The 537,564-nt window shown below is 36.1% G+C and overlaps 11 protein-coding genes, 1 long non-coding RNA gene and 1 pseudogene across 19 annotated transcripts; 7 read left to right on the plus strand and 6 right to left on the minus strand.

The window, feature by feature from the left end:
- Nucleotides 1–38,230: 38,230 nt before the first annotated feature.
- On the plus strand, nt 38,231–258,241 carry LOC306873881 (protein sidekick-1-like; the record flags this gene model as incomplete). Its single annotated transcript, XM_079423407.1, has 47 exons — nt 38,231–38,544; nt 39,332–40,175; nt 117,320–117,476; nt 119,509–119,615; nt 120,876–121,023; nt 133,156–133,289; nt 157,170–157,196; nt 170,083–170,194; nt 172,256–172,446; nt 175,142–175,225; nt 177,710–177,907; nt 179,622–179,738; nt 179,833–180,000; nt 181,118–181,220; nt 182,334–182,507; nt 185,731–185,867; nt 187,234–187,381; nt 196,116–196,256; nt 198,106–198,287; nt 200,308–200,423; nt 200,671–200,866; nt 205,579–205,677; nt 206,793–206,984; nt 207,608–207,729; nt 220,462–220,571; nt 221,087–221,237; nt 224,722–224,959; nt 227,322–227,437; nt 229,913–230,102; nt 232,128–232,226; nt 240,063–240,257; nt 240,528–240,729; nt 243,727–243,830; nt 244,424–244,494; nt 245,364–245,496; nt 246,274–246,330; nt 246,732–246,833; nt 248,847–248,962; nt 250,383–250,569; nt 251,332–251,469; nt 251,620–251,781; nt 253,690–253,815; nt 254,029–254,193; nt 255,469–255,606; nt 256,120–256,240; nt 256,444–256,573; nt 257,972–258,241. The coding sequence occupies exons 2-47, from the start codon at nt 39,683–39,685 to the stop codon at nt 258,239–258,241; spliced, it is 6,867 nt and encodes a 2,288-aa protein (XP_079279533.1). The 5' UTR covers nt 38,231–38,544; nt 39,332–39,682.
- LOC306873883 lies at nt 118,115–142,874 on the minus strand. Of its 3 annotated transcripts, XR_013784531.1 has the most exons (4): nt 142,716–142,874; nt 136,315–136,640; nt 124,625–125,963; nt 118,115–119,694 (listed from the first exon to the last, which is right to left on the minus strand). It is a non-coding gene; the product is annotated as an uncharacterized lncRNA (long non-coding RNA). The 3 variants fall into 3 exon arrangements; XR_013784532.1 differs by lacking the exon at nt 118,115–119,694 and having other exon boundaries at nt 123,243–125,963; nt 136,407–136,640; XR_013784533.1 differs by lacking the exon at nt 118,115–119,694 and having other exon boundaries at nt 123,249–125,963.
- On the minus strand, nt 160,622–164,949 carry LOC306873882 (uncharacterized protein). Of its 2 annotated transcripts, none has more exons than XM_079423408.1 (4): nt 163,990–164,946; nt 163,657–163,720; nt 163,006–163,183; nt 160,622–161,243 (listed from the first exon to the last, which is right to left on the minus strand). In XM_079423408.1, exons 1-4 carry the CDS (start codon nt 164,017–164,019, stop codon nt 161,126–161,128), a joined length of 390 nt encoding a protein of 129 aa, XP_079279534.1. In that variant the 5' UTR covers nt 164,020–164,946; the 3' UTR covers nt 160,622–161,125. The 2 variants fall into 2 exon arrangements, with proteins under 2 accessions (XP_079279534.1, XP_079279535.1); XM_079423409.1 differs by lacking the exon at nt 160,622–161,243 and having other exon boundaries at nt 162,067–163,183; nt 163,990–164,240; nt 164,622–164,949.
- A 4,098-nt stretch (nt 258,242–262,339) lies between the features above and the next one.
- On the minus strand, nt 262,340–265,366 carry LOC306874434 (uncharacterized protein). 2 transcript variants are annotated; one of them, XM_079424479.1, is made up of 8 exons: nt 265,102–265,366; nt 264,675–264,782; nt 264,562–264,588; nt 264,165–264,264; nt 263,919–264,033; nt 263,784–263,845; nt 263,148–263,222; nt 262,340–262,806 (listed from the first exon to the last, which is right to left on the minus strand). In XM_079424479.1, the coding sequence occupies exons 2-8, from the start codon at nt 264,764–264,766 to the stop codon at nt 262,675–262,677; spliced, it is 603 nt and encodes a 200-aa protein (XP_079280605.1). In that variant the 5' UTR covers nt 264,767–264,782; nt 265,102–265,366; the 3' UTR covers nt 262,340–262,674. The 2 variants fall into 2 exon arrangements, with proteins under 2 accessions (XP_079280605.1, XP_079280606.1); XM_079424480.1 differs by having other exon boundaries at nt 262,349–262,806; nt 264,675–264,811; nt 265,102–265,167.
- Nucleotides 265,367–265,407: 41 nt separating this feature from the next.
- LOC306873618 (uncharacterized protein) lies at nt 265,408–283,684 on the plus strand. Its single transcript, XM_079423037.1, has 26 exons — nt 265,408–265,491; nt 265,767–265,796; nt 266,454–266,493; nt 266,618–266,677; nt 266,769–266,854; nt 266,947–266,999; nt 267,152–267,173; nt 267,415–267,455; nt 267,677–267,723; nt 267,950–271,522; nt 271,675–271,783; nt 271,892–271,959; nt 272,686–272,784; nt 272,858–272,973; nt 273,124–273,214; nt 273,324–273,440; nt 273,960–274,047; nt 274,156–274,239; nt 274,341–274,380; nt 278,694–278,798; nt 281,847–281,947; nt 282,036–282,101; nt 282,214–282,323; nt 282,468–282,589; nt 282,839–282,964; nt 283,483–283,684. The coding sequence occupies exons 2-26, from the start codon at nt 265,777–265,779 to the stop codon at nt 283,577–283,579; spliced, it is 5,481 nt and encodes a 1,826-aa protein (XP_079279163.1). The 5' UTR covers nt 265,408–265,491; nt 265,767–265,776; the 3' UTR covers nt 283,580–283,684.
- A 17,818-nt stretch (nt 283,685–301,502) lies between these two features.
- LOC306874038 (dystrophin-like) lies at nt 301,503–412,867 on the plus strand. Of its 3 annotated transcripts, XM_079423751.1 has the most exons (78): nt 301,503–301,559; nt 302,490–302,582; nt 304,328–304,405; nt 304,852–304,944; nt 306,078–306,250; nt 306,572–306,690; nt 307,472–307,650; nt 308,027–308,161; nt 310,036–310,227; nt 314,104–314,285; nt 314,402–314,552; nt 314,626–314,745; nt 315,383–315,484; nt 315,733–315,840; nt 318,017–318,196; nt 318,422–318,594; nt 319,859–319,982; nt 320,249–320,336; nt 320,680–320,921; nt 327,421–327,601; nt 328,191–328,336; nt 330,219–330,431; nt 332,040–332,153; nt 332,750–332,905; nt 333,107–333,277; nt 334,625–334,807; nt 335,111–335,245; nt 336,551–336,703; nt 336,802–336,963; nt 337,198–337,308; nt 338,405–338,578; nt 338,838–338,993; nt 341,508–341,678; nt 342,599–342,778; nt 343,628–343,750; nt 345,919–346,089; nt 346,280–346,396; nt 346,691–346,825; nt 347,887–348,039; nt 348,267–348,437; nt 349,562–349,672; nt 349,868–350,013; nt 350,518–350,641; nt 351,149–351,324; nt 351,488–351,635; nt 351,810–351,941; nt 352,910–353,059; nt 353,938–354,018; nt 354,213–354,294; nt 354,426–354,592; nt 357,311–357,428; nt 357,881–358,092; nt 358,206–358,360; nt 358,696–358,885; nt 362,565–362,737; nt 364,140–364,296; nt 366,155–366,272; nt 366,358–366,626; nt 366,805–366,951; nt 368,033–368,111; nt 368,304–368,364; nt 378,239–378,300; nt 378,904–378,978; nt 379,429–379,630; nt 382,211–382,296; nt 383,104–383,261; nt 383,371–383,537; nt 385,863–385,974; nt 386,104–386,240; nt 397,116–397,154; nt 399,583–399,648; nt 400,035–400,100; nt 400,649–400,807; nt 401,825–402,068; nt 405,053–405,173; nt 410,069–410,161; nt 411,281–411,306; nt 411,864–412,529. In XM_079423751.1, exons 5-77 carry the CDS (start codon nt 306,090–306,092, stop codon nt 411,301–411,303), a joined length of 10,338 nt encoding a protein of 3,445 aa, XP_079279877.1. In that variant the 5' UTR covers nt 301,503–301,559; nt 302,490–302,582; nt 304,328–304,405; nt 304,852–304,944; nt 306,078–306,089; the 3' UTR covers nt 411,304–411,306; nt 411,864–412,529. The 3 variants fall into 3 exon arrangements, with proteins under 3 accessions (XP_079279877.1, XP_079279878.1, XP_079279879.1); XM_079423753.1 differs by lacking the exons at nt 301,503–301,559; nt 302,490–302,582; nt 304,328–304,405; ... (56 more) ...; nt 368,033–368,111; nt 368,304–368,364 and adding an exon at nt 374,615–374,866; XM_079423752.1 differs by lacking the exons at nt 301,503–301,559; nt 302,490–302,582; nt 304,328–304,405; ... (57 more) ...; nt 368,304–368,364; nt 411,281–411,306 and adding an exon at nt 374,612–374,866 and having other exon boundaries at nt 411,864–412,867.
- A 4,040-nt stretch (nt 412,868–416,907) lies between these two features.
- Nucleotides 416,908–422,059, plus strand: LOC306873375 (interleukin-10 receptor subunit beta-like). Its single transcript, XM_079422626.1, has 7 exons — nt 416,908–416,987; nt 418,400–418,517; nt 418,769–418,935; nt 419,042–419,196; nt 420,102–420,261; nt 420,681–420,802; nt 421,376–422,059. Exons 1-7 carry the CDS (start codon nt 416,918–416,920, stop codon nt 421,769–421,771), a joined length of 1,188 nt encoding a protein of 395 aa, XP_079278752.1. The 5' UTR covers nt 416,908–416,917; the 3' UTR covers nt 421,772–422,059.
- A 1,657-nt stretch (nt 422,060–423,716) lies between these two features.
- LOC306874330 (cilia- and flagella-associated protein 221-like) lies at nt 423,717–433,844 on the plus strand (annotated as a pseudogene). Its single transcript has 23 exons — nt 423,717–423,846; nt 423,979–424,079; nt 424,330–424,416; nt 424,684–424,777; nt 424,887–424,987; nt 425,567–425,670; nt 425,824–425,983; nt 426,180–426,300; nt 426,957–427,086; nt 427,842–427,944; nt 428,059–428,146; nt 428,231–428,314; nt 428,629–428,724; nt 428,914–429,004; nt 429,444–429,541; nt 430,490–430,597; nt 430,730–430,846; nt 431,740–431,890; nt 432,825–432,925; nt 433,034–433,129; nt 433,229–433,339; nt 433,459–433,506; nt 433,718–433,844. The product of its transcript is annotated as a cilia- and flagella-associated protein 221-like (transcript).
- A 1,813-nt stretch (nt 433,845–435,657) lies between these two features.
- On the minus strand, nt 435,658–442,164 carry LOC306873850 (cyclic nucleotide-gated channel alpha-3-like). The gene is made up of 9 exons (XM_079423353.1): nt 441,928–442,164; nt 440,356–440,517; nt 440,225–440,254; nt 439,977–440,135; nt 439,052–439,120; nt 438,801–438,968; nt 438,604–438,705; nt 438,176–438,282; nt 435,658–437,824 (listed from the first exon to the last, which is right to left on the minus strand). Exons 2-9 carry the CDS (start codon nt 440,445–440,447, stop codon nt 436,434–436,436), a joined length of 2,118 nt encoding a protein of 705 aa, XP_079279479.1. The 5' UTR covers nt 440,448–440,517; nt 441,928–442,164; the 3' UTR covers nt 435,658–436,433.
- A 15,613-nt stretch (nt 442,165–457,777) lies between these two features.
- On the minus strand, nt 457,778–465,549 carry LOC306873861 (sodium/potassium-transporting ATPase subunit beta-1-like). The gene is made up of 6 exons (XM_079423375.1): nt 465,126–465,549; nt 463,133–463,261; nt 461,080–461,235; nt 460,335–460,519; nt 459,352–459,435; nt 457,778–459,249 (listed from the first exon to the last, which is right to left on the minus strand). The coding sequence occupies exons 1-6, from the start codon at nt 465,217–465,219 to the stop codon at nt 458,983–458,985; spliced, it is 915 nt and encodes a 304-aa protein (XP_079279501.1). The 5' UTR covers nt 465,220–465,549; the 3' UTR covers nt 457,778–458,982.
- A 16,417-nt stretch (nt 465,550–481,966) lies between these two features.
- LOC306873870 (mitochondrial pyruvate carrier 2-like) lies at nt 481,967–486,994 on the minus strand. The gene is made up of 5 exons (XM_079423384.1): nt 486,780–486,994; nt 485,904–485,944; nt 485,072–485,156; nt 484,494–484,605; nt 481,967–482,638 (listed from the first exon to the last, which is right to left on the minus strand). The coding sequence occupies exons 1-5, from the start codon at nt 486,925–486,927 to the stop codon at nt 482,590–482,592; spliced, it is 435 nt and encodes a 144-aa protein (XP_079279510.1). The 5' UTR covers nt 486,928–486,994; the 3' UTR covers nt 481,967–482,589.
- Nucleotides 486,995–493,538: 6,544 nt separating this feature from the next.
- Nucleotides 493,539–496,116, plus strand: LOC306873865 (OX-2 membrane glycoprotein-like; the record flags this gene model as incomplete). Its single annotated transcript, XM_079423379.1, has 5 exons — nt 493,539–493,578; nt 493,691–494,032; nt 494,770–495,069; nt 495,226–495,324; nt 495,428–496,116. 5 exons carry the CDS (start codon nt 493,539–493,541, stop codon nt 495,460–495,462), a joined length of 816 nt encoding a protein of 271 aa, XP_079279505.1. The 3' UTR covers nt 495,463–496,116.
- Nucleotides 496,117–498,504: 2,388 nt separating this feature from the next.
- On the plus strand, nt 498,505–501,665 carry LOC306873860 (OX-2 membrane glycoprotein-like). Its single transcript, XM_079423374.1, has 5 exons — nt 498,505–498,743; nt 498,844–499,185; nt 499,970–500,269; nt 500,535–500,642; nt 500,770–501,665. Exons 1-5 carry the CDS (start codon nt 498,575–498,577, stop codon nt 500,832–500,834), a joined length of 984 nt encoding a protein of 327 aa, XP_079279500.1. The 5' UTR covers nt 498,505–498,574; the 3' UTR covers nt 500,835–501,665.
- Nucleotides 501,666–537,564: the final 35,899 nt, after the last annotated feature.

Below are 537,564 nucleotides of genomic sequence, written 5' to 3' on the forward strand. Positions count from 1 at the left end.
CTGCACTCTTGGTGTAATTTTGGTCGGCCAGCCACTCCTGGGAAGGTTCACCACTGTTCCATGTTTTCTCCATTTGTGGATAATGGCTCTCACTGTGGTTCGCTGGAGTCCCAAAGCTTTATAAATGGCTTTATAATCTTTTCCAGACTGATAGATCTCAATTACGTTCTTTCTCATTTGTTCCTGAATTTCTTTGGATCTCAACATTATGTGTAGCTTTTGAGGATCTTTTGGTCTACTTCACTTTGTCAGACAGGTCCTATTTAAGTGATTTCTTGGTTGCGAACAGGTGTGGCAGTAATCAGGCCTGAGTGTGGCTAGAGAAACTGAACTCAGGTGTGATAAACCACAGTTATGTTTTAACGGGGGTGGGGGGGTGGGGGGGGGGGGCAAACACTTTTTCACACAGGGCCATGTGGGTTTGGATTCTGTTTTCCCTTCATAAAAAAAACCCCTTCATTTAAAAACTGCATGCTGGGTTTACTTGTGTTATATATGATTAATATTTAAATTAGTTTGATGATCTGAAAAATTCAAGTGTGACAAACAAATATACTATATATATATAGTGCCCTCCATAAGTATTGGAACAGTAAAGACAAAATTGCTCTGTTGGCTGTGGAGTCAAGACATTTGCAAATATGATTAAAAGATGAATATGAGACAAAACTACAGAATGTCACATTTTATTATTAGCTGTTTCAACACATACATGTTTTACCAAATATAAAGAACAGCACTTTTAGAGTTCATCCCACTCATTGATGTGAGCATAAGTATTGGGACAGTTGAACATAAGGCAGATATACAAGATTAAAAGCTATTATTTAGTTGCAGATCCCTTGCGCACAATCACAGCAGTGAGTCTGTGACCCATAGACATCACCAGACTCTTGGTCTTTTCATCCTTTGAAATGCTTTTCTCAGCCTTTAATGCAGCCAGTTCCATTTGTTGCTTGTTTTCAGGAGTTTCTGCTTTTACTCTCCTCTTCAGCTGGTGAAATTCATGTTCAATCGGATTTAAATCTGGAGTTTGACTTGGGCAATTTAAGACTTTCCATTTCTTTGCCCTTATAAATTACTTGACTGAACTGGCAGGGTGTTTTGGGTCATTGTCCTGATGCAATATGAAGCACTTCCCAATGAATCTGGTGGCATTTTCTTGAATATTGGTAGGCAAGATGGTTTTGTACCCTTCCTAATTCATTCTGCTACTGCCATCATACATTAAGTCATCAGTAAAGTTGAGAGGGCCTGTTCCAGAGACAGCCATGCATGCCCATGCCATGACACCACCTCCACCATGCTTTACAGATGAGGCTGTATGCTTGGGATCATTGCAGTTCCCTTTTTTTCTCTTTTGCTAGAGATCTAACTGATTTCCTTTTTTCTTTTAGCATCCAAATTGCTTGCTTTTCTCTCAAAGTCAGCTCCCTCATCTTCATCCTGGTTTGTGTGTGTCATCATCGAATGCAAGATTCAGAATGCAGAAGTAATGGATATAACTGATACGACACATTCCCTGCTTTTAATATCTGAAGAATTAATGCAACAGGACACAGCTGATCACTTAGAAAGACCTGAGAGGCAACTGCTCCAATACTTATGCTCACATCAGATAAAGGGATGAAACTTGAAAAGTGCTGAACTTCTTAGCTGGTAAAACATCTATGTGTTGAATCACCCAATAATAAAATGTTACATTCTGTAAGTTTGTGTCATATTAATCTTTTAATCATATTTGTAAATGTCTCGACTCCACAGCCAACAAAGCAATTTTGTCTTTACTGCTCCAATACTTTTGGAGGGCACTGTATATATATATATATATATATATATATATATATATATATATATGCACTTGATTTGGTATACAATTATATATTCGGCTATGAAAATCAGCTAAGAATTTAACAAAATATATGAATCATGTCTTTGTGCCTGTTCTTCTAGTAATCAAGGCTTCAGACATCAGAAGGAAGTATTCAATTAAATGTGTTGATGCTGAAGCAAAGCAGGTACTATTTTTGAAAATAGCACCCTAAAATGATTAGCAAGTAATGATTTCATTCAGCAAATATGATGCAGGGCTGTGTTATTTATGTTTTGTCACGGCATTTGTAGGACTAAAGAAATACCTTGTGTGGCTGTTTATTTTTATTAAAGGGTTGGAACAACATGAGGTTTAGTTAATTATGACAAACATTTTGTTTTGGTTGAACTTTCCCTTTAATTAGTCTAAATGGCAATTTTTGCAAACACTCTCTGGTTTGGTATACAGTATGCATCAGAGGCTCAGTAAACGGACTGAGGGTGGTACATGGGCGTACCGTCTGAGGCTGAGATTATTGTTAACTACTCTGCTTCATCCCTTTAACTTCATTACAGCAAGAGATATCCAACCTTGAAAGGACATATTCTGAATGCTCAAAGTAAGACAATGCTTTTTGAATTTCAATACATTTGAAAGACAGACCATTTCTCAGCTTTCAGGATTGATTTGGTTGGACAGTAAAAGATCTCACCATATTACTTTTTATTAAGGTGGAAACGTACAGCAGAAGTGAAGTCATTGAGCTCTTCTTAAATGGAATCACTAAAAGCTTGACAGGGGCTTCTTGTCATCACTGGACGGGACATACATCTCGTCAAGGACTTTCATATAAGAAGTATGTCGTAATGTCCTGTTCGTCCTTCTTCTCTCACCTTCCCTTCACACATACCAACCCACGTAAACTCAATCACACACAAATATACAAGCACACACATTTAGACTTGAATTTTAATTTCTATCATATTCATTTCTATAATACAGTGCCCTCCACTAATATTGGCACCCTTGATACATATGAGCAACGGTGGTTGTGAAAATAAATCTGCATTGTTAATCCTTTTGATCTTTCACTCAAAAAATGAACAAAATTCTAACCTATCAGTGAAGTAAAACAATTGAAAGTGAGGAGAAAATCTCATGATGAAATAAATGATTTTCTCCAATGAATGTTGGCCACAATTATTGGCACCCCTAGAAATTCTTATGAGTAAAATATCTCCCAACCATACATTTTTTAGCCCACCAGCATGATATTGTCCAGCCATGACTTCCTGTTCCACAGGATTATAAATATGAGGAACACAAAGGCCAAATATATCTAAAACATTATAATCAAACATCACCTACATCACCACATGTTGTTCGGGAGGGTTTCAAGGAGAATTCTCCTCACTCATCCAAAAACAAACTCCCGCAAATTCACTTGTCAGACACGACTGGAACTTCAAATGGCACTGGCTTCTATGGTCAGATGAAACTGAAAACAAGCTTTTTGTCAGCAAACCCACCAGATGAGTTTAGTACAAACAGGGATAAAAAAGTACCCCATGTCCACGGTTAAATATACTGCTGGATCTTTAATGTTGTGGGCCTGTTTTTCTGCCAGAGGTCCTGAACATCTTGTATAGATGCATGGCATCATGGATTCTATCAAATACCAACAGATAAAAAATCAAAAACTGACTGCCTCTGTTAGAAATCTTATAATGGGCCGTGTTTGGATCTTCCACCAGGACAACAATCCACAACAAACATCAAAATAAACACAAAAATGGGTCACTGAGCACAAAGTAAATCTTTTGCCATGGCTGTCCCTGTCCTCTGACCTGAACCCAGAAAATCAGTGGGGTGAACCGAAGAGAAGAAGTATTAACATAGAGATGTGAATCTGGATCTGGAGAGATTCTGTATGAAGAAAATGGTCTTTGATCTCTTATCAAGTGTTCTCCACACTCTTCAGGCATTATAGGAGAAAACTCAGAGCTGTTACCTTGGGAAAAGGACGTTGCAATAATTGGGTGTCAATAATTGTGGCCAACATGAACTAGAGAAAGCATTTATTTCACAATGAGATTTCCCCCCAATTCAATTGTTTTACTTCAATGATAGGTTGGGATTTTGTGATTTTTTTGAATGAAAGATAAAAGGATAAACAATGCAGATTTATTTTCACAGCCGCCTTTGCTCATATTTACCAAGGGTGCCAATGTTAGTGGAGGGCACTGTATTAAACAGTTTTAAAGATGCTAATTATATTAGTGAACACAAAGGGTGAATTTCGACTAATTTCATTACTTTGGTCTGAGCAGAAGATGGTACTTTTACCCTGTGTTTGTAATTTCAAATATAAAAAAACTGTTAATTTATTAATGCATTTTATAGGGTTTTTTTATTTAAAAAAAAAATATATTTTTTGGGGGTATTTTAATTCAATAAATGTAATCAATTTATTAATTATATTTAAATTATTCTTATATTTATTTCTATCTATCAGCTTTATTTTTGTATCACTATACATTTATAATTTGTTGTGTTAGCTAATATTTTGAATTAGTTTATATTTTATAAAGTTTTTTTCTTGTTTCACTTTCATTTTTAATGTATAATTTATGTTATTGTGTGTACCTATATATATATATATATATATACACAGGTCCTTCTCAAAAACTTTCATATATTTTAGATTCATTACAACACAACTGAAGTAGTTCAAGCCTTTTATTGTTTTAATATTGATGATTTTGGCATACAGCTCATGAAAACCCAAAATTCCTATCTCAAAAAATTAGCATATTTCATCCGACCAATAAAAGAAAAGTGTTTTTAATACAAAAAAAGTCAACCTTCAAATAATTATGTTCAGTTATGCACTCAATACTTGGCCGGGAATCCTTTTGCAGAAATGACTGCTTCAATGCGGCGTGGCATGGAGGCAATCAGCCTGTGGCACTGCTGAGGTGTTATGGAGGCCCAGGATGCTTCGATAGCGGCCTTAAGCTCATCCAGAGTGTTGGGTCTTGCGTCTCTCAACTTTCTCTTCACAATATCCCACAGATTCTCTATGGGGTTCAGGTCAGGAGAGTTGGCAGGCCAATTGAGCACAGTAATACCATGGTCAGTAAACCATTTACCAGTGGTTTTGGCACTGTGAGCAGGTGCCAGGTCGTGCTGAAAAATGAAATCTTCATCTCCATAAAGCTTTTCAGCAGATGGAAGCATGAAGTGCTCAAATCTCCTGATAGCTAGCTGCATTGACCCTGCCCTTGATAAAACACAGTGGACCAACACCAGCATCACTGACTGTGGGTACTTGACACTGGACTTCAGGCATTTTGGCATTTCCCTCTCCCCAGTCTTCCTCCAGACTCTGGCACCTTGATTTCCGAATGACATGCAAAATTTGCTTTCATCCGAAAAAAGTACTTTGGACCACTGAGCAACAGTCCAGTGCTGCTTCTCTGTAGCCCAGGTCAGGCGCTTCTGCCGCTGTTTCTGGTTCAAAAGTGGCTTGACCTGGTGAATGCGGCACCTGTAGCCCATTTCCTGCACACGCCTGTACACGGTGGCTCTGGATGTTTCTACTCCAGACTCAGTCCACTGCTTCCGCAGGTCCCCCAAGGTCTGGAATCGGTCCTTCTCCACAATCTTCCTCAGGGTCCGGTCACCTCTTCTCGTTGTGCTGCGTTTTCTGCCACGTTTTTTCCTTCCCACAGACTTCCCACTGAGGTGCCTTGATACAGCACTCTGGGAACAGCCTATTCGTTCAGAAATTTCTTTCTGTGTCTTACCCTCTTGCTTGAGGGTGTCAATGATGGCCTTCTGGACAGCAGTCAGGTCGGCAGTCTTACCCATGATTGCAGTTTTGAGTAATGAACCAGGCTGGGAGTTTTTAAAAGCCTCAGGAATCTTTTGCAGGTGTTTAGAGTTAATTAGTTGATTCAGATGATTAGGTTAATAGCTCGTTTAGAGAACCTTTTCATGATATGCTACTTTTTTGAGATAGGAATTTTGGGTTTTCATGAGCTGTATGCCAAAATCATCAATATTAAAACAATAAAAGGCTTGAACTACTTCAGTTGTGTTGTAATGAATCTAAAATATATGAAAGTCTAATGTTTATCAGTACATTACAGAAAATAATGAACTTTATCACAATATGCTAATTTTTTGAGAAGGACCTATATATATATATAGTATATATTGTTTTTAATTTATTAATTTTTAATTGTTTCAGTACTTCAGGTCAAAATTAGAAATGTTGCTTTGGCAAACAGATAAAATAAAAGTCTAAGTTTATGTGTTTTAATATTTGTTTTATTTTAATTAATTTTATTTTAAATAACACAAATGTTTTTTTTTATTTAATGTTTCATTGATTTAATTATATATATTATATATATATATATATATGTGTGTGTGTGTGTGTATAGTAATATATTGTAATATTGTCAAGACACACTCTCTGGAGAAGGGAACGAGGAAACGAGGAACTTTTAATGAACAAACTCAGGAATCGCTGGAGACATAGAATTCACACTGAATGACGATAAGACAATCAGACTGGGCACAGGGCTTATAAATGGGGACTAAACTAGATAATTGACAACACAGGACTGGGCACTAATAAACTAATGATGACAGGAACAGGAAGAACACAAAATATGGGCATGAAAACACAGGGAGCATGTGGCAACACAAGACACAGGGAACCAAAGTCTGACAAGTATATTGTAATATTTGTAATTACACACACACACACACACACACGTATGGACTGGGACAAGATTTCAGGCCAGGAAATCTCACTCATCCAGGCCATCCCATAAACCCACAACAAAATTTGAAACCATGGACAACTATATTTTTTCTATGACCATCATCATTATCACATCAAAAGTTTAAATCTCTAGACTGAGGCTGTGCAAAATAATTCAGTGTTATCACTTGAACTTCCATTTTCCTTTTTAGTCTCTTCATTTTCCCTGACATCTCTCTGTCCCTTATGTGTGTTTAATTTTTTCACTCATTTTTTTCATCAACACATCTCCACAACCACATCATTATAATTTGTTTGCACGTAGTATACTTTTATTTTAGAAAAAAAAGAATTAGTATTACATTAGGACCATATGTTATTGTTTTATCTCACCTAAATGTCAAAATTGGTACAATAATAGCTACATCCTGAATATACCTTATATATGATATATAGAAAAAAATCTTAACACTGAACATGTTTTTGCATTGCATGGGTCATGTTTTGTCCTATAAGGAAAATTAATCATGGTATTATTAGGCCTATGGTAAAAGTAACCTTTTTTTTAGCAGACTTATTACCAATTGTATAACTAGAGTTTTACTACAAATACTACATAGTAGTTATGTCCTTTTGGTAATTTTGCAGTAATTAATTGACTGCTATTGCTAACATTTTCTAGCAGTCTAATGTTTAACTAAGTAAACAAACACAAAACTACAATAGTCTATTTACAGATGTAAATAAAAAAGTGTCAGCACTTGAAGTCCTGAACAGGACAGTTTTGCCCCTCTGCTCCACCTGGTCGCTTCTGGAGTCTCGCATCCTTCTGGCGGACGCGTGGATGCGCGGAGCGTGCTCGAGGCGAAGCGCGATGCCAGCCAAGACTAACCGATTCATGATTTATTATTTTAATTAGTTTTTTTATGATTATTATTGAATGGCAAATTCGGAAATAATCACTTTAGTACATTCGGCTGGCAACAAAAACAACAACAAAAAGGGCAGCAGGCCAATGGCTGCCAGGCCACCGGGAATTCTCCTGGTGCTCCCGATGGCCAGTCCCCCCCCAAATTCAACAATAAAATAAAACAAATTCGATAGAAAACGAACAAAAAAAAAGCTGCAATTAACAATTCAACAAAAGCATCACTAAACTACTGTAGTTTATGAGTACACCATTTGAGTGATTGCAAGTTGAAGTTGCAAAAAAAAAACAAAAAAAAAAATTAGCTCTCACATTTGTCAATTACAGTCTTTGGTGGGTTGAATATTTTTGATTGCAACTATTTATATTTCTCCCCTCTGCTCTGTAATTGGAAGTCATTATGTGTTTACACTCTTAGCACCCTCTTGTGAAGCCAGCAATTCCGAAAATCTGAAAATTAAGACTTTAGGAGCAATATAAGTTGCTCTCTCCAGGCCTTTGCTTCTGGAGACCATGTGCAAATCGAATACTTCCAAGATTCTCCATCTTAGACACCCAACAGTAGTCCCCAAGAGACAGTATATTCATGCACACTCAGAGCTGTGTAACATGAAATAGCAGGGGGAAAAAACTTTCCTTTTGATGATAAGAGGATGAGAAGTTAAAAAAAGAGACCATTTAATTGGAGAACCTCTCTTCTTCAGCATAATATGCCTTCTAAAACAAGAGCAATGTTTACCTGCAGGCTGTATATGTGCAGTATGTTATTGTATGTGTGTGTGCATGTGACATTTCTTTCATCTTTTACATCACAGTCCTCAGCATCATTTGTCATCAGCTTTTGTTTAGTTTTTATTGCACCTGAGGGATGAGTGGAAAAGAGATACTAGGAGAATCCACGGAGGGAGGGAGTGAGGGGAACCTTTGACATTTTGCTAATTCAACAACACAGAGGGGAAGTGTTTGAACATCATAGTCACTGCCTAGAGCAGAGTTAGTGGATAAGATACAAGTCGGCAGCACGGGAGGGAGGTAAAGTGGGATATAACGAGAGACAGGGACTGGGACATTGCGTGTGTGTGTGTGTGTGTGTGACAGCAAGAAAGACACGGTGGCGTGCAAGACTGTTAGGTTGGGAGTGGGGAGATTGTGTGGGATTCTTCACTGTGCAATGAAAAAACAACAAAAAACAAATGGATTAGGGTCAGTCAGAGACGTCTGGAACTGAACTCAACCTGTCACACATAGATTATTATTAACAATAATAATAGGTATCGCTAATCCCTCAGCATGAATTATACTGCTCATTGTTTTAGCCAGGAATTATAGCAGAGAGGATTATTTCATAGTATTGTCATGACCGTGAAAACAGTTTTAAGCAATGAAATTCATTAAACTGAAACTTCATTAGCCACGTGTTAGCAGAGGGCAGTCTTGAAGAATGGCATTTTCTGTGCTATCTGTAAGACTATGTCAAAAGAGTTCCTTGAGAAAAATGTACAAAAACCTTTTAATATATACACTAAAAGTCGATAAGATTTTTTTGAAAGATGTGTCATACTCAACAAGGGAGCATTTATTTGATCAAAATACATTAAAACAGTAATATTGTGAAATATTATTAATTAAAATAACTGGTTTCTATTTTAATATATTTTCATAATGGTAAAGCTGAATTATCAGCAATTATTACTCCAAGATTTAATGTCAAATGATCCTATAGAAATGTAAAAAAAAAACAAAAAACAATTATTATTTTTTTTCCATAGTATTCTTTGATGGATAGAGAGTAAAACACAACAACAAAAAACAGCATTCATTTGAATTAATTTTTATTTTATTGTAAGGCCTTTATTGTCTTTGTTTTCGTTTATATTATGGGCTTTTATTGACTTTTTATTATTTCTTTTATATTTTAATGTTTTTTAATATATATTTTATGAGCTTGTTGTTTAATTTTATTCTATTTAATTTTATAAAAATTTGTGTGTGCATATACATCTTAACTGCTGCAGTATGGTTCTGTTTACATCAGCATGTGGGTATTTCACAAATAAAATTTGGATTGAGTCCTATGGTGTGACATAGCAAAAATTTACAAAAAAAAACTTATACAAATAACATGAGAAAAATGTATCTTCATTCTCAAAGTTACAAATAGCATAAGAGAGGTTTATCTTCAGTGTTAGAGTTTTTATTTTATTTAAATGTTTTACATTTTTCAGTCACACCATAGGACACATTGATACGTCACCTACCCATATATAATGCACTACATAATGTGTGGATTCCTTTTTTCTTTTTGAATTTTCTACATAATCGCATAACATCTTTTTTAAGAATTAAAGAGTTCACCAAACTTAAACTGTGGTACTCCACAATAGACAACACTAGTGTGAGAACCAAGTTACTAAATACAATACATTTAGTCATTTACTGTTCTATTTTGAACAGTATATCTATGTTGTAGAATTTAAAGCTAGATTTGGGCCATCTGAAGGCGTTAAAAATTAAAAACTTATGTAATGTTGTAATGTTGTACGCAACTGTAATGTTGCGTAACCTTCTTGTATTAGCACCCTATATAGATATATACAGAGACTTTTGGATTCCTGACTTTTCACATTTTTTCGAATTTCCCATTCATTTCCTATGTCGGTCATTTTTGACCACGGAGAAGTCAAGTGTGACTATTTTTTTTTTTGACCCTTTAACATATCCGAATCATGTCCATGATTTTTTTTGTGTGTTCATATTGCTAATGTGACAGAAGTCACCAAGTGTCATCTCATTCTGATGAAGCTAAGATTTGTAAAATTTCAAAATATAAAATGTTTCGGTCAAAAATGACCTAAGAGGGACAGAGGGTTAAAGAGCACTGTGTAGTGTGCCTTAGGAGACTCCTGTCCTTTAGTAGTCCAGTTAATGTCATTGTTACATTAGCAGGATAGCAGTTGCGTTGTCCCAGTTTCGCCGAAAAGGTCCCCTTCAGTTCTAATATGAAATTGGGTTTGAGTTTAAAGCTCTGCAACAAATCATTTTACAGGCCGAAAGTGGTTTATTCAACATTAGCTGCGCAAGATTGCCTTTTGACTGCAGTTTTATGAAGTTGTGAAACTCACGCCACAATGAGGATTGATTGGATTGAAAACACTTAATGCTAATTAAGTACTGTAATCTTCCCGCCTGAGTTCTTATTCCCGTAGTCGGGTGATAGCGGCGTAATTACCTTTATTGTTAAATAGGTTGTATGGCGGAGAGATTTTCTAATGAAACCTGAAAATGAAATCATTTGTTTTAATACCACAGCCAGGACATCGTTCAAAAAGCTCATATGTGGCTCTAGGAAGTACAACTAACCAGACATTGCATTTGCATATTAATCAATTAAAGCCTAATATGTGCTTGTCCTTCAGCTTCTCCCCTACAACCCAGACCTGTTTCTGATATGAAGCCATCTTTTCATTTGAGCATCACCTAATTTCCTGATGAACAGCCGGTCGACGGGAAGGACGTGCTGCGGGACTATCGCATTACCCAGAGGACAATTGATTTATCAAACAGAATTACAATGGTTTATGTCGTGGCACGCACACTAATGATCTGAACTTAAGTTCATTCTCTTCTCCTTCAGAACAGATTGTTTGTGCGAGTGTGTCTGAGGGTGTGTGCTGATCTTTGGTTAGGAGACGGCTAGAATATGAACCTTCACAATATCAAATGTGAGTCCTTGATGAGCAGCTGTGGTTATCCCGCTGTGAAATATGCCCTCCAAAATTCCATTTGTAAGATGGTTTGTATATTTATAAGTCTGCGTTTTGTCTCGGAAGAAATAATTTCTCTAAAAATATATAATTGTGCCTTTAATTGACTTTTTATTGCATGGCTGTCTGGAATATAATCTGAAAAGCACTTTGGTCAGCCTGGTGGCTATTGTGAATGTGCTATACAAATAAAATTAACTTGAACTTGAACTTGAATACTCAAAACTGATTGGTCGATTTTGGTGTTGAGCTGTCAGATGTTTCTATCTGTCAGATCTATATCTGTCTGCCTGTCTATCTAAGGAAATTCTAAGAAGTGTTGGATGAGATTGAACTTTAGCCGATGGAAGAGGAACAAGAGGAGGACATTGGCGAACAAGCCCATAGAAGACAAATATTAGTATTGCATATAAATTATATCATTATTATTATCTTTGCAGATATATTTATCTGCAATAATAGGCCTATATATTATGTAAACCACACAGGACACACACACACACACACATATATATATATATATATATATATTTATACTACGGGGCCGAATCGCTTGAATCTGATTGGCTAGGTGTGCAATTATTTTCAGGGAAATGCACGGCAAACGTAGTTCCAGACAGGTCTTGACCGCATTACATGACCATATCACTTCGACAAATTATTTGAGTTATTTCAAAGGTCCTTAAAGTAAAAGAGCCAAAACCCACAACTACACTGGCCAAACAAATAAATATAGTAAACAAAAGGATAACAGTAACATAACTTAAACAACTACATGACTTCTCACAAGCGAGGTAACAACAACGGCGCTGTTCGTGAAGAAAATTAACAAAGTTTCACTATAACTAGAGACATTGCTGCGGAACACTATTGAGAGATGCACAGACTCAAAGAGGTAACGTTAATCTCTCTCTCTCTCTCTCTCTTTCTCTCTCTCTCTCTCTCTCATAACTTAGTTATTAACTGCATTTACTGCATTGGTCTGCTATCAACGGCTCAAGCCTCCGTTACGGTTTAAAATAACGTTTTGTAATTTGCAACAGAGGCGTTGGAAAGTAAGTTGCCTACACTTTAAAAAACGATCAGTTGACTTTGCTTAAAAAAAGTGAGCAAATGTTGCCTTAAAATTATTAAAATAAATGCGTGCATAATTAAAAGAAATACATGCATAAATGAAATGCATGCATAATTAAAAGAAAAAAAGTTAAGTGAACTTGACAATTCTAAGTTACATTAACACATAAAAAAATAGTTGTGGTCACTTTTTATATTAAGTTGGACTAACTTAAATTCATTAAAATTGTGTTTACTTAAAAGTGTGAATCTACTTACACTAACAAATTAATCTGAGTTCTGTCTACTTACTTAAATTGAGGAAACCTGTTGCCTTGAAAAAAATTAAGTAACCAAAACGTATTGTATTTGTGTAATTACAATTCACTTGAGACTGATTTGATGTAATCTTATTTTACTGAGTCAACTCACCCTCATTTATATATAGCACTTCATACAATAGATTGTGTCAATGCAGCTTTACATTGTTAAACAGGAAAATAGTGCCAATAATGCAAACAAAATTCAGTTCTGAAGCAGCTCTAAAAATAGGACAAAAGTAAACAGTCAATTCATTGATGATTCAGTGATGTTATCATCATCCAGCTCTCTTCAAATAGTGTCTCTGCAATCAAGTCGTTAATATTCCCAAAAATTAAATGTCCCCAAATAAGCAAGCCAAAGGTGACAGAAATGGAGAAAAATCCTTGGTAGAAACCAAGCTCAGTCGGGGGGCAAGTCCTCCTCTGGCTAAACGAACCAACATGGTGTTTTTCATTGTGGCTTTTTTGTGCCAATGTCCGTATAGTTGATGAGGCCTTTACTGGGGATTTGTTTTTGAAACAGGAAGCCATGGCTGGATAATTTCATGTTCATAATCACCCTGGAGTACACTTTTTTTTGAATATGAATGGGATATACTGCGATTTTACTCATAAGAATTTACTTATAAGAATTTCTAGGGGTGCCAATAATTGTGTCCAACGTGTATTTGAGAAAAACATTTCATAATGATATTTCCCCCCATTTTAAATTCTTATTATCCAATGAAAGGTTAGATTTGTGTATTTTTTAAAATAACAGATCAAAAGGATTAACAATGCAGATTAATTTTCACAGCCTTCTTTGATCATATTTACCAAGGGTGCCGATATTTTTGGCCATGACTGTATAACAAAATTCCCAATTAGCAAAAGTACGTCCAAAAGACATCTTTTCAACATCTTTGCCACACGTTGAAATGACCTCCCTTGAGGACGTAATTTTATAACATCTGAACATCTTCTATTGACGTCCACATGACTTCTTTAGGTTAAAATTTAGTTCAGATGTAGTCCTTGTGGATGTATTTTCAACATCTTAGGGATAATCGCAGTCTCATTTAGACATCATTTAGACTGCTTGACAAAACTCAGAGAGTGTGTTTGTATAAAAATCAAGAAAATAAAGAAACTTCACTTATACAGTGGATAGAAATGAACAAATAACAATTTAGTTTAGTTGGGTCCATCCATACAGAATACTTGTTACGGAAGTAGGACTCAAACAGAGATATTAGTGAATAACAGGTGTTTATTGGTAAACAGCAGAGCAGATGGATCAGGATATGGTGATTGACCAGTTTGAGTGCAAGGAGACGATAACTTGGAATCTTTGCCTTGACAGGAATTCTAGGAATTGGGAGCTGAACACACACCTCATGCAGGCGGAGTAGCAGACTTCTGGAACAGATCATTGGCGCAGACAGACTGGGGAACACCAGAGAACACACGCTGGAGAGAACACTGGAGGTAAGTTGCAGGCAATTCATAGAGATATCGTTAGCAGGCCACTTCGTATCAACGCTTAGCCATAAACGTGTATTATAAACATCTTGACATAAACAAGACCAGACACTTGACTGATGTGAGGTGTGAGCTTTTATGGAGCGTGTTGATGAGGATCTGATGACATGCAGGTGTGCTTGATTAAGTCTCAGGTGAAATCAGGTGCATGTGTGCGTTGTGATAGGTGGAGGACAGACAGATCCGTGACAATACTAAAGTCAAAAGTTTTTTAAAGTTTAAAGTTTTTTTTTTTTAAAGAAGTCTCTTCTGCTCACCAGATATGTTCTGCCGTTGGAGCTGAATTGGGGGAAACATTTCTAATTAATTTTCATTTCAACTACAATTAACCAATTACAATTCTGGTACATTCAAAGATGGTACATTCATTATAATAGAAAGTTCAAAAGAACAGCATTTTTCAAAATCTTTTGTAACATTAAAAATGTCTTTACGTTTACTTTTCATCAATTAAATGAACCCTTGCTGACAAAAGCATTAATGTCTTAAAGGGGTCATCGGATGCCCATTTTACACAAGCTGATATGATTCTTTAACATACTTTGGTTAAAATTTCTCAATGGTAGTGTAAAAAACACCTTCTTTACCCTGTCAAAATCTGTTTTCAGCACACTGATCTAATCCATGTTGCTTTAAATGCTAGTGAGCTCTGCTGACTCCGCCCCTCTCTGCTGTGGAGTGACGATCAGACCATAGATATGTGTAGATTCCCTATTTGACAGCTCCAGATACGTTGAGGCATCAGCCATCTCGCATTCACCATAATAATCAATGAATATTCAAAGATATACAAGCAGATAATTTGCTGTTGTAGACGCACACGCTCAAAGATTCGCAGACCGTTACAATAATGGCGGATGGCTTACGTATCACGGTCCATAGAAACAGTTGATAATGAGGCATATAGGTATATATACTGTATCTATGGAGCATAGTAAACTTCAGCCGCGAAACTGGCTAATGAGCACATTATTAAGAAAGGCGATTTGCAAAGATTCGTAAAAACCCTTATACTCCTTCTGTAGATAAAGCTGGATCACGAATGATTCGGGTGAACAGAGACGCATTTATGTAGATCGGCGAATTAATACGGCGATCTGCTTTTTACAGGGCTACTTGGCCAAATAGTCATGAAATATTGATTTGAGTTTAAATTATTTTATTATATAAAACAAAAAAGACAGCAAAGTGATATGACTTCCGGTATGTACACTCATCATACACAAATATCTGACTACACAATCTGATACACAAGTATTCCAGACATCTGTAATAAAATGTAGTTAAAACTCAATATTTTGCCATGTGTCATGTTGTCGGTGGGAATCCATTACAGTATCTAAACTTGCTGCTGCTTGGAAACTATATAGAATCACGTATGGGAATGAAGCTTAAAGATCGCCCTAAAATTGCTAATCCTTTGCTCTCCAATTCACGCGTTCCTTTTATGGTAAAACTGCAAGAAAGAAATCCCAAAGAGCAGGTGGGGAAGACAGATAGTAGAAGTGCTTTGATCTCGAGCAATTCTTAACACGTCTTTGAAAATGAATTCACCGCTTCTTCAATTATGAGAAGTGTTCCTTTCCCTGCAGATAAAACAACACAAGCCGTGCATCTGCACACTCACAAATGAGAGCAACAAGTCTTTTTCCTCCGCTACAGCACGCGAGGGAGCCACCGAGGAATCATTAGATTGAGCTAGAATAAGCAAATGGTGAGAATTTCACAAAACACACAAGTCTACAGTGAGACTCATTTGTTTCAGATTTACTAACAAGCTCCCAGACGGGGCTTATACTTGACTTGGTAACTACTTGTTTCTTTTATAACATCTTGTGGTAGGTTTTTCATGTTCAGAGGGAAAAATTCAGAGGAGTTCTGCTCTAGAGGAGAAAGGTGGGACACACACGCGTGTGTTTGGTAAAAAAAAGAAAGTGGTTCTGTCTGAAGAACCGAGGTTGGGTGGAATATAAATGAAGAAAGGGAATAAAAAAGAGAAACTTGGAGGCCTCTGTGAATATATGTACAAAAGAACCTCGAAAATACAAACTGTACAGAACAATGTGAGGAGGAAAAGCAGCAGCAGTACAAGCCTGTCATTAGCAGGAGTGCTGTGGAGAATCCAGTGCTCATTCAATATTACTGCTGTAAAATAATCCTTATATAAAGATATAAGAAATATTTTTTTAATGAATTCATGCTCTGTCAGAAGTGAACTGTAGCTAATTGCAATGCTAATGAAATAGCTGTAAGAATCATATGTGTCCTGTGTGGTTTACTATTAGTTTTGGGGTTGAATTATTCCCCTGCTCGTTTACAAAATCTAGTGAACTGCTCACCTAGAAGAGAGCAACAGTGCAGTTTTTTAATATGAATTTATTTTTAGTATAAAATAAGAATGAGAAGACTCTTGTAGTAGGAAACTCTAGTAATTTTCTAATTAGTTTCAGCTAAATGAAATGTGTAAGACCCCAGAGCATCATGTAGGCAGTTTGGTTAGAAATAAAAATGTACAAAGCTCTGAAAATATCGCAATAAGACTGATCTGAAGTGTCAAATGTATTATTTGACAAATTTCACAAAGAAATGTCCGGCCTGCGTAATGAATCATCCCAAAACCAAAAAGAAAAACTTCTTTATAATATTATACTTAAAAACAAAAAAAATTATAATATTATACAATTATAATATTTAATGTAATGTATTTAATATAGTTTATATTGCAAAAAGTGAGTTTTATTAAAATGCTAAAGATTCTGTAGATTATGGTCTTTTTGTGATGGCAATAGAAATAATAATTTAATATAAATATTTATTATACAATACAATAATAATTTGCCTCATTTTTAGAATTCTGTCTGTCATTATTCCAAAGTGTCTCATATTCAAACACATCAATACAGTCTGCTAGAATTATACACTTTAACTGATTGTTTAAGATTTCATCTTTTAAAATATGACCTTTGTTCTCTGTGATCACTGACTGACCTTGGAGAATGCCATGTCATGTTTTTTTTTTATTTTACTATTAATTTGTATTAATGGAATAGGTCACCCAAGTATGACAATGTGTTGAATATGTACTCATCTAAAGGTCATCCAACATGTAGAGATTTGGAGAAATTTAGCATTATATCACATGCTCACCAATGGATCCTCTGCCGTGAATGGGTGCCGTCAGAATGAGAGTCCAAAGAGCTGAGAAAAACATCACAATAATCCACACAACTCAGCTCAAAACTCAGACACAGTCTATCAATTAACATCTTGTGAAGTGAAAAGCTTTGTGTTTGTAAGAAACAAACCTATCATTAAAATAGAAAATGTTGTCGGTACTGATAGCCTTGATAGGTTTGTTTGTGCGCCGAAAGTTGTGCTCACAGCGACCCGAGTTTGATTCTTGTCTTGCCTTTGCTGACCCCACTCCCTTCTCTGTTCCTAATGCTTTCCTTTCATCTCTCTACTGTCCTGTACGTTAAAAGCCTGAAAATATCACTTAAAAAAAAAAAAAAAGGAAAATGTGAATTCTCTCTAAAATTGCTTTCTTCCGTGAAAGTCTGAATCAGGAGAGAAATATTCCCAGATAAAGCATTGTTTAGAAGCAAAAACAGTCCAAACAAATATGTTGGTGGATTCTGATATGAGAGGACAACAGGGGATTTTTATGAACTTGTATTTTGGCCAGAAGCAACACTTTAAAGATAAAAAGCCTTAATGGTAGATTTGTTTCTTACAGACATGCATAAGATGTTATTTAATGGTGTGGATTACCTGTAGATTATTGTGATGTTTTTATCAGCTGTTTGGACTCTCATTCTGACGGCACCCATTCACTGCAGAGGATCCATTGATGAGTAAATGATGTAATGCTAAATTTTTCCAAATCTGTTCCCCTAAAGAAACAAACTCCTCTACATCTTGAGTTAATTTCAGCAAATTTTAATTTTTGTGTGAACTATTCCTTTAATTTGTACATAACTATTAATCACTGCAAGCACTTATCTTATCCCCAAACATAAACAGCAAACTCAAACCTGTTTTTTCTCTCTTCTTTTCTTCTCAACATTTCTCTTTTGCTCTGGCTTGTGCACTAATGTAGCTCATAGCTGAAACTTGGCATTGTTTGCTCGTATGATAAATTACTTGCAATGTTCATCATTTGCAAGATGCTTTGAATATTCCTGTACGTTGCATTGGATAGAATAAAGGTGTATCTCTCCATCTCAGAATGAGTGAGTAGGAGCTTGTTCACCAGAGCGAAAGAGGGTGAGAGAGAAAAGAGAGTGGGTGTGCAAGAAAGAGAGAGCGAGAGAGAGGATGAGGGTGTGTGGCTGAGTGTTGCTGACATGATTAGTTCGCATTAGATTCGGAACAAACAGCTGCGACCTGCTTACCTGCAGCAGCCTGATCAACTCACTATTCACAGACACATTAGTCCAGAAATTTCAATACATCAAATGTTGCAAAATTAGTGAACACAGACGCTCATTCATGTCAGGGCACAAAATTGGATGTACTGTAATGCTCATATTAATCCATATTTATCCATATTCAGGCCCTGAATGAAAATGTATCATTTAATTCAGAGGGAACAAGCACATGCAAACTCTAGTTACTCAAGTACAGCGTCTGAAAATGGGTGATTCACATACTTGCATATTAAGAATTTGCATTTGAACATAATGACTCCAAACCTTTGGCATATTACTGAGGCAAAGCCATTTGAATGTTGTCGTTGTTTATGTACAACCATCATGCAAATTGTAGAGAGATTCTAAAGAATTTGATACCATTCTAAAGTTTGGGGTTGGTATAAATTTGTATAGTGTTTTTTAAAGAATTGTTTATATGTTCAGCATACACACACACACACACACATGTATTATATGTGTGTGTGTGTGTGTGTGTGTGTGTGTGTGTATATATATATAAAAGAAAATAACCTTATTGCTTACAAGAATGCCTTGTCTAGGTTATAATAACCAATGAAAATATTCATCCCACATGCATTAAATCAACTTATTTTATAAATTTAAATTGACTGAAGTTGTGACAAAATGCATTAGCTCATTTTAATTAACTAAATTAAACAAGCAGCAAAATTTAATTTTTGAGTGTATTTAAGCATAGCAAAAGTGGGATCATCATCGCAACACTGATCCTTAATATTAAATAAAACGTTTTAAAGAAAAAAACTGAATTTGACCAAGAAGAAACTGATAATAATTCAAAACACACCTCAGTGCCTCTTCCAAGGTGAAAAATAATTAATTTTCTTTTCTTATTATGATGGTTGTGAAGGTGCCGACATGAAGCTTGTATGTGTTCTGCATAAAGAGAGCACAGAACTGCAGGTCCACAAATTAGAACATTTGCATGATGTGACAGGAATGAGTAGTTTGACATTTTAAACTCCCTGTTGTTTTACAACAAGATTTTGCAAGAAATATTTTTGTTGTTTGGGTTTAGGGAACAGAATGATGAAGCATTTCATGAAAAATAATAATAAAAAATCGAGAATGGAGATAGAACTGTATACAGACCAGGGCTGTGTTGCCAGATCCCACAAGAAAAACAGGCAACCATGGTCTGACAAAAAAGGCCAACATAAGCAACAATAAACCTGAACTGGGCTCACGGATGGATTTTATTGGTTATGAATATAATTTTAATTTTTTTTACTTTGTTTGTTTATGTGTGAATTCCATGAACACTAACAACACTAATATTGATTTTCTCATCTAAATCAGGAGAGATTTATGTACAGATCAATCAGTGTTTACAAGCAAAAGTAGTTTTAAATCAATATGTAGGTGGATTTTGATGTGAGAGGATAACAGGGAATGGACCAAAGTTGTTTGGATTACTTGTGGATTATTTTTTGTTTTTATTCTTCTATTTGTAATGCTAAATTTCTACAAATCTGTTTCAATGAAAAAACTAATCTGGGATGGCCTGAGGGTGAGTAAATTTCAGCAAATTTTCATTTTGGGGCAAACTGTTCCTTTAATAATGACAACATAAAATGTGGCTTGAACAGCAGGTGGGGGGGGGATTTAGGATTTTGCAGACCAATCCATTGTATTTTGGAAATGAGCCCCACAAAAATGTAGCCTGGGGCAACTTTATAAACAAACAACACCAAAAATGCTTATAATATATGGACATGGCAACACTGGCCAGAGGGTTAAAGGGTATAAAGCTTTTGTTGGTCGATGGCAGTTGTTAACCTCGGGTCCTGACGCTTACTGTCAGTTTGACATGTTAATTCTGGAGCAGCTTAGACTGACTGAAACCAATTATTTATAAGAAATAAAGTTATGTGTTGTGCACACGAACACTCACACAGAGGAGACTTTTAGTTAAGCGCTACTCCAGCAAACTGCTACCCTTTCTGAACTCTTTTTCTTTATCAGAATTATTGCTCTTAAGGGTAGCCATGCTCTCATCCTCTTTCTCTCTCTCTCTCTGTCGACACACACCAGCACATTCTCGTCGAATTAACTGTCAGTGATTGAATTTTACACTGGAGGCAATTAGGTATATATAAATTAGTTTCTGAAAAGTGGTTAAATAGGTCGTTTCACAAAGAGAATATGAAGTATATAGAACATTTGTGCTGTAGTGAAATTTCATTTTAAACTTAATATCAAAATGCACCCTTTTTACTTTTATAATACACGGTTTTGGTCTTATGAATAATTCAGTACTGCACATCATTTAAAAAAAATAATGTTTACTGACATCACAGGCTTCGTGGAAAGGGGAAAAATAGCTAAATAATTATATTTAGCCATTGTTTTAGTCAACTGTTAAAATAATGCATCTTTACAAAAATCTTGCCAGTAATCTTACAGAGTAATTTAATACTAGATGCAATATGTAATATATAGATAATAATACAAAAATACATGAAAAAGTATGTTGCCATAAGGCTGATAAGAGTGTGATATTCTAGTGATAACAACTCCAACCACTTGAACATGCCGAGAGCAGTCTCATCTCGGCCAGATCTTCTGGAATTTTCCGCTGGCTCTGATGTCTCTATAGTGGTTAAACATGAGATATCATTTGTTGTGGGTAAATCTAACAGGCAGTCTTTGGTCTTATTAATCTATTATTTGTTCCAGAGCAAATAGTTTTAGCTAAGGGCAAAATTTCATCTCATTATTTTTTATGTAACATTAATGCTGTATATCAGAGTGCTGCCTTTGTACTTTTGACTGAATTTAGCAATTTTAATGATGGCTGTTGTTGTTTATTAAGTATTATTAATATTTAATATATAATATTTTACATAAATAATATTTGATATAAACTATTTATAGTATTTTGTAATGCTTCTTAGACAGATGTGTTCAATAAAAATCAACACGGAAAGAAATGAGGTGTGGACAGATATCATGTACTGTTAGAATGGGAAGAGACAGCACCAATTTGTAAAGATTAATAAAGAATACAATGGACTTAATAAACTTTATGATATAAACACTCTGACTACTTACAATGGGCACAGTCTGCATGAGAGTTAAGGAAAAGGCCAATGACAGCAGTAGGAGTAAAATTTGTATGAATTTGCTGATTTGATCAATTGTATGAATTATTACTATACTTCAACATGACACTTTGTTGAGGGTTCTTTGTGATGGGGCTGTGAGATATGTAAACCAAAGCTAAAGTAACATCAAATGCTGTGCAAATAGTCAAGGTGCTCAGACCAACACAGACGTACCATTGGAAGTGTTTTCCTTTGCAGCTTTTGGTCTTCTCCGTAAACGCACAGTATGGCCAAATTCAAATCCCATGACAGGCCTTCCTTTGGTCTTCCCTTTCAACTGAAACGAAAGAGAAATATTGAGACAGTGTGTTAAAAATGACCAAAGTGAACAAAATGTTTGAGAAGAAGGACTATAAGGAAAGATATGATCAACACATAATATAAGGATGTGTTCATTAAAGCAAATCAGTTATAACTAAAAGTGTTCAACAAAACCTGTGAAGGGTTGAACCTTTGAAGGACTTGTTCAGCCTCCTTGGCAGCTTCTTCAAGATCAGCATTTGGAGCTTCGAATTCAAGTTCCCTGTTAATTTCTGCAGCTTTCTGAAAGAACTGGTCAAAATTTGATTCTGAGTTATAAAAATATGCCATGAGGAATCACAGAAACAGAGAGAGCAAAATATGTGTAAATGAATTACGGATTACAGTTTGGAAAAATAGGAAAGGAAAAGCTAGATAGAGATAGTGAGAGAGAGAGAGAGAGAGAGAGAGAGAGAACCTTTACAAGAGATGGCTTCTTAAAACAGCTGCTGGAGTATGTGATCTGAATTAACTACAAGACAGAAAAAAATATTGAATTACAATTACTTCACAAAAACATATTAAAGGGGTAGAAAGCTTTGTGGTTACTGTGCTTTAAAAATAGTATACAGTAAAAACAGTTACCGTGGTAAAAACACGGTAAGTATTGTTGTTCCTGTGCTTTAATTACAAATACCACAGTAAAACTATGGTTACTGAGGTAAACTTATAGTAAGTATTGAGGTTATTTTGCTTTAACTACAAATACCACAGTAAAACTACGGTTACTGTGGTAAACCCATAGTCAATTTCGAGGTTATTGTGCTTTAACTACAAATACCACAGTAAAACTACGGTTGCTGAGGTAAACTCATAGTAAATATTGAAGTTATTGTGTTTTAACAACAAATACCACAGTAAAACTACGCTTACTGAGGTAAACTCATAGTAAATATTGAAGTTATTGTGCTTTAACGACAAATACCACAGTAAAACTATGATTACGGTGGGAGAAGCATGGCATATTTTGTGGTTACTGTGCATTGACTACACATGACATGGTCGAGTGACAGTTACTATGGTAAAAATATGGTAAATGTGTGAACTTTTTACACGATCCCTTTCCCACCATAGGCAAATTCTAAACTAATTCTAAACTTCATTCATAAACACGAAACAATGGAGTATTTTACGAGACAGTACCTGTATATGTGTCCTGAAGTCATAATCCATCTTTTAATGCGCTATTTCACTGGTCTTTGGTCCGTGTGCATTTGTTGGGGAAATGATCGCCTCTGCTGGTACTCCAGTGTTAACTTCACCTTCATACATGTGTGTGGTGATTAAGGATGTGGATCGATGATAACAGCCTTCTCAGCTTACCAGTAGGCTCAGCAGATCCCTTCTGGTCCATATCTGTGACCTGATAACCACTGATAACGGCCATTCAATCGACTGATATCATTCGAAGTGGGTGGACAATCTTGCCTGTCACTCACTCTGTGGCAGTGACAGGCAACTCACTCACAAAGTGGAAAGTTTCTCTGCAAACAGATTTTGTCAATTTTGTTTAATTGACAAATCAAGTTCTCAATATATTTTTGATGAAAATAACATAGAGAGAGACGTACAAGGGAAAACTATGCATACCATGTACAACTTGATGCAAGTGCAACCGGTGTCAAGCATAACTTATGCCTAAATAGCCTACAGTATTTTCATGTCACTGAGAATATTGGTGTGGACATCATGCATGATGTGCTAGAAGGAGTTGCACCTCTAGAGCTGAAATTGATGCTGCAGCATTTCATTTATGAGGAGAAATGTTTTTCTCTGGAACTATTCAATTAAAGAATAGTAGCGTTTGACTATGGCTATGAAAATCAAAAAAATAAACCTAGTGCAATTATCAATCTTAGGACATCTGAGAATGCTATTAAGCAGACTGCATCACAGATGTGGTGTTTACTACTAGTCTTGCCTTTTCTGTTGGGTGATTGACCCAAAGAGCCCACATTGGCATCATTTCCTGTTGTTGCGCGAAATATGTGACATAATTTTTGCACCTGTTGTGTCAAAAGGGCTCGCAGCTTATCTTAAACAACTAATATTAGATCACCATTCACAATTCAAGCTTCTTTATCCTGGTAGGAATCTAATTCCTAAACATCATTTTATGACGCATTATTCGAGTATTATGACTTTATTTGGACCTCTTTCCAAGTTGTGGTGTATGAGGTTTGAAGCAAAACATCACCCTCTTAAGCGACAGGCCCAAGTAGTATGCAACTTTCAAAATATTTAAAAAACGCTGGCTCATAAACATCAGACTCAGTAAATGTACCACTGGAAATTGAGCTCACCACTCAATTTTGAAATGACTGTGCCAAATGCTTTCCCAGTTGTGGTTTCATCTTTGTATAAAGGTGACAAATCGCTTGACAAACTTAAGACAGACTCTCATTTTGAGACTCTCACTTATACCAGTTCAGTTCATGTGGCTAATACTATCAGTTTTTTGGGGACAACATACCGGACAGGATGCGTTCTGACTTTACAAGCAGATGAAAGGGGAGAACCATTATTTGGTGAAGTTATACACATTATTCCCCAAAGTGAAAGAGAATGTGCACTTATGTTCCTGAGAGTTTTAAGAATTAAATATTTTGATGAACACCTTTTTTCCTTCAATGTCATCAGAACCAAAGATTTTGACATGTCAAAGCTGCCTGGTGACTTAATAGATTACAGACCTTTAAATATTGTATCATTTTGTGATCAGCAATATGTAACTCCAAGATACTAAATTTTGTTTTAAACATGTTGGTGGTTGAAACTGTGTTTTGACCAGATTTGACAATAAATTGTTTTGTAAACATGATCACCTAGGTGAATGCATAAACAGTAAGTGTGTAATGGTTATTTCTTTGAATACAGTTTTCAGGTTCATTAAAAGTACTTTTTTTCTGTATGAAAAAGAACATGTTGGTACACTTGAGAATACGTTTAGAAAATGTGGTACTTTATATGTTGGAAACTGTTTCATACATATTTGATGTTTTATTTGACTGCTTAACAGATATGAGTTTTATAATATTTGATGAATGGTTTTTATAATGTATGATGTGTTGAATGTGTTGAAATGCTTATTTCACAAGTTTAGAGTCAGTATACTGTAGTAAAAACATTTGAATGCATTAATTCCATGTTAAAAAGGAAAACAAATAAACAGTATGTGAGCAGTGTCTAATGGTTTCCTGTGAGATTTCATAATAAATGTACACAAATTGTTTACTGATTAATATTTTTCATAAATTTTATATTAAAATATATAAAAAATGTCTTAGTAACACACAGTTGTGTTAGATACATACAAAAAAGCACATCAATGTGTTTACTTAAGCTGCACATTTATGTGTTACATTTTATGACACGTTTTGTGTGTTGAATTTAACTCAACATGTGTTGTCCCTGAGCACACTCAGAACGTGTTAAAAATAATACATGTTGTGTTGTTTTCAACACATTTGTTTTAAGAGTGATAAAACCATCAGTGCCATTTATAACGGGGTCTATAGTTTATACTAAACCTTCGTTTAGTTAAATGTATGATACTTGCATTGCCTTTGGTCGTTGGACGAGTGTCCGGATGCAGTCTCGGGTTAAAGTTTTGATGGTTTGGTGGTGTTGGAGTTCTTCAAGTTCTTCCGGGTTTGAAGGGTGATGAACTCCAAAAGATATTATTTTGGCTCGGTGGTAATTGGGAGTTTCTTCCCAGGTAGAAAGGGAAAAAGAACTAAGAAGGAGATCTGCTGAGATCCGAGGATCCTTGGTTGAATGGAAAGTCAAGGCCGCAAGGCCTGGCACAAAAACTTAAGGGTCCAGAAGAGTTCTAGCTCTTTCTCATCCTCTTAGGATCTAACCAAACCGCAGACTGCAGGGGGTGTCACTGATGTGAGAACTTTATCTGCTTTTGACAGTTCTGGGGTGTCAAAGAGCCAATGGTGTCCTGAACTTTTGGAGGGAAAGTTTTACGACTCTTTGTCTCTGAACATGGTAATTTGCCTAGGTAATACGCCTTGGGTTAATGCACAAACTACTAAAGATTCTTAGGACACTAATATGTTGCATAGGTATCAACATGTATTATTCACTCTCAGTTAGATCATCCGAAGATGAATTGATAGAGACCAAACATGGTACAGTTAAAGTGATATTAAATAGTGATCTATCATAAGCATGCATAAAACAGTATGCAATACACAAAAACATATACAAGACAGTGTTTCCCCTGCCATTATCTTAGGAGGGCGGCCCGCCCTCCCAACGGCACCCCCTGCCCCCCTTCAAGGTCAAGTTCATTTTATTTCATTTTATTTTCTCTATAGAGCCAGATCACAACAGAAGTCATTTAAAGTTACGTTTCCAATAGAACAGGGGCCTGTTTCATAAAACAAGTTTACCAAATAAGCCAGGTTTATTTTAGTTAGTCTGATTTATTGTCAGTTGATTTGGTTCAAAATAAGTCAGACTAACTGAAATAAGCCTGGCTTATTTGGTAAACTTGTTTTATGAAACAGGCCCCAGGTCTATACCTTGTTCTTTTATTAAAACAAACTAAATAGCCTTACGCGATTTGTCTTATTTACACGACGGCATGTTATTTCATTTCGGCATGTGCTTTCTGAGTGAGCTCACTCCCACTAGTATTTGTAAATATTAAGCCGCAAAACGATTATTTAAATATGACTTCTGCCTGTCTCTGTGTTAATGTGTAGCGCAGACACGCGGTTTTGTTTGCTACTCATACAGAAGTGCGTGTGCGGCTTGCGGTGATATTAACATCTGATGCCTCACTAAATGAGAACATAATTACAGAACAACATCTCCAGAACTGCTCTGACAGTCACTTCATGAGCATTTGACCATTTAATTTGAGTAAAACTATCCTCATATCATATACACACAGAAATGTAAAGGTATTCACAGCAACCCGTCAAAATAAAAGGTCGGGTTTCAATTGTAGACATTGCTGCAGAAATGTATTCCTATTGTTCAGTAGAATGTACGTAATAGCCTACTAAAATGATTAAAATCACCATGGCCCGTCAGTCAACCAGCTCCGCCGAGCTCCCTTGTCCCTCCGGTTCCACCTTGGTCTGTTGTCCACCATCCACCACCACGGGACTCCACTCCTCCAGCTATGCCTCGTCCCTTCATCCCTCCGGCTCCACCTCTGTCCTCTGTCTCTCCGGCTCCACCGTGGACTTCCGGATCCCCGCCTTGGTCGCCGGCGCCATCTGCTCCGTCTTGGCCCCTCCAGATCCTTGGTTTCACCCTGGCTCTTCGGCTCTCCGTCTCGGGCTCCTCCACCACCTGCTCCACTGCTGACGGTTGGCCCCCTGGAGTTATCAGCCCTTCCTCCACCATGGCTCCTCACTCTGTTGGCTCCACCGTGGGCCGCCATCATGGCTGTGGCCTGGGTCCCGCCTGGCTCCCCCTGTCTCCATCCGGGCTCCTCCCGCCGTCCGATCCACCCTGGCTCCTCCCTCCGTCATCACCACCTTGGATTCTGTTGGTCGTCCTCCTTCCGGTCATCCAGCCACCTCCTGAACCTTCTCCAATCACCTTTTTCCATCCCACATCCACTCCTTTGTCCTACTCCTAAGTCCCCCTCCATCTCTCCCTTTGTTGTTCCTGCGGTGCGAGGTCATGCCTTCCGGGAGGGGGATGAGCTGTCACACCCATGGACGTTTTATTGTGTTTTCATTCCCCATGTGCTCTATTTGACCTAGTTTTCCCTCATGTTTTATTGTGTCATTATGTTCAGATGTGTCTCATCTATTATCTTCATTTACGTTCCCCATAAGTTGCATTCAGTTCAGTGTTTCTTCATCCAGTCTCGTCTGTATTACCCTGGTGTGCGAGTATTTTGCCTCGCTGATTTGGATTACCCTTAAATGTGGATTTTTAAAGACTGTTTATTGTTATCCTCTTTGTCTTCGTGCATTTTTCCTGCACCACACCGTGACACTATATAAAAGTTCTAAAATATATTTTACAATGACTTTACAATTGTACAATGACTTTACAATATACATTGTGAAACGTGGTCCTCGGTTGACATTGATGTTGAATTTTTTTTTTCATGTATTGCATAGCACTAACAATGCCAAGGTCATGGGTTCGATTTTCATGGAACTCATGAATAGATAAACTGTATACCTGGATTGCAGTGCTTTTTGATAAAATTGTCTACCAAATGCATAAATATAACTGGGTTTGTCTTTGAACATCTTGGATCAGATTCTTAAAATATCTGCAGAGTGTTCTATCCACCCTTTGTTTGAGCCTCCCAGAGGCCTTGCCCCAAGCAAATAAGCAAAGCGTAATAACATGACAGCCTACCTGTTAAGATTCTAAATGCATATTTCAGTGAGCGACGTTCATTTGAAAAAAAGAAAAAAAATCAGCGCAAGACTAATGCCCTAATCTCGCGGTTGCGATGTGCAGTGAGGGCGCTTTGCTGGGTCGAATCTACCCAGCGCTGTTCTTTGAGGCTTAGGGCTTTGCCGAATAAATTCAGACTAAATCAATTAAACATGAGCTTTTCTCTGTTATGTAAATGTATTATCAACAAAACCTCATTTGAATCTTACCACGCCTGATTCTTTCTGCCGCGTTCTCATTGCCACTCTCTCTTGCGTTCGGCAAGGGACGGTCTCTTTGATACATCTGTTTGAGACAGCGGGACGTTTCATTATTTATTGCTCAAATTTATTTCCCTCTGAGAGTGTGTGTGTGTTAGGGAGAGAACGCTAGACACCTGAGATGTATTGGTCACACTAGGAGCTGACGTGAACAGAGTTCATCTATTACGGGAGATGGAGTGAGACAGGATTACATTACCTAAGCACCTCTACTGTGGGGGATGAGAGGGTTTAAACAGGGCAAGTTAAGATACATGAGGCTATTCGCCACTGTGAAGTAAATGTGTACTTGTAGGTGTTTGTTAGTGAGGAGAACAAACAACAGATTTCATAGCCTTGGCAATTTTTCATTCACTTCAGGGGTTTTTAGGGTCCAGGTGTCTGTGCAGTTCAGTTAAACAATGGACATTGAATCACTGTACCACTTGGTGTGGAGCTGCGTCCAGGTGGTGTCAACTAGACATTTACAGGTACATCAAAAAAAAAAAATTAGAATCGTGAAAAAGTTCATTTTTTCTTGCAACTTATTTCAAAAAGTGAAACTTTCATATATTTTAGATTCATTACATGTAAAGTAAAACATTTCAAAAGTTTTTGTTTTAATTTTGATGATTAGAGCTACCAGCTCATGAAGGTCATAAATCGGTATCTCAAAATATTAGAACATTTACATTTGAGTTTCAGTTAATGACCATCCCTACAGTAAAAATTCTGTGTATCTCTTGTTCTTTGAAACCATAATAATGTGGAAGATTGCTGACTTGGCAATGATCCAGAAGACAATCATTGACGCCCTCCACAAAGAGGGTAAGTCACAGAGGGTCATTACTGAAAGGTGTGGCTGTTTACAGAGTGCTGCATTAAAGCATATTAAAGGCAAAGTTGACTGGAAGGAAGAATTTGGGTAGGAAAAGGTACACAAGCTACAGGGATGACCGCAAGCTTGAGAATACTGTCAAGCAAAGCTGATTCAAACACTTGGGAGAGTTTCACAAGGAGTGAACTGAAGCTGGAGTGCATCAAGAGTCACCACGCTCAGACGTCTTCAGGAAAAGGGCTACCAAGCCACTTCTGAACCAGAGACAACGTCAGAACCAGTCTTACCTGGGCTGTGGAGAAAAAGTACTGGACTGTTGCTCAGTGGTCCAAAGTCCTCTTTTCAGATGAAAGTAAATTTTGCATTTCGTTTAGAAATCAAGGTCCCAGAGTCTGGAGGAAGAGTGGAGAGGCACAGAGTCCATGTTGCCTGAAGTCCAGTGTGAAGTTTTCACAGTCAGTGATGATTTGGGCTGCCATATCATCTGCTGGTGTTGGTCCACTGTGTTTTCTGAAGTCCACAGTCAATGCATCCATCTACCAGGATATTTTAGAGCACTTCATGCTTCCTTCTGCTGACAAGCTTTATGGAGATGCTGATTTCATTTTCCAGCAGGACTTGGCACCTGCCCACACTGCCAAAGGTACCAAAAGCTGGTTCAATGACCATGGTGTTACTGTGCTTGATTGGCCAGCAAACTCGCCTGACCTGAACCCCATAGAGAATCTATGGGGTATTGTCAAGAGGAAGATGAGAGACACCAGACCCAACAATGCAGATGACCTGAAGGCTGTTATCAAAGCAACCTGGGCTTCCATTACACCTGAGCAGTGCCACAGGCTGATTGCCTCCATGCCATGCCGCATTGATGCAGTAATTCATGCAAAAGGAGGCCCAACCAAGTATTGAATGCATAGAAATGAACATACTTTTCAGAAGCCTGACATTTCTGTTTAAAATATCCTTTTTTATTGATCTTACACTGCCCTCCAAAAGTTTGGAAACGCCCTAGAAAAGTGGGGTTTTGGACAATATTGGCATGAATCCTTTTTCATTTGTGATACTTTAGCACTGATAAGGGACAACACGAACTACAAAAACATATTTTATTACATAAACAGTTTATACATAGAAAAAAAACTAAAATTTTCTATTCATCAAAATATCCACCATTAGCAGCTATTACAGCTCTGCATAATCTGGGCAACCGAGCTGTCAGTTTATTCAAACATTGACTTTGAATTAGCAATCAATTGTTGAAGCTACAGTATTAAGGTGTGCTGACCCATAAATCTTTTAAAAACCTGAGCCAAGTTTAAACCAGTAACCAGGCATCACAGATGGCAAAAGGGCATGTTTGACTTTGACATGTATATATTGCCATTATTATGTTTTATTGCTGGTCTTCAATGATAATTATCAAGTTACTTTAATGTATTTGCACCAAAAAATGATAAGGATGTATGCTGATATCGTCCAAAACCACACTTTGCTAGGGGTGTTTCCAAACTTTTGGAGGGCAGTGTATGTAATATTCTAATTTTCTGAGACACTGAATTTTAGGTTTTCATTATCTGTAAGCCATAATAATCAAAATTGCAGGAAATAAAGGCTTGAAATATTTCACTCTATGTGTAATGAATCTATATAATATATGGGTTTCACTTTCTGAAATGAGTGACAAAAAATATTGACCTTTTTCACGATATTCTATTTTTTTTTTTTTTATAGATGTATCTGTACTCAAGGTAATAGGAATGCAGCTTGCCTGTGAACAACTTGCCAACATAATGATACACTCTTTAAAATAGGGGTAATCACAGCGATGCCATAAATGAACCATTTTGGATTTCAGTGAACAGCTCTTAAAGGAACCTCTTGTTTTTTTTGGTGTGTCAAAATTGTAATAATCCGAAGAACCGTTTTCTACTATAAAGAATCTTTTGTGCATCCGAAAGGTTCCATGATTTTAAAGGTTCTTACGGTGGCAGGTGTTTTTTCATTTGCAGCACGTTAAGCTCTCTCGGCCACCGTATGTTCTTCATGGAAACACCAGTGTAAATAAACAACCTTTATTTTTAGTTGTGTTTAATTGTGTGAGTGGTTCCAGGCCCATGCCAACAGAACTTACCTGCAAATGCCTGCAAAATTCAATGCAATGCAATTACCTAACAGATGAAAATTGTAAGAAAAGTAAGCATTTGCTTAGAAAAGTAATGACAAGCTTCTCATCTACAAACCACATGATTTGAGGCATCATTCTTGTCTGTGGCACAGCAGTATCAGCTACGTGGCAATGTTTAATACTAGTGTGACTAAAGTTTGAAAAATAATAATAGGGCTTGTATTTTAATAGTGTTATTCATCAGGTAAACTGCTATTTTGCTGTATTTTGCAGGGATGCATTGATATGAAGATGTTGGCTAATACCAATAATATTTATGCTGATAATTGACTGATATTACATATCAATATATACAAAGAAATTAATACGTTTATTCACCAAAGACACATTAAATCGATCAGAAGTGACAGTAAAGACATTTATAATGTTACAAAAGATTTCTATTTCAAATAAATGCCGTTCTTTTGAACTTTCTATTAAAATCCTTTCTATTAAAAGATCGTGTGACTCTGAAGACTGGAGTAATGATGCTGAAAATTCATCTTTGTCATCACAGGAATAATATACATTTTATGTGTGTTATTAAAATAGAAAATGGTTGTTTAAATAATATTATAAAAATAATGTTTCACTATATTACTGTTTTCTGTATTTTGATCAAATAAATGCAGGTTTGACTAAGAGACGTATTTCAAAAACATTTTAAAAATCTTACTGAGCCCAAACTTTTGGACAGTATTATATTTCGAACACCTTTTATTCCTACATTGCCTTTGACTAATGTTTTAATGTTTTTATTTACCTTGAACTGTTATGTAATCACACACCCCATGCATACACTCTCATGCAATAATAATATATTTTTCAAAGCTAATTTACCCATTTTCTCATTTTATTCTCTCTTTGTGTCATTTCACTCTTTTCTCGTCCTCTTTGTGTTCATTTCAGGGTGTGTCTACAGTATTTAGTGATTTATAGTGAGGGAGCATGAACACTTCAGATAAGGTTTCAGGAAATGGCAGCTCACCTGATCTTACCCCAGCAATGAGTCTCTGGGTTTGGGTACAAACACACACTAACCTGTGGCCGTGAGTGTTGGAGCTTAAAATCCTGTGATTATGGATATCAACCGCATGGCTTTTCATATTACCCAAGGCTATCGTCTACTCATGCACACAAAACATATGCAGTGGTATGAAGCCAATCACATGAGAACACATAAACCCATGCAAATCTAGATTTTTACATTTACTAAAGAAGGTTGAGATAGCAGAGTTATTTTTAGCATGTTGCTATGTGGTTCCAGTTACAATGCATTTGACTGACACTTTTAACCATAAGCAACTTAAAGTCCATTCAAGTCCCTATTCAAGGTGCACCAGTAAGTTAAAACTAAGACTTTGTGTAACATAAATGAAAATAAAAGAAAGAAAGAAAGAAAGAAAGAAAGAAAGAAAGAAAGAAGTTACTTATGCCCGCAAAGGCTGTATTTATTTGATAAAAACAAAAAATATTAATATTTTGAAATATATTTATAATTTAAAATAATTATTTCTTTATTTTTATATTTTAAACTGCAATCGATTCTTGTGATGGAAAAACTGACTTTTCAGCATCATTACTTCAGTCTTCAGTGTCACATGATCCTTACCAATGTTGAAAACAATTGTGCTGCTTAATGTTTTTGGAAACCATGATACATTTTTCCCCAGGATCACTTGGTGAATAGAAAATTAACAAGAATAGCATTTATTTAAAAAAAATATTTTTTTTTTGTATCAACTTAAATGTATTTACAGTCATTTGTGAAAGAGTTCAAGAGTACATTGATTTTCTTTAATATAAAAAATTTAATGCAAATAAACACTCAAAAATTAAAAGTGAATCATTTTTGTTTGCTGTAATAGTATTTATTTAAGTGAAGTGAAGTGAAGTGACATACTGCCAAGTATGGTGACCCATACTCGGAATTCGTGCTCTGCATTTAACCCATCCAACGTGCACACACACAGCAGTGAACACACACACACACCGTGAATACACACCCAGAGCAGTGGGCAGCGGGGAATATTAAGAAACAATATTAATATGATGTGAATTTAAATAAATAATTATATTTATGTTTTTGTATATTTTTTTTAACAGAACGTATAATTTAAGGTATGATTCATGTTTGTACTGTAACACAAGTTAAATGTCAAAATTAAATTGTGCAATAGTAACACCGTTGCTTGTCTTAACACAGGTCCACGTACATAACACTAGCACTCTCAAACCTTCTCCATCCGTTAGTCCGACACACTATATCGGTGTTATCCTGAGGCTACAGACACCCCATAGGAAAGCTCACGGGAGGTAATGCATGGATATTATATACCTGTACCTCCTACAGACCTCTCTTATCTTCCCTCCTCCACCTATCCATCACTCTCTATTCTACTTTCAGTGTCTTCTCCCCCTGCAAGTGTCTTTTCTCTCACCCTCCTACTTTGGCTCTCCTCCATTTTGTCACTGACAGTCTGTCTGTGGCCTGTATCTCTACGGCCATCTCTCATTCTCCTGTTCTCTTTCAGGAGTTGCCCACTGTATTGGTTTGCTACACACATACACACACACCCTTTCCCTCCTTTCGTTTTCCTTTACTCCAGTGATAGAAATGGAAGAATGAGAACATCTCTCTTTTGCTAATGGCTGGTGGTGAAGGATCAGATTTCTCAGTTGTAATGCAATAAATGCTTTGCCTCCAGGCATGAGAAACACAGGCTGAGAATCAAACGTCCTGGATGTTTTTGCCCCCCTCTGAACTAATATTCACAGACATTGGTTGCTAATGGAACAACTGTGGAAAAATCTAGGTATACTAATACCATTAGGGCTTTTGAATTCAATATTTAATTTGTATGCTTGATATACATCATATTCCCTTTGGGAAAACGTGTTCTGCAGGGAAACATTTATGCATTTCAGGTCGTAAAAATTGCCCTATCGGGCCGGTAGGCTTTTACTTACATCAGAGCTTATCAGAATCAGTCGCTGAGTGTTTGACCTTATTCTAACCAGTTATCGATTTAGCCTGTTTAGTAAAGCATTTCCCATGAGTTCTCAGGTTTGATTGACAACATTGCTAAAAGATATGCAGGCATACCTCACACACACACAAACATGTGTTTACTCCATCTGTAAAACTCTTACTCTTCACAAGGCGATTAGATCCCTTGAAACGAAAAACTGGTCGGTGTCTCAAAGAGCATGTTGACTTAAGAATGTCTTGAATAGGGCATCTTCATGCACGCTCGTAAATATGATTGACAGAAGAATGAGAGTTCAAAGACAAGCAACTGAATACATTCCAGCTTGAGTTTCCTTAGATGTTATATTAGGTGGTGCTATTTGTAGACTAAGTATCTGTTTGTTGGTGGTCATGATTTTATCCAGTAGTGTGTGTTCCTTGAACAACAGCCTGTTTTTCTTGGATGAGCATTCATATCAAATGTAATAATCTATACTGTAAACCTTCATCAGATGAGCTAATATAAGGAATATTGCCTTACAAATGCAAAACACAGTAACTGGGAAAAGTGTTTTGATTGAATTTTGATTGCTTTGATGTCAGCTTTCACACTCCACTTTATCTGAATCTGAGCATAGCGGACATTTCTGTTAAACACAAAAGTGGAGAAAATTTGAGCACAAAACCATGAAAGTATCATAGAAATACTACATATGACTTGTGCATTATTTTCCAAGTCTTCTGAAGCCCTAAAATACCATTAATTAATTGTTAATTAGTTTTTGTTAGTTACATTGTTAATAATCATTAATTAAAATTTACATTTAGGAAATACATATTTTTTTTCTAATTATGTATTTTCCAATTTCTTTTTTTCCCCTATTGGCTATAAGAGAATTAGTAAATGAGTGTCAATTATGAATGAATAAACCATTCTTTTGAGTTAAATCCAGCTCACAAAATAAGTCTAATGGTGCTTGTTTGCTTAGCGTTCACACAGTGTAATTTTTAAGAGCTTAAAAGATAAAAAACAAAAGGCATAAGGATACAGTCACAACCCGATTGGACAGCTTTCATGACGTATTTATTGCAAACTTAATGAACATTCAAAACATTGTTGTGTACTTGGCTAAATGCACTCATTGTATATGCTGGTATTTTTTACCAGCTTATAACACATCAAATCAGCAAATGATCAAACAAATTTCAGAATTGCTCTATTGCACACACAGACAAAGATCTGCTGTAAGGAGATAGCAGTTCTGACACCTGTACTGAACTGTAGTGGGCGACATAACTCCTATGACGAGAAGATGACCAGATATGCTTGAGCAGCTCCTGCGTCAGCAGCACCACACGCATGCGTTATGGTTCTCTCCTGAACATGTGGCGACAGAAGAGAAGAAATTATTGAATGAAGTCTTATTTTTGTTTTCTTTTCACACAAAAAAGTAATCTTGTAGCTTTATAACATTATGGTTGAACCACTGATGTCACATGGGCTATTTTAACAATGTTCTTACTACCTTTCTGGGCCTTGAACATGTCAGTTGCATTGCTGTCTTATGCTGGGTCAGAAAGGATTTAATCAAAAATATCTTAATTTGTGTTCCAAAGATGAATGGATGTCTTATGGGTTTGGAATGACATAAGGGTGAGTAATTAATGACAGAATTTTCATTTTGGGTGAACTATCCCTTTAAATTACTTTCTGTAGTCTGTTCATCTTCTTGGCGTAGTTGGAAGTTGGAAGTTGGACTGACAAGAGGGTAACTAAATGATGGTAGTATTTTCAATTTTAGGTGAACTGTTCCTTTAACAGGTCGTGGTTGGTTAAACAAATTTTTTCTGGATTTAACAAGTACCTCTGACATGGAGTGAGTGAAAACCATTTACGTATTGGAAAAAACACATTAAGAGATGTGGCTTGAGGAACATTTAATTCAAGGCAGAGCAGAAGATTGGTATCTGTGTGTGTGCGCAAGCACCTGTGTCCTCATGTCAGTCCACTATTGCTGTCTGAGTAAGACAGGCTTTAAATGAATAGTGCCCTGGAATGGGGATCGACGTAATTGCAAATCAAATTGGTTTTGGAATTAGTTGTTCCAATTACATACTTAATAGAAACCAAGGAATGACCAGCACAGGCAGAGGCCAGAGTATTAACACATTTTGCCACTGAGAAATTAAGGAACTGCTCTCAGTGACAGGAGCAAGCGCAGCCCCCCGCACCTCCCTCCGGACCATGGTCAATTGCCATGGCCACCTGACTTTCATTAGCTTTTCAACAGAAGCTACTTCTGTACAGTTTATGGCCTTATGTTTGGTAGAGAATGATTTCAGAGAGCTGCTGTCCTTTGAAATTACACTGTGAACAGAAATGACAGTTTTTAGAAGCTAATAAACATCTTGATGTCTTTTTTGAGTGCTTAATGGAGTTGTGTTGACTAACATTGAACAAAATTGTAGTATTATTGATAAAAATGTAATAACTTCTCTGTGCACCCTAGTGGCTTTCCAGGTAAAAAATGTAATTGCAAATGCCATTAAACAACTCTGAATAATATTGTCAACCTGTCTTAAAGTAAATTTATTTGAAAAAATATCAATGCCACAATTCAAATATTAATTTCATCTAGTGTCGTCCTGTTATTACCATAAATGCAACCCTGAATAGACGGACATGATTTATAATCTAAGATAATATTAGATAGTTTTAATTATCTCTGTCTCATTTAAGGAAATCAAAACTTTCTTAAGAATCATTATGATGGCTCAATATTAACACATTAATCTTGACACTCTAACCTCTGATTTTTCATATTGATATTCATATTCACTTTTTAATTTACAGTTTACCAAGCATTTTTTCTGCAGGAATTAGAGAAAGTTCATCTATAAATGACAATTTTGTTCTTGTTAACTCCCCTAAATGTTGCTCCCAACCTAAAAATCAAAAAATGGAGTAGGCTATCACAAAACTGCTCCAAGCAACCCGTTTGCTATACCTAAAGCCATTTGATTGCTCTGTTTGAGGAACATGACTAAATTTAAATCATAGCTCTCAAATCAGCACATGCAAGTATTCTGTATCAACACCAGATGCCTCTTTCATATTTGAATGCAAGTACTTCAATAAATGACCATTTAAATATCAATATGTGCCCACGCAGAAGTGTAGCTTATTATTCAGAAGTCTTGGAATATAGTGCAAGTTACATGTATACGGGCATTTTTATGATCTGTCGAGACATTTTGAATAAATAAATAAAAATCCACAGGTGAAAGAAAATCATTCAGGTTTGGAACAACGTGTGTAAAATAAATACTTTTGTACCCTTTATAAAACTCCTCAGCAGTATTTATTACGTTATAATAAAAAACCTTCTAAACAGAGATCTGAAAACTTTTCATGTGTGACTTTCCAGCATAAAATGTTCTTGTCTGATTGGGGGCGCATGGCACCGTGTTTCAGAAGCCTCTCCTTCTCCTCGTGCTCTCCATGAAAAATAATACAGGCTGTAGCGTGCAGAAGAGGGAACCAATCAGCGCTCAGTAGGGCGGAGCGGGTGGGACGCTGTATTCAACTTCAGATTCAGCCCAGATTATTATTCCAGAGAAGAGAAACTCGAGCCGCTCATTTAAAGCCTTTTAAAGAAGTGGCGTCCGACTAAACTTTGATTTGCCTGACAGGAGCTTTGTTGCAAGTTTGTTTTAATCTTCGGTCCGGGCAGCAGGTGTTCGGTGACCGCCACAGAGCTTTAATGAATTCATTCAGCCAATCCACACTGAGAGAACATGGTGAGGACTTCATTTAACTTTACAAAGATCATATTTACATCGATTCACTGCAAACCCGAACTTTAAGGATTAACTGCTGGAACAGAGTTTAACCGTTGATGAAGGTGAGTGATGGTCTATGTTTACAATTAGGGTTTGAATTGAGAACCGGTTCTTATTCATAAATATTTTAAAATAAATACAAGCACAAAATAATTAACATAACGTTAATTCGCATTAACGGTTCTAGAACTTGTATTTGTCCGTTAGTATACCGCCATAAAATACTCTTGACAGTGTTGCTGTCTGTACCCCACTCCTGAAGCTACAACGCGACTCTAGTCCGACCTCGAACGAATGACTCTTAAGAGTCGGTTCTTTTTAGTGAATCAAAAACACAGAGCGCATCCAGCATCCGATTCCCAAAGGAGCGACTCTTAAGAGTCGGTTCTTTTTAGTGAATCAAAAACACAGAGCGCATCCAGCATCCGATTCCCAAAGGAGCGACTCTTAAGAGTCGGTTCTTTTTAGTGAATCAAAGACATGCAGTGTGGGCAAATGATTTTATGCCAGTTCTTAGTGAATCAAAACCCTTATGAATCATTCATGTAATGAATTAATTTGACTAATTTACTGATTTTCAAGTTATTATTTTCCACTTAAAGTAGCTAACTGGTTGTGCTGGTTGTGAAAAAAAAAAAAAAAACTGTGATAGCCTACAACATTTTAGGTTTATTTTGTTATTTAAGCTTGGAAGTATACCTAGGCTATTAGCCTATATACTTCCAAAAAAGAAATGTATTATATGTAGGCTATATCTGATTTGTTATCTCCTCAGAAAGTTTATGAATTAAGTCATATTACACCGTTAGTAATTTGCATATTAATGACGTCTGCTTTTTCTGTTCACAGGTGTTTTTTCGTTTACGAGGAATTTATATTCTCTAATAGGACATTCTTGGTTGTTTTTGCGTCTTGGTTAACCTGTTGGATACAAGAAGTATTATGTTTAACCTTACACTTAACTAAATTAATAAAGCATCATTTCCCGCGGATAAAGGCACATCTAATGAGCACCGATATGGATGGTAAGGGATTCTTCAAGAGTCGCTGAATGCCGTGAAAATGATCGGGTAGATAATCCGACTGCGAATACATCAAAACAGCGCGGCTTTACAGGAGATATTGACGCTCTAAACGGATGAATTAAATCCGCTACACTCAAACGTATTAATACTTAACTGGAATCAATACTGAAACATCATGAGCCGTCTCGGGACACAGAAGAGCGGATCGCGATTACGGAAGCGATGTTCGCGGAGCGTGCCGTTAATTTTGGAGCAGTGTATGGAGACTTGGTCCTTTCGGTTTGAAGGTCTAGTTTTTTTCAGTGCTGAATGCGCGGACGAGGGTGAGAGCTTCCCGAAAGCCGTGAGACATGAAAGTAAAGCGACCGGGAAAGTCGCGGACTCGGAGCTGAACTCTCCCGCGTGTGGGATGAATGAGAAGCGCCTCGTAAATGCGGCGAAGCGGAGCGCGCACTTTAGGCTTTTCTCACAAACCTCCACATCTGCCGAGGTTATAGCTCCCAGCTTTAGCGGGGGTCAGAGCCCACTTACCAAGGGCAAAGTTAAAGGGATTATTCACCGCCAAGAAAATACACAGAAGGTGATGGCCGGGAAAGCGAAGTGCGGGATGTGGGGTTGGATTTTTGCCCTTGTGTTCCTCTGGAATACCCACATGTTGCGCGCTCAAGGTAAGTTTAGAGTTGTTTATCATAAAACGAGTTTGTGAGACTTTTAATTTTATCCAGAGTTCAAAACAGAAATATTTTACCAAGTTCCAATTTTGTTAAAGTGGAATATAATGATTATGTTGCATGCATATAATGCATGTATAAAACTGTATTGTTGTAACATGATTTTTAAAGATGAGGTAAACCTTTAGTGCTCTTAAGGGTATCAGAGAACCCGAAATAGAAAAGAATAAGGGGCAGAGAGGAAAGGAGGAACATAAGCTAGACACAAGGGGACTGGGATGGATTGAAATGAAAAGAGAGACCTATAGAGAGAGAAGCAAAGGGGGGACAAGGATAGAGAGATGAACAGACAGAGTGAGGGACATGGAGAGAGAGGGGTGGGTGATCGTGCCTGTGTGTGTCTCAACAAAAGCGGTAAAGGTCATATGCTGTCAACATGCACATTTTCTCAGGTCACACACACGTCGTATTGACTGAGCGCCAAACTGACAAGTAGAGAGAGCAGGATGCATGCATTTACGAAGTGCATGCGTGTGAAAGAGAAAGGGTGTGAAGGAAAGGACGCTGACACACTCTGAGATTCAGAATTATGATTCAGAGCAGAATTCAGTTAAGCCTTGACTGGAATCGGCTTCATCAGGCTGTAGACTGCATACGGTGCCAGCTGGGTCGCTCTAGTACCCGGCAGGCTGTTTTTCAAATCAGTGTTACTGATTGAATTAGGATGTTTTAAAGCAGAGCACAGATTTTGCGTGCCACGCGTGGGAGCATCTCAGTCTTTAAAATGGCAGCAAGATTAAAAGATTCAAAAGTACGATTGTATTGCAAGCAACGTCTCACCGTGTTAAAAGCATTTGGCATGGAGATGCTGTGGGCTTTTCAGTGTTGGGGCTGTGAAATCCATCTCTCTTTGTTTTGGTGGTTGCATTAATGCAATCGCATGAATGCATTCGACTCAAAACAGTTTACAAGAACACCCACTCCTGTGACTTTTCTTTAGCATTGGTGGCTGGCACTTTTTCCCTCTCTCACTTTTTCTGCGTGCTTGCAGACTCAGCTTTCTCCCCGTGTTAATGTCAAGGTCTTGCTATGGCTTTGGATGTGGCCCAAACCCCAACCTTAAGGAGGTCAGAAGGTTATTGATCACATCCCGTCAGGCAAATGGCAGAAACGGAGTCATGCTGCTTTGTGAAGCATCTTACTAGTTTAATTTCATGCAGTGCAGCCATCAGTTTTCCCTAATCAAGTTTATTCTTTTTAAACCTGAAATCCCTCAAGGATTTGTGTCTCTCATCATTCAAAGCTTCACTTTTGAAGAAATTGAACATTTGTTATTCAAAAATTATATTTAGAAGCAGGCCACTTGCAAGAAAAAGTTAAAGTAAGCTCAACTTCTAAATCGCTGTCAAGGTCTGCTCATGGAAAGAATTAGGAGCCTATGAAGGTGGAAACCATTAATATATCTTACGTGAAATAATTTGGAGGTTAACATTTAGTTTTTTTTTTTTTATGAGCATTGCCTTGTTAAAATCTGTTGATCTGAGACCAGAATTTTGACAGTAATGGAAAACCTGGGAATGCTAAGAAATTTTAAAATGATTATACATTTCTTATTATTAAATATCACTGAAAATCTGAAGCATTTAATATGCAACAAAGTGCTCTTTTGCCCAGTAAATTATGCAGTAATCCCATGTATTGACTAATAGGAGACATACAGTGTTGGAAGTTCATTGGTCAGAAGTTGTGGGAAAACTATGAGACTCTTGCTCTTCCATGCAATGTTATTAGAGCCAGTTTCTTCCTATTATAAAGCTATTAATAATACAAGATACGTCATGGTATTTCCTTCCCTTTTCTCTCTAAAAAAGACCAATGTTAAATTCATAGTGAATGAAAAGTGCCGCTGTACATACAGCATGCATCAACAGGTGTCTTTGTGGATTTTCCTTTATTCCTAAACAGATTTTTAAAATACTTCAGTCCCAAAAGCTGAAACTTTTGAGAACTGTCATACACCGTCCCAAGTTGTTTGAGAGCTGCGCTCTCTGTATTTATGACTCTTGCCAGGCATGTCATTCGCTGAGTGGCTTTCTGTGTGTACGCTCTCAGTGCACGTCAGTGATGAATGTTTGCATTCAAACGCTCTGACATCTTGATGCGCCACCGAGGTCCCTCAGAGAATCAGATGAAGAAGAGAGTTGCGAGAGAGATGAGATAAGAGAAGAGATGTGGCCTGAAACAAGCAGAGAGGGTGCAGATGTTAAAGAGGAGTGGAGTGTGAAAAGGAGGAAGCAGTGCAGAAAGAAGAAAGAAGAAGGGATGTGATGGGATGGTAGATTTGGATGGGTAGATCTCTACGGAGGAGAGCACTGGCATCTCTTTACCATGCTCTTCCTTCACATCCATCATAAGAGACAGTTTTAGGGTCACTGGGATGTCTATCAAATCAAAAAGGAAAGAAAAGCCTGTGCGTTAGCTAAAGCAGAGGAAGAGATGGGGGAAAGTGGAGTGGAGGAGAACATAATGATGGAGGGAGGCAAAACGCAGAGAAACCGAGAGAGAGAGAGAGTATAGGCATGATAGAATGAAATCGAGATTGATGTGATTGCTTGTCTGTGTGTGCGCGTGTCCGTGCGCGAGCCCTGGCAGGGATGGTGCGGCATGAAAAAACTGCTCCTTGTGTCTGAAGCCTCTCTCTGTGCTGCTCTGGTCAGATGGGCTTTTGATCCCGGATGACAAACTCCTGCAGGGGCTGAATAAGAACTGCTCAGAATTACACCCAGTGCCACACTCCAGTACGTACTACACCCTTCCCACAATCCCCTGCCATGCTCCCACTGGCACACTCAAACACCATACTGCCTTCCAACTTTTAATGAAACACAGTTGCCATAAATATAAAACAAATCCTCTACGCTTGACTCTACGGCCAAGCTGGTTGTTTATCAAGTCAGAGTAAAGCAAGACTCATTAGTAGTGTTTATTAAAGAATACTATTATTATTATTCAAACAAACACATAGCTCATCCTGCACAGTTCGTGCTACAGATATGAGTGAAACCACAACAAGCTGGCGAATAACATTAACGATCAGACATTGTTGGCGCAAAATTCCCAAAGACTCAAGGTCATTGCATACTGAGTCCGAAATTTTTGCACGTTAAAAAATAAATACGACCTCACGTTGTGTCAATCACGTTTACATAGTGCCTCTTCTTCTTCGTCCATCATAAAAAATTCAGATCAGGTTCGATTTTTTGCGTTTTCGCATCCGTAGCATGCATTTTGATAGGAAAGGATGAGGAATACAAATAAATAGAAAAACGCACGCAACCAGCTGAAGGGCATTTTCTTAAGAAAGTGTAAAAATCTTTCTAGGTTGAGCTTTATAAAATGGCTCAGATGCTTAAATCGGAATTACATTCTAATTAAATATGTATTTTTCAATTCTTTAATTTGTTGTCCTGAACAGCGATAGCATTAGACTCTCTCTTGTCACCTTCACTGCAACATAAATTGCATTTAAAGACTTTCATTTATTTTTTGTTAAAAAAATAAATTTTTGGTACATCACTATTTTAGTGCAGCTTTAACCATATGTATAAATTTCAGCTTGTTCTGATTTTGTGCATTTTCTCATGCAATGGCCAAGTGAATGACTTTCCTTCCATGGGAGTCTTTTGGGGTTTTCTGTATTGGAAAGGGTATTTAAGAGTAAACTAAATGAGTGCATATGTTTTGGTTCTAATTTACATCTAGCCTGTCTTGGCCCTCTTCTCTGCATTATTCCTCTGCTCATTTACTTTCTTTTACCATGTGTTGCCCAACATTTCTCACACTGACACCCTTAAAGAATTTCGAAGCGGCTTGTGTGTGACTGCGTGTGTGTTTACGCATGAGTGCAACATTAGTATTAGACCCCAAAAGCCGTTGTGCCTTTATTGTTCGCTTGTATTGTCTGCCTGTAGACCCGTCCATCCCCCAGTCGTGACCCAGACTGTCATTAACCAAAGCCTTTGTGTCTCTTTTATTCTAAAGTGGCCAAATGAGTATAGACCTCTTAATTTCAGTAGTAAACGAAGTGATTTAATTGGCTTATTGCTAACCACATTTCATTATAGTAATTATCTTGAATGATTAGGAAAAAATAACTTTGATAGTTTGCCGACAGGTGGTCTATTATGAACAACAATATAGCTGCTTGTATTCACTGCGAAGAATTAAAAAGCTTTGAGGAAATGCTTGTCAATAAACACTTGGATTTAATTCGCTCTGCCTGTCTGAACACATCTGCCTTCCGCACTTAAGTATTATCAGGCGATCATTACATGCACAAGACATGCTCGACGTCCTGTCTTTCCACCCCCATTTTCTCTCTTCAACCGAAAGTTAGCACGTTTATCCGCATGACAGTAATGAATCTTATTTAGAATGAGATCAAAGCCAGACAACATGAGAACATTTTCACACAGAGCAATTTTGATTTGAATTTACATTTGAAACCCTTTCTTTAATTCCCTCATTGTTTCAGTCCTCCGCTCTGAAATCGGTTTCAGCTGTTTCTTTCTTTCTCAATTTCTTTCTTTCTTTTTCTCTTGTTTATGCCTGTAGCATTGACTTTGAGTCAAAGCACTGGCTTTTGGACGGAGGCCTTTCCATCTTTACTAATCAGCTTTCACACCAATAGATTTTTTTCTTCGGCATTCATAAATGATGAGATTAGCACATCTTTATTATTGAGTATTACATGTTCAAGTGTCTACTTTGCCTTTGAATTTGAGTGGTACCTCGGTAATGTGCACATAGTACCATTCATTGGCTTCTGGAAGCCCAGAATGCCACGTTTCATATTATGCAGGATTATATAAGTGCCATATTAACATCTTTTCAATTTCTGCTTGTCATTGAGCGAGTTTATCAGTTATGCAGGATTAGTCCGCGAGAACTACTGTAGTCTATTATGTGAATTGGAATTATTTCAGTGCCACGCACTACTTGAACTGGAAGCTCATTAATTAAAAATTAATTAAAAAGAAATTTAGGGCAAACTGACATGTCGCTTTACACAGTCAGCTAAAACGCTGATGAGCAAACAAAGTGTTTTATTGTCTCTTTTCTCAGAGTCAAGGCCTCTGATGATTGGGATAGGAGAGGCCTGTAAATATTTGCTCCAAATATGAATTGGAACTTATTTGACTATGATGAAATGTGACCAGTGCTCGTTTCTAAAAGATGAGTTTTGCTCGGGCTTTTTAAAGCCGAGGAACTATGACGCTATAACTAGCATCAATGTTTACTCACTTAATTGAAAGAGATGCATTATTTCACAGTTGCTCACAGATGAAAGTGTTTACAGTGCCGCCACACGACATGACCGACACAGCCAATAACAAAGTATCCAAAGATAAACACATCCTTTTATGATTAAAAAGAAGTCAGTGTGATTCTGATCAATATTTCAGTGGTTACAATTCTTGTTACAGCCGTCAGAGGTTTCAGCCACAGTGTGGACAGTAAACCATTTTTTTTTTTTTTTTTAGTAATTGGGCATGTGGAAGCCAGAGCCATGATCCATAACTTACTTCTTACTGCCTTCATAGGCTGCTGCCTTCAGTCAGCATCATGTCATGAAACCTCAAAAGTGACTGATTTAAAAAGCTCTACACTTACACAAATTGACTTGACATGATGGATTGAATTGATTTCATGAGAGTTTGACATTAGCAAGCTGCTAGGCTAACAGTATGATGCTTTAATGTGCCTAAAATTACACCGTACAGTATGCTCAAATAATGTGCAAAATAATCCATTTCATTTACATACTAGAAAACTAATGTATGGTTCAATAAATATACTATTTATTTAATAAGTTGGATTAAATTGATAATGTTATTACGTATTATGTTACAAAGGATTTCTGTTTCTGCTATTCAGAATATTGATATTCAAATGCTGTTCAAAATATAAATTAAATCTTAATCAACATGATTATATTCTGGGGTTGTCTTTTCTATGAAGGCATTTTAATAGTTTTGGAACAGACATCTGTTCTTCTGTTACATTTTGCTCAGTCACTGGTATTGTTGTGCCATGGTATCAGTTTCTTATAACATCTCCTGGTTATTACTTCAGGAATGGTTCTATGTACATACTGTAGCTGTCTTCTCTGTTTGTCCTTGTAACAGTTGTCAGGGGCAAGGCATTTCTGACCAAGAGATTCCATGCAGGGTTGGACCGAATGAAACAGACACAAACATCTCCACATACCAAATGCCAGGTCCTGCCAGGTTTGACGTTAGTGATGCCAAACGGCAAAGGTCAATGTGTTTCCCCTAACTGACTGTGGTGCACCAATTTTAATAAGAATATAATATTTGACAGTGGATGGCAAGATAAATAACGTGCATATCTGTTCCTTTAAAATATACAATTATTTAGCACTTTTACATTTTATGATGTTAAAGTCTGAAATAAAAAGTGGAACAAGTCACTGTATGCTTTCATTGTATAGAAAGGAGTAGTGTTAATGTGCTTTGGAAATTTGTGTTATATGATAGGACAGTGACATGTGGGTGAAAGTAGGGTGGTAGAAGTTTCAGTTTTGAATGAACCATTTCTTTGTTTGGAAAAAGTTTAGTTCTTTGAAAACTGCACTCATTTTTCTCCTTTCTTTCGTTTTAAGATTGGATTAGACAGACTGATGGTGGTTTTGGTGTATGAACTTGTTTTCATTCAGAGATTTTGTCTGGCCTACTGAACTCATCACTTGATTGTCCTAGAACTGAAAGCCAGCCTCTGTATCATGTGACGCTGGTGAGTATTTGTATTCAAGAATGAATTTAGTCATAGTTGTAAGCATTTATTGGGTACAAACAAACCATAAATATGTTATGAAGCCTATTAATGCTTTATTGCATGATGGTTGTAGAGGGCAGGAGAAGGATATTTAATTGTGTAATGGATCTCTACATTTCCAACAGAAAATTTGTACACAATCCATAGTTAGACTTGCTGCATTGTGTCCGTAAATACTTTTGTTTTTAGAAATAAATGGTCTAATTTGATTAAAATCAGCTGATTTAGCACATAGAAATGTGGATTTTTGTGTGCGTGTGAGGGAGAGAAAACTGTTACTGTTTAACTTACAGAAAACCATCTGGCGATCAAGAGTAGGAAGACAAGAACATTTGTGCATTCAACTGCCAAATGTTTTTGGAAATATCATAGTCTCATGATTGAGTTTTCTCCAAATATTAGTCCAAAGCAGAAGAATGTGTGACAAACATATTTTTCTACCAGTTTTTACATTTTAAGTAGCAAGACACAGATTTCCTCTCACCCCAAAACACACAAAAACACAAGCACACATTACACACATTAGGGATGCATTAGAGGCCTCGGTGGTTTAGAGAAAGCTTCGAAATGGAGGCTGTTTATCTTCATTTTGCTCCATTGAACATGCGCTACGGCCAACATTGCTAGCATGGGATTAAAAGCATTACAATAAACACCCCACCACTTCCACACTTCCCGTCTCTCATTGAAGTGAAATTTATATTTACATTAAGTCATTTAGCGGGCGCTTTCACCCAGAGAAATGCACTTACAACCCCAGAACAAACTATAGACAACCACTAGTTTGTCTGACAACAATAAATACTTTCCCCTCAATTATTATCTCCCTCAAGCAGTCAGAACTAAGAAAGTCACTCCTGAAAATCTGACTGCAGTATTTTAACATCTCTGCATGGTGGTCCACTGATAGTTATGTTCATTTAATGAAGAAATGAATGCAAACACGGTACTTACTGCTAGAGTTTAGACCAGTGTTCCTCAAATCTTTCCCTAGAGGTCCAATCTGCGGCAGAGTTTAGCTCCAACCCTGATCAAACTCACCTACCTGTGATTTTCTAATGATCTTGAAGACTCTGATTAGCATGCTCAGGTGTGTTTGATTAGGGTTAGAGCTAAACTCTGCAGGAGTGGGCCAGATTTGAGGATGCCTGGTTTAAACCATAGACTGTAAAAAAAAAAATGGACGTAGTGTCCGTGACGTCACCCGTAGGTTTCTAAAGAGCATTTTTGAAAAATTAGCTGTGTATAGACCAAAACCACTTTTTGTACCAGGCTGTAAACATTTTTTTTTCTGCTGTAAAGTTGGGCATTTTAACATGGGGAGTCTATGGGACTGATTCCCTTTTGGAGCCAGCTTCTAGCGGCCAGTCGATGAATTGCAGTTTAAGTCACTTCCTTGTTGGTTTCAAGACCGGGAGGTTGCCGCTTGGTTTAGACACAAATATAAGGTGTTAAAACAGTAGGCCGCCTCACTGCCTACTGCCTACGTAGGATAGGTCACTCAAGACTTACACAAGTTTAATTATACCGTTGTATAGTATATAGTTAAATTATATAGTTGATTATGTAATGTTGTAAAAATTTATATTGTATTTTGTTCTATTTAGTGGTGAATATAGCCTATAATTGATGCTGATATGGCATTAAAAAAAATACTAAAGAGAAAATACAAAAGACTGAGTTTAATAGAGTTTGGCATTAGCATTTTGCCTGGATGCCAGGTCTTCATGACAAAGAAAGCCCAATTAGCTAGCCTGAAAACCAGTTCAGAGCCAAAACATTTATTTGCTTATTTATTATTTATTCGTATCTTATTATTATTCTTTTTTTTCATTTGCAATGTAGGTCTGTTGTATAATGGGAATAGCAGCATTTAACATGTAAAGTTTAATTTCATAACCACTGAAACAAGCAAGTCAACATCATTGAAATATATATTCTAATTTTTACTTTTACTAATATCATTAAACTATATATTCTAATATTTACAAAGCAACAAACTGCAATACATTTCAGCAGAGAAATGTCAGATTTTAGGGGGTTGCTTGGGTGATATGAATGCATACAGAGTACATGCATTTATATTATCCAAGCAACCCCCTAAAGCCTATCCTGTCTTATCCTGTATTTTGTTACTATGAATAATAGACCTACATATGAAATAACAGTAGCATGGTATCATACAGTCATTTCACTGACATATTTCAACTACTGGCTTGTCTGTTTACATAGATATTACAATCTGTCTTGCCTGTTTTGACTAGCAAACACGCAATGTAATGGAATTTGGACATAAAAAGTCCACTTTTTTTAAATAACGTGAGTATACTTAAAGTTATTTATGGACACTCTAAATGAATTTGGCCATATTTTGGGAATTTTGGAAGAGCGCTTATGGTGCCTTCAGATGCTGTAGGTAGGCAGCTTTCTAGGTGTTGGAACAGATCCACAGTCTTGGTAAATTCCTGTCAAGGATGTTAGATCGTGTAGTTACAGCAAACTCTACAATCTGTAAGACAGTCACCTGGGTACAGCAATGAATGAAGCACTTGGGTGTGCTGTGTCAGGTTACATCTGTGTAAATGACACAAATAAAGAAAGACAGAAAATGAGGGGTGAGGAGGAGGGAGGGTGGTTCCTCTGTCTTGGTGAGCTCCAATTTGCTGGACTGAAATATTGTATTACACGTTTCATTGGATATGCTCATGCACACCTTTATGAAACAACATGTGGTGAGGATAGCATACGGTATAGCTTACAATCAGGCCTTGCTGTCCTGTGCAATACATTTCCATGATTATTAACATTAAAATGTGAAGATTTCCTATTGGTTAATTGGTTTCTGGAGAAGTAACTAATGAATCCCTATTCTCTTTGGGATTTCTTGCAGGATAGCTAGAATTTGAAAGAAGCATTTCAAGATGTCTTTTGTAAAAATCACAGATGTTTCCAGTCAACCTGCTATGTGCGTTTAAATAGCAAGATTAAGTATGAAGAAAGGGTTTTGCTAGGTACAACACAAAGTAGAACCAATAAATAACTCTTTCACCTAGTAATATGAAACATAACCATAATTATAGTTTGTATGAGACGCATTAAATGCCGTCGTGTGTGTATGTCTGTTATTTTAAACATCGCTCATTTAATCAAATCAACAAAGTACGGTAACTATCGTATTCATAACTATATAAAGCTACACAGTTTCAATCTGTCACCTTAGCAGCTTTGAGTTTTCACATAAAAGACTGACAGTGTTTTCATAGTGTTTATTTATTCTGTTTTATTTGAAAGTTTAGTGTGTACAGATTAATTTATTTTCCCTGGTTTGTTTACCTTTTCATCCGTTTTATCAAAACATTCATTTGGATCTGTTTGCTTAGCATTGATCAGCTTGTCATCTAACAGCTGAAGATCTAAATGGTTTGTTTGCAGTGAAAAAATGGTTTTGAAAATTGAGTCTCTACACAAGTTGCATCAGAACTTCTGATGTGGTCTATTTTGGCAACTTGATGTCATTTGTACATTTTCAGGAGCAAATGGGAGAGAGCTGTATGTTTTACAAATGACCTTGCAGCCAAAGATCAGCTGAGGGCAACGTGCTTTGGAGATAGTCAGTAAGAGAATGACTCCAAAGGCGATCAATCTCAGTTATCTTTCTCTTTAATAGCAGATTTTTCATAGATGTTTATGTTGGTTTGATTGAACACTGTGGCTGTCGTCTACGAGGAAGCTGGCCCACTTTTCGGCTAGCAGAAGTGAGAAAGTTCAAGCAGTAGAGCCACAAATCAACACAGTTACTCTATGGAGAATATAATCAGCAATGAGTCACACTTTATCCTAAGCACCAGGGCTGAACACAATACCGCTGTAAACAGTATGTCACTGGAATGGAAATGTAATATTATTTACTGTGTAGCGTAGACTTAAATCTAACAAACCTCCACCACATTAAAGGATTAGATAAAAAAAATCCCTGCTACACGAGTTTTGATGAATAAACTTTGAGAAGTAAACTTTGACTTCACTTGGCCTTGAGAAACACAAGCAGAGCGAAACCATTCTTACGTAAATTGTTGCGCTGAATTAAATATGACAGTTTACAGATGAATATTTCATGAATGAGGGCCGTTGTGTGTCATTTTTTCAGCAGTAAACTGCTTTTTCATAACCCAGTTTAATGTGTAACTATATGTAAGCCATTCTTAGGTGGATTTTTGTGTCTACTTTCAATATTGCTCTGTTTGACCGACATTAACTAGTGGCATGAGGACTATTTGTTCAAAAATAGAAGAAATTGATTAGAAAATCTGTTTACAAATGCTGACTTAAATTATTAAATTATTTCTTGCGTGAAAGTGTTTGTTTTAAATGGAATACATGAAAGTATTAGTTTTGAGAAAAGATTTTCAATTTGGTCTGTTCAACTCCAGAAATCTTAGAAATGTATGGACCGATTTTATGGTGCTTTTTGGAAACGCTTTTCTATGAAAAAATTAGCAGCTCAGACATTGTGGATACTCATATTGAACAGTAGCACATTATTGTGTAGGTTCAATACAAGCTTGCTTTTTTAGTAAACTATATGAGAAGGGATAAAGTGAAGTTGAGTGCTCTGTATGTGTGTTTGTGTGTGTCTGTCTGCTGGTGACTGATACTGGCATAATGGATGAAGCGTAGACCTTAATATGCACAATCAATGCTTAATTGGTATCCGCTGAAAACAAATTATTCCTCCGAAAATGAGTTTTCTGGGTTGGGTCGTTATAAAGTAATTAATTCAGCTGTTTAATCGCTTTGTATTGCTGTGAGTTTCGTTTTTAAATAATTTTTTTAGGACATTTACCGAATTCAATTTGTTCAAATTCTCAAACATTGATTGAGAGTGATAGAAAGTTGTTTTGGAGGGTTTTGTTATTTTTGTTTTTGCTAATCTTGGTTTGGATTCCCTTTGTCACTAGTTGGTTTAAAGCGGAAAATCGATCTTAAACAATGAACCGACTGACCTGCAGATAAACAATATTGCTTTTGCTATATGTTGTGAAACATTCTCTGTACAATAAATTGACTAAATTCAACCTCATTGAAATGTCCTTCAATAAAGACTTGTCCATTTAGAACAGCAAAATGTTGCTTGAATGAAAAGTGGTGGGTTGTTATGAAAGTAACAAATACCACATGCTGAGGCTCAAACTGTAGTCAAAACTAGTAATAATTCACAGTTTGGGTTTTTTTTGCCAATGTGACAGTGACATTAGAGAGAGTGCAATTTGGAAGTTGCTTTGGATAAAAGATACTTCTAATGAATACATGTAAATATATGTAGACAAATTCAAACTCGCATTGTGACTCAGTGGGCCCTATTTTAACTATCTAAGTGCATGCTCTAAAACGCAAGGCGCAGGTGCACTTAGGGCGTGTCCGAATCCACTTTTGCTAGTTTAACGACGGGAAAGACGGTCTGTGCGCCCGGCGCATCGTCTAAAAGGGTTGTCCCTATTCTCTTAATGAGTAATGGGTGTGTTTTGGGCATAACCTGCAATAAACCAATCAGTGTCTCATCTCCCATTCCCTTTATGAGCCAGTTGCGCTCGTGCCATGGCGGATTCGCTATTTACACTGCAAGCACAAAAGACTGAACGCGTCTCAGAGAGGAAACGGAGCTGCTCTTGAGTGAGCAAATAGGTAGCCAAATTCTGATACATTCAATGACTATCCATTGTGACATGAAGGCATTTTTATATTTATGTAGCTTACACAATAATCTTTTACATTGTAATCCTTTAATTTTTTAATATTGGTACACAAATTTTAATAATGTTTGTGTGCTGCTGCATGTCCCTGTGTGTGTAATAAGCAGAGTGTACGCACATGTGCACTTGCCTATAGGCGCATATTACTAACGCGCTCTTTAAATAAAAAAAGAATACTGCGCCATTGACTTTAGACCAGGTTTTAGTTGGTCAGTGGTGCAGTCCCTTTCAGTGGCCTCAAAATGCAACGCGCCAGCAATGCGCTTGAACACACCTCGTTTTCAGACCAGCACACCCGTGGGCGTACAAATGAGCACAAATGCATTTGCTATTTAAACAACATGGCGCAGGACGTGAAAATTATAACCACGTCAGGCTGAAACTAATAAAAAACACTTGTGTCGCTCCTGGCGCCGCATTGCAGCTGGTGTATGATAGGGAATAATGTGGTAGTGCTAACTGCTAGGCAATGACTCTTACTTCTGCTATTTCTCAAAATATTATGTTAGCATGGTATAGTATACTACCCTGGTAAAAAAAACAAAAAAAAAACTAACATAGCTGGTCACTAGCTAATGATGTGTTTTGGATGCTACAGCAACTGGATTTTAAATAGTTAATTGACCCCGAAAAAATTATTCAGAATTTACTTACTCTCATGTCTTGGCAAACGTTTAAGACTTTTGTTCATCTTGGATTAAGCCTCTCAATTCATGTACATTCTTAAAAATAAAAGTTCCAAATGTGGGTTTTCACAGTGATGTCATAGAAGAACCATTCTGGGTTCCAAAAAGAATGTTTCAGTTAACAGCTCTTAAAAGAACCATTTATTTTCTTACTATGAAGAACATTTTAGTCATCTAAAGAAACTTTTTTTTCTCTATAAAGAACCTTCATCCAATGAAAAGGTTCCATGGATTTTAAAGGTTCTTCATGGAATGCCAATAAAGAACCTTTATTTTAATAATGTAGATTATGTCTGCTAGGCCATATCTTTTTGTACTTTAATGCATGAAAGTTTTGATTTTCATAGACTTTCAATAGGTGGACTAAAAAGACCGGATTTTCATTTTTGGGTGAACTAGAACCCAAACCCTTTAACTAACTTAACCAGATCAATTCCCTTACTTAGAAATGTTCTTTTTGTTGGATAACCGCAATGATCAGCACCAAACCAGATGTAACCACCTTATACTAGCCTGGTCCAACATGGAAATTCTTGCTGGTATAAGTGTTTTTTTTTATATTTTTTTATTAGTAAGGTAGACAAGAAGAAAGCTCTTTAAATATGTTTAATGCGTATATTGTTGGCTCTTTCAAGAAATGATAGCTTGTAACAGCCTGTAAAATGGCTCATATGACAGCAAGCCTTCCTCATCAATGAACGCCCATATGATACATGGACAACTCTGGCGGGGGAAGCGCATATAGCCTGGAATTCAATCAACAATATGTTTAAATGTGTCATACAAAGAATTATGTAATGCACTTACGCTGTGAGAAATGCTATAAACATACAGCTATAAACTTTTCATTTTATTGAACAGGTTACATTTAAATTGAACAATTTGTGCCTCTGCCCATAAATAAATTGGTCACGTATTCAATATGCTGTTTTCTCTAGATTGCACTACAGATATCACCTTGTTCCTTAGTTGCTTCATGGCTTAATTGCTCAGATAACCGTTAGAAATAGGTCACCTTGATTGCAACTGACCTCCTAAAATTGAAGAAAACACACACAAACTTATTGCTCTCATTATAGTTTCAGACACCGTCTCTCAAAAGCCGTAAGCCTTTGAAATCAGTTGTTTAATTTGATTTATTGCTTAATTTATTGCTTAGTGTATTGCTTTAATAATACTGACTCAGTAAATTAATTAAATTAATAACTTGGGTAATATTCTCAAGGGTATAGGACACGGAATGAAAATAAAGACTATATATTTACAGTATATATACAATTTATGCGTAAAGTCATCATGAAAAAAAAATTGAGCCATGTTAATTTCTAAATGCATGTTTCTAGTTGTATTATGCATGATTCATCAGTGGATGTTTTGCCAAAAAAAGCTTCATAATATTTCAGCAAAATGTAATAACTTGTGCTGCCTCTGAAATGACTTTCCTTTTGGGGTTATTATTATTTTATTTTTTTGTTTGTTTTCACCTAGACTGTAAAAAAGGTTATTATGTAGTCAAAAATAAGCTATTTATGCATTATTTTGGGTAATTGTGGTAGTCTGTTTTTCGAGTTGAAGATCATGGTTTAAATAAAAATATTAAAGAAATATATTGCATTATGAAAGTCAAAGAGTTTCACACACAGTTTCATGTTTAATTCAGCATCCAAGTCTTCTCCATGTGATGCGCCAGACATTTAAATGTCAGTCTTGTCCAAACAGGTACTTTTGGAGTCTCTCTTTAATGTGTGGGAGCTCATGCATGTTTATTCATGTTTTTGAAATCTTGATGATGTCTCAGATGGCTATAATCAGTCCATTGGTTCCATTTCAAAGCATCTATTTATTGTGTGTGTAAAATGTAGAGAGAGAAAGAGAGACCCACTAGACCCAGCACCAGGTGTGAGTGCCTCTTTGTCTTATAGACAACCACACACTCGCCTATCCCTCCATCCGGCACATGTGAAGATAAACACACACATCATGCAATGTTGGTTGTTTTTCATTCTGTCTGTCTGTCTGTCTGTCTGCCTGCCTGCCTGTCTGCCTGCCTGTCTGCCTGTCTGCCTGCCTGTCTGCCTGTCTGCCTGCCTGTCTGTCTGCCTGTCTGCCTGCCTGTCTGTCTCTGCCTGCCTGCCTGTCTGCCTGCCTGTCTGCCTGCCTGTCTGTCTGCCTGTCTGCCTGCCTGTCTATCTATCTATCTATCTATCTATCTATCTATCTATCTATCTATCTATCTATCTATCTATCTATCTATCTATCTATCTATCTATCTATCTATCTATCTATCTATCTATTAGTGTTGTCACGATACTGGAATTTCTAACTTCGATACGATACCTTGAAAAATATCGATACTCGATACCATTTTCGATACCACGGAGAAAAAAACTGCCACAATATTAAGGGGGTAATTTTTTTAATTTAAAGATAAAATGTAACAAGTCGAGAACATGCGGTATATTTTACATGAACAAAAAATGTCTTGAGGTACTGCATTTGTTGATTTATTTATTAATCTTAGTTAAATGTTAATTGAAACTAATGTTTACTAATACATGTACTAATTAAAATCCAAAGTTCTATTTGTTGATATTCTCATTTGCTTCATAACCAAAATATTTCCAGATATAGGGCCCTATGAAATCCGTTTTATTTTTCCCCAAATTCCGTCTTATTTTTTTCTACATTCAATTTTTTCCATTTTAATTTTTCTGGATTCTGTTTTTTTCCGTTTGAATTTTTCTGGACTCTTTTTTTTTATGGTCAAATTAAATGCTATTAATCTAAAAGCATGTCTAATTCATTAAAACCATGAAAATTATACAATTTAACATTTATTAAAAGTGTAACAAAAATGACACGTTTAGGGCCGTATGAAATGTTATTTTTTTCTCACCTTATGTTTTATTGTTACCAAATTCTGTGTTTTAGCATGTCTATTAGGCTATTTGAATGCATACAAACAATTTTGATTTATTCTTACAGTAGCCTTATGAAATGTGTTTTCCCCCTCAGAAATTCTGTGTTGTGTATTTAAATTTTACTGGATATCAGATGAAGGCATAAAACAATTTTAATTCATTTATATTTGAATTAATGAAAATTAAACATTTACATTTTTGGCAAATGAAGGGGATTTACTATTAAAATTAAAATTAAACTATTAAAAATTAACAGCAGTAGTAAGTAGTAGTATTATGTACATTCTACTAAATAATAGTAATATAGCCTATTTCTGGCACACGGTCTTTAATAGGCTGTTAAACCGAACTTTTATTTTGACGGGTTGCCGTGAATACCTTTAAAGTTCTGTGTGTGTGTATGATATGGCGCTAGCTTTACTCAAATTAAATGGTAAAATGCTCGTAAAGTGCCTTTCAGATCAGTTCTGGAGATATTGTTGATGTATTTATGTCCTCATTGAGACGGCAGACGCTGAAATCACCGCGAGCGCCACATTAGTAAACACAACCGCACGTGCAGCACATTCACACAGAGACGCACAGAACATGCAGGATTCATATTTAAATCCACTTTTGCAGCTTAATATTTACAGATACTAGTCCATATCGCGATTTGATTTAAGTGTAATGACCTACTTTTGATTAATTCATCCAAACTTTGACAAATTCCGTGACATTCCGTGTTAAACTGTAAATTCCGTTTTTATGACTGGATTCCGTGCGCGTTCTCTGCATCGCGGAGATCATAGATCCCTACAGATAGCGCTCCTGCTGTGTTCTTTAACAACCAGAGCAGTCATCTTTCTATTCACTTCACTTTTGCTATTTAACCAGAGCGAAGGAGACGAGTGCGGTCACGTGTGGTGCTTGTCCACGCGCCTTTGGAGAGAAGTGAAAGTGACAGCTCGGCTAGTATCGGTGTATCGATACTTCGGGAAATTAATATTGGTACCGTTCAGATATTTCAGTATCGATATTTATCGAAATATCGATATTTTTGACAACACTACTATCTATCTATCTATCTATCTATCTATCTATCTATCTATCTATCTATCTATCTATCTATCTATCTATCGTTTGTTCGTTAACCACTGCTGTGTGACAGTCAGTGTTGGGGAGTAGTTAACTACAAGTAGCGACGCTACTAACTTAACTACATTTTTCAGTAGCTTGGCAGTAGCTCAGTTGCTTTTTAAACAGTGTAGCTTTTCCAGTAGCTAACTACTTTTTGCAGCAAGTAGCGGTGTAGCGCGAGCAAAAGCTACATTGCGTTTTGTCGAGCCTGCGCGAATCAGCGCGATGCAAGGATATTCTTCTTGTTTGATTACAAACTCATTTTTTGCCATTACCGCCACCTGTTGTTTAATCACGCATCTTGCGGCTAACAGGTCACTGACGTACAGAAGTGGGTTGACACACCCATATTATCCATGATGGAGCAAGACGTGGCGGCAGATTTGGAGGATGGAGAAACAACTAACGTTAATTACCCATGGCCTTATTTGTCCAAGTTCATGTCTCTCAAAGAAACGACAAGTAAAGGTTACACTTTTTGTAACAGTCTGAGATATTTGAGTGTTGTGTGTAATAAAACAATACTCTTTGAAATCATAATTGTATTGCATTGTTTTAAACACTAAATATTTTACTTAAAACATTCCTCAGACACTTATTCAGTTATTTATAATATACGTTGTTCAAAAAAATCAAAAGTAGTTTCAATGTAGCTAGCTACTTTTTGATAGTAACTTGTAGTGTAGCTAACTACTTTTCCAAAAGGGTAGCTTGACTGTAGTTTAACTACTTTAACTTACGAGTAGCTTGTAGCTTGTCAAACTACAGTTTCAGAGTAGCTTCCCCAACACTGGTGACAGTGTTATTTTAGAGAAATGACAAATTTACACATATAGTAATGTCATAAGTTGTAATATATGCATTTTTATTTTTGTACTATGGATTATTTTCTGATTCAGTTTTTTGAGGAGGCAATGCTCCTGATGTATACATACACTATGTTTGTTAAAAGTAACCTCTACGGTAAATACTGACTAAAAATCCAATGATTAGTCAATTTCCTGAAAAAAAAGATTAATTGAACTTGGATCACTTCACACACCTCACCGTCTCTTTCTTCATTAAATCAATTATTGTGGATCCATGGTTATAATTGCTGTGTCAAACCAGTGACATTTGATTGTGTGTTAATTAAACTTTTTGCCCTTACTTGCATAAAGAAACAACAGAGGCGCTAACAGCATTAGCATGCACCCACACAAGCACTCTATTTCAGTAATGTGTCAGATAGGAAATACCCATAACGCCACCAATGATTTTTTTTCTCCTTGCGTGCTATACTTTCACATGCCACTGAAATGTTTCATCTGTCTCTCATTAATTAACTTTTTTCTGTTTTTAGTTTATTTCTGTCAACCTGTCAGAATAAGACTTGAAAGCTAATGTAATGAAGGCTGTCAACCAAAGACAGCAAAACAGAAGCTTTTGTTTGAATTTGAAAGATTTAAGAAAATTCTTCTCAAATAAATTAGAGTACAAACAGATAAATGCCATCTGGTGCAAAATGCTCTTTTTGGCTTTAGAGCGAGGCATTTATTGGCACTCTGTCGACAAAATTCAGTTTAGGTCAGCAGTTAAATTAGATTGGCTCTTTAAATTAGCAGGAATATTGCTCTGTTCCAAAACCCAGTGAGGTTGCCTACCTAAACCACATTTTAAGGTAATGAGAAAGATACTTAATTTCTAGAATGCATTGTGATGATAGTGGACCGAGTTGAGCAAAATTTTGAATAAAATTACACATTAGTAAAGTACTGTAAAGAATCGCTAACATTTTAACTTGTTAGCTTAGCAACACATTAATAAGAGACTCTATTGGAATTAATTGCGAGTCTGTGTTCTTTACATAAGGACCACCATTATGTGTGAACTAGTGTCCCAAATCAGTTGTGTATGAGATTCCATGATGTTATGTAGACAGTATGCAAAAAGACTTCTGAGTAGAATTAAATACAGCTAGAATTTGATATCCTCCGAAAATATTATATTAAATAGATATTAGAAGCTTTGCACACCTGTGCTTTCATAAAACAAATTGTTTTGCTTTCTCACACTCTTCCTCCCCTTTTCTCTCTGTTTATGGCTTCATAGCCTAATATTTATGGCTGTTCAGTGTGTCATCACTCACACACACACACACACACACTTCCTATTAAGTCTTTCAAGCACCTGTTTATTCGTATTACCTCTAGTAATTAGCATATACTTGTATGCAGACCAATTTGTGAACAGCCTTATTATTCACAAATGCAATTAAATAAACATGTGTTGCTCTAATAATGATAATCAGAATTCATTTTCACCATGCTTCACCTCATGAATGAACAATATGCTCAAGCTGGGAGCACTCTTGATGATTTGTAGTGTTTGATGGTATATATATACACATATATACACGTGTATTCAATTTGGAACATGCATTCCATGATTATGCTTGAAATTAATTGGCAGCTGCATTATATGAGGAAGTGTAAGACTCATGTATCATATGCGATTAATTCATTAAGACTTCAGTCTAGAGTCCCAGTGTCCCAGCGCATGCATAAACTATTCTTTTCCTGTCCCTTCACTATGAGCAACAGAAGCAAGTTTCTTTAGACACAAAGAGAGCATTTTTGTTAAATGAGGCGTGCGACTGACTGATAATGGAATGTATGAATTGTATTTACTGGTATTCACTGGTGCACACGACACACGTACATGTCCAGTCAGCCATTTTATTTGCTTCATATGCCTTCTGTGTGGTATGAATAAAATCATTTTAAGTACAGTACCTGTATTTCTGCAGATATGAAGTGGAATCATGCCTATGGAGATATTTAATACCAGTACATTTTCGATCACATATTTGCTCTTGTATATGTGAGCATATAATGCCAATTTCATGCTTTTTATAGATTTTAAAATATAATCTTGTTAGTGTAAATCATTCTAAACGGTTTTGTTTTTTGGTAAACCTTTTTTGACTTTTGTGAAAACCCAAAAAATAAAATCACATATAGTCAAGTCGACTTACCTGATTTGACTTTTTGACTCTTTCCCCCGGTTTCACAGACAAGGTTTAAGCCTAGTCCTAGACTGAAATGTAACTCTAAGCTGTTTCAACTGAAAGAAACTTGCTCTGACTGGTCTTAAAATATATCAGTGCCTTTGTTTTGTCTTAAGATGCACCCCAGTAATGCTTTTTTCTAAGGCATGTTTATAAAAACTATTTAAATGCCCTAATTAAACTATGGCCTAATCCTGGCTTAGTCTAAACCCTGTCTATGAAACCGGGCCTTTGTTGCATAATAAGATGAAGACAAATTTATGGTTTGAAATTTGTTTTCTTTTTTTAGTTTTAATATCAAGTTTGACCATTCTTATCTAATATTATATGATAAAATATTGTCTGTCAGTTTTTCTTCTGCTGGCTTGGACTGAATATTTCCTGTGCTATCCATAAAGTCAAAATACTAATTTGTGATTGAGGGATTTGATGGTAGTTGTGGAACCAGGGACCTGCATGCAAAACATGACAGGGAGAGAAATTTTAAGCCAATTTCATACTTTTTATCGATTTTAAAAATCAGTCTTGTTAGTGTAAATCATTTTAAACAGTTTTGACAAATTGTGTGTAAACCTTTTTTAATTAGCAAAAAATAAATAAAACAAACCTATATATTCAAGTTGATTTTGACTTAAGAAGTTACAACATATTTTAAGTTACCCTGTTTGTTGGTACAAGAAAATATAATTTTCTTCTTTTAGTTATACTATTATGTATCAGTTTTCCTCCTCCTGGTTTGGATTGAATATTTCCAGTGTTATCCATCAACTTAGAAGTCTAATTTGTGATGGGCTTTGATGGTAGCTGTGGAACCAGGGCCCTGCATGCAAAGCCTGATGGGGAGAGAGGGAGGGGGATTCTTCCTGAGATGCTCCGTTTGTTTTTGAGAACTTCCAAACTAGGACATCTCTGTGCTTCTAGTTCAGCTCTCCAGAGAGCTTCCAGAGAATGTTAAACATGTCAATTTCACTCAATATTGAAAGTCAATGGTTTTCCTGAAGAATTCTGCATTCTCATTTTCTTTGGACTTGGTCTGGGGTTGATTATGTTAAGAGATGAAAATTTGTTTTGGTAAATGTACATTTAAATGACAAATATAGACTAAAGGGGGGTTCATTAAAGGCAATAGTTGCAAAGCTTCCTTTGATTTAAGAAGGAAAAAAAGAAAAAGTTTGTTAAATGAATTGTCATTTTTTGGCAATTTCGATAAAAAGTCTATGAACATAGTGCTGCCATCTGTTACTAAAACCTAAAAATTTTATCTCTTTGATCTTGCTGCTAATTAATTTGCTATCTGGAAATGCAGACAGGTGCTGTGAAAGTGGCCCAAAGGAGTCAGCTAGATTCATTTGAGATGTAGAATCCCTTGATATCAAAACTAGCCAATAAGCACCTTAGTAATGAGCATTTTTTCACCAGATGAACTTGGTGTGTAAGCCAAATATTATTTAAGTGAACTTGATAATTTGCCATGATTTGAAGCATGCAGTGTTATCAATACTCTTATTTTTGCTTTTAGAATGTGGTAACACATTACATGTGGGAATACTGCAGTGCAAAGGAAAAAGACCGTAACTTCGATTTTGGTCGAAAATTAGTTATTTATATTTTTGGGACATTCAAGACATAAGTAAATTATGCATAAGTATCTTGAGTCAATTTCGTTGTTTTTCCAAGAAAATAATGGGTCGTCTCAAGCGTAATTTTGAAAAGCCCCGAGGAAACCAAGTCAGAACACTGTATAAGACCAGTTACACTCTTTCACTTTGTTTGGAACGCTAAACTTGAGTTACGGCGTTCTGCCTTTGTTTATGAAGTTACGGTGCCGGCTTGGATTTATACAGTGTTCTGCCTTTTTTTTTTTTTTTTACTGTATGCCACATTTAAATTACGGTGTAGACAAACAAATTATACAGATCACGATCTACCAAACAGCTCCATTTAACAAAGCACTGTAAAGACTAGATACCTTTTTTCCTTTTTATAATGCAGATTATTCACCAGGCTGTCACTTCTAGTTGGACGTGTGTGGACTTGAATGCCGTAGCATGATCCATCATAAAATCAGTAGCCTACTAACAGTTCGCAATTAATTCCATATCCTACCTTTTCTTGTAACCCTATAAAATCAATCCATGGAGATGAATGTCGTCAGAGATGTTTAATCCACAAGCATTCTGAGCATTATTCCTGCATGCTGGCGTTCACATCAATCCACAATTTGTTCTTTTAGGTTAGGCTATTTCATTCAAGTCAATAAAAAAGAAATAGGACTATGCTATGTCTAGCATTGTTTTACGTTACTGAGCACAGCAAATAAATTGGTTGCAAAATGGTCAAATGTTTTACTTTTGCTTGTAATGGTAAAAAAAAAAGCATTAATACAGTCACATTACTATATGCTATAGCCAATTTGAGATAGCCCGTGATCAATACATTTTATACAGGTGTTAATGTAACGATTTTGTAAATGGTGATCAGCAACCAAATATTGATAATGTGGAAGTTACTGCCTTTTGCCTTGGTGTGACTTCTCACTTTTTGCAGACAATGCAAAGGCAGAGGACAGTAACTTCAAAATAGGGGTAAAAATCAAGTTTGAGCTCACAATTTTTTAATGTAGATAATTTTCATTACTAAAACATCTAATTGTCAAATTTCCAGTGTTCTACCTATAATTAATTTGGCTGGAAAAATAAAAAACTTTAAAGTCATTTTTCTCAGTTTCACACTCAAGCGAGTTAAGGTCTTTTGCCTTTTGTAGAGCAGAATAGTTCACTCAAAAATTACAGTTTGCAGAAAATGAACTCACCCAAAGGCCATTATTTTTCATGTGGCCATAATTGGAGAAATTTAGCATTGCAGCGCTTGTTAAATTGATTTTCTGCAGCGCTTGTTCCAATTGATTTTCTGCAGTGAATGGGTGCCGTCAGAATGAGGGTCCAAACAGCTGATAAAAACATCACGATAATCTACAAGTAATCCACACAATTTCAGTCCATCAGTTAACATCTTGTGAAAAGCTGTGTGTTTGTAAGAAACAAATTGAGATTGGATGATACAGACACAGAGTGTCAGTGCAATTCAATGTGGTTCTGGAATTCTAAAACGTGATCATTGCGAAAGGTAATTACACACCTCGCCTCAACAAGTTGCACAGGTCTCATTCGTGTTCCTAGCACAAACTGTGAAATTAATTATTCACAAATTTCAATCTGGCAAAATTCCATTCAAAATTTGACAGCTAATCCTAGAGTCACCAAGATCCGCTGTTTTACAGCTTATCCTCTGCTTGCCTTCCTGGTCTGTGCTTGTGTACTTGCGCACAAAACACATGCAAAAGCCACATAGCCTGCAGACTCGGTAAAGTAATTAGGCAAGTGCTTTGTTTACAGAGCATCTAATTGTAATCACAGTGTTTACAGTGTTCCACTAATTACAATAGCTTTAATTTGTTTATGCCACATCTCTGTCCTTCACCGTAAGAGCTCACTTGCAGTACATACAAGATGATTTTTGCTTGTCTTGTTTGGTTTGTTTTTACATGTTCAAATTTGTTGTGCATTCACGCTTGTGCACGTATTTGTGATTATAAGGTAGATTGAGGTTTACAGTGCTGCACTTCTGGATGTGATCCATTTATGTATGAATTACAAAGAAAAAAAAGAGAAAATGAATTGAGAGGTTGATTGTGCAACTTTTGGTAGAGGTACATACCAATATTAAAGCCTCAGCGTAAGCCTGAGATCCTCTTAAGAATCCGAGAATTTCACTAATGACCTCTTTCATCCCCAGCACACACACAAACAAAATAAGAGAGAGGGAACATCCATCAAGTTTAATTGCACTAACTTAAGCTTGTCGCATGTGCACTTTTAAGTATTTATAATGGAATAGAAAATATGATCAATGAACAAACAATTGTTAAATTTTGTGTGGGTGGTGTGACAGTAATCTTATATCCAGGTATTTCATATTATGGTTTGTCACTGGTCTGTGATGTTCAGTAACTTTGGTAATGCCCTTTTTAAAATTTAATTAAATTATTTACAAGTGAAAGGTAGTTTGATAATTTTATCTTATTAACTTGATGAAAAACCAAAAGAGAAGATCATTTATAACAAATGAACCATTAATTTGTCATTTGTGTTAAAACAGCTTCACATTACATAATATAAAATCTTAAAAAAATGTATTATAACTTTTTAAAGCTATACATTCTGTTTGGGTGAGACTGTTTTGATTCTGTTTGGATAAATACACACTCGTGACTACATCTGTTGATCCTTGGTTAAGTCATTGTTTGATCAGACAAGCAACAGAATGACCCATTTGAATGAATTGTTGATTATCAGTAAAATATGTTCAAACTGATAAACATGTCATTGTTCTTTCAGCATACAAGTCATATAAGTGATTGCAACTGTTAACATCAATGACATGAATGTGACATCAGTGTTTCATTAATATTCATGGCATGAATCAGTACATAAATGAATAAATATTGACAATATTAATTAAATGGTTTATTGATTGATTGATTGATTGATTTTATTTATTTACTTCATATATTTTAAACACACATATTCAAAGCAGCTGATTATGGTGGGATCGGTCAACCCCTAATAAACAAAATATTCCTAGTCTTCTTGACTGGTTTAGCACAATTCCTGCTCTGTATTTTTTCCCTTATGTATAGTGCTGTTGAAGTGTGGGAGGAGAAGGGCTTGATGTCTGACAAAAAAGAAAAAGGACTGAAAAAAAACATAAGAGGAGAAAACACATTATAACTGTAATAAAACCCACAGCAAGCATTTGTCTTGGGAATGATGCTTCCTGTAATCATCATCTGTTGGTGTAATACTTCTGCAGTCAGCACACAAACAACTGGGAGTGTGTGTTATCCAAATATGAGTCTTGAGAGAGAGAGAGAGAGTATGTTTGAGCAAGGTATGAAGGGATCTTTGGGTCGACATGCTTATTTGTTCTTTTGACATGATGCTCATTGAACAGATGTTCAAGTAGATTGAAACTGTTCTCCACCAGGTGGTTTTGTACAGTGGCTCAGTAGTGCACAACACAACAAAATCTCTACAACACAATAAAATTGGCACAACACAACAAAAACAAGCCACAACAAAACTGAAATGGTCATATGCTTGCACACAAATTGGGGCACATATATATATATATATACAGTATATATATACTGTATATATATATATATAACATAGATGCGTCAAGCTCATCTTTAGTAAATGTGGAACTTTGTCTTTTTAAGCGCTGTTAGAGTTGAATGAGCCAAGGGATTTAATGCAGGGTCTATTGATCTAACGAAATCTAAATTTTGATATCCAATGTATTTTTATGAACCCTTGAAGTTTCTATGAGGCAATACATTATATCTCAGCCCATTTCACGGTGCCGTGTATATAACGGAGTGTCTATTTACTCTAAGTGCAAATAGCCTTGCCTAAACTAAGTGCAAATGATGTCCGCCATGTACCAGCTATAGTGTCATAGGGAGTAAGCCACATAAAAGTAGCTTTTGACATGATCAACCTGAGTTTGAATCCATTTTTTGTTGAACTCGCTCTTCTCCCTTTTCCCATCTCATATCAGATCGTAAAGGCATTTACTTTCAATGAAGAAAATATTTGAAAAGTGGAAATAATGTACATAAGAGTTTAATAATGAAGTATATCGGGGTTAGGAGTAGGTGTTGGGAGGGCTTTTTTGTCCCAATAAGGTAGCATCCACTTAATAATTTTAATAAATATAATCATTTACACTCTACATTAATCTACAACAATACTCTGGTGCAAATAGTATCTGCCACTATTTGGCTACTAACTACTATTTAATGCAAATAAAATACTGCTATATGTAGTGTAAATAGAATATACGTTGCTATTTTCACTTAGTGTAATGAAAACATTGCTAAGAAAATAGAATGCTGTTAGTTAAACTCCATGCTATTGGTCTTACTGAAAATGCAGTTTTGTGGTTGAGTTCATACTTGCATAATATAAATCAGTGTGCTGTCTTAAATGGGAATAAATCTTGATTCAACAAAGAGGTGTGTCCCAAGGATCGATATTGGGACCACTGCTTTTTTTTCTATTTTTGTAAATAGTTTACCATTAATTAAAGTCTAACTTTATGCTGATGACACTGTCCTTTATGTATCAAAATCTGATTATTTACAAATTAATTTATCTCTTCAGTTGGATTTTAATATTTTGCAAGATTGGCTTTTGGATAATAAACTAGTGCTTAATAAAACTAGTCCTATATTATGATTTTTTGTTCTAGACAGAAAGTTAAATTCAAAACTACTCCTTTGCATAAACTTTACAGTATTAAATATCTTGAAGTATGGCTCGATTCTGCACTTTCTTTTAAATGATCTTGAAATAGTTTTTCATAAAGTATTCATAAATTGGGTTCTAAACATATATTTTTCTAAACATATATGTTGTGATGTTTATCAAACTGCTTCGAAATTAGAATCTTGCTCCACTTAATACAGTTTATAATAGACTTTGTAGATTTGTTTTGGGATGTTCTTTATTTATTTATTTTTTTTACTCATCACTGTATGATGTATTATACATTACAGGGGGCATCTTTGTAATCAAGATGACATATTCATTGCCTTCAATTTCTATTTAAATGTATTCACTTTAACTATCCATGTTACTTACAACAATATTTTGTACCTTTTTCTATAAATTACCAAGTTTGGCATGCCCAGATTTATTTATTTGTTCCTTGTGCAACAAAAAAGCAAAACAAAACAAACAAACAAACAAAAAAATGTGGATATTTATAGTTGTTTTGTTTGTATTCCATTGTGGAAATTTTGTATTTTGTTTGCAAATTTGTGTGTGTGGATGCAAGTTTATTTTTATAGACCCTTTTGAAAAATATGACAGTGACAGTGTTTGTTTTTGAAAATAAGTTTTATGCTCTTGTTGGTATATTAAATTAGTGTGAAAGAGAAACAAAAATATAGAATGGCTAGAGAGGCAAGAAATGGCTGAAAAACTATAAAAAAATATTACATTTATTTTTAAGCATATATTTGATATTGTAGTTGAACTGGTGGAACTTGGTGTAAGCGGCATTGAAGTCCTGGGGTTCAGGTCTCTCATACATTTAAAAAAAATTAAATCTGTCAAATACTTAATGTATGTAAATATATTTATATTTACATACATATATAAGAATTTAGTTCATTTTAATATTTGATTTATTTAATATTTAACTATAAAAAATAAGTTAAAAAAATAATTAATTTCCACAGTTTAATGCAGAAATCTCAGTTGGAATCCAAAAATCCCAAACCAACATGCACTTTAATTATTAATATGGCGAGTGAGCGAAGTTAATAAAATAATTGTTGCATGAAGGAGCCTCTGCCATGATCAATCCCTTTTCTTAGTACCCATAGCAAACTAAACTGGTTGATGCCAGGATTGTTAAAAATTGCTAGATGACTGCTTTTTAATTTTATGACTACAATCCACTTATGAGATTGATTTAAATTTGAATGATTAAAATGCATGCATTTTCTGTATTCATTACTTTTTTTGCCAAGAATTTTCATCTCAATGATCTCTGAAAATAAGAATTGACAGTGAATTGAATCAAGACTTGAGAACAGAAAGGAATAGGAACATTGGCACAGAATTGGTCTGACTGAGTTTAAATGGATAAAAATGGTATAATTTTACACAAAACACCTTAAATTTTAACACAACGGTGGAATAATTCATAATTATTATTGCATTTGTTCTAGGGGTGGCATGGTTTGCGGAAAAAAAACTAACCGCACAGTTCTCCCACACGGTTCGGCACGTGCTAGGCACATTGCCTGGCACATTAGTATGACATTGTAATTATATTTTGCATATTGTTCCTAAAAGAGCTCTTTGGACATGACTATGCTCACAGTATAACATAAGTTCTGGAACTTTTCTGCTTAACCTCAATGTTTCACCATGGATATTTTTAAGCCATTTCTGGACATATTGAGCGTATAGATTGGTATATTTGGCATTTGTTGCCCCTGTATCCTACAGTAATTGGTCGCCTCAGGCCACAGGATAAGGGCACAGTGGTATGGTTGAATTTTTGTGCTGTAATTGATTCATTTTATTATCATTTATTAAAAATTTTTGTCTGAGTTGAATTGTTTAGATTCCTGCTTGTACTTTTGCATAAAAGTGTGTCCGTTTCATGTTATTTTAGCATTTTTATTTGGATGGTTGATGATGTTCTCTTACATGGGAGAGAATTGCAACATGGAAAACTGTGGCAACTAACATTATTTGCCTTTTTTTATTTTTTACTGTTTACCCATTTCATGTTGGTTTCTGTCATTTTTGGCTCGGTCGAACTTCATAGTGAGTGTTCAATGTGTGTTTGTTAGGTAGGAACCTTTTACATGAATAGATCACCCCCAAATGAAGATGTTTTTGTCATTATGAAAGTCGCATTTTCTCCTCTGCATCATCACTTTATTCCATGAAACACAGAAGATGAATTTATAAAGAATATATTTTCTAAATATTATGAAAGTGAATGAGGCCTGATGCCTCATGACTTGTCCTCTGAATCCTTATGATAAATTTTGCATAATAAACAGACTGAAAGTCATTATTCAAAATATATTCATTGTAATTGCATAGAAAAGCCATCAGTATTGCCATCAATATTATTGATCAGCCATCAATTTTATTTAATGGACCTAAGCTAACATGAACCACTAATGAACAGTTGTAATATTAGTTAATATGTTAACTAATGGGACCTTATTATAAAATGTTAACTATTTTTCTAAATATTTGATATTATTCTTCAGCGAAGAAAGAAATTTGTATGCATTTGGAACAACATGAGGACAGAATTGTCATTTGTGAATGAACTATCGCTTTAAGACCTTCACAATCCAACTGAGGAGAGTCATTGATTCAGAGAAATAAAGGAGAGAGATAAAAAGAAAGTAAGAGAAGTGAAGAAGAGAGGCGTATTCTCAGCATCCAGCCTCCCACCACTTAACCTGAATGAGATATGGAAGAAGGAGCAAAGGAAAAAAGAGCGAGAGAGAGTATTGGCGTGATAGGAGAGAGACTTGTTATCAGTCTTCATTGAGATAAATGAGCCGCCTGTATGAGTTCGGCAGAGGGAGAGAGATAGAGCGTACGTGTGTGAGTTTTTGTTAGACACTATCAGTGTACTTAGGCTGCGGTTTACAAGCGAAGGAGAATGGACGGACACAGGGTTATCTTCAAGAGAGAGCAAGAAAGGAGTAGGACGTGAGCGTTGAGGGTAAACAGAGGGTGAACTGAGACAACAACTACAACAAGCTTTGGTCAGGCTTACAGTAATGCTCACAAATAAAAGTGTATTTGTGTGTGTGTGTGAGAGTGTGTTTGTGTCCTTTAGCAGTTGCAGCGCTCAAAAAGACATATTATGCTGATATAACTGACATCTAGTTACCACATGCTTAAGGGCCAGTTATTAAATCTTTAATATTACATTTTCTCACACATTGCAACAAAAATAAACATGAGAACAGATTTTTTTTAATTGTTTTACCCATTTCATAGTCATTATTGCAGTTATTTTTAATAAATATAATTTTTTAGTGCTTTTGTGAAGATCAAGCAGTAGGGCATGGTGGTAACACTGATACCCGGTGAGATTACCATGCTTTAATTAATAAAAGTTTCACCTTGAACACAGTGTACATTTCTTCGGATAAAAGCATCTGCCAAATGCATAAATGTAAACAAATAAAATGTAAAAATAGCTGAGAACCTGACGTAACAAAATACTTTTTTTTTTTGTGATGTCATGTACCATTAACCATGAAATTGTGTGTCAAATTGCCCAGCAAATATCATAATAGATTTACAGTATATCATAATATAAATCTGAATATACGCACATACCACAACACCCCAGATTGTCAAAACTTGCATGCAATTTCATGACCCTAAATGAGAAAGTCACAAAATAAAAAAAAATAACTAAGTATTTCTCAATTTAGAAACATAAAACAAGGACCATATTTTACAGTACAGTTTATCACATTGAAGTTCTCTTATAATGTTTCTCAAGGTTTCTTTTGCCAAAAAAGTAGATTATGACTATTTTCTACACTCTCTCTGACTGTTTTAGCTACTGTACTGTATCTTTGAACTACATGTAAATTACAGTTGTTATGATTGGCTAAGTTGTTTGCAAATTATATGATTCAAATGCTCATTGTTGTGTGATGTCAGTTCTGTTGTGATTTTGCTTATGCAACTTAGTTTCCATAAATGGTCTAGGGAGTACAGAAAATCCTGTTTTCCATTTTATGAACCTTTAAGTGCTCTGATTCAGAATTGTTGTAGAGAAAGTGGTGTGAGCGATAACTGTTTGCTCTTACTGGAAACCATTTCCTTTGAGTACGTACTACAATAATTTAAGCAGTAGATAGGTTAGCATATTTTACATATAATCTATCTAGTACGTGTGCTTATTTTGAGGCCTGTTATAAAGGCCAGTATGTTTTTTTAATTTTTTTACCATCATTATTTTACAATAATGGTATTCAATACAATTTTTACTTCTTGATTTATTTTCGATCTTTTAATTTTTTTTATTTTGTAGTGTTCTCAATGGTTCTCATTCTGTAATACAATTTTAAGTTCAAATCGGCATAAATGAAATGCAGTACAACACACACACACACACACACACACATACATAATGGTTCTAAAAATTGGCTTCATTTTATTTATAAAAATAGCATTTGAAATGTGAAAAGAAAAGAAAAAACTTTTCTTTTGTTTTTGTGGTTTAATATAACCTGAATGTATTCTTGATAGATTTTGGCAGATTATGCCTATTTTTTTCTTGATTTTAAGAATAAATAACTTTTAAATTTAGTACCTCTGTTGATATAATATGGTTTGTGAAATGGGAATTTAATAATAGGCTTCTGCTAATGTTTAAAAGAAGCTGTGGGTGACTTGCCAAGAAAAATGAAACTGGAAAAATGTTGCATAACAACCCTCTCTCGCTCATAGAAACTCATCAGTCTATTCAATGTTAGTGTCGACAGTTGCTGGTTTACAGGTGTCCACAGCTGTGGGGGAAATGGATCTCTGTTAATCAGGTTGGCATGAGTCCTGTGGTATCATATGCCTCTAATGTATGTGGGCGTGGATGTGGACGTGTCAAGTGTCAACAGTTGTCTGCTTGAGCTCCCACTGGAAGCATCTGGATGGGTATCATGTATCTGTCTGTGGTCAGCAAGCCACACAAACACTCTCACGGATTGACACACTGTGTGAATGCCCTCGCACACACCCTTCAGATAACTCAGTGTTTTCAGATTTACCCTGGGAGAAATGGGATACTTTCTATAACTTGATTTTAACATGAGCGGTAACAACTGGAGCAGGTGGCAGCTCTTTATGTGAGTATATATGTGTCAGGGGTGTTTTCCCATAGGAGGCAAGTGAGACAGGGCCTGCTTGAAGAACTCAGAGGAGAAGTTAATCATTAAAAAGTAGCCTTGTGTGATATTGCAAAAAAGCATCGCCGTTTACTAGCCTTTTATTGATATTTATACATTTGTATGATATATTATATGGGAATGTACAATTGTTTCAAGTTAATGTAGAAAAAATTATTTGAACAGTTCTCTGTTGCAAAGTTAAACATTTAAATTTTTTACAATTTAAAAATTTCTTTGTGTGTCATATCTGGAAGGAAAATAAATAAATAAATAACAAACAAATAAAAATTTGCCTGACAAAAATTAGGCCTATTTTAATGGTCATGAAGTTTTTTTTTTAATTGCAAGATTCCCATTACCATAAACACATTTTACTTTCGATTTTTTAAAATTAATTAATACATTTTTTGGCTGTAATTTTTTCAACAATACTCAATACTATAATACAATTTTTATTGATTTATTTGTCTGCTTGATGAATCCGGATGAAAAATTAATCAGTAAAAAGTAGCCCTGGGTAATTTAGCAAAAAAGTCCACCTATTTAATAGCCCTTTGTTGATATTTATGCATTTGGTCTGAAATTTTATTTTATTTTATTTTTTTCAGTCAGGGATTCATGTTTTCATTAAGTAGTTCATTTCATTTTATCAACTAGTTTTTATTAAAAATTAATAAAGTAATTAAAAATATTGAATGACATGAAATTAAACAAGTTTTACTAAAATGAACATAAAGCAGAATATTTAATCATTAATTTCTAATCACCACTCATATTCAATTACAAACACCCATACAATACATAGTACTAAACAGCCATTTATATCTACATCTTTATTATTATTATTGTCCTAACTATGGCAAATTTGCACAGTGGAGGCACCTGACGTTTTGTCTGTGTTTTTCCATTATGTTAAAAGGAAGAAGTGCCTCCATTGTGCTTTAGTTGTCCTGCCAATTGAATAATCCCCACCTATCATGTTCAGAACCACCCTAAAAATGTATCTGAATGAGTCAAATTGATGGAATAATTAAGAGTAAACAATCAACCACTTTTAGTCACATCAAAAACATTACAGTATTGCTTGCCTCTTGACAGTGTAAAGAAAATGGTGTTGCATATAACTATATATCATGTAAGGATCAAGTGAAACTGGGACATGAATTTACATCAAACTAAAAACAACCAATGAGAGTTTTCCACCGCACACCACCACTGTATGTGTAATCTCTATTGTCATGAAGCAGCACTTCTTAGATTCCTTTCTTTATTAAATTCCCAGTTCCTCTCCCACCAATTCCCAATTCATCCCCAACTCGGAACTAATCCTCTTTACTCCTAAACTTCTCATGGGCTGATTTTTCTCACACACACACTCACTCAGAATTCCTTAAACTGAAGTTAAGCTCTAGAAGCGGCCTGCTTTATCCACTGCCCACGTCTCCATTTCCACACTTATGTATGCTAATGAAAATGTATGCTAATGAATTCTGCTTTTTAAAATCAATTTGGCCAATCTGTTGTACTATGTATAGATATTTTTTTTCTCCAGAGTTATGCAGCACAGTTAAAATATCACTTTGGTCTCCATCCAGTTTTTATTAATCGAGTTTCAGGCTTTAAATTAGTGTAGGATATTTTACTCACTAAAGGCCAAACCTGAAATCGTTCTCCGTGATATGTTTTCCTGTGGTTTTGGTCTAAGTAAAAGTTGTCTTCATGGATTTATCCTGCATTCAGGTCATTTTGTATAACATGCTGACATCAAAACCCGTCATGGTATCTGCAAGGCCTGTATGGTGTGTGTGTGTGTGTGTGTTAAATGGTAGATTAGCAAAGACCCTTTTTGTTGGTTCTCCAAAAAGGAGCTTTCACATAAATCAAAGCAATTAAAGGATTATGTTGCTGAATAGAACCAGATTTTACATGAATTAAACAGTGCCAGGTTTTGTGCGTCATTTCTGCATATTTTTAATTTTCTTGAGTGCAATAGAGATATTTGTGGCTTCTGAATATTTTTACTTATGCATTTGATGTGATCGTACCCTCTGCGACTGCAATCTTAGCTTTTTAAAGTTATAAAAGACATGTATCACTACCCAAGGATTCATGTCTGTAAAGAAATCAGAAGACTTTAGTTAGTTGAGAAAAAACTACATCAGTTTAATAAAGTATAGCAAAGGGAAAAAAAGTCTTCTCTTTCCAGTTTCTTTCATGGCCATCTTGTAAACAGTTCAAGTAGCATGATGTCCATGATAGTACATAATAAATTAAAATTCCTGTTGTATCATATCCTGTTACTCGTATTCATGAAATGTAGTGTGCCAGTTTTTTTTACTCAAGTGGCTTGTTCAGTGTTATTTAAATGATCTAACAAGCTAGGCTGCTGATGTGTTCTAATCTCTTTTATTAGAGCAGTTCACTGAAAAATCTTCACCAATGCAAAGATTCATTTTCAAAAGCTGACCCTCTATATCAAGAGTGGCCAACAAGGTAATTAAAAAACATAAAATCTAATCTCCAAGTAAATTACTAGTGAGCTTGTGAAACAACTGACTGCATGAAACGAGTAACTGCATTAAAATATGTGCTGCTTTCAAGAACATTCATCCCATATTCTTTTTCTTTGTATTCAATAGCTCAATGAACCCAAAACATTATTTTAATCCAAGTACATTTATTTATAGAAATGATTTAATAATGCATTTACAATATTATTCATGAAATGATGGGTATGTCTGAGCTTTGCACATTTAGATTATGGAATATTTGTCAAATCCATACAGTATTTTATTTTTTTATAATTATTTTTGCCAAATTTGCCATTTTCATGTCATGAATCAATTGGATTCAAGTCTGGACTTTGCCTGAGTTATTCTAGGATACTAACCTGCCTGTAGTTCAGCATCATACATATTGAAACATGAGGTTTTCTTAAAAGGTCTGCTTTAAAGGAGGTGCTCTTACCTTAATGCTAGTTTCTGGTTATTTTCGCTTTCTTCAAATAACTTGTTGGTTATCATTATTCCAGCTATTTTAGATGTGCAACCTCACAAAATCATTAATATTTATTGTGCAATTGAAAACATGCATCTAATCATCACCATGTTAACACATTGAGTGTGATATGTCACAATGTCACACTCAATTTAGATTAAAACGGATGTTGACTAATGATCAGTTAAGTATTTTTAGTATAATTCTGAATGAAAAATTATGGAAAATATGCAGTTAAATATCAGTTTATTACACAGCACACTGAAGTACCTCTATAGCTGTCATTAATTATATTTTATTATATAGTAATATAATATTTATTTGGTAAGTAAACCCCTTCAGGGTGTTAAAATGCCCATTTGTTTCACGGTGGGATCCTTATCCCCCTTCCAGGGTTTGTTTTGAGACACAGACTGGCTGGCTGGTCAGGTATTTAAACCAGAATAAGAGTTAAACCATTGAGCATTAATATATTAAAAATTTGTTTCAAAAGTTTTGTCCAGCCATGTCATGGGTCATTTCTGGTACTAGGGGTGGGCAATATGACCAAAATCTTATATCACGATATGAGTAATTTTATTTCACGGTAACGATATATATAACAATAGTTTTGCTTTAAATAAGGTCTTTTATGATATCAACATTTTTGAAACATTATTCATTCTTGTTGCCAGTGTCAATATCTCACGCACACGCACACACACACCAAAATACTAGCATAAATTTAAACAATAAATACAAATCAATGTAATCAAATGTATAAAAACACTGCATATTATTCAAAGTGTAAATTAAATATGTTTCTTCATATTAAAGTTACAAAATTGATTTTCTCTCTTTTGCTGTTTGATTAACATGAATGACAGACAGCAGGAATATTAGAGTGCTGTCACTTTAAGAGCTTCTCGAATCCAAAATACTGTTACACCGTTTGTATTCTTTCTCAGCTGTTTAAGACCTATGAGGATAATTGTAAAGACGGGCATTTTGACACATACAAGTTTGTGTATTTAACCATTCAAGGCCTATAACAGTCTCTCAGACAGTGTGTGCATATAGCGAAATGAGTTCTCTTTCGCTGCTGATTGCATTTCAATGGCATAAAATCACTTGTTTTTAAACCGCAATGCTTAAAAATGCGTGCAAACAATACGTTTTTGTGACCACGTAGCACAGCAACGTCACATGAGCCTGTAACTGCGATAGAGATGATAGTCCAAAATCTCTACCGGTATATAGCCCACCCCTATTTGGCATAGTCACTAAAAAAAAAAGATTTCTTTGTGGAACAAGTCTGCCTAGACTTTTCACACTTTTCCTCCCACGCAGCACTCAAGGTACACACTTACAGGTCAGGATGTCTAGCTATATGCATGCAGTAAATGACCACAAAGTGCCAGTTATCTTTGGAAGGCTCTTCGCACTGTTGGTTTGTACTTTGATCATTGTCAATACAAGCCAGGATATGTATATTAATGTATGTCAAATCCATAATCCTTTATTCATTTGTTGAAAGAGATAACACATTGGCAGTGGCTCTAGATGTCCATTTTCTCTGACTTTTCCATTAGAGCAGAGAACTGGAAAGAATGCTGTATATTTGATCTTACACAGGAAATGCTACTGAGATGTTTTTGGACACAAGACCTCAGTGAGTATTCAGAGCTTTCAGAGGCTTTTAAATTAATCAACACAGTGAAAGCGTTTGAACATTTGACTTTTCAGGATTTCAGTGTGCGTTTTAATTTATTAAAAACTGAACTTGGATCTTATGCTAAATGATATTGCATTGCTGTCTGAAACTAAGTGATAATGAGTTGAAAGCAGTTAAATATAATCTTTTATTTGTCAGCTCTCTGTAATACTTAGAATACACCTAGTGTCCGTTTTGAAAATGTTATTCAAATATTGAAACAGAAAAGTGTTTGTGTGTTCTCCAAAGGCTTTTATTCTTTCAAAATCGATTGTACGTGTTCACTTGGATACAACTTGAATTTGAACTTTTTGACCAATGTTATGATCAATCAAACCTGTCTGCACCTAAACCTTTGTATGAAACTGACAAATCTAATGTGATTCGAGAGACCTACATGAATGGAAGCTAGTCTAGGATCTCAGTAGATGGTCACACATAGGCAGGAGATTATTCTTTTGGTTGCCTTGACCTTCACAGTAGCTAGATCACATTTATTGTAACAGATGTTTTGATGAGATCTGTGAGTCATGCATTTAAAAGACATTCTATTTGTGGAGAGCTATACTATAATATACTTCATCCTCTATGCCATATTGGGTTTGGCATTGTAGGTACTTCTGCACTGACTGTTTGTTCAGTAAATTACAGAGCCACATGAAATATGAAGGGATACTATATATAATAGACTCTCCATATTGTGGTTTAAATTAAAGATACGGAATGCATCCAGTCAAGAGTGTAGTTTTCTCTTGAATGGTTTTCAGTTTTTTCTTGTCAATATTAGGGATGGGAAGATAAAGGTAACGATGATGTGAGAAAGTCAGCGATAATATCATTGTGTTCCTATTGGTCAGTGTTAGAGGAGCTTAGCCTGACAGTTAGCCTGCCTTGGACCAGGTAAATTTCCCAGCATAAGTTGCCACAGTGACTGAGCTTGATCTGTGTTAAATTACCTTTTTGGACAATGAGTCAGACTAAGAGAAATAAGCCTTGATTATTTGGTAAAGTTGTTTTATGAAACAGGCATCGAGGCATTAGAAGTCAAAAGACACTTAAGTTATTTTATGATTTGCTGTCTGTCTGAACCAAAGAAATAAAAGCGGTCATATCTTTCATTGCATCGTATTGCATAAAATCGCATTGTGTTGAATTGAATCATATGGAATTGCATCGTAATAGGGGTGTATCGTATCGTATTGCATCGCATCGATAGCTGCTTCATATGTTTCTTTAATGTATTGTATCGCTGGCTATGCATCAGTTATGGGATGCTCATCCCTAGTCAATTCTGGTGTCAGATTAATAATATTAACAACATGATTGACAGCAGCAGGTCTAGGCTGCATTCACGGCAAAGCCTAATTGACAGATATAATATTTTGAGACATATCTGATTTTCTGTCCCACTTGTTTATAACCGCCTTAGACAAACATTAATATCTAGCAAAGATGGGAAGTTTGACCGACAAGTGCATTTGTCCATTCACACAAATACATATTTGAGCTTTCAACGGCAATAGCCTTTCATTCAAACAGCAGGTACTGTATAGAGTTGATACTTATTACTGTTTATATTTGTTTATTTATTTTTTCATTTATTATAAGAGACTTTCATGGTAATGATCCTGTTATGACAGCTTGGATGCAGACAGGGCATAAAATCACTATAATAATAATAAAAAAAAATGAATAAAAATGTTCTGGTTTTTATGTATTTTGTTCAGGTTGTGAAATATATCTTTATTAACACAGCAAAAGGCATCAATGATTTATTGACACACACTTAAATTGTTGGTCCAATCAAAAATAAAAATTCTGTCACCATTTGCTCCCCCTCATGTCATGCCAAGCCTGTATGCGTTACTTTCTTTTGTGGATAATTTACATTTTAATTTTTGCATTCAGCAGATGCTTTTATCCAAAAATGGGTGGGGGGGGGGGGGGGGGGGGGGTGGCTACTAAAAAATAATGGAATTTTATTTCACAAATCTCTGTAATAGAGTTATAATTATTCCTGTCTAGAATTTCGTGGGGGATTGTGTGTATATCACAGTTTTATTCATCCCCGCAGCTTTCAAGTTCATAATGAGGGAAATTCCTGCAAACATTTATTCACAGCTGAGAAAGTGTGTATAGGCTATGGATCCGTGCATTATGTCTTGTGAGAGCAGAGCTGTTCACATGTTGCGTCTTTTGCGTGCTCAGGTTCTTTATTTCAAATGTAGATGTGCCGCAAGCGCGGTCATTATAGAGGATTTTTCATATTATGCACATTATAGGTCAGCACAAACGTCTTTCATTGGCGCATGAGGAGGGGGATCCGACAAAATGAGGTGCCGGATCGGATTTCGGAGGTGCCGGATCCGGATCCGGCTTGTTCCGGCACAAATTAAACCCTGATCCAAACTGTTTGGTTACCAACATTCTTCTAGATATCTTCTTTTGTGTTCCACAGACGAAAGTCAGTCATACAAGTAAATGAGAACAGAATTTTCATTTTTGCATGAACTATGTCTTTAAATGCCAACCCTTTTGTAGAATGTACCTTTGACATCCCTGTCCAGAAATGGGTTAAATTTTGCTGGATGTTGTGGCAGTAAAAGTGTAAATGAATGAGTCCCACACAGACGCAGGCAAAGGCACTGTCTGACCCTGCCTCCACTTTCCACATTTAATGAAACTATTACTGCACTCAGGCACTGACTGGGTTGTCTTCAGCAGACTCCAATCCTCCCTTTTCCAAAATTAGGAAGAAAAAAGAACATTTCTCTATTCATGGTTCACAATCCAGAAATCCAGGAAAATTAGGTTATGGAACTGGATATGTGCCACGTGCTCAGTATAGTTTTTCCCTCTAGAAAAAGAAAGGGTGATGAGGGGGGGAAAGGGATCTGAAGGAAAAGTTGAGGGTAAATATATAGCAGAAAGACCAGCTGTGTTATGGCAGTAGTTTAACGTCAGTTGGATTAGCAGTTTTATTTTCCTGCAAGCTGAAGCGGAATGTAAAAGATGGAGGAAAATACAAAACTACTTGGAAAGGAGAAAGGGCAGCACGGTGTGACTGCTGCGAGAGATACTGGGAGAAACGGATAATTGGTGCGAGGTATAAGCCTGTCAGGTCCTATACCGGTATTCACAGTGTTTACGTCTCTCTCTGTCTCGCTCTCCCTCCCTTCACTCACGTTTTTTCCACATTAGAAGTGCTTGCTTGAATCAGGGGGACTCTCACTGTAATCATGATTTACCACAATCAGCGGCTTCATTTGTGGTGTGTATGTGTATGTGTTAATCATTCATCTGATTCATTTATCTTAAAATGGGAGTGAGGGGCAAGCTGAAGGAAAGGAAAAATATGGCAAAATAAGGGAAGAGACAAATCCTGGATTAGATCCTCTTCTCAGTTTACCGTTCAACAACTCATTCCATGTGCTGCAACTTCTTAAAGGGATAGTTCACCTAAAAATAAAAAATCATTTACCCACCCTCATGTTGTTCCAAACTCATTTGACTTTCTTTTATGCAAACTTTAAGCTTCAAAAATAACACTGAGGCACCATGAAAGTATGAAAAATGAATAACAGAATAAAATGTTCATTGGTTGGGTGAATCATTCCTTTAGGGCATTAATCCACCTCTGGCTCTGCACCCCTTTACCTAAATTCATTACTTCAGACTTATGTGCCCTCTAGAAGCTTGCGTTCTGCAAGTGAACGTTGCTTTATTGTTCATCACAAAGAGGCACAAAATCACTTTCACAGACTTTTAAATTAAATGTTCCCTCCTGGTGGAATGACCTGCACAACTCAGTCCGAGCAGCTGAGTCCTTAGCCATCTTCAAGAATTGGCTAAAAACACATCTCTTCCATCTTTATTTGACCCTCTAACTCTAGCACTCTCTATTCTAATTCTATTCTTAAAAAATAAATAGCTTTTCTAATCTTTTTGTATCCTATCTATTTGTTTTCTTTTTATTTATTATACAATTAACCAAAGCAAAAAAGGCCTCTAACACTAGCTTGCTCTATTCTTTTTTCTATTCTATCTGTTTTCTTTTTGTTTATTATATAATAATAATAAAACAAATCTTGCTATGTGTACTGCATTAAGATAACTGAGATGTGTTATAGCACTTGCATATCATTGCTCTTTTGTTGCTTTCATTGTCCCCATTTGTAAGTCGCTTTGGATAAAAGCGTCTGCTAAAATGAGTAACTGTAAATGTAGCTTGCCTATTATTAACATAACAGCTGTTTATTAATGCTTATAAAGCACATATTCTGCATGACCATATTCTACATCCCTAATCCCAAAACCTGAATTTAACAACTACCTTACTAATTAAAAATAAGCAGCGAGAATTGGACCTTAAAATGAAGTGTGACCAACATTTTTCACAATCTCTGACTGTGTTTTTTACTGTTTTTTTACTGTAACTTGTTATTTTATTGTACCTTGTTTACCTGACTTTATGATGGCTAACCATTTGAGAGTAAATCTACATAGGGCATAGAACTCTTTTATTTCAAACGAACAAGCATAATATTTGTATGTCCCTTTTAAAATACCTGTCTATAAATATTTCACATTTTAAGGTAAGTCTGTTTCTTGACTGAATTCTACATTCTTGTAATAAACATATGACGAAAATGGAAAATTCGTAATATAATTAAAACCTTTTTTTCCCCACCTTTTTTTTGCTCTGAAAAAGGGCAGTTTTATGAAACGCTTCAGAAACCTGTCATCTAAGCATGGACCATTTTACCACCAAATTGTCTGTTGAAAACATACTATATGTCGCAACATATGCTACTCATTTCTGTAAAAAAAAGTCTGTGAACCACTGTTAACTTCCAAATTATCCAGGGATTTACAGTGTTGATGAAAAACATATGTAGGTATATTTATACTTACAAATTGGGTTCTTGATTATGTGTCAAGAGACAAAAACATTAGCATGTACCCAGATAATCCATTTAGAATTGGATTGATGGCTCAATCTGACTGAAAAACCTACATGTAAACATCTCAGCTGATCCAATTTAGGTCGATTCCAACGAAATATCAATCGGCTTGAAATGGGTGGTGCAGACCTGAAATAATCAATAGGGGAAAAATAAACACAGCTAACTTGTGCACACGTGCAGTCTTTTTTGTTGCATAACAAATTAGTATAATACTCTCTAAATGGCAAGAAGCATGCATGAAAAATGCAACATTTACATTGTGTGTTTGTAATGATGGTGAGGAAATGATGGCAGAATGGCAGTTACAACAGTTAAAAAGTAGCATGGAAATACAAATTATCTTTTTGTGTTTTTATATAGCAATATGCTAATATTTGAAGATAATTGCTGAAGACTGGAGTTTAGAAGTTCTGTCAGTTCTGTCAGACATGACTATGATTAATATCATATTGCATGCATCTGTCAGATGTTCAGTTTTATCTAAGCAAATTTAATGACTGTTTATTTTTACACAGCAGTTGCTAACCTTTGAATGCATACAGGGAATGACAGCACAATCACAAGCTCCACAGGTGTGCATGTGTATGTGCTTACTCCAAACGTCGTAAAACACCATCTAAACTAACAAAGTCGACAGCTTGCATCCCAAGAGGGAATCACGTTGCATCTCACGGAGGAAAAACAAGTGGGAGCATGTTGTTTGGCGTGGCTTTGTGATATTTCTTTGTCTTTGTGTGTGTGGTTTGTGTGTCGCAGCTCATTCTATCAAAGCAGATGGAGAAAGGTTGGTATAATGGCTCCGGTGGGGTTTGTCCCCTGCTGATGACATTATCGCAGTGGCAGGTGTGATGACCTCATAGTGGGGGACCTGATCAGACTCAGGGCACAACTCTTTACCATCTGTCCATCATGGAATGAGACTTCCTGTGGACATGGGCTACATCACAATTTGTGTACTATTTATACTATGTAGTATGCAAGATTAGGATTAGTGCATCCAAAATCAGAGTGTAGTATTGAAAAGGTACTTATTATATAAAATTTTTCAAAATTGTTGATCCATTAAAGCTAAGTTTGCAGTAATATTACGTACAAGTCTGTGTGTTACAGAAAAGATGGAGTTTATGACATTTCTTATGCTATTTTTTTATTCGTTTTATTTAATGCAAATTTTTCATGCATTTGCTCAGGGCAAATCCCTATACCATTAGTCCATTGTGGAACTTCCTGTGGATATAGTTAGGCATAGTGTATAAAGTACAAGATTAAGTTTAGTGAATCCAAAATCATATTTTTTATAAAACAGCTTTGGCATATTGTTTTCTGATCTGAAATTATGTACCTGTGCATGCTAATATTGCAGTTATATTATCCACAACACCATGCAGTTTAAAGAGGTGAAGTTTAAGCCATTTCTCTTTTTTTGTGAGTTTAAAAGGCAATTTCAGGCCTGTAGATGTTTTTTGTTTTCCCGAAACAGGGACTTAAATTGTTACAGTGGTGAATTTTCTTCTTAGAATCAGTTCACTTTCATACTGCAACATTTCAGAGCATGGAATCAGACATGAGACAGCTTGGTTATTGGTCTGTTGGGTTGTATTGTTTTCTCCCCCTATCCAAACCACTCCAGAGCTCATTTAAAGTTAAATAGTAAGCATCTAGCTGAAGTTAGCAACTAGCTAAATTTATTAGCTTAATATAATTAGCCTATGGTGTTTTCACATCTGGCTTGTTTTCTCCCTTAGTTCAGTTTGTGTAGGCATGCACGAACACAGCAGCAGCAACAAAATGAACACTACAAATGAGCCAGGTGTAAAAATGTCTTCAACCATCTATAAATTAAGCTAATAAATTTAATTAGTTGCTTACAATTTCATGTAAAGACAAACAACAAACATTTTTGTACTTACAGTAAATTGTTCTTTAAATAATAAAGAAAATCTGTAATATGATCTGAACCATGAGTGGTGTGGTCTGTTGCACCCCTGCTCTCTTGACTTGTTATTTGAAGGAAATCACAATCACAGAGGTTTTTGATCATGCTAATTTGTCCGCAGTGACCTTAAGAGGAAGTCTCTTTTATTCGGGCTAGTTAAATTAATTTTGGGCTACCTAAATCTGAAGAATGCCTGTTCGAAGGGCTACCAGGGATTTCAAAATTTTGTGAGCCCTGAAAACAATTTTTTTAATTTGTTAGTATTTGTTAGCCTAGAAGTGATACATGAATTGTGCTTTCCCATCAGTGAAGCGTACAGCATATTAAAATTCCATTCGGAAGCTTTTGAGAAACCTTGAACTTCTCAAACCTCTTTTCTTTTGTTCCTCTCATCTCTAGGGGCACACCTATTTTGTGGATGCTGCTGTAGTATTAATTGCTAATTTAATGTGTACTGCATCAGTTACAGAAACTCATTACTACAGTTTAGATAGATAAGCTGAAAAGTATTGGAAAACTTTTTGAAGAGAAAGACAGGGGTCAAATTTAACAACTTGTCCCAGGGGGTCATTTCAGTGTGTTTGGCTAATTTGTGTGTTTGTTTTGTGTAGGAGGGTGGCAGAGCCAGCAGATCAATAGATAGACGGATACACAGAAAGAGAGAGAGGGAGAAACAAAGAAGGATAGAGACAGACTTCAACTTCATGGGTTTCGCCCAATTGGCAGTCTGTCTGTGCTCCATGAAGAACTCTTGAGGGAGGTTCACAGCACATTGACTTTGCATTCACAAAAGAGGCTTTTGCATACTGTATTGTGTTTCTTTTAAACTATTATGATGTTTTTTTATCTATCATACAGTCTCTTTGTCACAAAATAGAATAGGATAGATTAGAGATTTCATTCAAAAGGAGTACAGTACACTTTACTATGTCATGAAGCAATGGGAGAAGATATTTGTAAATAGTAGACAATGATGATTCGGATTGATGTCAGTGTAGGATGTAGTATGTCTGGATTGCATTCAAACTACACACTTTATTAGCGGTCAACATGTAATGCAGCACATTTTCTGACGGCATGTGATTTCAGATGTAGCTAGTAGCTCATTCAGAGTGTTAGCTTCTGTTATGAGCCATAACTGGTTTTGCATAAGGTAAGTGATGTATTATTGTATACAGGCCTATGATCACACAGACAGGATAAACGGACAGAAGCAGTGAAAATGTTTGATGCACAACTAATTGCATCTCATTGGCTCTCTTAAGCAAATCACTAATACTGCTGTCATTACAAAAAGGTAGTGTGGCAATACAGTGATGGTAGTTTAATATTTTATGTCTACTTCAGACAACCTGAATTGCACTTGTGATATATTATATATACACCATTGAATTACTATGGTAAGTTTCCTAAATAAAAATATGGAATGATTTGCAAAAATGGGTTCTGTTCATCAAAGTATCATGATAAAAATCACAATTTCCACAAAATATTAAGCAGCACAGCTGTTTTCAAGATTGATTTTTTTCTTAAATGTGCAGTATGTAATATTGACAGCTAGCAGTTAAAATGGGAACTGCATTACAAATTCAAAATATTTCTCAGACTCTATGCTAACGTAGGTTGCCAGATTGATAATGGAAGGCGATAAGCCTTATACTGTAAGTTGAGTTGATTTATCTACATTTTAACATGCCTCTGGTCATAGAGATTTTTACATGGATGCCGAGGCGTTTTAGGTCAGGTAGAATCTTTGATATCTGACCCAGTTTATTTGAAAGCTTCCATGACTGCAATACATGTGTTCCTCCAACTGGCAACCCGTCAAAATACTATTGACTAAATTTCCAGTGGGCAGAATCACACAGACCAAAACAAAAACAGCATTTTACTTCTGAGAAACAAAAATGTAAACTTGTGTTTATTAACATGCTAAATATAAGGTAAATATTGGCAAACATATAGTAGAATTTTTATGCTTTAGTACAGTCAGAAAAGCATATTAGAATGAATTCTGAAGGATTATATGACCCTAAAGACTGAAATTCAACTTTGCCATCACAGAAAAAAAAAAAAAAAAAACATTTTAAATTAATTCAGATAGAAAACTTATGAAAATATTTCACAGCATTGCTTTTTTGCTGTATTTCTGGTCAAATAAATGCAGCCTTTGTGAAAATAAGAGACTTTCAAAAACATTTAAACTTTTGAACATTAGTGCCCCTGTCCATAATGTATTGTATTATCATTCTGCATCTTGCAAAATATGCTGTGGTTGTAAGATTTACTACTTTTATGATGCTTTTGTGTCTTTTTGAAGTTTGAAGGCTTCAGGTCAAATTCATTGTAATGGAAAAGAGTATTAAGAATCAGTTTTCAGATTTTCTTCTTTTGATTTCAATGAAAGAAAGTCGTTGGAATGACTGTTGGATGAGTAAATGATGACAGAAGTTTCATTTTTGAATGAACTGTTCTTTTAAAGGTTGATGTAGTTCCATGTAAGTGCTCTCAAAGTGTTGTATTATTAAAGATGAACATTATATTAAGATGTATTATTGAGATGTTCTTTTCATAAACTATGGATGTCAATGTTAAGATGGCCAAGAGAAGATTGTGTAGGTCAGATGTTTTCAGTTTCTTTCAAGTGAATTGAATATGCACTGTCGAACAGTCTATTCTCATGCCATAATGTAGTTTTGAGTGCATGTGTTTATATTGTCTTTGGATAATGGAGCGTAAATGTGTTAATGAATTTGTAAAGTGTCACAATGCATGGCGGGTATGTGTATGAGTGAGCGATTTGGCAGTGTGACACGTTGAAGAGTGTGTGGGTGCGTGTTGTGCTGACTCGCAAAGTGTGTAACTGTGCTGTCTCAGGGCAGGGGAATTATGAGTGCAATTCTGATCGTCTGGAAGAGACATGAAATATTAATGGCACTGATGATTGACCGTCAGACATGACAGATGGCCAGTGACATGGCTGGTGTGTGTGTGTGTGTGTGTGTGTGTGTGTTTGTTTGTTTGTGTGCAGGCGGTGTGAGAGGAACAGGGCCTTTCCTCTGGTAGCTGAATACCTTGCCTTCCATTGCAGATCTCAAATCTGATTAATGTATATAAAGGGATGTCAAACCAATTTTGGGTCAAGAGCCAAAGTTATTTGTTAAATCTTGTGCTTGAAAATCTCATGTGTTTTGTTGCTATGAATGTCTAGTATCAACTTTATGCTGCTTAGTAAAATAAAAGCAAGCATTTGAAATTTACCAATTTCATTCACAGGCCTTGAATATATCATATACAGTAATTCTTGGACACTTTATATATATATATATATATATATATATACAGTATATACACACATTGATCTCCTGCTCAAAAAACATTTCTTCTCTCTAAAGTTGAAAACAGTTGTGCTGCTTAATATTATGACAATATTATGGATAATGAGGAAACATTTTTTAAGATTATTTAATGAATGTAAAGTTAAAAAAGAACAGCATTTATTTGTAATATAATTGTTTTGTAACAATGTCAAAGTCTTTACTCCACCTTTTGATTAGTGTGTCCTTGCTTAATAAAACTATTAATTTCTTTTAAAAAATTACTAATCCCAAACACTATTGTAAGTCATATGGGTTTGGAAACCACATGAAAATGAGAAAATTAAAAGTTGGGTGAATTCTTCCTTTAATAAACTTTGACTTGACAGTGACTTGGTTTCCAGCATGTTTAACTAGTTGGAAAGTGTATTTTGTCCGCAAAGAATAAGATTTCATTATTCACTCTGTCAAAATGTTTTCAATTTTCCTGAAGAATATTAAATATAATCTACTTGTGGCCCTTGATAAAATACTTGAATCAATAGAGAATCATAAGAATTATTAGCAGGCATGAATGCTTGATAAGAAATTTAAGCTGTCTCTGTTTTATAAAATATTACGTTTAATCAACCTCAGATGTATTGTCTAAGTCATTTCTCTTTTTCCATTCCTGATGTTTCTGTAGGGGTCAGCTAAAGTCATGTTTAATAAAGGATAGCAGAATAGATGTCAAACACACACACACACGCACACAGATAGCCCCCAGCTTTCAGGTGATGTTTTTGATTGAAATAATGTCTCTTTATCATCATGAGGCTGATCAATGCAAGGATCGATGTGAAGGACTAAGGCTATAGCATTTGTTCTGATAATTGCGTGTTGTGATTACGGCTGGAACGATTAGTCAGCTTGGTTGACAGTTAAAATCCATCATCCCTTCATGTTTATTTAGCATTCAAATAGCCATTTGCCTATATATTCTCCTTGATATGTGACATTCATATAAATTTACCTTAACGTCTTTATAATTTATCCCAATTGTAATTAAGTATTAGCCCAAATTTTGTATCTTAGCTACTTAACATCTCTAATGGAAGGGCAAGGCTTTTTTCTTTGTTGACGTATTTCCTATTGAAACAGGTTGCACAGCTGTAATGCAATATGTAGGGGCCAAGCACCAAAGGTGCGTAGGCACCTATTGTATCCGTTAGCGTTCTGTTTTTTTTTTCTTCCGCTTTGGCAGTCTATGGCAGCCCATAGAACCGATTGCGGGAAAGTTGTAAAATTTGGCACACTGATAGAAGACAGTCTCAACACTAAACACTCTAACTCAAACTTTCTAGTGCCACCACTTGTCCAAAGTTTCACTCATGTTTATGCTAATAACTTTTGAACCGTAAGCCACAAAATGAAAATTATTTTTCCCTCTGAATCCTTGTCTCAAGCCAAGTCGAATGAAGTACAAAAAATTCAAAGTTTTTCGCTATTTTCAATTGCTCGTAAAACCTACTTTTTCGAACTCGTCCTAGACGGTTCGTCCGATTTTCACCAAAATTGGCTCAGATCATCTTCAGACAATGCTGGCAAAAAGTGATGGAATTCAAGTTGATTTGCTTAGCAGTTTTCGAATAATGAGCGAACTAATTCTACGAAAAGCACGCAGAAATGGATGCGAGGCGATATCTCTGCAACGGTTTGGCGTATTGAGACCAAACTTGGTGTGTCTTATAACAAGCATGACCTGAGGCTACCTGCAGTGTTTCGGTGCAGTGCCACCTAGTGGTCAGGATATACGAAAAATTTATATTTTTGCTTATAACTTCTCAGTGGTTTGACCAAAAATCACGAAACTGGTCTCTTTAGATTCAGTGCATCATTCCCATATCAGCCATTTTGGGCGTTGGCCATTTTGAATTTTGTAGTAAAATGCTATATTTTACGAACGCATGGATGTATCGTTACAAACTTGGTATGGGTCATCAGCACGATGCCCTGAAGGAGTCTGAGAAGTTTAGAAACTTCTCAGACGCCACCTAGTGGTAAAATCAAAATTTCACATGCTTATAACTTTGAGTGGGGTTGACTTATTTTCACGAGAGTTACATTTTTAGACTCCTGAATCTGCCATATCTTAGAAACCGTTACTCCGATCGACACGAAACCACCGTAAGAAATTCGGAAACTTAGCATCCCGGTGATACATCAATGCCCAATTGCCAAAATTTTTATATTAATTGCCACAAAAATGCAAACAAAGTCAACAGTCAGTCATTTTTCATCTACTCCTATATAAATATGTCTGTAACGCTGTTGTGTTTACTCGTGTTATCTTTGATTAATATTTTAATTTGTTTGATGATCTGAAACATTAAAGTGTGACAAAGATGCAAAAAAATAAAAAATCAGGAAGGGGGCCAACACTTTTTGACACCACTGTAATCCATAATATCAAATAATTTTTCAATCAAATATTTCCAACTGTGTAGCTGAACTATGGCCAGAAAAAGATTAAATGTCTGTATTTGAACCACAGCCCATTAATTGATGTCTGCTAAGCGCTGGTTGAACTCGCCACAGAGTTTTGCACTGTTGTGTGTCAAGTGGGCCAATCAGACAGCCGTATTAAATTGATTGACAGGCCAGATTTGGCACCTGAGCCGCTAGTTGAGAGCTCTGTCGTATGTTATCCACAACCCTAGTTGCGATAAAACTCTATTGGTGCATGTATTCTTTTGGTTGTCCTTTTGTGTGCATGATGCATTACAAGTAAATGCTGTTGGGCTTGTAGATAAGACCTGCTTATCCGTACCTGTCTGCCTGCCTCTCTCTCTCTCACACACACACACACACACAAATGCTGGCTGTGTCCGAAAACCGAAGGCAGCTGCGGCTGCCTTTGTGCCACGCTGCTCAATCAGTCAATGACTTAACAGATAGCATTTTAGTATGAAGGTACCTCCAAAGAAAAGGTTTCAGACAGGCTTCCAAGGCAGCATCACATCTAATAAAGCAAATATTTAATGACTACAATACTTAGTCTTGGTAGAAATAGAATCATACATTTAAAAAATACAGATTTTTAAAACTAATTTGACTTTTTTTTTCAACTTCTCTATCAGATGCAATTTTAATTTTTTCTCCAATAACTGTCAAAACTCTGGATTATTGAATGTCAGCCTTCAGAAATTGTCCAGATGAAGTCATCTCAGATGACAAGATGTTACACAAACATTGCATGGTTCAACAATAGGGATGACCTTATGGCCTTAGGCCAGTGTGAGAAAGTCTTTGTGATCAGATCTCATGCCCCATCAGACCAGTTGTTGTTATCAGGACGACTTGCCATTGCTGATCATATAGCGGTACTTTAAATTGAAAGTATTATTTGGCTTTCTGTTGTTAATTGATCAACAAATACATTTTGGCTAATTCTACCAATTTAATTATCACAGCTTTCAGTTTTGAAAGCATTAGTTAAATTATATTATAGAATGGGTAAAAATTATAGTGCAAATATGTAAATGATGTAATGTTAAGTGCATTTTAAGTGGTATTTAATGCAAACAGTGCCTGTGTCTCAAATCCTCCCAGTTTGCCTTTGCAGCTAAGAATGCAATAAATAATAACAACAACAACTAATATAATATATTTAATTTTTTATGTAATTCATTGTAATTTATTAGGTTTTAATTTGCAGTAATAACTGGAAATTACCCCTGTAGCTCCATGACAGCTACAAATTCATTTATACACTTCTGCTAGAAAATGAAGGCGTATGATGATTTGTTTTTTTTAACATTTACATTAAAAAAAAAAAATAAATAAAAAAAATAAAAAAAAAAATATATATATATATATATATATATATATATATATAAATAATTTTTTCTGGATTTTGGTCACATTTCCATTACTTTTCTATCTTTCCATCACTGTGATGATCAAATAAAACATGTCTGCTCACATTAAGATAATGTTCTACATTGTATCAGCTAATCTGAGAAGACCTGTAGAGATGTGCATATCCATTGTGATAATGTTGTAAATTGAATAGACAAAAGCAACAGAGCAGTTTTTTAGAATAATTCAGTTTGGAGGCTTTAAGTTAATTCACATCAGACATTATCATTTATTAATAAAAATATGTCATGTTGTGATCAGAGCAAATAATCTGATCATTTTCTCCCGCATGTGCAAGTCTCATGCTGATTGATCCTGCATTTACCACACACACACTCATACACACACATGTTGGTTTTTGTGGTTTATGGGGACTCTCCATAGGCGTAATGGTTTTTATACTGAACAAACTGTGTGTGCTATTGCCCTACACCAACCCTACACCTAAACTTAGCCCTCACAGGAGACTTTGTGCATTTTCAAAAAAACACCATTTAGTATGTTTTTTAACCCTTTTGAATTACAGGGACATAGGCAGTGTCCTCATAAACCACCTTCATATTGTAATACCTCTGTCATACCCATGTCATTATACAAATTTGTCTCCTCATAAACCACACACACACACACACATAGTGCTCAGTCCCTGCTGTGTCAGTAGTCAGTAAGAGGCTCTGGAGCTAATTAAGGAGGCTCTGCTGGATCAGTGCAGCCTGGGAGCTCTCTGCTCATTTGCTAATGTCTGTCAGCATGTCTCTCAGACATGTAGGAAACAGTCTTCCTGCGGGGCTTGATTACTACTGTCTTGAACTGGATGTAACGGCAAAACAGCAGGCTGAATGTCAATTTGCTTTCTTCTATGAAGCAGAAGTGCAAAATGTGCTGTTGAGGTATGTACTTCACGACATAATAGTATGTGCCCACTGCCCTAATACTGCCGAAAAGGTTTCTGTAAAATGAAGTTTTTGCAGTTTATTTGTTATTCTGTTATTTTTAGTTGTACATCATGATGGTTCTTAATTTCTGTATACCTTTCAAAAGTTTGGAAAGGTAATTCATGTTTTTGAAAGAAGTTGCTTATGATCACCAAGGCTGCATTTATTTGATCAAAAATACAGTAAAAACAGTAATATTGTCAAATGTTATTACAATTTTAAACAATTGTTTTAATTTGAATATATTTTCAAAAGTTATTTATTCCTGTAACGCAAAGCTGAATTTTCTGCATCATTGCTTCAGTCTTCAGTCTCGCATAATCCTTCAGAAATCATTCTAATATGCAGATTTGGTGCTCAGGAAACATTATTATCATTGTTGGAAACAGTCTTTGCTACTTAATATTTTAGTAGAAACATGATACAGTACCATTCTTTTTTTGTTTTGTTTCATGATCAGCAAGTCAGCATATCAGAATGATTTCTGAAGGATCATGTGACACTGAAGACTGGAGTAATGATGCTGAAAATTCAGCTTTGCATCACAGGAATAAGTTTCCTTTTAAAATATTAAAATAAAATAAAAAAAAAATTTTTTTGTAATTGTAATAACATTTCACAGTGTTACTATTTTACTGTATTTTTGATAGAAAAAAATGCAGCCTTGTTGAACATTGAAATGAAGGAAAAACGTAATTTTTAGTATTTAAGTGGTAGAGTAATTACCGTAATCACTCCGTATCACCGAAAAAAGAAAAAAAAAGAAAAACCGGCTATGCATGAAAATTGGGTTTCAGACCTCCAGCACTGGGACAGGTTCTCTGACTTCACCAACCACACTTGATACAAAGAAACTAAGTGCCAGCACTGTCACATGAGACCAGACACATCTCTGATCTGAGCTCTTTCTACTGTCAGTCTCCAATGTGGATGGCATTTGACTAGGTTATGGAACGTAGTAGGACTGTTGGGATTAAATGCTTCAAAGATGATGAAATATCTCTTTGATAATAAAGAATGAAGCTCGGACAAAGGCTGTTGTCGAGTTCAAGTGGATTGAAGCTTTCGAGCGTCCAGCTCACACATCTAAGGGAAAATAATCAAAGATGTATGCGTTTGTTGCCATGAAAGCTGTCCGTAACAGTTCTCTGAATATTTGTGTCATAAGGGAATGTTCACCAAAAAATGAAAATTCTGTCAGTTCATATATTAAAACCATGTATGCATATATACATCTTAAAAATAAGACCAGGAATATGACTTAAGTGTAAGATGATAATTTTCATGTTGAATTCATATTGATGTTACAAAAAATAGTTAGTGATGTACCATACTAAACCATACTCGGCTCTGTTTCCTTCTGCTTTATGGATTCTGTCTAGCTGCAGTGTTCCTTTCGATTCCAAACAATCATTCTGTTTACACCAATCAATCAAATTCCACTGATGAAGGTTCAGAGGAAGATCCTCAGAGCAGAAGTACAGTTGAAATTAACATCTGAAGGAAGACAGTTGCACAGCAACAGCTGTTGAGTGCTCTGAATTTCAATGCCATTTAAAAAACCCATCAATTTTCTTTTTAACACAGCATCCAGGATGATGGTGATACTATATTGGTCGAGTTTTAGACCTTGAAGAGTTCAGATTCAAAGCATACAGGTGTTATTTTAGCATACAGATGTTATGTTTATTTTTGTTTGATAAGATTGCAGTAATTACACATTTCTGTTTGTTGGGGTTTTACAGAAATGCTCGTTGTTAAAAGTGGGTGTTCTAAGTGTATTTGTGTGTGTGTGAGAGAGATATTGTATGTGTGTGTTTAATTTAATGAACATAGGCAGTGTTTCAGCCCTGAGCTTGATTGATTAGTTTGGCTTGGCGTGTTTATTTCCTATTTCTAATCCGGCAGCTATTCATTAGGCATGTCAGTAAAACCTTTAAATAAAACTCTTTCCATCGCTCTCTCTCTTTCTCTCTCATTCTCTTCCTCCCTTCCCGTCTTTCTCCATATAGCTCCTCCCTTCTCTCACTCTTTAAAAATAAATAAATACATACAAATTTCAATAAAAATGGATATGGATAGAAATGTGGATAAAATATAACCTTTATGGTTTAAAAAATCATGCTGAACAATAATGACAATAATTTTTTTTTTTTTAAGTAATAACAGTAATATTATTAAGCCAATAAGCCAAATATTAAAAATAATAGTTGGAAAAACAATGGAAAATAATAATGCCAAAATAGTTTTAAAAATAGAAATATATCAATGAAAAACATAAATAAAATGGATATGAATGCAAATATATTTAAAAAAATATAACGTTAATTGTTAAACAAAATGACATGCTGAACAGTAATGATAAATTATTTTCTAATAAAAATTGCATTTAATTAGAACAATAATACAGTGGGAAAATTATTACATTTAATAATAATGGAAAATAAACAATGTACAGGTCCTTTTCAAAAAATTAGCGTATTGTGATAAAGTTCATTATTTTCTGTAATGTACTGATAAACATTAGACTTTTATTTTAGATTCATTACAACACAACTGAAGTAGTTCAAGCCTTTTATTGTTTTAATATTGATGATTTTGGCATACAGCTCATGAAAACCCAAAATTCCTATCTCAAAAAATTAGCATATTTCATCCGACCAATAAAAGAAAAGTGTTTAATACAAAAAAAAAGTCAACCTTCAAATAATTATGTTCAGTTATGCACTCAATACTTGGTCGGGAATCCTTTTGCAGAAATGACTGCTTCAATGCGGCGTGGCATGGAGGCAATCAGCCTGTGGCACTGCTGAGGTGTTATGGAGGCCCAGGATGCTTCGATAGCGGCCTTAAGCTCATCCAGAGTGTTGGGTCTTGCGTCTCTCAACTTTCTCTTCACAATATCCCACAGATTCTCTATGGGGTTCAGGTCAGGAGAGTTGGCAGGCCAATTGAGCACAGTAATACCATGGTAAGTAAACCATTTACCAGTGGTTTTGGCACTGTGAGCAGGTGCCAGGTCGTGCTGAAAAATGAAATCATCTCCATAAAGCTTTTCAGCAGATGGAAGCATGAAGTGCTCAAATCTCCTGATAGCTAGCTGCATTGACCCTGCCCTTGATAAAACACAGTGGACCAACACCAGCATCACTGACTGTGGGTACTTGACACTGGACTTCAGGCATTTTGGCATTTCCCTCTCCCCAGTCTTCCTCCAGACTCTGGCACCTTGATTTCCGAATGACATGCAAAATTTGCTTTCATCCGAAAAAAGTACTTTGGACCACTGAGCAACAGTCCAGTGCTGCTTCTCTGTAGCCCAGGTCAGGCGCTTCTGCCGCTGTTTCTGGTTCAAAAGTGGCTTGACCTGGGGAATGCGGCACCTGTAGCCCATTTCCTGCACACGCCTGTACACGGTGGCTCTGGATGTTTCTACTCCAGACTCAGTCCACTGCTTCCGCAGGTCCCCCAAGGTCTGGAATCGGTCCTTCTCCACAATCTTCCTCAGGGTCCGGTCACCTCTTCTCGTTGTGCTGCGTTTTCTGCCACACTTTTTCCTTCCCACAGACTTCCCACTGAGATGCCTTGATACAGCACTCTGGGAACAGCCTATTCGTTCAGAAATTTCTTTCTGTGTCTTACCCTCTTGCTTGAGGGTGTCAATGATGGCCTTCTGGACAGCAGTCAGGTCGGCAGTCTTACCCATGATTGTGGTTTTGAGTAATGAACCAGGCTGGGAGTTTTTAAAAGCCTCAGGAATCTTTTGCAGGTGTTTAGAGTTAATTAGTTGATTCAGATGATTAGGTTAATAGCTCGTTTAGAGAACCTTTTCATGATATGCTAATTTTTTGAGATAGGAATTTTGGGTTTTCATGAGCTGTATGCCAAAATCATCAATATTAAAACAATAAAAGGCTTGAACTACTTCAGTTGTGTTGTAATGAATCTAAAATATATGAAAGTCTAATGTTTATCAGTACATTACAGAAAATATTGAACTTTATCACAATATGCTAATTTTTTGAAAAGGACCTGTATACCTGACAAACGTTGTTGTTGTTGTGATCATAGACTGTTTGGATGTGATTACATGTAATAAACGGAGCTTTTGCAAGGTTCTGTGAAAACGTTTCAGCTTTTATCTTCCTTTTACACGCTGAAGAAGATATCACAGGTTCATCAAGTTCGTCAAAATTATCCATCCTCGATCACTTTTAGTCAGCTTTGATGAAACTCCTCTCAGCCAGCATGTCTTTTCAAAGTGAAAGTAGCCTTGTCACCTGACCTGAATACAGTGAATCCGGGAAAGTTTCTGAAATTTACTGGAAATTTTCCAACTTTTTGCAACTCTAATAGAAACACACACACATTTTTAAATATGATAAACACAATAATGTCTCATTGTGTGCAAGAAATTAATGTACATTTTTGACAGTGTTGTAAGTAACAGATGGTTACTGTATTTAATGCATAGAAGTAAGGCGGTACATATTTTGTTTGTGCATGAGTGTGTGTGTGTGTGTTTGACTGTGAGTGATGGTCTCTGATTCAGAAAGGCCCCAGATGTTCAGCTGTCCGGAGTCTGCCAGTCACCATCCAACTCTGACAGGACCCGACAGAGCTGTCATCCCTGAACGCCTGCCAGTCAAACCGATGCTCGATGCATTCCGGGGCGTATCTGTCACTATTTGTTTTGCCAAAGACTTGATGAGGAGCATGATAACTCTGAGTTTTACTTCTCAGTGAGGGCATGAGAATGTGTGTGTGTCTGTTTGAACTGTCTCTGTATACATATCTCGAGGCTTGTCACGGCTCTGCAGGTGCCCAGGCGTGTGATTGGACGGACTGTAAATGAGGCGGGATGACCTTGACCACAAATCCTACATATTTTTATCACCTCTCATCACATTCAGAGTGGACGGTAATAGCCACGCCGTATATCACATCCTATGAACAGCGTTTTATATGCCTCTTTTATGTGAGACTGCTTTGTTTAATAAGCAGTTTTATCATTTTCATTAAAAATGAATCATTAAAATAAATTTTCCCAAAATTGAAAATGGTAATTATGAACTTAATTATAAGTAAAATAAACTTACTTAATTAAATTATTTAAGTCACTTTTTTTTTTTTACAATACCATCAGTTTATAAAGAATAAAATCAAGTTCTGTCCTTTTTGCCTACTAGGCAATATGTCACTTTACAGAAGTAAAGTGTTATTAATATTATTACTTGTTTTTAAATTTATGTTGATTTTAAAAGAATAATTAAAAATCCTGTCAATTTCCAATTAATAAAATCAGGTTTAATCCGTTTTGTCTGTTTAAATGTTTCACTTGGAAAAATTTCACTTTACAGAAGTAAATAATGATTATAATTAATAATATTTATTCATTCTTTGTAAAATCAACATTAAAATAAGAGTATTCAACTCCAGTGAATCAGTACATTTCCAATGAATAAGAAGTTTATTATTATTGTTATTATTATTATAATATTTATATACAACTTAGTGTGAAAATTTCAAACAAGTAAAAAAAAATTCACTCAGGAATAATAACTTCAGAAGTAAAATTCAGTGATAAACCAGAATTGTATTGATATAATGCTGCTTGGATTTTGTTACACTCATATGAAAATGTCCAATATCCATTTGAATGAAATTAATTATTTTCCCCCACCCAGTCTAAAGTTAGTAAGTAGAAACCCAGCTATGAAACTTTTTGACTTTATAATATTTGGCTCTGCACTATTCATGGCTCTTTTTAATATGACGCTCCTAAGCTTCAGTAATACCTTCTGCTTTAACATATCAATATAGTTTCATCCCTGCCAGATTAGATTAAAATGCCCCAAGGAAACAAAATAAAACTTATTTCATGCATCTTGCACAACGCGGGGTCAATGGGGGAAATCTCTTTCACTTTCTTCCCCCGTCTCTTTCAACGTCTTTGTGTTTCTAAAGGCTACTTTCCGCTGCCTCACTTTAGTCCTATTTCATATGGGTGATACAGATTTGCTATTTCAAAGCAAAACATTTCATCATGCACTCGTTTCATGGTTGGGCAGTTTTTGGAAGCCAAAATTCATTCTCACCAAATCAGAACTCCCTCTGTTTTTGCCCATCAGTCATTCATGAGATGCCAAACGTGAGCATATAAACACATGCGCACACACACAGACGTTTGGGCATCTTAACACTCGACGTTACTGGCTGTGTTGACATATAAGCGTGATATAAGTGATAATGAGTCAGCTATGGACGGATGGGTGTGCATGTGTGTGGGGGATCGTAATAAGTTTAGAAATACAGAATAAAAATGAAAAGGCAGTCTATGATGGAGCACCTCATCATAAGCAAGCGAAACTGACAGGGATGCAGGAAGGGAGGTGAGAGAAAAAAAAATAGTGGTAGAAAAAAGGAGTGTTGATGAAATGATATTGGTTTACCTGTGTGTGTGTGTGTGTGTGTGTGTGTAGGGTGTGTTTGAGGTCTTATAAGAATGCCGCCTGTGTCTTGGAATACAAATGAACAGAACTGCAGGAAAAAAATGAACTGCAAATGAGAGAAATCTTTGGATAAGGTGAACCCATAACCCATCAGAGACTTTGAAATCTCTCTTGGTCTCTGTGCGAGGGGTTCACACCAAGGTTTTTATGCCAGAGGGAGCCTACGGAAGAGGAGAGCCGTATCCTTGTTGACCTTGGCTGAATGTTCTTCTGTTCACTTTGAAGTGTGCTGGTGCGCTTGGTTCAAGGAATCTAAAAACAGGAAAATAAAACGGCCTCATGCTTATTGGATTTTGTTTTTGTTGATATTTATTTTGGCTTTAATGCTAATTGCATGTCTGGGGTATGTACGACAATTTGTATATTTGCAATTGTTAAAGACATACAAATTTGTATATTTTTCTTATAATGCATTAATAGTATTTTTCAGTATTATAAATACCCATAAGTGGTATTCTACTTAAATTCTACTTACACTAAGTGAAAATATCTGTATTTAATAAATGATAGGCTATTTACACTAAGTGCAAACTAAATAGAATCTATTTACGCTATGTAAAAAGTGTAAGTGTAAATTCTGTTTAAATGGCAGATATTTGCACCTCATTATTGTTACATTATAAAACAGCAGTAATAATGTATTGAGTGTAAATTATAATATTTGTTAAAATGACTAAATGGATGCTGCCTTATATTGGGACAATAAAGCCTCCCCTACACCTAACCTACCTGTTAAACACTTAATTATTAAATACCTGCGAGGTTATAACCATGATATATTATTGTTGTTATTATTACAAATGATTGACAAAAAGTTATTATTAATAATAAAAATTTATAAATATTTACAAATATATTTTATTTAATACAATAATACTCAGCTTAAATAGGATTAAAAAAATATGTGTAACATCTGCTTGTTTGTGTGATGTAAGTGCAAAGAGAACTTTTTGCATTTGCTCAGTTCAATATTGTGTCTGCTGAAAGCAGTCTAGGTTTGCAGAGCGTGGCGAACGACTTAATTTGGAGACGAATGACATCACTTTTTTCGTAGATATGAGAGCATTATGAGATGTTTATAGCTTTTCAAGTCAAGCACACTTAAATCAATCAGAACAGCACACCAACAAGTTACAAAAAAGCAATTTTTGCCTAAGCAATGGTCTGTGTTGGAGCGTGAGACTAAAAGGAAACTGAAGCAGCATCAGTCAGGAGCGGGAATGTCTCCTGGGATGACATGACCTGTAACAGGCGTATCTACTACACATGTACACCAAGCACACAGATCCAGGATGACACCTACAGATGCATTAAGCAGTCAAAACTTACAGTATTTTCAGGTCTAGTATTTCAAATCTTTTGCTTAATGAAAACAGTTCATCATAATTTGTTGCAAAATTCATTGTATTCAGATGTTGGAGTTTGTGCTTATTAATGAATAATTACACTGCAAAAATCATTTTTCTTAATCGTTTTTTTTTTGTCTTTTCTTCCAATATAAAATTTAAACATCTTAAAACAACATCAATTAATTTATGAAGAAAAATATAGTAAGATAAGTCTTGATTTCAGAGAATATCTCTCACTTTTTAAAATGATACAGTACATATTAGCATAAAATTGCATAAAATATTATGACTTTTTTTCAGAGAAAACATCTAGAATATTTTTTCTTGTCCCATCTGGACATAGTTTCTTCCTGTTTTAAAGAAATAGTTCACCCAAAAAGTGACAATTTGGTGAAAATATGCTTCACCCTAAGGCCATCCAAGATGTAGATGAGTTTGTTTCTTCATCAGAACAGATTTGGAGAATTTTAACATTATATCACTTACTTACTAATGGATCCTCTGCAGTGAATGGGTGCCGTCAGAATGAGAGTTCAAACAGTTGATAAAAACATCACAATAATCCACAAGTATCCACATGACTCCAGTCCATGAGTTTAGGTTATTTTAAGTAATTGTGTATTTGTAAGAAACAAATCCATGAAGATATTTTAATAGTCCTCTATCCATAATATTGCTTTCACCAGTGAAAAAGTCATCTTGTCTGAATCAGGAGAGAAATATGTACAGATCAAGCACCATTTTCAAGCAAAGCCCAGTCCATAACCGTTCTAAACAAATATGTGTGTGGATTTTATTGGAAAAGGACATCATCTTAAGATGTTTTCCAAGTAGTGTGCGGAGAGAATGAACTTTTCTGTCTGACCAAAACAGCACTATGGTGGATAGGAATGTTTTTGTCTGTACTTGTGGGAAAGTGCTCTGCTTCCTGCAGTGCAGATATAATGGTACTTGTCGCATATGCAGGTACACACATACACCCTCATCCACAGCAGAGCCAATCTGGGGTGACAGGAAGTCATGCTTTGCCCAAAGTCCTCTAGGGGATGTTGTCAAATATTAAATTGTCTCCCTTTAATGAGGTCACGTACTGTGCTGTGTCCCGTGGGAGAGGCTCTGCGTTGGCACCCACATAGACACACACTAAATTGTAGTCTTTTTAAAATTGCTTTCTTTGACTTAATCCATGTCCCACCCATGAAGTTTATCTCTGAGGAATTCTCCCTGCTGTTTTTTTCTTTACATTTCCATCTAAAAACAAATAATATTAGATATGATGGAATTTTATTTTCCGAAGGTTTTCTTGTTTAGAAGAAGCAATCCGAGAAATTATGCAGGAGGAACTTTTACGTTTTAATAAAAATTGCATTTGTTGAAGAACTAGTTGGCCAGATTTGTGCATCTATGCAAGTAGTCATTTAAAGATGTAACTTGTTTTACCTGAGGAGGTTTAGAAAATTTGTTTCGCAAGCATACTTTGGGATTTCAGTAGCATCTGAATTAAACACATCTGTGCTTTTCTTGCACATCCTGGGTAAAAATTAGAGCAAATTACCTACTGTTTTTTCATCCAACTTGTCAGTCCCCTGAGAAATGAAATCCCATCCGGATAGGGATGTCTGTGATTGTGGATATTGTATTTTCACAAAGCTACTCCTCATTTGTTTTGACCTTTGTAGAATGTGCAACCAAATGTAATTTTCTCATTGCATGCAAAGTCCTGGTGCACATTTATTATGGATTTAGACTTTCCGTCCAAATCGGTACTTTAAAAAAATGACAGCTGTCCAATGTTAATAATTGCAAATCAGATGTTGTTTAGAAAACAAATCCCTTTTGAATAGTGTTTGAGCTTATCCAAGATCACGTTTCAGTATAGTTACTACAGGGACAATCCACCTGTGCCGCCTTGTAATACTTGCCTTCATAGGTCAAGAAAAGGATTAGTTGCAAAATATGTAATTTCCTGTAAACATGCTGAATGATGAGAATACAACTTAAACTTTTTCATGCTGTTTTCTCACAAAAGTGTCCATGTACTCACTCATTTCTGCAAGATATTTATATAACAGTCAGGACAAGACTCATTACTTCCCTAAAACAAACTTAAAATAACTGCAAATTTCATTTACTGGCTTAACAATTGGAAATGATTATTGAATTTGGGCTGGAGAGCTGGCAAGCTGTCAGAAAATTCAGGAAAAAAAACTCTTTGAGACTTTTTGTCTCTGTAATAATTAGCACTTCCCATGTCTCTTTCATCTCAGCTCTAATAATTCTGAGGGCTGTGGGATTGTTAGTACATTGGGGGAAAAAAGGCTCTTTTGACTGACTAGTGTTTTAAATACAGACTTTTTTGTCTTAGTGGACAAATAATTTTAGGCATAAAAGTAATCTGCTCACAGTAATTTTTTAAAAAGATTTTAGCTGTTTAATTTGTAATTGCAACCAAAGAGATATTACAACTTGCAAGCTTTCAAACAGAGCAAGCTTTCACTGCAAACAGTGGAAACATATGAGATAAAGGAGGGGAAATGTAATAAGTTAGAGGAGAAAGGGACTGGACATATAAAGGCTAGAAATCTCTGAACAGTCATGCATCTGACGCTCCATTCACATTAATACAATATTTCTGAAAACAAAAAGACACTTCTTTATAGTTAACTGAAAACTGAGGTTTTTGAAAACAGCTTACAAAGTGGCTTCCAACCTCTGAAAAATGTAAAAGTGTTGACATTTAATACATGTCTTTTATCCATCTTAGATACAAAATTCTGTCAAGGTTGTTTTTTCAGACTTTTTTCCATTTTGTTACACTTGCAGAGGTCTGTCTCTGGTTTAAAGTGGTTTGACTTTCATTGTTGATCTGATATATCTTGTGTTTTTACTTGAATGTTACTTTCAATGTTAAAAGGAGATCTTAATTCAAGATTTTTGTTTCCATACAGTCAGTGTTCCTGCCATACCAGATAACCTTATATTAAGTATGCTACCATTCAAAGGCTTTTGGGTCTGAAAAATGGTTTTGATACAAATCTCGTATGATCATCATCTCTTATAATGAAAAAATACACTAAAAACCATAATATCGTGAAATATTACTATTTGAAATGAGACTATTCTAGCATATTTAAAAATGTAATTTAATAATGTAATGGCAAAGTTGAATTTAGAAAGCAGAAATTATTCTATTATGCTCAATAAACATTTCTTATTATAATCAAAACAGTTGCTTAATATGTTAAAGCTGTTTAATATTTTTGTGAATATTCACGCACACACACAAAACCTTCCGCACCTGCTCTGTGCTTAATGTTCTTAATGTTCTTTTGTAGCAGCTGCATGCACTGTAACTGTATTTATTCAATCAAAATCTGGTATATATGGTTATTTATTACACAGGCGTCTGGAATACTTTGTTCTGATTGGTCAGTTGCAGAATTCAGTGATTTAATATTTCTAATCTTGAGTTCTTGAGAAAATCACAATCTTATAAAACCTTTTTGCAATTACAGTTTCATATCAAAGAATTACCTGCCATATGCTCCCTGTCTGTAGATTTCCTTCCGCGAGGTTTTGATCGTCAGGATAAATTTGGTGTGAATGCTTTTTGATCTAAACTGGTCTGAATAATGAATGAAAAGAGATCCATCTGTCCATCACGTCAAGACAAGACATTCACACCAAGGTTACCCTGGTAAATGTCTTGAAAGAATCAGTGAGAATCAAGTCTTTGACATGCTCTTAAGAAAAGGTTAAAAGAAAGAACTTGCTTGTGATCGGTGCCAAGGGAATATAAAACGGCTATACTCTTAATACTGCATGTCAAGAGATTTCTCTTTTGGAGAATGGTAACTCTTTTAGACGGGGCTCATCGCCCGTTTTACTTGAAAGAGTGTTTCTAGAGCGCGTCGAGACATTTCTGGGGTATGTTGTCCTTGTGAAACAGCAGGACTGTCAAGAAAACATTTCTGCTTTTGAGGGTATGTGTCTGTGTTTGCGAGGCTCTCTGATAACTTAATCTTATGTCGAGCCGTGTTTAAGCCTGTATTTGGATTTTGTTGAAGAAAAACTGCAGGAAAGAAATATCACAAATGCTGTCAATATCTCAGCTGTTTCTCTAAGACAACATTGGAGGAATTGGAGAGCAATGACTTTTTGCTCAAAATTCTGTATTTTTCAGCTAGTTTCCAAGGCAACATTTGTCATTTTCATTTAGTTTAACTTGATGTATTAAAATAACTAAAACTAAAACTGAAATGAAAATGACTAGAAACTATAAAAACACACCAGAAAATAACTGAAACCACAACTAAACAAAACATCAAATTTAAATTCAAAATATCATTAAAAATATTAATAAAAACCAAAATAGTATCTCAATGATGCTGAAATATACTATTTTTAATATACTTTTTAAAACTAATTAAAAAATTAATTAAAAGCTACTAGTGAATTTAGGCATGAAGTACAATATAAAAATTAATATTCTTTTTAGATTTTAGAGATAATTTAACAGTGTAATTAAGCTATTTTTTAAGAGAATATGAGTGTTGGATAATGGCAGTGGTATTAAGAGATAATGAAAATGCATACAAGCAGTTAAATACAATCGTCTCTCCTTTTTCAGAATAGATCTCAAACATGTCCTTAAATTTGCGAAGATACCAAAGTTTAAATACAATTCAGACATTTCAATATGAACGCTATGTAGTCATAAAATATTTTTCTGGGAATCTACAGTACAGACTGTATGAAACCCTTAGTGAGGCAAGTGACAGTGTGACAATAGAATGACGATCATCCCATTATACAGCCCGTGGTGTAGACATTTAGACATTTTAGGCATTTAGCTGCCTGCCTGTGTTTGTATGAGTGAGCGATTGTGTATGTCCTTTTCTTTCAGCTTTCTATTTATTTTTGTTTGCTCTCTCTCTTCACTCAGTGTTAGTTTAGTACTTCATTTTCAGAGCTGTCAGATTTTGCATGCTTTTGAACTTTAATTTGATTATAAGCAAACAAAAACATGCTGAATGCTTCACTAAGCCCCTTATCTGGCGGCAAACAGTAATTATTGTGCATTTGTTCTATTTGCCCTCTGAAGAATAACTAATTCTCTCAGCTGTACATGTCTACCTGAGCACAAATGGGTGATTGGATATTTAAAACAATTTCATCTGTTTCTATACTGCTTTTTATGTCTTTGTTCTTCGAACGAGCCAATACAAGCGTGTGACTAGCGAGGTGGGTTTTGCTTTGCTATGCATTTTGACTGTGTGGTTGTTTAAGAGCCGAAGTCCCTCCTTCGATGTAAACAGTTTCTAGTGATATATAACATTTTTGCTTTCAAATTTTTTCTAAAGGTGGAAAAGGTAGAAAATTAAGGGACACTTTGCGTTCCTCTAAACCACATGCCATTTGAGATTGAAGAAAACTGTTGGTGGCAGGTGACAATTGGCCACTTTGTAAACAAAAATGAAATCCTGCACAAGTCACATTGTGTGCCTGCAGCTATGCGTGTGTATAAAAAAGATATCCTAAATCCAAAATTGACTGAAATATGTGCTAAAATTGTGCTTTAACTGTGCTTTAATTTTAATTTAATATGGATTTTAAAACCATACTATACTATATTATCATACCATCAGTTTACTCTTTTCTCTTTAGTCAATTTATAACACTGGATGAGTAAGGTTTCTGTTTATTTTAGGTGCATTTTATATATTTTAATTAATTTTGAATCCAGTGAAAAATGTACATCAGTGAACTGCACAAAGAACCAACTGAAAGCAGATGAACTGTCTTTATGTTTCAGAATTTAAGCACACACACAATGGGCCTCATTTACGAAACAAACGTACGACAGAAAATTGGCCGTACGCACGTTTCAATGCAAAACTTGGAATTTATCAATATGGACACAAGCGGTGGCTACGATAAAATGTCACGTCTGGTCTCGTGTACGCAAGTTTTTGAGTCACCTGAACTTGCTCGCAGCATAGTAAATCTGGTGGAGGATTGTAGAATGACAGCATTTTGTTCATTTAGGTTATTTTCCTGACCGTCAACTGAAGCGCATTATAAGATTAGAATATCTTTTTATTTTAATTTTTTTTTTTAAATACAGGGCTTTAGCTTTATATGCACGAATAGCAGCGTAAACAACAGACCATGAGGATTCAATCGTCGCACCTGCAGCACTTCTGTGAACGGAGAAAACAGAAATGAATAAAAGTAATAAAATAAATAGGACCACACAAAACATATAATAGGCTATAATATAATTAACAGATAAACAAAAGGGAAAAAACTGTGCAACAAGTATAGGCTACGCTCATTTTGTCATAATGCATTTTATTTATATCTTTATTTGATTTTATTCATCAGATAGCCTTGGTGCCTCACGCACTCACAAACAACATTAGTTCTAGCGTTGCTTGACATTTCAGCTATTCATCATCAAACTAAAATGCAGTCAACCAAATATAAAAGTTGCACTGTTTATATTAAAAGGTCCGCTGTGAAATCAGGTGCTGCGCCCAAATAAATATTTCCACGCATGTGAAGGATTTTATGCAAATATTGGAACATGAGTGAAGGATAAAGACATGTTTAGGCTACATAAAAAATAATAGTTTAACAACCAAATAATACAAATACAGTTGGGCAAAAAAAGTATTTAGTCAGCCACCAATTGTGCAAGTTCTCCCACTTAAAAATGAGAGAGGCCTGTAATTTTCATCATAGGTACACTTCAACTATGAGAGACAGAATGGGGGGGAAAGAATTTAGGAAATCACATTGTCTGATTTTTAAAGAATTTATTTGCAAATTATGGTGGAAAATAAGTATTTGGTCAATAACAAAAGTTCATCTCAATACTTTGTTATATACCCTTTGCTGGCAATGACAGAGGTCAAACGTTTTCTGTAAGTCTTCACAAGGTTTTCACACACTGTTGCTGGTATTTTGGCCCATTCCTCCATGCAGATCTCCTCTAGAGCAGTGATGTTTTGGGGCTGTCGCTGGGCAACACGGACTTTCAACTCCCTCCAAAGATTTTCTATGGGGTTGAGATCTGGAGACTGGCTAGGCCACTCCAGGACCTTGAAATGCTTCTTACAAAGCCACTCCTTCGTTGCCCGGGCGGTGTGTTTGGGATCATTGTCATGCTGAAAGACCCAGCCACATCTGGCACTGCAGGATGTGAGTCCCTGGCAGCATAGTGTCTTACTGATGGTAGCCTTTGTTACTTTGGTCCCAGCTCTCTGCAGGTCATTCACTAGGTCCCCCCGTGTGGTTCTGGGATTTTTGCTCACCGTTCTTGTGATCATTTTGACCCCACGGGGTGAGATCTTGCGTGGAGCCCCAGATCAAGGGAGATTATCAGTGGTCTTGTATGTCTTCCATTTTCTAATAATTGCTCCCACAGTTGATTTCTTCACACCAAGCTGCTTGCCTATTGCAGATTCAGTCTTCCCAGCCTGGTGCAGGTCTACAATTTTGTTTCTGGTGTCCTTCGACAGCTCTTTGGTCTTGGCCATAGTGGAGTTTGGAGTGTGACTGTTTGAGGTTGTGGACAGGTGTCTTTTATACTGATAACGAGTTCAAACAGGTGCCATTAATACAGGTAACGAGTGGAGGACAGAGGAGCCTCTTAAAGAAGAAGTTACAGGTCTGTGAGAGACAGAAATCTTGCTTGTTTGTAGGTGACCAAATACTTATTTTGCAGAGGAATTTACCAATTAATTCATTAAAAATCCTACAATGTGATTTCCTGGATTCTTTCCCCCCATTCTGTCTCTCATAGTTGAAGTGTACCTATGATGAAAATTACAGGCCTCTCTCATCTTTTTAAGTGGGAGAACTTGCACAATTGGTGGCTGACTAAATACTTTTTTGCCCAACTGTATTGCAAAAAGGGAAACATTTGGATTCTTGTTGAATTAGAGAGGCTCTTGAGTGCAATGCTGTTTCAGCTTTGCTTGGCGTTTGTGTGCTGTTTATAGGCTAATAAATGCCAGCTTACAGCATGTTTTTATTTTTTATATTGTGTTTTAACATATAATTTTATAGCTACTTATTTTGTCATTCTTGTTCTGTAATATCATTAAATGTAAAGGATTTGTTGTGGACTGAAAGGAAATAGGCTAAATAATGTTTATGTTTGTAAAGATTTCCTTAAATTTGCCGGTATTCAATATACATAAAAAAAAATGTAATTCTTTGCAGTTACAAGGGTAACGGGTGTTTTTGGAACGAGATTACTTCCTCTTTTTGACCAGGTTTTGTTTCTCCTTGTCGTAAACTCTAGGGCCAGGTTTCTAAATCGGGGTGTTTTTAGGGGCGTGATATTCAAATGACGATTGTTTTCTGTTGCCACATTTAGCTCGTTTCTACGTTAGATTGATAAATGAGGCCTATTATGATGAACAGTGGGCCTATAACTAAAAGTGCGAAAAGCATGAAGGCGCAAAAAAGCTCAGTCTGTTCTTTTCCTTTCTTTTCTTTTGTAACATAACACCCAGTATTAGAGATACACATCTGTCTTCATAAATTAGTTTTCTATTGTAATATGTATAATAACATTTTTGGCACTGTCGCTTGAATGTGAAACTGATAAAATCTGATATACTGAAGCAATATCTCAGCTTCATGCTAAAATATGGACCAAACAGTATTATTGTAGACAGTTGGTAATATATTAATAAATTATTGGTATATATATATATTATAAAAATTTTAATCTAAAAATGCTTGTAGCATATGTAAGTTATACCACATGAAGGAAAAATACTCACTTAAAGGGGTCATCGGATGCCCATTTTGATGATGTGATTTTTTAGTGTCTTAATGAAAAGTCTTTTACATACTTTGGTTACAAATTTTCAATAGTAGTGTAAAAAACACCTTCTTTACCCTGTCAAAATCAGGTCTGTTTTCAGCACACTGATCTAGTCCATGTTTCTTTAAATGTTAGTGAGCTCTGCTGACTCCACCCCTCTATTCCTTGGAGTGACGGGCAGGCCATAGATATGTGTAGATCCCTATTTGACTGCTCCAGATACGTTGACGTGTCAGCCATCTCGCATTCACCATAATAATCAATGAATATTCAAAGATATACAAGCATATAACTTGCTGTTGTAGACGCACACAGTCAATGCGCTCAAAGATTTGCAGACCGTTCCAAAAATGGCGGATGGCTTACGTATCACGGTCCATAGAAACAGTCCATAATGAGGCATCTAGGTATATATATCTATGGAGCATACAAAATTTCAGCCGCAAAACTGGCTAACTGGCACATTATTAGGAAAGGCGATTTGCAAATATTCATAAAAAACCTTATACTCACTTCTTTTGTAGATAAAACTGGGTCACGAATGATTCGCGCAAACATAGATGCATTTATGTAGATCGGGATCGGCGTTAGTCCACTGCATCTTCTGCGGCTCAGATGTCGGGAGTAAATGACGACTGCTATATTCATTATTACATCCAACAACTAAACACTTCAATCGCTTAAACGGAGACATCTTCTCTTCCCCTGCACCGGAGGCGGACAGCTCTCAGCTCACTCAGGGCGGGTCTAAGGTAAGACGGCCTTGTCAATCAACTATCGTGGGAGGGGTCTGTACAGAACTACATCATTCTGACAGGAATCTCAGAACAGCCTGATTTGAGAAAGGGGATTTTAAAATAGGGATTTAAAAAACCACTGGGTGGATTTTTATCATTATAGGATGGATGTGTACACACACTTCCAACACACATTTATGTTCAAACAACTTGTAAAGTGAATTTTGCATCCGATGACCCCTTTAAAATATTATAAATACTTTTATTAAAAATAGATAATATATAATATATTAGAGAAAGATAATAATAATGATTAATTATTATTAATAGGCTAATAATTTCATACATTTAAAAATAATGTTTGATTTAAAAATATTGTTTTAAACATTTGTTTAAATTAGTTTATTAAATTATTAATTAATAAATAATATTAAGATTCTGAAAATGCAGCTTTTTGTTTAAAGTAGTTTATTCAGTTATTATTTTTAATACATTTAATTAAAAAATGCAATAAAACTAAAAAACTAAATTAAACTGCATTTTCCAACTCATGAATTTTAGTCTTTGGTCAAAAATTTTCATTTCGGTGCATCACTAGAATAAGTATTTATTTTGAATGTCAGACATTGTGTCTTTATTTGGCAAATAAAGCTTATATAAGCCCTGGAGTTTGCACAGTTCAGGTAACACAGACTGATGATTCTATCAATAATGTTTGTCCTTTCCATTTCACAGATCGTACTCTTCCTGCTTTAAGTTCTTTTGAGCGCGCTATAGTCCTTCACAGAGAGATTTCCTGGTCGCAAGGCACTTTTAAAAGGGTGTGTGTGTGCGCATATGTTGTTTCCTGTTCCCTTGAGAATCTTCTGCCTCCACTTTATGGAAATGTCACTGATCACCCTGTCTCTTCCGCTGCGTGAGTCTGTGTGATGTGTGTATGCGCGTACAAGTGTGTGTGGACAGCTTGTGCCGGAGTTCACCGAAATGTTTGTGTGTGTGTTTGATGTGTAAATGTCACTGATCACCCCATTTCTTCCACCTGATTACCCATGCTTGCTTCTACCTGTCTGTGCGCTCAGATCTTCTCTGTGGGTAACTCTATCCTGAGGCCAGAGTAAAAGACTGGTGCATTATGGGTGGGGGGCCACTTAACTCCCCAAAACTGTACGACTGTGCTGTGAGTGCATGCGGCTGTCACGCCGTCTCATTATACTGGAACCACAAAAAAGGTCAGATCACAGGGTGCTATGATCCTCTCATGGTGTATTTGGCACTAGAAGAAATACAGATTTGCCTCATTAAGTTCAACATCAAGCTCCTTTCCTGTGAGTTGAACACAGTAATCGTTCATCGGTTAAGGATTAAAGGTGTTAGCACCAAGTTTCAGTTCCAAACAATGATAGTTACTGGAGAGTTATTAGTTATCATTTAGTGCTGCTTTGTAGCTATTAATGTTATTCTTGCTCATCCGTCTTTGACAAATACGAGAGTTCACAATAAAAAAGGAAAATCTTTTAAAAATCTAACTTCTGTAAAGATTTGAATCTGCATCCTAATTTAACTATGTCTCATAAATAGGTATAATTATCTAGTGGTTGACCGATATTGTTTTTGTCTATATTTTTCATTTGATTTTATTTGTATATTTTCTGTTTTCATTTTAATTAAATTTGTTTATGTTTTGAATCTGCTGAAACATTGAAAATTATGGACTAGCCCCCTCAAAGTCCGAACCTCAACCACATTGAGCCAATTTGGGGCGACTTGGAAAATAAAGATCTTTTTTAAATTCATAGGAAAGACTTTGGCTTGAGTTTCAGAAGGCATGGGATAACATTAGTGTTGAAGTTCTCAGGAAATATACTGACACTATATCAGAAAGATCTGCTGCTGTAATTGCTGCAAAAAGTGGACATACCAAATATTAAAGTATAAAGTGGATAAAAGCGTTATGGCTCAATTCATATGATATTTGTTGTGCTCAGGGCAACCATCTGCATCTTTCGGGAACATTATGAAATGAAATCATGTTTTGGAGGCAAAAAAGGTCAATATTTTCAGATCTGTCAGGTGTTCTAACAATTTTGGCCACCACTGTATGATACTTTGTAAGCCCAAAATATTCAAATTAATTATCTGTGGTATTAAAATATAAAATTTAAATAACAAAAATTACATTTAAAAACTCACCATGCACCATTTACTGACACAGGCAAAAGTCACTCACGCTTTCTTCAGAAAATGTTAAGATCTTGTTAAGAGTTAATGCTTCACATTTCTATTCTCTCACCTTTGTGTCTTTAAACAAAGCACTTAGTAGCTCCAGGAGGGCTGTTTCTGCAATTAATCTTTTTTTGGATGAAAGCGTTTGGTAAATAGCGAGTAATTTACTAACAAGTGTGATGGGAGCCACCGAGGCATTGGCCTTTAGCTTCACAATAAAAGACTGAAGTCATTTTATCCAGCAGAGACAGTAAGAATGTTTCATTTGAATGTTGACCTGGGCAACACACCAGACGAGAACACTGTGCCAAAGCTGTGCTGCAGCATCTTGCTGCCTTCTAAGATACCTTGTTTTGCCCAAATCCTAAGGCAGCATCATGTGTACATACATAACATACAATGCAATTACACAACTCAATCAAACAAACTGTGAATAAATATAATGGAGTAAAAAGATATTTCTCCTAACAAAGCAGTATGGATTTATAATATCAGCTATGTATTGGTTATTGACTGTCACATGAAATTTGTAAATGAAAATATTGTTAATGAGTTTCTAAAACGTATCAACAAAAGTATTTCAAATGAAATTGAACTATTGATTGTTTTCCTCAAGTATTGCTAGCTTAGCCACATGCTGGAGTCAAAGAGTGCCATGTTGTTAACTTTAAATGCTATCATCAAATTCTGTTGGAATCAATTCTAAGTTGTCTTTTGTGTGCGCTTCACGTCAGTCCTGCTCTTTTGCTGCTTCTTGAAAAGCATTCCAAATCGTTCGCTGTTTTATGCAACAGAGCGTACAGTATGTCTTGTGAATATACATTCAGTTTATTATGACTAAAGACCGAATGGAATGTTTTTATCTTTTTTTAACTTACTGTATTCATATAGTGTGAATTGCATTCCAGCTTCTACACATTTAGAGAGAGCGGGAGAGCTCATTTTATCAGTCTCATCTCAGGTCACCTGCCTTCCCTATTGTTTTCTACTGGCTGGATGTTCTTCAGTCAGTTCTTCAGTAATAGTGATGCCATCTGAAGCCATTCTGACTATAGATGGAGAGATTAGATTCACAATACACAAAGGCTTTGAAACAAGTTTCCCACAAAGCACTTGAGTGAAAGTCTTGAGTGAAAAGTTTATTGTGTGAATGTGTATTATGTAAATTGGTCTGAATTTCACTGGGCAATACTGACATGAAGGTGACTTATTCTTTTGACATATACCAGTCTTTCCTTTCACATTAACTGGGTGTCTAGGGGCAAGTGTGTATTTGCAGATTTTCTCAGAAGTATACCCTTACCAAAAAGTAGTATACTTCAAGTTTATTTTATTAAGTATACTTAGCTAAGCAAAGTTCAAGTATATTTTTAGGTATACTTTATGTAGTAAGTATACAAATATCAGTGTACTTGTAGTATACTTGTAAGTGTACTATTTCAATACTCCTTGGGACTAAATTCGCCAACTTTCTAGCATATAAAAGTATACTTTTAAGTACACATTTAAGTATACTTTACGTATAACAGTAGTAAACTTTGAGTACGCAACTAGTTCACATCAATGTTTTTAGCTTGTACTGCAACTATACTAAAAGTGAACTTAAAGGTAGATTGATAGTTTAGTAATTAAATACTTGTAGTAGCATTTTGAGTAAACTTAGTGTAGTTTAGTAGTTTTATACTGAAAGTATACTCGTAAGTTGTTTTTTTTTAAGTGAACTTTATATCATACTTTAAGTATACTACTATGTCACTATTTAGGTATTAATTTGTATATATTTTGTTATATGAATATCTGAACATACAAAGCATCCAAAGAAAGAACAGGGTATCTGCTTGTAAACAAAAACATTTTATTCTAGCTTCATGCATTCTTTTTTAAACACTTGAATGTGGGTAAGTTTCATAAGAAATAAACAAATAAACAACATTTTGAACAAAAAGCTGAAAAAAGACTATGAATTGGATTCAGAATGATAATCAAAACGTAGATGGAGTCGATCAACACCCCAAAGCTTGACAGTCATTATTACCTCTTCATTGGTCGACATTTTATTCCATAACGTTAAACAGTTTTGATGCTGTTTTATGTCAGATGATCATGTTAGATTACATGTGGAAGTATCTGTTGTATCTTCACTTGTGTTTTTTGGAAATTCTGTACAGAAGATGTGGACTAGCGCCCCCTACCATATAACAATGAAAACACGGATTCTAGGAGCACAAGTATAGCTCGAAGTATTTAGTCTTTTTCTAAGTATAAGTGAAATATACTTAAATGTCATTTTAAGTATATTTCTGAGACGTACATAAAGCCCATTTCTAAAAAGTACATAAAGTAAACTAAAAGTATACTTTCTTATTTTTTTAGTTTAAAAGAAGTATACTAATAGTACACTTGAATAAACTTCTTTTTCATAAGAGTATTTCATTTTTATTATGGCCTAAATGTTTTTGCTACAGCCTAAGGACTCATACAGTATGTAAAACTGTGTCCTGATTTTGCTGAGTTAGATGTGTTCCTCAATATATTTTATTGACCCTGGAACAACATTTTAATCCAAAAATTTAGTCTTGACCACATCCCTACACCTAAAACTAACCTTAACCATGAGTAATCCCTAAAATCAGAGGAAATGATAGATGAATGACACTGATGTACAAGCACCAAACACTGATTGTAAGCCTAAACTTCACATAAACTATAAACTGGTTCTTCTGATTGGTTAATCACAATGTTGTTCCAGGGTCAACAAAGATGTTGATCCAGGAACATGTCGCACTTTGTAAAATCAGGTTCTGCAAGAGAGGGCACCAGAAAGGTGAAGTGTGTATTTTTTACTTTCTCATATTTAAGTGTAATGTGCCGACGAAAGCCATTTGTTGGTTAAACACAGCACAAAGTCACTACTAAAACTTAATCATCTTTGTCTGAGCATCCTGACTTTATATAGTATATGGTTTAAAATGTTGGCGTCAGCAAGATTTTATGGAGGAAAATGATATACTTTTATTCAGCAAGGATGCATTAAATTGATAAAGTGACAGTAAAGACTTTTACATTGTCACCTAAATAAATAAATAAATGAAAGAAAGAAAGTGCTGTTTGAACTTCCTTCCTTTGAACTTCCAAAAAGTATTGCAGTTCCCACACAAATATTAAGCAGCACAACTGTTTTTAACAGTAATAATAAATGTTATAAAATAAAAGTTTCTTGAGCAGCAAGTCAGCATATTAGAATAATTTCTGAAGGATCATGTGACACTGAAGACAGCTTTGCATCACAGGAATAAATGACCTTCTAAAATATATTGAAATAGAAAACAGCTATTTTAAATAATGAGAAAACTTCTTTCAAAAACAACAGTAAAATCTAATGTACTGTGCCCTATCCTTGGAACCCTTAGCTCAAGCGGTCCGACAATCTGAAACTATTTCTCCCATAAATATACGGAACACTCATCGTCATATTTCTTTGATTGCTGATGATATCTTATTGTTTTTGGAGAAGCCGTCACATTCTGTTCCTCATGTGCTGAATTTATTTGACCATTTTGGACCCTCTCTCAGGGTTTAAAATTAATTGGAGTAAGTCATGTTTACTTCCCCTCAATTCTAAGATTGATTCCATGTCCCTTTCTATATCTATTCCATTGATTCAAAACTGTAAGTACTTGGGGATAGATGTTTTTCCTTCCCTGCAGGAAATCGTCTCAAAAAACTATAACGGTATTCTAGCCAAAGTATCCTCAGATTTGGAAAATTGGTCTCGTCTTCCTACTTCTTTTCAGGCCCATATATCGGTGATTAAAATGAATGTTCTCCCACGTATTAATTTATTTTCTTCCATGATTCCTCTCGCTCCACCGGTTGGCTACTGGAATAAACTAGATGCATGTGTTTCACAGTATATATGGGATGGGAAACGTCCTCGTATTAAACTGACTACCTTGCAACGATGTAGATTACATGGAGGTCTTTCTTTCCCTAATTTTAGACTGTATGCTCAAACCTTTTCCCTCCGCCCTTTAGCAGTTTGGTTTGATCCTGATGCTTCTGTGTCTTGGAGAGCAATCGAGGAATCTATTGTTTATCCGTATAAAATTGAAGCATCTTGTTTTTCCGCGAGTTCCGCTTAGGCAGTGTAAATCTCGGTTTGGTCCCATTGTAACCCATCTCATTTCCACATGGAGGGATGTTGAAAGACGTTCACAACTAGTTACAAAATGGCCTAGGCATTCGCTTATTTTCCACAATAATAACCTTTTGTCAGGCAGTACTCCATGTCATTGTCCAAGTAAACACTCTAGGAGATATCTATGATGATAGTGGTTTAAAATCCTTCCAGAATCTTAAAACTCAATATAATCTGCCAGGCACCTCTTTTTTATGTATTTGCGTATTAGATCGGCCCTACGGGCGTATGGGGTGCCTTGTAACTCTCAACTACCTGTTCACTCTTTGCACAAACTAATCCTTCCTTCTGAGGAATCTCCCTCCTCTGCTTCAGTCATCTATCTCTTTCTTCTTGAGCATTCATACAAACCTTTATCTATTACAACTGACTGGGCTAAGGATCTTAATGAGGATGTGCATGTTTTATTTTCCGATCAGGTATGGGGTATGTTAATTGTCTTCTAAAAACCCTAATCACCAAATGATTCAAATTTAAATTGCTGCATAGGGTTTACTTGACTCCAATGAAACATTTATATATGAATCTGTCGTTTTCTCCTAAGTGTAATTTCTGTTCCCAAGGAGTTTTATGCATTTTTTTGCATTTTTTTGGGAGTGCCCCTCTTTCTCATCATATTTGTTGGGTACTGAGATATGTTTTTCATGAATGACTTTTGGGACTTGACCTTGTCCGTCCAACAAATATCTTTACTGTTAGCTGCTCTCACAGCAGCAAAAAAATTGCTGGTAAACCGTTGGAATCCTCCTCACACAATGGACAGAAGAACCTGGACTGTGTATTTGTTGGACATTATCTCAATGGAACTCTCTACTTCTCGTATACATGGATCTAACATGAAAACTGTTCATTCATGGCATTCAGCTTTTAATGTTGTGTCTTCTTCTCTAAAATCTTTGTAAAAATGATTTTATTGCTATTTGTTTATGTACACTGTAAAAAAAAAGTGTTGAGCCAAACTTAAAATTGAGCCAGCTTAAAATTCTAAGGCAACCAGCTTCAGCAGATTTTTGAGTTTTCTCAACTTATTTTTGTAGGAGATTCTCAACTTTTTGTTGTATAAACTTAAAACAACAAGTTGAGAAAACTCAAAAATCCGCTGAAGCTGGTTGCCTTAAAATTTTAAGTTGGCTCAACTTTACAGTGCATTAATATTAATGTGTTTATTATTATTTATTTATTTTTTATTTTTTTTTGAGTCTACCAAGGGGAGGGATGGATTGTAAATTTGTACAGCTGCTTTTTGTTTTGTACTACTGTTGTAAACAGTTGTTAACAAAAAGAAAATCTAATGTGCTGTATATATATATGTATATATATATATACATTATAGATGTATAGATGTACTCTAAATGTGTACTCAGGCATAGTTATCAGTCTCGAAATGGCCAAATATTGGCTGGTGAATCAGCCTGGGTGATATATCAGTCATTAATCAGAGTAATATTTGGCCAGTATGTGGGCCTGGACCGTTTGAAATATCACGGTCAGCACTTTATTCTTACGCTCAGTGTGCTTTTATTCATGCATCATAATTAGCCATCTTTGCACATTTGGGGAAGTTTAACTGTTCATTATATCAAAATTAAGCATGGGTTTTCATTCTGTTATTGATGTTCTCTTCACAGACATTGCTCCGTACTTTAAAACCGAGGCAGGGGGTGCACAGACACACCTGGAGGGTAACAGACTCGTGCTCACCTGTCTGGCTGAGGGCAGCTGGCCGCTGGAGTTCAAATGGATGAGAAACAGCACAGATATCACTGAATACACACCAGAGTACAGGTAATAATTAGCACATACTGTACACTCTGCTGCACTGCACATTTAGACATATATATTTAATTGATTTAGCTGTTTATTTTTCTTATCCAAAGCCATGCAACAGGGACAATCCTTCTGAAGCAAGATAATTAATCACACTAAAATTGGCTTTAACATCTGATTTTTGAGGAGCTATTCCAGATCAATACGTCTGCATAAAACAGCAAAACATTAAACCCCCAATTCACAAATTTCATGGAATTTTTAAAGTAGCTTGTTGCACTATTTTGGTATATGTAACCATTATCTTAACTGGCACCCATGTACCGAGGTCATTGGATTCTGAATTGTACTGCACAAAATAGTGCTACAGTATAAAATAATATAGACAGTGCCGAGTCCTTTGGGATCTCATTTGTCCTGTTTCCTTCTTTGGCCTCTTTCTCTTGTCTGGTCATCCATCTTTGACCCCTCGTGTTTTGGAGACATTATTATTACAGTGACCTCAGAGTTTTGTATAATAAAGAAATGGTGTATAACAAGAACAGTGTTAGCAAGATGAGCGATGAGGTCTATATTCATCTTTTTTAATGCAATGCAATTTGACTTTAAAGGAGTAGTTCACCCAAAAATGAAAATTCTGTAATCGTTTACATTGTTCCAAACCAGTATGAATTTATTTTTTATTCTCAACAACACAAGAGAAGATATTTTGGAGAACACGTGTAACCAAACAGTTGACGGTAGCCATTGACTTTCATAGTGTATTTTGCCTTATTATGGAAGTCAATAGCTACCAACAATTGTTTGGTTGAAATGTTGCTATGAAAACTTTAATAATTGCCATTATTCTAAACAGATTTGTCATTATTGTTAACTAAAATCAATACTACAACCAATTGTGTTAAATACAAAGAAGCCGAAGTAAAATAAAATATAAATATTAGTTAAAACTTTTCAACAAAAATTAGAAATACTAAAGTAAATACAAACAAAAAACAGAAAAAAATATACAAAAACTAAATATACAAAAATACATAACAAATTACTAAAAATATTTAAACTAAAATGCATTTGAAAACTGATTAATACTATGAATACTAGAAAAATACAAATTTTAAACTATCAAATAAAACTGTAAGAGTGTATAAATAATATTAAAATTAAAACCTGTATGATTTATCTTTCTTCCTATTTCATCCTGTCAGTATAATTAAAATGTAATGTTTTTCAGTGTTCCTCTGAATTTTTTCCTTATGGTTGAGATGTCTAAAAATGACAGAGCGTTGAGTTTTTATCAGTGCAGCTGATTCCACATTCAATCCATGTGAACCATCACTTCTGCATTAAACACAGTCATCTGTTAAAACCGAATCAACACAGATTTGAGCAGCTCTGACCCTGTGGGCTTGTAATCTTTCTCATTAAACAGCACACACTCGCATCCATCTGCTCATAAATCCAAGCACTTATTAGTGTTCACTTCCAGACTTCTTGTCTGTATATTATACAGGCTGAAGAAGTCATGTTGCAGGTACTGATTACACATTTCTGACTGTCATATAAGAGCCAAGTCTTGGAATTCATTCAAAATAACAGTATCATACTACTCATACTATTTCTGCGGTATATTCTATAACATGGTGAACAGTATGCAAAATCGTATAGTGTGGTATATTTTTTTATTCCACAATGTAATGCAGTTGATTTGAGCTATTAATTACAGTCTGACGAATGAACCGCACTACCCCAATTTTTTTTATATTTCCTCCTTGGCTCATTATTGGTTCAAACTGCCAGCAGTGAAGACATTTTTATGCAAAAGTGGATTAAAGAAGTTTGATAACTTGAAGTGACTCACTGAATTAAACATGCAGTGTATTGAGGTTATAAGGAGACAACAGCGTAGTACACTACTGTTTAAAACATTTATCATTGCATAATGCGCTCCGTTTCACACTCAAAAGGACACAGTATGCAGTATAGTGTGTAGTACACAGCAAGAACATCAAGTAAGCACCATGTAAATCCCAAATCTCTTTCTCTCTTCCAGGTACACGATTACGTCGTTAAAGCGCGAGGATGCGGGTGTATATCAGTGTGCGGTGAGGAACAGGATGGGAGCGCTGATCCAGATGAGGGCCGATGTTCGCGTGCCTTGTAAGTACATGTGTATGTTGTTAGAAAGGGAGTCCGGGAGGCTGAAGCACAAATGGATTTCACACATCACCACGCTCACCTAGAACACACACATATGCATGTAGCAAAGGAGTCCCATAGGGGATGAACTAAAAGTGACATTCAGGAAACACTCCAGTAATTTCTAAATATGCTGTCATTCCTGTACACTTTATTTACTGTTTGAAGTACAGTAGGCGTATTGGACACATATGCAAGTATATTACAGCAAAAGCCACAAAAAGCCATGTAGTAGTGTTGGGCGATATGCTCCATAGTCATATTGTCGTATCGTCAACCTGTGAGATCGCGATACACGATATCATCGTGCAAATGTATTCATTATTAACTTACTTAGTTTCATAGCCAGAGAGTGAACCAACTCCAGGGTATGGCTAAAAACAGCCTAATGGGAGTGTCATCTATTAAAGGGTTAGTTTACTCAAAAATGAAAATTCTGTCATTAATTACTCAACCTCATGTCATTCCAAACCCGTAAGACCTTCCTTCATCTTCGGAACACAAATTAAGATATTTTTGATGAAATCTGAGAGCTCTCTGATCCATAATCAACATTGTTTACATTCAGTAGATAGCGCGTGCATGCTGAACGTAAGCAATGCTGATTATGTTGATAACGTTCTGGGGTACTCACCAAAATGGCAAAAGACGGTAACTTGGGGAGAAGAATTGCAAAACAAAACATGTAAAGAATATTTACATCATCAAAGAACATCATCACTGACTTCAGTCTAGCGCGAGTTTATACACATAAAAAACACTCCCGTTATAATCAGTGAAGCCATCTCTTAAACATACATCTGCACTTTGTTGTTTATGATAAGAGAATTTGCGACAGAGCAGAATTCAGTCAGCGAGCGTGCACTGAACTGCAAAATTCTGGCGAAGACTCATCTGAATGCTTCTGATTGGCTATTGCATTCATAAGCTCAACAGAAGTGCGTATGATTGGTTATAACGCGCAACACTGTAAAAACCCATAAAAAATAAATATGATAGGACAATATTAATTAAGCCCTAATATTAATTAGATAATAATTCTAGCCTAATAATAATAATAATTGTTTTGATATTGTCAAAGTCATCAGCCACAGGAGATATCTCTCACTATCGTCGCTAAACCATACTATTGTCTATCGCCACAAACCTAAGTAGTAGCCATTTTTACTAAATTGCACCTCTCCATCTCTTTCTCTCTTTATCCGTTTCTTTCTCTTTTAGACATGGATAACTTTGCTGAAATGGAACAGAGGAAAACGGTCTCTCAGGGAAGAGCTGCTGTCCTGAATCCTCCCGCTGTGACCAGTTACCCTCGCCCTCAGGTCACATGGTTCAGAGACGGCTTCAAGATCATTCCTAACCATCGAGTGTAAGTGGCCGTTTTGGCATCTATGAGACTTGTTCTGTAAAAAGATCAATATATATTGACATAAACCTGCTCTAATTTATTATGTAAATGGTTCTGTCTAAAAAAGGCCACTTATGTCATCATTTACTGACCTCTATCATTTGTTTTTTCAAACCTGTATGACTTTCTTCGATACAATATTTGTCTTTTTGATGAAAATTCTGCCGGCACTTTTCAATAGATTTAGAGTGAATGAGAACTGGAGCTGCCAAACTAGATCCAAAATAAGAACAAAGCTCACTCATGTGAGGAAAAGACCAAAATTTAAGTTGTTATTCTCTGAAAGTCATTGTTTAAAATATCTATTTTTGTTTTCCACAGAAGAAAGCCAGTCATGTATGGAACAACATGATGGTGACTAAAAGATGATTATCAATTTTTGGCCACTCTCCACCATGGCCAAATGATCAATTTTAGTTGAATTAATCATGTAAAAGATAAATATCTATTGACACCAACCTGTTTAAATTCATTATGTAAATGTATTCCTAACATTATAATCTGTCAAAAGTCAGACAAACCTCATCTGTACACTTTAGAACACACACACATGCTTGCATTGAGAATAGTGTTACATCAATCACTGTCTTTAGACCGACTGGCCCCCGGGGCAATGATGTGCTTTATGACATTCATTGATTCTCTAAATGAAACCGGCACGTCCTGCAGTTGTTGACACCATGCTCCACGTTCTTGGATTTTTAGTAGCAGAGTCGACATGTCTGCTCATCAAGCTTTACTGTCAGCATCACAGCAGCATCTGAGGATAGCTCACCTCGCCGGCTGTCAGTCAAACGATTGTCATGGCACCTATGAGACGGTCTTCATTTCAAAGGCCACTCGTATGTGAAATGCGTTACTCTATCAAAGAAACGAGATCTAGAGGAGAGAAATAAATACTCATGTGTGTCCAACGAAAATACACCCACTCACGACTAGCACAGGGGTTGTGAGGAGAGTGCAAATTGGTTAAGCATAAATCTAGCATAAAACTAGAAAAATAAACTAAATTCAGCATATGTTTTCTGAAAACAAATCTGAATATTTTACACAGTTGTGTTTCTCAGGTAAATTTACCGGAGTGTCTATTTACACTAATTGCAAATAGCCTGCCTTGTTGGCAGAGGGCTAGTCAACACTACAAAAGACAATTGTCAAACAACATCTCCAGTAGCGTAGATGGTAAAGTGCCCGCCGGTGTCTTTTTGATGTAATTGACCCGAATTTGAATCTGCTTTTTTTTCTCCCTTTTTAAATCTCATATCATGTCGAAAAGCGACTTATTTTCAATAAAAACCAAAGGGAATAATTGAAAAGTTGAAAATAATCGGGTAGGTGTAAGGAGGGCTTTATTGGCCCAATAAGGTGGCATCCATGTAATAATTTGAACAAAAATTATAATTTGCATGCTGTTTTATAATGTACTACAATACTGAGGTGCAGATAATTGCCACTATTTGAAATAAGTAGTATAAATAGAAGAAAATCCTGCTATTTTAACATAGGGTAAATAGAATCTATAGCTATTTGCACTTAGTGTAAACAGCATATCACTAAGAAAATCCTGCTATTTACACTGCCCAAATTTATATTGTTTGAAGGTAAGTTTTTTTTTTTTTTTTTTTTTTTTTTAGGTCTTTAAAAAAATGGACATCTCAATGAATCGCAATGCAAACTCTTACTTTTCTACTAGATTTGTAGATACATTTTTCCCTTCCTGTCAGCTTTCAGATCCCTTTTTGTGCTTGAACATGCTGGATTTGCATTGCTAACAAATCTGGGATTAGCTCATTGTATTGATGTCAATGAACAGTTAGGAGAGACTTCCTAAAAGACAAGTTTCCCTAGAGAGAGACTGAAAACCAAAAACAGACTGAATTTGCAACTTAAAATAAAAACGAAAAACAAACAAAAAAACAGCTGTTTATGTGCAGGTATAACTTGTATCTAGTTTGGTAGTTTGGCTTGTGTTTGGAGTATAAATTGAAGCATGTGATTTCTAAAGGAGTGCTGAAATCTGTCTTCTTGTTGCTCTTATCTGCATGAAATTTCATTTCCATGTTCACTCTTTCCTCTTGATTACTCTTTGAACTTCAGATCTGCAGACACACACTCCTCTTCCCTTCATCTAGCTCTCTCTCTCCATCCCTCCCTCATTTGAGCGTTTTTTTTTTTTTTTTGCTGCTGTTTTCTCTTCCTACTTTGCCTGATTGTGATAATTGAATTGGCTCTTTGGTTCCCTAGCATAGCAGAACATCATAGATAGGCCCACTGTGTCATCAGGCTTTCCAACCAAACATGCACATGCATTTAGCAGACGCTTTTATCCAAAGCGACTTACATTACATTCAAGTTACAGTTTTTACATTTTATCAGCTCTTGCTTTCCCTGGGAATCGAACCCATGCCCTTGGCGTTGCTAGTGCCATGCTCTACTATTTGAGCTACAGGAAAGCTGTTTGTCGCAAACGTTCTCAGACTTTCATGTTAATGAAAACAATCGAGTGAAACATACTGACCAAGTTTGGCTTGCTGCAACTACCTCTCACTAAAGCCCTGTTCACACCAAGAACAATAATTTCATGATAACTACTGTATATTGGCATCCACTCCAATGCACAAAAACATTCTGTTTATTAAAAGAATGAGCTGCAGTTATGTTGTGTGCTGCTTAAAATGCTCACATTCTTCAAAGTTAGGGTGGATTCTGATTGGCTGTCAATGTTTTTATTGCATACTTTGACATTATATACACTAATCACCCACAATCCAGTTTAACCAAGCATTAAATGCACTGAAAAAGTGTTGCAACATGGAGCCCACTTTCATTCTTTCAAGGCTGCATTTATTTGATTAAAAGTACATTAAAAACAGTAATTTTGTGAATTATTATTATTACAATTTAAAATAACGGTTTTCAAATTTAATCTCTTTTCAAATTTAATTTATTCTTGTATTGGCAAAGCTGAATTTTCAGCAGCCATGACCATGTCTTCAGTGTCACATGACAATAAAAAAAAGTTTTTTTTTTTTTTTACCTATGCTATTTTAAAGATCATTATTTTGTGTATTTGGTGTAACAGAATATGTTTTAATGTTCAAAAAACACATTATTTTTCAAATACTGTACATTATTGTAGGTCCTCTATGCCCCGCCTCTCTCAAACACATCATTTTCTACAAAGCCCCTCCTTCTAACAAGTGCAGTCTGCTCTGATTGGCCAACTGACTCAGTGCATTGTGATTGGCCGAACACCAAAAGCACGCGTCGGAAATGTAACGCCCCTTACCATAATCGCGAGCTTCAGCTTTCAAGTTAGTTTTATCAGTTCAAGCCCGAAAGGGGAACAGAGTCACGTGACAGACACAGTGATGATGCTCATAAGTATTTGCAGCACACAAGCCGCGGTTAAGACGATTTCTGGCGGGCTGCTGTACACTCTGCTGTGATGTGGCCCTGTTCCCATCACTCACACACACACACACACTCGACGCGTTACGCACAAAACTCTGCATTTGAACAGTCAATAGCAAATATTGAACTAATAACAAAACATACTTACAGTCGCTGATTCAGAAGCGCCAGATTGTCATAGCAAAGTCACAATTGACCCTTTTATTTTTAGAAATAGCCTTCGTGCAGCCAGCCAGTACTGTCCTAGGTTCACAAAACGGTCATCCATAAAATGAGTTGCACAAATTTCGAACATTTGGATTGTGCTGTTCTGTTGTAAATATGATTCCTAATTGCATCTACTTTTGGAAGGCCAAATGAAGTACTATTGCTTTCGCATAGAAACACACAGTATCTCCCTGACATGGCTGCATCAACACTACTGCGTGACGTAGGCATGTGGGGGCATGTTTGAATGAGGTGTTTTAGGGGGGCGTGGACAAGTCTTAACTTTTATAAAGAATATCTCTTTGGGTTTGAGACTTTAGTCTTTGCAACTTTAGGGATCTTATCTATGCATAAACTGCTTGTAACACACCAAAGAGAACGGAAAACTTGAAATCGCATCATATGACCCCTTTAAGTTCTTAGGTAGGTCTAACAGTAGTATTCAGGTACGAAATGCTATCAAGTTCAAATTTATTGAGGTTATTCAGTTGAGATCAGATTTGAGCAGAGTGATTTTTTATTTTATTTTGTATTTGTTATTCTTTGATTAACATGAATGACATAAACTGGTATAAACTGGTAAGCTGCCGTCACTTTAAGACCTAACGCATGGATCTGTTCATGCCCAAAGGCTTTTTATTTTAACCCAGTTAAAACTGTGCTTATGAGGATACTAGCCAAAACTGGCATTTTGACTTCATATTGTCTGCATTTGTCCATTTAAGCGCGGTAAGATGCAAAAAAGAACTCTGAACTCAGTGTGTATCGGTGCTCTCTGTCTGCACACTTTGGGTTTCCTTTTGTGTCTTCTTATGCTTTAATGTTTTAAAATTGTTGAATGCTTAAACTGGCAATACTTTAAATTGTGCGTATGATAATCTTTCAAGACAAGTCAAAAATGAAGCAATAAGTTGATAATCCGAAGGGGGAAATTTTCAAAAAGTGTCCTCCTGAAAATTGCGCCACTGAAAATTAACGCAAACTTTTGAACGATGAAGTAAATTCTAAAGAACTAAAAAGTTATTTGTGCAACTTAAGTTTCTCCGGTGGCATCAGGCTGGGCTCTAATTGTAATTTATTAGTGTGGCCTCATAAGCAGAAGCAACAGATCTGCCTGTGGACAGGATGTTGAGCAGCTGGTGTCCTGGTGGTGACACGATAACCTGAAGCTGGTCTGAAGCCTGCAGTGAAGATTGTGGACTTAAAGAAGGACACACAGACCCCACAACCCTGAACATCAGTGGCTCAGCTGTCAACACCGTTGAGTCCTTAAGTGCACCCTTAAGAGAGAAGCAAACAGTGATACTGTTATAAAGAAGGATCAACAGAGGATGTATTTTAAGTGACAGCTGGAGAAATTCAGTCTGCCATAAGCTTCTACACAATAATCTTTAGGTGCACTTCCTTCATAACAGTTTGGTGCAGGTCGGTCACTGCACAGGAATACACTGCACTGACAGTTCAGTTGCACTTCAGTTCAAAGTAGGCACTGTAAAGATGCTTGTCCTTCCTCCCTTCTAATTAATTCATTAGTTAATGCAAAAGGCAACCGAATACAGTAGTTACAATATCTTTAACAATTTACATTACCTTTCAAAAGTTTTTTAAACATTTTTGGAGAACGTTTCGTATACTCAAAAAGGCTGCATTTATTTCATATATAAATAGTAAAAACAGTAATATTGTATAAAACAAAAAAAGCTTTCCTATTTTAATGTGCTTTTTATTTTATTACATTTTCAGTGACTTCAGTGCTCAGTAGTCATTCTGATATGCTGATTTGGTGCTTAAGAAACACTTCTTTTATCATCAATGTTGACAATAGACGTTCTGCCTAATATTTTTGTTTAAACTGAGATGCATTTTTTTCAGGACATTCATAAATAGAAAGTTCAAAACAGCATTTATTTGAAATGGAAATCTTTTGTACATTATATATGTATTTACCTTCACTTTTGATCAATTTAATGTATCCTTGCTGAATAAGTAATAATTTCATTCATTCATTTATTCAATAAATATATAAATAATACAGACTTTTAAATGGTAGTTAATATGTGTTAATACCAATACATTTTTTAATATTTAGGTTGTATTAAATTAGCATTAGAACATGTATTATACAAATCAAATGAATTAAGAATAGACAAAAGTATATTAAAACATTAACATTAACCTATATGAAAAAACAGATTACCTAATATTACCAACCTGACCTTATTGTAAAGTGATACCATTTTTTCATCCGGACATTAATCATGATAGTCACGGTGTAAAGAACCAGAAAGACAATGCACAGGCTAAAAATATATATCTGCTTCTTACGTATATAGACCAACAATTAAAAAAATGGCACAGATGAAATATTCACCCCCTTAAGAAGACAAAAAATACGATGAATGCAGCCCACCTTGCCTCCAGGACATCTACAAGGTCCAACAACACGCCTTCACACACGAGTCATCACCTCTTTGAAATATTTTTGTAACCATAAACACAAAAATAACCATGCACAAGAACAGTAACCCTCATTAAGAACTGAACAACATCCCTGCTAAATGCTTGCTGTTGTTGTTATTGTAGGCTAGCATTTACTGCTGAAATTCAGCACCTTCTGCATTTATCCAGGGCACATGAAGGTCCTCCGATCCATAAACGTCTTATTTTATGCAATGACCCTGCAGGAACCTTAAGTGTGTGCACTGCGCAAGATATACAGTCACATATTTGACCAATTTACAGCATATTGTATGTTGCTTTTGATGTAATATTTTCCATGACTGAAAAATATATTCAATATGCTTTTCTTCTATCTATCTTTATATTTCACATTTTTGTATTCTTTTTGTGTGTACAGGTATGTTTATTGTGATCTTGGGACCAATTTGACAAGTCAAATTCCATCTAAGTGCAGTTTCCTGGCTTGTAAACTCAATTTGACATTTCTCTGTCTGTCTTTCCCATGGGGCTCTCTTTTCTTCTATTTTCCCCTATTGTCACCACCTTGCAATAATTTCACCACTGCTATTAAGTGTTTGGTTATCTGCACTGACTTTGTATGGTTTAACTCATTCACTGCCAAAGCTACAGCTGGTATATTTCTAAAAAAATTAAAATGAGCTTTTTCTGCTCCACTAGCAGGACAAATCAGAAAGTAATTGTTCTTTCCAAACAGGTTTTCCAAATGCTCTTACTGTCCACATCTGGCATTTCTACGGGGCCGTTAACACAGAATGCATTTTTTCATTCTCCCATGGTATTCGTTAGATGGACGTGTTTAACTGCTGCTCTCTAGTTTTTTGCAGCATCTTGCACATAAAGCAGCATTCTACAAATGCTTTATTTTTATTCCACTATCCGGCTTCTTGCATTTTGAAAAGCAAAAATGTGTTCTGTGTGAATAGCCCCTAAGCCATCTGGTCTAGCCCCCAACTCACACCATTGGTTGAGCCAAATGTTGACATTCTGGGCTGTTCAAACAAACAAAATAATGTTCAGAAGTGCTGGAAAAGAGACAAGGGGCCAAGGTTTGGCTAGTTAGCATTGTCCAGATATCTTCTGCTGTTTAACGCTGTAACTAAACCATTTGGTAGCAAAAAAGTGTAGTCTCCCATTCAAATTAGGCTGTCTGTTGTGACAAAATTGCAAGCAACTTGTAAATTAGACATTTTTCATCGTAGTACAGTGGATGTTTTTACAAGCAATCATTTTTAGTGTCTCCAAAAGGCATAGTTCATCCAAAAATGCCTGATTGTCTGCCTGTGGAACACTAAAGAACTGCCTCCCACCCACACTGGACCCACACCAATTTGCCTACCGTAGCAATAGGAGCACTGAGGATGCAGTATGCACAGTACTGCACTCGGTACTCACACACCTGGATAATAACAACACTTATGCACGGATTTTGTTTGTTGATTTCAGCTCAGCATTCAACACCGTCATTCCCTCCAAGCTGATCACTAAACTTGGAGACTTGGGTGTTAACACCTCCCTCTGTAGCTGGATTATGGACTTTCTGACCAACAGACCTCAGCATGTTAGGTCAGGCCACACCTGCTCCACCACCATCACACTCAACACCGGCGTACCACAGGGCTGTGTGCTGAGCCCATTCCTCTACTCCCTCTACACCCATGACTGCAGGCCTGTGCATGGATCCAACTCCATCATCAAGTTTGCTGACGACACCACAGTGATTGGCCTCATCAGAGACAACGAAGAGACTGTCTACAGGGAGGAGGTACAGCACCTGGCTGCATGGTGCGCTGACAATAACCTGCTCCTCAACACCAGCAAGACAAAGGAACTTATTGTGGACTTCAGGAAGAAGAAAAGTGGAACGCATGACCCCATCCACATTAACGGGATGGTTGTTGAACGTGTCTCCAGCTTCAAGTTCCTGGGAACCCACATCTCGGAGGACCTGACCTGGACCACCAACACATCCAGCCTAGTCAAGAAGGCTCACCAACGCCTCTTCTTCCTTAGGACACTGAAGAAGAACCACCTGTCTCCAATCATCCAGCGGAACTTCTACCGGTGTGCAATTGAAAGCATCCTGACCAACTGCATCACAGTCTGGTATGGGAACTGCACAGTTGCTGACCGCAAGGCACTGCAGAGGGTGGTGAAAACCGCCCAACGCATCACAGGGACACCACTTCCTGCCATTGAGGACGTCCAGAGAAAACGCTGTTTACGTCGAGCTCGCGGCATTCTTAAGGACTCCTCTCACCCTGACCATAGACTGTTTAAATTACTGCCCTCTGGGAGGCGCTTCAGGAGCCTCCGATCAAGGACAAGCAGACTCAGGAACAGCTTTTTCCCTACAGCTGTTTCCCTACTAAACTCTGCCCAATGATACCCCCCTCACACACCACCACAAACTCTTCACCCCTCCCCATCATTAAAATCGGTTAAAAAACAAAAACAAAAAAAAACATCCACACACTGAGTACTATGCACTGGAAATTTTTATTTCTATGCACTTTCAATGTTCATTGCACTAGTATTTATATATCTTAATGTATAGCTTATTCATATCCATTTGTAATTATATTCATAGTTTTTGCTCATAGTGTACATACATTTACTGTACAATCCATCTGTATAGTATGTTCATATCACCCATCTGTATATCATACTGATAGTATTTAAAAATTTGTAAATTATGTCCATAGTACTACTGCCTTATCTGTATATTCTGTACATATGTAACTATTGTAGACACTGTATATCCTGCACCTCTGCTTATTGCACTTCTGGTTAGATGCTAACTGCATTTCGTTGCCCTGTACCTTACATGTGCAATGACAATAAAGTTGAATCTAATCTAATCTAAAGAATATATTTTGTTTGTTTTTGTATGTCAGTGGGGTAATGAATTTCATACAGGTTTGGAATGACATGAGGATGATTAAATAATAACCTAATTTTCATTTTGGATAAACTATCTATTTACATGTGTGAAATTAGCTATGAATCTAGAACATAACAAACTTCCCCTTACACCCTTAAATTCAGCCTGAAAGTGTTAGTTAAAGGCCTGGAATATCTTGTATTTTAAAGTTGAAGCTGAAAGTGTGAAAACATCCCATGCTGAGATTTTTTCCACTGTGGATTTATTTTGGACTGAGTGTGAAACTTCTCTTTTTTTCATTTTCCCTTCCATTCCCTCCTTTTTTCCCCTGGATGGAGAGGCTGGAATAAAGACTCTGAGTTCAAAGGGAATTTTTTTTCCTTACATGAGATAGATTAAAACGCTTATTCTTGACGTTTTCATGTGGTTTCTCTCTTTCTCTTTCCCTGTCTGTCCTCTCGCTGTCTCTCGCTCACCGTCTGACTTTATTTCACCTTGAACTCCATATGAACAACATCCAGTGCCCATTAAATATCTCAGGGCTTATCCTTTTCACATCTCCCTTGTCTTGCCACTTGTTTGCTTGTCTGATTCGCATTTCCTGCCCTAAAAGCTCTTCCATATTGAAGTCAGAGTATAAGCTATTTAGTTCCTAATGGTTCCTCCTCTTTCATCTTGAGACTGTGTATGCGTACATGCATTAGCGTGTGAAAGTGTCCAGTAATCAAAATGAACCCACTCGTTGAAATGTCGAAAAAAGACCTCTATATATTTAAATGTGGACATTCATCCATGACTGGACTTTATTGACATTACATGGTGGTTCATGCATTAAAACACTGAGCTCCTCTGTTTGAAGATTACTGTAGGCTTTGGCTAGCGTTTCGGAGGTCTGCCATTGCGTCAGGATTTGGTATGGAGAAACTGTACACTTACATTAACAAATAATGTCAAAGTCACGACAAATGTGTTTTTTTTTTCCCACTTCATCATCTTTGTCATTATTTGAGCTGTTGCAACACCATTTCTATTTTCAGATGTCATTTAATTTATTGAGGTTGAGTTGAAGTAGTGCTGAAAGAGTCGGCTAACAGCAGCCCTACAGTGTACGATCCCAATGGTGTCATTCCACCTGGAGTTTTCACTACGTTTTATGGTTATATAATGGAAATGATAACTTCACCATAAAAGTACTGTAAGCAGAGACTCCTGTACTGTGTAGTTAAAGGGATAGTTCACTCAAAAATGAATTTTCTCATTTACTCATCCCTCATGTCGTTCCAAACCCGAATGACTTCCGAATGTTCCCGAATGTTCTTCCATGGAACATAAAGAAATTTTGAAGAAAGGAAAATTGCTTGTTACTCTTTTCAATGTAATTTCAATGAAAGGGGATTTTCAAGCTTCTGAAAGAGCCATAAAGGTGTCATTAAAGTAGTTCTTACAACTTGCAGACAACTAAATGGATTGCATAATGTCCTTCTTAAATGAAAACAACAATACATAAATGTTGATATTATGTTATTAAGGCTGTAGGGCTGGATCACTTTAACTATAATTGCACTTTAACTATAATGGTTTCAGATGCCTTTTTATAAATATCAGATTTTTTGTTTGTTTTTAATTTGGTCTTCCAAACTAAAATGTCCATCATATTTTGCTATAGCTGTTGGTACAACAATAAAACCACACGTTTTTACACTCTAAAAAATGCTGGGTTAAAATACAACCCAGCGCTGGATAAAATATGGACGAACCCAGCGATTGGGTTGTTTAGACCCAGCGGTTGGGTTACTGCCCAGAAGGTTGGGTTAAACGTTTAACCCAACTGTTGGTTGAAAACAACCCAGCATGTGCTCTGTCCAATATTTACATTATTTTTTAGAGTGTACATTCAGACAAATTGTCTTTTTATTTAAATGTATATGCTTTGAGTCAAAGTAATGGTCATTTTATGTTACCCTTTCACATTTTGCAATTTCATCGCATTTCATATTTGTTTTCAAATTTTGCTGAGAAGCCTTTAAATCAGGGGTGCCCAAACTCGGTGTCCTGCAGAGTTTAGAACCAACCCCAATTATACACACCTGAAGCAGCTAATCAAGCTCTTGCTAGGCATACTAGAAACTTCCCGGCAGGTGTGTTGAGGCAAGTTGGAGCTAAACTCTGCAGGACACTGGCCCTCCAGGACTGAGTCTGGGCACCCCTGCTTTAAATAGTCTACATTATTTTGCATTTTAAATACATGTTTTGTGGAATATATTTTTCAAACCTCTGTCAAAGCTCACTCCTTATAGCGTGACAACATGGCTTGCTTATGTTTATGTATATTTTTTATATTATTTGAATGAAAGTTGATATGTGTAAGCAGCTGTCTGCATTTGTTCTTCTGTTTCCTTGTGCTTTACTTTTAGAAAAGGCCTTTCAGTAACGGTCTGTTCCTCTGGGGAGTTCTGACAGACAGGATTGTAATTTTGCTCGGGCTTTCTGCAGGTTCTCTGGGTGTGGCACATCTAGTTGTGGCGGTGACACTTCTGTTATGGCGACTAAAGTGTGGCGCTCTTAGTGCTTTTAAAAACTTGCCTCATATAAAGGTGTGATTGTGTCATGTGTGTGTGAAAATTTGAAAGCGCTATTGACGTTTCTCACAAGAGCACTATTGAACACAGACCATAGAGGAACATGAAAGCCCACTCTCTCTTCTTTCCTTATTCATTTTGTTGTGTTTTTCTTTAGTGAGTTATTTTTTCCTGCCCTCGAGAGAGATAAAAATATCGGTTCAAAAAGTGGCAAAAGCCTCACATAATGTAAGTGGACGTGTGCACGTGTTTGTGCATGTTCATTTTTCATTGTGTCCAGTGATGTATTGATTTGTGAACGTGTGCTGAAAGGAGTAATTATCACGTTGCCCTCTCGCCGATGAGACCATCCAGAACTAAAATAATAAAATGTTCATGTGCTTTCATTAGTACTTTGCCTTGCACAATTTTACAAATAGCCAATTGATTTGGTACAGGTCGCCCTGAGATTAGAAAGGAAATTAAATCATAAGTGGTCAGTCATGTTGACCATTCTTATAAGTGTTTTGTGTGTTTCTCTTTTGGTTTCAGAGCAATAACATTGGATAATCAGCTTGTGGTTTTGGGGACGGCGGCAGCAGACGCGGGTCGTTATTATGTACAGGCCGTTAACGAACGTAATGGGGAAAACAAAACCAGCCCTTCCATTTACCTGAGTATAGCAAGTAAGTTTAAGCAGCATTTACTATACATATATATATATATATATGCTTTCCAATATATGATGTCTACTGGAAATGTATGTAATTTCAATAGAACTTAGATCTTACATTCAAATAGTTTAAAAGCTATTGAAAAATGAGGAATCACTGTATTAAAACTTTCATTATTAAGATGAACAAACTGATATATAGTTCAAGAGATCTTTGGGCATTTCAAGTACAGTCAAATAGTCACTAAACTCCACAATTCAAATATTTGCATGTATGTATATAAATATATATTCAGATTTTAATCAACTACTGATCGTTAGGCATCATAAGTTTGTTAATGACTTGATAATGAAAGTTATTTAATCTGCTAATGAGCAAAATGTTGCTTAGAATTAATGCGGATATGTTGTAGGTTAACTTATCATCTCTGTCGCATGAAAACATTTGTGATATTAAGAACGTTATCAGTTAAATGTCACAGCTGATGTGCAAAACAAGCCTATCAGAGACTGTATGATGGTTAATGTTATGCAGTTACATGGATTTGTAGGTTGTCAGTGGCTGTATAAAGCAAAATTATTAGATATTAGATTATATATATTCTTTTGGGTTTATTTGTTGTGTGATTGTAATGTGAAATGGTAATATTTTTTTATTCAGATCGGCTTTCTGGGACAAAATATTGACTTTTTCAAGTGGATGTGCTTTTAAATTAAACATATTGACCCTCCATTTCACCTTTCACATTTTCAACCATCTAATTTCTCTGTATTGTCAATATGCTGTAGAAATACTAGTGCGTGTTGTGTGGCAAAAGGAAATTAATTTTATCTTTCCACTGGGAGTGAAGGAGAAAGTTGTTTATGCTCTTAATTAAAGCCAGAATTTTTTCCATACCTTTCTGTTTAAACAACCAGCTACTTTTTAAAGTGGAATGACATAAAAGAACCATGCAGAAGACCTTAATAAATCTCATTTCAAATTAATGTAAAACTAAAGGAACAAAAGGGTAAGGAAAGTGTTCCATGTGAAAATCGTCTCTTTAAGTCATTAGTTTCTCCGCAGTGTTTTAGGGGACAGGAGGTTTACGACTGTCAGTCAAATCCACCATTTGGAGAAATTTAATTTTTCCTAATCAAAAATTTAGAGGAAAGGAGATGTTGAAAGTAGTTTAAAGGATCTGAAACTCCACAAACAGAGTGTTGAGTTGAATGAATATGACAAGGACATAAGAAGGGGAAAGAACAAAGAGATGATGAGTAGAGAGCTGACAGCAGGATGGATTTAAAAAAAAAAACACTTTTTTTATTTTTTTTAATAGACTCATTAAAATAATTTGTATTTCCTTTTGTATTGACCTTTAAGAAGTTAATGAGCTTTTAGGATTTTTTTTGTTCATACTGTATGTCCATACTAGTATGGGAGGTTTTTGGAGGGGGCGACTCCTCGGTTGCTGGAATATTAAAATTTCAGCAGGAACACAGAAGGACTTTTGCAAACCAGAAAGTACTTGCCTATATTTAAAAGGGACCAGAGTCTTCTATGTGATGTGTTTGTTGATATTGGTGTTTGGTGTGTGTTTTAAAATTTGTGGTGGAGATAGATATAGGACAGCATAGGAATAGATGTTTGGAAGGGAATTAATTCTAATAGAAACAGAATTAAACTTAATTTAGTAAATGAAGCATTGAATCTCTTGAGATCTTTTGTTGCAGTGGATTGATGCATAATAATAATAATAAATGCATAATACTGTTACGGGGCTGACGAGACGTGAGATGTGCGGATCCATATGCAAAGCTTTATTGTGAAACATGGTCAGAAAACAGGCAGGGTCAGAGACCGGCAAACAGGTATGGCAAGGGCAAGACAGAGCAATCCGTGGAACAAGCGTGGGTCGACGATCAGTGAACAGTATCCAAAGGGGCAAGGCAGAGAGATAATCCAGAGACGAGAGCAATAATCCAAACGGGGAGCGAACAGAGTCCAAACGGCAGAGGCTAAGGGTAAATCCAGTAAACACGGACAGGGTCAAACACGGCAGGAAAACAAGGCAGGACTAGGACTAGGACTATGGCTCTGTAAAGTTGCTATCGCTAGGTTAGTGATAAATGCTAACAATACTCGGCCCCAAGCAAGAGCAAGTCCCAGACTTAAATAGTGAGTGAGTGATTGTGAAATGATAATCAGGTGTGTGTGATGTGTGAATGGTGACAGCTGTGATCTGTGCAATGGATTGTGGGAACTGTAGTCCAGTGTGCTGTGTAGTGTAAGAGTCAATGTGGTGAGTGAGTGACATCTGGTGGCGAGTTAACGGAAGAGCATGGCCAGGATTCGTGACAAATACACTGCCATTTAAAAATTGTCAAAAAAGTTGGGACATTCATTATTTTATTTTATTCAGTATGGAAGGACACATTAACTTGATCAAAAGTGACAGTAAAAACATGTATAAAGCTTTGACCTTTTATATTTATCAAAGAATCTTTTAAAAAATGTATCCTGGTTTCCTGAAATATATCAAGCATCACAACTGTTTTAAATATTAAATTATTTCATTTATTTCCATAAATTATATAATTTCCATATCAGGAATAAATTTGTTTAAAAATATATAATATAATATAATTCTATTTCAGAAGCATTGGAGTCTAATATTGCTGTTATATCACATCATTAAAACATATATCCAGCACATACTAGATACTGCTTTTGATACTAACGGACACAACCCCTGTTGAAAAAACAGCATATGCTGGTTAGGTATGTATTGAAGCATGGCAGTTGGTTTGAGCTGTTTAAGCTGGTCATGTGCTGGTCCTAAGCTGGTTCTAAGCAACTAGCTCCTGCTTAGGACCAGCTCATAACCAGCAAATAACCAGCTCAGGACCAACTGAGGACCAGCTTCAACCAGCTCAAACCAGCTGCCATGCTTCAAAACATACCTAACCAGAATATGCTGGCTTTTTCAACTTGCAAGAATATATCAACATTAATATTTTGAGGCATTTCCCCACAGTGTTCGGTTGAAACCTACTCTACTGGATAAGAGACAGGTGGCGTCATAAAGTCGGGATGTTAGAACACCGAACCTTGAAGATGAGCCTCTCATATAACTCACACACACACCTTTCATAGTGTCACTGTGAGTAAGCACAACCGAATCGATGTAACCATGGAAATAAAGGCTAGCATGTCACTTTATTTGACTTTTTAGCATCTCATGCTGTCTTCTGTGATTATAAGTGTGTGGTTTCGTCTGTGACTCATCTCTCGACATGTTGTCTGTGGTGAAGTGAGGCTGAGCAGGAAGAGAGAGTATGCATCCATCTGGACCAGAGGATGGAAACCAGACGATGACATCTGGAGAGAGACAGACAGAGAGAGAGAGAGTAGCATCTCATTAATACTTGTAGGTGTTCACACGTAAATTGTGGTTTTAGCAGGCATATATTTTAAATAGAGAACTATTAGTAGTTTAAATAGTATTTGAGCAGAATATGACAGAATCTAGCTATTGTATGTATGAACTTTATAGGTGTTCAATCGTTTATAAATTTTGAATTCATGCAATTTAAGGGTTGATTTCACTGTATTTATAAGAAATTGATTTAATAGCACAGTTAATACAGTTAATATGTTTGCCTAATTTGGTATTATAACATTTCATTCTGTTCTGTGTAATTTTATACATCTTTAGCTTTGGCTATAATTAACTCATATAAAGAGTGCAAATTACTTTATTTTCTTACTAGTCCCATTTGGATTTAACTTATAAACTTGCCGTTAAAATTTTTTCTCAGACAAAGTTTCTCAATAATTTACTGATGAAACACTGAATGGCACTCTCTGGTGTTGTCTGAGTATTTCCTAACTTGGTCACCAATGATGAGTCCCTTGCAAATCATCCAGAAATTCCAACAGTATACCGTCATTCAGATCCAAAAGTACCAAACTCATGTCAGGCAAACTGGGAAGTAGGGCTGTACAGTTACTCAAATGTAATATGAACTGGTGTCTTTGAATAGTAAAGCACAAAACTCAAAAACTCAAAGGTCCTCACGACAACCCGTCAAAATAAACATTTGGTAATTGTGACAAATATATTACAGTTGTAGAAGAATGTACTTCTTAAAGTAATAATAATATTAATAGTACTAAAATTATGAAATCTTTATTTATAAGGAATTTATAAGAAATGTAAACCTCTGTTGTGCAGCACTTTGTTTGCCAAAAAATAAAACAAATTGTCAATTATTATTTTAATAACTTTTAAAAAATATATATATTATTTTTGTTTGTTTGTTGTATACCTTTATCACCACCGTTTTTGACAATAAAATTGTATTAAATCATAAATCCACAACAATTTAAACATGGAATCACAGAATTTCTGATTGAATGAATAAAATCAGGGGCATATTATTGTTAAAAATCAATAAATTATCACATTAATTAAATTAAATTATTAGATTAAAATTATTTTATTAAATAACGTTTTATGAGTTCTACTGATTAGACATGCTTTTTGATTACTAAAATCTAATTTAACCAACAGATGGAATCCAAAAAATAGAAATGAGATCACTTAAGCGAGAATTTACTAGAAAAGGGACCATTCTGAGTCAGCAGACCAGACAGGTCATAAAATCCGGTTCATACTGCGGCTTATTCTGAACAAGAACCACCCACAGATAGAGAAAGTGCCTAACTGTTGTTTTTGTTTTGATCTGGATTTGGGTGGTCTGTGGGCGGCTAAATCATTAATATGAGATTCTTGTCTATGATGCGTGCACCCACTTAAACAAACATTTAGAAGTATTTTGACAGTCTGTGTCTCTTTCTTGCCTCTTGTTCTTTCTGTTTACATTGTTTGTTAGTGCTTGCGTGCCAGATGTTGATTATGCATGGTTTAAAACTAAATTCATCAGACACTTGTCCCTGGTGTCATATGCATTTTTAATTGTCTCACAGAATCTCTGTTCCTGCCTCTCTGTATCTCTAGAGATACCTCTAGTACCTTTCTATCTCTCCTTCTCTTTGTTCAAGGCCTTCTTCCTCTCTCTGAATGCAACCACAACATGGCCACATACACAATGCAGTTTTTAAGAGTGACAATTGCATTTAAATGTGAGAGTTATTGTTTGTGTGTACACTACAAACTTAATCAATCAATCAATCAATATTTTTCAGTTTTAGTTTTTCATTACCTAAAGGAATTTACTTGTCAGAAAAGTGTTTTAATGATTTTGAAAGTCTCTTATGCTCAAAGTCTGCAGTTATTTGATCAAAAATACAGTAAAACAGTAGTATTGTGGAATATCATCACAATTTAAAATAACTGTATTCTATTTGAATATATGTTAAAATGTACGGTAATTTATTCCGGAGATGCAAAGCTGAATTTTCAACATCATTACTCCAGTCTTCAGTCTCACGTGATCCTTCAGAAATCATTCTAATATGATGATTTGTTGCACAAGAAAAAAATATATTTATTATCAATGTTGAAAACAGTTGTGCCGCGTAATATTTTTGAAGAAGCGGTAATACAACTGTAATTTTTTCAAGATTCCTTGATGAATAGAAACTTCAAAAGAACAGCATTTATTTGAAATAGAAACCTTATTTTAACATTACTGTCACATTTGATTAATTTTATATGTCCTTGCTGAAAAAAAAAATATTAAATTCTTTAAATATGTAATTTTTCTTACCTCACTGGTGGACTGAATTTTCTGCATTGTGTTATGTTAGTGCCCATGTTATTTCTCTGAGAACATAGCAGATTTCATCCTTAATCAGAAAAAGCTTTCAAAAGCCACCACTAACTGTGAAGACTGTAATCCATTCAAGTTTAGTATTGTCCTAAACATCTAATCCTCAAGATTAAAACATATCCTGATCAGGATTAACACATCTGGAAAATTACATACTCATTAATCTTTAGATGAGATTTATGGCCAACAGTTATTTACAGCCATCTCTGGATCTGGTGTTTGATATATTACTTCAGCCACAGTGTTTTTAAAAGGATCTTTTTTTAATATTTTTGATTAATCTGTAAGTATTATACAGCCCTGCTTTTCTGTTTCAATCAAATCAAATCAAATGGAACGATTTGATGCAACGCAGGCCTGCTGTGATGGTGAGTGATGGGTGATGATGGTGTTATGGAACAGGAGGTGTTATGATGAAGTATACTAACATCAAAAAGCAGGCAGCGACGTTTTATGTAGCTGCTGATCATGCATGAATGCTCAAATCAAATATGGGGACATAAACATGTCTCAAATGGCAATATGTTATTTATTTTCGCTGATTCCACGATCAAAACCATAAAGTAAATGTAATTAATCATCTAATTGGTTATTACAGAACAGTGTGATTTGAAAGTGAAAAATCATTCTATTTTGCATTCTTTTCAAATTGACAAATGATTATGCTGCTAATGATCTAATCTATAATCAAACATTTTGTGAAGAAAATGTCAGGGACTCCATTTCTGCAAAACCCGATGATCCATTAAAACATCTGACCTTTACAAAGAAGTTAAAACATGGTCAATGTCCTAAATTTGATCAGTGACCTAATAATGCAAAATTTGAAATATTTCTTCATTTATGTTGTATATTTTCAAACTCCCAGTCCTTTTTTTATATCCATCTTTAAATGAAAATAAATCCCAGATTTCCAATGTAGACCCTTGGTTCCCACCGTTACATATTTATGTAAAAAATCGCATCATTTATGGATTATTTTGCTTTTGCGGTGTCTTTTACATCTTTAATCTGTTGTATGTGACAATATGGATTTTTAAATTGTGCTTTCACATTCATAATTTAATGAATATGCATTAAATACATGATTAGCACCAGTGTTCATGTGTTACCAGGCATATAATGGATTATAATATGTACTATTAATATGTTAATAGTCTTTATGCAGGCCTTATTGATAGTGGTACCAAATAATGTTATATATAGTTGGTACCCTGCAAGTATTTTGTTAGCTATTTCAGCGTATTGCATCTTTATGTCTGCCTGCCTTCGAGTGTTTGTCAGGATGTTCTCAATAAAAGGAGTTGACTTTGCTGTTGCTTTAGAAGGTGAAGTTTAAAAGACATTCATTCTGTCGTTTCTCTTCTGGAGATCTACTGTATGTCAGTATCTATCACAGTCAATTTTAAACAACCTCCCTCCTCAAAAACATTCACCACTGGAAAGTTTCCTCCCAATTTGTCTGTTGTAGTTTGTTATTTGTTTTCCAACTTATAACAAGGTTCATTACATTTCAGCTTGATATGCAACTTTCAAAATATTGTTTTCAATTCCTTGTAGGATGAGTAATACTGACTTTAGTCAATTTGATTCTGAGCTACTTTTAGAATCTGCTTGCAAATTGGCATGGAAATAATAATAATTATGATAAGCAATAAGTCTGTTACTGCTACTTTTGGTCAGAACCATTTGTTTTTATATCAAACAAATCAAGTCTACTAAATATTTTGATAAAGATACACACCTTTTGTAATTCCTGCTCGTTGTTAATTTGAAAAGACCTGCATTTATGTAGTGATGAAAAACTAATTACAACAAAACGCTTTCCTGCTTTGTGTATCTTTAATATACATTATCATATAAACAGCCAGTCAGTAATTGAGTTCTTTTCCTCTATACAATGAAAGTAATTGGAATTAGAGATGCACCGATTGCAATTTTCTTGGCCGATTCCGAATTCCGATTTTTTTGGAAGTGTGATATTCCGATACCGATTTTTGCCGATTTTCTTTCTAAGAACTATAATTGACAGCATATACAAACAAACATTTATGCAAATTTAAATTTACATAAAAACAGAAATGATTAAACATTACAATTCCCCCAATCTGGACTAAGTTACAGATTTTCTCTCACTTAAAACAACTCTCAAAATAAAGTGCTCTGTGACTGGAAAGAGGAAGAAATGGCTTAAACTTAAACTTAAAACTTAAACTTAATTTGCTGTATGTAACAAAACAGATGTCATTTCCCACTATGTTTATAAATGGTTATTTTTTTTCCCTAACCTTATTAAATGTGTCATCTTTCACATCAAATTCTTACTTTGTTTCAGTTCATTCAGTTAGCATAATAAGAAACTGTAGAGTTGTTACTATTCAAATGAAATTAGAATGAACAAACTTTATCTTTCCACCTTTGAGGAAACAGAAGCTGCATCTGAAGTGGCATTAGATGCATTTAAACAGACAGTATGATGAAGCTGAGGTGCCATAAATGCATTTACACTGCAAAATTTCAAATGCATAAATAATATTATAAGATTAATGTTTTTAAAGACATTTAAGACAATAAAAGTTGAAAAAAATGCAATGATACTTTTAAATATGACTAAACCACCAGTAGGTGGCAGCAAATGTCTGTTTTAATGAGTGAGTCATTTATTCATTCATTCAACCGATTTATTCAAACGACTGATTCATTCAGAAACGAGGCAAGCGACTGTCCTTGTGAATGCGCCACTGAATCATTGACTCACTCGATTCGTTCAAAAACGTGGATTCATTCAGTAACGAAACACCTCTGCGTCTTGCTCGGAGACACAACAGTTCTGCTGTGGCTTTGATCAGAACTATTTTCCTTAGCAAAATTGAGCAAAACCAGTCAATATTTTGTCTAAAATCGAAGTCACTTAGTTTTAACTTCTTCGATTCCGATCACCGGCCGGTCAATCGGTGCATCTCTAATTGGAATCCAATGGTGTTTTGGACCCAAATCGTTTTCCTTTGATAGACAAAAACATTTTGGAATGATATTAGAGTGAGTAAATTTTTATTTTTGGGTGAACTGTTCCCTTAAGCTTTATGGAAAATATAAGTCACATTTGCAAAATGTTTGACATTTCAGTGAAATCTGGCTGGCAAAAAGGTCTATTGGCATTAGTGTAGTCATACATTAGTGTAGACACACAAAAGTCACTTTCAAACCAAGCAACTTCCGAATTTGCATAACTAACTTGAACCTGATGCGCAAAAATCTTCCCCCTTAAGCAAAACTGAATTCCTATTGAAATGACTCGATTTCAACAGCATAAAATTGATTTATACTTAAACGACTGTATATTTTTGGAGCAGCTATACATTTTTTTGCTTGTATACTTGCTATATCTGTACTGAGTTTTGATATTTCTTCATCTCTGGTTCTCTCACAATGTCCAATCATAGGTTACGCAATTAGCAGTTGGATATATTCTTGTTTCACACCAGCGAGCTGTTAATTATTTTGTATATTTGACAGGCTACAATAGGCCAATCCTACAAGCACCTTGAGAATTGATGCTAGAGTGTGTGTTCATTTTTGCATTGTCCTCCCTCTATTCTCCTCCTCGTCTACATGTGTTGTAATGTAATAAAGTCCATCCTTGAAGACATTTACTCACCTCGTTTCAACGTGAAGGTTTTGTCCTGTCATTTTCAATTACAGGCACATGGCTGTGTTGATTCGGTGTGTGTGTGTCCGTCTGTCTGTTTGTGTGTGACCTCTGCGGGGTCTTGTCTTTGCCAGTTAGAACACGCAGGCCAAAATTTTATCTCGCAATGGCAGCCGACTCGCACAACATGAGCCAAAGTCTCCTTCACGAGAATTAACCAAATCATTAGAGATAAAGAAAGAACGAGAGAGGGGGGAGGGGGAGAGAGTCAGACTCATTAATGTCTGAGTAGTTTACTGAAAGGTCTCTTCCTCCCTCTGAACCGTCCACTAAAGATGTTTGGGTCTTTTTCTCTGTTCATATTGTGGAGGTTGTAAGTGTGCGTTTTTGGGCCTGAGTGATACAATTGTTATAATTTCCACTGTAGACATACTAGCTCTGCTGTAAATCTACTGAGCTGCTTTGCTGTGTACTGTCTTAGGCAGCTGCCTTCTAAGGGAACTGAAAAGGAACCCGATAAGTGACTGATTTTGGATGCTATACAAAAACACAGCTCTTCATGCCTCACACATAGCGCTCAACTCAAGACAGATTCCAGAACGGTTTGATTTTTAGCATCTTTCTAAGATCAGTGCTTCAATAATCATTATTAAGCAATGCTATAATTATGCTTTAACAAGCATAAGTCCATGCTGTTTGGTATAATCTAAATGTATTGAAATATTTTCATTTTCATATTTTCAGTTTTCATTTTAGTAAGTGTATTATGTGATTTTGTCATTTGATTTCCATTTAGCTATAATTTATAAAACTATTTTAAAAATATATAATTTCTTTTTTTTGTAGTAATTGTAGTACTTAAACTTATTTTATTTTAGTTAATTACCAAGGAAATACTTCTAATATGAATTAATTATATATATATTATATACTATATGAATTATATAAAATTCAATTGTGATCTAATATTTCTATTTTTTATTTTATTTGAGCTTTAATTCAATTTACAATTAATTTTGTTTGTTTTAGCTGAGTAATAATAACACTAATTTTTTTAAATTTTACATTTAGAAATTATTCACTCATTTACTCATTGTGCAATGCTAAAATGTACACTGTAAAAAAAAATCTGTCAAATTCACGGTAAAATACTGGCAGCTGTGGTTGCCAGAATTCTACCTTATAAAATACAGTAGCAACGTTTTAGGTTTTACGGTTTTAACTTAAATTTACAGTTAAATACCGTAATTTCTTTAACTGATATAATCTTAATATACCAACCTATTAAAGTACTGAAATCTGTTTTGTTCTTTTGAAATACACTGATAACCACCAAATGCAGGTGATGATGAGAAAGTCACATGATGAGCCAAAGCCCATCACAAGCAACTTTTAAACAATAGCATTTACAGAAGGTGCAGATGCAGTGTCATTCATACAAGCACTAAACACCATCATGGTGAGACTCCTTAAAATGAAATATGCTATAAACATTAATTTAACAACATTAGATGTAACATACAACCCTAATAAACATAACTGATAAGACAAAACTAAGAAGAAACATAGTTATTTCAAAGAAAAAACGTCAAATTCAAACAGAATTTGAAATGGAACGCAGGGAATTCTGGGAACATCAGTTTACGGTTTTTCCCTGTAAATTTTACAGGAAGTTTCCGTTAACCATGTAACAGGTTTTTACCGTAGCATTTTCACAGTTTTTTACTGTTAAATCACGATCATATTTTACAGTGTATTAATAAAATATACGGCACACTTTAGTAGAATGTTACTTCTTGCTCTAAAATTGTCATACCTTTGTTTTTATGCAATTTATTTGTGAATTATCTCATGATTGGCTAACCCTTTCTTTCTGGTGAAGTTCACATCTTTTTTATTTCCAAGGTGCAAGAGAACCTTTTTTCCATTAGATTTTCCCTTTACAAAATACACTAAGACCCTACCACAGTGTTATATAAGGGTGTGTTGTGTTCATGATCTTCTTCATGATAGTGTTGTTTAAGGATCTGGACTTCTAACATAAAGTCTGCAGAATGCATTTCAAAGAAACCTACTGAATCACAATCCTTTTCTGTTATCGTTGTGCGTTTGAAAAAGGGAAAGGGAAGTGGTGTGTGGCCAAGTATGGTGACCCATACTCAGAATTTGTGCTCTGCATTTAACCCATCCAAGTGTACACACAGTAGTGAACATACACCCGGAGCAGTGGGCAGCCAATGATGCGGTGCCCGGGGAGCAGTTGGGGTTTCGGTGCCTTGCTCAAGCTCAGTCGTGGTATTGAAGGTGGAGAGAGTGTTGGTTATTCTCTCCCCCCACTGACAATCCCTGCCGGACCTGAGACTCAAACCCACAACCTTCAGGTTACTAGTCCAACTCTATCCATTAGGCCACGACTGCCCATGACTTGAGTTTTAAATGACTTGAGTGTGTAAAATGAGGTATACCGCAGTTATACGTCGGAGAGAAAGTCTTATTTCTTGCTTTGGGAAGGCTTTTAAAGACCCCATGGAATTTCAAATTGGACTTTTGTGGCTTTTAGTCCATGCCTTTTAGCTTTGATGCCATCTGTATGCTAGCATAGCCTAGAAGTTGACAAAATTAACTTTGAACTGTTATCAGGATTTATTCTTACCTCGCATTGAGCGTCAAGTCTGAGGCAATTTATCTCTCATATTAAACTCCATTGGGCCTCAGCCTTGAAGGTCTTCAATATGTGTGTGCATGAGAGTGTTTGTAGAAATATTTGTATCACATTGTTTGTTTGTATTTACTCGTCCTCCGTTTACAATGTGCTTTTACACTAGAACGCTTTTATTTGAATGTGTCTAATTTGACGTGTCCCTGAGTCAAGCTGCCTATGAGTCACTCCTGCAGCTAGACAGTAAACTGGATTAATTCATGTTTGTCAGTGTGCTTCATAGCGGTGGCAGCCTGAGCCTCTGTAATCCACATTCAGCGGTCTACATGAGGACGCATACACTACCGTTCAAAAGTTTGGGGTCAGTTTTTAATGTTTTTAGCAGCCAACAGTTTTCAGTGTCACATGACCCTTCATTCTAATATGCTGATTTTAGGGGGCACAATTTTAATATTCATCTCAACCTACTTTAAGTATTATTCATTCAGTCATTTTTCACCATATCATGTATCACTGCAATCTCTAGAAGTAATCTATAACAATTTCAACTAAAATTAATGTTTCATGATGTTTTATTTATTTGACAGTTTCCAGTAAAACCAATACAAGTCCCATAATAACCAGTAACCCATAACTAATTTTGTAATGGTGTATCTCTCTCTCTCTCTCTCTCTCTCTCTCTCTCTCTCTGTATATATATATATATATATATATATATATATATATATATATAATGTTTTTTCTGCAGGGGTTTTATTATTATTTTTATTTTACTTTTTATTCGATATATCCCCAAAATATATCATGCAATATCTCGATTCTCAAATATGTGTAAGTAAATGCATTTTGCACCATTATAGATTTTTAGTTGATCTATAATGGGCGATGGGCAAAGTAGATTAATACTGTAATCTATTAACTTCACATAAAAGCCCATATTTTTACTAGATATGGTACCAGATATGGGTGTCATACCGTAAAATACTTTTAATACAACTGACATTGTATTTAATGTGAATTTAATAAAAACAGTGTAAGCTAATTATCCTATAACACTTTCATTGTACAAAAAGAGAGCAAAGAACATTTACATTATCGAAGAACATTTTCACTTCAGTCCAGCGAGTTCCAAGCACTCTCAAAAACTGCTATAATAATCTCTAAAGCGGTTTACACTGTGAAATTAATATCTTACTTACATTCGTACATCTTCACTTTGTTATTTCTGATGGTAGAATTAGTCAAAGAATTCAGTCAGCCAGCGTGTGCGGTGAGGAAACAGCGTGTTTCAGTGATGACTCATCTGAACGCCTCCAATTGGTCCTTGCGTTCATAAGCTTTGAGATTTTAATTTAGCAGCTGGTGATGTTTTTCTTTTTTATATATATATAGTTTCCTGGAAAAACTGCGCATTTCACCCAAAATTGTTTGCTGTGATATGATTATAAATTTAGGGGGGCCAAAGGGGGGGGCAAGCTTGTTGACAGGGGTCCCCTGGGGCCCCCCCCCCCCCCCCCCCAGAACCGCCATTGGGTATAGGACTGTGCAAACTGTGCAAATCTGTGTTTTGATCATCGTTCTGTATCCAATCCGGATTTAGTCTTTGACAAATAGTCAGTTTTCCCAACTTTTTGTTCAAAATGTTGCTTTTTTAATGAAACCCACATTCACAATTGTTGATAAAAAATAAAGCATGAAACTGGAATAAAATGGATTGTTTTGTTTAAAAGCAGAACATCTGTTCTTTGATATATTGTATGTTTAGATTCTGGGGGCCATAAAGTTTTTGCGAAAATGATCAATAATGATCTGGCAACTGGCAACTTAAAAAAAAAATGCTGGTGGGGAAAGAGTTAAAAAAGTAAATGAATTAGTCATTCACTGAGTAAATAGAGAAAGTTTGAAGTGAATGAATGAACAAAGGAATAAATAAGTGAGTGGACTATCCTTCAAGAAGTAAGAAAGTAAGTGATTCACTGCAAATAAGGGATCAAAATGTATAAGTGAATAAATTAATGAGTGAACGATTAAATTAATCCACAAATGAGCATGGCTCTTAAATCGCCTGCTGTTGTTTATAACTTTAAAAGCTCTCAACTGTTGTTTACTCACTTGGCATGACTGTGAGTAACAGACCTCATGACCCAATTACCTGAGTTTAACCACACAACTTTAAACAGCTCGGAGATACTGAGATATCTTCAGATCTCTGATCACACTCTAACCTTCATGGATATACAGCTGTAATGAGTTTGACTGGAGGACTGTTTGAACACATGCAGTTGCTGAAGGTAGATCTGTGGTATCACTCAGTCATATTGAGAGCCCTCAGAGACTCACCTCTTTAATTTGGTCCGCTATGGCTGGATGAGTTTGTCACTTTTAATTAATTAATGCCGTTACACGTCGCTTAACATGCACGTTAAGAGGTCAGATATGGAAGCGCTGCTCATACAGTATACGTTTCAAATATTTTGTGTGCAGAGCTTGTTCACTCTAAAAGGACCTTTATGTTAAATGAGCTATTATACATTAATATATTTATGCATTAGTGACCTGAGGAAAAATCACATCTTATCAGTGATGAAACTCTGAACTCAGATACAGGGTTAAACCATATTTTGGGTCTAAGACGAAAACCATTAAACATGACCAGACATGCTGTGACTAAAATAACTAGCCAATAGATACTGCTAACTGTTCTTTACCAAATTGTTCTCTAAAGACAGCTAACCAGATCACACACTCAGACACATGGGACTTGAATCATGTCCATGCCAATCCAGAGTGTATATAGTCGTGATTCAAGACCTGCTTGTTGTTTACACCCTTTTTGTGATGGATTGTAGAGTACTTATCTCGAAAAAACTCACTTTGTGTCCTAAACAGATGTCAAGTAATTATTCTGTCCTCACTGAAAGCAAACATGCTGCATGAAATGACAAAAAAATGTATTATATCTATGGTATTATTAATATTTTGAATTTGCTTTTATTTTTATATTTCCAACTTTAATTTTAGTTATGTTTTAGTCATTTTGTTATGTACATTTGACATTTTTTATTTATTTATTTTTTCAGTTTTATCTTAATTATTCTAGTACTTTAAATGAAAATTAGAAATGTTGGCTTGGCAATTAACTGAAATAAAAAGTTTTTCTTAAAATATGTATGCGTATATTTATATTTATATCCATATTTATTTTTATATTAATTTTTTTTAGTAGTTTTACTTTTGGTTAATAACAATAACAATGAAAGTCACATCATGTAGTAATCATTTTCAATATTTATAATGTGCAAGAGGATTTTTAGTTTATTTATTTAGTCATTTAGCAGACGCTTTTATCCAAAGTGACTTACAAATGAGGACATAAGAAGTCAAATCAATCAAAACTTTTATCAAAACTTTTTTCAATCAAAAGTTTAGAGTTTTTTCCCCCCTTAACCATCTGTAACTGTCAATAGCATTATATGGTTTTATAAACAATTTTAATGAAGGGTTTTAGGTGAATTAGACTGATTGTGCAAAAAGGTTTTGACTTTTCTGAAACTAAAAATAGCATAAAAAGACACTTTTTAGATCACAGAAAATGACAGTCCATGAAATCTGTTTTTATGATGAATCCAACGACAGAATGTCTCTTTTTGTGCAAATGTTCAGTTGACATTTGCTGCTGGTTAGGACAGGTAATTACTGACATTTTGGCCTCATTCATGAAAAACAAGCAGAATGAGTCATAAACTGTAAAACGTTATTCTGATTTTGTGTTTCTACGAAAAATGCAATAGTTTCTCGAGCTATTTGAATGAGGCTCATTGCACAAAATGGTTGCAAAACTCAAAACTAAACTAGAAAGTCATCCTTTTTTACGCTAGACACTCAAGCTGAAACTAAACCGAAAGGACTGAAAGTTCTAGGTGAAGATGTTTCAAGTTTTTCTGATCTAGCAATTTGCCATTCACTGACAGTGTTCAAAGGTGATCTGGGAAGTTCTTTTGGGTTGTACTTCTTAATTAAGCGCCATTTCTCCTGCATTCTTGGCATGATCAAAAGATCTCTGCCGGCAGAACAGGAAGATACGTTCGATTAAAATGAGCCCTGAAAGTATATTAATAGCTAAGTCTGTTAGCACTCTCAAGGGAACTGCTGCGATCCAGCACTTATGAATTCATCCAGACACCAGGAATACTACAAAAATAAGTCTCTGGCTTTCAGACTTATTTTCCTCACCCTTGCCTGCTGCGGCCTGAAAGAATAAACTGGATTCATTCTAAGTGTGTGAATTACCTGACAAAAGCGAAAGGCAGCTCTGCTGTTTGGTCCGTTGAGGGTAAGTGGAAAAAGTGCCAGAAATTACACCTAGGGAGTGGACATCCCTCTCTTTCTCACTTGGCCTCGGTCAATAGGTGCTGGTGTGCAAAAGAGAAAGGAAAGATCTCTTTGCAATTTCTGTTTTGTCCCGGTTTAGCTCTCTTTATCTCTGTCTTGCATGCTTCTTTCACAGCACAATCGCAGCATCGTTCTCTTTCTCGATCGAACAGAAAGCAGTACATCATGATCACTATAAAAATTCTGTTATAGCTGTGTGTTTTCAAAGAATGTTCCAGATGAAGTGAGGAATGTATCAGTGTAATCCCACCAGATGTGTGCTTTTTTGGTGTAGCCTAGTGGTAAAATATGTGGGTTTGTAACTAAAATCAAAACCGTTCAAAAATTTACAAATTCAGGGTTGGTACGATTTTTAAATGTTCTTGAAAGTCTCTTAGGCTGCATTTATACTATCAAAAATACATTAAGAAGTAGTAATATTGTGAAATAATTCAAATTTAGAATAGAAAATAGGTTTTGTATTTTAATATATTTAAAAAAAAAATTGGTTCAAACACTGATGAATAGAATAAGCAGGCACAAACAGATTTTCATTATTCAAAATTCTGATTTCATTAAAAATCATAAAAATGATATGAAGTTTGTTTTTTAATGTATATAGGCTAAATGCTAAATTTAATTTCTACCTTTTTAGCGTCTCTATACAGACACTAGCGCCCTCTCGCGCTACTACCATAACTGCTTTATGAAAACCTTTAGCTTCGATATTTTTATGATCTTAATTTTTCATGCCTAAAAACATGTATGAAATACTCATTACATATTTCTTTGCAAATAACTGTATCCTGGGCAAGTTCTACAGGAGTGCTAGAGGGAATGAAACGCAAAAGCAAGAGAAGGCCAGTTAAAGCAAAGGGACTTTGGTTAAAGCTAGAAATAGGATGACTGACATTTTCTGTTGATTTCCTGAGTGGCCATGCTTTTAAGTTAGAATCAACTCCAAGACACAGTTTTGTTCAGTGCTGCACAATCGGGGGCCTGTTTCATAAAACAAGTTTACCAAATAAGCCAGTATTATTTCACTTAGTATGACTTATTGTCAGCTGATTTCAAAATAACTAACTGAACTAATTATTTGGTAAACTTGTTTTACGAAACAGGCCCCAGGAGTCTCTCATTATAACAAACAAAGTGTAACATGATGTAAATAAGAGATTCATTTTGCAGTGTAGATCTTCATTGATTATAACGGATTTTTGTGAGATATCGATAAATTGAAATGAATGACAGTTTTATAATTATTATAGAGAGCGCAGAGCGCTTTGCGCGCTTTCTTGGCTAATCCATTCAGAATATGAATAAGTTTTGTTTTTCATGATGCTGTTGGACCAGTGACAGCTGCACGCTGCAATGTTTCGAGAGTGACATCTGCATATAAATGCGGCATTAATTAACAGGGCAAAAATATGTCAACATGTATATTAAGACTAGAGTACAGTCACTGATATCAGAAGCACTCTCAGTGATTCAGGAACCGGCCTGCCTGTATCAGATTAACTTTATAACTTTATATATTTCTATTTTTACCCCATATATTAAACCGTGTGTAGCGCTCTAACACGATGTAAGGTACATGTCATGCATGGCCCTTTCTGATCCAGATAGCACACAAAATTTACAAAATTATATCCCAGTATATAATTTCACGACGATAAAGTTCCCAGGATTCTACCTATGTCTATATTAAAAACCATATTTTTTATTAAGTCTCTGCATTGTTCCAAAGACTCTAGTTCTCAACTGAACGTGCGGGAGAAGCATTATTAAATTTGGCCAAAGAAAAGCTGTTAAAATCGAAATTTTTCTATATTAATTTGTGCATTTTTCAAATGTTTATTAAAAGTACAAAAATTCATAAACAAAAATCTGAAAAGAAGTCAATATTTTACCTTTTCGTGAAGAATTTTGTGTACGGTTCTAATTTCAATTGTGGTTTTCAGCATAGCAGTTAAAAATACAATAACCATTCTTTTTTCATGTTTTTCGTCTGGGTTAAAAAACGAAAAAAATGAATGGACGCAAAAGTGCACGGACCATGAATTTTAACATTTTACGATTTTTTAATGGTTTTTTTTATTTTATTTTTTTGGATTTGTAAAAAAAATACTGACACTAGACTTTTGGTAGTGTGGGTTCCAGTTCAAAGTGGGTCCATTAACTACAAAGGTTTTTTGTTGTTGTTGGTTTTTTTCTGAATTATAAAAGGAACACCCCCCCCACCACCACCACCACCACCACAAACAAAAAGTTGTAGTCAGATTTCAAATCATTATGAATTGGACCTGTAGTCATTACTACAACTACAACTACAACAACAAGAAAGACTATTCTGTCATGATTTACTCATCCTCATATGACTTTTTCTTCTGCTGAACATAAAATAAGATATTTGAAGAATGTTAAGGTCAAAACAACATTAAACTTTCAGTAAAACACATAACTTGTTAATGTGTTCCAAGAAGAAAGTCAGGTTTGGAATTACATGAGGGTGTGAAAATCTTTCAAAATTTTGGATGAACTATGCATTTAAGTGAGTTCTAAATCAGAAATAAACAACAATCAGATATTGATGTTTTAACCCCTCCATTCTGGATTACGAGATAAACATGTTTACCCTTGCTGCTCCATATTTATTTAGATATTCATGAAGTGATGTCTGAATTCTTGCAACAAATAAAGGAGGGAGGAATGGAAAGAGACGCTGAAAGATGAAGAGAGAGACTTACTGGGGTTCATCTGTTTATTTCCTGATGTCTTATCATCTCCCGTTCAATTACAGATCCAGAGATTAAGAGTGACAGATGATAAGAATAACATGCGCCTCCAATCCAAATATTATATGTATATATGTAGTCAAATGGATGTGTGTGGCTTCTGCTCATGCATGAACATGGGCTTGTTTTTGAATGATCAGTTCCCCTCTCTCTCTTTCTCTCTCTCTCTCTCATGTAGCTGATGCTGCTGGTGTTCCTCTGTCAGTTCCTGATGATGTAAATCTTTCATGACTTGTTTCTCATTCTCACTTCCTCCCTCACACTCATCCTGTTCTTTTCCTTTCATCCGCTGTTTCTCGTGTCCTTTCTTCTCTCCCCGCTCTCCTCTGCTCTTCATTTACCCTGGCATATCATCTTCCTCCCTGAAACTTCATCACTCACTTGCTTCGCCCTTGTTCGTGTTTGTAAAGTTTTCAGGAGAAAATGGGTGGGAGAAGAAACGAGAGGAATATCGCAAATGAGATTTCTTTAATATCTCAGTTGTTCCTCCTGTGCATTAATGAGAGCAAACTTTTGCTTAAAGCAGAGTTCAATTTTTCACATTATTTCATTGCCCAAGACAAAATTTGCAGGTTGTAAAAGATTTATTTTGTCGCAAGGCAAAATCTGTTGTCTTGGATCACATAATTGGCTGATAAATTGCCTTTGCGATGAATCTTAGCTGGCAATGTCACAGATTTTGGTTCGCATTCCTCCTACAACACCCTTCTAATGAATAACCAATTGGAGCACAGAAATTGATTGTGTGTGTGTAATCACAAACAAAATGAGCACATTTTTGATTGTGCTGAATACCTGAATGACTTCATTCACTCGACAAAAATGTGCAGCGTAAAACAGGAGGCTGCTGGGAATAATGTTTTCCATGATACAGAGAACCAATTTCCAGTGTAAAAGTTATTCGGAGGTGATTTTTAATACTTTTATGTGTCTAAACAGCTGCATTCTATATAAAAAAAAAAAACATATATATATATATATATATATATATATATATGATCTGAATGATTGTCAAGAAGTTTGTCGTAAAATTCTGTCATCGTTTATTCAACTTTGTGTAATTTTTTTACTTGTCATTCAAGTAAAATCTGTAAATGAAAACAAAGCCCAATGTACCATGATAATATGTAGGAATTTTCTGTATTTTTTACAGTTGTTTGAATCGTGTTGTGTTTTAGGGTTGAAGGAAATGTCTGTCAACTTAATAGAAAATGTAAAGGTAATTTTCTGCAAGGACAATATCTATTTTTCTATGGACTTTTTCTTACAGTGCTGTGTTATGTTAGTACTGAGATGCTATTTGTTCTTCTTTTAATATAATTCATTTTCATTTTTAAATTTAAAGTTTGTCAATTTTATTAGTTTAGTTATGTTTATTTTATTTTATTAGTTTGTAGTATTTATAGTATTTTATAGTACAGTCTATATGCACTGGAAAAAAAACTGGCATTGCTAATACATTTTTACAATTACAAAGAAGTATTGTATTAAATATTACATTTTGAATTTGAAAGAGTATTATTACAATAGTGGGGTGGTGATGGCGCAGTGGATAAGACACATGCCTTTGGTGTGAGAGACCCGGGTTCGAATCCACTGTGAGACACCAATGTGTCCCTGAGCAAGACACTTAACCCCTAGTTGCTCCAGAGGCGTGCGACCTCTGACATATATAGCAATTGTAAGTCGCTTTGGATAAAAGCGTCAGCTAAATGAATAAATGTAAATGTACTTCTCCAACAATCTTTGAACTTCAATTTTTTTTATTTTTTTTTACAGTGTTACTTTTATTAGTTTTTATTTCAGTTTGAGTTATTTTAGTACATCAAGTTAAACTAAATGAAATTGAGAAATGTTGCCTTTGGCAACTAGCCTAAGTAAAATAAATTAAGTTTTTTATGGTTTTAGTTTTATTTAACTATAATAACCCTGCCTCAGATGTACTAAAAGAATCATTAAGGTAACAGAATCATTAATTGCAATCAGAATCAAAACCAGAATCATTCAATTCCTTTCCTAATCACTGCTCTGTCCTTGAGCGAGACACTTGTGTTACTCCAGAGGACAGGATTGGAAAACCCACATTGTGTCGAAGCATGTGTGCTGCCACTAGGCTAGAGCCTATACTGTTAAGATATTTTTATACAAAACTAGATTAAAAATGCATGTAATGAAGTTGTGTGACAATGCAGCACAGCTTGTTTAGTTTAGAATGTTTATTATTTCATAATGTGTACTGTTTCACTTGCTATTTGTGGAGTTTTGGCAGTGTCTGGCATTTTGGCAGTGTGACTGCTCCTACGACACCCGTCTAATGTAAAAGCAGTAAAAGCACAACAGTTGCTGAGGTTATCGTATGTGACAGAGAGCAACAGAGACAGTGAGAGGGAGAGACTTTCACTTAAATGTTAATACTAGCTTGCAGTATGACAGGATGATGAGCTAATGATAAAGCTACCTTCTGAAGAATAACTCTCTCTCATGTTATACTTTATATATGCACTGTATTATACACACTACTGTCAGTACTATTTTTATGAATAGATTTATTTAGAAAGGATGAAAAAGAAAATCACAGATTTCACAGAAATATTAAGCAGCACGACTGTTCTCAACATTGGTAAAAAAAAAAAAAAGTTTCTTGAGCACTGAATCAGCATATTAGCATTATGTGACACTGAAGACTGGATTAATGATGCTGAAAAGTTAGTTTGATGATGCTGAGTTAATCCACCCATACTCAAATTATAGACCAATATATATATATATATATACTATGTATATGTGTGTGTGTGTGTGTGTGTGTGTATATATATATATATACACTGTATGTATGTATGTATGTATATATATATATATATATATATATATATATATATACATATATATTTGGTAACTCTTTACAATGTGTCATTTGTTAACATTAGTTAATGTATTAATTAACATGAATGAACAATGAAATCTACATTTTACACTCTTTATTAATCTTTGTTAATGTTAGTTAATAAAAATACAGTCGTTCATTGTTAGTTCACAGTGCATTAACTAATATTAACAAGCACAACTTTTAATAATGAATTAGTAAATGCTGAAATTAACATTAAGATTAATAAATGCTGTAGAAGTATTGTTCATTCTTAGTTCATGTTAACTAATGTAGTTAACTAATGTTAACTACTGAACCCTATTGATAGTTTTCACGTGACATCACACCCTTATAGGAACGCCCACCTGGCGGGAAAAACGCAGCTTTGCTCCACTGACCGCCAGCTATTTTTACGCAGATTTCATCAAGTAATAATGTAGTAAAATGCAGATATTAAAAAGCGAAATTCAGTAAACACCTTATTGATGATCCATATTTTGTACAGGCAAGAAGATGAAGCCAGAATATAAACGCAATGTGCAAAGTTTCACATTAAATGGCTTCCCATAGAAAACCATTAGAAGGAAAACACTGAACCGTTTAGCGGATTGCGTTCATATTCCGGCCTCATCTGCTTGCATATGTAAACTATGCATCATTAATATGGTGAATACTGAATTTGATCTTTTAATATTACAATAACGTTTTGTCACACTGTTTATGATTGAAATATTGCCGCGGATGCTTAATATGGATTGCAAATGGCCAAAACTTGCATTTTGTTCAGAAATACCTTTGTTTTATTCTTTTGAGAGGTGATCTAAATATTTGCGGCTGGGAAACAGATAAAAAATTTGCACGTTTGTGCAGCAGTTCCATGGATGTTTTGCCCTCCAAGTCTTCGAGCCGGTCACGTGACTGAAAGCTATGAATTGTAAAGTGTTACCATATATTATAATATATGGTAACGTGTTACCATACATATATATATATATATTAGTGCTGTCAAACGTTTGATCACGATTAATCACATCTAAAATAAAAGTTTTTGTTTACATAATATATGTGCGTATACTGTCTGTGTATGTTTATTATGTGTATATATAAATACAAACACATGCATGTATATATTTAAGAAAATTGTGTTATGTTTACAGTATATATTAAATATATTTATATATAATATAAATTATAAGAATATAAATATATTAATGTATATACATGTAAATATTTTCAAAATATATACTGTATGTGTGTGTATTTATTTATACATAATACATTTACACAGTACACTTTTATTTTGGATGCAATCAATCATGATCAATCATTTGAGAGCACAATTATTTCTTTATTTATTTATTTGTAGGTAGCTGAGATAGATATTTTAAACTAAATGAAATATATTTGCGTTTGATAAATCCTGAAACTCATTCTCTGCGTGATACTGATCCAAATGCATCTCTTTGTTTATCTCTGTGTGTTTACTGTCATCTGTAAGGTCTGCACCTCATTTTCTAGGTTTAAGTGAAAATAGGAAGCCAATAAGTGTGGTGTTTCCATTAAGGGCAGGTCAAAGGGCAGTAAATTCCCATAATTACATGTCGCAGGATGATAAAATCATGGCAGGTGTGACAGAGGGACCAAGAACAGTGGAGCTAATGTTTTTTGCGGCTTAAAGTTTGAAGATATATAAGGTATTTTGGTGAAAGGAATTAATTTTTCTGATTTCTTTTTTTTCTTTCTTTCGCTACTCTCTGTGACCTGATGAGCAGTAAACAAGAGGAATCGTGGTTCCCTTGGTAAGACACTAATGAACCCTTAAAGCTTGTAATCTTCACTCTTCCTCCTGCTTTCTCTCTCGTTCACTTGCCCTCTTCTCCTGTCTCCTTCCTTTGATAACATCAGATGGTCATCTGCTTTGAGATTTTGAGTTATGAAGTGAACATTCGTCCTCTTGGCATTTCCCTTTCTGATTGCCCAAAAGATGATACATGGGCTACGTTCAGATTTATAGGCTGCGGGAAGCATTTTCAACAGGGTTAGATGGAGAACAATGACGAGAACAGAAGCAATAATAGGTCTTAATTTTAGGAGAAACAGTGTAAGCCAGCACAAATACTGCAGCTCACTAAAAGACAAATCCACCGAGCACAGCAAATAGGAACGCAAAAATATACATTTTTAATAAAATTCCTCTAGTTAGACATTAAATGTAGGTTTTGGATTCTACATGTGACAAAAAATAATTGTATTTTTATGAGAGGAGTAACTGTAATGGGTTTTTTGTAACTGAGTATAAATGTAATATAATAGCTATGTTCAATAAATAAACTGATTATATATGTTTTCATAAACTTCAAATTGCACATTGTTTGAAGGACATCACTGGGCAGAATGTAGAGTAACATTTTTGTAAATAAAGGATTAAATTTATAATGTTTTAATCAAATAAATTAATTATCAAAATAATTGTTAGCTGCAGCCATATAATTAATATGAATCAAGTAATTGTCACAAAATCATGTATATTTCAAATACTTTCATTTCCTTAATGGCGATTCAGAATTATTATTTTTTTTTTTGTCTTATTTTATGACAACCAAGAGTTAAGAGATTTTTAAATTAAATTAATGTACTAATATTATGAGCACAGTGTAGCGAAATATTATAAGAAATGTAAATGAGTTCATAGTGTAGTATGTAATGTCGTTTTTTTTTAATATGTGATATTGAGTGTATACCCAGTTTGCAGTATGCATGCATTTCATTCCAAAAAATAACAACTACTGTTGTTTATCTTTTATGTTTATTGCACTCTAAAAAATGCTGGGTTAAAAACAACCCAGCTTGGCTTTTTTGGCAACCCAGCGCTGGGTAAATATTGGACAAAACACATGCTTGGTTTTTTTGACCCAGCTGGTTGGGTTAAACGTTTTTACCCACAATGCAAGATTGTTTAATTTATTGTTTAAAATTATTATATTGCTGGCTTAAAATGGGCTGGAAATGAAAAAATCACACACAGAATTACTATACGCAACAGCAATAATCAAAAGATGAACATTTATTATTAAGCAAGAACACCCGTGGACAAAATACAAGACAAATTGAATTTATTTGGGTGAATACAGCATAGTTTACAATATTACATACATTCGTTTAACAAGAATTTTAGAAATAAAAAGGCATCTAGAAGTAGCATTTTAATTTAAGTGTATTCAACTGTTCTCTATAATTGCTTTTTACCAAAATAGTGCTAATTCTCGTGCCGGTGTGTCGCCGAAATCTGAGCCAGTAAAGGGCTGCTGATCGCGGTGGAACTGTGAACTTTAGACCGCGGCCTCGCGTTTCACTCGTAGCTGAGAGATGGCATGACTGACTCCGAAACCTGTCCAATAACAAACAGTAATGAAATTAGATAACATATTTTAACATCAAATTAAATTACACTCAGTATTATAACAAATAAAATCCATTAATATTATGCAAGGCAAAGGCGTTTCCAGCGCGAAACGACCGCTGCTGACGACATCTCTTATGTTGAGTTGTGTAAAATAATATAATTTACACCACATTAAAGACTTTATAAATGGCATAAAATGTATACAAAGCTTTATTTCCCCGAAAGAGTGCACCAAATCGGCAGCAGCATTGAGAACCGCTCTCTCCCGTGGACTAAAAAAGCCCGTGCTCACAGCAGCTGCATTGTTGAGAAGTTTTACCGGAAACAACCTCAACCCAGCATTTGGGTTAAAAAAAAACAACCCAGCAAATTATTTTGCATTTTGTACATTACATGTGATGCATGCATACCCAAGTTCTTGTCTGATCATTTCATCATCTGATCATCCTAAAGCTAAACCTACACACACAGCATGTGTGTGTGTGTAATCTCTCTTGTACTGTGTGTTTAGATGGATTTGTTAGAGGCTTTAGATAATGGATTCTCCTCAGAGACAAATTTAATATCTCCACATGTCGTAATCTCACTCACTACTCATGTAGACAGACACTGGATTAAGATTATTACATCCAATCTCACCGAATGACCCCTATCCTCATGTGTGGACCCTGCGTGTCCCTGTAGCTGTTCTACATCGTTTTAGGGCCATCTCGATATGCTTAAAGCAGCTAATCTCTGCGCCTGATGAAAACCAACCCGTGGAAGACAACGCCGTGTCAACACCATGTCAAACACCATTCTGACTTGAGTGCATGAGGCTGTATAAGCGGCTGACAGCAACATTACCTCAGAAGCACAACACACTGTCTTTTCCCCTTAGTGCAAATCCTCCTTTTCATTTGCGGTGTTCTTCAGGCTACTGTACTTCTGAGCTCACTCTGAAAAATAACACGCAGCTATAATCAGCATTTCCCGAAGCACAATATGAGAATAGATAGACTCGCACAATTATTCTGTCAGCAGAGGTGAGGGATGTGAGCTAGAGTGGGATTCTTTATTTCTGTTGGATCATATTTAATGTAGTTATGTTAATTGTTTGCCGTTCAGCATGATATTGCATTTCACACAGTCTGATTTAGAAGTGTACAGTTGTTTGTTGGTTCTGGAACAATGTTCCTATCGATCGATCACAGCCATTTCAACCCCTGAAACCAGAGAGCACTGACTGGTTGAATTTTTTTTTTTTCCTCATATATACACTGTAAAAAATTTACCGTAAAATTTACAGTAACTTACTGGCAACAATTAGCCAGTAAGTTACTGTGAATACTTTTTACAGTAAAGGTACTGTACTTCCATTTACAGTATTTTATGTATTCACTGTAAAATCAAAAACAATTAAATACTGTGATTTTAGTTGTATTTACAGTAACTTACTGGCTAATTGTTGCCAGTAAGTTACTGTGAATACGTTTTACAGTAAGGGCACTGTACTTCCATTTACAGTATTTTGTGTATTCACTGTAAAATAAAAAAACAATTAAAAACTGTGATTTTAGTTGTATTTACAGTATTGATTGTTTTACTGTAGAATAAAAAAAGAATATACTGTGATTTCAATTGCATTTACATACAAAATTGTATTGTATTTTATGTATTGTATGCAATACAGTACTATAAACAGTAGATAACAGTTGATCACTGTAAATTCAGTTTCTCACTGTACAATTTAAATACTGTATCACTCTGATTTAATATTAGCCATCATTAAAAGAATCCCCCATATTCTAAAACATTGCAATCAACTGCAGACAATAAGAAAATTGTTAATAGTTATTTATTTAAAAACATTTGGTGAACAGGAATGACAAAACAGTTACAACATAAAGGGATAATGGACATTGGACAACATGCCATTATACCATCCAAAGTTAACGCACATTCTATGTTTGTAATGCGGCCACAACGCCCAGCGGAGTGTGTTAACTTTGGATAGTCTAATGGCGTGAAGTCTATTATCCCGTTTATTCTACTGTTGCTAAATTTAATTTACGACTGAATACATTTTTTACAAAACTAGGATATTTCATTACAAGTTTTGTAAAGTCACAGAGCAAACTGTTACTAGTTCATTCACTAGTTCCACATGACTGGTTGCTATGACGGAACAATAATGCAAATTGATACAATACGGTCAAACAATTGAACTACTTTGAAGCCGTGCAAATAACTGATTATTACCACATTCTAAAGAGCAATAAATAACACTATGGCAATATTGAAATAAAATAAAACATTGAACAATATGTTCAAAAAATAAAATATTTAACATTTGCATGAACATTTAAAACAGAAAGGAAAATAAACTTCCCCTGCCACTTGACAAAGGTCTATGGCCTCTTGCATGCCCTGACCTTGGAGACCTAGTATCCTAGTTGGAGCCCTGAAATTAAAGAAGAAAACATTAGATCGGCTGAATGGTTTCGAAAATGGTAAATCTCAACTGTTTAACTCTGGGGGAGTTGTAAAATGAGCCTATTTCCAAAAAAAGTGGAGTGTTCTTTTAACAAATACAACTTTTTATTTAAATAATGTAGGCTACTAGTAAATGGTGAAATTAACATTTAGAAAGATTAATAAATGCTGTAGAAGTGCAGTTTATTAATAGTTAATGTTAACTAATGTAGTTAACTATAGAGTTTAATAAATGGAACCATATTGTAAAGTGTTACCAATTTGTTGTTTTATTATGTTACCAATCAGTGGTTTTATTATCCCGGGAGTTTAGGACATTGCACAACATTTTTGTCAACACAGGAAACATTTCATCACTGGATAGTTTTGTTTGTTTATTGAAAGTGTTTTTATTTCAGCTGATGCGGAACAATTTTCAGAGTACATAAGGCAACGGTTTTTTAGCACAATTCACACCCAGCGGTAATTCAGGGAAAAAATTAAAAAAAATCTCTGAATGCTCGACATGAACTTCGGTCTTTTACCATTGTGTCAATTCTCAATTGATTTTGATTAATATGCCTGAGGGAGCGAGAGCGAGCAAGACAGTTTGAAGACGGCGAGAGTGCGCGCACGGCCAGGGCTCTCTCTCTCTCTGCTTGTTCTATCAGTAACATGCGCCCTGTCACAAGTGCAGCAGTCATCTACATCACACCGTTCAAATGGCTTTAGCAGGACAAAAATTTGCTTTGGCGGCTGAGAGAAATGGAGGGAGAGTTATTCATTTTCTTTTAACACTATTATTTTTTTTTAAATGAATAACGAAACGCAATGTGGCAGGTAGCCGGTGTTGATCCTGTGACGATTCGGTATCGGTTCAGTAATAGACCATAACCGATTACAATGTACTGACGCTTTCTGACGTAATTTAACGCGGTAGCATACAATGGCAGAGGGAGGCGAGTGCGAGTAATTAAAGATGCTCCAACTACTTTTAAAGCCTACATCTGGGCACATTTCGGCTTTTATGAACAACCTGGTAAGCACGACCTGCAGAAGACGCGCTGTGTGCGCTCATGTCACGCACAAATAGAATATGCAGGAGGTAATACTACTAACTTGATAAACCACATTAGCCGTTTGCACCACGAGCTGTTAACACCTGGCAGAGTCTGACTGCTTTTAGAGATGCACGGATGAGCTCCAACGCCGAATCCGTAGCCAAAAATAAATCATCCACCCACCCCAATAATTTTCTCTGACTTAAGTATCCACACCCGATGGTCAAATTACAATTATTCTGTGTTGTTATGCGTGATTATAAATGGATGATCGTCACCTTCAACAGCGGACTCGGCGATGGTTGATGCGCGCATCTTTAATGGTAACATAATACACTGATTAATGAGCGCTGCTTTTAAATGAACATTTCTTTAAAACAAAATTTATATGACAGATTTTCCTTTTCTTAATGGCACAAGCTTTACTCCCAACTGGAATGTCACTGTTTGAACAGGCGAGCACACACATCACTTTTGAAGAAAAATTTTAAATTGAGAATGCGGTGCATCGCAATGCATTGTGATATCGAATTGAACTGAATCGATGACATGATAATCGTAATCGAATCGAACCGTGAGACCAGTGTCGGTTCACACCCCTAATTTTAAAGGGAGAAGATGATTTTGAACAGCTTTTCAATTGTCAATTTGCTTTTACACTGCAATCAAACCATTTAAGATAAAAAATACCTCTGAACAAACTCCAGTGTTGTGCTGGCTTCCACCTGATACTCTAGGTTGAATACATAGTAACAGGCGAAGAGAGCGGCCAAGGCAGTGGTGAAGTCCGCCATGTGAGCACCAGGTGGGATTACGACCCTCCCCTCGATCGACAGCATCCATTTTTTTGCAGTCAGGATTGTCTCTCCTTAGTAAAGACAATAGTCATTACAAAAAATATATTTCATAGCAATACATTCTATAAAAGATTTTCTCCACATAAATTATTGTAAAAACAGGGCAGGGAGCATACATATCTTCGAAGCAGTGCATTAAAAGATTAGTTCACCTAAAAATTAACATTTCCTAATGTAAATTATTAGGAAATGTTCATTTTGAGGTGAACTAATCCTTTAAGCAGCAGTAAGTTTGGTGATAGAAAACGAATGTGTGATACAGGCATAGCAAGCAATCTGAAATAGCAATCACGACATTATAGGTAGCTACTAAAGATGAGAGATTACTTCACATAACTTAAGTTTTTGAAGTGACTGTGCTGTTCCTGACTGGTGCAGAGGCAGAGAATGACACGACACACATTCACTAGTGTTTTCCAGAAACTTTGCTTTGCTTGTGCCCTATACATTCAAAGGATTCGTTAACATTGAATGTGAAACTTACCGAGCATGATGATCCTTGGAGTGATTGGGAGAGACAGCTGGGCCTCTGCGTCTGTGGTAGTCTCCTATGCCAGCAAAGATAAGAGTTATTTGAAACAAGGTAGACGGTATATTATCTCTAGGATAGAAAAAGCTTTTTGAAATTTGTTTATAAGGAAGCGATGAGCAATGGGCCTTTTTTTTTTTTGCTCTGAAGGTTTGTGCATGTTTACACATAAAAAATATATGTGTAAAATGTTTCACTCTAATCAGGGAAAATGATTCTTCCGCAATAAATGTGACAATTAATTGTTGAAAACTCCAAATAAAATATTTAAATAATTAAGGAACTTACATCAGCAATGAGAAAAAGTGGCTCTCTCATTGCATCAACAGTGACTTTTATCAACTGTCTGCGGTCATCCGGAGCTGGCCTCTCACCAGCATCTACTGCTCTTCTAAGAGTCAGCCTGACTTTGTTCCATGGCACCTCAAAACTGTTCACCCATGCAGAGATGGGACTGATAGATGATATGGGGCATGTGCTGGAAGAGGCAACTGACAGTGGCTCAGACGATGAAGGGCTCAGCTGGGGATTGGAAGGACCTGCATTACACACGTATGAGTGAAAGCACAGAATAGTCAGGTAAAAATAAGGTTTGACCCTAAAAAAAAAAAATCTAACAAAAGGTTTCTTAGTGGTTTACAAAAGTATCAGATGTACTTGAACTAAAACTTAAAAAAAAAAATTCAAAATGGTGGCCGTCAGGTCCTTATAGGTGGGTCAATATAGGGTTAAACCAACAAAATTTAATGCAGTAATTGAAGCTGTGGTGAAATTACAGTGCTTGCACGCGTAATTCATTTTAATGGCAAGCTAACTGTTATACTCCTAGCTCTAGCTGTAACTTATACATGTGGCTTTTGGCACTGAAGTTTTTTTTTTTTTTTTGCTCCTAGTAAGTTAGTGATGGTAAATTTACTTACTGATTTTCTGGAAGTCCCGATAAACAGTTGGTGAAGGATCCGCGATTGCAAGATGGAAACTCCGGCAGAGGCCACGGGTGGGAAAAATACATTAACGTTAAAAGCTGTGTAAACGTCTCCGTCGGAGCTTTCACGGAAACGTTTTCGCTGAATTCCTCTCAGGCAAAAAGTGAAAGATATCAACACAAAGACGAAAACAAAATAAATACAACCACAAGACAAAGCCGTGTGTAAAGAAACGTAAATCTGAGAATTAACGGACCTTTTCTGTCACTGACGACGAGTCAGAAATTCAAGTGCTGCTTCTTTCGCGCTTTTTTCCCACAGATTCTAGAACTGTCTAGACTGGGTAAACCCCGCCCACTCTGCCGGCGCTTTGATTTCGCCCTGCAGCTCAGAAACAGCTCTGCAAACTTGCACGTTTATCTCTCCTGCTTCCGAAGAAAAAAAATATATAACACTGATTTTTGTAAAATAAAAATCCCATGGTACGTATTTATGAGTTAACCAGACAGCCCCAATTTTGGCAAGTAATGCACATGACATAGCCTACCCAAAATAAAAGTCATTCTGAATAGACACAAAACCTTAGAAAGCTTGAGAGTTTTGTCTCAAGTTCAAAACTCAAAATTAATCAGATGTTATTAATATTGAGATATATAAGCTCAAAAATAAAAACAACAATATTTATTAAATGTATAAAAATATTAATATTTTAATATTAATATACATAATTATGTGAATATACTATTGCAACTTATAACCAATGGTCATGCTTCATTTCAAATCTGAGGATGATATCTAAAAAACCTATGCGTTTATGAAGCCTATATTGTTATGTCAGGGGAGACTTTGGAGAAGTTTAAGATGAGGCTTATCAAATATTTTATTGCCCTGTTAACACCCATTTACACCCAAACACCCATTTACAGTCACAAAACAAACAAACAAAAAATATTATTGGAATCTTATGTGAATTCTTTAAAAAATATATTGTATGGAATAGAAAGCTCCTGCAGCAGGTGCATCAGAGTACAAGTTACATGACACATTTTAATTTATTAATATTACACTTTTACTTAAAGCTCACCATAGAGTATTTATATCATATTCCGGTAATTAATTCTGAAAAACAATAATCTGGGCCTGTCCATGTGAAAGGGGTACAAAGAAAGATATGATAAAAAAGGAAAATTACAGTAGTTTACTTTACTATTTACAGTACTATAGTGGCTAAATTGTGATTTTTTTACAGTAATGCTTGGACTACTGTGATTTCAACTGTAATGCTTGGACTACTGTGATTTTACGGCCCTACTGTAAACTTTACAATATTCTACTGTAAAAATCTTATACAGTAATGTTACTGTGAATCTACAGTAAATAACTGTAGATTTCACAGCCATTTTTTACAGTGTATGCATATTAGCTTATATTATTAACTAGGCAGATAATGTTTGATGACATTGATGATGGCTTGACTTAGTTCAAAATAACCTTGAAAATCTTGAAGTTTGAAGGTATCAGAGAAATCAGAGAATTAAAGGTTGCTAACATGATTAAACATGATTTAACATATTGCATGATTTGACATCTTGCAGGCACGTTTCATAGCATGTTTTAACATGTTACTAACATGTTTAGCACATTTCTAGCATGATTTAACAAAACATTTTTACATTTTAGCTCATTGCTAGCATATTTCTAGCATGATTTAACAACCAAAAGATCCAAATGTTTTTGTTCATACTTCATAAATAATTTTATCCTCCATTTAGTTATTGATACAGGAATCAATGTGACCGAATCATTGAATCAGTAATTTGAACTCAAGAACTGATTCATGCATGAATTCAGCCTGGTTTTGTGAACTGAACAAAGATCAGATCATTGAAAATTCTCACTCAAAATAATTATTTGTTCATGAATCAGACTTCATGACACTGGCTCTACTGTACATTGGCTCTACTGTATGATTTAGCGTGTTTTTAACATGTTTTTACAAATATTTTTTTTTTTAGAACATTGCTGTCTGTTTCTAGCATTCTAACTTACTTATAGCATGATTTAGCATGTTGCTAGCATGTTTTAGCAAGTTGCAAGTATGTTTTACCAAGCGATTTAACACGTTTTATCACATCACTAGCATGATTTAACATTTTGCTAGCATGTTTTACATTTTGCTAACATGTATTAACACATTTCTAGTATGATTTAGCATTTTTCTACTATATCTTTACATGTTGGTAGCCTGATTTAGCATGTTGCTAACATGTTTCAACAAGTTACTGGCATGTTTTAACAAAGCATTTTAACACATTGCTAGTATGTTTCCAGCATAATTTAACACATTGCTAACATGTTGTAGCACGTTGCGTTGTTGTAGTAAGTTGCTACCATGTTTTAAGTTGTTGCAAGCATAATTTAGCATATTGCCAGTGTGTTTTAGCAAATATTTTAACATGTTTTTTGTTTTGTTTTTCACATTGCTAGCATTTTTTTCCCTTATGAAAATTAAGTGTAGTAACCATGTTTTTTTGGTGTATGATTACCATTTGTACAACCACACAGTTTACTACAAATACCATGGTTAAACTATGGGTAGTGTAGCAAAACCATGGTTAATTTGTGTTTACTATGGTTTAACTAGGCCTATAGTAACCATGTTTGCTTGTTTTATTTATTACCATGTTTTATTTGTTTTAAAACCATGGTTCATTTTCGTAAGGGTTAGTAAGTTGCTAGCATGATTTAATGTTGCATGGTTTAACAATTTTTAGCTAACGTGCTAATTTGTTATTTATTTATTTAAATTGTTATGCATTAAAATAAATGTAACCAAAAACCATGTGGTCAGTGAAATTAAATAAATTAATAAATGTAGTCTTTCTCAAACCTCAAAATGAATATCCATTTTCCATACTGTAGGCTACATTATAATGTTGTGATGCCAAGTTTATTTTGTGCCATTTTAAAGCAACATTTAAGTATTTTATTTTTTATTTATTGAAACAAAAGAATAATTTTAATGTCACCCGTTTCTCAAATATTAACCATAACATGAAAAAAACTGGTTGAAAGAATTATTGTTCCAAGAACAATATGTGACCCCGGACCACAAAACCAGTCATAAGGGTCAGTTTTTCAAAATTGAGATTTATGCATCATCTATAATTTATCAAAAATTAATTTTTGGTATATTTGCAGTAGGAAATTTACAAAATATCTTCATGGAACACGATCTTTAGTTAATATCCTAATGATTTTTTGGCATAAAAGAAAAATCAATAATTTGACCCATACAGTGTATTTTTGGCTATTGCTACAAATATACCCCAGCGACTTAAGACTTGTTTTGTGGTCCAGGGTCACATATAAGATGTGTAAATCATGCTAAGCTCTTATATTCTGCGAACATCAGTAGTTGAAATCTGGAAGCTATTTAACACCAGATGTATCCAAAGTTTGCTTAGTGTAATTGGTACTAGACATAAATTTAAAATGTGCCAGTCTATGCAAATCAGGTTTCATGCCGGGTAATAAGATCCAAACCTAAGGTGCCACTGTTTAACACATACTGGCTACATTTAAATTGTACATTCACAACTACTTTTGAAATAGCACTTCGTTTTTAGACTTTCAGAAAAAGCACTTCATATATATTGTTCCTCTTCTTATTGACTGTTCCTGTCCAATTCCATTCGCTCGCTCCGTTCTTCTGTATTTCATTTTCACTCACAGTTTTCTGCTAGGTTTTTGTGCTTTGTTTGTCATCTTTTTGAATGATGAGATACAGCCAGATGAATGCATAAATTACATACATTCCTACTGAGATTACAAAAGCTAGAGCATCTATCACTTGTGTTCGGAGAAAGGGAGAATGCATTACACCTTTCCAGTCACTGATCAAAGATCAGATCAAAGCTTGTGTGTGTGTGTTTGCATCTGTGTGCCAGGTAATCTATCATGGTAGGCTGGTTTTCATCTTAGGTGTATGTTCTCGCCATTCTCCCTGATTCTTAAAGGAATCATTCTCATAAAAGGAAAATTATATCATTATTTACTTGTTCCGTCTTTTATTTCATGGCATTTAAAGATAACACATAATACAACGAGTGGCATTTTAAACAATAAAAGGATGTAAAAGTATATAAAAAATTATATTTAGAAGATGTAAATGAAATAAAAATAATAGGAGTACATTTTACTCCATTTAGAAAATGTTACTTGGCATTTCTTTGTAACCATTTGTGAAATATACTAGCCATTTCTGAGTGAAAATGTTTTATACACCTTTTTTTTCTCAGTATATCGTATAAGTATCATAAGTGTAACTGTAATAGTTATACTAACAATTAATTAAATTCTGTGACGGGTTCTGTGTTTTATTCCAAGGCTTATGAACCCATGCGAGTGACAGGACAAAAAGATCCAAATTTAGTTGTTCATACTTCATAGATAATTTTCTCATCCGCGTAGTTGTTAATGCAAGAATCAATGTGACTGAATCAACGAATCAGTGATTTGAACTCAAGAACTGATTCATGCATGATTTCAGCCTGGTTTTGTGAACTGAACAAACTGATTCATTGAAAAGATCGGACTCAAAAGAATCAAGACTTCACTGGTTCTACTGTATACAGTTGTGGTTCTTAATATTTTTGTAGAAACCATGATACTTTTTGTTCAGGAACCTTTGATGAATAGAAAGTTTGAACGCCATTTAAAAAAAAAAAAAAAAAAAATCAAATGAATGCAGCCTTGCCATCATCGGAATAAATAAAAATGTATAATATATTTGCATGTTGTTGTTCATAGATAATTTTTCCTTCATTTAGTTAATGCAAGAATCAATGTGACTGAATTTCAAAGAGTTTAAATTGAGAACTGATTCACTGAAAAGATCTGACTCAAAAGAAAGAGTCGTTTATGAATCAGACATCACTAGCTCTCTAATAAATATGCCAAGGAATGTAACGCATGAATCATATAGAATGAGTTTATACATCACAGAAGTCATATATGCAACTCTTGTGATATTTTTTGTTGCTTTTGCATCCTTTTTGCGATTTGAAAGCTCCAGTTCCCATTTATTGTATTTTCACAGAATGACATGAGGACGAGTAAATTACATAATTTTCATTTTTGGGTGAACTATTTCTTTAAAGATGCAATCACATGTCATATTCGCCACTCGCCTATCTTTCCCCATCTCCCACTCTTTCTTCCCCTCCTCTATCATTTGTCAACCATGGATAGTCATTTGACTTTCTTCTGCATGCATTATTTTTCAGAGAATGAAATGATCCAGGGAGAGGATAAAAAGAAGACGAAAAAAACTTAGCACCTCATCACAAAACCTTATCTCCCCCATGATGTTCAGTCTATTAACCTGATTGATTGTGCCAATAATCAGCCGTCTCTCTCTTTTTTACTATTCTTTTCCCTTTCTCCATCTCAGACGTTATTGCCTCGGCTGAATTGGTTGCCCCGGTGATCGTGATTGCACCTAAGAACACATCAGTGGTTGCCGGGGCGAGTGAGGCTACTCTTGAGTGCGTTGCTAATGCAAGGTGGGTTGCCCTCGACGGCAGTGACTCACTGCCAGGGTCCTGTTAATAACAGGCTTCCTGTATAATTTCACAGATGTTTGTCATCATTACATTGTTTTTATTATCCATCACATGGTGATGTCATTTAGTGTCAGTCATTTTGAATTGTGATTATATCTGTCATTTCACATTTTCTTGCTGTAAAATTCACTTATGCACTTGTTTCAGCTTAATTAAACCAGATTCTCCTGTTCAGTTTTGTCAAATACACTATGTGGAGAAAAGTATGTAGGTGATATGATACAGTAAAGCTCAGGGCCGTGCACAGACCTTTTGAGGGGCATGTGCTGAAACTGACTACAACATTACTGTAATAAAACCATGTTTTACTGCATTTATACAATTGAAGACAAGCTGGATTCAAAAATTAGTTAGCTAGCGAAAACCTCATTTGATTAAAGATAAATTTAAAGATGAATTGCTACTGTCTGCACAGGCTATTTAAGTGTAGGCTGTTGACTATAAGATGGCAAATTATAGCCCTCTCTCTCGTGTCCCACCTGTCTCAGACCTCAAATACATAAAGAGTCTTTATAGACATAGTATTTCTTGCATAAAGAAAACGCTGTACTTATTCAAACAAGATATTTTCCGCTGCATTCAGCTGCTGTGCAGGGTTTCCAGGTTTTTCACAACAAAACTCGCGCAATTGCAACTCAACTCAATTGCAATTCGCCACTCACCTCTTTCCCCATCTCCCACTCTTTCTTCCCCTCCTCTATCATCTGTCAACCATGGATAGTCATTTGACTTTCTTCTGCATGCATTATTTTTCAGAGAACGAAATGATTCAGGGAGAGGATAAAAAGAAGAAGAAGAAAAAAACTTAGCACCTCATCACAAAACCTTATCTCCCCCATGATGTTCAGTCTATTAACCTGATTGATTGTAAATTCACATTACCAGGGGCTAAATATAACGTTATTGAGCTCGCTTCAACCCCCGGACATGAAAAACATCCCGCGGACTTGGCAACACTGCTGCTGTGGAACTTCAGTTCATTCATTCCAGATAGAGGGGGTGGAGTTATGAGGTTTTACTAACAGTTTGAGCGGATCCAACAAGATTTTAGTCACAAGCTCTATTTAATACATTTCATAAATATGAAATGTTTGTAAAACAGACAGACATAGACAGACAGTAAGGGTGATTAATGCCTTGATTTATGGAAGAAAAAAAAAACACCACCACCAAAAAGGGCACTTCGGAGTATAAGGGGAAAAAGGGCATGCGCTCTGCACAGGTTGAGCCTTACCTGTACACGTGCCTGGTAAAGCTAGCTGAGAATTTCATTTAAAAACCGTTGACCCCATAAAACTGCAGCTTTCTTTCATAAGTTGACATATTTTCTTCTTTTTTTAAATTAGCCTATATACTTTAGCTATATCACAACCATGATCTTGATTTGCCGCTTGCTTGATGGTTCTTATTCTAGAAAGCATTTGATTGGACGAAAATTGTGTAGTGCTGGATGAGTCATCAATATTTTTTAATTTGTTTTCTTGCAAGAGACTGTCAATTTTAAATATATATATATGAATTTTGTTAATATTTATAGAATACAGCATATAAACTAACATTTAAAAGCTGAAGGGGTTGATAAGATTTTTTCTTTTTTATTTATTTGATACAAAAAACAAAACAGGAGCATTGTGAAATATTATTACACTGTAAAATATATATAAAAAACTAAATTGCAGTCTCCAGTGTCACATGAATCTTAAAAATATATCGTAATTTGCTGATTTGGTGCTCAAGAAACATTTCTGATTAATATCAATGTTAAAAACAGTTGTGCTGCTTAATATTTCTGTAGAAATTGTGATGCATATATTTTTTCTTGGATTATTTGGTGAATAAAAAAGAACAGCATTTATTTCACATACTTTTGACCATGTAGTATGTATTTTTCTTGCATATTTAACACATAACTAGTTTCTGTGCTCTTCATAATTCTTGGCTTGAGTATTAATTTCAGTATGGCAGTTAATGTGCAGTGTTTTGTGTGTGTCTGCGGAGCAGATCTCTTGACAGGCTGCAGGTGTTCTGGAAGCGTAATGGGGTGAGACTAACAGCAGGAGTGGACTCGTTCGGTCGCAGGCTGGTCATCAGTAACCCCACCTCAGTGGACGTGGGTCTGTACGTGTGTGAGGCTGCGCTCAAAAACAGCAGTCAAAAGAGCACAGAGGCCAAAGCGTACCTCTCCGTGCTGGGTAAGATGATTGGTGTTACTATACATGCAGGTTCGGACAGATTTTTAAGTATTGTTTTACTGAAATGCCCTAAAGAGAAAGAGTTTGACAGATTTGAATTCAGGCATATCGTTGAATTAAATACTGCAGTCAGCTCATTTTTGTCTTGTATAATACCAGATCTCTTTTAAAGCAAGTCAGTCCACTTCCGTGGCCATTTTTTCAATGCCTTTGGGCAGTTATGTCTAGTCAAGTACAGATACAAGCTTATTTATGAATAACTGTACATATGCCAATTCAGCAATAAAATTTTGAAACATAATCAAAAGTGAAAACTATATTGTTCAATGATAACTATATTAGCATCCACATCAATGGACAGAAATGCTTGTTTATTTTAAGCACACTGTTGCAGTCATGTTCTCACAGCTCATGCTTTAAAGTCCAGTGGATTTTGATTGGCTGTCAGTGGGTCTCATTCACCTTTTTTTCTCAACTGTGTGAATTATTCATATATCTATACACAGAAATTCTCACAAATAAATTCTGCCTAATTCACAACACATGCATGTGCACATTAATTTTTCTTAACCTCGTTCTAAAGTCAGTGAATTTTGAGTAATCTAAAATGAGTTACCCTATGTGCAAAGGTTTTCTTTATATACATAAAATGCCCAAACTATCTCCATATAGGTAATTTTTGCAACGACCTGTATTTTTACAGCCTTTCGATGCTCTCGAAAAACACATACTTGCCTGAAAGCATGCACTGCAAGATCCTTAAACAGTGTGTATGTACATAATGTAATGTTTTAGTTGCACACATTGTTTCAAACTTTATATTATTTATATAATTATGTTTATAGTTAGGCTTTCAAGGCTGTTGTTAAGACTAGATGATGCCTTTACCATTAAGATGATTGTCTCTTATCATTTAACATTGCATTTTTTCTATTCATTTTTCAATTAGTTTGCTATACATACACTCAACCTACACAATACTTAATTTAGGATCTTTATCAAAGTGACCTCTCTGCTCTTGATTTAGTGACATTGCCCGGTTTTAGGTGGCCTAAATCATAGATAAAACTCTGATGGAGCATTTGACGGCTAGGCTTGTGGAAAGAGTAAGTTTGTAAATCAGAAATACATCCAAAATCCTAAAATCACAGTTGGAACTGCCTCTGTGACATTTTCATCAACAGACGCCTACATAAGACTTCGTCACGGCAGTTTAAATGCAGCCTTTAGGGACACATCTGCCCTGTTGTCTTTTTTCCTATTTAGTTACATTTTTTCTTTGTATCTCTCAGTAAGTGGGCAGACAAATTTAGAAATTTGTAAAAGTGAATTCTAATAGTACAAATTTATTCACACAGTAGCAAGTTTTATTTTTGGCAAATCATTGGCGTTTTATCTGAGCATCACGACTCTTGGTTTCCAATGTTTCCAGAAGGTCAGCAGGCTTAAACATCCTCAGCCTCCTTAACATCCATACACTTTGATCCAAAAACACAAATATTATTCTCTGCCTTGAGATCTTTTTCACCAACAGATGTGCTATGAATATTTATACCTCAACTCACACTCTTATTTTAAACCGCTACGAATTTTTTACGAATTCTTTCAATGAGTTATCTGACAGGTGTGCACCTTACATGATTGGGCGAAAGGGGGGCATGCATATGCATGAGGCAGCCAATGGAGTGATGAATAAATTGGGGCTGTTGGAGGCTCAGAGAGACTTTTATAGAAAGATAAAGTGAACATGCCAGCAGTGGAAAAGAGGTTGAGATGGAGGAGGTATTTATTGTTTCTGCTGTTGAATCAGATCCAGGCGCCAATCTGAATATGTATATCCTGATCTGCATAAAGGTACAATGAGACTGAATAAGTGTTTTGCTAGGGAAGAACCAAAAGGTGAAGAGCAAAGACAGAAGAAAGGATGAGGACAAATTAGAAAAACTGTGGCATTCGTTTTTTTGTTGCTGTTGTTGTTATTTGTTTAACCCCCTCCTTTTTTCTTGATATTCTTCGGTAAGTGAAAAGCTGTTATCAGCATCACGCTTAACAGGTCCTTTGTCTTTTTTCATTTGAAGTGAGTTAAACAAGGCGAGAGCGAGAAAAAGAAACAAATGGCAGGTGTGTGAAAAAGTAACAGGAGTCATGCTCTTCCTGTCATGAAATCTGAAAATAAAGGTGAAAAAAAAGTGCAGTAGATGAAAGGGTTTTATTTTTTATGTATACATTTATAGAAAACCTTTTTACTATTATAATGAGCTAAGTGCGGCACCAAAGACTGCTGGAAAAGTCTGGGCTCACTTTTTGATTTACATGTAGTTTAGTGAAAGTACTCATCCGTACTTTTACTCTTTCATCATGACTTCAAAATACACTTCTTGAATACAGTATCTGCCTGTTATGTCAGCAGACTCTGGAATACACTCATATTGGTATTAAATGGTGAAATATAAATGCAGGCCCACTGGCATGAGGGACACAACACATGATGTCTTCCACAAATACCTAAACAACCACCCAAAACATCTAAGCACCCACCTAACTACACACTAGTAACCATCTAGAATACATAAAAACACTTAACAACATCCTATGTATGACCTCCCAGAACTCCTAAGCAATCACCTTTTCTTCAGAAAACGTTGAAATCTTGTGTGTACTGATAAGTGTGTGTGTGTGTGTTGTATGAACACAGAGCCTCCGTACTTCACGTCAAAACCAAAGAGGTGGGTGACAACGGAAGTTGAGAAAATCGTGGAGCTTCACTGTCAGGCCAAAGGTAAGCCCCGCCCCTCCTGGAGACAAATGGCTTTGTTGCACCTATCAAATTACTGCAGCACCTCTGAGTTTGACCACTTTAGAGTCATATAATACATGTCCTACATCGTCTGCTGTTATATAACCATTCCCCTGCAGGAAACTATAATCTTTATATTGTCAGGAGTATAAAAACTGCCAGCACTTGCACAAAAAAAGTCACTTAGCTTCCAGCGCAATACCTGTCAGTCCTGAACCTTTAAATGCATCTTTTAAAAGCATAATGTTCCCATTTCTGCACAATGTTATAGCATGTTCTTTTTACTGTGGCCGGTGTGCTTTCAGATGACTATTTGCTAAAAGAACATCATTCATTTTATGTGCTGAGTCAACCGGAAGACTTTTATCGTAGCCGTTTGTCGCCTCACAAATTTGACGTTTTCGCCAAGCGCACCACATCGACCCCCCCGCTCGTTTCCTCCACGTGTCCTTATTTGAATTCATCTTTATTTAATCGACTAAATGAGTGATCTAGAATAAGCGGTCAAGTACATTACAAAAGGCGAACGAGGCGCTAATGGAATTAGCTGCTAATTGGCATCAGTCTTCATATTACGTTAGGATCTAGTTAAAAGATATTAGGTATATCATTGGCTCACAGGGCAACGGAGGATTAGAATACAACTAGAAAATCCTTTTAACAAGCTGTGTAAATCTGACCTACATTTCAGCAACAAAGTGCCAAGTGTCTAAAAGTTAAACTTTTCATGACTTCTAACAAGGAAAAATCGTAAAGAGAGACCTCAAACGGTTCTTTTTTTCTCCCCTTCTTTCTATTGTAATATTTTTCTCCTTTATTTAACAGAAATCTGGACAGTTTCACTTTCATGAAACTTTTGAAAACTACTGAGACTTTTCCTTTTTTTGTGGCAGAGATTGTACCTCTGCAATTTACACTTGCTGTGAATCTCGTCTCGTTCTTTTTGCACTTTCGTAAGGGTGTGAAGCTGAGTTTGTGCGCACTTTGTCATAAACTGTCAGAAATTTAATTACAGCGAGCTTCTTTTCGACAGTCTTATTTTAACATCCTTGTCTTGCATCCCCGTGGGTGTGACACAACTATCAACGATGGGAGGCGGATGGAGCAGATTCACGCTATTTGACCTTTTAAAGTGTTGAGCTGCAGGATTTACATATTGTGATGAGCATATCACGAGTTCCTTCAGATGAACTTAATTTACAATTATTGCTAATACATATAATTGCCGTTTTATTCGTTTTTGTGCTCGCTTCTTGATTTCTCGCTCCCTCTCTCTTGATCTCCCTCTCTTATCCTCTCCAAATCTTCTGCTTTTTTGTCTGTGAAGCATGTCAAAATTTTATTGGAAGTTTAATCAATCAAAGCCAATTTATTAGATTAAATTTTCATTAATTAAACCAAAGTGTGCCCTGATGAAGGTCTATTGATGAAAACGTTAACTTGTGATAAATCAAGCAGTATGTGTGTGTGTGTGTGTATGTGTGTGTTTGTCTGCTTTGATAATAATTCTCTTTTCTCTATTTTGGTCTGCATTACTAAGACCAAAATATATTAAAAAGTATATTAATATAGTGAAAAATTATTACAGCTATATCAGTTACTAACTATTTCTATTTTAATATATTTTCAAATTTACTTTATTCCTATGATAACAAAATGTAGCTATTACTGCAGTCTTTATGTTCACATCATACTTCAGACATTGTAAAATGCTGATGCTTAATTATTATAAATTATTATTGGTTCACAATTATTAATAATGGTTGTGTTGAAATCAGAATTTGCTACTTAAAATGTTTGCGGAAAGCATGATACATTTTTTTTTATTATTAATGCATACATAATAGAAAAAGAATAGAGAATGTGTTTGAGGGTAATTTTTATAGGAAATAGAAAGAAAACAAGTACATAAAATAGAAAAAGAATAGAGAACGAGTTAGAGGGTCAGATGGTCAATTTACTATTATTATAATTTAATATTAAGCAACTGTTTCCAACATTGATAAGCAGATCAGAATTATTCCTGAAGGACACTAAATACTGGAGTAATAATGCTGAAAAATCAGCTTTGCAACAAAGAAATAAATTATATTTTAAAGGATATTAAAATAAAAACTAATAATAATTTTTTTTTAAACTGTATTTCAATTTGGAATATTTATAACTTTTTATGTTTTTTTCTGTATTTTTGGTCAAATAAAGGCAGCATTAAAGATCTTACCTAGATATACTCATATCGTACTTATATATATGTATGTATGGGGGTGTAACGGTACACATATTTGTACCAAACCGTTTCGGTATGGGTCTTCGGTATGGGAAAAATGAACTTTTTCTCTATATTCAAATTTTTTTAGATGCACCTGTATGTATATATATATATATATATATATATATATATATATATATATATATATAATAGTGATATTTATTTAAACACATTGTCATGGTTCATGTATTATTCAGGGATTCCCACACCGAAGCTGGAATGGTTCAAAGATGCCATCCCCCTCTCAACACTGAACAACCCTCGATACAAGCTCACCTCCTCCTCAATGGTTCTGCAAGTGCGGAGAATTCAGCTGGACGATGCTGGAATTTTCCAGTGCTTCGCTGAAAACACGGCCGGAGAAATCCAGGCATATACCAATTTGGTTGTCACAAGTAAGATGAACAGCTATAGGAACATTTAATCAACATATGGAATACTGCTATCATTTACTCACCCACATGTTGTTCCAAACCTGTATGACTGAGAGGCCTTGAGTAGCACAAAGACATTTTGAATTTATTTTGGTGCTTTTTGGTGCTAGTTACCAGATGTTTTCATTATATGGACACAGAATTCTTCCTAAAAAAAATATTTTTTTTTAATTCCACTGGAAAAGAAAAGTAATACGACTTTGGAACGACATGAGGGTGAGTAATTGATGACAGAATTTTCATTTCTGGGTGAACTATTGCTTCAAGCTAATGGGAGGATGATACATAAATACAGCCATGAATGTTTTAAAAGTCAGTGATCTTGCTCTCTTTCCCTCTCGGTTGTGAATTGATCAGGGAGTTCAGAGACCCCTCATTGATCTGTGTAATTAATCAGTGTCTACTGAGAGATCAACCTTTAACACACACACACACACACACACACACACACAGCACTTAATCAACACCTCCAGCTCTCTCTCTCGCTTAGTCATCCTCATCTTTTTTTCTCTCAAGTTTCATTTCACTTCACACCATTTTTTATTTAAGTTTGAGAGTTTTAAGTTAGGCAAATTCATCATGTTTATGAAATTAATTAGCAAGTGAATAACTTGAATAACTGAATGTGATAATACTGGTGTGATATTTAAAACCACAGTTTGTTCACTCTAAATACTGCATGTACATATATGTGTATATATATATATATATATATATATATATCTATGCAGTGACCCCAAATAATTGAACACTCAAGTCTTACATAAAATGTATTAATTTCATTGCATTCGATATCAAAATATCAAACCAAATCGCATTTGCAAACAAGGAATGCTAGAGCTACATTACAATTCAAAAGTTCTGAAACACTTGGCATTAAAGAGGTCATATGATAAATGCACTTCTGATCAGAATGTTATCTGAACAGCGTGTCCTGGTCCAGAGGTAGTCGAGGACGCATTGTGATCAGATCTCAGTGTAATGTAAACGCCTTGGGATTACTATTATTACTATTATTATTATTATACAATCTTACTAACCTCAAACTTCTAGTGCACCTATTTTTTTGGTATCTTAGAATTCATTTACTGCTGAAGTAAACCCAAATGGAAGTCATTCCATTTCAAAATGATTTTTAAGTTTTAAGTTCAAAAAATGATTTTTAAGAGTTTCCCTGAGATTTTAATCATTGTCACAAAAATAATGTGTTAATAAATTGTATTACGCCATTATAAGCTACTATGTGTTAGTGTAGGTTACATGAAATCAATGATTTATAAATGTAATAATATTTATGCATACATCTTTTTGGGGGTCATATTAATTTTATGGAATATTTGTTTTAAAAAAGTATATTTGCCACACTTAAGGACAAGTTTTGTCCTTCTTAGTTATCAAGAAGTTATCTAGTCAGGTTTGTAATCTTAGTTATCTTGTACTTGTATTTGCATTTCTTTGACCGTTCTGTCGACCCCACTTTCTCACACACCACAATTGGTTGATTATATTCAATGCCTGCATACGACTGAACTACTTTTCAGTCCTGATTCATCCTCCCATTTTAAGCAATTTAGAAATCCTGGCCAGAAAATTTCCAGAAAAAGAGGATGCGTATTCACCCTTATCACCTCTATATTTCTTAGATTTTCAGTTATTTGACTTGTTTTCATGGTAGGCGTGTCGCCATCTTTCACAACGCCCCCTTCTGACATCACTGTGATTGATGGAACGTCAGCTGTCTTCACCTGTGAGACATCCGGTGCCCCCAAACCTGCCATTGTTTGGAGGAAAGGTACATTAGATTATATTCACACTCCTTTGCACATCATTTACACGGTTACACGTTAAACTTGCAAGCAGTGACTAAAACCTTGTGAATCTTGCAGGTTTTCAGGTGTTAGCGAGCGGATCGGTGCAGATGCCTCGTTTCACTCTGCTGGAGTCTGGAGGCTTACAGATACTCCCCATAATGCCGAGCGACGCAGGAAACTATACATGCTTGGCATCTAATTCTGAGGGACTGGTCAACGCAACCGTGGCCCTGACAGTTTTGAGTACGAAAGTGTAAAATTGTGAAAAAATATGTCATTTTTAATGACTTGAAAGTACAAACAAATTAAGTGTATTTGAAATTCAGCGGAGGCAGGATTGCAGACAATTTCCAAACATGCCTTTTATCAGCAGTCATTGTTCGGCTTAATAGCAGCATTCATTAGCTAGGCTGATTGTAAAGGCATAGCAGAGCACAGTATTTGTGAAATGTTAAGTCTTTTGCAGTAATTTCACACCGGAATAGTGTCATCCTTAAATCCCAAGGCCTCGGTTTATCTTGCTCTGCATGCTTAATGAAGCTGATGTAGGTTTACGCTCAAGCGTGGGTGCATGGAAGTGTCTAAGAGCATTTTTGACATCCAGCCTAAATAATGCTGTTTGTGGATTGGCCACTTAAAAAGAAAAGCAAGAAGTCTGTCGGATTAAAACTGCAGTGTGTAATTTATGCACTATTGGCGCCGCCAAAATGGAATTTCGAAAAACTACTCCCATCTACCACTTTTCAGGCAAAAAACGATAGTCCTGGCCCAAACCCATGCATTGGTTGAGCTGGGAATTGACATGTCGGGCCGCAGAGCAACTGTGTTAGGGCTATTATAGTTAACTTAAATTAAATTAAATCGATAAAAAAAAAATATATATATATATATATATTTATTTTTTTTGTTACTTGAAATAAACGTTAACTGAACTGAAATAAAAAAAGTTACTAAAATGCTAGCTAAAATTAAAATGGAAAATATAAAAATAAAAACTGATTCAAAATATTAATAAAAACTAAAATAGTATCTCAATGATACTAAAATAACACTCTCTGTGCATTAAACTGGGAGAAAGTGTTTAAATGATGAAAATATTACACGCATTAGCTTTAATCAAGTCAATTGGACCTAGTGGGTTGTGTGTGAGAGAGAATTTGTTCATTTGCTTAGCCGTATATATGTTCATTGAGACGCAGTGTGAATATTTGAACGTTCATGCTTTGTAAATTTCATTATGTTTTGCTAATGAAGCTGTCAGTGGGAATTACCTAATAGGGTTAAAAGAACTGTGAATAATGATGTTGGTAATGATTGAACTGTGGCGTGATTTTGTCCTAAACTGCATTTTATTAATCAGGTCGAACCTTCATTTCATCACCCCCTGAGGATCAGCGTGTCATCAAGGGAACTACTGCTGTGCTGAACTGCGCCGCAACCCACGACCCCAGAGTCACCGTCAGGTCAGAGCTTGAGCTGAGATGCATGTTGTGGAACGCATCTTGACATTTAAATTTCTCAAACTTAATAATATTGTCTCTGCAAGGTCTGCATTGGTTTTTGCTAATTAGCGAAGCAGCAGTAAGCCAAGCATTGCTTTTGCTATTATTCAAAACCTGCTCACCCCGCACAACTTGTGCTACAGACATGAATGAGTCCTTAAATCGTGCCACTTTTCTAAGCTATTTGAAGGTCGACTTGAGGCGGATGAGCTATGATGTAAATGCTGAATAATTTCCCACAGTAGATGCACATCAAAAACAAGTCATGTGACTGAATAATTTGCACATAACTTATTTTTATTGTGTGCCAATTAGCTAGGAATGTGGAATGGGAGCGCTGATTATTCACAAGTTGTCTTTGCAATATTGATGTTAAAATATTACTCAATAAGTTGCTGAATAAATTGATCAAAAGTGACAGTCAATACTTTAAGATTGTTACAAAAAAATTATTTTTCAAATAAATGTTAAGTCTTTTTATTCATTAAATCAACATATTAAATCATATAAGGATTGTGTGACACTCAAGACTAGAGCAATGGCTGCTGAAAGTTCAGCTTTGCATCACAGGAATAAATCACTTTTAAAAATATATTAAATAGAAATATAAATTGTAATAATATTTCACAATATTACCGTTTTTACTTTATTTTTAATCAAATAAATGCAACCCTAGTGTCTAATTAAGTCATATGCTGTTGCTGCTGCCAAAATGGTTTATTTTTAAGCTTGTCCTTGCTGAAAAGACCTGCATGAATGTCAGGTGTATTGTGTTTAGTGCCAGTTTATCTGATAAAACACAATATTTACTGCTAACCAGCTATGATAGTTGAACCATTAAACCATTCTGGCAACCACAAAACACAAACATATATATATTTGTTTTTATTAGTTTACATTAGAGACAGCTTACCTCCTTGTTTAGGTCATTATGAAGCATATAAGGGAAAGAAGCCGTCATATGGCATTTGATGTTGTTCTGTTTCAGGAGGCTAAGTGCATTTTCTGCAGGTCTTTGGTGTGTGATATTTTTGGTGGATTATGAGTCATCATAAAGAGTCTTATTCTCCGCAGATATGCATGGAAGAAAGGAACCAAGCCTCTGAGCGTGTCGACTGGTGGGCGAGTGTCAATGAAGGAAGGTTCGCTCCACATCAGCCAGACGTGGTCCGGAGACATCGGAGACTACATCTGTAGGGTCATCTCACCTGCTGGAAACGACTCAAAAACCGCCCGACTGGAAGTCATGTAAGCGGAAATAGACACACAGAGATCCTCACCAACATGTACGCTCGATACGAAGCACTCAGAAGCGAATACACTTGTACAGTTCACGTGCGCTCGCTACGTATTGGAGTGCTATTGTAGGAGGAAGATGCTTGGACCTCAGCTGCAGTTCTGAAGCCAAGAGAACCATCCAAAAAATGGGCTGTAATGATAGGACAGAGGATGGAGCACCTGTGATTGTGCATGTGTGTGTGTGTGGCAGGAGGAAGATAAAGTGAGAGTGTAATAAGATAGGCCTGATGCCCAAGGCCAAGATCAGCTGCTTTGACGACTAGCCAATGTTGCTACACTTCTGTGGCATCAGGAACTAATTAAACACACACACACGCGCACAAGCTTAGATATTAATTACTGCTTCTAGATGGCTAAATGCTGTTCTCCCATGGATTGTAGTATGGATGGATGCAGAGGAAGTATCATTGATCTTAGTAGATGAAATACACAGACAACTACGAATGACAGGCGGAGTGCAGTGCTTGTTTTATTGGATGCGTTTGAAAATATTATTCACAATCAGAAAGATATAAACATACCAGATCGACCTAAAGGCCTAAAAATGTGCCTTTTGTGTCAAAAGTCTTTCTTAACCAAGTAAAATGATTGCATGTCATTACATGTACACTACGCTTTTATTCAGGAAGAATGAGTTCAATTGATTAGAAGTCACAGTAAAGACATTTATAATGTTACAAAAGATTTCTCTTTCAAATAAATGCTGTTCTTTTGAACTCTGTTCATCAAAGAAACCTGAAAAAAATGGATCACTGTTGGATCCCCCCAAATATTAAGCAGCACAACTATTTTCAATATTAATAATAACAAGAAATGATTTCTGAAGGATCGGGTTTCTCAAACACTCCCCCATACACCATTGGTCAGCCAAACAGATAGTCCCGCCCCAAACTCATGTCATTGGTTGAGCCAAATGTTGCTGTGTTGCTAGTTTTTGGTGGAAATCAACCTATATTACAAGCTTGAATATTATTCTTATTAAAAAAATTGTGAGTGTAGCTTATGGAATTGCAGCACAGCTCAACTGTGAGAAAAAAGTAAAAATATTACAAATCATAAATCATACAAAACATTACTGTAATAAACTGTATGATTCGCAAATGTACTTTCAAGACTGCATTGTCGCACAATTCTTTTAGTACTACTTAACGGAATGCATAATAAAACAATGTTTAATTTAAGACACGTTATTCTGTGAGAAAAAACAGTTTTCGGCTGGCTTTAGAAAAGCCAACAGCTGACATTTAAATTATGAAATGAACACATGCGATTTCAATAATAACAATAATACCTTTGACAGTCACATTAAGATAACAGAGCGCCACAATATATTCCTACCTTTAATATTACAGCCTGCAAACTCTTTCGAAAGAAAACTCATCAGACGGTTGAAGGAGAGGCAATGCTTCACATGCTAATGTGATTTCACAGACTTTCAAGTTAATCTCATGCAGTGGACAGGTCCTCTTATTACCACATGTTAGACAACTGCAGAGCAGTTCCTTGCTTAAAACAATATTGGCTGTTATTGCATATTTAGGCTGTTGTGACAGATGGGCATAAATTCTCACGCACATATTACAAGCATCTGCAAATGACATAATTGTATTACGTGATATTGTAATGTAGTTTTCATAAACGTAACGTTGTTGAAGAAACAGTGGAACTTTTTTATCTTGCAGCAGTGGAAAGTAATGTTAAAGGGACGGTTCACAGAGAAATTAAACTTCTGTCATTTTACTCAACCTCATATTGTTCAAAATCCTGATGACTTTCATCAAAAACAAAACAAAAAGGAGGTACTAGGTTAAATGTTCATACTGCACTTTAAGACTCCACAAACCCCTTTGTTTTTTGTGTGATAGTTGTATCTACCCACCATTTGTCCTCCACAGAACCCCAGAAGCACCGATTTGAAAGTGCACACTGCAACAAAGACACAAATCTACACAAAGTGACTTACATGCAATTGAACACATAAGCCTAAGAGCTATTTATGCTATTTGAGTTGAGCGTCTCTATTAGTATTGCTCATAGTTTAGAGTAGGTATTTGAGCTCATAACCCTAATAAACTTGACTCATCCTACACCGTATGTGCAACAGACATGAATGATACCTCAAAACTGACTAACCAAATATGGGGAAAAAAACAACAAGACAAAAATAAAGAAGGAAAAAAAACAATACTATAATACATACCATAGTTTTACAAGAGAAATAGTATGGTATTAATGGTTAGTAATGGTATTTTTTAATAGAGAAATCCCCAAATTTAAAGGAATAGTTCATCTAAAAATGACAAGTTTAGGTGCCATCCAAGATGTAGATGAGTTTGCTTCTTCATCTAAACAGTTTTGGAGAAATTTAACATTACATCAGTTACTCACCAATAGATACTCTGCAGTGAATGGGTGCCGTTATTATGGATAAGGGACTCGAAGTTTAGCTGGAAGCAATAGTTTGAGGTTAAAAACATCTTAATAGTGGGTTTATTGCAAACGCACAGCTTTTCACTTCACAAAATGTTAATTGATAGACCAGAGTTTTGTGGATTATTGTGATGTTTTTATCAGCTTGTTTAACTCTGATTGTGACGGCACCCATTCACTGCAGAGCATCCATTTGTGAGTAATGTTAAGTGATGTAATGCTAAATATGGTACAAATATATACAAACTCCATCTTGGATGGCCTGAAAATGACTAATTTATCAGTTTTTGGGTGAACAATTTTTTTAGGTCGAAATTTGACTTTTTCTTAAAATATAGACCTTATGTACTGTAGCTCCGTCCCTTTTCAGCACTGTGCTCGTTGTCTTCTGTCTTCTGTTTATATTTCCACAGCATAAAGGTAAGGTCGTACAAATTTATGAATGACGTGTTAAAAACTTCCCAGTCTTCTGACATTTATGACATCCTCTTTAAACATTACAAAGCTTGTGATAACTTTCGTTTATTCAGTTAGTAAATGCACTTCACCAGCTACAGTAATTACTCTTCAACAGTGATGCTATAAAGCTACTGCAAAAACTGAAGTTCAAAGGCAAAATTCTCTGAAAACTGTTCCCTGAATTGAATTCAAATTTGAATTGTGTTTAAATGTACCACACTGCAAAATACATATAAGCATATTTTGATTCATAATTTGGCTTTCTCTCTCTCTCTTTTTTCAGAGAACTTCCCCATTCTCCACGTAACCTGCAGGTGGCTCTGAACGAGACAGACAGCAGAACAGTTCTTCTGTCTTGGGTTCGGCCCTTTGATGGGAACAGTCCTCTTCTGCGTTACATCATTGAGCTCTCTGAGAACAGTAAGTGTGTGCACTATTTATATGAGCTTTGGCATATGGTTTATTAAACTTAATGCACCTTTCAATTAAGCTGGTTTGCAGCCAGTGGATTCTACCGAAGAAGGTCTCTCTCATTTACCTCTTGCTGTCTTCCTCCTTAAGATCAGACAGACAGGCTGAAGTGAGTGAGAAGAGAAGAGAAATGGAAGTTGATTGTAATGGAGGGTAGTGGGAGGAGGTTTGTTTCCACTGTATTAAGCCAAGACTGTTATTGGTGGAAGATGAATGCTGGAAGAAGAGAGAGAGAGATTGATTTGTGTATCGTCAAAGGAAAGACAATGAAATATGTGGGTGGGGCGGAGGTGCTGGATGTCTAATAAACACCAAGATCTTTTTGTCATCATATACACAAACGTACAAACACACAGAGTTGATTTTCAGTAAATCCAAATGATCACACATTCTTTTTTTGATGGTTTTGTGCGTGAGTGTGTGTCTGTATTGGTATTCATGTGCGTCCCTGCGGCTTAATATTTACTGCTCCTGTTGAATTTGTGATTTATTTTTTGCAGTTGCTCATAGTTTCTGTCTTTTCTTCTCTTGGGTCTGCTTGAGTGGTTTCACCATCTAAATTGTTCATTGATCTGCTTCCCATCATTTTTAATGTACTGCAAACACACACACAAACACACACTCTCATATATTGGGTGTTGTGGGTAGTAACGCCTCCAGAATAAACAACAGCACAGTCAGATTCATCATTTACCCAACTGCTGTAAAAAAAGAGATGATTCAAACAACTCATAATAAATCAAGTAAAATATGAAAAAGAAAAACAATACTCCCCTTTGACACTATTTTACCTGTTGTCTTTAGGATTGTGAAATAATCTAGTAAGAATAAATAAATGTGGTAAAAGCAGCCATGTTGTCTTTATTCTTTCTCATTACATTTATGATTAATATTTTACATTATAGCGAGCCTGTTGAATGTGATTTCAGTTGAGTTTGTAGTAGTGACAGAAACATATATTGTCCAAAAAAATAGATTCTTATTAACATCAGCCAATGTATACACTATATCAATTTACAATTCACAATTCTTAATATTTACAATTAAGACATCCTCTGTTTATATTGATAGAATGTATACTGAATTCTTATAATAATGATAATAATTATAAGAAATGTTCAACTTTTTATGGAGTAACGCAATATTGTAATGCATTACTTTTAAAAGTAACATTCCCCAACACTGCACATCATTAACACAAATTATGTTATATTCCAAATTAACATTGTAATGTACTGTAAATTATGTGTTGCCTTTTCAATAGTATGCTTAGATGTTAAGAAACTTAGTTTTGTCTGATTGTTGTTCTTGACAGATTCTCCATGGAAGGTCTACATGGGTGATGTTAGTCCAGCACTTACTAGTTTGCTAGTAATTGGTTTAACGCCAGCAAGAACGTACCAGTTCAGAGTGTGTGCTTACAATCAGGTGGGACGTGGACAGTACAGCGCTGAGACCAACAGGTAAACAGTCACAAGCATCATAGCCTGTTAGCTTAGCATACTGAAAAATGTTTAAGAAAAGCTTTATTGATAAGCTAGAACAAGGTATCACAATAAATGATTTTGATCAGGTATTGAGGAAGGGAAACAGATCTTGTCTGACAATGTCATGGAACTGCAGAAGTTTCAGTAACCGGGCAATGCTAACAAGCTAAACTTTGTTTCCAATAAACTCAAAGTCCTTTGCATTCCAACTGTAGTAAGTTACATAGCCAGTCAAACAGTTTGGAACTGGTCATTTTCACCAACTCTGGCCATTTTTGTGTGTTCAACACACACACGCACATATGCACACACAACCTCAGTCAGTTAGAGAGAATGTTTTTAAAATGTGAGGACAAGATTTGAACCCTATCAAAAGAAAGGCTGATTGTAATTGAATTACATGAGAGCTTTCATCACTGGCTCTGATTGTGAGCCATTATGACACATGGGCTGAAAAAAAACCTTCCATATCCAGGAATGCTACGAAGGTGTGAGAAATAGCATTTCTCAAAGCCAATTCCACACAGTGAAAGAATGTCAAATAGAAACTTGGCTGGAGGGAAGGACACTTTAGCACATGCAGAGGCTACTGCATTTTGTGCTCTCTGTTTTGTTTTGTGAATGTTTATTTGCGCATAAATTGGCATACATCACAATGACTGCATTCCAAATCTAATCAAATCGCTTAAAGAAGTTAAAAGTCCTAAAAAGTTCAAATGGCTATTTTTCAAGCCACAGGCATAAAGCTAATGCACATGCCAAGCACTCTTTGCTAAACGGCAGGAAGAAGGGCCTGCTCAATCATCAAGGACATCTTAAAAAAGCTTGTCATGCTGTTTCCTAGTTCTCACCTTAGCTCTCATTTGAAGCAAGTCTCTATTAAACCAACATTGCCAGTTTATATTTAACAGTACCAGTTGAGCCAGAGACTCCCTTTTCTCTCATAATGACTTTGTGAAATGCTCACCTGCTCAGGTTTAATTGGTGCTGAATTGGAACCATATATATATATATATATATATATATATATATATATATATATATATTCTTGTTCACACACTTTATTTTGCTCTTTTGGATGCATGCAATGTGCACTAATTTATCTGTAACTATACTAATGACATCAGCTCAATATGCAATATCCCAGCAAGTAAGTCAACCATGTCTGGGCTTGTTAACAATGTTTTAAACAGATCTGCAATATGCAAAATCCATTAAGCAAAATTACTGGTGCAATTATAGAAACTCTGTCAAAGACAACAGTTATACAATAACTAATGTGAGCTTGCAAACAGCTTAACTGACCTCATGAAAAATAGGTGTTTTACAATTTAATTAGTCCCACTTTATGTTAGGTGGCCTTAACTACTGTACTTACATTTAAATTAATAATTTGATACAATGCACTAATTGTGTACATACATGTTTTTACATTGTTCTTATATTTGAAAAAATACCTACATGTAATTATATCTGTAATTAATTACATTTATAATTACACTGTTGACCCATTCCTTAAATCTTAACCCACACTTAAACCTACCTATACCACCAAACCTGTCAGTAACCTTACCCGTTTCCCACCTCAATAGCAGCAAATGTGTTTTGCAATACAATATGAACTCAATAAATACATTGTACTAATTTTTTTTTATGTAAGTATAGTAGTTACGTACATCTAATATAAATTGGGACCATTAATTTTCTCAACCTATGCATTCTTAGCCTTGATGTGTAAAATAGTCATTTGGACTCATGTCTGGTATAAAAACCAAACAATTTTATTGTTATTTTACTTTTAACTTAGCAGACAAAACGTACATATTTTAGCTGATTCAAAAGTAGTGTATAAAAGTAATTAAAATCACCAGATTTATGTGTATAACCACGTATATTTCAAACTGAATGTTTAATTTAAAACGCTCAGTTAAAACAAGAGGAAAAGAGGAGTCACGTGACGTGCTCATGAACCAAGTCGCACTCGAGTAGAGCTCCATACGTTTGGCCTCTTTTTGCTGATTTTTTCGTTTTGTTTTAAGTTTTATTCATTGGTGGTGCTTTACCTGATGGCATGCAGTCGTAAACAGCAGGAGTTGTCTCCATTGGCTTCTCCGATTAAGAAGAAATCCAAGCCACCGACCGCGAGCGATATGATGGACAAGATGGCGAACACTGTTTCACACTTTGAGGACATTCTAAGAACCGAGTTGACGGCGATGCGGAACGAGTTCTCTTCTCATGTCAGTTGTTCAGTCGCTATGCTCTAAACCGGATCTTCTTACAGGAGAGATGAGAGAACAAAAGAAAGTTGTTGCAGATCACAATAGGCGAGTAGCCGTGCTCGAGCAACAGGTTGTGGACTTACAGGATCGCAATAGGCGCAGCAATCTGCGTCTGGTCGGATTGTCTGAAGGTTCCGAAAAGGATGACCCTATGGGCTTTTTGAAAAGATCGCTACCGACATGGCTTCCGTCTCTGGCAGGCAAAGAAATTGAAGTGGAACGAGCGCATCGCGTGTACACAAGGCTCTCCTCAGATCGCGCTAAACCACGGGGTTTCCCGGTGAAAACTTCAGATGGAGCAACGCTCTCTTTCTTTCCAGATTTTTCTCCGGTCACCACAAAAATAAGAAGTGCATTTGTGGAAATTAGGAAGGAGATGACAGGCGCTATCGTGCAACGCTGAAGGTCATTCTCAATCAAGGTGAACCTAAAATGCTACACTCCCCAGAAGAAGCAAGAGATTTTCTCAGATCCCATTCATCCACCAACTCTCAGTGAACTCCAGCTGGACATTTGCTGTCTACTCGGAGAAGAGATGCTCTAAATGGTTAGGTCTTTCACTGTTCACTTTAATGTTCCCTTCTTAATTCATAGTTCATTGTGCATACAGTATCCCTTACTGATTATGATATTTTATTTGTTTTAGTTGTATTCTTTATCTCTCTTCTCTTTTTTTTTTTTTTTTTTAAATAGAAATACTACTTAGTCAATATGTGACTATGGGGCCAATGTTGGTGCTACAGTAATGTGCAGCTTTTTGTTGACGCCACGGACCATATTAAGGGGTTCTGGCAGATCAAGGTTTGTTCTTGGTTTGATCTGCCATAGTTCATGAGAATGTGTTTATGTTTTTTTGAATGGTAACGGGGAGGGTGGGGGGTGGTTTAATGGTAGACTCAACTGGTTTTATTTTCCAACTTGTATTTTGTCTTATTATGCAGTAATTTTGTTTGATATCGATGACTGACCTTAATATTCTGATTTGTAATAAATGATTTTGAATGATAAAAAATTATTCTGATTTGCCTAAATGGCCCTCACAAACGTACAGGTTTTCTGGATTTTTTGCGAAGAAGAAAGATTGATATAGTGTTAGTTCAAGAATCCCGTTTGAAATAGGAAGATGTACGCAGGTGTAATAAGTTTTATGAAGTGGTATCTCACTCATCTTCGGATACTAAAACCAAGGGTGTCCTAATATTGGTGCGGAAGACTTTAAATATTACAATTTTAGACAAAGGTTGTGATACAAATGGTAGAATAACACATATAAAAACAATAGTGGAGAATAGGAATATTGTATTTCTCTCAGTTTATGCCCCTTGTACTCCTGACCCTACTTTTTTCTGTTTTGTCAACCTATCTCTTGACATTTTCGGATTTTGAAATTGTATTGGGTGCAGATACGAATTCTGTAATGTCGCATATCCTAGATAGATCTGGACCAAGGGAATCACACTCTCAAGCTTTGTGTTCTGACAAACTTCGGCAATGTGTAACTTCATCCTCGTTGGTGGACAGTTGGCGTTTATTAAACCCTTCTGCTAAGTCTTTCACTTTCTTTTCTGCTACTCATAAATCCTATTCACAAATTGACTATATTTTCATTTCTACTTCTTTATCTTCAGCTGTTTGTGATGCCGATATCTGTTCCTTATCTCTGTCAGATCATGATGGAAATTTGTGCAGATTATCATTGATCCCTTTGCCATCTCGTCCCACTAGATGGCGATTTAATTGAGTCAATTCAGAAATAAAGTTTCAGAGTTTATTGAAATTAACCAAGGTTCAGTGGATGATCCTCGAACACTTTGGAATGCAGTTAAAGGATTTATAAGGAATAACTCAATTTCATATGACTCTTTCCTTCAGAAAAACCGACAGAAAAACATAGTTGAACTGGAATCACAGCTCCAGAATCTGACTAGAGATAATCAGCGTTGTTTCTCAGACAATACACTCAGTAAAAGCATGGCGGTTAGGTCCGGGGAGATCCAGGGCAGAATTCCTGATCCAAAGATCCAGGCAGAATTACTATTTTCAAGGGAGTAGACCAAGCCACCTTTTAGCCCTAAGATTACGCAACAATGAAAAGTTTGCTAATATTTCAGCAGTGAAATCACAGTCTGGGCTCATTATGACAGACCCAAAAGACATTAATATCCCCTTTCACTCTTTTTACTCTAACCGCTATACTTCTTCCGCTGATTGTGACCCTGACTCTTTTGCATCTTTTCTGTCCAACCTTGGTTTACCTAGGCTGTCGGATTCGGATTAGGAATACCTGGCTGAACCGAACTCTCTTCAGGAGCTGGAGTCAGCAATTCGATCTATGAACAAGGGGAAATCCCCAGGCATAGATGGCATTCCAATCGAATTGTATAATACTTTTTGGTCAGATTTAGGTCCCTCATGTTAGATATGATAAATTTTTCAGTTACTCAAGGCTCATTTCACCCATCCATTAATATAGTTGTTATTTCGCTCTTGTTAAAAAATGATAAAGATCTGACTTCCTGTTTTAGTTACCGGACACTTTCTTTGATAGGGACTGATGTTAAATTATATGCTAAAGTACTATCTCGTCGTCTAGAGAAATTTATGAATAGGCTAGTTCATCACGACCAAACAGGATTCATTAAATCTCGCTCAGCTTCGGATAACTTACGCAGGTTATATCATATTATTCATTCAAAGAATAGTTTGTCCTCTCCTTGCGTAGTATTATCTCTAGATGCGATGAAAGCTTTTGACCAGCTAGAATGGAACTATTTATGGGCGGTTCTACAGCATCTGGGTCTAGGATCGAGTTTCATAAATATGATAAAAGTTCTGTATGCCAATCCAGCAGCCACATTGAGGTACTCGTCAGGGTTGCCCGCTGTCTCCTCTGTTATTTGCCCTATCCTTGGAACCCTTAGCTCAAGTGGTACGACAATCTGAAACTACAGATTGTTCAGGCCCGTATATCGGTGATTAAAATGAATGTTCTCCCACGTATTCATTTATTTTCTTCCATGATTCCTCTCGCTCCACCGGTTGGCTACTGGAATAAACTAGATGCATGTGTTTCACAGTATATATGGGATGGGAAACGTCCTCGTATTAAACTGACTACCTTACAACGATGTAGATTGCATGGAGGTCTTTCTTTCCCTAATTTTAGACTGTATGCTCAAGCCTTTTCCCTCCGCCCTTTAGCAGTTTGGTTTGATCCTGACGCTTCTGTGTCTTGGAGAGCAATCAAGGAATCTATTGTTTATCCGTATAAATTGAAGCATCTTGTTTTTTCGCGAGTTCCGCTTAGGCAGTGTAAATCTCGGTTTGGTCCCATTGTAACCCATCTCCTCTCCACATGGAGGGATGTTGAAAGACGTTCACAACTAGCTACAAAATGGCATAGGCTTTCGCTTATTTTCCACAATAATAACCTTTTGTCAGGCAGTACTCCATGTCATTGTCCGCAATGGACTCATAGTAAAGCACTCTGGGAGATATCTATGATGATAGTGGTTTAAAATCCTTCCAGAATCTTAAAACTCAATATAATCTGCCAGGCACCTCTTTTTTATGTATTTGCGTATTAGATCGGCCCTACGGGCGTATGGGGTGCCTTGGAACTCTCAACTACCTGTTCACTCTTTGCACAAACTAATCCTTCCTTCTGAGGAATCTCCCTCCTCTGCTTCAGTCATCTATCTCTTTCTTCTTGAGCATTCATACAAACCTTTATCTATTACAACTGTTTGGGCTAAGGATCTTAATGAGGATGTGCATGTTTTATTTTCCGATCAGGTATGGGGTATGTTTAAATTGTCTTCTAAAAACCCTAATCACCAAATGTTTCATTGGAAATTGCTTTTTTTTTGGGAGTGCCCCTCTCTCTCACCTTTTTGGATTCAGCTCTCACTGGACCTATCATATGTGTTGGGTACTGAGATATGTTTTTCATGAATAACTTTTGGGACTTCACCTTGTCCGTCCAACAAAGATCTTTACTGTTAGCTGCTCTCACAGCAGCAAAAAAATTGCTGGTCAACCGTTGGAATCCTCCTCACACAATGGACAGAAGAACCTGGACTGTGTATTTGTTGGACATTATCTCAATGGAACTCTCTACTTCTCGTATACATGGATCTAACGGGAAAAATTCATGGCATTCAGCTTTTAATGTTGTGTCTTCTTTTCTAAAATCTTTGTAAAAATTATTTTATTGCTATTTGTTTATCTATTAATTTTAATTAATATGTTTGTATTATTATTATTTATTTTATTTGTTTATTATTATTATTATTTATTTATTTTTAAGTCTACCAGGGGGTGAGATGGGTTGGGGTGGGTTCTAAATTTGTGCAGCTGCTTTTTGTTTTGTACTACTGTTCCACAGAATAAAATTCAATAAACAGTTGTTAACAAAAACAAAACAAAACAAAAACCAAGAGGAAAAGACTGTGGAGAGTCAGACGGAGAAGATGAAGATGAACAGAAACACAAAAAAAATCAAATATTGATGGAGAGGGCACTTATTAAAATTTGAGCACCTATCTGCTTTGGCCTCATTTCCAATTAATGTCAGGATCATCATCAGTTATAAGAAAATTTTAAATCTCTATTTCTTTTATTCTTCTTATTCATTTTTTTTGGCAAAGTACCATCAAAGGATGAGTATAATAACTTGCGAAATATGTGCTCTAATCAGGACTGTTTCATGTCTAGAAGTATGTCCATATTTGGCACACTGCAAACAAAGTCAATGTCAAACTAACTTTACTGATTTGTTTTGAATTTAACAAAAGCAAACTCAATGCGCATCTCAGCACTTATCATTTTTATTTGCATTTAATTAATAAACAACAGTTAATGCCATGCACAGTAATGACAAAAACAATACAATAGAAATCCCCTCAATACCAAATCCAAGCCCAACCCACCCCTTCCGTATGGCAAAAGAAACAAAGTTATAGACTAAAATATCTGCTTCTAAGCCTTTTAAATTGGTTTAGGATGATTATTGTTTATTTGACAAAACATCAATCAGACTTAGCAACTTTCCTACGAGATTGCTTGCTTGAGGCACTTTAGGCCTTGCTCACTTAATCAAGCTAATAACCTTTAAACCGCAGATTAGAGCAAAGGATTGTTTATCGCCTGCTCCGGGGATCTACAGTCTCCAGAATCCTGCAGACAGACTTTGAGAGCTAAAGCCTATGGTATTGATCAAACTGTGAAATTAAAGAGTTCACTGATTTACACTAATGGGGCCAAACTAACAGATTTGTCTGTTTTCTGTAGCATCAAATTGCTGATTTATCAATTCTGATATTGTTTGTATATGGTATGTATTGCTGAAATACAAAAATGCTCACTTGATAACATTTTAATGCTTAATTTTCCTCCGGAAAAAAATTATTTACATCACAGGAAACAAGAGGATTTGAATTAGGGGTTTGTCAGCACTAGCTATGGTTTCTCTATATTCATTGTTGTTTGTCAACTAAAAATGCCACAAAGGTTCACAGTTTCGCCTGTTTAACTCTTTGTAACCAGATTTGGGGACTAAACAATAGCCTCTCCAGGCTTTGTTACGTACATTTCTGTGACCAGATACCAGTCATTTTGACTAAACAGCAAACATGCACTACTGTTCAAAGGTTTGGAGTCAGTAAGATTGTTTAATGTGTTTCTGCAGTTATTTGATAAAAATAGTCTTTAAACAGTAATATTTTTAAATATTATATATATATATATATATATATATATATATGTGTGTGTGTGTGTGTGTGTGTGTGTGTTTTCAATTGTAATGCATTTTAAAATGTAATTTATTCCTGAGATGGCAAAGCCTACTTTTCAGCAGCCATTACTCCAGTCTTCAGTGTCACATGATCCTTTTAATATGCTGATTTGCTGCTCAAGAAACAGTATTTTTAATGAAAAGAAAGTTGAAAAGAACATCATTTATATGAAATTGATTTATTTTGTAACATTAACATTGCTATCACTTTTGATCAATTCAATGCATCCTTGTTTAATAAAAGTATTCATTTATTTAAAAGATGATAAATCTTTTGAAAAGCAGTTTATTAAACAGGCTCAAGGTGAAAATGTACTTGGAGAGGATTCTCCTGAATTTGGTCAGTAAGTTGTTTTTCCAGTGTTGTTTTCGACTTTTAAAGAGCCAAGTCAAGTTCAGGTTATTCCAGCGAACCCTGTTTACCCCAACAGGGTCAGTTCTCAGTTACTCCTGCACTATAAAAGACCTTTCACACAAACCAGAAAGATCAATTTCAATCTCTACAGGACTACTGGATAAGCTCCCAAGGAAATTTTTAGTAACTATCAATGCCTCTGGGAGAAACTCCCAGATATGACTCCGGGGTCTAAATATTTATCTTTTATGATGTGATTCTCATGATGTTATCTCTCAGGCTGATGCTGCGTGAAGAACCACCAAGCGCGCCTCCAAAAAACATTGTGGCTAGTGGCCGTACCAACCAGAGCATCATGGTCCAATGGCAGCCGCCCCCTGAACCACAGCTCAATGGAGTCCTGAGGGGCTATGTGCTCAGGTATGGTTTCATGTATAGCTTCAGAAATGTAGAATTTATATAAAATGGATCTCTACACACACTCTTTTGAACTCAATATTGAGTTTTAATGCATTAAAAATGTCTTTAAATTTTGGTACAGTGGTAACGCAACAGCACAGCTTAAAGGCATGCTCAAATTTACCGCATTTACAGTACATTTACAGTACAGTAGGAACCCCGCAAAAGATTTCCCCACACAGATTACACAACAGCTGGACATGTAAATTTGCCACATTGACTAACAGAAAACTAGCTTGTTATCCAAGATACTAGATACTATCCAAGTTCTAGATATTTGATCAGATAGACTACCAGCTGCTGGAGCTAAGGTTTACCTTTTAGCTGGTTAAAACTCTTAGAGATTTGCAAAAAACCTTAAGTCGGCATGGAATGGACAACAAAAATGATCTATTTTCTAAACGCATGCTATTGATCTTACTCTGAATGATGCATCTGTGCATACTGTCAACAACTGAGGAATTGAACCAAGACCCCGCCCTACTTTTTTTCTTTTCAATAATCCATTACAATAATATGTGGAATATCACAATTTGGAAGAAAACATGTTGATGCTTCCATTACATTACGACTTTAAAGGGAAAGTGCACACAAAATGCAATTTCTGTCATCGTCTTCTCACCCTCATTTCATTCCAAACTTGTACAACTTACTTTCTTCTGTGGAACACAAAAAAAGCTATTTTGAAGAATGCTGGTAACCAAAAATTTTCAGTTCCCATTGATGTCCATTGTATGGACAAAAAAATACAATATATGTCATTGAATACTGAATCAAGAAACAGATTTCTGGGAATCGAAAACCTTCTTTTGTGTTCCGCAGAAGAAAGAAATGCATAAAGATTTGGATCAATATGACAGTGAGTCATTTTTGTGTGGACTATCCCTTTAAGGTGGCATGACCTGGTTTTTCCACCAGGTTTTCAAATTACATGAATTCAATAGTAGATTATATGAGTTGTAAGCAAGCATCACTACTACTTTTGTTCAGAGCTGGGTAGATTACTTACAAATTGTAACATATTACTGATTTCAAATTACATGATAAAAATTGTAGTTAGTAACGTAATCGATTACATTTTGATTACATTTTGGCTAATTTTTGATTACTTTTAGATTATTTTTATCACACTGATTTATAAGATAATATTGTACTATATTGATAAAAAAATACAAAGACTAAGAAAATATATTCCATTCATTGTAATTAACAACATGAAGTGCATTAAACATTTCATTACGGTTTCCCAAACTGTGAAATGCCTTGTAGCCACCTGACCAATGGATGTGTGTTTGTGTGTGTGTGTGTGTGTGTGTGTGTGTGTGTGTGTGTGTGTGAATGTCCACAAAACTGAAGACTTTGTGAATGTATATAAGCGGTAGGCTATTTAAGAAAGGGACATTAAAAAGATAAAAAAAGGAATTAGGGAGAATCAATAAATTATGAATAATTTATTGCTACTGTGTGAATAATATGTAATCATGTAATCAATAAAAAGTAACTGTTGTCTAATCATGAGTATTTTAAAATGTAATTTAATCTAATTACAAGAACCTAATTTTTGGAATCTGATTATGTAATCCAGATTACATGTAGTCAATTACATGTACCCAGCTCTATTAGCAACCATATAGCAATGTACTGAAAACTGCACACAATATTCCAGCATCGTAGCTGCGAGTTGTGCATGGGTAAGCGCCACTTTCTTTTCCTTCAAAAAGCGTCTAGTTAAAATTACGAGTGAGTGTGTTTTGTTAAAGGTTCACAATCAAAAAACACACGTTTCTCTTTCTCTCCCCCTCCTACTCAGGTACAGGTTGGCGGGTCTGCCTGGTGAGTTTCAGCTGAAGAACATCACCAGTGCAGAGATTAATTACTGTCTGATAGGAGAGCTCATCATCTGGACGCAGTATGAGATCCAAGTGGCTGCCTACACTGGAGCGGGCCTGGGGGTGTACAGCCAGTCTGTCACTGAGTACACGCTGCAAGGAGGTTAGACAATCCTCACACACACTCACACACAGAAATAAACACAAACACAATGCCTCATCAGTCGGAGCGAACCCTTGATGTTTCAAATCTTTGAGGTTTGGGTCCAAAACACCGTCTTTCTCATTAAGCTACCGATATCATGAAAGATCTAGAGTAACCACGGGAACCGTAAAATCCATTAGCCGGCTTTACTGCACAGATCGGCCATCTGAAAGACTATTTCTAAGAAGAGTAAATTTATGGACTCTGGGCAAACAGTGACCGTACCCCATTAATTAATCTAATTTGCTTTATGTGCGTGAATTTATGTGTACATGCAAGGAAGTGTGGGGGTGTTCTGAGATCCTTCTACCATGATTATTCATATTATTTAACGTCAGTGTAATGATACTCCTGCAGAGATTAATACCAGACCCAGTGTCCGCAGAGCCTTCTTCTCATAGAGACTGGAACAAATGCTTTTGTACAAGTGGTCAGAGGCGGTTTTTATGTCCCAGTTCAGATTTCCAGACACACTAATGTAACCTTGTGCCGTTGTGTGATTGTGTTTGAAATGAAAAGGGCAGCAGGACGAATCGGAGTGCCCAATCCAATTGAGCGATAGCTAATCTGGACTCAACTCGCCAGGGCTGACCTTAAAGGGGGCATCTTAAGCACATTAAGTGTAAGCGGCATTGAGTCTTTATGGAAATATGATCTCGTTCTTTCCACTTCCCGCTTAGGCCTGCTGCATAGCACCGATAGGCTATAAGAAAGGCTTTGAATACAAACTGTAGTTCATGTGTATCGGTGCCGCTGCGAATGATCATTTGAAAAATAGAGTATGTATGTGTGAAAACGGGGGTTTGGGTAGGCGTTTAATTCCAAAATCCAGGTAGTCACAACGGATATAGTCTCGCTGAGCCAGACTTTTGACTGTTGTCTTATTTCTAAAAAATAAGACTACAGTCAAAAGTCTAGCTCAGTCTGACCGACAAAAAAAAAAAAATGTGTCGGTCCAAAAGCAGATTAGTACAAAGAAACAATGTCCAAATATTCAATTCTTGCCATTAGTATTTAGTTTACTTCCTAATAAGTGCCTTATAGAGTATTTAAGCACTGTAAACTTGTCTTTGGCTAATCCCGAGCAGTGTTATTTTAATATTATTTATTCACTATTACAGTATTTATTAATATTTTGAATAATATTTATTTTTATATTTAAAATTTTCATTTAAAATTTGGTTTAAGTTTATTAAATTGTGTTTTTGTGTGTGTGTGTGTGTGGGGGGGGGGTTCTCTTTAGCCTTAATTTATTTTGCTTACACTTTATTTTAAGGTCCAATTCTCGCTATTAACAAACCATTAACTACAACTTTTGCCTCAATAAACTCCTAATTTGCTGCTTATTAAAAGTTAGTTAGGTAGTTGTTAAATTTAAGTATTAGCTAGGATTCAGGATGTAGAATATGGTCATGCAGAATATGTGCTCTGTAAGTACTAATAAAAACAGCCAATATGTTAATAATAGGCATGCTAATAAGCAACTAGTTAATAGTGAGAATTGCTCCCTATACGAGAGTGTTACCTTTATTCTAAAGGTTTTTAAGTTAAAAATTATAATGTAATATTTACATCTTATTTTATTTCAGCTTTATTACTATTAACAAAAATTATTTTCTAACATGAAAATAAAAGTTTTAGTTTTACAATTTTTATAGCAGTATTGTAGCAATATTTTATTGTAATATTTTAGTATTAGTAACAATTTTATAATACAATTCTGTGCACACACTCACTTGCTTATTAAAATGCATTTAATAAATTCAATTTAAAATAAATTATTTTGTGGATAAAATTCTACAAACAATCCGACGAATGAATGAATGAACGAATGTGCCATTCTAAACCACATGGTATAAACGCATTCAAATTTCAAATCATTTTGAACTTTTAGGTTAAATGTAACATCACACTTTGCGAAAATATGTTTGTACATTTCCAAAATATTTGCAGTGCTAAATTATCTTCCACTCTGCAGTCCCCACAGCGCCCCCACAAGACGTGGATGCTGTTGCGCTCAACTCCACCACCATCAAATTCACCTGGACACCACCACCCCAGCAGTTCATCAACGGCATCAACCAGGGATACAAGGTAGTGTTTGTGTGTTTGATTGTGCGTATGAGAGAAAGAGAGACACATGTTCTGTTGGAGGAAAAAAAAAATCAATTAAATTTTCCTGGCAGGTTTACTGTCTTCTGGGGTGTGTATGCAAGATTGATTGGCTAAATGCCTGACAAAAACAGCAACTATAAATTTGAATTTGCATAATTAAATCCTTGCAGTGTATTTTAATCACGTTTTGTGTATTTCTTATTGTTATTCCGTATCTCTGTCACAGCTGCTGGTGTGGCCCGAACACTGTCCGGAATGCATTACCATGGTGACTGTTGCCCCAGAGTTCCACGGGTCACGTCACTATGGTTACGTTAGCAATTTAAGAAAGTTCACATGGTATGAGACGGCAGTGCTGTGCTTTACCACGCCTGGAGACGGACCAGCTAGTACACCACAGCTGATCCAGACGCATGCTGACAGTGAGTACTCATACAAACACATGGACACGTTACAGGAATCATCCACATTCAAGGACTATTTGCTCACCCTCAGGCCATCCGCGATGTAGATGAGTCTGTTTCTTCATTGGAACAGATTTGGAGAAATTTAGCATTACATAACTTGCTCACCAATGTCAAGTCAAGTCAAGCCAACTTGAGCTTTATTGTCATTCTGCTACATGTGTGGACATATAGTGGAACGAAATGTCGTGTCTCACAGGACCACGGTGCTACATACTAGTTAAACATAAGATAAACATACAACAATGCAAGTATAAGAAAAAAAAAAACAATAGAGCATCTGACTATAGACAAAAATAGACCATCTGACTATACATATACTATAAATACTATAACTACTATACCTAGTTGCCAAGACATACACAAACTGTGACTGTAAAATAACTTTACATATATACTGTACATGAAATTGTGCAAAAAAAAAATAAAAGTAATAATATATATATTTCGTACATTAAATTGTTGTGCAGAATAAAGAGATATTTTGTGGGAAGCAATGCATACTGCAAAAAGATTTGTAGTGCAATGCTCAAGTAAACATTTTCTTATTGAGTCTTTGTAGCAGGGAGTGTTTATAGAAAGTGTCTAGTGTGCATATAGTGGGATGAGTGCGTTACTACAGGTGGTTTGTATAGCCCACTCACCTGTGTGTAGCACACTCAGAATTGCACTTAGGAAAAGTTGTCAACTGTATTAATGAGTTGGGTGGGTGGGTGGGTGGGTGGGGGGGGCTCAGAGGGGGACAGGGAGATTGGAGTTAAGAGCTCTCACAGCCTGGGGAAAAAAGCTGTTGAGCAATCTGACAGAGCGAGCTTTGATACTCCGGTACCTTCTACCTGATGGTAGGAGCTGGAAGAGGTTGTGGGAGGGGTGAGTGGGGTCTTTCACGATGCTGGAGGCCTTGCTGGAGCATCGTGCAAGGAAAATGTCGAGGATGGAGGGTAGAGGGACACCGATGATCTTTGCGGCAGTGTTCACTGTCCGTTGTAAAGCGTAAAAGTTTAACAACATTTTTTCTTGACTTACCCCCCTCTTGATACTGTCCAATCCTTTGAGCTCGTTCAATTTCCATTTCTGAGTCATCTAGTCTCAATTTACTTAAGAGAATTTCCCGAACTTTTACTTCGGATTTCATCCAGTTTTTGTCTTTTTCATGAGCGATCCCATCCACAATAATATTTGTCCTTCTCATCTGATTTTCAACATAATCCAGTTTGACACGGAATCCGTCCAATTCCTCCTTTGTTTTGATAGCATTCTTTTCAAACTGCCTTATCTTTACCTCAACATCCTTGTATCCAGTCATCAATCCGTCCACTTTATTTTGTGTGAATTCTAGACTGGCCTTAAACTCTTGAATATCTCTGATCACTCCATCCAGTCTTTTGTTTGTTCTATCCACTATCAGCTATCTTGAAGTTGTCCTGTTGTTGATGAAGCATCTCTCGGTAAAACTATCTCTGCTGTTCCATTAACTGAGTAAATGTACTCATTGTAACAAATGAGTCATCCTCAGGAGGTGAAGTTTTAGATTGTTTGGGAGGCATGATGTCTTACCATGATGTACCCAAAAAATGTAAGGAGGTAGATGTTCAAGCTCAGATGGAGTATATTGAAGCCCAACTGAAACTCTGAGGTTGAGTGGTGCACAAACTTGTCAAAAAAACTCAATAATGCCACAATTCGTAACAATAACAAAGACCTTACGTCATGCGAACCACAGGTAATAAAAAATGTGTAGTTATAACTAAGATTAATTTGATTAAAATCGGATTAAGATTGGACCTGTTGCAGGTTGCTGTTGCATCACACAGCAGAGACAGGAAATACTTCAAGGAAAAGATCTTCAAGGAATATATGTGAGATCCATTAAGTCTCCTGAGCAATGAAAGAGCAACCTCTAAGCAATAAATGCGTCCTCTGGGATATAATGTTTTGCTTGCACTACTGACATGTAAAATCATATTTCACACTCTTGCAGATACCCACACACTCTTACAGACAGTCTGTCTGTATTTAATTGGAGACAATTGACTAACAGTATGCTCTTTACTTGAAAACTGTCCAGCAGGCTATGCGAAAGAGATCTCTCGGCAAAAACAAGCCTGTTTGTTTGACATTCTAGCCACCAGAATCGATACGGAGGAGAAATTTGGCCCTTACACTATGCATGCCGCAATTTGCCACGTAATTGTGCTTTTTACATCACCATTGATTAGTCTTTTTGCTGAATATATATTGGCCACCCAAGCGCTGTTTTCATGTCACGCCGCAGGCACAGAGAATCAGCCTTGACTAACCTGCAATTATTGAAGCAGGATCACTCTTGTTAGTCAGTGCACATGTGCTCGCTATTGATTGTCCCACCGTGTGAGCGTGCACTTGGATATGTGTGCGAATACGCATGCAGCTGTTAACAGACAATGTAATTTTCATCAGATGATAACAGCATGTGGTCTTCTCTGCCATGTTGAGCCACAGGAGCTTGTTTCCCATGAATAGCTCAATCACACAAACAGGTTAGACACGAAAAACCGTTGTGCACGTATGCGTACGCTTATCTCTCAGCCTTTTATTTGTTCCAAAAAGACTGTGCGCGTGCAAGCAATATGTGGGAAATTCGCTTTGTTTGGTCATTTAACTGGATCTTTTGATTGCAGATCCCTGGTTGTTTCATACCTTTAAGGTTTAATTTTCCAAAGAATGGAATGGAAACACAGTGTATAAACGTTATTAATCTCAGAAATACCTGCCAAAAACTAACCATTAGCATTAGTGTACAGCAAATAAACATCAAATGTGCCATTTTTGATAGATCCTTTAGATAGTCTTTTTCACCTCCAGAAGTAATTGGCAACTGGTAAAACATCTATAATGAAATGATTATGAGTAATATTATTATTATTATGAATTACCTAATTAAAGCAAGGATTGGTAATGTATAGGAACTTGTGTTTGTAGGGAATATTATTATGTAGTTTTGTATGTATTGTTTATGAATCCAACATATTTTCAATGTAAACGCACCTTGAGTCCGAAACAAATATCCTTTTGTGGATAAGTGTGTTTCAGTTCATTTTAAATACTGGAAGTCTCTTGCTGACCAAGGCTGCATTTATTTGATCCAAAATACAGCAAAAAATAAAAATAAAATAAAAGATAAATAAAATAAAAATGTGAAATATTTGTACAGTTTAGCAGTTTATTTTTTGAATATGTTTTAAAAATGCAATTATTATGCAAATATTCCTGAATTTTCTAAAACATTTGAATGGTAGTATAGTTGCTTGCAATAAATCGTTTTGCTATTTTCTTTATTATGTAATATATATACACACACACTCTCTTATGGTATTCATTTATTTTAAATTTTTTTATTAATATTGATATTATCTTTTTTATATTTTCAGTTTTCATTTGAATTTGAGTGTTAGTTATTTTGTTAGTTATAAGCTTTTGTCACTTTTATTACTTTATATATTTCTATTTTTAACTTAATTTATTTATTTTGTTTTTACATAAAACATTTCATTTCAATAACATAAAGCTATTTTTATTCCGTTTTTATTTAATTTTAAGTTTTATTTTTAAGTTTTATTCTAAATGTTATATTTTATTGAACTTTATTTAAAATGACAAAATATTTCTAATAGATTTTAAGTTGGCAATAACAAAATAATTTTTAAATATATTAAAAATCTATTTATAGAAAAAAAAAAGAATAATTATGGTGTATTTAAGGTGTCTACCAGCAGTGACCATGCTAACCAGCTAAACCTTGACCTCTTGGTCAGAACAAGCGGGTGAAAAAATTGAATTGAAAATTAATTGAACTGCAGTGCAATGAGTTGTCTCATAAGCACGTGATTGATTAACCTGTCAGTCTAGCGTGACGACTCGCACTGATAAGGTCTGCTTGATAGTCCGGGGCATGAGGGTTTGCAATGCGCATGTTAGATCTAATGAGATTGAAGCTTTATCCGCACACATTAACCACTGCGCTTTTCAGGCAACTGTCATGTTCGCCTGTCAGATGCATTGTCTTGCGGTGTGTGTATGCATGATTGATTAACTACTAAATGACTGCTAACTCGTGAGGGTAATTGCCAATAAACACATCATTTGCTTTTGACTATTTGCATTTGTGATTCAACGGTTCCACAGCAGCAAGCTCTTTGTTGGGAGTATTATGATCTTGTGGACTGAGGGTGCGAGGTAATCCTTTACCATGAGCGGGTTTGAAAGCTTCCATAAAGTGCTGCCCAGTAAATAACAAGCTTTGTTCCACTCACGCATACACACACACACATGCTTGTGGTAAGAGCATCAACAAAACTGCTGTGTATTCACGGGTTTATATCCCCTCAGATAATAAAATCATGAAGCTGGTGTTTAAAGAATTCAGTCTCTGTATCTGTTTCTGTAGTTGACCTTCTACTTATAATAAAAATGCACGCTTTGTATTCTTAGGTACTCAAAAATGTACTAGCATCCATAAAACATATTTGAGATCTTCTTAAGAGTCTTAAGCATAAAGTCTTTGCATCAAAGCATAGTTATATTAATTAAATTAAATTATGTTATGTTTTATGTTATGTTATATTTACTTTTTCCAGAGAAAGCTGCAGTAACATTGCTGAGTGCAGTAAATTCATGTATATGTGTTGTAGAACCGGGCCCAGTGACTCCACTGAGCTTCACTGAGATCTTGGACACATCTCTGAGGATCAGCTGGCAGGATCCGGAAGACAAGAACGGCATTATCACAGGTGAACAGGCTCAATTATCCAATCACAGCTTCAGCTCAACCGCCACAGGAACTCTCACTAATCTTTCCAGCGCTGCATGTGAAGGTGTCCCAGGGATTGACTTTTGTTCAAACTAGCAGATTCAGCTGTCATTGTTTTGTTTTATAAAGATCACATTAAAACTTGGAGAAGTTTCCATATGCCTTTTTATGTAATGATTTAAGTATTGTACCCTTGTCCAAGACCCAGATTTCCACTATTAAAAGTCTAAAACATGTCAGTTTTAAACATTTAAAGCATTTTTTCTGCGAAAATGGTTGACGTATGAAAAATCAAGGTAAGTATCACTTGTGAATATAATGTTTTTATTGTGTCATTTACAATCAAATTGTTATTTTGTCAAATTAAGTGTGAAAATAGTTTGAAACATCATTTGTGTAAAATCTCATTTCCATAGAATGCTATTAAACACCTTAAGACAAAAACAACATAATTTATTTCTAAGTACATTATTATTGCACAAATAAAGTAAGTGTATAAAGGTTTGCTTAAAAAGTAATGTTTGGTTGCTTCTGATTACATGATTATGAAAACTGCTGAATTGCTGTCATGGGTCAAACCATTAACTACAACTTTTGTCTCAATAAACTCTAATTTGCTGCTTATTAAAAGTTAGTAAGGTAGTTGTTAAGTTTTAGTATTGGGTAGGATTAGGGATGTAGAATATGGTCATGCAGAATATGTGCTTTATAAGTACTAATTAACAGCCAATATGTTAATAATAGTCATGCTAATAAGTAACTAGTTAATAGTGGGAATTTCTCCCTATATTAAATTATTACCCTGTCATGTGACTAGGAAGTGTAGTTAAGTTAGTAGCTTTGCTGCTCTGATTCAGTTGCTCCCTAACACCGCTCTGTAGTGATTAACTCTGAGCTACGGTAGTTGATTCTCTCTGCATCTTCCGTGTAATTTCATTCTTCAAATGCATGCAAGGAACCATAAAGAGAGTTTCAATTCAGCCACTTATAAGAGACGGTTACTGCTTATATAGGCAAAAAGCAGTGAGGCGCTTCAACTTGTGGAACAAAGCTTAATATTCTCTTTCTTCTCATCTCATTTCCACCTCTCTATAGGTTACGTCTTGCGTTGGGAGGAGGCCGGTCAGAACGAAACCCTTGTATCTCAGACTCTGTCCAATTCTACGCTGACGTACAAAGTGACTGGGCTCACTTCGCTCACCACATACACTCTGCAGGTGGCTGCGGTGACACAGGCCGGCACCGGTGCTGCCACCTCGTCGACCATCTCGACAGGACTGCCGCCAGGTCTCCACACTCTCAAACAAATACACACTTCAATGCTAGCATCACTTTAATGCATCAAATTCTCCCTTGGGGATCGGTGATAGTCACTGTGTTCAAACTCGAAAGGAAATTCAGCACATGAAACAGGATGCCGCAGTGGGGAGCATATTTCACATAGACCAGCAATCCGAGACACAGTCAGTAAGACTGTAATACATCACACGGAGTCAGTATGAAGCTCTTGGGGCTGCTGTGTGTGTGCGCGTGTGTTAGAGAGAGCATGAAATAAATGATGATGACCAAAAGCCAAGCTACACTCATTATCTCCCACTGATATGCTATAGAGTCAGGAGAGAACGAGCTTTATCTACTGTTGAATGAGCCACCGTGAACCACCCAAATATCATTATCAATCCATTTAATTACCAATTAATCATATACCCAAACACAATGTGCACTGCTGTACACAAAACCTAATTGACTCTGAAGTGAGTTATGGGCCCATTTACAGGAGTTTTCTTTGAAGGATAATGAAGACACAGGATGGAGAAAACAGACAGAGAGCAGAACACAAAATGCAGGAAATGTTTCAATTAGAGCAGTTTGTGAGTTACATAAATATGTTTTGTTGTGTTGCTGAACAGAGCTTCCTGGTGCACCCTCCAATCTGGTCATCTCCAACATCAGTCCCCGCTCTGCCTCCATAAAGTTCCACCCCGGCAGTGACGGCAAAACCGCCATCTCCAAATGGATCGTAGAAGGACAGGTGTGTAGGCGTGTGTGTGAGTGTGTGTAAAATTTAGCAAAGCTTGCATTGCCAAATCGTTTTTGGCAAGTTCCAAGCTTTACCACAATGGCTAAAAGGTTAACAAAATAGTAATTTTGCCATCAGTAGCCATTTGCTCTTGACAAAATGGTTAACTTTGCCACAGATATTAATATTCTGTCTGCCTAATGTTAACTTGCTCTGGACAAAGTGGTTTACTTTGCCACAAATTGCGCTTTTATTTTCATGAAAACTTTAACTTTGTCACTTGTAGCAATTTTCTTTCTCCAAAATGGTTAACTTTTCCACAAATGATACTTTTCTCTATGCAAAATGGCTAACTTTGCCATGAATGTTACTATTTTGGCTGCCAAATTGTTAGCTTTTCCACAAATTGTGATTTTCTCTCAGAACATGTTTACCTTTTTCACAAATGGTATAGTTTTTCGCTTTCCAAAATGGTTAACATGGTCACTTACATCTACTTTCTCTGTCCTAAATGATTAACTGCCACAAATGTCAATATCCTGTCTGCCCCTCTCTGAAAATAATTAACCATTTCATGAATGGTTGTTTTCTCTATGAAAAATGCTTAACTTTGTCAAAAGTTCTCCAGCTGTTCCTTATATGTACATTTAACTTTTCCGGCCTCTTATTGCTACCTGTCCCAACTTTTTTGGAATGTGTAGCTCTCATGAAATCCAAAATGAGCCAATATTTGGCATGACATTTCAAAATGTCTGACTTTCAACATTTGATATGTTATCTATATTCTATTGTGAATAAAATATAAGTTTATGAGATTTGTAAATTATTGCATTCCTTTTTTATTCGTAGTTTGTACAGTGTCCCAACTTTTTTGGAATCGGGTTTGTATGTAAAGTTAAATATGTAGATTCACTTTGCCACAAATGTCAATGATCTGCCAGTCAAATGGTTAAATTTTGCCACAAATGGCAATTTTTAGCAAATTTAAGTATAAATTTAAATTTAAGGATAAAGATAAATATGTAGTTTCATTTTGCCACAAATGTCAATGATCTGCCAGTCGAATGGTTAAATCTACCACAAATGGCAATTTTTTTCTCTACAAAATTATTTATATTGCCTTGAAGGGCACCTTTCTCTTAAAAAAAAAAAAAAAAAACTTACCTTTTCCACGAATTGTTGTTTTCTCTCAGCAAAATATGTAACTTTGTGACGAATGGCAATTTCCTTCTGCCGAATTGTTAACTTTTCCACAAACTGCAATTTTCTCTCTGCCAAGACTGCTCTATGGAATATGACTTTTCAGTGTATGTGCTCATAAGTATATATGTGTGTGTGTAAGTATTTGTGTATTTGTGGGTGTGTGTTATGCCCTTGTCTGGCAGGCTGTGCTCCAGTGAAGATGCTGTTGTCTGGCAGGTACTTCATCTCCAGGGAAAAACAGGCTTGCTCTTGCACTAAAACATCTTCCCCTGGAGAAAACGCACACACACACACAAACACACATGCAAGCTCACACTCTGTATTTGACATAGTACGAGGAGGCTAAGGAGATGTCATGCACCATGTCTCACAGCCCTTTAGGTGTGGTGTGTGTTTGTATGTGCGCGCATATGTGTTAAGCCCCTCTTGGATGGCGTCCAGCGCTGTGCAGCGTGAAGAGAAAAACTCCTCTTAATGAGATCCCTCTCTTTTCCCCTTCGTTTTCTTCGCTCCTGTCTTTAATACTGTTTAATCGAGGGAGAGCAGGAAGGAGGGAGTCAGAGGGAGGGATGAGAGAAGAAGATTAGAGGTACTGAGGTGGCACTAATGGGGTCTTAAGTCTATGGGTTAGAAATCAGCTTGTGTTGGGGTGTTTTTTTACAGCTGACTTTTTCATAGCTGTATCCTGGACCAGGTCAGTTGCCGATTCCAACTCACTTTGTAATCTTTTCACCTTTCCTGTGCTCGAACAGTGCTCCACAAAACATGCTGTGTGGATGCAGTGTTTACATGGAAACCAAGTACTAGTTCTTTCAAAATATGGTTTGTAATATTGAAAGGGACATATCATGGAAAAATGCATTTTTCTTCCTCTCTCCCCAGCCCAACCAGATTATTTATGGATATTAAGCTCCAAAAACAATGTCACCAACAGGAGCTCAATAACATATGACCACCAGCATTTTTATACAAACACCTGTTCAGTCTTAAAATGCTAATAAATGAAAATAAAATAAGAATAAAAAAGATCATTTAAACTTTTTAATCTGAATTATCGGAATTTATATTTTACAGTATGGACATTGTTTCTTGAAATTCTGGATAAAAAATAAGAATTGTGAGATATAAACTCAAAATTCAGACTTTTTTTCTGAATTATGACTTTACATTTAGCAATTCAGTTTTCAATTTCTGCCACTGATTAATTAAAAAAAGGTAATTACAAAATCTTATTTCACAATTGTGTTTTTTTTCCTTGCAAATGTGAATTTTTCATTTCTAACTTCACAGAATTGTTGTCTCATAATTGTGACTTTTTTCAGAATTGTGAAAGAAAGTGTAGATTGTGAGATATAAACTCAGAATTGCAAGAAATAAAGTAAAACAGTGAGATAAGAAGTCACAGTTACCTATTTTTTGTATTTTTTTTTATTATAGAAAGACATTTTTGTCTTTCCATACATTGAAACTTCTGCCACCAAAACAAATTCCTTGCATATAAAATCTCATTCTGATTTCCATATACTGTATATGGACAGAAACCTTCTTTGAAATATCTACTATTGTGTTCCACAGTGTCAGGAACGAGAACGGGATCCAATAGCCGGTGAATAAATCCAAATATTTATTTGCCAAAAAAAACAAAAAAACAACAAAACAAAAAACAGAAAAGAGCTCAGTCCAAAAGTCAGCCGGACGGCGTCCTCCGCCAGCAAACAGTCCGTTAGCACAACGTGAAGATCAATCCAGCTTCAGCCGAGGCAGCGGGGCAAAGTGACGGCGAGACTGCAACAGCCAGCCGCCGCTGAAATCCAGAGTAAGCGCCGGGCGCGAACCGGGAGGAATCGGGAGGAATTACTGTGACGAGGCGGGCATTCGGGCAGAAAACATCCAAGGCAGAGAGCCAACCAGAGTCCTAGAGATGCAGGCGAGTACACAAAGTGAAGGATGCAAAAAACAGGAGCGCCAGACCGACAGGACTAGAAAAATAAACAAAAACGATATTGGGTCAGCATACACAACCAGCAGCGAGAAAAACATTCGTTCGGAATCACGCATACGGACTGACACAGAACGACAGACACGAGGGCAAGATAAAGGGGAGATAATGAGGACAAGATAGAGTGCAGGTGAGTAGAGAGAATTAGCAAACAGGATAACAAGAGGGGCGGAGTCGACACAACGTGACAGCGGAGCACATGGCAAGCTGTCAAAACAAAGACCACGTGCTCCAGGACAACAAAACAAGGCAGCCCCACCGAGATCCTGACAGTACCCCTCCCCCCACGGGACGCCACCAGGCGACCTAAGTGGGGGGTTTACCTTGTCTCCGGAAGAGGTCCTCGATCAACGACCGATCCAGAACGTCCCGAGCCGGGACCCAACTCCTCTCCTCTGGACCGTAACCCTCCCAGTCCACCAGGTATTGAAAACCCCTGCCACGACGACGAACATCTAGTAATCTCCTAACAGAATAGACAGGAGAACCATCCACTAGACGAGGGGGAGGGGGGGCAGGGGATGAAATGTTGGCATTGAGAGCAGATCTGAAAACAGGCTTAACCCTGGATACATGAAAAACAGGGTTTACCCGACCAAGAGAAGGAGGTAACTTGAGCCGCACCGCAACCGGATTAATGACCTTGTTGATCTGGTATGGACCAATGAACCTAGGCGCTAACTTGCGAGAGACCGCCTTGAGAGGCAGGTCCTTGGTAGACAGCCATACCTTCTGACCACAGACATAGCGGGGTGCTGGAATCCGGTGACGGTCAGCTGCTGCTTTGGTCCGTCTGGAGGCCTGGACCAAGGCCTTCCTAGCCTTTCTCCAGACACTACGACATCTTTGGACAAAGGCTAGGGCAGACGGTACCGCAGCCTCGGGTTCCTGAGAGGGAAACAAGGGAGGTTGATAGCCAACAGAACATTCAAACGGGGACATACCTGTGGAGGCTACAGGGAGAGTATTGTGGGAATACTCAACCCAAGTGAGCTGTTGACTCCAGGAGGCAGGATTGCGGGACGCCAGGCAGCGGAGAGCCCGTTCGAGATCCTGATTGGCTCGCTCACACTGACCGTTGGACTGGGGATGAAAACCTGACGACAGACTCGTAGAGGCCCCGATCTGTCTACAGAACTCCTGCCAAAAACGGGAGACAAACTGGGGACCCCTATCAGAGACAACATCAACCGGAAGACCATGGATCCGGAAGACGTGGTCAATGACCAGTTGGGACGTCTCCTTGGCAGAGGGGAGTTTGGGGAGGGGCACGAAATGAACCGCTTTAGAGAAGCGATCCACCACCGTGAGAATCACGGTGTAACCTCTCGAAGGGGGTAAGCCAGAGACAAAATCTAAGGCTATGTGTGACCAGGGACGAGAGGGGATGGGCAGGGGCTGGAGCAGACCAACGGAGGGCCGGTTAGAGACCTTGTTCTGGGCACAAACTGAGCAAGCCAATACGAACTGCCTGACGTCCTGGCCGATGGAGGGCCACCAGAATCGCTGGCGGATGGCAGCCAGCGACCTCCTGACTCCTGGATGGCAGGAAACCCTAGACTCATGACCCCACTGAAGGACCTCAGGGCGCAGCGCCTCCGGCACGAACAACCGACTCGCAGGACACTCCACTGGAACTTCCACCCCTCGTCCGGCCTCCTCCACCCTCCGCTCGACGTCCCAGGAGAGAGCCCCAACCACTACTCCTTCCGAGAGTATGGCATAGGCCGGGGCCTCCTCTCCCGGGCGCTCGAACTGGCGGGATAGAGTATCGGGCTTAACGTTTTTGGACCCGGGCCGGTACGAAAGGGTGAAGTTAAATCGGTCAAAGAAGAGTGCCCAGCGAGCCTGGCGCGGGCTCAGCCTCTTGGCCGAACGGATATACTCTAAGTTCTTATGATCCGTCCAGACCAAGAAGGGTTGCGCCGACCCCTCCAACCAGTGACGCCACTCACCCAAGGCCAACCTAACCGCCAGCAGCTCCCGGTTGCCAATGTCGTAATTACGCTCAACCGGGCTGAGACGATGGGAGAAATATGCACAGGGGTGCACCTTCCCATCACTAGGAGAACGCTGGGACAAGACTGCGCCTACCCCGACATCAGAGGCGTCCACCTCAACGATAAATTGCCGTTCGGGATCTGGAGTGGAGAGAACAGGAGCAGAGATAAACCGGGACTTTAAATTATCAAAGGCCTCCTGAGCCTGAGCACTCCAGGTGAACGGTACCTTAATGGAGGTGAGTGCCGTTAAGGGTGCAGCTACCTGGCCAAAGTTCCTGATGAATCGCCGGTAGAAGTTGGCAAACCCCAAGAACCGCTGCAGAGCCTTCCTAGTGTCGGGAACAGGCCACTTGGCGACAGCCTCGACCTTGGCCGGATCCGGCTTTATCTCCCCAGCTGATACAATAAAGCCCAGGAAAGAAACTGACTTGGCATGGAACTCGCACTTCTCCGCCTTGACAAACAGCTGGTTCTCCAGCAACCGTTGGAGGACTTGGCGCACGTGCTGAGTGTGTACCTGAAGGGAAGGGGAAAAGATGAGAATATCATCGAGGTACACAAAGACAAACCGGTTAATCATGTCTCCCAGCACGCTATTGACCATGTCCTGGAAGACAGCAGGGGCATTAGTGAGCCCGAACGGAAGGACCAGGTATTCATAGTGTCCCGTGGGGGTATTGAAGGCTGTCTTCCACTCATCGCCCTCGCGAATGCGGACAAGATGATAGGCGTTGCGGAGGTCTAACTTAGTGAAGACCTTGGCTCCCTGCAAGAGTTCAAAGGCTGACGACATTAAAGGCAAGGGGTACCTGTTCTTTACGGTAATGTCATTCAGCCCCCGGTAATCAATGCAAGGACGCAGAGAGCCGTCCTTCTTCTTGACGAAGAAGAACCCAGCGCCCGCAGGGGAAGACGAGTGGCGAATGAGTCCGGCCTTTACAGATTCCTGAATGTATTTGTCCATAGCCTCTCGTTCAGGACCAGACAGGGAAAAGAGACGGCCCCGGGGCGGGGAAGTGCCAGGAAGGAGATCGATGGCACAGTCGAATGGCCGGTGGGGAGGAAGCGAGGTGGCTCGGGACCTGCTGAAAACCAGCCGCAGATCAAGGTACTCCTCCGGAACCCCGGTGAGGTCAGCCGCTTCAACCTGCAACACAGGACACACAGACACAGGAGGAGAGGCAACACCTAGACAGCAAGCATGACAAGACTGACTCCAAGACATAATCTGACTACGGGACCAATCCACCTGAGGGTTGTGCTGAACCAACCAAGGATGCCCCAGAACCAGACTAGCATTAGGGGACTCCATGAGGAACAGCACAACCGACTCGTGGTGATTGCCCGACACAACAAGACTTACACGGGGGGTGGTGTGGGTGATCGTGGCTATAGGCTGGCCAGAGAGGCCCCAGACAGTGACAGGTGAGGAAAGGGGAATGGCAGGAATGCCCCAGCTCTTAGCCGTGCTACAGTCCAGAAAGCTGGCTTCAGCGCCTGAATCAATAAGAGCCTTGCAGGAGTGGGTGGAGTTCAGATAGGTGATGGTGGCAGAGAGCTGGGTGCGAGATTGAGGGAGGATTAGAGGAGAAGCGCCCACCAGGACTCCCCGGTTAACTAGTGGGCCTTGGCTTTTAAAGGGCAAGATATAGCAAAGTGACCCGGCTTCCCGCAGTAGAGGCAAAGACCCTGAACCAGCCTTTGTTGTCTCTCTCGGGCAGACAATCGAAGACCCCCCAACTGCATGGGCTCAGGATCAGGCTGGGGTGACTGAGGTGGTGGGTGGCCCTTGAAAGGCTGGGTCTCCTCCAGCCCCCAGGACAAGCGGGGAGCCAAGCGACGCTGTCGCAGGCGCAGACGACTTTCGACCCGAATGGCCAAATTGATAAAGCCCTCTAAGTCCTGTGGTTGCTCGTGGGTGGCTATTTCATCCTGGATCTCGTAGTTAAGCCCCTCCCGAAACGTAGCTCGCAGCGCCCCCTCATTCCAATCGCAGGAAGCAGCTAGCGTTTTAAATTGGATGGCATACTCAGTAACGGAACGGCCTCCTTGACGGAGCCGTACTAGTTTGGATGCAGCCTCATCTCCTCTTACAGAACGGTCAAAAAGCCTTGTCATCTCACCGCGAAAATCCTCAAAATCATTGCAGAAAAAAGCTCCTGCGTCCCATACGGAAGTCCCCCACTCGCGAGCCCTACCCGTCAGCAGAGTAATGACGTAAGCAACTCTTAACCGTTCTGTAGCATATCGCCGGGGTTGCAGCGCAAAAACCAGTGAACATTGAGATAAAAACGCCCGACATGAATTTGGATCTCCGTCATATAAGGGCGGGTTGTTGGCGTGTGGCTCGGGCTCGCGGTGAGAAAGAGTTAAAGGGGCCGATGAAGCGGAGGACGACTGAACGTTTAGTTGGAGTTCACGGAGGCGGCCGCTTAATTCCGCCACCTGGACTGTGAGGGTTTCGACCTCCTGAGCTGTGGACGAGAGTTGGCTGACTTGGTGGCCGAGGAGAGCTCCTTGATGAGCAATGGCTGATCGAACAAACTCCTCACCCGCTGGATCCATATTGGTCAGTCCGTACTGTCAGGAACGAGAACGGGATCCAATAGCCGGTGAATAAATCCAAATATTTATTTGCCAAAAAAAACAAAAAACAACAAAACAAAAAACAGAAAAGAGCTCAGTCCAAAAGTCAGCCGGACGGCGTCCTCCGCCAGCAAACAGTCCGTTAGCACAACGTGAAGATCAATCCAGCTTCAGCCGAGGCAGCGGGGCAAAGTGACGGCGAGACTGCAACAGCCAGCCGCCGCTGAAATCCAGAGTAAGCGCCGGGCGCGAACCGGGAGGAATCGGGAGGAATTACTGTGACGAGGCGGGCATTCGGGCAGAAAACATCCAAGGCAGAGAGCCAACCAGAGTCCTAGAGATGCAGGCGAGTACACAAAGTGAAGGATGCAAAAAACAGGAGCGCCAGACCGACAGGACTAGAAAAATAAACAAAAACGATATTGGGTCAGCATACACAACCAGCAGCGAGAAAAACATTCGTTCGGAATCACGCATACGGACTGACACAGAACGACAGACACGAGGGCAAGATAAAGGGGAGATAATGAGGACAAGATAGAGTGCAGGTGAGTAGAGAGAATTAGCAAACAGGATAACAAGAGGGGCGGAGTCGACACAACGTGACAGCGGAGCACATGGCAAGCTGTCAAAACAAAGACCACGTGCTCCAGGACAACAAAACAAGGCAGCCCCACCGAGATCCTGACACACAGAAGACAGAAATTCATACAGGTTTGGAATAGTATGAGGGTGAGCGACAGAATTAACATTGTTGTATGAACTTTTCCTTTAAATTCCCTAGCCCATTCTGATGAATAATAGTGTGAACCATGAGGTTGGCCAATCACACCAAAGGTCATTTACATATGGAAATTTGAAAAGTGCACTAGCCAAAAACATTCAGAGGGTCAGAGAGAGGCTGGAAAATGTAAAATGATGACTGTTTTCTGTGTAAGAAACCTTGACTAACATTATAAGTGAACTTCATTGGTAAATTGCAATGCTTTAGAAGTGTAGAATATGGCCCCTTTTAAGTATTTTGACAGTTTATACATGGTAATGATAGGAAAGAGCTAACCGCATGAAATTAATCACAGGTTGCTCTATGAATAAATGGAAGCAGCTCTCAGTGAGGTCCTAGAGGAAACGTGAGTCACTTGATTGTGACGTTTGAAATGATAAGCAGTTTTTGTTTGCAGATAATGACTGGCTTCATTAGCCAGTGTCTCTTTGTAGAATTATTAAAATTTTTTCCATGTTGTGGATCTACTTTTTAATTAGCTCATTGCCTCATTACGGTCTTATAAAGATCAAGGTGGTTAAAAAAACGAGCCCTTTCCAGCTCTCACATGTCATTGTTAAGAATCTATATAAGCATCATGCTTTTGATTAGCGAAAAACAAAAAACACAAAGCAGAGAAAACAAAGGCAACAGCCCTGATAGGGATTCTGCACTGCGGGCAGCTTGGTTGGGTTTGCTATTGCTTTTCACTGTCAGTCAGAAGCTTCTCTATCATCAGCTCTGACTGCTGAATCTGACTCTCTGTATATTTGGAATGACACTCTGCCGTAATAGGAATGAGGGATGCAGGATGTGTACTATACACAGTGTGGGGGACCTAGATTTGCCATATTTGCAGGATACATCAAGTGAAATCTAATATGAAGCATTAGCTGTCTCAACTGTAATCTTAGCATCTAATTTGTGACTGTTGATTGTCATGTTGATGTCAGTTTGACTACCCAAAGTTTGGGCATTTTTACCCAAAACTGGATTATAAAGGTAAAATGATCTATATGCTTTGACATATCTTGATGCCCGGTTTAATCTCTCCATTGGTTATATGTTCAAATTAGTATACTACCATACTGCTTTTACTGTTGCTGCATTAAACAGTATGTGCATTTTTGAATACAGGGATGTAATCCCTTGTGGGGTGAAAAACGTTACAAAGATGCAACTTTCCCTATAGGGGAGACAATGTCTGCTTTAAAATGTGGATGTATAGTCTTTATTTTTTTATTATTTTAGTTGATCATGAGGACACAAGGGAGAACTCACCCAAGATTCTTTATAGTTTCTGTATAGTTTTTCTCTAAAAATAGTAAAAAAAAAAAAAAAAAAATCACTCTACTAATGCCACATTAACATTGTTCTTATGGAACTCTATAATAATAATAATAATAATAATAATTGATATTATATTTTATTTAATATATTATATATTATTATTAATAATAATTATGCAGTGAAATTACTATCTTCCATTTCCAGTGTGATGTGTGATCATCCTACCTTAGTCATTGTTAGCATACAACTTTCTTAGCTCATTTTTTGATCGGCATTCTTAGAAAAAATTTGATTAAAAGTGCAAAATAACCATTATTATTATTGTTGTTGTTATAATTATAATTACATTCTAAATTTTAGACAAACAATGAAGAAATGTATTACTATTGTAATTTTAATGTTAAAATAATAATAATAATACATTAAAATTACAATATGCTACTTCCCTTTCCAGTGCACTTGATTAAAAAAATAATAATAATAAATAAAATGCTATTTTTTAGCTATTTATTTGATTGGGCATTTGTAGACAAAAATGCATTAAAATTTGAAACAACCATTTTTTCTAACTTAATGACATGCAACATTACGTTTACATGCACATGAATAATGCGATTATTTCCAATAATCAGAGTAAGGACTTAATCGCGTTATGATGTTTACATGTCAAGAGCAATGCTCTTCACTCCCGTTTACATGCAATTTCCAAATTCTTATTATTCGCTAAGAATTGTGGTTAATTTTTTACTGCCATTATTCACATACCCCACTGCACAGCACAAATGATGGACTCAGAAAGAGCAGGTGTGTTTGGCCGCTGTTTTAATTTTTTTTTTACGTCTAATGCATAATGATTTTGTATGGCTGTATTCCATGCTTTTTCGGCGCCATAGAAATGTGATGGAATTTGCCACCTATATGTTAATACGATTATTCTTGCTGCGATTATGAGCTTAATTGCATTATTTAGATCGAAGTATTGCGTTTACATGAGGTAAAGTTTAATCACAATATTGCCAAAATCTTATCATAATCGCATTAAGAGGGTGCATGTAAACGCATTCAACGTGACGCGCACCTGTAATAATACGGAGATTAGAAACGATGGAGGGGAAGAAGCATCACATTTCTGGGGAAAACACAACTCGCTGCCACCAGTCTCTGTTCCTTACACTCATCCAGAAACGACGAGCAGAACACGACGGCAGCGTAGGCAAATTAATTGCCATCACATTTCTATAGCGCCGAAAAAGCGTGGAAAATTAGGGCTGGACGATATGGCCAAAAATTATATCACCATATATTTCCTAATTTCGGTCGATACAATATAATTTTGATATCGATATGAACACTATTAAAAAAAAAGCCTCATTAAAAACTGCCAAGAATGCCCGGGGGCTATTTGTATTTAGCCTTCATACAAACAAGAAATGTGAAATCACTGTCAAATAAACATCTCAGACTCATCTTGTTAATATTAATATCTTTACCTTCAAACTATAGGCTAACATACACTACCAGTCAAAAGTATTTGAACAGTGAGATTTTAGTTTTTTAAAGAATTCTCTTCTGCTCACCAAGCCTTCATTTATTTGATCCAAAATACAGCAAAACCGGTGACATTTAGAAATATTTACCATTTAAAATAACTGTTTTCTATTTGAAAATATTTTAAAATGCAAGTTATTCCTGTGATTTCAAAGTTGAATTTTTAGCATCATTCTCCAGTCACATGATCCTTCAGAAATCATAATATTCTGATTTGCTGCTCAAAAAACATTTTATGTTGAAAACACTAGAGTAGAATTTTATCAGGTTTCTTTGAAGAGAATGCTCAGAAGAACAGCATCTATCTGAAATAGAATCTTTTGTAACATTATAAATGTCTTTATCATCACTTTTGATCAATTTAAAGCATCCTTGTTAAATAAAAGTATTAATTTCTATAATCCCCCCCCCGCCCAAGTATAAAAATTATACTGACTCCAAGTGAGTTGCTGCAGAAAACAAAACAAAAAAATTGTGCAACAACAAAATCATGTTGCTGGAGACAGGTTTATTATTGAAAATGCAATCTGATTGTCTGCCAGTAGGAGGCGCTTTGAGAGCGGCAGAACTAGCGGTTTCCCCAGTAATGGCTGTAATCTAAGCAGCTTCGCTCATGAACGCTACTTTCATCAGATAAAATGAAAAGGCCAACAAAACTATTCTGAAGACAGTTGGTTCCCTTCAGAGATACATTCATATAAATCACCCGCGTTGCGTTTTGTTTTTGAAACATGCAGTGCTCATGTTTATTAAATTAAACGCCACAAACAAATCAAAGTATGGGAAAGAATTTATATTGAAATATCGGAAAAAATCATATCACCGTTATTGAAAAAAAATATATTGCGATACATATTTATATTGAAATATTGTCCAGGCCTAAATAAGAAAAACATACAAAAGTGTTTTGCATTAGACGTAAATAAATTAAAACAGCGGCCAGTAACGCTCTTTCTGAGTCCATCATTTGTGCTGTGCAATGGGGTATGTGAATAATGGCAGTAAAAAAATGAACCACAATTCTTAATGAATAATAAGAATAATGGAAATTGCATGTAAACGGGAGTAAGAGCTTACTCTGATTATTGGAAATAATCGCATTATTCGTGCGCATCTAAACGTTGTCATTGAGGATTGATGCCGCAACATTTATTACTGTTTCAAGCATTTATCATAAAATAATGCTGTTTCTGTCATCTCTGGACTATTGGAAAAAGTTAAAACAATGCACCCTATTTATGTCTCTATAAACATGCAACACAGTGAGGTGCAGTGAAGCATACTACAGCTGTCATACTGGATATTGTTTTTCATGTGTGTGTTTTTAAATTAAAATAATCCTGTGTCCACAGGTGGGGACTGTGGGTGAGGACGAGGAATGGAAGGTTCTGTACGAGATGGACAGTCCACCAGCGTCAGACACTCTGGAGATTCCCAATCTCATCCCATTTACTCAGTACAGGTGAGTCGTTCACTCCTTTCCTGAACGAAAAACCACTTTCCTCTCAACCTAATGAACTAAAATGTGGTGACAAACGAACCCAATAACGTGAAAGTACCTTCACAAACCTGTTGAGTGTTTTGGTATTTGTGTGTTCAGCAGTGTTTCTGAGTAATTTCAGCTGTTTATGACCTTTCAATGTTGACTAAACACTCATTATACTCCCAGCTCTCCCTGCATTATGTATCTTCAGCTATCTTTTTTTCTGTATTTTGTTTCATTTGTTCTTCAGTCTCTCTCTCTTTCTCTCATTCACCTTTTCTATTTCTCTCCTCAATTGATTTTCTGAAGGTGCTGTGGAAAGATTGTCTTCTGATTCTCTGCATACTATCTTGTCCTAAAGGGATTACAGATGATCAGAGGCTGTAGAGATCTGTTATCCTGTCCAAAATCCCCCGTCCTCCCGCCACTCAAGAACAAGATCGGAGAATTAAAAATACTGTTTTTGTCTCTCTCCACTTATATATTTCTTTCAGGTTCAGGATGAAGCAGATGAACATTGTGGGTTCAAGTCCCTTCAGTGAGCCTTCTCGTATGATGCAGACCCTGCAGTCCAGTCCAGATGTGGCCCCGACCAATCTCATTGTGTTTTCTGCTAGTGAAACCAGCCTGAGGATTCGCTGGGAGGTGAGGAACGGACACACACACACAGTCCACATCAAATAAAAGTTTTCTACATGTAAATGTGACTTTGTGTTCTACACTATACCATTAAAAAGTTTGGGTCAGTACTTTTGTTTTGAAAGAAAGATATTAATACTTTCTTATTTAGCAATGATGAATTAGATACTAGAAATAACCTAATGACTATCTGACACTTGGCTTCTGAAAACTCAACTTTGCCAGCACAGGTATATACATTTTCTTGCCATGAAAATAGCCACAGATTCTGGCATGACAGTAAACACAAACAAACAAACCATCACAGGTATAAATATAATTTTAAAATATTACATTTATATTTATATTTATATACACCCCAAACAGAGTTAACCATCATTTTGACCAAACATAAAAAAAAACAAAAAAAAAAAACAGAGTATATATATATATATATATATATACTCTAATTAAAAAATAGTGCTGTCAAACGATTAATCGCGATTAATCACATCCAAAATAAAAGTCTTTGTTTACATAATATAAAAGCACACACATACAGTATATATTTTGAAAATATTTACATGTATATATTAATATAATTTATATTATATATTTTTTTCTAAAATATATACATGTATGTGTTTGTATTTTTATATGCATAATAAATATACACAGTACACACACATACTTTTATTTTGGATGCGATTAATCATTTGAGACCATTAATTAAAAATAATTAAAAAGGCCTGTTTTCCATACTTTTCACTAAAGGAATATTTAAAAATTTTCGCAATATTATATTATTTTCATTTATATGCACATTGCTACATAACGTAGCAAAAATGTGGCAAAATATCCACATTGAGTTTTTAATGAAACATTTTAATACATTTAAAATGCCATGCAGGATTTCTTTGACACAAACAAATCGTTAAAACTGAATCAGTTTATTAAAATTAACAATTTGTAATGAACAACTCTAATGCCATTTTTTTGATGAAGCACACATTAGACATTTGGCATTAAGAATATTTTTATAGTTTTGTTAAAGACAAGAGTTTTTAAATTTTCTATAAAACGGATAAAACCGTATTCGATTATCGTCAGGAAAAAATTAATTATAAATATTAATAGATACTGTATATTAATATTATTTTGTATCAATTTCATAAAAGTTTTGATTTATTCATTTAAATTATATTAGTAAATTGTAGTATTTTTTCCCTCTACGTTCCCCCAAACATATGCCATTTATAAGAACCAAACCACTTAAAAGTTTATTTTGTTGCGTCGAAAGGAGATGGTTCTGGATTTAGTGTGAACGTTATTCTAAAAACTGTAGCTCTCATAAAAACCCAGCGATTTATGCACACTCAAAAACATGCAGAGATGGACACAAATACTGTCTCTGTGCGCACACTTTATAGGTGAGGGATAGAGGATACTGGAAGAGGTTGACAGCTTATTTTTCCTGTCTGTTTTTTGCTATCAGGAGCCATAGTGTCTGTCAGTATCAGATGTAATTGCTGTTATTTTCTACTTCAGGTCTCCTTTTTTCCCCTCTCACCTTTTCAAAGCCTGAAGAGTGATCAAAGAATTTGAGTTGTAGAGGCACATAACATGAAGGCTGTCATTTCATCAGACAGGACTCTTTTAATCTAAAAAACGGCTTCTGCAAAGCCTCCACTGGTCATATTAACACATTTGTGGGGTGCTGGTGCTGAAAAAATGACCCTCAGAACATAATAGTGCTTAATGCAGTACTTCACAAGTGATGAAAACAAACAAAAAAGTGACCTCTAACCCATTTTTATGGATAGTCATTTATTACGCTCGTACTAAAATTTCTATGTAGCTGTCATTGAGGAAAAGGTTATATTTTTACCACTCTTCTGTCGTTCACCAAGCAACCCAAGTTTCTTAAGGGTTATTGTCTTTAATGAGGAGAATTTACACAGTAAGATGTATTTTATGAGGAGTTGCTGTGGAAATGCTTTGAGCTTCAGAAGTATTTAGAAAGCAACACTTGTTAGTTTTCATTCACTAAGCCATTCTGGTGTTGCATGGAGTTACTTTTGTGTCTTTTTTATTCAGTCAAACATACTGTGTTTGAGAGAAAATAATTATATTGTAATTAAAAAATAACAAGACTTTTTATTTGCATTTTTAATTACAATATAATTAGTTTGGTTCACTAGCCACTAGAAACCAAATTGAAAATAAGCCAAAGTAAAACATGTTGCCAAACAACTGAAGATTAGCAGCCTATTATGGAGACCATAAAGACTGAAACATTGATTTGGCCCATGCCTGTGACGAAACTTACATCAACATCCATCAGCTCGCCAAAAGCATTTTAGTAGAAACGCTTTCAAGCAGTCATCATACTGAAGCTGTGGACATCGTAAGGTTTCGAGTGTGCATTAAAGTACTAGGCGAGCAACCATGTGCGAACTCTTGGCAAATGTGCAACGCACAGCTGAAGCAAGCGAGGGACTGAGCTGCATTACAGCCAATTTGAAATGTCATTTAATTTATGTTTATGAGGAGATTAAGGAACTTCCTTTCTGTTTGCTGCACACAATTTGACGCTTGTGAAGGTTTTCATTCATCCAGATCATCATAGAACTTAGCCACCGGGATAAGTCATGAAACATTTATTTCTAATTCCTGTTGAGTAAAATTAGCGTGCAGAAAATTAGTTAAACTTTTTCAGCCCTTACATTTCAGTACCATTCCATTATATTGCCAAAATGACACATTTGGTGAATTTTCTTTTAATTTTCTTTTATTTTTAATACAGTTCAAAAATTTGGGGTCGGTAGGATGTTTTTTTTTAAGAGGTCTTTTATGCTCAACAAAGCTGCATTTATTTAATAAAAAACACAGGAAAAACAGTCAAATTGTAAAATATTGTTACAATTTAAAATAACTGTTTTCTATTTGAATGTATTTTAAAATATAATTTATTCCTGTAATGGCAAAGCTGAATTTTCAGCATAATTACTCCAGTTTTTAGTTTCACTTGATCCTTCAGAAATCATTCTAATATGCTGATTTGGTGCTCAAGAAACATCTCTTATTATTATCATTTTTGAATTGAATTGTTGTGCTACTTAATATTTTGTGGAATCCATGATGCATCCTTTGGTAAATAGAAATTTAAAAGAGCAGCATTAATTTGAAATAGAAATCTTTAGTAACTATGTAAACATTGTTATTGAGATGTTCTCAATTTCATGGCTTATTGCCAAATAAAATAATTAGTATAGTATTGTATCTAATTTTTAGAAAACAAAATATGGATTTATTTATTTATTTTTTAATAACTTGCACTAAATCAGTATTGTTTTGGGGCAATCTTTCATTTAAAATATGTGCTGGAGATCTATTTCTAATTTTTGCTATCTAATGCAATGAAATTCCAGTTTAGTTTTTGCTCTTCTTATTGATGTAGGTTTATCAAAGTCTGTCCTGCTCCAATGTTTTTCCTCTTCATGTTTTGTAGCCGCTTCCTGAGGCAGCTTATAACGGAAATCCTGAAAGCGTGGGTTACCGGGTACGTGCACAGAGAGCAGACGGGTTTGGGCAGCCCCGGATGGAGACGGTTTCTGAGCGCTTGTCTCGGGAAGCGACGGTGGAGGGACTTGAGGAGTGGACGGAGTACAACCTCAGCATTCAGGTCTTCAATGGTATCGGGCCTGGACCCTGGAGCAGTCCTGTGCTGGGCAAAACTAAAGAGTCAGGTGACAGCATGTTCCATAAAGCATGCTTGCTTTAGAAGTAGCTTCTCCACTTTTGATTTTTTTAAAAAGTAACAATCGAAATACATGATCAGTGAAGTTTGTTTCAAAGTTTAATGTCGTGCATGTGAGGAAAATAAATCAAATTTAGTTGCTGTTTTGTATGTAACCAAATGAGCTATGTTAATTTATGCATCATTGTGTTGATGTGTTACGGTCACATTTCCATTTTGATCATTTTTTATTTTATTTGTGTGTTATTATAAGACTTAAAGAATAGGACAGATTTTTGCATTAAAGTCTTATAAAGATATGTCAGTTCATTTTTAGATTAATGCCATGAGTTGCTGCATTCCTTAGCAACTCTAAACAGACAGTTTAGCCAGCGCCCTACTAGCCGATTTTTTAGTCATAGGCATCATTTACATAGCCGTTGGAGACTCAGATGGAGTCTGTGCCTGAGGCCACATCTAACAGTGGGTGGGTGTTAGCAGCTCCAGCGACTCCCTGCTGAGTTAATGATCCTGCCGACCCCTAGACACCATCTAGAAAGTTTGGCAGCTGGTGGGGCGGGCACTTGTTGGTTTGGTGGTGACCACTTACAGATTTCAAACATCCGATCCTCCATGTATTTTCCTTTTGATTGTGGTTTAATTGCAGAGATCACACTCATAAACTAGAACTGAGCATACACTACTGTTAAGAAGTTAGGGGTCAGTATTTATTTATTTTATTTATTTTTTTTAAAGAAATGTATACTATTTATGAATTGATTTGCATTAAACTGATAAAAAAGTGTCAGTAAAGACCTTTACATTGTTAGAAAAAAAATCTCTATATATATTGTGACCCTGGACCACAAAACCAGTCTTAACTGTCAATTTTTCAAAATTGAGATTTATTCATCATGTGACACTGAAGACTGAAGCATTGATGCTGAAAATTCAGCTTTGCCATCACAGGAATGGATTACATTTTAAAATATATTGAAACAGAAAACAAATTATTTTGTTAATTTTTTTTGCAATGTTGCTGTTTTTGCTGTATTTTTGATCAAATAAATGCATAAGAGACTTTTTTTATTTTTTTATTTTTTTAAATAATAAATATTGTGCCAACCTCAAACTTTTGAACAGTAGTGTACCTAAAGAAAATTTACTTTGACTATAGAATTTTCCACAACTTTATCATGACCTTTGTGGATTTCATATGTTTTCTAAACTTTTCCAGTTCTGGAAATTACACTTTTGAAAACCTATGTGGTTTCAAACCCATAAGTCGTTTGTTCATCTTCGGAACAGATATTAAGGTATTTTTGATGAAATCCGAGAGCTTTCTGACCCTGCATAGACGGCAACGCAACTACCACATTCAAGTCGTTATTTTTGTTTTCTTTATTCTTGTAGCTTCATTGTAATTCATAAAATTACAGTTGAACCATTGATGTCACATGGACTATTTTAACAATGTCCTTACTACCTTTCTGGGCCTTGAACGTAGTAGTTATGTTGCTGTCTATGCAGGACCAGAAAGCTCTCAGATTTCATCAAAAATACCGCACTTTGTGTTCTAAAGATGAACAAAGGTCTTACAGGTCTGGAACAACACGACAACATGACAGAAAAATTAATGACAGAATTTTCATTTTTTGGGGTGAACAATCCCTTTAACGTTTTATCAAACTGAAGAACTGACAAACTTGCTTGGATCATTTTTCTTAGCAAATGCTAAAACAATTGTTCTGAAATTCTCCTACACCTAAATAGCTAAAAGAATAAGAGAGTGCCTTTGTCGCTTCGTTTAGCAAATGAAAATCTTTTTCTCACTGAAGCTGTGCATGAACATATGCCGGCAAGCCCTGAAGGAACAAATTCACATCACACACATTCACGGGGTAAAGTTAGCCCTTCAAATTGTATCTTAAATCAGTCCATTTCAAGTATTTATGCTCACGCGGCTCTCCTGTTCTTATTTCGGCGAACTTCACATGACTGCAAATCAGAGAGAAATGTCAGAGGCTGTTGTTTAAGCTGTCAGACCTCTTCTGTTTTTAATCAGTACATGTGACAGACTCCAATAGAAAGGAGTGAGATTTCAGCAAAAATACTGTGTAGATGTGAAACCCTGACTGAAATAAATTGTTCAGAGTCGGCTGGTAAAACATCAGCCTTAGGCTAATGAGCTGTATTACTTGGTGGAATTGTTTGTTCATATTATTATTAATGATAATTGGAGTCTTTTATCTTATTATTGTTCCAATAGGATGAAAAACAGCCTTTAAGTGTTGTAAAATCACTCTAACACATGGCCTTGAGTGGGTTTTTGCTTTAGTATAAAATGACTATTTATATGGATGTGTTTTCAGTTCCCTCTGGTGCCCCAGAAAATGTGAGCGCAGAAGCAATGAGCTCCACGAGTATATTGGTCACCTGGGGTTCGGTCCCTGAACACCAGAAGAATGGACGCATCCTTGGTTACAAGGTACGGTTACTATATCAAAGAGAATGCTTCAAGCCCCACAGCTTTGACTGGAGAGTCCTGCCTGCCAAAACATTGTAACGGGTGAATTTCTACTGTATATGGAGATGTCTGACTGGAATTATTTTATTTGCAATGCTTAGGAAGATATTTTAATGAATGTTTCAACAAACAAAGCTATTTGCGTTCTCAGTGTTTTTTTTATTATTATTATCATTTATATATATATATATATATATATATATATATATATATACACAGTGAAGGTCAGTGGGGTCCAGTATTTTTAAAACATGATAGCTTCATCTCAATGATGACAGAATTTTAATTTTTGGGTGAAGTGTTCCTTTTAACATACCTGCAAACTTGTCATTTTTGATTAGACTGTCAGAGAGTGAATTTGTGTTTTCATTCAGACATTTTTGTTCAGACCAATTATATACAACATAATTTATTGAGCTGAAACTGAAACTGAACTGTAAAGTTGTTTAAATCATAGTTTGTATGGTAAATGTACAGTTTAATATGTTACTGGTGTTGTTTCTAAAGAACGTATTTTCCTAAACAACATAGAGTTGTAGTATTTTAATATCACAATTTTCTGAAACAATTTCAACTTCCGATTCCTAAAACAAAAAAAAACAAATTCAGGTATGTTTAATGAAAATGCACTTATATTGTAAATGCATGTTTTAGATCTTTTTGTGAATGATTCATCCATGTATATTTCATGGATGATTTTATTTTTTCACAATGATTTGACCTTCAAACCTGATCATCTGGCAAAACGTCAAGACATCTTTTTGGTGACATATGCCGGACTTCCCCTATAATTTAGTCAGTTTATACCCCGCTCATACAAAATCGACAGCAAGCTTGCATTCAGATTTGCTCTCATCCAATGAACAATCGATGGATAGTGCCAAGTCCCCATCCTATATTTTACAAGTGTAAAAAAGAATAAGAAGAAGGAGGAGGAACCTGAGCCATATCCCCATGCAGATATTTGGAGGTGGACTCTTTTGATGTGGGAAAGTAAGAAACCATCCAGAACAGCCTAACAACCACATAGCAGAACCATTCTTAAGCACCGCAGCAAAAAAGTATATGCAGTACACATATACTTCACATCTAATGTAATGCTTGTATCATCCGCCAAAGGCACTTTATACCACAAAGAGCTGTTGATATGCACATCTACAAAAGTTCTTCTCCATGCTTTAATGCACATACATTCAGCCGAACATAGTTCGTATTGAGTTCATTTTGAACACATCTATAAATTCTGTGAAGATATTGAAACCCATGTGCACTGTTGCTTGTATAAGGCTTTCTACATTTTCTGCTTAGGCTGTGTAGAGTGACATGATGCAAGATCATGAAACTGCTGAAACAGTTTTTCCTTTTACACACTGTCGGAAGAAGCCAATTGATAAAATGCTTAGACTGTAAAAAGTGGGGGGGGGGGGGATTAAATAACACAATTAATTATTGATCTCTTCTGAAGGCAAAACTTGAACTTGATTTTTTTCATAGTTTTTATCTGAAGAAACAAGGATGTCTGCATGTGCAAAAGACGCTTAAGTGTTGTGAGCGGTTGCTGTATGGTTGCATACTTCCCCAAGTCAAAAGAGTTTATCTCGACGTCTTTATTGTCATATACTCCTGAAACTTTACAGTATATAAACCACATTTAAATATGGGAGCAAATTCCCTAAATTATCATTAACTCCCACTTAAAGATGTGATGATTGACATTATGGTTACTGTAAGAACGTTTTGGCAAGTTGTGCATGACATGTTATGACATTAGCATTTGGAAGGTCCACTTATTATAATAGACACTTATTAAAGATCTTTAGGCTCGGCTCATAAACTGATCCAGTTAATGGAGTTAATAAATTATCCAGGTGCATGTTGTGATATACTGGTATGTGGCTTATTAATACATTTGGATTTAAGTTTATTATGGACTTGCTTTTATTTGCTCGTTTTTTATAGCAAAATCTAGCAACACTACTGAGTTCAAATGTACCACATTCCCTGCGATTTCCTTCACTGCACATACAGGAAAGAGATACAACTCTGATCTGTGTTTAAATGAGTCATTAACAACTAGTTGTTCAGTTTGGTTCCCTGCACGTTGCATAAAAGTTTTGTAAATGCAGTTGTCACTGAATTTTTCAGGAGTTCATTTCATTGTAAAAAAAACAGCACTAAAAGGCGAACTGAATACTTAATTTAACTGTGCTGTGCTCGTGGCCATGCCATTCTGATCTGGTTTATCATCCGACAGGGGTTTGTTTAAATCCCTAACATTAAGTATGAATAGTGTGTACAGAATAGTAATTAGCAATTAGCAAGCAGTACTACACACTGTACGGTTGTTGTTGTTGAATTTAGGACATTCCAATACTCAATATCACATCAAAACTGTTTCTACATGACTTATATTTCCTCGTTTCCTTTTATCTCTAGGTATTGTACAAAGAAAAAGATTCAGAGCGGGCTCCCCAGGTCCAGCTGGTGAACGGGAACCAGACTCACTTGCTGCTTTTAAAAAACCTTAGCAAGTTCATCTTTTATGAGGTTCAGGTGCTCGCGTTTACACGTGTCGGAGATGGACCACCCAGCCTGCCCCCCACAGCTGAGAGAACCAAGGATGATGGTAAGCAACCAATAAAATCAATGCATCGCCCACTGAACAGAACACATCATCTAATTCTTCACACGTTCCCACTGGTTATGAAAAATCATACACGCATAATAAAAGCAAAAATAAATGTTCGCGCACACATTTGGTCAAAATTAGACTTTGAGTGAAAGCTACCCATTTAGCAGATGTTCCTTCACACACTCACACACCGGTAAACACATACACACACACACATTCATAATGGTAGCTCATAGTTCATGCTCTGGTGGTTTCCAGCTGTGCCCGACATTCAGACTGGCATTACCTCCCACGTGGCTCCAGACACAGACAAACACAAACGCATGCTCGCTCACACACTCGCCTGTGCCCCCACTGCATGAAACCTCATCCTGCATCACTGCATTCGCTTGAGTCACCTGCCTGAACCACCTCTCACTCGCTCGATTTTCTTATCCCAGCTCACTCAAAAATCACTAATGAGATCTCAATCTGTTCTCAGACAGAAGTGGCATTAAAGGGTGACTTGTGAAATCCTCACACTTTTCAAATATATATATATATATATATTATAATTTTTTTTTTCCTGAGAACAAGTCTCCAGTATCTCATGTGTGTCTCCTGTTTGTCAACTTAACCTAAATTATTCAATATACAATTATTAAAATGATTATAATTATTTTAAATATTGTATTTATAATTAAATTGTTGTATATCTAATGTCTATTTTTTTATAATTATATTCTCAGTTTTGTAATGAGCAATAATACAAAAAAATACTTTTAATACAGTAATCACCCATTTTTAATTACAAAAATAATCATCATAACTTAAATTAAAATATATATATATAATTATATTCTCAGTACTGTGATAGGCAATAATAAAAATGTTGTTGTAATACAATAAATCAATCACCCATTTTTATAAAAAAAAAATTAAGCATATATTAAATTACTCATTAATAAAATAATTCATTATTGTATTTCTAATCATTGTATTTATAATTATATAAACAAATTATGTTTTGGAATTATTTATAATTTATTTGATTTAATTTTCATTTTTTGTAATTATTAAATGTTCAGTGAATGTTCAGTACTATGGATTAAATATTATTTTGTATATTTACTATATACTATATTTAAAAAATATATATTATTAAATTTAAATGCTGTTATTTTTTGCATTGCAGTAATGAGAATGAGATGTTTTTCAGATTATGGTAATGAGAATTTGGAGGAAAAATGTGCTTAGTTATGAAACTATATGTCATAATGACAAAAAAATAGACTTCTTTTAAATCTGAAGTGAAATATGACACAGGCATTATTTGACCGTTTTCATGAGACTCAACCAGGTGGGAACCTCATTAAGTCTCCTGAGCTATGAAAGAGCATCCTCTGAGCAATAAAATTTCCTTCGGAAAGTTTCTCTCAGAAATATGTACTCTCATGTATGCAATATATTTCCACGGCAAGGGGAAGTAAGCTGCCATCTTTCCCTTTGAAATGAGCGAGTGTGTTCATATGTGGACTGTGGAGTCTTGCCAGTGGAATGACAAATGCCCTCTTTCTGTCATTTTTCTTAATCGGCTCAATGGAGCAACATTCATTCGGAAATGTACAGGGATACCAGGGATACCAGATACTGGAATGTCTATGTGATTCTTCTCTACACACACTGACTTACACTTACACACACACACACACACACACATATCAGAACTAGTGGATTACCAGCGCTGTTGGCCTAGTGTCCACTGGCAGAGTTAAATGTGTTTGATGAGGGATTATGAAACACTAATATTTATATTTATGGATTTAAGGAATTAGAAGTTTACAGGGAGACTTTGTGTGTGTGTGAGAAGAGATTAAAATGTCATATTTATCGTGGCCGAGATAAAAGCTTGGCCCCACAAACAGATGTTTGAAGTGTTTGAAATATGTGCTACATTACAAGAAATCAGAAGGTATGCTACAGTAATCTGTTTTAAATGCATGTATCCTCTCTCTCTCTCCCTCCCTCTCTTCTCTTCAGTTCCCGGGCCACCTGTCAGGTTGGTGTTTCCAGAGGTACGTCTCACGTCTGTTAGGGTTGTCTGGCAACCTCCCTCGGAGCCAAACGGCATCATTATGGGTAAGAGAGAACATTAATGTTACACAACCAGCCACACACACATTTACCTAGCCATATTAATAGGACATATCGCAGACTTCCGTTTTATTTAAATAAAGCTAATTATAATAATTTTGCACTAACCCTAAAAGAAAACCTTTCTGCATAGAAAGTGTATAATAACTAATGGATTTAATATAATATTTTAATGAAAAAAATGCAAATGTAAAATAATTTAATAGATTTTTACCTTATAAAATGTAATCTCATTTCTGTTTTTTTATTTTATTTTATTTATTAATCTTTTTAATCTGTAAATATTTATAGTAATAATTTGTATCTTCTTTTTTATTTCTTCCATATATACACTTCAATTCAAACATTTGGGATCAGTATTTTATTTTATATTTTATTTTAATTTATATATTTAATTTTTTTTATTTTAAATTCTTTTATAATGCAATTTATTCCTGTTTATGCCTACACCGGACACGAGCGGCGTGACGCGACAAAATACTATAGAACTCATTATAATCAGTGATGCTGTCTACACTGGATGCGGCGCGGCATGACACGACAAATCCCCGACAGAAAACTGCTGCTGTGTTCTATTTATAACGTATTGACACAAATTTCAAATGATTTTCAACGGTCGCTTTGTCGCATCCAGGGTAGACAGACTTTAACTGTTGCGGCGTGGCTGGTGTAGACATGCCTACTTTTGTTCTGCAGACGTTTTCCTCTTTTGTTTTTTTTCCCGCCATCTCCACCTTTCTGTCATCGCTCGGCTCGGCTAATGTCCGTCATGTGCACTGAGCACTTTCTCCTCCACATCATGAGTAGACATGACCCTTACTGCTGATTGGCCAGAAGTTTGTTTTGGTACTCGGCCCGACTCAGTTTTCTAAAGCGTTTTTTGAAAAAAATATTTTTTTTACACTAAAAAAACCCTCTGACCCTAAACTTTTGATGATAGTGTGGCTAGATTCAGCCTAATTATGCAAAGTAAATACAAATAATTGATATATCAGTGGAGAAATAAACATAAATAGAAACATTCCATAGGGACAAATGGGGAGATTTAGCTTATTTCTATCATGACAACTCTTGGAAGATTTTGGCATGGTAATGAATGACAATTGGCGCTTTTCCACTGCATGGTACGGCACGGTAAGGTTCGGTACGGTTCACTTTTGGGGAGTTTTCCACTGGGTACAGTAACTAGTACCTGGTATATTTTAAGTACCACCTCGGTCGAGGTTCCAAGCGAATGGTACCGTTACCAAAACGTGACGTGTTGACTCTGCTGATCACTGATTGGCTGGAGAGAATCGTCTCTAACTGCGTCATTAAACTTGCGATATGAGACACAACAGACCCGCTAGATTTAAATCAGCACTGCCAGAGAAGGATTGAACGCAACTGTTTTGAATGAGCGCACCTTTTTTAACAACCAATGGCTGTTTAGTGGACTGTTGAGAAAGTAAAGGTATTCCTCTCATTGATAGCTGAGGAACGGATCTAGCGAGAGCTTGATGGAGCATCGCAGAATGAAAAAGTTTTTCAGGAGTCACGGCAGTAGAGGCGGTACATAACGACATGTGAATAATCCTGCCCACTCTAAAGCGGTAAACTGCAGTGGAAATGCAAACCGAGCCGAGCCGAGCCGTGCCATGCCGAGTCGAGTCGTACCACACAGTGGAAACGCGCCAAATATTAATGTATTTTGTCTTTGGCGGAATTGATATGCTATGCTGCTGCTGCTGAATTGCTGCTGCGGTTGGTTATTGCTGTAGTTGTAGATTATTGCTGCTGCTGCGAGCAGATACAGGAATTTCCTATTGCCAGTGCATACAGCGATACGGTGCTGTGAGTATTTAAAACACTGCTGCTGCACAAATAGCATAAAATAAAATAAGCCATAGCAGATCTATACAGGTGGAGCTGGGGAAGGTGGTGTGGGTTTCAGAGGAACTCTGAAAGTGCGCTGCAAAATGTTCAAGTGGATGCTAACCATACATTTAAATGTAAAGTAGCAAGCTCATTGGCTGTGTTTGCAATATGAACCAATCAGCTTGTGCCGAGTTGTTTAATGATATGAATATCATCAGTTACGTTAAGACCCATCAGCCTGCGCCATCTAGAGTTTCATGAAAGAACTAGGCATTTCAGTGTAAATTTTCCAAAAATATAGGTATTTAGCTCAATTATAATTAAATTAACAGCTTTTGTATTTATGTATTTACAAATGTTATAACTCATATCCTTGTAAAGGCCTCAAGAATGTAATCTTCATCTGCAGTAAAAATGCAATTTGAGGCCTTAAAGAAGGTGTGTTTGTTCCCATTGCGCCCTGGGCCATTTGAAATGTTATTATTGCAAGGACATGCTGTGTATTGCATTGGAGTCAGTATGTACGTGTGTTTGTTATGAGATTTTCTGTATTGGGATTTCAACCGTGTATTGAGATTAAACCGCCTCAGTTTTGCCGTTATCAAGATTACGGGCCGTACAGACACTGATGCACAGCTATAGATGACTGGATTATGGACACTTAACCACCCATGATGGATCATATAATCCCTTAATAGTGATAGAAATGTGAAGCCTCTTTACCTCGGATGATCTCTTGCCTTCTGTCTCTTTTCTACACACACTCGCACACAGAGCTCTCTGCTGATTGGATCAATCGCTCCCTGTAGGATTGAACGTTATAAACCAAAGATCTTCAATCAGAGAGGAGCTGTCAGTGTTCCAGCGCTCATTTTATCCTCTCTGATCTTTGTAATATATTTCATACATGAGTATACACACATAATGTGTCTTTCACAAGGGGTATATCATTCTTCTATGTTGATTTTCCTCAACAGCAGTCAGTTACTCTCGCAATTATTGAACGTCTGACTGTACAGTGCGAATGAGGCGTCGATGCAGTATTCATTAAGTGACCTTGGAGGGATTTCAGATAGCAAATCTATAAACTGATTAAGAACAGATCATTAGGTCAGATCATCATCATTATACTGAAAAAATAAATGTCTTAATGGAGTAGTTCACCCAGAAATAAGTCTTCTTTTAACCTCACTTTCTTTCTTCTGTGGAACATTTTCTCAGTTTTTTATTTTATTTTTGAGGAATATCCTGGACGCTTTTTTTTAATAATGAAAATTAAGCAAGTCTGGGACTGTCAGCCACTAAAACAACAACAAAGCATCATAAAATTATCCATATGACTTATGATATCCCATACTTCTGCTGTCAAGCAATATAAAAATAGGAAATGTTCAGGACAAAAATGGGTTACACTTTATTTTGTGTTCTTGTTACAGTGTAATTATACATTTGAGTACTGGGTAATATTATTTAACTATATGTACTTACTATATGATTAGGGTTAAGATTAGAGACTGGCTTAGGGTTACTTGCATGTAATTAGGCATAATGTACTGTTATCATAATAGTAAGTAAGTACATGTGACGTGTAACAAGGACACCTTAAAATAAAGTGTTACCCAAAAATGTGTAAAATTGTGATGAAGACTATCTGTAAACAGTTTATAAATATGCTGTATATTATATATATATATATATATATATACACTCACCGGCCACTTTATAGGTTCACCTGTTCAATTGCTTGGTAACACAAGTTGCTAATCAGCCAATCACATGGCAGCAACTCAATGCATTTAGGCATCTAGATGTGGTGAAGACGACTTGCTGAAGTTCAAACCGAGCATCAGAATTGGGAAGAAAGGGGATTTAAGTGACTTTGAACGTGGAATGGTTGTTGGTGCCAGACGGGCTGGTCTGAGTATTTCAAAAACTGCTGATCTACTGGGATTTTCACACACAACCATCTCTAGATTTTACAGAGAAAATATCCAGTGAGCGGCAGTTGTGTGGACGAAAATGCCTTGTTGATGTCAGAGGTCAGAGGAGAATGGACAGACTGGTTAGAGATGATAGAAAGGCAACAGTTACTCAAATAACCACTCGTTACAACCAAGGTATGCAGAATACCATCTCTGAACGCACAACACGTCGAACCCTGAAGCAGATTTTACCATCAGTCCAGGGACTGCAGATGCAAAGTAGCCTTCTGGCTAATTCTGGCACATTGTACATTTATGTATTATTGATGTGGACCAAAATCTCTGAAGAATGTTTTCAACACCTTGTTGAATCTATGCCACAAAGAATTAAGGCAGTTCTGAAGGCAAAAGGGGGTCCAACCCAGTACTAGCAAGGTGTACCTAATAAAGTGGCCAGTGAGTGTATATATATACACGTGTGTGTGTGTGTGTGTGTGTGTGTGTGTGTAGTATGCTAAACATGTCATACAGCACTGGTGTAATCTGGATATGCTACTGTTGCTTTACTGCAGTGTAACTTTTATTCTAGCTCTTAATTGAGTTTCAATGGTAATGTATTGAAAGCAAGAGCCTGTTGGTGAATATTGAACCGTGGATTGAGGTCCCTCTGGTGTCTATTTTTGCTCTGGCATTTAATTTCTATCTTTCTCTCTTTGTCAGTATCTCTCTCACACATTATCATTCTCTTTTATTCATCTCTTGTTCTCTGTTAGGCTTCTCTCTATCACTCTCATGTCTTTTTCTCTTTGTCTTATCCTTGCCTTGATTTGTATATGGAGTTACACATATAATTGTGTGTCAGGCTGGTCTGGATGTTCAAACAAGTTTTTTTTTTTTTTTTTCCTTCAGTGGAACACATAAGGTAACATCGTGCAGAGTCTTATGGATTGCTTTTATGATACTTTTATGGTGCACAACATCCATTTTGCACCGCAAGCTCTCCATACATTGTACAGAAATTGCTTGGAAAAAGCGACAGGTATGTTATTCAAAAATGTTTCACGTTCCACAGAAAGAAACTCATAAAAGTTTGGAGTGATATGAGGATGAGTAAATGATGAGCTAATCCCTTAAGCTGGGATAAGAGAAAGTATTTTAACATTTGAAAAAATTGCATACTTTCATTCTCTTTGTTGCTTTGTAAAAACAGATACAGCTTAAGCAGTAGCTGTGTACGCAACTCCACGTGTATTAATGAGATATTGATCATTTCTGTAACTTCAAAAAAAGTTCAAAATGCTGTGCAGAAACTCATATATATGTGCTTTTGCAGTATACATAAAAAGTAAGCTTTTTGATGGAAATTAATGCTATTATAAAGTGATTAAAAGTGTAAATATTTTCAACATCAATGCATCCTGAAAACAAATTGGCCACAGTTTCCACAAAACTCCTAAGAAGCACAACTGTTTTCATTGATAATAATAAAAAATATTTCTTGGGCACCAAATCAGCATATTAGAATGATTTCTGAAGGATTGAGTGACTAGAGTAATGATGCTAAAAATGTAGCTTTGCATCATAGGAATAAATTACATTTTAAACTTTTAAATTGTAATAATATTTCACAGTATTAAAGTCTTTACTGTATTTTTCATCAAATAAATGGAGCCTTGGCCTTTTTTTTCAGAAACATTAAAAAAATCATCCCAACCCTGAACTTTTGAAATGTAGTGTATATTTATTTTATTTACACACACACACACACACACACAAATCATTCTGTATTAATGACAAACAAACAACATCTTAATATCAAATGTATACTAATGTACCATTATATTTAAATGGTACCTTAATTTACCACATAGAATATGACTGGTACCGCCATGAAAGTGTCCCAAAAACATGGTGTTTATGGTACCACCATGCTTTTTTGTAATGGTCTCTCCTGCTCTCCTTCTCTTATAGCGTTGAGTGTCCGCTGTAATGTGTCCAGTGGTTAGGGATCAGTGATTGCTGTGGTAACAGGGCGCACAAATAAAATGTGCCTGACCGAGGGGGCGACGATCCGACCAATTACACGGCTTACTGCTCTCACCACGGCAACCCAGACATTAAAAAATGAGTACCGAACCACCTGGCATGGGTCACAGCTCTACCATGATAGATGAGGGAAAATACAAAGCCTGAACAGTTGATTGTTGGCCATTTTTTGTCCTTTTGCCTCCTTCTCTCCATTTTCAGGGCAAAAGCTACTCTGAAACAGCAAAGAAAAGGAGGAAAAAAAGTGTTCAAGTTGATTTCTGCTTCTAGCGTAACACACAAAAAAAGAAGGGAAAAAAAAGGAAAAAGAAAAACCATCAAAAGAGAGAGCTCAGGAACAAGTGGGAAAAGCAAAAGATTTTTGCATAGGACCCTCTGGGCTTTTTGGGCTGGGTTAGCGATGGCCTCTTAATAAAGGAGGATCTTAGCGAGCTTTGCATTCGGAGAGGGGAAGAGAGAAAAGGAAAGAAAGGGTGAATAAGAATCTGAGAAGACAAGGCAAAGGGGAAAAAAACATTGAATTAAAACCAGCCTCAGCTCTGTAGCGCCATGCTAATCCTCCAAACGGACGCTAACACCAAACGCTCCATGTGACAGAGATAAGAACGTCTCTCTTGGCCATTCTGTTGATTCCCCCGTTTACAAGGCACTTAACTCTCTCAATCTCTCCAGCATCTCATGTCAAAAACACTCTTGCAGCTGTAATAAACGCTTCCAGGTTAAAGCATGCTCTCAGTCTGTGGAGATCTTTCATGGGACACTTTGGTCTTAGCATCTGCATTAAAATTAAATGAGCCTTGTCTGCAGTTAGAAGAGGATATTAACTGTTATGAAGGAAGGCGGCTGTTGCGAACTTGTATAATGACCTTACGTATTTAAAAATGTGACGCCTCATATGTTTAGACCGTTGTAATGATACACACCAGATGGATTGTTGTAAGCTGATTTGAAATGAGTTGTGTGGTTTGTTTGATATATCTGTATGGAATATTAATACTGTTCTGTTCCATACATTGAAAGTCTGTGAGAATGGTTGCCATCAAGCTCCAAAAACAGCATCATAAAGCATTTCCCATCAATTTTCTTTTGTGTTTCTGCATATTAAAATGATGATAATAGAAACAATAATTATATATTCATTATAAATAATTATGGATTATTTATAGAAATAATACAATTATTATTATTAATGATTATAATAATGATGATGATTATTGTTATTATTTTTAATATTTATGCACACATAATAATATTTACGATATTTATTATTAATATTTCAATAATATTATTATTCATGTATTATTATTAATTATATTTATTATTATTATTATTATTATAAAATAATCATATGAATCGAAATTAATTAAGTATTCCCTTATATGAATAGTATGTATAATTGATCATAATAATAATAATTTAATTGATTAATATATTCATTATTTTGTATTATTATTACTAATAATAATACATGTATAATAATTTAATAATACTAACAATATGTATTATTAACATTGCAATATTATTATTAATTTATTAATATTATTAGTGATGCTGATTATTATTATTATTAAATAATAATATTAATAAGTATTCATTATTATTGAGAATTTCATAATACTAATATGTATAATTGACAATATTAGTAATACATTCAAATTGATTTAATTTTATTAATATATTAGTATTATTGTTAATAATTAAAAACAGATAACACCGTTTTTAACAATTCTCAGAAATCATGTTTTTTCATTGTGCATTCCAATTAATCTCAATCAAACTGCAGTTGGGTTATTTTGACTGGGTTATAAAATAACTTTTTAAAAAAACAGTTAACTAACACAATAAAACACAATAAAAACATGATTTTTGAAAATTAAAAAAAAAGTTTTTTTTGCAAACAAACTCTTCGAATATATATATATTTTAGAGTGACAGTGCAAAGAGTTAAACAATGTACTCCAGCTGTTCTGATGTAATTGTGACTTTGTTACTGCAGGTTATCAAATTTCTTATCGTTTGGATACCAACGACCCCAACAAGTTTACCACGGTTGAGGTGGGATCCAACGCGCGTCAGTTCACAGTGACAGGACTGATTCCAGAATCGGCGTATGTTTTCCAAATCACAGCGCGCACTCAAAAGGGCTGGGGACCCTCGGAGGAGGCCATCGTCATAACGACAGAAAAAAGAGGTATGTTTGAAGGATTAATGTTCGATTGTGTTATCGTCTACTGTAGAATTATTTACATTAAGAATGACAAATTGCATGTGACTAAGGCTAAAACCTCGCTGAAACGCTCGTACTTCGTGGATTCAAATGTCAGCTGATAAAGCATACTGTTAAAACAGCATGTGGCCCTTCGGAGCTGACTGCGTTTAAACCCGAGCTCAAAATTAGCCACGAGCCAGGTCTGTGACACATGCATATGCCCAGCAGTGACTCATTACACATGTCCCACAGAGCGGCCACAGCCCCCTCGACGACTCACCGTGCCTCAGAAAGGGGTGGAGTCTCATAAGCTGCGACTTCATTGGACGGCAGGGGGAGACGGCTCTTCCCCAGTGCGCTACTTCACCCTGCAGACATTAGAGCTGCCAGACGGCGAGTGGAAGGCCCACACATCCTCCATCGGTCATAATAACACCTCCTGGGAGGTGGATAGGTAACACACACGCACATATCTCTCTCGGATTAGTCATAACTGCCTGTGCGGCCAACGGCTGGTACAAGAACAGTCACTATTTATAGCATAATGTGCTTTTGCTCTGACAGACAGAAGACATTAAAATACACAGGATGGAGGTACACTTGAGCTTGTTGTAAGTTTGGGATATGCAGACGTGGAAATAATTGAAGCTATAATTCAAAAAGGAAATGTTTTAAATTGCACAACAAGAATGTAACAAAATCATTTTTTTGGACATGATTGAAAGGGTAATGCCATGTTTTTGGACCATATTAGAACCATGCTTTTTGTTTTGTTTTTGAACATGGGTGCAAAGGTAATGGCATGTTTTGTTTTTTGTTTACATACAGACAGTATGTGTTGTTTTTTAGGACATGTACCATGGTAATACCTTGTTTTTTGGCCTTTTTTCCAGACTGTTTTTGTTTTGTTTTGTTTTTACTTACACCATAGCAGTAGCATGGTATTTTATCTTATTTTTGTATCACTTTATTGTTTGAAATAATGGTACCATTGCAATGACGTATGTTTTAGATACGTACCATCAAAATGTTATAGAATTTTTTAGGATATGCACAATGCTATTCTCTGAGCTATATGAATAGCACAATTATAATAATGATTTAGTCCCATGGTATTGATTCCATCACTTTATCCCGCAGTACGGCTATTGGGTGAAAGAGGAGAGAGAATGAAAAGGATTAAAATTGAAACAACCTCTATTGGACTGAATCAAACAAAGCTCTTCAATCTAAAAGAGTGAAATTACACAAAACATGTAGGGCATTTTATATTATAGACATGCAGTGACACTGATGAGACATCATTAAGAATAAAAAAGAGAATGAAATCGTCAGACAGAGCGAGAGTGAGAAAGAGGGAGAGAGAGTGCAATCATAATCAGACTGACCATCGGGTGGCCTGATGTCTAATCACACATCCATTCAGCTCCACTCGCTCACTAACCTGTTTTCTGCTCTCCATCCTCCAGCACTGCAGCACTAGTTCATATTCTTTCACCCTGCCTGTTCGTTCTTCTCATCATCACCTGTCTGATTCATGCTGTCATCTTCGTTTATGTCTCTAAATGTCCACTTGCATTAAGGGAAAAAATATATCGAGTTAAAGGACTTGCCTCCCCGTAACACCATCTTTCTCAACCTGTTTTGTAATGGAACCATGGGAGCATTTCTGCATTCAGTACCACTCGATTACCCACAACCCACATTCCTGTCCTTTTAATTACCCACATATGCCTTTCACTGACATTCAATGACTCATCGTAAGCCATCTTCTGACTGCAAAAGGAGGCGCAGAAGATGAGTCTGAAGCGGCATGGATAACATGCAAAAGTGCATTTGCACAGACCATTTAATGTGGCACAGAGCCGGAATAAATGTAAATGTATTTATACGGAATCACGATTGTGAAAACCAATCACTATGCTTGGAGTACAACTCTACTACCCTTACTATTTCTGCAATATATACAGTAGTTTGCACTGCTACTATACACTGTATGCTGATTTTAGAATGCACTAAAATCTGTCATATGAATTTCAATTTGTATTTAATGTAATTGAATTTATGTGCATTACCATTATATTGTACATTACAAAAGTTTGAAGCCTGTAGGATATTTGAAAGAAGCCTTTCAAACACACCCAGGCTGAATTTGCTTAATCAAAAATACAGTAAATAGAAACAGAAACACTGAGAAATATTATTTAAAAAAAAATATATATATTTTACATTCTAATTAAAAAAAAATTAATATTCTTGGCATGGCAAAGCTGAATTTTACCGTCTTCAGTGTCACATGATCCTTCAGAAATCTATTTATTATGCTAATTTGGTGTTGAAATAAATTTTATAAATTTTATAATTTTTATAATTGTTTTTATAATTTTATCAGTGTTGAAAACAGTTGTGCTGCTTAATATTTTTGGAAACCTTTTTTCAGGATTTTTTGATGGATTGGAATATTAAAAGAACAGTATTTATTTAAAATATAAATTTTACTGAATCTCACTGATTCCAAACTTATTGAACGATAGTATATATTTCATCATATTTAATAAATCAACTTTTATTTTATGGGCCACAGTGAAGGACCACTTCATTTCCTGCTTCATTTCAGAGAGCCGATTATTACATTCTGAATTTTTCCATACTTTATGCAGCAACGTAAATGTCCCTACTGAGACTTGCCTATTCAACCATAGTTTGTGTGTCTATGCTGCTACAGTGCTTTGCTTCAGTTTGTCTCGATTTCTTTCTTTCTCTGTAACACACGCATTTTTCATAATTGCATGAACCGAGTGTTTTGAACCAAGAGGATGTTTGTGTTCGAACCATCTTGATTCTCAGAGGAGTAAATGCCTCCAGCTATTAAAACAGAAATGCCACTAACAGTCCTCGTCTTCAACGCCCTAATTATGAACACACACACACATACACACGTAAACACTCACAACGACACAAGCACCCTCGCAGTCCTGATTCTCAAATCCTTAATTGCTCACTTCACACACATGCACACACACAGACTCAAAGTTTCCCTGATGGCCCACTTTGATATACATTACCCACAACCCTGTGTCCCCTTCCCACATCCCCTCAAAGTTTGAAAAGCAATAACAAATCTGTGCAGTTGACTAATATTAACTCATTATAAATGAATAGTAAGCCATTCTTATAAACATAAAAATCTTAAGAAATATTCAAGAGTTTGGTATCTGTTCAAGCACTTGAGCAAGACATCGTGGGTTGAGCAGACATGTCTACACACAACAGATTGGGATGTGTTCTTATGACTATATTTATAAATGCATTTGTATGATCTTACCTGTTGTAGCAAGAGCTTCTACCTCTGAATTTCTCAAAAGAAGTCTAAAAATGCATTACTTATGGTTCCTGTTGGTACTTGAGAATGATCTAATGTGTGATTTAAAATGCATCTCTTTTCTTGTAGGCTGAAGCCATACACCTCTTACAAATTTAGAATGATGGCCACAAATGATGTGGGAGACAGTGCCTTCAGCAAAGAAACTGAGCCAGTTACCACTCTGCAGGATGGTAATACTAGATTCTGTGTGTTGTGCAAAGTGCTAAAAATTATAATTTTTTAGAGTGCTTTTTGGATCTGAGTATTTGTGAAAGGATCTTAGTAGATAGTATTTTTTTTTTAATTTGTTGTATTTGGAGGAGAAAATGTAGATAGAATAGTTGATGGATGAATGGAAGCGTGTTATTCTATCTACATTTTCTCAGATTGATAGACGGACAGACAGACAGACAGACAGACGAACGATAGATAGATAGATAGATAGATAGATAGATAGATAGATAGATAGATAGATAGATAGATAGATAGATAGATAGATAGATAGATAGATAGATAGATAGATAGATAGATAGATAGATAGATAGATAGATAGATAGATAGGCAACCAGCTTCAGCAGATTTATTAGTTTTCTCAACGTCTTGTTTTAAGTTTATACAACAAAAAGTTGAGAAATGTCCTAAAAAATAAGTTGAGGAAACTCAAAAATCTGCTGAAGCTGGTTGCCTTAAAATTGTTGTTTTAAAATTTGGCTCAACTTCTTTCTTTTTTTTACAGTGTAGATTGATTCATTAATTGATTGAATGTGTTTGTTCATGTGTTTAGTGCCAGATGAAGCACCTGTCATTTTGAACATCAAACCTTCAACCACAACATCTGTGATTGTCCAGTGGCAGGTAAAACATTGTAAAACAAAGATTTAACAAGGGGGTTTTTTCAGTTTTTTAACAGTAAACCTTGTTGCCGTGTGTTATGGGTTTGCCTTATCATCAAAACATTGTCTAAACAAGGCATCTTAGTAGGCAGCATAATGTTGGAAGAGTCCTCATGTGGAGACCACGTCTGTGATGCTTACAATGTCCACTAAGTTTTGAAACGGCTTTGGCATGAGTAGGTGTCACAGGAACTTTTCCTGTCTTTCCATTTAACTGAAGGTTCAGGGGTTCAAATTGTCCAACAACATTTAATAGCAGACTTGTGTGCAAAGTATTCAGCTGCCCTCTCAATGTTAATTATGTTTGGCAAGCAGGTTCTTAGCCTTACTCTTTACCCTCTAATTACTTAGCAGTCGTTTCACGTACCTCCTCTATCTATTCACACACATACGGATACATTTACAAAGCTGGCCTGTTTTGACCCCATCTTAATTAACTTTGCCTATAACACTGATCACATACTAAATAAGACACATCCATAATAGAATAGGAGAGTGAGAACGCATGTTAGAATGAGTCAGAGTAAGAACAACCATATCAGGCCTTTACTGACCCGTGGTCTCAGCTAACATGTCCTTTGTTGATCTGGGCTATCTCCTGGGCTGACGTGTATTGTGCGGTAATTACTTTCTGTCACCGTCTCGAACTGCTAATTAGCCAGCAGCAGACAGCATAGGCACTGTCTTTAGCATTCTTTCATTAAGTAGCGTCACAGGTCATATGCTGAAAAGTCAGGTGAATATTTCCTAGCCTGAGTTAAATGGAGTAATTAAACGGCAGTTTTCTACTTGGAGACTGACTGAAACTCGATCTGTGTCTGTGATCTGCAGCCGCCTGCAGAGGGAACTGTCAATGGGATTATTGTGGGATATCGCGTGTATTACCGGGAACTTCCATGTGAAAACAGTCCAGACGAGCCAAAGACAGCAACCAACCAATCAACAATCAGTCCTGAGTTCAGAGGTTAGTCTGTCTGTCTGATTGTCTATAGTTCTGTCTCTCTGTCTGTCTGTCTGTCTGTCTCAATCTCTCTATCGATCTATCTATCTGTCATCTGTCTGTCTGTCTGTCTAATTGTCTATAGTTCTGTCTGTCTGTCTGTTATTCTATCTATCTGTCTCTCTGTCTGTCTGTCTGTCTGTCTAATTGTCATGTCTGTCTAATAGTTCTGTCTGTTATTCTATCTATCTATCTATCTATCTATCTATCTATCTATCTATCTATCTATCTATCTATCTATCTATCTATCTATCTATCTATCTATCTATCTATCTATCTATCTATCTATCTATCTGTCTGTCTGTCTGTCTGTCTGTCTGTCTGTCTGTCTGTCTGTCTGTCTGTCTGTCTGTCTGTCTCGATCTCTCTCGCTATCTATTTATCTGTCTGTCTGACTATCTCTCTGCTTTTTCCTTATCAGCTAGACTTTTTGTTTGTAACTGAAATTTTTTTTAATTGGATTTTTCTTTTTTTTTTAGTAGGTGAAATGTGTTGTTTTCGTAATGGTACCATATTGTTAATATATATATATATATATATATATATATATATATATATATTTTTTTTTTTTTTTTTTTTTTTTTTACAGTTATAAAAATATTTTGTCCATGTTGAGCTACTTTTTGTTTCAGCTGACTGTTTTGTCTTCTGTGCATATTAAACGATGTCCCTTTTGTAATTTCTCTCTCTTATTCTCTTTTTCGCCTCTCTCTCTCTGGGTTTATTTCACAACTCAAACAGCTAAGAGCACTTTTAAGACAGTGAGCAGCCCTTCATTAACAGAATTTGAATTAACGCGTAAGTATATTTTGATATTATTTTAATTGCGGAGTTGTTTCAATAGTTGTAAACTTTGAAGTGTTAACAGAGTCACATTCAAGCCCGAAGGCTTTCAAACTCCCTGTTCTATCCTCTGATCTCCTCTACCTCTATAACAAACACTTCCCCTAGTCTTTACGCTTTGTTGTTTAGCCTCTGGTCCTGTCACGATCTGCTGTGAAGAAGGGAAAAAATGTAAATCTATTTTGTTCTCCACCTCATTTCCACACCCTTTATCTCATATCCACGTCCCTCTTCCGTTGCCTAGTTTTGCATTTTTTTGGGGGTCTTTTTCTCTGCATTTCTCTAAATTAGTACCTCAACACTCTTTGACTGCACCTTCCATCTTATTTTTATTCATCTTTATTGGTGTTTTTCAGAGCTCAGCAAGTACAGACGATACACGATTGTCATGACAGCATTTAATGTTGTTGGAGAGAGCCCTTCAAGTGCACCTGTTGAGGTGTTTGTGGGAGAAGCAGGTATGTTTTTATGCCTTATTAAGATCACTTATATGACTCAGCTCTAAAACTTGAACCACAAGCTTTGGAAAACCCAGAGTGCTTTTTTGAAGTGTAGTTGTTTGATTTTAAATCTGATATCTGATCATCGGCCCTACTTGGTCTGGTCTGAGCACTTAGCGCTTTGGTAATATTAACGAGGAATGCATTTGGACACAAGTGATAATTGAATGTTATATGCAGTACTTCTTCAAAGTCACACAACCTGGTTTATCTAGTTATGAGCTGTATGGAAAAGAAAAGTGAGACTTGTATCGTGCAATGTAGACCAATTATCTGCACAACCCATTAGACAATGAATGCAATTAGTGCAATGAATCCATTTGGGTGACCTATTGATAATGTGTCACAGACCAGTTTCCACTATGCAGCACAGATCAATTTCACCAGCAATGTGCTGTCTGGCGTGGTATTAATATAAAAACAATCGGTTATGTCTTAAGTGAAGGTAAACAGACATCATAAATGTGTCAAAATATCAGATCTATGCTTTACCTTATTGTGTAAATATAGATAGGAATTGCTTAATAATATACTCCCTATATACTAGAGCTTTCCCGAATGCTGTATATAAGACTATATGACCTCTGTTCAGTCTATATGGCTGAGTTTGTATGTGAACCTGTGTCGCAGTGCATGTCAAACCTAATTTGATTGTAAACTCATCTGATATGTAGAGCGTTATGAAAGCCCATTACCTAAGCTAATTTAAAAAATGGGCCATGTGCACAAATCAGATTAGTTTGCACATCTGACCTCTCCCTAAGATCTGAATGGGATGGCACATCATTAAATATAGCATCCCTCTGGCATGACTTTAACACATAAAGACAACAAGGCCATCTTAATTATATTTCTTTCTTTCAAGGATTGTAGAATGAGGTGAAATGAGAATTTGACACATACAGCCCAAAATCACACACACACACACACACACACATGAAGCAACAGATCTATGAACTATAATATATGTGTGTACGGGCTTGAGGAGGAGTGTGTTTATATATTGAAATGGTTTCTATGTACAGAAAGTTGCATTTTATTCAAATATGTACTATACAAATAAATATTAATTCATAAATAATTACAATTGTTGCTACGTTAATGTATTATGAAAATGGTATAAAAATAAATATTTAACTATTTTACAGGGTTACATATTTTTATTAATTTATGCCCACCAATGTTGCATTTATTTGATCAAAAAATACTGTAGATACAGTAATATTATTAAATATTATTAAACATTTGAAATAATATTTTCTATTTTAATATATTTTAAAATGTAATTTATTCCTTTGATGGCAAAGCTGAATTTTCAGCATCATTACTGCAGTTTTCAGTGCACATGATTTTTCAGAAATCATTCTAATATGCTGAAGAAACATTTATTATTATTATCAATATTGAATACAGTTGTTCTATTGAATATTTTTGTGGAAAATATATATTGTTTTGGATTCATGAATAGAAAGTTCAAAAGAACAGCATTTATTTGAAACAAATCTTTTGTAATATTTTAAATGGCACTTTTGATCAATTTAATGTGTTCTTGCTGAATAAAACAAACAAAATATAATGCATAAACCATATTCTCTGTCGACTATTTTAATGCCACAATAGTAGCTACATGAGAAAAAAGAAGAACACCAAAAACTTGTTCTTGAATGAAAAGCTGAAGTTCAACAGCTGTCCTGTTTACAGAGACATTATATTTGACCATTTCAGTGTGTCAATAAATCACTAAACCTCTTTCCTTTCAGTTTAGTCACTGTACATTATGCCACAGAGAATGGCATCTGACATTTGGCCTTTATATGAGCAGATAGTCTATGAAGTAAATGGTTTTCCAACTGTGGTAGACTCATCCCGTCCACTGTTGACACATGCACGTTTGATTTGTTTGTTGCTCTGTTTAAAATCATAAATTGTTTGTGTTTGTGTGTGTGTGTGTGTGTGTGTGTGTGTTCACAGCTCCTTCAGTGGCTCCTCAGAACATACAGGTGAAATCTGTGTCCTCTAGTCAGCTGGATGTAGAGTGGCAGCCTCCACCTGTCGAAACACAAAACGGAAATATTCAAGGATACAAGGTGATGATCATTTTTTACCCACATACATACACAAAATATGATCTGTACAATTCACAAAGATGCTGAAAAGAAAAAATAAATGCATTATAAAGATCTTTGTTTACATAAGTAGTGCAGACAGCTGCAAGAAGGCATCGTGTATGAATAGCAATAAGACATAAGGTATTAATAATTCTAATTGTTTTTAATTCTATGTTTTTCATATTATACCAATAGAAATGACCCATAATTCCCATGCACTCGTTGTGTTTGTTACATTGTACACTATGGGTTGATCATTTTAATGCATGAATACATAATGCTCAGTTCGTTAATCAGTTGTGAGCCCTGAATTTTATCAAAAGTATTTCCAAAATCAGTCAGGCAGTCCATCTGTTTACCAGCATAAATAAACTGTCGTTCATCTGCAGTCTGTCTTCCCTTATCTCACTGTCATCTGTTGATTTCACCGCATTAGCTTCCACTGTTGTTTTCCTATTTACACCATCTGTACATCTGTCTCTCATAGAGATTTGAACAGGAACTGGTTATGAATCCTTCTGTTCTGTCCACAAACACACAAAGTATCAATTCATGGATATACATATTTCATTCAATTCTAATTTTAGCGTTTGTATGTGTATTTAAAGGATTAGTTTCCCCAAAAATGAACATTTTGTCATCATTTTTTCACCCTCATGTTGTTCAAAATTCATGATTTTTTATTTTTTTTTTACCTTGGAACACAAAAGAAGACATTCTTAAAATGTACTTAGTTGCTTAATGAATGGACAATGCAGAAAACCTCAAATATAGCACATATAATCTAAAAAATATATATATCATAAATATAAGAATATACACTAATTGGGGTCCGTATTTTATTACATTTTTTAAGGAAATGAATACTTGTATTCATCAAAAGCATATTAAATTGATCAGAAGTGACAGTAAACCATTATAATATCAGAAAGATTTCAATTTCAAATCAATGCCGTTCTTTTGAACTTTCTATTTACTAGAAAATCTTGATAAAAAAATATATCACGGTTTCCACACAAACCTTAAGCAGCACAGTTTTCAAAACTGATAATAAGAAATCTTTTTTGAGCACCAAACCAACATATTATAATGATTTCTGAAGGATCATGTGACACTGAAGACTGCACTAAATTGAGCTTTGCCATCACAGGAATACATAAAATTTAAAAATATATTCAGATAGAAGGTATTTATTTTAAATTGTAATAATATTTCACAATATGCATGTATGCATTTATTTGATCAAATAAATGCAGCCTTGGTAAACATAAGAGACTACTTCTACTTTTTTGATAACTGAAATTGCTTGAAATCTTCAAAATATACTGTTTTGAAATGTGGACATTTTTGGGTGAACTATTCTTTTAAGTATGTCTGTGTCATTCACTTCTTCCCTCAGATCCATTACTGGGAAAAGAACAGGCAGAATGAGACGGAGAAGGAGCTAGTTTTGTTTGTTCCAGAGACATCCGTGCACCTGAAGAACCTGACATCCTACACCAACTACCTTGTGCAACTGTCTGCATTTAACACGGCGGGGGACGGGCCGCTCAGTGCAGCTCGTGAAGGACGCACCCTGCAGGCTGGTGAGTCCCACTGAGATCCTGTTATGCTCATCCAGACGCATGAGCGCCAGCCAACCATCCGAGACGTGCAAAACATTATAAGACCATGCCATTCTCCTACTATTACTGCTTCCATTCAGAAATTAAATGTGGAGCTTGTTGCTATAACCCCAGTTAAGAGTCTTTAAGCAAGATTTGGCGAATAGAATCTGACAAAGCCTTTGATTTAAAAAAAAATGCTGTAACGCAGATGAAATGTATAGTGGCATACTTTGACCATTTGAATTAAAGGGACAGTTCTTCGAAAAAATTCTGTCATCATTTCTTTAGTCTCGCATAGTCAGACTTTCAGACGGAGGGCTGAAGGTCTGGAATCCATGGCAGCTTTTATTGGCCAAGGCCAAGGCATGTCAAACAACCAATCACAGTTCGTTTCATCCTGCGTCACTTTTTGGGGCGTGGAAATGTCGCCACAATAACAGACCAGTGTGTAAAACTATCGGACGTATTTTAAAGATTCTATGCCGCGAACTTTAAATATTTCACATACTTTTGAAAATCCAGCATTTAGTTGATCCTGATAAGCGCTCGTCGTCACAGTTGTAAACACAACGGCTTTCTTATTTTGTGAGGGGGTTTGGCGCTACGGCCTCTTTGTTTCCAGGCGGAACATTAAATTATTACATTTTTTTGTTATTTATATACTTTATTTAGGGGAGGTCTATGCTAAAATGTTTTTGAGATGTGGTTTTTACTAACTTCTCTCTGTCTTTCTCTCTGAAGCTCCTGGAGCACCCAGTCGTGTGGTATTTTCGGAGGTGACAGGAAGCTCCCTGAATGTGTCATGGGGAGCTCCTCTGCAGCCCAATGGAGTGGTGGAAGGCTACAGAGTGGTCTATGAGCCTACCGCACCAGTTCATGGTGAGCAGGATATAAGGAAGAGTAAGAGAAAACATGCAGTAAAATCATTATTTAAATTGATAAAATAAAAAGTCTTGAATTAATTTTTTTTTAGTTTGGAGCACAGGTATATGCTATTCATGTTATTCATAAAGTCGCATCATTTGACAGGTGTCAGTAAGACAGTTACAGTGGAGATCAAGGGGAACTGGCAGCGCTGGCTGAAGGTTCGAGACCTGATGAGGGGTGTGATCTATCGCTTCAAGGTTCAGGCCAGAACTATTAGTTACGGACCCCAACTGGAAGCCAATATCACCGCAGGACCAGTGGAAGGTATGCATAAATATAAATAATAATGCATAATAATACTTCCATAATAAATCCCACAATAATCGGGGAAGAAAGAAACATCCCCTGCAGTTACAGACACCAACGCTGGAGGCTTTCTTTGGATTAAATTAATTGTTGAATATGAAATGACTGCATGTAACTAGTGCATTTCTAAAAAACACTTTCCTAAAACCTGGACCTACCAGGAAGATGGCATTTCATTATTTTAATTCTTAGAATTAGTTGAAGATGAAATTAAAATAGGGCTGCTTGAACTTCATGGTTTGATTAGTGCACTGTAATAGGATTGTGATTTCATATAGCCTTTGAGCAATTGTTCATTCTCAAGACACAGCGCCTTCATTGTAGTGGGACACTGGGCCTCACACAGACAGCCTTCAGTTTAAAATGTTCTTCAGATGAGATGCAGTTGATTCATATAGGAACGGTGGACTCTGAGTGGTCAGTATGGATTATGAAGGAGTATGAGCTCTGGTGTAATTGGCCAGAATTTTAAGCAAACAATACAGTGTCACTAGCATATATTGCATGGTACTGAATGTTTCATTCATATACCATGGTATTAACATGGTACTCGAGGGTACGCTACCAGTCTAAAATGTGAACACACTGGAGTAAATGTATGTTTCTGGTAACCTTAAAGACCTTGTGGTTGAATGTAGCTTTGTAGATAAAGACATGTCTCTACAGAATTTCTTTACACACAAAAAAAGTTAATAAATAATAAAAAAATAATAATAATTAATGTATTAATTAGTGGATGAGTAGGACCAAATAGCAAAGCAAATGTAGCCAATGAGTCTCCAATATAAACATATAGGTCAATTTTGTACTTATAAATTTCTGTACTATATGTTTTTGTTTATTTGTATGTTGATGAGTAAGACCAGGTAGCAAGGCAAATGCAGCCAACAAGCCAACACTAATTTAAATAAAAAAAAAATAAAAAAACGATTGATTGATTGACTGACTTACAAGCTTGCTTATCATTTATATATATATATATATATATATATGTACATACACACACACACACACTCCACTCATTCCCTGAAAATGTAAGCTAGCAAGTGTATTTAAAACAGATTTCTTTACAGAACAAAATGTAATTTATGTATGTATGTATGTATGTATATATATATATATATATATATATATATATATATATATGTGTGTGTGTGTGTGTGTGTGTGTGTGTGTAATTGTTTTGATTGTTTTGTGAAAGTTTCATAATGTTGATGGCTTATTATTCAAAAAATAATAATAATAAAAATACTGAAGGATGTAGATAAGTAAACTTTTGACTTCAAAAATTACTTAAAAAATACCATGATTTTACCATGGTACATATCCGTATAACCATATCCAAAATACTATGGTAGTTTTTCCTAGTGATATGAGTATTTTGGTTGGTGATTAGTCATTGGCACTGGAAAAATAAACCGAGAAAGAAAACATTCTGTATCTGTGTTACATGGAACAAGTAAATTGAAACATGACATTTACGATCAGCTAGTTTATTTAAAAGGTGAAAGGATTTGTGGGAAATGAAGTGTGTTAACAGTATACTGAATGTGAGTGTTGTCAGGTCACAGCAGGCAATAAAGTACATGTTTTGAAGAAGATGTATCCCTACAGCTTCAGTGTGACCTTTATGCAATCTAAACCACTTTAGAACAGCAGTGCAGCCTGTCTTACGATCCCTAGTTGCTAAAGTACTTATTCAGTTATAAAAAATTCATCATTTTCCTTCCATCAGCCTAAAGTTTGAAGCCTGTACTGCAGTCTGAACTGTTATGATTGATAAAAATGGCCAGATCCATTTTAGGAACTGCGGTTTGTGCTGTTATTGATTATTCAGAAAGGAATAATATGGCTTATATTTCATAGGCTCCCCCGGTTCGCCCTTGCAGACCTCAGTCACAAAGTCTGCATCAGCTTTGATGCTTCATTGGTCAGAGGGCGCAGAAGGGGCGGGACCTGTGACAGGATATGTCATTGAGGCTCGTCCATCAGGTAAGCAGCACTTCCTAGTCCGTCTGCTTACTTCACATCTACCCTGGATTTGCTCATTATAAGTTTTTCATCTCGTGCATTACACTGTGTTGTAATACTATAGGCTTATTCTCAATTAACCTTCCTCTTTTCACTTCCACCTCTTCCATCTTTCTTCTCCTCTGTGGCAACCAATTACTCCCCCTCCCGTTTTTTGAAATCCTGCATTTCCAGATGAAGGATTATGGGATACGTTTGTCAAGCATCTCCCACCTGGCAGCTTCTCGTACACCATCAGTATGGACCGCCTACGCTCAGGTGTGGCCTATGAATTCCGTGTCATCGCAGTCAATCGTTTCGGTTACGGTGATCCCAGTCCGCCTTCCACTGCAATGTCTGGTAATCTTCCTCATTATATCACACCACTGCATTATATTCAACAGTGATGCGAATGACAACCCACTCAACAGACTCTATGTTTGTCCCACAGCTTTGTTTTTGTTTAGGCTTCATCACATTAGATACAGTATTTACCCTGACTAATGACAATCGCATACATCACAATTCATTTTTCATAATATTACTGGGTCCCACTTTATATTAGGTGGCCTTAACTACTATGTACTTACATTTAAATTAATAATTTGATATAATGCACTTATTGTATACATAATGTTTTTACATTGTACTTATATTTAAAAAAAATGTATATGATGTAGTTACATCTGTAATTAATTTCTGTAAGTACATTTATAATTACACTGTTGACTCATCCCTTACACCTTAACCCACCCTTAAACCTACCCGTACCACCAAACCTGTGCCTAACCTTACCTGTATCCCACCTCAATAGCAGCAGAAGTGTTTTGCAATACAATATGACCACAATAAGTACATTGTACTTATTTTTGATGTAAGTACATAGTAGTTAAGGCTACCTAAAATAAAGTGGGACTGTTTAGAGTATGGACATTAGTATTGCACTTAATTTTCAAGCATCTGGTAGGCATTCTACTTCAGTGAGGATTTTTGAACTGTGGAGCACTATAGACTCACATTGTGGCCTCTACTACCATCTAGTGTCAAACAGCTGAACATTCACTCATCCATAAATAAATGAAAAAACTGAAGACTTGTTTAGTGCTGTTGAAATTACTACTACAACATTATATTTTATTATATTATATTCTAATGTGTGTATTTCTGAAAGAAGTCTCTTATACACACTGAAGCAAAATACAGTAAAAACTGTTATTTATTTTACTATTACTGTTATCTATTTTAACATTAGAAATCGTTCTAATATGCTGAATTGCTGGTCAAGAAACATTTCTTATTATTAATAAAAATGTTGAGAACAGTTGTGGTGCTTCATGCTTCTGCAGACACTGTTGTGCATTTCATTTTAGGATTTCATGCTGAATAAAAAAAAACAGCATTTATTTGAACCATCTTTTGTAACATTACAAATGTCATTACTGTCATTTTTATAAATTTAATGCACTTTTGCTAACTAAAAGTATTAATTTCTTGAAAAAAATAAATGCAATGACCTCAAACTTTTAAACTGTAGTGTATATAATATAATAATATATGTTTCCCATGATGGATGAAAAGTCAACTGTAATTGCCATATGTTGTATTGTAATGCAGAATTGTTGTCTGTTGTTGTAGCTCTGTCTGAAACACCTTTCTATGAGGAGTGGTGGTTCCTGATCGTCATGGCTTTGATCAGTCTCATTTTCATTCTGATGGTTGTGTTTGGTTTGCTCCTGTTGGGACAGAACAAACAGTACAGGAGCTGTGGAACAGGTGAGACTAAACAGAACAATATAAAACTGCTTTGAGCACTGAACATTCTGTTTTCATTTACTCACTCTCGCGTTGTTCTAAACCTTGGGCTAACCTAAATTTGGGCTAATTGTTAAAGCCGTAATAGGCAAAATAATGGATAAAACTATCTAAAGGGATACTAAAACATGTTTATGGTAAGAGGGTTGTAGACACCACTATGATGGTATTAATGTGGTATTTTTGAGGTACCAAATTGTGAGCATTGTGGAATAGATCAAAGTACTGTCACCTGATACAATCACTGTGCCTTATTATGATACCTCCACAATACTTCTGCTTCACAATACACAATTTCTGGAAGTCTTGCTTTAAAGATTTTAAGTATTTGTAGCTGTTCCATCTGAGTCACTTGTGTAACTGTTGGGGGAAAATGTAATACTATGAAATACTAAAAAATGTGATAGCTCATAGTTAATCAGTCAACACATCCCAGTGTTTGTTGTCATTACTTGGATGTAATTCCTCCCACAGGAAAACATATTACTACAGTAGAAGAGTCTGTAACTCTTGACAACGGCGGCTTCACGGCTCTAGAGCTGAACAGCAGACATCTGAACGTGAAGAGCTCTTTCCTAAAGAAGAATGGAACAAGGTGGGGTTTCGTCTGAACTGCTATTAATATATTAGAAAAGTCAATTTTTCTATTGAATTTAATTATATTTGTCGATTTTAAGTGATGTTTATGATTCAGTGAAACATCAATTTCCACTATTAAACTGGATCACCCCATACAAATGAAATATCTCTTCTGTGGATATGTGCAAGCAGTTTGTAAAAATATTATGCTATCTCCAGATCTCCTCCACGGCCCAGTCCAGGTGGTCTGCACTACTCTGATGAAGACATTTGCAACAACTACAACGGGGCTGTTTTAACAGAGAGCACCACCCTCACAGAGAAACCCACTGAGATGTCAGAGTCAGAGGTGAACACACTACACCAACAACGCATGACTACACACACATAAACAACTTCCATGGGGGTACAATGGAGTTTCACAGACACCTTATGTCTTACTCCTCATTACATCTTTTGAACTTCAGTCAAGTGTGAGCTGCTTAAGGCAAATTTACTTATTCTAAAACAGAACTTGATAACACTTCAGAATAGGGAACACAATATTCACTATTAATTAAGAGTTTTCCCTCAGTAAACTCCTAATTTGCTGCTTATTAATAGTTAATAAGGTAGTAGTTAAGTTTAGCTGTGGGATAAGATTAAGGGATCTAAAATATGATAATGTGGAGTAAGGCATTAATATGTGCTTATTAAGTACTAATCAACAGCAAAAATGCATGCTAATAAGCAACTAGTTAATAGTGAGAATTGGACCTTAAAATAAAGTGTTACCCATAACTTTAAAATGTTAAACATATGAAAATGAAAAATAAATAAACAGTTTATTGTTAAAGAATTATTTGAAATGTTGTACAATCACGTGAGATGAATATTGCCGCTATATCGCACATACTGTTGTTCTTTTGTTGGTTTGATTGCTTCTATTGTCCTCATTTGATTGCATTTGTAAATGATTAAATGTAAATGTAATGTAATATCTGAGGCTGTTTTATTCTGCACTACTAGTCAAATGTTTGGGCACCCTTCACTAAAATATATACTTTTTAATTTTTCCAGTTTGAAAACCTTTTGATATAAAGACGTACCTAAGTGCTTGAAATTAGTTTGGCATATTCTGCTTACAAATTAATTTCTTAATAAAAAGTAAAATAATAAGTACAAATTAAAATAGTAAAAAATATATTATTTAGAAATAAGTTATAAATAAATTAATTGAAATTGCATTCAAATTGACACATTAAACTGGATAAATGATTGTAGAATAAATTAATAACGGTAATAAATATTATGTAAAAAGGGTATTTTACAGAGCCCCACACCTGAAAAAATTTGATCGTGGCCATGAATTAAGAATTTGTTATTTGTGCATTGGACGTGACCACAACTTCATTAAATCAAAAGAAAGGAAAAATTGAGTACAATGTAGCCACAGTTTAACTAAAGTGAGGGTACAAATTAATAAAACGTGGCCACAAATTAATAAGTCAATGTCTTTTCCCCTCTGCACAAGGCTCAGTTGCATTTCTGCATTGGCATCTGAAACTCAAAACAACATTGCATAATGCTTCATCTATGCCAGTAGGTGTCGCTATAGAACCTAGGACCACCATTGTATTGATCAGCCAACAAAAACGTACTTTGTACACCTTTAAACACTCAGGTCACAGTCACATCTACACTGTAACTTTACTGTCCGCTCTTTTTCTCTCTGGTCTCGACCTGTCCCGTCACCCCTCGTGTAAAGGTCAGCGACAGCGACTACGAAGATGAGCAGCCCAAGCACTCATTCGTAAATCACTACATGAGCGACCCCACCTATTACAACTCGTGGAAGCGGCAGCCCAAAGGCATGAAGACCGGAGGAGGGTACGAGGAATGTGCCATGACGGATGCAGAGGGGGGGTATTATCAGACTGTGGTGACCCAGCACAGCGTAGGGGGCGTCTACACCCCTACGGGGCAGCCCGCACCAGGAACACGCACTCCAGTTACTGGCTTTTCCTCATTTGTCTAATGAACTTGAAACAAACGAGGAGGCTGGAGACTGGAAGTTGAGCCCTAAAACGGGACGAATCAAACTGTTGTGCTGGTTATTACTGCAAGGAATGCCGTACAAGTTTCTCATTTCCCCCGAAATGTGTATTTTAGGCCTCCTCTCTTCAAGGAAGGGAGGAGAGCATTGAAGCATCTTATTGTTAACGTGTTAATGATTTTTGGGTGGATTTTGGCAGATTAACCGTGACCCAGAAGAAGCGGAGACTTTGCACTGTGAGACTCTTTAGTAAGAGGTGGTATTCATTTTAAAGACTCAAAGACCCTCAAAGACGGATGAAGGAAATTCCTTTGTTATGAATTCCCGTTCCATAGCAACCTTCTGGGATTAGTGGGCAAGCACACTCTTGAGTGATTCATTGAATCTCGCTCTGATCTCCAAAACTCTAATTGAAGTTGAAACATCAGCGGAAACTTGTACAGTGTGTGGTAGACTGGAACAACAATGTGTTTTGTGTGTGGTTTATTTTCATGTTGGGGACGGGCGGCTTCGTTCTGGACAAAATGCAGCACTGAAAATATTGCCTTTGCACACGTATTGCTCTCTTAAACCAAAAGAGTGATGCTTTAAGAGGGAAAAAGAAAATGTGTGCTCGCAACAGACCGTTTTCTTAGGTTAGCAATACTGTATGTAAAATATGCTGTATGTGTGTATATTTTTAGGATCAATTTTGTACAAAAAGGAAACGTTTTTACTGTAGAGTAGATTTGTGCCAAGTCGATGTAGTTCTTTAGTGATACCCACAGTGGATCATTTCAGCAAGTCACAATCCACACTGTTTGTTTGACTGGCTTGCAGTGTATGTACAATCCAGTCACCCAGAGAGATGATAAGAAATGTGTGGCATTGTCTCTCTATCCCAAATATACACAGATTTCTCATCTCCTTCAATGTTGAACAAATACTTATTTCAGTTTGAAAGAACATCAGTGCTAAATTAAATAAAGTACATGAGATCACTAAATATAAATACAGTACATGAGCTCACTAAAAGGTTAGAATGCTATAGTGATACATTCAAGTACTTCTAAGAATGAATCAGAAATTATAATTATGTTATGATGCACATTCAGGTCATTTTAGATAGAATAAAAAGGTCTCAAATAAACTGCACCATCAACAGTCAATGAGAATTTATGATTGATTGAAAAATGCTTAAAAAAGCTATATTGTGGTTGACATGCTCAAAGTTGGTAAATTATGGAGGCATATAATTATGACATACAAAGTCTAAATTATGAGATACAAAGTCATACTTAAAAGAGATAAAAACCTTTTGACAAGGCCAAAATTATAACAGTTATGATATAAAATGTCAAAATAGAGGGGGGAAAGTTTAAAATATGATACAAAAAATCATAATTATAAATTAAAAAGTTTTCTTAAGTTAAGAATATGACAAGTCAAAAATATGAGATACTCGACGAGAAGTCGAAATTGAGATAAAAAGGATTAGGATTTGGGTTTTCTTCATAAATATGGGTTCAAATTTTGACTTTTTATATAATAATTGTGACCTAATCTCATAATTTAATTTAATTTTTTATGTCATAATTATGATGTTTTATGTCACATTTATGATTTAGGAAAGGAGCTTAAAGACATTAAGTTTCTCATTAGTACTTTCAACTTCAAGGTGGCATTCATGCTCACTTAACTCGTAAATATGATAATTCTGACATGAACTCAACATATGGCCTGAAACTTACTCTACACAAGAACATGACCAACCTTCAAAAAACATTTAGGGGAGTAATGGCATCCCTTCAGCACTGAGATTGTAACTGTATGAACATCTGTGTGCTTCTGTAGAGTATGTTTTGGTGCCTTAAGAGTTTTATTCTTTTCTATGCATTAATTGTCATTTAAAACAGCGAAAAAGACACGTACAGACTTCTTACTGTGTTGAAAATCCAAATGGAAAACACGTTACATTACTTCCAAAGACAGAAAGTGCTATGCAAAGTGTTATTGATCGGAATGAGCCAGAGAGAAGAATATGCACTTCAAAGCAAGTTGTTAACACTTTGAATTGCTTTGAGAAGTTGTTACTGAAATGCTACTGAAACTTGATGACTCCTGCAGCTGTATTACTCACAATGCATTATAAATGTGCATTATAATGCATTAAACTGGATTACTCAAAATTAAAATATTGTACAAAATCTGCAGCGTGCGCATTGTGATGTACGGTAGCTTATTAATGCAGCATGGCCCTAAAACTTACCCAGGTCTCAAAAGGAAAGAAACAAAATGTTGCCCTTTAAGAATATTTATTATTATTATTATTATATTTGTCATCAACATTTCTGGATCTTTTGCACAGGAAAGTACCACTCACATCCAGCTAAAAATCATATTTATTATAAACAAATGACAAGTTGCCTAATATTGTGTTCATATTTTGCTGCCATTATTCCCAAAGCAAATTACCTGTCAGTTTTATATATATATATATATATATATATATATATAACATATTGTTGACTAAATGCCAAAAAGAGTCACAATGTGTACTGTGTGTAAATGATGCAGACTGCAAAAATGTCATCTGTATTCATACGACATTCACTGATGAGATGCGCAGTGACCCCAAACATATTTGGACATTTAAGCTACACTTAAAAATGTATGAATGTTTTTGCGTTAGATAACAAATCATCAAAAAATTGGCATCTGCAAACAAATGGCACTAGAGCTTTTCTCAGAATTTATGCTGTGCTGTCTTTCTTTAAAGCAAGTGATGTTTTGGTTTGAATTTTGTTTATATAATACTTTGACAATAATACATTTTTAAATGTGGCATAAATGTCCAAATGTTTTTTTTTCTTTTCTTTTGCTTATTGTAGGAACACTGTATTACTGTAATTTGCTGATATTGAGGCTTCATCATTGTAATGCACTTGTTTTGATTACTATGATTAAATGGATGAGGTACATATTTCATAGAAAATTTTATTTTTCTTTGGCTCAACCATACTATTCATTGCATCATGCTCATGCTGTCCAGGAGTTTTTGTTTTTCAGATCGGATCTGTAGAACAGACTGGCCAAACTGTTTTTGACCGGAGTTTGTTTCTTCATCAGAACAGGTTTGGAGAAATTTAGCATTACATCACTTGCTCACCAATGGGTCTTCTGCAGTGAATGGGTGCCATCAGAATGAGAGTCCAAACAGCTGATAAAAACATAATCCATAAGTAATTCAAATTATTCCATTCCATCAATTAATGTCTTGTAGTGTTTTCATTTTAAACCATTGCTTCTAGCCAAAATACAACTCCATAGTCCATTATGTCACTTCTTCCTGTGTAATAATACTTCCTCCTCCTGCTCTCGCATCAAAATCCACCAACATATTTTTGAGCTGTTTTTGCATGTAAACAGTGTTTGATCTGTTCAGATTTCTCTTCTGATTCAGACAAGATTACTTTTTCGCTGAAGAAAGCAGTTTTAGGGAAACAGGACTTGATGGAAGCAATGACTTCATGGATTTGTGTCTTACAAACACAGCTTTTTGCTTCATAAGATGTTAATTGATGGACTGGAGTTGTGTGGATTGCTTGTGGATTATTGTAATGTTTTAATCAGCTGTTTGAACTCTTATTCTGACGGCACCCATTCACTGCAGAGGATACATTGGTGAGCAAGTGAAGAAATGCTACATTTCTCAAAATCTGTTCTGATGAAGAACAACTTGGATGGCCTGAGAGGGAGTACATTTTCAGAAAATTTCCATTTTGAAAAATGCTGGTTCAAGACTATTTCATTTGAATGACTGAATTAATTCAATTCAGTGGCCATTTCGGTCTTGATGCGTTGTGATAGATGTGTGAAAAATGCATCATGAGGAAAAAGCGAATGAATGACAAAAGATACGTTATTGGCTTGTCTTACCTCACACATTACAAAGGCGTTGTGGTTTAAATCTCCACGTCAAATTGGACAATGCTTAAGTATACTCAGTTTAACTATTACTTATTGGCATCATTTTGTAGGTCTCAGATACTATGATGGAAGTAGATGACATAGCACAACATTATGTAAAGGAGAGGCATGTCTCTTGTTGAAGCCAGTTTAATATTTAATCATGTTTGCACAAAGAATTCAAGTGAAAACAATATACAGTAAGCATCATTTAAGAAGTGCCTTGCAGTTCTAGAGATACATGAAAATTGTTTATATTAATATCTTAACTTGTAAGCAGACAAAAACATAAATCATTCAGATCATAAAGCATTCTTAATGTGTTTCTTAAAATGGTATGAGCAGTATGTTCCTTCAAATGCAACATTATGTTACACTATTGCCCAAATGCTTGTCAGACTGACAGATCTCCGAACAACACCATACGGCACTGCAGTATTTATGGCCAGTGAAAGAGTTTCTTGCATTTATTCCATCAAGAGTGTCTCTGCCTCCCCCAAAGCTCTCTCCATTTCCTCCACGTCCAAAGTGAACAATGCCCTCTCCTGCTGGAGCTTTTCATGCACTTCCGTCAGTTCCCTCATGATGTTCTGCACTTCCTACAAGCATTCAGAGAAGCAAACAGAGACTGACAAAATCCTCACTGAACCCGTTTTTAGGTCATGCCATATTCCAGTAGTTTTGGAGGCACACTCAATAACATTTAGAAGGATTAGAACATTTCAAATTAATATTTTATCAGCTGTGGACCTGGCGTTATGATTAATTATACAGCCTCTAGCCCAGCAGAATGTGTGTAATTTCATCCTCATATAAATCAGTCTTAGTGAAACATTTGTATTCATGTCTGGTCAGTGCCGCAGGACATTCAAATCAAGATAAATAACCCAGTATTTTTGAATATATATATATATAAAAAAATAAAAACACTCATACTCACCAGTAAATTTGCTGCATGCTCTTCTGCCGTCTCACCAAACAGGTTCAGCTCAGCCAGGAGATTTTGAGAAACCGTCTACCATTAACAAAATGGACAGAAAATTAACAATCAATTTTCCAGAGTAAAGGTTTAACATTAGCCCTGCACTAAACAACGTTGTCAGGATGGATTCTCCATCTGAAACATGCTATAGACCAGAATTAGGCTTCATTTGTGTTTCAGAATGGAGTCTTATACATCTTCTACATAGTAGCACAATAGTAATCAGACCATAAAAGCAAATAAGTTGGTGTGAAAGCACTACAGATGACTGTACAATATGGTTGATTATATAATCAATCCTTATTATATGTCCCTGCAGTGACCATGGGTCCATTTATTAGCATCTCATGTTTCCAAGAGTTAAAGAATTTTACGAAAAAATTATTACTATTGTTTCCTTTTTGAAAAATATTAATTTACATTTTGGTCCGTGACTTGTTTAGTAAGATTATACAGGCTTTTCACATTCACAATCTCCAAAATATATATACAGGTATATGTGTGCGTGTAAAAAGTCACTTATATTATATAAACAAACAAAATGAATACAACATATGAAAGTATACAAATACAGAAAAAAAAAAAATGTGTTACCATAACTTCTTTCCTTTGTTCTTCCTTCTGTTGAGCTGTCTGGCCCAACTTTTCCCCTGAAACTGAATTTGAGGTGGTTTAGACTACAACAACTTCTTCATGTGTCAATCCAACGGAGTTAAAATAAATTATAACCTGGGTCAAGGCTTTCTGCAACAAGGAGGACATGACAGTCTCGCAGCTGTTTTTGAATATCTCGATTTTCTCCTTGGAGGTCTGTGCACCGCTGCTCCAGATCAGTCACAGCTCCCTTAAGAAACATGAGAAACAGAAATCTTTCTGACTCTACTGACTACATCAACTGTTCTAAAATATCACTGTACACCATAACACAATTACTGTATTTGAGTAAAACCCTTGATCAATGATTAGTGTAATCACCTTCATTCCCTCAAGCTGTCTCTGCAGGTCTTCATTTGTTGAGGTCAGGACTCTATTCTGCTCCCTTATGTCATTCTGTTGCCCATATCTTGTAGATGGCCTGAGAAAATTTAAGTAGTATGCATTTACATTTTCAGAAAGACTAGTCCAGGGGTCACCAAACTTGGTCCTGGAGGGCCAGTGTCCTGCAGAGTTTAGCTCCACCTCGCCTCAACATACCTGCCTGGAAGTTCAAGTATACCTAGTAAGACTTCGATTAGCTGCTTCAGGTGTGTTTGATTAGGGTTGAAGTTCAACTCTGCAGGACACAAGTCTGCTGTCCTGGACTAAACAGCACTATCATACCAGCATAACTACATTTTTATTTCATCATATTCACACATACATTAGTACTTACACTTTCAAAGATCTGTACTGGTTCTTCCTAAAAAAACAAAAACAAACATATATATAAAAAATTGTGTTTACAGTAAAGAAAATATTTGCAGAACTTTTAACAAGGATACCCACTTATTTTCTGTGTCGTTCTTGACATGTGCAGCTCTGGATGCCACACAGGGCTGTGCAGGGATCGCTGTGTCTTTTGTCTGAACTCTCTTCATGTCTGAATACAGCTTTCTGGAGAAACAATCACATTTACTGCGGTACTGAAAATGAGATACCAAAACATTGCCTGTCTGAATTGCATTATCACAATTAACGTAAATAATATAAATAAATTATGTTTCATTGATCTCAGAGTATATATATATATATATATATATATATATATATATATATAAGATCGCATCATGTTCATGTCATACTTCGCTTATGTGTCTCAAGTCATTTTTCTTTCCATAAATGCAATGCGATTTTTACTAAAAGATCTCACATCGTAAATAAACGGTAACTGAAATGACTTTTAAAATTAAGTATGGATGTATAATAAACTTACCAAATTTATACGGATTAGTAGAGAATGTTTTAAACGTCCCGATTTAATTCAGCGCCATGAATTTTCAAAATAAATAACGTCACTTCCGCCTCCTTTGCAAATCCAGATCGGTGTTTTAGACTGAAATTTATATGTAACGTTGAAACTAAATGTCTGTATATAAAACATATATATGTAAGATTCATAAATCGATCATATATCCAACCAAAGTTCGCTAAAGAATGTGTTTTGTTATATTTAATTTAAATGGTTGTAATAATTCTCCGCTCCACTGGAGGGCGCGAGAGGGGCACGTCATGTGGAAAGTCTGCGAGGAAGAGACGCGGCGGTTGAGTTCAAATTCTACGAAGAAAAAAAGACAAGCAGCGAATGGAGGGAAATTAAGTTTAGGTATTGCGCTTTATTAATTTATTTTCTTATTCAACTGAAAATCTGTCTTTTATGAAAGTAAGACGTGTTTAAAGTCATTGAAATGCCGAGAGCTGTTAGTTTTCTTCAGTATAATGCAGTTGTTGTTGCTTTGAGTTAACGTATGTCTAACGTTAGTCTGAAGAAGTGTTACTATAATGTAGATAACCTTTAGACTGATTTTAACAAACCACCTTAAACGTCTTGTTTATTTATTTTTAATTTCAAATACAGTGTTCCTCACTTTTATTTATTAGATTTTGTCAGATGGAGCAGCTGAATTTAGGGTAAGTTGATCTCTTATAATGTAACTTATTCAATTTATTGTAGGTAACGTTAGGAGTCACGTAGACCGAGTCAACAAGCAGCTTTGGATGAATAATGCAGTCTTGCACTTATTGATTGTGTGTAAATGATTGAGGCGATCTGCGCATTTTTAAAATGTTCTTTTATGTGTGTTTACTATACTGAGAATATTTCAACTGAAGACAGAGCTCCGTTAATGTTTTGATAACGTTTTGCTTTGCTTTAATGTAAATGTCAGAACTATTGTATTTGTAATTATGACCTCACCTCTAAAACAAATCTAATATTTTGCCAACTAATATTAATCGTTTAGGCTTTAGTGGCTTGGAAATAAGCTCAGATCGCTTGTCGTCGCTTACTTTTATAATGACTGTGTAAATAAGCATACATAAGAAGATATTTTGAAGTTGATAATTTAGTTACTGTCATGCATTGACGTAATGCAAAAAACACCTCTTTTTGGGCTTGTAAAATGGATTTCAATGCTCTTAATTTGCATTAGATAAAAACATTTGATAAATAAATACACGTAATGTAATAAATGTCCATGTATTTATAAGTAAGTGGTTTTCTTTCCAGGTAAATTCCACAATATGTTATAAAAAAAAAACTTGTATAACTACTCTTTATTTTTCCAGCAATGAGGCAGTCAACTCCTCAAGAAGGAGACTGTCTTCAGTATGTATTCATTATGAACTTTTTGAAGAATTATCCTTTCCATTGTTTTTTTTTCCTCTTAATTTTCTTAAATTTCTAAATGTCTCAGGACATAATATAGTGCCCTTTGATTTTCCCCTGACAGATTTTAAAAGCTACACGAACATCTATGAAAATACATGGAGCTGAGCAAGAAGAACAAAAGGTGATTAAGTTACTGAGTGTTTTGAATATAATTTTTGTTGTTGTTGTTTAAAAAATAATAATAAAAAAAATGTATGTGTATATTTATGCAGGAGGAAATTGTCAAGCCTGTTGAGAAGAAGAGAAATTCACGTAGAGTGAGTTTTGCCACTACAAATAATGTTCGAGTCTTTACAAAGTAAGTGCAATGATGTTGACCCACTGATTGGAAGATACAAACATAAATTTACATGCGTAGATAATTCATTTATGATATTTAAAATTTTACAGCGAAGCAAAGAGTGAATCTCCTGTTCTAGCATCCATTCAAAACACACAAGTTGGTAAGCAGTTTATTTGTTTTTGACATGTCATCTGACGTTAATTTTTGGTTCATGGTTAAGGATTATGTGTACCAGTTCTCTCAATATTTCTGTTGCATATATAAAACATTTGCACGCTGTTAATTTACTTCATTGTGTTTTGTTAAATTCAGCAGGAGATGGACCAAATGAAAAGTATGTAATGGCTTATGTTTTTTTTCATTTGTTTTCCAACTTGTTCAAGTTGGACATGTTTAGCTGCTTTTCTACTGTTAGGCCAAAATGCTTTCCCTGCATAATCTTTCCAATCTGGCCCATCCAGCACAGATATGGTCCAGCTTTGTAAAAAGCAGTATTTTATGATTTTGTGTATCCATGTGATCCACATCATATATGTAAAGCTGTAACTTTCTTTTTTTTTTTTTTTTTATGACAGGATTCTGCATTTTGTGGATGAGGGAAGTCACCAAATCAAAGGTAATCTTTTTATGGAAAAGATGTCAAATTTTGCTGACCAATTGAGATGTTGTTCTCCAATCTTGTTCACAGTGCAAGTGGTTTTATTCAAAATGGGAGTGTGTTGACATAATTCGAATAAGTGATGTTCACTGTACCACAATCTACATGTATTTACATGCTTCCTGCAAATGATTTTCATAGTCAGACAGTGAACCACTAAACCTTTCCATTTCTTTCAGGCCTGGATACTTTGTTGAACACTCCTCTTTATCTGTCCCAGCATAAGGTAAGTACTAATCTAAGGCAAAAATATTATGAATTTCGGGCTTCTGCAATTTGACATCCTTGATTAAAATATATGTATGCTGCAACAGACATTTAATTTGGACTGTGTGAATGTACAAAGCCTGATTGTCAGTAACTACTTCTGCGTTTTTGTATTTATTTGGCATTGATACACACCTTGTTTTGACATACACTGATTATTTTGACCTTTCTCTCTCAATATATAGGTAAATTTTTTCTCCGATCCAGTCTTGCAAGATGACTGTGTGGATAGAACAATGCTGCTCGGAGAGGATACTGGATACATGGATATTACTCAGAGTCACACAATCACAATTGATAAGGATTATGAAATTGAAGAAGAGACAAAACCAGATTTTAGCGTCGACATGGCTCAGACGATCCGTGGTGATCTGAATGTCGCAAGTCAGAAGGGTTTGCCACATGAAGCAAATGCAGAGAGGAAAAATGCGACCAATGACTCAGACTTCAGTGCTTTTCTCGCCAGTATGAGCTTACCCACTGTAAAAACCAATAAGCCCCACTATTCAGAAAATCAGCTTGGTAATATCTTCAGTTCAGCCAATGCAAGCACATCGGATATTGATAAGGAGAATCACTTGCCATCTTTTTTAGTGAAGCAACATCCAGGTGCCAAGGGTAACCCACAACAACCTCTGGGACTTCAGCGAAGGCGTTCTCGTGTTGGAATTGTTGAAGACGCTAATATAGAGGCAACCAAGAGTCACACTGTTGTAACTGAAAACAAAGATAATGATCAGCCTTTTACACACTCTGTTTCTGTAAATCAAAGAGGTGTTGCATTCATGACATCTGCCTTTTCGAACATCCCAGATGACATGGAGCTCACTTTGAGCCAGACTGCTGCAATCAATGTTAAAGTTACAGGAAATATAATTTGCAATGTCCAGGCTGCTCTGGAGCACAATAGATCCCATCATTTCTCTGAGGATGACAATGAAATGGAGATGACGAGGGCATCTGATGTATCTGCTCGCGAAAAAGACCACACAATGAGTATGAAGGAGCAAGCTCAGCCTTCAGTTCCCACAGCAAAAAGGATGTCCTTCTTTAATATGATTGGAGATGGAGAGACAACAGATCAACATAAAGCTGGTTATTTACAGAGCAATCTCTCAATAGCCCAGACTACTAATTCTGATGACATGGAAATGACGGGAATATTTGATGTATCTGTTAGAGAAAAAGACCACACAATTATGAAGGAGCCAGCTCACACTCCAATTACCAAAGAAAGCAAGATGTCCACTTTTGATTCTTTCGGAAATGGAGAAACAGTGGATCGAAACAAATCTAGCAACAACTTTATTGCTCCAACTGCTAATCCTGACGATATGGAGATGACACAGTGTCAGACTATTGTTCTCAATGACAGACAATCAAGTGGAGACAAGCCATTCAGCAACACAAGGAAGAGTTTGCCTCTTGTACCTTTATCCACATCTGTTCGAGAAGATGATCATACAGGCAATATGAAGGAGGAAGCTCTGCGTCCATTTCCCAGAGTAAGCAAGATGCCCTGCTTTGATTTAGTTGGAGATGGAGTGATAATGAATCACAACAAATCAGGCCACCTCCCAATAGCCCAAACTGCAAATTCTGATGAGATGGAGATGACACAGTGTCAAACTATTTTTCTTGAAGCCAATCAGGTCACTGGAGACAAACCTTTAAACAACTCAAGGAAGAATTGGCCTCGTACATCAATATCTAGACCTGAAGGCAGTGATGGGATGGACATGACTCAAGCATTCACAGGGCGTATAATGCTAAATGCTTTTCCGGCCTCCAAGAAGAAAAGAGACGAAAGCATTCTGATGCCTGCCGCAACTACATCTGCTTCACATAATGATAGTGACTGTATAGACTTGACATGCCAACCAAGTACTTTTGATAGGATTTCTTCCCCAAGTCCTGATGAAATGGAATTGACCAGATGCACCACTATTAACATTGACTCAAACCGTACCTGGTTAGGGAGTGCTGTGGATATCACAGGTACAAGAAGAGCACCATTCTCTGCTAATAAAACAGTCACTGTGGTTGAACCTATGGACATGACTGAGGTACCCATGGCACCAGTCATTGAGCAAAAGTATAAAGCTTTTGTGACTCAAAGAAAGTCAGGAGCACGAATGATGCCCTTGATGTGTGATCCTGAAAATACTGAAGCTGATAACCATCAGACTGATTTCTCCAACCCTGATGACATGGACATGACACAATGTCAGACTGTTGTGCTTGAGGCTGAAAACTGCAAGAGGGCCAAACCATTCAGTAAATCCAGGAGGAGTTTGAACCTTGTATCTACATCCTCCAGTCCTGATGTTGATAGTATGGAGATAACCCAAGCACTCACCAGCAATATCGTGTTAAAGAGCTTTGTATCCAATGAGGAAAGAAAACATGAGAGAAATCTGTTGCCTGTAGCACAAAGTTGTCAAACGCAGGATGAGTCTGACTGCATGGAAATGACAAGTCAAGCCAGTGCATCAAATCTAGCTATTCCCTGTGTTGATGATGAAATGGAACTAACAGGATGTAACACGATTGCAATTGACTCAAAAAGCACATTGGCAGCAAGTGCTACAGAGATCAAAGTGCATGATGGTGCACTTTGGGCATCAACATTTGTTTCTAGATGCACCGTGTCAAGTAAAGAACAAAATGAAGTGAGTGAACCTGTCAAGTGTGCTATTAACCATGTCTTCCCCTCAAAACATGTTTTTGATCTTGATGGCAAAAACATTAAATGCAACAACACAGAGGCAACTTCCTATGGACCAGCTGACATGCAAGTGGACAAAAATTGTGAAATGGCACATCCAAGCAATGTGATGACGACTGATGAAGACAGTGATATGCAGGTTACAAAGGTGCTTACAATGCCCATTGAAACAGAGCAAAGTGTTTCTTTTAATGAGAAAGAAGAAGCACAGATAAAGACTTTTTGTGGCTCTAGCAATGAAGAGGGTCGAACACTTTGGCCTAACAAGGAACAAAGTACAAGCTCAGTCCAACTTGAAGGTTCCTCCTCAAATGAGTCTGTAGTTGATTCCTTCATTATAGAAGAGCTGCAACATGCAAAAGCAAGACGGAGAAGTCTAGCTGACTTTCAAATGGAGCTTCGCAACATGTCAAGGCATATCCAGGACGAGCAAAAGGCAGTAACAGGAAGCACAACTGCGCCTCTGCCTTCTTGTTCCCTGCCTGAGAATTCCCTTAAAGAGCAGTGTGAAATGGAAATTTCCAGTGAGTCAACTTCAAATGTCACGCCTAAAGTCAAGCAAATAAATAATTCTGTTCAAAATGAGAAGACCACACCTTTTAGTCTTAAAAAGAAGGCGTTCTCATCAAGGTTGTCATTGTGTGGTATCGTACCAAAACTACCGAAACGAGCTACAACTGTAACTCCTAACAAAACTGTGACCATAAGCACTAATGATTTACAGTGTCTTCAACTAGAGAAACATTTTGATGTTGCTGAACAAAATAGCAACTGCGAAACAGTCAATATCAATGACGAAGAGTTCCCTGAAATGAGCAGCGAAGAAGACTTGTCAGGGAGTCTTGAAAATTGGCCAAATAAAAAGCAAGATGGACTAGATGGTTCTTTGGTTGTACCTAAACATGAAGACCCTTTGGAGAATGAAGTCTTTGAGTCAGACACAAGCACGAGTCCTTGTTTTAAAAGACCACATCCAGAGGAAGACCCTTTTACAGCAGAACGAACCAAGAAAGTCTGCGTTTCTGACATGGTAGGCACAAAATGTTAATAATTCTCACTTTAATACTTTGTTTGCTTAGTATTTCCTGCTACACGCTTAGAGGATGTTCTGTAATAAAGTGTTAAGCGTGGGCTCCATTGTTGTGCATTATTATGCTAATGCCTAAGATTCTGTCTCCTCAGGGGCCTGACTATCATGAAGCTGCCGTACAGTGGGAAGGTAATTTTACAAGGCATGCCGCTCGGAATCCCAAGGCAAAGACAATTGAAGATACAGGAGTGTCTGAATCCAGTGAGTTACTTGTGTCAGTTCTCAGACACAGTGAAATGCACTTTCCAAAACCATTAAGAAGGTTTCAATGTGGTATATTTATAAAAGAAAATGTGATCTGCTTTCCAGCTCTCAAATACTCACAGTTTGACTCTCATATGGATGGGACGCTGGATCACATATTTGATTTCAGCAAGGTAGCATTATTTACACACACTCTCGTTATCCCCCATATTTAAAGGGTTAGTTCACCCAAAAATGAAAATTCTGTCATTAATTACTCACCCTCGTGTCGCTTCAAACCCGTAAGACCTCCGTTCATCATCGGAACACAAATTAAGATATTTTTGGTGGAATCCGAGAGCTCTCAGACCCTCATAGACAGCAAGGGTCCTTACACGATCAAGGTCCAGAAACGTAGCAAGGAGATCGGTAAAATAATCCATGTGACATCAGGGGTTCAACCGTAATTTTACGAAGCTTCGAAAATACTTTTTGTATGCAAAGAAAACAAAAATAACGACCCTTGCTGTCTATGGAGTGTCTGAGAGCTCTCAGATTCCATCAAATATATCTTAATTGTGTTCCGAAGACGAACCGAAGGTCTCACGGGTTTGAAACGACATGAGGGTGAGTAATTAATGACAGAATTTTCATTTTTGGGCGAACTATCCCTTTAAAAGGATTTTTTGTGTACTGCCTATCACTGTTGCTCATACTTAAGGGATTTGAACAACCATAAATGTTACACTTTGCCCTGTAACTCATCCCATATTGTAATTGCAACAGATATGAATAATACTTTAAAATATGTGAATTGTTTAGAGAAAGTGTGCCTTGACACACTAATATGTTTTGCATGGGAAAGCACTTCTTATTATCATTTTAAAATATAGTTGCTTATCTCATTCTTTTATTTCCAGAAACTTGAGGATGGAAGCATCACAGTGAATGAGATCCTAAGCCACTTTGGTATCAACTTTGTTATCCACAGATCTAGACCAAGTGCTCTTCCTGACAGTGTAAGTGGTCTGGCTTTCTCTTTTTCTCTTTGTGATCAAATGTGATGGTTGTAACACATTTTTCCTTTTTCAGTGTAGAGCTGAAGAGACACGCACCATGGAGGATTTGCTCAAAGAGAAATACATATACCACCCCAAGCAGAGAGTATATGAGCAAGACTGTAAGAATCTCACAGAGATAGTAGAGAGGTATGTACCAATCTGGATTTGATAATGATGAGACTAAAAACACTACCACTGCATTTTTGTGTGTGTGCGTGTTTAACTGACATAAATGATAAATTATACATTTATATATAAAAAATTACATTATATTTTTTTAAACTAATTTCTTCATAGACTTAAAGAACAGATGCCTGAACAAGAGAAATCCCTGGGATGCATTAATGGAGCCCTTCAGCAAGAGTTATGTACTCTCTCTGAAGAGCAAGTATGTCGTTTTTATAGCCAATCCTGGGTCATCTTATGTTAAATCATTAAAATCAGTTTATATTGTTCATCTCTGAGATTAAATCTTCATGTATGTTTGTTTTCCTCAGTTAAAAAGCTTTGGCTCCAAGTTGAAAGAGCGAAGAGTTTACTTTGGAAAGAGAAGCAAAGCACTCTCTCATGAAATGAAAGGAGCCTTGTACTCGGAGCTCATCAAAACAACAGGGGTAAAAGCATTTTTGATTCTTTTATGTTGATTTTGTTAAATAATTTCTCAAAAAGCCAAATTATTCTTTAATCTAAATATTCTTAGTTTCTTTTCTAAATGTCCTGATTTGAAAAAGGAAATTGATTGGACCACGCTTTTATTTCCTTTGTGTGTATTTACTTTTAAAACAGGAATTAAGTAGGGAAAATGAAGAACACAACCTTTTTAAATGATAAAAAAATAAATGTATTAAAATAGCCCTTATTCTTCATTTACATCACTGCCATGAACTTGATTTCTTCTGCTAGAATTTAATTGGATGTAATGAGTAAGAGCAAGATGATCAGTCATCAGTATTATCTTCTATTTTCCCAGAAGAAAAGGTTGTAATTTTGGATAGTGTTTATCTGTTAAATGTTGTTTTTGCAGATAGCTTTTTATTAACTTTTAATTTTGTTAAAGTAATACACTAGTGCTAACCGACACTGACTAAAAGTCTTAACCGCTGTGCATCTGTATTTTCTCCCAATACGTTTAGGATGCAAAACAGAGTCTGATATCTAAAATCAAAGAGACTGATGAAATGATTGAAGACTTGGATGGATGCATTAATGATTTAGAAACTGGTATGGATTTTCTCCTTGGCTCTGTTTCATGTTTGAATGAGTAGAGCATTAAGTACTACATAATCATATACTAACCTGCAGGTAAATAACTCCCTCCTTCTATACTAGAACTTGCATCTGTAGAGGCCATGATTATGGGAGATCATCTTGATGCTCCTCAAACCAAACCAGCCTTAAAAGCCAAGGAAGAGGGTAAGTGTGCTACTATAATATTGAATTTTGTGAATCTAGTAAGGAAGATGTAATGATTTGTCTTTTCCTTGTTTCCTTGTTTTTCCTCTCTCTACTAATAGATTTCCAGATGCTTAATTCAGCTGTCACGGAAAAGGAGAGGTACTGTATATTCTTCTATCAGCACTATATAAAATGATTAAGGTATCGATATTTTTTTTTTGGCTGAATACTAGGGCTGGGCGGTATGACTATATTATCGTATATCGACAATGTCTTGTAAGTATCGCGATGGCGATGTCAACAGTCAGGTAAAAGACGATTATCGATTTTATAAAAAAGACAAATGATAAACCTAGTAAATTGCAAAAAAAATAAAAATTTACATGACCCCATAGTCACCATACAGGTCTTTTTGCATTCAAGAATGAAATAATTTAGTAGGAGGGTTGGGAATAGAAAAGCTGTTCCAATTTTTGAAATCAGATCAGATGGAAGGTCAGGAATCGAATTACTTGTTATAAAATTAAATTTCGATTCTGCTTCTCGATTCCTGTATGCGCATTTATTGTGATTTCAAAAGATTCAACTGCATGAAGACGAAATAGAACTGGCTTCTGCACTCGCGCGCTGTTTTCCGTGCTGCGCACACACACAAAGTCCACGCACAAAAGCCGCCTCTTATATACGCGAACACTGGACTCGGCTCCATACACACAGAATTATATCAAAATATCCCATAAATACAATCGGTTATGTCTTAAGTCTGGGGTCGACAATATAATTGGCCCGGTGGCCCGGACGTGCTTTTAAAACCGTCAGGGCCACCAGATCGCTCCAACCACTAGCCCGGTGGGGCCAGTAAAAATAATGCCTCGATTAAAAAAAAGTCTAATTTCACATTAATTACCTGTGGTTCTGTGTTTTGATTTCTGTTAAATAGTCTCGGTAACCACCGCTAACACGTTACGTGATCCCGACAGTTACAGATGCAGCGGTTTATGCGCTCCGTGACGTCTACACCGCCTTGCTCGCTCCCGCGGTTACGCGCGCAAACTGCACACTGCTGCTCAGCACCTACCTATAGCTACTATTAAGCTAGGCTACATGTTTCTGAAACCCCCATCACCCGGCCAAACGCCGGGTAAAAAAGAGAAGGCAAGGAAGAGAAAATCACCAGAGGAATTGAGGGAAAGCGAAAGGGAATACGAAAAGAAAAGGCAGAGAAAGTTTCAGCCCCAGTGGCGAGACCGCTGGAATTGGCTGGGCTTAGGGGTGTGCGATATGACGATTTTAGATCATGGACGATACAAATGTCTCCACGATCTGCTTTTGAAGAAATATCGTAGTATCGTGCTACAGCACATTATATCAAATACAGTTCTGGTGCCTCCGTCTCTATATACTGTACAACACCACATACAGCAGTAGAGTTACTCTGACAGGACACTGCACTGATTCGCGATCGCAAAAGTACATTATTTGCACACAAGCCTTGCTGGTTAAATGTTTCATTCGCGCGCTGGTCTGAGGTGCCCTTTTTCTGAGCGCATTCACCTGAAGCACGCGCACTAAAAAGCCTGTCTAACAGCGCCTGATTACTCAACTAACTTATCTTTTGCGCTAATACTGGCAAAACACAAGGTTTACATACAGACTCGGTTGGTTATCTCTAAAAATGAAAGTAAATAGTTAAGAGAGAAACGGATGCGTGCCTGTATATTAGATGCGTGCAGCTCTTAAAGGGACAGGACACTAAACATGCTGTCGACTGTCATTAAAGGGATAGTTCACCCTAAAATTTAATTTCTGTCATTATTTACTCACTCACATGTTGTCCCAAACCTCTATTAATTCCTTGTGCTGAACCCAAAATAAGATATTTTGAAGAATGAGGGTAACCAAACAGTTGCTGGTCCACATTGACTTTGATAGCAGGAAAGAAAAATCCTGTGGAAGTCACTGAGGACCAGCAACTGTTTGGTTTTCCACCTTCTTCAAAATAGCATTTATGTTCAGCAGAAGAAAGAAACTCATTCAGGTTTAAAACAACTTTTGAGAAAATGATGGTATAAAAATACAACATTATGACAGAATTGACAGACAGATGACAGAATATTTATTTTTGGGGGAACTATTCATTTAACGTTAACAAAACAACAAAACGCAGAGAGAAAAATCACTCACTATTCTTGACTGAAAAACTTAAATACAGTTGCTTTAGGATTCAGTCTGTCTAGTGTTTTCTTTCTATATTTGTTCATTCAATTTCATTGAATGCTCTGCTAAATACACCTATTGTACCTGAAAATAAAGCACTGTTTGTTTGTTTTGTATATTATGTGTATTTGTAATGTGTATCTTTGTTCTTATTTTTTAATAAGAAAAAGAGAATGATGACAAAGATTTTTATCTTCGCCCACTTTGGCCTAAATATCTGCCATGTCTTTTTGTTTGTTTTTTGTTACCTTGAAAGGCTTTGTCTTTCTAGTTTGGCTGTAATGCTCAGACAACTTGTAAAACCAACATGACAAAGAATCGTGATAAAATCGTGAATCGTGATATTTCTAAAACAAATCGTGCTATGATATTTTTCCCATATCGCCCACCCCGAGCTGGGCTACGATCAAGAAAAAAAAGAGGTTTACTGTGAGCTCTGCAGATCAATCCCCACATATGCAGACAAGTAAGTTAGAGAAAAGTTAACGTGTATGAAACCTATGGTATGAACATAATATAATGAATTGCTGTGTGACTACGGAGAATGAATCCTATGCAATAGGTTTATTTGCACTCTTTTCATGTTTTTGCACAGTTTTGCTGCACTTTGCACTAAACCTACCTTAAAAAAAAAAAAATGTTATTCATGTTGTTCAAGCAAACTGTTCTTTTTCGTGATTATTGGGATCAATACCCGACGCGTTGACCTGGGCCAGTGAACTTCAAAAGACACTGGCCCGGAGGGCCAGTGGCAAATTTCCCTTATTGTCTACCCCTGCTTAAGTGAACTTAAAGAGTTGAGAAAGAATACAAGGGTGTATGGGCATGCATTGACAGCTGCCGCCAGTAATTAATGTTAATCAAAGAACAAAAGAAAAGAAAATCCCTCACTGATCTTGACTGAATCACTTTTGTAACCTCGGTTTATTTTTTATTTGCCTGTTTTTCGGGGCTGACTACCATAATGGCAACGTGCATGTGTGTATGCGGTTCTGGAGATGCTTTCCAATCCTATTTATCCTTATTTAGGGTATAGACCTATTCTATTTTGATCTGCAGTTTAATAAAAGTTAAACAGAAAAAAGAAAAATAGTAGCACTGCATGTGTTTCTGAATATTTATTTAAACAGAATGTATAATGATGAATAACCACAAACATGAGTTACAATACACAAATTCCTTCACAGCCTATTCATACAGCGCACATAGTGCCCTATTTTTACAAAAAAATTTAAACAGTGTATACAGTATAATTGTGTTTAATTAAGCTGAGATATAGCACTATAAATTCTTAATTCGTTTGCAACAAAACTATAAAGTTTTGTTGCAAACAGATTAAGGCATTATAGTACTAGCTTAGGCCTATCTCAGCTCAACATGCACGCGTTCGGAGTTTCGGCAGCCCAACACTGAAAATTATATTGTGGGCGTTGTATTTTGATTAATAAATTAAAATACAAAAAATGAAATTTAAATTATCCTGCTTCTAAATAAAAAGCAGTTATTTTTATTTAGTTAAAAATGGGCCAAAAGAGACCTCTGAACTAGGCTACCAGAAAAGAAAAAAAACTTCAACGGTTTTGCTCAGAATTAGTTTTTAATCCCTGCATGATTTTAGTCGTACATGATAAATATCAAATAGCCTACGTTATAGCTTGACTATAAGTTTAAAAACAACGCAACAATTGTTATATTCAAGGAAATTAAACTTACCATCATGAAATGTCTACACAAAAAGAAAGAGAAACATCGGAAAATAGGGATATTTTATTCAAGATATTAAATGAATGAATGAATGAGGCATTTATTAATAACATCAATATGCATTTATCTTTCTTACAATCACCGCCAGAATGTCCAACTTCACCATGATGAACTTAAAATTTTCCTCAACAGTTCTGCTCACAAAACGAAATTCATTTCAAACACAAATTTGATAAGAACAGAATGGAAATTATTAGCAACACCAACATAACAGTTATGCTAATGTTTTCTGTTAGTTTAAACACAAACTAAGAAAAAGTAAAACCGAAACTTTAATGTGGCAATAATTAAGACCAAACTGAACGTGTGTTTATGGTGCATATCGGCAATGTTGTCTCGGCCGGGACGGGACGGGGCGTGGTGGAGGTGGGGCTTGGGTAGAGGGTAGACGATATTATCGGATATCGCAATATTTTTTACGGCGATTATCGATAAGACATTTTTGACATATCGCCCAGCCTTACTGAATACTAAAATTCTGAAGTTTTTAGGGAAATTGGTGAGTTGGAGATTCAACTGAGGTCTTTGGAGAGCCAACAGGAGAAGTTGCAAGGGGAATCTAGTAGCCTTAAGAATCATCTTGCAACCTTGAACAGGTATTTGTTTTTCCCTTCAATTTAAAACCGATTGTAGCAGCACTTTGGCACCCTGTCTACACTGCAAGGGCAGCACACGAGTGACAATAACAATTGTAGAACTCCCCTATTATAATCAATTCGTGAGGACAGCTTGGTTGATTTATAATCGCTTGCTAGTTTATCTAGCACGCCAGCAGACAAGCTCGCAGAAATGACACTTCCATGCTTAAAGGGGTCCTATTATGCTCTTTTACAAAGTCTTGATTTTGTTTTGGGGTGTACTAGAACATGCTCTCATGCTTGGTGGTTAGAAAATTGCATTATTTTTCACATAATTTACATTGTTACAATACCTTTCTCCCCAGCCTGACACAAACGACTCTATTAGTTCCGGGTTTGATGAAGGCCCGCCTTCCGAAAAATGAAATGTGTTGTGATTGGTTAGCTGTCCCAGTGCGTTGTGATTGGTAAACAGTTTTTGAGTATTGCCCCGCCCCTTGCCAAAACAGCAAGTTCCTCAATATTGCCATATCAGTTCAGACCCCTAGAATATTGAACAAGAGGATCTTGCAGAACCTTTGCATGCACGGATATTGCAAGACATATTAAAGTGGTAATGTTATAGTTGTTGTTGTTGTTGTTTTTTTGGCTAAATAACGTTTTAGATAGGATGTCAACAACAGCTTAAAAATAACTGCATTGACTATGTACAGATAAGTGCAACGGTAGTATGTATTATGTTTATTGTTCTTTAATTCTATCATTATAACATGAATTGCACTGAAACTGTTATACAGTTGAATTTATTTATACCATAGTCCCACAGACTTACACTATTTGTGGTGGCATATATATGCAAATTAATTCTCTGCCAGCAGGAGGCACTGTTGGAGCGGAAGAGATCGCGGTTTCCCCGGTAACGCTGTACACAAAACAGAGCTCTGCTCACAAACGCTGCTTTATCAGACATTATATGCAAGATTTAATGAAAATGGCATCCAAAATTATCTGAAAATAGCTGGTTTCCATCAGAAATACAGTGATATAAAAACACCCGCACTGGGTTTCGATTTTGAAACGTGCAGTGCTCCTCAGCCCCCAACCATTCAAATTTCTGTAGGCGGGATTTACAATTTGTTATGTCATAAATACAGGAAAACAACTTTGTAGTCCAAACTTTACGTTCGCTGTAGTTCTTGAAAAGGGATTTTTTTTAAAACGAAATATCTCCCTTTGGAGTGGACTTTGAGATTTGTAACTTTGTAGATCGTTTTATGCCCAAACATACACTCTACACACTGACTAAAATTCAAAAAGTGAAAAAGCATAATAGGACCCCTTTAACCCATGTGGTTTGCTGATGTTTATTTTTGCTACTAGATGTTGCGTTCAGTATGTTTAATATTATTGTTATTATTTGACTGCTGTGCCTAGCACATATATCACATCTATATATATATACATATATACAGTTGAAGTCAAAACTTTACATACACCTTTCAAAATCTGCAAAATGTTAATTATTTTACCAAAATAAGAGGGATCATACAAAATGCATGTTATTGTTTATTTAGTACTGACCTGAATAAGATATTTCCCATAAAAGATGTTTACATATAGTCCACAAGAAAAAATAATAGTTGAATTTATAAAAATGATCCCGTTCAAAAGTTACATACACCTGAATGATCCACAGCTGTGTTTTTTTTTTGTTTAGTGATAGTTGTTCATGAGTCCCTTGTTTGTCCTGAACAGTTAAACTGCCTGCTGTTCTTCAGAAAAATCCTTCAGGTCCCACAAATTCTCTGGTTTTCCAGCATTTTTATGTATTTGAACCCTTTCCAACAATGACTGTATGATTTTGAGATCCATCTTTTCACACTGAGGACAACTGAGGGACTCATATGCAACTATTACAGAAGATTCAAACGCTCACTTCAGAAGGAAGAAACATGCATTAAAAACTTTTGAACAGAATGAAGATGTGTATATTTTTCTTGTTTTGCCTAAATATTATATTTAGTACTGCCCTTCAGAAGATACTTGCATGTTTTCCAGAAGAAAAATTAAGTTAAATTTACCGCAGGCAGTTTAACTGTTCAGGACAAACAAGGGACTCATGAACAACTATCACTAAACAAAAAAAGATACAGCTGTGGATCATTCAGTTGTATGTAAACTTTTGAACGGGATCATTTTTATAAATTCAACTATTATTTTGTCTTGTGGACTATATTTAAACATCTTTTATGGGAAATATCTTATTCAGGTCAGTACTAAATAAACAATAACATGATTCTGAAAGATTATGTGCAACAGTTCTTAGTACAGGTTTAGCTGATTTCAGTTTCTGCCTGTAGGATGGTATAAGATGGACCAAACAGTGATCAGAGAGTCCTAAAGCTGCCTGTGGGACAGAGTGATATGCCTCCTTTATTGTGGTGTAACTGATCCAATATATTACTGTCTCTGCTGGGACACGTAACATGCTGTATGTATTTTGGCAGTTCACGGGAGAGATTTGCTTTATTAAAGTCCCCGAGAATGATTAAAACAGAGTCCGGGTGCTTTTGTTCTGTCTCTGTGATCTGATCAGCGAATTTCTGTAAAGGCAGGCTCACGTGCGCTTGCGGTGGAATGTAGAAACGAGAATGAACGAACAAAACTCCTGCGGCGAGTAGAACGGCTTGCAGTTAATGAAGTGTTTCTAGATCAGAACATCACATCTTCTTTAACACAGTTACATCTGTACACCACCTCTCATTGATGTAAAAGCACATCCAGCTGCCGCGCGATTTCCCCGTTGATTCTGCGTCGCGGTCGGATCTGATCAGCTGAAAGCCAGGCAGATGTAATCTGTTATCAGTCACCGTTTACACTGAAAGTAATAAAATCAGAATCATTCTCACCAAAGTTTCAGTGCTGCCCTATGTTGTTTGTTATTGATGTTTTAATCAGGTTACTTGTCCGGTCAGGCAAGTAAAATCCTCTTTCACTTGCCCCTCAAAAAGTTAATGTCAAGCCATGCATATGTATTGTGCTGAGGTGTGATGATTTGTCTTTCAGTTTGAACGAGTGGCGCCTTGATGCAACAGATGAAAGGGGGGCTTTGTTTACCTTCCTTCACAAAACTGTGCATCTGCAGGTGAATCTGCAAACACCTGCTGGTGAGTTGATTATTGCTTTATAATTACTCCTAATGGTTTTTCGTCATTATTGTCATATAGTAGCTGAAAATATTCTCTTGTCTATTAGGAAAGGACTGGATGACTGAGGATGTGGAGCGAAATATAGATGTAAGCTTCCAGTTGCACCTGGATGGTAAGTGAACAATAAATGGAATTACTTTTTTTATGATGTTTTCATTTTATTTATTTATTTTATATTTAAAATCCACTTTGTATGGATCTCCCCTGACTATTTTTTTTTAAAGTGGAAAAATCTGAGTGTCATGCAAGCATGGTCCATAAGTTACTTGCACTATACTATCATTCTCAAACTCAATGGACACAGAGGTACCCAACAACCCGACATATACCAGAGGTAAACAATAACACTACAAAGTACAAGCATTCAGTCTTTAACATTCTGAGACATTGTTTTGCTACAATGGTGTGCACTGTGCAAGATCAAGTCTGAATAATATATGACAAGAAGTCTAAATGCTTTTGGATAATTTCTCAACAGCTGCTTCATGACATTAGTTTGGTGGTGGGTCGTCTCAGGCTCTTGGGTGAGGAGATTAACCGGCTGAAGAAGTGGGGTGGAATGAGGCTCCGCATCCTGAAGATCACCTGTACAGACACACGGTATGTTACGCCTTTTACTATTTTTTTTTATTCATGCACTTTTCCTTGGCATGTTGAGCCATGTTGCTTATGTGGTTGATGCAGATTCCAGTTTTTACATTGTCTTAACTTCTACATTTCTAAAAGACCAAAAACAACAGAAGCGTGTCAACTTGAAGTTTCTGATGCAGACTTGCTTTTAGAAAAGTTTGTAACCATAATGACAGATTAATGTAACTGTAAGCATCTGTTTTTGTTTTACTCTTTCAGAGTTCATGTCATCTTCTCAAGTCTGAAAGCCTTTGAAAAGTTTGAGTTAAGTCTGATGGTCACTCCAGACTATCCCTTTGGGCCACTTCACATACAGGACTTCAAAAAACATGTTGGGGACACAAGGTTTGAAAGCAATTAACATTTTTCGATCACAACAAGTTGAAATGTTGTTATCTGGCATTTTGAGTGGAGATAAAATCACCTCCATTAGACAGGATTGTTATTAGAAAGAAATGTTATGAAGTCTCTAGGCAGCGCTTAGTGAAACACAACAGCTTTTCATGTCTAACCATTCAAAGAAAAGTACAAAATATTACAGTGATATTAATTGTAACTCAGTCTGTTGGACAGAAACATTGTTTATGACTAGAGTACTTTATAGCACAGTTTCCTATATACCACAGACTCATTTTCACTTATGTACTGTAGATGAAATGCAGTTGACATTGATGCTGAGAGTGGCAAAATTTAGAATAAATGAAAAGCAGTTCTCTTAAGATCATTCATCAGCATGTGGTCCATGGTACATTGAAATGGAAATATTACCAACAGCTACATTGATGTTCATTTCATTAAAGTATTCACACTACATGTTTATTCTGTGTTGATATTGTCTGTTTTATGCTTGCTGTCTTCTGTAGGTTGAGTCAAATTGAAGACATCATATCATCAGTCAAACCCGCCAAGAACTATCTGACAAAAGTCCTCAAGAAGATTCATGATGACCTCCTGTTCTAGGATCTCAGGCCTTGTTTAATCTGCTCTTTTCTGTCTTTTAAATGTTTGTACATATTGATGTTTTTATAATCAAATAAATAATAATTAAAAATGTAGCCAAAAACCACATAAATTTTGCTGGCATTCTTTACTCTTCTTGGCCTGTTACGACTGGATCGTAGCTTCATGAATCCAACTAATGGAATATGATGTAACGGAGCCTCAGATGCTGCTGTTGATGATAATTACATATGAAGAATGCAGGTAATCTTGGTTATTGGAGTGAATGATGCTTATGTATCTATTTGTACTCTGCTTTGTGTGGGTGTTTATTATGGTTTGAGTTCGGAAATATATAGAAATTTGCAAATAGTGCCAATCAGTGTTGAGAAAGTTCCTCCATTTATAATTACAGATTTAATGGCAGATTAAACATCAGACAACCAATGGATAAAACCAAGTCGTCACCCTGAAAATCATTTGCTTAACGTAAATTAAGACAGAAACTAACCTGTTTACAAGAATTTAAGATTATTCCCAACGTCGGTGGCAACAAACTGCAACTCGTTATTGTATGTCATCGTTCAAAAGGCTAGTTTGGCCTCAAGCCCCACCAGCAATCTCCTACATAGACGTGAACAGAAGAATGATTTGTATTGCGTAGAGCGAATAATTTGTTACTGTCAGCTAGCTGTCAGGTAATCAAGATTTAATGCCGTGTCACCACAGGCGAAGATCTTAGGAATGATCCTGACCTTTGACAAGACTTGTACTGCATTGAGATAAATGGATGGGCTCTCTTCATCTTAGAGAGGAAATTTTGTGCAACATCGAATGCGCAAAAATTGTGACAGTGAAGGAATGTTCCTGTACACATGAATTATTGCGAAGCCTGATAATAATAATAATAAAAAAAAAATAAAGTGCAATACGACTTATAAATTATTTATTTTTTTATTAAATGACAATGAATGAAAATTTACTCACCTACAGACCATCGAAAATGTAGATGTGATTGATTCTTCATAGGAACAGATTTGGAAAAAATAGAACTACATCACTTGCTCACCAATAGATCCTCTGCAGTAAATGGTTCTGTCTTGTGAAGTCAAAAGATGCGTGTTTTTAAGAAACAATCCATCATTACTGCTTTTTAACTTTAAACTGTTTTTAGCTCAAATGTGAGTCCATAATCCATAACAATGTTTCCTCCAGTGAAAGAAAGAATTAAATTAAATAAATTGAAGTGCAGACTTTAAGATTTAATTCAAGGGGTTGAGCAACCATATTTATACACCGTCCCTCCATTTTCAGGGGTTCATTTTTAATATTTTGTTGAGAATCCTCAAATCTGGCCCACTCCTGCAGAGTTTAGCTCTAACCCTAATCAAACACACGTACCTGAGTATGCTAATTGGAGTCTTCAAGATCATTAGAAAATCACAGGTAGGTGAGTTTGATCAGGGCTGGAGCTAAACTGCAGCAGATTGGATCTCGGATGACCTGATGGGTGAGCTAATTTAAAATTTTAAGTGAGCTATACTTGTGAGAGTACATGTGCAATATTACCATTATGACTTGACCATGTTTGCAGAATCCTCCTTCTGAAGCAAGACTTTTCAGCATTGAAAACCAACATACAGACTTTGACTGGCAGTTGTTCCACATCATTTGCTTGGGTACAAGTGAGAATGATGGATCGCTGACTCCTTGTGAAGGTAACTTTATATAATACTCTGTCTATTTTTGTCTTCACTATTTGATGCAACCAAGGTTAAGCCATGTAGAGTGCATTAAAATCATATAGAACAGAAACGAATATATGAAGCAAAGAAATAGTTCATTCACATATCAGGTTGAGGCTCTAAAGCAGTGTACATGTTTAAAAACTGAAAATGCAAGCCTTCTTTAATTACTCAGTTCATGTCATTTGTCCCACAGCATTAGTGTGATTTTTATAGCAGAAACTATCAGCTCTCTGATCATGATGCTATCTGGACACAGTCCAGGAAATGGAGAATGAAGAGGAATCTAGTTGGCTATGGTTGACAGGGACGGTGCTTATTACCACGTCACAGCTGACATCATTCTGTGATTTACATCATAAAAGAATGTCCTCTGCAATTACAGAGATGTTAATAAAAGCACTTGACCTAACAGGGCACAGTAGACTGTATTTAAAGGCCTGTATTTAGATGAAAAGCTATTAGCAAACAGTTTTGCTGTTGTAATGTTACATATTTCTGAGTGAATTGACTATTTTATGGTGCTTTGGGTCTTTTAGAAAGACTCTGCTAAACTTTGATTCACCTCCAAATGCATCTAATATTCCATTTCTTTTTATTTATTTTTTTGGACAATGAATGTGCTTTTAGACGGTTTGCAAACGCAGCAATGAATTCTAAAAGCAGACATCTTTAAGAATGGTTTTAGTATTAGGCTTTTATATGCATGCATGCACTCTACTTGTTTGGCATGTACTCTACTTGTTTTTAAGCCCAAATATTGATATTGTGATTTTGATGTTGATGCAATGCCCACAGGCTGGGTTTATTGAAAGATGTTCTGTTGCAGGTATCCGGCATATTAATCAAATTTTTGGATATCTTTGTTTTCCTCTTCTCATCAGTTTGATTGGGTTACTTAAAACATATCCTGTATATGTCAAAACATGTTTACCATAATAGAACTATATTGCTCTTATGTTAATGAATCTGTGTTTGCTGCTTTTGTGAGCGGGCAACAGATTGTTTTTGTTTATTTCATTCTCTGAAAAGACCTTGAAAAGACAAACAATCCCAAAGACATAAGAGCCGGACAGGCTTTTTTCGAATTTCCATTAACTGAATCACAAAGTACACTGGTATAAAGCCTTATTCCTCCTTGATCAAATATTTTACTGATATCAGTGGATTCTATTTACTTGTTTACACTCCCCATGCCATTACAATAATCAAGCAGAATTGAATTTTATTTACATGTCTCAAATGCTCTTGCCATCTCACTAGATGGAACCCAGAGTGGTGTTTTAGCTGAGACAGATCCCATATGGATGCACATATTGATGAGTCTACTGCACCTTGTATATTGAAAAATGCCTCCCGAAGTGTTTCTATGCAGCATTAAAGCTTGATGCAGGCTCCTGGTCTTATTATGCATAAATGTATCTGTGTATGTTATTTCAAAAGAAAATGTTTTGTGAAAATCTAATAAATTGTTCAGCAAAAAAAAATCCATCACCTAGGCCACACGAACAGCAAAAATAATGTAAACTCAGGGTTTGTTGTCAGCTTGTTGTTTTGAACATGTAGTTTATTTTATTATTCCTTGTATTATTATACACACACACACACATGCACACACATACAAACATGCATGTGTATATATATATATATGGATATATGTGTGTATATATATATATATATATATATATATATATATATACACGTGTGTGTGTGTATGTATATAAAAATAGTAATTTTAAAATGTAATATTATTACACAATATTACTGTTTTTACTATAGTACTGTTGTTGTTTTGGACTGAATAGACATTATAGGTTTAAGGTTTTGGAAGGTGGAGTAACATGGGTTAAAAGTCTGGACCGGTAACTAAAGATACAGAGATTCGAACCCCACAGGGAGCAATCTATGAGCTATAACCATTGAGTCTTTGGGCAAGACACTTAACCCCAGATTGCTCCGGAGGGACTATCGCTATAATAAGTGTACTGTAAGTCATGCCTGATAAAATTGTGAACTTGAGTTTTTCTTCAAGACCATTTATTGGTCATTTGTTGTCCAATGGCATGGTGACCGATCCTTTGCTGTTAGAAAAAACAGTTTTTGTGTGTGAGAGTGAAATGAAGCAGGCCTTCATAACGGCTCTCTATTTTAAGGCGAGTAGAATTTGCCACCTGTCTCTTCTTCTCTGGATGCCTTGACAGCTCGTTTCCCCCTATCACAACAGTCCACAGACAGTCTCGTCCCTGTGTCATTCACAAAAATTCAGTACTGTATTTGAGGTTCAGTTTGTTCGCAGGGCAGCGATTCCCGTCACTGGTGGGGTCTCCTTCTTTTTCTGTTAATAAAACTATAGGATTAAAGGATTTGACGGCAGTTTGGATCTTGTGTCATGGCCGAAGCAGGGAGCCAACAGGACCAATGGGAGGAAGGTTTTGAGGATGAATTCGGAGAAATTATCAAAACTCGATCAGGTAGGAGAAATTATGATTTACTTAAGTTATTTGGAAGCCTTACAGGTTGTACATGAATTTCAATACGTTCAATGAGTGCTAAAATAGTATGCCTTAGTTATGTTTTTACGTAAATATAATTCAGCTTCAAATGAGATCTTATTTAATTATGTTTCTATATATATCATATTTATAAGCAGCGTGACTTTTATTGCACTTCTAGCCATATTCAAAGTAATATAAAACTTTAATTGAATTTATAGCAACATGTATTAGTGAATTTATATTTACTGCATCATATTTTCACGTTTTATTGTGTCTGTTCATTTTGTTGCTCAAATCAGACATTTACTATTACATGTTGAACAATCCGACTTAAAATCTCATTTCTGGCTTATGCTCCACCCTGAATGAGTTCACATCTATTTTTTTTCCTTCACTGTCATGCTGTATTCAGTAGGGATCATGAGTGATCTATAAATGCTCTCTGGTGGAAATAGGACAGGTCTTAAAGAGCTTGAAATAGTTGCAGCTGCCTGGTGTTGGGTTTCAGAGTTCCTTGTTGGAGATTTAGCCATGTTGTTGTTGGCTGTGTGTTGTTTTGCTGGCAGAAGACACTTTCTCTTGTGTTTTCCGTGCGAGTGTGTTTATGATCAGCAGTGAAAGTTAGGAGAAAGTAGGCAAATAAGTCTGACGATCAGCCAGAGGACACAAACAATACAGTAAACCTCTGAGAAGAGAGCTTTAATAGAGGACATCTGTTATCTGTCCTAAATCGCGCCATACACTGGTAATTTAATGGCTTTTGGGTTTAGCAAAAAAAAACTTTTTATCAAAAAACAATTTTCACTTTTGTTCATGGCTTGGCTGTATAGTTATTTGGAAACTGAAAATCTTTTTTCTTACATTTTTGGTTCTTCTGATGGCTTCTTCAAAACTTATGATTTCTCTAAAGCACCAGTATATAAATGGTTTTCTAGACAGTAGAAGGGTGAATTTCACAAAAGCTGTAATACTTCACCCCAAAATTAAAAGACATAAGATACTTTATTTTGTATGATAAAAAAATGACTACTTATTGATGTATGCATGCATGCTTGTGATAAAGATAAATTTAGGGATACATATTATTTAATATACAATCTCAGACAGAAATATGTTTGGAAGATTTTTTATGTTTTTTTTATTAATTAGCTTCATGAAAATAATGTCAATTCAAAAATGTTTACATCATTTGCTTTTAATACCAAAAATACAGTTATTTTTTCATATATTACTATTAATATTATATTTTGCCACGCATATATCTTTTGATTTTGGTGGGAAATTACCTGAATGTTTTTTTTTTATACACCCAAAACGTTTTTTGTGGAACTTATTTTTTAGTTATTTCTGGCTCTGAAATCCTATTTGGTCCTGATTGGAGCACTTATTTATTTATTTTGTTTATGGAAATATCTTATTTTAAATGCGTTACTGAGCCCTTCTGAGGCTCCTGGTATTCAGTGGCATTTTTACAGTTGGACGAGACAGTTTGACTCCTGGGACAATTTGAGGTTGCAACTCTATCTTCTGTTTATAGTATCCATTCTGTTTTTGTGGTAAATACCACAGGCCTGCAGGAGTGACTGACATGTTGACATCTGCCATAGAATCTTCTGACTTTAAGAAATTCTCCAAATAACTACGCTTTCTGCTTCACATACTCCAGAGAGCTTATTTTATCAAAGAATATAAAATGTTTTTTGCCAGCTGTCAAAATGTTGATATTTAAGACTTTTACGTAATCAAATATTACTGGGAAATTATAATAATAAAAAGCTTGTTTTTATCTTGTGGGAAGAGGGGCAGGGTTTGTTGTCAGCCTTTTTTGCATGGGCCTTTCCTAGGGACAGTCAATAGTACTGGTGTTTCTATTTTTGGCTTTAATGGGAATATATATACTGTAGAAGATATAATTCTGTATGAGCAGCCACTGTAAGGCAGTATTGAGCAAGTTCGGCTGAAAACATCATTCATATCTCTTGAACATCTCTCTTAGCAAACTCAGTCACTGGAGACCTCTGATCATTTCTTCATTACATAACCAGAGAAGCATACACTGGAAAAAAGATGCCTCAAGTATTGTATTCTCAAAAAATGTCTACATTTTAAATGCCTCAAAAGTGTTTTCCTTTATAGTGGATTACTGTTTGCAATTAAATCTATGAATAAATAACTTTTCTTTTTTGTTGTTTATAATTTTGATCGATACTTGAGGATTATATATACCAAACAAGTATTATTTTTGAAGTTACATGTTTGACTGCCACCATGGGTGGCATTCTGAGGAATCCCCAAGGGTGTCTCCAGTATCTTCTCATTTTACAATGTGGAGTGAACAGATATAAATGCTGAAGTTTGGAACTAAAATACTTTTTGAACTTTAGGTGTTTACTGCTCTCTATCAGGGTGTGTTTTAAAGCCCTGGAGGCTTTTGTGACATTTGCCGTTCACTCTTTACTTCAGTTATTCATCAAATAAGCAGTGGTTGGCATCAGGGGTGAAGAAAAATTATATTAAAATGAGATCTCCACCCCTGGTTGGCATTTAAAAAATTCAAAGAACAAATATAGCCTACATTAAAATGTAAATACTGCACGTATACGGTCTCTAAATGAGAAGTACACTCTTAAAAATAAAGATGCTTCATGATGCCATAGAAGAACCTTTTGTCTAAATGGTTCCATAAAGAACCTAACATCTGAAGAACCTTTCTGTTTCACAAAAGGTTCTTTGTGGGGAACGAAGGTTCTTCAGATTATAAAATGGTAAGGAAGATATGGTTCTTTAAAGAACCTTTGACTGGATCGTTCTTTGTGGAAACAAAAATGGTTCTTCTATGGCATCACTTGAAGAAACTTTTGAAGCACCTTTATTTTTAAGAGTGTAGCAGACATGTTTTGATGTGTGAATAAATGTTTAACTGAGATCTTTTCTATATTGAATGACGGCATGATGAAAAGTCTATCTTTTTAAAGACAGCAACCTGTATTTTGAATATTATTGTCCTCATCTGATTCAAGTTTGCTGCAACTTCTATCTGCTTCTGTTTACCTCAATAGCAAGTAAAAATGTGGCAGAGCAATAGGCCTATACAGTGCAAACTTATTACATTAGGAGAAAGAACCTGATGATGAGATAATAATAATAGATATTTTCTGGAGCAAATATGATAGTTCTGCAGGATTTTTTTTTTTTTCTTTCTTTCAGTACCACAATACTGTACACGATGCCCTTCGAAGAGACATAAACATAATTCTCTCCATTGGGTAGTGGGATCATTTCATTTTTTTTTTAATCTCACAAGAATGGATTACAAGCACGGACTGTTATTTATTTAGGATTTCTCTGGCAGATGTACAGATGGCATGGTGATGTTCTGAGTCTCATGATTTCATGTGAGATGTGCCACCAGCTGCACAAAAACATGAAATGACCCATTTCAGACCACTGTATTGAATTCATCAGTTTTTAATAGACCCCAGGCATATTACAGGAGATGAGGACAGACACCCGTAAACGGTGTCTCTTTTAACAGTGCAGTTTATTTTCTAAATGTCCAACTTGTAATTAAAGGCTCCAGAAAATAATTTCATACTAATTACGTATTATTCAGTGTGGTAATTGGGTACAATGACATTCACGGTTCTTTTTCAAGGATTTTAAAAAGAAAATTTGAGCTAGCTATCCTTTGAGATTCGTCCTCAGCAAACACAATTGTCAACTATCTTTTCTTAAAGGCTTTTGAAACAAACTCTTAATGTTTTGAGTTATAATTGTAATACTTGGAAAGGCAAAATAAATATGATAAATAATCCCAAATCGCGTACTTATGCACTATTCTATGACGTTTTGTAGTATAAATAGTGAGAGTGTTCACACTGAAAACTCTAAAAATAAAAAGTGCACTTTAAATACCCGGATGATGCACTTAAATAACCGAGAAAATGAAGTGTGGAATGTTGAACACGGTTGAATGCACTCAACTGTCGCAACTTTAATTACGTCGCGAAGGGGGAGGGGCTATTAATGACAAAATAATCTTATATAATTCATACACTACATGGTTAAGTGCATAAGTACATAGTGTGTCATTTGGGACGCAGCTAGTGTTTTATGTTGATGTTATGCGTTCTCTGCGCGTTCCAAATCAAAAGTGATGGAACGCCGTACTGTTGCTATGGTTACCGCGATTTCTGTTTACCGACATTATGCGCTGACTAACTTTCCTGTTTACTGAAATGTAAGGAACTCAAATTGAAACGTATTCATTATTATCGGCACCCTGCTTACGTAAGTAATTATCCTGCATTCTAGCACAAACAAGTTGAATAAAGTTCTCTCTGGTGGTAGAGCTGTAGTCAATGAGCCCGCGTGCCAGAACACCGTTACACCTGCCGGTATCAGCGGATCACAGCAGAGCTGGAACTGCACCCAAGTGAGGGAGTACGAGAAAATAAAGCGGAAAAGTGTCCACCCACAGTTCCTTCACCAAATCATCTTCGGCTTTAGGCATGGACGAGTCTGTTTAACAGCAAGGAAACCGGATAATCAAACATATATATACACAGGTAACAGACACACACCACAAACGCTCCAAAATCCATTACGGAGGAAATAGTTGCGTTTGTTATGGTGTAAAATGCTCATTTAGGTAAGATTGAATCATCATGCTGAAATACTCTTCCAGTGTGAGGTGATTGTTCGGCTGTTATTACGGCGTGTCACGTAATATTTAACCAGGTTTAACAATAGATCCTCCAGCCGGGTGCGTCTTATCTAGAACCGGATCTGTTCTCACGCACGGAAATGTTGTTTTATTGTTAATTACGCGTGCACGGGTGTCTTTCGTTGCTGTTTCTCGTACGCGTTCCTGGTGGATGGCTAAATGTGCGCACTTTATAATCAGTCGTGATTTTATAGACGAATGCGAGAGAAAGTTTGGTGGTAGTCGCTGCTGCTTAACTACACGCAGTTCAATCACATGCGCTGTTGTCATACAGACACGGAGTATTTCCAGGCTCATCGAAACATTTGGGTTTGCGCTTGTAAATTGAGAGGTGGCTGTGGTGGAAAACATATGCCTGAAATCTGTGAATAACGGCTTGCCTCGGATGTGTGTGCTGAGATTAGGCAGCTAAAAGCAGGTGTGTGCGTCCAGCGTCTTTGTATTTGCCCGTTAGCTTCGGCTCAAACCCGTCACCCCATCATCCTATTTGCACAAGGGCGGATATAATCCAGCAGCAGCTGCCACCTGCCTGGAGTCACGCCTCCGATCAATGGCAAGCAATGCTTTCATTCTCCTGTCTGTCTGCACACATTATTCTGTCTGCCAGACCGGGCTCTATAGGGTTATTTATTTATTTTATACTTTATTGTTCCTAATCCCAGTCTTCCAATCACTCCCATATATACACAGCCATTTGATGCTATTTTTTTTATTTCTCAACATCTACAGATAAACTAAAAGCTAATAAATAATATGCATGCATGCATTTATAGGCTACATTATTATGGTTTTATAATTTCATTAAATGATCTGCGTTGCAAGAGTGCTTGTAGATTGTAGATTGTCCTGGGACCTGTTTAGGGCTTTTCACACTTGAAATGGTTAACCTTGGGTCAAATCCCGAGTAAAGGAATCCTGGGATATCTTGTTTTACATTTCACTTCCCATACTTTACCTGGGATTTACAGTTAATCCTGGGTTTTCATAAACTGATTTACACATTGTCAGTGTTGGGGAGTAAATTGCATGTAACATAATTACATAATTTAATTACACAATACATGTACTGTAATCTGTTACAGTTACTGAGAAAACACGTTATTAAATTAGTTACTTATGAAAATGTTACAAAGGGGATTACATCTGAATATTTTCACACACACAGATTTAATTGATTTCTTTCCCAAATTGCACTGAATGTGCTAAAATAGGAGACACCAATGTTTCAGGAGTTTAGGACACATGCTTATTCGATAACTATTTTATTTGGGTTTATGTATGCTTTATTTTTTAAATGAACTGTTAACTGTTTTTTTCCCCCCAAGGCATTGTTATGGCAGTGTTTCCTGTCATAGCTATGCAAATATTTGATTTCATTTCTTGTTATGATTTTAAATCTGCATTTAACCTCAGAACGATCTCAGAGTTAAAAGAGGTGTTCGTGTAGAGATGAAGGATTTTGAGTCCTGGCAATAGTCAGTGTTGTACAACAGTACCACTGTAATGTTAACCCTGCATGGTTTAAATGCATGGAAATGATTAACTGTTAAAAACATTTATTAGAAATTTAGAAAAGTAATCAGAAAGTAATGAAATGTAATCAGTTACATTAAAGTAATTGCAGTAATTGCACTACTCTTTACATTTTAAATAGGGTAACATGTAATCTATATTACATTTCCAAAGTAACCTTCCCAAAATGGTACTTTGTATACCCCGGTTTAACATTCTTATTTGCATATTTGTGTATAAGTGTTATTGGTTAGACTAGTGCAGCACGTGACCCATTTAAAACCTCTAGCATTGCACATCTTGTTTTTTCTTGAATGGACTTATAGGTTACACTTTATTTTGATAGTCCACTTTAGACATTCTACTAACAAGAAGTAACATTGTATCTTCAGTGGGGGGGGGGGGGGGTGATTTGATCCCCTGCTGATTTTATACATTTGCCTACTGACAGAAATAATCAGTCTATAATTTTAATGGTAGGTTTATTTGAACAGTGAGAGACAGAATAACAACAACAAAAATCCAGAAAAACTCATTTAAAAAAAGTAAAACAATTATTTGTATTTTAATGTGTGAAATAAGTATTTGATCCCCTATTAATCAGAAATATTTTTGGCTCCCAGGTTTCTTTTATACAGGTAAGGAGTCTCTTAAAGGGAGTGCTCCTCCTAATCTCAGTTTGTTACCTGTATAAAAGACACCTGTCCACAGAAGCAATCAATTAATCAGATTCCAAACTCTCCACCATGGCCAAGACCAAAGAGCTGTCCAAGGATATCAGGGCAAATGGAAGAAACACAAAATAACTGTCAATCTCCCTCGGTCTGGGGCTTCATGCAAGATCTCACCTCGTGGAGTTTCAATGATCATGAGAACGGTGAGGAATCAGCCCAGAATTACACGGGAGTATCTTGTCAATGATCTCAAGGCAGCTGGGACCATATAGTCAAATGGGTCGTGGATGGGTATTCCAGCATGACAATGACCCAAAACACACGGCCAAGGCAACAAAAGAGTGCCTCATGAAGAAGCACATTAAGGTCTTGGAGTGGCCTAGCTAGTCTTCAGACCTTAATCCCATAGAAAATCTGTGGCTGAAGGTTCGAGTTGCCAAGCGTCAGCCTCAGTCTCTAATGACTTGGAGAGGATCTGCAAAGAGGAGTGGGATAAAATCCCTCCTGAGATGTGTGCAAACCTGGTGGCCAACTACAAGAAACATCTGACCTCTGTGATTGCCAACAAGGGTTTTGCCACCAAGTACTAAGTCATGTTTGCGAAGGGGTCAAATACTTATTTGACTCATTAAAATGCAAATCAATTTATAACTTTGAAATGTGTTTTTCTGGATTTTTTGTTGTTATTCTGTCTCTCACTGTTCAAATAAACCTACCATTAAAATTATAGACAGATCTTTTCTGTCAGTGGGCAAACATACAAAATCAGCAGGGGATCAAATAATTTTAACTATATGTCAACTAATTCTCATTAATTTGCAACTACATGTCTACTAACTCTCTGAGTAGACCGTTAGGGTAGGTTTAGGGCTAGTATAAGTTGTCATGTACTTCAACGTTTCTTATAGTCAGTATGTTGTATTTTATGGACCCAACATATAGTGTTAAGAAGTTATTAAGCAGACAGTCTACTAATACTCTAATGACTGCTAGTTGACATGTAGCTGCAAAGTTACTTACTGTTAGTAGAATGTCTAAAGTGGACTATCAAAATAAAGTGTTACCGACTTATGAATTATAAAGATAAGAATGAAACGGCCTCTTTTTCACTCTAATTCACAAGTTTTTCATCAGCATTTGACATTATCATTAAGCATGTGAATATGAGACACGCGTTAGGGTGTATATACACACACACTTTTGTCATATGTCGTATTTGCCAGATCCTGGTTATATTTGTCTCCAGTTCTCTCACTTTTTTAAATGCAAATTTGCACCATTAATTTACAGCAGTTTTATAATTTTTTTTTAAATGTGTGAGTTTTATTAACCATGTTTTGTTTTGAATAATGCTTAACACATTTGGGTTCTTTTTATTAAAACACACTTGCTATAATCACCTACAGAGCCAAGGCTAAATGCCTTTTCATTGCAGAACATTATTATCAGGGTGTTTCAGAAATGATAATTGTCACAACTGGGCAAAAACAACTATTATCGGCTGTTGATTACAATTGCATATTGTGATAGCAGGACGTCACGCAAAGAGTTTAACACCTCTGCTTTTGCAAAACATCGAGATCTTTGTTCACACTCTTTTGCATGAATCAGTAATGCATTGAGAGCACTCTGTGAAATATGTTATGTCAGCTAACCTACAATGTGTTTAATTTGGTTCCATCTAAGTGAACTTAAAAATTCTGTCATCATTTACTCGCCCTCAAGTCTTTTGAAACCCATTTCTTTCTTCCCTGGAACACAAAAGGAGTTATTTATAGCAGAATGTCCTTCTGCTCTCTTCCATATAATGAAAGTAATCGTTGGACACAGCTATTTCTAACACAAAGTTATTGTATGGCTTCAGAAGACTTGAAATATAGCATGCATGTCATATGGACTACTTTTATGATGGTTTTATGGTGATAATTTTTGGTGCTTGACAGCACCTGATCACCATTCACTTTCAAAGTATGTAAGAAAACAGCTCTGACGTTTTGCTTTAGTGTTAAAAAGAAAGACATGCAGTTTTAAGGGTGAGTATATAATGACAGAATTTTAATTTTGGGGTGTTTTCACTTTTATGGTGCAGATTAGTTTTTTGTTTAATAGCAAATGAGCCATCCGACCAACTAAAATTACAGCATATTAATGTGGTAATGAATAATGTCTTAAAGTTTAGGCATTTGAAAGTCAGTTTGTGAAGGGACACTGCGGGATGTCGTCTACTCTGTTGTGTTTCCAAACCTGAAGAAGGCAGAAATATAATTTCCCTGTCAAATCCTGAGCTTTTAAAAGCAGCTAATTTAGAGCTTTGTAGATCAATATCAGTAATACTGTAAGATAATGTGAAGGTTCCCTTTGCAGCAAAAGACTTGGAGTAATCAGCTTTTCCTTTGTGCGGAGCTGCTGTATTCTGAACATTTTGTCAAGGGGGTTGACAGTCTAATTGAAGCAGATTGTAGTAAAGGAATGACTTTTGGCATTATGGAACAATAAGAGATATCTGATTTGCTCCTGAAATTATTGATCCACGATAAGAATAGTTCATAATTGGTGCTTTTTGTGGTGTTGAGATGCCTTTACAAGTCACCATTCTCTACAGTAAAAAACTCAAATGAGCCTCGGACATGATAAATGGAAATGGAATGGCTTTCAGGAACCAAACATGTGATCTGCATGGGATAGCAGAAACTATTGACCTTTTCATCTACCAATTTGGACGTTTTCTAGTAATTCTGAGAATTGTGAGATGTTAACGTGTAATTCTGAGAAGGAAAGTCAAAATTGGGAGAGAAAATCTGGCAATTGTGAGGGGAAAAAAAAAAAGTTAGAATTGTCAGATAAAATGAAATTACCTTTATTTTTATTCTGTGGTGGAAACAATGAAAAGGACTGCAAGATGTAAACTCAGAATTCTGATAAAATAAGTCGGAATTGGGGGGTGGGGTGGGGTTCTGATTTACTTTACTTTTACTTACTTTTGTCATTTAGCAGACGCTTTTGTCCAAAGCGACTTACAAATAAGAGAAAGTAACTAAAACTAAAAGTTACAACTCTATAAATACTATCTACCCACATATTTAAGAAAATAAAGATATTAAATAAAATTGACACATGCATATAACAACATTTCAATAATAAATATATAAATGAATAAACTAAAATAAAAAGCGATACTTCTGTCCCTGCCCGGTGGAGTCGCACGGTACAGTTGATGGTCTTCACACTAAGAGGGCTTCACACGACGACTGCCGCAACTGCTGCCGCGGTATAATAACCTTTTTTATACCAATCCAACAAATCACCATTTCAATTCAGCTGAACCCACTTTCCTGTTTATCAACTAAAAATGGCCAAGCAAGTGCACACACTGACAAGATACACGATACAGTACGAGACCAAATGCGATTTCAGCAACTCTCAACACAGTAAACAAAAATAAGCGTTTCCTAGCAACGGCAAATGACAAGTAAATACACTTACGAGCTGATTTTAAACTTCCGCTGATAGACTGCTTCTCTTAAAGACTATTTCATTACACTGCCTTCTGCTGGCGCTTGAACCCACTTTCCTGTTTATCAACTAAAAATGGCCAAGCAAGTGCACACACTGACAAGATATGCGATACAGTACGAGACCAAACGCAATTTACCTGGTTTATATATTGCAATTCTGTTTTTTTTCTCTCAGAATTTCTAGTTTATATTCTCACAATTTTGAGATGTTCAGAATAGTAGGAAAAAAAGTCTTGATTTGTCAGATAAAAAGTCACAATTACCTTTTTTTACCTTTTTATGTATGTGTGTGTGTGTGTGTGTGTGTATGTATGTATGTATGTGTATATATATATATATATATATATATATATATATATATTAGTAGAAAGAAAATGTATTGTTAATCAACATTATTTGTTTTACTTTTATTATATTTATAATATATTTAATAATCTATTTTTAGTTCTTTGGAACTGACTTAATCTTTTTCAGTGCTGTTTACTCTTCTGTCATATTATTACAGCAAAAGCATGTGAGAGTGTGTGTTATTGCGATTATAAGCATGACATGGTGCAGTCAGGCTTGAAACAAATCTGAGCCATGCTACTGTGATTATGCAGTCAGCTGAAGTGTAGGCTGACCAATGGGAACAATGAACTGAAACTACCCATTTCATGATGATTATTGCGATGGTGGCAAAAACAACTGGAAGCTTAAAATCAATTATGCATGAAAATGCTGTCATCCACGCTGACTCTGGAAAGCTTGTGATTCACCACCCAGTGCTTTTAGTGCACAAGGAAATATCAAAACTATTCACTATAGTCAAGTCAATATTATTTGTATAGCGCTTTTAACAATACAAATTGTGTCAAAGCAGCTTTACATCAGCTTGATTTAAAGCTGGGTGGCTTTATATCAGCTTTACAGTATTTAGACGGGGAAATAGTTTGTCGAACTAGTTTCATTCTCCTCTGGCCAGACAAAATCAGCAGTTTAAATCTAGGCTAAACCAGAGTCAGATTGTGCAAAGGACTCATCTGGTTTCTGTGGTCTTGTCCCGATGGCCGTCTTGGAGACAGGGTCTTCACTGGGGATCAGTCTCTGGGGCTCATCTAGGTGTCCTGGCTGTAGAGGTCATCTCTAGGTGCTGATCCACCATCTGATCTGGATACAGTCTGGATCTGGGTGGCCTCGGAATAAGAAAGAAACAGACTAATATTAGCGTAGATGCCATTCTTCTAACAATGTAACAAGTACATCGGGTGTTTTGGGAAGTGTTCCTGGTTCCGGTTGACCTAATTAATGCAGCCTAACAATCCTTTAACGGATTTGAATTATAGAAATACGATAGTGTATTATGTGTAAGCCAGGTTAAAGAGATGGGTCTTTAATCTAGATTTGAACTGACAGAGTGTGTCTGCTTCCCGAACAGTGTTAGGTAGATTGTTCCAGAGTTTGGGCGCCAAGTAGGAAAACGATCTCCCGCCCGCAGTTGATTTGGATATTCTAGGTATTATCAAATGGCCAGAGTTTTGAGATCGCAGCGGACCTGAAGGACTATAATGCGATAAGAGCTCACTCAAATACTCAGGTGCCAAACCATTCAGGGCTTTATAGGTAATTAGCAAGATCTTAAAATGTATACGATGTTTAATAGGGACCTAGTGCAATGTTGACAGAACCAGGCTAATGTGGTCATACTTCCTGGTTCTAGTAAGAATTCTAGTTGCTGCATTTTGAACCAGCTGGAGTTTGTTTATTAAACGTACAGAGCAACCACCCAATAAAGCATCTAGCCTCGAGGTCATGAATGCATGAATTAATGTTTCTGCATTTGACATTGAGAGCATAGGTCGTAATTTAGATATATTTTTACGATTGAAAAATGCAGTTTTACAAATGCTAGAAACATGTTTTTTGAAGGAAAGATTGCTATCAAAAAGTACGCCTAGGTTCCTAACTGATGACGAAGAATTTACAGAGCAGCCATCAAGTATTAGATGATCTAGGTTATTACATGCAAAAGATTTTGGTCCAATAATTAACACCTGTTTTTTCAGAATTTAGCATTAAGAAATTGCTAGTCATCCAGTTTTTGATATCAACTTTACATTCCGTTAGTTTTGCAAATTGGAAAGTTTCATCAGGTCGTGAAGAAATACTTCCTTAAAACAATACTTACTCTTTCTTAACGATTCCATGGCCATTCTGAAAGGTTTTAAAGAGATAGTTTGCCCAAACATAACACTGCTGTCAAATCAGCGTGACTTGTTTTCTTGCAAGGAGCATAAAAGGAGATATTTTGCAGAACGTCCAAGCTGCTCTTTTCCAGTGAAAGTGGATGGAGAGCAAGGACCACCTTTGCTAGATAACTCCTTTTGTGCTCCATGCGAAGAGATGACAGAGTTTTCATTATAGGCGTGAACTCTCGCTTTAATATCATCAGGGCCCCTAGATAAGAATTACGCTTTTGTAATCAATCTCAAACTCAAGCAAGCCGAGAGGGTAGCGCACAGAGATCTGAATCAAAGCAATTGGAGAATATTAGAGCGGGGAACAACACAAGCTTTTAATGTGATATGAAAGCTAAATGTTCTTTGTACTGATTGATTTTTAATGTTCCCAACACCCGACATTTCTTTCACTCTCTTTACGAATACAAGAGTGGCTTTCTGGCATTTTATCAACAGTAGTTTTTATTGGCGGCTCTGAATGAGGCAACCAAAAAGAGGACTTTTGCAAACAAATGTTCCTGGATTCTTGATCTTACAATTGCTTGTTTGCAATTTAGTATCCTGTATTTCAGAAATTAATAGGAATAATAGAGGAATTTCTGAGCAGGTTCTTTGGCTTTTCTGATCAATTTTTCACCCCACTCAGTCATTGTGTTTGTAAAGCTAGCCTGATCTACACCCTCGGTCTCTCAGAAGTAATCTTCTTTTGAATGCCAGCTGACCATTGATCTGTATATACCCTCAAACCATTCTCAGGTCTTTCAGGGGCTTTTTGCTCATAGTCTCTTTGTATTTAACCTTCCTTATATCAAATGCCACAACAGAGTGAATACGTCCCATTGATCACGGTGGACTTTATTCTTATTTGCCAGTAGCTACTTTAATCACTTATAGTTTCTTTGATATATGCTGTTATGTAGCTGTAAAGTTTTATATTTCTTAAGGTATTAAATGACTGCGATTTGTTTGATATTAGGTTTCTTTGTTTGAAATGAAACTTTAATAGTTGAACCTTAGCTGGACAGTACTGACAGTGTTCTCTCTTATTTTCAGATGAAAGAGAAGATATTCAAAAGAAAACCTTCACGAAATGGATAAACTCACAGTTTGCTAAGGTAATGTGACTTGAGTATTTTTTTTATTTTTTTTTATCGTGTGTTGAGGTAACACTGAATCACCCAAAAATGAAAAGTCTGCCATCATTGACTCGCCCTCAAGTTGTTCTAAACCTTCGTTCTTCTGCTGAACACAAAAGATATTTTGAAGAAAGTTGGTAACCAAACATGATGACAGAATAGTCATTTTTGGATGAACTATCCTTTTAATGTCAGATCAAAAATGTTTAATCATGCAAAATCTGTTTTGATTAACCAATTAAGACCATCTTTAAATTGTGATTTTCAGAGAAATCTGTTGTTGCATCCTGGAATTGCATGCTATTGGTATACAAACTGAAATGTTGCTATTCATCCACCTAGTACATGGTGGGCGGATGAGATGTAAGGTAGACTGGCTTGATATCAAGGTTAAAAGTTAAGATTCACACTTGCACATAGGCTTGATCTTGAGGTTAAAAGTTAAGATTGACACTCACACAAATTCTTGTCATTAACCTTTATCTATGTCAGGGTGTGAGTGTGAATGTTTGCTTTAGATTTGTTTGTTTGACGTTTTACGCTTCGAGGAAAGGCGTTTCAAAACAGGTTTTTGCATTCTCTTTGTAACTCTGTTAGCATCCTTTTACAGTATGTTAACAGAGGAAGGACATCAGTTCTTTGTCCTTCAAACTGAGAGAGAAGTGGTTGCTTCAAGGCAGAGCTGTGGGAGAAAAAAGCTTAGAGAATGTTTTGTGGGGGTTTTTTCCCTTTCAAAGAACTTCCAAAACTAAAGGTCTCATCTTGTCATTTGTTTTTATTTTTGATAATATACACCCTCAAATACTCCACTTTTTAAATACTGGGAGGACATCATATACAGTACAATCCTGTATATGAAGGACTGAATAAAGACCCGCAGCCTTTATAAGTTCTGTTTATTCTCTCCAGACAAGAAGACCGCCTATCGATGACCTCTTCACTGATCTGTGTGATGGCCGACGTCTTCTTGAACTCCTGGAGGGTCTGGTTGGCCATGAAATAGTATGTCCATCTTTAAATTTGAAATATGCATATTACATAATAAGCCCTTAAAGAAATAGTCCACCCCAAAATGACACTTTTCATTATCATTTACTTATAAATACAAAAGTAAAATTTGAGGATAGTCATGGTAGTTCTCTTTTAAATACGTTTACAATGAATGCTGAGTAAGGATTTCATAATGGATTAAAAATCATTTGAAAAATATCAAAAATTGGTAAATGCATCTCATGCAATATATTTCAAATCTTCTGAAGTCAAATGATAGTTTTGAATAAGAAACATAGCAAAATGTATGCACATGTACATAAATTGGCTGTTAGTTTAACCCCGTAATGTTGTATATATATTTCACTTTGGTCTATTTCACAACCCAAAAATTATTTTATTTTATTATGGAATGAAAATGTAACATTTGCACTCCTGTAATATTCCTTGGCATGTTCACAAGAGGAATGTCAGATTCATAAATATGATTCTCTTAAGTTGGCTCTCTTAAAACCAAACTGCCTTTTTTTTTCTATTTTTACTATTTTATATTAAGTTTAAGATTATTATTTTAAGACAGTTTTTATATTTATATATATTGTGACGAGTCAGTTGCTTCCCCCCTTATTATCATCACCACCCCGTCCCGTATTCGCCGCCCTTCACCAGGCTCCCGACGGGAGTGGGTGTGTGAGAGAGGAGGGGCACTGAAACGGCTAGGGCTGGCGGCGGGTGATGAGGCGCACCTGATGTGAATAGAGCCTCATCACCGCCGCTGTTTAAATGCCGAGCGCGCCTCTCCTCGAGAGACCGGTCTCTTCGCCGCGCATGCACGCTGGTGTCCTCGTGGGTCCAGGAAGGGTGCGTAGAGGGATTCCCGCACCACCCAAGACGTGAGCTACCGGACCCGCGGTCCGGACGAAGCCGCACCCGTGACACGGTCGACGGGCCAGGAGGTCGGGCCGTAGGATCCCCCGGAAGTGCTGCAGCGACTGAAGAGGGACGAAGCCGCTGGATGAAGCCGCCACCCTCGCGCTCCGGTCCCAAGAGGGGAGCGCATGCGGCCGCCGGACTTCGCCCCTTACCTGGACCCTTCCTTCCAGAACACTGCCCTCCTTCACAAACCCCGCAGCACAACGAGGACACCAGACTCCCCTACACTTTTTATTTGATTATTTTATTTAATAAAAACCTCTCCGAGGCCTGACGCCACACCCACTGTGTCTGTCGTTTGCTCCTCCCGCCACAATATATTTCATCTTTATAGATGTATAGATTGTATAGATCTTTATATTTCAATCTATAGATGTATAGATTACATATATGTAACCCATATAGTCATATTCATATTGTCATTCTCTTTTGAAAGAAAAACAAAACTTTCATTTTTAAAGTATTTAGAATTTGTGACTATTTGTGATTATTTACTATGTCATTGAAATATATATTACATTTTGGGGTTAAATTAACAGTCAATTTATGTACATGTGCGTGTTATTTACTCTTACCAAAATAATGGTTGTTTTTGGTCATAACGGCCACGCTTTCATTAGGGTGACAGAATTTTCATATTTGGGTGAATTATCCCTTTAATTGGCTCTGAGGGGTGATATTCTGAGACGCTTTTCATTGTTCTATTTTTATCAAGGAAAAAATACTCCTGGTTTCAAAGCGTTTGAACAAGGCTGAGTGCGTAAATGATTGAATTAATTAGCAATAGATGCTCAGAGTTCAGTTCTGATATTCCCCATTTGCAGGTTAAAGAACGTGGTTTCACTCGAGTGCACTCCCTCAACAATGTTAACAGGGCCCTGCAGATCCTTCAGAAGAACAATGTGAGTTAATTGGTTCAACTGGCTGTTTTACTGTTCACAGCTTTTGGAATTTCAATGTTTCGGTTGAGCTTTTTTTAATAAATGCAAGAAATTATGCAAAAGCAAAATTTCCAGTTTGATAAGGTAATGGTACTTATCCATTTCACAGACATAAAAGCTTTTTCTGCTTGATAAAATGTAGTGAAACATCCAGACAGCTTGAATATGTGTTTGAAGAACCAAATAAAAGCCAAGTAAGATCGCAAATTATATAGTCTGGTTGAAGTCATTTTCCTGCAAATATCAAACTGCTGATATCTAAAACTGATGTGGCTGGAGTATCTAATCTTTATCTTGTTTAAAGTCAGCATATAATCAAAACTGGCCCTGTTTACTGTCTTAATACATATTCCTGGTCGCATTATGTGCAATGAAGGATCTTGTGTTCCCATCCGCTCCATTTCTAGGTTGAGCTGGTGAACATTGGAGGAGCTGACATTGTAGATGGGAATCATAAACTGACCCTGGGGCTCATCTGGAGCATCATTCTCCACTGGCAGGTATGAGAGTTCAATACGGTTAAATCAGACCCGCAATCTTTCTGGTTTGCCTTCAAGGAGAGTAGCGCACTAAAGGACCTTTATCATCCATTATGTTGTTCTATCAAAGGTTTTATATGTAGTGCATTTGCAGTGGAGTGTCATGTGCTTATCTGTACAGGAACTCGTTTCCTCTTTTTTTTTTTTTTTTTCTGCTCATCTGATAAAGTGGCCCTACTATGGTTTATGTTCATGTTGGCGGTGGTTAAAGGAATAAGGGAATTTAAGACTCGGTAAACATTTCAGCGTTGAGATTAATTCAAAAAGTGTAACTAATTAGTGATTATCATATTCATTTACCATGGAATTTACATCATACTCCTAGATATTTAAAAGTTTGCCATGGTGTTACAATGTTACATAATGGAAATCTTTATACACTGTGAAATATTTTGAGCTCATTAAGATTTTTTTAAAATAAATTAATATTTTTGTTCAGCAAGGATGCATTACATTGATGAAAAGTGACAGTAAAGACATTTATAATATTGGAAATATTTCCATTTTCTATAAATGCTGTTCTTTTGAACATTCTATTTATCAAATAATCCTGAAATAATTATTAAGCTGAAAAAACAGTTTTAAACATTGTTAATGATCAGAAATGTTTATTGAGCACCAAATCAGCATATTATAATGATTTCTGAAGGATCACGTGACACTGAAGACTGGAGTAATAGCTTTGCCATTACAAGAATAAACTTCATTTTAAAATAGATTTCAAATTGAAAACAGTTATTTGAAATTGTAATAATACTTCTACTAATAATGCTTTTTTCTGAATTTCTGATCAATTAAAGAGGCTTATTTAAAAAAATCGTACTTTTGTATGGTAATATATTATCCAGTACCTGGTATTTACTCCTAGACATTTCAAAGAATGTCCTGGTATTGCTGTGGTACACATCCAACCAGGATATTACCCTTGTACATATATGTGCCATGTACTGAGTGTTATCACACATTTTTGCTGTGCTTACCCTGTTAATAAAATTAATCAAAATCTGTCTGTAAATATTAGCTTTATGAGGCCATGTTGCTATATTTGCCACTGTTCTGATAAATGTGCATATATTCTGTATTTTGCCATACAGGTTAAGGATGTGATGAAAGATGTCATGGCAGACCTACAGCAGACAAACAGTGAAAAGATTCTGTTAAGTTGGGTCAGGCAGTCCACTAAAAACTACAAAGACATCAATTTGGTCAACTTCTCCAGCAGCTGGGCGGATGGTTTTGCCTTCAATGCTCTCATTCATAGTCACAGGTGTGTGGGGATGTTTTTTTTTTTGGGGGGTGCTTTTTTGAAAATCATATAAATCGTTGGTTTCACGACTAATGAAATTGAAAATGAATGTCTTATATTCATTGGTCATAAACTGCATGGTTGAATACTGGCTTGGCCTAAAGCAATTTTTGAAGCTGATTATGGCTTATTGTTTTTCTATTTTTCTGTGTAGTTCATTTGGGTAATGAACCAGCTGTTTCAATCTGCTTTTAGCTATTTGAAGCATGTGCACAGAAAAATAATTTAAGTTATTAACTATCCTATATTAATTACATCATCTGCTTTGTCTTTGTTTGCTAGGCCAGAGCTGTTTAGCTGGAGCGTGGTGGAGCAACAGGATAATGCCATTGAGAGACTGGATCATGCCTTCAACGTTGCAGAGAAGAGTTTAGGCATCGACCGACTGTTGGACCCTGAGGGTATGACCTCCTCCTTTCTTCTTCTCGCTTACATTAGCCTTTGAAGTTTTTCTGACTAATACAGACAGGGCTTTTTTAGTTTCGTTTTTTTGGACGGGAGGAAACGTCTTGTTACATCAACATCTAAACCAGAATTTCATCACACAATTTATGCCATGGGGGTTTAACTCATAGATGAGCTTGTACCACTTATGACTGGTTCTCTATGGACAGATCCAAAGGAAAGCGATCTAACTACAGTATGTGCATGTTCCTTTCCTACAGATAAGTCCATAAAGAACATGTATAGATATATAGTAAAAGACAGTTATATGAACACTTTTTTTTTTTTAAAGAAATTCTTTCATGTAGATAATAAAATAAATGTTTATTAGCATTTTAGAATGATTTCTGAAGGATCATGTGACACTGAAGACTGGTGTAATGATGCTGAAAATTGAGCTTTGCCATCACAAGAATAAATTACATTTCCAAATATTTTAAAATAGAAAGCAGTTATTTTATATTGTAAGAATATTTCACAATATTGCTGTTTTTACTGTATTTTTGATCAAATAAATGCAAGAGACTTCTTTCAAATTAAAAAATTTTTTTTTTATCAATCCTGAACTTAGTAGTACACATACAACACTCTTTTAAATACAAAGCAATGTTTAAAGGGATCTTTTGCTTCTCACATTCATCTAAGACTCTAATAATCTCACATATGTCTCCTCTAGGAGTTAGATTAAGTCAATTAAGTCATTGCTTAGCTCATGGGCATATCTTTTCGCCATCGCAGATGTTGCTACAGCTCATCCAGATAAGAAATCCATCATTATGTACATCACCTCCCTGTTCCAAGTGCTGCCCCATGGCGTGAGCATGGAGGCCATCCAAGAGGTGGAGACCCTCCCTCGAGCTACAGTAACCAAGGAGGAGCACTTCCTCTTTCAAACCCAACAGCGTTACTCCCAGCAGGTCAGAGGAACACACACTCATAGACACGCACATTTTTGAACAGTGTGCAGTAATCGTAATGCATGGACCCATTATCTCTGGCGCCACATACGTCTAATATGAAAGCCCCAGACTTTGGTTTCAAAAAGCTTTTCAGACGTTCTCAGGATGTCGAATGCACCTCTATCTCGTCAACACACTTTGCCAGCTGACATTGAATTATGTTTTGTAATTTGTGATCTAATTTTGACTCTCTGCATTCCAACGTCCTCATCGTCCTTCTCACTGCCATATCCAGCCCATTGCTCCATCACTCAACTGTCCTCGATATTTTCATCCATCTCTGTGGCTTTTGTTTGCTTATTTCAGTCTTTCTTATCTTCTGTACCTCTCTTAGATCACCGTCAGTGTGGCCCAGAGTCATGTCCGCAGCCCGTCTCCCTCCTATAAGCCTCGATTCAGAAGCTATGCCTTCACTCAAGCTGCCTACGTCAAGACGCCTGAACAGCAGAGGAAGTTCCTCACCTCACAGGTTGGTCATTGTTGACTGCTGGTTTTCCATATCATTGCTAGGCATTGTAGTTTTTTTTTTTAGTGTACAACAACCTCAGACTGATATTAGCGTTGTCACACTTCAAAAAAGCTTGTTCCAAATGTAATATATTGGCCTGGCAGACAACAAAATTGACAAAAAAAAACATAGATTTGCAATGAGGAAGGGACCTGAGGGGTATTTCAGAGACTTGCTTTATTGACTTTAAGGATTGAACCGTCCAGAACACCATATCAACTGCACAGCAACACACAAAAACTAGCATTGTGACCACCACTCACATTTTCTTTGGAAAATGTAATCTAGTTTGTGTAGTATTTAAAAATACAATCATTGAAAATGTGACGTTGTGTGTTCCTGAGATACTTTAATCTACATAAGGCATTTCTCTTTTAACAACCAGTCTAGTTGATGGAACACTGCCACATTTTTACATTTTTAGAAGAAAATGTAAGTGGTGCTTGTGAAAACAGTGTTGTTATTTTTAACTTAAAGTAAAACCATTAAAAATGGAGCATTGCTTTAGTTCAGGAAGGCCACACCACAGTCAAGCTTGCATCAGCCGACAGTCAGCTGTTTCTGACATGTACCAATCCAGTTTTGGCACCTATCACAGTGGTCTATTTAAATCCCCATTCAGCCTGTCTATTAATGCATGGTTGCACACCACATCTAACTCCCCTCTCCATCCCCAACTCAGCTTGAACCTGTATTATAATCTGATATCTGTGTGCAATTTTTTTTATTTATTTTTTTCTAGTTTTACAGCATTGTATTTTGCCCTGATTTCAACAAACTCATGTTAAAGAGTCCAGGCATGGCTGCGCGTGTGGACTACTGAACCATAACGCCAACATTAACTGTATGCATCATTATTATTATAAATATACATTTGACGAAAGTGGTCTTGACTGAATTTGAACATTTGGAGATGGAAATAAAGTTGAAAAAAAAAAAAAACATGTAAATAAAAACTTAATTGTAAAAAAAACTTAACTAATTAGAAGGACTAAAATTACAAAAACTGAAATAAAAATAATAAATATATAAAAACATTCAGAATATTAATAAATAGTATATAAGTAATACTAAAATAACACTGGTGTAAAACTCTGTGTTGTGTCCGGCTGCCAAAGCCTTGCTATGTGGTTGCGAAAGTATTCTGAGTGTTTTTTAACATATTGTTGTGGGTAGTTTCTGGGTATTTAGTCACCCTAAAGATAGTTTGGTCCCCAAAATATGACTCAAGTCTCTTCTCTTCTGTCAGTCTATGGGATTTCTTTTTTTTTTGCCTGGTCGGTCAGGTGAAAACTGTAGGTTAAAGGTTGCTTAGAAAAACATCTTCTCAACAAGCTGTGTGATTTGAGGTTTTATTGTCCACGGCGCAAATGGTATGACAAGTTATACACCAAATTTGAATACTTATGGTTAGGAATTTGTAGAAATATGAGCAATACCATAAGCACCACTAATGAACCTTGTGCTAAATCATAACTCAACACCAAGAGGCCCCTCACAATCTTTAAATTCAATCTGAAAACACCCTGATATTATCAGCAAGCCAGTGCATTTCACTCAAGCACATTTCAGAGGGTATTTCCCAAAGCAGGAAACGAAAATTAGAAGGCTAAGTTTAAAGATCACCCAGCTTTTGTGGATGAAACAGCCAGAACTCTAGGGGCTTTAGTGACGCGCGTGTGTGTGTACCCATCATTAGCCAACCACTCCTACCGCCTCATTGCCAATATGCTCTTTAGGCAAGTCTTCATTTAATGACGAAAAACTCTATATTTTTATTATTTTTAAATCCATACATCATCTAACCCATTTGTCTCCCGTCGATCTGCCTTCAGTCTCCAGACAAGCCCGATGAACTGCGACCGTCCCCCAGTCCCCTGCCACAGGGGCTAAATGAGTTGGAAAGTTACCAGAGTGCCCTGGAGGAGGTCCTGACCTGGCTGCTCTCCGCGGAGGACGGCTTGCAAGCACAGCCACCCATCTCCTCTTTTGTCGAAGAAGTCAAAGAGCAGTTTCACACCCATGAGGTAATTTGCTAGTTTGTGTTTTAAAGCTTTTGAGGTGAAAGCAGACGAGCGTGTTAATGATTCTGCTGGCCTCAGGTCATATTTTTCTCAGTTGGTGATGTATTGTTTGAGAAAATTGGCATTCATTTCCATTTTTTAGTGTACCACTAAAACAATGATTAAAGTTTGATTTATGTACTTATTAGAATACGTAACTGGATTTTAGTTGAAAAGTTGAATGTCGAAAAGTTGTCATGAAATGAAAGTTCACGGTTTTCTAATTAGTTATTGATCTTATTGTAAACGGATCATCCAAGATCGTTCACTCCATTTTTTTTTTTGCACTTAAGATGTCATTTTTTGATCCTCCCTTTAAACAACTTCTTTCTGGTGACATATGTTTGACTCCTCCAAACATTTAGACTGCTAAAACCCCTCCCCTTTCTTAAAATCAATTTCAAGTTTCATTTAATCAACAACCAGTGGATATAATCCTTCATTTATTACTTTTTCAATAATTTGTTTTACTCTGATGAATGCCATGATAAGGAAGCAAAGATCTGTTGCTAATTTTGTTAAATTCGACCTTTAATGTCATTAATACTGCCTTCAGATGTTGAAAGGATCCTTTTTTAAAGATATTGGCACATGAACAGTTAACACAATTTTGCACAATTTTGAAAACTCTTTGGACCTAGGCTTCCAAATTTCCAAGTGTGAATCATGTGTGAGGAGGAAGCTATGGCTAAACTAGCTATAATTAATTGCTAATGTTGACTGTACAGTTTAGTGTTTAGCATTTCGTGTCACTGACACCAAATAATGCAGCCCTTCAGCTGAATTTATAAAGAATAAGCACAAGTGATAAAATAGTTTTGTTCTGCATTAAACAAGTCTCCTGTCTTTATCGGTAGGTGTAAAAGAGAGAAAGAAACATGAAATTGTCACTTTTGTTCTGGAGTCGCACCATAAAAATCACTTGAATCCACATCGTGTCTCAATTATGATGTCAGAGCTTATAAGTTTTCAGAAGGACTAGTGCACAGCTGTCATGTTAAGTTACTGGTTCAGAGAAAAAAAACATTTGAATGCTCAAAAACCATGTTGTCAATTCCTGTCTTTTTAGCATTCGCAAACTATAGAGATTCCCTTTAGAGGTGATCCAGGAATTGCTATTAAAGCTAGCTGTATTTGTTGTGATTTCATGAGCTTTCGCTGCCATATGCCAATTTCGGATTCCTACATAAGCTCAGAGTCTTATGATATGACCTTTGCCCAAAGTTGAAGGCCATACAGAAAAAGATATATCCAGATATATGATATATGTCCTTTTACAGCTTTTTGTTGAGCAATTAGTTATTCTAAGCAACAGTTACAGATTAGTTTTATCTAAAAAAATAGCCTACTATTTTGGCACAAACTACAATGTTCTTACATTTTGCACGTTGCTCTAAAAATGACTCGTCACTACCCATACACTTTAGATTTTGTGTATAAAGTTCAATTTAAATCTGCATTGTCCCAGAAATGCTCTTCAGTTGACACATGTGTATACGTTTATTCAGTATCTGACATCTGGTCAATATAAGACTTGAAAACACTTGTGTGAGACGTATAGGAACAGCTTTAAATCTGGACAGGTGATTAATTTCTTCAAAATAACTTTGAACCCAAAGGGTGAAGGATGCTGTCTGAAAGTTTTGGAACTAAGATATGTTCAAGAAGTTATGGGCTGTTATTATTAACCCAGATCTTCGTATGCCCACCCGTGTTTACAGTCTCTGAATAAATCAGATTTCTCTGTTCTTGACAGATGGTAATTATAAGTGTTTACCCTCAGTTTCATATTCCAACATCTTTTACAATGGTTGGTCTGGGAGTCAAAAAATCAAACTGTGCCGTGTGTGGGTGTGAATTGAAAAGTTATCTGGGGATATTAAATGACTGAGAGAATGGCATGATATAATGAGTGAAAAAACTCATTGAAGGAAGTGTTAAGGATGGAAACAAATGTACAGAGAGATTTTTTAGATGACAGCAAAGAAAGAGAGAAGTTAAGAGTTCTTAAACTCTTTAGCAAATTATTATTATATTATAAGCATATTATTTATTTGCATATTTTTGTTTGTTGATAGATCTGCTGTGATGGAAACATGACGTTTTTTGAAGGTTTTAAGAATTTTGTGTTATGTAGTCAATGTTTAACACCATTTACACGTGTACTTGGACTATGTTTAATACATTTTTAAATTTAACATTTTAAACTACTGTTCCAGTGTTTGGGGTCATTCGAATTTTTTAATGTCTTTTAAAAGAAGTCTGTAAATGCTTTTACAACCCGAATTCCGTAAATGTTGGGACGTTTTTAAATTTGAAGAAAATAAAAACTAAAAGACTTTCAAATCACATGAGCCAATATTTTATTCACAATAGAACATAGATAACAAATGTTTACACAGAGAAATGGTCACACTTGTATCCACTAAATGAGCTCATTTCAAATTTGACGCTTTGCTACAAGTTTCAAAAAAGTTGGCACGGGGGCAACAAAGGGCTGAAAAAGCAAGACATTTTGAAAAGATTCAGCTGGGAGAACATCTAGCAACTAATTAAATTAATTGACATCAGGTCTGTAACAAGATTAGCTATAAAAGGGATGTCTTAGAAAGGCAGAGTCTCTAAGAAATAAAGATGGGCAGAGACTGTCCAGTCTGTGAAAGAGTGTGTAAAAAGATTGTGGAATACTTCAAACACAATCCACCGTGCCATCCGCAGATCCCAACTAAAGCTCTATCATGCACAAAGGAAGCCATATGTGAACATTGTTGACATTCTTGTTGGAAATCTTGGACGCAGTGTCCTCCGGGCTAAAGAGGAAGGAGACATTCCAGCGTGTTATCAGTGTTCAGTTCAAATGCCAGCATCTCTGATGGTATGGGGGTGCATAAGTGCATGTGGTATGGGCAGCTTGCATGTTTGGAAGGCACCATGAATGCTGAAAGGGATATAAAGGTTTTAGAGCAACATATGCTCCCCTCCAGACAACGTGTATTTCAGCAGGACAATGCAAAACCACATACTGCAGCTATTATATATTAGAAGAGTCCGGGTGCTGAATTGGCCTGCCTGCAGTCCAGATCTTTCACCTATAGAGAACATTTGGAGCATCATTAAACAAAAAATACATCAAAGACGACCAACGAACTCTACAGCAGCTGGAAACCTATATCAGGCAAGAATGGGACCAACACCAAAACTCCAGAAACTCATAACCTCGATGCCCAGACGTCTTCAAACTGTTTTGAAAAGAAGAGATGTTACACCATGGTAAACATGCCCCCAACTATTTTGAGACCTGTAGCAGGCATCAAATTTGAAATGAGCTCATTTGTGCATAAAATTATAAACATTTATGTTATCTATGTTCTATTATGAATAAAATATTGACATTTCTGGAATTTGGGTTGTAAATATTATAACGTTTACATACATGTAACATATATAATTTTTAATCTAAAATTTATAATTCAGTATACTTTAAAATGTAATTTATTCCTGTGATGGCAAAGCTGAATTTTTAGCATCATTACTTCAGTGTCACATGATCCTTTAGAATTCTAAAATGCTGATTTGGTGCTCAAGAAACATTTCTTATTATCAGTGTTAAAAATAGTGCTGAATAATATTTTTTGTAAAAACAGTCATGCATTTTTTTTTTTGATGAAAGTTTAAAAGAACACCATTTATTTGAAATGGAAGTCTTTTGTAATCATGTAAAAGTCTTTACTGTCACTTTGGATCAATTTGTTGCATTCTTGCTGAATTGTTTTCTTAAAAAAAAAAAATAATAATAAATCTTACTGATGTTTATAAAATATATGTCTGTTGTCTGTCCAGGGCTACATGGTAGAGTTAACATCTCATCAGGGCAGCGTGGGCCGGGTTCTCAAAGCAGGAAGTGTGTTGTTGTCTGGAGGGCAGCTGACTGATGATGAAGAGAGGGAGGTGCGGGAACAGATGAATCTGCTCAACTCTCGCTGGGAACATCTACGTGTGGCCAGCATGGAGAAACAGAGCAGGTGGTCTTATGTTTGCACGATAACCCTTTAGCCAGGAATATAAACCTGTCATTCTTTACAGAAAGACCTTTGCTATTTACAACGTTCATATAACTGATGCTTTGGAACATTTCTAGGCTTCATGAGGTTTTAATGGACCTGCAGCACCAGCAGCTGAAGCAGCTCTCTGATTGGCTGGACACAACCGACAATCGAATTAAAAGAATGGGAGCGCAGCCTTTAGGACCCGAACTTGATGACATAAAGCGACAAATTGAAGAGCAAAAAGTATGTTCTGTAATTTTTGGTGGTTTATTGAGAAGCAAAAAACAAATAAGTAAAGTCATAATTGTCCCTGCAGCTCTTACAGGAAGATCTGGAGCTAGAGCAAGTGCGAGTGAACTCTCTGACTCATATGGTGGTGGTAGTAGATGAGAACAGCGGTGATGGCGCCACCGCAGCCTTGGAGGAAAAACTACAGGTACATTTTGTCATTAATGAACTTTTGAGCCTCTTCAAATGTTGACTACTGTATTTGAAAATTTGGAATCTGTGCAAAAAAAATCTAAATATTGAGAAAATCGCTGTCCAAATGAAGTTCTTAGCAATGCATATTACTAATCAAAAATTAAGTTTTGATATATTTACAGTAGGAAATTTACAAAATATCTTCATGGAACATGATCTTTACTTAATATCCTAATAATTTTTGGCATAAAAGAAAAATCAATAATTTTGACCCATGACCCATATTGTTTGCTATTGCTACAAATATATCAGTGCTACTTGTGACTGGTTTTGTGGTCCAGGGTCACAATGAAGCAACAACAGATTTTATACCGCAGAGAGGCTCTTTCACACTGCATAATGTAACAGACAACCAAGTGTGGTATAGAATGCGGTTGCCACTCTTGTAAATAACCAAAATGTTGTGAATGGAACTGCATTAATTACTCAAATACAGGCCTGACAACCATAATCTGCTACTGTGTAATGTGACCTTTGTAACCATAACCACAGCCCTAAGGTCTGACCGGTTGTTTGGACCAAATAACTGTGGTATAATGTTTTGTTTACTTGAATTGGTTTTCCATAACACCCCCACTTTACTTACACAGAACCTTGGGGAACGATGGGCAGCGATCTGCAAATGGACTGAAGAGCGTTGGATCCTTCTTCAAAAGATCCTGCTGTGCTGGCAGCATTTCTCTGAGGAGCAGGTACTGAATCCTTCCAGGCCGTGCTGAAAAAGCTTTTACAATGCATTTAGCAGCTCTCAAAATGCCTTTTGAATCCTGCCTGCTAAATGACTATAATGAGAGCATGTCTGGGGAAACAAAGGTTTTGAAGACCTCTTTTCTCAAGAGAGTCAGCGTGATAACATCACCAGTGCTCAAAAGAAACAGGAAAAGCAGCAGTGCAGAACACATCTCCAATCTCCCTTTAATCCGCTGTGCTTGTTTTATAGCTGCTGTTTGATTCTTGGCTGACTCAGAAGGAGGAGTTAGTTCAGACTATCCAAAGCAGAGGCACAAATGACCCAAATGAAGTGGCCGCCAACCTAAGGAAGCTTGCCGTAAGTGGCCACACATAATCCAAATTCACTGAAGCATTAAAGTCAACCCTACTTTGCATGCTTAACAATCAAGTCCTGGTGAATAAAATAGTATTGTGAAAAAAAATTCCATCGTTGAATATGCTCCATGACATGCAAAATGTTCATGTTATGGAAGTAAAATGGGTTTCGAATGACGTTTTATGTTGAAATCCTTTGTAATGGGTTTGAAATCAAGCCTTTTTAGTAATGCAACACAATTCCCAGCTAGAATTAGATATTATGTAGTTCTGTTTTTCAAAGTTCTCATTGGTTGGCTGACTTTGAAGGTATAGTCTAACGAAAAAGGAAAGAATTTGTCTTATCTTGCTCCCCTTCATGTCATTTCAAACTTGTATGACTTTCTTTTTTCTCTGGAATAAGATATTTTGAAAAATGTTGGTAGCAAGATGGTTTTAGGTCACACTGACATCCATAGTATAAAAAAATAATATGGAGGCCCCTTCATTACTACTCAGTGTTAATTTCGTTGACGAAGACGACGACGAAAAATATTCGTCAACGAACCTTTTTCTGAGCTAAAACTAATATCTGATGATAAAAACTATGACGAAATTTATGCCACATCTTCGTTAACAAGACGAGACGGGACTAAAATGTTATTTGAGGACTACCAGACATTCAAAATACATCCTATAGGCTAAGTTAACTGCCTTGTCTTTCAAAATGTGCGTCTCTGTCATTGGATAAGGTGCGTTTGCATGGCAGCCGCAGTGGACGGATAGGCTACCAAAACGCGAACTAGCGATCTGAAACAATGGCCTCAGCACCCGAAGGGTTAGGGAGTGGGTGACCAGACGTCCCGTTTTTCCCGGGAGTCACAATTCATTGACGATTAACTTAAAGTTAGTGAAGGTGCGATAGGCGGAAACGCGCTGATAGAAGTGCTCTCTCTCGCGCGCGCGCTCCACTTTTTCAGTTCTCATACAGCGCGCGATCAGTTCTCAGTGCTCAAATACACACACAGCAGTCCAAATGTCTCCCATGTAGAGTATCTCACGGAAATACAGTCCGTTATGGTTTAAGTGAGCTTAAACAGGTGGGTGAAAACTGAATGTATGTCAGTAGGCTATTACATACATACCTTCCATCTTAAATGGACAGCATTCCTAATTATCTGTCATAAATGTTAACCAACAAAAGATGTTAAATAAATGAATACTTGTTAAGTAAACCTACTGTATCTGAAAAATGAGTTTAATTTATATCTCTACCAAAAAAATTAAAATTTATTCCAGTTTTTCCAAATTCAATCCTTGATTCAAATTTCTCATAACTAAGCTTAATTGATTTGGTCTAAAGAGAGAAGAATTGATGAATATTTTTGTTTGAATACTACATATAAAATAGCTACCAAAATAAATGTTGGTAACTGCAGTTTGACAAAGTAATGACTAAAAGTTGACAAAAATGCAATGACTTTTCGTCGACTAAAACTAGACTAAAACTATGAAAGACTCAAATGACTAAAATGTGACTAAGACTATTAAGCATTTTCGTCTCAAGATAAAGACTAAGACTAAATCAAAAATGCCTGCCAAAATTAACACTGTTACTATTGCTGTGTCTGACAAGCCATGGCGCTCTCACGCCACACATTATGTTCTCACGCAGTGAAAAATACATCATGGAGCAAAGAGGAAACTGACAACACACTGACAGACTAGACAGAGCAGGTTACTTTTGGTATGAAACAAAGACTATAAAAACCGTTTTGTGGCTCTTTAATGTGTCACTGTAGCGCCTCATCTCTTCTGATCATCTCTTCCTCTTTACTAGTTATAGCACAAAATAAACATGAATGAACATCAGAAGGTATCTTGTTTCAATCGCAGAAAGATGTCAATACTCACCATTTTTCAAGTTCAAGTCCACCGATGTTAATCTACTCTCCGGTTTGGTTTGTTTGTCGGACAAAAATGGCAGATTCGGTGTTATGATTGGTCAGATCACCTGTCAGTCAAACTCCCTGTGAAGGGTCAATTGTTTGGTTGCCAACATTCTTAAAAATATCATCTTTTGTGTTGTTCAGAATGACATGAAGGTGAGTAAATGATGACTGAATTTTTGGCCCGGACTATTCCTTTAAGAATAAATTTCAGAACTTAAAGACTGTCACCTGAATTTCGTTCCTCAGATTTTAAAAGCAGACCTGGAGTTGAAAAGGCAAACCCTGGACAAGCTTTGCTCCCTCGTTCAAGATCTGCTGACCAACATTAAGAGCAAAGAGGCCGCTGGGAAACTAGAGGCAAAGCTGGAGAGGTTTGCTCAGCGCTGGGACAAATTGGTGCAGTCGCTTCAGCTCACCAGCACCAAGGTGGTTATGTTAATGCAATTCCATTTACTGTGTCTCATCTTTTCCGCAATACTGTTCCATCTATTTCCATTTCTCTCAGAATTTGATATGGCTTCCTGCATGGCCATGCCATCACTCAGAATAAATAAAGCGCTCTCACTGTATCGCGCTCTCTCTTTCATATGCACTCAAGAATCAGACTTCTATACATTTACACGTGTGTCTTTTAAATTTTGTCCCTCTTAGTTTTCAACTATTGTCACCACATCCCAGTCGGAGCTCACGCATACAACCATGGCAACTGTCACCAAGGTGACCACGAACCAGAAAAAGATGGTGAAGCATACTAAGGAGGGCATGTCTACCCCTCCACCTCAGAAGAAGCGACAGATTGTTGCTGATTCAGAACTGCGGAAAAGGTGAGCTTATGTACCTCGGTTTTGTCACAGGTCACTAAATGTGGAGGACCCCTTTATGACAACAAAAGCTTTGCTTTGGAATTTTCTGTTTCTGAGTTTAGCTTTTTTTTTTTATATATATATATATATATGTATATGTATATTAATGACACAGATAGTTCAGTATGTTTTATCTTTAACACTATTTCAAGACCGTTGAAATATATTGTAAAACTAATTGTTAGAAAATAAAAACGTAATAAATTTTGTTATGTTTATGCTTAAAAGACTTTTTTCCTGCATTGATGTATTTCCATCTACAACAGAAAGTTGTGATGGAATAAATTGAAGGGCTTGTCTATTTTTTTTAAAATAGCCATTAAGATTGAATAATATCATAGTCATGAACATGATTTGCTACTTGTTATTAGGGAATATTAGGGGGAGGGATATTCTCATTCTGTAGAGTATTTGATTGGACAATGAGTGGAGTACGAGTCATCAATTTAAATAATTTTTTTTTTTTGTAAAATTTAAATGTATATGTCTGCTAAAACGGATTTTTCTCCAATTTTGTCAGTAACACTAGCTAATTTGTAGATGGTGTCAAAGCCAATGAACAACACCTATAAAGCATAAAACTCCAGAAGCACATTTTATCCATCCATCTATCCGTCCAATTTCCAAATGTTTAATTAATGCAATACATTTTTATATAATAATTTTATAGGACTAGATTTAAGGTTAAATAACTGCTAAAAATAATCAAACTTACAAACAGATTTCATTACATATGTTTATTGATATAAAACAGTGTTTTTAAAGCATGATTTGCACAATGCAATCTATCGGTCACTCAGTATGATCGTTGTTTAATAAAATGGACCCATTTGTACACATTTCCTGAATGAAAGACCTGAATGACACAGACACTTCATATTTGAAGTGAAATTTGTCTTGTTTTTTATTCTTTATTTCTCAAGGGAATTTTTTGTTGTATTACATAACATATTTTACATATTTTTGCTATAAAACAGGACAGAGATACTGATATTTTATTTAGATTTTTTTGCAGTGTAGGCTTTTTCGTCTAAATAAGGTCTTTTGATTTTTGGCTGCATGAGTTAAATAGTACTTTTGAGTTTAGAAATGGATGCTGAAACACAAAGCCTGCAGTGAGTGGAAAATGCGAATCAATGCCTGTGTTCCAGCAATATTCAAATGACTAACAAACAAACAAGAATAACTAATTTGTTTTGCTGTTCTCTCATCAATTTCCCTGCAGATTTGATGTGGACTTCACTGAAATTCACAGTTTTATGACTCGGTCAGAGGCTGTTTTGCAAAATCCAGAGTTCTCAATCTCCCGTAAGGAAGGCAGTGTGGCAGACCTCTATGAGAAAGTGCTGGTAGGGCTACATTAACATGTTCTGTAGTGATTTGTCTGTTTCATACAACAAATTCATGTGTAGTGGAAATATATTAGACCGTAAAATGTATTAAACTACTTGAGAAAATTTTGAACTTTAATAATATAATATATTTTAATTACTATATTTAAATTATGCGTAATTAAGTGTAATAGTTATATATAAAGGCAATTATTAACATGTTTATGCTTTTAAAAATGTGTTTCATTGGTGTTTACTGTGTGATTCTTTCAACCATTTTTGAGGCAATTGACAGGGAAAAAACAGAAAAATTCAGGAAGTTACAAGAAGCCACTCGTTCAGCTCAGGCTTTGGTGGATCAGCTCACTAGCGGTATGCATGAATTCTAAGTGATTATTTTCATATTCACATTCATTTCAGTTCAAATGTCGTGTAAACGCCCCTTGATTTTCAATCAGTCTTGCATAATTCAAAACTTGCCCTTGTTGTCTTGTAAAAAACACACACAAATATCCCCCATCTTATTTGGAAAGTAATAATCTGCATTTTGCTGCTAATTGAGGTTATAAAATCCTGCATAATGTCAGCTCTATTAATAATCGATGGGACGTTTCCCAGCTATTTTGAAAATCTAAAGCCTTTGCCAGCTTAATTGCCTCAAATGCTGTTTCAATATGCATGAGTCTCATTTGTCCTAATGGATCTTTCTCTAAAGATGGTCAGAATTCCGAGGACATCCAGCAGGCGGCTCAGCAGTTACGTGCTCGATGGGTTGACTTCTGCGCTCTCCTGGCTGAAAGGCTGGCATGGTTGGCCTACCAGACCAAAGTCCTGGCCTTCTACAATCTCTTCCAGCAACTGGAGCAGGCTGTAGCAACCGCTGAGAACTGGCTGAAGGTGCAGTCGCCGCCCGCGTGTGAGCCAGAGCCTCTGAGGATTCAGCTGGAGCGTTGCAGGGTAACCACCAGTGTCTGTCCTCGTGCATGGGGTCTTGTTCCTTTGTGGATTTTTGTTTCAATGTGTGTCTGTTCTGTGTCCATATACAGGGCAAAGTCTGTCTTTTCCTGTGTCTGGCCAGGTAATGCCCTTTACCCACTGCATGTGTTCATCTGATCTCATGCAAGAAAGAGAAAAAAATGCAAAGATGCATTCGTGCAGGACATTTTATCATGCCCGACAAGAGAAATAACCTTTGATTATTTTTTCTTGATCTTTTGAGATAAAAGAGCTTGATTTACTTTGAAAACATGCTATAACTTTCAGAACCATATCCACAACCCGACATGCATATCCTTCCAAAGGTTTCCAAGATTAGAAAATAGTTTACTTTTAACAAGGTCCCTGAAGTTTTTGGCACACAAAAAAGAAAACATAAAAAAATTAAATAATAAATAATGTATATGACCTCCATTTAAAGAATGGTTCACCCAAAAATGTAAATTTGGTGAAAATCTACTCACCCTCAGACCATCTAAGACAATTAATTTTCACAAGGGGCCACATGAGAAATTTGGGCGGTTGCAGAGGGCCGGATCAATACACTTAACCAAGGTCTGCCCAATATATTTTATATTTCTCTATAAATTACAATCATACAATGAAAATGTGGAGCACACAATTATACAAGTAAGCTAATGAACATTCACAAAAACAGTTTTGAAAATGTGAATTTTTTTGTAGTGTTTCAAAAACATCACAATTTTGAACAAAAAATCAAGTATTTCAAACATTATGGACGTGACATTTGCCGTCAAAACCTGAAACACATATTCTCATAGATGTATTCATTACCAATACCTTTATTGGACCATCTTTTTGTATTTTTCTAAACCGCTGAAAATAGAGTCTTAGACATCAGTAAAGTATCAGTCTATTAGCGATGAGGAAAATAGGATACACGTGCGTTACGGATGTGACAAAAAAAGACCCGAGTTTTTGAGAGACAACGTAGGCCTAGGCCTATTTATAGACTTTCTGTGATTTACAATGCACAGCAGAAGCAACCATATCTGCCGAATGGAAAGGGTTGGCTATTCACAACATAAAATATAGCCTACATAGGCAATTTTTTTATTTAAATAAATTAGTGTTTGTGTTTCAGAGGAAAAATCAATATTACGGATGAACATCGCTCCGTTACGGACGTGACAGTTCTGAAAGCGGAATTTATCTGACAATGGAAACGTGCAGCTAAAATGCTTTAAAAACTTTAACAGAGACGTCTAGGTATTTAATAGGGCTAATAATCCAATGAATTTAAATTCCGTGCTCAAGCACATGTATAAGGTTGCCACCAAGCACAGGCAAAAGTCGCCTAATGATTATGAATTGTTGGAAAAAAGGAGATATTTTAATTATGTATTAATTCTCTCTCATCTCCAGAGTACTGGACGCGCCTTTAGAGAGAAATGCAACCTTCAAACAGATTACAATAATCAGGAAATATTTGTTTTTGAAAAAGAAGATATTTTAAACTTTCTATAGATGTAGCCTATTTCACATGTCTGTGAGGCAGCCGTATGCTGAGTTTCGGTTCTTCTTTCTGACGCGCTCCAGATCAGAGATGGCAGAAAGCGCGTCCTGCTTTCATTGTTTTACAAAAGCAATGTTTTGTTGTTTTTATGAGTTTACAGAAATAAAATCAGTTTTGAACTGATTTTAAGTCGTTTCATTATCAGGAAACAAGCTGTTGCCTTGAAAATAAAAGCAGTTCACGCTAGGTCGGGGGCCCTGGCACTTAGGAAAGGGGTGGCGTCTGGCTGAACGGAATCTCCCTCGCGTCTTCTGCATCTTGGCAGGCTGAGCCACAGGGGCGGCAGGCTTCGCTGGCTGCTGAGTCAGCATAGGCTTAGGGCGACTGGAAGCAGCTACGGAGCTGGAGCACTTGGGCAGGAAGTGTCGCATGGCCTGGGACGACTTCTGTGCCTCAGTGAAACGTTCAGCAAACCCTTCGACCGCCGGTCCAAAGAGGCCACTGGGAGAAATCGGGGCATCAAGGAAGGGAACTTTGTCTGCATCCTTGATCTCCGTCAGCGCTCGAGCACCACTAGGCTGGCCATGGACCTCCCGATCGCCTGAGCGGTGGTCTTGGTGGCGCGCAGTGCCAGGTCTGTAGCACTTCTCAGCTCCTTGAGAGTCATAGGATCAGGCTCAGACTCGTCCATGGAAGAGAGGAGTTTGGCCTGAAAGACCTGGAGGATCGCCATAAGAGCCGAAGCCGCCTGTCCAGCCGAAGTGTAGGAGCGTCCAGCGAGCGCTTCAGTGGTCCTGTACGGCTGTAGACGGGTGGGCGGCCTTTGCCTTCCAGCTGATAGCAGAGGGCGGGCGGAGATGCGCTCGCCACTTATTTGTATAGAGGAGGCATCTTCTCGTACCCTTTTTTTTCAGCGTCGTCAACCGTGGTGAGGGGTTGTATTGCGTTCACCTAATTACACCTATTTGCGATTTGACTTTTAATTTATTTTAATTTTAAATTACCTCACGCGGGCCGGTCAAGGATAGCCAGAGGGCCGGATGTGGCCCCATACAATGCCCAGGTCTGATCTAAGGTATAGAAGAGTTTGTTTCTTCATCAAAAAAGATTTGGATTTAGCATATCACTTGCCCACCAATGGATCCACTGCAGTGAATGGGTGCCGCCAAAATAAGAGCTTAAACAGTAAATGTAAAAAAACATTGCAATAATATACATCTAATCCACATCAGTCTATTAGTTCACATCTTGTGAAGTGAAAAGCTGTGTGTTTGTTAAAAAAAACCTTTGCTTCTGTCCAAAATCCATTATAATGCATCCTCCATTAAAAAAAAGTCCATCCCCTGTTGTTCTTTATATTTGTTTAGAACTGTTTTCACTTGTAAACGGTGCTTGATCTGTGCATATTTCTCTCCTGAGTCACAAAAGTCTATATTTTTTGGAGAACACAATTTTATGGATTGACTCGTATTTTAGCTGGAAGCAGCGGTTTGAGGTTAAAAACACCTAATGATTGATTTGTCTCCTACAAACATGCAGCTTTTCACTTCACAAGATGTTAATTGTAAGACTGGAGTTGTGTGGATTACTTGTGGATTATTGTGATGTTTTTATCAGCTCATTCTAATGGCACCCATTCACTGCAGAGGATCCATTGGTGAGCAGGTGATGTAAATTTCTTCTCAATAAAACTCATCTACATCTTGGATGGCCTGAGGGTGAGTAAGCTCTCAGCAAGTTTTCATTTTTGAGTGAACTATTCCTTTGAAAAATATTAACTACATTCTTCTGTTTTAACAAGTAATTCTTATAGTTTATTCTGAGTTTTTTTTCTGACTTTTATTCAAAGGGGTAATTTAAAAAAAATAAAAAATTGTCTTGTTTTTATTAAAAAAAAAATAGTGCATGAGATGTTAAAACGCTTAGTTATGGGTTCTGGGTTTTGCTGACGGGTCCAATATAGTTGCCTCTTTTCTTTTTTCATTACATTTTGACAGGTTCACAAAACAGTCTGCTATAATTCTATCTTTCATGTCAAAAGATCAAGGAAAATCAATTTCTCTTAAAATGACCCCTTTGATGGGGACTCTGGCTGGCCTGGCTGGTGAATTTTAACTGCAGTTGGATTTTTATGTGATTTAGCTCTGATGATGGTACTTATTTTGGGTGATTCAATTGAAAAAGGAACACATTTCCACTGTCTGATGGCTGTGGACTATGTTCAGTGGGGTAGACGTGGCCTGTTAGATTAATGAATATGATATAACAGGCACAGAGACAAGTTGTGTGATTAAAAAAGTTTTGAGTGATCAAAGCTCTGCAGGTTTAAAGTCTTTCTTTGTTCATCTGTTCTTACCTCTTTTATCCTTGAGTATATCTGTACCTGACAGCTTCCTATATGAATGTCTTTCTCGCTTCTGTCTCTTTACCAGATCCTTGTTTCTGTAATATGTCTTTCAGAAGAGACATGTCTCCCTAAAGACCTTGAGTGTCTGTGATAATTTTATCATTTGATGCGATTAACCCATTCCTTATCTTACTATCCCCCAGGTTTACAGGTGTATGTTTCACATACACATATATGAACACTGACTCTAACCATCCATATACCCACATAAGCATATTGATGAATATAGTTATATTAATAGTTATCAATGAAAACATTGAATATCAATATTTGCAGACAAAAGAGTAATTATAGTACAATATATAATAGTCAATAAATACCATATACTGTGTATATACAGTGCCCTCCAAAAGTATTGGAACAGTAAGGCCAATTCCTTTATTTTTGCTGTAGACTGAAAACATTTGGGTTTGACATCAAAAAATGAATATGAGATGAGAGATTATCATTTCAGTTTTTATTTACAGGTATTTTCATCTGGATCTGATCCACAACTTAGAAGATAGCACCTCTTGTTTGAACCCACCCTTTTTTCATGTTACCAAAAGTATTGGAACATGTGACTGACAGGTGTGTTTTGTTGCCCTGGTGTGTCCTATTATTTGATTATTCAAACAATAAATAGCACTGGATGTCTGTGCTCAGTTTCAGACCCGTGCAGACTGCATTTATAGTTAGTTAGATGTGTAACCAACATAAAAACCAGAGAGGTGTCTATGGGTGAAAAACGAGCAATTGTGAAGCTGAGAGAAGATGAAAAATCAATCAAACCATTGCACAAACACTGGCAATAGCCAGTACAACCATTTGGAATCTCCTGAGGAAGAAAGAAACCACTGGTGTACTAAGTAACACACCTCAAATGGGTAGATCAAGGAAAACATCTGCAGTTGATGATAGAAACATTGTGACAGCTGTAAAGAAAGACCCTAAAACAACTGTTAGTGACATCAGCAACAACCTTCAGAGGACAGGAGTGAAGGTATCACAATCTACTGTTCGCAGGAGACTTCATGAATAAAAGTACAGAGGCTACACCAGAAGATGCAAACCACTCATTAGCAAGAAGAATAGGAGACGAGCCTCAAAAATTCTGGGACAAGGTTTTATGGGCTGATTTTATGGATCAACGTGGTGGAAAGGCTAAAGTTTGGAGAACGAAAGGATCTGCTCATGATCCCAAACATACAAGCTGATCTGAAACACAGTGTACACAGGTGTACATTATAGTACACATTACACAAGTAATGTAATGGCTTGGGCTTTCATCGCTTCTTCTGGGACAGGCTCATTAATCTTCATTAATGATGTAACGCATGATGGCAGCAGCAAAATGAACTCAGAAGTCTACAGAAATATTTTGTCTGACAATTTACAGAAAGATGCAACCAAACTGATTGGGAGATCCTTCATCATGCAGCAAGATAATGACCCAAAACATAGTGCCAAAGCAACAAAGGAGTTCATCAGGGGCAAGAAGTGGAAGGTTTTAGACTGGCCAAGTCAATCTCCACACTTAAACCCTGTAGAGTATGCATTTTACCTGCTAAAGAAGAGACTGAAGGGAGTAACCCCCCAAAACTGAAAGAGGCTGCGGTGAAAGCCTGGAAAAGCATCACAAAAGAAGAATGCAAAAGTTTGGTGATGTCAGTGGGTCACAGGCTTGATGCATTTATTGAAAGCAAAGGATTTGCAACTAAATATTAAGTCTTTTTAACGTTAATCTATGATAATTCTATCTGTTCCAATACTTTTGGTAACATGAAACATGGGTGGGTTCAAACAAAAGGTGCTATCTTCTAAGTTGTGTATCAGATCCAGATAAAAATACCTGTAAATAAAAGATGAAATGTTAATCTCTCATCTCATATTCATCTTTTGATGTCAAACCCAAATGTTTTCAGTCTACAGGCAAAAATAAAGGAATTGGCCTTTCTGTTCCAATACTTTTGGAGGGCACTGTATATACTGTGTGTGTATCTTTTCTCTTCAAATATTGATATACAATAATATCTTACATCTCTCTCTCTCTCTCTCTCTCTCTCTCTCTCTCAATTACAAAAATGATATAAATCAATTTTTGATATTTCACATCAACCTATCTCGAAAAAAAAAAAGGAAACCGAGAATCTCATAGCAGACAGCAATAATGTAATTTAAGTTACAACGTTACTATTTTTATTGGATCAATAAAAATACAGTTTTATTATAGCTATTTTATTGCAATTGTAATTTATATACAGCATATCATAAATAATCTCTATATACGCTTTACTAAAGGACGGAAGATGCAATGAAAGAGTTGTGAAGAGAAAACTCAAAGCTAAAGATGAGATTTTATGAAGTTTTTATTGAATTTTTGAAGTCTGTAAAAACATTTGCCTTGCAACAAAACAATATTCTTTGTATTTGAATCAGTATAGACATTTTGAAGTTATGAGTCAAGTTATAAGTGCTAAATATTCATGTTTGTTTGCACTTCAGGTGACGAGGGCTGACAGCAAAAAGATGGGGCCATTTTCCTGACAGTATTTGTGCCATTATGTGACTTAGCCAATGTTTATTACCTTTCACAGGATGAGATCGCTCGCCTCTCCGCTCTACAACCACAAGTGGACAAGCTGCATGAACAACTTCAGGAGCTGCAGCAGAAAGAAGAGACTCCTGTTCTCTTTGATGCTGACATCTCTGCCTTCCAAGAGCACTACCACCATGTCCTCGAGGACCTGAGGGCCAGGGAAAGACAGCTTGTTCTGGGTGAGGGGTGTCTAGCGCTATGCTATTTGGGTTAACGTTGAGGGAGTTTAAAAGTGGATCACTAACATACTGTACTATGACAGCACTTATGACGTAGGATTCAGACTGCAGTGTGGTCTGGTTTGATTACATTAGCCTCTGAGCTGGCAGCATTTTCATAAATCTTTCAAATCAACGAGCATCTCTATCCTATTATGCTACAAAAGCGTCTGAAACTTTCATGGCCTTGTTCTAATTTTTAAGTACTCTCTGGCTGAAAGGTAATTCATGTCTGCGTTTCTACACAATTTAGAAAGATTCTTAAACTATTTTCTATGCTGATTATGTGAGAAATTGTTCAGAATTATGCAGAATGCTAAAATGTGAGTAAAAATTACTCTGACAGTACTTCACTCTGAGTAGTTGCTGAAACATAATCAGATGATTTGATAATGAATTGTTTGTGAAAAACAAACATATAGGAAGTGGGGCATGTGTTGAATTTTGTGAATGATAGACATTCAGGATCTGTGTAAAACTGCAGGACTGCTGGCAGATGTTGTGTAAGAGATTGTTCAGACATGTTTTCTTTTCTTTTCTCTTGTATTAGTCCAGTCTAGTCTTCCACCAGCACGTTATAAGGATGTGATGGCAGCGCTGCTGGCCTGGCTGCAGCAGTGTGAGAATAAACTAGCCATCCCCTCTACAGCAGTGACTGAGTACCCTGTCATGGAGCAGAGGCTCAAAGACATCAAGGTATGAGATTTTACTCGTTTTAAAAGAAATATTATTATTTTATATATATATATATATATATATATATATATATATATATATATATATATATGACATCTCTGTTGAATATATTTACATTTAGAATAATTATAATTATTTCTGAAGTATCATTTGACACTGAAGACAGTAATAGTGGCTAGTGGCTAGTGAAATACAGCTTTGCTATCACAGGAATCAATTTATTTAATAAATTAAGTAAAGATTAAGTTTAAAATTAGTGCTGTCAAATGATTAATCGCAACCAAAATAAAAGTTTTTGTTTACAGTTATGTTTTGTGTGTGTTCTGTGTGTATATATATATATATATATATATATATATATATATATATATATATATATATATATATATATATAATTACACACACATGCATGTATATATTTAAGAAAAATGTTATATTTATATATTAAATATATTTATATATAAATTAAATTATATAGATCTAAATGTACATATAAATGCATGTAAATATTTTCTAAAAAAGTATACCATGTGTGTGTATTTATATGTACATAATAAATATACACAGTACACACACATATTATGTAAACAAAAACTTTTATTTTGGATGCGATTAATTGTGATTATTCGTTTGACAGTACTATTTAAAATATATTAAAGTGCCCCTATTATGCCATTTTTAAGGTGCATAATATTGTTTTGGGAGTCTCGTACAATAGGCTTACATGCATGCAAGGTCAAACCTTGCTTTCCTTTTCTCAAAATATGCATGTAATATAAAACCCTCCTTTTTGTGAGCCTACTCTGCTCTGATTGGTCAGATGGCCCAGTCTGTTGTGATTGGTCTAACGAGTACAGAAATGATATGCCCATTGCCATATTTCTGTATTTTGAATGCTCGATAGAAAATATAAACATCTATTATTTATCATACTTACAGGTTGAGATTCAGTGAGCCATTTTTCAAGAGCAAGCTTTTTGTGAATCCCGCAATGAACTCGTAGTGAAGTAGTTATCAATAAAATGACGTGTTTGAGGGTGGGTCAAGTTGTTCACAGCCGGCCAATGTAAAACATAGACGGGTATTGTGCAATTGTGTTACCACGTGACTTGTAGCTGTCACAGAAGTGGGATTTAAATTGCTAATGACTAATTTACGCTGTTCAGAGTCGGTTCTTTCTTTTGGGGGACAATAATTCTATTTAACCAGTTATTTGAAATTGTAATACTATTTTACAGTATTACTACTTTTACTGTATTTTTGATTAAATAAATGCATATTTTGTGAACATAAAAAAAAAAAAAATTACAAATATTAAAGACCCCAAATATTTGTGTAGTAGTGTTTACACATACAAATAGTATACTTCTATCCAGACACTAAAGACAGAATCTACTGACTTTATTTGCAGTTTGTGTTCTGATTTTTAAATAAAATCTTCAGAATTATGTAAAATTAATTCAAACCATTCCATTCGTTTTAAAATGTGTTTATTATGATAGTGAATGTATTAAATGGGGCTGAAAGCATTATTAAATTGTACAAGATTCCAAGTGTGATATGAACATTAATCTGGCATTTGAGAAAGTAAATTCAAACAATTACACACTTAAACATTTATGGTAATATTTAGTATGAATTAAATAAATATAAATCAACAGAAATCAATGTTACTTTGGTTTCTAGTTGGTTGGTTTGGTTTCTAGGAGATTTGAAGTAGATTGTACCACATAATATGATTATTAGTTATTATTAACATGTTTACCAAAATGCTACATTTACTATGGTAGATCATGAGGAACAAGTATTTTTGCTAAATGTACTTTTTTTAATTTACTATTTCTTTTTATGTACATTGAATGAGAGCCAAACTATTTTTCAGTCAATTCAAGCAGCACAGAAGGAGCATCAGGGTGACGTGGATGACCTCAATAAAATGGCTGAGCAGGTGTTCCAGAAAGCGCCTCCAGAGATCTGTCAGAAGTACCGGACCGAGCTGGACAACGTGATGGTGCGCTGGAGGCGTGTGTCTGAGCAGCTGGAGGAGAACATCCAGAAGCTGCAGGATCACATGAACAAATTACAGCAGTTCCAGGCACGTGCTGAAACAATATGCTGATGAGGCTTTTCCTCAAATTACACTGGCTCTAGTTTCTCTGAAGCAGACACACTTCACCTACACCACGCTGGGTGCTTTCCAAGTAAAATGTACTGGAATGCAGGCACCTGAAGATGTTGGCTGTGTCTCAACACCTAGTCAGCTGCCTACCCAGAGAGCTTATAAGATTTTGAACTACATTCTTCCGAGAAGAGAAATTTATTGCTTAAAAAGGTTGCTGTTTTATATCTCAGGTGACGATTCTCGATTCAGTAGAAATTAAGCTCAGTCAACAGCATTTGTCACTTGTAATAACTTGTCACTTGTTCTCTTTAAAAAGAGCAAAAATCAAGGTTACACTGGGGCACTTACATTGCAAGTGATTGAGACTTTTAAATATGAAGCTTGCAATTTTATATAACACTTCACATTCATTCTTTTGATAAAATGTGTATTATTTGAGCTGTAAAGTTGTTCTCATTACTTTTAAGGTCATTTAAAAATTGTGGCAACAAACTTGTAAACTTGGTTATACTGTAACTTTACACAGGAAAGGTTACGAAGTAATTTTTTCACTAAAATCATGTTAACACATACATAGTTTTGATTTTGAAACAGTGAGTATTTCATTGTTCACTGTTCTGTCTCATTCACAAATGAAATGAATTTTTTTTTTTAAATACAAAAGTGCATAAAACTACAAAAGGATCGATTGCCTCACTTAAAGGTGGGGTAAGCAATTTCTGGAAGCCAATGTTGATATTTGAAATCACCAAAACAAACACGCCCCGACCCCAAAAGGGTCTCGTCCCTATTTTGATAGCTCCGCCCCACACATACGTAGCCTACGCAACCCAGGCAACGATTAGTTCTGTGAAACAAAGCAAAATCAATGCTACACCGTGTCTACACCGGACGTGAGCGGTGCAACAAAATACTATAGTCATTATAATCAGTGATGCTGTCTACACTGGATGCTGCGCGGTTCGACACGACAAATCGTCAAATCCCTGACAGAACACTGGGCATTCTATTTATGACGTGCTGACACAAATTTCAAATGATTTTCAATGGTCGCTTTATCGCGTTCAGTGTAGGCAGCCTTTAGCTGTAGCGGCGCGCCGTGTCCGGTGGAGACATGGTGTCACTCACCTATCGAGAAGAACCAAAGCAACCTTGAGTTCTCTCCAGCACTGGAAAACTGATCCGATATTTACACGGGTCCTACTTCTTTGCCTTATCGTTCTGCAGACGTTTTCCTCTTCTTTTTTTTAATCCGCCATCTCTATCTTTCTGTCGCTCGACTTGGCTGTTCAATGAACGTCGCTCTCTCCTCCACATCATGAGTAGACACACCCCTTACTGCTGATTGGCTACAAGTTTGTTTTGGTACTCGGCCCCGACTCAGTTTTCTAAAGCGTTTTTGAAAAATTACATACCCTGCCTTTAATACACTTAGTATAAAACATGTTTACCAAAAACACCACATATACTATTGTTAGTTATTTTTAGTTACATTTTTGTTAAATTTCTATGGGTTGCTGCAGCAGAAAGTATGACTGCATCTTCAGATAACCCATTATTTATATATCTATCCCATGGTAGAATGACACAAAGACTCTACAGAAGTGGATGGCAGAAGTGGATGTTTTCCTGAATGAGGAATGGCCAGCTCTGGGAGATGCAGAGGCTTTGGAGAAACAGTTGGAACAGTGCACGGTGAGGACAGTCTTTATTTATTTAGCAATAAAAACTAAGTTTGTGGATCAAACTAGAATAGAGCTCTTGATGCTATACTGACCTAGAGAAAGATGTGCTAAAATAACAACCGTGATCCAGAAACTCACCATTGTGTTTCACAAGCATGGCCCATAAATTAAAATTCAGAAGAGAGTGCTTTTTTATGCAGAGGCGAAGCGTAGCCTAAATTAAAGCATTGGTCTGGAAGAGGAAGAGCTGTTTCTCATTAAGATGAAATCTGCAAAAATATGTTGCGAGACCTGCTAATATAGCCGCAGCGGTGGATGAATAAGCCATAAACCCATTGGGACCTGACTCAGTAAAGACCCTGCCTTCTCTTTTCAGGCAATGACAGGAAATGATTTTTCATATTACTAGTCATGAAAACTGTAGCTTAACACGAAATTACATTTTTCAAATAGTATCTCAGCATTTCCGTACCCCATGGTAAATTAGCTGCAATAATGGCAATAGATTCGCTTCTATCTAGTAGAATTGGGTCAATGCATTGTCATGACCTGGTTTTCAGGATGGCCAAGACCATCTATTTCAAACATTCTCCTTTGATTTGCCAGGCTCTGGTGAACGACATCCACACCGTCCAACCAAGTCTGAACGGCATCAATGAGGTGGGACTGGCCTTGAAGAGGGAAGCTGAGACACCGTTTGCCATCAAAATGCAGAAGATGCTTGATGAGCTCAATGCTCAGTGGGAGCTCATTTGCAAACAGGTAATTAATGGACCACACGGTCTTGCGGTGCATTATACTAATTAATTACGAGGTGAGGTACAATTTAGTGATCTTTAAAAGCCCACGCATACCATTTTCACACCTAGGCGATATCCAAGTCAAACTTTGATGTTATTAGAGCACTTTTCTACAGTTTTCAGGAAGTCATTAAAACAAAAATGTGTTTTTGTTGGTCCTCAGGCATATGCAAAGAAATCAGCCCTGAAAGGAGGGCTGGACATGACGGTAAGTTTGAGGAAGGAGATGCAGGAAATGCAGGAGTGGATCACTCAGGCAGAGGAAGAGTATCTGGAACGAGACTTCCAGTACAAGACACCTGAGGAGCTTCATAAGGCGGTGGAGGAACTGAAGGTTTGTTCCTTTTAAACATGTTTCTTCAGAGGAAGAAAATTTAATGGAGTTGTCATTGGCATCTCTTAATTATAGCATCTCAGATGTTTCTCTGGAAAATTAAAACGAATTGTAGACATATAGTAAGAGTATAGAGCTAAAATTATTAATTAAAGACATAATTTGTATATCATAGCTTAGCCTTAGATAATTTGATCTTGAAAGAATTTGGTTAAAACATACAAAAATCATTCAGCCTAACATAATCTGAGACATTATTAAATAGGTAAATAACTTTAATGTGATATTTAGTTAAATGTCTCAATTTGTTCTTCATTTATTCATGTTGCTGTTTTTGAAAACAGAGTTGAGATCATATTGATGATGTTTCTTTTCTGTGGGTGTATCTTGAGGCGCTAAAAAGCAAAGGTTAAAACTTGAATAAAGAATTTAGTTTTTTGCATTTTATTTTTGTATTGGAAATTTACACATTTTGCAGCCCTGCAACCAAAATGTGGGACATCTTTACAATTTTATATGCTAGTTTTTGTAATTTAGTTACTTTCTTTCTACCTAAGCATTAAATAAATACTAATGTTATATATATATAATCATGTGGTTACAGGGTTGCATGCAAAACGTAGGACACGGCTAAATATTTCTGGAATGACCAACTATCAATAATTAAATGTATCAAAATATTTTATTTCTACAAAGAATTGAATATCAATTGTGTCAAAATTATGACATTTCTAATGTTGGATACCTCAAAAAGAACCGGACCATTGAGGTGGAACAAGCCAAAATCCACATTTCAAGATGGAGACATTATTTGACTAATTTTCATGCTGTGTTAGTTTTATGTTCGATAATAGCTTATCTAACACATCTAATCTCACTTGAGAACATGGGATTTGTGTCTTCGTTGCTTTTAACAACAGTCAGGGGACACCAATTTGTACCCCATTCAGTGAAAGTCCTGAGACACCAAACTTTAAAGAAAAGAAAAACGAACATGTTGTACTGAGAACAAAGTGTCTGAGAATCTCCCCAGGCACTTGTCATGAGAGCAGAATACTGACACCTAGACAACTGAAATATATTAATTTCCTAACAGGTTCCGTCTCGATGTACAGAAGCTTTTCACCTCTATGTGATCCTGTTGCCTTGTGCTTTTTATGAAGTAAATGGGGCACATTTTTGTTTAACTTCCCAAGTTCAACAGTCAACAGCGGGGATCTTGTATTCTCTCTGTCCCAGTGCCAAACTTAGCTTAACTTTGCAAGCAGAGGCTTAAGAGAATCCTGATGTTCACTAACCTTGGTGAAAACATCTGAATGCTCACGTAATCTCGTCTCTCCCACTCAGCGGGCTCAAGAGGAAGTCCATCAAAAGGAAACAAAGGTGAAGCTACTGACAGATAAAGTCACCAATTTCATTTCAAAGGCTCCTCCTGTGGCCCATGATGCCCTAAAGGCAGAACTGGATGTTTTGACTTCTAACTACCAGCGACTGTGCAGCCGGTTGGATGGAAAATGCAAGACTTTAGAGGTGAGCTTGATATTGTGCCAGTGATGGGGTTGTGCTCAGGAGTCAGATAGTGTCTCGTTCATTGACATTTATTCATTTGGCAGACGCTTTCATCCAAAGCAACTTAAAGTCCTTAGATTTACACTTTATCAGTGTGTGTGTGTTCCCTGGGAATCAAATCCACGATTTTGATGTTGCTAGCGCCAGGCTCTTTCAGTTCCAACCACTAATGTGGTTCTTCTAACCTTTGATCAAATTCTCAGGACCCAGGCCCAATGTGATATGTTTGACTGACCACATGCCAATTTCTGTTGGCTGTTGTAGGAGGTGTGGGCATGTTGGTGTGAGCTGCTGTCTTATTTGGAGTTGGAGAATGCCTGGATGGACCTACTGGAGAAGAAACTTGATGAAACCGAAAGCCTTCAAGGAGGTGTAGAGGAAATAGAAGAAGCTTTGACTGTGAGTGCTAAAATTTTTTGAGATGAACTTCAAAGATGTTATGTTTACCAAAAGAGGAAGCCTCTTGAAAGCCAGTCATATAAAAAATAGGTTACTTTAATTTGTTTTAAAGGAAGGTTAAATATAGGTTGTTTTAAAAGAATAGTTTTGGTCTGGTTTTCAGGTAAGGATATTATGTGGTTTTAGAAATAAATATTGTGTACGAGTCGTATGCTCTGTTCCTTCTTTTTATAGCTTGACAGCCTGTGGTCACCATGGCCTGTTGATGTTAAAAGAGCTGTATAAATACATTTATTTTTGCGTTCTACTGGAAAAATAAGAGCAGACAGATTTGGAATGACATGAGCATGAGTAAATGATGACACAGTTTTTATTTTAGGTAAGAGTTTGACTTGGAAAGGTCACTCTTTCCCAGAGGAACATTTTATTGTTTAGAGGTTACTCTTTCATATTGCAGGATACTGACATAACTGCCATTCTTATTGGAGTTTCCACTTTGTCTCAGACGTTTCTCAGATTATTATTGATGATCTCTTCTGAAACTGTAGCAGTTTCAGAAGCAGTGTTTTCCAATCAGGGGTTTGAGTTGTCAAAAAGAAAATGTTTGAAAATTATAATATAAATGGAAAATTACAATTAAAAAAAACAAACAAACAAAAAAAAAAAACACGGAATAACAATAATGTTCAAAATCACAGATATTTTGCAAATTACAGTTCAAATTTTATTTTATTTTTTTGCTGTGCAGCCCTGTATATAATTACCAAAAATAAATAATAATAATAAAAATGAAACGCTTCCTAAAAATTAAATATTTCATTTGTTTACTAGCGTGTGATGTGACATCAGAGAACCACAAATATGTGAATGTGTTGTTAAATTATTGAACTATTAACTTCTTTGCGGGTATTTCGAGTAAATATTTTACATCTAAGTGGTTCAACTGACAAAAAACTTTGAGAAACCCCTGCTCTAGAGGTTACACACATTTTACAAGACTGAGAATTAGGAGACTTTAGCAAAACATTTATTGACTTAGCAGGCCCTTTTATCCAAAACTTCTTTAAAAATGAGGAATGCTACCAGAACAAACTCAGTTTGTTGCCTAGGAGAAAATGTGAGAGATTAAATAGATCTTATTTGTGATTTTTCTTTCCTATGAGCAAATACGTGCACTTATCATGATAAAATAGAAAATAAATTCAGTCTTGCACCATCACCATGGAAAGCATCTTTTATTAAGTTTTATGTTTTCAAATGACATCTAAATCATAGGTATTAAAGTGGTTTCCCATTCTCTTCCAGTCTTTAGACACCATGATTAGAGAGCATCCTGAATATAACCGCAACCAGATTCGTGAATTAGCCCAGACCCTTATGGATGGCAGAGTCCTTGATGAGCTCATACACAAAAAAGTGGAGGACTACAACACACGCTGGGATGAACTAATGCAAAGGGTAGGAACTTGTTGTATTGCTGCAGCTGAAACTCTTAAGTATATTCATTGGATTTTCTCATGTTTTGATTCTCTTCTGCATTCTGATATCAAAAACAGGCTCTACAAAGGCGACAGCAGCTGGAGAAGAGCTTGCAGTGGGCCCACAAGAACGACAAAACCCTGCGCCTCATTCAGGACTCTCTAAACGCCACTGACCGACATTTGACTGCTTACATAGCAGATGGCATAGATGCTGTACAGATACCTCAGGAGGCACAGGTATTCATATCATCTCATATATATGGGCCAAATAAACATTATTTTATTTTTTTATTATTTTATTTTATTTAGCGGGTTTCTTCAAAACCGGGTCTCAGGGATTTTTATTTATTTTATATATATTTTTATTTATATATTTTTTTATGTACACTTAACATCTTTGATTTATTTTTAGTTATTTACTTTATTATTTAAAGATAATTATTATTGCATTATTATTATCTCATTAAACAGAAAATTCAGACTGAGTTGAATGGTCATGAGGTGACTCTTGATGACATGAAGAAAAAGGCTGTCGAGGTTGACGCGTCAGAGAAAGTGATTGGAGAGATTGATGCAACATATGTAAGAGTTAACATATAGTAATTTTTACTAGATCCTTCCTTACGGTGGCCCAGTAGTGCACAGCACAACAAAATCTCCACAAACAACGGAAACAAGCCACAACACAATGACGGAAACAAGCGCAAACTCTGTAATTAGCACAACACAACGGAAACAAGCCGCAACACAACAAAATTAGCACAACACCATGGAAACAAGCCACAACACAACAAAATTAACACAACACCATGGAAACAAGCCGCAACACAACAAAATTAGCACAACACCATGGAAACAAGCCACAACACAACAAAATTAGCACAACACAACGGAAACAAGCCACAACACAACAAAATTAGCACAACACAATGGAAACAAGCCGCAACACAACAAAATTAGCACAACACAACAAAATTAGCACAACACCATGGAAACAAGCCACAACACAACAAAATTAGCACAACACAACGGAAACAAGCCACAACACAACAAAATTTGCGCAACACAACAAAATTAGCACAACACCATGGAAACAAGCCGCAACACTACAAAATTAGCACAACACCATGGAAACAAGCCACAACACTACAAAATTAGCACAACACCATGGAAACAAGCCACAACACTACAAAATTAGCACAACACCATGGAAACAAGCCACAACACAACAAAATTAGCACAACACAACGGAAACAAGCCACAACACAACAAAATTTGCGCAACACAACAAAATTAGCACAACACAACGGAAACAAGCCGCAACACAACGGAAACAAGCCGCAACACAACAAAATTAGCACAACACAACGGAACAAGCCACAACACGACAAAATTTGCGCAACACAATGGAAACAAGCTGCAACACAACGGAAACAAGCCACAACACAACAACATTAGCTCAACACAACGGAAGCAAGCCGCAACACAACAAAAACAAGCCGCAACACACTGAAATTAGCACAACACAACAAAATTTGTTCTATGCATTGTGTTGTGGAGATTTCGTTGTGTCGTGCACTACTGGGCCACCGTACTTCCTGTTTAAATACATTCATCAAATAATAAACAAGTAATCAAATACCTGTTAATAAATGCCTGTTTTTTTGTGTCTGTTTAGGATAAACTATTGCTAGTTAAAGGCAAGTTCCGGCTTTTCCAAAAGCCGGCTAACTTTGATCAACGGTTGAGGGAATGTGAGCGAGCGTTAGAGGAGGTGAAAGGGAAGCTGGGAGTGCTGAGTATTCGGAGTGTGGAGCAGGAGGTGGTACAGTCACAGTTGGAGCAGTGCATGGTGGGTAATGCTTGGTGTTTTAATAGCCTTTAACCTATTTTTTTATAAATGCATCAATTGTTAATGCATGAATAGTTGCGGAGATTGAACTGATTACTTCATACGGTATGATATTTGCTCTGTGTTTTGTTAAAGTTTTAATTTGTCTAATTTCTAACTGTTTAATTGTAGTTTTTGTTTAATCATATGTTGCTATTTGGTTCTTGTCAGGCAGCAATATCACACTGAGTTTAATCACATTCTCTATTTCCCCATGTAGAAGTTCTATAAGAATCTGAGTGAGGTGAAAATGGAGGTGGAGACGGTGATAAAGACGGGAAGACAGATTGTGCAGAAGCAGCAGACCGAGCAACCCAAAGACCTGGACGACAGGCTTACGGCCCTCAAACTCACATACAATGATTTGGGTTCACAAGTAAGGGAATGCAAGGCTGTATGTAAGACGTGTGCAGTTCTAGTTTGATACAGCTACTCATTGTGTATTGTTATTGGCAGATTATTCACACTACCATTCAAAAGTTTGGGGTCAGTAAGAGTTTTTTTTTAAAGAAATTAATACTTTTATTCAGCAAGGATGCATTAAAGGGTCATTGGATGCAAAATTCACTTTTCAATTTGTTTGAACATAAATGTGTGTTGGAAGTGTGTGTACACATCCATCCTATAATAATAAAAATCCACCCAGTGTTTTTTTTTTTTTAATTCCTATTTTAAAATCCCCTTTCTCAATTCAGGCTGTTCTGAGATTCCTGTCAGAATGACATAGTTCTGTATAGGCCGGTCCCACGATAGTTGATTGACAAGACCGTCTTACCTTAGACCCGCCCTGAGCGAGCTGAGAGCTGTCCACCTCCGGTGCAGGGAAAGACAAGATGTCTCCTTTTAAGCGATTGAGGCATTTAGTTGTTGGATGTAATAATGAATATAGCAGTCGTCATTTACTCCCGACATCTGAGCCACTGAAGAGGCAGAGGATTAACGTTACTTTCGTTTTGAAGGGAATGCGCCAATCCTGATCTGCCTAAATGCATCTATGTTCGTCCGAATCATTCGTGATCCAGCTTTATCTACAGAAGAAGTGAGTATAAGGGTTTTTATGAATCTTTGCAAATTGCCTTTCCTAATAATGTAATAGTTAGCCAGTTTTGCGGCTGAAGTTTATGCTGCATTCACATGCTATCGGAATTATCGTAAATACGAGCTTCCTAATCGGAAATTGGACATGAACGGCCTTAGAGAGGCCTTATATGGCCAATTTCCGACTAGGAAACTCGTATTTATGATAATTCGGATAGCACGTGAATGCAGCATAGTATGCTCCATAGATATATACACTCACTGGCCACTTTGTTAGGTACACCTTGCTAGTACTGGGTTGGACCCCCTTTTGCCTTCAGAACTGCCTGAATTCTTCGTGGCATAGATTCAACAAGGTGTTAGAAACATTCCTCAAAGATTTTGGTCCATATTGACATGATAGCATCACGCAGTTGCTGCAGATTTGTCAGCTGCACTTCCATGATGCGAATCTCGCGTTCCACCACATCCCAAAGGTGCTCTTTTGGATTGAGATCTGGTGACTGTGGAGGCCATTTGAGTAAAGTGAACTCATTGTCATGTTCAAGAAACCAGTCTGAGATGATTTGAGCTTTTTGACATGGTGCATTAGCCTGCTGGAAGTAGCCATCAGAAGATGGGTACACTGTAGTCATAAAGGGATGGACATGGTCAGCAACAATGCTCAGGTAGGCCGTGGCGTTTAAACGATGCTCAATTGGTACTATTGGCGCTTTTCCACTGCATAGTACGGCACGGTGCAGTTCAGTACGGCACACTTTTGGGGGGTTTTCCACTGGGTACAGTACCTAGTACCTGGTACTTTTTTTAGTACCACCTCGGCCGAGGTTCCAAGCGAGCCGTACCGTTACCAAAACGTGACGTGTAAACTCTGCTGATCACTGATTGGCCCGAGAGAATCGTCACTGCCTACGTCATTGAACTTGCAGCACAAGACACAACAGACCCGCTAGATTTAAATCAGAACAGCCAGCGAAGGATCGAACGCAACTGTTTTGAATGAGCGCACCTTTTTTAACAACCATAAATGGCTGTTTCGTTGTCTGTTGAGGAAGTACAGATGATCCTCTCGTGATAAACGAGGAACAGATCCAACGAGAGCTTAATGGAGCGACGCAAAATTAAAATGTTTTTCAGGAGTCACGGCAGTAGCGCAACTATAACGACACGTGACTAATCCCGCCCACTCTAAAGCGGTACTAAACTGCATAAACTGGAAATGCAACCCGAGCCGAACTGAGCCGTATCGTGCCGTTCTGAACCAAGCCGAGTCGTACCACGCAGTGGAAAATCGCCATAAGGGGCCCAAAGTGTGCCAAGAAAATATCCCCCAAACCATTACACCACTACCACCAGCCTGAACAGTTGAGACAAGGCAGGATGGAGCCATGCTTTCATGTTCTTTATGCCAAATTCTGACCCTACCATCTGAATATTGCAGCAGAAATCGAGACTCATCAGACCAGGCAATGTTTTTTCAATCTTCTATTGTCCAATTTTGGTGAGCCTGTGCGAATTGTAGCCTCCGTTTCCTGTTCTTAGCTGACAGGAGCGGCACCCGGTGTGGTCTTCTGCTGCTGTAGCCGTAACAGCAGTAACAGTAGCAGTAACAGTAACATGAAAAGTAGCAGTAAAAACATTTAGAATTTTTATTTCAAATAAATGCTGTTCTTTTAAACTTTCTATTCATCAACAGTTATTTTAAATTGTAATAATATTGTTTTTACAGTATACACAGTACCCAAACTTTTGAACACTATATATTTTAGTAACTATCTTTGAAATAGGATTGGCATTTCCATTGATGTTGAACACTTGTTGGCTGATTTACAAAACATCTGTCTGTGTGCAGGTAACAGAAGGAAAGCAGGAACTGGAGAAGCTTTTAAAGTTATTAAGGAAGTTTAGAAAGGAGCTAAACAGTCTGACAGAATGGTTGGCAACTACTGATGAGGAACTGACACGCCGCTCTTCAGTGGAAGGCATGCCAAGCGATTTGGATGCAGAGTTGGCTTGGGCAAAGGTAAATGAATACTCAACTGGTTTCAGCAGCATTGTTTATATCTGAAACAGTTTGCTAGTCATTAGGAATAGTTCTTGCAAAAAAAATTACAGTTCTGTTATCATTTACTCACCTCCATGTTTTTCCACACCTAAAATGCCTTTCAGTAGTTGTATTCTTGGTGAACTATTCCTTTTCAAATTTGCACTGGCTACCAATAGGTGCTCGCATAAAATTCAAGGCATTAATGTTTGTCTACAAAACCACCACTGGCTCTGCACCCCTTTACCTAAATTCATTACTTCAGACTTATGTGCCCTCTAGAAGCTTGCATTCTGCAAGTGAACGTTGCTTTATTGTGCCATCCCAAAGAGGCACAAAATCACTTTCACAGACTTTTAAATTAAATGTTCCCTCCTGGTGGAATGACCTGCACAACTCAGTCCGAGCAGCTGAGTCCTAGCCATCTTCAAGAATTGGCTAAAAACATATCTCTTCCATCTTTATTTGACCCTCTAACTCTAGCACTCTCTATTCTAATTCTATTCTTTAAAAAAAAAAATACTAACACTAGCCTTTCTAATCTTTTTGCAGTCCATTTGTTTGTTTTCTTTTTATTTATTATATAATTAACAAAAGCAAAAAACTCTAACACTAGCTTGCTCTATTCTTTTTCTATTCTATCTGTTTTCTTTTTATTTATTATATAATAAAAAAAAAACTTCTCTGCTCTTTTTTGTTGATTTTGATTGCTTCCATTGTCCTCTTATGCAAGTCGCTTTGGATGAAAGCGTCTGCTAAATTACTAAATGTAAATGTAATATAAAATGGTGAATTATTAGTTTATGAGCAATGCTGTTTTGTTTCAAAGAAAGTAGGTGTTAATTTTTGACAAGAAAAGATCAAAAACAACCTATTAAATCATCATCTTTCCCACCCAGGCGACGCAGGAGGACACTGAGCGTCATAAGCCACAGCTGAAACTGGTGAGGGAGTTGGCAGAGACCCTGAAGGGTTTACTTCGAAGCCAGGAGAACCTGATTGATGACAAGGTCAGTCTGCTCAACTGCAACTGGATCGCGGTGACGTCGCGGAGCGAGCAGTGGCTAAAACTCCTGCTGGTGAGCAACAATTCATCATTTCATTCTAGGCAAAATATTTCTTATTCTAAATATGCCCTACAAGGCTAAATTCATTTCCTTTCAATTTCACATCTCCATATTGTTCCTTTAAATCCAGACAGCGATTTCTGGAGGCGGCAATAATGTTATGAAACTGTTAAGCACATTTATCTCCCGCTCTTCTTTATTACCTTTCTACTTCTTGCTGTTTCCTCCATCATTTTTCTCATCTTTTATCTCTTTGACTATATTTATCTTGCTCTACTTTGTAAATAACTATAAATATCTGAGGGACAATATGTCAAGAGATAAGGCTTGGCCTCTAAGGTATAATGAAATGATTAAAGAAATATTTCACCCAAACTTGAAAATTCTGAGCCTGTATGACTTACTTTCTATCATGTTATGCAAAAGGATTTAACTTTTCACTCTTTTCCATGCTGTTGAAGAGAGACTTTTTGATGCTTCATAATGGACATAAGAGTATTGTAAACAAATAAACAAAAAAAGATCAGTCTTCTGAAGTCATAAAATGAAATTTGTCAAAAAAGGACGCAAAAGCTTCCATTATTGAATTATGAAAGTGCCCCATGCGACCTTCCACTATATTTCACTATAGTTATTATTTAAAATGGCATGGAAGACGATCTTCAAATGTTGTTTTTTTGTGTTCAGCATCAGAAAGAAAGTCATACAGATTTGGAACAACACAACAGTGAGTAAATAATGACAGAATGTTCATTTTCTGGGTGAACTATTTCTTTAATGTGACATGAAATTTCCTTGCGCTACAAATTTCCTTTGTGCTAACCAGCCAAATGTAAACATAACTCTTCATCTGTCATCCAGGATTATCAGAGTCAAATGAAAACACTTGAGCAGAACACTTCTCAGATCAACACCTGGATGGATCGTGCTGAAGAAACGCTGGACCAGATGGGCAGCCAGGGCTGTGTTGAGCACGTTATAAAGGTCTTCTCTAGCACATAACACACACTCACAAAGAGCTGTTTAACTTGACAACAAACTGTTCTCCATTACTGAGGACTAGAGATTGTTTTATGCAGCCATACTTTTCCATCAAATTAAATAAACCGTTATCCATCTCTTCTATGACAATAATGTTTTGATGGCTCATTAATTGGAAGCAATTTGCAGCAAATAAAACTCTAGATTAGGCCATTAGGAAGAACAAAACAGACAGACAAAAAAAAAAAAAAAGTTTTGTAGTTTTATTGATTATCATTTACATATATATATATATATATATATATATATATATATATATATATATATATATATATATATATATATATATATATATATATATAACCTGACTTGTAACCTGAAGGTCGTGGGTTCAAGTCTCAGGTCCGGCAGGGATGGTAGGTGGGGGAGTGAATAACCTCGCCAAGGCCTTTGACTCTGTAGACCATAGGATCCTTTTACATAAGCTTTCCAGTATTGGTCTGTCCTCTTCTAGCTGTGTTTGGTTTGCCAATTATCTTACCAACCGTGTCCAGCAATTGAAGGTGGAAAATATTATGTCAGAGCCACTTAATATCTCTAAAGGAGTGCCTCAAGGCTCCATCCTGGGCCCAACCCTTTTTTCTATTTATGTCAATGACATAGCCAAAGCTGCTGGCACCTCTAGGATACATCTTTATGCAGATGATACCATTCTTTATTCAGTTGGTTCCTCTCCCAATTCTGCGGCTTCCAGTCTTAAACTCAGCTTCACCTCTATAGAGCAGTTTTTTGATAATCTCCACCTTCAAATTAACACCAGTAAGACTAAATGTATCCTTTTTAGCCGAAAACCAGTTACCGAGACTCCACTTATAATCACCTGCATGAACGGTATGGCTCTGGAGTATGTCAAAAAATATAAATATCTAGGTATATGGTTGGATTCATCTTTGTCATTCATCACACACATCATTAACCTTCAAACAAAAGTCAAAGCTAGACTAGCTTTTCTTTTCCGCAATAAAGCTTCCTTTACTCATGCTACCAAATGCACCCTCGTTAAGATGACAGTACTGCCAATTTTGGACTATGGTGATATTATCTATAGAATGGCACCAAATACAGCTCTAAAGAAACTAGACACACTTTATCATTCAGCCATCCGTTTTGTCACTAATGTACCCTTTCACACTCATCATTGTGACTTGTATAAACGGGTGGGTTGGCCCTCCCTTCATACTCGGCGGCTCCATCACTGGTTTCTCTTCATATATAAAACAATCCTGGGCAAGACACCTCTCTATTTGTCATCTCTTCTTCATGCTGCTCATAACGTCTATCATACAAGATCAAGTAATTTGATTAAATTTAGTACCCCTCCTACTTCTACTATCTTTGGACGTAATGCCTTCCGCTTTGCAGCAGTACACGACTGGAATATACTACAAAACACACTGAAACTTACATCTCTGATTTCAATTTCCACCTTTAAACAAAACCTCCAAAATTACATAGTTGACTCTTGTTCCTGCTGACAATTACGAACTATATTTACACACACTTATTTAAGCACCTTTTCTTTTTTCTTTTTCTTTTTTACTGTTACCTTTTTTAATTCAATTGCTTGTTCTATGTGTGTTATGTGTTTGACTATGTACAGTTGTATAGTATGTCCTTATTGATTTTTGTAGCCTCTTGGCCAGGTCATGTTTGTAAATGAGAAGTGGTTCTCAAACAGTTTACCTGGATAAATAAAGGTTAAATAAAAAAAAAAAAAAAATAACCAACACTCTCTCCACCCTCAATAACACGACTGAGGTGAGACCCTTGAGCAAGGCACCGAAACCCCAACTGCTCCCCGGGCGCCGGAGCATTGGCTGTCCACTGCAACGGGTGTATGTTCACTACTGTGTGTACACTTGGATGGGTTAAATACAGAGCACAAATTCCGAGTATGGGTCACCATACTTGGCCACACACCACTTCCCTTTCCCCCTTTTTATATATCTTCTACAACTTAATACCAAAATAATTATATTACTAGATTTAGTTTTTGTGCATTTTGAAGTTTCAGAAGGTTTGTTTGTTTTAATATGTAAAAAAATAACTATGTATATACCAACCAGATGTAGCACACAACATTGATGTGTTCTTATTGTTTGAATGTCTAGGGTTTGCGGATGGAGCTGGAGGAGATGAAGGGGAAAGTTGAAGCAGTGCGGGTTCTGGCAGAGGACCTTATAAAGAACAGAGGGGAACACTGTAAAGCTCAAGTGAAACCGAAGCTAGAACGACTCAATCAACGATTTGACATTGTTGCAAAGAGGATTTTGATGGGACAGGTAGTGTTATGAAAAGCTGTATGTCTGATATATGTATACAAATACATAGAACACAGATGTAGAGCCATGGTTTCTCTTCCTTTGTTGATCCTTAAATTTATCAGAGACATTGTCTTATTATCCCACTTAAAATATATATTTTTTGTGTATATAATTGGATTTTTATATATTTGATCATATTTTCTTCCAGGCCTCCTCTCAAGAGTTAGATGAGTACCACAGACAGGCTAATATATGGCTCCAGGTGCTGGACGAGGAGATTAAATTAGGTGAAAGTCTAAAAGAGGAAGATTTCCTGGAGGATGCGGTAAGAAAATACTCTCAGCTGTTTCTTTGGCTAAAATTAATTTCAGTCACTGGAACCGCACGGGCAGCGAAAGGCTGAAACAGCCTCCAAGCTTATCGTGAAAATCTCATGACAAGAAACATAATGAGTTTCAGGGAATGGATCTGGTTCATGAGTAACAAATGCTGGCAGAGTACGTCATTGCATTGCTTATGGGTTTTAACGGCTGAAAATTGTCTAATAGATAGATAGACAGATAGATTTGATGGCACTTCTGACATAATTTGCTAATTTTATCTGCTATTTCATTCACAGGGCATAGATGAGGATGCCCTAAATGAACTGTTCTTAAAAGGAGAAAATCTCCTCAAGAGAACTCCTAGCGGGGAGAAAAGAGAGGCTGTCAGTAAGAAACACAATCTTCTTCATGACAAATATGACACTCTGAAGGTAATTATTTTGCATGCTGCTACATGTCAAGTACACATTTAATGCATTTACAAGCTCTTGATATTAGGCTCATAGCACATCACTGAATTTGAATGTTTTCTTTACGTACAAACCAGACAAATGCATCAAACATCTAACTAAACTGTCCATATTATGTCATTTTTTTCGGTAATGCAAAAGCAGTCAATTTGATTACACATTACAAAAATAATTTACTCATCAGTATTTTTATTGTTTGTTCTGTAAAGCAAAAAAAAAAGAATAAATGTGTGTGTGTGTATGTGTATATATATATATCATCACAAGTAGTCATGGCCAAAAATATTGGCACCCTTGGTAAATATGATCAAAGAAGGCTGTGAAAATTAATCTGCTTTGTTAATCCTTTTGATCCTTTTTCATTTTAAAAAATCACTAAAATCTAACCTTTCATTGGATAATAAGAATTTAAAATGGGGGAAATATCATTATGAAACAAGTGTTTTTCTCAAATACACGTTGGACACAATTATTGGCAGCCCTAGAAATTCTTATGAGTAAAATATCTCTGAAGTATATTCCCATTCATATTCACAATTTTGAGCACTCCAGGCAGATTTTGAACATGAAATTATCCAGCCATGGCTTCCTGTTTCACAGAAATATAAATAGGAGGGAAAACAAAGCCCAAATATATATTTATTTATTTATATACACGTGTGTGTGTGTGTGTGTATATATAAATATTGCTTGTTATATTTAAGATTTATATTCTGTGCAGCCAGTGAGGTCAGTGTTAGGTTGAACTCCTGTTGTCAGAGACAAGGTCAAAACTGGAATAAGAAAGGTCACACTTTGGTTGTGGTAGGTTAGAAACATGGTCAAAACTAAGGTCAGGGATGGGGTTAGTTACTATCAGCAGTCAGTCATTTTAAATGTAGGGTTTGGGCTCGAGTTGGTATGTTTAACTTGGGTAAATCATGTTTTGCTGAGTTATATAATCATAGACTTACTATTATTGTTTTTGATGTATGAATGTACCATATGTAAAGAGTCTTAATATATTCATTCTACATTTATAGAATCTGAGAGCCCTGAGAAAGAAGAAGGCCCTTGCTCTTGCCCCGCAGTGGTACCAGTTCTGTAAGAAAACAGATGACATGATGCAGTGGCTGAACAAAATTGAGAAGACCTTAGCAGAGCTTCCAGATCCCCCCGAGGAGCCCCGAGTGAAAGTGAGAGTGAAAGTTTCTGTGTACACTACCAGTCTTAATTATTATTTATATTCTTATATTTTAGCTTCTTCAAAGTAGCCTTTTCAAAGTTTTTCCCACCAGGGATGTTTTTTAAAAAAGTATTAAGGGACTTACTGTGTCTTTTAAGTCCCTTTGCTTCCTTCTTAAAAAGTTGAAGGGTATTTCAAGACTGTGCACCAAATTAATTGATGAATGTTCTCCATCAGGCAGTTGGTTCTGAGATTGAACAGCAGCGTCCAAAGTTGGAGGACTTGCGTGGACTGGGTCGCATGCTTTCAGAGGGTGGAGCTGCCAAGCTGGTGGAGCCCCGCCTCCTCCCAGTCAATAAACGCTGGGCAGAGCTGGATGTTAATTTCACTCAAGTGCGCCACAAAAGTGTAAGTGTGCTCTTGGTGGTAAAAAAAAGTCAATAGATGTTGGCTTAACAAATTTATTGTGAAATTAGTAAGAAGTAAAAAGGCAGATGGATTGAATGCATCCAGTACCTTCATATTATGTACTGTCAAACGATTAATCGCATCCAAAATAGAAGTTTTTGTTTGCATAATATATGTGTGCGTTCTGTGTATATTTATTATGTATTTATAAATACACACACACATACAGTATATATTTAGAAAATATCTACATGTCTCTATTTATATTCATATAATTTATATTATAAATAAATATATTTAATATATAAACATTTATAAATATATAATATAATATATATTTATATATGCATAATAAATATACACAGCACACACACGTATATTATGTAAACAAAAACTTTTATTTTGGATGCGATTAATCGTTTGACAGCACTAATATTTATAATTTTTTAAAGATTTTGAACATTTCAATAGTATTAAAAAGAAAGTAAATATTGAAAATGCGTATTTGATATGTGACCCTGGACCACAAAACTAGTCTTAAGTCGCACGGGTATATTTGTAGCAATAGCCAACAATAATACATTGTATGAGTCCAAATTATTGATTTTTCTTTTATGCCTTGATCATGTTCCATGGAGATATTTTGTCAATTTACTACCGTAAATATATCCAAACTTAATTTTTGATAAGTAATATGCATTGCTAAAGACTTCATTTGGACAACTTTACAGGCGGTTTTCTCAATATTTAGATTTTTTTGCACCCTCAGATTCCAGATATTTAAATATTGTCCTATCCTAACAAACCATATATCAATGGAAAGCTTATTTATTCAGCTTTCATATGATGTATAAATCGCAATTTCAAAAAACTGACCCTTATGGCTGGTTTTGTGGTCCAGGGTCACATAATTTTTTTTTTTAAATACTAAAGTATTTGTGAACATTTTCCTGTTAAAATCACTGTAATGTGCTGCATCTTATGAAGTGTTTTTTTGTTTTTCCTGAGCATTCATTTTTTCCATCTGTTTATTGCTCTTCATTGAACAGTAATCTATTTTTTTTTTTTTTTTTTCCAAGTAAAATTGAATGAGACTCATTTGTTGTCCATCCTTGTATGTTCAGGATCTGCAGTTTTTGCTGCAGTGTATCGCTGAAAACGAAGCTCTGCTGAACTCTCCTGAGCGCTGGTCTGCAGCATTCATCAACGTTCCCCAACAAGAGAAGTGCCTTAAGGTTATATCATAAACCATGTCTCATTTCTACAAATGATTTTTATTAGTCAATGCATTTTTGTATCCAAGAGCTGACTCAATCTATTATAGATTTGCTCATGAGCTGTACTCAAACATAATTTGTTTTACGCCCACCATTGAAACAGCAGTAAAACTAATATAAATGCTTTAATTAGTTGTGTTGCATGTGATTTAGGAGGTTAAAGTTAATCTGGATAAACTGGAGAGTCCAGTGACGGAAGCTCTGGGAAGAGGTGCCTCTTATCCGGAGGAGAGTTTACTGGTCCAGCTGCTCAGAACCAACTGGGAAAACCTTAAAAAGCTCTATCGTGACCGACTCACGTAAGGATGAATGACATTACACTGTTGAAACGTTATAGTATTAGTTTAGTATTATTTATATCTTTTTATAGCATTTATTAATATTTTAAATTAGCTTTTATTTTTACATTTTCATTTTAGTTAAAATTTTAGTAATTTGTTATGTCCTTGTCATGTTTATATTAAGCTTTTATTTCAGTTTTAGTAATTTAAGTACTTTAACTTCTGTTGCAAAGGCAACATTTTGAAGTTGAATTTGAAACATTTGCTAACAGATTAAGTATTTATAATGCCTCAGAAAATCTATGCAATCTTGTAGTCATAAGTAAAGGAGTTATTCTAAATGAGCTGTCAATTAGTAAGCCACAAAAATGTTTTTGAATGCTTTATAATTAATGTTCACATTAACTTTTGATTCCAATAAATTTTACATTTTAAATAAGAATGTTGATTATGTTCGCTACATTCTCTCTCTTTACTCTTTGACTCAAAATGTTCTGTTTGTCTACTTGTGTTGCTGTCCAGATGCCTTGAAAAATCCAAGAAATTCAGTGAGGAGCATAAAACACTTGACAATTGGCTCACAGATGCTGAGAGGACGATAGTGAAGTATGAACAAGACCCCATAAATAATAGAGACCACCTCAAGGTAATCATAAATTTAATCTGTGGCTACAATCTTATTATTTAAATATAATAAATGACAAAATTGCATTCTGTATAATATATTAAGAAATGAACATTCTGTCATGATTTATGCACCCTCATGTTTTACCAAACATGTATGCATTTCTTTCTTAGGCAGAAATCAAAAGAAGATATTTTGAAGAATGTTGATAACCAAACAGTCTTGGTTCCCATTGACTTCTATTTTTTATTCATCTAATGGTAACAGTTTGGTTACCAATATTCTTCAAAATATCATCTTTTATGTTCCACAAAACAAAGAAAGTCGTACAGGTTTGAAACAATATGAGGGTGAAAAAATAATAATCACAGAATTTTCATATTTGGGTGGATTATTTCTAATAACTATTATTAGTAATAAAGCATTATATAAAGCTTTCATGGAAAGTGTTACCAGATTTTTTTTAGGCAGTAAGTCATGTTAGATTAGTTTTCAGAGCATCCATACTGCAACATTCTACTTTCCCAGGAGCTCCAGCGGGGCTTGGAGAAACAGGAAGCAGCAGTGAAGGGGCTCAATGCTCTTGGGACGGATCTGACTCCACAGTGCAGTAAGGACGACAGGGACCGCATTAAACAGCAGCTCGCCTCTATCAACTCCCGCTGGGCCAAAGTGTCCAACCAGCTCACTGAGATCAAGAGAAGGTTAGTAAAAATTCAGGACACATTAATGCAGGCAGCTTGTGAGAGAGCTGCACACGTTTGAATATCTTAGCATAATTCAATTTGAGCAGCAAACATCTACGTAATTGCCCTCTTTTGTCCTTATTTTGAAGGAATGCATAAATATGGCTGCTATGTGTTTTAGGTCTGCAGGGGCAAAAATTGTTCTTGCCGAGTTAAATGAAGACATGGGGGAGTTTCAGTCCTGGCTGGATGATGCAGAGGCTGTGGTTGCACTTCCTGTGGAAGCAGGTCACAAGGAACAGCTTAGTGCAACATTAGAAAAAGTGAAGGTAAAAATCACTTGCTTAAAAAGATACCATACATGGGGAAAAAAAAAAACTTAGCTTTTAGCTCCATATTAAAATTCTAATTCTCCCATGAGGCAAATCACCAAAAATGAGTCACAAAGACGAGCAGATAATTAATGTGTGTGTGTGTGTGTGTGTGTGTGTGTAAATCTTCAGGCCCGGATGGTGGAACTGCCGAGCAGGAAGCAAGCGCTTCATCAGATCAACAGCAAAGGCTCATCTCTCCCAGCTGATAAAGTCAAACCTCAGGAGAAACATCTAAAGGTTATCAACATGCGATGGGCCAAGGTAATCTAAATTGTTTCTTTCCTTCTCTACTGTTTGATCTTTCTAGCCCATTAAATTCAATGATTTTGTGACCTTGGCGTGATTACAGCCTAATGAGGGCATTATCATTGAATAGTCGGATTCAAGTAATTGTAGATGCATAATAGCGTACCCCTAATACATTCAATTTCATCTCAAGAAAACATGTTGCATTTTCCCCATAATAGATTTTAATTTTTTTTATTTGCATTCTTACATGATTTAAGTGACTTTTAAGCATATTTCCCCCTAAATTCTCATTAATTCCTCAAAACTAGTGATTCTTGTTAATTATCCTCAGGCTACTGTAAAGCATTGATACTGTATATATTTTTTATTTTAGCATAATTTAAATGCATTTTTACAAATATGTTATATACTTCATAAATGTTTTTGTACTATTTTGTTGGTATAGTGAAATTAATACATTTTAGTGTGACTACACTGAAAAAATAATCCACTCGGAAATTGCTAGTAAATTTTACAATTAATTACAAAAACAGCAAGTAACACACAGTGAAATTTTTCTGCGAAAAATCTTGTTACAGTGTTTTTACAGTGTAATTATATGATACTTTTAACCTTTTTTGATATTTTGTTAAAGAAGTTATGTTGTTAAGACAGTGAAATTCATATATTTTAAAATGTGACTTTAGTGACTTCCAAATATTGTTTGGGTTCAAATGACCCCCCCCCCCCCCCTCCTCCTTTTTTTTAATAAAAAATTAAAATTTCATGAAAATAATGCAAAAAGTGAAAAATAAGCTTTCTGTTCTTTACGAAAAATAATATTTATTTTTATTTCTCTTCATTTTTACACTGATATTTTTAATATTTCAATATCTCTTTTGATTTTGGTGTAAAATATCACCTGGACATGTTGTAGAAAGATTCCCTCCTGCAGTGATTTACTGCAAAGAACTTTACATGTTTCTTTCTCTATTCCAAAGGTGTCCACTGATCTTCCTGAGAAGCAGCGACAAATCGAGGATCTCCTGAGGGATTTGTCTTTGTACCAGGAACGACTCTCCAAGCTCTCAGTTTGGGCCTCCACTACAAAGAATCAGCTTGAGCAGTCCCCTACTGCAGTGGACCCAAAGGTAATCTCACAGACGTGATCAAGCACACATGTTGAACACACTTCCCACAGTCTTGCTGTTTAATAATACTGCTGTCTGTCTTATTTCAACCTTCAAGCAGTAGTATTAGCCTGGTGTGGTGTAGTGGTAGAGGCTCATGGATGTCAACCATCACATTGCTTATTTGATCCCTTCATTCAGCAACAAGGTGTTCAAAGATTAAGAAAACTTTTATGTTGTACTCTATTATAAAAGTCTGATTTAACTTTTTGAATGACCCATTGCTTTGCCGGTCAGGGTCTTTAGGGAAAAGAAAATAATATTATTTAACTGTCACCAACTCACTGGTCTTATTTTACACAATCTCTCTTATTTGTACCAAGAGGGTTTTTAGACGACATAGACTGTCAGTTTATTTAGACTCCCAGCATCATCTTCATACAGAGCTTCATCTGCTCCCATCAAGACATGGGTTTCGCTTCCCTAGACATGGAACTAATGGGTTCAGGAAATCATTTGTTCTTTCAGTTACTGAACTTCAGAAAAAATTAGTACGTCTGTACTTATGTGGTTTTGAATTGTTTGTGGCTGGTTTACTCAGATTTTGCTGTACTCAGTTTATTATGATTTGCACATTGCTGCATGCTGTTTCTTTTATACTTTTTTTTTTTTTTTTTTTTTTAAACCAAAACTTTTTCTTGTTAGTGGTGCTTGCCAAGGCAAGCATAACTATTACTATTGCTCCTTTTCATAGTTTTATTCCAGTGGGTATTACTCCCCCAAAATCAATTAATTATTCTTTTTATTTTTTTCCCTTTTTGATTTTGGAGTGACATGTGACCTGGACTAGATTGATCACTTAATGAGGGTTGTTGTTCATTTATTTTTATTTTGTGTAGACTGAGGAGGATGTAAAGGAAAAGAAACCAGCAGTGGAAGCTGTTTTGGCGAAAGAGAGACCACCATGCCAACCGGAGAAGGTGTGTAATCGACCATGATATTATTAAATATGATCTCCGAAACAATATGACTATGATATTAGATTACTCTGCACACTTCCCAGTAGTATCTACCATCGCTGTACTGTTATGTAATATATCAGACTATATCAGTCTATCAGCTTCATGGCATGAAACTTTGTTTAATATAATTCTCCTGGATTGATGTATTCCAGGGGCAATTTGATGGCCTCAGTGCAGATTGGACATCTATTCAAATTCTCCTTAAAGACTGGCGAGACAAATGTCAGCTCACAGGTATGAAATCACATAATGTGTGATGATTTAAGCTACAATAATACGCTATTAAAATTAACACACAGCTCATGTTGCTTATGTGATGTTAGATGTCTGAAAGTCTGAACAAAAGATTATTTGTTACTTTCCAGCCGTAACTTTGACTGGGAGTGCAGCAGGAGATGCAGCACTTTATAAATTCAATAAATCCTGGACGGAGCTTGATGATTGGCTCACTCTTTTGGATCACATGGTCCAGACTCAGAGAGTAATGGTCGGAGATCTTGACGAGATCAATGAAATGACGGTGAAACTCAAGGTCAGATTGTGACATCAGCTTGCAGCTCTTATTCCATTTCCACAGTAAAATACTTAGTTTACTGTACTGCAGGGGCAACATTTAATCTTTTCTCCATCCTCCCTAAAGCAGCAAAGAGAATTTAGTTTAACCAAAAGATTAACCAATGTGCACCCTTTCTCTGACCCTTAGAATTACACAGGCTGTACAGTAAATGTTAATGCCCTTTGTTATGATTGGCTAGCCTTTTCACATTTGAAATTAGCAGCAGACTAAGCCTTATTATTATTATTATTAGGTAAGGTATTCATTCAAGGAAAATACTGCTCAATTGAGCCATGAAGATGAAGAACCTCGAAGATGGCATTTAAATACTCAAGTCTTAAAATAGAATGTTTACTTAAACAGAAAATGGTGTTTAAAAATGTAATTGTGGTAAATATTGTGTTTATGTGTGTGTATATATATATATATATATATATATATTAGTATCTCACAGAAGTGAGTACACCCCTCACATTTTTGTAAATATTTTATTATATATTTTCATGTGACAACACTGAAGAAATGACACTTTGCTACAATGTAAAGTAGTGATTGTACAGCTTGTATAACAGTGTAAATTTGCTGTCCCCTCAAAATAACTCAACACACAGCCATTAATGTCTAAACCGCTGGCCACAAAAGTGAGTACACCCCTAAGTGAAAATGTCCAAATTGGGCCCAATTAGCCATTTTCTCTCCCCAGTGTCATGTGACTCATTAGTGTTACAAGGTCTCAGGTGTAAATGGGGAGCAGATGTGTTTAATTTGGTGTTATCGCTCTCACTCTCATACTGGTCACTGGAAGTTCAACATGGCACCTCACGGCAAAGAACTCTCTGAGGTTCTGAAAAAAAGAATTGTTGCTCTACATAAAGGTGGCGTAGGCTATAAGAAGATTGCCAAGACCCTGAAACTGAGCTGCAGCACGGTGGCCAAGACCATACAGCGGTTTAACAGGACAGGTTCCACTCAGAACAGGCCTCGCCATGGCCGACCAAAGAAGTTGAGTGCACATGCTCAGCGTCATATCCAGAGGTGTTTGGGAAATAGCCGTATGAGTGCTGCTTGGTTGAAAGGTTGGGGGCTTAGCCTGTCAGTGCTCAGACCATACGCCGCACACTGCATCAAATTGGTCTGCATGGCTGTCGTCCCAGAAGGAAGCCTCTTCTAAAGATGATGCACAAGAAAGCCCGCAAACAGTTTGCTGAAGACAAGCAGACTAAGGACATGGATTACTGGAACCATGTCCTGTGGTCTGATGAGACCAAGATAAACTTATTTGGTTCAGATGGTGTCAAGCGTGTGTGGCGGAAACCAGGTGAGGTGTACAAAGACATGTGTGTCTTGCCTACAGTCAAGCATGGTGGTGGGAGTGTCATGGTCTGGGGCTGCATGAGTGCTGCCGGCACTGGGGAGCTACAGTTCATTGAGGGAACCATGAATGCCAACATGTACTGTGACATACTGAAGCAGAGACTGGGCCGCAGGGCAGTATTCCAACATGATAACGACACCAAACACACCTCCAAGACCACCATTGCCTTGCTAAAGAAGCTGAGGGTAAAGGTGATGGACTGGCCAAGCATGTCTCCAGACCTAAACCCTATTGAGCATCTGTGGGGCATCCTCAAATGGAAGGTGGAGGAGCGCAAGGTCTCCAACATCCACTAGCTCCGTGATGTCATCATGGAGGAGTGGAAGAGGACTCCAGTGGCAACCTGTGAAGCTCTGGTGAACTCCATGCCCAAGAGGCTTAAGGCAGTGCTGGAAAATAATGGTGGCCACACAAAATATTGACACTTTGGGCCCAATTTGGACATTTTCACTTAGGGGTGTACTCACTTTTGTGGCCAGCGGTTTAGACATTATTGGCTGGGTGTTGAGTTATTTTGAGGGGACAGCAAATTTACACTGTTATACAAGCTGTACAATCACTACTTTACATTGTAGCAAAGTGTAATTTCTTCAGTGTTGTCACATGAAAATATATAATAAAATATTTACAAAAATGTGAGGGGTGTACTCACTTCTGTGAGATACTGTATATACTGTTCAATTTTAATAGAAAATAAAAATTATGATTGTGTAGTATTTTTAAGTAATTATTATGTTATTATTAGATCATTTAAAGTCATTATTGTGTTAAATGAGAAAAGCATTGGATAGATATTATAAAAAAATTTAGGCTACAATGTTGCCATAACATTGTTTTCAGAAGCTGCATTTAGGTATATTTACATAGACTATTAAGTATTTAGAATTGCATAAATAATGCTATGAGATTTATAAGTTTTAAAGGAAATAATTTTTTTTTTTAAATATTGATTTTGTTTGTCTTGAATTTTAAGCTGACATAACTGTATTCTAATAGGTTACATCACACAGTCAGTCGATCTGCATCATGTTCATCAGCAACTGCATGCAATGTGAGATCGATGACTTAAAAATTGTAACATTAATCAAACGTTTTTCCCTATTTAATCACACCAAATTAACATGTTAAATTCACAGCCCTTGTAATATTGTTATTACTAATCACCAATATAATATAAACCTATTAAACCAATATAATCAATTTCACCAAAATATATTTGTGTACTAATATAATACAAAAAAAATATACAGTAGGAATCTTTTACCTCACAGATCCTACACTACTCTGTAGTAAAAGAATTCTCTTCTGTGATTTAACAGTCAACACTGCAAGACATAGAGCAAAGATGCCCACAGCTGAACAAACAAATCACAGCGGCTCAGAACCTGAAGAACAAAACCAATAACCCTGAGACACGGGCAACCATTACAGACCGCAGTAAGTCAGCTTTGCCTCATCCATATCCATATTCTCAGTGATACACTGTATTTGTGGTGATATGAAGATTCTAACATTGTAACGGCTTGATGGAAAACTAAATCTCTGAAATAATGCAGAAAGTAAACAATGACTGTTGGCAAGGATTGTGTCTTAACAGGCATCTCAAGGTCGTATAGTGTTATAAGACAACACTATTGAACACAAACTACAATATACTGCAAGACAAAAGAGTTAATAAAAAAAAAATGTTATATCTGGTTGCTTATACTTAAAAGAAAAAGAGAGATTTTTTTTTTCAGAAATAAAAAAGGTAAAAATATATTTCAACCAGCCAATCAATCAATTTATTATTTAGACAAATAATAAATTTTATTTTATAGACCATTATATGAACTATGACTATGATTTTCAGACTTGTTCTTTAGAAACTTTCTGTCTTTTATTTCAAGTTGAAAAATTACAAGCACACTGGGAAGATTCCCACACCAAGCTGTCGGAAAGGGTCCTTCAGCTGCAGAACATGTATAAGGACTCCAGCGATTGGCTGGAGGCCAGAAAAAGGGTGGAGCCTCTCATTAAGAAAGCCAATGAAAAACTGGAGAGCTGGAAAAAAGTTTCTAACAGTGCTGATGATTTAAAAGGCCAAAATGCAGATGTCAAGGTAATGTAGAATGAACACAATATCTATCAGTGTGCTTGTGTTCCTTGAATGAACTGCAGATGAATGCATGTGATTTAATTACTACAAATAAATGCTGTATTATTCTATTGCAGCAACTTTCTAAGGATATACAGCAGTGGCAAGCTCAGATGAATGTCACCAATGAGCTGGCAAACAAACTGCTGACCCTTTATGCAGACGATGACACAAGCAAAGTTAAACAAATGACTGAGAGCATGAATCTAGCTTGGGCCAACATCAAAAAGCGGTGAGCTTCTGTTCAAATCTTTGATTTTTCAGTATCACCAACCAGTGGAGTGGCATATAATAACATTCTCCCTGAAAGGAAGTATTTGTGATGTTGTTGAGTCTGACAATAATGCACTGCTGACACAGTGAGGGGTAAGAGGTTATTTCAAAGGTGCAATTGCTTTCAGGAGAATTGTGTGCCATTCGAGATTCTGTGGTTTGATGTTTAAAGCAAGTGTTACCAACAGATTCAACAATCTAATAATAGCATGTATTAAATGTTAAAGAAGGATGTTAAGGTACTACTTAATTTAACCTTGTTTCTATATAATAATGAAGTCATTTCCCTTTCAGTGCAGGGGACAAGGAGGCAGATCTGGAAGCCGGACTGCGACAGTTGCAGCATTTCTACTTGGACCTGGAGAAATTCCTTAATTGGCTAACTGAAGCAGAAACCACAGCCAATGTCTTACAAGATGCAACGTTTAAGGAAGGACTTCTGGAAAACCCTGCCACAGTGCGGCATTTACTTGAGCAATGGCAGGTAAGCTGTATTTCCAAATTGCGTGTCACAGCAATTTTCGCTCTTTGGTTAAAGGGGACATATCACACACAGTTTTGCCCAATCTCCTGTTAATCTTGACTAGCTATAGAGTAGTATTGCAACCTTCATATCTCCAAAGAGTCTTTAGTTTTATCATATTTATAAAAGAAAGATACAGCTTTATGATTCTCTCTGAAAACAGGAGAGAGAGTGTGCCTTGGGCGAAGCTAAAGAGTCACGAGCACATGAGTGCCAACTGCCAATAAAACACAGAAATTTGATGCAGCTTCACTTATTGCCTCCAGTTCCGATTCATGACCGGGAAACTGCATCCACTGTTCACGTAATGCTGTGCTCGCTGGGAGGCTGAACAAGGTTATCTTTGCCTCACATTTAAAAACACACTGCTTTAGAGCCCTGTGCAGCGCTGCCGATGATATTGAAGGAAATCCTCCCTTCATGACATCATGAAGGGCCATGCTCGAAAATATTTTTTCGAAACTTACACGAACCCGGAAGGAGTGTATTTGACACAGAATTACTCTGTCATACATTCAAATCGTTTTTTGAAACTGTGTTTAGCATGAGAATCCAACTCTTTACCGTGCAGATAACTCAGAATGCATGAAATAGCATTAGACGCACCCCCTTTGTTTAGAGCATTTCCTGCTCCAGTACAGGTTTTCCATTTCCTGCTACTCACACGCACTGATGAGAGAAACCCTACTTCAGGGTTTCCAGGTTGTTGTTGTTTGTTTGTTTTTGTCAGTCGAACCTCTTCGACATAAAATATTTAGTTGAAGTACCCTCTGAGAGTTGAAGTTATTATTTCAGTAATTTAACAACACATTTGAATGTTCACGGTTCTCTGATGATGATGATAATAATTTAAAAATGTTTAATCATTTTAATTATTTTTATTATTATTAAACGTAGTAGTATGTTTTAACTATTATTTATCAAATAATTCCAAAAATAAAGACAGGAAATATATTACAGTTGTAAATTATAATAATTTAATAAGACATTTAAATGTTCATGGTTCTGTGAATAATAATAATAATAATAATAATTATTATTATTATTATTATTATTATTATAATAAAGGTTTTAATTGTGATTATTATTATTAGCAGAATATTTTATCTATTCTAAAAAATGATTCTAAAATAATAAACATTATAATAGACCAATATATTATAGTTGTAAATTACAATAATTTAACAATACATTTAGGGGTTCTTTGTGTAATAATAATAATATTTTTTATTAGTAGTAGTATTTTTAACTCTGTATTATTATTATTATTAACCGTTTTAACTATTATAAAATAATTATAAAAATATAGAAATATATTACAGTTGGTAATTATAATAATTTAACTACACATTTGAATGTTCACAGGTTCTCTGATGTTGATAATAATAATAATTATTATAGTTTTAATTGTGATTTATGAGTGATAGTAGAATATTTTAAATATTCTAAAAATTATTATAAAAAAAATAATAAACAAATTATAAAAAAACAAATATACTAGTGTTGTAATTTACAATTTCACAACATATTTGGAGTTTCTCTGATGATGATAATGATAATAATAATAATAATATAAATATTAATAATAATTTTAATTGTTGTTATTAGTGTTTTTTTAAATGTGTATAATTAGTAACTGTTTTAAGACCTATAAAATAATGATAAAATAAAGAGAAATGTGTTACTGTTCTAAATCACAAATGTACTGTAAAATAAAACTTTGATAATATTTGATAATTATATTATAATGATGAAATGCGCTGCATGCTTAACTCTAAAACATGCAGTGAATCAGACTACACGGTTATTTCATTAAATTGAGGCCTTTGATTTGACAATTGCATAATGCAGCCCCATTTATTTATTTATATATTTACATTCAATATAATTAATTAGCTTTTCATCAACTCACAAACACCCTGCAGTCTCCTCATGACCCCCATTTGGGAAAACTACTGTGTTCACTCCTTAGAGAAAATTTGCGCTAAATTTGCCAATCCGGTTTTTTGGTTTTAATATCAAAAACATCTGTGAACAATAATAAAAAAAAAAGTATACATGTACAGTTTTATAAATCATTCTATACCGTTATCCACCTGCAGCTTTTCTGCATTAAAATACAGATAGGACAGAACTCATCCTTAGATTTAAACCGTTGTACAGAGTAGTGTTTGATGCGCTATTTTTAGGACATAAACACTATAACAGTATTACTAAAGAGTAAATAATGTTAAACTCCATTCCCATTATCAGCTCTCGGGAGTTTAAGTGTTATTTATTAGGAAGGCAGAGTAAACTGTCGGGTCCATTGTCCAGGTCGCCCGCTTCTCACTGGTATGGGAGATATGTGCATTTGGCAACGGTGTAGAGACGCAGTTAAATATGAAGAGGCAGACAAAGACGTGGGCTATAAAGAGAAGCCTCTGTTCTCCCAGAAAACCAGCTCTGACCCATTCCTCGCTCGCAGTGCCCACTCGCGCCTCAAACAACAGGGCCAGTGTGCTTCCGCGACTGGCATTCTGCAGCTCGTTTCACATCGCATGTAGACACATGGTCGCAGAATACATTTCCTCACTCTCATCCTCACAGTGTCCCTTTCTCCCTCATTTTCGCCTCGCGTCAGACACGTCCACATGGTGGGGAATTAAAGGATTGTTGCTGCTGACAGTCAGACGGGCTGTTTTCCATTCATTTGATGTCGCTCGTTCATTGGATATGTTGCACAGGAAGACGTATCATGTTAAGGTTTGATCTTCACTGTCAGCTTCGCAGTTGCTTCGTGACTTTGGATTTGTTTGGCTTGCATCATGACTTTGAATGAAATTGGTTTGTGCCATCTCAAACTATGGGAACAAACACTTCAAAAGTTGTCAGTGAAAATGGTTGGTTTGGTAACGGTTAATCTATTATAAAATTTAAAAAAAAAATTGCATAATTATTTTTGCATTTGAATGTATCAATACATTCATATTGATTTGTGAAATATGGTGATAAAATAGATTTCCATTTAAAGCACATGAATTTTGAAATGCTGCTGACTTGCAAATCAATATCAAGATTTTAAGGTTTATATTATATTATATTCAGGGTTATTGTAATTGACTAAAACTAAAACAATAAAAAAAATTTTGCTTATAAAAATAAAATAAATCAACATTTCTCATTCACATTTAGTTCAACTTGATGTTCTACATGACTAAAACAGGAATAAAAATTACATAGACTTATAAAAAAAAATGTTATCTAATACAAATGATAAAACAACAAAATTACTAAAACTTCAACTAAAATTAAAATGACAGTGGAAAATACAAAAAATAAAACTAATTACAATATTTAAAAAAACTATAATACCTCAATGATACTTAAATAACACAAATTTTTATTTTATTGTATTTTATTTTAATTTATTCAATGAAAATGCGATGCAAGTGTTCCCATTTGAAATAATTTATAACATTACTATTACTGTGGCATGTTATATTTGATTAGAACAAAACATGTTCCAAAAGCACATCTTGTTAGCATGTACACAGTAGATGTAACAAGTATCAGGAGAAGTAAAAGGAACTCTTTCTTTATCTCTAATCAAATGGTGAACTGTAACTTGGATGTCTGTGATCTCTTTTAATCCTCACAGGATCTCCAGGCAGAGATTGATGCCCACCGGGAGATGTACCATTCATTAGATGAAAACGGACAGCGTATCGTATCATCTCTGGAGGGAACAGACAATGCCGTGGTGCTACAAAAACGGCTTGATGACATGGGGCATCGGTGGCATGAGTTGTGTAATAAAGTTATGAGTATAAGGTAAGACAAATTAATCATCTATATATAACCTGGGAAGAATTCACACTGAGCAGAAACGGGCTTTGAAAAATAATGTGATCATATATAAGCCCCAGGCCTGTGTAATACTATGTGCAAACCATTGCATTTATTTGACTTTAAATATAAATAAGCTGGCATATTTTTAATGCTGCTTGCAAGGCATTGCTAACAACTTAGGGTTCCCTAACATTAAATATTATGCTTTAACGTGTTATTTACCTGGATCATTTGCGTTACAGAAATGAATGATGAATTTTTACAACTATATTATTTTTATAATTATCATTTATTTTATATTTTTGTTTTAATAGTCAAAACTACTACTAATAATAATCATAATTAAAATTATGAATATTTTTTATCATTGACAAAAACCATAAACTTTCAAAAGTGTCATTATTATAATTTACAACTGCAATATAATTGTCTTATTTTTTATATTTATCATTCTTTTTTTTAAATATATTTATTTATTTGTTTTAATAGTTAGAACATACTACTACTACTACTACTACTACTACTAAGAATAATCATAATTAATATTATCAGTATTTTTTTTATAGTCATTCACTAATACCCATTAACTTTAAAGTGTCATTAAAGCTGCCGTCCGTAACTTTTGGCGCTCTAGCGGTTAATAAACAGAACTACGTGCGTGTTGCAGAAGAACATTGTAGCCGCAGCTACTTCTCTCTGTTTATGTCCAAGACGAATCACGCAGGTACCGGGCTTCTCCGCAGCGGTAACCAGTCTAAATAGTCTGAATATAAACACTTAGTATAGGTGTACCATAGTGATTCAGAACAAGCCAAAAACACAGTTTGGAAAATGGATTCATGGTGTACTCGCTGATTATATAAATTTTGAACACAAAAAAGTTATGGACTGCAGCTTTAAATTATAATTTACAACTGTAAAATATTTCTGTCTTATCTTAATAAGAATTTAATAACAATTTTTGATATAACGGTGTCAACAACGTAGCGTCATGTCGGTGTGTCTTTCACCACTCATATTTCTGGCAAATGTAAAAATCTTTGAATTTTACTTTCGAGTCTGCAATTTTTCTCTTCGCAGAATCTGTAATGCTTTCCCACAAGGTCTGAATTCATGATGTTTGAATGCAAATTTGAGTTCCATTAGTGCTAAAAAGCAACTTCTAGAACCACATTTGCCTTGGTAGAAGAAAGAGCTTGTTAAAGCTTTCCTAATGTTCATGCATATTCAAAGATTTAAAGATTTCTCGAATCTCCTCCTTTATCCAGCACTTTCTTTGTAAAATTCAGTTGCGGTCTGACAGTATGGTGCTCTCTAGTGGTGTTTGTAATTTAACACTCGACCCTTGGCAGCGTCGCATCTCACCATCCATTCGACTCCGCAGGCCCTATCTGGATGCAGGTGTGGATCAGTGGAAACACTTGCACATGTCCTTACAAGAGCTGCTCAACTGGCTGCAGCTGAAGAGGGAGGAGCTAGAAAATCAGAAGCCAGTAGGGGGCGATGTGCCAACCGTACACCAACAACTACTTACGCACAAGGTGAGTCCAGGACGCATCCTCTTCGCCCCTCACTGAAAGCATGAGGAATGACATTGGAGACGTGATTTATGCATTCTGTCTTTTGTTGCGCCCAAGTGTGATCATTATCGGAGTCTGTTCTTGTTAAATATTTAAACAGATGGAGATGATATCTTGCGTAGGAGAGGTGCAAAGTCCCTTGTCTCTTTGCATGGTTGTGCGGACCAATTAACATCTGCTGATGGCCATCAGCTGTCAGGGGCCGCTGTAAACAGGATGCGGTCGTGGAGTAGTTAGTGAGCGTGAGCGTGAGTCACTGTCACACTCTACAGGTGCAGTTAACTGGGAAGTAAACTGGCATGTGTGTAGGAGCTGCAAAGAAAGTCTCAGCAGAAATTTAATTTAAAGTTTTTGCAAACTGTTAAATAAATTGACATTGCTTTGCTGTGGCTGAGCAAACGTCTGAGACCGCAATGAAAACCTAGAATGAATTCTTCCACTCTAACTTGGAAGTAAAGTTTGAAAACAGAATTATTTATACTAAAAACAGAATATTTATATATATATATATATATATATAATAAGTATACATTTTTGTATTAAATACTGTATATGGTGTTGAACGTGTGAACCAAGATTCACAAAAGGTCGGATTTCTTTGCGTTCATTGATCCGAAGACCGTCCTGTTTCTCATTCTAAAATCATACTAGATAACTTGGTTATTAGGTTTTATTTATATTGTATTAGATTTTGTATTTTCACTTGCATTTACTGTTGTAGCACTTTGTGTATGAGAAAAGCGCATTATAAATAAAATGTATTATTATCATCATCATCAAATTTGTGGACTTCATGCAACTCAAATGCTGCTGTCATTCATGTAAAAGTGACAATTATCAATTCAACCTTTCACTCAAATCTATATGCTGAGAATATAATTAAGAATAAAATATTTTATTTCAATTAGAAAAATGCAAAGCAGAAACATTTTCACAAATAAGAAAATAATTATGATCAACTTCCTTTTATATCTTACAGAGGTTGTTATTGTAATGGTTGAGATAACGTAATTTTTAGGATTTGTTTGCTCATAACAATACAATAATGAATGAAACGTGCACACTAATAGTCATATGGGATTATTTTAGTATTATTTATATAATATTGTAGTATTCATTAAGTATTTTGATTTTACTTTTATATTTTCAATTTAATTTTAATGTTATTTTGTTGTGTTTAATAATTTCGTAATATTTCTATTTAGCTTTATTTTGAATTCGGTTTTAGTAATGTTAGTATTTAAACATTTAATTTTAAGTTCAACTTTTTCATCCTTATTTTATTTTTAATTACTAAAAAAATAATTTTGTCATTTTAGGTAACACCACTGGCATGCAATGTCTGCATTAATTTAGCACCTGGTTCTTTGAAGGAATTATGCATATTATGTAATGATGTAGAAACAGTTGATGACAGTTTTTATTGCATGGAAACGTGCCCAGAAAAATGGCTGAAAGATCTGAGCAGTAAAATTTTCACACAAGGATCACTAGAAAATGTACACAAACATTGGTAACAGTACTGTGTTAATTGCATCCTGCTGTATTGATATTTGTGAATCCAGTGCATTCTATAATGAGCTCCTATTTACATAGAAAGTAGGCATGCTTGCCCAGGAAGGAATGACAATGGATTAATTTAAATATGCATGAGGCGTCACTATACCAGCACAAATAGCACCTGGTTAAGTGTGACTGCAGGGGGTGTACAGTATGTGTATAAGATGCAAGTTTTCACATATGTGCTAAAGTTGCAGAAATATTCACCCCTCCTTGTGACATACAGTACTGTTGATAGCAAGTCTCCATGCTTTCATAGGGCTTCAGAAGAGAATTGGGTGCCAAAGAACCAGTAATCAATGGAACACTCGACAATGCTAAAACCTTCCTCGCCGAGATGCCTCGTGAGGGTCTGAAACAGAGGCCTGGACAAAAGGGTATAAAATCTGTCCTTACACATATGCCCAATACAAAAAATTCCAGCTGCTACAGCCTATATTATACTTATTGTGTGCCGCCCAGATGTAAGTCCTGAGGAGAGGGTTCAAAATGTGGGCCGCATATTGCGTAAAGAAGTGGAGGATGTAACGGTGCGATGGAAGAATCTGGGTGCAGCTGCCGTTGACTGGCAGCAACAGCTGGAACTGGCCATGGAGAGGCTGATGGAGCTCCAGGATGCCCAGGATCAGCTAGACTTCAAGCTACGGCAGGCTGAGACCGTGAAGAATTCTTGGAAGCCTGTTGGGGACCTGCTCATAGATGATTTGCAAAACCACATAGACAGAGTGAAGGTTGGTGTCCTCTCATAGTACGTTATAAGGGATGAGATGTTTTGGACATGTTCCGTGGCAATACCATGGTATTATTTGAAGCACCTTGGAGTAACACGTTTATACCATGGTATATATATTTATTATATACATTTAGCATTTTTGCCAAAAGGCATCAAGATTTGATGTATTTTTCCAGGCGTTCCAGGAGGAGATAGCTCCCATCCAGGATAATGTAAATCAGGTGAACCAACTGGCTTTCACATTTAGACCACCTGACATTCAGCTCTCTCCAGACAACCTGAGCAGAATTGATGATCTTAACATGAGATGGAGGCTCCTGCAGGTATCCATCCTTGTTCTTCTTATTTAAAGTCGATGTAAATTGCTGTTTTGCAAACGTAATCTTCTGTAATATGTATTTCCAAGCAAAAGCCCATGTTTAACAAGAACTGAGGGACTTGATTTGATCCAACTGATTGACTGTCCCATACCTGAATGGAGCGATTATGCTAAAAAAATGCCTAAATAGCTATTTGGTGATTGGTTAACATTATCCAGTAGCCAACATGGTCTTAGGAACATCAGCATAAAGGACAGTTGTTTCAGATGAAAAGCAAGGCATTATATTTTGATTAAAAATTACAAAGACAAACTAGATTTCATTTGGAATAACTTGCACCCATTAACTGTTGAGAATAAAATTAGGAAAGTGAACAAACAAAGTAGTTTTGATTTCATGTTAAATGTTAAAATAACACTCATTCCAATGGACCAACTATTTATAAATCTAGTCAGGTCACAGATTAAGTTTCTGAAACAAAAAGAGTCAAAAAATACAGTTCAATATTTGATTCGTAGAAAAGTGTACATGTCAGCAATAGATGCAACAAACAGATCACAAAAATGATCTGTCCTTCAGAGATTTGACAAAGGACACAGAAAGGCATTATTTAATAAAAGGAAGTAGGACAGAAACATAAAAACAATCATGATGAAATATTCTAAAGAAAAAATGTTTTGTATAATAGGTTTCTTATAAAATAATTTTATTGTCCATTGCTGTCATTGTTTCCTTCTGTGAGTGTTGTTATTGTCAACTAAAACATTTAAAAATAATTTCCGTTAATTGAAATGCTGAAAACCTTTGAAAAGCTGTAATAAAATTAAAATAGTAGATGAAAAACTTAAATTTAGAAAAATAAAAAATAAACATTACTAAAACTGGAAAAAAATAATTAAAGCTTAACAGAATGTAAACCAATAAAAACGACAAAAATAAATATTAAATTAAAACTGAAAATATAAATTAAAACTGATACAAAATGTAATGAAAAATTAAATGCTATGTATAAATTATACTAAAATTAGAGTATTTAGAGCTATTAATTCTAGTCCCTCTTTTCTGTCTGTTCTGTGGTTTTTAGATCTCCATCGAGGAACATCTGACCCAGCTGACCACAGCCTATAAGGACTTGGGGCCCCAGTCTCAGACTTTCTTACATGGTGAGTGGGTTTTTATTGTTCTGTTTCGCAATATTATGATTATTGAAATGTCATAACATTGTACTTATATACTAATCCTGTGTATTTAGTTGTCAAGTCAGTTACTGTACATAAAATGTGTCATGTACCAAATGAAGAAGTGTTTGCATAGAAATTAAGGTAACATGAATGGGTTTTCTTTTCTGCACACAGCGTCTGTTGAAAGCCCTCTTGAACGCTCTACTTCGCCCAACAATGTTCCCTACTATATCAAGTAAGTCTTCCCAAACTCAGCCCACATGTTGATGTCAGACACATTCAAGGTCCACACTGAATTAACAAACTGAATTTCAACACTATGAAAGCTCCCAGACTAAGAAATATATCACAGCTGGCGGCAGACTACCAAAGAAAAGTGATTTTCCTTGACCTTTTTTCCGAACAGAGATATCACCCTGGAAAATTTGTGCAGAATAATCTGAGATGATAAATTAGGCTCTGCCAATGCATGTAGCAGCATGCATCACATCTAGCTGAGAACTTCTGCGCACAGATGACTTGAGTGAGCAAGTTTCACAAATACTGTGCTTCATATTAAACCAGGAAGTTTGGCAGTTTCCATTTAAATGTCCAATACTTTACATAAAAGTGCAAATACAAATGTTGCATTCATACCGATAACCAATCATATATTTTTGCTCTTTGTAATAAGTGATACATAAATGTGTGTGTTGTTACAAAACTAAACAGTATACGAGTAAAATGTCAACCCTGGTGACTGTAAGATTTTGCTATTAGCATTTTATTTTAATATTAGTTTTTTTATTTTTTTTTATTCCTGCAATGTAGAAATGCTTTTCAAAGTTTCTATAATGGATTTCATGTCAAAGCAATCTTATCCAAGGTCAAAAATATACAGTACCTATAAATATACAATACATGTTAAATTGCCAATGTATAAAACCATGTATATTATTTGACCCTAGGTCAGTCGTGAGTTATTAAGTGAAGCATTTTTTCCCTAAAATAGTACCTGTGAGAAAATGTTGTGCTAGTGGCTTACAAATGGTGATAGCAAGTTTTACATCAAAATGCAGGATATTACAGAATGTTAAAAGGTTCTGGATTTTAACCCAGATGGCTGATTTATGAAAATGTGAATAATGTTTCGCAAAATAAGGCCTTAGTGAATTGTTCAAACTGTTCAATATACCCCCTGACATGCAGAGCTTAGCACATTTTTTAGAAGTTATGTTCCACAGCTATATGATATAGATGCTTCTTGTTTCCGTAGATAGTATAGCAGACATCCTGCAATATAATTATGAGTATTACTTTCACTTCTATCTCATTTTTCTTTGCCTAGAGGAAAACTTAAAGCGGCGCAGCTCATCCCACTTGTCTTGCTTACAAGTTGCAAAAACCTCATATATACATACAATAATGTTCAAAAGTTTAGGATCAGTAAGATTTTTTAAAGAAATTAATAGTTTTATTCATCAAAGTTGCATTAAATTGATCAAAAGTGACAGTGGTTCATAATCTTGCAAAAGATTTCTGTTTCAAATAAAAGCTGTTCTGTTGAACTTTCTACTCATAAAAGAATATTGAAAAAAATCTATCACTGTTTTCACCAAAAAATTAGGCAGCACAACTGTTTTCAAGATTGATAATAATGAGAAATGTTTCTTGAGCATCAAATCAGCATATTAGAATGATTTCTGAAGGATCATGTGATATCAAAATACAAAAGTGATTCTAAATTATAAAAATATTTCACAATATTACTGTATTTTTGATAATATAAATGCAGTCTTGGTGAGCATAAGAGACTTGCATAGGCTTCTAATAAGAGTCATTCCAGTATAGCGATTTCATCACTTGTGTGGCCTAAAACCATCCTCAGACGTGGTCATGTGATTATGTGGTTAACTGGTGTCTTCATTTTCCTGAGCCAGTTATGCCAGGCTTTCTCTATAAAAGATTAATTAGAAACTACCAAGCTGAACCCCCCAGCATGGAATGCATGTTATTACTCACTCGCTTGGCATACAGTATTTCATTTAATCTTTAAAGTATGTACACAACCTTCATATAAATTCAGGGCTGCATTTATGCTCATGGCAGTGCATGAATCTAACTTCAAGTAGCAGAGAACTGACTCTTAATGATGCTGTCATAGATTATGAATGTCATTAATGCTGGTCAAGCGGAGCAGTACTTGCAGTCAGATGGCACTAGAATTTGTTATTTCCAGCCTATTGCATATGATAAGCTGCAAGACAATAAAGGGGATCGCTTTATAATAACTTTCATTAATAAGTGATCAACAAACATTAATGCTTAACAGGTCAGTAGTTCACTCATTTATATGAAATATACATATGAATCCAAGTTTCATGACATTTATACATGTACAGTAGTGATCTAATGTTCGTTAATGTCAGTAATGAAAGTTATTATAAAAGTGTTATCCAATGAAATATTTTACCCATAAACTTTTTATAGGCTTTTTACTCATAAACTTCATGAACTCCATCCCATCCAATACATTAAGCAAACTAAGCAAATTATGGCATATTATGTGGATCACAATTTATTTCGAATTTATGCAAAATGTAAGCCTGATAAAATGAGATTCCGGCACTGTAGCACCAGCTTTTGTCAGAGAATAAATAACCCATCTAGCCCTCCGCAACAAGACAGTAAATACTGATCATTTCCACACTGAGTGGTTGTGTCTCAAATGCCTGAAATTCATTTTTAAATCATATATGTTTGAATATTGGATCCAGACTTTTATTTATTTCACAAACACCATTTGATTCAAGAATTTTGACCATAAGCCAACTGTTATTTTTATTTATTTATTGCCATTTGAGTTGTTTTTTTGTTTTCGTATTATTGGTGCAGTTTTTTTTTTTTTTTTTACGTTCAGACGTCTGATCTGAGCATTATGGAAATCATCAGAACGTTCAAATATTTAATTCAAGCATTTTTCACGATTACTGGAGAAATTAAGCCGTTGATTAGGCATTTTTTAACAAGTTCAGACGTTAAGTTTGCAGGAGTGTTCAAACGTTGCATTGAACAATTCGGCAAATCACAGTTGCGTTCGAACGCGAATTTATTGTTTTTAGCGTAATAGAGCCATTAGAACATTCCATTAAAGCATTTTAAGAATCATTTTTGTTGCGAACGTTCGACAGTCTGATTCGCCAAACATTCCATTCAATTAAATTTTCAATTCATATTGCTTTATTGGCATGACATACTTGGATACATATTGCCAAAGCATTGTACATAGCAGAATAAAAACAAAAATATATAATATATATCCATAAATAAAACAAATGTAAAATACATCTATATATATTTATGATACTACTATATACATTAATGATACTACTAATGCAGATGTGTTCACTCGTTACTTCTTAGTTTGTGGCATTTATAAATATGTTGTGCTACCAAAGAGGAAGCAGGTCCTTCACTGAGTAATATTCTTAATTTGTCATTTTCATGGAGTGACTGGAACTCAGGAATAATCTGCTGTATTTGACTGTACAGTGCGTCTCTTAAGGACGTGTATTTGTCACAGTGGAGCAGAAAGTGTTCCCCCGTCTCAACTGATCCAGATCTACATTCCTTACAGATTCGCTCTTCTTTAGGTAACCACGTCTTTTTATGTCGTCCTCTTTCTATGGCCAGCTGGTGATCACTCAGTCTGTACTTCGTCAGTAAATGTCTGTGAGTTATATTCCTGACTGAGAGATAATCAGCCAGACTGTACTCTCTATTGAGTTTCCGATAACATTGGAGACGACTTTGGTCTTTGGTTTGTTCTTTCCAATGCTGTATGTATGTCTCCTTCTCTTCATCATTTCTTTGATTCTTCCAGGTTTTTCAGGGTTGGTGATAATTGAGTGCTTTGTTAGTCAGATCTGACACCAATACACAAAGATGACTTTTTTGGGCACTCATTTTTTGTGTTTGTAGTGCTTTAAAATACAGAGAATCTTCAGAACTAGAGTTTAAGTGGATCCAGAACTTTAAAACTCTTTTTTTAATGATTAGATTTATGAGGAGACAGCCTAACTGCGCTCTGCAGGTGTTATTAGGTGTGTTTCTGTGCACATGAAGGATGCTTCTGCAGAACTCTACATGCAGAGCTTCTAAAGGGTGTTTGTGCCAATCTTTATGGCTGTAGTTACTCGTTGGGCCCCAGATCTCGCTTCCATACAGGGCAATAGGCAGTATGACACTATCAAAAATCTTTGTCCAGATTCTGATGGGGATGTCTATTTTGTTCGTATGGCGTGCAGTGCCCTGCGGGCTTTTACAAGTAATGCTTTTATTGCCAAATTGAAATTTCCAGTGGGAGTTAAAACCAGACCAAGATAATTATATTGTAAAGCATGCTGAAGTGTGGCGTTGTTTAAAGTAAATATATGTTTATGTTCTAGATTTCTGTTTTTTTTCTGAAATATCATTATCTTAGTTTTTTGGATGTTGACTTCTAAGTTCCAATCAAGGCAGTATTTAGTTCAAATGTCAAGGTTGTTCTGGAGACCTTCTGGTGTTTTAGATAGAATTAGCAAGTCGTCTGCATACAGTAAATATTTGACTTCTGTGTCGAATAATTGTAGTCCTGGACTGTCTGATTGGTCCAGTAGATCTGCCAGTTCATTGATATATATGTTAAATAAAGTGGGGCTGAGGCAGCAGCCCTGTCTCACTCCTCGCTGTTGAGAAAAATAGTCTGTCCTTTGCTGACCAATTTTTACTGCACATTTATTTTGGTTATACATGTTTTTAATTAAGTCATATATTTTACCCCCTATGCCACTTTGAATGATTTTTTAAAACAATCCATTATGCCAAATGGAGTCAAAAGCCTTCTTAAAATCTATGAAGCATGCAAATATTTTCCCTCTTTCTTTAGGTGAACATGTTGATTTATTAATGTGTGTCGTGTGTGAATATGGTCAGTGGTTCGATGTTTAGGGAGGAAGCCAATTTGAGATTTGCTGATGACATTGTGCTGCTTTAAGAAAGATGAAATCCGAGAGTTGATTATAGAGCAAAATACTTTTGCCAAATTACTGGTTACACATATCCCTCTGTAGTTATTAGGATCTGTTTTGTCTCCACGTTTAAAGATGGGAGAGATGAGTCCTGTGTTCCAGACCTCAGGAAAAACGCCTGAATTCAAAGTCAAATTGAAAAGTTTGAGTAATGCAATCTGAAGTTCAGGAGAGCTGTTTTTAAGCATCTCATTTTTTATGTTGTCAGGGCCACAGGATTTCTTACATTTGAGGGATTTCAGTTTTCCACTAAGTTCTTGTTGGGTTATTGGATAATCAAGTGGATTTTGGTTGTTTTTGATGCATGATTCAAGAGCATTACATTTTTCAAGGACTTTTAACTGGTTGGGATTATTCAGAGGGTCAGTTTGTGTATACAGCTTCTCAAAATAATCTTTCCAAATTTGACCATCTTGTATGGCTAGTTTTTGTGGCTTTGTATTGTTTAGACTGTTCCAAGTGCTCCAGAACTGACCCTGATCAATTGTGTTTTCCATCTTCTGAAGTGTGTTGTTATAATAATCCAATTTCTTCTGTCTCGGTGCGTTTTTGAATTGTTTCAGAAGTTCTGAGTGCTTTAAGCGTAGTTCTGAGTTGACTAGATCTTTCTGTTTTTGATTTGAAATTAATCAGCGCTTGTCTTATTGTTTTACAATCACGGTCAAACCACTTTTCAGAAGGTTTTTGTTTAGCTCTATTTTTGTGTTTATATGTGGTAGTTTTATTTAAATTAGCCTTTTTTGCTATATTTTCAAAAAATATCATTAATATGTTTAATTGCTAAGTTTATTCCTTTTCCAATTATTATAATATGTTGAATTGTTAAACAGTGTTATGGAATTGAGTATTTCATTTGACTTCAATACTTTAATATATGTTTCAGCAGCATTATGTTTTGAGCTTATGTAGATGAATTGGCTTTTTCTGGATCTCTCTTGATTTGATGTTTTCACCTTCATTCGCTTTTCTTTTTTTTTTTTGCATCGTAGACTTTTAACCGAGCATTTTGACAATTACTAGGCAAACGTTTTAAGTTTTTTTCGACCATTTGATTTGAGCTTTTTCCGTTTTATTGGTTCGATTTTAATTTTTTCTTCATAGGCACAATCAAACGTTTGATTGCATTATGGAAATCATCAGAACTTTCAGATGTTTTATTCGAGCATTTTCAGCATCAATCGCGAGTTTAAACAGTTAATTGAGCATTTTTAGCAGCATTTAAAGTTCAGACGTTCACTTGAGCATTACAAGAGCGTTCCAACATTGCACGAACAATTAATCGAATCAAACAGGCGAGTTTGAACGTGGACTCGATTATAGCCGCGTTACATTCCAGCACTTTTAGGAATCTATTTCGTTGGATTCCGATATTTAAACGGTTTCCACGGCGACACCCTAAAATGCGGTCTAGGTAGGTGGCATGCTAGGTTTTGAGGCACAGCCTGTAAGTGAGCGAGAGAGAGAGCAAGCGAGAGTTAGAGGGGGAAGGGAGCTGGAGGAAAAGCTCCGCCTCGTCTGAGCCGCTCTGGCTGAGGGAGATCGCAGGGAAGTCGGATGCTTTTTCCCCTGTAGAGAGGGAACACCGCGGAGGTGATTCGCCCCAAACAACATCGAGCCATAGGGATTTAAAAAATACACTCGTTGGATTCGCCGATTACCGAGAGGCGAGATGAGGGAGAACTTGAGAAAGTAAGTGCAATGCAAACCCGAATAAATGTCGGCTCGTGCAAGTAGAGGACGCCGAGGAGTTTTGCATTCGTCCATCTGCCGTATAGCCGCTGCTTCTTTGCCTAGTTTTCTTTACAGCTAAGCAGGTGCTTGTTCGGTTTTTCCGTGGAGCCAGCGCAGCCGGGGATGTCCTCGTCTTTTTAGGGACATGCCCGTTCAGCGCTTGATTTGTTTATTTTTCCAATGCCAAACACATCGATAGTTCCTGATGTTCCTGCTGTGCCCTTCTTGCAGCATGTAGACTCATAAACCTAACGCGGCGTTCATATTGTCATGTATGTTTTTGAGCTGTATTTGATTGGAAATCCGTATGCTGATAACGAGGCTTGGCCTTACAGACTCCTCCATATTCGTGCGCTTACCATAAGTTAGCGTTATGCCACACAGAAGATCACTGTTTTGGTTTTAACCACATACTTACGGCTGCGTTTGCATTCAACCATAACCAAGAGCCACAATTAGAGGTGTCTGCGTGTGTGTGTGTGGGTACCCTGTGCTGTTAGATGCATGCATGCATGTAGGTGGGCATTCCTCCTCCTTGTCCAAACCCACAATACTGCTGTACTTCCGCTCATGCACCGCTTTGAGATGTGCAGGTATGGAGATCTCAGTGGGAAAATTACCATCAGGCCATTGGCATGCTCTACCGAGACTACCTGAACCTAGAGGGCGCTGCCAGATACTGACTGGGTATCAAAGCCTAGAGAGCTGCCTGTGGTGCCCACAAATTGTGTATTTTAGGGGTTTTCAAACTTTTTGATGTCAAAGATTACCCATTCCTAAAATATGAAGATGGATAGGCCAACATATTATGATGTGTACAGAACCTTATTATAATTCTTCGGAAGAAATATTAAGCATGATAAAGACAACATTTTTCTTAATACTTTAAGAAATCTGAATGGATTCTAGTGCTTTTATTCAGAGATGTTTTAAATTGACCTAAAGTGACAGTAAGGTTTTTGCGTTGTTTAATGCTGTTCTTTTCAACATTCCATTCATCAAAGAATCACAGTTTCCGCTGAAATATTAAGTAGCATCAGCATTAGAATGATTTCTGAATGATCACATGACACTGAAGACCGGAGAATTGCTGCTGAAACTTCAGCTTTGCCATTACAGGAATAAATTGCATTTTAAAACATGAAAACCATTATTTTATTTCACAATTTTACCGTTTTTATTGATTTTTTTTATTAAAAAATGCAGGCTTAATAGTGAGCATAAGATTTTTATTCAACAAAAACACCTTGCCTACCCCAAACTTTTGATTTGTGGTGTATTATGTAGCCTAATATGTGCATGTTATATTTCTCTATATTGAGTTGACAGCTTATTTTGTATTAATTCTAAAACCTGAAGAGACACATTTTTTCGTTTCAATTCAAATTTATTTGTATGGCACTTTTTTACAAATACTATTCCAAAGCAGGCAATCTAGATTTATTAATTTATTTGTGCACATTGCAAGGAAGGAAAGAAACTTTTGTTGTCATAACAAATCTGCATGTAGTTTTTGTTCCTTTCTTTTTAAAGAGGCTGTGAGTGGAATAAAATAATTGTGATATGCATGGCATCAAACAATGCAGGACATTTATGATGCATTCAGAAGGCCATTCACACATGAGTTCAAGTCTGACGGCATTCACATTTCATGTGTTTCCTTAAAATCCGCTGACATGATTCCATGATTGAGTTTAAGAGACTAGAAGGCTTGCATTAATGGCTATAATGGGTAGTAAACCTATACAGTGTATTACTAAAAAAATACAAGTTTACCAGGTTTAAATATTGCTATCAGTATAGCAATATGTGTATTAGAAATATCATCTATATTGTATCCTTAACGAAAATGGCGTCAAAGTCCCATGGTATTGGTATTACTATGGTACTTTTTTTAGTTGTCCAATTGTGAAAGTGATTCAACGCCATAATGTCTGCATTTCAGAGACACTGATGTTTTCTGCAGCCTTAAAAAAAAAAAAATCCTTTCATTTTGACCTCTTTGACTTTTTCCAACAACAGCAAAAAATCTTCTGGAAAAACAATGCTTGGAAGTTCACTTTCATCTCATTTTTGTTGATGGTTGGAACCCCAGTCTGTGTTTCTTCCTACTAAGAACACTTTAGGGTCTGGGTATAATGTGTATTAGTTTTGAAGTTTCTCAACCTTATTAGAATTCTGCAGAGCTGCTCGGCTGGCTTAAACCCCAAATCACAAAAACATCCCGGCCCATAGCAACACTTCAAAACAAGGCATTTCAGTAGTGTAAATTGCATTTCCACTAATGGATTCATTTAGAGCCCTTGTAACAAAACAGGCACTGTTGTGAATGTAGAAATCTAAACTCTCTTCTTTTATGATTCAAACAAAGACGACTCAGTACAATAACTCAGATACTCAAAACTACTCCCATGGTCAGAAGTAGAATCTAAACTATTTATTTATGGGAAATATCAGATAAAGTGATTATGAGTTGCAAGACAAGTTTTTGGCAGAAATGAGCTTTTGACACTAAGTTCCATCAGTTTTAAATGTTTTTAGTCACTGCCAAATGCACATGCAACAGGAATTTTTCTCATAGGCATCATTCACTCAAAAATGAAAGATCTGTAATTTCTCACCCTCATGTTGTTCCAAACCTGTGGAACTTTTTTCCATGGAACACAAAAGGGATGTTTTTGAAGAGCGTTCTGGTCATTATTTTCAATATAGTGAAAGTGAAATAGAAATGGAGGCTCTAAAGTCACTAAACAGCATAATTGTATCCTAGAAGTGGTTTTTATGATACGTTCTTGCTGCCTTTTGTTTATGTAAAGTCCCCATTTTTCATTTACTTCCATTGTACTGAAAATAATAGCCAGGCGAGGGTGTTCTTTTAAATTCACCTTCTGTCTTCCACAAAACAACGCAAGTAACAACATGAGGATGTGTAAATGACTGATTGTAAGTGTACTAGCCTTTTAAAGGAGAGATGTTATCATTGACAGCACGTCTGAACTATAGTTAGTATGTTTTTAGCCAGTGTCATGATAATCCTGCATTAATGGATTTATTAAATGCGTTCTAGTGGCAGTTGAAGATGAAGAATATAACTTAGCTATTCTTAAGTTTGAACACTACACAGGTTTATTGTTTGACGTAAAATGACTCAAGGCCTTGTCTTAATCTGTATTACCCTAGATGGGTGACACTGTCTCTCGCACTAAATATGTGTCATAAACACATTAATGGATGTTGTATAGCCTTTATAGCCTTTTGGTATTTATTATAAAGTAAGTTTTTTCAAACACAGGTACTGTTTATTGTATTTCATGATGTTTTTGCTTGCAGTCACCAGACCCAAACAACATGTTGGGACCACCCAAAGATGGCAGAACTGTACCAGTCTTTAGGTAGGCCTGATTCAGATCTGATCTGCATGTAGTACGGTTGGATATGGCTGAATATTAATAGTATATTCATCATTATTTTTTTATTACTGATGCCACACAAAACCATTAATGGAGATCTTCATGTGGTATTTTATTGTATATTAAAATGTTTTAGTAATTACTCAGCAAGGATATAATAAGTGTATATTTAACATTTTCATGTTTATTCTTGGCAACGGTGGCTGTAAAATAATGGTTCATGTAAAATCACGTTTATATATAAATATATTGGTATGTAAATATACATAAAATTGAAAGGCTGAACAATATTTCCCAGCTCTAATATGACATCACCCACATTTGCTGTTTTTGAATCTATGTGGTAGTGTAATTGCCCTTGAATAAAATGTCAGGTTGTTAGACGAAACATTTTTGATCAATGGATTTAAAATGGAGAAACTAATTGGATGAAACTAGCTTGATGTTTCTGCTGCCTGTTTTTCAGAACCCAAAAAATAAGATCAAAATTAGAAATTGTCAAATTCAGAGATGAGAGGTTTGACTGTGACAGTAATGAAATGTTGCATGATCAGTTTGCTAAAATTAACATTTGTCCCTCAACAGCGGATCTCAACAACGTACGGTTCTCGGCATACAGGACGGCAATGAAGCTCAGACGAATGCAGAAAGCTCTCTGCTGTAAGTCCACAACATTTTTATATTGATTGCTCTTTGCAATCACACAATACTGTTAAGCTTTTTTTTCCAGTTTGAACATTCAGTAGCATTTTATTTTAGGGTCTCTAGTTGCTTATTAGCATGCATATTACTAGAATAATAGCCATTTATTAATAGTAATTAAGCACATATTAATGCATTATTCTACATGACCTTATTCTACATCCTTAATCCTACCCAATACCTAAACTTAACAACTACCTTACTAACTATTAATAGCAGCAAATCAAGAATTTATTGAGGGAAAAGTCGTAGTCTAAGTGTTCCTTATTCTAAAGTGTGAACGAACATTCATCCTACAGATGAGAGTAAGCTAAAATATTCCTTCTTTTGTCTAAAACCAAGGAACAGCATAGCAACACTAGCCGCTCAGAACACTTTCACAACTTTTGCTTTTTTTTCTGTGCACAGTGGATCTTCTGGGGATGTCTGCAGCCTGTGATGCCTTTGAGCAGCACAATCTGAAACAGAACGAGCAATTCATGGACATCATGCAAGTGATCAACTGTCTGACCAGCATCTACGACCGTCTAGAGCAGCAGCACAGCAGCCTGTTTAACGTGCCTCTGTGTGTGGACATGTGTCTCAACTGGCTGCTCAACGTTTACGATACGTACGTTCAACCATTTTTTTTTTTTTATTGTTTGTGTGTTTAAAATGTTAAAGCAATAGCTCAAATTAAAATTTTGTCATCATTTACTCTCCCTCATGTCATTCCAAATCATGACATGCTGTCTTCAGTGGAAAGTAAACAGATACATTTTGAAGAATGTCCTTGCTGCACTGCATCAGAAAAAGCTTATTTATGTCCTGTGATTGAAAGAAGGTCATGTGGGTTTGTAACAAAATGAGGGTGAGTAAATGATGACAGAATTTTAAATTTGGGGTGAACTAATCCATTACATCTTTGAACATATGAGTCAGAGAGTATCAGTTGGAGTTGAAGTCAGTTCTCAGCATGTATCTTAGTAGGATCACACTGAGCCATAAATCATGCAGTGTTTGTACATGGAGGTGGTAGATTCCACAGAAGACCCCCGTCTGTCCCCTAGAGTAAACTGAGAGAAAAAACACTGGAGGTCTTTTCATTCTACGTCTGCTTTTTGCCTAGATTGTCTTGCAAAGCAATGTTATTTAAAGAAGATGGGGAGTTGACATGGTATCTGTGGGTCCTTAAAAACTCTTAAAGGGGTCATATGACGTTGCTAAAAAGAACATTATTTTGTGTATTTGGTGTAATGTGTTTATGCGGTTTAAGATAAAAAAAAACACATTATTTTCCAGATACTGTACATTATTGTTGCTCCTCTATGCCCCGCCTTTCTGAAATGCGTCGATTTTTACAAAGCTCATCGTTCTGAGAAGTGAGGCGTGCTCTGATTGGCCAGCTACTCAGTGCATTGTGATTGGCCGAATACGTGTGACGTATAAACATTACCATGTCTGCATTTGTGATCGGACAAACAACAAGCACTACTCTACACTACTCAAAACTCGCATTTGAATCATCAGTGGCAAATTCTTTAAATAAGAAAATGTACTTACTGGCTGTGAGTCAGAAGCACCAGACTGTCCTTGCAAAGTTGGAATTGCCCTACTTTATAGAAACAGCCTTTGTGCAAGCCAGCATTGTAGGCTACTCTTCCAGGTTCTGCACACACTAATATTTGGGTTGAACTGTTCTGGAACAGTGTTGTAAATACAACTTAACCACTGATTTCTAGTTGTGTCCTCTTTTGGAAGCCCAAACAAAGTACTTTTGCTTTCACAACGAAACACAGCGTCTCCAGGACACGGCGCCGGCGTCAGCAACAATACTACAGCAAGAATAAAAATCACGCCCTCTTTCTTTGCGTATACATTTGGGCGGTGTTTTGCAGATGTTCCCACACCGTGATGTAGACATGTGGGGGCGTGTTTAAATGAGCTATTTTAGGAGAGCGTGGTCGAGTCGTAACTTTTATAAAGAATATCTCTTTGAGTTTGAGACTTTAGTCTTTGCAACTTCAGGGATCTTATCTATGCACAAACAGCTTGTAACACTCTTGAAATCGCATCATATGACCTCTTTAAATACACTCTCAAAATGCCGGGTTAAATACAACCCAGTGCTGGGTAAATATTGGACAGAACACATGCCGGGTGGTTTTCAACCAACAATTGGGTTAAATGTTTAACCCAACCTTCTGGGCAGTAACCCAACTGCTGGGTCTAAACAACCCAATCGCTGGGTTCGTCCATATTTTACCCAGCGCATGGTTCTATTTAACCCAGCATCTTTTAGAGTGTAGAGTTTGATTGAATTTAAAGCCTTAAAAAGTCTTAAACATCTTAAATGGTTTAACAAACTAGTTGTCATTTTAAGAGGTCTTAACTTTGGGGACAAAAATGTGATTGTTAAATAAAAGAAAAGCCACGATTTAATGTTTCAAAGTCAAAAATGTGTCGCTATTCTGCAGGCTCACGGTTTCAGAGTAGTTTTCCATCAATAAATACAGTGCATTTATGCAACTGTTGATGAGTTATGACTGTTTACTCTTTTGTGATGAAATTGAAAGATGTTGTAGATGGTTATAGGAGTGCTTCCCTCTGGGCCACCCAATCACAGAAAGGGAAGACTAGAACAATATTTAACACATTTAGTATATAGATTTTACTAGTGTCTGAACAATAATCTATTTATTTCCTTTTTTTAAACACATTTTTATCATATCTGCAAAATCCAGTTTAAATCAACCTCTAATTTGTATGTATTGATATGTTAGTACATAAACCATTTTCAGTACAGACTGAATAAAGCTTGTTTTGAGCATTTTAAACTTTTTGCTGATATAAACAGCATTAAGTCCTCATTAAATAAATGTCCCAGCCTGTTTAGTTATATAAAAGAGATACACTTTTTTTAAAATTATGGATTTGTTCTGTGTGTGGACATACGATATTAATTGTATTTGTTTGTGTGCGAAATATGATTTTAAAACCCTTCCTATACCCTGGTTACACAAAACTAATTCTAAAGAATGTCTTTTTTTTAAAAAAAAGCAACAGCAGTACTGTATATTTTACCAACTTATGGTGCAGAAACATTGAGAGTATTTTGTTTCTGATCTTGACTCTTTATCTGCAAAAAAAGAGCAATTGACTGTCTCGCTTTAGTCATTTGTCACCTTGTTACTTTATTTTTTTGCCGCAGAGGACGAGCCGGAAAGATTCGTACCCTATCCTTCAAAACAGGAATAATCTGTTTGTGCAAAGCTCACCTTGAAGATAAGTACAGATGTAAGTTTTTCTGCTTATCTTATGTGCTTCCCTCTTTCTATTCTGTCTCTAAGCCATAATAAGAGCCAAGATATTAACTCTGTTTATGGAACTGTACTGCTAGCAGTTTACAGCTCTCTCAGGTGTTTTTAGTGTCTTGTAGTATGTTGTCATTGTTTGCTTGTTAATAGCACTGCTGTAAACACAGTTGTAATGCTTTGGAGTTTGCTCGTTTAGAGTATATAGCACACAGTATAGTGCAACAGCTGCTCAGAAATAAATGTTTACCCACCTAGTAACCGCACAGCAATTGATGGCATTTACATTAATAACAAGTGTTTTAATACACTTCAGAGTGATGATATAAACAAAACTGTTCCAAATGGCGAAAAACTGAAGAATAAAAAAAATACACACACAACCTTTTATAAGTGTTTTTAATGCTTTTGAAAGAATACTCTTATGCTCACCAAGGCTGCATTTATTTGATCAAAAATACAATAAAAACAGAAATATTATTATGAATTAAAATAACTTTTCTGTTTGAATATATTTAAAAGTGTAATTTATTTCTGTGATGGTAAAGCTGATTTTTAGCAGCCATATATAAATACATCAATTCATTTTTTTGTAGATGTTTACTATGATATAATTGCGACACTACATATTCTATTTTGCCAACAAGTTTAATGGATGCATGGCACTAAACATTGAAAAATTCAATTAGATGGATCGAATGATTTTTTTTTTTTTCTGTGAATCAAAATATGATGGTTTGGACTCTCCGTCTCTGTGACCTGTCTCCCTCATAATTTCTTCCTGTTCTAGTTTTATTCAGAGAGGTGGCCAGTGCCACAGGCTTCTGTGACCAGCGGCGCCTCGGCCTCCTTCTGCACGACGCCATTCAGATCCCCAGGCAGCTTGGTGAGGTGGCGTCTTTCGGAGGCAGCAATATCGAGCCCAGTGTGCGCAGCTGCTTTCAGTTTGTAAGTAACCACTGTCATCATTAATGAACAGATTAAGTTAAAGCGGCCAATTAGAATATGCACTTTTTCTGCGTTACCTGCATTTATTTTCTTTTGCTCTGATATGAAGGCCAATAACAAACCAGAGCTAGAGGCTTCAGTCTTCCTGGACTGGATGCGTTTAGAACCTCAGTCGATGGTTTGGCTTCCTGTCCTTCACCGTGTGGCGGCTGCTGAAACAGCAAAGCACCAGGCTAAATGCAACATTTGTAAGGAATGTCCTATTATTGGCTTCAGGTATGGACCTTTTCTTTAGTGCTATTATTCAGAATGACAGATTCGGCCTCAGGTGCTTTAAAAGTATCAGCAGTTTTTTTTTGTGCATTATTAAGCATTGCACCAAACTTCAAGGCAGACTTTGAAAAAATAACTTTGTCTGTTTTGAGGCTTGGAAACCTGCAGTGTATATTTTCTACTTCTATTGGTGGGAGAACACATTACTGCTTGTACTTTGCATAAAGTATTTTCATATATTTCACTTTAAATTCAACACGGTATCAGCGTGACCTTATTTACTTTCTTCCTTGTCTTATGAGTCATTTGTTTTTTTCATGAGATTTGTTTGGGTTTTTAACACTTAAAGGGTTAGTTCACCCAAAAATGAAAATTAGTCCATGTTTTACTCACCTCCAAGGCATCATAGGTATAGATGACTTCTTTCAGATGAATCCAATCGGAGTAATGTTCAAAATTGTCCTGGCTCTTCTAAGCTCTATCACTGCATTCAGTGGGTGTTACTGTTGCACAGTCCAAAACACATTAAATAAAGTGCGAGAATCCATAAATAAACCGTGCCTCATACGGCTCCGGGGGGTGAATGAAGTCCTCCTGTAGTGAATTCAATGCGTTTTTGTAAATAAAATAAAAAATGCTCCAGCTACTTTAAAAGCAGACATCTGGGCACATTTTGGCTTTTATGGACAACCTGGTAAGCACGACCTGGAGAAGACGCACGTTGTGTGTAAATCATGTCACGCACAAATTACAAATATGCAGGGGGTAATACCACTAATTTATAAAACTATTTAATATTTAAATGTTTTACAAGAAAGTACACTGCACTATATAAGTACTTAAGTGCACTCCTTACATTATGCACTTTTAGTATTTACTTTTGTGTATTTGTTCTAAATGCTCTTGTTGTCTTCTGTGAGTTTTGTTTGATATATTCAAGAAGCGTGTTTTCTTTGAGCAGATAAAATGAAAGATTCAGTTCATATAGGTATCGGTCTGCTTGTATTTATTGACAAAATTGTACACGTGAAGTTAAATTGAAAACTGAGGATGCAGTGCATCGTGATGCATAGTGATATCGAATTGAACTGAATCAATGACGTGATAATCGTAATCGAATTGAACCGTGAGACCAGTGTTGGTTCACACCCCTTAGGCTGAGAAAATGCACTTCTGTTGTCGTTTATGCACAAAATGTTCAATATATCCACTTATTTTAGTCTCTTCATAGGTTAATGGTAGTATCTATACATTTCTGTGTTGAGTCAGCATTTCTAATGCAAAATCTGGGTCTTGTGCATGTTCAAAAAATGTCTAAAAGATATTTTCACTTGGCATAACCCATTGATTTACAGTGTGTGGGACATGACATGTATTTTTTATCCATTAGGAATTCATTGAAATAGGGATTTTTGTTTGTGACATAATATTTTTTTTCTCCCTGTGCCTCTGGTTATATAAGTAGAAAAGGAAAGTAGTAGGGGGAGATTAAGTGAGATTTATTCGCTTTATTTATTCACTCACTAAAAGAAAACTGTCAATAATAGCTCACACTCATGTTATTCTAAACCCACGTGACTTTCTTTCAAAAGTTTGGGGTCAGTAAGATTTAATATATAAATAAATAGTCTAACGAAGCTAACCAGGGTTGCATTTATTTGGTCAAAGCTACATTAGTATTATATATTATTACAACTTAAAATAATTCTATTTTATTTTAATCTGTTTTAAAATGTTATTTATTTCTGTGAATCAAAGCATCATTACTCCAGTCTTCTGTGTCACGTGATCCTTCAGAAATCATTCTAAGATGCTGATTTGGTATTTGTAGTATTTCTTATATCCATTTTGAAAACAGTTGTGCTGCTTAATATTTTTCTGGAGACCGTGAAAACGGGGTTCTTATATAAATCTAAAGTTCAAAAGAGCAGCATTTATTTGTAAAAATAAATAAATAAATAAAAAATCTGTAACACATTTAATGCATGCCCAATAAAAGTAATAATTTCTTAAAGAAAAAAACCCCCAAAAAACTTACTGATCCCAGACTTTTGATCAGTAGTGTATGTATTGTGTAGGTAAATCAATAAAATAATTTTTCCTCATATTAGAATGACTATTATACTATTAGAATACAGTAGAATGACTGTAATATGCTCTCTATTGAGAGGATGAGAGAACAGGGAACAGCTCCACCTGGAGGATCAAGATGTAATAATGTTTTCCGGGAAATAATCTGGCATGCATGTCCCTTCAGATCCAGGATGTTTTGAATGTTTTGGCAATGACTTTAACACGGATCTCACGGTTTATGTCTGGTCTCTACAGGTACCGGAGTTTAAAGCACTTTAACTATGATATCTGCCAAAGCTGCTTCTTTTCTGGCAGAGTGGCTAAAGGTCACAAGATGCAGTACCCTATGGTTGAATATTGCACACCGGTAGGTTTTTTACTATTTGCCTTTATCGCACTGCATTGGAAGTTTAGTATCTGGCTGATGTCAAAGTCAGTGTGTTTTAAGATTAAAGTGCAAGATATGACTTTTTGCGACTGTGTCCTTTTACTTCAGACGACGTCGGGAGAGGACGTGAGAGACTTTGCCAAGGTGTTGAAGAACAAGTTCAGGACAAAGCGCTATTTTGCCAAGCATCCTCGCATGGGTTACCTTCCCGTCCAGACCATCCTTGAGGGAGACAACATGGAGACGTGAGACTTTTTTGTGTTCACTTCATTGTTTGTTACCATCAGCTACTGATTAATTAGCTGACAGCTGATAGGGCCACTTTTTTGTCTATTATTATTATTAAAAGCACAGTGCGCATCACACTGCGACCCCAGATGCTATCAAGAGAGCAGAATTAATGTGGCGACCATATTTTGAACAATGGATAGTTGATCATAAGGGCATGTTTACACTGATTTAGGATCATACTGGCCAACTATTTTAGTGTTATTCATATACTGTTATATAATTTATTAATATTTGCTTTTATTTTTATATTTTCAGTTTATTTTAATTGTAACATTTTACAAATGTTATATGCTGTTATCGAAATAAACAGCAACAAACATTTTAATCATTGTTTTTTTTTTTTTTTCTGTTCAGGTTTTAATTTCAGTTTTAATCATTTTAGTACTTCAGTTAGTTGAAAGGCAACATTTAGAATTTTTGTTTATTTTTGCCATGTTCATCTAATATTTATATTTAGGGCCCAAGCCAGTAAGGCGCAGGGCCCTATTGTTCTTCTAAGGATTATTATTTTTTTTTTTTTTTTTTTTTTTTTTATTTTTTATTTCAATCATCCGGGCACTTTTGGGGGCCTTAACGTGCCCGAAAACTCTCGAAAATTGGCACGCACGTTGGAACCTGCGGCCATTAGGACGCCGCTGAGGCTGGGACCCGGGCGTGGCACAGGGGCTCTACGGCGCCCCCTGGAAAATTGTCAGAAAGCTTGATGTATAGCTCACACATACTTGCACGTATTCATATGAAACTCGGTACACATATAGAACTCATTGAGCCGAACAACTTCCGCGCAGCATGTCATAGGCTCCGCCCAACAGGAAGTCGGCTATTCAGGGCTGTTTAAAAAGCGCATGCTCTGGAATTTGATATACTCCTCTGAGGATTTCCATACGATTGCCACCAAACTCGGTGAACATGATCTCAAGACATTGGGGACGCTAAATTGCGAAGATATTTTTGATATGTCGAACGGTTTGCCCGTGGCGAGGCGATGAAGTTATGGCGAAAAATGAGACCCAGGAAATGCCTAATAACGTCCACATACATTGTATGATGTTGATCAAACTCCAGTGGTTTGTTCGTTGTATGATGCCGATCGGATAGATGTGACTATTATGACTGAAAGTTATAGCGCCACCAACTGGCTGCAGGAAGTGTGTCGTTTTCAAAATTATTTGAATTCAGCATCTTATTTTTACTCGATTTGCTTCAAACTTCACCAGAATAATGTCAAAACACGGCCGATGTAAAACTGTGAAGGGAATATTGATATCTAAAATTATGTTGCCATGGCAACGTGTCAAAGTTGAAAATTCGTTTCTGGTGATTTTGAGGCAGATAACATGTTTAGAATGTCATGAAACTCAACACACATATCCATTTTAATGATAGTTAGACACTGGAAAAACCTCATAAACGGGCGTGGAAGAGGCACTCTATAGCGCCACCTTTTGTCAAAAATGGGGGGGTTAGTTTTAGCTACAGACACCAAACTCGGTACATAAATTGTTCTTATTAATCCGGACAACTTTCTAATTTACAGTCATTAGCTACGACCAACAGGACGTCGGCTATATTTATTTTAATGTGGGTTTTTTTTTAAAACGGGCTGTAAACAAATTCATACTCCTCAAAGCAGAAACACGTAAATCACACCAAACATTTTTTCTCATGATGCCAAAATACTGAAGATGCTAAATTGCGGACGGATTTAGGATATCTTGAACGATGATTTAATGGCAATTTATTAAAGTTACAGTAAAAAAGAGATTTTTTTTTTTTTTTTATCTTTTAAGAGCAGCTTCCAAACACTTCATAAAAAATTACATACACAGAACAATACAGTCTGAGGATATGTGATTAATTTCATGAATTTACAATACACTATGCAGAGGAGAAAATTTAAAAACTATCAGACAGTTGTTACAATGCTTCTATGAGTGAGAGTTCCCTGTCAGCCTGCAGCTGAGTGAGGGGGTGGGGGTGGGGTGTGAGTGACTGTGTGAGTGACTGTGTGGATTGAGGAGCTGGGTGAGAGAGAGAAAGAGAGAGAGGGTCTGTTTTTTTTAAATCTTTAAAAAATGCTTATAAAGCATTAAAGGTTTTCATAACACTTTATAATTAAGTCTCAATTGTTAACAGTAGGGAATGCATTAATTAACATGAACTAACAATGAAAAATATAATTTTTTACAGCATGTTAATTCTTCATTGATAGTATGAACTTACAATGAACTAACAATGAACAAAATATTTTTAATGTTAGAAAAATAGTCATGTTCAAAAGAGAAACTTTAAAATTTAATAATATATTAACACATTTTGGAATTAATATTGATCAACATTAAATGGAATATAATTATTAATGATTATATATATATAATGATAGCTACAGACACCAAACTTGGTACATAAATTGTTCACATTAAGCCGGACAACTTTCTAATTTACAGACATTAGCTACGACCAACAGGAAGTCGGCTTTTTTTTTTTTATGTGTTTTTTTTTTTCAAAACGGGCTGTAAACAAATTCATACACCTCCAAGCAGAAACCACAAATTCACACCAAACACAGAACAAGACAGTCTGAGGATATGTGATTAATTCCATGAATTTACAGTACACTATGGCGAGAAGAAAATTTTAAAACTTATCAGAGATATCCTGTCACTGTGCTTCTAATGTGTGCGGTAGGTGACTGGGTGAGTGACTGACTGTGTGAGTTCAGTGAGTGTGGAGGGGGAGAGAGAGAGAGAGAGAGAGAGAGAGAGAGAGAGAGAGAGAGAGAGAGAGAGAGTCTGTTTAAACTTCTCAATAAAATCCTTAAAAAATGCTTAAAGCATTAAAGGTTTTGATAACACTTTATAATTGAGTCTCATTTGTTAACAGTAGGGAATGCATTAATTAACATGAACTAACAATGAAAAATATATTTTTTAAAGCATGTTAATTCTTCATTGATAGTATGAACTTACAATGAGCTAACAATGAACATAATATTTTTAATATTAGAAAAATAGTCATGTTCAAAAGATAAAACTTTAAAATTTAATATATTAACACATTTTGGAATTGATTTTAAACATTAAAACATTGATTTCAACATTAAATGGTATATATTTATTAATGATGTAAATTAACAACAGTTAAATAATGTTGTTTTTTAACATTGGTTAATTCACAAATAACATTAAATATTAACAATATATTTTTTACTTTATTCATTTGTGTTAGAAAAAATTATTCATTTTAGTTAATGGAAAAATAAATCATTAAAAAATGCTTATAAATCATTAAAACCTTTGGTAACTATAATAATTTCTCATTTGTTAGCATTAGTAAATGCATTAACTAACATCAACTACCAATGAAAAATATATTTTCATAGAATTTAAAGTTTTATATGTTGTTCTGTGTGTGTGTGTTTCACAGAGTTGATGGTTTGGATTAACCCTTTAATTGCCATATCCCTTAAAACCAAACTGCCAGAGGGTTACTGTGATGCTTGTGCTCGCTGGGCACCGTTTTATCGATGCCACCGGGGTGGCGTATGCTGACGGCTTGGGCCCGTCATCGCTGCTCGCAGCTATATTTATTTTTTTTTTTTTTTTTTTTTTTTTTTTTATTTCAATCATCCGGGCACTTTTGGGGGCCTTAACGTGCCCGAAAACTCTCGAAAATTGGCACGCACGTTGGAACCTGCGGCCATTAGGACGCCGCTGAGGCTGGGACCCGGGCGTGGCACAGGGGCTCTACGGCGCCCCCTGGAAAATTGTCAGAAAGCTTGATGTATAGCTCACACATACTTGCACGTATTCATATGAAACTCGGTACACATATAGAACTCATTGAGCCGAACAACTTCCGCGCAGCATGTCATAGGCTCCGCCCAACAGGAAGTCGGCTATTCAGGGCTGTTTAAAAAGCGCATGCTCTGGAATTTGATATACTCCTCTGAGGATTTCCATACGATTGCCACCAAACTCGGTGAACATGATCTCAAGACATTGGGGACGCTAAATTGCGAAGATATTTTTGATATGTCGAACGGTTTGCCCGTGGCGAGGCGATGAAGTTATGGCGAAAAATGAGACCCAGGAAATGCCTAATAACGTCCACATACATTGTATGATGTTGATCAAACTCCAGTGGTTTGTTCGTTGTATGATGCCGATCGGATAGATGTGACTATTATGACTGAAAGTTATAGCGCCACCAACTGGCTGCAGGAAGTGTGTCGTTTTCAAAATTATTTGAATTCAGCATCTTATTTTTACTCGATTTGCTTCAAACTTCACCAGAATAATGTCAAAACACGGCCGATGTAAAACTGTGAAGGGAATATTGATATCTAAAATTATGTTGCCATGGCAACGTGTCAAAGTTGAAAATTCGTTTCTGGTGATTTTGAGGCAGATAACATGTTTAGAATGTCATGAAACTCAACACACATATCCATTTTAATGATAGTTAGACACTGGAAAAACCTCATAAACGGGCGTGGAAGAGGCACTCTATAGCGCCACCTTTTGTCAAAAATGGGGGGGTTAGTTTTAGCTACAGACACCAAACTCGGTACATAAATTGTTCTTATTAATCCGGACAACTTTCTAATTTACAGTCATTAGCTACGACCAACAGGACGTCGGCTATATTTATTTTAATGTAGGTTTTTTTTTAAAACGGGCTGTAAACAAATTCATACTCCTCAAAGCAGAAACACGTAAATCACACCAAACATTTTTTCTCATGATGCCAAAATACTGAAGATGCTAAATTGCGGACGGATTTAGGATATCTTGAACGATGATTTAATGGCAATTTATTAAAGTTACAGTAAAAAAGAGATTTTTTTTTTTTTTTTATCTTTTAAGAGCAGCTTCCAAACACTTCATAAAAAATTACATACACAGAACAATACAGTCTGAGGATATGTGATTAATTTCATGAATTTACAATACACTATGCAGAGGAGAAAATTTAAAAACTATCAGACAGTTGTTACAATGCTTCTATGAGTGAGAGTTCCCTGTCAGCCTGCAGCTGAGTGAGGGGGTGGGGGTGGGGTGTGAGTGACTGTGTGAGTGACTGTGTGGATTGAGGAGCTGGGTGAGAGAGAGAAAGAGAGAGAGGGTCTGTTTTTTTTAAATCTTTAAAAAATGCTTATAAAGCATTAAAGGTTTTCATAACACTTTATAATTAAGTCTCAATTGTTAACAGTAGGGAATGCATTAATTAACATGAACTAACAATGAAAAATATAATTTTTTACAGCATGTTAATTCTTCATTGATAGTATGAACTTACAATGAACTAACAATGAACAAAATATTTTTAATGTTAGAAAAATAGTCATGTTCAAAAGAGAAACTTTAAAATTTAATAATATATTAACACATTTTGGAATTAATATTGATCAACATTAAATGGAATATAATTATTAATGATTATATATATATAATGATAGCTACAGACACCAAACTTGGTACATAAATTGTCCACATTAAGCCGGACAACTTTCTAATTTACAGACATTAGCTACGACCAACAGGAAGTCGGCTTTTTTTTTTTTATGTGTTTTTTTTTTTCAAAACGGGCTGTAAACAAATTCATACACCTCCAAGCAGAAACCACAAATTCACACCAAACACAGAACAAGACAGTCTGAGGATATGTGATTAATTCCATGAATTTACAGTACACTATGGCGAGAAGAAAATTTTAAAACTTATCAGAGATATCCTGTCACTGTGCTTCTAATGTGTGCGGTAGGTGACTGGGTGAGTGACTGACTGTGTGAGTTCAGTGAGTGTGGAGGGGGAGAGAGAGAGAGAGAGAGAGAGAGAGAGAGAGAGTCTGTTTAAACTTCTCAATAAAATCCTTAAAAAATGCTTAAAGCATTAAAGGTTTTGATAACACTTTATAATTGAGTCTCATTTGTTAACAGTAGGGAATGCATTAATTAACATGAACTAACAATGAAAAATATATTTTTTAAAGCATGTTAATTCTTCATTGATAGTATGAACTTACAATGAGCTAACAATGAACATAATATTTTTAATATTAGAAAAATAGTCATGTTCAAAAGATAAAACTTTAAAATTTAATATATTAACACATTTTGGAATTGATTTTAAACATTAAAACATTGATTTCAACATTAAATGGTATATATTTATTAATGATGTAAATTAACAACAGTTAAATAATGTTGTTTTTTAACATTGGTTAATTCACAAATAACATTAAATATTAACAATATATTTTTTACTTTATTCATTTGTGTTAGAAAAAATTATTCATTTTAGTTAATGGAAAAATAAATCATTAAAAAATGCTTATAAATCATTAAAACCTTTGGTAACTATAATAATTTCTCATTTGTTAGCATTAGTAAATGCATTAACTAACATCAACTACCAATGAAAAATATATTTTCATAGAATTTAAAGTTTTATATGTTGTTCTGTGTGTGTGTGTTTCACAGAGTTGATGGTTTGGATTAACCCTTTAATTGCCGTATCCCTTAAAACCAAACTGCCAGAGGGTTACTGTGATGCTTGTGCTCGCTGGGCACCGTTTTATCGATGCCACCGGGGTGGCGTATGCTGACGGCTTGGGCCCGTCATCGCTGCTCGCAGCTATATTTAGGGCCCAAGCCAGTAAGGCGCAGGGCCCTATTGTTCTTCTAAGGATTATTATTTTTTTTTATTTTTTTTTTTATTTTTTTTTTATTTTTTTTTTTTATTTCAATCATCCGGGCACTTTTGGGGGCCTTAACGTGCCCGAAAACTCTCGAAAATTGGCACGCACGTTGGAACCTGCGGCCATTAGGACGCCGCTGAGGCTGGGACCCGGGCGTGGCACAGGGGCTCTACGGCGCCCCCTGGAAAATTGTCAGAAAGCTTGATGTATAGCTCACACATACTTGCACGTATTCATATGAAACTCGGTACACATATAGAACTCATTGAGCCGAACAACTTCCGCGCAGCATGTCATAGGCTCCGCCCAACAGGAAGTCGGCTATTCAGGGCTGTTTAAAAAGCGCATGCTCTGGAATTTGATATACTCCTCTGAGGATTTCCATACGATTGCCACCAAACTCGGTGAACATGATCTCAAGACATTGGGGACGCTAAATTGCGAAGATATTTTTGATATGTCGAACGGTTTGCCCGTGGCGAGGCGATGAAGTTATGGCGAAAAATGAGACCCAGGAAATGCCTAATAACGTCCACATACATTGTATGATGCAGATCAAACTTCAGTGGTTTGTTCGTTGTATGATGCCGATCGGATAGATGTGACTATTATGACTGAAAGTTATAGCGCCACCAACTGGCTGCAGGAAGTGTGTCGTTTTCAAAATGCTTTGAATTCAGCATCTTATTTTTACTCGATTTGCTTCAAACTTCACCAGAATAATGTCAAAACACGGCCGATGTAAAACTGTGAAAGGAATATTGATATCTAAAATTATGTTGCCATGGCAACGTGTCAAAGTTGAAAATTCGTTTCTGGTGATTTTGAGGCAGATAACATGTTTAGAATGTCATGAAACTCAACACACATATCAGTATTAATGATAGTTAGACACTGGAAAAAGCTCATATACGGGCGTGGAAGAGGCACTCTATAGCGCCACCTTTTGTCAAAAATGAGGGGGTTAGTTTTAGCTACAGACCCCAAACTCGGTACATAAATTGTTCTTATTAATCCGGACAACTTTCTAATTTACAGTCATTAGCTACGACCAACAGGAAGTCGGCTATATTTATTTTAATGTGGGTTTTTTTTAAAAACGGGCTGTAAACAAATTAATACTCCTCCAAGCAGAAACACGGAAATCACACCAAACATTTTTTATCATGATGCCAAAATACTGAAGATGCTAAATTGCGGACGGATTTAGGATATCTTGAACGATGATTTAATGGCAATTTATTAAAGTTACAGTAAAAAAGATCATTTCTTTTTTTTTTTTATCTTTTAAGAGCAGCTTCCAAACACTTCATAAAAAATTACATACACAGAACAATACAGTCTGAGGATATGTGATTAATTTTATGAATTTACAATACACTATGCAGAGGAGAAAATTTGAAAACTATCAGAGAGTTAGACTTAGACTGCTTCTGAGTGAGAGATCCCTGTCAGCCTGCAGCTGAGTGAGGGGTGGGGGTGGGGTGGGGTGTGAGTGACTGTGTGAGTGACTGTGTGGATTGAGCCAGTGGGTGAGAGAGAGAAAGAGAGAGAGAGGGTCTGTTTTTTTAAATCTTTAAAAAATGCTTATAAATCATTAAAGATTTTGATAACACTTTATAATAAGGTCTCAATTCTTAACATTAGGAAATGCATTAATTAACGTGAACTAACAATGAAAAATATATTTTTACAGCATGTTAATTCTTCCATGATAGTATGAACTAACAAAGAACAATTTTTTTAAAGCATTTATTAATCTTTTTAATGTTAGAAAATTAGTCATGTTCAAAAGATAAACTTTAAAATGTAATAATATATAAACACATTTTGGAATTAATATTGATCAACATTAAATGGTATATAATTATTAATGATTATATATATATATATATATATATATATATATATATATATATATATATATAATGATAGCTACAGACACCAAACTCGGTACATAAATTGTTCTTATTAATCCGGACAACTTTCTAATTTACAGTCATTAGCTACGACCAACAGGAAATCGGCTATTTTTTTTTTTTATGTGTTTTTTTTTTTTTTAAACGGGCTGTAAACAAATTCATACTCCTTCAAGCAGAAACCAAAAATTCACACCAAACATTTTTTCACATGCTTCCAAGATACTGAAGATGCTACATTGCGGACTGATTTAGGATATCTTTAACGGTGATTTAATGGCAATTTATTAAAGTTACAGTAAAAAAGAACACTTTTTTTTTTTATCTTTAAAGAGCAGCTTCCAAACACTTCATAAAAAATTACATACACAGAACAAGACAGTCTGAGATATGTGATTAATTTCATGAATTTACAATACACTATGGAGAGCAGAAAATTAAAACTATCAGAGTTCTCCTGTCTCTGTGCTTCTAATGTGTGCGGTGGGTGACTGGGTGGGTGACTGACTGTGTGAGTTCAGTGAGTGTGGAGGGGGAGAGAGAGAGAGAGGGGGTCTGTTTAAACTTCTCAATAAAATCCTTAAAAAATGCTTATAAAGCATTAAAGGTTTTGATAACACTTTATAATTAAGTCTCTTTTGTTAACAGTAGGGAATGCATTAATTAACATGAACTAACAATGAAAAATATATTTTTTACAGCATGTTAATTCTTCATTGATAGTATGAACTTACAATGAACAAAATATTTTTAATATTAGAAAAATAGTCATGTTCAAAAGATAAAACTTTAAAATGTAATAATATATTAACACATTTTGGAATTGATTTTGATAAACATTAAATGGTATATATTTATTAATGATGTAAATTAACAACAGTTAAATAATGTTGTTTTTAAACATTGGTTAATTCACAAATAACATTAAATATTAACAATATATGTTTTACTTTATTCATTTGTGTTAGAATAAATTATTCATGTTAGTTAATGGAAAAATAAATCATTAAAAAATGCTTATAAATCATTAAAACCTTTGGTAACTATAATAATTTCTCATTTGTTAGCATTAGTAAATGCATTAACTAACATCAACTACCAATGAAAAATATATTTTCACAGAATTTAAAGTTTTATATGTTGTTCTGTGTGTGTGTGTTTCACAGAGTTGATGGTTTGGAATAACCCTTTAATTGCCGTATCCCTTAAAACCAAACTGCCAGAGGGTTACTGTAATGTGTGTGCTCGCTGGGCACCGTTTTATCGATGCCACCGGGATGGCGTATGCTGACGGCTTGGGCCCGTCATCGCTGCTCGCAGCTATATTTAACTTTATTTTAGCTTTATTTCAATTATAAAAAATATATTTTTAATAGTTTTTTCGATTAATAATGACAACGACACATTTCTTAATGATATATTTACAGCAAGAACTATTATAAGAAAAGACCTACGTTTTACACATAGTAAGAAACATGGCTAATAGCGGGCTCATAGTTGAAAAGGGTTGTCTCATCCTGTTTAAATCCACTCAAAATTAAAAGAAAAGAATGAATTCACCTACATTTTGGCTGCTAAAGCTCTTCAGCCAAAAATGCCATTCAAATGTTAAATTCTTGGCGGAAAATTTGAACTGTTTCTTTCAATTTTGAATACTGACATGAAGAAAAAAGCTGCATTTCATCTGACACACTCTAAATAAAACAATTTAACCTTGTCAAACAGTAGCAAACAAGACAAATAAAGATGACTAACCTTAAATTGCAGCTGCAAGAGTTTTGCTTGGATGTTTTTTTCTGCTTTACCGTGAGCATTGATCATTACTCGTGTTCACAGTAGGAGTATTTATGCTGTGGATTTATTTTTCCCCCTGTAGAGGAGCAGCTGCAAATGTGTGCAGTCTGTCAAAGTAATCTTAAAGCTGTGCTAAATGCATACACACATTTTTCTTACAGCATTTTTTTTCCTTTTTCATTTCAATCCTAACACACAACCAACAATTTTGACTCTATTTCTCAACAAACATATTTTGCAAGAGAGTTGATTGCCATGTGTATGTTATTGGCCACTACAAATGCTGTTAGGATTTAACTGTGTTGTCATATCAGTGGGTTTGTGTGTTTGGTGCTTCTTAACAATCATGTCATTATCATGCTTTCAATGCATCTACTTGTTCTGTCCATCATTACATCTTTTTTTGTCTTGCAGTCCTGTTACACTGATCAACTTCTGGCCTGTTGACCATCCGTGAGTACATCCACACACCAACACGCTCACGCACATCACAACAAGCTGCTTACTGGATCACGTAATGCAAACAGTGCCACTGAAGAACATTCAGGATTTTCACATCACACATCAGTGCAGTGTCCATTGTTCTGTTGGTCAGCAAATTTAAGCAAATCATATAGTGATATAGCTGTTTTATCACTCCAAAAAAAACTGAGTCTTCTGCTGTTCTATATGGAATTATACACAAGTCTCCATGAAACACTCATCTTCCATTGTCAGAACTGTGAGATATTTTGGAATGTGTCCATCCCATGGCTTCCACCATTCATCTGCTAGACTAACATGTTACCGTGGTGTAGGTACTCTTTTAAAAAGGGTTATCATTGTTAAATCACTGGGTGTGAGCTGCACTGAAACACACACTACAGTTCAAAAGTTTGGCGTCAGTTAATTTTGTTTTTCTTAAAAATAAGAAATGAATACTTTATTTAGCAAAGGGAATGAAAAGACATTCATAATGTTCCTAAATATTTTCATTGGAAAGAAATTCTGATCTTCTAAACTTTGGAGTTTAAAGCAAAGAATCCTTTAAAAAAGTCACGGTTTCTACAAAAATATTAAGCAGCACAATTGTTTTTAACATTGATAATAAGATAAGAAGAAACATCCTGAGCATTAAGCATTGTTATTCTGCTAATTTTATGCTCAAGAAAAATATTTGTGATACGCCATTTGGGTAAATATATAAAAAAAAAAAGATTTAATTAAAGGGGTGATTGATTGCGATTTAACTTTTTTAACATTAGTTAGTGTATAATGTTGCTGTTTGAGCATAAACAATATCTGCAAAGTTACGAAGCTGAAAGTTCAATGCAAAATTTTGGCAGTTTAATTCCTACAAAAACGGCTCATAGGGACTACAACGAGTTACTTCCCGGGTCTGTTACGTCACAAACCCAGATAAATCCCACCTCAGCGAACGCGCAGCAAAGGGAGCGAGGCCATGCTGTGCTGCTTTAGAGAAGAGGAAGAGAAAACTAGGGGTGCATGTAAAAATCTGTTCATATAGGAGTCGCGATTCTGTCTTCTAACGATTCTAATGGATTCACAACTTTCAAAATCAATGTTCTAAAACAGCCGTTCTCAATCCTGTTCCTCGCGTCTCCCTGCTTTGCACACACTCTGCATCGCTCTTTCTCATTCAGATCATCAGCTCAGTGAATACACTTATTTTCACATAGCAATGAGAAGCGTTATACATGGACGTGTGTACAGTTGCCATACTGTATTAAAGCTTTAATCAGAGTAAAACCATATATTAAAAGCTAACATGGTAGCATTTACAAATAACAGCATATCTAAAAGTATGAGACAACAACAAACAAAAAACATAGGCCTACCATTAAAAGCCGTGCTTGCACAGGTCTGCATGATCCTCTTCACTAATATCCTCTGCGTCTCAATCAAGATTAAGTTGGTAAGCAATATAGACGACGCCATTGTTTACAATACAACCGGAGCACATGCCACTGGACCAGCTAACCAATTTATCAGAGAAGGGAGAGAGCGGTGTGGAATAAAGGTAAATTATGTGAAAAATAATGAGTTTTTCGAAAACAAGCATTAACACATGTTAGACTGCATCCCATAAACACAATCAAGCCTAGAAAAAAACCCATCAACCACCCCTTTATCCAGCAAGGATGCATTATTGATCAAAAGTAACAGTAAAGACTTTCTATTCATCAAAGAATCCTGAAAAATATGCATCACTGTTCTTTCTTTTTTTTCTTTTAATGAAAACATCAATTATTAATAATTGAGCAACAAATCAGCATATTAGAATGATTTCTGATTCTGAAGGATCATGTGACACAGAAGATTGGAGTAATGATGCTGAAAATTCAGCGTTGTCATCACAGGAATAAATTACATTTTAAAATATATTAAAATAGCAAAACCATTGTTTTATTTCACAATTCTACTGTTTTTACTGAATTATTCAAATAGTTATTCAATTGTCTGTACTGTATTTATCATCAAATAAATGTGCACCTTGTGAGCATAAGAGACTTCTTTCAGAAACATTAATAAAATATTAAAGACCCCAAACTGTTGAGCATTATATTGTGTATTTGCATATATTTAGCTCCAAATATAGGGAGGACTGTTTGCTCATTTGACCAAATTGAGCTGAATCATAAGTTGCAATAAACTATACATCTTAACTGATAGTATGTCACCTAAAATAATAGTGGGATAGTAATTCCTGATTAATGTTATTGTTTTATATCCTTATATTTGATTCTATTGGATCTATAGCAACACTTTTAATTTGTATAGTAATGCTCAGAGTTAAATAAAATGTTCTTTCTCCATAGAATAATATTGATATATTTAGTTCATCCGTGTTTTCTGACCTTTGCTCTTCTGTCACTGGTAGGCCGGCATCTTCCCCCCAACTCTCACATGACGACACCCACTCACGCATCGAGCATTACGCTAGCAGGTCGGTCTTTTTTAAGCATGGTTATTTTGGTGTTACTGTGTAACTGTATATTTAAGAGACCAGACTTGCATCGCATTAGGGCTGGGTAATGTGATGGTGTATACCGTAGAATGGTACAAATGTGTCATACAGTAGAAATGAACCATTTATACCATTACTGATACATTTTCAAGGGTTTGAAATTTATATTTTAACCTGATGAATGGTAACAGAATGAATACGCATTTCTGAATATGACTGTTGCTTGCAGTGTTTAGTAACACACAAAATGCGTTCGCGTTAATGTTAAGCACGTAAGTTGGAGCAGTGGTGCCTTACTGATGTGAGCGAATGCACCTGCATGAGCTGTTCATGAATGAATACAGAATGATATTGTGTTTTCACAGGCTAGCTGAAATGGAGAACCGAAATGGCTCGTATGTGAATGACAATGTATCACCCAATGAAAGCATGTGAGCTTGCAACTCTTTTACACTCTACTGTACATAGTATCATACCATAAATAAATCTAATAGTGTGTGTAGAACCTAAAACTGGCCTACTTACACCTTGCATACTTTTAACTGCTTGCAGTTGCCTAAAAGCATCTCCTTTGAACTTAAAAATGTGCAAATGTGTCTGTGAAAGTGCTTATCATAGGAAGAGTTTCTCTAAAAATCATGTCATTTCAGATTAATTTTCATTTTATAATAAATAAAATTTCTCATATAAGCTCTTTCCACCCGTACACAAAGCAGTGGATATCGGTAATGAACCCATATCATTTTCCCAGCACGCTCAGATTGAATTATTATAAAACGATTACATGCAAATGCACTTATACTGCAGTTTTTGTGGTATTAAAACAATAGAATTGTTTTTAAACCAGCTTACTGCTCACAAGCCGTGTATTTTTCAGTTATTTGGAGTTTAAGGCAGAAAATGATAATTGAAATCTTGAGCAGTGGATGTGATGTAGTGAACTGGAAATGGAGTGGTGGTGGTGTTGTTGCTGTTGTAGGGATGATGAGCATCTGCTGATCCAGCACTACTGCCAGAGTCTGAATCAAGGCTCTCCTCTCAGCCAGCCGCAGAGCCCCGCTCAGATCCTCATCTCAATGGAGACTGAAGAGAAGGGAGAGCTTGAGAGAGTGCTCAACGATCTGGAGCAGGAAAACAGGTTTGATTTGCATATCCATTTCCTTTACAATTCAAATGATTGTTTTTTTTTAATGAAATAGGATGGGTGTACACTGGACTGTCTTTCATCAGCATATGTCTGGGATAACACACTAATTTTTCAGAAATTTATAATAAAACAGCTCTCTCCTCTTATTTACGTGTACAGCAATTTTTGTAAATCACATTTTTTAAGTATCATGCATTAAGTTACTGATTCTCAAAGTTTGTCACCAACCGTAAATGTTTTCAGCAAAATGCTTAATGAAAATGGTCACACTTAATTATAAGGTCAAATTCTCACTATTAACAAACCATTAAATACAACTTTTTCCTCAATAAACTCCTAATTTGCTGCTTAATAGTTAGTAAGGTAGTTGTTAAGATTAGAGATGTAGAATATGGTCATGTGCTTTATAAGTACTAATAAACATCCAATATGTTAATAATAGACATGCTAATAAGCAACTAGTTAATAGTAAGAATTGGTCCCTATACTAAAGTGTTACCATGATAATAATAAAATGCAGATAACCATAATTGGGCATAATAAATAAAAAGGCTTATCACCTTTCACAGATAAAAATGCCCCTATATCTTTTTCGATTTAAGTATTTGATTGTGCTTTCAATAAGTGGTTCTCAAATTTGCTCAAAAGCATCTGACCATCCAAGTACTACCTAGCACACACAAATCTTCCCACACTGCTGAGTCAAGTACGTGGGCTACACATTTGAGTCTAATATTACACACAGTGAGCTATATTAATACTGTGAGCAGATGAGAAAGCAGAAATAATCTAACTGATTTAATATTGTTTCAAATATGTATTTTCGAACCTTAAAATATATTAGCAATATTTAAAAAAATATACAGTGCCCTTCAAAAGTTTGGGGTTGATAAGGTCTCTTATGCTCACCAAGGCTACACTTATTCAATTAAAATAATATTTGTCAGACTTTTTCTAAGGTCTCTGTTTTCTAGGCTTCTTTCTGAAGTTGTCTTCCCTGTTGTGCAGGAAGCTGCAAGCAGAGTACGATCGTCTGAAGAAGGCACATGACCACAAGGGTCTGTCGCCGTTGCCCTCACCCCCACAGATGCTGCCCGTCTCACCCCAGAGTCCACGTGACGCTGAACTGATCGCTGAGGCTAAACTACTGCGACAGCACAAGGGACGTTTGGAAGCAAGAATGCAAATCCTGGAGGATCACAACAAACAGCTGGAATCACAGCTCAAACGCCTTAGACAGTTACTTGAGCAGGTGGGTGGTGCATATCCTTAAGATTTGATCAATGTTTATACTCCCTGCCAGTGAAAAACAACTTTTGGAAGTGTTGTTGAAGGAACTCGAGCAGTTGTGTCAGCTCCTGTCTTAAGTCTAAACTTTGCTACGAGTTTCGCACACTGATAATTTACAAGGCGTATTTCAAATCATAGCTGTGGAATGTAACACTGTTCATGTGCTTCCTTTTGATTGTTGACAGAAGAAATGAAACGGCCAGATCATTGGTATATTTTAATGTAAATTGTTGGCTTTTAATGTTTGTCATATTTGTAGTTCTATAAATAATTAACTTTGTTGGGAAAGTCGATATTTTTCAGTATATTAATATATATTAAGTATATTTATAGTTGATATTTCTCTTGACTCATTACAATGCATTCTGGCACTTCTTTATATATGGTCTATGAAGGATACATGTAATGTTTCCTTAAAATTCGTCCAAAATGAGGCATTTTAGTAGGTTAGCAGCTCACGAGTTAGTTTTATCAGTTTAACAAATTGTTAAAGGAAATTTAGACGCTGTCAGGATGAATAAAGAAAATGTTTTGTATAAGAGCTGGGATTTGCATCTGCATGTGAATTTTGTACAGTTGCAAGTTCCAGGAATTTGTTAAAGAGTCTAAGATTTATTTTGACACAATCTTCCTGAAATGTTTCATCTGTTTAAAGATGTTATTTTTCTGCAACTGTGTGGTTTGAAGGCGTGGTTTTAAATTTACAATTGGTCATCAAATATTTTTTTCTTTCTTTTGAGTTTGAGTTTGGAAATTGCCGTTTTTTTTCATAGATGTTTAAACCAAAGACTTGGAACTATAGAATGGAATATTGTTAGTTCATGTTGTTTTGTTTGAATGCAGACATCTCTGTTAATTGTCCTTGCAGGACATTTGTTGGCATTCACTGTTCTGTATAATAACTACTAATAATTATTTCAGTTTAGTCCACAGCACTGTGCAAGCCAAAATTATATTGATTGTGTTAAATATACAGCCATATTCACGGCAAATCATTTTTAGCATGAAATACATGGACAAGATTTTAAATTAAATGCATCTTTATGAACTCATTCATACCAATGTGTTGTACTCTAATCATTCAAGGGTTTGGTTTTGTTGTTGTTCAATCAGTTTATTTGATCAGACATGGTTTGAATTGGGTTTTGTTTTAGTTAGAATTTAAAGCATTGTTTAGTCTTGGTATGAAAAAATCTATGGTGCATTAATGTACACTTTTTGTTTTTGTCGGATGACAGTGTTTTTCTGTCCTTATTGGCAGTATACTTTATACCAAATATTTCAAAGAAGGTTGAATCATACTTGCCACACAACAGGCATTGTTGATCCTGTCCTTATTAAAGCTGAGGAGGGATGCCAGACCTTTTAGGTGGCCAAAAGAACATTTTGAGCGACCTGTCATTCTTCCTCCAGCAACCCATTTCTCTCTGTAATTTGTTTGTAGAGTTTGTTTGATGTCAACTTCTTCAGCAGTCTCCTTCTGCTTGAATAGAGGGGAAATCAGATATTCTGTCTGCATCGTGTCTTGATGAATGAAGCGTAATGTCTCGATGCTTACTTCTAAAAAAAACATTAGTCGACTGGAGGTCTCTGCCAAATGGATTTATATCAGATTTGTTCTTGAAGAAATGGCTTCATGTGTTCTCTGTGGACCCTTTGAACTAAAATCTCACTAGACTCCAGCTCCTTCCAGTGGCCGACTTGGCCGAAGCTAGAAGAACCAGACTCAATAAACGCAGAGATAAATTAGCTCTCACTTTGTTCAGAGCCAGTGGATTTTGGCTTCACTTCATTGATGTTGTTTTTTTGTTTATAACCCTCAGCTTCAGTTTCCTTTACATTTACAATCAAGCCTTTACATACCAGTGTATTTTCTTGTTTTAGTAGCATCAATTACTTCACTTTTTATCTCTGTTATATGCTAATAAACATGTTCTTATGTTTAACACATGCGCACTCTTTATTCAAGAGGGCTGTTTGGTCTTATTGTTAATGGTGGAAGTTTTATACACACTCATTAAAACACACTTTAAATAGTTGTCCAACCAGTTTATCATTAAAGCAGATTATTTTTAGGTACTGTAATTGTAATTATGTATCAATTATAAGATACATGAGTAAATAATATAGCCAAGAAGACTTTTTAAAAAATAAATTGAAATACTTGATGCATTAAATTGATCAAAAATGTAGTATGGACTTTCAGTTCATCATACGTTCCTCAAAAAATATATAAAACCTGTAAAATATATTAAAATAGGAATAGTTATTTTAAATAGTAATTTTTAACAATATTATTGATTTAACTGACAGCTCCAAACTTTTGAATGGTAAAATAATTAACTGTAGTATTGGAAATAAATAAATAAATATTATTATATTAATGGATGTATATGAAACAGACAATGTTATATTATATAATGTGTTAATATTATTGTAATAATATAGTATATTAACAATATTCAGCCCTGAATATTGTTGTACATCTGAATGACAATGAATGTACAATTGCTAAAGTTTTTATTTTAATTTTTTTAACACTTTAACTGTCTGGGTTATTTAATTTTTATATTTTAGCGGTATCAAGTGCACTATTTTGTGTGTATCCTTGTGTTATTTTTTTTGTCTTGACTTTCTTTTTTCTGAAAAACTAAATGATGCAAAAACACAAAAGCAACTCTAAGAGCACTTGCTCTTGTTTTATATTGCAATTGTTAATGTTTTGAGAAAGTTCTTGGGGAAAATTTCAGTAACTCATCAATAAATGTTTGGAGAGGGTTTTGTGCAGTTTTAAAAACTAGGCAGTAAAAGAATGAGAAGTCTTGGATTGAAAATATATAACAATGTTTTCAAATGAATCTGGAAATACAGAAGTACAACCCAGTGCTGATGTTTGAGTACAGTCCCCTGCCTAATCTATATGGTTCCTTTCTACCTATGTCCTAGCCACAGACTGAGTCCAAGGTGAATGGCACTGCCCTGTCCTCCCCCTCCACTGCCTCTCCGAGATCTGACACCAGCCTGGCCTCACTGCGTGTGGCCGCAAGCCAAACCACAGAGACGATGGGTAAATGTCCCTAACAACTTCAGTTTAACCAGTTTAAATCTAACTCATTAAACAGATTTAACTTGTTTTAAAATTTTAAGCAGGCTAAATAATACTAATCAATGGTATATTAGCATATTGCATATTGATCCTTAGCAAGATACTGAAGTGTATGGAAGCCTGTTTTAGCCACAGAATAAAAAATAAAAAAGTAATTGTGACTTTTTATCTCAAAGTTCTGAATTTTCTTGCAATTCTAAGTTTATATCTCGCAATGTTCCGAAAAAACTCAATGGCGTGTTTGTAACTTGCAGTTACATGACAAAAAAAAGCAGATTTCCAAGACTTAAACTCTTTATCAGAGTTCTGAGAAACAAGTCAGAACTAAGACATAAGCAGAATTGCGAAGTATAAACTGCAAGAGAAAAAACTCAGAATTTTATATCTCACAATTATGACTTATTTTTTTCCTCAGAAAAGTCTAGATTGTGAGACAAAAAGTTGCAATTATATTGATTTTTATTTTATTTTTATATTTATTCTGTGGCAGAAACTTCCATAGAAATACAGTGGGGGGAAAAATGATTTGATCCCCTGCTGATTTTGTACGTTTGCCCACTGAAATAATCGGTCTATAATTTTAATGGTAGGTTTATTTTAGCAGTGAGAGACAGAATAACAACAATAAAATCCAGAAAAGCGCATTTCAAAAAAGTTATGTTGATTCGCATTTTAATGAGTGAAATAAGTATTTGACCCCTTCGCAAAACATGACTTAGTACTTGGTGGAAAAACCCTTGTTGGCAATCACAGAGGTCAGACGTTTCTTGTAGTTGACCACCAGGTTTGCACACATCTCAGGAGGGATTTTATCCCACTCCTCTTTGCAGATAAGTCGTTAAGGTTTCAAGGCTGACGTTTGGCAACTCGAACCTTCAGCTCCCTCCACAGATTTTCTATGGGATTAAGGTCTGAAGACTGGCTAGGCCACTCCAGGACCTTAATGTGCTTTGGTTCATTGTTTTGGGTCATAGTCATGCTGGAATACCCATCCTCGACCAATTTTCAGTGTCCTAGCTGGCTTCAATGCCCTGGCCCTGATGGTACATGGCCCCATCCATCGTCCCTTTTGGCGCTTTTCCACTGCATGGTACGGCACGGTATGGTTCACTTTTGGGGGGTTTTCCACTGGGTACCTGGTACCCAGTAACCGTACCTAGTACTTTTTTTAGTACCACCTTGGCCGAGGTTCCAAGCCACCCATACCGTTACCAAAACGTGACGTGTAAACTCTGCTGATCACTGATTGGTCAGAGAGAATCGTCACTGCCTGTGTCACTGAACTTGCGGCACGAGACACAACAGACCCACTAGATTTAAATCAGCACAGCCAGCGAAGGATCGAACGCAACTGTCTTGAATGAGCGCACCTTTTTTAAACAACCAAAAAATGGCTGTTTCGGCATCTGTTGAGGAAGTACAGACTGTCCTCTTGTTGATAGTCGAGGAGCGGATCCAGTGAGAGCTTTTCAGTTTTTCAGAAGTCACGGCAGTAGAGGCGGCACAACTATAACGACATGAGAAGACAGGCCTGTACATGTGCTTTCTTGAGCAGGGGGACCTTGCGGGTGCTGCAGGATTTCAGACCTTCACAGCGTAGTGTGTGTTACCAATTGTTTTCTTGGTGACTATGGTCCCAGTTGCCTTGAGGTCATTGACAAGATCCTCCCGTGTAGTGGCTGATTCCTCACCGTTCTCATGATGATTGAAACTCCACGAGGTGAGATCTTGCATGAAGCGAGATTGACAGTTATTTTGTGTTTCTTCCATTTGCGAATAAACTGTTGTCACCAAGCTGTTTGGTGATGGTCTTGTAGCCCATTCCAGCCTTGTGTAGGTCTACAATCTTGTCCCTGATATCCTTGGACAGCTCTTTGGTCTTGGCCATGATGGACAGTTTGGAACCTGATTGATTGATTTGCTTTTGTGGACAGATGTCTTTTATACAGGTAACAAACTGAGATTAGGAGGAGCACTCCCTTTAAGAGAGTGCTCCTAATCTCAGCTCCTTACCTGTATAAAAGACACCTGGGAACCAGAACTCTTGCTGATTAATAGGGGATCAAATACTTATTTGACTCATTAAAAGGCTAATCAATTTATAACTTTTTTTGAAATTAGTTTTTCTGGATTTTTTTGTTGTTATTCTGTCTCACTGTTCAAATAAACCTACCTTTTAAAATTATAGACTGATCGTTTCTTTGTTATTGGGCAAACGTTCAAAATCAGCAGGGGATCAATATTTTTTTTTCCCCCCACTGTATATATGTAGACAGTTGTGTAAACACTATTTTTTATTATTAATTCAAATAATAGGCAACACATTGTCTTCCATTTTGGTGTATCTTGAATTTTTCTGTGTACAAGTAAAAGCTAGTCATTAATGCAAGCAATCTCTTCTATCTGCCCACGGTTAAAAATTTATTAATTCATTTATTAATTTGACTAGTTAACTGACATGCATAGTAATTATTATGTTTAAGAGCTGTACTTGCTAAGCTTTCATTGTATGACTTGGCTTGAAGCCCAGGCTGGTTTCAGCAAAAGTTTTTCAGAACGGATAAAAAGAGGCAATGTTCTTATCTGTGCCAAACAAAAAGGAACACAGGGAGCTTTTTATTCACGTATGGATACAAAAGAAGTGTTTTTGCCCTTAACTGCTAGCCAACATCTTATTTGTTGTCTTCACCTTTGAAGAAAACATAGTCCAACAAGGTTCCAACAAAACTGGGTGTACTTCAGTATTTGAAGAAAAAACACCAATCATTTTATAAGTGCAGTTTGACATTTACGATTCAGGTCATCTATAATGCCTTCCTATAGTGTACTTTCTGCTTTTATTTCACCCCAGAGAGATAGATATATATATATATACACAGTGTATATATATATATATAATATATATATATATATATATATATATATATATATATATATACACAGTATATATATATTAGTGCTGCCAAACGCATCAAAACGCATGGTTAATTGCACCCAAAATAAAAGTTGTAGTTTACTAGTTTAGATAGTGTTTACTGTATATATTTATTATGCATATATAAATACACACATATATAGTATATATTTCGAAAATATTTACATGTATATATTCATATAATATATATATTATGTTATTACATAAGCGTATATGAATATATTTAAATTTGAACATAACTTTTTTCTTAAATATATACATGCATGTGTTTATTATATATATATATATATATATATATATATATATATATATATATACATGCATACATACATACATACATACATACATACATAATAAATATACGTAGTACACACACATATTATGTAAACAACTTTTATTTTGGACGCGATTAATCGTTTGACAGCACTAATATATATATATATATGGAGCTGGTATTTATAGTTTTACATGCCATTAGTGCTATTTTCCAGTATATATTTTATTCAAATTATGAGTAAGATTATCTGGGGAGAATACAAATAGGGAAACAGTACTTATGTTTTTAAGATATTGAGATTATAGAGGACTTGAGTAGTTGACATGAAAAGTGTCATCAGTGTTCTGCAGTGTGATGTTTACTAATACATCTAATACTATTTCACACAATATTTTGTAATCTTTGTTTGATTAGTATATATGTCATTTTAATGATTCTTTTGCTATATGGGTCATTTCTGCTAAAAAATGTATTCATCACACCACGAGCATTTTAAACAAACTGCAAGCAAAAGGTGCACAAAAAAGAAAAGAGAAAAACCAATTTCAGCACCTTACAAAAATGTAATGTTTTACATCATTTTTTCAAATCCTTTCTGATGTTATGTCAATGGCCCAATAGCTTAATATGTTGTTCTTACACATTATAACCTCTTAGCTATTGTTTTATATGTGTAACATTTATTGTTTGTGTGTAACTAAAACCAGTGTCAGTGTATTTTTATAATCATGCTTGCTGTGACAACTATGATTCTGATACACGTTTAAAAATGTTGTTTTCTTTACATTTTGGAAAAGTGTTGTTTTCTAGTGGATTTCTTTGATTTACTGCATGAGCCTAACAACACTTTGTCAACTTTTTTTTGTAGTTTTCTTGTGACACACTAGTCTGAAAGAATTAGCTGTTGTAATTTATGAAAATGACCTCAGTTGGCCCTATCTCTATATTGTTATTGCTGATTTTATTGTTGCTTAATGTATTACTCAAAGTTAAATGAGTGGTTATAGATTTGTTATGGAAATTGTGAAATATATATGACTGTGACCTAATACATAAAGAGATCTTACTTTTATATTTCCATCGTTTTCTTGACAAAAAGACAACAACTCAAGATAACTTTTGTCAAGATCACAAAACAAGATGGTTTACAAGTATGTATTTTTCCTTTCTTTTGGATATTTTACTTTGGCCAGTTCTGCTTGAATGTAAAATAGACTTTTATTGAGCCAAACGTGACTGATTCAATGCTTATTTTCTTCTCATTTCACATACATTTGGCATGTGTTATGATGTTGAATGAGATTATCCATAATTTTTAAATCTTTCATTTGTAACATTGACTATTTGAACTCCATTTGAAGTACACTGGTTGTTTCTGGATTTCAGTTGTGAGAATGACGAAGTTGTAGATAAATGAATGAAGTTTTAAATGGAAACATGTTTAATAATGGTTTCAGACATTGGAGCGTATTATACTGTATATGAGAGTCCTCAACATCACCATCAGTGTTATTCTCTGAGTCAGTAATACAGGCAGCAAACACGGCCTCTGTCTGAATATGAAATGTCATGGGCGGCAGGACAACATCCAGGGTTTTTAAGGTCAGTTCTCAGTTGTAATTGGTTCACTGCTGTGTGTTTCAGGTGATGATGAGCTGTCCAGTCCCTCCCAGGATGCAAGCACTGGATTAGAGGACGTCATCGAGCAGCTCAACAATTCCTTCCCTCACAGCCAAGGTGAGAATCCAGCTACACTGTCTGTTATAAACACTTCTGTTAATCCAGCAAACCTGATGCAGATAGTCTCAAATTGGACCAAAACGTATGAACGCTTTTTTTTTTTTTTTTATTCTTATTTGCTCCAGTACCAAAATAAAAAATCCACAATAGTGCTTCTATGACTTTCCATTGATTTGATTATGTTGGTCAGAACAGAGAAAAATGCCAAATCTGTTGTCACTCTCTCGGCCTTTAAATTAGAAGCACGCAAACAGCAGTGGTAACTGGTTATAATGTACATGAAAATAAAAAAAAATATAAACAAAAACTTTGCTAGATGTTAAAACCTGGAAACAGGTCATCACAGTCTATATGGAAAAAAAATATTATTTGGTGATGAACATCACCTGTAAATTTCTCTGACCCACTGCTTTTCTACTCTTTGCATGATTCAATTGCTAAATAACACTTTATGTTTCTACTTCCTGCTATGAATGGATGATGGGGGGGACTTTTTTTAGTATAGTAAAATATGAAAAAATGACTTTTTAATGACAGAATAAGTCTTGAACTGTAAATAATCAAAACCTAAAACAAAGAAATGATTAACATTGCTGTACATTCTTCTTAAGCTATTTCTCTTTTTAACAGGATATGTATTGTGAGAAGCACAGAATTACAAATGCATAACAATAAAAAATTTTATGTAAAGTAGTGCTGTCAAACAATTAATCGGGATTAATCGCATCCAAAAAAAAGAATAAAAACATTGTTTACATACGTGTGTGTGTGTGTGTGCTGTGAATTATGTATGTATAAATACAAACATATGCATGTATATAGTAAAGAAAAATGTTATGTTTATATAAAATATAACAATATAAATGTATATGCATGTAAATATTTCCAAAATATATGCTGTATGTTAGTGTGTGTGTGTATATATGTATGTAAACACTTTTTTTTTAAATTTTGGATACGATTAATCATTTGACAGCACTAAATTAAAGCATTAAACACCATCGTGTTGCATCCATTGTGCTTGCAGTACAAATCCTGCTTAGATTCAGTCTAACTGCCTATCCCTATTCCAACTTTGCTGATTTTTCTTATTTCCTGTTTTCCTCTGTGTCTAAGGAGGTGGATGGCTAAACCCATGAGAGGTTAGTATCCTTACTAACCCTTTACTCTTTTCCATCCTTACTTATCCACTTTATACTGTGGTTTAAAGACGTTTCTTAAATTCACCAAAGCTGTTTATTTAGTCAGTAACATTGTAAAATATTATTACTTTTTAAAGTAACTTTCTTTTTCTGTTTGAATATATTTTAAAATGTAAAAAGCAAAAGCTGAATTTTCAGCATCATCACTCCAGTCTTCAGTGTCACATGATCCTTCAGAAATCATTCTGCATTTGCTGCTCCAGAAACATTTTGATAAACAGCTGTGCTGATTTTTTTTAAACAACTGTGATGTTTTTCGTTTTTTTGATGAATATATACAGTTTTTTTTTTTTGCTGAATACAAAGCATTTATTTATTTTGTAGCATTATAAATGGTCTTCTGTCACTTTTAATCAATCTCATTTAAAAAATAGACTCACAAGGACAAACACACTCTGTTGCTCTGTAGAGATGGTAGCAGCGCTGCATATAGAGCATTTAGTGTTAGATTGCATTTTCAGACACTGACGTCAGATTTTGTTTTTCATCTCCCGCAGGTCCTAATGTGGGAAGTCTTTTCCACATGGTTGATAACATTGGACATGCCATGGAGTCGTTGGTTAATGTAATAACTGAGGAGCGGGATTTAGACTGAAGATGTCTTCTCCTAGTTGCATGCTTTTGTAGTGTCAACAACTGGACAGGATATGTTTACAATGGGAATATAAATAAAAATCTATTTTTCTGAAGGATCGCGGTTCCACATTGTAGATTTGATCTTTAGTAGTTTCAGTAGTTTCTTACAGCGAGTCTAGAATTGTTTATTAATGAAAAAAAGGTTTTTCAACTTCTATGCAATTGTACAAAAATAGAACGACAGGTGTGTGATAACATGTAACATTGCGTGCCATGTCTTTGTACAGAGTGGAGCGCATTTTAAAAAATGTGTTTTATCTAAATGGGTGACTGAGTGTACGCAGGGGTGCTTTATCAACTAATTTTGTTTGTAACAAAAAAAATGCATATTAAAAAGGCAAGCCCGTTATACTTGTGCGTGTGTTTGCGTGTGCGAAAGAGTGTGTGTTTGATACATGTCTGTGTGTGTCTTATGTTTTTTTTTTCTGTATGTAACCCATCGCGTTCGACTACTGCAACTATCATGCAAAGAAAAGACATTTGTCATGATTTTTTTTATTGTTATTAAAGACATAATGATTAAGGTTAAATACTGTCTACCTCACAGATATTCCCTTTCTTCATGCTCTGTCCGTGCTTATTAATGGAGCAATAAGAATCATGATCATAGTATTTAAATATTATTGACAACTCTCATATTAGAGAGATTTTTTTGGAAGCTTGTTTCCACCACGGAATAAAAAAAAAAAAAAAAAAAAGGTTTTGTCTGAATTCCTTTTTTTTTTTTTTCAGAATTGTGACAAACTCACAATTGCAATCGAGTTGTGAGATAAAAAGTTGCAATTACCATTTTTATTACATGGTGGGAAAAAAAAATAGAATTGTGAGATGTAAACATTGAATTGTAAGGGAATAAAGTCTGAACTGAGTTAATTTCTGACTTTTTTTTAAGAATTGGGAGGAAAATTGTCTAAATTGTGAGATGGAAATGTTGGAAATGGGCTTCCGTTTGTTACAGAATGAAAATTGATCTAGTGCTTAAATCATATGGTTTTATTTGTATTTCCATTTCCAAATAACAAATTAAGAGAAAAATGCATCCAATACACTTTACAGAAATGTTACAGAATTGGGGTTAAGTGTTAAGTTTAAAACTAAGGAGTAAGAAGATGTGACAATTCTAATGATTGAGCTCTAATAATGAAAATTTTCATCTGGGGTTATTGTCATCGACATCTATACATGCTAGCAAACAATAGCACGGAAAATCCACTTTTTACAGAAATGTGCAAATTTACAGAAATACACTTGAGATGATTAAACGAGACAATTCCGCTTTGCATTGTTCTTTAACACATCCGAGTTTGTTTCTGTGATTGAGAGATGTTTGACATTTTATTAGACCTTTATGCTTTGTGTGAACAAATATATAGAAATAAATGATCATAATGTATTCACAACCGTTATAACTTCAAAACAGTTTTGCATCTTGGAGATGAGCATGTCCAGAGTACTGCATATTTATTTCTGAGATGTGCTGATTCTAACTCTTGTTCTGGAATCATACATTTTATTAGTAATTGCAAAAGGACTATTTTACCAGACAATGGAATGTAATTGTGGTTTTCTTAACTTGCCGATGCATTAGTTGATAAAAATGGAAATACATTTTTGCCACCATTTGTTTTTGTTTTATTACGGATTCACTGTGCCACAGTGCAGGTAAATGATTGCATTATCGTCTGACATACTCGGCAATATTTCAACTGAAAATGTGTTGGTGAAATTAAATTTTAGATATTAAAAAGATTGTCAAGCTAAACGTGGCTTTAAAAACAACCTGATGGCTTAGTGTAAATATGTGAAATGGGTAATAGAAAATAAAATAAAGCAGCTAATTAATAAACTGAAGCAGCTAATTAATATCCTCAAAAGCGCTTGATGATTTGACTCTTGATGCACTGACTCCAGCTTCAGTCCACTCCTTGTGACGCTCTCCCAAGTGTTTGAATCAGCTTTGCTTGACAGTATTCTCGCGCTTGTGGTCATCCCTGTAGCTTGTGCACCTTTTCCTACCCAGTTTCTTCCTTCTGGTCAACTTTGCATTTAACATGCTTTGATACAGCACTCTGTAAACAGCCACACCTTTCAGTAATGACCCTCTGTGACTTACCCTCTTTGTGGAGGGCGTCAATGTTCGTCTTCTGGATCATTGCCAAGTCAGCAGTCTTCCCCATTATTGTGGTTTCAAAGAACAAGAGATACTCTGAATTTTTACTGTAGGGATGGTCATTAACTGAAACTCAAATATAAATATTCTAATATTGAGATACTGATTTTTGACCTTCATGAGCTGTAAGCTCTAATCATCAAAATTAAAACAAATGTTTTACTTTACATGTAATGAATCTAGAATATATGAAAGTTTAACTTTTTGAAATAGGTTACAAAAAATGAACTTCGGTAACACTTTATTTCGATAGTCCACTTTAGACATTCTACTAACAGTAAGTAACTTTGCAGCTACATGTCAACTAGCAGTCATTAGAGTATTAGTAGACTGTCTGCTTAATATCTTCTAACACTTTATTTTGATTGGTCCACAACATACTGACTATAAGAACTTTGCAAGTATATGTCAATTTACTCTACTAACCCTAAACCTACCCTACTGAGAGTTAGTAGACATGCAGTTGCAAATTAATGAGGATTAGTTGACATGTAGTTACAAAGTTACTTATAGTTAGTAGAATGTCTGAAGTGGACTATCGTAATAAAGTGTAACCTGAACTTTTTCACTGTATTCGAGTTTTTTGAGATGCACCTGTAGATCAGCAAACTTCAGGTTATCAGGGGCCGGTTGCACGACCAACTGTACATTACAACTTAGCCTAGCTTTCACGTAAATGGGCATTAAGTTACAACTTACGCACTACTAAATATCTGTTCGTTGCACCATTACACTTAGTTGAAGTGTAACTCTACGTATAAACTAAATATTTACGGAAGCGTCTGGTCAGGAGTAGGGGAGAGTGGGGACGGTTGCTACACTTTTTGCATTTCCTTTAGTTTTTCAGAGACTGTTTGCATTAGAAAGCCAGAATTTTAATACAATAAAGCAACATTAGTCGGCTACTCACCCACATTGCTTTGCACATATGATTATATACACACAATTTATACTTGAATAGACAAAGTCAAATGTTGCAACTGACCCCACAACGGGACGGTTGCAACAGTCCACAGGGGCAGTTGCAATATTCATTAAAATGTAGTTAAAACCATTCTTAAATATCATTTTGCAGTTTCTTTATTTTATTTGTGCATAGACGTGGTCTTTAATAAGTTAAATTGGCTGTATAAAAACATTTGAACTATAAAATATTAATTTAATCAGCATCAAGACTCTAAAATTGAATAATAGCTTATTTCTGTTAATATTGTGAAAGGTTAATGAACTAAAGCCAGTTGGATGCACTTAGTCACTGTCTTAAGAACTAGTTTGACCAACTAGCAGTTAATCAAGTGCATCAATGTGGTAAGGGACAGCATGTTGGGACTGTCCCAACCCTTGACTGACGTGATAAAGCTTGGTATAATAGCTTTGACACATGCTAGCTATGCCTATTAGAAGCTAAGAAAACGCAGATATAAATCATAAATCATATGTTCTGACAATGCTTCATGCAAACAGTATGACAAAAAAATATGATTAAAAAAAATACTGTTTTACCTTGAAAATTATTTTTGGTAAAATTAATGGTCACATGTGCCTAATTTCATCCAGGAAGGATGGGGGGGCTTATTTAGCATGTGCAGTATGAATATCATTACTGTAGCTCATTCCTGATTGAAGAAATAAGCCATGTTGCAACTGTCCCCACTCTCCCCTATAGGCCTAACGGTTGGAATAAAATAGCAGACTGAGTGAACTGCATCAATATGCTCTTCTTTTACCCGACAACCTTCAATCCTTTAGGCATATATGATGCTGCTGACATTTACACTAACATAGCCTACATATTAATAGAGAGAACAATATGTGAATAAACCTACTTTGTTTTTTTAGCGTGCCTTCAACACCCCATCTAGTGCGCTTCGGTCCGTGTTGCACATGTCAGATGAAATAATAAACAAATGCCATTTCTTATGTTTTTTCTTTCTTTCAGTATTTATTGATCCTTATTTATTTCAATTACAGTTTCTGAATGTTATTTACATATAAAATATCTATGTCTGCTATGCCTTACGAACAACTGATGGTGCAGATTTAGTGGCAAACTAGCTAGTAGTTACTAAGCCTCTAGTGTGAACTTAACGTTCTAATTTAAGTAAGAACTTAAGAATGACTGGTGCAACTCTACCCAGGTGAACAGGTGGCATATGCCACTACAAAAGTGAAAGTAAGAGAAGAAACCGAGAAAACAAAACAACAAATGATCAGATTTTCGTGGAACTCTTAAGAGCTGCATTTTGGATTGCATGAATGCTTCACACTTCTGTAATTGAATGGTGAGGTAAGTTACACAGCAACCATTTAGGGCAGTGCTGGACCTGTTCATTTCCAAACCACAGTAGAGTTTCCCTGTTTTTCCCCTGGTGGTCACCAATTTGACTTTCCAAGAAGAAATGTCTATATATACACGTAACAGAAATGAGTGGTAAAAAAAAGAAAGAAATCAAAAATAATGTTTTAATTAAAAAAAAAAAGTGATTGACGTTCTACATGTAAATTCAGTTTTATATCAATATTGACATCTAATACAAAATTAAATATTCTTTTATTAATTATCTGCATTTTTATCATTTTGACTTTCATCCCATGCATCATGTTTTTTTTTTTTTTTATAACCTCATCTCAAAGAGGAAGCTGTTGAGTCATATTGCTCCTGGTTCCTCTTGAGCACATGACAAGCAGACACTGAAGTTTAAAAGCACCCAGCCGCTGCTTGTCCCATCAGTGATGTTGTTCGTCATGTTCGTGACGCTCAGAGTGTTGGCTCTCATATTCTTTGTGACCAAGGATGTTCACCCCATCTACGCTGGTCAGTATTGCTTGCTTATTTATGATTATGATTATTGATTTAGGTAACCATTTAAAATTAAATATAAAATTAAAAATATATTTATTCTATGTTTGTTTTATATTCATAGACTAAATTATTTTAGTTGCTTTTTGCTTTTACTTCTATTCATTTAAAATTATTCATAAGAATGACTAATTTTGACCGTTACAAAATATTTTATTATACTATAGTGTATTTTATTAATTTCTCAATAATCATCATATATGCAGTATCAAAGCGTCCTAAAAGTAAGTATGTGTGTGTGTGTGCATATATATATATATATATATATGTATGTGTGTGTGTGTGTGTATATATGCATATATACACACACACACACACACACACCTACATATATGACTAATGACACTTTCCAAGCAAAACATACAATTCGTTTTAAGTGATAAACCACAAATAAGCTGTTAAGAAGTGATTGTCTGGTTGTCAAAGGTTAGTGGAACATTATCATATAATGTGATGAACTGCACCTGTGGTTCCTCTGCTATAGGACACTTGTGTGAAATTCAGAGGAACTGGCTTCACACATCTACTAAACACCGACCTGACATCAAATGATTAAAAGTAACTTTTGCAGTTAATTTTGTGAATAGCATTATTTGTTTGCGGATGTCATTTCTTCAGAAATGTTATTTAGTGCAGCGGCTTTCAAACTGGGTCACGGCCCACTGGTGGGAAGCAGACAGGAAATGCATATGCAGCACAAAGTGTAAATTTGTTTCAAAAGATTTATGTATTTGCATATATTTGACACCTTCACGCTATGTAGTTCAGTTTGTCTCTTGATCAGAACAACTAGATATTTAGCATTGCATAACTTGCTCAACAATGGATCCTCTGCAGTGAATGGGTGCCGTCAGAGTCCAAACATCTTATAAAAACATCACAATAATCCAAGAAAGTGAAGAGCTGCGTGTTTGTTGGAAACAAATGCATAATTAACTTTAAATCATGATTTCCATAATCCATAACACTTCCTCTAGTGAAAAAGTCCATCCTCTGTTCTCTTCTCACATCAAAATCCACCCACATGTTTTGGTCTGTTTTCGCTTGTAAACGGTGCTTCATTTGTGCATATTTCTCTCCTGATTCAAGATGACTTTTTCTCTGGAAACAGCAATATTACAGCACCAGTCTGAAGTTTAAAACATCTTAATGATGGATTTGATTCAGTATGCAGCTTTTCACTTGACAACATGTTATTTGATGGACTGGAGTTGTGTGGATTACTTCTGGTTTACCGTGATGTTTCTTATCAGCTGTTTTGACTCTCATAATACTTTGTATACTTTATAATTTGTAATCCAAATACTTCATCAGATGATAAAAGCTGTATTATATATTACTGACAGTGTCATATTGTTTTTCTTTAGAAACAAAACTGGCTGCACCCCAAAATGTGAAGGTGACCTCCATCAATATGGCTACAGTTATCAAATGGACTTCTCCACACAATCCTATGAGTAACGTGACATACACAACAAGATATATGTGAGTACACTCAAATTAATCCAAAATGGAAGAAAAAAATGAAACTGCATGCATTTTGAAATATTCCCATCTTGATGTGCTTTATCAGCTATAAAAAAAATGCACTGAACTGTAATTGTTCTGCTGGAATCTGATACTTCTGTGTTTTTGCAGAAGTTGAAAAGAATAGGCCTATTGTGTGAACTAAATATTTGCCTTATTTACTTACATAAATAATGTGTCCTGTTGTGTTTGTCATTGTGTCCTTGTAGCCTGAGAAACGAAAACGCTTCCATCTGTGTGAACACCAAAGAGCTGAAATGTGATGTAGGAAAACTGCCATATGTGTTCGGGTGCTACATTTTTCAAGTGCGGGCAGAGGATCAGGGGCTGTTCTCTAAGTGGGTTAATGCAACCGATTTTTTACCATATAAGCACAGTAAGTGTGAATCAGCTCTTAGTTTGCACTACAGACACCGTTGTGTATTTAAGTCAATATAATATTCATAAATAATAATTATACAAACTACTTTGCTCCAATGTAGCAATCATAGGACCCCCTACTGTGCATCTTGTCATCCAAAATAATACCTTGGATGTGCACGTCCAAGCTCCAGTGCTGAAAGTGGGCAAACTTGCAGACCTTTTTTCACAAGTGTCCTACGTCATCAGATATTGGACCGAAGGCTTCGAAGAGGAGGTATAAAATGCTTCACAACTTTAGGAAGTTTTTTTTCCAGAGGAAGTTTGAATCTCCAGACAGCTGTTGTACACTTCTGTTCGTGTGCAAGTTAAGATATATGATTATGCTTATTTGGGTAGGTGACGTATCAATGTGTCCTAGGGTGTGACGGAAAAATGTAAAAAAGCAAAACAAAAAAACCCTAACCTCTAACATTGAAGATAAACCTCTCTCATGCTATTTGTAACTCTAAGAAAGAAGATACATTTTTCTCATGTTATTTATATGTTAAGTTTTTTTTTCTATATTTTTGCCATGTCACACCATAGGGCACAGTTCAATTTTTATTTGTCAACTACCCATATATCTTAATTCCAGTAGAGTCATAAACTAAAACTAAAACCATTAAAAAATGTTTATTGAAAGAAAAAGTAAACTAACTGTAATATAGCTAAATATAAAGAACTTATTTAAGCTAGTTGATGTACTAAAACTGAAATACAAATTAATAAAAACTATAGAAATGCTATTTTTAATAACAATTTTTAATATAAAAATATTTTTTTGGTGGACAATTTAGTGAATAGCTTATGTTGGATTGATAAAAAAGACTATTTTAATTATTTATTTATTTTATTAAGAGCTGCCCTACTGGAAAAAGAAAAAAGAAGAAGAATCATTACATATAAATGGGAAAAAAAATTATTTGCAGGTTTTATTCACAAATTCAAAGTTAGTGTTTTAAATGCGAGAATATATTAAAATATATACCTTGTTGTGAAGTAGGTATACTATAAAATAAACCTGGCTTATTTGGTAAACTTGTTTTATGAAACAGCCCCCTGGTGTGGAACCACAAACAAATAAATAAATATTTCATACTTATCTTCAAAATAATCATAAGATGACCTTTGTCCCTGTAGGCAGTAGAGAAGATGGTAACTGAAGACAATGAAGATATTAAACTGAGAATTAAAGGACTGCAATCCTGGAGCAGATACTGTGCTCAGGCAATGGTGGTTCCCAAAGGCTACACGAATGTCAAACAGTTCAGTGCTACCGTGTGTGTGAACAACACTCCTGGTAAGTGTGTCTTTACCTGTGGCTCAACGTATTTCAGACAGCCCTGCAATTAATCAACTAAGCAATTATCACATAATTATCTATTCAACAAGAAAAAAATAGAACAATGAAGTAGTTAACAGTATAGTATACTATATAAAAGTATAGGTAATATTGTGATTTAAAATGATTTCTGTCAACAAATGATGTCCTCAGTCAAATGTATTTGGTCAAATTGATCAAATATGCATTCATTCAATACAGCAGAGTAAAAGAATACAGATCTCATTCAAATCTTTTGTTAAACTGATAAGAAACATGTTTTTGCTGTTGTTGTTTTTTAAATCAACAAAGTGATTTACAAGAACTGATTTTTAAGAAGCTTCAAGCCAAGTTGACTTCCAGGTGCCAATCTTCCTCTCTGTGTGTGTTTGCATTAGTGCTCATCAGCTGTGTGATTGCTGCTGCCATCATTCTTCTTCTGGCAATCCTAGCTGCCTGGCTGATCTGTAAAGTGTACAGATTCCTGTACCCTAAAACCAAACTACCAGAACTTCTCAAGGTATGTGTCTCACGTGGTTCCACTATGCTTTATAAGTGTATTATACACAACTTTTCTTTATCTGACCATAAAAATGTGCTATTATAGAATGTTATTTCAGTTATTTCAAATATTTTTATTTAGAATTAGCTTTCATTTTCATATTTTCAGTTTTATTCTGGCTTGTTTTAGTCATTTTTATGTGCTTTTGTAATTTTTGTATTAATACTTAAAAAAAATAAATATATATATATATATATATATATATATATATATATATATATATATATATATATATATATATATATATATATATATATATATATTTATTTATTTTTTTCTGTTTAGCTTTAATTTTATTTATTTCAGTTTTAGTCATTTAAGTACTTCAATTTAAACAGTGACTGTAAAAATATTTTTGGAGCTGTAAATAAAGTAAATGTCCAATACATTTTTCAGCTTTGTACCTTGTTTATATCTTTAAAATAAAATAAAATATTTTATTTCAGCTTTATTTCAATTGCTGAAAACAAAAAAAAAATTGTTTTAGTGAACAAAAACATCATTGTTTATAAATCATATATTTCTTTCTAGAATTTATTTGTACCAACATTTTGGAATGCTGAGGCGACCCAACATTCTGCACACCAGAAAGAACAGCATGATAAAATCAGTGCCATATCTGAGGACCATCAATATGAAGACCTCGGCGAGAAAGCCAAGATCTCAGAGGACAAGGACTCTGGGCTGACGTCATTTCTCGCCCCAATTCAAGAGATGGAAGAGGACTACAAACTCCTGATGCACATGAAACCTGCACCAGCACCAGCACCTGCACCTGCTTTTTACCCTAACCATCTCTATCCATTATGCTTAAAAAACTCTCTATTCACTCATGTAAACCAACCCTGCTTCACCAGCACTCAGCCTAGTTACTACAACGCAGCAGGCACGAGCTCTGAGCTGAGCCACATTGACTGTGTTTGCTGAAGCCACCAACAAGCTCAGATGATCTTATTTACTTAAGAAAGATCTTATCATTTTTTGCAGTAAATATACAAAATAATTTTATACGACTATGCAGTGGTGCAATGCACGGCTGTCAATTGAATGTATATAATTTCTCACATTGTTTTCTCATGCTAATAATTGAATGCACTTTCTAAGAAACTTATATCATTGTATGTCTATAAATGGTTGCATCGTTGTTGTAAAATAGTGATTTTTTCATAAATAAAACCAGTTGAATTTCTCTGATTTGAATTACAGAGTTGAATTTATACTTTAGAGTTGGTCCATTTAATTTAATTATAACACTGTTTGTTTGATAACTGTCTGATGTTTCTATTTTATGTTATTTCATTTTAGATACAAAATCTCAACCAGATTTCAAAGATATACTTCAAAAATGTTATATAATAGGCCTAACATTTTTATTTTGGCTTTGAAACTCAAACAGCAAAGAGGTGAATAACTCAATACATTTATCAATTAAGTCTATAAAACTATTGCCAATGTTTTGGTTACACACACACACACGCGTTTGTTTTTGTGCAAAGTGGGGACATCCCATAGGTGTGATGGTTTTTATACTGTACAAACTGTGCTATTGCCCTACACCTAACCCAACCCCTTTCAGGAAACTTTCTGCTATTTCAGTTTTATTTAAATTCTGCATAGCCTATATATTATTACGAGCTTGATTTTTTTTTTCTTTTAATTGAGCAGAATGTCAACACATTCAATACAAATTCAATCACAGTTGCGAGCATGATAGAACTCGGCGCTGGACAAAAAGCGGTGAGTGCGTAGATTCCAACCTAAACTCCTCTGATTGGCCATTTGGTTGTAAAAATCAACAAGCATGTCTGTGATTGGCTACTGTCCTCCCCTCTTCGAAAACGCATTTGACGCTTTCCAAAGCAGAAGATAACGCTGATTGTTTGCCAAATCTATTTCGTTATGCTATTATTACGAAGAAAACAGATCCTAGACCAGGAGTTATGGCCAGTTTTTCCCTCTGGCGCCGGGCCTGCACTCCATTCTGTATGATTTATAAGCGTTTTGAAAAGTGGGGACATGAGGTAATGTCCTGAAAAGTCACCTTCTCCTTGTAATACCTGCCATACCTCAGTTGTCACACACACACACACACACACACACACACACACACACACACACACACACACACACAAACAAACAAACAAGAGCTTATTTTCTTTTCAAATGCATATAGAAGTTATTAAAAAAAGTTGTTGGACCTTTTTGCTCTTTGTAACCTCAGCGTCTTTTGTTGTCATGGTGACGGGATTGTTGACGAATCAACAGAGGTAGCTACGTTCTTTGAGTTTCGAGTGAGTTTAAAGTGCGTTTGTTTCAGGTAAGAGTTTAATAAGCAAATAAAAGGACACTTAATCCAAAGGATTTCAAATAAAACTTTTCGTATAATGGCGACGTTGCGCTGTTTACAGTAATATCACTCTATGATGTCCGTTACGTTTTGAAAACAAACTGTTCATGGGAAATTTCGCCAGTTATTTGCTCTAATATGAATAATTTCATTTATATATGTTAAAACTGTAAAGTTAATGAGGAGAGCTGGGAATTTTAATCATATTACACATCCCCAAAACTATAAAATGATGAAAAAAGGTGCATTTGAGAGGTAATAAAAATAATGTGGAGCCGACATTATGTCTAACATGGTTTAAGGTTAAAGTGTATGTGAATGCCTGAAGAAAAATATTCATAGCACATCACAACTGCAGTATTCTATAATAATTCTACAAGGAATTTGAAAAATGTTGTTTACAAGAGTACAAGACAGCGTACTGAATGTCCCACTGAAGGATGCTGTTTGAATGGCATGTCAACTATCTGCTCATAGGTGTGGATTATTTGTTATGATCAAGAATCTCTGTGAAGTCCAGCTGGCATGGAGGTGGTTCATTCAGCCCCCGAGACCTTCTCCAGGAGCATAAAGAAGAAAAACCTGCTTACTCTCAGCCAGCTGCTGGAGGACACCAGAAAGAGTGGATATGTCCCCCATCACCTTCTGGAAACTAGTAAGACCACTTTTTCTAATGTTTGTTTCTTAAACATTAGACCTGTAGGCCACCAGCATTACTGGTCTTATGAAACTGATAGACTTTTGTTCATATTGTTGTATAATTTGTCTTTGTATGTTTATCTTTTAGGGGTATTTGCCAAACTGAAGAGTAATGGTGTAGTTCAGGCCGAACCATTAGAACTGCATTTCAGTGGTTTTGAAGTAGGAAAGGATTACAGGAAGAATCTGGTTGGTTTTTCACTTCTTGCTAAAAAGAAATATAATAAATTTTTGGTGTGAAAAGTTTTGTGGAATGTTTACATGGCTCATGTCACGGTCAGTGTGACCCAAAACAAAAGGTCGGAGGGAAACATCTCATGGGTTGTAACTGAAAGAAACATTACAGAAGGGGAAGAAAATGGGAGGAAGTATGATGTAATGACAAAAGCTTTTATTGTTTTTTTAATTGTTTTTGTTTTTTTATTGTTCTTTTCCCAAGAAACTTGTCAATGTCTCCTCGGAAGTGCTCAGTGTCCTCATTTTACCCCCTTTGACAAAGCATTTCCAAATTAATTACACCAAAAAGGTTACCAAATATTACTTTTATAGATGTGCTTTAAAAATTGTTTACAATATTCCTGATTATTTTAGTTTCGGAACTCAAACAGCAAACGTGAATTGAATAAAACCTGTCAAAATGTTTGGGCAATATATATATAAATATATATATATATATATATATATATATATATATATATATTTTTTTTTTTTTTATAAATACATTATATTTATCATAAATAAAAATAAAGCTAATTTTAGGACCATTAATATGGTAGTCTTGTTTTAAATGCAGTGCCGACTGGTTCCGGGTCTGGCTTACATTGTTACAGTGCACTTCCAAAGATGAGTGGCGTTACTTTTCTGATAACATCAGGATTCACTGCAAGGTACAGGAACATGTTTTCATCTGATGTTTGCACATGCAAATTCTGACAGGACTTAGAACAGCTGTAACGTGTGTGTTTGTGTGTGTGTGTGTGTTTGTGTTGTTTTCAGGGTGAGGAGAACTTACTGGTTCCTGTTCATGCATATCCTGTTATCAATGATCTTCACATCCCATCTCACATCAGTCTTCCCCCAGTGCCACTTGGGCAGAGGTATGCAATGATTAACATATTACACAAATAACATGTGTAAAATAACTGTATGTTAACATTTTTGTTATAAAACTATGTATGATATGACTGTATATACACACTACCATTCAGGAGTTTGGGGTCAGTGTTTTTTTTTTTCAAAGAAATTGACAATTTTAGTTAGCTAGGATGCATTACATTGATCAAATGTGACCATGTTACAATGTTACAAAAAAAAAATATTTTTTAAATAAATTATGTTCTTTTGAACTAAAGCTGCGGTAATGGCTGCAGAAAATTCAGCTTTGCCATCACAGGAATAAATTATGTTTTAAAATCTATGAAATCAGAAAACGGCTATTTTGAATTCTAATATTATTTCACTATATTACTGTTTTTGCTGTATTTTGATCCAATAAATGCAGCCTCGGTGAACTAAAGGGACATTCAAAAAATCACTAACCGCAATTTTTAAATGGTAGTAAACATAATAAATAAGATGGAAATTATATGATAAAGAAAGACATGTTTAGTTAATTTTCCCTCTGTTGATATGAAAATGAAAATGTGAAAATATATTACTTTCTTTTGCTTTTATAGTGCCAGTCATGTGATTCCACTTAGCTGCAGTTGTCCAATAGACTTCGAGTTCCAAGTGCACTGCCTTCAGCCCCATAAGGCCTTCACTGTAGAACCACTGTCAGGTAACTAGATTCTTTCACATTTGACATATCTGCTGTCAGAGAGCAATGTGAACCAATATAAAGGCATAAATATTGATATAACTCTGTCTAGTTTGTGATCAAATATGTACTAGAACAGTAGATTTTACATACCGTTATCCCTATGTTAAACAGGGATTATTCCAGCAAATGGAAAGACTGCATTAAAAGTGACATTTACACCTCTGCGATACGGTACAGCTGATATCACACTGCAGCTGGTCATCTCTCAGTTCAACTCTAAACCTGTCATCTTCACAGTGACGGGCTCCTCATCTCCATACCTGCTGCTCAGGTAATACACACACACACACAAAAAGTTAAAGATTGTAGCGCAATAGCAATGCAATATATTAAAAACAATATGCTAAAACACTCATAGCACTTTAGCAACCACATAGCAACATCCTTAATGTAAAATGTAATGTAAATGTCTGAGTTTAGATGCTGTTGCACAATCAGTAATGACATTTGTGTTCTCTGTGCCTCAGTAAACCTGATGGAAATGTCGAGGATGATGATCATTTTGGTGAAGAGCAGAAGACTTCTGATGGAAAATCTCCGGCTGTTACATCCCATCGTAAGCTTAAAACGGCTCCCTCCTTGGAGAAGGTAATCTGAAACTTCTATTACTTCAATTTTGAAAAGATCAGCTTCAATCACAGTGTATTTTTGTGATGGCTTAGTGCTGCTCTAGCTGGAGGACAAGCCAAGCCATGCTGTTTACCAGCAAAAATATTGGTCTTTCTAGCTGAGCAAGACAACCTGCACCCAGAACAGAAAACACAGCAGTGACACAGCCAAGAAAACACAGCCGAGTCTGGAAAGTTTTAAGTACAGATACAGGAATTTGAATTAGCTGAGGTCAATTTCATTTCTGCCCATTAAAAAGCAGTAGCTGAGAGGTTTGTGTGAGACTGAATTACAAATTTAATTTTATTGTTTGCACACTGAGCTTTCTGAATTGAATTTGAATTGATATCCTGCCAGCCATCAAATGTAGAAAACACATACACATAATTACACTTAGAAACCAGCAAAGCTTTTAGCTGTGGTATTGTTTATAGTAATTTCTACATTAAATTTCTATAATACAGTTACAGTATATCAGATTAAAAAATATAATGAAATGACGAGTGTTGGTAATAATAATAATAATAATACATAGTTTGTACATAGAAAAATTAAAGCTTTTTTTTTTCTGGTTGAACTATCATGCAGCAATTCATTGTGCATACAGTCACATTTTTCTGTTTTTATTCTTACAGGGCAGCAAGAAGAAGACCAAACCTGATCCTCAACTGCAGGTTTCCACCACAGATATCACCACTCGTGCAGGACTGGTTAAAATGCTTCTCCAGCCACAAGACAAAATGAGATACAAGGACCTCCAGGAGGGTAAGAACTCCATTTCTCATTCAGTGGGCCTCTGAGGTGCATGTTAAGAACTAAAACCCAGGAAATAAAAGTTTGGCAAAGGGTCGGTATCTGCGTGTTGCAATGCTGTCTTCACCAGGTTTTTTAACTGGCATTGGACAGCCAGCTTCAACGAGCAGTGTTTTTGCTCTTACAAAAGGCAAAGCGTTATGGTGGTCCACCAGCATCAAACCTGCACTTAAAAGCAAAAACTTGCTTGGACCAGCATGGAAATTGATGCTGATCTAATCTGGTCCTTTCAGCAGACTGGAGCTTAGATAATAATAAACAGTGCTCCATTTTATAGTCTCCCAATTACATGCCCCTTTTGCAAGTTACCCAACCTGAAAATGGCCTTTTGCAGTGGTACTTTTCTTGACTTCTGAGGCCATTCTTTAGCACACATGTACCACTGTATTTTGTGCTGCCCTCACCAGAGTCATCACACTGTATGTAATTCTATTAAAATCTGATGACAGTAGTGGAGTTAAAAAAAACTAAAACTTTTTTACCCAACTCTCAGCAACATTTCGTACCCAATGTTGTGTGTATGATATAGCCTGAATAACAAAAACCTTATAAGCTGACTATTATGGCCAAAACACAGAAATCCAATTTTAACAGTTTAATCAGATATTAAACCATACATGTACACATTTTGTAATCAAATATAAACCGATGTGACCCCAAATCACAGTTATTTAATGCAAGGTACCTATGTGTTTTATTTGTTGAAGCCATGTCTTATACCAAGGTTGCAGACCAGCCAAGAGAGATGAAAGAAGCCACATTTTTAAAGAAGGTCCAACAAAAAGAGCAGAGAGCCAGACATAGCTGCTGGTGTGTTGCTCCATGGGATTTATATAACATATGACATATAGATATTCTGAGTTTACAAACAATATTATATGGTTGAACTAGAAAACCCTTAAGACTAGTGTGTTTTATCCTTAGGCAAGTTGATCTGGGTGATGACCCATGTTCAACAGACCAGAAACTTAAAATTTTGAAGGAGCAAGATGAGGCTCTTGCTGCATACAAAGTAAGCTAATATATTGGTTTAATTCATATTGAACATTCTGTGCCACTTTCCACTGAATGCTCATGCTTTTTATGTGAATTTCAGCTAAAATACATTGGTGAGTCGGTGGCCTCTTCGAGATCTTCAACTAAACTTTCCTCATGGCGAGTTTTGCGACATGTTGGACAGGTACATGAAAGTGTGACATTGAAATATTTGAATAAATTATCATTTTTATTATTGAAGTCATGTTTCTAGCTTGTAACTTTGATGTAGTTTATGTCCCAGTTTGCAGACTTTTTGCAACTATGTACTGATGGTGGGAAAATACATAGATTTGAGTATGTAGTAAGAAAGTATGATAAGCTTACAGTATATCATGAAACTGCATCTTGATACTAGTCACCTACAGTACTGTTCGCATGTAAGCATTAGCATCTAGCTCCAGTCATTATCTTTAAAATTCATATCTTTTAGACTTATTTAACAGCTCTATGTTATAGCTCCCAGAATGCACTGCTGTTTTCAGCAGCTATGGCACTGGTCAACTGGAGGTCAGACAGAGAGCGCTCAGAATCTTCCAGCAGGCTGCTCGAAAGGTAACATAATTCATAACTCTGCCTTTGCCTTGTCTATGTAATTGAATTTGAATGTCATTAAACTATTATTTAAGACATTACTACGATGCTTGTTTACCACTCGCTGTGCTGATTAGCAGTGCTTGTAAATAAAATGCTTGACTGTACTAATAAGTACAATAATGTTACACTGTGTTTTGTTTAATTGAGGTTGTTCTTCAATGTCGTATGAACAAGAGACTGGTGTCACTTAGAGAGCTTGTTCGCAACACCAAGAGTCTGCAGGGAGACAAAGAATCAGGCGAGTCGGGATTTTTCTTTTAAGAAACTAATTCTTGTATTCAGTGAGCACTCATTAGATTCAAAAGTGAGAGTTTTGACTTTTACATGTTTACAAAAGCAATCTATTTCAAATAAATGCTGTTCTTTTGAAGTTTCTATTCATCAATCAATTCTTACAAAATGTCTTGGAAAAAAATGTTTCCACAAAAAAAAATTTCAACATTGATAATATGACATTTTTCTTTAGCACCGAATCAGCACCTTAGAAAGATTTCTGATGATGGGAGAAATGACTGATAAAGTTTGTAATTATATTAAAATAGAAAGCCTTGGTGAGCCTAAGAGACTAATAAATCTTATCTTCCCCAGACTTATATTGTTATTACATTGTTTAACTAGCCATATCATCTAAATAGTTCTTTTTTTTTTTTAGATATTCTTCTGTTTTGTTGTTGTAGATGGGGATGAGAAGCCATGTCTTTTTACGCTGACACCAGAAAAACTTCTTCCCTTCACCTTCAATACATTTACACCTGATGACCAACCTGATGAACTTGTGAGAGACTGCTTGTGGTTTTTGTGCAGAGCTTACGTATACTGTACCTCTGATACACTTTATAATTGTGCTTATACAACAAAACTGTTTTTAGTTACTGTAAATAGAATCTAAGTCTCTTAAAGAGGTATATATTTTTTAAACATTGCCAAAAAGTTTCAGTTCAACATTTGAGATGGGTAATATCAGGGCATATTTCGTGGCATTGAGGATGAAGTTGTGGTTTACAGGCTGTGAATGCATTGGGGCATGTTCCTGTCAGAATGCCTGAAGCGGATATGAAAGTCACACTTCCATTATTCAGTCTAAAGGTACGGGAAGAAAGTGCTTTTTCCCACTCCTTCATCTTCTGATAGGGATTTTTTTGTTTTATAATTTTTTCTAAAATTCCTGAATTACTGTAAATGGCTTGAAATGTCAAATGTGGTTTTGTAAAATGTCTTAATTTGCGGAGTATACGTGAGAGATGTTCTTACGTGTGTGTAAGGTTGAGTGGCAAGCCACAAAAAATAAAACAGGAAGTGCCACATGAAAGCCAGTTATTTATCCAAAATGGTATACAAAGTATAGTATAATAGTATTGTTTAAATAATATTTTTAAAAGCATAGTTCACTCAAAAATGAAATTTCTGTCACATATTAACTCATGTCATTCCAAACCTGTCTGACTTTCTTTTTTCTGTGGAACGCAAGATATTTTGAAGAATGCTGGTAACCAAACAGTTTTGGTTCCCATTGACTTCCATTGTATGGGCAAAACAAACAAACAAATGAAAAAAAGCTGATACATTTTTCAAAGTATCTTTTTAATCTTTTTAGGTGAACTATCACCTTTAATTCTACATTTAATAATTTTTTTTTTATTTTAGATCCATTAAAAATAATGAAATTGCCCCTTTAACAGAAACAAATATTAATTGGAATGAGAATTGTACATCTTTTCTGAAGGTCCCCCAGCGTTACAAACTGATGGGTTATCAGCCATTATCGGTCTATGATGCAGCAGCAACATTCATTCCTCTGGACCTGAGTAGGACATTACGCACCAGAGCACAGGTAAATAAAGTTGTTTTTGTTTTTTTTGGGATTCAAAGTCTGTATCAAAAATAAGTAAAAAATATTGTATTTTTATAGGATGAGTTGTTGCCTGTGGTGACATGTACAGCTGTAGATCTCAGTGAAGTTTAGGAAGATAAGAAACAAGAGGAAGATGATGGATCAGATCAGGATTTAGGTCCCACACTTAGTTTCAGTGCACCTGAAGCACTCCTCAGACCACCCAACACCCACCCTCTCCGGATCTTTGTATGTTTTTTGAATCACTTATCATGATCATGCAATAAAACAGGGTTATTGTTGTTAAATAATATGATAAATTACAAAAAAATATGTTACTTGAAATAAATAAACATTTATGGAAATTACATATATATATATATTTTATTTGCAAAAACAGATAACTCCGGGTATTTTTATTTTTTTTAAAAAATCATGTTTTTTTTATTATGTTATCATGTTTTTATTGTGTTATTTAGCTGGGGTTTTTTTTAGTTATTTTTTAACCTAGTCAAAATAACCCAACTGCAGTTTGATTGAGATTTAGGGAAGTCATGGCCTAATGGTTAGCGAGTCGGACTTGTGATCCGAAGGTTGCGGGTTCGAGTCTCCGGCCGGCAGGAATTGTAGGTGGGGGGAGTGAATGTCCAGCGCTCTCTCCACCCTCAATACCACGACTGAGGTGCCCTTGAGCAAGGCACCGAACCACCAACTGCTCCCCGGGCGCTGCAGCATAAAATGGCTGCCCACTGCTCCGGGTGTATGTTCACGGTGTGTGTGTGTTCACTGCTGTGTGTGTGCACGTTGGATGGGTTAAATGCAGAGCACGAATTCCGAGTATGGGTCACCATACTTGGCTGAATGTCACTTCACTTATTGGAATGCACAATGAAAAAACACGATTTCTGAGAATTGTTAAAAACGGAGTTATCTGAACTCTTCATATATATATATATATATATATATATATATATATATATATATATATATATGTATGTTAATTATCCTAAAATAACATTGGAACTAAGTGTATATAGCCTGTCGGTTCTTTAGTATTGTTTTCACGCAAAAAGTTTACTCAAGACATGTTTGAAAATGGCCCAGTCTTAATGAATTAATGTTATCTTTTTATTTTAATTTAGAATCCTGCACCACATGTTTATGCCTTCAAAGCTTTACCTGGAGTGTGACCTGGACTTTCATTTGTGTCCACTGCCTCGATACACCATCCCTAAAGGCGATGTTGTGGGTGTGCATCTCCCTCCAACACAGAAGAAGTTTCTAGATAGAAAGGTTTGTTGAGGATTTTTACAGAAAGAAACATTTTTGCACATCGCAATTTGAAACAATTTCACAAAAACAAAGTGTCTATAAGTGTGTCTTTAAAATGAAGCTTTGTATCATAGCTGGCACTATTACTGTCTGAAACTATTAACATCCAGGCCTGGAATTATTTGTTTTATAATATTCGGTTACACTTTATTTTAAAGGAGACCTATTATGCTCCTTTTTACAAGATTCTGATTCTGAAGTCTCTGATACCCCCAAAGTGTGTATGTGAAGTTTTAGCTCAAAATACCCTACAGATAATTTTTTATAGCTTGTTAAACTTGCCACTTTTAGGGTATGAGCCTAACGCATTTAGGGTATGAGTTAACGCGTGTTTTTTGTTTAGTTTTTTTCCTCCTTATTTCCCGCTAACACTTTTCTCATCCTAATTTTACAAATTGCAAGTTACAAAACACACGCATGCTGACTGACACTGATCACTCCTGATCGTCTCGGAGAACACCGCATGACCCGGGACCCGACGTAATAGAATGGGACCCGACTCGGACCTGGCTGACCATTTATAATATAGACCCGAACCCGTACGGGTCCTCGAGCCTCGGGTCCTCCGTGAAGACCTCTATTACAGAGTGCCAAGAAGCTCTTTCAGAAGGGCAATTTGGAAGACAAATGTGTGGTACTTACTTTGTCTGGAGCTGACGTTCGCGCACGAAGCGTTGGTATTGATCCCTATAAGTATTGGGGACTTTACCGATTTTTTCCAGGACATTTCCTTAGACAATGAAACTTAATCACAGTGTCCTCAGCGGCTCAGATAGAGGGAGTCTATGGAGATTCTTATGTTCGTTAGCGCATCCCAAAACACACCACTTGTTTTTAAGAAAAAAAATTATATTTGTAAACCCTGTATGCATTTACTTAAAAATATCAATTGCAGGATATAATCAAAGGGATTATGACATGGAAGAAGTTTCCCTCTGTGGCCTTGAGCTCTTTATCCAATATCTCGACTATAAGAAGCGACTGCGCCCCACATGTGTAAGTACTGCACACACACTCTCTCATTTACCTCTCAATTATACACTAGGGTTTATTTACACATGCAATCAAACAAGCCCAAGTCTTGCACAACTCTTTTCTATCTAGGTCTGACCCCTTCGGTATCGTCCTGCTGCCTGTGGAGGCTCCTCCAGCTCTTCAGGATCTGCCCGACAGCATCAGAGACGAGATTCAAATTGGAGTGTAAATACAGATTATCCACCAGCTTCAATAACCCCTCACCTTTGATTGTTTGTCACTCACAGCATTTGCAGATTCATGATGGTTTGACCTCTCTGGCAGGTCCGAGAGCTCAGATCTTCGTCTCACTCCTGAGATGGTTGAGGCAGAGTTCAGCCTGTCTGAGAGATCTTCAGCTACATCTGTAAAAGAGGATGAAGATGAAGACAACGGGTCGGTACAATGGGTTATCAAATCATTGAGACTTGCTAATAGACTTGTGTTTATCATGGTCATGTTGAGGTTGATGTATGAATGAATAGAAACATAAACGTAATATTTTTGTCTGCAAGCCTCAGAACTCCAGTAGCAGCTGTCGCCTCTGCAGAAACAGCCATGAGGTGAGAACCATCACTTCGATCATTTCACATGTTGTATGCAAATCCTCATATAAATAAGGTGATTGCTGAAGTATAAGCTATAAAGCAAAAGGGCAGTATTATGTCTGTTCTGCAGTTTTGGCATGTAGGGGAAGTTGATTCCAGCACATTATTTGCCTTGTTGTTCAGGTTGTGAGGTGAGATAAAGTTTCTTCCTCTCTTTTGATCTCAGAGACACAGGTGAGCAGCCGTTTGCATCAACACAGAGCAACAGACTGGGACCAAAAGTGCTGGGTAGATTAAAAGAATTGAAATCTACAGGCAGAGTCAGCTGTGCTTCATCATGTGACAGTAAATAGCACTTCTAATCTCTGATAGGTTTATGTGTGCCTTTATACTTCAGTAATTCATTCATAACTTAGTGTTGTATATTCATATTCTGTTAATAAGCACAACTAGAGTAATGCAATGGACAGTGAAATGCAGTGCCAGCTCAGGTAAACCTGCAGACTTTAGCAAAATACAGTGACAAGCCACCAGATGGCATTAAATGTCTGACACATGAAATTCAGCAACTGTACCTTCAGAAACAGATTTCATGGTCAATATTTATATCTTCCTTTTTTTTCATGGGTTCTATTAAATATTTTGTTTTTCTAAACACATTTCCTTTATTATTATTATTAATATATGTGTATAATTAACATATAATTTGAGTAAAAAAATAGTTGGAATGGAAAAATGGTTTAATACACAGCAGTCCTTTTAAAAAATGCAATGCATAGATATACATAATAAATTATTTGATCCTAATGGGGATAAAACATTATTATTTTTTTACTTTAATAACAGTAATATAATAATCTTGCTTTATTAACAGCAGTCTCCTCTCTTTGACATCAATTCCAAGTTTGTGTAAAATATTTTTAATAAAAAAAAAATGTTTAAATGTTATTTTTAAAATATTGTTTATTTACAAATTAAATTAAATTATATATATATATATATATATATATATATATATATATATATATATATATATATATATATAAATTAATTCAATATATAAATTCAACACATATTCATTACAAATTTGATGAGCATAATATCAAGTGAAACATTCATTTGGAAAAATAATACTTTTTTTTTTGCTTTAATAACAGCAGTCCTCAAATAGGCATGAATTCCAAGTTTGTTCAATATATATATATATATATATATATATATACAGGTATGCACACATTTTATGCTCCTAAAAAACTTTTACTTATAGACCCCACTGTCTGTTTTTTGCAGATATTTTCACCAACATGACAACATAATCCAGCATTTCCTTGTGTCATTAGATTCAGTGAGAGGCTCATTATAAGGAAGACTGTGATGTGGCTTCAAAAACAGAGGCAAAGGAAGCATATGAGCTTTTATTTTACACGGTCTGCTGTGCACTCAAGCAAATGCCAGCCCAAGTCTGTTCTGTCTTACAGTTTCTCATCCACAACAGTTTTGCTGCACTGCTCTCACCTCCACATTTACCTCGCAATAGCCCTGGGGAGAGAGGGAGAAAAGGCAGCCTAATTAGCACCCTGTGTTGCACAAAGTTCATGATAGGTTGACACCTGATAGCTGTCATGTCGTTTGCATTACAAGCTGTTCTTGTAATAATAATGGTGATAATTCTCAGCTGCTTTCTATAATCGACTCTCAAATCTCTGGACCTGGAAAAACAAACATCTTACATTACAAATCTATAATTCAATCCATGAAAATATTTTAAATAAGCCTGATTGAATGACTCAATATGTGACCAATATTTTCTTCATCCGTGAGTAGTTCAAAACTAAACTGAATGTTACTTAATAAAAGTAAAAGGCTTGTAGATGTGAAACTATACTTAGATGCTGATGCCTAATTTCTTGTTACATGTCAGTCTATCAGTGTTCCTCTCAGGAGTCATACCTGCAACGTTTGCATTTCCAACACAGCTCCTTAACTAGCCTTTAATGCTTGGTAGGTCTAATTGTTGGGCGACCGGCCCCTGTGGAGAACCCACACTGAAGTCATAGATTGTCACATTAGGGGCAAGTCTGAACAGGATCTTGCACAACAACTGCACAGTATGGATGACTTGTAGATCTTTTTCCCCACAAATCAATCCACCGTGGACACAATGCTAGGAAAAATTCTAAAATGTTTTTTATTTAATCCTGCACATATACAATTTTTCATTAGCTGAATGAAAATAAAATATACATACAAGAACTGAACATGATGGACTAAAATGGGGGGGGGGGGCCCTCAATTTTATTCTTATGTTAAAAATCAACTTAAAGATAAACCCTTCATATTATCACATTACAAGATGTTCTGCTTTGGTATTCATGCTCACTCAATGAAAGCAAAGCTTTGATATCACAGATAATATTGATTTTTGATATTACAGACAAAGCTTAAGAGCAATTCCTGAGAACTTCTTCGAAAATTGCAACAAAACTGAAGGATATTGTGTGTATTTACCAAAGCTGGTTCAAAATCACTTGCAGCATGACATCTCACAGAGAGTATAGCTGCACAATAACTCTCCTAAAATTCAGTTTAGGAATCACACTACCTGAAATTCAGACACTGCAATACTTAATAGCGACAGCATCATGAACCAAAATGCCCAAAAACAGAAGCATGTTCTTGGCGCATTGTTGTCTGAAATTATTTCAAGACGACCCTGCATTTGTGAGGCTGAAACTGTCTGATCTGTCATTGTTTACATGCCTTCACAAATTAGACTTAGGTCTTGTGAAATGCCAAGTCTCTGACTGAATCATCTATAAATAGTACATGTTGCCGCTGTACTACTTTGAGATCAAGCAATTCCTCTCAAATGATGCCAGATTCCTCTATATGGGTAAATGTGTAATCAGTAATCAGTAAAGTCAGTCTATTTTGGCGTAGAACTATTTGTCCTTCTTATCCTCCACGACCTCGGACAAATCCTCCTGCCTAAGAGTCTTCACTCGGGCCTCCATGTTGGTGATCCTCTGTTTGATCTTGTTCTGGCTGGATGTCCAATCTGCCAAAAGACGAGCAAATTTGGTTTGAATCACATCTAGATTGGTCTCCAGGACTGTGACCTTTTCCTCCAGATCCTTTGGGTCTGCACCAGCATTGGCTGCAGCCTCGTCAATGAGATTGTCTTTCATCAGAATAGCCCTACCTTTCTCCTCTAGCGCCTTTTTGGCTTCTGGGTACTCGGTTAACGCCTCCATTAGGTCATCTTTTGAGAGCGCGAACAGATCAGAGTATCCCACGCTACGTATGTTAGCAGTCCTGCGGTTACCGGCTTTACTTCCTTTGATGCCAAGGATGCTGATCTCACCAAAGTAAGCACCATCGCTGAGCACCACAAACTGCGTGACACCATCATCCGCCACCACAGCTAGTTTGCCTTCTTTGATAATGTACATTTCCCGTCCAATGTCTCCCTTCTTGCAAATGTAGTCACCTGGACTGAAAACTTGTGGTTGAAGTTTAAGGACGAGCTCAACAAGAAGACCCGCTTCGCAGTCCTGGAAGATACGCACCTTTTGAAGGGTTTCCAGATGCACGTTGATGGCGATCTCTGCCTTGAGCTTGTCTGGGAGGTTCTTGAGCACTTCCTTTTCATCGCAGGTCTTCTGTTCGGTCCAAAGATAGTCGAACCACTTCACGACACGGGCCTCCAGATCTTTGGTGACCTTTCGGAACTGCATGTACTGCTTGATGGAGTCAATCTTGGCCTGGAACTCCGCGCGGGATGCATTCATGTTAGAAATCATGGCACCGACGTTACCAACGATGGTGGCAAAAATGAGCACGCCGATGAGAAAATCAGAAACGACAAATAAATACTCAATGTCTCGGACAGGCGGTGGCGTTTCTCCGATGGTGGTGAGCGTGAGAGTGGACCAGTACAAGCAGTAGATGTACTTCCTGGCAAGACGGCCGAACTCGGGGTCGCTGATGTTGGGGTAGACCCAAGTGTCCGTGCCAAAGCCGATTGTTTTTGAGATGGCGAAAAAGATGCAGCCATTCCAGTGGATGATGATAAGGATATACAGGACGAGATTGCTGATTCGGAAGATGTTGGGGAAGTTGGTTCTGGTTTCAGTGCGGTCAAAGAACTCAAAAAGACGAGCCATTTTGAAAAGCCGGTTGAATCTCAGTTCGGGATTGTTGTAACCCACTTTTAGCATTAATATGTCTGTTGGTATCATGGAGAACACATCAAATCTGAATTGCGGTGACTTTTTGTAGTGTTCCCAAAGCTTCTTAGATTCTCTCACTAGCAAGCCTTGCTCCAAGAAACCTGTCAAAACAATTTCACTGTCATGTAAAGTGTTTACAACAATTTCTTTCCCTGTATAGCAGTGATTTCAGAAGTTAAGTTACGTATTTTAGTAATATACGTTCTTCTATAAATAGCCTTTATAAAAAGAATTTACATCTTGATTTTATATGTTAACTGCAACAGTTGAATTTATAAATTGTTTAATATAATATTCATGATTTATTAATTAAAACTCTTTTAAATCACCCCTTAGAAATTTGCTGAGGCCCCCTGGTTGAAAACCACTGCTTTAGAGGGAGTGTAGTTCATTTACTGTTGTACTTAAATATGACTAAAGTGAACATAAACAGTGACTAATAATAATCTCACCTGTTCTTGATCTCACAAATGTGTCAATATAGTAGATGACATCGGATGAATAGTCCAAAACTATCCATAAGATGGTGTAATCATCTTGCAATTCATTAAAACAGGATCTGTTTAAAAAAGTTAAATTAGCATTGTCACCAAACAATAACACCAGATCATTTATTTTAAGTACAAAATGTGATGATATATATATTTCTACATAGAGTTTTGTCCTTTGTTTGATAATTAGCTGTAATATTCTTATTATTTTAAATAGTAAGTAATAATTAAATATGAATTAATAATTAAATATAATTGCTAATTAATTAATAATTGTTTTAATACTAATATTATAACATTAAAATATCTCCAAAGCATACAATATAATGGACATAATAATTTTATATTATTTTCAATTTAAATGTAAAAAATCAAATACATAAATTTACCTGGTAACAAGCATCATTAGGTTGAAGAAGACAGGCATTGCTACAATGGTCAACCAGTAATAGTACATATCTGTCGCTGGATCCATAATCCAAACATGTTTTCTAAAATAAAATAAAAAAAGTACACAAATTTATGAAGTTCTGGACTGAACACATAACTACATTTAATTGCATTTAAATTGAGTAAAAATACTCACGGTTTCTCCTCTTCCTTCTTTTTATCATCTTTTTTGTCGTCTTTCTTTTCATCTTTTTTCTCATCCTTCTTTTCGTCTTTTTTCTCCTCTTTCTTTTCCTCTTTCTTCTCATCCTTTTTTGGTTCTTCTTTCTTATCATCTTTCTTTATCTCCCTGTCATCCTTTTTGCTGCATTAAAATGATAATTGTTATTTAGGAGGTAGCACATAGCAGAATGTACTTATAACGTAATATTTAACTTTCTCACATACTCATCTGTATTGTTGCAGTTGTTCATATTCAGTGTTGCAAGAGGCCAGTGATTTGCATTGTTGTTGAAACTGTAAAGACAATGATATTGTTTTATTCCTGTAATTTGATTATAGTTAAAATATGAAGTACTAAAATAAATGTTGTAAAAGCATGGCCCCTTTTGGTTTAATATCAGGCCCAGATGAATATGGGATTATTTTCTGCACTAAATTAGGAGGAAATGTATATTGGATTAACAATTGGATTTAAATGGATCTGACAGTACTACAGTTTTATTGGTAGCTGAGAGCATTATCAAATTAACCAAAATTTTTAATAAATGAACAAGGAAGAACTTGTGAATGATGTATTTTCAAATTCTGTGGAGCTATTATTCTATGGGCACTCACAATGTGGGACTTTATATAATCATTTCTGTGTGTTAAATTCAAGCAGGTAAGCAGCAGGACGAAGAAATGAGTGTGCAGCAGACAGCAGGGGATTATAAGGTCACTGTAAGCACATCCTCTGTTGTTATCTTGAGAAACACACCTAATCTCACTACAGATCACGGGGCATTACATTAGGGCTGATTACGTTTCCTCTCCAAGCATTTCTGGTAATTAGCTGCACATTTAGTTTAATGGAAATGCAGAAATTGTGCATTCATGTGGTCAAACATTTTGCAGACCAACAAACCAAAAGAACAAAAGCTAAGGGTTTCCGTGAGGATTATAATATTTGGGGGTCTGTGGCATCTAAAAGATTCAAAACCCCTGCTCTCAAAACAAAATGCATGATGCATTACTTTAATTTCAAATTTAGTTAAAACTTTGCTCAACCCTATGAAGCCTTTTTCATAGTTGATATACACATGGCCTTTAAATTATCAACATGATTTCCTGAAAACCTGTGTACTGTGTACATGCTTGCATTTTCACTCACTTCCTCATGCGCAGTTGGTCCTGTCCTCTGTTGTCGCATGATGCCTCCATTTGCTCTGCCATGTCTTCAGACTCCTCTGTTATCATAACTGAATCACTGCATTCTGAAGCTTTACATTTGGTGGATCTTCCTCCAAACCTCAGGATGAAATGGGACATCCTGAAAGTGAAGGTACAATAACTTATTAAAATCACTTTTAATTCATAAACAATCCTCAAATTTACAAAAAAAGCAAAAGATCAAATCACCTGCCCATTAGTCCACAGGGAGGCTGATCACTGCAAATGAGAAATATACCAAATTAAATGATAACCAGACATGCATTGAATGTGAGAATTGCTCAAACTAGATGGCATATGTTTGTGGCGTCTCCTCTGACCTTTCCCCTCTCTCGATCCATTCAATAGCTGGTTCAGGAGTGAAGGCGGATCTTTGTGAGGGGTATGATTGTTCTGTGCAGATTTTAGCCATTTTATTTCCTGTTAGGCCATTCACTGCAATTAGATCACATCTGGAGCCTTTGGGTAATCACTCCTGTAAACTGAAATGCACTTTCATTAGTGGACAAATGTACTTCCACATGCAAAGTGGTTATTATCCATTCTGACACAAACAATGTTCAAATCTATGAATAAACAGTATTACAGTATTAAAGTAGTGCATTTTCACACTGCTGCACTTGTCTCTTAAAGATTAAAAATAAATCCTTGTTCTGTTTTAAGAAAGGATAGAACGATTATGGATCCATGCCAAATAGATGCAAGTGTCTGATCTATAAATAGTCACTGTAACTTAAATGCTACGTGGAATCAGTGGTGTCTTCCAGGAAGATAAGCTGTTTTAAGACAAAAGAGCCTGTGGTTTTTGAGACAGGGAGGTAAACATGGTTCTTCCTTCCCTCCTGCGTGCTATAACTGGGGATTCCCTTAGCCAAGCATGCTAAGATCAATCATGCAAGTGCTTGAACTTGAAAAGCATCTCAAAAAGCTCCAACCTCACTGAATATTTGTTTGCACTGTAGTAATTCTGACAATGTCTCTAACCAAACAGTTGCTGTTTATTCAAAGTCCCATGCATGTCTTAATTTGAAGCCCTGCTAAAAGGTCACCTGGGAGAACTCTTTTAGAGATGAAAACTTACAAAACCAACAAAATTCTGAATTCCTTTAGATCTCACATAGTGTCTAAAACAATTTACATCCTATAGTTTAGTTTTGAACAGAAAAAGGCTATTGAGCTTGATCAAAGATCTGCCAGAGATATCAAAGCTGGACAGACTTGGTGTTAAATCCAGTTTACCTTTACCTTCGAGTTATATTCTGTGCAGATCCATAGCCATAACTTTTCAAGAAAGTATATATATAGACCAGATTTGTCTAGTATAACCATAATTTAACATTGGCTGCCCAAAACAATTAGGACGACGAGCAGGGACATTTTTGAGACAATCAAATCAAATAACAAATACATTTAAACATTTGTTTTATACAATATAATGTTTGATATATAATAAAATAAAAATATAATACAATATTTAAAATACCAAATTAAATAATAGGCTATGATCACAGAAGCTGCAGCTCCACTCCGGATTTTCCATTTGCCCTCTGCATTTGTGTTAAAGAGAGAAACCCCGTCTTGAGCAGTACTGGTACCGTACCACTAAACACCGACACTTTGACTTTTATAAAACCCGCTCTTTACCCCTGACAAACTCTGCTCCCCAAAAGTGAACCGTCCTATTCTTATTATAGGCTACTATTATTACATCGCTTGACCAAATCAAAATTGAGGACCGAAACTAATACTACAACAGACAAACAAAAGGCCTAAATAAATAAAGAGTTAAAACAATATGTCTGGGAATTCAACAAGCAATTAAATAACTGCCACAAAAAGAAATTAGAAAATACTTTGACAAAATCACATTCACTTTGCCTGAACTGACTTACCTGTAGTGTTTAGTGAGGATCTGCATAAATTGCTAATTATTCCACAGGGTTTTGTTCTTCACATCAGCGAAATCATATTCCACAAAAGAATTCAGTTTCAGAAGTATTCACATGATTTGAGCATTGTTGCAGGAAAAAACAACAACAACAACTGTATCCTGTCGAACCCAAACGAAGTGTTAGTAGTTCTCGAGGAGCTGATGGCACCTGTCTCCATGCGCACCTGCCAAGAAAGGTGACAGTGTTAGGCTGCATTGGTGGAGAGCATCCAGCTACTCCTCCCCACACCCCACCTGTCCAATAATAACACTCTGCCCCTGAGAGTATGCTCAATTTAAAAGACTTTAGAGCCCAAAACATTTGAGCTTTACAACACAGTAAAATAAATTCTGTGATCATAATAGAATCCCCTCTGAGTCAGATGGGATTCTACTGGATAAACTGAATACACTTTGATACTTAGAGTCATATTCATTTTTTTTTTTTTTTTTTATCAGAACCATGCTGTTTTGGAACTTCTAAAAGATTTACATTTGTTTTTGCGCAGTACTGAAATCCTATATAAGAAGAAAAATCCCATCAGGATCAATTAGGGTTTGTTCCAGTTAATTCCAACAGGAATCTTTTAGGATTTTTTGCTAGATGATTATGATTACTCTGACTTAATGAAGCCATTAGCCTAGTTAAGCCTAGATCTATTAGTTTATGAGTTCAGATATAGCTACTCTTACATACCACGATCAATATAAATAAATGTATTAATTCCTAAATTTGTGTAACCTAAGTATCTAAATTATTTCAATTCTATTTTTTTTTTCAGTGTACTGTTCACACCAAGAACGATAGCGTCCACACCAATGGATGATAACGTTCTGTTGTGTGACATTTATCGTTTTAAATGCTTTGAAGCAGAATGGATTCTGATTGGCTGTCAATGTTTTTATCTTTTATTAGCTGGAAAAAAAAAAACATTCTAAAAGTGATTCCAACAATATAATTCTGCTGTGTCATTTTGCATTTAGAACGATTTTTAAAACTATATCTTTCATTATAGTATCATCATTGGCCTTAATGTCATTATGAATCTATATACTTGTCTTAGGTAATCTGTGTTGGGCCCTGGAAACGTAAACCAGTTAGTTGCATGTGGCACTGCTCAGGTGTAATGGAAGCCCAGGTTGCTTTGATAGCGGCCTTCAGGTCATCTGCATTGTTGGGTCTGGTGTCTCTCATCTTCCTCTTGACAATACCCCATAGATTCTCTATGGGGTTCAGGTCAGGCAAGTTTTCTGGCCAATCAAGCACAGTAACACCATGGTCATTGAACCAGCTTTTGGTACCTTTGGCAGTGTGGGCAGGTGCCAAGTCCTGCTGGAAAATTAAATCAGCATCTCCATAAAGCTTGTCAGCAGAAGGAAGCATGAAGTGCTCTAAAATTTCCTGGTAGATGGCTGCGTTGACTGTGGACTTCAGAAAACACAGTGGACCAACACCAGCAGATGACATGGCAGCCCAAATCATCACTGACTGTGAAACTTCACATTGGACTTCAAGCAACATGGATTCTGTGCCTCTCCACTCTTCCTCCAGACTCTGGGACCTTGATTTCCAAATGAAATGCAAAATTTACTTTCATCTGAAAAGAGGACTTTGGACCACTGAGCAACAGTCCAGTCCACAGCTCAGGTAAGACGCTTCTGACGTTGTCTCTGGTTCAGAAGTGGCTTGGTAGCCCTTTTCCTGAAGACGTCTGAGCGTGGTGACTCTTGATGCACTCCAGCTTCAGTCCACTCCTTGTGAAGCTCTCCCAAGTGTTTGAATCAGTTTTGCTTGACAGTATTCTCAAGCTTGCGGACATCCCTGTACCTTTTCCTACCCAAATTCTTCCTTCCAGTCAACTTTGCCTTTAATATGCTTTGATACAGCACTCTGTAAACAGCCAAACCTTTCAGTAATGACCCTCTGTGACTTACCCTCTTTGTGGAGGTTGTCAATGTTTGTCTTCTGGGTCATTGCCAAGTCAGCAGTCTTCTCCATTATTGTGGTTTCAAAGAACAAGAGATACCCGGAATTTTTACTGTAGGGATGGTCATTAACTGAAACTCAAATGTAAATATTCTAATATTTTGAGATACAGATTTTTTGACTTTCATGAGCTGTAAGATCTAATCATCAAAATTAAAACAAAAAAAACTTTTGAAATATTTAACTTTACATGTATTGAATCTAAAATATATGAAAGTTTCAATTTTTTAAATAAGTTACAAGAAAAAATCAACTTTTTCACAATATTCAATTTTTTTTTAGATGTACCTGTATATTACTACCAAGTTTATGCTCTACAGTTTATGTTCCTTTAATTTTTGTTAACATATTCTCTGTCCTCCAGCATCAATCTGAGTCTTAATGGCTTGTGCAATAAACCTGTAAGCATTCCTCTAGGAAACTTTGCATACTGCTGCTTTACCACAGAAAGATCAAGTCCTGACCAATCCTCTGAATCTGCTGGGTTTAGGAAGCCTTTTGAACAGAAGTTGTAATCTGGGTTTACCCACTAATGCGCTTTCTTGGACTGAGTCTTAAGAATCTGTCAGGTGTATCTATCTATCAGTATTTCAGTCTATAAGTCTTTCTGCCTATCTCATAGCATTTTCTTCAACAAAGACAGTAAATGCATAGAAGAAGAACAAAATGTTTCTCTGATAAATTGTTCATCATATTACTGTGAAATCACATTATGGTCAAATTATAAGTCTATATAATAAACAGTGAGCACTATGGTTATCAGTTTGTCTTGCAAAGCTATTAATTTGTTAATTACCTCAACCAGATAATTTTGTAAATTATGCAAGTTTTAGTTTCATTTGAATTTTATGTGTAGTTTTTGATGCCCATTATCACTCAGAATTGAACTGTCCCATAAAAACTGAATTAATCAACAATGTTTCAGTCGATTGCAGCTAATGCCTCCAAGTAAATCTGTTATAGCTACTATCTGTCTTTTTGAATGCCGTGAATATCATTATTTCAGATCTTTACTCATGAAAATGACTCATTTGTTGTGACCCCAGTGTGATTTTTGCTGCTGATTACGAACAGTCATTCTCAGACAGCACAGCTGTCTTTGAGCGAAGATAAACCATCATCAATGAGATTGTTTAATCTTTTGATGTCAGACTTCAAACAAGAGCGGCAGAGCAAATGTCAGTCTCTAATCACTCTGAAATGATAATGAAGCAATTCCATTGGAGAATTCGAAATGAGAAGAGAATAGTCCAACATTTGTACAATTATAGAGACATTTTTCTTATTCGAGTTAAATGTTGATTTCCATTCTTTGCTCATTGTTTTAGTTTAATTTTTAAATAGTCAGCTTATGATGTTCAAAACATCACTTTGATGTTTCAGCTAGGTATATTCCATCCCACCTACTTTGTTCATCTAATCATACTACTGTCTGTTACAGAAGGAGTCTCAGACAGAGGATTAGAAAATACACATGTATCTTTATTAACAGCAACTGATGCAGATGGTGATGGCAGGTGAGTATCAAGGGCAATGGAGCAGTTCTTGGAATGATGGGGATTTATAACATTGTTTCTTGTTTCGCAGGAGATAGTGGAATGGAGACGGGAGATAGCACACACCTCTGATGATGAGCAATGATAAGGTCCACAATGAGATGGTAACTAGAACAGACGATGGAGCGAGGAGCAGAAGAATACACTGGAGGAGACACACATAAGGTAGGTATTTCTATAAATTGCTTGGATAGCATAGAGAGAGTCCACTTTGTATGAACGAGACCGGACACTGAGTGAAGTGAGGTGTGTGCTTATGAAGGAGTCCTGATGAGAGTGTTAATTGTATTTAGAAACAGAATCAGAATGAGCTTTATTGCCAGGTATGTTTACACATACGAGGAAGTTGTTTTTTGTGACAGAAGCTTCCACAGTGCAACAGAATGACAGTGACAGAACAAAAAACACAGATAATAAAAATAATAATAAAAAATAGAACAAGTAAATAAGGAATAACAATATACAAATTGACAATTGTATGTATAGGTATATAACAATAGGCAGTTTTGTATGTACAGGTATATTATGTGCAAATTGAAATGTAGACTAAGTATGTGTGTTAGATAAATAAGTGTATAAATAGTGTGTGTTACTCAATTATTGTCAAGTGATTGTTCAATTGTCTCTGCTGTTCTTCTTCTGGTTCTTCCTGTACACCTTGATTGACAGATGTCTCTTCCAGTCAGCGGTGACTAATCTATTCCCAAACCAATGGCGCTGTCTCAAACTATACCTACCTCTTCCGGTTTGTCTGATTTATCGTTGTGTTTTCTGACTTGTTATAATGTTTTCGGAATTGCTGTTGTGTTTTCTGAATTGTTATTTTGTTTTTTAGATTTGCATTTTCGTTTGTAATTTGTTATTTTGTTTTCAGAATCGTGATTTGTTTTGCACTTCTCGGCCACCGTAATATATTTATATCATTTCATATAGTTTCACACGAAGATCGAGCGCCGTTTTTTTTGCTCCAAAAACCATCATGATTACAAATGTGATTTTATAACAGTTCAATAATCAAGAACTTAACATTAAAAGATTTACAGTATTTTTTATTTTTTTTAAATACTTTCAAATATCAGTATTCAATGTTTTATGAATCAAAACATTATTTATTAATTTGTAACTGCAGATTAAAGCATTCCATGTCCCTCAGAGCTGCATGAACAGTGTGTAAATATATCTATTCCACTTCAGATGCAGTTTCTGTGTTTCCTCTACATTGCAAAGATCAATTTTGTTGATACTGATTTCATTTGTTTGGTAACAGCCCAAATGCCGTCTTATACTAATTGTCTGATTAAATCGAACTCTAATTAAAAAAAAATTAATTTAAGTTTGAAAATTCATATATAAAGAAGTAAATATTAGTATTTTATCCTGTGGCAGGTTGAACTTCCTCAGTTGGTGAAGGAAGTGCCAACCTCTGCTGGACCTTTTTAACAATGGAGTCTATGCGAGTGGCCCACTTCAGGTCCTGGCAGATGGTGGTGCCCAAGAATCTGAATGACTCCACTGTTCTTACAGTGCTGTCTATGATGGTGAGTGGGGGGAGAGCAGGGGGGTTTCTCCTGAAGTCCACAATCATCTCCACTGTTTTGAGCATGTTGAGCTCCAGGTTGTTGAGACTGCACCAGACAGCCAGCTCCTTAACCTCCTGTCTGTAAGCAGACTTGTCACCGTCCTAAATGAGGCCGATAAGTGTGGTGTCGTCTGCAAACTTCAGGAGTTTGACAGAGGGGTCTTTAGATGTGCAGTCGTTTGTAGACTTCAGCGGAGCTGAAGTCTACAAACAGGATCCTCGCGTATGTCCTGGTCTGTCTAGATGTTGCAGGATGTAGTGCAGTCCCATGTCGACTGCATCGTCCACAGACCTGTTTGCTCTGTAGGCAAACTGAAGAGGATCCAGCAAGGGTCCAGTAATGTCCTTCAGGTGGGCCAGCACCAGTTTTTCAAATGACTTCATGACCACAGACGTTAGCATTTAGCATTTGCAACACAAGTGTCCTCATAAAAACAACAGATGTGAAAAAAATTACCAATACATATTCCATTTACATGTCCTGTAAATATAGTATTAGAACTATACTAAGGTCTTGTTTAAGTCCAGTTAAGGTTCTTGGTTTTCTAATGACTGCTATAAAGCAAAGCTGTTTAGTATGTTAACATCAAACATCTCTAGAGATGACTCTTGTTTACAGGTGCTGTCCTGGTCTAATTGCTTTACCGCTGTGTGGTTATAATTGTTTAAGTCCCCTGACTTCTTACGTAAGTTCACACCTTTATAATTACTGAATGCCTGTAAAAATAATTAGAATGTATTGTTGTTAAAATGTATAATACATCTAACTAGGTATAAAAATATATACTTAGAAGTCTGTTCAGAAAGCTTTAATTGACCATTGTCTGCTTGAGGCAGGGTTATTTTAGAATCACTGAGATACTATTACTGTTTATATATATATATATATAGTTCGTTTTTATTTGCATTTAATTTTTTTGTTTTCATTTTAATATTATTTAAAGTTTTAATAATGTTGTTCTTAATATGTCTATCTAGTTTTTATTTGTTTTTATTTGAATTTTAATTAGTCATTTTAGTATATCAAGTTAAAATAAATGAAAATTAGAAATATTTGCCTTGGTGACTTTTTTTTTTTTTTTTTTTTTTTCAGTAAATGTTTAGTTTAAAATAAAAAAAATTATGGTTTTAGTTTTAGTTAACTATATAATAACCCTGGGTTGAAGTCTGTATTTTTTAATTAAAGATAGATCACATATATACTGTTCAAAAGTCTGAGGTCAGTAAGATTTTGATTCTTTTGAAAGAAATCTCTTATGCTTACCAATTTATTTACCAACTGTGCATTTATATAAAAATAATAATATAATTAAAAAAAAAATCTAATAAAATTAGATTTAAAATTGTATTTCTATTTGAATATATATTTTTTAATGTAATTTATTCCTGTGATGGCAAAGCTGAATTTTCAACAGTAATTATTCCAGTCTTCAGTGTTACATGATCCTTCAAAAATCCTTCTAATATGCTGATTTGGTGCTCATTTGTTATTATTATCAGTTAAAAACAGTTGTGCCGCTATTTATTTGTGTGAGAACCCTAATATACATTTAAAAGTATTCTTTGATGAATTCACAAGTGTTATAAGAATAGCATTAATTTAAAAGTAGAAACTGTTTCCTTCCTGAATATTTAAGCATTTGAAAAATCTCACTGACCCCAAACTTTTGAACCATAAAGTATGCACTATTTGCATAATAACATAATGCATTTGCACTATTTAGGACATCAAGCTGCCATGTACTCATAAAAGCTTAAAAACATGTACTCATAAAAGCTTTCTGATTATTTCTAAGTCTAAATGAAAAGATTTTCACAGCACAAACACAAATATAGCATGGAGGCCCCCTGCTGGTCGACAGGCCACACTATAGCACTCATCACTATTATATGCATATAGTGCAAGTAATTTTGCAGTCCTAATTTTAAGACCCGTTTTTTTTTTCTCTTTGCCATACTTATATCCACAGAGAAACCAGGATCAAATAAACAACATTTTTGAAATGCACACTGATTAATAATTAGCATTTTCAACGTAAAGTCTTGCTGAGGAGATCTAAAACATTGCTCAGCGCTGCCTGAAAATAAATCCATCCTGTTCACACAGCTGTTCATTATTCCTCAGTTCACTTCCGGACCACACAGAGGAGAAAAGCCCCTGCTGTCTTCTCCTCTAGCCCATCACGAAATCTCATGGCACACACATGTCATGAACACCCCTGTGCAGCATCACAGCCTCTGAGTAAATGAACATGAACAGGCCTGGCCTCTGTCATGCTAATGTGAATTTCAAGCTGTATTGGCATTATTCATTTGCCTGAGTTTGCTGTTGTTATTAATAAACAGCCTTAATGTCTCTGTGACGCTGCTCGCACGAGCAGAACAGCTATTTTAGGGTTCCTCTGACATTGCTCTGACTTTGCAGCATGTTATTGAACCGATGAAGCAGAGTGAGAGAGCAAACTGTCTCATTTAGGGCTCCAAACCTGGGTCATGTGTCCACACTTTAGAATGAGTCCATGCCGATAGCCTGTGGTGTTACATGGAAAACATTTAAACAAGCACAGTGCTCTGGGTATACATGCATGTGATAAAGACTAACTTCAGGATACATGGCATGTGTGAATATATTATCTCTGCCTTCAGTGCACTGAAAGAGATGAGTCATGCTCCCATGATGATATACATTATGCATGCTTTTTCAATTTTGTTGCCAGTGGTTTTCTCTGAGGAGGAAATGCAGACAGCGCCTCCTCTAGAGAAAATAACCGTGAAATAGCCCAATAATAGGCTAATACAAATAATAATGTCAGAAGTGTCTAAATTGTAGAAATTTAGGGAGAACAGCATTCTTGGTTGTGGAATTGAAATCCATATCAGTCCATATCAAAGCTCTGTAGTTTTTATTAGCAAAACATAAGGCAGTGCAATTCAATGATAATTGAGAGATGTACAAATAAACACTCCTGGAAAGCCTTATATATTTAATACTTGGATTTTAAAGTGATTTTTCTAATGCATGAATGATCTAGGTAGCCTATAACGTGCTTCAGAAAAGTGTTCATCCTGAAATATTAGTAACAATATAAAAGTAATATTTCAATATAAAAGTAGAGACACGTACAGTACCATGCCATTATCATTCAAAATTATTCTAAATAGTCAAGTCACCTTTCTTTATATAGCGCTTTATACAATACAGATTGTGTAAAACTGTGTTAAACTGGAAAATAATGTTTTATTAAAACAAAATAAATTAAATTTAGTTGTAAAGCAGCTCTGTTAAAAGGACAATAGTTAACAGTCAAAATGGCAAATTCAGCAAAGGCACAAGATTTTTATTTATTTCTAAATAAAATGTAGGTGTTTTTTTTCTCCTTCATATTCTCACTACAGTATATCCTACTATATGAGTCATAAAAGCCTTATGTGTATTTTTATATTTTGGCTAAAGGTTCCAAAAAAAAAAAAACTGTTCCAAAAAAAAAAAGCTGTCATTGGGGTGGTACAAAAATGCAAAGGTACCTCTAAACGGGAGGTAAAGTATTAGTATTAGTATTAAAAGTATTAGTACCCAAAGTGTACATATTATTGTATTTTGAAATGGTACCACCCTAGTTTTTCTGAGAGTGTAAAGTACTGTAGTGTCTCTTCTGCAGAGAGTGTGTCTAAGAGATTAAAACTTTCATGTTTCATCGATCCTTTGGCCTGGTCAGCTTGCACGTTAGGGGGAAATTGCAGCTTTAGACTGGAACAGTTTGTTCCTTTTTTCAGTTCCAGACTGAGGTTCAGTCAGTGATATTCATCCCTCCGTGGAAGTTACTGATAAAGTTCTGTCACGATCAGCATATGTTTAGCTTTACAATAAATGTCATCAAAATCCCCACTGACTGGGATTACAGAACGAGACGGGGAAGGGAGGGGAGGGGTGAAGATGATGTCACACCGTGCCTTTACAAAGCGTGTGACTTCAGTAATGCCAGGTAGAAAGATAAACAGTTTATAAGTAAATAAACAGGACCAAAATGAAAGGCAACAACAACTGAACAACTAAGCAATCTATTTGACTACAGTTTGTATTGTATTATATTAAGCAGTGTATGTACAGTTATGTGTGTGGATTTGTGTTTTGTTTATTCTAAAACACTGAAAGTCAATAAACATCTAACAAAACTTCCCACTGGTGTCATTCAAGGACATCCTCACTTGGATCCAAACCAAATTATATCAATTTAAAATGTATTTATATATATATATTTTTCCCCCCAAGGACATCCATCTACATCCACATTGAAATATCATCTTACTAGACATATTAGTGGGAGATATACAGTGACAACTTTTTCTTTTTTTTTATCCAAAAGCGGATGTCCTTAAATAAATAAGATGTGTGCATTTAAAAAATTTGATCCAGTTAGCTGTACAGTGGTGCCACTTTTGCCACAGTTCTTAAAATACAACTGTGGAGCACTCGCTGTTGTCGGACTCCTTGTGTAAACAGAAAACTCACTGGATTATTATAATTAATGGCAAAATGAGTGTTTGGAAATGTAAACTGATATTTCCTACTGACACATTACAGCAAATGATAGAAATAACTGACTTAAAATCATTTTTTAGCTGCTGAAAATACTAGTGTTCTAATAATTTTGGCCACCACTGTATATAAAACAATACTCTAAAGTATGCCCTTATTTAGATAACAAAGTAAATTTGTGACGCACGTGAGAGGGAACAACCCTCTGCCCAGGCTAATTTTATTGGGCTGTTAAAGATCAGGGTCAATCATGAGTGCTATTTATTTGTTTTACCAGGGGGAATGTCCTAGATAACACATCAATAGAAATAAAAAACAACATCTTTATCGAAGCAGAATAAGAAGATACGCGTTAATTCTTTTATTCATAGGACAGTGTCTGTTCTCCCCACCACTGCCAAACCATCCGCACACACAGGAAGTGAACATTACTGCTTACTCAAGCTTAATATCATATTCCACCCACAGAAAGATTCAGTATTACCACTCCATTGTCTGTTTATTCGTTTTCATTAGAACTGATAACATCTGAATAATCTAATATAGACGTAATGCAACAAAAGCTGGGTCAGTAGTCAGTACAATGACAGTATCACTTCACCAGTGTTGACTTTGGAGAAAAGCAAGTCCCAAAATGATTCTATCCACTCAGAATTTAATTGAATTAATGTCCAAATCAGTTTGGAATGGTTTCCAACCAGGACGATAATGATCTTATGTTTCTGTAATGTGATCAGGTCTTCATGACTGTTTCGCTCTCTATTGCACAATGTTTCCTGAGTAACAAACCAATTTCATGCACTGTGCAAGCACATCATGCATATAAAATGAGTTAATAATGAAAGAATTACTTTGTATAAACAAGTAAAAAGCTTCTTTTAGTAACTACATTATGTGCTGGCAGTCATTTAAAGATCATGGTGCACCATGTGGAGGACATGCAGTTTTGCTACCTGCCCTCAGATAAGCACTGGTGTTGATTTTTCACCCATCACAAGGCTTGATTCACAGTTACTAGTGGGTAAACTTTGGTTTAGAGTTATATACCATACATTATTAACTGTATCTAGAATGGATATGAATGCAGTCATATTGCACAGATATAATTATGTTTTATTTAGATTAGTGTGTGTGTGTGTGTGTGTGCGTGTGAGAGAGAGAGATCCATTATTAAATGATGACTTATGAGGACATTGCCCCATGTCCCCACTTTTCAAAACGCTTATAAATCATACAGAGTGAGTTAAGTCTTACGGAAGTTCTAAGCGGCCATGCATTATTATAATTTTTCTGTCTTGTTTTCTCGTGATCACGACTTAATTTTCTCGTGATCTCGACATAACGAAAGTTGTTTTGTCGTTATCACAACTTAATTTTCTCGTGATCTCGACATAACGAAAGTTGTTTTGTCGTTATCACGACTTAATTTTCTCTGTGTATTCGGCATGAGAAAATGCTATAGAAGCAGCATCATCGCAGCATCATGGATGATCGAATTCGCTTTTACTTTGATCAGGGACTCACTCAAACTGAAATAATAAAAATAAAAATATGGTACAAGTACCATCCCAAATATTGAAGGTGTTGTGTGTGTGACCGACTACATTGATCCAGGATAGAATACTTTTCATGCATATTCGTACTCGGACATTTTAGCTCTGTGTCTGTCAGTGATTGACGACTTACACATAAGTGTTCGACACTTGAGAAGGAGGCTGTAGGGTCTGCAACTTTATCGTCGAAGACAATATAGCGACCCTGATTTTCTCACTATAGCTACAATTACGTCGTGAGAAAACGGTTTTTAGGTTGAGATCAACAACTTTCGTTATGTCCAGATAACCACAAAACAAATTTCGTTATGTCGAGATCACGAGAAAATTAAGTCGTGATAACGACAAAACAACTTTCGTTATGTCGAGATCACGAGAAAATTAAGTCGTGATAACGACAAAACAACTTTCGTTATGTCGAGATCACGAGAAAATTAAGTCGTGATAACGACAAAACAACTTTCGTTATGTTAAGATCACGAGAAAATTAAGTCGTGATAACGACAAAACCACTTTCGTTATGTCGAGATCACGAGAAAATTAAGTCGTGATAACGACAAAACCACTTTCGTTATGTCGAGATCACGAGAAAATTAAGTCGTGATAACGACAAAACAACTTTCGTTATGTCGAGATCACAAGAAAATTAAGTTGTGATAACGACAAAACAACTGGTTATGTCGTGATCACGAGAAAATTAAGTCGTGATCACGAGAAAACAAGACAGAAAAATTATAATAATGCATGGCCGCTTAGAACTTCCGTACTGTTTTGCGTCTCTGTGTTTTCAATCAACCGTTTAAATGATTGTTAAATGATTTGGTTCAATCGCAATGACTCAATTATTAACAACTTACTGCCACCTGCTGGCGGTTTTAATTTCACATATAAAATATCTTTTCATTTTTTAAATAATTGTGTGTGCACGTTGGATGGGTTAAATGCAGAGCACGAATTCCGAGTATGGGTCACAATACTTGGCAGTATGTCACTTCACTTCACTTCGTATAGAGCACAGAGCCATTGGAGAACATTGGGGAATTCTTGAAATTTCCAAGGGCCCTGTCAAGTGTGCTGAATGTCTCCATTGTCCTGGAAGAGGAGCTGGTGCTTGACACCTTAGGAGACTTTGTAAATGCATTTATTGTACTTTTTTGGATTATTGTATGCACTCATCCTGGAGTACAACAAGGATTTAAAGGGATAGTTTACCCTAAAATGAAAATTCTGTAATGAATTACTTACCCTCATGTCGTTCCAAACCCGTAAGACCTTTGTTCATCTTCAGAAAACAAATTAAGATATTTTTGATGAAATCTGATGATGAAATTTGTTTGATGAAATTCTTGAAGAGTCTTATTGATGTGGAACGACATGAGGGTAATTAATGACAGAATTTTAACCTCAAAGTACCTCTTATGAGTTTTTTTGGCAAACATTTGTCATGTAAGATGCAGTTTCATGAGCTCAAAGTACCTCTTGTGAGAATGGTAGAGTTCTTGTGAAATTTCTGGGTGAAGTAACCTCCCCATTACTTAAATTTGATGGTGTTTTTGACATTTTTAATATGTGAATGTATTTTATGTTTAATGTTTAAATAGTTAAGATGCAGTTTCATGATCTCAGAGTACCTTTTGTGAGAATGGTAATATTCAGTGACATTAACCTAAAAACTGGTTGAAGTAACCTCAGATAAATTATTACTATTATTTATTAAATTATTATTTTATAATAATGTTTTTGACATTTTTGCACGTTTGTGAATATATTATTGCATAAGGTGCAATTCATCATTGTATCTTATGATAATTAAAATGCATGATATTGTAAGGTCTACTGTGTAGAAAATTTCAATGTATTTATAATTTTAAGGTATTTTCACAATATTGTTGTATATTTCATTAAAAGTATTAAAATGTGGCAGTGTTTAGTCTATCATTTAATAATGTTGCCACAATTGCTAAAATTCAGTTAGCAGAAATTGCAATTGGGCCAATGGAAAAATTGAGATGTAATCAGTCACTAGAACATTTTGAGTTGGGGAGGTCTGAAATTTTTTACAGTGTGTGTATTATTCCAAAGGGTGAATACGTGTGCAAAAATAACAGATGCTGAATAAACAGATGCACCTGCTTATTCAGCCTAATAACGGCCATCATAAATCAGCGATTGCATCTCTCCCACATAGAGATGTTTCTCTATGGACGTATTGGGGTAATGCAGGCAGGCCTTATAGGTGCCTTCAGCTCTGCTTCCCAAATGTATGATTATATTTGACTACAAACTATGCATTGTTTTTCTATGTATATATATTTATTTAATCAGTGAAAGGACTGCCAACTTCAAACTAAAATGAAATGAGCTAAATGAGCTTTTAGTTTGTATTATTTTTTGAAGAACTTGCAATATTTCGTTTGATTAGATTACATTATTTAAAAAAAACAAAAACAAATGTATTATATATATTATATATATATTGCAAGTCAAGCTATATTTGGGACCAAATGTTAGTTTGTAGTCATTGATAAACTTTTATTTGATCAATGCTTTAATCCGATTGGACACCAAAGTACACCATACTCTATTTGTGGAGTAAAGTACCAGTACTGAGGCTGGAGAAGGATACAAAAAGCTTTTTTTTTTTTTTTTTTTTTTTGGCCTCTAAAGTCATTGTCAAGCACATAGCGTATCACTCTAAAAAAAAAATGGTGCTATATAGCATTAAAATTGGTTCTTGGCTCATAATCATAGGGGAACCACTTTTGGTGCTATATAGCACCATATCTTTAAAGGCTATACACCCCGAAGAACCATTGAAGAACTGCTGAATAACAATACAGGAGCTTAACAGGTTCTGTATATGGTAGCGGTGCTATATAGCCCCTCAGTCATGCCAAAGAACCGCTGAAGAACCACTGAAGCACCAAAAGTGGTTCCCCTATGATTACGAGCCAAAGAACCACTTTTAGTGCTATATAGCACCATTTTTTTTAGAGTGTACAATGGGAGGAAATGCAACACTACTGTTATTTCATCTAGCAGTGATGGTCCAAGTAAAACCAGAACACACAGTTCACAAAGAACAAAGATCAAGTCTGTGAGATATCTCAAGTAGATTGTTGTGATATCTTGCAAGATGGTTAAAATTCCATCCTTATATTATTTATGCATTATTTTGACAAATGACAGTACATATTTCCTCTGTCAATACAATGCAGCTTTTAGAACGTGTTTTATTAATGCAAAATAAATGATTGAAGCATTATTTCTGGCATGCTGGATTGCCACCCAAAGAAGTGCTTCAATCATGCATGTGAATCAACTGTGACATATCTTTGTGATGATGATTGCTATGTGGTCTTTAAGGGCCATTTAATTAATGAAAAGCGCTTTGCATCACTTAAAAGCTGTGTAATTACCATTCATATTCCCTCCTACTATTTTCTCTCTCACACACAAGCGCATTATATTCTGAAGTATTTTCTCACTGTGAGACTCATGTTGACATCACTCACACGTCTGAGGAGATCAGGTGGCTCTGCTTGGCGCACACAGACCCTCTTGGGTGCAAAAGCACATTTTTAATTCATCAAGGCCCACATTAGTTAATCACCATCAAAGATCAGCCAGTGATACGATGACAGAGCAGGTAGAATCGCTTCCAATTCCTAGGTGTTCTAACACCTAAAATTCAAATAAAAAGGAAAGTTTAAGAATATCTTGCCAGGAGTCTGTTCGGTATCTCATCCCAGCAGGGGCCCGATGAGAGCCGTCTTCAGTTCTTTTCTGTCTGCATTTTAACTTTTAATGTCATCAGCTGGAGTGTCTCCCAAATACATATCATGATTAAAATGTTTATCCACAGTGTGGATACATAGACTTACAATCCTCCTGTGCAAATCTCAATATGCAAAGACATTTTAGTAATCATTTCCAAATTAATATTGTGTTTGTTTATTGTATACCCTGTGAGTTATATATGTATATGTATAGAAAGAAATGTCTTATGCTCACCAAGGCTGCATTTATTTGATTAAAAAATACAGTAAAAACAGAAGTATTATGATTTTTTAAATATATATCCAATTTACTCCTGTGATGGCAAAACTAAATTTGATCCTTCAAACATCTTTGTAATGTGCTGATTTGGTACTCAGGAACCATTTCCTATTATCAATATACTTAATATATAATAAACTTCATATTTTTGTGGAAACTGATGCATTTTTCAGTTATAATGTTAATAAAAAACTAATAAATAAATAATAGCAGTAATATTACAGTAATAGTAGTAGTAGTAATAATAATAATATACAAATATATTCTAAAATATATATTAATATACTAATATATACTAGATACTAGCACCAATCGTAGTGCAAAACTCCCTCCGTGATGCTAGTTTGCTAGTTCAATTAGATGTTTTAGCATTCTGCTATGCAATTACCAAAAGTGTTTTGAGTGTTAGTTTACATCCCTAACCCTAATTATGAGCAATAGTAATAATAATGCTTGCCTTAACCGCTTATTTATTTATGGTTATGTCTTGTAAGAGAATGTGAAATCTCAAAAAATACTTGGATGGAATAAAAACAGCACAACTTTAGAGTCTCAGCTTTATTTTGGTTAGTCTTTTCCAGTTCGGTTTCAACATGAGAGCTTGTGGGACTCGTGAAATTTGACATTTCTGATGTTTGACACTGCGCACACCTACAAAACATCCCAATGGACAGGGTATTGCATTACTTCTGATCAAATCTAGAATAATCTTAATGGCTTTGGCATTATTAACATTCATGACGAGTTTCTGTAGAACATGAGCATGTGTAACAACAGAATATTTAAGGTGAGCACTTAATAAATACCAGAATTTTGAACATTCAACCATGCCGTGTGACGTCTTCAACAAGAAGAAGACCGACAAAGCAAGGAAGAAAGCAAAGTTGTAAAAAAAAAAAATGTCAAAGCTACAGTAGTGGTTCCCTCCACACGTGAATGACACCATAAACCGAAGGCAACATCTACATCCTGTGAAAATGAATCATTAAAAGAGAAGTACAATCCTCTCCCTACATTGTAGTGATTTTAGGGAAAAAAGGTTCATTACCCTCCTAATACACCTAAAAGATGCAAAGATAGAACATCAATACCCCTGAAAGGCAATGTTAAGAGGCCAGTGTATTTCCATTAAGTAACTATACATATATGTAGGCACGTTTGACAAATGAAGCTGAATCACACACATGGCGTGGCTCGAAACAACCTACATATGCAACTACTGTGCACTTTCTAAATATAGAGAAATCACACGAGGCAGCAATACAATACAAGAGGGACAAAACAGTGCTGGCTACATCGGTAGAGGAAATGTAATTTACAGTAAAACAACATCGTGGACACTTCTCATTCGGTAGTAGAATAAATATTTTGTGCTATGGCTAATCCTCCAGGCTTTTACATTCTAACCCTAGACTGAAAGCAGAAAGCTTGAAGTAAAGAGTACAGACAATGTTAGGTCCCACATGTGTAAGATGGTATGTTGTTTTAGACTAGTGTATTTAAATAATCTTTTCTTTGCTTTGCTTTTTTTTTTTTAAATGAATCTCTCCTAAACTAAAATGGCCTTTTTCTGACATGAGACACTTGTACAATCAAAAAACATCCCCTCGGTTAAACGCTGTGGAAGACCGGTGAGAAACTTCTCTCTGGTGCCTTTGTATCTCAGGTCAGAAGAGGGGCCTTAGTTAGCCTTTAAATAGGGAGAGAGTGGAGGTACTCTGTTCAGAGAGGTACTCTGTTCAGAGGTCATGATGATTTGGTCATGACACCGATTTTAACATCGAATCGTCCCTGGAATCGATCCTTGTCGCTGTAATAAATGTTTTCCCCATACACTTTGCACTCCACGCGGATCTCCGTGTTCAGGGTGATGTTGACGAACTGTACGGCCACCAGGGGCTGCAGGTAGTGAGAGTGCAGGCGCTTCCCGTAGTAGGGGTAATACTGAAGGGGAAAGCCTTCGCTGATACCGTAGTACTTCACTTCGCCGAGCTTACCTGCATCCTCTTCTTTCTGCAGGTGTTTCAGAAAAGACCAGAGAATACGTGCTGCCAGTTAGCAACATTTTACAGAGCAAATAGGAGTATTCAGTGAAGCAGCGAAATGATCGCTCACCTTGTTTGTGCAGTGGAGAGGAATCACGTTGGGCTGGACTTTGTGATGTGCCTCCTCTGGAATGCTTTCATTTGACGTTGGTGGCTAAAAGAAAAATAAGAAATAATTTAATAAAAAACAAATTAGACTTACATGCATCGTGATAATTGGGGAAAAAAATATATATACTGTATATATACTGTGTATATACTTTGTAAGAAAAATTTTAAAATAATAAACAACAACAACTAATACTAATACCATTATTATTATTATTATTATCATAATTATTATTGATGAATAAAATGATCAATAATAATATAATTTGTAATTTTTGTAAATAATGAACAATAATCAAATACAATAATAATAATTTGTATTATTATTTCTGCTGTTACTGCAGAATATTTCATTATTAATATTATTAAATGCAAATATCAATACTGAATAATAAAATATTTCATAAGAAAAATAATACAATTGAATGAATTAATTAATTCATGAAGTAACTACAAAAAAATAAAGCAGGTCAATGTATATGGAATAGCATAATAGTATGTGTATATCTACTTATATAAGCATTTACATAATAGTGCAAACACAAGAAATTATTGTGAAATTCTGCATTATAAAAAGTGAAAGTGAGTGACATGTGGCGAAGTATGGTGACCCATAATTGGAATTTGTGCTCTGCATTTAACTCATCCTAAGTGCACACACACAGCAGTGAACACACACCCGGAGCAGTGGGCAGCCAATGCTGCAGTGCCCGGGGAGCTCGGTTCGGTGCCTTACTCAGGGGCACTTCAGTCGTGGAATTGTGGGTAGAGAGAGCGCTGTACATTCACTCCCCCCACTTACAATCCCTGCCGGACCTGAGACTCGTACTCACAACCTTTGAATTACGAGTCCGACTCTCTAACCATTAGGTCACGACTTCCCCAAAACAAAATGCAAAGATCCTGCAAACATTTTTTGAATATTGTTGTATGTATTCAACAAACCTTAGGTCTGAAATTCACAATCCTGTTGAGCTTGATAATCAAGCAGGGTCTCCCCACTGAGAATCCAAAATTACGATCTTCCATGCCAGAACAGGGTCCTAGCCAAGAGCTTGAAAACTGGCATGCCTTTCTTTCACCCATGTCACTCTCTAGATCACCTCTGTTCTTGCATTCACTGGGTTGATCTGAAAAAAAAAAGAAAAAAAATACAGTATATAAATATGCATTTATATAAATATTTGTGTATGTGTGTGCGTGTAATTCTACATATTTAAAGAAATATAGAATTTAAATGTTCTCAAAGGGATGTGAAAAAGAGATATCAAAAATATATGAAGAGTTCCAATGCAAAAGCCTCTAAAAGCCATCTTGGTCAAAAATGAGATAACGACACTGAGTGAATGCTCTCCACACATAGTATGTTCATCAAGTACTTTCACTTCAAGTGCGCTAAATCCCAGCCTCAACCCATTCAGAAGTACCAGTACTTACATAGAAACCTATAGATAGTAGCCAGAAAGAAATGCTAATTTTAAAGAAAAACAGCAGACGTACTTAAGAGGCTTTTGCATCTGAACTCTTCATATATACAAGTATACAAACAAGGCGTGGAACAATTCATATGTTCTAGTATTTTGCTTGTGAGTATTACATTTTGAAGGCTAATGAAAGTCATGATCCTGCTGAGAGAACATCCATATTCATTTGGGACTCAAGTAACAGAAAACAATGTGCAATCTGGTACCTCCACAGTCCTCAAACGTCATCAGGTCCCTTTGTTTTTCTATGTCATAGGAGTCTAGGAATTCTTTCATGGCTTTGATGTATGTCCTGTAGGTATCATCATCGTCCGGACTGAAGATCAGCTCAGACTTGTCTGAACGAGGGTAGAGAGTGAGCCCTGTGCACAGATAAAAAAAACAAAAAACACAAATACAAGGAATTCAGATATATTTTCATAATTTCACATCTAATATTGCTTAACCTCAGCTGTTTAACCTCTCCAAAACGTTGAATGATTCTCACAAGAATTTGTTTGGCAAACACCTTCATTATTTGTTCAAGTCTAAAACCAATTTCATGCTTGACTCTACATCTAATAAGCTTTTAATGATCATATTTAGAGATAAAAATGTACAAATATATTTGAAGGCATAAAAGCAAAATAGTGCAACTATTATTTCGTTTTAGAATTGCATGAATTTTCACAAAATAACTGCTTTTTTTATCAGAAATTATGCACAAAATATTATGCCTATCTGAAGAATCTGTTTGATAACTGAAGAGGTTCTGCATTGTAAACAAAATCAAATTTCATCTTTTGCAACAGAATCACATGTGAAAGAAAGCATCCTGGAAACAGTTTTCAGTACACAAAGCTTGAATCCTGGACTCGCAATGACTCAGAGATATAAATAAATCATAAAGGAATATGCTGTGATTGTTAGAGCGAGAAAGAGTATAAATACTGAAATCTTTGCAATATATATTTATGATCAGTTTCCCTAAATAAGCCTTGCCAAGAAAAGAGACATCAGTGCATTTTGTATGTGTCTGAAAGGTGTCTGTCGCAGTCAGTCTGTTTGCCCTTAACCTCACATGCCTTCTGCTCTTTTAGCCCTTGATCTGGTCTCTGAAGCCACCAAATGTTTGTCAGATTGATCCAATCCTTCAAGCCTCATTTTAAACTGCAAGAGGACAGGAACTCGCTGACAGGAACAGCGAGTCCAATACCTCATCAGGGAACAAGATTGGTTATCGAAATCTATGACATTAAGTAATGTGCTAACCTTTCAAACCCCATGAAAACAAAATGAGTTTTTGTGGCTTTTAAAAAATTATCTACTAGGAAAATGAATCAAAATATGGACTCACGTGTGCATATAAATATTTTGAAAACAAAACTAGTTTTTTGTGGCTTTTAAAAAAACGATCTACCAGGAAAATGTATCAAAATATTGACTCATGTGTACACATATACATATTTCAATATTATGTTCAATAAAATGTTCTCTTGCATAAAAATGTCCATTTTGCCAAATACCACTGCCATCGACCAGCAATAGCAAGTAGCATGTTATAGTTTTGCTAGGCTTTAACTAAAAAAAACTCAAAACTCCCTGATTCAACAGAAAACACTTGAAAAAAAGAAAAATGGACTAGATACAATTTTCACTCTGAATTTGCTAGTAAATTTTACAATTACTTGCAAAGAAACAGCAGGTAATATGTTGAATTAAACATTTTGAAGTAGAAAGACTAAAATAGTATTTCCTTGTAAAACATACTCCATAAATAATTTTTAGTGTAGGAAAGAAATATAGTCCTTCAAATTATGTCATGAAGTCTTCAAAAAAGTATAAAGACCAATTTTGTAATTTTAGTCCTTTTTTATTATTATTTTTTAAATGATAGGCTTTACTTACTCCAATAATCTTTGTTTTATTTACAATTTCAAAAATTATTTTTACACTAAAGGGAAGAAATAAATAACTTAATGACGTACATCATTATACAAATAACTTAACTAAACAGATGACCCATTTTTTATAATACAAAATTAGAAAAGTATCATATTTGATGTTTTTCAAATGCAAATTTTAGTCATAATATTATTTATTTGATAAACTATTAATTATTTTTTAAATGATAGACTCTGTATATAATTTTACCCCTGCAGTTCTATCATCAACCCCTAGGACTGCACAAACCCCTTGATATTACTTCAGTTTACACTCACAATAAATAATACGAAAAGGCATAAAAAGACAGGACAGCTACTGCAATAGAGCTGTTACCTGGAGGAGCTACTCTGTCCTGCCAGGTGGGTTTGTAATCGCTCAGAGTGAGGAGGAGAATCTGGATGGTGCCGATAAAGATCCCGGCCAGGAAGCCATAAAAGACGAGATAGAAGAGGATGATTTTAGCTGTGGAGAGAGAAAGAGAGAGACAGGGCATATTTTACTATGTGGAGACATTTTGAGTAACAATTCTGATGTTATTGCTGCATTTAATGATTATAGTTTTTTATAAAAGACATTCTTTTTGTTTTTGATCATTTCATATTTGAACTGATGGTTGAAAATGTTATGCTGTAAAGCAAGTGTGTTCTTTCCTGGGAGAAAAGACCATTTAAATAAACACAAAACATTTACTGGAACTATAGTCGTATTTATACATATACAATCTATATTTATAGAATTGATAAATAAAAGAAAGAGTATTATTGGAAACGACTACTTGGAACAATCTGATCCCAGGAAGCCCACCGATGCTACACTAAACAGGTGAATCTGCTGACACAATACCAGCAATACAAATGTCCTTACAGTCTGTCCACAGAAAATACAGAGGTGCCAGCATGACAGGACATGATGAGTAATCTCAATGTCTCAAACATAAACAATGTGTAGGGGCATCACAGTGCAGTGAAACCAGTAAGGTCATATCTTATGTTTTTTCCCAACCAGTCAAACCAGTCTGTTCACTTTATCCCATAATAATTCACAGACACCCTGTTCAGATGATGCACATTCGAATTAGTTCCAATGAAATCATTACAGTGCTAAACTATATTTCAGTTACCCATGCGCAGTTAGGCAAGGGCACAAGGTCTGTGTGGTTTCCAGTGGTGCATAAAGCAATGTCAGAGGGTCACTGGGATTAAATCCCAGCGAATGTCAGCATATTAGATGATGTAATGGCCATCAGAAATCTCAGGAGATGGACTGAATTCTGGGTTTATATGTGTCCTTGCTCATGTAGATGCTAGTTATGCATTGCTTTTCAAGCGCACGTCTCATTATGGACAACCATCTTCAGGAGCTTTACACTTAATAGCTCCTTCATGGATTTTATGTTCACACTCGACTGGCTAGACACATTCAATATATACTTTGAGATGGAATTATATGAACTGGAAAGCAGATTCAGTTCTTAAGCAAGACAACAGAGTCAACTTTAGACATTAGCCAGGCTACTTTTGTAAAATCGAAGGCATCAATTAGAAACTGTTGCTGCCTCAAAAACATGACGTCAATATTCAGTGCAACCTTAGATGAATCAGTCAGACCCAAAAGACTAGGCCTTTCACCTTGAGTCACCTTGAACAATGATGCATTTTTAACCCTTTCCACGTGTATCACGTTAATAATGACACGTATGCTAATTAAATGACATGCTGATTGATTTCATGGCAAGCATAGCCATGAAACAAGCAGCGTTTTAACAAACACAAGCCTTTTACCTTCTCGTTATTTGATTATTTATTTATTTATTTCTGAGGAGGAAAATCAATTTATTAAATTTCATTTTAGCAACGAGCAGCAAAAATCGAATTGATCAATAATCTGAAGCTGTCCTTTGTTGACCTTTTGCTCCTCTATATTAGCATCGATTTCACGCACAACGTTCGTTATGCATTCATATATATTTATATTTAAGAAGAAAATCGAAAACACATAAAGCGTGCCTAAAGACTGAGTGGTCTCAACGAAACAGGTGGGATACAGAGAACAGCGACAAATAAGCCTACTTGTTTAAAAATGTTTTGAACTGCCATAAGACATCCATTAACTCCGCAAATCGTGCGTTGAGCTTGTATATGGATGCATGAAAGTCCGCGAGACGTTTGCTGCAAAGTCAAATCACACAGGTTGCATCGTGACCAGACTGGCAGTCAGTCTATCTGTACCTGCTGCTATAGAAATGGCGATGACAGGCATCACAGCGCTGTCCAGCGTGCTGAAATCGAGCGATACTGTCCATAGAACATCTATAGGTTATACTTACACCAACTACCACCGGTGCGTCCCAGAAATTCCTTCTTCTCCGAATTCCATATAAACTTCTTCCATCCTCCATCATCTTTATTTTGAGCGGGCATGGTGTACTGTAAGGTTTTGTTTATCCCCTTGGGCAGCGAATTCCCCTCGTGTCTCCTTTCTTGCCTCCTTTAGAACACAACACCCCTTCCTGGAGCACTAAGCTCACTGTGACATGGAGCCGTACCCGGTCTCTCCAAGGTGCCCCGCGTAATATATCCAGCGGAGCGCCTGGGTCCCGCCCACCGCCACCCAGCGCAAATCAGAGACAGAACCTGCAATCACGTAACACGGTCGTGCAGCTCACGAAATTGGGGTGGGAATCACTTTACAATAGGGTTGCGTAGAAAGACGTAGAAGCCGCTGTAAGAACGGGACAGGTTGAAGGGAGTGATGTAAAAACGCATGACGCAAGAAGTTGGGAAACGGATCTAGGATGCCCAACGGCACTGTTTTTAGGATTTTCAGTCAGTTATATTTAGAAAGTGCATGCAGATGGATGAACATATGACTCTTTACACTGGAAAATGTTTTCATCATTATGTCATAACGGTGTGTTTCCTTCTATCTATTAATAACAGTTTCTCTTATTTCTACTTACGTTTTAAGTTTCAACATGGTTTTCTTCTATGCTAATTTATTTCAAAATGCTACAAAAAGTGCAATTATAACCTATTACAGCAGGCTTTTACATAAACACCTCTTTGATTCTACTTGTAAAGTATCTGGAATGAACAATACAAAATAATAAGTATGCAGACAAATGTAAACTAAGTGGACCAAAAATTTGGGGGAAAAAGTGGAGTGGAAAATGACGTAAGATGGGGACAGTCCTGGTACTGCTCTGAGTGTGTGTTCACTACTGTGTGTGCACTTGCATGGGTGAAATGCAGAGCACAAATTCTGAGTATGGGTCACCATACTTGGCCTCACTTCACTTATGAATAGGCGATATTGTTGAGCTAGTTTGAGAACATTTGAACTTCATTGACTATCACAATGAATTCCTTTGTAAGAAAGGTCAGATGTTTTTAGTTTCATTAAAGCACAATATGATCTTTGTATCATTTTCAAATCATGCTGGAAAACAAAATCATAAGGTTTTGCACAAGCTTGTGTATGCACCGTGAGTGCTGCTAATATTCAAAAAACAGACATGTCAAACACTAAGGAATTCTGGAGACTGGCACCGCAACAACACCATAAAAACACAGGAATATGAAATGAAGCATGATTTGAAAAGATAAGAAAATAGGAAGAAAGGGCATAGAAGTTTCTAGAAGTGAAGTGACATTGATTGCTACACCCGTACGAGTGCACAGAGGTGCATGAACACACACCCACCCACCCACACATGCATCCTTGACCAAGCACTGAACCACCTTGGAACAGTGTTTACATGTATACAATGTGTAGACTGAATCACAAATACAAAAGAGGCAGAGCCGTCAATGTCAAAAATGTCAAAAAACTGATTTTTCAAGATCACATTTGTCAAACTCAAGGTGAGTTCATAAGGAGACACTAAGCACTAAATCATTCTCTGACAGTCCACATAACGAGAATTTATGGCTGAAATTCCCGACCACACACAGATACAGACTTTGTTCTCTTTAATGTGTAACAGTCTGATTTACAGTTGAAACCAAAAGTCCACATTCTAAATCCGAGAGTCATATATACAGAAAAGGAAGTCAGAATTAATATTATAATGATTAATATAAGATGTGCTTTTGTTTAGGCAAATGAGAATATACAGTAGGCATATATATAGGCCTACATTTTAAGCTCACATACTTTCTCTGTCCTTCATCTAGTATGGATCGTCAATGTAGGCCTGACATTGATCTACTTTACTCATATCCTGAAATAATCTCATTAAAAATAGAAATACTGTAAGAGTTGTAAATGGAAAAAAAAGAAAAGGAAAAAGGACAGAAAGTATGTTCCGACTGGTGTCCCAACAAAGAGTTGTAGATCAGAAGATAAGACATCGTCACACCAAACACTGACGTCCTCTGCTGATGTTCCAGGTGATATAGCTATTTTAGATTACTCAGCAAAGATGTTGGAGGAATGTGAAGTTTAATATGGATGGTACAGATTTATTAGTAGCCTAAGTACTGTAATGTTTAAATGAATACACAAGCTAGTTGTAGTAAAAACGATGCACATGGATTCTGTTGGTAATTTTTTAGGGACACTTTTTTTTTCTTTGGTTAAAATATATTGTTAATTGCTCAAATTTGTCATTCAGGGTGTAGATGAGTTTGTTTCTTCATTGGAACAGATTTGGAGAAATGTAGCATTACATCACTTGCTCACCATTGAATCCTCTGCAGTGAATGGGTGTCGTCAGAATGAGAGTCCAAACAGATGATATAAAAATCACAATAATCCATAAATAATCCACACGAATCCAGTCCAACTATTAATGTATTGTAAAGTGAAAAGCAGCATGAAACAAATCCATTATAAGGGCAGTTTAAATTTAAACCATTATAACCATTATAACATTCCTTCAATGAAAAAGATGCTTCCTCCCCTGATGTCCTCTCATATCAAAATCCAAAGACATGTTTGTTTAGAACTATTTTGGAGTTCACTTGTAGTCCAAACTGATAAGCAGTGCTTAATCTGTGCATATTTCTCTCCTGATTCAAGCCAGACAACGTTATCATCAGAGAAAGAAATATTATACTGTATTATGTGAGAATATAGAATTATGTGGTCAAAATAAAAATAAAATAAAAAATAAAAGTTTCATGTCTATCATTTTACGCTATGGTCTCTTTCTTCTCACATAATATAATTTCTACTAAAGTCAATGTTTCATGTCCATCTATTTATTTAATTTGTAAGTTGCCATATAATATGTGGGATACTGTACAGTCAGCTGGTCATTATTGTAATACAATCTCAGACAGTTTACTGATCATCCTGTCTGGGTTTGGTTTTTTTGCCATAATGACCAACTTGACTGTAAATGATCCCTTACATAGATTATCTTTGTTATATAATATCTGTGGGGCATCAACCACATCCTTTCTTGCATATTTTCCTTAACAAGGAAGGCCTTTAGTGCTTGCGCCAAATTTGAAAGCGTGATGAGCGCACTTCTATTCCATTATTTTACACTAATGCCATGTCCCGAAGGTGCTTGAAGGTTTTGTCTTCCAAACATCTTGAAGCATCTTCAAGGACCCTAAACATGAATAAATTTTTTTAGAGCATGAAGCAGGTTTGTCTCTCCATCAAATAATACGTCTCGTCTATCACCTCAGAAGACACTTGCTGAGTCACTGCCTCTGTTGCCATGGTAACTAGCTCAACGGTATCTGTATGTGACGGGCTTGGAATTTACAGCAGCACCAAGAGAGCTGCAAGAGACTCATCACAACACTTCAGACAGATGCTTTTTGCCGCTTTTCCCATCCAGTCAGTCACCATAGGCTAAATATAATAGGATTCCACTCCAATGTAATGTCTTTAATCAGCTGTTTGGACTCTTATTCTGATGGCACCCATTCACTGCAGAGGATCCGTTGCTGAGCAAGTGATGTAATCTATATCTTGGATGGCCCGAGAATGAATACATTTTCAGGAATTTTTCTTTTTTTTGGGTGAACTATTCCTTTAAGCTGTTTTTTTTAAATGCCAAATTTTTCTTTGACCTCCAGATTGAAACAAAATGGTAGATATGACCAACAGACCATTTCAATGCATTGATGTTATTGACACATGAATATGTCCTGCTTATTGTCAAAACGGTAACAGGAGGCAATTCAGTCGTGACTAAAGTTAGCACGCTGTCATAACTTGTTTTTTATCAAAATGTGGACTTATTTGGATTCTCAGAAGTGGTTTATATTGTAAAACTGGAAAGTTAGGACCGTTGCATATTAGATTATCATTTTTTATATCCCTCAAAATGGTATATATGATAGAAATACTGTATGTTATTTAGATTATATATATATATATATATATAAAGCGTTTAGGTTTAAAGCGGACATTCATATATGACCTTTGTACAGTCCACCCACAAGAGCTGTTTTCATGACAGATTCTTAGATAGAGAGGTTTGTGGTGTACAGAAGCGGTTTGTATATACCGTAAAGCTGAGTCAAGCAGTATTAGCATGTGTTTAAGCAACATTTCCTGCATGATTTGAGAGATAATAGAACATCCGTTGCCGTCAAGGACACCGCTACACATCAGTCCCCTACCAGGTAGAGTTGTTGGAGTATTTACTGTTGGGGCCTGCCAATTTTCAGCTAAGCCTCGTTATTGACTGAAGCACTTCTCTTCTGGGAATATCTATCTGCAATTCCTTGGAAAGTTTGTGGGAAAATAAGGTTTAAATACTAACAAGACAGAATGTGACAGCAGGTATTATATATATTTTCCAAAAGGTCAGCTCGTAATTGACAGTTCTGATTTGCATACAGCATCATAGTAAAAACTTCTACAACCATTTTGTTCATCTGCAATCAAAACAAAAATGTGCTATAAATATCTTTCTCACAAAACTGCTGAGTTGTCAGTCATATGATGAATTTATGTCTCATCATAGTAAATGACTACTGCAACACTTTCGTTTTGTTCTCCTCCAGGCCTCTACTGAGCAGGTATGGGCTGAAAACAGTCAAGAGAATTTATATATTTTCTAGTTGAGTGACCTCACTAGCAGGGCGTGAGTACTGTATGTTAAGGTGACCTTGTCTTAAAGGCTTCCTGTAACGCTCCTCTGTTCACGCTCTTGTCATCTGCTGGTGGTTTCTGGTCACTGCATCCATCACTCGACTGATGGTCTACTGCTACAGCAAATTTATGATACCAGAGTAATTAGGAGTATATGAGAGATCTGACTGACATCAGTATCTTCAGTGGGAATAGACCTTAGTCAGGGTAGACACCATAGTGATTTTCTTATAGGGATAGTTCACCCAAAAATTCTGTCATCATTTACTCACCCTCAAGTAGTTCCAAACCTGTATGAATTTCTTTGTGCTGCTGAAAACAAAGGAAGATATTTGGAAGAAAGTTTGTAACCAGGCTGTTTTGGGGCACTGGGGTTCCAATACTATGGAAGTCAATGGTGCCCCATTCCACACACGTTTCCCACATTCTTCAGAATATCTTCCTTTGTGTTCAGCAGAACAAAGACATTCATACAGGTTTGTAACTTCTTGAGGGTGAGTAAATGATGACAGAATTTTCATTTTCGGGTGAACTATCCCTTTAACAATGGCGTGTGCTGTATAAAGGTCATAGATCACATGTAACTTTCAAAACTGTTTTATTATTAAAAGTCTTTTGGAAAACTGTTTTGTCAGCTGAGCAACTGCTATGTTGTTAAACATCAGTACAGTCTGAACACACTATCCCTCGTATCCTTGTATTCATTCTTGTGAAAAAAATAAATAAATAAATTATTGGAATCGTCAGTTCAAAACTTGTTTCTGAACATTTTGACATTTGAATAGAAGTACATGTTGTTTGGGTAGCAACATTCTTTTGAAACAACACCAATGTTTCTTGTAACATCCTGAACTGTAAAATGACCGTAAAAAAGGAAATAAGGTTCACATAATAAAAGTGTTGACAACATCAAAAGGTGTATTAAATTAAAAAACCTCACATTTGAGATTAATAAATGGTTATGTATGTCACACATAATCATTTATTAATCTGAAATGTGAGGTTTTTCATTGTTGTCCAAACTTTTATTATGTGAACTGTATTTCAGTTTTTACGGTCAATTTACAGTTCAGGATATTACAAGAATATTACAGGATGTTAAGGATGGAATTAGTCTGAACAAAAGCAAGTAATTAATCTGAACAAATACAGAGTTGAATAAAGTTGTTATTTGACACAAAAAGTATCCTCGTAGCTTCATAAAATTACAATTGAACCACTGATGTCTCATGGACTATTCTTGGTGTCTTTCTGTTCCTTGATCGCGGTAGGACCCTTAACCTGTTAACCCGCATCGGCCCGCGGGCGGGCCGGAAGGGCGTGGTCGGGCGTGGTCGGACTTTTTATTACCTTTGTTTTAGAACAATATTCAATCAATTATCATTAACTATATATCATTTGAAAGCTAAAACACTCAAGATTAACGATGTGAGCTTGTTTTTGAAATCAATACACCAGAGAGGAAAGGGTTAACAGAAATGCTGAAAGACCGGCCATTTAAAATGAACAAAGCGAACCGCAGTACTCACGTTTGATCGCCAATAGCGCTGGTCAGCTCAGACTATTCCAAGACACACCAGCATACATTTCAAGAGAAGGGTCCACTCTTCAAAATGCATCCACTTTTTAATCCAAAACAACGAAAAAATAGGGGAAAACACGATAGATCCTCCTTTGTTTACATAAGCGATTCGAGTTATAGTTATCGATAGCGTCCATTTTCCAATAAATATCGATTATAATTCGTATTCCAGCTTTGAAACGCCATCTATTTCCAGCAGAATCGTCTCTTCCGAGTAAGAATAGCCCTCCCTCGTCTCTCTCCTTCAATCGCAGGAGCTGTTATAACCCGGGACAGTAAGCGCGTCCGTGAATGGGTCAGCGAGGTGTCAATCCGGACACATCACAATAGGGGTGTTTGAACCCAGCCAATGCCTCGCCAGCACAGTTTTGATGGATGGAAGTGTTAGCCAACCACAAGGACGTTTAAAGTGATTGACAGTTTGAATAGTTTACGTAAGATTGTTTAGAGAATAGCTCGGCGTATTGTCCGTGTGTTTTCGTGCGCTCTCGGGTTACGCATGAAGCGTACACATAATGGCGTCGCAGCGCTACACAGACTGGCTATCAGCGAACAGATGTTGTCCAAAGCTCACATCTGAATCTCTCCATCGTGGATCTTCGACTTGAGAAGTGTTTCTGTGGCGTTTGGTGGTGTTTTGGAGGACGTGGGGAGAAAAATGGCTAATTTAGTAGCCGAATACGCGCTGAGATCGCTGGGAAGCGTGGATAGCATTAGCACGTAAGTGTCTCCACCCTCCTCTTGAATGTTTATGTGTCTTTATCATGTATTTGCAGCTTTTGTTTCATGTTAGCTGTTTTAGATTCTAAAAATGACAACGGAGAGGGATAATATGAGGGGATTACATGAGTTTTGTTCGTGTGGGTGGGTGGGTGTGTTTGTTTGTGGGTATGTCCCGGTTATTGTGTGTGTGTGTGTGCGTGCGCGCGTGTGTGTGTGTGTGTACAAAATGTAAACAGTGTTGCAAGTTTGATTTGTTTTGCTTACACACTTTCTCACTCTTTTTCTCTCACTCTTCCCTGTCTTTTCAGAGGTCTGGTGAATCCAGATGGTCAGAAAAAAAACCATTTTAGTGGCTGCTAGAGCGTCTTCCTCCACTGTAAATACTGTAAATAGTTTTTTTTTTTTATTATTTAGTAATATTAGTAATAGTAATCTATTACTATATTAGTAAAATAGTAATATTCATAATATTCACCATATAAAATAAATAAAAAATACAAATGTTGTAAAAACAATGTATTTTGCATGTTTTGTGTTTTCACTAGTTCAAAAATGATCAAATCTGTTTTGGTTCACTGTTTTCATTATTGGAATTGTTCAGAATAAAGACTGTTTAGTTATGTTCAAATTCTGAAATAGTTTTGTGTTTTTTTGTGGTTTCATTGGTAGAGCAGTTCTGAATTGATATACATATGTAGTATGCAGTGTCTTATGGAGTCTCTAAATAGCATTTTTGAAAGGATTCCTAGACTTTTCTTGAAATAAAATATCCAAATGACTTTTCCAAAGCTATTCTTGAAATGAAATACCATAAAGATGTACTTTCTGTAAGTCTTTACCTATAAAAAATTTATTATTTCATATTTTATTTCAGGAAATATTTAGGCGTTTTTTTTCAAAAATGCCATTTGTAGACTAACCAAATGACTAAATGAGTCAGCACTACAAATGCTGTTCAGAAATAGTTTTTTATTGTGTGTTTTGGTGGGCAGAGCAGTTCTGAATTGATATACATATATGTATTATGTAGTTTTGACTCATTTGGACATTTGTTTACAAAGTGTCTATTTGGGGTCTCCAAATGGCTTTTTTGAAAGGACGCCTAGATTTTTTTTAAATAAAAGCTTACAGAAACTACATTTTTGGGAGTATCATCCTCAAATTTGAATCAAAACATGGTCAGATGTTCAGCTTTATCTTTATGGTGTTTTCAGGCCTTTGGCATGAAAGTCTCATCCATTTTTCCCTTAGTGAGCTTCATTAAAACATATCGCGAGTCAATTTCATGTATATTTTACCTTGTTTTACTCTATTGCTATACTAATTTTGAGTTATTATGACTCTAGAGTAACAAAGGATCAAGTGTCTAGTTTCAAACAACACCAGATTTTTAAATATAGACCTTAGGGTTCAAGAGCTACAGACATTTTTATTTGGTTATATCGTTTTTTACAAAATGCTCAAAAATAGGGGCGCAGGGTAACAGGTTAATGTCTATGGAGGGTCAGAAATAGGGCTGTATACCTTGGAGAACCTGGCGATACGATACATACCTCGATACACAGGTCACGATTCGATACGTACCTCGATACAGAGCTGTCTCGATACGATTTGATACAATGTGACACGATTCGATACGATTCAATAAAAATACATGGGCCAGAGCCAATTAGTTAATGCTGAACACATTTACTCAACAAACACAACTCTGCATTTTTCTTCAATTTATTGAAGACAAAAGTGCAGGGCTTGACGCTTACCTATTCCCCAAGGAGCACATGTGCTCCTAAGTCAAAAAATTTAGGAGCGCATTAAAAACATTTAGGGGCGCAATGCAAATTTTTCTAATTAGGTGTTTTAGCTTAATAAGGGGATACAAAGAGACATTTACAAGCACCATTATTTAATTTATCAGAATACAGAAAGTACACAAGGTTTTTAAATAATTTTACTTCAGACACTATTTAATAGGCTAATTATGTAATTAGTTATAATCCTATTAAACTGTGTCGGTATAAAATTTTCACAATAATCATTGAAGCTTTTGTCACGGTATATGTTTTTGTTTTTAAATCACAATATATAATTTCTAAGTGAAAAAAAGTGTTGTCGTCCTAACAGGTTAAATCACTTTATTAAAGATAATTTACTAAAAGACTTTTATAAAAAATACATAAAAATATAAAGTAAACAAGTGTTTCAAGATTAGAGTGCAAAAGATTGTTCAAATGAACGAAAGAACAATAGGTAAGTAAGGTCCCATTTGTTAACATTAGTTAAAGCAGGTTAACATTAACTAAAAATGTGCAATAGCTAATTGTTGCAGTAGTTAATATTCTTTGTTAATGTTGATTAATAAAAAATACAACTATGTTAGTTAATGTTAGCTCCATTGAATTATATTAAGACAACTTTTGATTTTATAATGTATTATTAAAAGTTGAAATTAAGAGCATTATTAATAAATGCAGTCATTGTTTTTTTCATGTTAACTAATGTAACTTGTGTTACTGAACAATAATAACGAATCAGTCGTTGATGTATAGATAGGCCCACTGTTCTCTATTATAGATCAGTGGATGGGCCATGTTTTAGGTTAGAAACAATGTTTGAAAATAAATAGCTCATTAAGTCTTTAAGTAAGAATTATTTGAGGCTATTGTGAAGATTAAAGCGAATATAAATATCTAAATGACTGAGTGTGAAACATTATTTACACAGTTTTAGGAAAATAGCGCAGCTGATTTGTTTACTGGGTTACCGGGGTAACGGCAGTGCCCTCTAGTGGCGAATGTGCGTCATTCAGCGCGTCTTCACATTAACTCGCTCCGCTTTTCTTCTCATCTGTGCTCATTTAAATTAAACCGTTGCCTTTTTAAAGTTCTAAAGTAATCATATGAGGCTGCATCGCAATTTTTCCAAAAATAAACAGAATAAATTAATACGTTTGTTATAGGCTACTGTATAAGTTAGGCTGTTTTGTATTTTGTTTTGTATTCGCACTTGCGCTCCTAAATACATTTTCCAGTTCGCACACATCTATTTTTAGTCGCAAATGCGAGTGAAATGCTCGCTCTGTCGAGCCCTGAAGTGCATTATAACATAGTGCATTTTGCTTAAATATGTGCAACTTTAAGTGCTCTGATTAATTGTACACAAATTGTATTAATCTGGAAATTACCACAAGTCAACATTTAACTTTCCAAGGGTACAGTCTGAGCTCACACAAGCACAAAATCTTCTTATTATTATTCTTAACTTCTTATTAAATCTTCTTATAATTCTTTTTTGTGACACCATGTACTGCCATAACATATTTCACTATGAAATCACTTAAATGCTACATCTTGCTTTAACATTTTCCATGAGTTTTTTGAAACTCGCGGGCGCCGCTGCGCCCCCTAATGGCTGGGCGGAGTATCGATACTTAGGGCTAGAATATCGATACTGTATCTTTTTTTATTATATCGGTATGTATCTAAGAATCGATATTTTGAGCACACCCCTAGTCAGAAAGCTCTTGGATTATATCTTAATTTATCTTCATTTGTGTTCTGAAGATGAACGAAGGTCTTACAGGTTTGGTAAGTAATTAATGACTGAATTTTCATTTTTGTGTGAACTATTCCTTTAACAGAGGTAAGATTAAGAAAATGCCATCAAAACTTTTCTAAAGATTGTCAATTTCCTTCGGATATACATTAATTTAACCCTACTGAAAAGGCAACGGATTTACAGGCTCCACCACAGTGATTCTCAACCAGGGGACATCAAGATGACTTGAGATGATTTATAATATAATATAACAAACATTAAAATATGTTGAACATCTTTTTTTCTCTTTGAAGGACAAGGGTTCCACCATTTTGAAAAACAAGCATACTGTATGCGTATCTTAATTTAACCTGGAAGAGTCATATAAATGTATTGAAATTATTAAACTCCATGGGAATTTTTTATCAGGTATTTTATCAGGTAGACATTAAATCCTCCTCCATCCCCAGCTCCTTTTTTTTCGTCCACCGTCAGGACTTGGCCTTTTGATATTCCTTATTGAATATGACCCCTTTATCTTGAATTATGTTGTTACATTAAATTGTCATTAAGAAAATAAATCATATCTGCTACATTTGGTTCCGTTCTGTTTACCCTAAGGGTGTTATCACTGCTTTCCCTGCTCTTATCCATGCTAGGCTGCGTGGATGGGCAAATAGTTTTTGCCTGAACAAAACCATACCACCAGTCCAAACTGTATGCTAATTGTCAATTACCTTTGACAATAGTGGTCCTGACAGAACTACTGTTCTACCAGTGATTGCATACTAAGATTAATTTGGCTGTTCATAGTTCAAAAGGCAGAATGTATACTTTGCTGCCTGCTACATCCTGTGTTCATTAAATAGAGCAAATTAATTTTTAGTCCTACAATTTATTTATTTAAATTTTGAATTTTTGTATCTACTATAATGACTCGATTTTTAATGGTGTAATAAGCATTGCAATAATTAAATATATCTTAAAGGGGACCTATTATGCCCCTTTTTACAAGATGTAAAATAAGTCTCTGATGTCCCCAGAGCGTATATGTGAAGTATTAGCTCAATATACCCCACAGACAACATTTTTATAGCTTGTTAAAATTGCCACTTTTAGGGTGTGAGCCAAAACGCGCTGTTTTGAGTGTGTTATGCTAATAGGGCAGAGAGCGTCACAAATGGGCAGGACTTTTTCCCCTTGGTGACGTGAACAGAGGGAGAATCTGAAATAGCTCGTTTGGAGAGACTGTTTATGATTTATTTGTTTTATAAAAAAAATGAGTTGGTGGATTTTTAACATTATAGGCTGGTTGTTTTCACACACTGCGGCCCCACAACTGTGTTCAAACACCTTATAAAAGTGATTTTTGAATAATAGGTCCCCTTTAAATTTCTTTAGATCATTTGACAGGACTTTATGGTAACTTTTGAGAAACTGTGAACCCCAGGGGTGTCAAACTCAGTTCCTGGAGGGCCGGAACCCTACAGAGTTTAGATGCAACCCTAATTACAACACACACCTGATCCAGCTAATCAAGTCCTTTAGGCTTATTTGAAAACTTCATGATTTGTGTGTTGGAGCAGGGTTAGAACAAACCTCTGCAGGGCTGTGGCCCTCCAGGGACTCAGTTTGACACCCCTGGTGTACCCATAATGCTCACCTAGATTTCAGACATCCGGGAACTCATCCTTTCCATTCACCTCAGCCTGCAGGGGGAAAAGTTTGTGGCACCCTCCAGTGGTAAATTATGTGCAGGGTCATGTAAGGCCATAGTGTGCACTTAGTTCAGCATTTAACGTTACTATGCATGCTTTTTCTCAATGCAGGTCTTCATTTGCTACAGTGTGCATTCTGGAAATTATTTAAACAATGGATTGTCAAAACATGTTTACAACAGCTTTCAAATCACCATGACAAAACAGACCAGTTCTTCCTCTTTAGAACAATTGTGTGGGTACTTGAAACCACAAAGAACTCCTGTAATAGAGGAACACTTTAGTTCCTTACAGTGACATTGAGATAAACTTGTGCACGACAATATCTTCCAGCTATTTCTATATTAAAGGGACAGTTCACCTAAAAATAATAGTTCTGTCATCATTTACTCACCCTCATTTTGTTACAAACCTGTATGACTCCTTTTCTGCTGCTGAATGAAAAAATAATATTTTTAGCATCATTTACATGGTCTCCATTCACTATCACAGCAGCTTGGACATTGTGCCAAATATCTACTTTTGTGTTTCACGCAAGGTTTGGAACAACATACTGTAAGGTTAAGTAAATTACTTTTCAATTTTATTTGATCTGTCACTTTAAATAGCACATAGACAATATAATCAAGGGATTTTGCAATCAAGTTAAATTTGCATGAGTCATAAAATAATCCCAAAATAATGAAGTTCAAATAAGCTCTTGTCCCCAGTGGCATGGACAAGGGTAAGCTAATTTATTCATATCAAGCATATGGCTCCCAGTTTCTGTTACTTCTCATTCACACATGTTCTTATTTTATAGATATATCTACATTTTGAATCAGAATGTATTAGCTCAGGTTCTTCAGGATAAAGTGGTCTCTTGCCTTTAGTGCTGTGAGATCGAGTGGCATTTTCTAGTGCCCTTCACACTGTATTATTTGCTGTGTCTGCATTCGTCCTTTAGAGAACAGCGCTCTCTATTGCTCTTCCTGTCTCATGCACCATCCCCCTCGCACCCCCACCAAACTCACACGTGCAAACACGTGCACGGCTCCTAGCTACAACATGGAAAAAAAGCACGGGAAACCAGGTGGGATAAGCACATCTACCTTATGGTTGCGGCACACACACACTTTTGCATGCAGATTGCCATGCTATTTTTGGAGCCAGTGAACCTGTGACTTCAGCTTATTAACATGACAGAATACTTTATATACAGCAACATATATTTCAAATATGCTGAGAAAGAATTGTATTTCTGTATCTCTAATGCATCAGTGTGGAAAAAAGACAGAGGAAGACAGAGAAGAGAATGGAACAGAGTGTCAAATGTCACTGAGATGAATTGGAACTGCCACTGCAGCAATTTAAGGCTTGACCTTGAAAGCAGGAGATGATGGGTTGGTCACGTTACCAAGGCAACAAAAAACTGAAAAGGAGTTTAAAAAGAATTTTTATTATTTTCCATTTTTTTATTTAATCTGTTAGGTTAAGATAGGCTAGTGTAAGCTTAATATCGACTAATATGTCGAGCTAAATTAGGCTAACTAATCCTATTAAACATTATGAATAACAAGTAAATCATAAATGGCCATACAATATAAAGCTATTACTAGAAGTCATTGATGATGAGTAGCTATATTATTCAAATATTGTATTATTGTATAATTCAGCAAGTAAAAGCGATGTTTTGTAAAAATGAAGATGACATCACAATGACAATGAGATTGTGGGAATGACAATTTAACTTTTGGACACCTGCCATGCCGCTCTATAAAGCAAGCATGTTTCGCGCACACACACTAGATCAAAAGCAACATGTTCTTAAAACTAAACATAAAAATGCAAACAAAAGCACGCACATCAATCTTAAATGGGTGCTCAACTAAAAAAACAAGTAGAAAAATTAAATGTAAAGTCGGCAACACCAAAGCACCAAAAGTATCAAAAATATATTTTAAAAACTATATGCGAAAAAATTTTAAATACATTTTTGATACTTTTGGAGCTGTGGTGTTGCCGACTTTACATTACATTTTTCTTAAAACTAAACATGACTTTTATGGCATTACACCTGTACTTTACTGTCTGCTTCAAATTAGCTACAAATTGCCATTTACACTGTAAACAGTACATTCGAATCAAATTAAAATTTCACAAAAGTTAAAGGCAAGCAAGGGTTAAAGCTATTTTAAACTGACCTTGTTTTACTAAAAAACTAGATAAAAGATGAAAAATATTTGATTAAAAATAGAATTTGCAAATGTATAAAATAAAATTAGTAAACAATAGCTATGGCATGTCCTATAAGAAAATTGTCAATTAAATATATTTTGTTCATGGTCACGTGTCTGTTTGTACCCTTCAAGTGCATAACTACATAAAGTAAAAAAAATAAAAACAAAATAATAATAATGATCATCTTTACAGTTGCATTTGCAATTATTCATTAAATGTGACCCATTTTAACAGCATGGAAGTAAGAGTGAGACTTTCACAAGACTTGTTCTCTCTCTTAATGTTTACTTTATTATTTGCACTCACAACTGCCAACTATTTCAATACAGAGGAGGCATTCAAGTCAGGTGAATGGGTACGAAGTCCGAAATACATAAACCCACTCTTTTCTCATAGCACGAGTCCTTCATTCTTAAAGAGATAATAACATTTTAAAGCAGATCTATTTAGCATATGGATCCACATCATTATAAATCAATTGCATTTAACAGTCTTTGTCAAGCAACGTGCGTATATGTAACAATATTTCTATTGCAGCAGTCTTCTATTAAAGTTCTAAAGCAAAATTGAAAAAAAGTGGTCTACGTTCTCTATGTAAATGATTGTGATGCTTTTATGAGCTGTTTTGATGGCACCCATTCACTGCAGAGGATCCATTTGTGAGCAAGTGATGCAATGCTAAATGCCAAAACAAACTTATCTATCTTGGATGACCTAAGGGAGAGTACATTTTCAGAAATTTTGGGTGAACTATTCCTTTAATTAAAAATAATATGCTGTAGAATTATTGTTCATTGAAAGTTCAATTTGACTACTGTAGTTAACTAATGTTAATAAATGAAACGTTTTTTGTAAACTGCTACTCATAAATCTCATAAATGACTCATACATGCCTGCAGCAAGCACAAGAACACAGAATTCCTATTCTATGCTGTTCACATCTGACAAGAGTGTGGGCTGCAGGGGTGACGTCTAATTTTTGAGACAAGACGGATGATTCAATGCCTTGCCTGCTTGATTTAGAGTCAGCATGTAGGATACACTGAAAACAGGTTTAAAGGGGATTAACAGGTCTAATTTAGCACAAGGGAACAAAGTAGTGCATGTGGTTGCCATACACCCTTGATTCCTGATTTAGCAGCAGAAGAAGAGAGAGTCTGGAAGTGTATGCTGCTTAATGACCCTTAAGTTTTTTTTATTAAAGCCCAGCGTAGGATGATGCAGCTGCACTGCAGACTCAAAATACAAAGATGTGAGATTACAAAATGACTTTTGTGCTATGAATCCATGTTATTTTGACTTTAATTTAACAAATGCGTACATTGACATTAGTATTAAAGGGATAGTTCACCCAAAAATGAAAATTCTGTCATCATTTACTCACCCTCAAGTAGTTCCAAACCTGTATGAATGTCTTTGTTCTGCTGAACACAAAGGAATATATTCTGAAGAATGTGGGAAACAGAGCAGTTCCGGGGCACCATTGACTTCCATAGTATTTTTTTCTTTTCCTTCTTTGGAAGTCAATGGTGCCCCAAAAGCGCCTGGTTACAAACTTTCTTCAAAATATCTTCCTTTGTGTTCAGCAGAACAAATACATTCATACAGGTTTGGAAATACTTGAGGGTGAGTATAAATGATGACAGAATTTTCATTTTTGGGTGAACTATCCCTTTAACGTTCTATCTATCATTGTGTGTCTGCTCTGTCCATATAAAAGGCAAAGTCTATCTGTTCCTGCGTGTCACAAGGTAATGACCTTCGCCCAAAACATGTGTTCATCTGATCTCAGTATCTAATGCAAAAAATGCAACAGCAATTTAGCCTATACAGTGCAATAGAATGTTAGTTTTATCAAATGACTGTTAGTTTTATGTTGGATTTTAAGGGGGTCATATCATGAGGAATCAAATTATGCCTTAATCCTTTGAGAAAAAAAAACTATAATAGAAAAACATTGTGAGAAAAACATTCCATAACATAACATTTCAGTTTGATCTTAGTCATTTTTTGTGGCACATTTTAGCACAGATTATTTTATTGCGATGCAAAACATCATGCATCATGTAGGAAGTAGTGCTGTCAAACGTTTAATCGCATCCAAAATAAAGTTTTTGTTTACATAATATATGTGTGTGTGTACTGTGCCCATTTATTATGTATATATATATATATAAACACATACAGCATATAATTAAAAAATATTTATATTATATATAAATATATTTATAATATAAACATAACATGTTTTTCTTAAATATATACATGCATATGTGTGTGTATTTATATATACATAATAAATATACACAGTACACACACACATATATTATGTAAACAAAACTTTTATTTTGGATGTGATTAATCGCGATTAATTGTTTGACAGCCTTAGTAGGAAGACAAATCTTTATTAGATACAGCAACAGCAAACGCAGCCTATGAGTAAGCGAAGCCAAAGAACGTTTCTTAAAGGCACAATAACAAAATATATACAGTTAATTCTATGGATTAAATTTTTTTGTTTGTTTTTGAAAAACTATTTTTTTCAATAGTTGTTTCAACAGTGACTGTTTTGGCACAGAAAATAAAACATTACACAATCTAGGCAACATTTATAACAACGTAGGCACACCTCCAGTAACTTTTTTTATTCTTATTCTTATGATATGACCCCCTTAAAACTGAGTAATTGTAGAAATATTAACTATGGATCAGACAACACACACTACAATATACAATCAAGAACATGTGAATTACAATCAATATTATTTCACAATTTTACAAGATAAAATGTGGAATGAATATGAAGTGCTTAAAAACAAATCCCTATTTTACACAGACAGAGCATATTTGTTTGATCTATATAACATGACTGATGTGTGCAAAATGCAGATTCATTGCTTTTACAGTAACAGCAAAAATTCACCGCTCCACTCGTCAGAATAAGTGGCACTTCAAGACTGCTGCACTTCCTCTTCTTTCTGCTTGAGTTGTTGGTTGTACCTACACACACACACACACACACACACAAAAACAAGGGGCGTCAAATCTTTTAAATGCATAATTGTTTAGCCAAAGCACTGCAGGTGCTGAAGGAACACAATAGGTTGCTGGGAATATATATGCCGTAGTAAATTCAACAAAGAACAAAACTCTCCACTCTACAACTGTACAACTGTTATGCTAAACTCTCCATTACCTCCAATTCGTCTTCCACTGGACTTACCAGATGTGGATATACTGTATAAAAGCCACTTAGCCTTTCTCATAAAACTCATGTAATTTGCAATTACAGGGCACCTTCACAATCTCCACCAACTGCATTTATGCTCGTGGGTGGCCATAATATATATAGCCATAACCAATATCTAATTTTTTTTATGTACATAAACAGAATATGTTTCAAATACAATTGATTTCATATACCATTGTTTACCATAAATAATTATGCCAGGCATAAGCAACATTGACCCTCAAATCCACTGTCCTGCAGAGTTCAGTTCCATCCCTATTCAAACACAACTGAAAAAATAAAACCAAAGTCACTACATTAAAATTATAGGCAGATGTGTTTGACTAGGGACAGAGCTAAATTCTGAAGGACAGTGGATCTCAAGGGCCAGTGTTCCCATCTCTGGACTATGCTGTAATAGCTTGTGTAAGTTGAACTGCAGTGTTTTTGTAATATGTGACCCTGGAACACAAACCCAGTCATAAAGAAGCACGGGAATATTTGTAGCAATAGCAAACAACACATTGTATAGGTCAAAATTATCGATTTTTCTTTTATGCCAAAAATCATTAGGATATGAAGTAAAGATCATGTTCCTTGCAGATATTTTTTGTAAATTTTCTACTGTAAATATATTAAAACTTAATTTTTGATTAATAATATACATTAAAACCTTCATTTGGACAAATTTAAAGGCAATTTTCTCAATATTTAGATTTTTTTGCACCTTCAGATTCCAGATATTCAAATACTCGTATCTCGGCCAAATATTGTCCTATCCTAACAAACCATACATCAATGAAAAGCTTATTTATTCTGCTTTCAGATGTTGTATAACTATAGCTTATGACTGGTTTTGTGGTTCAGGGTCACATATGTGTGCATAGTAGAATTAAAAAATGTAAGGAATCAGTGATCAATTTACAAATTTAAAAACAAAAATGAAAAAATAAAATAAATAAAAATTTGTCTACAAACTATTTTAAATATTTCATTTAAATTTGAATACATTTTTTTAATATTTAAATACAAAAATATTTAACGCAACTGCAAAACGTATAATTCATAACATGGGATCAACCAATAAACAATGACTGAACTGAAACACACCCTTTTGATACACAATGTCTGCCAACAAAAGTAAATGTTGGTAGTAAATATGGTGTATGCCTAAGACAACTTTGATAAAAGGCGTTTTGTAGTCTGAAAACAATACGTAACAAGACGTATTTGAGGTTTAATTAAAAAAACAACAATTCTGGAGTCAAACTGCCAGCAATGGTAATTAATAATTCAAATGACTTTATAAAAATCGAATTAAAGAGATGTTGTAACTGTAGTAGCTTTTTTGATCCTACCACCCCAAATGAGATCATTCCAGACTTTCTGGCAGTTAAATACTTCTAAATACAAAATAAATAAACTATTTGATTTTAATGTATTTAGGATTATATTGTCTGCTTTAACAGCTCAATCGTGTTTTTTTGTCAGTATCTTGTTGAACTCTACACCACTGAACTCAAAGTCATTTCAACTTAACCCTACTCCACTAAGCTCGTCACCTCTGTGTATTGACTGATGGTAGTAAACAAAGCTGACCTTAGAACAGAACTCGTAATGACTAACCTATATATTCTCATGAGCTGGATGCTTCCACACATGCCCAGAAAGAAGTTCACAGCAAACAGAGCCCAGTTCTTTGGGATGATCACCAAGCAGTACCTTGACCAAATGATTCCTCGAGAGAGAAAAAAAAAAAAGAAAAAGAAAAAGAGAGAGATTTGCATTAAACAATGCTGTGTTTAAATAAAAATCACATTGCAGAATCAACTATTTTTGTGAGCAAAGTGGGTTAAGGCCTTAGTCTTAGTAAGTTGGTACTTATATAGGTCAAAACTTAGGCCAAGATCATGTGAATTGCTGAATCTAGTATGAGAACAGTTATGCTAATAAAAAAGACTACCAGTCTCAGAAATGCTCTCATTCAGAGTCAGATCGAGAGAGAATATTTTCTTGACTGTCATATAGGATATACTGCTCAGATATTTAGTTTCCTGGGTTCATTTCAGCTTCTATTTTCAGCCACACTAGTCTCAGGTTACGATGAGGCTTTAGATGATATATTCTCATATACAGGACACTGACAACAGCTACTGATGTAGATAAATCTTGACAAACTCTCTGTCGCACATTAACACAAGTACCTGTGGCTGTAATGACGCAGGACTGAGAGACACTGAGCTTTTCTGGTGGCCGGGTCATATCAGAGAATCCAGCCGCAACTAAACCCTGCAAGAGGAAAGAAAGAGCATCCAAGAGTGACCTTGCTCGAAGGCCTTGATCAGCAGCTAAATAAATCCATGATATGATTGCATTCAACACAGCATTACAACATTTCAAATTGCAAAATATGTGCTGCCAATTTGCATAATGCTATGTGTTTGTTTTGCTTAAAGGGATAGTTCATCCAAAAATCATTACCGCCATTATGCCTTTTCAAACCTGTATGAGTTTCTGTCTTCCACAGAACACAAAAGAGTTGCACTCTTCCATATAATAAAATTATGTGGAGACCAGGGTCTGTCAAGCTCAAAAGAGGACAAAAAAAGTAGTACATTTGACTTCAACACCAATATTCTGAAGCCATATGATTGTTTTGTGTGAGAAACAGAGTGATATTAAAGTTGCTAATTACTGAATGCTTTGAAAATCTAAGCCTGGTATGGTCACCAAAGCAAGAACTATGCCAGGTAGGCCTATAGTCCTTGTATAGAAAAAAAAAGCAACATTCTGCAAATTTTATGTTCCACAGAAGAAAGAGTGGGTTTTTAAATGCATGGGGGCGAGTAAATGATGAGCTATTCCTTACTGTAACTAGTCATTTTCACTGCATTCTCTATAATCAAGTCAAACACAAACATCCAATACAATCTAGCCTTTGAACTGCTACCATGTCAAAACACAAGACGTGATGTGATGATGTATTTTTATATCTGACCATTTCAGCTGTGAGAAAACAAACAAATCTCATCTCACCCATTTAAAAACAGGTGCCCAGAAGAAAACCGTCTTTGGCCCTGAGGAAAAAAAAAAAAAAAAAGATTCTGTTAGAAATTATGGCAAGTGCTACACTTTAAAAAAAAAAATGCTTTGAATTCCACAAAAATTAAGAACACACTAGTGGAAAAAGGCTTGGGAGCAGATATGATCCACCTTCAAACATCATGCAGCAGTATATGATAAGAAACCATCTTTTAGTCAGAGCAGGAGGTGTTAAGAGTCGGCTAAGTAATGTCCAACGTGTTTACACAGTAAATTAAACTTTAGCTTCAACAGCACATACTGCAGGCACCATTGTCTCCATCAGGTCTAGGTAGTGATGATGGAGACCTTTCAACAACAGATACATCACTGGGACTTCACATAAGACTAGCTCATTCAAACGGTCCAAAATTACTTACTTAAACACTTAAAATATCTGAAATAAATTGCATTTATTTAAAGATCTAAAACCAACTGCATCTGCAAACAGAAAAAGCTAGAGCTTTTCTCAGCACTAACAGAGTGGCAAGTAGTTTACAGAATTACTCAATTTTTTTTTAGTATCTATGACATTTTTGCATGATTGTGTTTGTGCTTTCATTCGTTAAAATAAATAATGCATTTAATGTCTACTGCATTTAATTGTCCTTCAAGTGTCTGAATTATTTTTGGGGACCACCAAAGTATGGCTGAGAAAAATAACATGGATCATATTGTGGAGATCACCTAGAAAAGAGAATTGAGATGCAACATATATGCAAGGCCTAATTATATAAACGCTTAAAAATTAGATTAGAATATCATTGCAATATTTGGCAATGACCGACTGCTAGTGTATTTCTTCAGACAGGAGCAGAGTAATGTCTTTACCAGCAGGATGATTGTAGAGAGGTCTTAATTTAGGCGGCAGCATTAACTCGATCCTGTCCAGGGTCCGGTGATAAGTCGCTCTGAAACCACCGGAATAAAAACGACATGATTGCAGTCGTGAATAAAGCCTGCCGCTGCTCATGTTCATGCACTGCAGTGACAGAAGCGCGCGGTCTATAGGAGGTTATTCGGCGCGCGCCTTCTCTCTCTCTCTCTCTCTCTCCACCCTCCGACATATCACAATGTCATCATCACCAAAAACACGTTTTGGTTGCCAGCGAGCTTAAGGAAACACAAACAATAAGATGCACGTGAGACTGATCTATTGTGAAATATTGTGAGAAGCGATTGAATGAATGATTAAATAAATGACCCTACGTTTATTCTAAAATGGGCTGGTTGGACCTCTTCAAGGAAAATATGGTCTATTAATAGGTAACTAACAGTCTGGTGTAATATTAAAGCGCTTGCACTGGTGCTCGTGATCATAAAGTAGGCTACTAAGGGCTTCCGTCCAGCAGATGTCACTATCGGCCCAATCGATAGACAAGAAACCGGTTTGGCTTGTGAAAACGAACCGGGTGAAGATAGAAAACATTTGAAGAAACGGCTCATCTTTGGTTAAAGTCTTTAACCTGTTAACCCGCATCGGCCCGCGGGCGGGCCGGAAGGGCGTGGTCGGGCGTGGTCGGACTTTTTATTACCTTTGTTTTAGAACAATATTCAATCAATTATCATTAACTATATATCATTTGAAAGCTAAAACACTCAAGATTAACGATGTGAGCTTGTTTTTGAAATCAATACACCAGAGAGGAAAGGGTTAACAGAAATGCTGAAAGACCGGCCATTTAAAATGAACAAAGCGAACCGCAGTACTCACGTTTGATCGCCAATAGCGCTGGTCAGCTCAGACTATTCCAAGACACACCAGCATACATTTCAAGAGAAGGGTCCACTCTTCAAAATGCATCCACTTTTTAATCCAAAACAACGAAAAAATAGGGGAAAACACGATAGATCCTCCTTTGTTTACATAAGCGATTCGAGTTATAGTTATCGATAGCGTCCATTTTCCAATAAATATCGATTATAATTCGTATTCCAGCTTTGAAACGCCATCTATTTCCAGCAGAATCGTCTCTTCCGAGTAAGAATAGCCCTCCCTCGTCTCTCTCCTTCAATCGCAGGAGCTGTTATAACCCGGGACAGTAAGCGCGTCCGTGAATGGGTCAGCGAGGTGTCAATCCGGACACATCACAATAGGGGTGTTTGAACCCAGCCAATGCCTCGCCAGCACAGTTTTGATGGATGGAAGTGTTAGCCAACCACAAGGACGTTTAAAGTGATTGACAGTTTGAATAGTTTACGTAAGATTGTTTAGAGAATAGCTCGGCGTATTGTCCGTGTGTTTTCGTGCGCTCTCGGGTTACGCATGAAGCGTACACATAATGGCGTCGCAGCGCTACACAGACTGGCTATCAGCGAACAGATGTTGTCCAAAGCTCACATCTGAATCTCTCCATCGTGGATCTTCGACTTGAGAAGTGTTTCTGTGGCGTTTGGTGGTGTTTTGGAGGACGTGGGGAGAAAAATGGCTAATTTAGTAGCCGAATACGCGCTGAGATCGCTGGGAAGCGTGGATAGCATTAGCACGTAAGTGTCTCCACCCTCCTCTTGAATGTTTATGTGTCTTTATCATGTATTTGCAGCTTTTGTTTCATGTTAGCTGTTTTAGATTCTAAAAATGACAACGGAGAGGGATAATATGAGGGGATTACATGAGTTTTGTTCGTGTGGGTGGGTGGGTGTGTTTGTTTGTGGGTATGTCCCGGTTATTGTGTGTGTGTGCGTGCGCGCGTGTGTGTGTGTGTGTACAAAATGTAAACAGTGTTGCAAGTTTGATTTGTTTTGCTTACACACTTTCTCACTCTTTTTCTCTCACTCTTCCCTGTCTTTTCAGAGGTCTGGTGAATCCAGATGGTCAGAAAAAAATATATTTTAGTGGCTGCTAGAGCGTCTTCCTCCACTGTAAATACTGTAAATAGTTTTTTTTTATTATTATTTAGTAATATTAGTAATAGTAATCTATTACTATATTAGTAAAATAGTAATATTCATAATATTCACCATATAAAATAAATAAAAAATACAAATGTTGTAAAAACAATGTATTTTGCATGTTTTGTGTTTTCACTAGTTCAAAAATGATCAAATCTGTTTTGGTTCACTGTTTTCATTATTGGAATTGTTCAGAATAAAGACTGTTTAGTTATGTTCAAATTCTGAAATAGTTTTGTGTTTTTTTGTGGTTTCATTGGTAGAGCAGTTCTGAATTGATATACATATGTAGTATGCAGTGTCTTATGGAGTCTCTAAATAGCATTTTTGAAAGGATTCCTAGACTTTTCTTGAAATAAAATATCCAAATGACTTTTCCAAAGCTTTTCTTGAAATGAAATACCATAAAGATGTACTTTCTGTAAGTCTTTACCTATAAAAAATTTATTATTTCATATTTTATTTCAGGAAATATTTAGGCGTTTTTTTTCAAAAATGCCATTTGTAGACTAACCAAATGACTAAATGAGTCAGCACTACAAATGCTGTTCAGAAATAGTTTTTTATTGTGTGTTTTGGTGGGCAGAGCAGTTCTGAATTGATATACATATATGTATTATGTAGTTTTGACTCATTTGGACATTTGTTTACAAAGTGTCTATTTGGGGTCTCCAAATGGCTTTTTTGAAAGGACGCCTAGATTTTTTTTAAATAAAAGCTTACAGAAACTACATTTTTGGGAGTATCATCCTCAAATTTGAATCAAAACATGGTCAGATGTTCAGCTTTATCTTTATGGTGTTTTCAGGCCTTTGGCATGAAAGTCTCATCCATTTTTCCCTTAGTGAGCTTCATTAAAACATATCGCGAGTCAATTTCATGTATATTTTACCTTGTTTTACTCTATTGCTATACTAATTTTGAGTTATTATGACTCTAGAGTAACAAAGGATCAAGTGTCTAGTTTCAAACAACACCAGATTTTTAAATATAGACCTTAGGGTTCAAGAGCTACAGACATTTTTATTTGGTTATATCGTTTTTTACAAAATGCTCAAAAATAGGGGCGCAGGGTAACAGGTTAAATAATTAATTAAGAAATGGCATGCAATCTCTCGCTCTTTTCTTTTTAAATGAGCAATATTATTACTACTTAAGTAATACAATTTTGGTCCATTTGAAGCAAATTAAAAAAATTATAATAATAAAATAAAATGACCATACGTCGTCTTAGTTGCTGAAAGGTAATGATTGAAAAGTAGTTTGACCAATAGCGTGCAAGCACGGCACATAATCGACCAATCGTGTCGTGCGAGAGGGCGGGATCTACAGAGAACGGGCAAAGTAATAGAAATGCACTGATTTATGACATGCACTGTTGCCAACTTTTCAATTTTGTTCCTAGATTTAGCAACTACTCCAGCAACTGGTTATCCGAAAAGCACATAGCAACAAATTTAGCTATTATAAAAATGTATATATTTGACAAATTTGAGCAACTTTTGAAAAGTGACTCAAATGATTAAAAAGGCATGCATTTTTCCACACAAAAAGAAGACATTATTGAACAGCTAGCCAGCCAAGCAGCACATCAGCTGGTAGAGAACTGGAGAGAGGTGCCTAGCAGTACACACATCATGTGAATCAAGTTGCACTTGTTCAATAATAATTCATTAATGATACACTGTCCCCTGGTTTCACAGACAAGGCTTAAGCTAGTCCCAGACTAAAATGCATGTTTGAGCTGTCTCAACTGAAAATATCTTGCTCTGACATATCTTAAAATATGTCAGTGTCATTGTTCTGTGTCAAGATGTACACCTATAATGTTTAAGCATTTTTGTAAAAGTTGTTTAAATATTTAAATTAACTAAGGCCTAGTCCTGGCTTAAACTAAGCCGGGCCTAAAGTTGTTCGTTTGTACCTAATCAGGTAATCAGGTACACTGTTGATCATATTATCTCAAAAATCAATCTATCTCATCTACTGTAGCTAGCTATCAAAATAGAATGTGTAATTTTAAATACAGGTAAAATGCTAGTGAAAAATTAATACAGAAAATTTCTTCATATAACACATAGCCTTCACTGTGCCCTATTTTTATGGACTTTCCTTAGAGTGTAGCATTTAACTTACTACCAATGAACGGCTTAAAACTCTAATTGTTAATATAGCGTAGTTTTACTAGTCATTTTGAAAATACTTAAAATGTAATTGTTCAAAAATGTGCCACTTTTCAATGATTCAATGTATCAATTTTTTTTATATTACTTTTACAAATAATTGTAAATATTTTATTTTAATGAACAAATCTAAATGAGCATATTTCAAGTTATATTCTTTGCTGAGATTTGGGTAATTTCAGTGTGTATTCTATGCAATGATACAGTTTTGTGTCATGGTTACATAATGACATCATCGCCCAATGATGTCACAATGTCATTTAGCAACTTTTAGCAACAAATCGTCCTGCCTTTAGCAACTTTACCTGAAAATTAGTTTGCAACACTGATGACATGCTAGGAACTTTAGAAATCATAACTTTTGCTTAATTAGGCAATACACTACCTTGACAAATTTGCTATATTTACACAAGATAAAGTGAAACTCATTTACTCTATACGGTTACTAACCGAAACCATAATGTAACTGTATTTCACTTTCCCAATTATAGCATGGGAGTGGGTCACATCTTTACCCAGCTTAGTGAATAGGAACATAATGTCCTGACTGAAAAATTAACAATGCACACATTTATAAATTGCATGTGATATGTGGTTGGTTGTTGCTCGGGTGTAATACATTGGTATTTTTTTGTTTCATTCCTTGAGAGAAGTTCCCTTTTGATACCAGTAAATAAACATGTCACTGCAGTAACAGTAACAGTACCTTGTTATGTAATGATTTCTGTTTGGGGAAAACAAGCCATATTTGAATGGTAATCATTCCTGAATCTTGATCGTACCATCTTAACTAACCCTTAAAGTGAATAAAAAATTAAGAGTGAGGAAGTTCAAAATGGCAATGGGAAGTTTTACAAAGATTTAACAGAACAATTAGAATTTTCCAAAATTCCAAAATAAGCAGAAAAAAAAAACTGAGAATATGGCAGGTTTAATCTCAGGCACAATTAAATTTATATATCATGTTTTATGACATAATTTGCACAAACTAACAAAAACATATTTCAGTTATAAGATATTATATTTAATTATAATAAAAACAACAACAAAAAACACTTTGGCAAAAGAAAACTCTTCTGAGGTGACAGTAGAAGTTTCACAGCCTCGAAACTGAAATGTTGTTTCACCTAAATACATACACATAGGCTACATATACATAAAAAAATAAAATGCTAGATTGTAACACTTTCTACTGGACCCACAAAATTGGACACAATATTTTTTAGAATTGTTAATACTTTTTTTTTTGGCACTATATTGTGTAAAAATATTGCATGCACAAAATTCAAAATAAATCAAAATTTAAATTAAATTTGTTTTCTATTAGTGTTGCAAGCCGGGTACAACAGCACTCTTTGTACTTGACAATAATTTGTAATATACATTTTTGGAATATTTCTAAACCGTTGCAGACAAATATTGAAATTTGATATCAAAGTTTGAGACACATAATGCACAAATACTGTTACAGGTGTTTAACATGGAAAGATTCCCAGGTTTTCCCTGGGAATATTGGTACACTTTAGAATGCTATAGTCTCAGTGAATCAGTATTCATTATCAGTTTCATTACGGTTAAATCAATATGCATTACAAGCATCAACACTTTGAACAGAAGAATAAAGCTATAGATCATGAAGTTTTTCAGCGCATACTAATTTAATCATAAACAAGCCGGCTTTTATTTTGACAGGACTAAACAGAGATGCTGATTTGCTTATCATGTGTCACGCGTTCTTGTGAAACTAATGGTGAATGCGTTTGTGTTCTGCATTATTCTGATCTTCTTCATAAGAAAACACAATGACAGCGGTCTTCCTGCTTGTATTTCACAGGAATAGTCATCGCCTTTTCACCGGAATTACAGTGAAATATCAGTCATGACTTCAGAGGTTTATTTACATTGTTAACAGATGACTCGCTTTTACGCACTAGTGAAAATAGTCATGGATATTATCTGATATTGAGAGATAACATCATACCGTGAATAATAGCGGAAGTGTTTTAGTAACGAGTCACGTGTAAGTGTTTTTTTCTGTGGAAAGTCCGGGATAACCCTGTTAGAAATTTCTGATATGAAAGTATTTACTAGGTAACGTTAGCTGAATAGATAGACAGCCGATCACAAACGATGTTACTAACGAGCAAAAGATAAAGAGTGCAACAACACATCAGATATATATGTGTGCATTAGGTGAAGGCACTAAATATGAATTTATTTTTGGGGAAAAACTTAATATTTAAGACAGTTTACACAAAAATATTGTAAATGGGATTATTAGAATTTTATGCAAAAATAATGTAGTTCTGAATGCATGTCTTTATTTTCACTAGTTATATTTTCACAGAAAACTGAAGGAAGAATTTGCACCTTCATAACTTTCATTTGAATCAAAAGTTTGTTTGTAATAACAAACCTGATCACAAATAAACAGTATTCTCAAATTCCCCTTCTAGTGAAAATTCCCCCAGATAAGCTATATATATATCTACTCATAGATCGAAGCCAGACAATCATGCTTCGTCTTCTGATCATTATAAGTTTCTTCAGAGGAGGTCGGTAATTGACTCCTTACTCGTATGGCTTAATCTGACACTGCTCTGGCTGGATGTTTCTAAACTGGATGGATGTGGCAGGAGGTTTATAACAACATTTTTTTTCCCACAGCTTATCTTTCAGATATTGTCGCACAAGGTGACACAGCTGTTGAGTTTGGTCAGGATGCTTCATTCTCTTGTGGGCTGTCAGAGGCGTCCGGGGTCAAACAAGTCACCTGGCAGCGGGTGCGCGACACAGAACCGGTACAAACTCTGGCTACATTCAGTGACCTCTTCAAGGATCATGTGGATGATCAATACGTCGGAAAAGTCACTTTCACAGCATCGTCGGTTAATTCAACATCCATTAAGATCAAAAACACAACATTTGAAGACGAGGCTTGCTACATTTGTTCCTTCAAAGTGTATCCATTCCAACCTAAACGACAAACCTTGTGCCTCACTGTTAAAGGTAGGTTAAATACCTGCAAATAGGAAAGTCACAAAGCTTTTCTCTTAGGTTTGGAGTCAAAAAACAAGGATCAGCTAACAAGGGCATATATTATCAATTAAGTGTTTTCAGGACTGGGGCATCTCAGTTTAAAATTTTATACAATTTGCTTTTGCCAAAACAGTGGTTTTATATTCATATGTTATATTTTAAATGTGAATTAAGTGTTTCATTGATGTTTTGCAGTTTTGAAATGTCTGAAAAGCAGTTAAAGGCTTGTAATAGGCTATATAATGGCAGCTTCCCAGTGTGACAACTTACCCCATATAGTATGACAATATTCCACATTATTGGGAAAACAAGGCTGATGTGAGTTAAATGAAGGGCAATAACAGTGAAATTATTTAGTAGTTGTTTTTAGTAAAGACTGTAAGTAAAAAAGTAAACCAACCCTGAGAACTGTTACTTGACAGTAAAGTGTACAGTAAGTGTACAAAATCAAGCAATCTCATCCAAGATAATGCAGATTTGCCCAAACTGGTAAGGGATGGTGTGAATCAGAAGTTACTCAGAAATCTATCTAATAATCACATCTCAATGCATGACCAAACAATGTGTTCAAGATGCAACTGGAACTTTCACTCAGTTTTCAGTTCCAGAAAAATGAAAGGAGTGCATGCAGCCAATTATCCATTGTCTTTGTGTGTGGTATTAAAAAGGTACATAATTAAATCATTATGTTGCTTGTATTTTTGCAGGTATATCAGAAATAACAGCTTCAGTGAATCCTGCACCCAGTTCTGATCCAAATGTTGAAGTCTCATGTTCAGCCACTGGTAAACCGGCTCCAGCTATCCTCTGGAAATCTGCAGGCAAAGAGTTGAACAACTTTTGGCCAAGTAATTTCACAACTCTCAACAAAGACAGTTCAACCACCATTACGAGCAACCTCACGCTTCCACTGTCACAGTTTCATGGGAAGTACGTGGAATGTGTGGCTCAGAGTGACGGCATAGAGAAGAGCGACCAAATCTATGTGTCTGATGAAGATTATAAAGGTAACTAACAATCAAATAATCAAACAGTGGCAATATTGTTAATTTCAGAATTAAGATAAAATTTTTTGTATGTGCATATTTTTAAATAAAAAAATTATTTACACACACACACACACACACACATTTTATTTATTTATTTATATTTTTGTTACACAGAGAATAAAGTCACATTAAGAAATTATATAATTCCGACGCTGGTCTTAATTATCATCAGTATTGTCATTTTCGTCATCTATCTTCACAGCAAGTTAAATGGTAAGCAGAAATATATTACACTCTAGCTATCAGCACCATATTTATTGTCATGTAAAGAACAGCATTATTTTGTATATTCATTATTATAATTTTTTGGTTTCAGATAAAGATCATCACAAATCTGCTTGTATGGCTTGACCTACTGCGAAACTATTACGTTATTCAGAATTTATAAATCTTTCTGATGCTACTTTTGTCAGCTACTATAAAAGTCACTTCATGTTTACATTTGTGAATAAGCTAATTTTTAGATAATTGTATAAATAATATCTGTTCACCTGAGAACCTCTGCATTTCTCCAAAGTTTCTACATCTTGCGTCTGCACTTTAAGTTCTTTCAACCTTGACATTCTGTATTATTTATTGTTGTGAGATTTAAAATCATTCTATTACAGCTGTAGAGTAATATGCTCAATTTAATTTTAAGCAGTAAATCATTTTGTATTTATTTACCAATTCAGAATATAGAATAGATTTGTTTGTTTTTGTGCATTTATTGTTGTGTGTGTATATACAAAACCTTTTGTATTTGTGCATTTTGTGGGGTTTTCAACGGTTTCATTGTTGAATATATATTCTTCTTATCTATACTATGTATAGTCCATAGGTGTCCATATCCATTACTGAAACTCCCTGAGCCAGACATGAAAATTTGCAAGCCACAAAATGTTATAGCACTCAAATGTCTTTCCACTAATCTACAACAAACTGACATGTTGTTCAGCAAAGCTGCAGGTCACCTGTCCATAATGCTCAAAGTTCTCTAATAAATATTCTTGTTGGATCCAGATGTACATTCCTGAATCATCAATCACCGATGACTAACCCACCACAAATAGCATTAGAATATTGCTTTCATCACTGTTAGAGAATGCATTGCTTTTCAAATTCCTTTGTATCCTTTGCATATTCACAACCCATTCTTATATGTGTTGGGCATGCTCTGGCACTAATTAATACAGGACATTTCTCATGTCACATGCATTTAAGGGCATATCCAGTGACACTCATTCCAGTGAGTCACACTTGGGTGTTGATTTAAATTCTGCACAGATTTGGATGAATTTAGCATTACATCACTTGCTCACCAATGAATCATCTGCAGTGAATGGATGCCGTCAGAATGAGAGTCTAAACAGCCAATAAAAACATTACAATAATCCACAAGCATCCACATGACTCCAGTCCATCAGTTAACATCTTGTGAAATGAAAAGGCTGCATGTTTATAAGAAGCAAGTTCATCATTAAGACATTTTTAATTTCAAAACTTCACTTCCAGCTAAAATATGAGAACCTATGGCTTTACATAAAAATCTGGCTCATCTAAATCAGGAGAGAAATGTTTACAGACCAAGAACTGTTTAAAGATGAAAACAGTTCTAAACAAATATCTTGGTGGATTTTAATGCGAAAGGACAACAGGGGATGGGCTTTTCCACTGGAGGAGGCATAATTATGGATAGTGGACCAAAAGCGACAGTTTAAAGTAAAAACACCTTAATGACAGACCCGTTTCGCGCAGCTTTTTGCTTCACATAGATGTTAATTGATGGACTGGAGTTATCTGCATTACTTGTGGATCATTATGAGGTGTTTTTTTTTTAGCTGTTTGGACTCTTATTCTGATGGCACCCATTCACTGCACAGGATCCGTTGGTGAGTAAGTGATATAATGTTAAATTTCTCCAAATCTGTTCCAGTGAAGAAACAAACTTTACATCTTGGATGGCCTGAGGGTAAGCAAATATTATTTTAATCTTTCCTTTGACAATGCATGAAAACTAATTTGTTTACTTTACTGGAAGTGCAGAACACCCAGCACTTCCTTCAGCGCTTGCATGTTTCACACGGCATTGGTCCACTGGATGCAAATTTAATAAACAAATTTGTCCATTAACAATTTGGCATGTTAAGTACAAATAAATGCTAATCAACTCAATTAAATAGGTAGCCCACAAAAGTAATTGTTTTGTTCAAGTTCATTAGCCTTCTAGTGGATTTTGAATAAACCACTGATAAATACAAAAAACAATTTTGTTTTTTTTTTTTGGTTAATGATTAACCCATTTAATCCCACTGGTCACAATAGTGACAGTAAAAAAGGTTTTCATTTATAAATCTATAAAGACCTTACTGACTGATGTTTTAGTGCACTTCCTGCACATATGGAAAAAATAAAGGGTCTCAAGTACACGTGCAGTTTCACATGATTAGTGCAAATTGTCACATGACCAGAGCAGTTTATTTCCTGTTTGCACCTTGAGAAGATGATGACTGCATCAAAGCTCCAAAACAAAAGGCTAGTAAAGTATGTCAACATAAAGATATGACAAAGATTTTTGGTACAGATTATCTTTAAGGTGTCAAGTATTAATATATGAATAGTGACCGGTGGGATAACAGTGAACTAAGGAATACAATATAAATCCAATTGCAGTTGTTAGTGAAAATTACACTAAAATGTTGCAATGACAAAATATTGCACTAAATTAAAAATTCAAATGTTACAAAATATTTACAATATTTATATTGTAATACTGTTTGCACTAATATAAAAGTTTGATGTTATATTTGACAAAAAAAAGTAACAATTTTGAAATGCGTTGTTGGTGGTATTTTTTAGTTTTTTATCTCAATTTCCTATCAGTGTTCCATAAGTTTTTTTATGCATAATAGTAACCCTAGAATGTGATCAAACAGTTTAAAATAGCTGGGCTAAGATATATATAAAAAAAATTATTACTGCAGGAATATGTTAATTCAGTACACACATTATCCCATAAAACCATAAAACTGTTTTTCACACACTTTTCCAAAAAAAAAAAAAAAAAAAACTATTGATTATTTCAAAGGGTTAGTCTACTAATGACACATAATTTGGATATTTTCATGTCTGGGAAAAATTTGGGATTAAACGGGTTAAATATTTAATTCATAATTAACAGTTAAATAATTAAAGTGGAGACATTACTAGTATTTCAGACACATATTTTTGTATCATTTTCTATAAACACAATATTATGAAGAATCTCAGACTACCTGACCTAATGAATAGCCTACACACGATATTTACCAAAATACATGAAATGAGACAGCAAAAATAAAAACCATTTCAGCATTTCTGAGAAATACTACTGTTCCTGTTTAACATGATGCTTGGTTTACTACTTCCGGACACACACAAAAAAAGGCGAAGTCAACTCGTGGATGGATATAACGCGAAACCATACCTCCGGGAAACCCTTAAAATGGCCTCTAAACGAAACTTCACAGTCACAACCGGGAATATCTTGTGGGAAATTCATACTTTCACTGTGTTTGCACTAATATATAAGCTGTGTCTGATTACAAACAGAACATACCAGCCATTCGACATGTTGTGTCTAGTGATCTTAATTTTAAGCCTCGTAAACAGAGGTTGGACATTATTATTATTTTTTTTCACTTAATACATTGCATTTATTTTCGAGAAAAAAACTGTATAAAGTGTGTAACCTAATAACTTTTCATTTTACAGCTTATCTTTCGGATATTGTCGCACAAGGAGACACAGCTGTCGAGTTTGGTCAGGATGCTTCATTCTCTTGTGGGCTGTCAGACGCGTCCGGCGTCAAACAAGTCACCTGGCAGCGGGTGCGCGACACAGAACCGGTACAAACTCTGGCTACATTCAGCGACCTCTTCAAGGATCATGTGGATGATCAATACGTCGGAAAAGTCATTTTCACAGCAGCGTCGGTTAATTCAACATCCATTAAGATCAAAAACACAACATTTGAAGACGAGGCTTGCTACATTTGTTCCTTCAAAGTGTATCCATTCCAACCTAAACGACAAACCTTGTGCCTCACTGTTAAAGGTAGGTTAAATACTTGCTACAACCAAGGTTTTCTCAGATTTTGAGTGAAAAAACACGAGGATCAGCTAACAATTTTAATCAAAACATTGAACCATGTTTTCAGTGCTAGGGCATGCCAGTTTGGGTCAGGCTGTCACAAAAAATGTTTTAATTCTATACAATTTGCTTTTGCTAAAACATTGGTTTGATACATTTTAAAACGGATTTATGAGTTATTTTGTGTTTCATGGTGTTTGGATAGATATAGGCTATTTAATGGCAGGTTCCCATTGTGACAACTTACCCCATATATTTTGAAAATATTCTATAACATTGGGAACACAAGGTTGATGTGAGTGAAATGAGCTTTTTTCAGAGAAATAACAGTGAAAATGTTCAATAGAAGTTTTTTAAGTTATGTGTCTACAAAGAAACTACGTACTTTCAAAAGCAAAACTACCCTGAGAAATATTCACTGGACTAGTGACAACCAGTCTCAGCTAATTTTTCAGTAAAGTGTACAGTATATGTTGTCAAAGTAAAAAACAAACAATCTCATCCAAGATAATGCAGATTTGCCCAAACTGGTAAGGGATGGTGTGAATCAGAAGTTACTCAGAAATCTGTCTAATAATCACATCTCAATGCATGACCAAACAATGTGTTCAAGATGCAACTGGAACTTTCACTCAGTTTTCAGTTCCAGAAAAATGAAAGGAGTGCATGCAGCCAATTATCCATTGTTTTTGTGTGTGGTATTAAAAAGGTACATAATTAAGTCATTATGTTGCTTGTATTTTTGCAGGTATATCAGAAATAACAGCTTCAGTGAATCCTGCACCCAGTTCTGATCCAAATGTTGAAGTCTCATGTTCAGCCACTGGTAAACCGGCTCCAGCTATCCTCTGGAAATCTGCAGGCAAAGAGTTGAACAACTTTTGGCCAAGTAATTTCACAACTCTCAACAAAGACAGTTCAACCACCATTACGAGCAACCTCACGCTTCCACTGTCACAGTTTCATGGGAAGTACGTGGAATGTGTGGCTCAGAGTGGCGGCATAGAGAAGAGCGACCAAATCTATGTGTCTGATGAAGATTATAAAGGTAAGAGGTTCAACATGGATATCTGTTAGAATAGAATAACTACTCTACAGTAACTTTCTGCCTAATGCAGTCAGGTTGATTCAGTCATGCTACATATTTTGATGATTTGAATAAAATCAGTTAATTTAGATGTTACAACATGAAGCACATTTTTAGATTGCTTGACAACTGCAAAACCAATTAAGATCCATTCATTATATTGGCATTTTGACTGCAATACTTTTTCTCAATATTGATTTGATTTTATTTTATTTTTGCCTTACAGTGAACAACGGTACACCAAGAAATTACATCATCACAATTTCAGTCCTCATAATCGTGACTGTTGTGGTTCTTGTCATTATTGCCATCTGTCTTCACACCAGACTAAAGAGTAAGCAGCAAAGCCCATCTATACGACTAGATGAAATAGGCTAATACAACAGCAACATACTGTCATCTTTTAAGATCTCAATAGAAAACTAATTTAATACATAATTTTGCTTATTTTTTTCCTCAAGGAGCCGTTTTTGGGATAAAATCTACTTACGAGGAACCCCTTAATTCTGCAAATGAGGAATGTTAACTCTGCTGCTACCTCATAGTATGGATTTCTACTCATGATCTTTGTTAATATGAACTTTTGGGTGCTAAACTGTGCATTCCTTAAAGGAATCATGAATTTCTTGTCTTGTATTTATTTATTTAATTAATTTATTTATGTTTACTATGTATTATTCCATTGCATTAGTACAGTTAAAATACATAATATTATTACCACTATGCTGGAGTATTTTTTTATCACGGGGAATTATTACAGTATATCATAAACGGATGATATTTATTCTGTAACTTTAGATTTATAGGCTCATATATTTGCACTTTATGACTCATTTGAATGTACTGGCAAGCACTAAATAGTTTTTAATTGTGTCTACATGTGGAGGTTAGTCTGTGATAGTAATTTATAAATTCATAAATGCCGGCTTTCTACTTGTCTTTATATTTTCCCACAATCCTTGATGTCACACTTCATAGTGGTACAGTACCGTGTCAAGCAATGACAGTGATTACGGAAGAAAAACATTATTACCCAATACAAACAGATAAGCTAACGGCTGAAAACCTAGTTTTCAGTAGTGTGAAACAAAGTGAAAGTTATGTCATTAATGGGCACAGAAGCTGCTTTGTGGTTTCCTGCATGAATCTCTAAAGGCTGCACAGAGAGACGACTGCTATTGTTAGTATTTGTACTATTGTTTGTTGTTGACTGCAACAAGCTAACTAGAAGTGTATCTGGCTGGCAAAAAATATTTGTGTTTCTGAAAATATTTATTTGTGATACCTACCTATGTATGTTACAGTATATGTTTAATATGTGATTGCACTGAAATAAAAAATATAAACTGTTGGATTCAATGACTGGATTACGTACAGTACTAACATTTCTATACTCTGTACTTCTAAATGTGTGACCCCCCCACATTGGGACGAACACAGGAAATTTATGCAGGGTGTGTACTGTAAATGATATCAACAAATTAATGTGACACACACATGACATGACAAAAAATATATGACATTGCAGATTTAGAAAAGAATAGAGGAAGCTGTTCAAACTATGAACAGAAAGGGATGCTCTGCCTGGTCCAGCTGGAAATGAATCTAGCTGAGGTATGATTCCTCTTAAACTTATTGTATAAACCTACTGTAATGCTCATGCTGCATTTAAAAACCACCAGAGAACATTTAGAGGTTTAGCCACCACCAGAGAAATTTTATAGAGACTTCAAATGACCAACTCAAAGCTTTGAAACCACTTTGTTACATCTTGTTTTCAGCAGGCATGTGATCTATGATCGTCTGTCTAAAATTATGCATTGGTGCTGCATCTGCAAAGTTCAAAGGAAGTGTTCTTGATGTGGTAGTGCTTCAGTCATACTTTAGGTAGCCATATTCAAGTTCACCGTTTCCTCTGACTGACTGCGGACAGAAACATGTGGATCTTTCACCCGACCGTTGCGTTTCTTATTATGTTTGTTCTCTGCAGTCAGCCAACTTCTTTATCAGCGGGTAAGTCTCACTCAATTCTCAACTAAGAATATTTATTTATATTTAAATTTGAAGTGTACTCCAGTGCAATATGTCACTGACAGCAGACACAGAAACATTCAGGTTAGCACATTTGTTTGTCATTTTGGTCTTGTCATTTTAAATTTTGATTTGATTTGCCCTTTTTGTGGGTTAATACAAAATATTTCCCATGTGCAGTGATAGTGAGGTACCCGCGTGAACCGGTAACACAGACTGAAGGTCATTCGTTGTCTCTCAAGTGCACGGTGGAGTATAGAAAAGAGGATTGTGACATTGAGGCCAGATGGTGCTATACAAACAGCAGTGATCTTTTGCCCATCATGGATCCGAACACATATCTAATCACAGTAAATGAAACAGAATTAGAAAGAGACAATCTCAGGCTAAGGAACATTTTCCTGACAATCAGTTCCTTGAAACTTCAAGACAATGGCTTCTACCAATGTGATGCCAAATGTCTCAACAGTGGGACTCAAGCAAAAGGCCATGTTGTGCCTGTCAACGTCACAGGTTTGAGCTGAAAAAACATTATTTGCTTCTGCTTTTGTTGTTGTATCTTACAATGCTCTTGATTGTGACACTTGTTAATGTAATTTTTTTTCTACAGCTGATCCATACAAAGGTATGAAGGTCTCAACATGGAGTGGCCAGTTAAAGGCAGATGCAGCTGCGCTAGCATTTAGCACCATATTATTATTATTAAGGTGTTACTAAATTACGTTGTGTTTTCAGTATGGAGCAACACAAGGTATCAACATGAAATTCACTGTTATTGCTAATGTGACCAACTGTAATAATTGTCTTGCATTCTAGACTTGGTCTTGGATTAAGTTCTTACAATGTGACAGCTTATGTACCTAAAAAGGTGTTATAGAGTTGGTTACCTGATGATTCTTTTTTCTAAATCGTTGCCATAAATTGCTACACTGCTGTACAAAACTAAGTTTTATTAGACTTTTATTTTGTGAAAGGGATAATGCATTGCACAGCCTGTATGGTGAATGACTTGTTGTGTTACATTCATTTTAACTGCAATGGAATATTTCAGTGCTTATGGCTGAAATGGAAACTAAGCTCATCTTGCCAAATGTTGAGAAGTTTTTGAGTCCCTAAGCTGCACCCTCAAAGCAGTGCTACACCCTTCTTAGCCTGTTCAGTTCCCTGTTAGCTCCAAGCTCCACCCACCCAATCTCAAGCCAAGAACAACTGTCTCACAGACTTTATTAGCTGCACCTGTGTCCACAGCTTGCCTATTTTATGTGATAATACTGTGTAGAGGACTACGTTTGCTTCTTTCTGTGTTTATCCTGTGTGTGCATAATTGACCATGTAAGTGCCCTTGTTTGATGCTTAAATATTATTTTGTATGACTTAAGTTTGGCCTAAATGTTTATTTTCATGCTTGCTCTATAGCTCCTGTTTAGGCATGTGCTTTAGTTATTAATGTTCATTTAATGTAACATTGTGGTTGCCTTTATTGGTAAATTAAACTCTGTATATCCGTTCTTTTTATAGAAACCACACCCACACACACACATGCATGCAGATCTACATGCCCAAAACCTCCTTGGATGTACAATAAACTTTCCTATACCTGGTTTGACTAGACTGGACCTGTTCTTACTGACAGCCCTACTGGCTTCAAGCTAGCTACCTAAGCACCTGCTACCTCCTTTTCACCCAACAAAAGATGAGCCTCTACAAGTGTAAAAATGCTTTTACTGGCCAAATGTGGTGAACAAGACATACTCATACCTTATGCAGAAACAAAGTCAGTGAAAGTACTAGCAGTGTAATGAATTTTTTGCATTTGACAATGTGACAATTCTCTTTGTCACAGAGAATAACTATATCATACACAGATAATATTCATACTGTTATTTTAAATTTTCAGGCTCATACATTTGCACTTTATGAATCAATCGAATTTAAAGCCATACAAAATTCTGAATAATTTTCTCTCAATTAAAAAATCTAAATTTTGACATTTTGCAAAAAAAAAAAAAATGAAAAAGGGATGCTTTGTCTGATCTAGCTGAAAATGATGCATTTAAAGCTGTAAGCACGTTAGCAGTAAAATGCTTCCTGTACAAGGCCTAAACCTTGCAAGTGCTTATGCAGCATTTAACACAACTTGCGTATCAAACCACCACCAGTGAAAACTGAATACAAGTTCATTTTGAGATTTTGTTCCCTCAAATAACCAACTTGAAAGTTTCAAACAGCACGTGATCTTTGTATGTCTAAAATTATGCTGCATCTGCAAAAACGTCTTTATGTGGTAGGGAGAGCGGGGGAAATTACAATGTTTTTTTTTTTTTTTTTTTTACATTTTTCTTCATATTTCACAGACTACTTTAAATAGACCAGTCATCTTTTGATACAAGAAACAAATTTAGGTGCAATAATAAAAAATACAATTGATATTATAGTGATATATTTTCACTAACAAGGACAAGATTATAATATTAAACTAAATGCAAGAAGTCAGAGTGTTACAATTGCCCTCTTGGTGGGGGGCGATTGTAACACTGGAAAATAAAGTCATATTAACCCACTGTGTCTTGAATAAAAGCCTACCTCAAAGTAATCATTTTACTGCTGTAGTATCTAATAATGTTACCTTTTTATTCAAATTCTTTTAGATATCAGGCATCATATCCATTTAAAAAGCTAAAGTCTTTCTATTTTTGTAGAAGACTATAGGCAACTATTCTAACTAGATTTGAATTATTGAAATATATTTTAATAGAATATTTAATATATGATTTAATATAGCTAATGAATCAAATGGTAAAAGACAGACATATTCACAGAATAACTCAATGAGATAATGAAGATAATATTCTTTGTTGTTTTTCTTTTTTTTCTGAAAAGATTCAAAAGGAAGACATTGTTTAATGTGTAACACTAATACTTTTGAAAAGTGTGTTTACATTTATATTTTCTAACAGAAAAGTTGTGTCAACAGACAAACAAGAAGCATTACACTGGGCCATATGGCTTGGGTGCGACTGAAAGAACAATCGCACAATAGCACATTAATAACAATGTTACAATTGCCCCCGATGTTGCAGCCATGATAAAATATCGTATGCTAGTTAGTCATGGCTATATTAGCATATGTTGTTAATGTTAATTTTTTTTTATCAATAACCTAGAGATAAAATGTAAATTTAAATTCACAGTCATCTAAATTTTAGACAGTAGAAGAAAAATACTCTACATATAAAAATTAACTTTCATACCTCAAAATCAGTATTTTGTTAAAAACTTCTGCCAAGGTGAAATGATTGTGCCCCTTTTTCACAGACTGAGAGAGAACCCTTCTGGGCATGTTCAGATTAAGTGTCATTGTAACTACTCGCTGGTCATTAAACAGTCCACGCTTCCAAGATACTGATGTCCATATGTTTTATTTTCCTGATATGGAACACCGTGAAAAACTACATGCAAACAAACACAAAGAAATAGTTTTACACACAACAATTCAAAGGACATCAACGCAAATAAAGAAATATACAACCATTAACTCTTTTACCGTGTTGGCCTGATAACCAGCAGTAGAATGGTAAGGAGCTCTAACATGGGTCTCTGAATTCACATCTCGCCATTCAGTTTGTGCCGATACTTCCAGGTTAAATTAATCAGGAAGGGTCATGTGACATTCATTTTAGTCAAACTGAAAATACAACAAAATAGTACAACAAACAAAATTATGAAATTAACAGGCACACGAAAATACAAACTTAAATCATGAAATCATAATACAAACAATATAAACATTAATCCCTAAAAATCGCAATACGTCCGTCATAACTCATGACTGACCTATCAGCGTCAGCTACACTCCCACCAAATTACCCTTGACTTACTTGAAAACCCATGCAAAATGCAATCAAATAATCAATGGAAATTTCCAGGCGTCAACACAATGCATGAAATTAACCAACATAATTCCAACCCCACAACATAATTCATACACACTCTTTAAAATGAACTAATTGCTCCTCATATTCCAATATTGAACAATATTCAACACGATACAAACTCAACATATGACCAAGACACCAACTAAAACCTACATGATATCAGTGTGACTAAAATTCTAATAAAGTGTTAGGGTATTTTTAAATTTTCAACTTTTGGCTACAAGGACTACTAACTTTTGAATAGGGCGTTCAACAATAGAGGGTTTAGTGAGGCGTTCACCCCTTTTTCCCAACCCCCGATCCCCCATCTTTATTGTGACCTTCCGCACCAGTCCATCATCATCCTTGCAAACTTCAAGGACCCTGGCCAATCTCCACTCATTACGAGGGACTTCCCCTTCCTTCACAATAACAACATCCCCTTCTTGCACATTACGTCTTGGTGTGTGCCATCTTTGTCTGAGAGAAATGTTAGCAAGATACTCCACCCTCCATCTGCTCCAAAACTGTTCACACAAATACTGCACCTGCCTCCAACGTTTTTTCACATAAAGATCTTCTTTAATGAATGTACCTGGTGGAGGGAGTGGAACAGATGACTTCATGGTAAGCAGGTGGTTAGGGGTTAGAGGCTCTAAACTTTTGGAATCACTGAGGCCATCTACAGTCAGTGGACGATTATTGACTATAGACATAGCTTCATAGAAAAAAGTACGTAAAGAGGCATCATTTAGTCTCCCAGCACCTTGTGCCAAAGCAGAGCTCATTACAGCCTTAATCGTTCGAATCTGCCGCTCCCAGATACCTCCAGCATGGCTTGAACTGGGTGCATTCAGACAGAAATCGCACTGCTTGGTTGCCAGATATGCTGCCACTCTTTCTTTACTCATTTCCTTTAAGGCATTCTTCAACTCATTCTTTGCCCCAACGAAGTTAGATCCTTGATCTGATCTTATATGTCGAACAGCTCCACGGATAGATAGGAAACATCGTAAGGCATTAATGAATGAATCAGTTGTCATGTCTTCCAACATCTCTATGTGGACGGCTCTGGAACAGAGACAAGTGAAAAGGAGACCATAGCGTTTACATTCCTTACGACCTTGCTTGGTGTAAAATGGACCAAAACAGTCCATGCCACAATAAGTAAATGGCGGGGAGGGATCAGTACGGTCACGGGGCAAATCTGCCATCCGTTGCTGTTCTAGTGGCCTACGAGCTTTCCTACAAGGAACACATTGTCGTATATACTGAGCTACCACCTTACTGCCACCAATAATCCAAAAGCCATTGGCTCGCAATTCATTCAGAGTCTGTCCCCTGCCTTGATGTTGAACCTTTTGATGATGGTATGCTAGAATAAGGCGTGTGATGACACCATCCCTTGGAAGGATCGCAGGATGCCGCAATTCAAGAGGTGCAGATGCCCTCCTCAGTCGTCCTCCCACCCTCATTATTCCATCTTGCATAAATGGGTCAAGCTGATACAGAGGATGGTTACAAGGCAGCTTCCCAGACTCTTGACAGAGTACATACAACTCTTCCTTAAAGGCATCCTGTTGTGCAAGCCAAACGAGGGTGGATGAAGCCCTCCTTCTCTCCTCCACACTTAAAGGCTCTGGTATTTTTACCTTCTTTACTAATCTTTGAATCCGGGCAATGACGTTCACAGCTGTAGTCCATTTTGAGAACCGGGATAATTGCTGTTGAAAATCCACCTGCATTACAGCCCCAGTCTTCAATACTTGGACAGCCTTTACCTCAGGGTCTCCCACCAACAGCTCTAACATACCATGCTTAGCAACCACCTCTTTCTCCCAGAGGAATCTGGGCCCTGTGAGCCAGTTTGAATTAATCAGCTCTTCTATCGTGAGGCCTCTTGAGGCATGGTCAGCAGGATTTTCTCCCGTGTTAATGTAGTACCACTGTCTCGGATCGGTGGTCTCCCGGATTCTCTGAACACGGTTAGCAACGAAGACATTAAATCTTCTGGCTTCATTATTGATATAACCAAGGACTACTTGAGAATCTGTCCAAAAGTATTCTCGGTCCACTTTAAGAGCCAGTTCCTCCTTCAGCATACTACTCACAGCAGCAGAAATCACTGCTGCTGTTAACTCTAATCTTGGTATAGTGACAATTTTCGTGGGAGCAACTCTCGCTTTCCCCATGACTAAGGCACAATGCACCTTGGTATCACTCACCAGTCTAACATAAGAGCATTGGCCATAACCTTTACTGCTTGCATCTGAAAAGTGATGCAACTCAGTTCTCAGGATCTTCCCGAAGTTTGAAGGCGTGAAGCATCTTGGGATCTGTATCTTTTCTAGGTTGGACAAGTCCTTCAACCAACTCTCCCACCTTGGTCTCAGCTCCGTGGGTAGTGGTTCATCCCAACTGATGCCCTTGTGGCACATCTCCTGCAGCACCTTCTTGCCAGATATAATGAATGGCGCCAAAAACCCCAATGGATCATAAACTGAAGCCACAATGGAAAGAATTCCACGTCGTGTGGCAAGTTTCTCATCAAGCACAACATTAAAGGTAAAGGCGTCATTCTCTACATCCCACCTTACCCCCAAGACATTTTTTACTGGAAGGCAATCATGATGGAAATCAACATTCTTCACCTCAGCAGCACGATCACTCTCACTAATGGACTCTAGCACTTCTCTGTTGTTGGAAACGAATTTGTGAAGATGCAGCTTTCCCTTAGCACACACAGCTTGAGCTTCTTCCACCAGCTCAGTTACCAACTCAACAGATTCCAGGCTTATGAGGCCATCATCCACATAAAAGTGATTTCTGATAAAACTAGCAGCCAAGGGATACTCGCTCTCATTGATACTGGCAAGATACTTCAGGCCATAATTGGCACAACCTGGAGATGATGATGCTCCAAAGAGATGTACTTTCATACGATATTCTCTGGGCTCTGTGTCTGTATCTCCATTTGACCACCACAGGAAACGCAGGTAGTCCCGATCTTCTCTAATGACATGAAATCTATGAAACATTTTCTCAATGTCACACATGACAGCAATTGGATGTTTACGGAAGCGACAGAGCACTCCAGTAAGCCCATTGGTAAGATCAGGCCCAGTCAATAGATAGTCATTCAAAGCTGTGCCTTCGTACTTGGCTGAACAGTCAAACACTACTCTGATCTTATTTGGTTTCTTGGGGTGATAAACACCTTGGTGTGGAACATACCACAAATTTCCAATATCTGGTTGCTCATCTGCCATTTCTGCATCCCCATCTCTTATAACACCTTCCATAAATATCATGTAATCACGTTTAAATTGAGGATCCTTATCCAATTTTCTTTTAAGATGCTTCAGCCGTACTAATGCAAGCTTCTTATTATTAGGAAGGTGGGGGCGTGATTTAAAAGGAAGGGGCATCTCAAGATGGCCACATTCATTCTGATGGACACCTTCCTTTAAAATCTGCAGAAACTGAACATCATCCTGTGATATACACTTTTCTCCTAACGGAGTATCTGCAAAATCAAGCTCAAGTGATCTAATAACACCAGCAGGTGTCACAGGAGGAAGCTCCCTGATTGATACGCGGTGACATAGACCAGTCACATCCTTGGAGCTCACACTCTGTGGAGTGCCTCCTATGATACTCCACCCCAGGTCAGTCTTGATGGCATAAGGCTCTTCATCTCCACCAATGATGACCTGTCGAGGTGCCAATGCTCTAGAGAAATCATATCCGATCAAAAGACCTACTCCACAATCCATTCGTGCAGGCATTTCATCTGCAATCACTTCTAGATGTCTCCACTTTTTAGCAGTTTCACAGGTGGGAATATGCGAGCGCTCAAAGGGAATAAAATCCCTTGTGTAAACAGGTGGCAAACAAATAGAGCTGTCAGAAGAAAATCCTCTAGCTCTAAGGCCACTAACTCTCTGACTCTCCACAATGGAATCTTTTCCCATCATTGTGGAAAGTCTTAATTTTACCGGTTCCGTTAATACCCGCAAAACTTCACACACTTCCTGATCAACAAATGTGTGACTACTCTGAGTGTCCAATAAGGCATATATAAGGATTTCAGACTCTGAGTTTGATGAAGACAACCATACTGGAACAATCATAGATGTTATACCCCCTTCTCCTGTAATCACACAGCAAGATAAGGAGGACGTACTCTCTTCAGCCTGCAAAACTATCTGTAACGGAGACTCGTTTCCTGGCTGATGATTTTCATGCAATGGAGTTGGGTGGCGCTTCTTGCATAAAGCACATACAGCCCTATTCCTGCAGTCCTTGGAGCAATGTCCCTTTCTCAAGCATGCAAAGCACAACTTATTCTCAAAGACAAACATTCTCTTTTCCTCCACAGCTCTTTCCATTAGTTTCTGACACTCATGGAGAGAATGACCCTCTCCGCAGAACATACATTCAACTGAATTTGTGCTATGCACAAGTGTACTCTTCGGTTTACTAAACTCCTTAATCTTGCTGTTAATGATATTACTGGAATTTGACGTAACACATACTGCATCTAAATCCTTCACAGTGGTTGCCAACGCATTTACTCTTGAACGCTTTACCTCCTTTGATGGCTTCTCGTCAGAAATCTTTAATGCATACAATGATGACACCGGATTGCATGCTATACGTGCTTCCCTTGAAATAAAGGAAGCAAACTCACTGAAGCTTGGGTAATCCTTGTCTTGATCTAGCTGTTCTGTGACATGACGGTTCCATCTGCTTGTCACCCAATGGGGAAGCTTTACCAGTATCCTCTGGTTCTCTTCACAGTCATTCAGCACCTGAAGACCCTTGATGTGCGGCATAGCATCACTACATGATTGCAAGAAGTCACTGAACTCTCTTAGCTTGACGTACTCGGATCCACCAATCTTTGGCCACCTATTAAGTTTCTCTCTGAAGGCACGCTGCACCACAAAGGAGTGGCCATATCTGGCATTCAGCTTCTCCCAAGCTTGCTGATAGGCTTGTTCGTCTTTCCTATAAAAACTGCCTTCCAAAACTGATCTTGCTTCACCATCAATATACTTTTGCAAATAGAACAGCCTATCTGCTGGATTTAGACACCGGCGCTCTATAAGTGCCTTGAAGGTTATGCTCCACTCTATAAACTTCAGTGGGTCACCAAAAAATACAAAGGGTTCTGGAACGGGAAGTCGAGATAGGGCCATTGACTCTTGTAACGCCTGTACTACGGGTACTTCACCTTTTGTAACTTGCTGATTCAGACATGATGTATTAGGAACAAGGGGACTGGAGTTACTCACGTCACTGCATGCTGAACCACACTGCTGACTTTTCACTCTTGACTCCTCCTCAGTATACACTCGAAGCCTTGCTTCCATAACCTCTACATCTCTACGATTTTCAAGCTTCTTCAATCGCTGCCTTTGTGCATCAATGTCAGCCTCCATTTCCATTTCAGCCTTCTTTGCTGCTAACAATGCAGCAGTCTCTGCCCTTTTAGCGGAAATACTTGCAGACTCTGAAGGGGGTTTAGAGCGATTATTAAGAACTGTGGCTCTAGAAACTGTGGATCCATATATGGACCTAGCATACTCACAGTCCAACAGCATACGCAATCTTGCTTTCTCAGCTTCGGCATCAAACTCCATGCCATCTTCCACTAGGCGTACTCTCATTAATTTCATCAAGTCTGCAGTCACAGCTGAGCATGCATCAATTTTTCTCCTAACTTCTTGGCTTGGTACTGCTTTGAGTCGTGCGTCATCATATAACTCTTTCAATTCAGACTCTTTCTTCTCAACCTCATCCATCATGTCACACAAATCACTTTCAGAGCACTCATGTTTTAACTTTGAACGAACATCTCTAACATAAATCTTCCAGTTCTCATACGCAGATTTGAACTTCCTTTCCTTTTGAACCAGTTCTTGCTCCTTTAACTCCTGCATCTTTGGTGTTAAACGTTTATCACGGGAAGATTTTCTAATTTCATTTGTCTTTAATAAAGCAAAATTAAGCTCTTTAAGCCTTGCCTCTGATTTTTCTGTGCATGTGGTACATGACGTGTGGCGCTCTCTCACAATACCCTCAGTAATTTCATTTTCTGGTATATCAGCAATTAAGACTGCTTGCTCTTGTAACAAAAATTCATTTTGCTCAGCTAAATCACCCTGAACTGACATTTTCAAATGCGTCACTTCAGATAAATAGTACAAACATACAATGAAATAACAGTAAATAGCAGTAAAACACTCGGTAATCACACTCAAATCAATGCCCTTAATACTCTGGAATATTCACTTAAATAACAAAGATGAAATTCAATTTTGCAAACACTTAAAATCTTAAACATGATTACAATCACAACAATTAAGGACCGGTTGCCACCAGGACATTTCTTTCCTTGTTCTCTGTTAATGGCAGCTTTATCTTATAACAATTTTGTTTTAACTTCTAAAACCATCCATTATTTACCAAAGATAGCATTGGAATATTAAACAGTCTGACCTGCTGTTGCATAGATGAATCAAGGCTGCGTAATAAAGTCCTCCACCGGGATTGTATCAGAGCTGCACGCCAACCCGCAACATTCCACCACGGGAGGAAGACGCAGAGTTGCACGCTAAAACTTGCCGCAACCAGTGATACAAGAAATAAGGCAATGGCTGGACAATGAAGTCAGTTCTCAACAGGACGCAGCCGAACAGCACCCAAAGTCCCAGGAACCAGGTAGCAGAGTCGCGCGCCGAAGACAGCCTCTATCACTGCAGGAAGCAGCCAAACCGCGAGCCGAGATCCATAGGCGGGGAGCCGCACGCTAAAACCAGAACACCACCGCCGAAACAGACTTCGGTAAAATGGAATTAGGCCACGTTTTTCACTGTAACTACTCGCTGGTCATTAAACAGTCCACGCTTCCAAGATACTGATGTCCATATGTTTTATTTTCCTGATATGGAACACCGTGAAAAACTACATGCAAACAAACACAAAGAAATAGTTTTACACACAACAATTCAAAGGACATCAACGCAAATAAAGAAATATACAACCATTAACTCTTTTACCGTGTTGGCCTGATAACCAGCAGTAGAATGGTAAGGAGCTCTAACATGGGTCTCTGAATTCACATCTCGCCATTCAGTTTGTGCCGATACTTCCAGGTTAAATTAATCAGGAAGGGTCATGTGACATTCATTTTAGTCAAACTGAAAATACAACAAAATAGTACAACAAACAAAATTATGAAATTAACAGGCACACGAAAATACAAACTTAAATCATGAAATCATAATACAAACAATATAAACATTAATCCCTAAAAATCGCAATACGTCCGTCATAACTCATGACTGACCTATCAGCGTCAGCTACAGTCATCACTTAAGCTTGTTTCTGATTGGGGGAATTGAGTGTATTACAATTGAGCCCTGTTACAATGCTTTTACTATATTTTGGAAAAGGGAAAATGCATTGCACAGCATCTATGGTAAATGGCCTGTTGTGCTACATTCATTTGAACTGCAATGGAACATTTCAGTGCAGTGGTTCAGGCTTGTGGCTGAAACTGAAACCAAGCTCATCTTGTCAAACGGAAGATGAGCCTCTACAGGTGTAAAAATGTTTTACTGGCCAAATGTGTTGAACAAGACATATAGTTACCTAATGCAGAAACAAAGTCATGAACACAGTGAAAGCACAAGCAGTGTAAAGCTTTTTTTTTTGCATTTGACAATAGACGTGATACAATTCTCTTTGTAACAGTCAATAATTATTACTTCCAAAAGGGGCTGAATACTAATTTGCAAAACAATGCAACATCATAAAAGTATATAGCTACTGCACTGGTGATGGTATGCAAATAAGCCATTAAACCAGTATTAGGATGTATAGTTATAGTGTGGCACTTGGGTAAATGCTTCAGTTAAAACAAACATAAAACATAATTTACTTAGCCATGCAAATACAACGTTAGCAGCTGTTAGGTACTGTTCCACTAATTTGAATGCATACGCTTCCATTTTAGCACAAGCCGTGCAACGCAGAAACACTGAAATAATTAAAATAATGATCTCATTGTTAGACACCCTTACCTGTTTGAAGGTGCGCGCGCATCAGGTGAACCGAGCCTCGCTGGTGACGTCACTTCCGCTGAAGATGAGCGTGGTGTTTGGACGTGTCTGCTCTCCACAGAAGATGGGAAGGACTGGCGTATCATATGCACGCAAAATTGGCTTTTGGCGTATGCATTATACGCAATTGGATGTGCCTCTAAGGTGTAAAAAAAGATGCTTTACTGGTCAAATGTGTTAAATAAGACATACAGTTACCTAATGCAGAAACAAGCTCATGAGCTCAGTGAAGGCACACGCAATGTAATGCTTTTTGTTTTTTTTCACTGCGGATATGTGATACAATTCTCTTTGTAACAGCCAATAATTATTACTACCAAAAGTCCCAGATTGCTAATTTGCATAACAATGCAACATCATAAAAGTATGTTTGCACTGGTGATGGTATGCAAGAAAGTCAGTACACTATATTAGGACGTATAGTTTACCTCAGTTAAAACAAAATCTAAGTAGACATGCAAAAAGAGTGCAGATGCAAACCAAGAGATTTTGGAGGGTTTTGACCGATCTCCGAAGAGAAATACTGCCATCTACTAGAAGTCACTGGAAAACATATATTTCTGTCCTTTCTGTGATAAATTCAACTCATGGATTCAGTAAATAAGTGTTCCTTTTGTGGCCATAATAACGTAGGCTGTGTGAACATTGCACTTCTGCTTGAGATGATACGGTTGACAGGTTGGACGAGAATTTAACATCGATATTTTATATACACGCAATCAGAAAAAGGTCTGATGACCTATTAAATGAGTTTGGAATAAAATGATTCACGGTCATTATGAGGTAGTAAAGTGACAGATGACAACCACGTTTTAAATCTATCTTTGGAGACTTAGTCGCTTTCGAGGGATGTGAGATTTAATTGTCTTTTATGGATTGTACGGTCCTTTGACTTCGTCTTTCTTTTCCTGTCAGTCTCTCTCCCAATTTAGTTCTTCAGTCACGGTGACCTTGCCAGCTAGTTCTGCAATTTCATTTTTAGTTATTCTTAAGAAAACACTGAACACTCCCTCCGTCATTTTATGCTGGTCACTCAATACCAAAATGACTATCTAATTACAGTAACTAAGCTTTTAATGGAGTCTTACATATTTCACAACTGTGGTATTTTCTTACCTCAGTATCTATCTATCTATCTATCTATCTATCTATCTATCTATCTATCTATCTATCTATCTATATCTATCTATCTATCTATCTATCTATCTATCTATCTATCTATCTATCTATCTATCTATCTATCTATCTATATCTATCTATCTAAATTTTTATCCAGAGGCTTACAACTTCCCCTTGAACAACATTTTGTTTCTTGAAAAACAATCTCCTTTTTTGTTTTTTACTGGCAGAACAAACAGGGTTACAGTGGACATTTCACAGTGCTCTGCTTATGTCACCAAAAAGTACAGTCAAAAAAATAATACTGGAATTCAAATGACTAGTAACCAATGGGACAGTAACCTATATGGGTCATTATTAGTATTCAGTACCTTTTGTTTTCCCCAGTAAAGATCACTATTGCCTTAAAAGGCCAAAATATATACATTTTAAAGCTGTTTTAGTCATACATAACACCAATTTAACATTTTCAGATATACAACACTTGCGGTTATAGATTCAAATTTCAAGTTTAAGAAGTAGTATATTTAAACTTGATGAGTAATGTTTTACATATTACTTACAGTTTTTACAATTGTTTTTGCACTAATAAAGAACCTTGATGTCATTTTTCAAAACTCTAGACTCAAAACAAATAACAGTCATTATTTGTAACACAGGCTGTCCAATGTTCAAAACTTTGCATATTGCGTTCATATCTTTAAAGAAGCCTTGCATTTGCAGAAGCATTGGTTCAAATTACTAATTTATTATGAAATATCATAGGAACATTACTTTAGATCACCCACACACAAGATACTCATAGTGTAGTTTCAATGTGTAGTTGTTAGTACAATCATTAAATATATTTGTTCAAAACATATGATGCAGCTTTTATTATGGTTCTACACATTCATACATCATTGTGATGAACTAGAGAGAAAAGTACAGACACTGGAATCATTAAACAACATTTGAAAATTATGGATGAAATCCTCAACTCACAGCAGGTTTTTCAAAAAAAAAAAAAAAAAACTTTTGGTTTATCTTTTCTTTTTTCTTATCTACAGTAGGCCTACAGTAAAATGTCAACTGGAGTGTCCCTCACTGCACTTCTATGTTTTTATCAACCCTGTCTTGTGGATTTGGCCACAGGTTCTGATTCACATCATAATGGATGTTTTCATTAGCTAAAGATCTTGGAAAAAATCTTCTGGGAGGGCAAATACAGGCCTGAGATTGGTCTCCTGTGATGTCATTGCATACATCATCTATGGCCTGGAGAAGAACTTCTTTGTGAGGAGCCTTTTGTGAACCTTCCACCTCCATGTGGAGAAAAACTCCTCAGTCGGGTTACAGTAAGGAAAGGGGAGTATGGGGGTAAATGTAGCAGAGGCCAGCGGGTAAGTGCTCACTCCCTGATCTCAAGTGGCGCTCTAGCGACAGACACTAGAGGTCACGGCTTTTAGCCTCCTCATTGGAGCGCCTGCCTCCCACGCCGGAGACCGCGGTCCGAATCCCGCTCGGAGCAGGGCGAAGTAGGACCGTGACATTGGTGTCGTGACCCGGATGGGAGTGAGGTTTAGGGGGGTGAGTGTAGCAGAGGCCAGCGGGTAAGTGCTGTGCAGGTTAAACCTCACTCCCCGATCTCAAGTGGCGCTCTAGCGACAGACGCTAGAGGCCGTGGCCTTTAGCCTCCTCGTTGGAGCCCCTGCCTCCCACACTAGAGACCGTGGTTCGATTCCTGCTCAGAGCGGGGTGAGTAGGACCGTGGCATAAATACAAGGTGATAAACTGTGGATGGGCCTGAAACCATGACTGCACTCAATGCTGTCCCTAGGAATTCTGGGCCCATTGCACTGATTTTGCTATGGGGCCCCTCAAATTCACATTCAGTGGGGGGTGGTCGGGCCCCACAGAGAACATCGTTCTGGGTCCCCCTGTATCTTGAAACTGATCATACCTGAACATACTCAGTTCTCAGTTGCTTCACTTTTGTAATGTTGTTAAAAATTTTCCATACAACTATACTTCAATAGTAACGCAACAGTTACATAGCATTTTGAGCAGTTGTAGCAATTGATAGTTAGACCATTATAATGAAATTAACAGACACTAAATTCAGATGTGATGCGTGAGTTGCATTTTGAAATAGTAATACTTTAAGTTGTGTCTTTTTGAACCAGTGATTTTAGTTTAATGAACAAAAGATCTTTGGCTCATGTGTATTGTATCCAAGCATTTGGAAAAAGTGTTTTGAAAAATGTGCATTTTGATCAGTTGTGAATTGTGTGCCTAGAGTTTTGAAGCATGAACGTTCTGTTATTAGTGTAAAAAATATTGTAAAAACCTGTATTTAACCCAGCTCAGACCAAAGTGATGTCAACAACAACAGCATAATCTAGTCTCAATGAAAATTTATAGGAGGATAAAAAAATGCATCACTTTAAAATGTAAACTTTCGAACATTTAGTCTTCCTTTTCATAGACTGTTTCATAAATTCACATGGTTAAGCAGCAGTTTGACTAAAATGATTAATACGGTCCCTAAAATTTTGAACTAAACTGTTGACTGAGGTAAATCCACTGCCATGTGTATATTAGGTTGTTATTCTGAGGAATCTATAAACACTCGCTCACCCTCTCATTTATTTGTAATTAGATGTCAGTGTGATAAACCAATCTCATTCCACCAGTTCTAGCCCCACTTCACATGCATCCAAATTACACCCAGGTTTAATGTATTATTTAATAGAGCTGTCCAGCGCAGTTCAAATACATCACTTTGTCAAATGAGCAAGGAGGGCTTGTCCATTGTTAATGTGTTAATGTGGCTCATAATCAGAGAGGAGAGGTAGTGGAGGTGTCGGGTTTTTTTAGTGGAATCATTTTAAGCTCTATATCAATTAATCATTTCCGGGAATGATTGTAGCAAGCAACTGTGGATAAATTGCCATAATATATGATCAGGATGTTTAGCAATGAATCCAAAGGAAGGGTAAACCATATACAGTATCTCACAGAAGTGAGTACACCCCTCACATTTTTGTAAATATTTTATTATATCTTTTCATGTGATAACACTGAAGAAATGACACTTTGCTACAATGTAAAGTAGTGCGTGTACACTTGTATAACAGTGTAAATTTGCTGTCCCCTCAAAATAACTCAACACACAGCCATTAATGTCTAAACCGCTGGCCACAAAAGTGAGTACACCCCTAAGTGAAAATGTCCAAATTGGGCCCAATCAGCCATTTTCTCTCCCCGGTGTCATGTGACTCGTTAGTGTTACATGGTCTCAGGTGTGAATGGGGGGCAGGTGTGTTAAATTTGGTGTTAATCGCTCTCACTCTCTCATACTGGTCACTGGAAGGTCAACATGGCACCTCACGGCAAAGAACTCTCTGAGGTTCTGAAAAAAAAAGAATTGTTGCTCTACATAAAGGTGGCGTAGGCTATAAGAAGATTGCCAAAACTGCAGCAAGGTGGTCAAGACCATACAGCGGTTTAACAGGACAGGTTCCACTCAGAACAGGCCTCGCCATGGCCGACCAAAGAAGTTGAGTGCACATGCTCAGAGTCATATTCAGAGGTTGTGTTTGGGAAATAAACGTATGAGTGCTGCCAGCATTGCTGCAGAGGTTGAAGGGGTGGGGGGTCAGCCTGTCAGTGCTCAGACCATACGCCGCACACTGCATCAAATTGGTCTGCATGGCTGTTGTCCCAGAAGGAAGCCTCTTCTAAAGATGATGCACAAGAAAGCCCACCAAACAGTTTGCTGAAGACAAGCAGACTAAGGACATGGATTACTGGAACCAAGTCCTGTGGTCTGATGAGACCAAGATAAACTTATTTGGCTCAAATGGTGTCAAGCGTGTGTGGCGGCAACCAGGTGAGGAGTACAAAGACAAGTGTGTCTTGCCTACAGTCAAGCATGGTGGTGTGAGTGTCATGGTCTGGGGCTGCATGAGTGCTGCCGGCACTGGGGAGCTACAGTTCATTGAGGGAACCATGAATGCCAACATGTACTGTGACATACTGAAGCAGAGACTGGGCCGCAGGGCAGTTTTCCAACATGATAATGACCTCAAACACACCTCCAAGCCCACCATTGCCTTGCTAAAGAAGCTGAGGGTAAAGGTGATGGACTGGCCAAGCATGTCTCCAGACCTAAACCCTATTCAGTATCTGTGGGGCATCCTCAAATGGAAGGTGGAGGAGCGCAAGGTCTCTAACATCCACCAGCTCCGTGATGTCATCATGGAGGAGTGGAAGAGGACTCCAGTGGCAACCTGTGAAGCTCTGGTGAACTCCATGCCCAAGAGGGGTAAGGCAGCACTGGAAAATAATGCCAGCAGTTTAGACATTAATGGCTGTGTGTTGAGTTATTTTCAGGGCACAGCAAATTTATACTGTTATACAAGCTGTACACTCACTACTTTACATTGTAGCAAAGTGTCATTTCTTCAGTGTTGTCACATGAAAATATATAATAAAATATTTACAAAAATGTGAGGGGTGTACTCACTTCTGTGAGATACTGTATTTAAAGGAATAGTTCTCTCAAATTAGTATTTATTCACCTTTAGATCAGTTTGACTGTTCTTCACCAGAATAGGCTGAATAAACCATATTTTAAAGGAATAGTTCTCTCAAAAATATTAATATTTATAATATTTCTTCACTTCCAGATCAGTTTGTTTCTTCATCAGAACAGGGCTGAAGAAATGTTTCATTACATCACTTGCTCACCAATTTTTTAAAATAGTTTTAAACAGCTGATGATTTCATCGGGATCTCATTCTGACAGCACCCATTCACTGAAAAGGATCCATTAGTGAGTAAATGATGTAATGACAAATTTATGCTAATCAGTTCTGTTGAATAAACAGATTAATTTACATCTTGGATGGTCTGAGGGTGAGTACATTTTCAGCAAACGTTAAATTATGGGTGAACTATTTTTAGAAATTGAGATTTATACATATACGTATGTATGGTTTGTTAGGACAGGACAATATTTGGCTGAGATACAATTATTAGAAAATCTGGAGTGTGAGGGTGCAAAAACAAAATAAGAAAAGAAAATTGTCTTTAAAGTTGTCCAAATGAAGGTCTTAGCAATGCATATTACTAATCAAAAATTATGTTTTGATATATTTATGATAGGAAATTTACTAAATATCTTCATGATACATGATCTTTAGTTAATATCCTATGATTTTTGGCATAAAAGAAAAATCTATTTTGACCCATGCAATGTATTGTTGGCTATTGCTACAAAAATACCCATGCTTATGACTGGTTTTGTGGTCCAGGATTACATTTGTCTTGATTAGATGCGATTTTTCAGAAAGAATAAATCACACATATACAATATACAATGTCAGTTCCATTAGATACTGGAATTTGCAAACAAAAGAGCGCTTTCCTGGAGTGTTTGCATATCTTTCTTTAGCAAAATATAAAATCAAGTCATACCTATTATGAAGCAGTAAGATTCAGGCATTTTAAGTGTGCCTTCAGTGTCTTCTGAGGGACACTGTAACTTCCTACTTGCTTATGTTCCTTAGTTACAACTTGTGTATTTAATGATTATTTAATGGTGATGATTGTGAGATCACAGTGGGACTTTGTAATGTTTCTCTTGTGTTCAGGTCCTCAGCTAATAAGGACAAAACGGGTATTGTGAGTCACATCTATGCCTTGAGGCAGCTTGAAAACCCACCAGTCAATATCCAGGGACATAAATTTGCAAAGCCCTGTCCAAAACACATCACTGACTCACACATTTGAGAGCGGGTGCTGTTACTTCTACTCGCAATAATAGGCAAGTCAAGGTGAAGAGACATTTAGCAGTAAACATTATTTTTAATGACAATCATGCCACATATTTATCCACATATTCAAACATGCTAATCAGTTGCTGTTTCGTGCTGTTTTGCTGTCATGCCAAAGGGGTGGGGTTGTGGTTGAGAAGGGGTTAGTGTCCAAAAACTATAGTTATTTAAAATATATAGCCTAACATTTGCCATATATGATAGGATAACTTACAGTTAGATTAAAGGAACAGTTCACCAAAAAATTGGTGCCGATTTGTCACCAGAAGAGACGGACTACAGCTGCGTAAGTGTTTTGAATAACTTGGTTGCAGTTCTGTTGTTTAAATAATTTACTTGCTACTAGGAAGGAATAGTTCGTTTCCTACCTATTTCTACTCTGCCTTTTCGCTGTTTTTTCTGTTAATTGCACTTACTGGAAATTAGAATAATTTGCGCCTCAGGTGAGAACGAGCCTTTGTGTTTGTGCAAAGTGTTAGTTTCGTCTTGAGCTATTTAGCAGTCCTTTAACCTCATTGGCTGGGCTGATCAGAAGCCGGCAACAGCTGTTTTCACTCTAGTTTCTTAGACTGTATTTAGTTGATGTCAGAGAGCTGACGCGGAAGTGTCAGCGGAAGCGTTCAGCCTCCTCGTGTGAAGACAGACGACTTTTTCCTGCGCGACTTTGACCGAGCAACGACACCGAGCACACACTTAAGTGTCCTTTATATCTTCCCTCACGCTTTCCTATCCTCTATCATGTGTTTCCAAACCATTCCGGTTCTCTCTCTACCTCGCTCTAAAAATACATGCAGAAGGTCACGTAACCCTGCTAACCTGCGCACTATCTCTACATGTTCCACTGCACCTCTTTCTTTCTCTGTAGGTCTTTGGAATTGCCAGTCAGCTGTCAACAAAGCCGACTTCATTTCTGCATTTTCCTTACATTCCACACTCAGCATCCTGGGCTTGACTGAGACCTGGATCCGTCCAGAAGACACGGCAACCCCAGCTGCTCTCTCTCACAATTTCTCTTTCTCTCACACCCCTAGGCAAGTTGGCCGGGGTGGGGGCACTGGCTTGCTCATTTCTAACAATTGGAAATACTCTACCCACTCTCCCCTAGGCAATCTCAACTCATTTGAATCGCATGCTGTTACTGTGACAGCTCCTATAAGACTCCAGATTGTGGTAATCTATCGTCCGCCGGGCCAAATACCACCAACCTTCCTAGACGAGCTGGACGAACTGCTGTCGTCTTTCAAGGAGGATGGCACTCCACTCTTAGTCTTCGGCGATTTCAACATTCACCTAGACAGGCCTTATGCTACAGACTTCCAGTCACTCCTAGCTTCATTTGATCTCAAACGCCTCACCACTACTAGCACGCACAAATCTGGTAACCAACTCGACTTCATTTATACACGCAATTGTTCTACAGATAACATTCTGGTACAACCACTCCATATATCTGACCATTTCTTCATTACATTTACGTTACATTTTGCAACTCAGGTGCCACCATCTCCCTTACCGGTTACTTTCAGACGCAACCTACGCTCCCTTTCCCCCTCCCTTCTTTCCTCTGTAGTATCCTCCTCTCTTCCCTCACCTACCCATTTATCTTCTCTGGATGTAAATGCAGCCACTGACACTTTATGCTCTACCTTAACCTCTTGTCTAGACGACATCTGTCCTCTCTCTCCTCTAGGCCAGCACGGGCTGCTCCTTCTAACCCCTGGTTATCCGATGTTCTTCGTGAGAATCGGACCAAACTCAGAGCGGCAGAGAGAAAATGGCGCAAATCAAACAATCCGTCGGACCTGAGTAGGTATCAGTCTTTGCTTTCATCTTTCTCTACTGAAGTCCACACTGCCAAATCCTCACATTTCCACAACAAGATCACCAGCGCTCCAGACATGCGTAATCTCTTCAGAACATTTAATTCTCTCCTCTGTCCCCCTCCTCCACCTCCCACCACTCTGATAACCGCTGATGACTTTGCCTCTTTTTTCACAGACAAAACTAGAACAATCAGCAACCAGTTCTCAACTCCGCAGGGCCTCCGATCAACCACATCCACCGCTCCAGCTCCCATCTTCTCCTTCTCTCCTCTCACTGAGGCAGAAGTATCCAAACTTCTCCTCTCCAGCCATCCTACAACATGTCCTCTCGACCCGATCCCCTCACATCTTCTCCAAACAATCTCTCCCACACTCTTACCGGCACTCACACACATTATCAACACATCTCTCCTCACAGGCATCTTCCCCACAGCATTCAAGCAGGCTCGGGTAACCCCACTGATCAAAAAACCTACATTAAATGCTTCTCTTTTAGATAACTACAGACCTGTCTCTCTCCTTCCATTCATAGGGAAAACACTCGAACGAGCTGTCTTCAACCAGCTCTCGCGGTTTCTTTCACAGTACAACAAGCTGGATGCTAAACAGTCAGGTTTCAGGAGTGGCCATTCAACAGAGACTGCGCTACTCTCAGTCACTGAAGCCCTGCGAACTGCAAAGGCTGATTCCAAATCGTCAGTCCTCATTCTGCTGGATCTCTCTGCTGCTTTTGACACTGTCAATCATCAGATTCTCCTGTCTACACTCTCTTCACTGGGCATCACTGGAATTCCACTTCGCTGGTTTGAATCCTATCTCACCGGTAGATCCTTCAGGGTGACCTGGGGAGGGGAGGTATCCAAACCACATCAACTGATCACTGGAGTTCCTCAGGGATCGGTTCTTGGACCCCTCCTCTTCTCCACGTACACTACATCGCTGGGTCCCATCATACATGCACATGGCTTCTCCTATCACTGCTATGCCGATGACACGCAGCTCTATCTCTCTTTTCAACCAGATGACCCAACGGTAGCTGCACGGATCTCAGGCTGCCTGGTGGACATCTCGGCATGGATGAAAGAACATCACCTACAGCTCAACCTGGCAAAGACGGAACTTCTGGTCTTCCCTGCCACTCCGACTCTACGGCATGACTTCACGATTCAGTTCGGCTCATCAATGATTACCCCATCAACTTCGGTCAGAAATCTTGGTGTAATCTTTGATGACCAGCTGACCTTCAAAGAGCACATTGCAAAGACTGCTCGTTCCTGCAGGTTTGCACTACACAACATCAGAAAGATCAGGCCCTTTCTGACAGAGCATGCTGCGCAACTTCTTGTCCAGGCCCTGGTTGTTTCTAGACTGGACTACTGCAATGCTCTTCTGGCTGGTCTGCCATCAAACGCAATCAAACCTCTACAAATGATTCAGAATGCAGCGGCACGACTGATCTTCAACGAGCCCAAAAGAGCGCATGTTACACCTCTCTTCATCTCTTTGCACTGGCTACCAGTGGCAGCTCGCATCCAGTTCAAGTCACTGATGCTTGCGTACAGATCTACCACAGGCTCTGCACCCTCCTACTTCCACTCACTATTACGAACCTACATCCCCTCCAGAAGTTTGAGATCTGCTAGTGAGCAACGCCTTGTGGTACCATCACAGAGAGGCTCAAAATCACTCTCCAGAACATTCTCGTTCACCATTCCTGGCTGGTGGAATAATCTTCCCACCCCTATTCGGAACGCCGGATCTCTGGCAACCTTCAAGCAACAACTTAAAACTCATCTCTTTCGGCAGTACTTGACTTCATCCTAAACTCAAAAAAAAAAAAAAAAAAAACTTTCCCTCTATCTTTCTCTCCACCTACTAGTTTGTACTTATTTGAACAATGACTGAGACTTGGTGTTACGAGCACTTCCTCTGTCTGACTGCCTCTTCAAGATGAATCGCTTTTTGTATTCCCCAATTGTAAGTCGCTTTGGATAAAAGCGTCTGCCAAATGACTAAATGTAAATGTAAATGTAAAAAATGTAAATTAGCTGAAAAGCCAAAAAACCCATTCACTCAATGGTTTGTAGTTAAAAATGCCTCAATGATGGATTTTATTCTTACAAACACATGGCTTCTTCACTTGACAAGATATTGATGGACTGGAATCACTTGTGGATTATGATGTTTGTATCAGCTGCTTGGACTCTCATTTTGACGGCACCCATTCACTGCAGAGGATCCATTGGTGAGCAATTGATGTAATGCTAATTTCTCCAAATCTGTTCTGATGAAGAAACAAACTAATCTTGGATGGCCTGAGAATGAGAACATTTTGAGCAACGTTTCCTTTTTGGCTGAAGTATTCCTTTAACAGGTTGCATTTTTTTTTTTTATTATTATTTTAAATAGTAGAATTACTAACATATTTAAAGCATATGGCATTAAATGTCTTGAAAGGACTGCCTTTTGAAGCTTATTTTGGACCTTGACGGTTCCTGGTCACTATATAGTTTTGTGAAATGGAAGAATTCAATGTAGCATAAACATTCTTCAAGACATCTCATTTTGTGTTCGACAAAAAGTCTATGGCTACGGATTTGGAACGACGGCTGATTAAACGATGACAGAATTTTCATTTATAGATGAATCTATTTCTGTAACAAAATGATCCCAATTGTTATGAGGGCAAAGTCCTCCCTAGCTTCAACATTTAAGAGTTAAATTATAAGAAGGGAAACCCCGTAAGTGTTAACCAATAAAAGAAAACTTGTAGCAATTGAAACGGTTGTGTGATGTCACGAATAGAGCCACAGCAGCATCCCTCAGTCTGACACCATGACAACCGCAGCGCGCGAACGCTGGAATCTTTGCAGCTGCCGCGAAGCCCAATACGATGACAAGATGCCGCCATACGCGTGCGAGACGCACTTGTTTTTTTGAAATATTCCTCGCTCCGCACTTTTGGAAGAAGGCGTCGGAGATTCGCAGAACCACCTGTATCTAGCGTCCGTGGGCAATGTGAGTTAAACACCCTTTCTGCTGGCCAAGCCTTAATATTTCTGTGCTGCACTGTGTTGAGCAAGCTGAAAAAAGCCGCGCGTATCGGAGCGATAAAATGCGCATTGGAGTCAGGGATGCTCCTCGTGGCGTTTACGCGTGGAGAGCCCACTGGGGCGTGTGTGCTGTGCGTGTTAATGCATGTGTGAGAGAGTGAGAAAGGAAAATAGAGGAAAGAAAAGAGGCTCGTACATTCGCAGCACGCATTCCACTGGCTCTACATGAGGAATATGAGGATCTCGGGAGGACGCCAATGATAAACAGTATTCCAGACTCCCCTGTCACATAAGAAGACCACCCTCCTCAGAGACCCCTTGTTTGATACGAGGGGCGATTGAATATCCATATAGTAAGGCGCATCAGGTAAGCCACGCCATACGGGGATTCGTTACATTCGCATTTAAGTTTTAAAACGTCTTTTGTCGAGCATCATTTGATGCGTCGCAAAAGTGAAAGCGCTCAAGCGCCTACCTACCTGTCAGTGCGTGCGTTTGGTCAACAAGAATGGACATACCACGCAACTGACCATGCAAACCTGGTCTGTAAAGTAAATGAAGAATATTTGAATGCAGATTTGAACGAATTTGGAAAGCTTTATGAAATCTGACTGCCAATATTGAGACCAAGGATACGATAAGAGTTATCACTACATCCATGTTCTGTTACTTAAAGGGTCTTCTAACAACTTCAGTCTTTTGCTGAAATGGTGTATTGGGGTTTCATCATCTTAAATGATCCCGATTACTGCACTGATGCTGAATGCTGCAGTGTTGGTTTGAGTTCAACTTCGAGATCACACAATATTGATTTTTGGTGACTATACCAATATGCATTATTTTTTTATGTAAGCATCAATAACCAGTATGCAGAACAGATTTTTTATTTTTTTATGCAATAATAAATGACATAATACAACAGCATATACATTCTGAATTGTGTTATTATTGATGATGATGAAGATTATTTATTCAAAGCTGTTTTTAATCTAGAAGGTGGTGTCAGATTAATTTTTTCATCCTTATTTAGGGCTGTCTGAATCTTAAACGATACACTTCTCACTTGAGAACGAATGGCTGTTATTTAAAAGCATTCATGCAATGCATTAAATAAGTTTCTTCAATTGTAAATATCATTTTTGGCTGCTTTTCCATATAGTGATCAATCAAATGGCATCATTTACAAATAGTAGAGCTCTAATAAATTGAAAAGATTGAATATCAGGACAAATATTGGTCAAACTAATCATCAGTCTGTCTGTATTCAAAATGCCAGATTGTAATGGTTATGTACAAATATATATATATATATTTATATATATATATATATATATATATATATATATATATATATATATTTAATGCATGTAAGACAGCAAGTCAAGCAGGCACTGCTGGCTACAGGATAACTATTGATACCCGCTGCTCTCTGAGGGCTTAAGATTGTGATCAAAGATTTTTACACTCGTTCCAGGCACTGTTACTGTACGTGTGATAAGAGAGGTTAGGTATAGACAGGGATTGTCCCAAAAGATTGTCCATGCTCATCGCCTCAAGGGAGCTGAAGGAAAACACAAGAATTGGTGTGAGCCACACTATTAGGTATGTACAGTAAATGAAGCGTTTTTAATGCAGATTCTTAATGAACTGGGGAAGCTTAGTAATATTTTAAAGGAAATTGTCACAAGGATGCAAATGATAGTTGTAACGTTTATGATCTGGTTAGTTAATAGGGTCTAACATTTTAAGATTTTATTGTAATGGTGTGATGGGTTTCATCATCTGGAAGTCCTAAAAGAGCCAAATGCTGCAGTGTCTGTTTAACTTTTTAGACTGTAATGGTTTTGTAAACACATATCATTCTTTTTGACATGATTTTCTGAATTTGGAGAAATTTAGAATTAGATCACTTACTTACCAATGGAGCCTCTGCAGTGAATGGGTGCCGTCAGAATGAGAGTCCAAACAGCTGATAAAAACATCACAATAATCCACAAGTAAAGTAAGTAATCCACAAACCTAACTCTTTTATCAGCTGTTTGAACTCTCATTCTGACAGTATCCATGCAAACTGTATATACATATATGTGACCCTGGACCACAAAACCAGTCTTAAGTCACACGGGTATATTTGTAGAAATAGCCAACAATAAATTGTATGGGTCAAAATTATAGATTTTTCTTTCATGCCAAAAATCATTAGGATATTAAGTAAAGATCATGCTCCATGAAGATCTTTTGTAAATTTCATAAATACAGTATATAAAAATAATTTTTGATTAGTAATATGCATTGCTAAGGATTTCATTTGGACAACTTTAAAGGCAGTTTTCTCAATATTTTCAAAGATTTCAATATGATTCCAGATTTTCAAATAGTTGTATCTCTGCCAAATATTGTCCTATCCTAACAAACTATAGGCTACATCAATCGGCTTATTTATTCAGCTTTCAGATGATGTATAAATCTCAATTTAAAAAAATGTATCCTTATGACTGGTTTTATGGTCCAGGGTCGCACACACACACACACACACACACACACACACAAACTCATGTCTTATATGGCCTGAGTAAGTAAATTGTATTACAGTAGTATATATACCACTAACACTTATAAAAACTGTTCCGTGCAGTATAAATGCATTTATACAGACATTATCAATACAGAAATAATGTTATAACATTAATGTTTTTAACATGAAATTGAGCAATGAAATCATGAATAGAAAAAACAAAGAAACAACAAATATATAAATATAGAAAATGTAAGATTGTTTGTTGCTGTTTTGAAGGAGCACCAGAGCTGGTTTGGATACTATGAGCCAGTGCTGTGGCATATTTTAGTACCATTTTTATGCTGCATTATGTCTTTAAACAGACATTGGATGTGTACAGATACCTTAAGGCTACAGCATAATACATGATATCTGCCCATCTCTGAGGGCTGAGGAGTGTGATCCCAGTTTATACACTCGTTCCAGGAGCTGTTTTGAGTGGAATCAAAAGGGAGGCAGCAGACAGGGTTTGTCCCAAATGGACTGTCCATGCTCATTGCCTCAAGGGAGCTCAGGGGAAAAAAAAAATTGGTGTGAGCAACACTGTTAGGAGGTGACAGAAGAAAAAATCTTTACTATATAACGTTTGGTTTGTTTGTGTATAAGAGATGCTTTGAGTTTATAAGCCAGAGTTCATTTGGACTAATGTCTCTGGGGATCAATATAAACTTGTCCCCAGTTTTTCATCTCCAGGTTTGTAATGAAATTGCACAGGACCCATCAGGGTCCAACCTTTCAAACCCTTGATTATAAGTGAGTGACCTAGTCTCTCAAATAAGATTACATCGCTTAATGGTGCATTACATAAGATAAACAGATTTGGGACCTAGGCAAATACAGGTGTGTACTCACTGGCCCACACACGTCTTCAAAAAAGTGGATCATTATGCTTTTCTCAGAATAATAATCAAATCCTTAATGTACGGTGCACCTACAGTCTTCAAAAAAAGATTCCTTGAAGGACAAAGACTTGCAGTGTGTGAGAGTGTAGAAAAAGAGTGAAGAAAAAGTTCCCTGGGGAGGAATATTCAGTATATTCACATAGCTTTCAAAATGATTTTACAGCAAGTGTTTTATAATGGATGCCCACCGAAGAAGAGTGTTTTGGAGAAGTTTGTGTGGAGGACCAGTGGAGTTTATGGGCAACAGATGCTCCAAACACAGACACGATCATGTTCTGACAGAGGAACTATTCACTGATGGCATCGACTTGCCTTCAAATAGTTGAGTTTCCACACATTCAGATTGCTTTAATTTTTTTTTTTTCATTTGTATTTTGGTGAGTTTAGTGATTCTGAACGAATCCGTATAGTATTTTATATGCGGTCCTTTGGCATTTGCCTGTAGTCTTGTTTGTGCTTATTTGTTAAGTGAGTGAAGTGACATACTGCCAAGTATGGTGACCCATACTCGGAATTCGTGCTCTGCATTTAACCCATCCAACGTGCAAACACACAGCAGTGAACACACACACACACACACACACCCGGAGCAGTGGGCAGCCCGGGGAGCAGTTGGGGGTTCGGTGCCTTGCTCAAGGGCACCTCAGTCGTGGTATTGAGGGTGGAGAGAGCGCTGGACATTCACCCCCCCCACCTACAATTCCTGCCGGCCCGAGACTCGAACCGCAACCTTTGGATTACGAGTCCGACTCTCTAACCATTAGGCCACGACTTCCCCCATTTGTTAAAGTTACTGTTACTGATAACTGAGCTTTTTGCACTTTTTAGTATTTTTAAGATGTAAAGAACATCTGTAGTGACATTTTTGCAAAGAACAAAAAATTTAATGTTTAAATCCGTCTTGAATTTGTTTTGTTTAAAAATAATTACATGGAATTGAAAAGTTATAACTATAGAATACAACGTTTTTGTGAATAGAAAAGGTTGGGGGTTCTTGCAGTATTGATTCGGAGAGGAGGGGGGCTTAGAGTAAAAAAGATTGTTATTTTGTCACTGTTGCATCATTCAGGACAAGAAGACTTATTGGTAACAGGTAAAACACAGATTCTTCATACTGTACAGTGGTAAAGACAGTTAAAAAGTGGAAAAGAAAGAAGGAAAGAGAGAAATAAGGACAAAGGGAGAAAGTCAGATGTACTTTGTGAGAAGATAATAAATCTAATAGAATTTCAGAGTGTCTGGTGGCTTATGCTTGGCTTTGCGGTGACTGAGTGTTTGAGACCAGCAGAAGTCAACTCAGGCCCAGACTCATACAAGCTGCTTACGTGGTTTACATCAAATCAGAATCCATTAATGAAACCGCCAATGCTCTTTAGCAAGAATAATGTGCCATTATTGGAAATGCAGAATGTCCCTAGTGTTTTGGTAATTGTAAAATTCATTTGATGCATTGTTGGATGTGATTATTGTTATATTTACATCTAGTTCAAATGATTGATCAATGTGATTTCAAAATAGATCCTTTCAAATTTTGTCTATTTGGGAAAACATAAATTGGTACTTTTTTACATTTATATAATGGTATTTTATTTATTTAATTTTATATTTATTATTGACCTTTTGTTAAAGCCTAAAAACTGACCAGTCCTATCTAATCGACTGTTTCTATGGACTATACTATCAGACAAGCTTTTGTAAGTAGAAGTCCTCTGTGTTAAGATTGCAAATTTATTTTTTAAATCAAATTGTATGCAAATGATTCAAAAATACAGTAAAATGTTGCTTTGTAGTGCAGAGAGATCTACATAACTGAAAAAAAAAAATGGTGTAGTGTTTATGTTGAACTTTTACTTTTGAATTTGCTCAAAAATAGGTAGTAAATTTAATGAATAATTACAAACCACAGGTAACGCATTAAATTAAATTAAATCCTTACAAATATTACAGGGATGCCGTAGATTAAATAATGAAATAAACACTCCAAAGTTAATGCCTTGGAATAAACTACATGTCAGCCCTCTATTAAGTCCTGCATAACATCGGTTAGTACACCTACATTTACTCCAAAGTAAATGAATCACTGTCAAATTAGGCTTTGCTTCATTCGACAGTGATAAGCGATTGTCTAGGTTCTATTTCTGCAGTTTTAATCACAATACTGCTTAATCTAAAAGTTCCCTTAAACATAAATGGCAGATAAAATGCTTTGCCACACTTCATACTTTCGACTAATGTACAGTAAGAATAATATCTAATAACAACCTACACTGCTTATTTAAGGTAAAAAGAAAATCAGAAAACTAGAAATAAAAATAGCTGTAATGTAAGTAGAACACTATTATTTTACCCAAATATTTGTGTGTGCTGTGTGTTTTTATGCTTTGTATGCTTTTTGTTTCTTGTGAGACAAGCTCTTGGTGTGGCACATGGATTTGCCTTAGAGCGCTCCAAATCAGTCACGTTTGAGTTCCCATGCTGTTTAGGATGCCGTGTTAGAAGCTCCTAGCGTTGTGGAACAGAGCTGCAGACACACAAAACAGAAACTTTGATCCCATCTCACATCGATGACACATTCTTTAGACATGACAAAAGCATGGCTTTGAAGTATCGCCTAAGTTCATGGAGAGGAGAGTAACTCAACGTGCCTGGAATATTAAACTCTCACACCGATGCACTACATCACTGCCACAGCGTCTCCATATGTCACGGCGAACAGCTCTTAACCCCGAAAATGATTCACAAGATGAACTCACTCATGGCTTATACTTTCCCGTAATTATCGCCGCTACTGAATTAAAGAGCCTTTCCATAGACCAGCGAGTTTGTTGACGTTGATAAATGATAGAAAATTGTGTTTGCGCGTGTGTGAACATGTTGCAAACGCAGGGAGACTATGGGTTGTTAATTATCTATTAAACTAAAAGGTTAAACTGGAGACAGGCTGTTGGAAATACATCCAGGCATGACTTGGGGATTAATAAAAAAAAGAGTATCTGTTGTACAGAAGCAGCACTAGCTTTGCAGGATGCTTTGGATTCATGCAGCCGACTAATGAAAAAATAACAAAGCATAGAGAGTTAAGTATGGTGTATGTATAGCTTATCCTCACCACATAATAGTCAATAATAAATGCCTCTAAGAAGAGAAAACAACACATTTCAGAATTTGCAGCCATATACCAGGGAAGTCGCTAGAAAAGAACATCTTTGATCATATGATATGATATCATATTGAGCATGTAATAGAAAGCAGAAACTTCACAAAAATACTTTTGCTCCTTCCTGCCTGTCGGATAAACATTGGAGAAGCAGATCTGGGCTTTTCATGTTTATACGTGAAGCATGCTGGGAAGAACAGCCATAATCCTTCCAGTCTTTGCATTCTTTATACTAGACAAGGTGAAGATGTTTCCGTGCTTGTCTTGCGTAAGTTTGTTTTGGATCACGAGAGATTGCAGAGCTTAGCTCTTCATGCAATTTTAAAGGCTTCCCGAACATCCTCATGGGTTTGCTCCTGGCTTTCTGACATGAGGGTGGAGCACACGGGTAAGTTTGCTAAAAGGAAAAGATATAATGGTGAGGCAAGCAGTCGCTTTGTGTTGTTAGAGAATCTGACAGGAGGAAGCATTTTCCTTCCTCTCAGACGTATGTTAAATTTTCATTGTACGTCTACCTGTCAGTGTTTGTTAGGTTTTGTCGAATGAGTAATGGTAAAAGGACTGAGGTTTCCTCTAAATGTTAACTGTAGGGCATGACAAACTGACCACAATGATAAGTTACGACAGCAGAAAAATCAACAGAAGCTAGAAAAGGAAAGTTTGTCAAGAGAAACTCTGTTAACTGTTGTTAACAGACAGCTTAGGAAAAGTTTGATGTTCATTCAGGCCTTTTCCAGGTTGTACTGTAGTTGCTAGACTGTTGAGAAGGTGTTCTGAGCACTTGGCTAAAGTGATTTAGGTGTTTCCTAAGAGGTTGCCATGGTGTTCTGAGTGGTTGCTTAGCAGTTGCTAGGCAGTTGCTAGCGACAGACAGACAGACAGACAGACAGACAGACAGACAGACAGACAGATAGATAGATAGATAGATAGATAGATAGATAGATAGATAGATAGATAGATAGATAGATAGATAGATAGATAGATAGATAGATAGATAGATCGATCGATTGGCAGGCAGATAGAGATGGGTATGTAATCAGTGGGTAAAGAGAAACGTTAGAGATCTTAGGGATAAAGATGAAAAATGTTACAATTTCATATTCATCTTTGCAGACAGATTTACTGCAGACTGTCTCTTTCTAAACACACAGCACAGCAAGGATTTTAATTGGATTACAGTGGCATAAACGTGCCATCCTTCAGAATCTGCTGTTTTGTTGCCTCTGAGATGGCATGCTTCAATTTCTGATGCCTCTAATACCCGTAAATGTTTACTCAGTTGCATGGCATCCATCTATGCCAGCCAGTTCCTTTAGTTACGACTCAAGCTATATGTGCTAATCTCCCTGCTTCCTGTAATAAAAAAAAAGTTCATTTAGTCTGCTAAACGACAATGTAAATATAAGATGCAACTGTGCTGTGTCAGGCCATTTTTTTATTTAATTTACTCATCTCAAAGGACCAGACAATCCCAAATGATTTCTTATAAGTGTCTGTGTTTGATTCTCCTGAGGTTTCTCCTGAAAGATCCATACTCTCTGTCTGATTCAATCTGGAAAATACTCGTCGATGTATTGATTTAATCAGTGTGCCCGTTCGGACCTCGTCAGAGGCTTTTCATTGATCGTACAAGTTAAAGTTATTTCCCCTCAGAGCACAGTGTTTCTTTTGTGACTCTTGTTTTTCTTTACTGCTGTTAAAAACAGGGAAAACAAAAAGCTTTTTGAGCTAGACAATATTACAGTAGGGGTTCAGAAAGCTTGAGACTACTAGTGTGGTTAAAATGATGCTATTTTGCATTTTAAAATGAGAAATTATATCAGCACAAAACATGTAATCTAAAAGATCTAAATATATATATGAATCTCAGAATGTAGTATTTGGCATCTCCGTATTGTTTTTAATACTGATTTCAAGATGATGGACTTTCTAAGTAACATGGTCGATATAATATATATAATTAGTAACCTGGGCCTGTATTCACAAAACATTTTATCTTACCACTAAGAGTTGTCCTAAATAGCAGTAAAAAAATTTAGTTAAGAGTTTTCTCTTAAAACCTATTCACAAAGCTGCTGAGACAAACTTTTACTAAGGAATAGAGAGAAGTCTTAAGCTAAGAGTAAGGGCGGGGTTGACCTTGTTGCTATGGATGATGTCAGCATGCCTACTAACTATGGACACAGTGATTGGCTGATAGGAGAGGGGAGGGGTCTCTGTTAAAGATTGAGTCCTAGAAATATTGTAGAGCACAATATTATGTTGCCATATTCAAATAAAGGTTTAAAAATAAAATGTTAATTGCCACATTCAAATAAAGATTTTTAAAATGCAGGCTAAGTGTCACTAATTAAACAAGTAAATGTTCAGCGAAATGCCAGCCTCTTGTATGTATGCTTCTCGTAGCGGATATGCATATAAACAGCTTTTTAATTAACAGAGTAGAATAATCATGGCTGACATGCAAACGTAAAAGAAAACCAAACTGGATGCAAGAACAGCTGTTACTTCTTGCCCAACTGGTTAATGAAAAGGATATAATCAAAGGAAAATTTGGAGTTGGGATAACCCTAAAGGTGATATCTTTTTAAAAGCTCATTATCGTCAAATGTTTCTAAAATGTTTATATTCTGAGGCAGATTGCCGGGAACAGACATTTTAGGATAGTTGTGAGTTGGTCTTAGTGACTTAAGAGTCCTTAAGAGTTTCACAGATTTAGGAGCTAGTTTTAGTGCTAAAACACTTTGTGAAATACTCTTAGAGCAAAAATTTAGGACTGACACGCCTACTATTTTAAAGATTTTCTCCTAAATTGGCAAGTTAGGAGCTACTTTTAGCCTTGAGATGTTTAGTGAATATGGCCCCTGTTCTTTTGTATAATACTTCATATCATGGTACTGTAAAAAAAAAAAAAGTTTCAGATCATATTTTTTGTTATTGCAGTAAATAAATCAATAATTTTTGGTAGATGCTATGGAAGGAAGTATCACTGAGTTCAGGCACTCCGGAATTGCTCCCAGTCCAATGAGAGAAACGTTCTCCACTTCAGATGGATCACTAGGGATTGTCCTGCACACTTAGTTTACGTCTAATTTATTAGCTAATGTTTGGCCCAGTTTATACTCTAATGATATTCCTCAGAGATAAGCAGCCCTTAGGGCTGAGAACCAGAGATTAATTACACAATTAAACCATCTGCGATTAGACTGCAGAGATAATTGCTCGGTCAGAGTGGTGCTTTGTAGTGGAGTCACTGGGGCTGTCAAGCGCTTGCCTTCCCTTTCTCCTCAGGGTTAGAAGCAGGGTAAAGTTTATAGGAATGGTCATTGATTGTTAGAAATCATTATACTGTACAGCAACCACATGAAAGTAAAAGAAGGCTGAAGTAAGAATTGCTTTCTTTGCTGGTCTGTAGGTAGGATATACACTGCATGGCCCGAAAAAATATTTGCAGGTTTAAGGCCCACTCAAAACAAGAAAGATAACTATAATGATAACTATAATAGCATCCACACCAATGCACAATAATCATAAGTGTACTGTTTATAGTAAGCATGCTCTGCAGTTATTATGTCTGATGCTTCATGCTTGAGCTGTTTAAAGCAAAATGGATTCTGATTGGCTGTCAATCTTTTATCATTCATCTTCTGAAAAAATTGTTCTGAAAGTGACTCCAACAATAATGTTCCTCTGTGTTGTTATCATTATAGTTTGGAGTGCCTTCATGAAATGCAAATTCCTCAGCACTATTAATTTTATAAATCCATGATAATAATCTTGGCCCGTATTCACAAAACATCAAAAGGCTAAAAGTAGCTCAACTCGCCAATTTAGGTGAAAATCTTAAAAATAATGGGCGTGTCAGTCCTAAATTTAGTATTTCACAAAGCGTTTTAGCACTAAAACTAGCTCCTAAATCTGTGAAACGTTAGGAGTAGTGAAGAGGTCTCCCAAGTCACAAAGACCAAACCACTAACTATCCTAAAATGTAAGTCTGCAAGTCTTTTTTGTCAACAAATTGAAAGGATTAATTGAAAAAAATTAATAAATAAAATCAGCCAACTAATCGATAATCAAAATAATTGTTAGTTGCAGCCCTAGTTTCCAATGACAAAACAATGTATTGTTCAAAATTAAGACCTAAGTGGAACATGTCCATAGTTAATGTTACCATAAACTATTGTTTACATATAAAATCACCATGGGACTTAACAAGGTAAAATATAAAAAACAGCTGAGAGTACTACATTTTTATTGGTAGTTGAAAGCATTATCAAATTAGCCAATTCATTTTATATACAAACACGCAGGGTACAGGGGATGTGTTCAACTTTGTGAATGACAAACATCTCAATTCTATGGCAATCGGCAGAGCTTTCATCTGAGTTCTGTAGAAGCAGATTCCAAGTGGGAATTCTCTATAGGAAAGCATGTAAAACTCACTTCTCAGTTCTCACAATCACTGCAATCGTTGCTTTTCAGTCAGAAAAACCAGAATAACACAATGGTTTAGTTTTTTCCTAAAAGCAACCAGGATCCATTTTGAAAACAGTACTGATCCTAGAAAAGGTCCGCCTCTACCATGTGCTTATCCAGTATCTAAAAATTAGCATTAAGGAGCAGAAAGCTGTGTGGGTGTACCAGCTGCAGTGGGGGCAAGTGCACTGATGTGTTCACCAGCATAGGATTAACATGGTGTGGATATTTAGAGATGCTGAGAAAAAGATCTCGGAAAAAGAAAAAGTT

This window comes from Barbus barbus, assembly GCF_936440315.1.
Source record: "Barbus barbus genome assembly, chromosome: 8".
Classification (NCBI taxonomy): Eukaryota; Metazoa; Chordata; class Actinopteri; order Cypriniformes; family Cyprinidae; genus Barbus; species Barbus barbus.

Coding starts and splice junctions, on each gene's coding strand:
- LOC306873882 (XM_079423408.1), bottom strand. CDS start 164,019: ATGAGAGAGCCACTTTTTCTCATTGCTGAT. Junction 163,721..163,989: donor CACTTTTTCTCATTGCTGAT/GTAAGTTCCTTA, acceptor TTGCTGGCATAG/GAGACTACCACAGACGCAGA. Junction 163,184..163,656: donor TCCAAGGATCATCATGCTCG/GTAAGTTTCACA, acceptor GTCTTTACTAAG/GAGAGACAATCCTGACTGCA.
- LOC306874434 (XM_079424479.1), bottom strand. CDS start 264,766: ATGAAGAGAGTTCAGACAAAAGACACAGCGATCCCTGCACAGCCCTGT. Junction 264,589..264,674: donor AAGAACGACACAGAAAATAA/GTGGGTATCCTT, acceptor TTGTTTTTTTAG/GAAGAACCAGTACAGATCTT. Junction 263,223..263,783: donor AACAAAGGAAAGAAGTTATG/GTAACACATTTT, acceptor TGTTAATGGTAG/ACGGTTTCTCAAAATCTCCT.
- LOC306873618 (XM_079423037.1), top strand. CDS start 265,777: ATGGAGCAGCTGAATTTAGG. Junction 267,000..267,151: donor CATTCAAAACACACAAGTTG/GTAAGCAGTTTA, acceptor TGTTAAATTCAG/CAGGAGATGGACCAAATGAA. Junction 282,324..282,467: donor CAACCCGACATATACCAGAG/GTAAACAATAAC, acceptor ATTTCTCAACAG/CTGCTTCATGACATTAGTTT.
- LOC306874038 (XM_079423751.1), top strand. CDS start 306,090: ATGAAAGATGTCATGGCAGACCTACAGCAGACAAACAGTGAAAAGATT. Junction 364,297..366,154: donor AACAACTACTTACGCACAAG/GTGAGTCCAGGA, acceptor ATGCTTTCATAG/GGCTTCAGAAGAGAATTGGG. Junction 410,162..411,280: donor TTCCTTCCCTCACAGCCAAG/GTGAGAATCCAG, acceptor TCTGTGTCTAAG/GAGGTGGATGGCTAAACCCA.
- LOC306873375 (XM_079422626.1), top strand. CDS start 416,918: ATGTTCGTGACGCTCAGAGTGTTGGCTCTCATATTCTTTGTGACCAAG. Junction 418,936..419,041: donor TTTTTTACCATATAAGCACA/GTAAGTGTGAAT, acceptor GCTCCAATGTAG/CAATCATAGGACCCCCTACT. Junction 420,803..421,375: donor AACTACCAGAACTTCTCAAG/GTATGTGTCTCA, acceptor ATTTCTTTCTAG/AATTTATTTGTACCAACATT.
- LOC306873850 (XM_079423353.1), bottom strand. CDS start 440,447: ATGGCTAAAATCTGCACAGAACAATCATACCCCTCACAAAGATCCGCC. Junction 438,706..438,800: donor AAGAAGGAAGAGGAGAAACC/GTGAGTATTTTT, acceptor ATTTTATTTTAG/AAAACATGTTTGGATTATGG. Junction 438,283..438,603: donor CTAATGATGCTTGTTACCAG/GTAAATTTATGT, acceptor TTTTTTAAACAG/ATCCTGTTTTAATGAATTGC.
- LOC306873861 (XM_079423375.1), bottom strand. CDS start 465,219: ATGCCCGCTCAAAATAAAGATGATGGAGGATGGAAGAAGTTTATATGG. Junction 460,520..461,079: donor GACGTTTGAGGACTGTGGAG/GTACCAGATTGC, acceptor TTTTTTTTTCAG/ATCAACCCAGTGAATGCAAG. Junction 459,250..459,351: donor CTCTCCACTGCACAAACAAG/GTGAGCGATCAT, acceptor AAACACCTGCAG/AAAGAAGAGGATGCAGGTAA.
- LOC306873870 (XM_079423384.1), bottom strand. CDS start 486,927: ATGAACATGAGCAGCGGCAGGCTTTATTCACGACTGCAATCATGTCGT. Junction 485,945..486,779: donor TCTCTACAATCATCCTGCTG/GTAAAGACATTA, acceptor TTTTTTCCTCAG/GGCCAAAGACGGTTTTCTTC. Junction 482,639..484,493: donor CAGCTCATGAGAATATATAG/GTTAGTCATTAC, acceptor GTGTGTGTGTAG/GTACAACCAACAACTCAAGC.
- LOC306873860 (XM_079423374.1), top strand. CDS start 498,575: ATGGCCTCTAAACGAAACTTCACAGTCACAACCGGGAATATCTTGTGG. Junction 500,270..500,534: donor GTCTGATGAAGATTATAAAG/GTAAGAGGTTCA, acceptor TTTGCCTTACAG/TGAACAACGGTACACCAAGA. Junction 500,643..500,769: donor TCTTCACACCAGACTAAAGA/GTAAGCAGCAAA, acceptor TTTTTCCTCAAG/GAGCCGTTTTTGGGATAAAA.